At 41.0% G+C, this 429,811-nt stretch overlaps 19 protein-coding genes, 2 long non-coding RNA genes, 2 other non-coding genes and 3 pseudogenes across 39 annotated transcripts; 13 read left to right on the plus strand and 13 right to left on the minus strand.

Moving 5' to 3' along the window:
* Positions 1 to 422: 422 nt before the first annotated feature.
* Positions 423 to 69,109, minus strand: PFDN1 (prefoldin subunit 1). Of its 2 annotated transcripts, XM_020880666.2 has the most exons (5): positions 69,002 to 69,109; positions 65,981 to 66,147; positions 32,415 to 32,499; positions 1,191 to 1,270; positions 423 to 720 (listed from the first exon to the last, which is right to left on the minus strand). In XM_020880666.2, exons 1-5 carry the CDS (start codon positions 69,032 to 69,034, stop codon positions 717 to 719), a joined length of 369 nt encoding a protein of 122 aa, XP_020736325.1. In that variant the 5' UTR covers positions 69,035 to 69,109; the 3' UTR covers positions 423 to 716. The 2 variants fall into 2 exon arrangements, with proteins under 2 accessions (XP_020736325.1, XP_020736324.1); XM_020880665.2 differs by having other exon boundaries at positions 423 to 1,270; positions 69,002 to 69,108.
* Positions 69,110 to 91,739: 22,630 nt separating this feature from the next.
* HBEGF (heparin binding EGF like growth factor) lies at positions 91,740 to 104,006 on the minus strand. Its single transcript, XM_020880671.2, has 7 exons — positions 103,988 to 104,006; positions 103,404 to 103,663; positions 103,034 to 103,207; positions 99,978 to 100,155; positions 94,542 to 94,697; positions 93,627 to 93,717; positions 91,740 to 93,209 (listed from the first exon to the last, which is right to left on the minus strand). Exons 2-6 carry the CDS (start codon positions 103,447 to 103,449, stop codon positions 93,645 to 93,647), a joined length of 627 nt encoding a protein of 208 aa, XP_020736330.1. The 5' UTR covers positions 103,450 to 103,663; positions 103,988 to 104,006; the 3' UTR covers positions 91,740 to 93,209; positions 93,627 to 93,644.
* Positions 104,007 to 122,185: 18,179 nt separating this feature from the next.
* On the plus strand, positions 122,186 to 136,246 carry SLC4A9 (solute carrier family 4 member 9). Its single transcript, XM_020880664.2, has 22 exons — positions 122,186 to 122,403; positions 122,758 to 122,918; positions 123,209 to 123,322; positions 124,582 to 124,637; positions 124,760 to 124,917; positions 125,167 to 125,254; positions 125,627 to 125,781; positions 126,134 to 126,250; positions 126,414 to 126,588; positions 126,719 to 126,852; positions 127,020 to 127,282; positions 128,346 to 128,404; positions 128,615 to 128,803; positions 128,931 to 129,044; positions 130,241 to 130,402; positions 130,549 to 130,727; positions 131,363 to 131,435; positions 132,875 to 132,943; positions 133,148 to 133,321; positions 133,927 to 134,082; positions 134,438 to 134,530; positions 135,580 to 136,246. Exons 1-21 carry the CDS (start codon positions 122,186 to 122,188, stop codon positions 134,489 to 134,491), a joined length of 2,868 nt encoding a protein of 955 aa, XP_020736323.2. The 3' UTR covers positions 134,492 to 134,530; positions 135,580 to 136,246.
* LOC139034400 (uncharacterized) lies at positions 127,662 to 168,988 on the minus strand. The gene is made up of 2 exons (XR_011486871.1): positions 168,498 to 168,988; positions 127,662 to 135,238 (listed from the first exon to the last, which is right to left on the minus strand). It is a non-coding gene; the product is annotated as an uncharacterized lncRNA (long non-coding RNA).
* A 15-nt stretch (positions 168,989 to 169,003) lies between these two features.
* On the plus strand, positions 169,004 to 276,222 carry ANKHD1 (ankyrin repeat and KH domain containing 1). Of its 4 annotated transcripts, XM_020880634.2 has the most exons (35): positions 169,010 to 169,406; positions 195,648 to 195,801; positions 205,204 to 205,360; positions 206,078 to 206,225; positions 206,982 to 207,129; positions 208,543 to 208,776; positions 211,231 to 211,325; positions 215,188 to 215,425; positions 215,661 to 215,852; positions 217,678 to 217,787; positions 227,929 to 227,985; positions 235,806 to 235,893; positions 237,320 to 237,447; positions 237,645 to 237,788; positions 239,109 to 239,211; positions 246,660 to 247,418; positions 253,257 to 253,402; positions 253,569 to 253,680; positions 254,166 to 254,311; positions 254,812 to 254,954; positions 255,392 to 255,605; positions 256,448 to 256,623; positions 256,840 to 257,002; positions 260,018 to 260,113; positions 260,571 to 260,687; positions 264,006 to 264,180; positions 264,959 to 265,415; positions 265,870 to 266,016; positions 267,627 to 267,776; positions 267,965 to 269,577; positions 272,459 to 272,635; positions 273,627 to 273,878; positions 274,428 to 274,603; positions 275,299 to 275,463; positions 275,743 to 276,222. In XM_020880634.2, exons 1-35 carry the CDS (start codon positions 169,116 to 169,118, stop codon positions 275,800 to 275,802), a joined length of 7,731 nt encoding a protein of 2,576 aa, XP_020736293.1. In that variant the 5' UTR covers positions 169,010 to 169,115; the 3' UTR covers positions 275,803 to 276,222. The 4 variants fall into 4 exon arrangements, with proteins under 4 accessions (XP_020736297.1, XP_020736293.1, XP_020736296.1 ...); XM_020880637.2 differs by lacking the exon at positions 227,929 to 227,985; XM_020880636.2 differs by lacking the exon at positions 227,929 to 227,985 and having other exon boundaries at positions 273,678 to 273,878.
* LOC139034518 (U6 spliceosomal RNA) lies at positions 198,727 to 198,833 on the minus strand. Its single transcript, XR_011487064.1, has one exon. It is a non-coding gene; the product is annotated as a U6 spliceosomal RNA (small nuclear RNA).
* Positions 263,189 to 263,294, minus strand: LOC139034539 (U6 spliceosomal RNA). Its single transcript, XR_011487081.1, has one exon. It is a non-coding gene; the product is annotated as a U6 spliceosomal RNA (small nuclear RNA).
* A 2,404-nt stretch (positions 276,223 to 278,626) lies between the features above and the next one.
* Positions 278,627 to 285,489, plus strand: EIF4EBP3 (eukaryotic translation initiation factor 4E binding protein 3). 2 transcript variants are annotated; one of them, XR_011486870.1, is made up of 4 exons: positions 278,627 to 281,960; positions 283,009 to 283,182; positions 283,345 to 283,444; positions 284,103 to 285,489. XR_011486870.1 is itself a non-coding variant. In XM_070465489.1 (3 exons), exons 1-3 carry the CDS (start codon positions 281,858 to 281,860, stop codon positions 283,371 to 283,373), a joined length of 306 nt encoding a protein of 101 aa, XP_070321590.1. In that variant the 5' UTR covers positions 278,628 to 281,857; the 3' UTR covers positions 283,374 to 283,688. The 2 variants fall into 2 exon arrangements, 1 of the variants encoding a protein (XP_070321590.1); XM_070465489.1 differs by lacking the exon at positions 284,103 to 285,489 and having other exon boundaries at positions 278,628 to 281,960; positions 283,345 to 283,688.
* Positions 284,624 to 290,273, minus strand: SRA1 (steroid receptor RNA activator 1). Its single transcript, XM_020880648.2, has 5 exons — positions 290,148 to 290,273; positions 289,896 to 290,021; positions 285,783 to 285,991; positions 285,203 to 285,311; positions 284,624 to 285,045 (listed from the first exon to the last, which is right to left on the minus strand). Exons 1-5 carry the CDS (start codon positions 290,170 to 290,172, stop codon positions 284,765 to 284,767), a joined length of 750 nt encoding a protein of 249 aa, XP_020736307.2. The 5' UTR covers positions 290,173 to 290,273; the 3' UTR covers positions 284,624 to 284,764.
* A 662-nt stretch (positions 290,274 to 290,935) lies between these two features.
* Positions 290,936 to 297,212, minus strand: APBB3 (amyloid beta precursor protein binding family B member 3). 3 transcript variants are annotated; one of them, XM_070465481.1, is made up of 12 exons: positions 296,843 to 297,212; positions 296,382 to 296,545; positions 296,226 to 296,302; positions 295,386 to 295,483; positions 295,031 to 295,177; positions 294,781 to 294,908; positions 294,249 to 294,363; positions 294,025 to 294,109; positions 293,706 to 293,789; positions 293,329 to 293,444; positions 292,999 to 293,190; positions 290,936 to 291,486 (listed from the first exon to the last, which is right to left on the minus strand). In XM_070465481.1, the coding sequence occupies exons 1-12, from the start codon at positions 296,843 to 296,845 to the stop codon at positions 291,250 to 291,252; spliced, it is 1,446 nt and encodes a 481-aa protein (XP_070321582.1). In that variant the 5' UTR covers positions 296,846 to 297,212; the 3' UTR covers positions 290,936 to 291,249. The 3 variants fall into 3 exon arrangements, with proteins under 3 accessions (XP_070321582.1, XP_020736299.1, XP_070321583.1); XM_020880640.2 differs by having other exon boundaries at positions 295,386 to 295,446; positions 296,843 to 297,211; XM_070465482.1 differs by having other exon boundaries at positions 294,249 to 294,388; positions 294,779 to 294,908; positions 295,386 to 295,446; positions 296,843 to 297,211.
* Positions 291,481 to 293,123, plus strand: LOC139034401 (uncharacterized). The gene is made up of 2 exons (XR_011486872.1): positions 291,481 to 291,618; positions 291,898 to 293,123. It is a non-coding gene; the product is annotated as an uncharacterized lncRNA (long non-coding RNA).
* A 152-nt stretch (positions 297,213 to 297,364) lies between the features above and the next one.
* Positions 297,365 to 299,817, plus strand: LOC110129343 (SLC35A4 upstream open reading frame protein). The gene is made up of 3 exons (XM_020880675.2): positions 297,365 to 297,514; positions 298,910 to 299,008; positions 299,618 to 299,817. Exons 1-3 carry the CDS (start codon positions 297,500 to 297,502, stop codon positions 299,813 to 299,815), a joined length of 312 nt encoding a protein of 103 aa, XP_020736334.1. The 5' UTR covers positions 297,365 to 297,499; the 3' UTR covers positions 299,816 to 299,817.
* Positions 299,818 to 300,242: 425 nt separating this feature from the next.
* SLC35A4 (solute carrier family 35 member A4) lies at positions 300,243 to 302,147 on the plus strand. Its single transcript, XM_070465488.1, has one exon. The coding sequence runs from the start codon at positions 300,245 to 300,247 to the stop codon at positions 301,217 to 301,219; it is 975 nt and encodes a 324-aa protein (XP_070321589.1). The 5' UTR covers positions 300,243 to 300,244; the 3' UTR covers positions 301,220 to 302,147.
* Positions 302,148 to 303,209: 1,062 nt separating this feature from the next.
* LOC110129338 (uncharacterized) lies at positions 303,210 to 319,009 on the minus strand. 4 transcript variants are annotated; one of them, XM_070465485.1, is made up of 18 exons: positions 318,688 to 319,009; positions 318,250 to 318,315; positions 317,624 to 317,755; positions 313,807 to 315,382; positions 312,409 to 313,344; positions 311,747 to 311,824; positions 311,398 to 311,503; positions 310,792 to 310,878; positions 310,594 to 310,710; positions 307,895 to 308,028; positions 306,623 to 306,831; positions 306,466 to 306,549; positions 305,450 to 305,503; positions 305,304 to 305,355; positions 305,162 to 305,232; positions 304,604 to 304,768; positions 303,656 to 303,814; positions 303,210 to 303,573 (listed from the first exon to the last, which is right to left on the minus strand). In XM_070465485.1, the coding sequence occupies exons 9-18, from the start codon at positions 310,683 to 310,685 to the stop codon at positions 303,328 to 303,330; spliced, it is 1,266 nt and encodes a 421-aa protein (XP_070321586.1). In that variant the 5' UTR covers positions 310,686 to 310,710; positions 310,792 to 310,878; positions 311,398 to 311,503; positions 311,747 to 311,824; positions 312,409 to 313,344; positions 313,807 to 315,382; positions 317,624 to 317,755; positions 318,250 to 318,315; positions 318,688 to 319,009; the 3' UTR covers positions 303,210 to 303,327. The 4 variants fall into 4 exon arrangements, with proteins under 4 accessions (XP_070321586.1, XP_070321588.1, XP_070321585.1 ...); XM_070465487.1 differs by having other exon boundaries at positions 313,807 to 313,875; positions 315,097 to 315,382; positions 318,250 to 319,009; XM_070465484.1 differs by having other exon boundaries at positions 312,409 to 312,877; positions 313,055 to 313,344; positions 318,250 to 319,009.
* Positions 319,010 to 319,098: 89 nt separating this feature from the next.
* On the minus strand, positions 319,099 to 322,118 carry CD14 (CD14 molecule). Its single transcript, XM_020880670.2, has 2 exons — positions 321,891 to 322,118; positions 319,099 to 321,800 (listed from the first exon to the last, which is right to left on the minus strand). Exons 1-2 carry the CDS (start codon positions 321,891 to 321,893, stop codon positions 320,682 to 320,684), a joined length of 1,122 nt encoding a protein of 373 aa, XP_020736329.1. The 5' UTR covers positions 321,894 to 322,118; the 3' UTR covers positions 319,099 to 320,681.
* A 6,838-nt stretch (positions 322,119 to 328,956) lies between these two features.
* TMCO6 (transmembrane and coiled-coil domains 6) lies at positions 328,957 to 334,630 on the plus strand. Of its 3 annotated transcripts, XM_020880657.2 has the most exons (12): positions 328,957 to 329,137; positions 329,256 to 329,368; positions 331,150 to 331,265; positions 331,372 to 331,555; positions 331,850 to 331,954; positions 332,117 to 332,202; positions 332,427 to 332,543; positions 332,745 to 332,856; positions 332,960 to 333,146; positions 333,290 to 333,384; positions 333,785 to 333,952; positions 334,185 to 334,630. In XM_020880657.2, the coding sequence occupies exons 1-12, from the start codon at positions 329,053 to 329,055 to the stop codon at positions 334,296 to 334,298; spliced, it is 1,482 nt and encodes a 493-aa protein (XP_020736316.2). In that variant the 5' UTR covers positions 328,957 to 329,052; the 3' UTR covers positions 334,299 to 334,630. The 3 variants fall into 3 exon arrangements, with proteins under 3 accessions (XP_020736316.2, XP_070321594.1, XP_020736317.2); XM_070465493.1 differs by lacking the exon at positions 332,117 to 332,202 and having other exon boundaries at positions 332,407 to 332,543; XM_020880658.2 differs by lacking the exon at positions 332,117 to 332,202 and having other exon boundaries at positions 332,749 to 332,856.
* A 72-nt stretch (positions 334,631 to 334,702) lies between these two features.
* NDUFA2 (NADH:ubiquinone oxidoreductase subunit A2) lies at positions 334,703 to 336,868 on the minus strand. 2 transcript variants are annotated; one of them, XM_020880662.2, is made up of 3 exons: positions 336,707 to 336,868; positions 336,444 to 336,583; positions 334,703 to 334,900 (listed from the first exon to the last, which is right to left on the minus strand). In XM_020880662.2, exons 1-3 carry the CDS (start codon positions 336,805 to 336,807, stop codon positions 334,809 to 334,811), a joined length of 333 nt encoding a protein of 110 aa, XP_020736321.1. In that variant the 5' UTR covers positions 336,808 to 336,868; the 3' UTR covers positions 334,703 to 334,808. The 2 variants fall into 2 exon arrangements, with proteins under 2 accessions (XP_020736321.1, XP_020736322.1); XM_020880663.2 differs by having other exon boundaries at positions 336,477 to 336,583; positions 336,707 to 336,863.
* Positions 336,869 to 337,016: 148 nt separating this feature from the next.
* On the plus strand, positions 337,017 to 349,171 carry IK (IK cytokine). The gene is made up of 20 exons (XM_020880654.2): positions 337,017 to 337,143; positions 337,713 to 337,779; positions 339,668 to 339,760; positions 340,276 to 340,335; positions 341,345 to 341,512; positions 341,735 to 341,849; positions 342,318 to 342,388; positions 342,477 to 342,523; positions 343,584 to 343,747; positions 344,627 to 344,735; positions 345,089 to 345,128; positions 345,290 to 345,509; positions 345,749 to 345,767; positions 346,233 to 346,311; positions 346,604 to 346,684; positions 347,236 to 347,293; positions 348,326 to 348,414; positions 348,596 to 348,704; positions 348,874 to 348,908; positions 348,990 to 349,171. Exons 1-20 carry the CDS (start codon positions 337,128 to 337,130, stop codon positions 349,015 to 349,017), a joined length of 1,668 nt encoding a protein of 555 aa, XP_020736313.1. The 5' UTR covers positions 337,017 to 337,127; the 3' UTR covers positions 349,018 to 349,171.
* Positions 349,172 to 352,122: 2,951 nt separating this feature from the next.
* On the plus strand, positions 352,123 to 358,181 carry WDR55 (WD repeat domain 55). The gene is made up of 7 exons (XM_020880659.2): positions 352,123 to 352,442; positions 355,011 to 355,111; positions 355,196 to 355,283; positions 355,387 to 355,566; positions 355,664 to 355,763; positions 355,851 to 356,020; positions 356,102 to 358,181. The coding sequence occupies exons 1-7, from the start codon at positions 352,252 to 352,254 to the stop codon at positions 356,412 to 356,414; spliced, it is 1,143 nt and encodes a 380-aa protein (XP_020736318.2). The 5' UTR covers positions 352,123 to 352,251; the 3' UTR covers positions 356,415 to 358,181.
* Positions 356,636 to 360,106, minus strand: DND1 (DND microRNA-mediated repression inhibitor 1). Of its 2 annotated transcripts, XM_020880660.2 has the most exons (4): positions 359,762 to 360,106; positions 359,539 to 359,656; positions 358,671 to 359,132; positions 356,636 to 357,552 (listed from the first exon to the last, which is right to left on the minus strand). In XM_020880660.2, the coding sequence occupies exons 1-4, from the start codon at positions 359,783 to 359,785 to the stop codon at positions 357,089 to 357,091; spliced, it is 1,068 nt and encodes a 355-aa protein (XP_020736319.1). In that variant the 5' UTR covers positions 359,786 to 360,106; the 3' UTR covers positions 356,636 to 357,088. The 2 variants fall into 2 exon arrangements, with proteins under 2 accessions (XP_020736319.1, XP_070321595.1); XM_070465494.1 differs by having other exon boundaries at positions 358,671 to 360,106.
* Positions 360,107 to 360,203: 97 nt separating this feature from the next.
* On the minus strand, positions 360,204 to 372,495 carry HARS1 (histidyl-tRNA synthetase 1). Its single transcript, XM_020880656.2, has 13 exons — positions 372,335 to 372,495; positions 371,976 to 372,065; positions 367,215 to 367,334; positions 365,609 to 365,704; positions 364,844 to 364,969; positions 364,111 to 364,218; positions 363,861 to 363,959; positions 363,537 to 363,630; positions 363,271 to 363,398; positions 362,932 to 363,174; positions 361,275 to 361,391; positions 360,941 to 361,087; positions 360,204 to 360,617 (listed from the first exon to the last, which is right to left on the minus strand). The coding sequence occupies exons 1-13, from the start codon at positions 372,422 to 372,424 to the stop codon at positions 360,546 to 360,548; spliced, it is 1,530 nt and encodes a 509-aa protein (XP_020736315.1). The 5' UTR covers positions 372,425 to 372,495; the 3' UTR covers positions 360,204 to 360,545.
* A 64-nt stretch (positions 372,496 to 372,559) lies between these two features.
* On the plus strand, positions 372,560 to 379,589 carry LOC110129321 (histidine--tRNA ligase, mitochondrial). Of its 3 annotated transcripts, none has more exons than XM_070465491.1 (13): positions 372,560 to 372,871; positions 374,222 to 374,296; positions 374,682 to 374,801; positions 374,921 to 375,016; positions 375,817 to 375,972; positions 376,075 to 376,182; positions 376,448 to 376,546; positions 376,837 to 376,930; positions 377,268 to 377,395; positions 377,488 to 377,730; positions 377,888 to 378,004; positions 378,227 to 378,373; positions 378,790 to 379,589. In XM_070465491.1, the coding sequence occupies exons 1-13, from the start codon at positions 372,764 to 372,766 to the stop codon at positions 378,841 to 378,843; spliced, it is 1,545 nt and encodes a 514-aa protein (XP_070321592.1). In that variant the 5' UTR covers positions 372,560 to 372,763; the 3' UTR covers positions 378,844 to 379,589. The 3 variants fall into 3 exon arrangements, with proteins under 3 accessions (XP_070321592.1, XP_020736312.1, XP_070321593.1); XM_020880653.2 differs by having other exon boundaries at positions 375,847 to 375,972; XM_070465492.1 differs by lacking the exon at positions 376,448 to 376,546.
* A 980-nt stretch (positions 379,590 to 380,569) lies between these two features.
* Positions 380,570 to 385,789, plus strand: ZMAT2 (zinc finger matrin-type 2). Its single transcript, XM_020880661.2, has 6 exons — positions 380,570 to 380,676; positions 381,009 to 381,102; positions 382,040 to 382,163; positions 383,382 to 383,455; positions 383,899 to 384,044; positions 384,739 to 385,789. The coding sequence occupies exons 1-6, from the start codon at positions 380,659 to 380,661 to the stop codon at positions 384,880 to 384,882; spliced, it is 600 nt and encodes a 199-aa protein (XP_020736320.1). The 5' UTR covers positions 380,570 to 380,658; the 3' UTR covers positions 384,883 to 385,789.
* Positions 385,790 to 390,712: 4,923 nt separating this feature from the next.
* Positions 390,713 to 391,183, minus strand: LOC139034402 (ATP synthase subunit g, mitochondrial pseudogene; annotated as a pseudogene).
* A 31,378-nt stretch (positions 391,184 to 422,561) lies between these two features.
* On the plus strand, positions 422,562 to 423,957 carry LOC110129354 (protocadherin alpha-1-like; annotated as a pseudogene).
* A 92-nt stretch (positions 423,958 to 424,049) lies between these two features.
* Positions 424,050 to 424,497, plus strand: LOC110129355 (protocadherin alpha-3-like; annotated as a pseudogene).
* The last annotated feature ends 5,314 nt before the right edge of the window (positions 424,498 to 429,811 follow it).

Here is a 429,811-nt window from a genome sequence, read left to right on the forward strand (position 1 = left end):
CCGCAGGGTGGCGCTGGGCCACCATAGCAGCGAGTCTCATTTTCCTTCAGTGGCCCAGCCTGAGGCACAGCTGACAGCTCTCCCTGCCTAACTGCGCCTGCCCGCTTTCCCTCTTCAGTTGCTGACAAATATTTAACTAGTGGTTCTCATGCTTTAAAAACAAACAAAATATTTAACTACCATCTCTCTCTTTAAAAACAAAAAGCCATGATTTTGTATCGTCACCTGATTTCTGTGGAGTAAACAGTAGGTACCCCCATGGCTGATTTCAAGCCACCAACATGGTATCTTGAACATGGAGTTGGGAAGAGAAGGTCAGGCTCACATTGCTAGGTTGTATTTCCACCATCCAGACACAACAGACTGTCAGCCTCAAAAATAGATAATGGTCAAATTTAGTAAAGTAATTCAGAAAGGACAAGTTCTTTATTAACCTTACTTTTAATATAATAGTAAATTTACAAATTTAGTTTTTAATAATGGCTATTGTTTAACCAACTCAATGGACCTGAATTTGAGCAAACTCCAGGCGACTGGAGAACAGAGGTGCCTGGCGTGCTGCAGTCCATAGGGGCTGCAAAGAGTCAGACACGAGGACTCTCTAGGCAGACTGCCACTGAGGTACCACTGTTGTGATCATATATTCAGCTATGCCTGCTCTCCTTTTTTCCTCATCTGCATAGTACTGATACATGGAGGCTCAGAAGTTGAGAGGTTTACCTAGAGGAACAGAAACAGAAAAAAGAGGGCAAGGCTTCAATGCAGGAGCAGGGCCACAGCCCTGGAGAGGCAACAGGGAAGAGTGAGGTGGAGACACTCTTTGCCTCTCTGGTCCTCTGTTCTCATCCATCAGCTCAAGAAAAGCAGACTTAGCAGACTGGGACAGATGTCTTTTATTGGTCTGATCGGCGTGACCAGCAGTAGGCCCCGAAAGAACTCCCCTATCTGTCCTGGCTCCCATCTTCCCTTCCCTGGAGTTTGTGATTCAACCACAGGGGAGAAGTGGTGGCAGGCAGAGCCAGGATAAAACATATAAGGATGAGATTTGAAAGGGGTCCAGGCCGTGCATAAAACATAAGGTTACTAGACCATCCAGATAAAATGTCCCTCAGGCAGAGCAGTTTCCCTACACAGGCTCCTCGCCAGGAATGGCAGGAATCAGAAAGAAGAGTTCCTGAGAGGCTGCCTACTGTGCCCTTCGCGCCATCAGCATCTCCCGGATATTGTCCTCAGCTTCCTTCACACTCCGCTCCAGATAGGATTTTTTCTGCTGCAATATGAGAAGGAAACAAGGGTTAGGATCAGGGTGAATGCGCCAAGCTGACAGATGCTGCTTTTATGGCCAAGGGTTATGGCTTCTCTGTGACTAGTGACTTCCAGGAGCCTGCTGTCTGTTGAGAGCCAGGTGTACACAGCTGCCCCAGAGCATCCCCCCACCCCGACGCCTGGGCACCAGGGAGGGTGTCGCTCGATTCCGGAAGCAGAAGTGCTCTGTGGGAAGCAACAGCACTCTTCCCCAGAAGGAAGCAGACTCTAAAAACAGGCGTTGTGGTACATGAAGTTACACCAGACAGACAAAGGCCAGGAAATTCCAGGACAAAGCTCTGGCCCCATAACAGACTGTCTCTCAAGGTTTTCCACAGCCCAGGCCAGGCGCCTGTAGCTGTCGCTGCAGCAGAGCGGACAGCGCGCCCTCCACTCTCCAGCGCGACGGGAGACAGGCTGCCTCGCGGACTGAGAAGCTGTATCACACGGCTCACCGAGGCAGATGAGTCAGGATGAAATCTGCTTTTCTAATGAAACCACTGCCTGCCAGGAATCCAGGACAATGACACACGGAGTAAAACAGACCTTCTGGAAGTTTACCTCCTACCCCATCTGGGTCCTAAATTAAAAATCTCAACTTAGACAAAGAACTTCACTTTCAGGAGCCACATCTGGACCAGGATTACGAAAGATTAGTCAAAGGAAATGATGTCTGTACGTTATTTGCCCTGTGGTCACCCCAGAAGTATGGTGGCTTCACCACTGGTCCCTGCCCTGAGGACACACTTGTGGCTCCGTTCCCACTTAACAGACATGACATGAAGTCTCCCTTTCTGGGGAATGCTCAAAACAATCCCCTGCCAGGGCGCATGGGATGGAGCCACACTAGAGTCAGAAGTGCAGAGCCCTAGCCCAGTGCCCCTCCCTCACCCCAGCAGCTGGGGGTTTTGACTGCTGAAGTGCCCAGATGACCCGGGGAAGCCAGGCAAGGGCGGCAGTAGAGGGCAGGTAAGCAGCCTGGTCTCAGGCCTTGTTGGGGACTGATCCCCAACCCCTGAAGCAGAAAAATGAAATGAGGGCTTCTACTGCCCAGGGCCTTCACCATGAAACCTCCCTGGTGCCCCTTCTCCATACCCCTGCCTCTATAACTTCTCTCTGTCCAGACATTTATTAAATTATACACTGGAAAGTACAGTTTCCTTTAGGTGCTGTGTGCTGAAGCATCCACAATTTTAAGTATAGTTGATTCAAAGTGCTGTGCCAATTTCCACTGCATGGCAAAATGACTCAGTACACACATATATGTTCTCTTTCATATTCCCTCCGCCATGTCCCTCACAGGGCATGGAACACAGTTCCCTGCTCTACATAGCAGGACCCCACCATTTATCCATCCTATGTGTAACAGTCTGCATCTGCTAATCCCACAAATCTTTATCTTCACAGTTCTTATGTGAACTTCTGGTTCCTGTTTGTCTCCGAACTTCAAATTTCTTGAAGGCCAGGAAGAGCCCTCTTTGCCCATCTCCCATCCCTTCAACTTGCACTCAATTCCTTACAAAAGGACAAGAGCTCCACAAAAACTCCCAGTGACCATGGTGATTCTATGGCCACAAGTGCATGTTACTGCCAAGAAAATATAGTACACCACTAAACCTGGTACAGCCCTATCACTGTGGTATCAGAGTGGGAACTTAAACTTCCTCTGATAAACAATCGTTAGATTTACTTGTGGTGAGTAAAAAAGGCAAACACTGGTAACTTCTGACACACCACTGAAGAATGCACATGTACCAGGTGTTGCACAGCAGCTAGAGAGTGAGTGCCATGCGCCACCTGGGCACCTTTTGGGTCCCAGCCCAGTAAGGAATCCAAGGAAGAGGTGAGGGGAGCAAGGGGGGTTCTAGCCCTGCAGTTCAGCCAGAGCTCAGGATCCAGGTGTGCTGCATTTCATGTCCACCCACTTGCTGCCCCAGCGAGCAAAACCATCAAACTGGAATATCAGCAAGAGCCTTTCTTCCTACGGCCCCAGCCTCTGGACAATCAAATCCAGGTAACTCTCAGCTTTAAAATTCTTTATTCTGCCACATCTCTTCCTTCCATTTTCCACTTCCAGTTTCATTACTTTTTTGTGATTTTTACTACTGCATATCCTAAAGTTTTCAAGTTTCAAAATAATGTAAAATGAACTTGTCTATCTTCAGTTTAAACAGACTTACTGGACATTAAATAATTTTTTTTTTCATCCCAACAGATGGGGTATCTCTAGCATAGTCTTGCTTTCCAACTTTATTTCAGTTGTCTCATTCTCAAACCTACCTAAGCCCAGAAGACCCTCACAGTCAAACCTGTACCAAAGCACAGGATATGGGTTGAATGGTCTCACGAAAAGACATGATGAAGTCCTGACCCCTGGTATGTGTCAATGCGATCTTATTCGGAAACAGGGTCTTTGCAGATGTAACCAAGTTAAGATGAGGGCACACTAGGACTAAGGGACACACCCAGGGGAAATGTCATGCAGAGAGTGGGGGGATGCATCTCCAAGAGAAGGATGGCCCACAACCACCATCAGCTAGACAGCAGGAAGGAGTGTTCCCTAAACCCTTCACATGGACCGTGGCCCTGCAACACCTTGATTTTGGAATTTTACCTTCCAGAACTGCAAAAAAAAAAAAAAAAAAAAAAAAATCAATTTCTGTTGTTTAAGACTACCCAGTTTCTGGTAACTTGTTATGCAGCCTTATCCCAGAGACAGAGTTTATCCCAAGGTTCTTTTGGACCCATACCTTTCACCCACACCAAATCATAGAGGCTTAGGTAAGGATCCCTAAAAGTGAGAATGCTGGAATTGTACTTACCTCAGAAATAATTATTGTAGAATTGACCCAAATACAAATGAGACCATCAGAGAGAATGGAGAAAATTAAGGAACTAATGATTAAGTTAAACTTTCTCGTCCTTAAATCTCCACAGTTTAAAACCATTAGTCAAACCAGAAACAGTGTGGACCTGGCTCTTCCCCATTCCTGTAAGTTAACTCCATTCTTGCAACTCAAGGCAAAAACTTCAGTGTCATCCTTGAATTTTCTTTCTTTCACACCTGACAGCCAATCAAACAACAAATCCTGCTAGTGCTATCTCAAAATATCTCCAGACTCTAACCTTAATCAAGAGCTTCCTAAGTGGTCTCCTTTCTTCTATCCTTGACCACCCCCTTCAATTTCTTCACAGTGGCAGGAGTCATCTTTCAAAGGCCACTCATCTCTCTCAAGAGGCAAAAGCCTTTCAAAAAGCCATGGATAGTCCTGGTCTAGACTGACTCTCTGACCTCCCTTCCCGTGCCTCCCTCTCTCACTTCGGCTCCAGCCCACTCGCCTCCAAGCCATCCCACCAATCCATCAGCCATGCTCCTGCCTGCCCTTTGCCTGTGGTTCTGTGTAGGGACTTTCTTCCCCAGATATCCATAGTACTTGTTCTTTCATGTCCTTCAGGTCTTTCTCAAATGTCACCTATGGGAAAGGCCTTCATGATCACATGTAGCTCCATACTCTATTCTCCTCACTCTGTGATTTTCCTCCTTAGCACCTATCCACCTGAAGGGATGTATGTGTGTGTCTGTCTTCCCTATGAGAAGACATGGTTCTTGATGGCAAGACTCTGCTCATGACAAGAGTCCCAGTGTCTAGAAGAATGGCTGGTTTATAACAGGAACTCAGTAGTTGAATAAGTGCATTTATTACGGGAGATGAGGCCTTTCTGATTTCCTTGTATGCACACTCCATTTTAGTTTCCCTCCCAATCTGCATGAAAGAGGACTACCCACCAGAGGAAGCAATGGCAGAAAATGACCATTCTCCTTCAAGGTGGTTTTCAGTTTCTGGCATTGCCCTCTAACCTCTGCCTCTAGAAATGCACAGGTTTAAAACTCAGACCTCACTGATGCTGACGTGGACATCAAAACCTTGCTCCCATGAACAGGCCCTACGTATAGGTCAAAGCCCTTATGCTTTAACTGGTCAACTTGTGAAACCATAATACAAACCATCCCCATCTCCCGCATCCTGGAGTCAGAAATCCTTGAGAAAGGCTCCACGTGATGTCAGTGTCAGGGCTGCTGTGCACAACAAGGGGATAATGACTGCTGTGGAAACTCTAGGAGGCATTTTCAACCCCCACCTTCCATCCCGAGTCCTGGGAAGGCATCTGCTGGCCTCACTGCAGCACCTTTCTGCCTTACTGAGCACTCCCTCAGAACACTTTCCATAGGAAATTCTCTAGTGGCATCAAACCACAGGGCTCTGGGCACAGCAACATTCTTGTGGGCCTTGTCCTGACGCAAAATTCTGAGATTTCCTGTGGGGCTCAGCACAGCCAGGGAAATGACATTGTTGGCCTTCTTGCTCATCAGCGTGAAGTTCTTCTTTCCGGGAGTCAGACTAAGGACCTGGAGTTTCATTCTCATCCTCTCACAAAGGAAAGAGGCTCAAGTCCCCTAGAACTTTTCTGACATGACACAATCTCTCAAATAGACTCCTGAGGTAATGCATCTTGTGACATTATCTCTACAGACTTTTCTTAGGAACACTGTTTTCCTCTTTCTCGAAATTAATGCTTTTCCTGTCTGTCTTACCTTGGGGTATAGAAAAGTTTTTTCCTTTCTCCCTTTTTATTTTCCAACTTATCAAATGAGGATTTAGACAATACCAAGTTAAAAACTCAAGAGCTTCAATGATTCTCCTGTCCTCTCAGTTCATGGAAGAATAAAATGGTCAGAGGGGCTGGATGCCCGTAATGGGGAAATTTAGCAAGAGGCCAGCGTCTGAGGCTGAGGCGGCATGTTTTGGCAGATGGGGTAAAATGTGAGGAGGGCAGGGAAACAAGAGGAAGAAGAGAAAAACAAGGCAACGCAAGGGCACAATGAGAGAAGTCAGAAAGGGAAATAAGACCGGGATGGGCAGAGCTCCGAAAGTGCAAGTGCAACGAGATCTGCGTGGGTGAGGAGCACCAGAGGCAGAAAGGGCAGGCCAAACCTGACCAGGAACTTGAAGATAAGAGACAAGTGATCCAAGGACACATGTCCACTTGTGAACTCATCTGGGTTTATCTACTTCACCATAAGAAAACAACTGGGCTGTAAGGTAACTGCTGAACTTCATATGGCTGGGAGATGAGCTTAAAGAAAGCAATTTCAGGTGTGGAACAAGAGAATAAAGAGAAACCTAAGAAGGGGTTACTGTCTCCTTATCTTTTAGAAACTGCTTTCAAGACACCTTTCAGAAGTTCCTCTGCTGAAAGACAGGAACAAAAGACTTGGATCAGTTGAGCAATGACCTTTTTTTTTCTCCCAGATGTTCTTCTACTTCCTAAAGAGATTCTAACACAGCTACCATATGAGGCCAGACTCCCATATCCCACCTATGATCATATGGCTCAATCTACCCAAGGCAAAACAAAACTCTGCTCTACTCAAGTTCCTTAGAGCAGAGTTATACCAGGGTGGAGGCAGGGGGAGGAAAGGGGTCATATTTCCTCCAAATAATGACGTTTATTAGCATTTTAGTCCACCTAAAGTTTGTGATCTCTACCTACTATTACTCTCCCTACCACATCAGTTTCATTTAAGTCTCAGAGAAAGACCAGTACATTAGACAATACGAGCAACAAAGAAAACAAGCTCACAGGTTAAGCGAAGAGCAAGGTCGGGCACCTGTTCCAATGCATGTGGCAGATACCAGGCTTTAACCAAAGAATCATTATGTTCACAGGCACCAACCTTAAAGGGGGTAAGATAAGACAATAATCATGTTAAGAGGTATACAGCTAATGGAGGTAGGGAACTTGGCTCAAAGAGTATTAAAGGGAGAAGGAATCCAATCACTAACTTAAATACCTAAAACAGCAGCTCTTGAAGTATGGTCCCCTGACCAGCAGCACCATTAACACCTGGGAACTTATTAGAAATCCACGTTCTTAGGTCCCAGCCCAGACCTACTGAATCAGCACCTCTAGAGATGGAGCCTGGCAATCTGTTTTCACAAGCCCTCCAGGTGCTTCTGTTGCACACTGAAGTTTGAGAACCTCCTTCAAAAATGGACTCCAGCAAACTCCTTCAATAAAGGGCCAGAGAGTAAATATTTTAGGCTTTGTGGAACTACCTCTGTCACAGCTACTCAACTCTGCCACTGTAGTGCAAAATGCAACATAAAAAATGTGTAACAGGACTTCCCAGTGGCCCAGTGGTTAAGAATCCTAGGCCGGGAAGATCCCACATGCTGATGGGCAACCAAGCCGGTGCGCCACAACTACGGAAGCCCACACACTCCAGAGCTGGTGCTCCCAACAAGAGAAGCCACCACAATGAGAAGCCCATGGACCGCAACTAGAGTAGCTGCCACTCATCACAACTAAAGAAAGTCTGATCACAGCAACAAAGACCCAGCACAGCCAAAAAGAAAAAATTTTAATGTGTAAACAGATGGGCTAGCTGTGTTCTAAAAACAGAAAAACAAGAAGCAAGCCAGATCTAGCCAGCAAGGTTTGCCAACTTCTCTTCTTTCAAAAAAGAGGGAGCCTTACAAGGTAGAACTGAATCCAGCAAGCAGAGATTTTAACTTTCAATGAAAGCTGCCTAATAAAAGCATAAATTTCCATCCATCCACCCTTCCATTCATTCATCAAGTTTACTGCCAAACCATCTTCTCTTTTTTCCTCTAAAATCCCTGGTCCTTGAAGTTTGTGGCATCATAGTGCGCCATCTTCTCCCCTCCTTGCTGCTGCAATCTACCAGCAGTCTGGATGCGGCCCCTCATTCATCGATGGTTCACCGTCTCCCTCTCCACCACAGCTGCACCGCTCAAGGTGACTTCAACAAGAGTGGAGATGATCCATTCAATACGATGACCTCCTCTCCCCTCACAGTTTTTACTTTACCCCACCTGAGTCACCCAGCCCATAGTCATATCCCAGAGATACTGATACCAGTAACTGTACCTCCTCCAGAATTTCAATTTCACCACCACCACCTCATATTTTTCCAGGTCATTTTGATCTGATAACTCTCCCTCCAGCACTTCTTCAACCTCATCACTCAACAAGTTTTTCATTATCCACTCTGCTTCTAGGACTTTCTCCCCTCCCACCCAGCTCAGCGTCCACAGTCGATCATTTATATTTATCCCCCTTCTGAACTTCCTTTTGCTCCCTCTCTCCCTCTGTTGCACTTTCCTAGCAAAATACTAACAACCCAAGCTAATCCAACCATCCATCTACTCCACGTTTGTACCTGACTAGCTGAATGTAGCTGGAGAAAAACACGAAACTGCTACACAGTTTCACTTAAATTCAAGACCATGAATTTCAGACACTCACCAGTGTCCAGAAGCTCTATTAAAGTTCCTTAACGTATTAACTTCTCTGCTCTCCCAAATAACTATTTCATGCCCTCATGTCTCCTCAGATTTCCTATACTCTCTCTTCCTCTCTCATTCCCAGCTCAGAGGAAACAGAAGCAATCTGAGGAGAATTATCTCTTTTTCACACCACTTGACCTACACCTATACATATACTCTCTTCTTTCTCCATGTTAAAACGGACAGAGTGTCTCTGTTTTTATAAAAACACAATTCCACTTGGCTGTTGAATCCATCCCCTTTTCAAAATTTTCACTCTCAGTTATCCTTTTTCTTTCTTCTTAATCTTCAACTTCTCTTTCTCTGCAAGGTAACTATTGGTAAGGCAAATCACACACACAACACACATCCACACTTTTCTTGACCTCACATTCCCCTGTAAGTACTGTCTCCTTTCTCTCCTGTCCGTCTTGCAAAACCTCCTGGACTAACTGTTCAGCAGCTGCCTTCATTTCCTCACCTCCCATTATCTCTTCAAACCTCTCCAATCACACTTCCCACATACTCTACTGAACTGACTGAAGTCCAGGTCACTGGACTCAGGTCACCGATGATCTCTGTTACCCAAAGCAGTGGTTACTCTCTGTTCTCTTCTTACTCAACCTGTTCATTCTTACTCAACAGCATTCAACACAATTCTTGAAATAGCTTCCTCTCTCAGCTTTCACGATACCACACTCCTATCTTTCTCCTACATTACTGGCTACTCCTTCTAAGTTCGCTTTTGCTGACTACTTCTCTGCTCAACTTCAAAATGTTGGTATTTTCTGGGAAGCTGTCCTTAACTTCTCTTCTCTTCATCACTCTTTCAGAAATCCTCGTCTACTCTCAGCTTTAAACATCATTATGACTCCCAAATCTTTATCTCCAACCCAGACTCCCCTTAATTCCAGATTTACGTGTCAAATTGCTTATAAAACATATCTTCCTGGTTGTCAAACCCAAAATTAACATGTCTAAAATAAGCACAATTGATTTATACATTCAATTGCTCAATTTAAAAACCAAAGAAACAAAAAAATACTGAAGCCACTCCTAATTCTTCTCTTTTCCTTGAACCCCAAAATCCCCCATTTCATCCACCCATCAGTCTTAACTTACTTCCAAAGATATCCCCAAACCATCCTTTTCTTTCTATCCAGCACCATTGCTACCATCCTAGCTGCCTCTATCATCCTCGCCTGGATGTTTGTCATGGATATTTTAACAAGTAAATCAGGGTTACTTTCTGCTCAAAACTCTTGAATGTCTTCCCATTACACTTCAAATAAGATCTGAACTCTTCAACCCAGGAAATAATGCCCTGCATCATCTGGTCCATGCTAACCACTCCAACCTTATTACAACTCTTTCCTTTTCTCACTTACTTAAACAATTCTAAATGTTTTCTAACAAGACATTTGTATCATCTGTGCCCTCCACCTGGAATGTTCTTCTTTTGGATACTTTTAAGTGGCTGGCTGTTTCCTCTCATGCAGACCTCAGCTGAAATTTCATCTTTTCTGAGAGGCCTGACCAACAGCTCTCTAAAATATCACTTTACTACGTATTTTCTTGCTTATATTGTCTTCTTGCTTATATTGTCATTGTCTATATCTGAATATTATTTTCATAAAAGCAGGGATCTTCTCTGATGTGATTAAACCTTCATCCTCAGTACTAAGAAGTGACACATAATTTAACCAACATTTACTGGGCACTCAATACATGCTACACCTGAAGAGCACTGGGATTAGAGCACTGAACAAGTCCCACTTATTCACAGAGATTACACTGTTGCAGGACATACAGACGTTTAATTACCATTGATTGCAACAAGGGCTCTGAGGGAAAAGCACAGTGTCTAAGAGAGGAAGGGGCTTCCCTGATGGCTCAGCAGTGAAGAATGTCTGCAAAGCAGGAGACGTGAGTTTGATTCCTGGGATGGGAAGATCCCCTGAAGGAGGAAATTAGTAACCCACTCCAATATTCTTGTCTGGGAAATCCCATGGACAGAGGAGCTTGGCGGACTACGGTCCAAAGGGTTGCAAAGATTTGGACACGACTGAGTGTCTGAGCGTGTTAATACAGGAAACACCTGGTATAATCAAGGAAATCACAGAAGCACTTTTGAATAAGCTATGAAGGATGAATAGAAATTAAGTGGAGAGATTAGCAGGGGGAGAGAGCAATTCCAAGCAAATGGAGCAGCATGTGCAAAGGTCGAATGAAGCAAGACATGTCTGAACTAAATGAGGGCAAGTGAGGTTGAAGTATTGAGGGGGAGGGAGGGATAGATAATACAGAAGGATGAGGCTGGTGAGGTTGAGTCAGATCACAGAGGGTCAGAAGTCATATTAAAAACCTTAAAGATGATGAAAAGCCACTGGGTCTTAAGCCAGAGTGACAAAAATCAAATTTCCACTGGAAACAAAAACTACTCTGGCTGCAACACAGAATGAGCTAGAGCTAGGCTTCCTGCAGAAAGCCTGGTGAGTGATGAAAGGGTAATAGATGGATCCATGATATTGATCCCTTTAGTGCCTGGAGTAGCCAAAGGGCCCCCCACCTCCCCTGGGCAGTGGCCTCCACCTTGAGCACCCTCTGTCCACGTATCCCAGTGAACTATGCAAATACTGTTCTCTAGGTGCTGTGATGTGAAAAGGGTTGGGAAGCACTCGGTTAGAGAATACAAGTGTGAATGCTGAGAAACCTATTAGGAAGCCATTGTAATAATCTTAAAAAGAGATGACAGTATCTTAGTGGTGGCAATGGAGCTAGAGCAGAACAGATTTAAGAAACATTTAAGAGAAAAAGCTATCAGAGGACTTCACCATAACCTTCATTATTAATCAGAAGTGGGGGGGGGGGGTGTGTGTGTGTGTGTCAAGAATACTTCCCAAGGGGATCAGGTTTGGAAGGAAAGATAGTAAGTTTGGTTTTAGACATGTTGAGTTTAAGGTTACTTGTGAAACATCTAAGTGAGATGTGAAAAGAAAACTAGATTGCATCCCTGAAGTTCACAGAAGTCTGGGGTAGAGATACAAGTTTACATGTAGGTACTTGAAGCCATGACAATGATTGGAATTCTTAGAGAAAGAACTCAGAATAAAAGGACTTAGCCTTATAGGAAGTCAACATTTAGGAAGAATGAAAGGAAGAAGCGGAACCAGCAAGTAACTAAAAAGGAGGGGCACTGTTTCACAAAAACTAAGAGAAGAGTGGTTCAGGAAAAAAGGATAAGATGATTAGAAATCACTGGATGTGTTCCAGTAGGAACCACGACAACACATCAGAAATGTTGAGGGCAGTGGGGGGGAGCGCTCCATCAAATGGCCTCTGGAATATCTTCTAACTTTAAAATGTCTAGGAAATTTCCTGGCAGTCCAGTGGTTAGGACTTCTCGCTCTCACTGCTGAGGGCCCGGATACAATCCCTGGCCGAGGAACTAAGATCCCATAAGCCAAGCAGCACAGCCAAAAAAACTGAAAATAAAAATTAAAAGTCTACAGCACTTTGAGACCTGACCCTTAAACTTCATGAAGGGAAACCACTGGATATTTTAATTGTCACAGATGAGCCCTAAGAGTACACTAAGTGTCAGGACAAATTAATTTTACCTCTTAACTTCAAAGGAGACACTGGGCTTCACACAGGTCTAACACAAGAGTGGTAGAGTATCAGTATACTCTACACCCAAGGAAATTATTAGAAGGGCTGAATTGCTATATTCGGGAAATAAATACACAAAGAAAATATCCTTCAGACATCATGCAATGCCACAACTGAGAACTGTGTGTTGTACAAATCTCCTAACAGTATATTAAACATGGTAAATATTTGATTCAGGGCCTGTAGGAAAGAGATCAGAAAAAGGATGGGCAAAGACAACTACCAATATCACAACCCTCGGGTCTCTGACTCCTTTCTAAAATAAACAAACCAAAAAACCCTAAAAATTAGAGCCCAACTAGAACATTATTGCAAGTTTCATCATATTTGAGAAATAAATGTACAGAGTACATAAGTCTCATGAAAACAAGTTTTACAAAAGGAAATTTTCTAACATGCATTAGTTTCTTCTGCTTTTTCAGGGTCAGAAAGCCTGACCTATCAACAGGACAATCGATACTCTACAAGTCTTCCAAATGAGCAAATAAAACAAGTTTTACTATTTCAGTTTGTCTTTAGTTTGCCCTCTTACAAGAAGAGCAAAAGGATCAAATCAGCAGTGTTTACTATGGAGTTTGGCCTGTAGGCATGGTAAAGGGGTAAGTGAACAAAGGTGTGCCCTCTGAGAGCGGAAGTGAGGGCAACACCTTGCATTCTTAGAAGTGGAGGTGTAACTGACTCACCCTTGGTGGCAAGACTAACATGCAAGTATGTGTGGCAAAAGCCAGAAGTCGGTCTGATTCTACTCTTTGCTCCAAGCAAGTTAAGAATTTATATTTTCTTACAACTCAACAACAAAAGGTACACAACCCAGTTAAAAAACAAGCAAGTAGACATTTCTCCAAGGAAGATATATTAGTGGCCAATTAGCACATGAAAAGATGTTCAACATCATTACTCACTGGGGAAACGCAAACAAAATCACAATGTGATACTATTTTACACCCACTAATATGGTTACAATCAAAAATGGAAAATAAGCGTTAATGAAGACACAGAGAAATCAGAACCCTCATATATGATGGTGGGAAATGTAAAATGATGCAGCTGCTATGGAAAACAGTTTAGTAGCTACTCAAGAAACTGAAAAGACAAAATTATGGTAAGACCCAGCAATTCTACTCCCAGGTGTATATCCAAGTAAGAAAAAGGAAGACAGGTGTAGTACCAGAAACTTGTGACTGTTAGCAGCATCACTCATAATAGCCCAAAAGTAGGAACCACCCAAATGCCCATCAGTTGATAAGCAGATAAACTAAATGTGGTATATCCATATAATTGAATATTATTCAGCATAAAAGGAAAGAAGTACTGATACATGTTATAACACAGATGAACTTTGAAAACACTAAGCTAAGTGAAAGCAGCCAGACTCAGAAAGCCACATACTGTGTGATCCATTTATATGAACATCCAGAACAGGCAAATCTACAGAGACAGAAAATAGATGAATGATTACCAGGTGCTGGGGGAAGGGGAAATGGGAAGCAAATGCTTAATGATTAACAGGTTTCTTCTGGGAGGTGATGAACATGTTCTAGAATTAGACAGTAATAAGGCTGTGTTTAAAAACAGGCATGGCAATGCAAGTTCCGAATGAATTATTTTCAGAGCAAATTAGTCTTTACTCCACCCAGAGGCTGACAGTAACACATACACAAACCAGGCAGGATAAAATAAACTGACGTATTAATTTCTGAAAATTAATGTTATCAGCAGAAGCATTAACATTTCATGAGTTTATAAGGTACTCTGGGAGAGACTATGGACAAACAAAGGCAAGGAAACTTCTATGTGATCACGATATTACTTTCCAATCGAGTAACATATTTATACAACTAAAAAAATAGAGATACGGCAACCGGAAACCCATAAAAGGACCAGGAGACAGTGAAAACAAGTAAGAGCTCAAAGCCACTAAAGCAGAGAGGCATGACTCATGGGCACCTCCTCTGCTGATCTGTGCAGGTCATCAGAGGGCAGAGCCAGAGAACTACAAACTCACTCTAACACTGAAGGGTTACTTTATAAAGCTTTTAAAAACCCTCAGCTTTGTTTTTACTCAGAAAGAGAAAAGCGAAACTGATAGTTACACCTGTTCATATCACCAAGAAATCACTGCTCTCTAACTCTGAGCTAAACCTCTAGGTCAGACAAGCAGCCCAAGGCCTTGTTGGCTCATTGCTCTGAGGGCACTGAGAAGTCAGGTCACACTGCCCAGTGACACTTCTCCATCAGGCTGATAAAGGGGCTCGTATCATGATGAAATCACTCCACAGACCAGACGTCGCAGCTGCCACTTGTCCCAACTCCACACCCACCCAAGTTACCATGGAACTGGTACAAACAGAAAGGAGTTGAACATGCTATTAGCTCTGATCTAAGTAGCTGACATAAGACCAATTAAACTTATAACGACACTGGAGTAATAAAGAGCACTTGGCACACTTCTCTTTGCAAACATGATTCAAGGGGTGGTTTTTCTTTTGCCCTTCCTTCAATTTCCAGACACAAGGCCACTTAGAAGCCACTTTATCTCTTTACTCAAAGAGTTGGTGTTTAGGGGTTTATAATTTTATAATAAAAGGACCACTAATATTAGAGGACCCAGCTACTGGAAGTATCCAACCATGGCATAGGAATCCTCATTTCTTTCAGAGTAAAAGTGGTTAGAAATTGGAATCGGGAATCCTGGGTTCCCATTATGATCTGCGCTTCCTTTCCCACCAACTCTGATTCTGGCTCTGTGAAGGACATGTGATCTCCATTTCTGAAACACTGGCAGAGGCCAGCTAGTTTCAGCCAGGTCACTCAGTCGTGTCTGACTTTTGCAACCCCAAAGACTGCAGCACGCCAGGCTTCCCTGTCCATCACCAACTCCCGGAACCTACTCAAACTCATGTCCACTGCATCGGTGATGCCATCCAACCATCTCATCCTTTGTCATCCCCTTCTCCTCCCACCTTCAATCCCGCCCAGCTATTTTAGGAGATGGCTTCACCACAGAATCCATGGCCATTAGGAAGTGACAGCAAGAGATCTCACCAACCTGTTGGCACTCGCATCCTTGAGCCCACTGACTAGCCTTAACAATGTCTGTATTTATGCTACATGTGAAAGGAGTCACTGGGTCCCTTGACCACATTTACATGTATATACTAAAGCTATCAACAATGGATCCTCTGAATAAAATACAGAAAGTTATTGTCCTTATAGAATACCCTACAGTAAACTGAATAAATTACATATATTTACTAGTGTGAACAGAACTCAAAAAAAAGTTACTTAAAGACATGAACAATATAACGTCATTTGTTGATTATATGATGTTATGAAACATGGCTTGGAAAGTTATACCTAACAGCTCATAGTAGTTTCTCCTAGTTAGTGGGAATGAAACTAATGTAGAGCCAGGAAGCAAGTTACAAAGCAGACTTCAATTTCATTAGTATGGTTTTATTTTTGTAAAAAAACAAAAATAAACAAACATCACAGTATGCTAACATTTGTTAGCTCTGAGTGATGAGTACACAGGTGTTTGTTGTGTTAGTTTCGTACATTTGTGTACCTTTATTTTCTTCCCAATTAAAAGGGAACTTTTATCTTAGAAGCATGTTGTGGCAAAATGCTCAATCAATAAATAGTTACTAAGCATCCACCATATGAAGTAACAAAACCTTGCATTTACCAAGTAGCTAATGTGTGCCAGCCACCAAGTGACATGTATGTATCATGTCACGAGGTAGGTACTTCCTGTAAGAAGGAAGAAGTGCTGATTCTCTTCACCTCCAGTTTTCACCAGCTATCCATCCTGGCCTCCTCAATCTACTCTCAGGAAGACTTCTGACTGGTGTGTTTAGAAAAAGAAACTATGGCTTGGCCCCTGCCACTGTGCCAGGATCTGCCTGCTTGCAGAAGGTACACATTTGCCTCATAAATTTGACAGATATGCTCTCCCTGCCTCTGCAGAGAGAGACCTGTGCTTGTCCCAAACTTCCAGAGATTTGCTGGGTAACTTAACTCTGGATCAGTATTAGAAATCATTATTACTGCTGCACACCTAAGACACATCCTTCAACCTAATCTTCACCAGTAATAACGATAAAGTATATTTTAAATTTTCCTATCAATATGCCCAACTTTCAGTTGATTCCATACTTAAACAGGAAATAAGAGGGTTATTTACTGTCCTTATCCATCAACCCTGCTGTTGTTGCTATTTTATAGAAAAGTATATTCAGGCTTAGAGACACTAAGTAATTTACCCAAGGTGATAGTATGTGGCAGAGTTAGAGTTCAAGTTCATATTCACTGATTCCAGAGTTCATCTTATTATGTCAAGGCATTATGCTGTGCTTATCAGAGACAAGAAAAGCAATGCCAATTACTTGTTAAGAATTTGTAAGAGGAACTCAAAAAATATTCTAAAGGTTGAAGTATTTTTTAATATACACTGAAAGAGGGTAGGAAACTGCACATTTGTATATGCATATGTGTTGAGTGTATATAAGCAACAGTGAAAGTACTATATTATAAAATCCTTTGAGGGAACTTTTAACCTTCAAAACTAGCAGGCATGTTTGCTTCCACCCATATAAGCACACTCCTCCCTCAAATCTTACCCAAGAAACCACAGATACATATAGGCAGTGGTTCTAATCTCCTGTGCTTTAAGTGAACTGTGTTGCACCACTCCCTGCAGTGTAGTCCCCCAGAGAGCAGGGTCAGCTCTGAGATTAACTAGATGCCAGTCTCTACATTCTGCAATCTCTCCCCAGAGAAAGCAAACTGTCCCTCAACAGACCAGGCCTGCCCAGCTCCAGGTCAGTGCTAATGGGAGAAGGCCACAACGCCCCAGAAACTCAGGTCTAACCCGGCTGACAGCGTCTGCTGCAGCACAAGACCAGGGGCCCGCAGAGCCCCCTGACCGTGGAGGAAGCCGGTCTCGTCACTGCAGTCTGGCCCCTTCACAGCAGAGACTTGCCCACGTGGGTGTTCACTCAGTTCTCTAATTCACATTGCACACTGTCCACACCTCTGTACAGAGCTTTTACATCCTGCTGCAGTGCCCTTGGCTCAGTACATGAACCTTGTCTATACCTCCTGTAAGTAGCTACCTTTTCTCCTTGGTTGATCTAATCCAGTTCCATGACTTTAAACATCACCTATAAACTGACAATTTATAGACAATTCTCAATTTTATTTCACTAGCCTGGAGTTCCAGATTCCTATTTCCAACTGTCTACTCAACATTTCTACTTGGGTGTCTAACAGTATCTCAAAGGTTAACAAGGCCCAAAACAAACTTTCAATTTGCTTTTAAAATTACTTTTGAAACTTGAAAATTGACTAAGAAATACTGATCTGTGAATTATCAACAGCATATATGTTCCCGTAAACATGCAGAATCTCTGTGGAGCCCATCACACATGGAGTGCTGTGTGGAAACCACAGTTGAATGAACAGCATTGCACTTGGAATAACTACTCGCCCAGAACAAGGAGAACTTAAAGTGAGTATAAACCATACTGATTTCATTCATTTTAGCCTTCACTTCTTTCCCTTAGGCCTTTCCAGCTTTGTTTCTCACTTTAACTCTCCATTCTACCACTCTTTCAGACTTCTGGTCATAGCATTTTTTTGCTTTGAAAGGCTGACTCCCCTGACCCAATCTTAGGTATTAATAATAAAGTTCTAACTGATCTTCAAGGTCCAGCTAAAATGCCTCCTTCTCTCATGAACCCAATCCAGATCTCTACAACAGGTGATGAGTGATATATGTGGAAGGAAGGAGGTATGATTCTTTTATAACAGGTTCAGAACTTTCAGTCTCTCTTTCATCCCTACACTCAGTTGTTTTGGCTCTACCTTAGAATATATCCAGATTCTGATCATCTCCACTGCCACCACCATGGTCCAAGCCACCATCAATCTCTCACCCAGACATAATGCAACAGCCTCCTGGCAAGTCTCCTTGCTCCCACACTTACTCTCCATAATCCAGTCTCACCAAAGCATCCAGAATGGTGAGATTTAAAATGTAAATGTAAATCAGATAATATCATTCCTCTGGTTCAAAATCCTCCCCAAACTCCCAACTTCAGACCATGATACAAAATCCTTAATATGGCCTACAAAGCCCTATATAATCTATTCCCTGATACCTCTCTGATTTCATCGCCTACTATTCTTGCTCACTCAGCTCTGCTGATATGTCCTCCTTGCTGTTCCCACAACTCATCAAATATGCTCTTACCTCACTGTTCCCTCTGCTTGGAACCCTCTTCTCCGAGATGTACACATACATTACTCCCGAGATGTACACATACTCTTACTCCCTTCAGGTCTCTCTGCTCAAATATCACCTTATCAGAGAAACCCTCCCTGTCAGCACTACGTAAGACAGCTTATATATATCTCACCATTCTCTATCTCTTTATTCTGTGTTGTTTTTCTTTCTAACATTTATCAAGTATTTATTATCTGTCCCCCCACTCCCATTCTCCAGAAAATAAGTTCCATGCCATCAGGGCCTTTGCTAATTATGTCTTCTTTGCCTATAATAGTGCCTGGAACACAGTATTACAATAGACTGTAGGTTCCTTAATGTATAAAAATAAGAACAAAAAACCTCCACAGTTGAGTCAAAACACCAAAGTACACTGTATAATCAAGACACCCAGCAAACATTTAATGATGCATTTTTTTTTACATGCATACACTTCTTCTGGCCTACTTATTACTGGCCAGAGCCTTATCTCATGAATCTTAGAATTGTTTACCCAGGTGGCACTAGGGGTAAAGAATCTGTCTGCCAATGCAGGAGACAGAAGAGATGCAAGTTTGCTCCCTGGGTCTGGAAGATCGCCTAAAGGAGGAAATGACAACCCACTCCAGCATTTTTGCCTAGAAAATCTCACAGACAGAGGAACCTGGCAGGCTACAATCCATGGGGTCACAAAGAGGTAGATGTGACTGAGTGTACACACAGTCCAAAGGAAGGAAAAATCCATTGTAGGTGGGAAATTCAAACCCTGATACTGAAAGCATCAACACTTAAAAATTAAGGCAGCTGACATTTTACAATTAATTTCAAAACTTGATCCATTTTAAGGATCAACTCTAGTACCAGAAGGTCCTCTTCCTCTTATGTTTTCCATCACCATCTACCTTTTATTTCCCTCTCATGCCTTCTCTAAAGAGAAAGACACTAAGCCTGCCTTAACGAAGGATCTGAATTTGAACCTCAAATATCCAGAAGTGCAAAGTGATTTTTTTTCACAAGTTTCTGGAGCTGATTAAACTTGGCCATAAATGATATCAATCTTGAGCTACTTGTAAAGGTTTTAAGTACTGCCATACATGTCATTCCACATGAATCACAAGACTTCATCATCAACTATATAGCACAGATAGTGCTGAAGACTGTGCTCTAAACTATATCTCTAAGACCCTTTAGTTCAGTTAAAATGACTGTGTGTTTCATTAAATTAGGCAGTAAGGCAGGTTGGTGACTTAAGAAATGCCTAAAAGGAACAAGCATTCCAAAAGCTTGCAGTGTCCAACCACTCAGATTTCAAAGCTCTAGGTAACTATCAGGATCTTCATTAAAAACAGGCTTTCCCAAGATACTCCTTAGCAAGAATCTCTAATAAAAGCAATCCATTCTTTTTTTGGCAGTAAAGTGGCCAGATTCAGACCAAAACAAAACACACATACAAAAAAAACCCAGAAGAATTACACAAAGGGATTTTTGGATAGGACTTCAGACATAAAAATCAATAAGCAACTTCAGAATATAAAAATCAATAAATGCCCAGGTGAGTCAACAAAGAATGTGGAACACCAGAAATATAACTGCAAATCTGCTTCCAGTTTTCACACACACTACTGCTGGTAAATGCATAAAAGGGGACAGGAAAGACATTTAACTCATTCCTTCAGTCATCATCAATTCCTGGGTGGGGGAAGACCCCCTACAGAAGGGATAGGCTACCCAACTCCAGTATTCTTGGGCTTCCCTTTTGGCTCAGCTGGTAAAGAATCCACCTGCAATGTGGGAGACCTGGGTTTGATCCCTGGGTTGGGAAGATCCCCTGGAGAAGGGAATGGCTACCCACTCCAGTATTCTGGCCTGGAGAATGCCATGGACTGTATAGTCCATGGGATCGCAAAGAGTCAGACACAACTGAGCGACTTTCACTTCAGTGATCTTCAATAGCTTTACTAACAAGGACTAGACTGCTTTAATTCCAATCCCAAAGAAAGGCAATGCCAAAGAATGCTCAAACTACCGCACAATTGCACTCATCTCACACGCTAGTAAAGTAATGCTTAAAATTCTTCAAGCCAGACTTCAGCAATACAAGAACTATGAACTTCCAGATGTTCAAGCTGGTTTTAGAAAAGGCAGAGGAACCAGAGATCAAATTGCCAACATCCGCTGGATCATCAAAAAAGCAAGAGAGTTCCAGAAAAACATCTATTTCTGCTTTACTGACTATGCCAAAGCCTTTGACTGTGTGGATCACAATAAACTGTGGAAAATTCTGAAAGAGATGGGAATACCAGACCACCTGACCTGCCTCTTGAGAAACCTGTAAGCAGGTCAGGAAGCAACAGTTAGAACTGGACATGGAACAACAGACTGGTTCCCAATAGGAAAAGGAGTACGTCAAGGCTGTATATTGTCACCCTGCTTATTTAACTTATATGCAGAGTACATCATGAGAAAGGCTGGGCTGGAGGAAACACAAGCTGGAATCAAGACTGGTGGGAGAAATATCAATAAACTCAGATATGCAGATGACACCACCCTTATGGCACAAAGTGAAGAAGAACTAAAGAGCCTCTTGATGAAAGTGAAAGAGGAGAGTGAAAAAGTTGGCTTAAAGCTCAACATTCAGAAAACTAAGATCATGGCATCTGGTCCCATCACTTCATGGCAAATAGATGGGGAAACAGTGGAAACAGTGGCTGACTTTATTTTTCGGGGCTCCAAAATCACTGCAGATGGTGATTGCAGCAATGAAACGAAAAGACACTTACTCCTTGGAAGGAAAGTTATGACCAACCTAGACAGCATATTGAAAAGCAGAGACATTTCTTTGTCAACAAAGGTCCATCTAGTCAAGGCTATGGTTTTTCCAGTAGTCATGTATGGACGTGAGATTTGGACTATAAAGAAAACTAAGTGCCAAAGAATTGATGCTTTTGAACTGTGGTGCTGGAGAAGACTCTTGAGAGTCCCTTGGACTGCAAGGAGACCCAACCAGTCCATCCTAAAGGAGATCAGTCCTGGGTGTTCATTGGTAGGACTGATGTTGAAGCTTAAACTCCAATACTTTGGCCACCTAATGTGAAGAGCTGACTCATTTGAAAAGACCCTGATGCTGGGAAAGATTGAAGGCAGGAGGAGAAGGGGACAACAGAGGATGAGATGGTTGGATGGCATCACCGACTCAATGGACATGGGTTTGGGTGAACTCCGGGAGCTGGTGATGGACAGGGAGGCCTGGTGTGCTCCGATTCATGGGGTTGCAAAGAGTCGGACACGACTAAGCGACTGAACTGAACTGACTGACTAGATTGCTATCTCCACTTTACAGAAAGTTATTTCTATTACTAGAAAGAAGTTAAGGTGAAGAAAGATCAAGAGCCAAATCCACAGAAAAGGTTTATGCTGGCAATGTGAGTTAAAATTATCAACACATGCAGATGTACTAAAGTCACATATGTGGTTAATTTTAAACAACCTGACTCTCTGGGAACACTGAGTTAGTGTAGTAGAGAGTACTATATAGATGTCTATTCTTACAATATCCATTTCTAATCACCATCTTCTCCACCTCACCCTCTCTCACAGGCTAACTGCACATTTCCACTGTCAAAAACCACATTAAAGTTATGCAAAAAACCATAATCACTTGGTTAATCTCAAGCATAACCACTGATGAGAACATGCTCTTTGAGTCCCCCAGCTCCAGCTCTCCACTATAAGTGGATGTGCATATGTGAGCCCTATGGGGTTTGGGCAAAGAGAGAGCTCAAACAATGTACTTGTCAGCACTTCAAACAAAAAACCCATTCAACGAGAATGGCACCATGTTACTTTTGCCCTTTCTCCTCAGGAACTAAATTAAACAGATTACAGACAGTGGCAAGAGCTGGTCTTATAACAGCCTCCCCCTTATTTGTTATTTTTAGCAATTTAGTCCGACAACGCCCGACAACTAAACATGCCTAGAATAGCTAAAGGGAGGGGGGATTATCAGATACTACCAGCAAAACACTAGTCATCACTTCCTCCAACCCTAAGAAAGAATCATTTTCCATGTCTTTATAGCATCACACAACATTTGAGCTTTTAGTCTCATACAAAAACAGAGCACGTATAAAACATCAGTGGAAACTGATAATGCTTCCTGACATGAAGTATTGTTCCACCCTCATGTGTTTTCTTAAAAACAAAAGCAGAATAAAATGAACTAAACTGTTTTATACAAAAGTTAGGAGTTTAATGCATGTGTGTCCATTTTGGAAAAATACCCTCACAAGATAATTACCTATCGAAAAGAACAGCCTCATGAAGAGTGATGGAATTCAAATATTTTTATTATCCTGGTGGCAAGTGAGAGATTTGTTTGAAACAAGACAAAGTGAGATGGGAGAAAATCCTCTAATTAATCATAATTAGCAAGATAGCATCAACCATAAACACTACTTTTAAAAGAAATAATGGAGTAAAACTGCTTTGAAAAATGAATAAAATGGTAAAAATAAAAATAGTAAAGTCCTAAGCAGTATAACTATTTGTATCAGCAGATTAACTAAAATTAAAACACACTTTATAAAATTTGCCACTTATAAAAAAAAGTTCACATACACTCAAGGAATTTAATAATTTTTCAACATTTTCTGAATATTTTTGCCACTATTCTAAATATCATGTATTTTACATGATCACTAAAAGATAAAACACTACAAATGATAACATTCCTTGAGAATGCTACTTTATGAATGTGGTGTTAATAAGCTATTACACAGCTCTATCCAAAAGTATCTCTAGAACAGGTGATACCTAATGTAAACTACCTTTAAGCCAGCACACACACAATCTCTGTGATTTCAATAACTTAAGCAACTACTGCAAAGATCAAAGGAGATGCTGTCACCTCGTATTACATTTTAGCTGGCCAAGCTGTAGACAGACAACTAATTATATTTACCTGCAAAAATATGATTACAATTAACTTTTAAAAATTAAGATAATGATCTGAATAGAAAGGAAACTGGGTTTTTTGTTCTGGTCTGCCTCCCTCCATCTTTTCATTTTAAGAGGGCACTTTTGCTTCTAAAGTGACAATTTAGAAAAAGAACAAGGTTCTAACAATAAATGTAATAGAAGTGACCCTAGATATCTTCTAGTCCAACCTTCTTTTACAGATGAGGACACCAAGGGTTAGAATACAGCAAGGGCTGGAAGGTATTTAAATGAGAATTTAGTATTTAAATTGGGAATTTAGAGTAATGAATGCTCTACTACAAGTCTATTTGACTTTGAGATCTCTATTTATGGTTCAAATATCAGTTTGGATCTTGTTTTTTTTGAGTTAACATACACAGTGTGCTCATTAATACAGGTGTGGCCTGTCCACATTAAGTATTGAACAACTCTTTCTTCTGGCCAGCATCTATTACTTCAGATTAAAGGAGACCTATCATATAAAGACTGATGAGAGTAAGACTCTAGTATGTGCTGTGTGTGAAAAGTCACTTTAGCCACATCTGACTCTTCGCAACCCTATGGACTGTAGCCTCCCACACTCCTTTGTCCATGGGATTTTCCAGGCAAGAATAATGGAGTGGGTTGCCATGGCCTCCTCTAGGGGATCTTCTCAACCCAGGGATCAAACCTGTATCTCATGTCTCCTGTATTGGCAGGCGGGTTCTTTACCACTACTGCCACCTGGAAAGCCCCAAAAATCTAGTACAAAGAAAAGTATACTGACCAACTTCACCTTACCATCAAGTTACAAGAGCAAAGAGACATGCAAATAACAGAAAACAAAATTCAAATTCCAACTCATCAAAAGAAATAATTCACTACGCAGCCTGAAAATGAATGGAGGAACTCAGGCATGGGAGGGAGGAGGCTAAGGACAAATATCTATGGTTAGACAAAGAAAAGTACAGACCATATAAAGCATACAGCAGCAAAGGTTGAGGTCAACAACCCTCTAAAGGATTCAAAGGAAGAGTCTGGTGTGGTTGTGGACAAGTGTTCCACCCTGGGAATGTATCCTAGAAGAAAAGAATAACTGAATCAAGATGCAAAAAGCTGAATTCTGGACTAACTGGAATGTAAAACTTTTTAAAAATCTTAATCACAAAATGAAGACACAGAAATGAACAGATCAAACCAAAGGAGTATGTGTGTAAAATATCGGTAATATGCACTTCACAGACAAACAAGAAATGGTCAATAAAGGGCAAATCTATCTGGACTGGTTACATCTTAAGTTCTTACCAGAACTGAAATACTTCTACTGAGGAAATGAAATATACCACAGACAGTTTACATTTGGGAAAATATTAGCACTTGAATCATATCACACATATATATTGACCAAGATACTGATAATATTGATAATAAGCAATAAATACTCAACCAGAAAAAGGACCATATATGGACTTTTTCAGATTCACTCTTCTCTGAAAGCCACAGAAGAGGATCACATAGCTACATTAAGCTACATGTCCTAAAACACATATATTTCACTATAATTCTAGCCTTCCAACCATCAGGCCCTTTTAGACTTAAGTAACTGAAGACTATTTTAAAACAAACATTCATTTTTATGTATGCTGAGAATGCAAATGAACTCTACAAAGAGATAAGTATTCATCAGATATACAGATGATACTACCCTTATGGCAGAAAGTGAAGAACTAGAGAGCCTCTTGATGAAAGTGAAAGAGGAGAGTGAAAAAGCTGGCTTAAAACTCAACATTCAAAAAATGAAGATTGTGGCATCCAGTCCCATCATTTCATGGCAAATAAATGGGGAAACAGTGACAGACTTTTTTTGGGCTCCAAAATCACTACAGATGGTGACTGCAGCCATGAAATTAAAAGATGCTTGCTCCTTGGAAGAAAAGCTATGACCAACCTAGACAGCATATGAAAAAGCAGAGACATTACTTTGCCAACAAAGGTCCATCTAGTCAAAGCTATGGTTTTTCCAGTAGTCATGTATGGATGTGAGAGTTGGACTATACAGAAAGCTGAGTGCCAAAGAACTGATGCTTTTGAACTGTGGTATTGGCGAAGACTCTTGAGAGTCCCTTGGACTGCAAGGAGATCCAACCAGTCCATCCTAAAGGAAATTAGTCCTGAATATTCATTGGAAGGACTGATGCTGAAGCTGAAACTCCAATCCTTTGGTCACCTGATGCAAAGAACTGAATTGTTTGAAAAAACCCTGATGCCACGCTAGACTGAAGGAAGGAAGAGAAGGGGACGACAGAGGATGAGATGGCTGGATGGCATCACTGAATTGATGAACATGAATTTGAGCAGGCTCCGGGAGTTGGTGATGGACAGGGAAGCCTTGCATGCTGCAGTCCATGGGGTCGCAAAGGGTCAGACACGACTGAGTGACTGAACTGAACTGATTCATATCTGAAATCCCAACATACGGAACAATATGAGAAACTTCACCCAAGACTCCCAAATTCAAATCAACATAGAAAAGAGATTATTTACTAAACTTGTAATTATTTCTTTTTTTAATTTTAAAGACACCAGACATGCCTAGCTATCTAGTTACTACTGAAGGTGGGTAATCACCAAGCTAACTTTTAGAGCAGAGACATTTTATATTTCACTTCTCTCCAGACACTCAAACTCTCCTGGGACAGAGTAGGAGATGTCTCTGGAAAACAGATCTCCTCAGCAAGAGGCTAAGAGATAAACTAAGCAAATATTTTATGAAAACATCTTGTCTTCTTAAGGGTAAAAATGAGCTGTCTGCATGTACCCCAATGTTCACTGCAGCACTACTTAAAACAATCAGGACATGGAAGCAACTTAAGATGTCCATCAACAAATGAATGATGGTGGTACATATATTCAAAGGAATATTAGACATAAAAAAGAACAAATCTGAGGATGAACCTAGAGCCTGTAATGCACAGTGAACTAAGTCAAAAAGAAAAAGACAATTATCATATATTAATGTATATATATATATATGGAATCTAGAAAAATGGTACTGATCAATCTATTTGGGGGGTTGCAACAGAGATGCAGACATACAGAACAGACTTGTGGACATAGTGGGGGAAGGAGAGGGTGGGATGAATTGACATAGTTAGCACTGAATCAAATACATTACCATATGTAAAACCACCAGTGGGAATTTGCTATATGATGCAGGGAGCTCAACCAAGTCTTCTGTAACAACCAAGACCAGTGGGATAGGATGTAGGTGGGAAGGAGGTTCAAGAGGCAGAGGACATATGTATACCAATGGCTGATTCATGTTGATATATGGCAGAAACCAACACAATATGTAAAGCTATCACCCTCCAATTAAAAATTTTAAAAATGAGTTGTCTGGAAAGATAAATTGTGGCACAACTATATAATGAACTACATATAGCAATGAAAATGAACAAATCACAATCTCAATGTGAACATATCGAATGTTCACAGACACAATGTTGAGGGAAAGAAGAAAAGCAAAAAATATGGAGATTGATTTTGTTCATATAAAGTTCAAAAACTTTTGAGGGGTACCTATAGAGGTAAAGTAAAACTTTTTATAAAAGAAAATAAGTATCCAAAAGTTAGAGTTACCTGGGGGAGGGAGAGAACAGGCAAGAATGGAAGCGGGTGGCAGTCTGGTGTCCTGTCAATGTTTGATTTCTTGACTTGGATGATTGTTACAGGTGATTGCTTTATCATTACTGATTAAACTACATGAATTTTAATACATATTTCTGTAAATGCTGTATTTCACTAAAAAATAAATGACGAATTTTTTAATGGATTCTAAACTTTGAGGTATGCAAGCAGATGAACCACTGGGTATAATTCTTGTTTAATATATGTAAAACATTCTGCCACTGGCTTTGCTCTCACCTGCCCTTCTCTCCTCATTGAAAACACAGATAAGAATCAGTGCTTAACATACAGTAGTGTCCACCTGACATCACCTTCAAAGAGGGTGTCCCATCATACACATAAAGGTGAAGGGCAAAAACTAGGCATCCATCCAAGTGCCTACCAGTCACCACCCATGCTGTGGAAAAAATGATCCTCTTTAGGCAGAGTGAAATATCCTTAATCATGGGAACTACTCCAAAACATTTTCTCATCAGAGTCTCAGAACTCAGCCAACTGTAGAGTGTCACAGGCACCTCCTATCCACTTTTCTTGCCACTAGTCTTCCTACTTGTTTCAGGAACTATCATCTGACCATAATAGCCATTTTTATGGAAGAGTCAGGACTTTCACAGTTTCTCAGATTTTACTTATAGCATGGGCTAGAGAGCTATTTCACAACTCTGGGATCGAAACATTCTGCATCAGAAGTGATATTATGCAGGGCAGAATGTCTTAATTTCCTTATTCTTATTTTTATTGTGTCATTGCTGAGCTAACCCGGGTGCTGGAAGGGTGGGAACCACGTCAGAGAAAGAGAGGAAGGAAAGTGGTCAACCAATATTTGCATATGCCTAAAATACAAGGCGAATTTTAGACTTTAGGCAGATGAGCCTGAAGCAGTAATTCAATGAGAAAGAACACAGGAGAATGACAGTCAAAATGTATTCAAACACATCAATGAAAGCTAACAGTTATCTCAAGTATTCCAAATACTTGAGAGTCAAAAGGCAAAAGGAGTCAAAAATTCAGCTCTAGCTCATCTAAATGCTGAATCTAAGTTTTTGCAACTGTAAAAGTCCACAAGTAATTGTTTGTTTTTTTTACTCCCCAAAAGTGAGCAAAAATATAGAATATATTTTTTACTCTTTAGAAGATACATATCTCTTCAATCCATCAATAGGGTTTTAGGTCAACTTTAACTAAAACTGAAATTTAAAAAAAAAACAACTCAGGTCTTCCCTGGTGGTCCAGTGGTTAGGAATCCACCTGCCAGTGCAGGGACAGAGGTTCAATCCCTGGCTCAGGAAGATCTCATATGCTGCAAGGCAACTAAGCTTGTGGACCACAACTACTGAGCCCACGCCCCCAGTAAGCCACCACAATGAGAAGGCCCCGCACTGCAACTGTCCAGTAGCCCCTACTCGCTGCAACTAGAAAAAGCCCTCAAGCAGCAACAAATACCCAGAGCAGCCATAAAAAAAATAAAATAAAATTTTTAAAAACTTGTACTTTCCCAGAGAAGGGAATGGCAATCCACTCCAGGATTCTTGCCTGGAAAATCCCAGAGACAGAGGAGCCTGGCGGGCTACAGTCCATCGGGTCACAAAGAGTCGGACATAGCTGAGCAAACAACACTATACTACTACTACATTTTGTGTCTGATACCTCAAAAATGTCTGTGAGTTTAATGATACAGTGTCTAATTAAACTCTTAAATCTCAAAAAAATAAAAACTTGTACTTTCTTTATGTAGCAATGCTGTATATTTCAAAAATTATTTTTATATAGACAGATGAGACACATGAAGTCTTAATCAGAAATCCCAATTATATGCATGTCATTTTTAAGAAGTACAATTTTATATTTTCTAATAACATATACTGTATTATGTGTTATATACTCAGCTTCCTTAAAGTTATTTGTTATCAATATTTTTTAAACAAATAATGAATTCCCTCAATGACATAAACAACATGGTTACTCTACCATACTAAAGGCATCATTTTATTTTTTCTCTTCAATTGGAGTAGCATCATTGGTCTGCTTTTTATCACCACACGGATGAAACTGTGACATTTGCTCCCAAAACCTGATCAATCGTCTTTATAAAGGAAAGGTAAAAATCTATATAACACTATCACATTGTGAGTCTGTTATGAAGTCACTTCCTAATCTAACCCAAGAAAGTGATTATAGCCTGAAAAACCAACATAGGGGTATTAAAATGTAAAATACTGAATTTTAAAAAGAAAAAGACAGCCTATCTTCCCAAGGTTAACATGGTACTTGTTTCTACCCTTCTAGCAGGTAATATAACTCCCTATCAAGAGGACATGAGAGCAGAGACTCCCATGGAGGTCCAGTGGTTAAGACTCTGGGCTTCCACTGCAGGGGCCATGGGTCTAACCTCTGGTTGGGGAACTAAGGACATGAGTGCAACATTATAGTATTCCCACTTCTGCTCCAGAAGAGGAGAAGGGCCAGAAAGTAAGATACCAGGCTAGTTGACAATGTCGGCACAGCATACTAGCGTTATGAAAAGCTAAACAAATTCTAGGTAATTCTTGCACTCATAAGTTAAGGACTAGGGGAAAAAATATGGAGAGGGCAAAAAGAAACTAAGAATGTAGATGGAGAAAAGGCAGTCTAGAAAATACTGAGGTGGGCTCTCAGATCAGACCAGCACCTATGCTATGTCATGGCTGATCCACAGTGTCATTTATATAGATTATTGGTAGGAGATGCAGAGGCATACACAGTGTAACCAGGTCAGAAACTGGAACTCTTGACCCAAACCAAAAACCTTACTTCATAAGGGATGAAAGGTGCTAATCGAAGCAGCCTGGCCTTAGACTGCAGTTATTGTATAAATTATGCCTCCTCAACTTAATAGTAAGGTATCTGAGGGTACAAATTAATAACAATAATGATAATTATGTTGGACTGGCAAGAAATACTAATGCTCAAAAGAACACACTATACTTGAAAGGCAGAGTAATAACTGGAAGACCTTAGGAAAAACTATTTAGAGCTCTGAATCTGTATCAAGCTTCCCAAGTAATAGGAAGTAATATTTGTAATGACTTCAACTCATAATAGTTTATATGCTCAAATCCTCACATTGTGCTATGAAACTAGAAAAATTAGAACAAGGGGAAAGCACTTAAGTTAATACTGAGGAATCAGAAAATGCTTCTCAGAAGTAGCCCTAAACTAAGATCTTAAGGATTAACAGAGTTGGTAGGAGGAAGAGGAAGTTCCCAGGCAGAGAGAAATACTCTTTTTATAGTTGTTAACAAGCATTTCAAATACCAACAAGCGAGCTAATCTATTCTATCATTTGACAGATATCAGAATACTCTTAACATAACAGTATTTGAGAGACTCCATGAAAGGAAACTTTTGGAAAATGAATTTCCTGATATTCACCAGAGCTAAATAGTATGCTAAAATCATCATCTGTGGCAATTTTACCTTAATGTTTCACAATTTATCCAACACAGAGGTTATAAGAAAAAAACAATTACAGCCACACCCCATCTAATTTTCTTAGGGTAACTAGTGTTAATTTAACACACATACTTACAGCAAATCATATTCAATGTTCATATACAGATCTTGGCTTTTGTTTGTTTTCATAAAAAGAGAACTATTTACACATTACTTTGCCACTTATTCATCAGGACAATGTTTAGATATATCTACCAACAATTGCAAAAACACATTTTTTTTTTTTGTACTCTACATGAAATCATTTTGTTCAGTTTTTTTTTTAGGTATTTTTGTTTGGAAAACTCAACCTAGAAGAGTTGGGCTGACAAAAACGATAAAGTAGGAAATAATAAAAACCTGATTACTACAAGGTAAGTTTTCTTTTTTCTGTTGTTTGCTTATTTGTTTTGTTTCACAATACATTTTCTAAGCTACAAAGTCATTATCAAGTCTGCTTAAATTTTCATCAGTAGTCAAACAAAAATAAGCCTAAGTAACCTAAAACACCACATGCTTGCCCAGGCCATGCCAAGTTGGTGTCCCTGAGAAATCCCCAAAAGGCTATAAGGGGTGTCTCATCAATTCAGTAAAAGGCTGAGTCAGATTCTGAACCACTGCCTCAAATAGTATTCAAAGAAATTAGATAAAGTGACCTATGAAGTCACTGTATCCACCCCCATCTCAGGAAATCTTAGTCCCCAAAAATAATGACCAGTTTTTTGTCCTATCCAACTTTTATTACATAGAGGATAGACCATTCACCAAAGTCCGAGAAAATTATTTCATTAAAGGTTTTAAGCACTTCCCAGGTGCCTTGCCTGGTAGCTCAGCTGGTAAAGAATCCACCTGCAATGCAGGAGACCCCAGTTCAATCCCTATGCTGGGAAGATCTCCTGGAGAAGGAAATGGCAACCCACTCCAGTGTTCCTGGACAGAGGAGCCGGGCAGGCTACAGTCCTTGGGGTCACAAAGAGTCAGACGAGTCAGACAACTAAACAGCAACAGCAAAGGTTTTAATGTGTAAAAAAATGATAATAATAAACTCCCAATTTTCCAAACACTTATAAAGTTATTATTCTTACCTATCTATCTTTTTCCCTAAGAAAAAAAGATTGTTTTCTTGACTGGAGCACTGTCCTTCAGATAGATAATTAGCTTTAGCTTGGCTGCCATGCCCTCCTTCAGGGAATCTCCCCAACCCAGGGATCAAACCCAGGTCTCCTGCACTGCCGGCGGATTCTTTACTGTCCGAGCCACCAGGGAAGCCCAGTGACAGCTTACTACTCACTCTGTCCTTATCTAGCATCACAGCGTGCAAGAGTCATGTATCTAGATTCTTTAACCACCACTATCATTACCTGCTCTCACACCCATCTGCCACAGTATGTGGTATTCACATGCACACTGTGCTTTTATTTTTTAAGAATAAACATGTTCACGCAAAGGCAATGGAAGAAACACATTCAGGTTAACAACATCCTGTCCTAAAGTATCCAAAACTCCCTAAAGTTTTAAGAGACTAGTCTTTTTTTTTTTTTTTTTGCTCATACACTGCCATAAAAAGACTGCATCATTAGCTCTAGCACAATCAGAAAAAATAAAAACAATGTGACATGACCTTGGTAGGCATACATTTTCATTTAATGTGACAAAATGAGATCATTACTACAGCTATTATTATTCACTCAAAATCTACTTACTTCCAATTCTTTAATTTTTTCTTCTGCTATCTTCTGTTTCTCTAACAGCTGATTATGAATTGCCTCCTTGGACTGAAGAATAAACCTAAAAACACAAAAAGGTTGAAGATTAAGCCACTTGACCACTATGTTCATCAATAACCATATGCCACAAACACTAAACGAAGAAAACCAGAATGATCATCTCCCAACTCAGAACAAATAAAATGCATTATTATGTTAATATGACCAACTTACTCAGGAAACGTCCTCAGGCTGAAGCCTTCTTGGCTGAGAAGGAATAAAAGTTTAAAAGTAAATTTTGCCATCATGGCTTAAGAAGGGAATCAGGCTTCAAGGATATTCATAGACAAAAGACAAAAAGAGAGATAAAAATTTATTGTAGGCTAAAGGAAAACTGAACAAACAATAAAAATCCCCCCTAACTTTAATTTTTCAGTTTTCTGTATCAGATTTTATCTAGCTATCTTTCAAACAATATTTGTAAATCACAGCTCTTCCTCCAATCTTTAAAAAATTTTATTTGTAACAGCAGTAACTCATGACCTTTTAAAGTCACAATCAAGTACTGTGTTAGGATCAATGCATTAGTGTTTATATGAGTTCCTCACACAAAAAGCACTGTATAAGGCCCAGTATCTTTTACTATATCCAGAGTGTATAATACCTCTGAAAAGCTCAAAAAGCACAAGTGGAAATTTTCAACTTTTTCCATTTTACATTCAGACACATTAGTTACAGTAGATGAAGACAGAAATATGGGGAAGCTTTAAAAATTAATACTAAATCTGTTTTGGGACTTTATGTTCATAAGTCTTGCTGCAGGCAAAGGAAGGAAAAACTATTTTTATAGCCTAAAGTAAGTAAACTGAAATGTTTCCCTTCCACTGGAAGCAAGGGAAAATCTCAATTATTCAAATCTCTTTCAGGATTGTCCAACTCAGTTATAACAAATTTAAAAAAATTAATTACACAGACTGTTTCTTCTGTTTGCATATAACTTGAGTTTAGCAAAAAACTAAACATCATCTCTAAGAAGCCACACAAGAAAGCACATCAAATTAGCAAAAGACTGTTTCCTCTACCTACGTCACAAAAACAACACTGTATCTAGGTAGGTTCTTACCAAGAGGGTCTATTGTCACAAACAAAAACAACAAAAAAGGACAACTCTAGCTTTGCCCAGACACCTGGAAGGAAACTTTTTTCCTCTCTTCATGAATACACCCTGACACACATATAACACAGTCTGGTGTGATTCTCTCTTTCACTCCACAAATTATTAAGCATATGTCCTAACAAGGACAGTCCAGGAAATTTAATTGATAACCCTAGTTTTCAGTACTAACTTGACCCTTTGCAAAAATCTTATTCATAAATTTACTGCAAAGATAGCCCACATTCATGCAAAACAAGGATTACCATGTAATGCTTTGTGCCCAAAATACTCATATTATTAGTCCAGGAGACAGGTGCTATTTCTTGTAAGACTATTGTTTACAGAATATTTTTCTCAGAACTAATTATTTAGTGTAGTATTCAAAGAAAAGAGTTGTTTTGAACTGTAGTAAGTCTTGGTGACAACGTATAAAAAGTATTACAAATTAAGGCCCCAGAGTTAACAAATTATGTCATTATACACACAATTTTACTAACAAAGGCTTTTGGCCAAGGAAATAATTTTCAGAGTAAATATACATTTTTAAATAGCACCAATTGCTGGCCAGTGAGTAGTATTCTCAAATAATAGGTCATTAGACATTATCTTTATTAGTGTCTGGGAAATTTTCAAAGCTAAGATTAGAGGTCAAGTCATTACTTATGTGGTCTTTAAAAATAAAGTATCTGAACAGATACTAAATCCCTTGAGCAGAAAATAAAATTACTAGAAAGCAAGAACACTCAACAAAAACATGTTTTTCCATGACCACACACCCCTGAGGTATCTATACTGAACTGCACCAACTTCAAAGGCCAGAGAGATGTCATCAAAGTTGGCCAATCTTCTTACAAGCCTGAAGACTTCTCAGCCTTGAAAATTTTAAACAGGGATGAGTATGGAGTAACTCCAAATGTCTACTTCAAAGAATAATTACATAGATAAAATCCAAACCAAAAAAAACTTACAGGAAATTTGGTTTAGTCCTCAATTTTTAAAATGCCAAAGATACATTGTACTGAGGACTGGAAGGAATCCCCAGAAACATTTGGATTTCTGATAAAAGTCTTTAGAAAACACCTTTATCTAGTGTCAAAAAAAAAAAAATGAGCTATTAGATGTTATTTTGAAGATAACTATGAGTGTATACAATAAGTATTATGTACACTACTTCTCAAAGTAGAGACTCTCATAGGCATCTTGCCTGATAGTTTATGGAAAGCCAAATGGTAGATAAACTGTTCTACAGCTCAGAATGTGCCCCAAAGGAAAAACAGAGCATGAAATGAAAAGTTATTTTCATATAACAAATGATATATCCAAAACATACTTATTACTACTCAGTATTACATAACCTACAACTGTCACTGCTTTGTAAAAAAGCTTCTACATTGGAAATCAATGCCATGTGGTTATGCACGTAATCTATCAACGATGCATAGCCTGCTGTTTCATTTCCTCCTTTATTTGTAACTATGCCATCTGAAAAACATAATTTTACAATGACTTCTGGTTTTATCTGAGAAACATCAGAAGCTGTGTTCTGAACTGTCCTGCAGTTTGGTACATAACTTCCGTTTTCTAATGATTCAGCATGTATCAAAAGTGTTGTTCACTGCCAAAACACAACCTAGAATCAGTGGCAATGCTGTCTTCTGGATACACTTGCAAAGTATGGTAACCTGGACACACACTATTCAGAAATAACAATATGCTTATGATAATGCATTTTGTCTGGGTGAGAAATTTTTAGAATATAAAAACGTATTTTAGTGGTATTTAAGGAATCCACAAATTATATAGCATAGAAAAAGCTTTGTCTCATTCCATGATGATGAAAAAACTCTTTGCGTGTGTGCACAAAGACCTACATGCAAATTTTTTTCATAGTTTTTTAGCAAAACAAAAACAAACAACAACCTAAATCCCTTAGTAAAAAAGCAATTAAAAAATTACTCAGCCTTTCACAATTCTCCACATTGTAAAAGGCTGAGTAAGACTTCTATTATTGGCCTCTTGTAGAGCAGACATCCAGGACAAAGGAAAAAAAAAATTTTTTAAACATTTTGCTCAACAACCACAAATATTCCACAGTGTGGAGAAAAGGGAACCCTCGTGCACTGTTGGTGGGGATGTAAATTGGTGCAGTCACTACAGAAAACAGTATGATGCTGCTAAGTCACTTCAGTCGTGTCCAACTCTGTGCGACCCCATAGACGGCAGCCCACCAGGCTCCCCCGTCCCTGGGATTCTCCAGGCAAGAACACTGGAGTGGCTTGCCATTTCCTTCTCCAATGCATGAAAGTGAAAAGTGAAAGTGAAGTCGTTCAGTTGTGTCTGACTCTTCGAGACCCCATGGACTGCAGCCTACCAGGCTGCTCCGTCCATGGGACTTTCCAGGCAAGAGTACTGGAGTGGGTTGCCATTGCCTTCTCCGACAGAAAACAGTATAGAGATACCTCAAAAAATTAAATATAGAACTATCCTATGATCCAGCATTCCACTCCTGAGTATTTATCGGATGAAAATGAAAACACAAATTAGAAAAGATATATTCACCCATATGTTCATTGCATCATTATTTGTAATAGTTAGGATATGGAAGGAACCTAAGTGTCTATAAATAGATGAATGGATAAAAGACATAAGATATATACATATATGTGAAAGTCACTCAGTCGTGTCTGACTCTGTGACCCCATGCAGCCTGCCCGGCTCCTCTGTCCATGGGATTCTCCAGGCAAGAATACTGGAGTGGATTGCCATTCCCTTCTCCAGGGGATCTTCCCAACCTGGGGATCGAATCTGCGTCTCCTGCATTGCAGGCAGATTCTTTACCTGTCTGAGCCACCAGGGAAGCCCATATACACATATACATATATACACACATATAAGTATATGATGAAATATTACTCAGCCATTAAAAGAATGAAATCTTCCCATATGTGACAATATGAATAGAACCAAAGGGTGTTATACTAAGTGAAATTAGTCAAATGAAGACGAATACTGTATGATTTCACTTATATGCGGAATCTAAAAAACAAATTAACAAACTTAGCAAAAAAGAAACACTGTTATAGATACAGAGAGCTAACAGGCAACCGCCAGAGAGGAGGGGGTAAGGAGAAGAAACAGGTGAGGGAGATAATGAGGAACAAAATTCCCAGATGCAAAATAAATGAGTCAAAGGTATAAGATGCACAGCATGAGGGTGACACTCAACATCTTTCTATGGTGACATATCATAACTAGATTTGCCATGGTGATCATTCTGAAATGTACAGAAATATCAAATCACTATGATGCATAACAGGAACTAACATAACATTTTAGGTCGATTATACTTTAAAAACACACTAACTCATAGAAAAAGAAATCAGATTTGTAGTTACAAGAAGCAGGGAGTAAGGTAAGGGGAACTGGATAAAGGCAGTCAAAAGGTTCAATCTTCCTCTAAGACAAGTAAGTACTAGAGATGTAGTGTTTAACATAGTAAATATAATTAACATTGCTGTATGTTATGTAAGAAGTTGTAGAGTAAGTCCTAAGAGTTCTCATCACAAAGAAAAAAATTTTTCCTCTATTCTTTAATTGTGTATCTATATGAGATAAATGTTCACTAAACAGGTGACAAACATTTCATAATGTATGTAAGCCAAATCATTAAGCTGTACACCTTAGACATACACAATGCTTTTTTGTCAACTACATCTCATTAAAACTAACAGAATAAAAAAAATACTCTACAGAGGGTCAAAATGAAGTGAAATGTGGACATGAATTTTAGCAAACTCCAGGAGATAGTGAAGGACAGGGAAGCCTGATGTTCTGTAGTCCATGGGGTCACAAAGAGTTGGACACAGCTTCGCAACTGAACAGCTGCAAGAAGAAAGCAATAAACTGGTTTTCACCTTGAGTGATTCTGCTGAATCCTAGAGACCATGAGCATCCAAACTGTCAAAGAAACAGGATTTAAAACAGGAGATAAAACCTAGGCACCATCCAAAGTATTTAAGATAATCCTGAATTAAAGGATTCCACCTCCAGTTGGGGGTGGGGGTGGGGGTGGGACTTGTCTCTAAAATAACAGAAGAAACTCGTCTATCTATACCATGGTATTGAGTAAAATGAAAAAAAAAAAAAGTCCCCTAAGAATCTGTAACCCTAAGCTGACTTCTTCATGGGTTGTGGTCCAAATTCAAGCTGATTTCCTCATGGGCTGTGGTCCAAATCCAACCTATCAGGGAATTACCTGGAAGTCGGTGGTTAGGACTCCATGCTTTCACTACCAAGCATGCGGGTTCAATCCCTGGTCAGGGAACTAAGATTCCACAAGCTGTACAGCGTGGCCGAAAATAAAACACGAAAATAATTGAGAAAAAAAAATCAACCTATTATATATGGTCCAGAAAATTTCACTCACAGAATTTAATTTACAGTGTTCCTACTGACATAAATGGCAAAGGTCTAGTAAATGTGAAGATGGGTTAAGAAAAATTAATCAAACTGAAACACAAAGAGGAAAAAATGGCATGAAAACCAATAAAACAAAGCAAAAACAGGATATAGTAGGCAAGAGATAATAATTAAGCTATCTAACATATGTGTTAGAGAAGGAAATGGCAACCCACTCCAGTATTCTTGCCAGGATTCCATGGACAGAGGAGCCGAGCAGGCTACAGTCCATGGAGTCGCAGAGTTGGACACGACTGAGCAACTAACACACAACATATGTGTAATTAGAGACCCAAAAATAGAAGAAGAAAATTAGAGAATATTTGAAGAAATATTTGAAGAAATAACGGACAAGAATTTTCTAAAACAAATTAAAAAAAAGAAGCCAAATCACAGTTCCAAGACACCCAGAGAAACCCAAACAAAAATAAACACAACAGAACAAAATAACATGTAACATAATCAAACTATTGAGAACTAGAAAGAAAACTTTGAAGGTAGAAAATGACACACTGCGTTAAAAGAAACAATGGTAAGAGTTACATCAAACTTCTTGCCACAAATTATGCAAGGAAGAAGACAATGGAATGACATTTTCAATGTACTAAAAGACAAAAGCTATTAACCAGCATTACACACACATTGAACATATCTTTCAAAAAAGAAGGGGAAATTCAAACTAACACACACAGAGAATTTATTCTAGCAAACATAAATAAGAACTTTCATAAGTAGTTGTTCCAGCAGGAGTACGATAACATGTCAACTTACAAAGAAATGAAAAGCACTAAAAATATTACAAATTAAGATAAGTATACTGCTCAATGTTATGTGCCAGCCTGAATGGGAACAGGGTTTAGGAGAGAATGGATATGTGTATATGTATAGCTGAGTCCTTTTGCTGTTCACCTGAAACTACCACAACACTGTTAAAATCAGCTATACCCCAATACAAAATAAAAAGTTTAAAGTTTAGAATAGCAACAACAACAAAAAAGATGTAAATATAAAACACATGTTTTTCTCACTGTTAATGATTTTAAAAATAGTTCACTGTCTAAAACATGGGTTGACAAACTATTGCTTGCAGGCTGAACTGGTCACACTCATTTGTTTACAGAATGTCTATGGTTGCTTTCTCCCGACAATGGCAGGTAAGAGAGCTGAGACAGGAATTATACAGTCAGCAAAACCCAAACTATTTATATCCCATTAAAAAGCAAGCCTGTCAAATTCTGTAAAGCAATTATTCTTCAATTAAAAAATAAGCTTGTTAACCCATGATCTAAAGCAAAATAGTAACTATATCGTGATTCCAATACATATCTAAAATGTATAACAATAAAAAAAGAATGCAGAAATTTGAAATATAACAAGATGAAGTGATATTATTAACAACAGGTTACAAATAAACTAAAGACATATTAAAAAAAATAAGGTAATAGCTAAATAAAAAAAATTTTTACTAAAGACTAATAAGCCAAAATGAAGACAACACAGGATCATAAAACATACTCAGTTAATCTAAAAGAAGGCAGAAAAAGAAAAAAAGGAATATAGAACAGATGAGAAAATGACAAAGCAAGCAGCAAGGTGGTATATTTAAATCCAATTACAGCATTAATTACTGGAAATGTAAATGATCTAAAGACCCCAATTAAAAGGCAAAGACTGCCAGATTTAATCTAAAAGCATGACCCAACTACATGCAGTCACAAGAAATCCCCTTTCAATAAAAAGACACAGATATGTTCCAAGTAAAAGCACAACCACACCCCCAAGGATGGAAATAATCAAAAAAGACAGATAATAACAATTTTTTAAGAGCATATGGAAAAGCTGAAACCCTCATACTTTGCTAATGGATACATGAAATGGTATAGCTGCTGTGGAACATTCTGACAGTTCCTTAAAAGGTTAGAGTTACCCTTCAGCAATTCTACTTCCGGAAATACACTAAGAGAAAAGAACAAATACACACACGCACAAAAACTTGACTATAAGTGTTCAAAGTAGATCATTCACAATAACCAAGAAAGTATAACTAAAATGTGCATCAAATGGTAAATGGATAAATAAAATGTGGCATAGTCATACAAAGGAATATTATTTGGCAATAAAAAGGAACAAAGTACTGACACATGCTACAACATGGATTGACCTTTAACACAGAATGCTGACAAGATAGACACAATCACACACTATGTGACTGTAAAGTTATGTTTATGTGAAATATCCAAAATGGGCAAGTTTATACAGACAGAACGACTAGTGACTGCAAACAGCGAGGGGAAGGGCTTCCCACGTGGTACAGTGGTAAAGAATCCACCTGCCAATGCAGGAGACACAAGAGACATGGGTTTGAAAAAAAAGGGGGTGGGGGGAGACATGGGTTTGATTTCTGGGTTGGAGAGATCCCTTAAAGAAGGAAATGGCAAGCCATTCCAGTATTCTGGCCTGGAAAAATTCCGTGGACAAAGGAGTCTGGCAAGCTACAGTCTATGGGGATGCAGAGAGTCAGATACAACTCAGTGTGCGTGCACACACACACAGGGCCAGAGGAAACAGGTATTATGGAATAACTGATAATAGGTTTAAGAATATTCTTTGTGGTTATATTTTTCTGGGGACTTCCCTACTGGTCCAGTGGTTAAGAATCCACCTGTCAATACAGGGGACACAGGTTCAAACTCTGCTCCAGAATGATCCCATGTGTCATGGGGCAACAATCACCTTGAGCCACAACTACTGAAGCCTGCACAACCCTAGAACCTGTGCTCTGCAATAAGAGAAGTCACTGCAATGAGAAGCCCACTCATGTAGCCCCCGCTCACCACAACTAGAGAAAGTCTGTGCACAGCAACAAAGACCCAGTGCAGCCAAAAATATATAAAAATCTTTTAAAATTTCATATTCAAAACATACTAAATTGTATACTTAAAAACTATTAAGAGTGAATTTTGTTATAATTAATTTTATCTTTAAAAAAATAACCAAGGGACTTCCCTGCTGGCCCAGTGGCTAAGATTCCATATTCCCAATGCAGAGGGCCCAGGTTTGATCCTGGTCAGGGAACTCAATCCCACATGCCACAACTAAAGATGCTGTGTACCACAACAAAGATCGAAGATCCCGTGTGCCACAACTAAGACCCAGTGCAGCCAAATAAATTTTTTTAATATTTAAAAAATAAAATATAGCCAAGAGTGAACTTTCCTGGTGGTCAGGAGGCTAAGACTTCGTGCTCCCAATGCAGGGAGCCTGGGTTCAATTCCTGTTTGGGGAACCAGATCCCACCATGCTGCAGCTAAGAGTTTCCATGCCACAACTAAGAGTTTGCATGCCATGATTAAAGATCCCTCATGACACAACTAAAAGATTCTATACACTGCAAATAAGACCTAGCACAGTCAAATAAATAAGCAAAAACTTAAAAAAAAAAAAAAGCCAAAATACTTAAACTGACATTTCATCAAAGAAGAGATAAGAATGACAAATAAATGTTCAACATCATTAGTTACTGGAGACATAAAAATTAAGCCCACAAAGAGATACTGTTACAGTTATTACAGTAGCTAGAATTAACAACAACAAAAAGGCAATATCAAGTGTTGGTTAAGATGGAAGCAACTACAACTCTCACATATAGATGGTTGGCGTGCAAAATGGTATAGCCACTTTGGAAAAGAGTTTGGCGGTTTCTCATAAATGTAAGCAATCATTTATCATTCAACACAGTAATCCTACTCCTAGATATTTACCTAAGAGAAACAAAACATATGTCCATGCAAAGACGGTACACAAATATTTACGGCTGGGTTTTCCAGAATTGCCAAAAACTGGAAACTCAATGTCCACCAAGAATTGCATGGACGAACTATAGTACAATTATACAACAGTATGCTACTGAGCAATAAAAACGAACAACCTACTAATATACTAAGCAACATGGAGACATCTCAAAACCATTATGTTAAGTCAAGCAAGACAAACGCAGAAGGTTGCACACATTATGATTCTATTTACAAAACATTCTTTAAAAAGCAAAACTATAAGAACAAAAAGCAAATCAACAGTTGTTAGGGGGTGAGGGTAAAGAGACAACTAACTACAAATGAATATAAAGTAATGTTTTTGAGGGGATGTAAACATTCTATAACTTAACTGTGGTGATAATTACACAGCAGCATGTTTCCCAAAACATACAGAACTATACAACTAAAACAGGTACATTTTACTCTATATAAATTATACATGAGAAACAAACATTACTTTCAACACAATGGAAATAACAGACTAATTCTAAAAATGTTGTTAACACAGAAGAAATCCACCCTCACACACCGATCCCCAGCTAGCTACCTGCTTTGGACAGCATCACGTGGACCATGCAGACCCCACCTGTCTCCAAAGTTTAGGGCGTGGGGGACCTGGGGCACATGGGGTGTAGTTATGATTCAGCTGGGGGATCTGGAGCAGTCCTGGGAAGATGTTGCAGGAGCCTCACTGTGCGTGAAACAGCATAGAAGCCCCCTTCCTTATTACCAGTCTCTTCAAACCATATGCCAGATATTCTCAATATTACAGTGATAAATACATTAAATTATTTTTTGTAACATTTTGAGATTGCTGAATTAAATATCAACTAAATGTAAATAATAAACCTAAGATGGCATAGTAGAAGGACATGAGCTCACCTCTTTATGGAAACCCCAAAATCACAACTGCCGAACCATTAACAGAAAAACACTGGAACTTACCAAAAAAGATACCAAAGAGAAGAGAAGGAGCACAATCATGATAAAATCAAATCCTATATCCACTGGGTGGGCAACCCACAAACTAGAAAATAACTATATCACAGACGTTCTTGCACAACAGTTCTAAGCCACGTGTCAGGACCTCCAGCCTGCGGATCTGGCAACAAGAGTAGATCCCAGAGAATCTAGCTCTGAAAGCCAGCAGGGTTTGATCACAGGAAGTCCACAGGACTGGGGGAAACATAAACTCCACTCCTGGAGGGGGCACACAAGGTCTCAAGTGCACTAGGACCCAGGGAAAAAAGTAACGACCTCAGAATAGCCTGGGCTAGATCTACCTGCTGGAACTGGAGAGTCTCCTGTGGAAGCAAAGAGCAGCTGGGGCTCACTGCAGAGAAAAAGTCACTGGTAGCAGTAGTTCTGGGGAGTGCTCACTGGCATGAGCCCTCCTAAAGGCTGCCATTTTCTCGTAAGAACTAGCCCCACCCAACAACCTGTAGGCTCCAGTGCGGGTACACTTTGGACCAAAAAACCAACACAGTGGAAACACAGCCCCATGCATTAGTAGAGAAAGTGCTTAAATTCCTCCTAAGCATACAGCTGCCCAATAAACACAACACTTGACACAGCCCTGCCCACCAGACGGACAAGACCCAGCTCCACCATCCAGTGGGCAGGAACCAGTACCTCCGAGCAGGAAACCTGTACAAGTCTCTTAGACTCATCCACTGAGAAGAAGACAGCAGAATCAAGAACTACAATTCTGCAGCCTATGAAACAGAAACTGCAATCACAGAAAGTGAGGCAAAAGGAGATAGCAAAGGAATATGTCCCAGATCAAGGAACAGGATAAAACCTCAGAAGAAGTGAACTGGAGATAGGCAATTTAGACAAAAAAGAATTTAGAATAACAGCAGAGATATTTAAGAATCTCACGAGAAAAAATGGAGGTACATCAGGAAGACAGAAGAAATGTTTAACAAAGACCTAGAAGAACTAAGAATGAACAGAGATGAACAATACCTGAAATGAAAAATACACTAGAAGAAATCAGTTGCAGAATAACTGAGGCTGAAAAATGGATATGTGAGCTGGAAGACAGAATTGTGGAAATCACTGCCATGGAACAGAAAAAAGGAAAAAGGAATAAGGACAGTCTCAGAGACCTCTCGGAGAAGGCAACAGCAACCCACTCCAGTACTCATGCCTGGAAAATCCCATGGACGGAGCAGCCTGATGGGCTGTGTCAGAGTCGGACACAGCTGAGTGACTTCACTTTCACCTTTCACTTTCATGCACTGGAGAAGGAAATGGCAACCCGCTCCAGTGTTCTTGCCTGGAGAATCCCAGGGACGGGGGAGTCTGGTGGGCTGCCGTCTGTGGGGCTGCACAGAGTCGGACATGACTGAAGCAACTTAGCAGCAGCAGCAGCAGAGACCTCTGGGACAGCATTAAACACACCAACATGAGCGTTACAGGGGTCCCAGAAGGAGAAGAGAGAGCAGGAAAGAACCTGAGAAAATATTTTTATTATACAATAAAAAATTACCTGAACAGATAATGGCTGAAAACTTCTCTAACATGGGAAAGGGAAGTGTCACCCAAGTCCACGAAGCACAGAGAGCCCTAGGCAGGACAAACCCAAGGAAGAACACACCAAGAGACAACAGCCACCAAACCGACAAAAATTAAAGACAAAGAAAAAAAGACTAAAAGCAACAAGGGAAGAACAATAAATAATACACAAGGAAACTTTCCCAAGATTATCAGTTGATTTCCCAGCAGACAGTCTGCAGACTGTAAGACAGTGGCACAATATATTTAAAGTGATGAAAAGGAAGAACTTACAACCAAGAACACTGTACCTAGCAAGGCTCTCATTCAGTTTTGATGGAGAAAAAGTTTTACAGGCAATCAAAAGCTAAGGCAATTCAATGTCACAAGATAACCTGCAACAATTGCCAAAGGAACTTCTCTAAATAGAAAAGGCCTCTATTAAATATACGAAAACTGCAATCACAAAAACCACCAGTAAAGGCAAGCATAAAGCAAAAGTTGGAAACATCTACACACAAATATGACATCAAAACCAGCAATGCTGAGAAGAGAACACAAATGCAGAATACTGAAAATGCATTTGAAATTAAAAGACCAGTAACGAAAACAATCATGCTTATATAGAGACTGCTATAGTAAAACCTCACAGGAACCACAAACCAAAAATCTACAATAGATATGCACATAAAAAAGAAAAAGCAATCCAAACACACCACTAAAGATAGACATCAACTCACAAAAAGACAAAAGAGGAAGGGAAGAAGACCCACAAAAACAAATTTAAAACAACAGAAATATACATATTGATAATTACCTTTAATATAAATGGATTAACTGCTCCAATGAAAAGACACAGATTGAATGGCTACAAAAACAAGGCTCGCATATATGCTGTCTATAACAGACCCTCTTCAGATCTAGGCACACATACAGATCTAAAAGTGAGGGGACAGAAGGTATTCCATGCAAACGCAAATCAAAAGAAAGCCAGAACAACAATACTCACAGCAGACAAAACAGCCACTAAAATAAAGAATGTCACAAGAGAAAAAGAGGGACACTAAATAATGAACAAGGAATCAATCCAAGGAGAAGAGTAACAATTATAAAATACGTATGTACCCAAATAGGAAGGACAGATGCTGAAACTGAAGCACCAATTCTCAGACCACCTGATGTGAAGAGCTGATTCACTGGAAAAAAACCCTGACGCTGGGAAAGATTGAAGGCAAAAGGAGAAGAGGGCGGCAGAGGATGAAATAGTCATACAGCATCACTGACTCAACGCACTTGAGTTTAAGCAAACTCCAGGACAGTGAAGGACAGGGAAACCTGGCATGCTGCAGTCCATGTGGTTGCAGTCAAGATACAACTCAGTTACTCAACAACAACCCAACAAAGGAACATCCCAATATATAAGGTAAATTCTAACACTCAAAGAAAGAGAAATGGACATTAACACAATTATGGTGGGGGATTTTAACACTCCACTCTCACCAACGGGCAGATCATCCACACAGAATATCAATTTTAAAAAACACAGGCTTTAAATGACACATTAGATCAGACGGACTTAACTGATATTTATAGGACATCCAAAAGCAGCAGAATACAGCAGTTTCTGCTCAACTGCACATGAACATTCTCTAGAACAGACCACATCTTGGGCCACAAATCAAGACTTGGTAAATTTCAGAATACTGAAATTATATAAAGCACCTTTTCCAACCACTATTTTATGAGATTAGAAATCAATTACAAAGGAAAAAAACTGTAAAAACACAAGCATGTGGAAGCTAAACAACATGCTACTAAACAACCAACAGATTACTGATGAAATCAAAGAGGAAATTTTAAAAAAATACTTAGAGACAAATGACAATGAAAATACAATCCTAAACCTGAGATATGGCAAAAGCAGTGCTAAGAAGGAAGTCCACAGCAATACAACCTTACCTCAGGAAACAAGAAAAATCTGAAACAATCTAACCTTACACCTAAAGTAACAGGGGAAGAGGAATAAACAAAACTCAAAGGTAGTAGAAGTAAGAAATCATAAAGATCAGAGTAGAAATAAACAGAGATGAAGTAAACAATAAAAAGATCAAACGAAAAGTTGGTCCTTTGAAAGATAAACAAATCTGTTAAACCTTGAGCCAAAAAAAAAAAAAGGAGAGAGGGCGGAAATCAATACAATTAGAAATGGAAAAGAAGTTACAATGGACACCACAGAAATATAAAAGATCATGAGAGACTACTACAATTATACACAAAAAACCCTGACAACTTAGAAGAAATTTTCTAAATTTTTAAAAAGTACAACATTCCAAGCCTGAACCAAGAATAAATAGAAAATATAAATAGATCAATCACAAGTATTGAAATTGAAACTGTGATTTAAAAACTCCCAGTAAATAAACAGCATAGTCAACAAGAGTCCGAAATGCAGTACATGGATGTAATCTCAAAAATGACAGAATGATCTCTGTTCGTTTCCAAGGCAAACCATTCAATATCATGTTACTACAAGTCTATGCCCTGACCAGTAATGCTGAAGAAGCTGAAGTTGAATGGTTCTATGAAGACCTACAAGACCTTCTAGAATTAACACCCAAAAAAGATGTCCTTTTCATTATAGGGGACTGGAATGCAAAAATAGGAAGTCAAGAGATACCTGGATTAACAGGCAAATTTGGCCTTGGAGTACAGAAGGAAGCAGGGCAAAGGCTAACAGAGTTTTGCCAAGAGAACACACTGGTCACAGCAAACACCCTCTCACAACAACACAAGAGATGACTATACACATGGACATCACCAGATGGTCAACACCGAAATCAGGCTGATTATATTCTTTGCAGCCAAAGATGGAGAAGCTCTGTACAGTCAGAAAAAACAAGACTGGGAGCTGACTGTGGCTCAGATCATGAACTCCTTATTGCCCAATTCAGACTTAAATTGAAGACAGTAGGGAAAACCACTAGACCATTCAGGTATGACCTAAATCAAATCCCTTACGATTATATAGTGGACGTGAGAAATAGATTTATGGGACTAGATCTAATAGACTGCCTGAAGAACTATGAATGGAGGTTCTTGACATTGTACAGGAGACAGGGATCAAGACCATCCCCAAGAAAAAGAAATGCAAAAAAACAAAATGGCTGTCTCAGGAGGCCTTACAAATAGCCATGAAAAGAAAAGAAGCAAAAAGCAAAGGAGAAAAGAAAAGATAACACGTTTGAATGCAGCTCCAAAGAATAGGAAGGAGAGACAGGAAAGCCTTCCTCAGTCATCAGTGCAAAGAAATAGAGAAAAACAATAGAATGGGAAAGACTAGAGATCTCTTCAAGAAAATGAGAGATACCAAAGAAATATTTCAGGCAAAGATGGGCTCAATAAAGGACAGAAATGGTATGAACCTAACAGAAGCAGAAGACATTAAGAAGAGGTGGCAAGAATACACAGAAGAACTATACAAAAACGATAATCATAATGGTGTGATTACTCACCTAGAGCCAGACATCCTGGAATGTGAGGTCAAGTGGACCTTAGGAAGCATCACTATGAACAAAGCTAGTGGAGGTTATGGAATTCCAGTTGAGCTATTTCAAATCCTAAATGATGATGCTGTGAAAGTGCTGCACTCAATATGCCAGCAAATTTGGAAAACTCAGCAGTGGCCACAGGACTGGAAAAGGTCAGTTTTCATTCCAATCCCAAAGAAAGGCAATGCCAAAAAATGCCCAAACTACCACACAATTGCACTCATCTCACACGCTAGTAAAGTAATGCTCAAAATTCTCCAAGCCAGGCTTCAGCAATGCATGAACCATGAACTTCCAGATGTTCAAGCTGGTTTTAGAAAAGGCAGAGGAACCAGAGATCAAATTGCCAACATCCACTGGATCATCAAAAAAGCAAGAGAATTCCAGAAAAACATCTACTTCTGCTTCACTGACTATGCCAAAGCCTTTGACTGTGTGGATCACAATAAACTGTGGAAAATTCTGAAAGAGATGGGAATACCAGACCACCTGACCTGCCTCTTGAGAAATCTGTATGCAGGTCAGGAAGCAACAGTTAGAACTGGACATGGAACAACAGACTGGTTCCAAATAGGAAAAAGGGTACGTGAGGACTGTATATTGTCACCCTGCTGATTTAACTTATATGCAGAGTACATCATGCGAAATGCCAGGCTGGAAACAAGATTGCCAGGAGAAATATCAATAACCTCCGATACACAGATGACACCACCCTTATGGCAAAAAGTGAAGAAGAACTAAAGAGCCTCTTGATGAAAGTGAAAGAGGAGAGTGAAAAAGTTGGCTTAAAGTTCAACATTCAGAAAACGAAGATCATGGCATCTGGTCCCATCACTTCCTGGCAAACAGATGGAGAAACAGTGGAAACAGTAGCTGACTTTATTTTTGGGGTTCCAAAATCACTGCAGATGTGAAATTAACAGATGCTTACTTCTTGGAAGGAAAGTTATGACCAACCTAGACAGCATATTAAAAAGCAGAGGAAAAAAAAAGCAGAGACATTACTTTGCCAACAAAGGTTCGTCTCGTCAAGGCTATGATTTTTCCAGTAGTCATATATGGATGTGAGACTTGGACTATAAAGAAAGCTGAGTGCCGAAGAATTGATATTTTTGAACTGTGATGTTGGAGAAGACTCTTGAGAATCCCTTGGACTGCAAGGAGATCCAACCAGTCCATTCAAGAGGAGATCAGTCCTGAGTGTTCATTGGAAGGACTGATGCTGAAGCTGAAACTCCAATACTTTGGCCACCTGATGCAAAGAGCTGACCCATTTGAAAAGACCCTTATGCTGGGAAAGATTGAAGGCAAGAGAAGGGGACGACAGAGGATGAGATGGTTGGGATGGCATCACTGACTCAATGGAGATGAGTCTGAGTAAACTCCAGGAATCAGTGATTGACAGGGAGGCCTGGCGTGCTGCATGCAGTCCATGGGGTCATGAAGAGTTGGACACGACTGAGCGACTGAACTGAACTGAATAAATAAAAGTCCAGGACCAGATAGCTTCACAGGGGAATTCTATAAAACATTCAGAGAAAAATTAACATCTATCCTTCTGAAACTCTTTCAAAAAATTGCATAGGAAAGAATATTTCCAATCTCATTCTATGATACCACCATCACCCTGATACCAAAGCCAGGCAAAGATACCACAAAAAATGAAAAATTACAGGCCAATATTACTGATTAACATAGATGCAAAAAAAAAAAAAAATCAACAAAAACTAGCAAACTGTATACAACAATACATTAAAACAATCATATACCATGATCAAGTGGGATTTATCCCAGAGGTGCAAGGATTCTTCAACATATGCATATCATGGGATATATCACATCAACAAACTGAAGAATAAACATCATATGACCATCTCAATAGATGTAGAACAACCTTCTCACAAAATTCAACACCCATTTATGATAAAAAAAAAATCTCCAGAAAGTGGATATTAAGGGAACATGGCTCAATATAATAAAGGCCATATCTGACAAACACACAGCTAACATCATACTCAATGGTGAAACGCTGAAAGCATTTTTCTCTAAGATCAGGAACAACAAGGCAAGGATGTCCACTCCCACCACTGATGTTCAAAACAGTGTTGGAAGTCCTAGCCATGGCAATCAGAAAAAAAAATAAAAAGAATCCAAATTGGAAAAGAAGTAAAACTGTCACTGTTTGCAGATGACGTGATACTATATTTGAAAAGCCTAAGGATGCTACCAAAAGCTACTAGAGCTCATCAATGAATTAGGTAAAGTTACATGATACAAAATATACAGAAATCTGCTGCATTTTTAAACACTAACAGTGAAAGAAAGAGATCTTAAGGAGCCAATCCCAGTTACTACTGCTGGGAAAATTGGATAGCTATGTGTAAAAGAATGAAAAGAACAATTCCTAACACCATTCACAAAGATAAACTCAAAACGGATTAAAACATAAATGTAAGACCAAAAACTATAAAACTCTTAGAGGTAAACATAGGCAGAACACTTGACATAAAGCAAGATCCTCTATGACCCACCTTCTAGAGTAATGGAAATAAAAACAAACAAGTGAGACCTAATTAAACTTAAAAGCTTTTGCATAGCAAAGGAAATTATAAACAAAGTGAAAAGACAACCCTCAGAATTGGAGAAAATAATAGCAAATGAAACAAGTGACAAAGGGTTAAGTTCCAAAATATACAAGTAGCTCATTCAACTCAATACCAGAAAAATAAACAACCCAATCAAAAGGTGAGAAAAAGATCTAAACAGACATTTCCCCAAAGAAGACATACAGACAGCTAACAAACATGAAAAGATGCTCAACATCACTCATTATTAGAGAAATACAAATCACAACTACAATGAGGTATCACCTCACACCAGTCAGAATGGACATCATCAAAAAGTCTACATACAATAAATGCTGGAGAGGTTATGGAAAAGGGAACCCTCTTGCACTACTGTTGGGAATGTAAACAGCCACTATGGAGATTCCTTAAAAAACTAGGAATAAAACTACCACACAACCCAGCAATCCCACTACTATGCATATACCCTGAGAAGACCAAAATTGAAAAAGACACAGTACCCCAATGTTCACGGCAGCACTATTTACAGTAGCCAGAACATGGAAGCAACCTAGATGTCCATTGATAGGTGAATGGATAAAGAAGCTGTGGTACATATACACAAGGGAATAGTAATCAGTCATAAAAAAGAATGCATTTGAGTCAATTTTAATGAGGTAGATGAACCTAGAGCCTATTACACAGAGTGAAGTCAGAAAGAGAAAGAGAAATATCATATACTAACATGTATGTATGGAATCTAGACAGATGGTACTGATGAAATTATCTGCAGGGCAGCAATGGTGAAGCAGGCTTCCCTGGTAGCACAGCTGGTAAAGAATCCACCTGCAAAAGCAGGAGACCCTGGTTCGATTCCTGGGTTGGGAAGTTCCCCTGGAGAAGGGATAGGCTACCCACTCCAGCATTCTTGCGCTTCCCTCGTGGCTCAGACAGTAAAGAATTCATCTGCGATGCAGGATACCTGGGTTCGATCCCTTTGTTGGGAAGATCCCCTGGAGGAGGGCATGGCAACCCACTTCAGTATTCTGGAGAACCGCCATGGACAGAAGAGCCTGGTGGGCTACAGTCCATGGTATCTCACAGAGTCGGGCACGACTGAGAGACTAAGCACACACAAAATGGAGAAAGAGACACAGAGACCAGACTTACGGACAAGGGGAAGAGAAAGAACGTGAGATGTATGGAGAGAGTAACATGGAAACCTGTATTACCACACGCAAAACAGCCAGCCAATGGGAATTTGCTGTATGATTCAGGGAACTCAAACAGGCGCTCTGTAACAACCTAGAGGGTGGGATTGGGAGGGAAATGGGAGGTAAGTTCAAGAGGGAGGGGCATATGTATACCTATGGCTGATTCATGCTGATATTTGGCAGAAAACAACAAAATTCTGTAAAGCAATTATCCTTCAATTAAAAAATAATTTTTTAAAGAAAAAAAAGTAAAATACCTAGGAATAAACCTACCTAAAGCAAAAGGCCTGTACTGTAAAAACTATGACACTGATGAAAGAAACTGAAGGTGACAGAACAGATGGAAAGATATACCATGTTCTTGGATTGGAATAATGAATATTATTAAAATGAATATACTACCCAAAGCAATCTATAGATTCAATGCAATCCCTATCGAATTACCAATGGCATTTTTCACAGAACTAGATCAAAAAATTTAATTTCTATTGAAACACAAAAGACCCTGAATAGCCAAAGCAACCGTGAGAAAGAAAAACAGAGCCAGAGGCATCAGGCCCACTAGCTGTAGACTATACCACAAAGCTACAGTCATCAAAACAGAGGTACATATGCATTACCATAGGTAAAACAGCCAGTGGGAATTTGCTGTATGACACAGGGAGCTCAACTGGGTACTCGTGATAAGCTAGAGGGTGTGATGGGGTGGGAGATGGGAGGGAGGTTCAAGAGGGAGGGAACATATGTATACTTATGGCTGATTCATGCTGATGTATGGCAGAAACCAACATAACACTGTAAAGCAATTATCTTCCAATTAAAAATAAATTAAAAAAAAAAAAAACCAGTATGGTACAGGCACAAAAGCAGAAATACAGATCAACTGAACAAGACAAAAAGCCCAGAAATAAATCCAAGCACCTATGGTCAATTAATCTATGACAAAGGAGATAAAAATATACAACGGAGGAAAGAGTGTCTCTTCAATAAGTGATGCTAGGAAAAACTGGACAGCTACATGTAAAAGAATGAAATAGAACTATTTTTAACACCCCACACAAAAATAAACTCAAAACTGTAAGGCCAGACGCTATAAAACTCTTAAGAGTAAAACATAGGCAGAATACTCTATGACATAAATCACAGCTATATCTTCTTTGATTCACCTCCTAGAGTGATGAAAATAAAAACAAACAAATGGGACCTAATAAACTCAAAACCTTTGTACAGCAAAGGAAACCATAAGCAAAATGAAAAGACAATCCACAGAATGGGAGAAAATATTTCCAATGATGCAACCATTGATGGATTAATCTCCAAAATATACAAAAAGCTCCAGGAGCTCAATATCAAGAATCAATCAAAAACTGGACACAAGATCTAAAACAGACAATTCTCCAAAGGAAACACACAGCATAAACAAGAAGCACATGAAAATATGCTCAGAATATGTATGGAGGAACCCATGGTGTGAAAACATACATGCACTCCAAAGTTCCCTGCAGTACTATTTGCAATTATAAGATATGGAAGCAACCTAAATGTTCATCAACAGAAGAATGGATAAAGAAATGTGGTATATATATATATATATACAATGGAATATTACTCAGACATAAAAAGGAATGAAATAATGCCATCTGCAGCAACATGAATGGAACTAGAGATTATCATACTAATGGAAGTAAGTCAAAGACAAATATCAAATGATATCATTCATATGTGGAATGTAATTTTTAAAAAATGATAGAAATGAACTTAATTACAAAACAGAAACAGACTTACAGATATCTGATTAAACAGATATCCAGATATACAAACATTTTACAAATATGGTTACCAAAAGGGAAATGTGGTGGGGAGGGATAATTAGGAGCTTGAGATTAACATACACGCAGTATTATATATAACACAGATAATCAACAAGAACCTACTGTATACCTTATGAACTACTCAATATTCTGTGACAACCAATATGAGAAAAGAATCTGAAAAATAATGAATATAAGTATAACTGAATGACTTTACAGTACACCCAAAACTAACACAACCTTATAAATCAACTCTACTCCAATAAAATGTTTTAAATAAACATAAATAAGTACACTCAAAGATATAACAACAGAACTGACAGATGGAAACATTGTGAGAAAAAAAGGAAATAAAAAAAGAAATGAAGGCTTCCCTGCTGGCTCAGTGATAAAGAACCTGCCTGCCAAAGCAGCAGACATGGGTTGGATCCCTGATCCAGGAAGATCCCATATACCACAGAACAACTAAGCCTGGGCACCACAACTACTGAGTCTGTGCTCTAGAGCCCGAGAGCCTCAACTACTGAAGCCCTTGGACTCTAAAGCCCATGCTCCACAAGAAAAGCCACCACAATGAGAAGCCGGCAACTGCAACTGAAGAGTAGTCTCTGCTCATTGCAACTAGAGAAAAAGTCTGCACAGCAACAAAGACTCAGCACAGCCAAAAATAAATAAATAATTTTTTTTTTTTTTTAAAGAAGTGAGCTGGAATTTCCCTCGCAGTCCAGTGGTTACTCACCACTTTCAATGCAGAGGATATAGGTTCAATCCCTGGCTGGGCAATTAAAATACTACACACATCTCCGGACTAAGCCACCAGGGAAGTCCCTTGGATCTTATTAATCATAATGTATCAATATTCCTTCAACTGAAACAAATATACTACACAAATTCAAGATATAAAAGGAGGTGACTGGGGAGGAAGAATGTGAGAGCTCTTGGTACTTTCTGCTCAGTTTTCCTTTAAACTAAAAGTTATGCTCTAAAAAATAAATAAAAGTCTATTAATTAAAGCAGGTTGAGGACACATTAAAAGCATACAGGAGATCCCCTGATAAAAACCTATAGAATATCAAAAATTAATATAAACTGAGTGATACTGCTGCATCTTAGTACTATACTATTCATGCTCCTATGACCAACTACTATATTCATAAGTCCCTCTTTCCTTTTCTCTTCCAGTGCCCATATTAAAAGTATTATGCAAGCTCTGGGCTAAGCTATTTGTACCCAAAGTCCCTCTGAGAACTCTTACTTTCAAGGCTTAAACTTGGCTGTCTCAGCAGTAAAGAATCCACCTGCAATGCAATAAATTCAGGTTTAATTCCTGGGTCAGGAAGATTCCCTGGAGAAGGAAATGGCAATCCACATCAATACTTTTGCCTGAGAAATCCCATGGACAGAAGAGCCTGGTAGGCTACAGTTCATGGGGTCACAAGAGTCGGTCATGGCTTTAAGGACTAAACCACCAACACAAACTTGGCTAATGAATCTCAAAATAGTACAAATGCCTATCACCTGCACTATCATCTAATGGTCACTTCCACTTATATTTTCCACATTTCCTCAAATTCAACACGTCCCAAATTAAACTCATTTTATCTACCCAAGCCAACAATGCCTACAATCAGGTTTCCCCGTTTCAAATGCAGTCTCTATCAATAATGTCACCACTTGCCCACTCACCTAAGTCCCAAACCTACAGCTATTCTGTGTCCCCATATTCCCAATTTATCTCCAAGGCTCATCGCTTTCTTTCACCCTCTTCCTCTCCATCCCACTTCTGCCACCTTAATTACACCCTTATTACTATACTCCTGAATTACTTCAAGAATTTCCTACCTATATTCCCTAATTAAACTCCCTAATTCTTCTAAAATATTTTACATAATTCTCATGTAGCTAGCTCTGAACTGTTGGACACTGCAATGATTACTGTTGAAGATTTTAGCAGATGCTACTGGTTGGCTATCCAGTATCAGTTCTTCTTTGTTGACAGAGCCCCAGTTTTGTCTGGGTAGCCTGCACTGTTGAGTGACTCCAGGAGGTGAATCCTGCGGTAAATCTTGGTCTTACTTAATTATGGCAGTTCCAACCTCCAAGATTTAAGCCAAGCATGTAGCTCAACTCTTGTTGTGAAATGTGAGAGATGGTCCTTTTGACGACTTCAAGGAAAGATTTCTTTGCTCACAAAAAGTGACACAAAAAACATGGTAACTTTCTAACTCTGGATGTTGTCACATCTGAATGAAATCCTTGGAATTCCTGCAACCAATCTCAAGATGAAACTGGCAAACACAGGGGAGAAGGCAGAGGCAAGAATACTTTTAAAAGTGGAACTAAAGCCCAAAATACAGTCCCTGAGGAAGACTAATAGGCACAATGTGGACAGATCACAGAAGTATTAAGCTTAATCAAAGAAGCCACAAAAGGAGTATATACTGTAATGATTCTACTTATATATTCTATATCAAGTTCTAAAATGGGCAAAATTAATCTACAGCGATAGAAATCAGACTATCAGTTGCCCAGGGCAGGATTTAGGGGAGTGACTTGGCTAAAGCAAGAGAACATTTCAGAGAGATGAAAATGTTCTATATCATGATTGGAGTGTAACCACCACTTTGTCAAAATTCACCCAACTCTACTCTTAAAATGAATGCATTTTACAATATGTAGGTTATAGCTCAATAAAGTTGATTTAAGAAAGAGAGAGAGTTAGTACTATGGTATGTCAGATGGTTTACAGTGGCAGGAGAAAAATAAAGCCAAGGGGAAAAAAAAGAGTACACAAGGCAAGTAGGTGGGAGGCGAAGTATGCATATACCAATTTTAAACTGGGTAGTCATAAAAGAATATATATACATATATCCATATATATATACATCCATATGTATATACATATACATATATGTATAACTGGTTCACTTTGCTATATCACATAAAGTAACACAACATTGTAATTAACTATCAATTAAAATTTTTTTTAATATATTGATAAATAACCAAATAGGGTAGTCACAAAAGGTCTCAATGCCTACTTAGTACAGATTGAAGGAAGGGAAGTTATAAGTCATACAGACATCTGGAAGAAAGATCTATATTTGAAAAGAATCACTCTGGGACTTTCCTGATGGTGCAGTGCTTAAGAATCCACCTGCCAATGCAAGGGACGTGGGTTAGATCCCTGGTTGGGGAAGATTTCACATGCCAGAGGGCAATTTAGCCCAGTGCATCACAACTACTGAGCCTGTGTGCTGCAATTAAAGAAGCCCGTGCCCTGGAGCCCATGCTCTGCAACAAGAGAAGCCACCACAATGAGAAGCTCGCAGACTGCAACTAGAGAGTAGCCGCTGCTTGCCTCAACTAGAGAAAGCCTGCAAGCAGCAATGAAGACCCAGCACAGCCTAAAAATTAATTAAAAAAAAAAAGAATCACTCTGGCTACACAATTGAGAACAGCTATAATGCGGTAAGGATGGAAGCAGGAAGCCCACTTAAGAGAAAACTGCAATCCAATGACAGTTTAGACCAACTTGGTAATAAGTAATGTGCAGATTCTAGACAAAATTTAGACAGTCTTTGCTAATGGACTGAACTTAAGACTAAAAGAGAGGAGTCAAGGGTGATCCAAGATTTAGAAGAACTAAAAGGATAGAAAGGTCATTTGCTGAAATGAAAAGGACTGAGGAAGGAACTGGTTAATTTGTAAATAATGAGAATTTTCTGTGGAGTCCCATCCAAAGGTCACAGTAGCAAGGCCTTGTACTAAGGCCACAGATGCAGAGTCCAGAGCCAAGGTCACCTCTCAAGTTGACTGAGCCCCTTTGTAACCACTGCCTGCCAAAAAGCCCCCCCTGATCATTACCAGTCAGCTTCCTGACTCCAAATTAGGCAAAAATGCCCACTCCAGGACTCACCCTATAGCACCCTAACCAATTACCTAATGCCATCCTTCCAGTAGGATTCTTCTTTGTCCTGAGGCTATAAAAGTTGGGTAATTAAACCATGAAGAGAGACAGCTCTCCCTTGAGCCAGCCTGTTGTTCTCACAGCCGGCTCTCCCCGGTCTGTCAGAAAGTCAGCATTTGCAATGCCCCTCACTATCTCTGCTCTTTGTTCTCAATAAATTCACTCCTTTCTGAAACACTCTGGGTCTGGAAATTCTTTTCCAACTCATCAACCCTATTCAGACTGCCGCAACGTTCTGGACTTCCCTGGTGGCACACTGGAAAGGAACCCACCTGCGAGGGCGGGTGACAGGGTTCAGTCCCTGGTGCAGGAAGATGCCACACGCCATGGAGCAGCTGAGCCCATGTGCCACAACCACTGAGCCTGTGCTCTAGTATCTGTGCCCTACAAGAGAAGCCACCGCAATCAGAAGCCTACAACTGAAACAAAGGGTGGCCCCACTCGCCCCAACTAGAGAAAGCCTGTGAAAAGCAATGAAGACCCAGCACAGCCAAAAACACACAAAATTTTTAAAAGTAATAATAATATTTTTATTTTGGCCAAGTTAGTTTTGAGATGCCTATTAGTCCATCAAACAGAGATATAAAGGAAGTGGGTGGATATATTCAAGTCTGGAGTTCAGGGAAGGGAAGATAAAATTCTGGGAGTTGTCAGAATACAAAAAAGCATTTAAAGAGATAAGCCTGGATGAGATCACTAAGAAACTGACTATATATAAGAAAAGAGAAAAAAAATCCAAAGGCTGACATGAGGAAACAGGGAAGGAGACTGAGAAGGAATGGCCAGTGAAATTGAAGGAAAACTAAGAGGCAGTATCCTAGAAGCCATGGGGAAAAAGTACATAAAGGAAAGAAATATAAACTGGACTAAATGCTACTGATAAGTTAAATAAGATGAGGATTGGGAATTCATTGGAATTATTTTTAAAAAATCATGGTTCCTTCAGGAACCCAATTTCATGTAAACATTTCTTGTTCTAAATGAGTAACTCACATACTGATAGGTTCAACCTGTACTAGTTAAAAATCACTGTGTATTTTTAAATCAAAGTATTACTCCAGAATTAGAAACAGTAGTATGTTAATCTATTTTAAACACGACACTTATTTTTGGTCACTACTTGGTATTCTAAGCATTCTGGTAAATAATCACCTCTGATGTTTACTACTTTTACTCTGGCCTCATCAAAACCCAAACATTTCCACACATAAGCATCGAGTTATGCTATAAATTTTTACAAGATGTGATCTTTATTTCTCTCATAGGTTAAAATATAACACTGGATAAACTAGAATCACCAGATAATAAAAAATGAGTACTGAAGAACACAAACAGAAGACTATTGATACAAAAGCAAAAAGTCACAGAGAAACATAAATACAATTTGGTACAAGCGCAAAAGAGTTACACACATATAGGATGCACACTGTGGTCCAAATCTTTTTACCCTGAGCCAAACAATGTAAAAGGCTTTGCTTAGGGCAGTTATGTTCTTACCTATTTTAAAGATACATTTTCAGTACTAGGCTCCTGCTGCTGTGATATTTTGATGTAAGAATATTTCAAGTCCTCTTCAAAGCCAAAGGGTAGTATTTTCCAAGTAACCTGGTTCATTTCAAGGTAACTGATCTTAGAACAAGAGTTGGTAATGAAAGTTTCTGGTCAGAACGAGATAACATTCTCCCAGAATGTCCATTCAAACCTAAATTCTAAAAATAAAGTGGGCATACATTCTTCACAAAACCACAGGCACTAATGGTGCATGCAACACAATGCAATCCTAATTATTCTATCTGGGCAGAAGACATTTGCAATTCACAGCAATTCCTGATAAAATTAATAAATTTAAAAAACACCAATAAATCATTACTTGTGTATTCATATATATGGACTGGCTCTTACCTTTTAAGCCAGTATTTTTTTTTTCTAGTTCCTTTTTGGATGTTTTATTAAGCAGATTATATTCCTTGACATGACCGTATCAGTCTTCTCTCAAACAGATTAGATAGCAAGTTGTTCTTAAATTTGCCACTATGAGATAAGTGACAGCTAAAATCAGAAAATCCTTGGTACAGCTTAAAATTGATTGTTTTTCATTTCAGAGAAATTCAACCTGATTTAAGTCAGTTACAGCACCCAAATCCCCAAGGACAAAGTAACAAAGTTCAAAATTACTGCTAGCTTTATTTTTATTTACATAGGAACAACGAGGCAATTTTTTTCACTCTTCTCTCAGTTAACTACATTAATTTCTTGCTTATCACCAACTGGAATATACTGTACCACTATCCTCTTGTGTTGCTGATTAATTACCTTCATGCAACAAAAGAAGATGGGGGTAAAAAAAAAGGCAGGCCTTTTGATGTCAGGAGATGGCAGAAGCAAACTCCTCCAAGTAACAGTAACAAAATGAATCAATTACATTTACCTTTTCTCAACAAATTCCAGCATAAATGACCAACCCTACAACCAAGACACATTAAATAAAATTTTTATTTCAGTATGTTTGTACATCCCAAGGTAAGTGTACAAACTCTCTTCTTTTACAATAAACTCCTAATTAACACAACATTTTGAAAATTAATTTCCAGTGTTTCAGTGAGATTGTTTGGATCTTGGAAGACATGGGAGGGGAAGAAGGGAAAGAATTATTAAAACTACTCTTTCTGCAGAAGAAACATAGCTATGTCATTCCTACGAAAATGTTTGTTAACTTCTTCTGGCATAAAAACAGTGATGTCATTCTACACAGCAGTCAAAAGAGTTATAATGAACACCAAGTTTTTAAATCACTGACAGCTTAAGGAAATTAAGACTATGACTCAGAAATCTCTTCTCCCTAGAGTATCACATCTGTGGAAGAGGAGACTATGCCCAGCTGGGGTTACATACATACTCAACATCAACAAAACTGAAGTCATTTTCCCCTGCACAACAGGAAGAGTTGTTTTTACCCCGTTAGAACTTTGAGCAATGAAAGCCATGACTTTATACGGCTCTATATAAAAACACAAGAAGGGTGGTTCATATTCTATTAGGAAAAGCAGCTTAACATCAAACCTTCTCTTCTTTTAAAATAAAACCTTAAAAATGACTAAATTTCTTATCTCTGAAAATTATTTTATCTTTGCTTCATTTTCTCTGCTCTAAAATACAGACTAACACCTTTAAAGACAGTATAAAGGAGCTTATAAATTTTAATTTGTAAAGTGACCCTCACACCAAAAGTAGACTGTATTTTTTCTCTCCAACAGTAAGCATAAAATATCCAAACTTGGTTCTAGTGAGAACAATAACATAAACTATTATTACTATAATAGCAATAATACTTAACAATGTCTATTACACCAATATTTGTGGTTTGTCTCCTAATGTATTAGGAATAAAATATAATGCAACTATGTCTTCAGCTTTAAAATTACCTTAAATTGATTGGAGTATCAACTCTACATGAACATGAAGTAAAATGGCTGCAAAACTTAAGACAGCCTGATTATATCCCTCTTGACTAATATTTAATATACCTAAACCGAGAGCAACTGCAAATGTTTCATCTTGACCCTTCTAAATGTTACAATCCAAATTACAAGTCAACATTCAAGCTAACAATTAAAATCAAAACAAAACCAACATAACATTCTAAACATAGGGCAGTTCAACCAAACTGTCACAGTTCAGATTTTTACATCATAATTAGCTGAAAATCTGTTCAATTATTTAGATTTTTTTTTTTTAATTTTGTTACCCATCAGAAATATACCTACTGTTTTCATTTTCTACCTGTGCCACATTTATCTTAAGTTTTATACTTCTGGATTTTTCAACCACCAGGGATCACCATCAAATTACTTCAACAAGTAGAAATAGCAACACTGCTCCCAAACAGCAATTTCTGCATTGCTAGACACTTATCTAGTTGGTAGATTTATACCATTGTTCATTCTTAGTTCCTTAAATGTAAAAAATATCCACAGAATGGTGGCATACCTCTAAATTAGTTTAAATACGGTACAAAGTTATTTTTAGTTAGGTTCAAGTTTTAGAAAGGCACTAATCATTCTTCTCAAAGGCTAATCTACTCAAGTTCCTCTCATTAAAGAAACATAAAGCTTAATTTATCTCTTTTGGAAAGAAGAAATGTTATTAATGTAATGCTCAAGCACAAGGATATTAGAATAATGGACCTAATATCAAATCAGGGTCTGGATCATACCTATTGTTAATAAAAATAAATTTGACCTTTATTCTAATGATAGTCCTTTCAAACATTAGCATGACTAAATGTCATTTATGTGCACTTTCAAATGTAATACTAACTTTGAAAAATATTCTTATTTCTACTATGCAAAGGAAAATGGAAGAAAACTACCATAAATAATTACAAGCTGATTTTTATTCACACACAAAAAAAAACTACAAGAAACATTCATGTAATATTTATTTGAGATCTGTGTCTATTCCTTCCTTGCATGCTAGAAAGATGAAAAGACAAACACGTCCAACTATTCAGACACATCATTCCACAGTTGTAACTTTCATCATAGTTCTCAAAGCGGTATGGTGAGGTCAGCTCACAAACAGCTTAAGTAGCAAAACTAGAAATTGGTGGTAGTAGTATCAGGCTACATAACAGCCCCTCCAAAGAATATGAAGTAAGAGAACTAAAATGTGCTGGCAACATGCCAAGAGACTAGATGGACTATAGCTTTCAGCAACGAACACGCAGAGTTTACAGTATACAGCAATTCATCATCTCTTACCCTGTAGCTTGATTTTCCTTGTTTTAAACCAAAAATAGCCATATATAAAAATATATATAATATATAAAATAGCCATATATAAAAATAGCCATATATAACAGCCATATTTAACACTACCCATTTTCTCCATACTCATGACTGGGAAAGGCATCTGGGCTTGAAATGACTTTGTAAACTAAATGCAAACCCTAAAATGAAAAATATGACTTCCATCCTATTGTAAGCATAAGCAAGGTAAAATATACAATTATACCAGTATTACTCTGCACAGAATAGCCTTTATTTTCCAAGGACTATACTGCCCTCAGTGTAATCCTAAAGGCTTGGGGTTTTTCTATATTGTCAATGCTGACTATCTTTGCAACTGGTTGGCATTTAGAATTAGTCAACCTTCTCAACAGATTTAATAAAGAATTAATTCTGTCAGATTAGAGGACGTAATTTTGGTCAGAAACAATTCCTTTGACCTTACTCAAAATATGTTACTTTTAAAATTTCATCTTTATTGAATCATATATTTAAAAAGCATAATAAACTTCAATTCTTAAGTCTCTGACACTTACTAAACATTTTCTTTCTAAAGGACCAAAAGAAAATGCAGTTATTTTAGGCAAGAGAATCATATTCAATTCAAACCAACACAAGTTTACACACATTTTGTACTGATGATTGAGGAAACAAAGATAAATATGTATATGGTCTTTAACAATCTAGTTGGGGAGACCAGACCATTTCAAACTCAATCAAGTTCTGCCCACTACCCTCATCCCACCACCCACGTGCTCTACTAGCTGTAGGAACAAAAGCTCTGGTATCATTCAGGAACGTGTTAGTAAATCTGCCAGGGGAGATGGAAAACTCTTCAGAGAAGATAAGCTCTGTCTTAAAGGATGTGAATTTCAGGAGGAAAAGTGGGATACCAAAGGCCAGGAAGGATAGAAGGAGCAAAACCAAGAAAACAGAAAGACATGGCATGTGCGAGGAAGCCCATGTGACAACGGTAGGGATAACAATTTTGGGTACATGAGCTACTCCCCTTCTACCTTCAGCCCATGACAGACCTCACTGATCAATTAGAGCATGTTTAAGCCCACGTGAGACTCAAACTCAACAGATAACTCAAAACCAACGGAAAGAAGTAAATCCATGAGATGAAATTTATGTGCTATCCTCAGCCTGGCAATAGAAAGTGGTGGGATTTGAGGCTAGAAGGGTAAATTAAGGACAGATTATGAATGACCATGAAGGCTAGGCTAACAAATTTAGATTTTTATACCATGGGCAACCAAGGATGAACAAAAGATTTTATGAAAAATAATGACATAATCATATCTGGCAGATGGGTGAAGAAAGCATTTAAACCAACACCATAAGGGCAGAAAGAACAGTTCAGAAGCTATTGCTTCTTAGTCCAGTCAAGAGGCCTGAATTTCAGCAATGGTAAAATTGCAGGTTATAAATGTAATGTTTTAGATTTTATAATTCTTGGTTTTAAAACAACAGTTTGAGAAAAATTAGCTCTAATTAGAATTCCCTAACAATTTTCAAAAAGGAAAAGAAAAGACAAATTAAGGTAAAGACTAGAATTAAAGAAGTGAATCACAATGATACTCAAGATTACTCAAGACTATAAATTCAGAAATAGCTATTTCAGGCTTAGCATCAAGAAAGAGAACATCCTCATGACCAGACTAATACTCAGCAAATCTTTTCCTCCTGAGGGCACTAACACTCTAGCCAAACAACAAACACAACTTACCTTACATGCCCCTACAAACTCCAGATGCACAAAGTACAAAAGACAAATTTAAAACCAAAGTTTAAAACCATGTAGATATTCCACATTATCTAAACACTTAAAGCTACTTATTTCTTTTAAGAAACATAATTCACATGAAATAAATCTTCTGGAAATACTACTGTTCTACCATTAACTAATTCATATCCCAGCCTTTAAACTCCAAAATTCTTCGAGTGGAATACAACCAATAAGTAGCACTTTGGGCAATAAGCAAAAAAAGCAACTTGCCTATCATGTCTGCAGAATGTTTAGTAAATGAAATTATTCTATTAAAAAGTAAACTTCACTATAGATCGGGCTTCTCTACTGGCTCAGTGATAGAATCCGCCTGCCAGCGCAGAGACACAGGTTCAATCCCTGGTCGCAGAAGATCCCATATGCCGTGGAGCAGCTGAGCCTGTGAGCCACAACTATTGAGCTTGTACTCCAGAGCCCAGGAACCACAACTACTGAAGTAGGTGTACCCTAGAGCCCGCGCTCTGCAACAAGAGAAGCCACCAAAACAAGAAGCCAGAGCACCGAAACCACAGTAGCCCCTGCTCCCCAAAACTAGACAGCGCCAGCATGTAGCAACAAAGACCCAGCAAAGCCAAAACAAATAAAGAAAGAAAAATTTTTTTTTTAATCCACTACAGATCAAAAGACTAAAGAGTTTTTCCTTTCAGGAGAAATTCTTTAACTGCAGCAAGCAAAAGCTAATGTAATGATGTGAAACCAAAGCACAACATGTTAACAAGCATGCTATAAAAGCTACCATTACTGTTTCAAGATCTAAGGATATTCATAACAAAGATAAAATTATCCTGCAGTGAATGCCAACAATGCACTTCATGCTACACAGACATATATTCAAGGGTTCTACTTTGTTTTCATCCCAATTCTTTTGTGTCCCAGTTAACAAACTCTCAAATTGGAATTTTCTTCCTTTTAAAACAAGCTAAAATGAAAAAATGGACTCCAACAATAAGATTTTATTTATTTATCCATGCTGTTTATTCTCAGAAAGCAAATCAGATGAACAGTTTATCATAATCTACCTCTTTTTCAAACCAATATGGATCAGCTATCATGAGCAGGGTCTATTTCTCATGATGTCATTCTAAAGCCATCACTAAATGTTACACATGCCATGCTTCTTTCAAATCAATCATAAAACAAATCGTCCTAGACTGAGGTCAAATTCCTTTCCAACTAAAGGAGCTCCAAACTTAAGTAATGGTCCACTTACTAAGTAATATTCAAAGACCAAATTCCAGAAAAACCCTTCTCTTGTACCTCCTCCACTTAAAAAAAAAAAAAATCAGTCTCCTTTTAGCTCAGTGTAATGGAATGTGACCTGCAGTTAAGGGCTTTTCCATTCCTATTTACTGCTTAGAGAACATGAAGCAGATATATTCTCTCTCAGAATGGCAATATAGTTTTTAAAAGAAAAAAAAGTGAAGTGCAGGTGGTTAATCATATAATAAGAATTAGAACAAACAAGGTAAATTGATTTACTAGATTTCTCATGTTTGACAGAATGAGTATATTTAAATAGACAACTGAATCTTTATTTTTGTTTTACAACCTGATAGACATCTAAGATTCATGATTTGTGTGACCACTAATAATTAGGTTGGGAAGACGAGATTAAAACTACAACTACTTAAAAAATCTTCACACACAAAACTACTATAAACATCTTTTCACAACAAATCATATTTTCACCATTAAAGTTACACACGCTAAGTACCTAAGCATGGAGAGAAGAACATGGAATAAATATTTTTAAACTGTGCTTCAAAGTTTAAGATTAAACACATCTACCTGGAATTCAGTTTCTCATTTAAAAGAAAAAAGATATTTGACCTAGGGTTCTTTAAAGCTACCATGATACTTCAACCCAAGCTGTAAAGTGAACAAATTCTATGACTTAATTCAGATAAACTTCTTTCAGGATAACCCCCTTAGGGATATACTTTACTTACATTCTCCCTACACCTTCATACATGTTAGTCTCATCTACCAAAGTCATAATCTCTGTATCTGTAAGATGTGCATGCTTTTTCGTTCTGTTCAGCTGTTCAATCTGTACGTCTGCAAGTTTCACCTTCTGCTGAGTGTCAATAACTTTGGCTTGAAGCTCTGTGAAGGCCTAAAAAGAAAGAAGTCCTTGATTTAGTAGGTGCAACATTTTACAGTAAATGTTTACATCAAATCTAATATATTAAAATGAAGCCTGCTAAACAGACAAAGCTGTGAGATTTACCACAGCAAACATCTCAAAGGCAGTCTGCTAAAAACTTGAGCCCTGAACAATACAGTGATTAAAAGCACTGACCCTCCGTGAAGTTGAAAATCCAAGTATAATTTATAGTTGACCCTCCATATAGCAGTTCCTCTGTATCCCTGGTTCTACACTTCTTGATTCAACCAACTACATATCATATAGTACTCTAGTATTTACTATTTTAAAAATCTGTGTACAACTGGATCCCTGCAGTTTAAACCAATGCTGTTCAAGAGTCAACTATACTGAACTTACCCAGTCCTCAGAAGATGCAACCTATCTGAAGAAGCTGAACAAAGGCATGGTAAATAATAACCATATCAAGTAGCAGGTACCCAAGGAGTAATAAAAGCTCTAAATGCAACAATCAGAAACCCAGAGACCCAAAACAAGAACAATAAATGTAACAATTCACCACATCTGTACTACTCAAGACTATTTAAAGCACTTTCCCACACTTGTTTGAAATATTAACAAGTGAATATTAATATGAGAATACTAACATATAATAAATGTCTCATTTTCTCTTTTCAATAATCCTGAGTTAAGGATGGCAGATTCATCAGCACAGTTTACAAATTAACTAAATGTTCTGAAGGGAGATAAATGACTTTCACAGGGCTGAACAACTACTAGGTCAAAAATCAAGTACTTAATTAATTTCTTCTGATCTCTAGTTACTGAATCTTTCTACTCTACTATCCACAGTAATATTCAGAAAATGAATATTTTAAGAGAAAGACACACAAAAAACTCAAAGCATTGATAAAACAACTGCATCATGATCTTCATATGCACACGATAAGCCAAACTTGACCTCTGAGTACTCTTAAAAGGTTTTTGATACTTCTGAAGTGCCTAGAATGACTTTCACATGCTGTCAAATTTTGACTTAATAATAACATCTGTGGCTGCTATACATGGCAAAAAGTTACTAAACTTTTATTCTGACTTTGTGCTCACCTACTGCTGCTACTAAGTCGCTTCAGTCATGTCCGACTCTGAATAGATGGCAGCACCCCATAGATGGCAGCCCACCAGGCTCCCCATCCCTGGTATTCTCCAGGCAAGAACACTGGAGTGGGTTGCCATTTCCTTCTCCAATGTATGAAAGTGAAAAGTGAAAGTGAAGTCGCTCAGTCGAGTCCGACTCCTAGCGACCCCATGGACCACAGCCTAGCAGGCTCCTCCGTCCATGGGATTTTCCAGGCAAGAGTACTGGAGTGGGGAGACATTGCCTTCTCCGTCTCACCTACTAGCAAGGTTTCAAAAGCTTCATCTAGAGGGGAGAGGAGGTACCTAAAGTTTCCTATTAGTCTCTACCCCTCTCCCTCCCCCCAAAATTATAAACATATTAAAAGACCTTTAAACAAGTTTCTTCTGTAATTTTATTGGTTTCCAAAACTACCCAATTTAAGTCTGTAATTATTTTCTTAGTTTTCATTCACTGTCCACAGGTTTCCCAGCAACAGATTCAAATAATACTGAGGGGTAAGTCCATTCACAGCTGTATTCTATTGTTAGCTCTCACTAAACCCTAACTTAAATTTGAACTTTTAACAGAAAAAAAAAAGGGGGAAACTTTTAAAACACTTTAAGACAGTTTGCTAAGGAAGCTAGTATACTGTTAAAGCTGAGATAACACAGCACGAGCACCATAAGGAGTAAAGGTGCAAGCTCCAAACAAAAAGCAATACACACACACACGTAAATCCTTGGAGCAATAATACACTGCTTCATCTATTACGTGGGACAGCTACTTCAGCTGTCTTATTTCTCATGCAAAGGTTGATCACAAGACAGTCTTAAGTAAAATTTGCTCTTCTAACCTCAAGTAGTGGTCAAAAGGTGGAAAGTGAGGCAGAGAATGCAGGACTCTAGAACCAAGCTTGGGCTGAATCTTCTGTTAAACTGTTTCCTTTTCTAGAAAAGTACTGGTTTACAGTAGATGAAGTCTAGGCTCCTTTCCAATCCCCATTCTCCCTCCCTCCGCCAAAAAAAAAAAAAAAAAGGATATGCTTTTGAGTCGGTAGTGGTATTAGATTCCTGGCAACTCTTAGGTGGTGAAAACGTTTCCGTGTAAGAACACATTTCTAGGCAATTGTTTGAAAAGAGAAACTCAATTCCTTCTGATACCAATTTTATCTGGAAAACTTGGACTTGTTTCTTTTTTGACAAGTCTTTAAAAACGGGCGGGGCGGGGGGGGGGGGGGTTGTTGGCAAAGCCCTAAGATGAACATTGCTATGAGGATACCTAACTGAACTGTATGAAGCGACCTTACAAGGTATGGGATTAAAGAACTGACCTAAAAACAGACTGGACTTGGAGTTTTTCAAAGCAAATTTGGATACAGAATTAAAGATGCTACAGCTCGGGCAAGAGGCTCCAACTGGAAGCGCTCACTTCAGGCCTCACTATGGAACTGAAGGCTCCAAGAGCAACGAAAGGTCTCTGGAACTCGAAACAAGGGAATAAAACAGCTACAGGCCCGCCAAACTTAACCAGGCCCAGCCCAATCGGCTCTTACCCGGCAAAGAGCCGCTAGGCCTCGACTCCAGCCTAAGGAGGCCCGGTCCCGCCTTTAAACTCTGAGAAACCACCCCCTATTTCCCTGGGGCCTCTTTCCTCCCGCAGCACTCGAGACTCACTCAATATTCTTGTCCACAGTCCCCTTAGCTTCCAAAGAAAAGCGTCTGCCTGCTCAAGACCCTCTTTTACCTTCTTCAACTCCAGATCCACGGGGGCCGCCATCTTGCTTCTCTGCTGCGCCTGCGCAGTGGGAGAAGCCCGGAAAGAGCGTGGGGGAAGGGCGCGTCCTGAAGGTTTGATAGGGCCTCTTCCTTCTGCGCCTGCGCATGAGTTGGTGTGCTTGGTTTTCCTACCTTCCCCGTTGTTACAAACGCCTGAAATAACCGGGATTCCGATTCAGAGTACGTCTTCCCCAAGTGACCTGTAGGCCTGCCGTGATTCTCCACATCCTTCCAAACACAGCACAATGCGCAGATTTCGTGTGTGGTTTTAAGCACTTCGACAAATAGTTTAGTTTGTGTTGCTGAATTAAGATGTATGTAAATCAGGCTAAAACCTCTAAAGTAATTCATGCCTTCAACGAGTCCTGTGCTGTCAAGGAGGGATGAGAAAGAATCAGCCTGAGTTTCAGGCAAGGCAGCATGGAGAAGACCAGGAGGCTTAGTTGAAGCGTTTTCCCAAAGAACTTATTTCTACTGAATGATCCCAGAAGACCTTGTAGACACAGGAGTTCTCACGAGAGACCAAATTTCTTTTTAAAAGAAAAAAAAAAAAAAATGCAGATTCTCTGATCCTCATCCCAAACTTACTTAGAATCTTTGATATGGGGCACAGAAATATGTACTTTTGCAAACTCCTTTTATGATCTGGTCCAAGTGGTCTGCAAACCACATTTTGAGAATCTGCTGTAAAATAGCTGGCATTTGAACCAGCAGGATGACTAGAAGGATGGACATGAAAGAAATGGATATCTTCCTTACTCTAAAAACCTGTGAGGCAGAGGAAAGGGCAGGGAGTTTAGAACTAAACAAATCTGTATTCAAGGTTTGGTCTACACTGAGCGTAGGTATGTCTGCTTCCATTTCCTAGTTGTGTAGAATTTGTCTCCTCATTTAATATGAGAATAACAGTATTGACCTAACAGTTATTCTGAGGAGTAAATAAGATCAGGATGGAAAGCTCCAAGCATAGCACAATGCATGCAGTAGGCACACAATAAAAAGCTGTAATTAAGTTCGTGTGGTTAGCATTGTTATATTTGTCTTTCAAGGTCCAGCAAGCAGACACATAACATGTATCCTTTATGTATTTTTTTTTATTTTTTACATCACTCATCACACAGACCATAAATAATCTCTCCTCGGAATTTCAAGACTACTTCTGTTCCTTTTTCAAGACACATGATACTTTCTATCTTAAAAAAAAAATTTTATTGGACTTACTAGCTATTCAAATGTCCATCATTGGATAAATGGATAAACAAAATGTGAGGACATTATGCTAAGTGAAATAAACCAGTCACGAAAAGACAAATACTGTATGATTCTATTGTACGAGGGACTTGGTGGTGGTGGTGGTGGTGGTGGTGGTTTAGTCACTAGGTTGTGTCTGACTCTTATAACCCCACGGACTCTAGCCAGCCAGGCATCTCTGTCCATGGGATTTCCCAGGCTCTTAAGAATCCTGAATTGGTTGCCATGTCCTTTTCTAGTATGAGGGACTTAGAGTAGACAAAATCATAAAGACAGAAAGTAGAATGGTGTTGCCAGGGGCCAGGAGGAAGGGATAGAAAGGAAAAAAAATTGTAATGTATTTATTTATTTTTGGCTATACTGGGTCTTCATTGCTGCGGGGGCCACTCTCTAGTTGTGGCGCATGAACTTCTCATTGTGGTGGCTTCTCTTATTGTGGAGCACAGGCTCTAGGGTGCAAGGGCTTTAGCAGTTCAGCCACATGGCTCAGTAGTTGTGGCTCCCAGGCTCTAGAGCACAGGCTCAATAGTGTGGTGCTTGGGCTTAGTCACTCCATGGGCATGTGGAATCTTCCCAGATCAGGGAGCGAACCAGTGTCTCCTGCATTGGCAGGTGGATTCTTTACCACTGAGCTACCAGGTAAGCCCAGGAATTCTTGTTTAATAGGTGTAGAGTTTCAGTTTTACAAGATGAAAAGAGTTCTGGAGATGGATGGTAGTGATAGTAACACAACATTGTCAATGTATTTAATACCACTGGACTGTACACTTAAAAATGATTACAATAGTAAATGTTATGTATATTTTACCACAGTTTAAAAAGTGAAAAAATGTTTTTGTTCTTTTTTCAAATCTACATGTTCTTTTCTTTTTCATAATGATATGCAGTGATATATTCTTGCCTAATGGTGAAAATAATTAGAACATAATTACCATAACTATTTTTTAATTTCTTTATGTCTTATCAGTTGAAATCTTTGAGGTATGAATTCTTCCACTATTGGGCATCTGCTGGTCTTTCTTATGAGAGTTAATTTTCTCATTTGACTCATAATTTTTTGATTAGAACCTGTCTTCAGTGTCCAGCATGTCCACGGACTATAGAAACGTCTCACATTCACTTGTTTTTTTGCTGCTTCTTGTGGATTTTGGGATTTTAGTTCCCAAGCCAGGGACTGAACCCAGACCCTTGGCATGAAAATACTGAGTCCTAACCACTGGGCTGGCAGGAAATTCCTCCACATTCACTTCTACCAGAGCCCTGAGAGAGGCAAGGGTTCCAGACCAATTTTTATGCTAATTCTTGACACTACACGAATGAAGCAAACTTAGGGGAAAATAAACTTTGCCTAGAGCATAAAGTTGGCAGAATGTGATATAAATTTACGGACGGGCAGCCACTGTAATATCACCCTTTTATTTTGGACTTCAAAATAAATGTTATTGCCTTTCCCTCTTTAGAGTTTCTAAAATGACAGGAAGACACTGTCTATGAAAGCCCTAAAGAGTTTGCAGTCCTTGGACACTTGTCTAGAGAATAACCATGCTGAGCTTGCTTCTATTATTTTTATTAAAAAAAAAAAAAAACAGCCTTCACACTGAAAACTTCACTAGTACAGGGATATACTCCTGAGGTTCAAACAGACCACAGTTGTGGAACTTAAAGAAGTGATCCCTTATTACCCTTCAGCTCTGCCAACCCATGCACAATAACCTTATTTATTCATTCAACAAATATTTATTGAATATCCGTTAGGCCCTTGGGATATAACAATAACAAGAGACAAATTCCCTGTCCCCATGGAGCACACATTCCAGTGGGGAAAGACAAACAATAAACATGCCAACAAATAATTTCATAAGCTAATAAGTGTTATTAAGAAGAAAACAGCAATGTGGTTAGAGGCTGCTGGGTGGAGGCCACTTAGGTGTGGGAAGCTCTCTGGAAGGCCATTACATTTGAAATCAGACCTGGAAAATGAGAATTAGATAGCTGTGCAAACAGCTGGGGAAACAGCCTTCCAGACAGAAGAAACAGCAAGAACAAACAGTTTAGGATGGGAGCAGTCTTGGCACATTTGAAGAACAAAAAGAAGATGCCAACATGGCTGGGTACGGAGAATGGTAGAAGGCAGTGACATCAGAGAGTTGCACAGGGGGCGGGACCAGCTACAGATGTATAGAACAGACTTGTGGACTCTGGGAGAAGGCGAGGGTGGGATGTTTCAAGAGAACAGCATTGAAACATGTATATTATCTAGGGTGAAACAGATCACCAGCCCAGGTTGGGTGCATGAGACAAGTGCTCGGGCCTGGTGCACTGGGAAGACCCAGAGGGATCGGGTGGAGAGGGAGGTGGGAGGGGGGACTGGGATGGGAAATACATGTAAATCCATGGCTAATTCATTTCAATGTATGACAAAAACTACTGTAATGATGTAAAGTAATTAGCCTCCAACTAATAAAAATAAATGGAAAAAAAAAAAGGGATCAGAATATTATTCTGAGTGTGATCATAAGCCAGTGAATAATTTCAAGCAGAGGACTGATATGATCTGAAGAGATTGATATGATTCTATTTTAAGGAGACCACTGTGGGTTCAAGGTGGAGAATGGATTAGAAGGAGCAAGCTTGGAAGCAAAGAGACCAGTCAGGAGACTATTGCAGTGGTACACGAGACAGACGCTAATGGTCTGAGGATGATGACAATGGAGACAGATAGAAGTAGATGGATTCAGGTAGAGGTTATTAAACTTAATGAAGAAATGGATTGGGGGCAGACGGGGTGGCAATGAAACAAAGAGAGGAATCAAAGATGATTTGTAATCTCAAAATAAATATGCTGAGTGAGAAAAACCAGATGAGAAAAAGTAACATACCGTATGATTCCGTGTCTAAAGTTCTAGAATATGCAAACAAATCTAAAGTGACAGAAAGAAGATCAGTGGTTGCCAGATAGATTGGGGGTGGTGAAACCTAAGGAAGAGGAAGAAGGAAGGGATTACAAAGGAGCATTAGATAACTTTTGTGATGATGGATATACTTATTATCTTAATTCTGAAGATGGTTTCCTAGGTGGAAACTTATCAAAGTGTACACTTAAATATTTTCAGTCTATCATATGTCAATTATACCTCAATCAAGTTGTTTTAAAAGAAAAGCAAAGACTCCTAGGTTTTTGACCCAAGCAAACTATTAATAGTTGAATAATATTGTCTTTTACAGAGACGAGAAAGTTCTTATGATATAGCCTACAAACAGTCTCAAAGATGCTCTATAGGAATAGTAAGAATAATCTTTCTCCCTGTGAACAGATTATATTCGTTAGAGATACGTTCAGCTGCTATAATAGAGATCCAAAACAACAATGGCTAGAACAAGATAGAAGTTTATTTCTCTCCATCTCAATCATCCAGGCAAAAGCAATGTAGGGTAAGTATGTGAGTTCTGCAATGCCACAGTTCCCAGGCTCCTTCTATCTTATCCCTGTGATCCAAGATGACTCATCACCACCATGTTCATAGCCTAGCTACAAGGAAGGGGAAAGGACCCAGGGATGGGAGGGTGGGAAGGGGGACACTCACTCTGTCCCCTTAAAGGCATATCCCAGAAATAAAAATGTGGCTCTGTTCATATCACATTAGCCCAGATAGAATCACATGACCATTCCTGGAGACCAGAAAAACTGGGAAATGTAGTTATTATTGTGGGCAATTATGTGACCAGCTAAACACCAGGAATTATATTATTATGAAAGAAAAATCAAAAAGAGATACTGGGTTAAAATTAGCAGTTTCTGACATCAGAGTTTTTCAGCTTACAAAGCCAAATCTTATTTATCAAGTTATTTGATCTTAACAACTTTGTAAGATGGATAGACTCTGAAGGATTCATTCCATTTGAAAGTTTAGCAGAGTAGTTAAGAGCATAGACTTTGAAATATGACCTTATAATTTCAAATTCTGTTTCTATTATTTACTAGCTCTGAGATCCAAGGAAAAGGACTTAACTTCTTAAGTCTCCGTCTCTTCAGCTGTAAAACAGAGATAATAATAGTACCCATCCCATAGGTTGTTATAAGGATTAAGTGAAATAATGCATACAAAGTTCTTGATATACAGTTATACCTAATCTACACTAGCGCCTATTCCTATTATGTGTCAAGTATTACAAACCTACAGATAAATAAAAGAGCAGTTCACAGTACAGCAGGGGTCACAGATAAACAGAGAGTTATGAAAGAATCTGAAAATTCAGCTGTAGAGAAAGTGACACCAGGAGTTGGAAAAACAGAGAAGAGGGACTCCTAATCCAGGAGTCTTGTAGGAAAAGTAAGAGCTTGCGGCAAAGAAAGGAGAAATGATACTCCTAGAAGAGACTAAGACACCAAGGCAAGAGCCTAGTGTCTTTGGGGGATTACAAATTGTTTGGTATGGCTGAATCACAAGCATGTCAAACACTGAGAGAGAAAGGGACAGAGAGATGAGGGCCAACAGTGGAGGGCCTTCCAAATCAAGTTCATTGAGTGCAATTGTCACTGAATGCAATGGAGTGTTGTAAGCAAGGAAATGACTGGTCACATTTATTTACACTCCAGAAAATTGTGGTGGCTGCTTTAGGGGGGGTGATTCCTGGAAGGCAGAAAATGAGAAACCAGATCAGAAAAGAGCAGCCATCCAGATAGCAAGGGCCCAAAACTAAGGCAGTGGGAGAGAGGAGAGCCCTAGAGTTCATCTGCTTTTCAAAATTCCTTTCCTGTTTTGAGCAAGTTCTCTCTTAACTCTGCCTTATCTCAGCTGCTTTTGCATCACTTAATTTACTACAGAAACATCTTCTTTGATATTTCTATATTCAGGTGATCAACCATCATGGTTTACCCAAGACTATACCAGTTTTTGCACTGAAAGCCCTGTGATCTAGGAAATTCCTTAATCTTGGGCAGGCCAGGACAGCCAGTCAGCTTACAGTGAGGCAGTGCACTGGATAAAAGAAAAATTCTGGACCCAGGTTGCCTGGATTCGAATCCTAGCCCAATCATGTATCAAGTATAGGAACCTTGAGCAAGTTACTTTACCTCTCTGTGTTCAATTTCCCTACATGAAAAATGGAGATGATGCAATGTAGTAACTACCTCACAGGGTTATTGTGAAGATTAACTGAGTGATAATATAGACCTGGTCTTTTGTATCTGTGGATGCAATTTCAAGATAAGGGCTGACTCTAAAGGACTTGGACATCCTGAGATTTTGATATCCACGGGATCGGAAGAACCAATCCCTGGTGAATACTGAGGGACAACTATACTATTTAAAATTTAGACTGATACCCAGAAAATTGTATTTGCCATGACCATTCTGAAATTATAGCTGTTATAAACCTACCTGGGCTTCCCAGCTGGAGTGGTAAAAAAACTCCCTGCCAATGCCTGAAACATAGGAGTCACAGGTTCGATCACCGGGTTGGGAAGATGCCATGGAGGAGGAAATGGCAAGCCACTGCAGTATTCTGGCCTGGCAAAGTCCATGGACAGAGGAGTCTGACGGGCTACAGTCCACTGGGTCTCAAAGAATCAGACACGACTGAGTGACTGAACACACATAAACCTACTGCCTTCTGGTTTATTTCACTTCTGTCCCACACAAAAAGTCCCACACTTCTGTCCCACTTCTGTCATGATTTCTTGGATGTCTCCAGATCTTTCACTTCAAGCTCCCAGTCACCTCACCCAAGGATGGTGAGAAAAAGTAGTTCTGTGATCCTGGGGACTCTGTTATCTGTGGGTAGCCTCTGGGAGCATTAAATTGAATTTAATATTGTTGAAGGCCTTTAAGATTTTCTTCCAAGTGGGCTACTTCCTGATATCCTCAGGAATAGGGAATTTACACATGTTTCCTCTGAAAATGAATTATGCAGGGGTATGCCTAGGAGTAGGGTAGGATGGGGTGGGGCATTTGTATGGCTTATATGGTTCTGTGAGGGCTTTAGGGACAAGAATAGGGAGTAGTCTTTCCCAAGTGACACATTTGCAAAGAAATTGAAGTAGTTCTTCTGGCTGACAAAGTAAGATTTGGGGTTGGGACATTCCTAGGAGGGAGACTTAGCTGTGTCTAGCAAATGAAACAGTCATTGTGAACTGCAAAGAGAGGAAGTGAGTTGTCCTAAGGAGGAACAGTCAGCAGCTTTCCCCAGGCACCTTGCCACATTTGATTCAAACTGTTTACGAAAAGTCCAAAGAAAGTGGGTACTTTCAATCAATCTGATGATTTAACCTTGTTTCAGAGATGAAACTGGGTAACAGAGCATAACAAAGACTGGGATATTTATCCCATTGCTCACCGGAGAAAGTGAGGGTGTGGGGCCTGGCAGAGGTGAGAGCCAAGAACAGGAGACTCAAGAATAGGGAAGCAATAAAATCAGGAAAATCAAAAGCTTAGTGGAGAATCCATGTCTCTATCGCCCAGCTCGCCCTAAATGGAAAATGTTTATTGTCCTTTAAAACAGGAAGAAGAATACAATGGAGTTGGGTTGAGATCTGGACAAAACTCCACATGCAATTTTTAAATAAGTTCCAAAAAAGCATCAACATGGAAGAATGTTTTTCTATCCTCAGAGCTGTTCCTAGGACATGATGACTAAAGCTTTTCCCCAGAGCACTCACATATAGCAACTCCAGATTTTTTAAACAAGGGTTTCTAAATTTTAAGAAGCTTTAAAACTTACTATTTTTCCTTTCAGAAATTAGGACATGAGTAAGTGTAACACCTAATAAGCAGGAAATTTAGTTGAAACAAGAAGCCACACATTGCCCACCTTGTTATTAACTCTCATCTGTAGTCACAAGCAACTCCAGGCTTCCATTTGACCAGTTTAGCCTCCAAGAAGAGAGAGACCTCTTTCCTTTATGTTTCAAGAAAGAGTGCCAGAATTGGATTTTCCAGGCCTAGGTTGGATCCTGTGCCCATCTTTGAAACAGTCATAATAGCCAGTGGCATGGCTCTTGATTGGCCAGGAGCAGGTCACATAGCCATTTCTGGAAGGTTAGGGGTACAGCCCAACCCAAAAAGCACATGGACTGAGAATGAGGAAAAGTGTCTTCTTTACCAAAGGATAAAGTGTAACTATCAAAGAAAGAGGTGATGGATGTCACAAACAGGAAAAAGAAAGTGTCCACTACACCTTAGTGTCCAAAGTTTCAATTTTCTCAATCCTCTCTCCTAATGACCAGGTCAATTCCATTTCAATCAATACACGATCTTCATGATAGTGAACCTCTATTGTTCCTGAGATGGTGGAGGTCAGGGACTTCAAAGAAACAGTCTTGTTTTGCAATGGAATCCTTGAATCATTGGATATGGATGATCCCACCCAAGGGCACTGAATCTAAGTTTTAGTATCGTTTGGCTTTTCTAGCTCAGGGACACTAAAGACTATCTCTTTGTTTCATTAATGACAAATTTTAGCAGGCATTGTTGAGGGGATGTGGAAGTTACCACTTCCTTTTGTCCCCTCAGCTAAGGTCAAATGCTAAGGTCAGCTTGGGCTTGGGAAGATGGCAAAGGGTAGCTGGCTGTGGGTGAGTGACCTCATAGGTCTTGGTCTTTCTAACCACAGGGATTATAAGAATACGTAAGAAGTCCCCAGCAGGAATACTTATCCTGAAACATCAGCTTCTGAGGACAGAAAGCCACATAGAATCAGGGGGCAAACTGCAACGGATCCTAATTAATCCATCCATTTGTCACATACCCTCTCATTTTATAGTTGAAAATATAGAAAATACACAGAAATATATAGAACAGTATAATATAGAAATATAGAAAATGAAGCTCACAAAAGAGAAGTAGTTTGTCTAGAACATAGCAAATTGGTATCCAAGCTGAGACTAGAGCCCAGGAGTCTTGGATTTCCTTCCAGAGTTCCTTCCATGCCACCCTATGGCCTCTTTTGAGTGGATCCTGGCAAGACTATGCTGAATCTCAAACAGAATTTAGAATCAAAAGGTTCCATTTGTCTTGGGAATATGGGACTCCTTTTCGTACCCACTTACCCTTGACTGCACTTAAACATGCAGATCTTGAAAAAGGGCCTCAATCCCAGGGCACGAAAAGAAGTTGAGATAGAAAAAGCTCTAGGCCTCTGCTCCCTAGAAGAAACATGAACCTGATGTTATTTCAGATTTGGGCTACACATTGGGAATTCTGGGTACACCATAAGCACAGCTGTGCCTCATGGCTTGTGGGATCTTAATTCTCCAACTAGTGATCACATCCGGGCACTCAGCAGTGAAAGCACAGAGTCCTAACCACTGGACCGTCAAGGAGCTCCCCAGGAGATCTTCAAAAGCACTGATATCTGGGCCCCTCCTCCTGGGGAGATAGATTCAGTGGATCTGTGTGCTGGAGCCCAGAGAAACTGCATGTTTTAGAAACTTACCAGCTACAGCTGGTAAGCTTTAGAAGCTACAGCTCTAGAAGGAAATAATAATGAAATGCTTTTCTGGAAGAGAGAAAGAAAAATTAGCTCAGAACTTTAAAGCCATTCTGATATAAACGCTTCGGGTGTGTATGACAAAAAGAAAATGAGAATTCCTGGAAAGGGAAGGAAGTTGAAACCCAAGAAGCCGTAGAGAGAACAGTGGAATGAAGCAGGTGCCGAGTTTCTGTTGTACTGCATTGTGGCCACAGTTCATACCCGGCAGATCAGCTCCTAGACCAGACTTCGTTTCCCAGACCCTACCCCAGTGACTGTGTGATTCTGCGAATTCCCAGTCCTCAGGGCAGTAGAGCATTAGTGCAAATCAATCCCTTCTTGGTATTTTTGTAGTTTCTGAACAAAAACTACTCACACATGGGCTTTGTGCATCTGCTAACCCCGTTCAATTCCAGCTCTCAGCCCACCCCCCTGCACCCCTCTCCCTTGGCAACCTCAAGTCTGCCCTCTCGGTCTGTGCTGACTCCAAAATGTAAAGTAGATGCCTCTGTTATCTTCTCAGAGAATCCTACACTTTTTTTTCATGGCATTTATCATGGTTTTTAATATATTTATTTGCATGCTTTTTAAAAAAATATTTATTTATTTGCTGCACTGGCTCTTCACTGCCAAATGTGGAGTCTTAGTTGCAGAACGTAAGATCTAGTTCCCCTACCAGGGATCAAACCTGCATCCTCTGCATTGCGAATGTGACGTCTTAGCCACTAGACCACCAGGGAAGTCCAAAATGATTATTTTTAAACTCCACTTAAAAAAAAAAGGTAACTCATGCAATAACCACATATTAAATGAAAACTGTATAAATTATATATAGCAGGAAAAGAAAATTAGCTTCATGCTCCTGACACCCTGATTCTCAGCTCTTCTTCCCACAGCCAAATGCCATTATAGTCTATAAAAATTCTATATAGCTTTGTGGGTCCATGTAATTATTTGTTAAAAGACTATCTCCTATATTAGACTGAGAGTATTTACTGGGTGTATTTGTTCACTGCCTTATCCCTAGTGTTTGGCACATAATTAGAACTTCATCAATGTTTGCGGGGTAAAGAAAGGATCTCAAAAGAAGAGAGAGACTGGGTCAGTATCAGAACTGCCAGCTTTTGCACATCTTCCCTGCCCCCTCAGCTCTGAGCACACAGTAAACTTGACCAAAGTTTCTGTGCTCTCCCAGCTCTCCATTAACACCTTCTTGAGAGTAGCTGCTTACATGACGCTGAAACTGTAGTTCCCTCGTCTGTCTGTTTCTCAGTTGTCAGTGAGCTCCTTCATGCCTGGGACCCTGTTTAACTCTTTTGAAATGTCATGTTAAGCATCTCAGACATTAATGAACACTTTCTGACTGGCTGCTTGAACTAACCTGACTCATTGGACTGTTGGTTCCTTTGTAATTCTGTTCTCAGCCTGTCGGAACAGCTCAGAGTTATTATTTTTCTGATAAAGACTAGCTTTTACTTCAACATCTCTAGTTTAGAGAGATGCACTTTACTTAAGCCTTCCTGCAGATTCTCATTCCTTTTTGGACTCAGTTTCCTCATCTATAAAATGGGGATGGTCATGCCAACCTTCCAGGGTTGTTGTGATAATTAAATGAGGTCTTATGTAAAAGCACTGAGCACATCAAGGCGATTGTTCCATTCTCAACATCCTCTCAGCAAGAAGAAGAGTCTAGGTGTCAGTTTTGCTGAAAAGAAGAGAAGCTCTGTCTGTATAGGAAGTAGGGCAAGCAGACAGGAACTTTCATTCCAACCCCCATTCAAACATGACTGGGACAGTGACTGTGCCAATCACTAGCGAGGTAAAAACTGCCCACTTTGGACAATGACTTGAAATACAACGGTTGCATGTCAGAGATGTTGCTGAGGGATGCATCCTCAGGACAGAATACAGAGACTTAAGAGGTTCCTCAAGGCTGTATGTGGGGCTTTCTAGGTGACTCAGTGGTAAAGAATCTGCCAGCCAATGCAGGAGACATAAGAGATGTGGATTTGATCCTGGGTCAGGAAGATCCCCTGGAGTAGGAATGGCAACCCACTCCAGTATTCTTGCCTGGGAAATTTCCATGGACAGAGGAGCCTGACAGGCTACAGTCCACGGGGTTGCAAAGAGTTGGACGTGACTGAGCACGCACGCAAGGCCAAATACAGTCTGGTCCCTGTCTGCCCACTGTCTCATCTTGCAGCACTTCCTCCATCCTCCCCTACAAGGTCCAGCCACAATGAACTTCCTTCGTTCTTCCACACAGCCTTTTGACGCCAGGCTTTTGCACATTCTTCCATCTGCCTGTCACCCACTTATTTTAAGCTTAAAAATTTATTTTCCAGGAAGAGCTCTCTTGACCTCCTGAACCAGAATGGGTCACTGTTGTGGGCCACCCCATAGAAACCTGTCCTACTCCTTTCCTAGTACTCATTATATATGTAAATTCCCAAAGGGCCTTATTCAACCATCGACGTATTTGACAATCATTTCTAGAATTCCTACTATGTGCTAGGTCTTGTTTGGGAGCCTGAGGATACAGTGGGAGGCAAGATAAGCCTTAGACCCTACTCATGACACTAACATTCTAGCGAGAGAGAACAAATAAGCCTGCTCTGTTCATTGCTACATATGCAGAACTGGACATTGTATACCCCCATACAATGGATACTCAATAAATGCTTGTTGAGGTGAAGGAACGTGAAGTGAGGGTGAGTGGCAGCCAGCCTCTGGGAAGAGGCAAGAGTGGCCAGTGTCAGAATCAACGTGCCTCACTACTGCAGGATCATTTCACCCTGGAGATCTGTTGAACTTACAGGAGGGATCAAAATGGATTGGAGTCTACCCTCTCCTGTTGGTCTCCAAGAACATGAGCCTGCGGAGGGGAAGAAGTGGCTTACCTTCACTTCTGTCTGCCCTGGGCCTGTGTAGGCATGTAAAAAATAGGGATAAATGAATGGGCACAAGCCCCAGACTTGCCAAATGATCTTATCCGTTCCTGTGCCTTCCTGTGCCAGGCACTGGTTAGCTGGTTGCCAAACCCATTTCCTCTTTCTCATAGACACCCACCTAGACTATGCTTTCCCACTTCTCTTATAGTTAAATGTGACCACATGATGAGCTTTTGTCAGTGGGATGTGGACAGAAGTGATAGAAACTCCCATGCATGATCCTTCATGCTCTTTCTACCTCACAGTGACCTCGGAAGTCGAGTCATGTATTAAAGACGGCAGAGATACAAGATGAAAGGACTTAGGTCCCTGAACTAATATTTGGAGAAGAGCTTCCCATTTATTAAGAACACCCTATTTTTTTTCTTTTCTCTTTTTTTGGCTGTGCTGTGTGGCATTCAGAATCTTAGTTCCCCAACCACAGATCAAACCTGTGCCCCTTGCAGTGGAAGTATGGTGTCTTAACCACTGGACCAACAGGGAAGGCCTAATAACACCCATTTGAGGCTTGATCTGAGAAATAAACCACTGTGATGGACCACTGAGCTGGGCATTTACCTATTAAGAGCTGCTAGCATTATCTGAATTATATAGTCCCTTACTCTGTCCAGGATGATGATACCTCTCCAGACCAGAGCCTCTCCTGGGCTCTAAACTCAGCTCTAACAACTAAGCACCAGACACCCTACTAATAGGGTGGGATATCAAATGTGGTCAAAACTGGGCTTGCTTTCTTTATCCCCAACCAGCTTCTCCTTCTCCAGTATGGCCCATCTCAGTGGATGGCACCACAGTCCATCCAGGCAGATAAGCCTAAATCTCAGAGTCTTCCTTGACTCCTTCCCTTTCTCTCATCCTCCACACGCCTCATAAACATCTCTTGCATTCATGTACTTCTCTTCTTCTCCACTGCTACCACCATCGGATACATCTGGTTACTACAGTAGCCACCATTAGACAGGCTCACTACTCTACCATCGCTACCCTTCTAGTCCGCTCTCCATACTATAGCCTGAGTCGTCTACTCAAAAACAGATGCAGTCACAGCATCCCCTACCCACATTTTCTATTTTTAATTAATCAAATTTTAATTGAAGTATAGTTGATTTACAATGTTTCAGGTATATAGCAAAGTGGTTATAGAAAATCTTTTTCAGATTCTTTTCCGTTATAGGTGGTTATAAGATATTGAATATAGTTCCCTGAGCTACACAACAGGTCCCTGTTGTTTATCCAATTATATTTTATATATAGTGGTATGTATATGTTAATCCCAAACTTCTAATTTATCCCTCCCCCACCCCTATTCCCCTTTGGTAACCATAAGTTTTTTGTGTCTGTGAATCTTCTTCGTCCATTCATCTGTTGATGGACATTTAGGTTGTTACTATATCTTGGCTACTGTGAAGAGTGCTGCTCTGAACATTGGGGTACCACACTTCCTTTATACCCTTGGCTAGCTCCCCACAACCCTGAGGTGAAGGTGAAGTCGCTCAGTCGTGTCTGACTCTTTACGACCCCATGGACTGTAGCCCACCAGGCTCCTCTGTCCATGGGATTTTCCAGGCAAGAGTACTGGAGTGGGCTGCCATTTCCTTCTCCACATCACCCTGAGGATCCTGTACAAACTCCTTGGCAGTGTCTTGAAGGCCCTGCATGATCTGAGCCAGCCTCCCTCTACCTCCTTGCCCCTCTGCTGACCCCAGCCCAGCTGTCTACACTCCTGTCACAGCAAACTCAGTTCTTCATTCACATCATCCTCCCCCCACTAACTGTTCCTCTGCTTAGAATAAACTTAACCCCTCTCTTCCCCTGGGCCACATCTGGTCATCTTTTAGGACTCAGCTTGAATTTCACTTCCTCAAGAGGTGGCCTCCTTGACCCCTGGAGCAGGCTCACCCACCTGGCACTTCCTACTGCCCATCACAAGTCTCTTGACACTTGATTGGTGTGACTTGTTTAATTGTCTATCTTTCCTGTTAGAGTGCAAATTCCTAGAGGGCAGAGCCTGAGTCCTGTTTACTCTTGTGTTTTTAACTTCTAGAACACAAATAGGAATCACTGTATGACGGTAAATGAACACATGCTCTCAGTAAACTAGATCAGTAACTATCACCTAAAAGTTGCAGTATGGCCTCTCTCAGCAGCCTCTTAGGAATATCAGTGCTCTTTCATGACAGCAGTTAATTCTCAGAGCTTCTCTGTGATCTGAGTCAGCGGTGATGTGCTCTGATTTCTTAACGAGGAAACAGAGCTCCAAGGGAGCAGGTGATCTGCCCCAGGGAACAGAGAGGTGAGGCAGTCACAGGGATCCAACTATGACCACACCACCTCCACCTCCCCCCACCCCACTTTTCTTGTTTCTGAGCACCAGGCGGAAATGTAATGTCATGACACACTGGGGGATTTCTTTCTTCCACTGCATTTTTCTGATGTGACTCCAGTCTGGGGGGTTGGGGTAGCACAGGCCACAGCGGGAGGGAGGCGGTGGTGGGGAGGTTCGCTGCCACCACATTCCTCAGCAGCCTCCGTTTGCATAGCTCTGAGAGAGAAGAAAGAAGTTAGCAAGCTTTGGCAGACGCACTGGGCATTCAGCTCCTGTTCTGGCAGCTGCATAGCCTGGGCCCAAACACATACTCTGCCAAGGCCAGGGAGGCCGGCCCTCTCCCGGCCCAGGCTGCCAGAATGAGGTAGAGGAGGTCAGGGCCTCTGCCTAAGATGGGGGATCACAGAAAGAGTCCCCTTCTTTCTGCCTAGTCTGGCAGCCAGTTGGCCAGGAGCCAGTAAGTGTGCATGCATGGGGTGGGGAAGTAATGTCAGGGCTTCAAGGCAAATCCTTCCAGGTTAGAAGGGTGGTGTGGACACTGGAGAGGCTGGGGGGCTATCTCTGCCCTTGCACACCCTGGAGATATTGAAGGGGAAGCCCCTGGACAGATGTCCCCACCCAGTTGCTGGGGCCATTGCCACCACATTCCAGAGAGGGCCACAAGTCACAGACCGTAGCTTGAGAAAGAACACGAGGCCTTGCTCACCATGGAAACCAGGCTTCCTAGGAAAAGGTCACATAGTTGATGTGGCTGTCATCCAGACACCTTAAAAGAAGCCCTGTTCCTGCTTTTTCTGAGGACGCCTGCCCGTAGAGAAGGCCTGAGATAATGGGGATAGCCGCTGACCTGTTGTGCCCGGCGCCAGGCAGGCCCCTATCAGCGTGTCCCCCTCTCAGGGAAGCCCAGTGCTGTATGCACATCCATAGCCTGACTCCGACTTGCACCCGCTGGGTCAGCCCTGCAGGCACAGCCATGAGTCTGGCAAGGAGACTGCCAACAAGATCCACAATGGTAAAAACCAGCAGAGGGCTAGAAGTCAGAGCTTGTCAATAGCTATCCTGGACTGAGTACCTCCTTCACACTGGGTATTATGATAAATGCTTTACATGCACCATAATCCTCACAAAAATCCTAATAGGAAAAGTGAAGCTGTATACAACTAGAAATTATCATACCAAGTGAAATAAGTCAGAAAGAGAAAGATAACATATGATATCTCTCATAACTGGAATCTAAAATATAACACAAACGAACCTATCTATGAAACGGAAACAGAATCACAGACATAGAAAAAAGACTGGTGGTTGCCAAAGGGGAGTGGGTTGGGGGAGGGATGGAGTGGGAAAATGGGATTAACAAAGCTAAGCTTTTATATAGAATTGATAAACAACAAGGTCCTACTGGATAGCACAGAGAACTATATTCAATATCCTATGATAAACCATAACAGAAAAGAATTTTTAAAAAATAAAGCTTTGAGAGGTCAAATAACTTGTCTAAGATTATTATACAGCCAGAAATTGGCCTGGTCAGGATTTGAGGACTTCCCAGATGGCTCAGCGGTAAAGAATCCACCTGCAATGCAGGAGCCGCAGGAGCTGCGGTTTCAATCCCTAGGTTGGGAAGATCCCCTGAAGGAAGAAATGGCAACCCACTCCAGTGTTCTTGCCTGGAAAATCCCATGGACCCAGCTTTGTCTAATGCAGAGCCTGAACTCTTAACCTCTACCCTCTTTTCCCTCATTTCTTTATTCTTGCATTCATTCATTTATTCAATTGTCCATTCATGCATGCATCAAACGTTTAGTGAGAGCCTCTGATGAGCTAGGAACTGTGTCAGGCACAGGCAGAGAGAGCTGCAAAAGAACTCTCTCCATGAGCTCCACGAGCTCACAGTGGGAAGAACAGATGAGCAAACCATGACCATCCACAGTGCAATGGAATCCATGGGAGAGGAAAACCAAAGCTGCTATGAGAAGAGGACCAATTTTCCTGGCATTGTCCAGGCCCAGGTGCTGTGAAAGCGCAGAGGAGGAGTCACAAACACAACTGGGACTGGTGGACTTTCTCTAGGTGTCCAGACTAGGAAAGGGTGTTTGTACCTGCAGGGTGGAACTTGAATCAGGCTTCTCACACCTCAAATCTTGGGGTCTGGAGTTGCATCCATTGGGCAGGAGAGCACACTTCCCTGCAAATGGACCTGATCAGACCCTTCTTACCAAGCACAGGGCCACTGATCCACTCAGTACCACCAAAGAAATAGAAAGAAATCAAGCCTTCTTAGAGAGTCTTGGGTGAGAGTGTGGTATACATAACCAGGCTTAACCCAGACACAAATGGCATAAAGAAGAACAAGCTGGTAGCTTCTTCCTTTTTTCACACTCTCAGTGAAGCATGCCTGCTATCGAAATCTGGAGGACAACAAAAATAAAATTAGTCTCATCATAGGGAAACCAACCCAATGACTTCTAGGTTACAAGGAAATGAAGGTTGGGGAAAAGGGTGACTTAATTCCTCCCGTCTGTCTGGTTGCTACACCCACATCATACATCTTTGGGGAAGCCTCCCACACAGACTATGAGCCACTAACTACAGCACTCCAGCCCTGAAAGGAGCCCTTTTCCTTAGATGCCCTGTTGTTTAGTAATGGCCAAGATGCTGGGAGGGAAGAAAGAAGGGAGGGGGGAAGTTCTCTGAAGAGCAAGAGGGCTGGCTTCCTTTACAGCTGTGTGGGTGGCAGTGAGCTAAGAGGTCCTGTTTTCTTCTCCATCAGTCAATGGGCAATCAAGAAAAAATGTGCAACTTTAAAAATTCAAAAAGAAAATCCAAACCACAACAACCTCCAAGTTACATTAACATGGTGGTGGCCTGACACTCCGGAAACCAACCATGGAAGGGACAATTCTAACTTCCCTCTCCTGTTCTCAGACAAGTTTAGCCTTTTCCTTTTTTCCAGGAATGACACTGCCTGGTGTCCTGTTCCCAGAGGCCTGTCTCAGCTTGGGCACCTCACCACAGCAAGGAGGAAAACACAGAGCCTTCTTCTCTCTTTGGAGAACAAGGGTCAAGTTAGAAGCTCGAGATCAGTGAGGAGCCTGGGCCCTGCCGGACTTGGCAGCATCCACCAAATTGCATTAGGTAGCAGTAGCCTTCATTCCTCTGAGTTTCAGTGCCTTCTTCCATCAAACTGGAGATAATAATACTACCAATCTCCCCCGGGCCCTATAACAATTAAATAAGATCCTCTAACAGAGAGTTGTGAAATACCACATGTCAGGTGTCTTTTTCTTTTTTTCCTTTTTCTATCTTCAAATCCTTCTTATTTACCCTTTTGGTTCCATTTTTCTCCTCCTTGCATCCTTTTCCTGCCCATCACTCTCACTTGTAGTACCTTTCTTTACCCCATTTGGACTTAATATGTCCATGAAAGAATTCTTGATTTCTGTGGCCCCTGTGAACATGCTCCCCCATTCCTTCCCATCCTGATGAACAGAACCATTATGTGGCCAGTTTCTCAGGCTAAAATCCAAGAAATCAACCTTGATTCTTCTCTCCCCATAGTGCCCACCTTTGATCCATCAGCCTATCTTACAGGTGGTTCGTCCAATACATATCCTGTATCTGACCTGTATCTGTACCTGTATCTGTATCTGACCACATCCTCTGCTCCCACCCAAATCCTGGCCACCATCATGTCTTGCCTGGATGACTCCAAAGTTCTAACTTTTGTCCCCTAAGACTCCTTCTCTGTATATCAAAGTCATACGTGTTAAACGTACATCAAATCATATCACTCCTCTGCTCAAAACACTCCACTGCCTTCCAGATTGTTCACCACAGCCTACAAGACCCCAACATGACCTGGTCCTTACCTCCTTCTTAAGTCTCTGATGCCTATGCTGCGGCTCAGGTGTTCTTTTTGTCACACACACCTACTAAGCTTATTCTTTGCATGCCTGATCTTGTCTTGTCCCAGTTCAGATGTTATCTCCTCAGAGAGACCTTTTTTGAGCCACCTATATAAATTAATTCTACCCCACTGACTCTCTAGCAGATCACACTTGTGTGTGTATTTCTGAAATTATTCTATTTCTTTATTTACACATGTATTGTTGATCCATGTGTCACTCTTATTCACTGTTCTCCAGAAACAAGCATAGTACTTGGCACATTATAAGTGCCCGGTCAATTTTTTTGAATGAGTAGATGAATGTACTTGCTAAAAGGCAACTTCTTTTCCCTCCCCTGCTTCCCACAACTCCATCAAAATGCACCCCCCCCCCCCTTCAGAGCATGGATTTCATTGGAAGTTGATAGAGAGGCCTCTACAAATATTCTTTGAATGAATGAAGCTAAAATGAATTATGTCAACTAAGAATGCTAGCCTCTTAACACATGGCTATTCCCAGGAGTATCAGCATTCTCAAACAGGAAGCTTGAATTTCAGGCACCGCTGACAAAGGGAAAAATTTCAGGCCGGCCAAGTTGAACTGATATGTTTGGATTGAGTTGCTGTTCCATGGCTTCTTAAATCCACATGTATTTGTTAAAAACCAAAACTGATGGCAAAATGTAAGACAATTGAAAAGTATTGTTTGTTTCTAAGAAAAAGAACTGTGGTCTGCGAATCAGAAGCCTGGGTTTCAATCCTGCATGTGCCACTAATTAGCTTCTTGGACAGGCTGCTGACGATAATCAACATTTACTGAGCATCTAACATTTGGCTGGCCCTGATTGAAGCACTTTACTCACATGTATCATTTCTGAAACTCTTCCAGGAGGGTATTTTCAGTATGTCTAGTTCATAGGTAGGGAGGAAGGTTCAGAGAGGCCAGGTATCATGCATGAAACGGTGGAGCCTAGGCTCAGGCTCAAGTGTGTATTAAGCTGCACTCCTGCTCATCCCCTGCCACCCTAATAAGGCACCTTGGGACAGGAGAAGAAACTCTGAGGAGTTGCTCTCTCAGATTCCTTTGATGGGATTTCTTCACTATATTGTTTTTGGATTTGGGAGGAAGAGAAGATAAATATGACCCCAAGAACTCATTTGGGAATGCAGTTAGTGGTTAAAGGATTAGGTTAACAGTCTAATTTTACCCCTCAACTTAAGCAACTACAACACAGGAGAGTCAGAGCACTTCTTTCCTGACCCAGCGGACCCTGTTCAGTGAGCACTCAATGACTGTTAAATCTTTGTTAACCTGATAACAATGATTATGAACATCATAAAATAAAGTCTCTCCAAGGCTGCTGAAAGGGAAATTCATAGACAAGAGGTAGATGCTTCTCAGTACTCACGAGGCCCCAATCTCTTCTGCTGACCAATCTTGAAAAGTGGCTGACGGTTCAGAGACTCCCAGAGTCACTGTATCAGCCAAGTAGATGCCCAGGGAACCTCCTCTGAGGATGCTGAGGAGAGAGCAGCTGAAAGGCAGGAAGCCCAGAGCCCACGGGAAACATTAGCTGTGCTCAGAAGAGCCCAGCCCAGTGTGAGGACTAGAGGCTTGAAGCTTGGAAGCAGGAAAGGGAGCCCCATGAAGAGTTCAAAGTAACTCATACTCCAGTTACTTCTGGCATCTATACCATTTTCCTGACTACTACAGTAATACATTGGTATTTTACAGAGCTTTGCATAATGCAAACAGCAAAAGAGTCCCCTACCCAAGTTTTAAGAATCTTTGAAGTTTAAACAACAAAAAAAGAAAAAACAAATAAAGAAGAATCTTTGAAGTTTAGTACCTATAAAAAATTGCACAAATCACACTCAATAAATTTTCTCAAAGTGAGGGGCACCTAGGTAGTCAGTACCTAAATCTTGGAATATAACATTATCAGAACACCAGAAGTATCACTATCTGTCCCCTTCCAGTCATTACAGATCCTAATAGCAATTCTTTTCCTGATTTCTTTCCCTATATATTAGTTTAAAATTTTTAAATAAATGGGATCACACAGAATGTATATATCCTTTTGTGTCTGGTCTCTTTGATTCAGCAGTATGTTGTGCTGTGTGCTCAGTTATGTCTGACTCTCTGCGACCCCATGGATCATGGCCCACCAGGCTCCTCTGTCCTTGGGATTTTCCAGGCAAAAATACCGGAGTATGTTATGAGATTCATCCATATTGCTATTTAATAGTTCATTGTATAGCCACAATGTATTTATTCATCATCAAAAACTGATGCGTAATGGGGTAGTTTCCAGTTTTCAGTTATTGTAAATAATGCTAAGATCACTCTTGTACATACCTTTTGATGAGCATACATGCTCATTTGTCTTGTGTATATCCCTTGAAGTGCTTGGTTACAGGGGTGCATGTGTTCAGTTCTGGATATTCAAAGAGATATAAGGTCTCTGTGTGGGCTCCTGGAGAAACATCACAGTGTCACAACTCTCTAAGAAGAAGAGGATGAGGAGGGGGCATCCATTAGCTCTTGTTCCATGGCTTCCCAATGGATCTCTGCCTCCAGTCTATCCAGGTCATCATGACCTCCCCCAGATTCCATTCACCCTGTCATCTGCATCTATCCTCCCCAACAAAGACCTTTCTTTAAACCCAGCCACACTTCCAGGGTAGTACTGCATCCCATATCTGTCCACTTGCTGGCCTTGGACTGGATTTTAGTCATCTCTTGTATTCACTTATCCACATAACAAATATTGTGTGTCTACAACTCAGTTACACTGTTTTACAATTTGAGATTGGAGCAATGTCCACACTCCAATCTTCATGGAGCTAGCATTCTAGTAGGGAGAGACAGACAAAACAAATAAGAATATGTTAGTGGTGATGAGGGCAGTGGAGAAAAATAAGGCAGAATAACAAGGAGAGCAAGAGTGGGCTGGAATGTGCTATTGCGTAATAGGGTGGTCGGGAAAGGCCTGCAAGGCAGACAAGATCTGGATTATGTTTTAAATGATCACTAAGTTTTATGTTGGAAACGGGCTGTATGGGAGTAAGGAGGAAGAAAGGAGACATCACAAGAGTCTGGGTAAGAGAGAATTCCCTGGTGGTTCAATAGTTAGGATTCTACACTTTCACTGCTGAGGGCACAGGTTCAACTCCTGGTCAGGGAACTAAGATCCCCACAAGTGGTGAGACAAATTCAAAAGTTAAAAAAAAAAGAAAGGCTGGGTGAGAAATGATGGCGAATTTGACTGAGGTAATGATGGTGGCAGTGATAAGAAGTGGCTGTACTCAGCATATATCCAAAAGGTAGGTCTGACAAGATTGGCTGATAGATGATAGATGGAATGTAGAGCATGACAGGGGAGTCAAATGTGCCTGTTTCCACCAGAAGCAATGCCTGCTTGCACAAACAGCATAGTAGGGTCAGGCCTTGAGGCCAAGGTCTGCTGACTGAATGGGTAGATGCCTTTCTTGGTTACCACCTTTCCTTTGTGAAAGGTCTGCTCTCTCTTGCCTCAGATATGCTATCATATAAGTATTAAGACAAATAATAAAAGTCAGATTAAGAGTTGCAGCTCTGTCACTTACCAACTAGGTATCCTCAGGCAAGTTACATAGACTTTCCAAGCCTCAGTTTCTGATTTTGGAAAAATGGGACAACAGTAGCTCCTACACAGGGTTGGTGGGGATACTGAGATAGTATACATAAACAGACCTGGTGCAGAGCCCAGCAGAGAGTCAGGGCTTAGAAAAGACCTACATTAAACCACTTCCCAGTTAAAACAAGCAGACAGAAGGCTACAGAGTAAGGGTTATCTTTATTTGAATTGCAAAGTATAAATATGAACCAAGTTTGGAAATACAGTTTTAGAAATACAGGTTTGGAAATACAGGTTTGTAACAGTTCAGTAACGGCACCAGAAACTTCCAGAAGGGACCATGACAGCATACCTTTGTAGTTTGGGTGAGGTGGGTGTGTTTACACAAAAGCCCTCCTCACCTCCATCCTTCTCTATAGCAATTGGTAGGTTATCAATTACTAAGAACAGTCAGCTCCAATGTTTCCTGTTCCTCCTCAGCCTTTTTCTTTGCGAATACCTTCTCTAGGTTATCCTCTGCTGCATTGACCCCTGCATGGAGTTAGCACCAGAAGAATGGCAGGAGTTAAGAGAAATGTCTTGACACAAGGGACAGTGAGTTCCCACTCTGTGGACCTGGGCCCATGGAGAGTGAGGGGCCAGGAAAGCTGGAAGCATGGAAGCCCAACCTCTTCTGGGATCGGGCAGGGAGAGGACACAGGATAACACTGATATCTGTTACATCTTGACATCAGCACCGCGGGCTTTCAAAACACAAACGGTAGACACAATCGCCTAGGCAAGACTGCAGTCCAACTCATAGAGTGGATCTGACAAAGTTAATTCCTACATCCTGACCATACAAAACTCCCCCTGTGGCACTCTGATCATGGAAGATCTTCAGAAATGTGGACAGACAATGGATGACTACAGATGGGTCACAGAGCCATCTCATGTTTGCAGCAGAAGAGTCTAATATTGAGCCAGATGGTGGGGGATGTGGGGTGGAAGGTCAGGAAATTGCCAAAGTAACAGTCTAGGCACTTGAAAAATTATTGTTAGATTGTTAAAAACTAAATAAATTAACATACATAGAATAAAATAAATATATAATTTAAGAGGCATTTTACAAACAAACAAACAAACAAAAATAGTTGTTATTTTTCCATCTGGGTAGAAGTCCCAAAATTCAGAGTTCTCAGGTCTATAGTATTTCACAGTTAACCCATCAAATCCAGCGCTGGAGGGTCCAAATGGCAGATCCCTTGGTGGCGACTTGAGTGCATGGCTTCTCGATCTTTGTTACTTTCTTCCAGTCCCCAAATCTTTCTTTCTTCCTCTCCTTCTGTTTTTTCAGTCAGAGATCCTGGAGCATATGGAATTTAACTGGCATTTTTAATCCAGAAGAGAAGTGTTCAAACAAACATATGGGGGTAAGTAGGGCTTGGTGCAGGAGAATCAGGAGGACACAAAGGTCCCTCACTTTTGCTTTCTTCTGACCCAGATCCCACTGGACATATTCTGTTTGGCACTTGAAAGCTCTGGTATTTTGGCAAAGCAATTATGGGAGGCCCAATCTAGATGGCAACTGGGGATGAAGGAATCTTCATGGCTAGTTGTGAAGTCCTTCCCCTCTGTAGAATCCGTGATCAGCTTGTATCTTCTCAGAGGTAGCAGTCCCCAGCTGATGCCTAAAGTGCAAGAAGAAGGTATTTAAAGCTGAACACAGCTTAAGAGGTCTTAAGAGTCTCCTAGGTCCAGCTTTAAGAAGTGGAAAAATCTAAAAACAAATGACAACAACAACAAAAAGAAGTGGAAAGATCTTCTGGGAAGGGATGGGAAGGAGAGGAGTAGAGGATGGGAGAAGCTGTCTTCTCAGGCATCTCTCTTGGGTATCTCTCTGGCAACTTTCACCCTAAGTAGAGATACAGCACTGACAACCTTCTTGAAAACAATTCTGCAATGGGTCCCTGACTCTATGGTAGCCTGCCTCCTAACTCCTAGGTCAAGAGAAGAATGCCTAGATAGAAGAATCCAGCATGCCTGGATCTCTTCCTAGGTCCAGGAAGGGTGGTGATGGTACCATGGGGCAAAGGATGGACCATTACCTTGAGCGCAGGTTCCTCTCAGTGGGATGTAGTCATGCCCAACTTCACTTTCTCTTCATTTTCCACATCATAACCTCCTCTCCTGTGGTACCTGAGGAAGGTAAGTTTTGTGAGCAAGCTCTGCCTGCTGTAACAGGTGCAGGTCCCAGAGCTGGCCTCCTAAAAGATTCTGGCCCAGTGATTCTCTTCACACTTCGAAAAACCCAGAGGACATGGTGGGTCAACAGATCTCAGGCCAAAGGTCCAAATGCCCATATCCAAAGGATGCCTGTCTCTAATAGCAGGCCACAATTTGCTAAGAGTTTTCATCTCATTTATACAATCCTCACAACAACTTTATGAGGTAGGGGAACAGAGATTACAATCCCTGCAAGATTACAACTTTTAGAAAGACAGGTAACTAGATCCAGATCTCACAACAGATGAGCTGCACTGCTTATAAATGGGCACAGAGCACTTAGTAGGTCCCTCTGATCTAGAACAGAAGCAGGATCAGAAGCGTGGCCTGGGGTCCAGATGCCTCAGATTTAGAAAAATATACCAATAGCACCACCCATGCTCTGATGACCAAATCACATCCTGATGCCAACAGAAAATAGAGTCAGGAAAAAGAACTGTGTGAAGATGTGGCTTCATGGGAGGGTTGCAGAGCCTGCTAGGAGAACAGGACCTCCTATGACCTGGCGATTTTGGCCCTGGGCTCCAGACACTAGACATATGTCATACCAAAGAAGACAGGCTCTTGGAGAACCGGTACCCAGAAACATCAGTCAGGCTCTTAGCCCAGGATTTGGCGGAGGGTAGGGGGAGTAGGGGGTGGGGTTGGAGGTTTGGAGGGCTCATGTAACCATCAGATAAAAGACCCTAAAGAAGAAGAAACAGAAGTGATTGGCAGAAACAGCCTGTAACACTCACCAAAACATGAGAAGCCCCATGATGACCAGCAGACAGACGGATGACAGCACCACGGCCACCACAACCAGGATGGTTGTGTGATCGTACGTGTATAAGCGATTTTTCACCGGGAGGCTCAGCCCATGGCACCTCTCTCCGTGATAACCCGGGTGGCAGCTGGTCCAAAACAGAACAAAGCAGAGATGAAGTTAGTGGTCTGGCTTCAATCCTGGAGATGGGCTGCCTACATAAGCCAAATCCCACTCCTCACAGCTTCGGCCTCTCTGTCTCTGTGATCCCTGTTGCTCCTCTATTCTTCTCTAGTACAAGGCTCTTTGGAAGCCCCTCTAAAGGCTCTGTGGCCTTCCTCCTTCACTCCAAGCCCTCCCCTTCTTTATCCTCTTTGGTTTTCTGGCCCCAGATTCCTGCTCCAGGCAGGGAAAAAGAAAGGACTGCAGGTTTTCACTAGATATGTTCCATGTGTGGATGACTAACTACATGTGTATAAAGATGTTGTTTCAGTCAGTTCAGAGGACTTAGGCACAAGAGCTAGTGGGTTGAACTGAGGGGATTCAGTATCACTCCCTCTAGTGAGGCCCCTCATCACTCTGACCCAGAAATAAACCCAGCCTTCCCCACCAAGGCTCCCAGCAGCCAGTCCCTCTCTGCCACTGCCCAGCCTATTAATAGGCCTTGTTCCTTTGCCAGGAGTCGTTTTTCTCAAGTTTCCTTCATTTAACTCGCAGCTCGCCCTGGGTGCAAGGCCCAACTTGAAAGCTGAATTCTGGCCTTTGGCCTCTGAACATCCAGCTATCATCCCAAGACAAAGCAAACAAAGCAAGAAAAACATCTTCTTGCCCAGCTGTCCTGCCAATGCATTTTAGAACATCAGAAACCAACCCCTTGGCTTTTTTCACTCAAGAAATAAATCAGGGGCTTCCCTGGCAGTCCAGTGGTTAAGACTCTGTGCTTCCAAGGCAGGGGACGCAGATTTGATCCCTGGTCAGGGAACTAGGATCCTTGCCACAGGGCATGGCCAAAAAGAAAAAGAAAGAAATCACAGGCAACAGCCTCTTCTAAGAGGCTCTTGGGAAGACTGAGAAATGCCCACAGTTGATCAGGCACATTCATGTCCCTTTCTTTATCTGAGCATCCCACAGATCCTTTGATGTAGGTAGGAGCCCATGTCACAGAAAGGCAGAGCAATTTTCCCCATGGTCACACAGCAGGGCAGAAACACAGATGCAGACTGTCTGATGGTGAATTCAGTGTGCTGCTCACACTGCCTAGTCAGGGATGCAGTGGCACTGTCTGCCCATGGCCTTTAGGCCATTTGCTGCAAAAGGAAGCACCAAGAAGTTGGGAGCCCTTTGTTCTGAACTGCTCATCCTCTCCGGAGAAGGTGAGGCACCTGGTTCCTCAGAGCTAAGCATCCCTTTTTCCTGTGGAGAGGTAGCAGGCAAGTTCCAAGGAACAGACCTATGCAGACCCAGGGGCTGGGCTGCCCCTGCCATCCTGCCCAGCACCTCTTCCTCTCCCACCTCCTGCACGTTCCAGAGAACCATCTCATTGCAAGATAAAGGTAGGTCAGGTCCACAGCACAACACACAGCTCCTTGCCCAGCCTCGCCACACAACTGTCCCATCGACCCAGGTGGGCAAGACAATGACCCCTATTCCTGCCAGGACATACAGGATGCTCTCAGGAGCGCCGCTGGAACATCACCTGTGCACCACACTTTACAGTTTACAAGACACTATTCTTATCAACTAGCTTAACTAAGACAACACCCTGGTAGGCAGGGATAGCCTCTTTTACACATATTGAAAGACTAAGATTAAGGTCAGAAGAGAGTAAACAATTTGCCAAATGTTTCAAAACTAGAGAGCAGAAGGGCCAAATTCCAAATTCGTAATTCTTTCCATTCTGAACAATGTTGGTTACCCCAAGGAAACACACATCTGATGGGCTTGAAGGATTCTGGAGGTTGCCTGACTCTGATTTCTCAATTATTAGTATCTTGAATGATAAATAAATAATAATTAATAGCACACATTACAGGTTTACTAGGAGCCAAGTACTGTGCTAATGGCTTTAAAAGGATCATTTCTTCTTAAAAATATCCCTCTGAAGTAAGTTACTATCTCCATTTTAAAGATGAAAGGACTGAGGTTGAACTTCTGTTAGACAACCTGCTCAAGACTACACAGTGTGTGAGTGATAGAGTAGGGTCAGGATTCAACTCAGCAATCTGGCTGACTTCAGAGACTGTGCTTTCCTGGGGGGAGGGGAGCTGAAGTTGAGTCTGTTTTTCACTTCAAGGCCATCATTCAAACCCCACAGGTACTTACTCAGATGATAGAAATAAAGCTTGGCCTCAGAGTCCCGCAATTCAGTTACATAATCCCTCCACCCCCTCTGCCACCCTGAGTCAAAAGGATAATAATGTAAACATCCTAATATTACCCACCTCCCCCTCCCTTTGTAGACAACTCCTGGCTCCCCCAGGGAAGGGGCATTCCAAGCATCCCAGGGTGGTGACAAGATCGTGTCTCTTGCCCAGAGCCGGCGACCCATCAAGACGGGACGTGCTCCTCCTACCCACGTCTGTGGCCCATTTCAGAACGTGTATTATAACAGAACCCTCTAGAGTCCAGAGACATCTTCCAAGTTGGATTTCTCCATGCCTATCCCAGGAGGTGGAGGGGCACCATTTGGCAGAGGCGACTCCGCATATATGAGTTCCAGACTGGCTCTGCTACTATTTCTAGCCAGGTGATCTGGAGCAAGGGGAGGTCACGTTTCCAGGCTTTGATTTTCTCATGTGAAAGACAGGAATAATAAGTGCCTACCTCACTAGAGCTTTGTGAAGATCAAATGAGATAATATGGATAAAAGCACTGAATAAAAGGCCAAATCCCACTTGCGTGGGAGTTAATCAGATTCCAGAGGATACTGCCCATATCCTTAGGAAAGGAGTACCAGAGTCAGACAGACTCAAGGGGAAGGGGGCTCACTATTGCTTCTTGGCATCTTGGCAGTGAGGCCAAGTAGAGCCCTCTTTCAGCCCTGAGTCCTCCTCAGGCTAACTGCCCTAGGCTTCCTCCAGTCACAGGAAATTTTGCAGTCAATTTCTGGGTCAGCAGCTCGTCAGGAGCCCCAGGAAACTGCTCTTTGAGGGTAACTTTTGGCTGGTGACACAAAAGGATTTTCCTGTGGATATGGCTGCGGAGGGCTGGTTTAGGAAGCCGGCCAGCCTCAAGCTCACCACGGCAGCCTGGACACACCCTGGCTGGCGGTTGCTGGATCTGGAGGCTAGAAGGAGCCACGAAGGGCCCCAGATTTAGGTGTCTAGATGTCACATTCTCCCAAACCAGGAGCTCTGTGTCTTCTTGCTGCCTGCTGCCCTGAGTACCAAGGGCTGGAGGCAGGAGGCAGAAGAACGAGACCCAGAATCCAGTCCCTTGAAAATCTACCTTGGAAGCAGACATAAAGTCGTCATGTCAGATTTCAACATGCTCTTCAACTAGTAAAAGCCTTAAGAGACCTCTAGTATAATAACTTTGCTCTATAAAACTGCGCTCCAATTCTGTAAGAACAGACGGGGAAGAAGGAAGCAAGCCAACACCTAGTGCAGCCTGGGGGCATGAAAAGCATGTTGGACTGGAAGTCAGGCACCTGAGTGCCTGTCCTATTTCCACCCACTTTATTTAGCTGCTGATCTCAAACCAAATCATTTCCTACTTCCGGGCTCCAGTTTCCTTATCTTTCAAGTAGAGACAGCAAGCCCTGCCTACCCAGCAGAGTGTTTTTGAGAATACAAGCCTATATTTTCCCATCCCTTAGAATAACTGGCACCAAGTGGGTGCTCAGCATATACCTGTTGGGCTCAATTCATATTAAATGTAAACTGTTAAGCTCCAGGAAAAAGGAGAGAAGGCATCATCACAGTCTTCATCACCATCCCTAGGGGCACCTTGACTCTGGACACCATTACCTAGGTCCTTTGGGCTTAGGTGGTGGGTCGAGCCCAGCTTTCCAGGAGAGCATCCTTACAAGGGTTCTCAGCTGAGCAATCAAAGTCCATCCACTAGTGCCCTGGCCAGTTCAGCCCAGACAGATTCCTGGCCTCAATCCATCTTGACAACCCTCAGAGTCACTGTCTCCACCCTGTGTTAATGAGGCCATTTTACAAATTTAAGACAAACATTCCCTGCCCTGTCCCCAGACCTCTGGAAGAATAATATGGGGACTGTTTAGGTTACTCTTAAGCACCCCCATCCAATACCAAGTTCCTGATACAGATATTAAAGGAGAGGACCCACAAGTGACTGTGGACATGGAAAAGGGTGATGGATCCTACTGCCAAACACAGGGCAACTCTGCTATATGAGATCAGATGGCAAAAGGAAGCTTTAAAAAAAATCAAAGTATCTGTACCAATCACAGCAGAAGTGTCAGGCAGCCAAGCCTTCCTGCCACGCTGGGAGGCAGTGTGCACACAGTAGTTTCCTGATCTGTCCAAAGTCTCCCAGGTCACAGAGGCTGCCTCCCCATAGAAACTCAAGCCCAACAGAAGAGAGGGCATGATTGCAGCCTGATGTGGGTGTGGGTCTCGGGCACAGTGGCGACATTATGCCTGCCACAGAGCATGGCAGTGTCGTCATCCCTGAGGGACTGCCAAGGCAGCCGTTTGCTGGGCTCAGCCTAGCAGAGTAGCTGGGGAACCCATGGCCCCTCCACCCACAGCCCTGCCCAGGGAAGGGGTGGTGCCGTCTAACCGGGGGCTGATGCCTACTGAGACGGGTTCTATTTTCCGTTAATCCTGCACAAAGGAAGTGTTCTCCCACCCCCATGGCCAAAGGTCAATACCCACCACGTCCCCCACATCCTGGCCCTCGCTGGGGTGAGGAAGAAGGGTTTCTCCCTGCTCCCACAATGATTGCTTTCTGTACAATCCTGCCATGCCTTACAATTAACCCACATCTGCTCACTCACATGCACATTTGTCTGCGCACACCTGCACAGCACACGTCCAAAGGCACCCCGTACCTGCCTGCAGGACTTGGGAAAGAAGGCCACGGGAGCTGCACTCCACCCAGGAGCCCCACTCTGCCATGTTTCCTACTCGCTTCTCCCATCTGGAGTAGGGCATGAGGCAGAGATGAAGAACCTGCCTTCAGGTGTCAGCTCTCCTAGTCACATGCTCATTTCTGAGCAAGCAGGAAATGCCCCCAAAGATGAAAGAGCGTCACAAACCCACGCCACAGGAAATTGCATCCTATGTTGGGGGGAGCCCCTTCCGCTGACTAAAAATATTTCCCCTCCTCCCAACTTCCTCCCAGAGGGTGAGAAGAAACTGAGTGGATTTATGAATTCAAGGAACAGTGATAACAGAAGAACAACCACTAGGCTGACAGAGTGAGCTGATAACAGCCCCAGAGAAGGGACACTTACATGCAGGTTGGAACCCGGAGCTCCTTCACATATTTGCATTCTCCATGGATGCAGAAGTCCTTGTATCTCCGAAGACATGGGTTCCTCTTCTTCCCTAACCCCTTGCCTTTCTTCTTTCTTTTCCCACGCTCCTCCTTGCTTGGTGTGGCCAGAGCTTGTGGCTTGGAGGAGAAAGCAGCTGCAGTAGAAAAGTATCCTGTTAAGTCTTTGACTCCCTCAAGGGAAAAAAAATCAGAACAGCACAGTGTTTGGAAGGACACTTTGATTCTACCTAATCTGGGCAGACCAGAATCTGGGCAGACCACCCAAAGGTGCTAGAGGAAGTAGAGGCTGGTGGGGGGGTCCCAGAAAAGGCATTTCACAACCTCATTTCAAGAACTTCATTCTAAGAATGCTAGCTTCTGTTGAGTAATTGCAGCTGATTGGGCAATTCTACCGACCTCATCCCCACCCCCCCCCCAACTGTCTATCCTCATCTCCTACTCCCCCACACCCACTCGGTTCTATTTTGGCCTTAAATCAGCCTCATTTCCTGATGTTGCACTCAGTGACCCACTTGCAGGAAGACAGTGTCAGAGATAAAAACTGCTTCTGGAGAAGGCACTTGGAGGGTATTTTAGAGGAAAGAGGTTCCTAAAATAATAATAATGCCTATGTCCAGGTGGTACCCTCTGGGGTACCCTTTAGCACCAGGGTACCATAAGCCCAAACCAGAACCCAGCTCAGGGACAGCAAGCAGGCCATCCCTGGTCAGACACTTGCTTCTTAACTTTTTAAGATTTTTTTAGATTTTAATTTTTTAAAAATATTTTTATTGATTTATAATATTGTGCTAATTTCAAAGAGCCTTGCTTTTTTGACATCAAGCAAAATATCTACCCTGCTCGGTGCTCTTTACAGCTCACTACTTCTTGAAGGCCCATTTACATTTATCCCCAGATGTCCCGTTTATTGCTTTCTAGGATGGGGTGCCCAAGAGGTAGAAAGGCGGAGAGCAAAAAACTATCAAAAGGAATTAGAACAATAATGGCTCTCTCCATTCTTTCCATGCTTCAAAGGGGAAAAACAATCTCACACAGACATCCAGTGGGGACTGACCTTGGGCTATGCCCATCAGCCCAGGGGTCTGACGCCAGTCTTCCCTCCCCTGTCCCAGCAGAAGAAAAGGTGCCTGCTGTCTATGGCTATAGCCACATGTCTGGCAGAAGGGTGAGCATCATACATTATTAGACTGGAGGCCTAGGATTCTGAAAGTAGAATTGACTTCAAAATATGGCTTTCCATTTTCAGAGGAAAAACCTGAGGTCCCAAAAGGCAGTGACTTGACCAAGGTCATGCAGGTTTGGGATCTGAAATGTGGTCTCTGGACTCCATATCCAGTGCGCTTCCCCAACACACTAAAGTGCCCCATACACCCCAGCAGTGTCCTCCTCCAGACAAGCCCAGAGCACCTGGGATGCTGAGCCAGGAAGGGACAATGAATGGGCTCTGAAGTCAGCAGAACGGTGCTCGAATTTCAGCCATGTGATCCTGGGCAAGTCCCTTAATCTCTCTGAACCCTGGGATTCTCGGTAAAAAGTGAACAGGCATTCCTATTTCAGAGGGTTGCAACAGGACTAATTAATTCATAATAACATGCTAAGTGACTAGAACACAGGAGATACTTACTAAATGGTAACAGTTACTTATTTCAGGTGACAGGACCCCTAGACTTGAAAAATAGTCTTTGCCCAGCAAACCCGAGAAAAGAGAAGAGACAGGTGCCAATAGTCCCACAGTCCCCTGTTCCTACAGTGCAGACCCAGGACCCTTCAGAACTCAGAAGAGGCAGATGCTCAGAGGAAATTAGTGACCATAGTTGTGGTGAAACTGAGGCAGGAGGACCAAGCCAATCAGAAAAGGGAGGGAGAGAGTGACAGGGTGACAGCCGGGCTCCTGCCAGGGAAAGGGAGCAGTGAGTCAGGTCTGCGAGGTATGAGGAGCTGTGTGGGTGGGGAGTGAGTCACAGCCCAGCTCTGCCCTGCCTAGGAGAGGACAAGGAGAATCCAGGTTGTTCAGGCCAGGGGTGACCACCCCCCCACCGCCCCGGAGGGCGACTGTGAGAGGATGGAAGGTGAGAGCCCAGCCTCAGCTTTGGAGTGGACAGCACCTAAGGGAACCCCTGGGTAAGGAAGAAAAAGGGTGGCAGAGAAGCAGGCGGAGCTAGAACAGGTGGGTATCTTTCCAACCAAATATAGTCATTCCGGGGCTCCAGGGTTCAGTACCTGCTCCACCCTCAAGAATCTCTGCAGGTGACTGGGGGCAGGGAAGCAGGTGATACTGGAGGCTCTGGACTCTGCCCTGTGCTTATATGCACTTGGCCACAGCACCTTTGCTGGATGAAGGATCCCACCTGGCCCTTCCTCCCCTGGAGCCCCTCTCAGGGGGGTCTCAAAGTGGTCAGGAAGTATCCAGGCTTGTGAAGGATTTGTGGACACCCATCGTACCAAAACAGCTCTCTAGGGTCCCAGTGCTCACCATTCACAGCCTCCCCATGAGGTGCTGGCCTCACCTGGGCAGGACCAAGTGTTCCTCATGAGCCACTGTTTCCCCAATCTGGAGACAGGTGGATGCAGGAGACCAATCCTGCACACCTGGTATGTGCCTAGCATCTCCACATCTGTGACTTTACACATAATAGTCAATTAATGTAGAAATTAGGTCTTGTGCACATTTTTACATAGAAACTCTAGGGAAAGCATCTCAACCAGTCCTTGTTCCTGTCACCCAGCTTACCTCAGAGAAGAACACACAAAACCCAAGCACTTTGCCTGTCTCAATTTGCCCCCAAGTATGCAGAAGGGCAGCAAAGTGGCATGTGAGACCCGAGGGCAAGAAAGACAACAGGACCTACGTTCGAGGATCCCCCAGGGAGCTTGCCCGGCCAAGAGGCTTTTCCTTGAAGTCCTCTCTTGAAAAGCCCCAAACCACAGGTGTGCCCAATCGGCATAAACACCAGATCCTATGATACTTCAACTGACCACCAGGGTCCGAGGATGGGCTGCCCCCACACCCACCTCTGAAAAGGTCCAGGTTTGCCTCTTCTAAGTCCAGGACTTCCCGGCCTTGGCTGCCTCCCGCGGGCAGCAGCTGGTCCGTAGATTGAGTAGGGGAATCCAGATTGCTGGTTCCAGCAGCCAGGCCTCTCCGAAGCCGCTCCAGGCTCTCGCCAGTCACCAACGCCGAAAGCACTGCGGGTAAGGGGAGAGGCCGCCTCAGACCCCCAGCCCAGACCCCTGTCGCCATGCACCGCGGCTGGCGCCCGCCAGCCAGGGAGCAAGGGCCCCACCAAGTGGCCCGCGCCGGGGACGCTGCAGCGATCTTCCCCAGTGCCCCCAGCAGAGTCCCCATCCCCCAGACCTCCGGGAGCGGCGGTAGCCCGCTTACCTGCAGCAAGAAAGAGCTTCAGCACTACCGACGGCAGCAGCTTCATGGTCCCGGACTCGGCGGAGGCGGCGAGGCAGCAATCACTTTGGGGGGCGGCGGCCACCGGACGCTGGCACGGGAGCCGGGCTGGAGAAGCGCTGGAGATCCCGGCGGGCACGGTCGGCTGCCGGCCTCTGGATGCAAGCTTGCCTGGGATTTGCGCGGAGCTCGCGGCCTCTGGGCGTCTCTCTATTCACTCCGTCTGTCCGACCGCCCGAGCCCTAGTGCCTCAAGCAAGAGAGCCAGCTGCTTGCCGCGCGCAGCTCCCTGGGTCGACTGAGCGCTCCTCGGCGTGCAGCCTGGAATAAGGCTCCGGGAGGCGCCGAGGCTCCGCCCCGCCCCCCGCGGCCCTCTCCCCCCTCCCGCTCTGGGATGCCGGCCGGGCTCCAGGCGCCAACAGCGCAGCCCCCGACCCCGCGGGCGCGGCGGGGAAACGGGGCGGGAGAAAGGGGCGGCGCTCACATATTTTGGGACTAGGCCAGGGCAGCCGCGGCCTGACTGTGGGTAGGGCTGCTGACCGGCAGGTGGCGGGGGCCAGTTCCTACCTTTCCCCAAATGCTGGTTCGCCGCTGCAGCCTTGTGACCGCTGAGCTGCGCTTCGCCCTTGGACACCCCCCGTTCTTTCTTCTCTTCCAGGCCTGGTCCCTCCGGTTATCCGTGCTGTAAACCAGAGATCTCCGCCCATGTCTTCCTCTGAGTTTCAGAAACCTGCTTCTTTTCCTACCCACAAATCAAGGAGTAAAAAATAATTAATTCATTTATCATTTAAAAATTAAACACATGAATGCCAGCAAGTCTCGTAAGCCTAAGGTTACCAGAGTTGCAGCTGCAGGCATCTGGTATCAATCCAGCAAAAGCAAAGGAAGTTAGTATTCTCCCATCCACTGGAGTGGCTTCTCTCCATCTTTGTCCCAGATGACATAGTCTCCATTAGGATTTTTGAACTGTGGATTATAATTCCCAGGCTTCTGGGATTGAAGAAACACAGGCTGTGAAACCAACCTCATACTTTTCTTTGTTTTTGAACGCCATCTTCTTCAACAGAAAAACTGAGCCCCCTCCCACAGGACCCAACTGGCTGGCCTAGGTTGCCACCTTCAACGGGTGCCAGGAGATTGATGTGTTTGTCTTCCAATCTATGTATTTCTACAGAAATCCTCTGGAGTCAATGCCCTGACCCAAAGAAATGACTCTCTCAGTAGGCATTTCAGCTCCCAGGGACATGCTGGGGCGGGAGTTGTATGACACAGGCTGGGTTGGCATTCAGAGCCCTCAAATTGTGCCAGATAGAGCTGCTTGCCTGCTTCAGCCCATGTGTAGGGATAAAAACAGGCCTGCTATTTATACACAGCCTGTTCCACTCTCCCTCCCCATCCATAATTCTGCAGGAGTCCATGGGGCTCTGCCTTCTTAACTTGCCCCTAGCAACTCTCCCCAGGTTTAGGTTTCCACAGGGCCCTGGAATCACTATAGACCTAAACTGGAATCCTGACTTGGCTTCTTACTGTGTGACCTTGGACAAGATGTTTAATCTCACTGAGTCTCAGTTTCCATGTCTCTCAAATGGGAATAACAAAAATAATAATGCCTACTTTATAGAGAGCTTCTTGAAGATTGATCAAGGGAACACATACAAAGCAGTCAGCACCATGCCAGACATGTTCTAGTAAGTGTGCTATATTATTAGCATTATTATTACTAAGCATTCTACATTGACCATTTCATTTCTTTAGAGACTTCTTTTCTCTCCCTTCCCCACAGGTCTGAGGCTTCATGTGTGGTTGGGCTGGTTTTAGGAGGAAGCTTACCTATCACCTATTTGGCCAAGTGCCACTGTGGGATTGTTCCTTTGGGTGATCAGTATCGGGCCCAGGACCTCAGTAGACAGTCACCACCCAGGCCACACCTTTGTTCTCCCTCAACAGCTGCCTGACAACCTGCTTCCCACAGCAAAACCACCTCAGGGTCAGGGCTCTCCCCAGGGGAGGGTGGAGGGAAACACTTCCTGACACACAGCCAAGTCACCCCCTTCCCCCTACCTCTGCCAGGTTCACACCCTGCTCTCTTGTCTCAGCCTGCCTCTCGATTCACACGCTCTGTCCTTCCGCCTTCTCACCCTCACATCAGTCGTAGCCCATTCATGGGGCAACTCCAAGTTTTCATCACACCTGAGAACCTCACCCCAGCTACGTTTATGTGTCAGCCAGTTTTTACAGGAAGGACCTGGAGAAAGAATTCAAAAGGCCTGGAATGGTTTGGGGACAGTCACTTCTCCTCTCAGAACTTTGCATGTCCTCTAATCTGAAAAAGAAATCATGGACTTATCTGGTGGTCCAGTGGTTAAGAATCCACCTGCCAAAAAAAAAAGAAAAAGAATCCACCTGCCAATGCAAGGGACACAGGTTCAGTCCCTGGTCCCAGAAGATCCCACATGCTGCAGAGCAACTAAGCAACTAAGTGCGACAACTATTGAGCCCACGAGCCCCAACTACTGAAGCTTGCAGTTTAGAGTCTATGCTACGCAACAAGAGAGTAGCCTCCATTCATCACAATCAGAAAAAGCCCATGCACAGCAAAGACCCAGCTCAGCCAATAAATAAATTAATCTTCAAATATAGAAAAAGGAGGGGCTTCCCTGGTGACTCAGTGGTAAAGAATCTGCCTGCCAACGCAGGAGATGTGGGTTCAATCCCTGGTTCGGGAAGATCCCACGTGCCACAAAGCAACTAAGTCCAAGAGCCACAACTCTTGAGCCTGTGCTCTAGAGCCTGGGAGTTGCAACTACTGAAGTCTGCGAGCCTAGAGCCCATGCTCCTCAACAAGAGAAGCCCACAGTGAGAAGCCTGCACAACAATAGACCCAGCAGAGCCAAAAATAAATTTAAAATTATATTTTAAAAAATAGAAAAAGGAATCATGATTCATTCTGGAGCGATATCATTAACTCATTTATTCCACAAACAATCACTGAACACGTTTCAGGCACTAAGAGACAACAATAAACAAGACAGCCGGGCAACACATTAAATAAATTAAAAAGGAAAATAGATCCTATGATGACAAATACTAAGATGAAAGTTAAATTTTAATGATATACTCTAGGAAGCCATGTCCCAGTGCTTGGAACAACACTTCAGATTTGGTGACTGATTAGCAAAGGTCTTTCTGAGCCTGTGACCTGGAAGCTGATGCTTGAATAACAGAAGGAACCAGACTTGTGATTATCCACTGCTGAAGTATTCTAAGCGGAGCAACTCGGGCAAAGACTTTGAGGTGGAAACAAGCCTGGAGCAGTCAGGGAACAGCAAGAAAGCCAGAAAAGAGGGAGGGTTAGGAGATAACATTAAAGCAAAGACCAAGGACAGATAACAGAGAATGTTATAGCCCCCAGGTTGTTGTTATTGTTTATTTGCTAAGTCATGTCTGACTCTCTTTAAAAGCCTTTGAACTGCAGCCCACCAGGCTCCTCTGTCCAGGCAAGAAAACTGGAGTAGGTTTCCATTTCCTTCTCCAGGGGTCCTCTCCTGCATTGGCAGGCAAATTCCTTACCACTGGGCCACCAGGGAAGCCCCCAAGCCCCAGGTAGATGCTGGATTTTATTCCCTATCTGCGAACATCAAAGGCAATGTCAGTGGGGAAGCACAGTTAGAAAGGATTCTTTCCCCTCCTCCCCTTTCTCTACCCAGGCCTCCTCATGCTCTCTGGTGTTTAAGCGCCAAGGACACACTCCTGAGGAAGCAGACAAGCCAGTCTGCTTTCCCTGACTATCTAGTGATGGATGATGGTCAACTGAGGCTTGGAAACCTGCTGACCCTGGGTCACCAGTGAGTCCCAAGGAGGCAAATCCACAGCAGAAACCCTGGCATCCTGCTTCCCAGCTCTGTGCTGGGTTCCCAGGCCTCTGGAAAGGGAGGCTCCATGGTCACTCAGCAACCCTGAGTGTCACTGACTCTCTGCTGGGCCACACAGCCCTACATTTGGGAAGAGCACTTGAGAGCCAGTGGGAAGGAGGTGCTGGTGGTGACAAGAAAGGGGAGAAGGGAACGTGGAGAAGGGACCCACCTGTGTCCCTTCCCCAAATGTGGCTGAGAAGTCTATGCAGGTCAATTGGTGCTCACAAACCTGACTGGGCATCAGAATTACCGGAGAATTTACTTAAGATAAAGAGGTCCAAGCCTCATCCCAGTCCTCCTAATTCAAAACTTCCTGGGGTGGGGCCCAAACATTTACATTTTGAGCAGGTAATTCTGACATCAACCAGGGTTTGAAGCACTGGTCTACATAATTAACTACAGTAACGAATTAAGCATCTGAGCAAAATCTGAACCTCTGAGGCAGAGACAGTCAAGCTTTAAGTAATGACACCTCCCATGTGCTCATAATCTTGCATGATCTTCACAACTGCCCGGAGAGTAGCTACTCCTCCCTATTTTAAAGGGGCAAAGGTAAAAACAGGTGAGTAACAGCCCAAGGCCACCCAGTTATTAAGAATCTCAGACTCAATTAGAATTCCTCTTTTTCTCCTGGGCCTGTGCTTTTAAGGTTCAGCGCTACTCTGGACAAACACATGAGACGATGGCCGCCCTCCTTCTGCCTCTATGGATAGTAACGTCCTCAGCTTTGCTGAGGCTCAATGCTCCATCTGTCCTGCGGGAGGTGGTAAGAATCTCTGCCTCACAGACTGGAGGGAGGCCTAGGTAAGAGCAGCCGGGCAGCTAACGAAATGGAAGCCAGGCTCTCAGGAGCCAGACTGCCATGGGTTCAAATTTGGGTTTTGCTATTTTTCTTGCTTTCTAACTTCAGACATGTTAGTCAATTTCTCTGATCTATAGTTTGCTCATCTGCAAAATGGGGGCAATAATAATAGAAGAATATGATGCCTGGCCCATTGTAGGTGCTGACTTAGTGACAGCTGCAGTTAAGAGCAGATACTTTCTTCCTCTTTCTTCCTTCCCCGCTTCCTTCCTTTCTTTCTTCATTCTTCCCTCCCTTCCTTCCAGTGGGAGTTTAGTAAGGTGCTGCTTTAACCTGGACCAGCCATCCTCAGTCGAAGTGGTCCCTCTCTGCTGGGAGATGACCATAATTACCAATGAGACAGTGGTTCTGCAAGGCCACTCAGAGTTTCAGAAACCTCCACCTAAGAAAGCAGTCCTGACTCACAACATGTGTCCAGTTTGGGAGGGGATACAGCTGCCTTCTCCTTCCATCCTGACCCGGAGAAGTGAGTGCTAAGTGGACCCAGAGCTCAGCTGGCTGGGGAGACTGATAAGGGAGGGGTTCCTCCATGGAGGATACGTCTATCACGAGGTGGCCATGAGTCCAGTTACCCAAATTTGGAAGCTCAGGGTAAGGGGTCACTGCTCCTATCCCAGTCTGATTTCTCTCATCCATATCCCTTTCCCCATCAGAGCCGGTTGATCCAGCAGTTTTGGGGGTGCAGCTGGATTTGAACTCAGGCCTACCCTTTGGAGTCCCCTTGCACCTCCTAGGCTGACTGGGGGCCCCTGGAGGAAGTGCCAGATAATGCTTCATCCATACCCAGGGGGTGGAGAGGCTCTGTTGTCTGATTGCCTGGGATCAAGATCCTTCAAATAGGATGAAAGTAGAGATGGATGGAGGGGAAGGTTAGAGGATGTCTGGAACCCCTGTCATCCACAGAAGATGTTGAGGAAAGGGATTTATGATGTGCTTGGCGAAGGCCTGGATTCCAAGCCATCCTCCTCCATTTCTGGGCACATTTCTGTGACTTCAAGAGATTTAAATTTCCAGTCCCGGGACTTTACCCCTTCTGTTACCCCTTAGCATAGACGGCTCTCTGTTCCGAGGGAGAGGCAAGTAATTCTTGTGCATCACACAACCTGCCTCCCTCCTCAAGCCTCAGGTTACTCTGTGTAAAATGAAACTTTTTGTTTCAATTGTTCTGTATTCAGGCACTGGCCAAAGATGTCCATCATAAACTGTTTGCAGTCATGCTGCTGTGAAAAGGCTTGCTGAGACAGTTCTATGATGATCTACAGTGCCTGATCTACAAGGTGTGATAAACTTTCTATGTGATAACCTTTCTCTCTGTGCCTCAACTTTGTCTTCTGATGGGGAGAGAATAACAATCTTCCTAGGGTGCTCTTGACAATTGAAGGAGATAGCATTTCTGAAAGTGCTTGGCAAAAGGTAAAGCACTAAATGAATAGGTCAGAATAAGTCTCCATCTCATCAGAATGTCTCCTCTCCTCAGAATAAGTCTCATCTCCAGAGCTCAGTCTTGGAATGAGGTCACATCACATCCTGTACCAGGAATGTGTAAGTTTCATTCCGTTTAGAAATGTGGTCAGGGCTTCCCTAGTGGCTCAGTAGTAAAGAATCTGCCTGTCAATGCAGGGGACATGGGTTCTGATCTCCGATCCAGGAAATTCCCACATGCCTCAGAGCAACTAAGTTCGCGCGCCACAACTATTGAGCCCGAGCTCTAGAGCCCGTGAGCCACAACCACTGAAGTCCGTGTGCCCTAAAGCCCATTCTCCTCAACAAAGGAAACAACAGCAGGGAGAAAGCTGAGCACTGAAACTAGAGGGTAGCGCTCGCTCGCTACAACTAGAAAAAAGCCCGTGTGGCAATGAAGACCCAGCACAATCAAAAATAAATAAATAATTTAAAAATTTAAAAAAAAAAAAAAGAAATTTGGTCACAGAGCTGCAACTTAACATCATCCACTTGCCTTTTTATTTTATTTTGGGGGCTGTGCCTAGTGGCTTGCAGGATCTTAGTTCCCCAACCAGGAATCGGGCCCATGCCCCCTGAAGTGGAAGCACAGAGTCCTAACTGCTGGACCACCAAGAAAGTCCCATTTGTTCTTTTTTATAACTTAGGATTGATCTAAGACAATGATTCACAAAGGAAGAGGTGCTAACTCCTGGGGGCATTTTAGAAGTCTGTGGGAAAGTTTTCATTGTCACCAACTGAGGAATCCTCAGGCATTAATTTGTGAGGGAAAGTTGTTGGGCTCACGCTATTAAGAATTGCCCTTGGGTGGAGAAGGAAATGGCAACCCACTCTAGTATTCTTGCCTGGGAAATCCCACAGACCGGGGAGCCTGGTGACTCCCTACAGTTCATGGGGTTGCAAAGAGCTGGACACGACTTAGGGAGTAAACAACAACAATGTGCTATCTATTCATAGGTAAACCATATAGTATACTATGATTACTTTGTCTTTTCCGGTGTATTTTGTTTTCCCTGGAGTGAAATGATTTTCTGGCGTTTTTATATTTGTTTAATTTTCTATGTACTTAGTAGTAATTCAAATCCAAACACTTCCTCAATTATGTAAATCTCTTTTCAAAATCTTCAAGTTCATTGAGGGTTGTGTAAAGTTTGTCTTCTTGAAGAAATCACTCCTAAAGTTTTCTAACAATGTGGGTTCAGTGGTCTCTTAGCCTGATTCCCCATTACTGTCACCCTCAGGATTCCTTCTGATTCTGCCTTGTGTTGTATCTTCTGAATCCTGGACCCCCATGTCTGTATTTATTTGATTAAAACCCTTGTTTTTTGGTAGAGGACATTCTCCAGTAGTTTTCTAATAAAAGGAGTTCGGGAGATGGGAGAAAAAGAATTACCCCTGGGAACTGGAGGATGCTTCAGTGACATTTAAGATTCCTGATGGGTTGTTTGTAAAGGTGACTTGGCCGGATATGTCAATAAACAGTTTATGGGGAAAAAAATTGCTGCACATTCCACACTGTTGTTGAGTGTCCCACCAGACACTCATATAGGTAAAACTCTTGATTACAATTACTTGAACCTAGATTCATCCCTAATTCACATAGAAACACAAAAAGAGGGACTCCCCTGGTGGTGTTGTGGCTGGAACTCTGTGCTCCCAATGGAAGAGGCTTGGGTCTGATCCCTGGTTGGAGAACTTCTGCAGCTAAGAGGTTACATGCTGCAACTGAAGATCCAACTTGCTGCAGCTAGGACCTGGTACGGCCAAATAAATAAGTAAATATTTTTAAAAACACAAAAATGGTTTTTGCACTGTTTGCCAGGAATGAAATTAAGCATGAATTATTAATTTTGGTGGTATTTGAGTTGCCGAACAACAACCCTATATTTATATTTGTAGTTGTCACATACAAGACAAGTCTGTGTAGGTGGAAGTAATGGGCTACTTCATTGAAATTTCTAGAGTAGTTGTGGCCAAACATTTGATATTCAAATGTCATATTTTTAATCACCACTTTTATATTAATTAGGGTATTGACTATATATATATATATATATACACACACACACATATACATACACACACATATATTTTAATGCTTTAGAGCACACCACGTGACATGCAGGGATCTTAGTTCCTCAAGAAGGGATGGAACCCATACAACCCGAATTGAAAGTGTGGAGTTACAGCTGCTGGATCTCCAGAGATGTCTTGGGTATTGACTTTCTTTAAAGAGAAAAGTGTACAGACAGGATATTATTGTTAACTTCATTTCAGAATATTAAAGGGTTGTTCATGTATTTGTAATAAGAAGGAAATATTGATTCAGAAAGGGTTGAAAACCACTAACATAAGACATATTCACATGGAATATGAATATCTGTATCCTTTGTAAAAGCACTGTTCTAGATATTACTACATGTAAGACCCCTGGCCAGTGCCTGAATGAAGTACAATAAGTTCCTCCTGTAGCTCAATGTTAGGAAGTTTGGCTCATCTGGTATCTGGTAGAGGTACTTCCTTTTATGAGACAATGCAAGTGTGGAATTCATATGCTCCCTTTTTGCATCCACTGCCAGGAAGCTCACAGTTAAGCTTTGATGCTCGGTTACAACAATTATCCCCTATTCAGCATTTTGAGGACAATTATTTCTTTCTTCTCCAATTTCATTTCATTACAGGTTTCTTTAATCAGTCTTTAAATACTTGTTTCTATGTCTCTTGCTGTCTAAACCTTTTCTGGAAGTAAGGGGAGCGTAAGTAATTACCCTGAAACTCAACAATCACATACCTGCAGTTGCCTTTCCAACACTTCCTGAGCCTGGCAATCTGGGTCAGAGGTGCCTGGTAGAGCAATTTAGGCTCAGGCAGTTTTGCTCTTTTTTCCTCTGCTTCTTTCTTTCAAGTGGTTCAGAGGTAAAGAATCTGCCTACAATGCAGGAGACCCGAGTTCAATCTCTGGGTGGGGAGGATCCCCTGGAGAAGGAAATGTCAACCCACTCCACTATTCTTGCCTGGAAAATTCCACGGACAGAGGAGCCTGGCAGGCTATAGTCCATGGGGTTGCAAAGAATCGGACATGACTGAAGCGACTAACACGATTTCCTTTCGTAGGCTCTCACTCTTCCACTTCAGATGGAGTCTGGGTATTGTGAGAAGTGGAAGCAGGCTCCAGCTGTTAGGGTACACTCCAAGTCTTAGCTGGATATTGGTGGTCTGGGGTCAAGGTGGAGTCAGAGAAGGGCACCCCAGCTCCAGGATGAGAGAAGCCCAGAGCTCCAGCTGGAGAGACCCTCCCTCACACACACTCCGCATCTTGTCTGAATCCCTCAGCGAGGAGGCTTTGAAGCTCAGGTTGAAGCATGCAACTGACCCCTTTTTAAACCCTGGGCCCACCAGACCCTAGCTCTGATCTTGAGCAAGGTACTTCTCTGAGCCTCATCTGCTTCCTCACGAGAAATGAGAATGTTAGCTACCTCAAAGGGCTACTGCAAAGACTCACTGAGATAACCTGCAAGGTGTTCAGGCAGTGACTGGAACATAGCAAGTGTTCAGAAACCACCAGTGGCTGTTCATTCCAGTCTGCTCTGGGTTGGTATGACTCATAGGCCTGAGCTGTGAGCTCCTGGAGGCAAGAGTATGCATTCAATCGTGGCTCCTCATTCATAAGCTAGTGACTTTGGCAAACTGCTTTCCTTTCTGAGGCTCAGTGTCTTTACAATAAAATAAGGATAATGAAATACACCTCAAATTTGTGGTGTGAGTAAAATTCAGGGGTATGAGCATTTGAAAATTTATTTTAGCTTTTATCTTATGAATTTTTTTTCTATAATAAATATAAGTTATTCATATATTATAAGTCATTTTTTAAAAAACATGCTTTTTTCTGGAAAAAAAGAAAAAAAAACTTAAATTTATCAAATATTTGCTATTCAGTTTTAGGTGTTGTTCTAAGCACTTTACATACATTATTTTATTTCATTTCACTCCCATTTTATAAATGAGAAAACCAAGTCTTGAGGAGCAATTTGTCCAGTTGGGTGTAAGTGAATCTATACATATGATAAAATTGCATAAAACTATATACACAAACACACACAGACACATGAGTGCCTATAGAAACCAGTGAAACCTGAATAAGGCCTGCAGTCTAGTTAACAGTGTTGTGCTTATGTCATCATCCTGGTTTTGATGTTGTACTGTTGTTATGTGAGATGTTACCACGGGGGAAGCTGGATGATAGGTACCAGCCAGAGACTTACTTTTTTTTTTCCAACGTTTTTTATAATTAGACTCACATAAATAGTTTTTAAAAAATAAGAGTTTTTAAAAATAAAGTTTTTTAAAAGCTTGTCCTAAGGATAATATGAGAAAATGTGCCATGCACAGTGGTTGGATGCAATTGACATTTCAGCATACATTTTCTTTTCTCTCCACTCTATATTCTGGAGGTCTGTGGTCCCTTTTTATTGTGGAGGTTTCACCCAGTGGGTGGGGTTGGACAATTGGCTTGTCAAGGTTTCCTGGTTAGGGAAGCTTGCATTGGTGTTCTGGTGCGTGGAACTAGATGTCTTCTCTCTGGAGTGCAATGGAGTGCCCAGTAATGAGTCTTGAGATGGGTCTATGTGTTAGGTATGACTTTGGGCAGCCTGTATGTTGAAGCTCAGGGCTATGTTCCTGCGTTGCTGGAGAATTTGTGTGGTATGTCTTGCTCTGAAACTTACTGGCTCTTGGGTGGTGGTTGGTTTCAGTGTAGGTATGGAGGCTTTTGGATGGTCTCTTATTACTTAATGTTCCGTGTAGTCAGGAGTTTTCTGGTGTTCTCAGGTTTTGGGCTTAAGTCTCCTGCTTCTGGATTTCAGTTTTATTCTTCCAGTAGTCTCAAGACTCTTCCAACTATACAGTACTGATAATAAAACTTCTAGGTTAATGGTGAAAAGATTCTCCACCATGAGGGACACCCAGAGAGGTTCACAGAGTTACATGAAGAAGAGGAGAGGGAGGAGGGAGATAGAGATGAGCAGGAGGAGAAAAGGGGGGACTCAAGAGGAGAGAGACAGATCTATGCAGTTGTCTGTTCCCAAAGTGTTCTCCGTAGCCCAGACACCCACAAAGATTCACAGAATTGGATTGGGAAGAGAAGGGGAAAGGAGGAAATAGAGGTGTTCTGAGGTAGAAAACGGAGAGTCAAAAGTGGGAGAGAGTAATCAACACACTCCTGAATAAAAATGGGAACTGAATATTGGATTCTTAAATGTCCAAAATTTATATCACATACTGAAAATCAAAGATTAAAAATCTAAAGTAGAAGTTAGACTCTTAAAAATACAATATTAAAAACAAAAACAAGAACACAAAAAATTTTAGAAATATATATGAAGTTCGGTTTAAAAATAGGCCTTCTTGGTTTTTTTTTGCAAGGTTATAGTGAAATGAAAATGAAAATTAAGAAATAGTAGAGGACACCACTACTATTCAACATAGTTTTGGAAGTGTTGGCCACAGCAATCAGGGCAGAAAAAGAAGTAAAAGGAATCCAGATAGGAAAAGAAGAAGTGAAACTCTCTCTGTTTGCAGATGACATGATCCTCTACGTAGAAAACCCTAAAGACTCTACCAGAAAATTACTAGAGCTAATCAATGAATACAGTAAAGTTGCAGGATATAAAATTAACACACAGAAATCTCTTGCATTCCTATACACTAACAATGAGAAAACAGAAAGAGAAATTAAGGAAACGATACCATTCACCATTGCAACAAAAAGAATAAAATACTTAGGAGTATATCTACCTAAAGAAACAAAAGACCTATACATAGAAAACTATAAAACACTGATGAAAGAAATCAAAGAGGACACAAACAGATGGAGAAATATACCGTGTTCATGGATTGGAAGAATCAATATTGTCAAAATGGCTATACTACCCAAAGCAATCTATAGATTCAATGCAATCCCTATCAAGCTACCAACGGTATTTTTCACAGAACTAGAACAAATAATCTCACAATTTGTATGGAAATACAAGAAACCTCGAATAGCCAAAGTAACCTTGAGAAAGAAGAATGGAACTGGAGGAATCAATCTGCCTGACTTCAGACTATACTACAAAGCCACAGTCATCAAGACAGTATGGTACTGGCACAAAGACAGAAGTATAGATCAATGGAACAGAATAGAAAGCCCAGAGATAAATCCACGAACCTATGGTCACCTTATCTTCGACAAAGGAGGCAAGGATATACAATGGAATAAAGACAACCTCTTTAACAAGTGGTGCTGGGAAAACTGGTCAACCACCTGTAAAAGAATGAAACTAGAACACTTTCTAACACCATACACAAAAATAAACTCAAAATGGATTAAAGATCTAAATGTAAGACCAGAAACTATAAAACTCCTAGAGGAGAACATAGGCAAAACACTCTCCGACATAAATCACAGCAGGATCCTCTATGACCCACATCCCAGAATTTTAGAAACAAAAGCAAAAATAAACAAATGGGACCTAATGAAACTTAAAAGCTTTTGTACAACAAAGGAAACTATAAGCAAGGTGAAAAGACAGCCCTCAGATTGGGAGAAGATAATAGCAAATGAAGCAACAGACAAAGGATTAATTTCAAAAATATACAAGCAACTCCTCCAGCTCAACTCCAGAAAAATAAATGACCCAATCAAAAAATGGGCCAAAGAACTAAACAGACATTTCTCCAAGGAAGACATACGGATGGCTAAAAAACACATGAAAAGATGCTCAACATCACTCATTATCAGAGAAATGCAAATCAAAACCACAATGAGGTACCATTACACGCCAGTCAGGATGGCTGCTATCCAAAAGTCTACAAGCAATAAATGCTGGAGAGGGTGTGGAGAAAAGGGAACCCTCTTACACTGTTGGTGGGAATGCAAACTAGTACAGCCGCTATGGAAAACAGTGTGGAGATTTCTTAAAAAACTGGAAATAGAACTGCCATATGACCCAGCAATACCACTTCTAGGCATATACACCAAGGAAACCAGATCTGAAAGAGACACGTACACCCCAATGTTCATCGCAGCACTGTTTATAATTGCCAGGACATGGAAGCAACCTAGATGCCCATCAGCAGATGAATGGATGAGGAAGCTGTGGTACATATACACCATGGAATATTACTCAGCCGTTAAAAAGAATTCATTTGAATCAGTTCTAATGAGATGGGTGAAACTGGAGCCCATTATACAGAGCGAAGTAAGCCAGAAAGATAAAGACCATTACAGTATACTAACACATATATATGGAATTTAGAAAGATGGTAACGATAACCCTAGATGCAAAAAAAGAAAAAGAGACTCAGATGTATAGAACAGACTTGTGGACTCTATGGGAGAACCCGGGGGTGGGATGTTTCAAGAGAACAGCATCGAAACATGTATATCTAGGGTGAAACAGATCACCAGCCCAGGTTGGATGCATGAGACAAGTGCTCAGGCCTGGTGCACTGGGAGGACCCAGAGGGATGGGGTGGAGAGGGAGGTGGGAGGGGGGACCGGGATGGGGAATACATGTAAATCCATGGCTAATTCAATGTATGACAAAAACCACTGCAATGCTGTAAAGTAATTAGCCTCCAACTAATAAAAATAAATGGAAAAAAAAAAAAAAAAAGAAATAGTAGAGGAGTAATAGAGGACTTTAACAGAAAATAAGAGAAAAAGAAAAAAAAAGAAAAGAAAAAACAAGAAAAAAAATTTTTTTCCTAATTAAAAAAATTGTAAAAATCTATGAAAATGAAAGTTAAGGAATAATGGGGGAGTAATAGGGAATTTTAAAAGAAAACAAAAGAGAAAAAAAGAAAAAAAAATTTTTTAATAAAAGAAAAAGTAAAAATATATCTAGGAATTTCTCTGGAGTTGTTGTGGTCAGTGTGGGTTCAGTTCAGTTTCAGATAGCTCCTCGTTCCAGCTTACATTTCTCGATATCTATAGACCCCTTCCGGTGTAGTCGGTGTTATCTACAGGGATTTTAATCTGTTGCACCGGTCCCTTCTGAAGCGGTTCCCTTTGTTTATTTGGCTTCTGTTTGCCGGTCTCTTCAGTGCCTAATTTCCGCCCTGACCCAGGCGGGCGGAGGTGGTCTCTTGCTCAGGTTGCTAGTTCCGTCGCGCTGTAGGGAGGGACTGGCGCTGCTTTCCCCGTCTACGCTGCTCAGGCTCCCGGCTGCACTATATGGACTGTGCCCTGCGCTGGGCGCGGTTCCAGCCCTCGGGTGTTCCACAAAAGCGCGGACTCGGCTGCACCTGCGTTTTGTGCCTTCCCCGGCCTGAGCAGCTCAGGCAGCTAGGAGATTTACGGGCGGGTGCATTCTCCCCGGGTGCGGCGCGCCTTCTCCCCTCCGCAGTCCCAGCCTCAGTTTCCACCCGCGCCAGTCGCGTGCGTGTGCCCTGTGTCTAGCCACGACCCTCCTGGCGGATGTTGACCATCTAGAATCTCAGGAAGTCTTTGGTTAGAAACTGGAGGCCTGCTTGCAGTGTGGTAGGGGATGCCGTCCTTGGGGCCGAGCCTGCCCCTTTCCCCTCCCCCCTGCCTCCTGCCTCCGGACTTGCTCAGACCCTTTGTTCTGCAAACGGCCTGCAGGGTGTTTGGGCTGGTTAATTTTCTCTCTCTCTTTTGCTATCCCACAGTTTAAGTTGGAATCTCACAAAAGCTCCCTCCGATTGCCCTCAGGGCACTCAGGCCCGGTCCTTACCCTAAGCAATGCCGCTGCTCCTATCCGTTCCGCCCCCACTTGCTGGTGGCGGATGCGGGCGTCTGGGGTACTTTTCTGCTGGGAGTTGCTTTAAGGCATGTAATCTGTGGGTTTTATTTATTTTTCCTCCCAGTTAGGTTGCCCTCCGAGATTCAAAAACTTCCCCCAGACCCACCAGTGCGAGGGTTTCCTGGTGTTTGGAAACTTCCTCTATTAAGACTCCCTTCCCGGGACGGGTCTCCGTCCCTAGCTCTTTTGTCTCTCTTTTTATCTTTTATATTTTGTCCTACCTCCTTTCGAAGACAATGGGCTGCTTTTCTGGGCACCTGATGTCCTCAGCTAGCGATCAGAAGTTGTTTTGTGAAGTTTGCTCTGCGTTCAATTGTTCTTTCGATGAATTTGTAGGGAAGAAAGTGGTCTCCCCGTCCTATTCCTCCGCCGTCTTGGCTCCAACCTTCTTTCCACTCTGGAAGTGACTATATTCATAGTTTTTTAAATAATGACAGCCTCCCTTTATTGTGTTTACTATTTACCAGGCCTATTTTACATGCATTGTTTCTTTAATAAAGCCTATGAAGTGGGCACGTTTATTATTCCCCTCCTGCTTATAGGAAAACTCAGGTTCTGCAAGGACAAATCTCTTCTCCACTTGCTAGACAGTGACCAAGCTGGAATTTACACCCAGGCAGCCAGCTGGTGACATGGCTCCCCCATGGACTGCTAAAGGTCTGCTTTAAACACTGTTGCAGTTTTGGTAGAAGAAAAGGGGCTCAGAGGCGGGAAGAACTTTGCTCAAGGACACCTGACAAGTCTGTGACTGAGCCAGGAGGAGAACCAAGTCTTTGAATCCTGGGCCAGGGTATTTTCCAGGGCTCATGCCCTGTACTGATCTCTCAGACAGCACATGTTCACTGGCCCTATCTGGGAGACCACAGATGCCCACAGACAGATCCTCACTCCCTCCCTCATCAACCTGTGCAGCCCAGAGCACTTGAGACCTAAGAGGAAAAAGGGTCTGGAGAGGATGGAGGCATGGTGGCCCTCTACTATAGGCAGCCTGGGGAGCCAGAGTAGTTGGGGCCAGAGAGGGCAGGGCAGACCCTCTGAACTTTAGCTGGAGTGGGAAGGGAGGACATGCTTGTGAGGGGGTATTCATGCTAAATCCAGCTCCTGTCCCCCTCAGACTCCCTTGAGTCACTGGCCCCGGGGGTTAGGACACATTCTTGAAGGAGTGGTCACAGGGATTCCCTGAACTTTCAGTTCCTAGGCCAGTTTCTATTCATCCTGGATTGAAACCAGTTTTCCCCCTCAGACTCAGCACCCATTCCCAACTGGTAATATGGTGACTCGCTCCTCTAATTCCTGCCCTGGGACCTCCGTGAAACTTGGAGATATTTGCCACAAGTCCAGACCTGGAGTTGGTGGGAGGGCCGGCCTGAGTCCCATTTCTCAGAGAGGAAATGGGTCCCAGGTATCTAGTGGGGGGTTTGATTGACCCACATCAAATGAGCCTTATGGGTCTCTCGTCCCAGGCCTGTTGCGCCCTGCTACACCCCAAGGCAAGGCAGAGGATTCAAGGACCTCCTTCTTGCCATCCCGCCATCTCTGCACCCTACGGGCCCGCGCAAGAAGCAAACTCCGCCGCTTGGCCCAAGGGAGCGGCTCTAGCGATCCAGTCCGCGGGGAGCAGCGCCCTCGTGTGGTCTCCAGGAGAAGCGCAGCACTTTCCCCAGCCCCTCCCTTTCTATGAGCTCATTGAACAGGTATTTATTGAGTGCCACTAGGTGCTCTAGGGGCAGTGGTGAAGAAGATAGATAAAATACCTGCTTTGTGGACTGTACATTCCAGTGTGTGTGTGTGTGTGGAAGAGTAGGCAATAGCCGATTAAAAATAAATAAATAAACAAGGCAGTTACTAGTAGTGACAATCGCCAGGGAGAAAATAAAACAGAAAAGTGATGAAGAAACTTAGAATTCCATGAGTAGGTAATGTCCGAAATGAGATTTAGGTGACAGGGATGTATTCCTGTGACGATCTGGGGTAAAAACCCTTCTTGCAGAAAGAAGAGGTGCTGCAAAGACCCTCCCTCAGAAACAGGCTTCACATAACAGAGGGAGGCCAGTGTGTCTGGAAAGGAGCAAACAAGGACAGAACAGTAAGAGCCCATCAGGGAGGTGGGCTGGGGCCGGAATATAGATCAGATCTTTAGGCCATGACAGAGTTTGATTATTCTACTAAGAGTAATGAGAATGTATTGTGTGGATTTTCAGCAGAATAAAAGGACCATTGTGTTTGAATGAAATGGAAATGTAGTTTAAACATTAAAAATAAAAATTAAAGGGCTTCCCTGGTAGCTCAGTGGTAAAAAAAAAAATCTGCCTGCCAATGCAGGAGACACAGTTTCAATCCCTACCCTGGGAAGATACCTCCTGCTATGGAACAACTAAGCCTGTGCACCCAACTATTGAGTTCAAGCTCTAGAACCCAAGTTCTGCAACCAGAGAAACCACTGCAGTGAGAAATCCACACCTTGCAATGAAGAGTAGCCCCACTTCATGCAACTAGAAAAAAGCCCTCGAAGCAACGAAGACCCAGAACTGCCAAAAATAAATAATAAGATTATTAAAATAATAATATAATAGGTCTTCACTTGTGGCTCAGCTGGTAAAGAATCTGCCTGCAATGCAGGAGACCTGGGTTCGATCCGGGTTGGGAAGATTTCCTGGAGAAGGGAACGGCTACCCACTCCAGTATTCTGGCCTGGAGAATTCTATGGACTGTATGGGGTCGCAAAGAGTTGGACACGACTGAGCGACTTTCATTTACACTTACTAATAATATAATAAAGGACCTCTTGGCTGCTTTGTGGAGAATGAAAGAGTGGAGGCAGAGAGATCTCCACAAGAAATTAGAAAGCTGCTGAAATAATTCAGGCGAAACATGACTATAGCTTGGAACAAGGAGGTCATGTTGGAAGTGGGGAGGTGTGGTTGAATTCTGGGTCTATTTTGAAGGTTGAGTCAATAGGACTTGCTAACAGACCATGTTCTCCCTTGCACATCTAGCTCCAGGAACTCCTCCACATATATTCCCTAGGTGGTTCCTCCATCTTCACTGGGGGGCTGACTTAGAGAGGCCAACCCCAGGCACACAGCTAAATTAGGAAGTTTCCAGGTATTGTTGGACAAATGAAGTTAAGACTCGGGCCTATGTTCTCCATGAACTGCCTCCACTTTTCATCATTAGCCTATTTAATGACACGGCCTCTGCTTGCTGTCTCCTTTCTTCATTAGTCTGCCTAACTTCTACAGACCCAGTTATTCAGTAGGCCTCTGTTTCTCCAAATGGGTTGTTGGTGACACCCAAAACAGTCCACTGTATTTGGTGTTTGTATTTGATACAGAGTATGGGGTGGTATAATCTGGGGGTCAGTCCTCAGACCCAAGCCAATGATATACTCCCATTAATTTACACAAAATACAATGGGGTCAGACATGATCCCACAGGAAACACGCATAACACTTTTGCCCCAGGTTGGGCATTTCTGGAGAGCCTGGGAAAGGTCACGTTGGCCTCACACTCAGGCCAGCTGAGAGGGGAAAACAACCACAGGGGAGGTGACCAGTTGGCTCTGGAGTCAGCAGGCCTGGCTCAGTTTGTGTTGTGTGGCAGGGGTGGGGGGAGGTTGGGGGTGGGGTGGGGGGTGCATTATAAATGCAGCCAGCCAGAGGGCCCCTGGACTCAGAACCTAGGACCACACCAGTCCCTGAGAGCTTGTAGAAGCTTCACTGAGATGAAGTTGCCAGGCCAAGAGGAGTCTGATGTCTCCAGTGCTAGTAAAAATGTGCCCACAGGAGAGCTGGACAGTGGCCCTGGCTCTGGCCTCAGCCCTGATGGCCCCTTAGACACAGAGAGCAGGGAACTGGAAGTACCCAAGGACCTTCCGCTCTTCATACAACTGAATGAGCTGCTGGGTTGGCCCCACGCGCCCGAATGGAAAGAGACAGGCAGGTAAGTGGGATCCAGGACAGTTTTATGGAGTCCTTCTCCTTCCCCCACTGGGACCTCCTCCATGACCCCCAGCTCTTCCTGTGTGTGTGGAGTTAGTATTACCACCATCAATCATGAGTTTATTTCTGTGTTCCCCATTTCAGACCCTCACGCTCTATAGTGCTCAACCTTTTCTGCAGTCTGGTTTTGAGTTCCCCAAGATTCAAGATGAGGGGGTGACTTCCCTGGGGAGGGGTTCTGTACCACTGGGCCCACAACTTCCCCCTTGTCTCACCTTCCCTGGCTCTCCTGCGTCCTTACTCTTGGACCTGGGAGAGATGCCCCCAGTAACACTGTCTGCCCCTCTCACCATAGGTGGGTGCTGTTTGAGGAGAAGTTGGAAGTGGGTGCAGGCCGGTGGAGTGCCCCCCACGTGCCCACCGTGGCACTGCCCAGCCTCCAGAAGCTCCGCAACTTGTTGGCCAAGGGACTTGTCCTGCTGGACTGTCCAGCTCTGAGCCTCCAGGAGCTCACAGGTACCCTGGGACCCTTTGCTGGGAGGGTCTAGGCATCCTTATGATTCCTCTAAGATTTCCCCCATGAAGTCTTAGAATTTTCCAGAGCCTACCCCACCCCACTCTTGAGAATTATCCACCCCTGTATCACAAGGGAGAGATGGAAATGCAGAGGGGAAGAGCAAGTCCATTGGCCCCTATGTTCCCTGAGACTCTTGGAAGGGAAAGGAACTTGGGCAGAGGGGAAAGGGGAAGAATTCAGGGGCAGGGAGTTCTCAGGAAAGGGTGGGAGCCCCACCTCTGTTCTCCAGAGCAGGTGACCAGAGTGGAGTCGCTGAGCCCAGAGCTAAGAGGGAAGCTGAAGGCCTTGCTGCTGCAGAGACCCCAGCACCTCATCCAGACCCCATGCACCAGCCCCTGCTGGAGTAAGAGGCCCCTCCCTGGGCCCAAGACCAAAATCCCTGGGGTGGGAGGACCCCAAGTCTTCCCTCACCTTCCTGGACCTGCAGTGGCCTAGCATTGGCTCAGACCTCAGCTCAGGACTCGTGGGTGAGAAGAAGCAGGGGCGGTAGTGAGGGGAGAGGAATGGAAGGGCTAGAAGCACAAGAGCCAGAGCTCTGTGAAGAGATGTTTTTGGTGGGCATCGTGGTGAGCTTTACACACAGCATCTCATTTAATCTTCACAACAACACTGGGAGGTAATACCATAATTATCCTCATTTTAGTGATGAGAAAACTGAGGAATAGAGGGGGGAAGGTGTGCTCCAGTTTCCATAACAATGCAGAGCTGGTCAGGGAACCCTGCTGGATCCATCCCCAAGGCCTGTGGCTTTTTATAGTATAATATACAGATATTCAGCTTAGTTCAGTTACTCAGTCATGTCCAACTCTTTGGAACCCCATGAACTGCAGCACACCAGGCCTCCCTGTCCATCACCAACTCCGGAGTTTACCTAAAATCATGTCCATTGAGTCAGTGATGCCATCCAACCATCTCATCCTCTGTCATCCCCTTCTCCTCCTGCCTTCAATCTTTCCCAGCATTAGGGTCTTTTCAAATGAATCAGCTCTTCGCATCAGGTGGCCAAAGTATTGGAGTTTCAGCTTCAGCATCAGTCCTTCCAATGAACACTCAGGACTGATCTCCTTTAGGATGGACTGGTTGGATCTCCTTGCAGTCCAAAGGACTCTCAAGAATATTCTCCAACACCACAGTTCAAAACCATCAACTCTTTGGCACTCAGCTTTCTTTATAGTCCAACTCTCACATCCATACATGACTACTGAAAAAACCATAGCCTTGATGAGACAGACCTTTGTTGGCAAAGTAATGTCTCTGCTTTTTCACATGCTGTCTAGGTTGGTCATAACTTTTCTTCCAAGGAGTAAGCATCTTTTAATTTCATGACTGCAGTCACCATCTGCAGTGATTATGATGTAGGTTTTATTTATTATTATTATTTGGCTGTGCTGGGTCTTCCTTGCTGAGCAAGGGCTTTCTCTAGTCACGGCAGGTAGGGGCTGCTCTCTAGTTGGGCTTTGTTGCTCTGTGGCATGTGCGATCTTCCCAGACCATGGCCTCAGCCCATATTCCCTGCACTGACAGGTGGATTCTTAACCACTGGACCACTAGGGAAGTCCCCAAAGCCTGTGCTCTTAATCACCACATAGTCCTGTTTTGTAGGATCTGCCAATCTGAGAGAGGCTTCTCAGGAGGAGGAAGCCCCCTTGAAGGAACAGGTTTGTGGCCCTTCCAAGGGCAGGGCTGGGAGAGGGGTCAGGGGAGCCACCCTCCACTGGGCTCCTCATCAAGATCCTGCCTACCTCCTCTCCCCCTAATAACCTTTCATCCTTTCATCCAGCATCAAAACCCTCTAAGACAGAAGTTCCCTCCAGGGGCTGAAGCGGGAGCTGTGTTGGCAGGACAGCTGGGCTTCCTGGAACAGCCACTGGGGGTCTTTGTGCGACTGCGGGATCCAGTGGTGCTGGGGCCCCTTATTGAGGTGCCCCTCCCCAGCAGGTCAGGTGTCTGAGTGGGGGGCCAGGGATCCTGGAATCCAGAAAAGGCCTTCACCCAGGAGGGTATTTAGGAGGTCTTCGGGCCCAGTTCTCTAGGGTGTGTGTGGGATGGTGCTTAGGGAGGGGTAGTGGTTAGAGCTGCAAAGAAGGTGTGAGCATGTATATGGGAAGTAGTAATGAGGTCAGAGGCCAGGGCTGCCCTGTGAGATAGCAGCCTCTGATTCTCTCCAGGACATGGTTCTTTCCTCAGGTTTTTCTGCCTCCTCCTTGGTCCCCCTACACTGGGAAGGGGCTACCATGAGATGGGCCGAGCAGTGGCCATCCTCCTCAGTGACCTGGTGAGCTGGACAGGCATGTGTGTCTGTGTGCATGCACATAGGCTTGTGTCAAGTGAGTGAGTGAGTGTGTGTGTGTGTGTGTGTGTGTGTGTGTACTCTGTAGATGTGACTAAGTATGACAGTGAAGCAGTGTGGCTTCCCATCTGTGAGCAGGAGGACTGAAGTTGCCTTGGCTACCACCACAGCCCCCTTACCTAGCACAGAGATGGTACACAGTAGGCACCCAAAGATACTCACGGAATGCATGCATGCCTGAATGAATGCGTGAATGACTCATCTGCCTATGTGACCTGTGTCTAGTTTTGAAAATGCATGTAAGAACAGATCTGTATTTAGACTGTATTTAGTGCCTCTCTGTGCCCCTATCCCCAGCAATTTCAGTGGAGAGTTCGGCGGGCCAGCAGCCTTCATGACCTTCTGGCAGCCCTGGATGCTTTCCTAGAGGAAGTGACAGTGCTCCCTCCAGGTCGATGGGACCCGACGGCTCGGATTCCCCCACTTAAATGCCTGCCCTCTGAGCACAAAAGGTATCTGGGTGGGGGGGGGGGGGGCGGGGGCGGGGGGGGGTGGTCATCATGCCATAGAGATCCTTCCAGTGTTGAGGAAGGGCAGTGGGGGCGGGGGGCGGGAGGAAAAGGGCAGACCTGTGTTCTGCTGGACCACTCTGTGGCTGTGAGACCTTGAGTACCTTTCCCTGCTGGAGTCTGGCTTTCACTCCTATTAGAAGGTCACAATGTGACCTGGACCTTGTGGAGTTGGCAGCGCCCCCAGCCCGCTGACACAGAAGCCGCCGCCAGGGGGTGGCCTGCCGAGAATTCAGGCGCCGAGACGCGGTCAGGTCTCAGAGCCTTAGCCAACTCGGGTTCCCCTGGTCCTCAGGCTCTCCTCGCAATTGCGGGTGGCCAAGGGGCCTTCTGTCCGGCGAAGGACCCCAGCTGAGGACAGGCACGGCCGCAGGCAGCATGCGGCCAACCCGGAGTTGCGGCGGACAGGCAGGTGAGGCGTGCTGGGGTGGGAGCCAGGGTACCTTGGGTGGGGGGACAATGGGGTGCCATGGGCCCGAGGTGTGTGCTCACTGTGGGGGGCGAGGGAGAGGCTCACCTGGCCCCAGGGACTTGGGATTCTGAAGCCTGGATCACTGACAACCCACGTGCGGGAGGCTGTTCGGGGGCCTTGTGCAGGACGTGCGGCGGAAAGCCTCGTGGTACCCCAGCGACTTCTTGGATGCCCTGCACCCCCAGTGCGTCTCGGCCGTGCTCTACGTTTACCTGGCCACCGTCACTAACGCCATCACTTTCGGAGGTCTGCTGGGAGAAGCCACCGACGGTGCGCAGGTGGGTGGGTGGGAAGCAGGCCTATCTTCTGTGTTCCACCAGCCATGCCCTACCCCTCCTCTAGTGTCTATGAGTGGGCTGAGGAGGCTCCCAGGGAACTGTCAGCACAGGGACCATTGTTGTCTTCTAGGGGGTGCTGGAAAGCTTCTTGGGCACGGCAGTGACTGGAGCTGCCTTCTGCCTGACGGCTGGCCAGCCCCTCACCATCCTTAGCAGCACCGGGCCAGTGCTGGTCTTTGAACGTCTGCTCTTCTCCTTCAGCAGGTAGGAGAACTCCCCCACCTCACCTGACCTCAGTGGCACACCCTCAGCCTGGTCTCAGCTGGGTCAGTAGGGGAGGGTAGAAACTGGCTCCAGGGGCACCTGACCTGGGTTAGGTTGGGAGTAAGAGTGGGCCCAGGCAAACCCTGCCTGTCTGTCACCGCCCCCAGAGATCACAGCCTGGATTACCTGCCCTTCCGCCTGTGGGTGGGCATCTGGGTGGCCATCTTTTGCCTGGTGCTGGTGGCCACGGAGGCCAGCGTGCTGGTGCGCTACTTTACCCGCTTCACCGAGGAAGGCTTCTGTGCTCTCATCAGTCTCATCTTCATCTATGATGCTGTTGGAAAAATGCTGACCTTGACCCGTGCCTATCCCATCCGGAGACCTGGCTCTCCCGCCTATGGCTGTCTCTGCCAGTACCCAGATACAGGAGGTGGGTGAGGGAAATTGTTGTTTGGTCACTAAGTTATCTTCAACTCTTTTTGCAACCCCATGGACTGCAGCCTGCCAGGCTCCTCTGTCCATGGGATTTCCCAGGAAAGAATATTGGAGTGGTTGTCATTCCCTTCACCAGGGTATCTTCCCCACCCAGGGATTAAACCCATATCTCGTGCATTGGCAAACAGATTCTTTACCATTGAGACACCTGGGAACCCCGAGGGAAATAGGAAGCTTGGCAAAATGAGGGAGGATGCAGGAAGGGCTGTCTCCTTAGTTAAGTTCAGCAAAATGCTGAGTATCTACCCAGGAGCCAGCAGCAAACTTCCTTTCTCTGGTTCTGAGTCAGATGAAAAATAAGTCAACAGAGCAGGGCCAATTTCATCTTTTATTCTGCCAGTGCTAAGAGAAGACCGCGGTTATATCTTTGAGCATGATCAAACCAAAATTGGATCGACTTACCCACCCAGTCATGGCCATGCTGGACAGAGACTGTCTCACCCTAGAGGAGCAGAGCTTAATGCATGCAGGGTGCTCACTCCCTAGTGAGGGAGAGGAAGGGGCAGGACCAGGCATGCCCAGCTTCTTCTCCCAAAGTCACCAACCAAATAAATCACTGCTCTTGCCCTGGGCCATGTGAGTGACTGGGTGGAGAGGAGCTCGGAGTATTACACCAGCACATTTCCCTCCACATGGCCAGGAACACCAGGACTGGGGAATAGGTGTCCTCTCAAGAGTGCCAGACTCTGTACCAGGCACGAACAAGAATAATTCTGATGCTGGTGGAAACACAGATGTGTGTGCTCAGTCATTTACTGGGCATTTGCTTTGGCCAGTCCTGTGCCAGCCACCAGGGATACAGATAGGGAGGGAATTTGAAGGGATAAGGGCAAGAGGCAGTGTCCTGAGAACAGACTGGGTAGTGACTGGAGACAGCAGACAAATGAGTCAGAACAAAGAACTCTCTGGTTCAGCTGGACCTGTGAAATTAGGCTTCTGATTAGGGCTAGAGAAGGTTCCCAGGGGAAGAAAACTCACTTGAATTCTCTCCTTCCCAGGAAATGAGTCTCAGTGGACAAGCACAAACTCTAAAGACAGAGATGACATCTTGAGCATGGTGAGGGGCTGTTCCTGGGAGGGCCTGAGAAAGAGAGGGTGGAGGTCAATGATGTCAGTGGTTCCAGGCTCTTCTGACCCTTCATAGGTCACTGAGGCCCAACCATTTGCTATGGCTGGAGATGTCTTATCTGGTGTTCTCAGTCTGTGGGCATCAGATGACCTTTATCCCACTGCCCCTAATTCCACCCTGGATGACCTCTCCACACAGGACCTAGGCCTGGTCAATGCGTCCTTGCTGCCTCCACCTGAGTGTGCCCAGCGGGGAGGCCATCCTCGTGGGCCCGGCTGTCATACAGTCCCAGACATTGCCTTCTTCTCCATCCTCCTCTTCCTTACTTCCTTCCTCTTTGCCATGGCCCTCAAGCATGTAAAGACCAGTCGCTTCTTCCCCTCCGTGGTGAGTGTCACCTGTACTTCTGTGGGAGAGAACTGGCTCTTGGCCTTGGGCCCTATCTGCAAACGGGAAAGGGGCAGACGGAGGGGGTGGTGGCCTGAACCTGACTGAGTGCCCGCTGGGTGGCCAGGTACGCAAGATGCTGGGTGACTTCTCCTCGGTCCTGGCCATCCTGCTAGGCTGTGGCCTCGATGCCTTCCTTGGCCTAGCCACACCGAAGCTCATGGTGCCCAGAGAGTTCAAGGTGAGAGCTGGGCGTGGAGGGGAGAGGGCATAGCAGGGTCAGCAGACAGGACCCTAGAGGAGGAAGATAAATCGATACCACACTTCTCTAGCCTTCCATTTTCTCATTCATAAGATAGAAATAGTATAATAATGGTCTCACAGAATTGTTGTGAGGGCACATTGTGTGCCAGACACATAGTAAGCCTAGGATAGGTAGCTACTGTTGCAGGTAAGAGGTTAAAAGAGTGGTTCTGGTCAGCCAGCCCTGGGTCTGAGTCCCATTTCTGTCACTTCCTAGCTGTGTGTCTTAGGGAAGTTAACCCACATGCTGAGCCTCAATTTCTTCATCTATAAAATGGAAATAATAAATAACAACAGTTTCTGCCTCATAGGTTGTTTTGAAGTTCACAGAAGATCATAATCCAAAGCACTGTCACATTACTGGGACTAGCTCATACCAACACCTCAATTAATGCTAGTTATTGTTGTTCTGTGTTCTCCCTACCCTTGGCATGGCCCTGCTCACTACTCCACACTCTCTACTTTGCACCCCCAATTGCCTGCTCTGATACAGTCAAGCTAGAGCTCCCTGCCCAGGGCATGACAATGCACCAGACAAGATTCAGCATTCACTTAGTAACTAAACTTTGTCAGTGCATTTGGAGACCTCCCCTCCAGCTTCCCTCAGAACAAGAAAGCAGCGGGGCTCCAAGGCTCCAAGGCAGCCTTAGGGACTCGGAACCCAAGAGAGCAGCTGGGGCCCCTCCCGACACAGACGCCTTGTAATCAGAGCAGACGCAGGCACACCCAACCCTGCCCCTGCCCCAGACCAAGGCAGGTCTGAACCTGAGCTGCCCAGCCCTTGGTCTGGGCAGGGGGGTTGCTTAGGGAGAAGTGCTCTGTACTTCAAGAAGTGTGGGCGGGCCTCATCCACTACCTCCTCCTCTTGCAGGGAGGGAAGGACCCTGAGAATCAAAGTCCAGATCCCCTGGTTCCAGCCCAACCCCCAGGCTGGTCCCCATCCTTCTGCTGTTTGCCATCCTAGCCCTGGGATGCACTGAACCAGCTGTGCACATAGACTGCTCCCACCTAGCATCCAGTGTCTTAGAGCGGGTGGGGAAGGGGACATTGTGGAAGAATGCCATGGCTGGAGTGTGTAGATGAGGTGTTCTTAAGATAGCCTCTCCAACATGTCCATGGACTCCTCTTCCCCAGCCCACACTCCCTGGACGTGGCTGGCTGGTGTCACCTTTTGGAGCCAACCCCTGGTGGCTGAGTGTGGCAGCTGCCCTGCCTGCTCTGCTATTGTCTATCCTCATTTTCATGGACCAGCAGATCACAGGGGTCATCCTCAACCGTGCTGAATACAGATTGCAGGTAAGGCCTGCGGGGTCAGACCCTAGGTCCCTGGCCCAAGGTACAGGAGCTCCAGGGTGGGGTCTGGGTTCCCCCTCTCCCACCCCAGAGGACAGAAGGCCCAGATCTGGGCTAGCTTCATCCTTACTGCCCCACACTACCTGCAGAAGGGAGCTGGCTTCCACCTGGACCTCTTCTGTGTGGCTGTGCTCATGCTCCTCACATCAGTGCTTGGGCTGCCTTGGTATGTCTCGGCCACTGTCATCTCCCTAGCCCACATGGACAGTCTTCGGAGAGAGAGCAGAGCCTGTGCCCCAGGGGAGGCTCCCAGTTTCCTGGGCATCAGGTAAGGCCTGTATTCAGGAGACTGGAATGAGACGTGGGCAGCAAGGTCGGGTACTGGGTACAGGGCAGAGTTATTTGGGCAACTTGAATTCTAAGCGAGTGACTCCAGAGGGCTCTCTCACTGCCCCATGAACACTGCAGTGGGGTGAATGGGTGGGTGCTGGTCTCCTTCAGCCGTGGGACTGGGAGGGGCCTCCAGGGGAGCATCATGGAAGTGAGTGTGAAGGCTGAGCAAGGATGAGGTGCCACCTAAGAATCCCACTCAGTGTAGAAGCACCTCATTGATTTATAGAGTAACATCACAAAAACAATTTTATTGGAAATGCAATCTAATTGTTGAAAGTATGGGAAATCAACTTTGTACATTATGAAGTAAAAGTTTTTATGGTAGTATAAGATTGCTTAATTTTCCATCAAAATAAAAACAAAGAGCAACTTTGAACTTGAGCTGCTGAAAAGGACTGGGACCCTTGTATGGAGATGCCCTGTCCCTTCTTCTCCACCAATTTTTCACACAAAGCTCAGGTCCCCTCCCTTCCAGGGAACTATCAGGGGATCCTCCATTTCCCTCCTGCCAGGGCCCCCAACCTGGCACCCCAGGGGCTCCCCCAAAGCTAACTCCTCCTTTCCCCACAGAGAGCAGAGGCTGTCGGGCCTGGCAGTATTCATCCTCACAGGAATCTCCATCTTCCTGGCACCTATACTCAAGGTACCTTAGACAAGCCAGCATCAGGGGTAGGGCAGTAAAAATAATAAATACAGCAAGAATTGACATTGGCTGAACATTTACTACGTACTGGCACTGTGTTACGTTTTCTTAACCCATAGTCTCATTTAATCCTGACATTACCCATGAGAAGCATATGCATTTTTAAGTGAGGAAACTAAAAAACAAACAAACAAACAAAAAAACACATACACAAAAAAAACCACACAAAAAATTTAAAAATAAATAAAATAAAGTGAGGAAACTGAAAGTTAAAGAGCTTAATGAACTTACAAGAGACCACCAAGAGAGCTGGTTTCTCAGATCTGAGAACCTGTACTCTGACCCAACTGGCTTTCTATCCAGTGGAGCAGAGACATGCCATCATCCCCAGGGGCCAAGCACTAGCTACTCTTACTCCACACTCAGTGAGGCTTAGACTAAGAACATGATCATCACAACCCAGTAAAACTTCTGAGGCAAAACCCCTTCACATCTCCCTCACCTGGGAGAAGGAGGTGGGAAGGGGAAGGATACTGAAAAAAAAAATATGGAACCAAGCCCCTGTCAGCAACACATACACATGAATAAAAATTACGTAACAAGTAACAGCAGAAAGGTTCAACAAGCCAGTACAGCAGAGCAGTCAAGGAGGGTGTGGAGAATTGCACACAGAGCCACTGGCAGGACGACAGGAGGTTAGGGGAGGGAAAGGTCATGCAAGCTCGGTAAGAGCAGAGTACTTGAAAGAGCCCGATGGGCTGGATCGGCCGCTGACTAAACCAGGTGACTCCCGCTCAGCAGATATTTACCGAGCGTAAACCATATGCCAAGCACTGTTCCAGGGACTGCGGATATAGTGGTGATCAAAGGAGATCATCCACATCTTGCATTCTGGTGAGAGGAGAAAGATAAAAACAATGAAAACAATAAAATAGGATAATTTCAGATAGTGATAACTTCTATGAAAAATAAAAGAGGGTGGGGTCAGGAGCACTTTAATGGTGCTGGGCAGGGAAGGCCTTTCTGAGGTGTCACGACAGGAGTAATGAGAGGGAGGTCAGGGAAGAGCATTTAGGTTGAGGGAATAACAAAGCAAAAGGCCTTACAAGGGGTAGAAGTAAACTTGGGCATCTTGAGGAAAGGAAAAGCGGCCAGTACAACAGGAACAGAGAGAACAGAGAGGAATGTGAGAGAGAAGAGTGGAGAGGCAATGGGCAAGTTACTTAGCCTCTCTGAAATTCAACTTCTCCATCTGCAAAATGGAGACAATTATAGAATTTACCTCATCTGACTGATGTGAAGATTCAGTGAAATCAGGCATGCACAGTGGGTATGTTTAGATCTTGGAGGCTGGAGGCTGGGCTTGGGGCCTAAATGGGGTTATCTGGGCAGCTGGCAGAGGCGAACTGCTTTGCCAGCTCTCCAATTCTCTCTACCAGTTCATCCCAATGCCTCTGCTCTACGGCATCTTCCTGTACATGGGGGTGACAGCGATTAGCAGCATCCAGGTGAGCCCATTACTTCCTACCTGCATTTGCTAGTTCTCCTCCTCTTTTCCTGCCTCTCCTGGGCACAGAGCCTCTGCTGGCACACTCTGGGTGGAGAGGGGACCAAGGGAGCCTTCTGACCTCCAAGCTAGGCTTGGATAGCTAACAGTGACGCCCTCCAGACTACCTGAATACCCTGTTTTTTTCCTCCCCTTGTTCCCCCAGTTCACGAAGAGGGTGCAGCTATTATTGATACCAGCGAAGCACCAGCCAGACCTTCTGTTCTTACGGCATGTGCCCCTGAGTAGGGTCCACCTGTTCACAGCCATCCAGCTTGCCTGCCTGGGTCTGCTTTGGATAATCAAGTCTACCCCTGCAGCTATCATCTTCCCCATCATGGTGACTCGCGGCAGGGTTGGGTGGTGTCCTGGTGGCTCTCTGAGCCTGGGAGGGTGGTCAAGGCCTCACAAGAGGAAGAATCTCTCCTCTGTCACTTGTCCTGGCTCTACCTGGTTGGGAATCTTAGGACAAGGAAAGATGGCCAAGGGATGACTGTGAGGCTCTGGACCTGGGCTAGCTGGTTCAATTTCTTTCCCAACTTCTTCGGGCTGATCAACCACAGGTAGGGATAGAAGGCCCAGAAGGAAACTGAGGACCTGGGAGAGGCAAGGCTGGCACTCTTTTACACAGTTAGGTGATACTGTAAGAGTCTGGATTTGTTCTTACCCACTGAGGAAGTTAAGAGTCATGGGCTTTGCTTTGGAACCAATCTGGTTACTACATCTCAATTCTGTGACCTCTGAGAAGTTAGCAAGCTCCCAGGGTCTCAGTTTCCTCCTCTGTACAATGGAAATAATTGTCATGTCTACCTCATATGAATGTGTTAGCATTCACTGAAACTATACACAATGCTTTGCACATGGGAAGTGCTCGATAAATGTGGCTGTTGTTAACGTTCCTGCTGCTATTGCTGACGTCCCTTGGCTTTGTCTCTATCCCTGCAGTTGCTGGGCCTGGTGGGGGTCCGAAAGGCACTCGAGTGGGTCTTCTCACCACAGGAACTCCTCTGGCTGGATGAGCCGATGCCGGAGAAGGAGAGGAACATCCCTGAGAAGGGCATGGAGCCAGAGTACTCGTTCAGTGGAAGTGACAGTGAGGATGTGAGCTCCAGGAGAACAGGGCAAGGGTGGGGGAGAGAAGTCATCTCCAGGAGCTGTAACTGAAGTATAATATCTCTATTAAGTCTGAAGATCTGATCAACACAGTGACTCCCCCTAGCTCTGTATTAACATAGGCACAGTGAAGGAGTGAGGGAAGTTTTTCTTCATATGAGTCCAGGGCTGTATGAGGGCTGGAAATGGTCAGGGACAAAACTCTTAAGTGGATTGTCTTACCCAGGATCTTTGTCTTAAGGTGGGTTTATATCCTTTCACTCTCTGGTCCTTTTCTCTCTGCTCTCTCTCTCAGTCTTTTGTCTTTTTATTCCCAACTCATCTTGAGATCTCTGTTCCACAGTCAGAGCTGATGTATCAGCCAAAGGCTCCAGAAATCAACATCTCTGTGAATTAGCTGGAGTAGGAGTATGGAGTTGAGACCCAGGAAACTGAGGTAAGGGTATGAGGGAAATACCCCCAGTGTCGAGGGTGGGGTGGTGGGGGCTCCGGTGGTGGAAAGCTCATCTGTATGCTGAACGGCTGTTTTCTCTACATGCTCCAGTCCTTCATGAACCCCAGAGTTGGGGAGTGGGTAGAAGAATCTCTCGAGAGGAAAGTTGGAAACAAGTGAGGGTACCTGGGCATGGCTCCCTGTGGCACTGAAGTCTAGCCAGTAGAGGGAGCTCAAGCTCACATCAACCTGGCAGGGACGGGAACTGGGGAAGGGAAGGGTGAGAAGATAAAAGAATGGAAAGGAATGGGAGGAGAGAAAGAGAGGATAAAGCTCCCTGCAGCTTGCTTGTGTGCTGAGCCTTGGAGGCTTCTTCCAGAGGCTGCCAAGAACCACACTACAGACCAGTGGGGGTTGGGGGGAGGGTTCTTTGTCACTTGCCCTCTCTGCCATTCTTTTATTTTATTCATCCATTTCTCAAAATATTTTCTTAGCACTTCTGGAGTGTCTAGGTACTAGTGGTATAATAGTCACGGTTCCTGACCTCAGGAAGTTAAAATTCCTGTGGGAAAGACACACTGGCAACTGTTTGAGTGGGCTAGTGCTGGCTCAGGGAAGGAGAGTGCGGCAGCAGACAGGCCTCCAAGGAGGGTGGTGAAGTGGTGGGAGTCGGGTAGGGCTTCCAAGAGGAAGTGGTCCATAATTTGAAATCTGAAGAACAAACAGAAGTTAGTCAGGATAAGATGGAGGGAAAACGTTCTAGGCAAAGGGTGCAGGACGTGCAAAAGCCTGGAATATTTCCCCTGTGATAAAATGAACTCTTTGGGGTTTGTCCTCTCCATGGTTCCCCAAGTCCAAGAGCCTGAGTCCCCACCGGCTGCAGTGGAAATTTCTGGGGGCTAGAGGGAGACAGGGCAAATCACGGGCTAGCCCGGAACAAGATCTCCTGAGCTCCCCTTACTCCCTGTCACTACGGCTTGGCTCTATTCGTTGTCTTACTTGTGTCCCTGAGCACTTGCTCTGACCCCACTATGTCTTCTCTCTGTTCACAGGTATTTACTCAGGAAGTCAGGAAATTACTGGCCTTTGGCTTAACTGCCAGATGCTCAGTCAGCTGGGAACCTGGAACACTGGGGCAGGACTGGAAGGCTACTGGCCAAGACCTCAGTCACCCTCCAGAGCTGGGGGTGGAGAGTGGCAGGGAACAAGCAGGCTTGCTTTTTGTGGTTAGGAAAGTCTAGTAAGTCAGAGGGACTGACCAGGCCCCATTCACTCTTTACTCCATTAAAGGAACCTAAGTCTAGGAGCCCTTCTCATTTTGAAACTTCTATCCTCACGGATTCTCTTTTATACAATCAGGGGGTAGTCAGGGAACTCTTCTCAGTTTGCAAAAGGGAAAAATGTCCCTCTTTTCAGAATAAGTATTCCTCTATTTTAAAGTGTTTCTGTGTGTATAAAAATAAACTTAATTTTTTTAAACCACAGAAGTCAATGAGATGACTGCAAAATATTGGAACACTCTAGAAATGTATAATTTTGAAATGGAAGCCATCCCAGAGATAACTAGGGCTCACATTTTAGTATATATTGTTCAGATTTATTGAGTTCTATAACATGCTTGATACTTAAGATGCATTGGATGTTTTCCCCATGTTAGTACTGCATACATATCCAACTTACTCTTTTTGCATAGAATAAATAACTTTATAAGCTGGAAAAGGTATCATATATATAAAAGAGTATATAAAATGTCTTCTGCAAAGGCAAGAATTTCTCAAGAGTATATACCTAGGAGTGAAATTAAGGAGTAACAATAAAAAGAACACCTGCCAAAGAAGACATAGAGATGGCCAACAAACACATGAAAAGAGGCTCAACATTGCTTGTTACTAGAGAAATATAAACCAAAACTACAATGAGATACCACCTCACACCAGTCAGAATGGCCATCATAAAAATATCTATAAACAATAAATGCTGGAGAGGGTATGGAGAAAAGGGAACCCTCTTGCACTGTTAGTGAAAATGTAAATTGATAAAACCACTGTGGAGAAGAGTAAAGAGGTTCCTTTAAAAATGAAACTACCATATGATCCAGCAATCCCACTATTGGGCATATACCTTCAGGAAACTATAATTCAAAAAGACACATGTAAAAAATAATAAAAAAAAAACCAAAAAATAAAAACAAAAAGCAAACAAAAAGACACATGTACCCCAGTATTCATTGCAGCACTATTTACAATAGCCAAGACATGGAAGCAACCTAAATGTTGCTATCAACAGATGACTAGATAAAGAAGATGTGGTACATATATACAATGGAATATTACTGAGCCATAAAAAGGGACGAAACTGGGTTATTTTTACTTATGTGTATGAATCTCCAGTCTGTCATACAGAGTGAAGTCAGAAAGAGAAAATTATTGTATATTAACACATATATATGACATTTAGAAAGTGGTACTAATGAACCTATTTGCAGGGCAGGAATAAAGATGCAAACATAAAGAATAGACTATGGACACAGAAGGGGAAGAAGAGGGTGGGACGAATAGAGAAAGTAGCATTGACATATATATGCTATCATGGGTAAAACAGATAGCTAGTGGGAAGCTGCTGTTAAACACAGGGAGCCCAGTCTGGTGCTCTGTGATGACTTAGAGGAATGGGATGGGGTGGGGGAGAGAGGGGATATATGTATACATATAGCTGATTCATGTTGTTGTACAGCAGAGTGTAATGCAATATTATAAAGCAGTTATACTCCAATAAAAAAATAAGTAACAGACAAGTAAATAAATAAGTAAAAATTTAAAAAGAACACATGTATCCAATGCTCAGGTAAGAGGTATCCTGTCATTGGTGGTGGTGGTATTTAGTCACTAAGTCATGTATGATTCTTTGCAACCCTCGGACTGCAGCATTCAAGGCTCCCCTGTCCTTCATTAATGCCTGAAGTTTGCTCAGATTCATGTCCATTGAGTCAGGGATGCTATCTAACCATCTCACCTTGTCGTCCCCTTTTCCTTTTGCCTTCAATCTTTCCCAGCATCAGGATCTTTTCCAGAGTTGGCTCTTTGCATCAGATGGCCAAAGTACTGGAGCTTCAGCTTCAGCATTAGTCCTTCCAATGAGTATTCAGGGTTGATTTTGTTTAGGATTGATTGGTTTGATCTCCTTGAATTCCAAGGGACTCTCAAGAGTCTTCTTCAGCACCACAATTCAAAACCATAAATTCTTCAGTGCTCAGTCTTCTTCATGGTCCAACTCTCACACCCGTACATGACCATTGGAAAAACATAGCTTAGACTATATGGAACTTTGTCAGCAAAGTGATGTCTCTGCTTTTTAATATGCTGTCCAGATTTGTCATAACTTTCCTTCCAAGAAGCAAGTGTGGGATGGGGAATACATGTAAATCCATGGCTAATTCATTTCAATGTATGACAAAAACCACTGCAATGATGTAAAGTAATTAGCCTCCAACTAATAAAAATAAATGGAAAAAAAAAAAGAAGCAAGTGTCTTCTAATTCCATGGGTGCAGTCATCATCTGCAGTGATTTTGGAGCCCAAGAAAAAGAAAGTCTGTCACTGTTTCTACTGTTTCCCCATCTATTTGCCATGAAATGATGGGACTGGATGTCATGATCTTAGTTTTTTGAATATTGAGTTTTAAGCCAGCTTTTTCATTCTGTTCTTTCACCCTTATCAAGAGTCTCTTTGAGTTCCTCTTCAATTTCTGCAATTAGAGTGGTATCATCTGTATATCTGAGGTTGTTGATATTTCTTCTGCAGTCTTGCTTCCAGTTTGTGCTTCATCCAGCCCAGCATTTTTCATGATGTACTCTGCATATAAGTTAAATAAGCAGGGTGACAAAACCCCCGGCCAGGAATGCTGAAGAAGCTGAAGTTGAACAGTTCTATGAAAACCTACAAGACCTTCTATAACTAACACCCAAAAAAGATGTCCTTTTCATTATAGGGGACTGGAATGCAAAAGTAGGAAATCAAGAAACACCTGGAGTAACAGGCAAATTTGGCCTTGGAGTACAAAATGAAACAGGTCAAAGGCTAACAGAGTTTTGCCAAGAGAACGCACTGGTCATAGCAAACACCCTCTTCCAACAGCACAAGAGAAGACTCTACACATGGACATCACCAGATGGCCAATACCGAAATCAGATTGATTATATTCTTTGCAGCCAAAGATGGAGAAGCTTTATACAGTCAGCAAAAATAACAAGACTGGGAGCTGACTATGAATCAGATCATGAACTCCTTATTGCCAAATTCAGACTTAAATGGAAGACAGTAGGGAAAACCATTATACCATTCAGGTATGACCTAAATCAAATCCCTTATGATTATACAGTGGAAGTGAGAAATAGATTCAAGGGATTAGATCTGATAGAGTGCCTGAACAACTATGGACAGAGGTTCGTGGTGACATTGTAGAGGAGGCAGTGATCAAGACCATCCCCAAGAAAAAGAAATGCAAGAAGGCAAAATGGTTGTCTGAGGAGGCCTTATAAATAGCTGAGAAAAGAAGGGAAGCAAAAAGCAAAGAAGAAAAGGAAAGATACCCATTTGAATGCAGAGTTCCAAAGAATAGCAAGGAGAGATAAGAAAAGCTTTTAAAGTGATCAATGCAAAGAAATAGAGGAAAATGACAGAATGGGAAAGACTAGAGATCTCTTCAAGAAAATAAGAGCTACCAAGGGAACATTTCATGCAAAGATGGGCTCAATAAAGGACAGAAATGGTATGGACCTAACAGAAGCAGAAGATGTTAAGAAGAGGTGGTAAGAATACACAGAAGAACTATACAAAAAAGATCCTCGTGACCCAGATGTGATCACTCACCTAGAGCCAGACATCCTGGAATGAGAAGGCAAGTGGGCCTTAGGAAGCATCACTATAAACAAAGCTAGTAGAAGTGATGGAATTCCAGTTGAGCTATTTCAAATCCTTAAAAATGCTGCTGTGAAAGTGCTGCACTCAATATGCCAGCAAATTTGGAAAACTCAGCAGTGGCCACGGGACTGGAAAAGGTCAGCTTTCATTCCAATATCAAAGAAAGCCAATGCCAAAGAATGCTCAAACTACCACACAATAGCCCTCATCTCGCATGCTAGCAAAGTAATGCTCAAAATTTTCCAAGCCAGGCTTTAACAGTACATGAACCGTGAACTTTGAGATGTTCAAGCTGGATTTAGAAAAGGCAGAGGAACCAAACTGCCAACATATGTTGGATCACCAAAAAAGCAAGAGAGTTCCAGAAAAACATCTACTTCTGCTTTATTGACTATGCCAAAGCCTTTGTGTGGATCACAACAAACTGGAAAATTCTTCAAGAGATGAGAATACCAGACCACCTGACCTGCCTCCTGAGAAATCTGTATGCTGGTCAAGAAGCCACAGTTAGAATTGGACATGGAACAACAGACTGGTTCCAGATTGGGAAAGGAGTATTTCAAGTCTGTATATTGTCACCCTACTTATTTAACGCCAATGTAGAGTACATCATGCCAAGTGCTGAGCTGGATGAAGCACAAGCTGGAATCAAGATTGCCAGGAGAAATATCAATAACCTCAGATATGCAGATGACACCACCCTTACGGCAGAAAGAGAAGAAGAACTAAAGAACCTCCTGATGAAAGTGAAAGAGGAGAGTGAAAAAGTTGGCTTAAAACTCAACATTCAGAAAACAAAGATGATGACATCTGGTCCCATCACTTCATGGCAAATAGATGGGGAAACAATGGAAACAGTGACAGACTTAATTTTGGGGGTCTCCAAAATCACTGCCGATGGTGACTGCAGCCATGAAATTCAAAGATGCTTGTTCCTTGGAAGACAAGCTATGACCAACCTAGACAGCATATTAAAAAGCAGAGACATTACTTTGTCGACAAGGGCCATCTGGTCAAAGCTATGGTTTTTCCAGTAGTCATGTATAGATATGAGAGTTGTACTATAAAGGAAGCTGAGCGCTGAAGAATTGATGCTTCTGAGTTGTGGTGTTGGAGAAGACTCTTGAGAGTTCCTTGGACAGCAAGGAGATCCAACCAGTCCATCCTAAAGAAAATCAGTCCCGAATATTCATTGGAAGGACTGTTGCTCAAACTCCAGTTCTTTGGCCACCTGATGCAGAAAAGTGACTCATTGGAAAAGACCTTGATGCTGGGAAAGATTGAATGCAGGAGGACAAGGGGATGACAGAGGATGAGATGGTTGGATGGCATCACCAATTCGATGGACATGAGTTTGCTCTAGCTCTGGGAGTTGGTGATGGACAGGGAAGCCTGGTGTGCTGCAGTCCATGGGGTCACAAAGAGTTGGACACGACTGAGTGACTGAACTGAACTGAACTGAACTGACAATATACAGCCTTGTCATACTCCTTTCCCAATTTTTAACCAGTCTGTTGTTCCATGTCCACTTATAATGGTTGCTTCTTGACTTGCATCCTGCTGCTGCTGCTGCTGCTAAGTCACTTCAGTCATGTCCAACTCTGTGCCAAGACCCCAGAGACGGCAGCCCACCAGGCTCCACTGTCCCTGGGATTCTCCAGGCAAGAACACTGGAGTAGGTTGTCATTTCCTTCTCTAATGCATGAAAGTGAAAAGTGAAAGTGAAGTCATTCAGTTGTGTCTGACTCTTCGTGACCCCATGGACTGCAGCCTACCAGGCTCCTCCATCCATGGGATTTTCTAGGCAAGAGTACTGGAGTGGGTTGCCATTGCCTTTCCATGACCTGCATCCTAGTACCTCAGAAATCCCTCTGTCTGTTCCTCGCATATTGCACCCCCAATTCCATTAAACACATCTTAATCTTATGGTAATTATTTTCTTGCTTTTCCTTATAGTTTTAACATTTATTTATGCATACTTATGTATTTATTATTTTGCTTATTTAAAAATTATTTATTTATAATTTATTTTATTTTGACTGTGCTGGGTCTTCACTGCTGTACTTGGTCTTTCTGTAGTTGCAGTGGGCAGGGGCTACTTTTTGCAGGTGCATGTTCTTCTCATTGCAGTGGCTTTTCTTGTTGGGGAGCCAGGCTCTGGTACATGGGCTTCAGTAGTTGCACCACTCAGGCTCAGTAGTTGTGGCTCACAGGCCCCAGAGCATACAGGCTCCAATAGTTGTGGCTCTTGGGCTCAACAGTTATGGGCTTTAGTTGCTTCTTGGCGTGTGGAAGCTTTCAGGACCAGGAGTCAAACCCGAATACCCTGCATTGGCAGGTAGATTCCTATTCACTGTACCACCAGGGAAGCCCTCTTTTGCCCATTTTTGATCATATAAATGGAATCACAGAGTATGAATTCTCTGGCTGCTGCTTTAACTCAACATTGTTTTGAGAATCATTGATGTGATGTGTGCGGCTGTAGTTTGCTCATTTCATTGCTGTGAAGCATTCCATTGTATGACTCTACCACAATCAATTATCCATTTTTCTTTGGACTCCAAGAATTCATTCCTGAAGCCACCTGGACCTGGTGCTTGCTTTGAGGAAAGTTAAGTTCATTCAAATTCTTTAATGGCTATATGATTTTTTTTAATTAAAGACTATATATTTTTAGGATGGGAAAAAAATCTGATTTTAATTTATAATTAACAAAGGTAAAATGAAGCTTGATTTTTTTGTTTTTGTTCTGTTTTGGTTTTTTTTGGCCTTGCAGCTTGTGGGACCTTTGTTCCCTGACCAGGGATTGAACCTGGGCCCCCTAGCAGTGGAAGTGCCAAGTCCTAACTACTGGGTCACCAGGGAATTCCCAAAATGAAGGTTTTTATTGGACTATTTGACAGCCTAAAAATTTTTCCCCAAAACATGACAATCCAAACGTCCTGTAAACAATAAACTGTGGATCCAAAGCACATAGCCTTTTTCATTACTGAAAATATTATCTTTATCTTATTTCCATTGGTCCAAGGTGGGTTTTAGCGGCATTATTTTGGTAATTTGGGCTTCTCGTTGCTTCATTTTTTAACCCTCAAAAATGAAAACTACTGTCTATTTTGCCATGCTTACCCTGAATGATTTAAGAAATCTTCTTCACTGTTTGCAACACTGGTTGAGAGTAACTTTTGGGGGAAGGTACACAATGAAAAAGACAGTACATAGTCTATTAATATAAATTTATGACCTCAAATAAGGATTTAAATAATTGGAGGGGACTTTCCCTGTTGTTCCAGTGGCTACTCCAGGTTTCCAGTGCAGGGGACTTAGATTCAATACTCGGTCAGGGAACTCTATCCCACATACTGCAGCTAAGAGTTAGAAGGCTGTCAACAAAGATTGAAGATCCCAAGTGCCCAAAATAAGGCCCAGTGCAGCCAAGGAAAGAAAGAAAGAAAAATGGAAGCCTGAATCAGTGGTGTAATTTTTTCATGGTGATGAAAGGCACTAAAACAGAGACATCTGTATCCATAAGAGAAAGGAAATATGAAGTATTAAGTTCTTAAATGTAGTTTTTAAAATTGAAGAGTGCTAATTTCCCCCTTCATCACATAAGCAGCACTTTTGAAGTAAACAAATCCCTAACTTGATCAGTTTTTTGGAATGCAGATCACAGTATGCCCCAACCCAGCTTCTGATGGTTAGTTGCATCATAAGCTCCATGGCCTCATCTCTGGGAAAGATTATACTTTCTTAGCACATTTTTAGGTTCATGTTACAGATTATAGGATTTTCAGGCTCTTTATTTCTTCTTTAGCCAGTTTTGTGGAATTGTATTTTTCTAGGAATCTATTCATTTTATCTAAGTTTTCATATATGTTGGCATAAAGTTATCAAAACCTTGTCTGTTTAATCTATGTAGCACACTTAGCTATAGTCCCTTATCATTTTGTTGTTGTTGTTGTAAATATTTATACATTTCTGAATTTTTAATATCATTTGCATTTTCTATTTTTATTCTTGGTCACTCTTGCCAGAAGTTACCTAGTTAGTCTATTTTATTAGTCTTTTCAAATTAACTTCTGATTTTGTTGATCTTCCCTATTAATTCTTTTACTTCATTAATTTCTACTCTTTATTATTTCCTTCTATTTTCTGTGATTTATTCTGTTAATTTTCTAACTTCTTAGTTCATTATTTTGAGCTTTATTTCTGCCATCGATTTTCTTCACAGTACCACTTTAGCTGCACCCCAGTTTTGATATAGTATCCTCATTACCATTTATTTCTAAGTATTTTCTAATTTCTACTATGAATTCCTCTTTGACCCACAAGTTGTTGAAAAATATATTTTAAAAAATTTCCAAATAACACTTAGTAGAGTAGGCACTTGAAATTCCAGGTGGAAATTCAGAATGTATGTGTATTCAGAATTCTTCTTTACAAATATAAAATCTTTCATTAAACAGGAAAGTCTTAAATGCCAGTCAAAGCAACTTACTTTTAATAAGCATTCTTAGACGCAGTGCTACCATAGTAAATTCATTGCTGGCTAAGATACCTATCAGAGATTAAGATATATTTTCTCCATGTCTTCGTGGGGGGGGCTGTGTATAACACAGAAGACTCTTTCTAAAGTATGTAGTTAGCCTCTTAATGGCTCTAGTAACCGTTCTCAGTTTACCCTGCCTTCCTCCATAAATATGTTATTAAATGAAGACCCTCTCCAGCACCAGGACACAGCTGGCAACAGCCTGTGCTGAAAGAGACAAGTGTCAGGTGTGTTCCCAAGACTCTTCCTGCCCTGTTGGAAGCTCCACGATTGAGGGCAAATGGGTCACATGGTGGCCACTGAGGGACTGGCTGAAGTGCTTCAGCTTTTTCAGAAAGCATTTTCATAAAGCTTGGACAGCAGGCCAATCTGCTAAATGAATGGAAATCTTTTCTTGTCATTCTTTCAAAAATGGATGATAGAGGTGAAAATAAAAGATGGAAGATACAAAAAAGAAAATTTCCAGGGACTTCCCTGGTGGTCCAGTGGTTAAAAATCTACCTTCCAGTGCAGGGGATGTGGATTCAATCCTGGTTGGAGAACTAAGATCCCACGAGTCACAAGGCCCACAAGCCACAACTACTGAGCCCATATGCTCTGAAGCCCAGCTCAGCAAAAAAAAAAAAAAAAAAAAAATTGTTTCCAAACATATAACTTTTTTCCCCTTATCTTTTTATAACTGATTTCTAACTTAACTGCATTTAGACATTTGTTAGGCTAACTTTATGTATGTGGTTGATTTTTGGAAATGTTCCATAGGTGCTGGAAAAAGAATGTTTACACTCCAATTTTTGGGAGCAATTGCTATCTATTTCTATTAGGACAGCCTATTAATGATGCTGTTTAAAATGTTCTGTGTATTTCATAACTTCTTTTTGGGTCTGTTTGAACTATGAAATACTAGAGGAGATATTTTAATATACTTACTCTGATAATAAGTTGACTAATATCTCCTTGTAGACATGTCAAGTTTTGCTTTTATATCTTTTTAAAAGCTGTGGTATTGGGCACTTTCCAGTTTAGAATTGTTATATTTTCCTGGTTAACTGTTATATCTTCCTTGTTAATTGGCTTACTATTTTGTAATGATTAGGAATGCTTTCTGCTTAAAAGTTATTTTGTCTTCTAGAACTACAGTTAATTTAGCTTTCTTTTGGTTAGAAGTTACCTATATTGTACATTTACAGACTTTGGATTTTAGTCTTTCTATGTTTTGATATTTTAGGTATATCTATTATAACTAGCACAAAGCCAGGTATTTTTTTTTTTTAATTCAATTTGACAATCCGTTTTTTAGTTAGAGAACTCAGTACATTTACATTTAGAGTAATTACTAACATAGATGGTTTTCTATTCTGTTTTTCTGTTTCTTTTCCCTTTTCTTGTCTTATTTTGTATTGATTGTGCTTTCTTATCTTTTATTTCTCTTTTCCATTTTCCTCCCTCTGCTCATTTAGGATATTTAAAAAAAAAAAAGGAAGTCAAGGATGACTGCAATGTTTTTCGCCTAAGTAACGGAAAGAATGGAATTGCCATTGACTGAGTTCATATTTGGGCATTCTAAGTATGATGTTTTTTAGATAAAAAGGCAGAGATATCAAATATGCAGCTGGTCATGGAAATCTGAAGTTCAGTGGGGGAGGTCTGAGTCAGATAAAAATTTATAAGTTTATTAGTATATAAAATATATTTAAAATGGACTAGGTAAGATTGCCAAGGGAATGGACTTAGAGATCCAAATTTTGGAACATTCCAGTATTAGGAGGTTGAGGAGCAACTGGGAAAGAAGACTGAGAGGCTGGTGACATGGAAGCAAAGCCAGAAGAACATGGCATCATTCTTGTAACAAGAAAATGTTTCACAGAGACGTGTTTGTTTTGGGATCATTCTCTTTACTTTTGTACCAGTTCATCTATGAATTTTAAAGTTAAAAAGTATATTTAACCTAGCATTATATTTGTTTAGCCTAGCATTTAGTGTTTAGGTTGTTCGGAAATTTTAATCCACACAATGCCAGAAATGGAAATTCTGGTGCCTTATTTTAGTGTTATAAAGAATAGTCCAAGTGTCTATTGATTGAAAGAATATGTACCAAAAGTATTATTTAAACTTTAGATAATTGTATATTTTGTTCATTTTAACAGCATTTATATACTGTTGAAAACATCTTCATTTAAATGCTTTAAAATTTTTTTAAAAACATTTCTTTTTAAGTCATTATTGAATTTGTTACAATACTGCTTTAATTTTATGTTTTGGTTTTTTGGCTATGAGGCGTGTAGATCTTAGCTCCCTGACCAGGGATCAAACCTGTACCCCATGCACTGGAAGGCAACGTCCTAACCACTGGACCACCATGTAAGACCCCTAATATTTATCTTTATTTATTTATTTGGCTGCACCGGGTCTTAGTTGTGGCATGCAGGATCTGATTGAACCCAGGCCTTTTGCATTGGGAGTGTGGAGTCTTAGCCACTGGACCACCGAGGGATTCCCAGAAAACATCTTCACTAAGACTTATTTAAATATTCAACAAACACTTACTGAACATCCATGGTATCCTATCAGATAAGGTTTCTGATTTCATGGAATTTACATTATAGTGAAGGAGAGAAGTAAAAAGCAATGAATAAGATCATCTCAGATAATGACAAATACTCTGAAGAAAATCAAATCGGGTAGTATGATAAGGATGGGGAGAAGACATTATTTAAGATGGATGTTCAGGGAAGGCTTCTCTGAGGAGGTAAGACCTGAGTGACAAAGAATCAGTCAAATTACCATCTGCCTGCAGTCAAGGAGTGGTAAACATACATACATATGAATTTAGGAGCTCTATAGTCTTTTTTCTGGTTGTGCCAGGGCAAAATTTTAGTTCCTCGACCAGAGATTGAATCTGTGCTCCCTGAAGTGGAAGCAGGGGGTCCTACCCACTGGACCACCAAGGAATTCCCAAGAGCTCTACAGTCTTTAGATTGGGAACCACTGTCAGAGCAGAGATTTTGCAGTCAACACTGGCTTCAGACTTAGCCCTGACCTTGCTCAGTCCAGACCATATGAGCCTGAGATATTCCTTTCCAGGTTCTATCCCACAGACTAGTTTTCTGTCAGTAAAATGGGGCCCAGAGCCTGGATTCTAGGGTGCTACAAGAGTTAATTAATGCCTATAACATTCTTTAAGTTCTTTAGATGAAAGACCTAGTGCTGCATAGAGGGTTATTAGAGCCTCCCAAGCCCCAGGAAAAATGTCTCCATATCAGTAACCCAGGTTCTCTTCTCTCCAGTCTGTAGCTATGGAACAGTGGTTCTCAAACTTCCATGGGAATTAAAATCAAAGGCTGTTATTATGTGAATTTCTGGGTTCTCTACTTCAAGTTCCTTGTTTGTCTACTTGAAGTTCTGATTCTCCCTAAGGTTCTGGTTCTCATCTTCTTGGTTCTGTGTTCTTCTGTCCTCTTCTCCTGTGCCTCATGCTTCCCATCACTCCAGGTTTCTGTCTTTGCAAATGGACCTGAGTGTGCATTTGTCCATAGATACTATGCTCAGAGACATTTTTGGTCATTTTTTCTGAGACTCATTCAGAGTAGCTATTGGGAGAGGCAGGAATGTGTCTGTATCTACTTTTCAAATGTAGTCATGAGTTAGAAGGAGGATTTGGGGGAAACTTTAAAAATATATTTATTTATTTTTGGCTGCTTGCACTGGGCCTTCGTTGCTTTGAGCAAGTTTTCTTTGGCTGTAGCGAGTGGGAGTGTCTCTCTAGTTGCGGAGCACAGGCTCTAGGTACAAGAGCTTCAGCAGCTGTGATGCAAGTTGTGATGCTCCTTGGCATGTGGGGTCTTTCCAGACTAGGGATCAAATGTGCGTTGTCCACACTGGCAGGTATGGATTCTTTACCACTGGATCATGAGGGAAGTCCCAGAAACTTTCAAATAAAAGGAGGGAGGAATTGTTGACTGGTACTAAATGGGAGGTAAATACATAGAAGGTACTTAATCCTGGTTTGAGGACAAGTTCACGGCTTCTTACTTTTTTTTTTTTTTTTTTGGTGCTGTATCCCAGTATAGCGGCTGTGCAGGTCTTGAGTGATCAATTCATTCATTCAACAAATATGTATGTGTTAAATATCTATCATATGTCAGGTAGTGTTTATGTGCTGGAATTCACTGTTAAATAAGACAAGATCTCTTTTTTTCATGGAGTATCCATTCTAGTAGGGTAAGACAGAAAATAAATATATAAAGATACATACATAAGATTGTTTCAGACACTGATAAATACAATAATACAAGCTAATGTGATAAACAGGGTGAATGACTACCTTAGATTAACATTTGGGCAGATACCTAAATGACAAAAAGGAAGTCTTGAGAATAGGGAGGAGGGAACAGAGGGGAAGCATTTTTGGCAAAGGGAATATCACTGCAAAGCCCTTCAGGCAGGAAGAACTTCAGAATGTTTGAGAGACAAAGAAAAGGACCATATATCTAGAGTGGAGTGAGAGAGAAAAAATTTCAAGATGAGGCTGGAGTGTCTGACGATTAGGGTTGTAGGTATAATGTATACCTTGGAAGAAGTAGTGCTGGTGAGACCTTGTCCCTTGGGGTAAGAATAGGAGAGGCCAATTCAGAATTGCCAAAACAATCTTGAAAATGAAGAACTGTACTGGGGGACTCACAGTTTCCAATTTTAAAACTTAATTCAAAGCTACAGTAATCAAGACAATGCAATACTGGCATAAGGAAAGACATATAGAATTGATAGTCCAGAAACAAACCCTCACACTTAAGGTTAATTAATTTTTGATAAGGGTGCCAAGACAATTTAATGGTGAAAGAATGGTCTTTTCAACAAGTGATACTGGGAAAGCTGGATATCTGCATCCAAAAGAATAAAGTTGGTCCCTCCCTCACACCATATGCAAAATTTAATTCAAAATGGATCAAAAACCTAAATGTAAGAGCTAAATCACCTCTTAGAAGAAAACATAGGTATAAATTTTCATGACCTTGGATTTGGAAATGGTTTCTTAGATATGATACCAAAAGCACAAATAACAAAATAAAAAAATTTATTAGGCATAACCAAAATTTAAAACTTCTGTCCTCCAAATGACACTATCTAGAAAGTGAAAAGACAACCCATAGAATGGGAGAAATATTTGCAATCATATATCTTTTAAGGGACTTTTATTTATAATTTATTAAGAACTCTTACAAAATAATAATAAAAGAGACAAATAACCTGATTTAAAAATGGACAAGGGGGTAACTTCCCTGGTGGTCCAGAGGTTAAGAATCCACACTCTACTGCAGGAGGCATGGACTTGATCCCTAGTCAAGGAACTAAGATTCCTCATGCAGTGCAGCATGGCCAAAAAAATAAAAATAAATATTTTTTAAAGTGGACAAGGAATATAAGTAAACATTTAGACATATAAATGGCCTATAAGCACATGAAAAGATGCTTAACATCCTTAGCCATCAGAGAAATGCAAATCAAAACCACAATGAAATACCACTCATATCCATTAAGATGGTTATAAATAACAAGTATTGGTAAGGATGTGGAGAAACTAGAACCCTCACATGTTGTTGGTGGGAATGTAAAATGGTATAGCCGCTCTGGAAAACAGTTTGTGTTCCTCAGAAAGTTAAATACAGGATTAACATATGACCCAGTAATTCTACTCCTAGGTATATACCCAGAAGAATTGAAACCAAGCACTTAAATAGACATTTGTAAATCAGTGTTCACAGCAGTGTTATTCACAGTAGCCAAAAGGTGGAAACAACGCAAATGACCCAGCAACCCAAACTGATGAATAGATAAGCAAAATGTGTTATATCCATACAGTGAACTATTATTCAGCAATAAAATGGAACGAAGCACTGATACATACTACAACACTGATGAACGTTGAAAGTATCATTCTAACTGAAAGAAGTTAATCACAAAGGACCACGTTGTATGATTCCATTTATATGAACTATCCAGAATAGGCAAATATATAAAGACAAAAGGGATACAAGTGGTTGCCTAGGACTGGGAACCCAGGATGTTGAGAGATAATGGCTAATGGATTTAGGATTCCTTTTTAAGGGTGATGAAAATGTTCTGAAATAGATATGATGGTTGTGCAACTCTGTGAAAATAATAAAAAGTCACTGAACTTTGGATGAATCATGTGGTATGCGAATTATATTTCAATAAAGGTGTTAAAAAATAAAAAGAATGGTAGGGGCCAGAACCTGGTATCTAATTAGCAGAGTCACAACAAGGAGGCTGAAAACCTCTAGGGTCTCCAAGACCAAAGGAATTACCACTGCTGGGCAAGAACTGGGGAATTCTCCAATACCAACTCTAGGAACATACTAGTTAAGTGAGCCCAAGGGAAGAACCATAGCCTTAGGAGGTTTCTGCAGGTTGTTTTCAGAAACCTGTGTTTGTTCATCTCCCATGAATATATCCATGTCCAAAGGGGATAATGTGTAGTGATGCAAACTAGAGCTATGTTCCTTCTCTCGATCCTTTGCTCTTTTCAGTGACAACATATTTATTTCAGAATCCTTAACTCCAGTCTGGATATATCTCCTGTTCATTAAAACTATAGGATCACAGAGCTGGAAGATCATCTCATTTGAAAGATACAGAAACTGAGGGTCCAGAGGAGATCGACCTGCATGATCACACAGCCAGTAAATGGCACAGTTGTTTTTGCTCAGTCACTAAGTCATGTCTGACTCTTTGCCACCCCATGAACTGCAGCATGCTAGGCTTCCCTGTCCTTTACTATGTCCTGGATAGTAAAGGAGTTTGCTCCAAACTCATGTCCATTGAGTCCGTGATGCTATCCAACTACTTTCATCCTCTGTTGCCCCCTTCTCCTCCTGCCCTCAATCTTTCCCAGCATCAGGGTCTTTTCCCAAGGGACTCAAGAGTCTTCTCTAGCCCCAGTTTTCACATCCGTACATGACTACTGGAAAAACCATAGCTTTGACTATATGGATCTTTGTCAGCAAAGTGATGTCTCTGCTTTTTAATATGCTGTCGAGGTTTGTCATAGTTTTTCTTCCAAGAAGCAAGCGTATTTTAATTTTGTGGCTGCAGTCACCATCCACAGTGATTTTGGAGCCCAAGATAATAAAATCTGTCACTGTTTCCACCTTTTCCCCATCTATTTGCCATGAAGTGATGAGACTGGATACCATGATCTTAGTGTTTTAAACGTTGAGTTTCAAGACAGCTTTTTCACTCTCCTCTTTCACCCTCATCAAGAGGCTCTTTAGTTCTTCATTTTCTGCCCTTAGAGTGGTATCATCTGCATATCTAAGGTTGTTGATATTTCTCCCAGTAATCTTGACTCCAGCTTGTGATTCATCCAGCCCAGCATTTCGCATGATGTACTCTATATTGACATAAATAAGCAATATACAGTCTTATAGACAATACACAGCCTTGACATAGTCCTTTCCCAATACTGAACCAGTCTGTTGTTCCACGTTGGTTCTAACTGTTGCTTCTTGACCTGCATACAGGTTTCTCAGGAGGCAGGTAAGGTTGTATGGTAATCCCATCTCTTTAAAAATTTTCCACAGTTGTAATCCAGAGTCAAAGGCTTTAGTGTAGTCAATGAAGCAGAAGTAGATGTTTTTCTGGATCTCCTCTGCTTTTTCCCTGATCCAAGGGATGTTGGCAATTTGATCTCTGGTTCCTCTGGCCTTTCCTAAATCCAGTTTATACATTTGGAAGTTCTTGGTTCATGTACTACTGAAGCCTAGCTTGAAGGATTTTTGAGCATTACCTTGCTGGCATCTGAAATGAGTGCAATTGTATGGTAGTTTGAACATTCTTTGGCATTGCCTTTCATTCCTTTGGATTGGAATGAAAAATGACCTTTTCCAGTCTTGTGGCCACTGCTGGGTTTTCCAAATTTGCTGACATATTGAGTGTAGCACTTTAACAGCATCATCTTTTAGGATTTTTAAATAGCTCAGCTGGAATTCCATCACCTCCATTAGCTTTTTTGTAGTAATGCTTCCTAAGGCCCACTTGACTTCACATTCCAGGATGTCTGGCTCTAGGTGAGTGATCACACCATCGTGGTTATCTGGATCTTTAAAATCTTTTTTGTATAATTCTTCTGTATATTTTTGCCACCTCTTCTTAATATCTTCTGCTTCTGTTAGGTCCATACCATTTCTGTCCTTGTTGTGCCCATCTTTGCGTGAAATGTTCCCTTGGTATCTCTTTTTCTTGAAGAGATCTCTAGTCTTTCCCATTCGATTGTTTTCCTATTTCTTTGCACTGTTCACTTAAGAAGGCTTTCTCTTATCTTAATGGCACAAAGGAGACTCAAATCATGGTGAAATGCCTTATGCCTAAATTCCCCATCCTAGTGACTATATCCCTAATGAATCAGTAATGGCCTAAGGAAAGAAGGGCTCAGACCAGGAGAGGGGTGGATGGTAGGAGGGAAAGGAGAAGCTTAGGTGAATGTGGAGATAGAAGGGGAGAAATAAGGAGAAGGCAGTTACTATTATGTTGGTTTACATTTTTTTCTCTTTAAGTTTGATTTCTTTCCATTTTGATTTAATTAACTATGTGGTCCTATGGCCTAGAAGAATTGTTCATTCTTTTTTTTTTTTAATTGTTCATTCTTAAAGGCCATTGAAGGGTCTGTGCTTACTTGCTCAGATGTGTCTGACTCTTTGCAACTCTATGAACAATAGCCCACCAGTCTCCTCTGTCCATCCCCAGGCAAGAATACTGGAGTGGGTTGCCATGCCCTCCTCCAGGGGATCTTCCCAACCCAGGGATTGAACCCAGGTCTCCCACATTGCAAGCAGATTCTTTACCAGCTGAGCTACCAGGGAGGCTCATTGAAGGGCTTAGGCCATTTTAAGAAATAGGCCAAAGCAGAAGGAAGGGAATCCAAGTATTACTGCTTTAGGGATGTCCCAGGCTCCTTCCTGTCCATGCTATTGAGCCCAGGTGGACCAGATGTGGCCCCTGACAGTTTCTTTACTGGCTAACTCTGGGGTTTCTAAATAAACTCCTTAATGGCTGTGAAGGTGCATCACTCTCATCTGCCCTTTCCTAGTCTTTTGACCCAGCACAACCCATAAGTCTTATCTGGAGACTTAGACGATATTCCACTCTTCTGCCTCCACTGGAACTGCTATACTACAGTGCTGCAGCAGCTCTGAAACTTTTTGGTCTCAGAATCCCTTTACACTCTGAAAAATTATTACAGACTCAAAGAACTCTTGTTTATATATGTAGGCTTTGTCTATTGATATTTTTGTCTATCAGTGTTTACTGTATCAGAAATTTAAGCTGAGGAATTTTTTTTTCCTTAGCCATACTGTGTGGCATGTGGGATCTTCGTTCCCTGATCAGAAATCAAACCAGTGCCCCCTGTACTTAAAATCTGAGTCTTAACCACTGGACCACCAGAGAAGTCCCTAAACTGAGACATTTTTTAAAATCTGTAATTTGATTTCATAAATGTGAACACACATTACATATTTTTATGAAAAAATGTATCTTTCAAAATAAAAAGAATTTAATGAGAAGAGTGGAATTTTTAATGTCTGGCTTAATAAAAGACAGATGAATTCTCTTATCTGCTTCCACATTCAGTCAGTTGCAATATAGCATTTTGGTTGGATAATAGGAAGCAAATTTGGACTTGCACAGATATGAGTTGGAAAAGGGAAAAATATTTTAATGGCTTTTCCAGATAAGCTTAGTTATTTTCTTTAATACCACACCAAAATTAAATGATTGTTAGTTTTGTAAAGGTTTAAAACATAACTGTAAAGTTTTCATGCTCTGTTACATTAAAATCCATTGGTGTATCTTTGGATGGTTCTTTTATTCATTTATGGGTTTGCAACATCAAATATTGATCATTCAGGCAATATTGGTCCATTGAGTTATGAAGGACTTGCAAATACTGACACATTTAAGAATATAATTGTAAAAAACCACATCTGTTAATATTATAATTATTTCTTCAGAAAAATCTTTACATTTTGGGAAACAGTAAACCAATGGTTGGTTGTGGATACAATTTTGCAAAATCCTCATTTTTACCCCAAAGCCTGAATTTTATAACTGGAAACAGATACTGTCAGCTGTTTCCTTTCAAGTGGCAGGCTCCATAAAATGTCTGCCAAACACACAAGTCTGAATTACTAAAATTTATCTGTCAGTCACACTTTCAAGTAAAAATGATATTACATGAAAAAGTGGTTGGTTCAGCTTTGCAACTGGAATAGTTGTCTAAGTGATTTTCCTTGAGACAATCAATGCATTTGAGACAAGCAATGTATAGGAGTACTTTATGTATACTTCCCATTTCCTCATACAGAATGTTTAAAATACATATACTCAAGGGTTGAGTTTTAATAAAATTAGTTTTACCACTCTGTTAAGGATATTCATAGTAAACTTGGCTTTTTTTCCCTTTGAGTGCTGATTAGGGGAGACTACATTAATTACTAGTACAGTTTGATACCATTGCCTTGACTAGTGCTAAGGCACCAGCAATTTGAACCCACCATTGCTTCTGTACTATCAGAAAGTCAACACGGTGAAATGTAGTATAGAATGATAATGGAAATAGTTTGACTCACAGCCCTGAAAAGGCTCTGAAGTCTCCAGGAGTCTATAAACTATACTATGAGAACTGGCAATATATGCATGTGTGTATGTATGGAAATATATGTAAAATAGTTATCTACTAAGTTGACATTTCTCTGAGTTAAATATAATTCCCTACATTTGGCCTAAAAAAAGGTGTGTTTTAAATTTTAATTAATTTGCTTTCCCCCCCAAGTTTAATTTATTGGATAAGTAACAGAACAATAAAGATATTTTAAATTAAAAAAATCATCTACAAATTTCTACAGTTTAATTTTAAGGTAGTAATGGGAGTGCTTTTGGAAATCTTTTATTACAAAAGTATTGTATGCTCATCATAAACAAATTCAAACAATAAATGTACAAATAAAATATTTTTATTCAAAAGCAGAAATAACTGCATATACTTTTTCACTCAGCAGTTTACCATGAACATTTTACTTACAGGGACTAATTTGGTGGTCCAGTGGCTAAGACTCTACACTCCTAATGCAGGGGGCCTGAGTTAAATCCCTGGCCAGGGAACTAGATCCCACATGCCATAACTAAGATCTGACATAGCCAAATAAATAAATGTATTTTTTAAATTTTTACAGATTTCACTCATTCCTAACAAATATATACTGTTATTTTATAGACATACCACAATTTATTTAGCCACTTTTTTTTTAGCCATTTTCTTATTGACAGACAAGCAGGGTTTCAATGAATATCTTTGTACAAATATTTCTGAGCTCATATTTGAGTGTCTCTGTGCACTTCCACAGAATTGGAAGTGGACTTGCTAATCAAGCAGTATGTACATTTAAAAATTTTAAGACATTTCCAAACTGATTTCCCTAAAGACTATCAATTTACTCACCTGATAAAGGTATATGAGAAACGAACATGGGACTTTTGAGTGTAACTGTTGCGTATGAGATGACTGGACTTCCCTGGTAGCTCAGATGGTAAAGAATCTGCCTGCAATGCAGGAGACCTGGGTTCGACCTCTGTGTCAGGAAGATCCCCTGAAGTAGGAAATGGCAACCCACATCAGTATTCTTGCCTGGAGATTCCCATGGACAGAGGTGACTGGTGGGCTATAGTCCATGGGGTCACAGAGAGTTGGACATGACTGAGCAACTTTCACTTCACATGAGATGATCAGGGTCTGAACAGTGGTCTCACTATCGTTCTCCAGGGTTTGTTTGCTTGTTTTTAATATTTCTGAATCCTTTGGTCACTCTTCAGGGATCCTAATACTCATTGAAAATCCCGACTAGATAGATCAATATTGCTGCTTTCTTAGGATTCTCTATTATGGCTCAATTTTGTATAAAAACCCTGCCAGATTATGGGCAGAGGTATTGGGACAGTCAAGGGCTTTAGCCAAACCCCAGAGGCCACTGACAGGCTTGCCCACTTCTCAGACATTTGTCCCACATAACTTGTACTGGTGAAGCAATCTTCAACTGACAAACCTTTTGCATCTACTTATGTCTGCTGGAAAAGTCCCAACTCTGGCTGTTTTCTTCTTGTCACCGGTGTGCCAATGCCAGGATTTAAGAGGGCCCTCTAGGTGAGAAGTTTCAAGGCAGAGTCCTGAACACAGTTTTTCTTATAGCTTCTGTGAACTTGTATCAGACTCATGTCTCAACTAGACTGTCCATAGAATCTTTTCGGGGCCATAGCAGACACCATGCCACTTCTTTAGGGCAGAACATCTGGGAGGTGGCATTTGTAGCTGCCCTGCAGGTGAACGCCATACTGCGTCTCCTGATTTATGAGCCTGCCTTGATGAACAAGGGGTGTGGTAAACTGAGTTCAGTTCAAACACTCCACAAGAGTCTCCAAGATCAGCCTTTGGAATGACTCAGTTCTCACGTGTAAGCCAAAATTCTTCCCCGAGCTGGAATCCTGGGCTTGCTGTCTTCTCACTTTGGTAAGCAATAATGTACCTCAGATTTTTATAGAAAACAGAGGGTTAGATAGATGGTGTCATATAGGAACCAGAGATTTTCCTGGAAGATACAGACCCTAATTCCCATTCCTCCAGTTCCTCCTTTATTAAAAGGTGGAGTACTTATTTAAAAGACTAAAGGACTCCTTAAGAGCTCTTCTGATTCAAAATTGCTGATTTACTACATGCCAGACCACTATGACTTGAAAAAATAAGTTGATTCTTGCTGTGAGGGTTACTATTTAACTGTTTTCTCATCAGTTACTACTTAACAATGCTCAAACCATGAGATTCCAAACTTTTGCCAGTCCTGGGACTTTCTAAAGTCTAGGGAAGAAGGCTGTGGTACCAGCCAAGAAGAGCTTCTAGAGAAGATGGATGTGGCTGCCCAAGCTGTAGGACACAAGCGGATATTTGGAGTGGTTAGCCTCAGGTTCTCCAACTGTGGAACAAGGGAGGAAGGAGCTTCATTGTGATGCACATGGTAGGGTTCTGGCTTTCTCCAAGGCATCTATTGATTGCATTCTCTTTGAACCCTGTTCTTGTCAATGTACTTATACAGCCGCGGACTAGCGCATCTGGGCTGAACTGGAACCCCTATATACTCGCTGGTTCTTATTTCTCAGTGTTATTCTTCACTTTCCCTTTGAATTAGTACTGAGGGGTGGTGGGAAGCTCACAGAATTGCTACTAGTAACATTTTCAGCATGCATCTTTCAGTGCAGGCAATATTCACCAAGGACCCACCTCAGGGGTAAGTGACTTAACTTTCATGCAAACCACATGACTTTTTGCAAAGAGATGTTTCTTTGGTGAAAAGCTACAACTTGACATCTTTTAAAAATTTGTTTCCAGTTATGGTAAAGACATACATCTGCTTCTGTTCAGTATATTTCTCTTGAGGGTTTCTTGCTGACTTACCATGCAATGTTCTGTATCAGCTAAGTTCCTCACATTGTTTTCTGAAACAGACTTCTTTATCCGAAAAAGAATCATTCCTGCTTAATTTTTCTAACACTGCCAATAAATATCCTATTTGATCAGTTACTTGGCTTTATACCAAAAGTGATTTTTTTTAACAAACTTTATTAAATTTTTCCTGACCACTAGAGTAATATATTATTCATAGAAAAATTGAAAACATAAATAAAATAAATAAAAATCATCCATTATCCCACCATCCACAGATAATCCCTCTCCTGGTGTAAGCCATTTTGATGTATAGGAATATTCTATTCATTTTAGTGTATTGGGATTACTACACACCCTTTGTTTTATAATTTTATATTTTATTTAATATAATGTGAACTTCATTTTTAGTGACTATGATCAAATTGTATAGCAAAATTCAGCTAACATCAATCAATTCCTGTTAGATATTTGGGTTTTATTAATTTTTTTTGCCACATATTTTGTGCCATGCCTGATTAACTCTTAAATTCCTAGAAGTCCAAGGAATAAGCATTTTCTAAAAGAAAATTTTATGAGAGTAGATCTTAAAAGTTCTCATCACAGAAAAAAACTATAACTATGTAAGGTGACATATGTTAACTAAACTTACTGTGATAATAATTTTGCAAATATATACATATATCAAATTGGGCTTCCCTGGTGGCTCAGCAGTAAAGAATCCACCTGCAATGCAGGAGACAAAGGAGATGCAGGTTCAGTCCCTGGGTCGGGAAGATTCCCTGGAGGAGGACATGGCAACCCACTCCAATATTCTTGCCTGGAGAATCCCATGGACAGAGGAGCCTGGTGGGCTATATTCCACAGGGTCGCAAAGAGTCAGACATAACTGAAGCGACTAAGCATGCATGCATGCACATATATCAAATCATTATGTTGTATAACTTAAACTAATACAATTAGTGTCAAAAATTATATGTCAATTATATCTCAAAAAAACTGGAAAAACTCAATAAAAACAAAATAAATGAATGTAAGTAATTAAAATTTAATTTAAAATAAAAACTTTAAATTTTGGAATAGTTTTAAAGAAAAGTTGCAAAGATAATACAGAGTTCCCAAATAGCCCATCCTGCTTCCTCTGTGACTAACATCTTACATTAGTATGGTGCATCTGTCACAATTAATGAGCCAACATTGATATATTATTATTAGCTGGTTGACACATTATTATCAACTAAGGTCCGTACTTTGTTCAGATTTCTTTCTTGTTTACCTCATATCCTTTCTCTGTTCCAGTATCCCATTCAGTATACCACATTACATTTAGTCATCATGTCTCCTTAGTTTCATTTTGACTATGACATTTCTTAGACTACTTGCACATAATGTCAAGGATATACACTATCAACATGGTTCACAACTGTTGATGTTAGTCTTGATGCCTGGCTGAAGTAGTGTTTGTCAGTTTTCTCCACTATAAAATTACTGTTCCCCTCCCTTTTCCATACTGTACTCTTTAGAAGGATGTCACTAAGTACAGTCTACACTTAAAGAGGAGTTATGCTTCACCTCCTTGAGAGCAAAGTAACTACATAAATTTTGAATTTTTCTACATGGAAGATTTATCTATACTCTCCATTCATTTATTCAGTCATTTACTTATATCCATGTGAACTCATATTTATTTTATACTTTGGGTTATAATCCACTACTATTTATTTGCTCAAATTGTCTCAGCTTTGGCCACTGGAAATTCTTTCAGTTAGCTCCTGTATCTCTCTGAGATACTCTCATTATTTTGTGTATAATTAGTACTTTCTTCCTTTCTGGCACTATGAGGTGATCTAGGCTCATCTTGTATATTTCCTGCCCCAGTCCTAGAATCAGTTATTTCTCTAGGCATCCACGGTTCCTTTTATTGAAGCATGATATTAAAAACCAAGATCTGGGTATAAAGTATGCATGTTGCTACTGGAATGTCATTTCTAGCTGACAGAGCAAGAAAAAAAAATGTGTGTATCTAATTTGTGTATGTATAAATACCTACATATATTTCTACACATATACACTTGTAACTATATTAAACTAAATATGAGTTCATACTGATGTTTCCAACTCTGACAGCCATCACCTCACAGATCATTGTGGCCTATTCCCTTTATCTGCAATGTCCCACTCCAACTGTGAGAAAGTAGGCTCCTACCATCTGTCATCTATTTACATCATTGTTCAATTCCCATACATATACATAGTTGTTTCAAAACTGCTAATGTGTATCTCTATGGGAAACAACTTGATCAACAATAGTACAGTGCTTATGTGCTGTTTCTTTTGTCTTTAGTCTTAGAGCCACCCACCAGTCTTCTTTGTCCATGGGATTTTCCAGGCAAGAATACTGGAGTGGGTGGCCATTTCTTTCTCCAAGGGATCTTTCCCACCCATGGATCGAACCCAGGTCTCCTCCACTGCAGAGAGAGTCTTTATCAACTGAGCTACCAGGGAAGCTCAGCCTTAGAGCCACCACTTATTTCCAAAGTTACATAGGTCAGTATATTTTCCTCCACTCCCTTCAGTGAGGTTGTTTCACACATCTGTGATATAATTAGATTATTTCATCATAGTCTGCATTCCATTCTGGGATCCCCTGGCCTACTAAATGATTAAAAAAATTTTTTTTCATATATTAAACATCACTCTTTGTACTGTAATGTTCTACAGGTTTGTTAAATGAATAGCATCATATAGAATACAATATCCTAACAGAATTTCACCACTGTAAAAAATCCTCTGCTTCACTTATTCAACTCTTCCCCTACTTCAATCCCTGGCATATTGATCTGTTTACTATCTTCATACTTCTGCCTTTTCCAGAATATCATATAAATAGAATCATACAGTATGTGGCCTTTTCAAACTGGCTTCTTTCACTTAGCAATATGCATTTAAAATTCATCTTGGTCTGTGCATAGTTTGACAGCTCAATCCTTTTTATAGTATTCCACTGTATGGCTGTATCGCAGTTTGCTTACCCGTGCATTTATTGAAGGACACCATGGTTGCTTCCAGAAGCAATGATTATGAAGAAACCTTCTATAAACATCTCCATGAAGGATTTTACATGGATATGTTTTCAAACGAGTGTAAATACTTAATACTGCACTTGTAGATTGTATGAAAGAGCATGTTTAGCATTGTAAGAACTTTCCAAACTCTTTTCCAGAATGGCTGTACCATTCTTCATTCTCATCAGTAATGAATGAGAGTTCCTGTTGTTTTGCATCCTCACCAGCAATTGGTACGGTCAGTTCTTTTTTCCAGTAGTTGTGTATGGATGTGAGAGTTGGACCATAAAGAAAGCTGAGTGCCAAATCATCAATGCTTTTGAATTGTTGTGCTAGAAAAGATTCTTGAGAGTCCCTTGAACTGCAAGGAGATCAAACCAGTCGATCCTAAAGGAAATCAACCTTGAATATATATTGGAAGGACTGATGCTGAAGCTCCAATTCTTTGGACACCTGATGCAGAGAGCCAACTCACTGGAAAAGGCACTGATGCTGGGAAAAATTGAAGGCAAAAGGAGAGGGGGCAGCACAGGATGTGATGGTTAGGTAACATCATTGACTCAATGGACATAAATTTGAACAAACTCTGGGACACAGTGAAGGACATGGGAGACTGGTGTGCTGCAGTCCATAGAGTTGCAAGGAGCTAGACAAGACTTGGCAATTGAACAACAATAGGAGGAAATAAAAATTTAAAGAAAGATCTTGATACACAGTGCCACATTTCTCTTCAGAAGTTTGTACTTATTTCTCTGAAGTAACTTGTTCCTAACCCTATTGTTCCCCACATTTCATCAGGCACCAAGTCATGCTGATTTTTATGCTTGTTGACAGTTCCATTCTCTCCATTCTGAAAGCCACTCCCCTGATTCAGGCTTTCATTACCTCACACCATGACTAAACACAACAGCAAGACTGCTTGTTTCCTAGACTCCAGTACCTCCTTGTTACATATCCCAACCATACAATGTAGTCCAAACAAAACAAAACCAAACAAAAAGATGTAATCTCCCTTTGACAATTTTTATCTTGGTAACTTTTTCTTTTCAGTAACTATGAAGTAAAATTTAAAGCCCTCCATCCAGTATTCAACATTTCTTTAACCAAATTTCTCTTCAATCTTCTTTCTGATTTCCCTGCACTGACCAAATTAGTCTTTTAGCCATTCCTTTCCATTTGGAAGGCTCTACTTCTTTTACTTTCCTCAGTTATTTCCGAGTTCAAAATGATAATAATCAAAGCTTCTGCCTAAACTCAATACTACAGAATAGTTTATTCAGTTCAGTTCAGTCGCTCAGTCATATCCAACTCTTTGCGACCCCATGGACTGTAGCACAGCAGGCTTTCCTGTCTATCACCATCTCTCGGTGCTTGCTCAGACTCATGTCCATTGAGTTGGTGATGCCATCCAGCCATCTCATCCTCTGTCGTCCCCTTCTCCTTCTGCCTTCAATCTTTCCCAGCATCAGGGTCTGTTCCAAGGGGTCAGTTCTTTACATCAGGTGGCCAGAGTATTGGAGCTTTAGCATCAGTCCTTCCAATGAATATTCAGGACTAATTTCCTTTAGGATGGACTGGTTGGATCTTCGTGTAGTCCAAGGGACTCTCAAGAGTCTTCTTCAATACCATAGCTCAAAAGCATCAATTTTTTGGTGCTCAGCTTTCTTTACAGTCCAACTCTCACATCCACACATGACTACTGGAAAAAGCATAGCTTTGACCAGACGGCCCTTGCCGACAAAGTAATGTCTCTGCTTTTTAATATGCTGTCTAGGTTGGTCATAGCTTTTCTTCCAAGGAGCAAGCATCTTTTAATTTCATGGCTGCAGTCACCATCGGCAGTGATTTTGGAGCCCCCCAAAATAAAGTCTGTCACTGTTTCCATTGTTTCCCCATCTATTTGCCATGAAGTGATGGGACTGGATGCCATTATCTTAGTTTTTTGAATGCTGAGTTTTAAGCCAGATTTTTCACCCTCCTCTTTCACTTTCATCAGAAGGCTCTTTAGTTCTTCTTCGCTTCCTGCCATAAGGGTGGTGTCATCTGCATATCTGAGGTTATTGATATTTTTCCTGGCAATCTTGATTCCAGCTTGTGCTTTATCCAGTAGTCAAATTTGCTTTTCGGTTGTTTAATAGTATTCTCTATTATTCTCACTTGCATTTTACTACCTAATCTTAGTTAATAAGTATATTCATCAGTGTAACTGAAAAGAGGTACTTTAAATCATTTGCTTCTTTTATGTTTTCTCTAAAGACTTGGCAAAGTACCATGTACAACAGGAATTAAATAAATGTGAGTTGAATGAACATGTGAAAAAAAATTGCAAACGTAATTTGAAATATATAAATTTTTATTACACAAAAAATATATCTTCATTGTGGGAAAAAAAAAGTCTAGAAAATATAAATATTCAAAAAAGAAAAAAATTTAAATAAATCTCCATACAATTCCAATATCCAAAGATAATTACTATTAACATCTTGGTTTTACATGTAACATACCATACTTTTTCCATACATGTATGATATTTGATTTGAAGTGATGACTATGCTTTGTAATATGGAATGTCTCTTAAGTTATGTACCTTTAAAATGTACCTCAAGGGGCTTCCTGAGTAGCTTATTAGTAAAGAATTTGCCTACCAATGCAGGAGACATGGTTCCATCCCTGGTCTGGGAAAATTCCACATGCCGCAAGTAAGCCTATGCTGCTGCTAAGTCACTTCAGTTGTGTCCGACTCTGTGCGACCCCACAGACGGCAGCCCACCAGGCTCTCCCGTCCCTGGGATTCTCCAGGCAAGAACACTGGAGTGGGTTGCCATTTCCTTCTCCAGTGCATGAAAGTGAAAAGTGAAAGTGAAGTCGCTCAGTCATGTTTGACTCTTAGCAACCCCATGACTGCAGCATTACCAGGCTCCTCCATCCATGGGAGTTTCCAGGTAAGAGTACTGGAGTGGGTTGCCACTGCCTTCTCCGAAGTAACCCTATAGCCCACAACTATTGAGTCAGTGCCCTAGAGCCCAGGAACCAAAACTCTTGAGTTCACATGCCACAATTACTGAAGCCTACACACCCTAAAGCCCATGTTCTGCAACAAGAGAAGCTATCACAATGAGAAACTGATGCACTGCAACTAGAGTAGCCCCTGCCAATCACAACTAGAGAAAAGCCCATGAAACAACAAAGACCCAGTACAGCTAAAAATAAATAAATATTTTTTTAAAAAGTATTTAAGAAAAAAGAGAAAAAAATTAACTATAAAAAATAAAGTGTACCTCAAAAGGTTAACTTGACATACAAAATTTCTTGGTCAAGGTGCATAGCATCACACATAGAAGTATACTAGTCACTTGAAGTAGACTTGGTATTTCTGATTTCCAGTTTAGAGATAGTCCCATCAACTCCTACTTCCTCTCAACCCTATTGCATATTTTCCTTGACATGCTGTCCTTTATCCAACAATTTAAGGATTATGGAATCATGACAGAATCCCAAGGAAGAAAACGGATATTAATTGCTTTCTCCTCCCTCCATCATTGAGAACTTGAGTGATTCTACCACAAGAGGTATTTATATACCTGACAGTTTTACAGGTTTAAAATACACACACACACACACACACACACACACACACATACACACACACACACTCTCAAGTGTATATAAATGTATACATACATATACTTTTCCCATTTTGGGGTAGGCTCAGTAAATTTCCTGAATAATTTGGTATAATTTTCTTAGGCTGTGTGGAGGGTAGTCCAGCTGCAGGCATAGCTCATTATTTTTTAAAATATGCTTGATTCATACATCTTGCAGGCATATTCAGTTACAGCTTAAATAAGTGGTAGCTTTCGATTTAGTTGCAATTGTATGGTTTTTCAATTGCACAAAGTTGTGCCCAGAACTTTCTGGAGGATGGACAGTAGGTTAGAAAGTTAGGCATCTGTAGCATTGTTTGGTTAAAAAAAAAAGCTTCCCTGGAGGCTCAGTGGTAAAGAATTTGCCTGCTAACACAGGAGACATGGGTTCAATCCCTTATTTCGGAAGATTGCACATGCCGAGGAACAACTAAGACCATGAGCCACAACTTCTGAGTCCACATGCCGAAACTACTGAAGTCCATATGTCCTAGAGCCTGTGCTCTGCAACAAGAGAAGCCACCACAACGAGAAGCTTGTGCACTAGCCTGTGCAACCAGAAAGTAGCCCCTGCTTGCCACAGCTAGAGAAAAGCCGGAGTAGCACAGCCAAAAATAAATAAATAAAATTTAAAAAAGGAAACAATCTAAATGTTCAACACTATATAGAACTGGATAAACACTAAATTATTGTATACCTGGTTAACAGAATACTATGAAGCAGTAAACAAGAATTTCAGAGATCAGTATATATACTGACATGGAATATCTCTGGAATATATTAGGTGAACAAAACAAGATACAGAAGCTGCCATTTATGTTAAAAAGGGGAAAAATAGACATGTACAAAATTGCTTATATAGGTATAAACATTTCTAGAAGGAGACTTAAAAATCTAATAACATGTTTTACTTATAAGAGGGGTTCTGGGTGTTTAGTGGACAAAGTAAAAGGACATCTTTCATTGCATTTTAAAAATTCTTTCTGAAATGTGAACTATGTGAATATATTAATTATTCAGATTTTTAAATGTGAAATTACATGGTCTAATAAACTAACATAGTTGGAGAAACAAGAAGACAGTTTTAATTAAATGTTTCAACTGTTATGAAACAGAGATCAAATTTGGTGGTAGTATGCTAATGGTTGAAGTATTATATCAGTTTACCTGATTGATGAAGTTCTTCTGCCATTGAGTATACCATGGAATCAACGTGATATAGTGGGAAGAACATGGGTTTTGGGATCAGGCAGAAATAAATTCAAATCCTAGCCTTTTTCATTTTTTGGCCTGCTAGGCCATATATGGGATCCCAGTTCCCCAACCAGGGATTGAACTCCCACCTCCTGCAGTGGAAGTGCATAGTCCCAACTACTGGACCACCAGGGAAATCCCATTCAAATCTTAGTCTTTTAATATACTGGCTTTATATGTTTGGGTAAGCTATTTAACCTTTATGGAGTTTCAATTTTCTTATCTGTAAAATGGGTGAAATCTTGACAGGGTTATTATAAAGGTTAAATGACATAACACCGAACTGCAACAAATTTGTTGGTTTACTTATCCTTCTCTCCTTACATGGATGAACTGAACTGAGATGAACTGACATGCAGAAATTAAATGTCCTGAGAAATTGCAGGTTGCATGTTAAAGTACCACATGTATCTAAAAGCCCTATATCTACATTTTAGTTGTCAATCTCATATTTCTTATGAGGAATAAAGTCTTTTATTACCTCAAAGTTTAAAAAATCTTTGGGTGATACAGTCTTCCCTTTTCCTTCTCTGTCTGAAAAATGATCAAAAGGAAGACAGTGCTTTGCAACACATTACAACTATACCTTAACAAGTATTCCCATTGGTTTTCTGTGGGAAATATTTTATTCCAATGTTAATTTCCAACAAATATATTTTTAAGAGTGATATTGTACTCCACTACTTATTCAGAATTTGAAAAATCAGTGTATTTCTTTTTTTTCCCCAGTCATAAATACCATCTTAATATATATCAAAACCAAGGTTACCCATTAAATCACATTAATACTTACTGATATTTTACCCTGAATAAGACTCTTTTTTTACTGCACAGCACAGCCTGTGGGATCTTAGTCTTCCTAGGGATCAAACCTATGCCCCCTACATTGGAAAGCAAAGTCTTAACCACTGGACCACCAGGGAAGTCCTGAGTATGACTTTATATATTCATCAAATGTGTTATTTGATATGATGATTTTTCAATTAGTTTTCACATTTGTAAAATCACAGGAATTATGCATATATAGAAATATTAAATTATATTTAATATAGACTCTTTATAGAAGTCACCAAAATCTAGGAGACTGAGAGGTCCTAACTCCAATACTGACTGTCAAACTACTGACAACATGTGTCTCAGGTACAGTTTCTGGTGAAACAAAGGTCATTGCTCAATCATATTTTCCCAGTTATATTCAGGGTAGGTTGCTAGGAACTAAGCAGAGAGTATATTTTTCTTTTTTAAATATACTGGGGGAAATGTATATATCCAGATTTTCTTTCTGTCTGTCCTTGAGATTCATTACATTTGTTTAAATGAATTTAAAGAGTTTGTTCAGGGAGCTTTATCAGGAATTATATTTGTATTAGTGGTAAGAATGACAAACAGTTCCTTTGTAATGTTGCACCAGTCAATACCTGTTTTTGCCTAAGGATGTAGCCAAACCAATTCTGGATAATCCAGCTTTGAAGTGGGTTGGGCAGTGCTGGGTTTCTTTTGTTGGTGCTATTAATTTGAGTTGTGACCTAGTCATCATGCCTACTGAAGATATAAGGTTAAGCTCCACAAATTCCAACTAAATCCAGTGTACATGGCATTTTACATCGAAACAGTTTTCTAGAAAAGGTACTTTCCCCCACTTTCTATGATGTACTATCTAGAAGGAATATTTACCTTAAATGTTCTGTTCTTGTAAAATATTCCCTTTTTGGCATGTGGAATGCCAAGCATTTACCAAATACCAAGCAAGCATTTACCAAATGTTCACCATCTTCAAAATGCTCTTTAAATAAATGTTTGGCAGAATTTATTTTAAAAGTCATTTTTAAAATAATTTTTTGGTAGAATTTTTAGATTTCAGTTCAAGGAAGGTGAAATATTAAAAATTACACAATCAAGATATACAAAGCCCTTTGTTAAAGCTGCAAGAGAGTAGCCAATACCAAAGCTTTTGTTTTTAGCCAGTCTCTCGAGGTTAAACTCATATGGACATTCTCTGGGTCAAAGAACATTCGCCATTCAAACTTTTAAAGCTCTCATTATTGACAAAGGCGATAGAGAGAGATAATAGAGGTAAAGAGAGAGCTCCTTAGAGCTAAGGGGAGAAGACCCCCTTAGCTAGCCTTGTTTCGCATCACAGAGACCTGACAAAAATTAGTTTGGCTGCCAGGGGTAGGTAGAGGACTCCGGAAAAGTGACTAAAAAAATGAGTCTTTGCTATAAGCACTGTGCTAAGCACAGTGTTGTTAAGTTGTTACCAATTTATTCATAACAACAAGTGTATCAGGGAGGTACTAAAATTATCCGCATTTTGCAGACGAGCGAAATGAAAGTCACAGAGATTAAACAACTAACGCCGGGAGGTCACACAGCAAATTAAGTGGCGGCCCTAAAACTCGAAACTGGGCCAGAGCACGCACTCTGAACCATTGCGTTCTGCCCCGCGGTGTGATTCTGCACGCTGTCGCGGCCTTCCCACCCTCCTTCGTGGGACAGTTCCCAGTACTGAGGCATGGCGCTGTCCAGCCCTCAGGCCCGCCGCCTTCAACAGGCAAGGGAACGTAGCCCCGCGGGGAGACCCCGCCCGCAGGTTGTAGAACAACCGCGCCCCGCCACGTCCAGGCTGGCAGGCTGGCCGAATCGCCTCCCGGCGGTCATCCTCAGCAGCCTCTTTGGTTCCCTCAGCTCGGCGGTCTAGGCTCCGCTCGGAAAGGCTAGTGGCACGCAGCCAGAACGTCCCCGCTCACTCGCCCGTCCTAATCCCCTACTCCCACCCAAACAGCCTGAAGCTGAGTTTATACAGCCTCACCTGTCCCAGAGGAGGCGACCTCTCTAGTGACTGACGCACCGCTTCTCCAACCAGGGATTGGCAGGAAGGTGGAGCCTATCTGAGACTGATAGCTTCTTCCCTCCAATCCCCGTGCAGCAACTCTCGGCGCCTGGCGGAGAGCGACAGGTGGGAGCTGCGTTACCTCCGTGCCTCTTGCACACTTGACGTAAGAGCCTTACTAAACCCTGGGTGAATTCACTCCAAATCTCACCAATTCTTGCAGGTCGTCACTTCAGCCGTCGTTTTAATCAAGAGTGGAAATTCCCCAACCCTTTCCCGTCACCTCAGATGGGGGCGGGATGAATGGTATCCTTACTGACCAATTGTACCATGCGACGTCCTGTGACAAAGTGACCGACACTTTATGTCGCCAATGAAGTTTCCCATTGTCTGGGGTCACTGTGACTGACCACAAGGCCAACTAATCCACTTTAAGGTCGTGAGGCGATAGTCAGAGAAACTGGCCAATAGACATAGAAAAAGACCGGAAGTCGGCGCGTGGGGAATAGGAGGCGGGTGTTCGCAACCGCCTAGGCCTGCGCTGGTCAACGCAGCTTGAGGGCCGCGAGCCAGCAAGCAGCGCGTGACGAAGAGTCTGAGCGACGGGTCGCCTTGACCAATGATCTGCAGCCGATGGGGAGCTGCAGCCAGTGGCGAGTGTGGGGGGCGGGAGGCAGCAGGTTAGGCAGTGAGAAGTTAGTGGCGCTGCTGGGACGGGGGGGAAGGAGACGCTTCTTCCTCCTGCTGCTTCTCTCGTTCTCGGGATCGGCGGCGGCGGTGGCCGCGGCCGCGAGTGACTCGGCAGCGTCTCCGGCTCCGCGTGCGAACCATGCTGACCGACGGCGGAGGCGGCGGCACCTCCTTTGAGGAGGACTTGGACTCGGTGGCTCCGCGATCCGCCCCAGCCGGGGCCTCGGAGCCGCCTCCGCCGGGAGGGGTCGGGCTGGGAATCCGCACTGTAAGACTCTTCGGGGAGGCCGGGCCGGCTCCGGGAGTCGGTGGCGGCAGCAGTGGTGCAGGCGGAGGGGACGCGGCGCTGGATTTCAAGTTGGCGGCTGCTGTCCTGAGGACCGGGGGTGGAGGTGGTGCCTCTGGTAGCGACGAGGACGAGGTGTCCGAGGTACGGCTCTAGGACCTCTGCTTTCCACACAGCTTGAGGCACGAATTCTCTCTGGGCCGGCGCAAGGCTCGGGCCACCCTCCCGCTGCCCAGATGGAGTCGTTCACTGTCAGCGATCGGCTCCCTGGCTGCAGTGGCGGCGGTGCGGGCCTAGTGCGCCCTCGGCTTACTCTTCGGCTCGAGTCGGACCGGTTCCCGTCACCATCCACAGACCCACAATAGGGAGTCCTTTGGTCTCTGAGCTTCGCGCGGGAAGCGGGACTCCTCAGGCACCTCCCGCCCACCCCGCTTTGGCGACGGGGGTGGGGGCGGGGTCTTGCCAGAGTCCCTGCCCTTGGTACTGAGAGAGCGGGACAGAGAGAGGGTGAGGGTGAGAGACAGAGAGAGGGCTGGCTTGCGTAAAGAGCATTGCCACTGTACTGTGTGTCTCCTCTGAGTTGAAGGATTGGGCATTATTTGCCTTATGCCTTACTTGTGTGCTTAAGGAGGGTTCTTAATTCCTGTTTAGTCTGAGACAGGTGAGTACTAAGGAGCTCTGCTTTTGCTCTGAAAAATCACGTGGATCCTTGCACCTGGGACTTTGTGTGAAGTTAGACAGGAAGAGAAGGTTCCAGTGCTTGTTTGGGCTTCGCAACAGCTGGATAGCTGAACTCTGAAGATTTTTAGGCTTGGAAAAGATGAGGTCCCCTTTGGATACCTTTTGCAGTGAGGGAAATTTGTTATCAGGATCTTCGTTCCTTTCAGCTGTTAGGCGCATACTGGACATTTTTAGGTTTAGGCAGTCTAGAATGGGAGGCATCACCTTTTGGGCTCTAGGGCTAAAAGGAGATATTTTACGTTTGTACTTTCTCCCCCAGACTATGGCTTTGTTATAGTTCTGTCCTGTGGTGACTGTTGTTCTAAGAGCTTAGAATATTCTATTTTGATTCTAAGGTGCCTGGTTCATCCCCTATGACCAATTATTTTAACCTCTGATCTTGGTCTTAAAGTACAGGGGCTTCTCTGTATGTACAACTATCCTGGCTGTTGTATTGAGAGGCATAAGGAGAAACTGTATTTGTGGGTTGTAGAATACTGTTAGTGTGGTCTTACCATTATTGATCGGAACAGGAATTCTTTTAGTTTTTTCTAACTCCAGTATTTTGCTTGGGATAAACTTTGTGGGTTGTAAAGGAGACAGTTCCTTGAATGTCTCTATGAATTTCACTATAAGAGAAATAACTTCTAAGCCAAGGTGGTACAGGATTTTGAGTAGGCAGTTACGGAAAGTGTCTCTGGAGCACTTCCACTCCTGGGCTTGTGGAAGGCTTTCATTTAGACTTTGAATGAAAATTGATGAGAAATGAACCTAGAATATAGTTACTTTTTACCTAGGAAGTAAAGATTAGTGTCTGTTTTTCTTTGAAACTTGTTACAGAAACTGAAAAAGTTTGCTTTGGTCTGAATGTGATAGAAGGATGATGATCTTGATTTTCTGGACCATTTTTGCACAGTTGTCATTGAAGTGAGAGATCACACATTTGTTTTTACTTCAGTAGTAGTCTTAAATTTCTTCAGAGGTAGAGTGCTAGTGAGACTCCGTAGTTATCAATCTCTAACTCTATGGGCTTGTGTGTTATAGCTGGAGAAATGAGCTTTTGAAGTAACCAATTTTGCAAGACTTGTTCGGACACACAGATCATTTCATTTGGAGCCTCCACACCAAGCTGTTAAAGCTGTGAGCAGAATTCACACCTTTTGTGTGATTTTCTTCCGTGTTATCATAGAAATTATTCACAATTCCTTCAGCCACTTAGGCTAATGGTAGAAGAACCTCTTATTCTCCTAAATTTTCTGTGCTTAAGGGATTTAGATACTAAGTATATATAGGTAGACATCACTTTTGGATAGAGATTTCTGGAGTACCCACAAACTTGAGCCTAGCCTAAGATAATGCTTGATATGCATATAGATTCTTTCTTAACCTGAGGAGACAGGAAATATTGTTTTTATGTCCTATTCATCCATATCATATAAAAAAGAAATTCCTGGAATATCTAGTGTATGTTGAATGTGTGGTAGGGTATAGTCTGTGCCTTTGTGAGTGAAATGACCTTTTTTTCTCAAGCAGATTTCTTGGATTTTCTCATTTCTCTCTGACAAGATGATAGTCTTCTCCCTTATTATTACCTTTGAGTTTCATTTAGTGTAGAAAGATCATAAGTAATATTCTTCAAAAAATACTCACCCAACTGGCATTTGATGAAAAATAGTAGAATTTTTATTTTCATCATACCTAGATGTTTTAGAACCAATTATTTAGAATGTAGACATTCAGAGAGAAGAGTTTGTGAGTGAAGTTTGTCTTGTTCCCCAAGTGGGGCAGGCCTAGGTGAGAAATGAATAAGAAATATGGAGGCTTAGAGCATTTGCTCTAGAATTAGCTGAAGGATTTTGAGTAGGCAGTATATATTTGGTATACAAAGATATAAATACTTTAAGGATCTCTTTTCTATTCTTTGTTAAAGCCTACATCTGAGAAAAAAAAAAAGTACTTTCTCTTGCTGGCTAAGTCAAAAGACCTTTTAATTTGAAGAAATGGCTTGGATCTTTTTGTACATTTCTTACATTAGAATTGATTCTTGTTGTTTTAAACATTGGGGTGGATACTTGTTTTGTATTTCTTCAGGCATGTTGAGCATGTTCATTAGCTGTCAAGGTCCTTGAACAGAAAAGTGAGAACTTGCCCTGGATTCTTTTGAAATGTACCCATTTTTCAGAATAGAAGTCAGGTTGAAAATTATTTAAAAACTAATTTTTAAATGTTAATTTTAGACTTGTAATCTTTTTTTTTTTAAGTAACATAAAAGGAAAATAAAATTCTAAAGAGAGGGTTTTGGTGAGGTTTATGACCTTTAATTTTTCTGTGTTAAGAACGTATGCATATACTGTATGTATATGTGTGTGACATCTTCTTTTAAAATTAAAAAAATAATAAAGTAATATAATCTTATGGCTAAAAGTTCAACAGTGTAGATAGTAGATATAATATGAAAAGTAAAAAGTTCTCCTCACCCCTACTGACCCTTCAGATCCCACTCAGAAGTAATGAGTATTACAGTTTTCCTTTCAGTAAAATTTCTAGGCCTATATAAGCCAATGCGTATATGTTTGCCTGTTCCCATACACACTTAAAACATTAGAAATTAGAAATCATTTTAATTAGAAAGCATTGCTGAAGCTTTTTTATCTGAGGCAGATGCTTGTTTACAATTAGGTAAAAGCAAAAGGAAATTGGGTTTAACATTTTTTTTTTTTTTGGGGGGGTTTAACATTTTATAGCAAATTATAGCAAAAGCTTTGTAGGGAATTTTTTTTTTTTCCTGAAAATTATGTTAAGAGTCAAACGCAAAAGCCATACAGAGGTTCCTTCTGATTTTCTCTAATAGGAGATGGATCATTTCCTTTAGGGTTATTTACAGTCTACTGTGTGGAGCAAAGTTTCTCAACTACAACATATCAAAATTTGGAGCTATATTAATTCTTTGTTGTGAGGGGTGCTCCTGACTTTAGCAGCATCCCTGTCCTTTACCCACTGGATGCTGGTAAAACACAACTGATTGTGACAGCTAAAAATGTCCTTTGCTTTTGTTTAGTCACTAAACTGTATTCATCTCTTTTTGCAACTCCATGGACTGTAGCCTGCCAGACTCCTCTGTCCATGGGATTTTCCAGGCAAGAACACTTGAGTGGGTTGCCATTTCCTTCTCCAAGGGATCTTCCCCATCCAGGGATCGAATCTGCATCTCCTGCTTGGCAGTTGGATTCTTTACTTACTACTGAGCCACCAGGGAAGCCCCAAAATGACCTTAGACAAAGCCAGATGTCTTTGGGGGCAAAATCACCCCTGGTTGAGAACCACTGGTCTAGAGGCCCACTCTTATCTGGGATGGTGATTTTGTCATCAGTACTCTATATTCAAAGTTCAGGTAAACAAGGTGAGTCACTGTTTTTAATAACATCTCAGGGCTTATGTTCATAACTGAGCAAGAGAGAAATGGAAAGAGGGTAGGTACTGACAGGTTTAATGTTATAAATTTTCCATGATAAATTTATAATTTTAGGAAAATTTAAAATACTATGTTGTTTTTGAAAAATTCATTTATTGCCCATGAAAATGAATTTCTAAAAAACCTTAATGGGGACTTTGTTAAAGGTAGAAAGGCTATATTCCATAAATTATCAGCAGTAGTGATAAAACAGGGTTTTCCAGGTGGCACAGTGGTAAAGAACCCACCTATGAATGCAGAACATGCAAGAGATTCAGGTTCAATCCCTGGGTTGGGAAGATCCCCTGGAACAGGAAATGGCAACCCACTCCTGTATTCTTGCTTGGAAAATCAAATGAACAGAGGAGCCTGGTGGGCTACAGTCCATGGGGTGCAAAGAGTCGGACACAATTGAGTTCACACACACACACACACACACACACACACACACACACAGTGATAAAGTAGGAAATATACATTTGTATTCTAGTGAGCAAATTTTGGAGACATCAGAATGTCAATTGAAAGAAAAATTACATATTATGACGATAACAGATTTTTTATATTACATGAATACCAACCTTGCACAAGTTTCATTCTATAAAGCCTTCAGACTTTACATAAAATGATTCATTGATGAGTATGGTTGTATGAATGGCGGGTCAAAACAGAGTTGATTAGGTATGGGTAGAGGAAAACCTTACTGTGAAACTTGAAGTATGTAGAGGTTTTCTTTTGGTTATTATTTAGTATATTTTGATAGGTGATTTATATTTGCATAGTTCATAAGACTAATAAGGCAAACACAGTAAAAAGATCCTGACCTGCCCTTTATACTTTTAATGTCTTGATGTCCTTTCAGAATATCTTTATGGAAATACAAATGTGTAGTTTTATTTTTCCTATTGTCTTCCGGGAGTTGGTGATGGACAGGGAAGCCTGGTGTGCTGCGGTTCATGGGGTCGCAAAGAGTCCGACACGACTGAGTGACTGAACTGAGTTGAACTGATTGTTATACAAAAGATAACATACTATTCACGTGAGATTTTTAAATGGTGAATTTGATAAAAATTTAGACTTTTTATCTAATCAAAGTGATAAAACATGTTAAGAATGAAGCTTTGGAGATGAGTTTAGGCACATTCTTTTCTGAGCCTATCAGGTGGTAGAATGATGACCTCTGAAAATCAGTTCTGGCCTTCTGATTCAATGAGATAAGATAAATAAAATCTGTTGCTTTAATACTAGTTTTGAGTTGGCAAGTAAAAAGAAAAGGAATGAAGAGTCTACTCCTTTTTTGGGGGGCAAAATTTACCTTCCTACAGAACCAAAGTTTTAATAAATAAATTCTTTATCTTTTTTTCAATGCACTTTAAATGAACTCTTCCAATATATCTTCTTAGACATTATTATTTACAGTTTTCCTCTCCTGTTGCTTTTCTATATAGTCACCGAATCTTGGTGATAGTCCTATCTTATCTCATTTTTAGGTAACTGCTACCATTTATTGAATGCTTGTTATATTCCAATATCATATTATATAAGGGCTTCCCAGGTGGCTCAGACAGTAAAGAATCTGCTTGTAATGCGGGAGACCCCAGGTTTGATCCCAGAGTCAGGAAGATCCCCTGGAGAAGGGACTGCAACTCAGTATTCTTGCCTGGGGAATTCAATGGACAGAGGAGCCTGGTGGGCTACAGTCCATGGGGTCCCAAACAATCAGACACTACTTGAGTGACTAACACACACATAAAATACTTTGGTTATTTTATTTAATCATTCAACATCCCTTTGAGGTGGGTATTATCTACACTTTCATAGATGAGTAAATGTAGGTTCAGAGAAATGATCAAAGAAAACAACAAAATTGGTTAGTGTTATTTATACAGCTAGAAATTGATAAAGCTAGGATTTGAATCCAGAACTCATGCTATTTCACATTAAAAACTAGGCAAAGTTTTTGGTTACCAGTGCTCTGCCTCCAATAAATTACTTGCTTAATCTCTATTGAAGTTTTATGGATCTATAATGAAATCAGAAAAGTAAGGACAATGTAGTGAAATTCTCATAAAGTAATCTTTTCCCACTTTTTTCTATTTTGACTTAATGCCCTTTGTACTGTTATAAAAATTAATTTTTAAAATATCTGTTTGACAAAATATCAAATTGGAAAGTTCATGTTAGGACTTTGGGTAAAGCCTCAGAAGTCTGGGAACCATTAATCTGAATAACTTGCTCAGGATCACACAGCTAATTTGTAGTAGAAAATAGGTCACGTGACTCCTATTGTAGTTAACTGCTGTATTGTCGTGCTGACCATTTCTCTTCTGATGCATGAATTTATTAATAATTAATTGTTTAAGAAATGCCTATGAGCTTCCCTGGTGGCTTGGATGATAAAGAATCTGCCTGCAATGCCGGAAACCCAGGTTTTGTCCCTTTTGGGAAGATCCCTTGGAGAAGGAAATGGCAACCCAGTCCAGTATTCTGCTTGGAGAATTCCATGGACAGAGAAGCCTGGTGGGCTACAGTCCATGGGGTTACAAAGAATCTGACACCACTGAACAACTAACACTTAAGAAACACATGTCTCAAACTCGCATATAATCTGTAGTTGACCTTGTTGAAAAGCTTTTATATTATATAATGAAATTGATGACTGCCATGTGAATCAATATATTTTAAGAAGGCAGTCAAAGGTGTACCATTGGGGATCAGAGGAACACAACTTTAAGGTAATTTTGTCACTGCTCTTAAACTTGAAAAGTTCAGGCCTTCTCATTATTCATTTTAAGAGAATTAAATATTAAAAGTACCAGTATAGAAAGGCAGATACCCAACTTTGCACCTTTGCCACTATAGGAAACATTGGTTTTAATTTGTAAAAATTAAAATCTGTGTGCTGTCTTATAGTTACTTACAGTGTACAGTTCTTGTGAATGAAAATCGTTTGCCTTACGATGGTCGACAGGTTTACCTTTTTTTCTGGTCAACTTTACCTAAACCGGGAGGAAAGTAAAGTTGTATATAAAGCTTTTTTATTTGATAAGCTGAAATTTAGCAACAGTTTATCAAAGAGTACATTATGCTCTTCCTCCACTATATATCCTTCTGTTCTCACAAAGTTTTCCCCTTAATGGATGCTGCTTTTGTTAGTAAAAATGGGTTTTTTTGTTTGTTTTTATGTAGATATCCCACTGTATCCTAATGTTTTGATTCACCTGCATTAGTTTGCGGTTTTGAAAAAAAAGCAAGTAAACTCCCAGGGATTAGCCCCAGGAACCAAAGAGCTGAACAGGAGAACAGTTTACTAAGTTGTTACAGTGCTATGTGATGAGGACAGTTAGATTGTGAACAGTTTTTTAAATTGTGGTAAAACATGCATAACAAAATTCACGATTTTAACCTTCTTTTTTTTCCCCCAGTTGTGGAGAAGGAAGTGGGAAATGGCAACCCATTCTAGTATTCTTGCCTGGGAAATCCATGGAGAGAGGAGCCCAGTGGGCTGTGTACAGTCAGTGCCTGGGGTGGCAAAAGAGTTGCGCACAACTTAGTGACTAAACAACAAAGTCACAAGTACTGTTACCTTGGAAATTAAAATCTAAAACTTTGGCTATATTTCAGTAGCATACACATAACTTCCTAAAACTGAACAGAACCATTAAAATTAATCTTGCTGTATATTTGCAGAAAATAATGAATTGGTACTTGAGTTGAAAAAAGTTGCCTTTGATGTTCTGGTTAAAAAAACTTGCTTTGTTTTGAATATGTTTGTGTATGTTTCAGTACATGTATCACATATGTACTGAACTAAAGTGATGAGAATTAACTTTGTATTTACTTTGTAGGAGTTATGTAAATATGCAGACAAATGTATTTTGGATTGTGTGTGCAGTGAGTTTTTTGTTGGATCTAGCTTATAAATATGCCAACTATATACCCTCATATACTTGTCTGATTTGAGTTTGTAAAATGAGGCCTCCTTTTTACACGCTTGACAAAGAAGGAAAAGGGCTAAAAAAAATTGTGTTAAAATATGTGCAACAGAAAATTTACCTTTTTTTTTTTTTTTTGTCACACTGAGCAGCATGTGGAATCTTAGTTCCCAGACCAGGGATGGAACTCACATCCCCTGTGGTGGAAGCAGGAAGTCTTAACCACCCAACTACCAGAAAAACAAAAAATTTACCATTTTAACAATTTTAAAGTGGTTATAAGTACGTTCACATTGTTGTGTAACCATTACCGCTGCTGCTGCTGCTGCTGCTAAGTCGCCTCAGTCGTGTCCGACTCTGTGCGACCCCACGGACTGCAGCCCACCAGGCTTCTCTATCTATGGGATTTTCCAGGCAAGAATACTGGGGTGGGGTGCCATTGCCTTCTTCAAACCATTACCACTAGCCATCTCCAAAACCTTTTCATCTTCCAGAACTGAAACTCTGTACCCATTAAGCAGTAACGCCCTGTCCTCCCTTCTCCAGCCCCTTATAATCACAATTAACTTCCTTTTCTGTGATTTTGTCTATTCTGCTGCTGCTGCTAAGTCACTTCAGTCGTGTCCTACACTGTGCGACCCCATAGACGGCGGCCCACCAGGCTCCCCTGTCCCTGGGATTCTCCAGTCAAGAACACTGGAGTGGGCTGCCATTTCCTTCTCCAATGCATGAAAGTGAAAAGTGAAAGTGAAGTCACTCAGTCGTGTCTGACTCTTCACAACCCCATGGACTGCAGCCCACCAGGCTCCTCTGCCCATGGGATTTTCCAGGCAAGAGTACTGGAGTGGGTTGCCATTGCCTTCTCTGTTTGTCTACTCTAGATATCTCAAATAAGTGAAATTGTTCAGTTTTTCTACTTTTGGTGATTGGCTTATTTTACCTAGCATAGTGTCTTCAGGGTTCATCTATATTTGCATCATGTGTGAAACTTGAGCTGTGCTTAGTCGCTCAATCGTGTCTGACTCATTGCGACCCCATGGACTGTAGCCCACCAGGCTCCTCTGTCCATGGGGATTCTTCAGGCAAGAATACTAGAGTGGGTTGCCATGCCCTCCTCCAAGGGATCTTCCTAACCCAGGGATCAAACCCAGGTCACCTGCATTGCAGGCGAATTCTTTACCCTCTGAGTGAGAAGGGAAGCTTGTGTGAAACTTAAGTGAATACTATTCTGTTCTTATGTACGTAACATTTTTGTTTATTCATTCATCTGTTGATGGACACTTGGACTGCTTCTCTACCTTTTGGCTTTTGTGAATATGCTGCTGTGAACATGGGTGTATAAATACCTTTTCGAGACCCTGCTTTTGATTCTTTTCTGGTATGTACCTAGAAGTGGGATTGCTGGATCATCTGTTAATTCTATTTTTAAGTTTTTGAGGAACCACAATACTGCTTTCCATAGCAGCTGTACCGTTTTACATTCCCACTCGCAAAGCACAAGGTTTCCAATTTCTCCATATTCTAGCCAATCTTCTTGTTTTCTGTTTTGGTTTTGATAGACTAGTCATCTTAATGGGTGTGGTTTCGATTTGTATTTCCCTAATAATTAGTGCTATTGAACATCTTTTCATGTGCTTCTTGGCCATTTGTGTCTCTTCTTTGGTGAGATGTCTATTCAAATCCTTTGCCCTTTTTTTTGGCCACATCTTGCAGTTTGTAGGATCTTAGTTCCTTGACCTGGGATGGAACTGGCCCCACCCACCCCCACAGTGAAAGTGCTGAGTCCTAACCACTGGATTGTCAGGGAAATTCCTCCTTTGCTCATGTTTAGTTGAGTTGTTTCTTCATTAACTGTAGAAGTTCTTTGGATGTTAATCCCTTATCATATCATATATATATATGTATATAATTTACAAATATTTCTCACATTCCATTGGTTGTCTTTTTACTCTGTTGTCCTTTTGTGCTTAAACAGTTGTAATATTGTTTATTTGACTGCATTGAAGTATTTGTTGCATCATGCAAGATCTTTTGTTGGGGCAAGCCTGCTGTAGTTGGCATACGATCTCCAGAGCACTCGGGCTCCGTAATTGCTGTGCAGGAGCTTGGTTGCCCAGCGGCACATGGGATCCTTAGTTCCACAACCAGGGATTGAAGGTTTTATTTTAGGGACTTCCCTGGTAGTCCAGTGGCTAAGACTCTGAGTTCCCAATGCAGGGGACCTGAGTTCATTTCCCATTGGGGAACTGGATCCCACATATTGCAACTAAAAAGTTCATGTGCTGCACCTAAAAGATCCTGCGTGCTGCAGCAAAGATCATAGGTCCCACATCCCAACTAGGATCCCGCACAGCCAAATTAATAAATAAAAGTATTTTTAGAAAGGTTTTAATTTAGATGAAGTTCAGTTTATCTAATTTTTTCCCTTATTGTCTGTGCTTTTGATTTCATATCCATAACGTGCGTGTGTGCTAAGTTGCTTTAGTCTCACTTACACTGTTCTCCATTCAGTAGCTATTTATTGACCATCTAGTGTATGTCAGGCACTGTGCAGAACAACTGGGTATAAACAATGGTGAAAAAGACAGTCATGAATCTTGGCCTTCATAGATCTTCCAGTCTAAGTGGGAAGTGAAAGTTGCTCAGTTGTGTGCAACTCTTTGAGACCCTATGGACTGTAGCCTGCCAGGCTCCACTGCCAATGGAATTTTCCAGGCAAAAATACTGGAGTGGGTTGCCATGCCCTCCTCCAGGGCATCTTCCCGACCCAGGGATTGAACCTGCAACTCCTGCATTACAGGCAGATTCTTTACACCTGAGCCACTGGGGAAGCCCTTTCATGTCCATAAAGTTGTTGCCAAATCCAGTGTCTTGAAGATTTTTTCCCCCATGTTTTCTTCTAAGAATTTTAAACTTTTAGCTCTTACATTTAGATCTTTGAGCCATTTTGAGTTGATTTTTGTATATGATGTAAGATCAGAGTCTTAACTATATTCCTTAGCTTCTGGATATCCAGTTTTTCCTGCACCATTTGTTGAAATGACTATAATTTCTCCTTTGAATGGCCCTGACATCCTTGTTGAAATTAATTGGTCATATGGGGGAGGGTTTTTTCTGGACTTTCTGTTCTATTTCTTTGGTTTTTATGACTGACTTTATGCCATTATTGCACTGTATTGATTGCTGTAGTTTTTGTAGTTAAGTTTTGAAATCAGGCAGGATTAGTCCTCCAACTTTGTTCTTTATCAAGATTGTTTTTGGAGAAGGAAATGGCAACCCACTCCAGTATTCTTGCCTGGAGAAGCCTGTGGACAGAGGAGTCTGGTGGGCTGCTGTCCATAGGGTCACACAGAGTCGGACACAACTGAAGTGACTTAGCATGCATGCATGCATTGGAGAAGGAAATGGCAACCCACTCTGGTATTCTTGTCTGGAGAACCTCAGGGACAGAGGAGCCTGGTGGGCTGCTGTCTATGGGGTCACACAGAGTCAGACACGACTGAAGTGACTTAGCAGCAGCAGCAAGATTGTTTTGACTAGTCACATTTCCTTAAGATTACATGTGAATTTTAGGATCGGTCTTTGTATTTCTGTGAAAAATGCTATAGGATTTTGATAGGGATTGCACTGAATCTATAGATTGCTTTATGAGAACAAGTTTGAGTACAGATCTTATTTAATTGATTCACCACAGTTGATATTAGCAAATCAGAAAGCTTGAGATTGACAAAACATTCGAAAACATTTGAAACATTCGAAGACTGAGCTTTCACTAATGTCTTCCCAAAGCCATTGAATCCAGTTCACGTGGAATACTGTGCTCTAAGTAGATGTTTCTCTAATATGGTGGTTTTTTCCCCTAGTTTGTCCTCATATTAACTAATTTGTGATTGATCACAATGCTTCACATACTGATTAAATGCTGGAAAGAACAATTTTTATTCTTTTTATCACTAGAGGTGAGTTCAGTTTTGAAAAAATTATCTCGATCTGGTATTAAATCTAGATAAATGAACCTGTAGTATTTTCTTTAGTAATGTAGAATTTTAAAGTTTTCATATAGGCATTTTATGAAATCCGAGTCAGAAAGTAAAGGCCATGTCAGTTGATACCTTGAGTGGTACACTGTACTTGGAGCACTTAATCAGCTTCTAATTGATTTTTTTTCTCATGTTTACCTATTCTGCTAAATTTCTAATTTTGCCTTTTAAAAAATATACAGTTGCTAAATTCAGTGACATGTGACACAAACTATCATTATCAAAGAGCAGATCCCAAGGATATATTCTCCCTTTCTTTTTTGCTACTTTTTATTTTTATAATTTCAAACTTACTGGAAAATTGCAAGAATAGTACAAAGAACTCCTCCCATATAACCTTTGTCCAGATGGACCAATTGTGTTCATTTTATCCCATTCCTGTATCCTCTGTTTCTCTCTCAGATTTATTTTCTGCATAACTTGAAAGTGGGTTGCATACGTCATGCCTTTTTTACCCTTAAATTCTTTAATGTACCTTTCCTAACAACAAAGGCATTCTCTTACATAACCGCAGTGTATTTATCAAGATAGGAAATTTAACAAATTTCAAAAGTATTTTTCAAATTCACGTTCCTAAGGTTGAAAAAATTGAAATAGAATTCACATAATATAGAATTCACTCTTTAAATTGTACAGTTTCAGTTGTTTTTAAATATATTCACAGAATTGTACAACCTTCACCATTATTTTAAAACATTTTCATCACCCCAAACAAAACCTTGTACCCATTAGCAGGCATTTCCCATTCTGCTGTCCCTGCAGCTTTTGGTAATCACTAATCTATTTTCTTTCTGTCTGGATTTGTCTGGTCTGGGAATTTCGTATAAATGGAATCTAACAATATGTGATTTTTTTGCATTCACGTCTTTCACTTATTATATTGTTTTCAAGATTTCTACATGTTGTATCACGTATCGGGTTTTCCTGGTGGCTCAGCTGGTAAAGAATCCACCTGCAGTCTATGGCTATACCACCCTGAATGCACCTGATCTCGTCTGATCTCGGAAGAATCCGTCTGCAATGTTAGAGATCTGGGTTTGATCCCTGGGTTGGAAAGATCTGGAGAATACCCACTCCAGTATTCTGGCCTGGAGAATTCCATGGACTATACAGTCCATGGAGTCGCAAAGAGTTGGACACGACTGAGTGACTTTCACTTTATCATGTGCTAGTACTAAATTGAAATGTTTTGTGGATGTACAACATTTTGTTCATTGGTTGATGATGTTTGGATTATTTCCATCTTTTGACCGTTATAAATTATGATACTATGAACATTGGTATGCAAGTTTTTTATGATGATATCTTTTAATTTTCCTTGATTAATTTAATTTAATTAATTTAATTTTTAATTTTTTTAAAATTTTTTAAAAATTTTTAATTAATTTAATTTTCCTTAATTAAATTTCTTTTAATTTACCTTGGAGTGGAAGCTTGATCATATCATAACTGTTTTATTTTCTGAGAAGCTACCAGGCTGTTTTCTATAGCAACTTCATGACTTTATATTCCCACCAACAGTATATAAAGGTTCCAATTTCTCCACATCTTTGCTGACATTTTTTTAATAGCCATCCTAGTGGGTATGGAGATTATTGTGACTGATTTGCATTTCTCCAATGACTAGTGAAGTTGCATCTTTTCATGTGCTTGTTGTCTATTTGTATGTCTTTGGAGAAGTCTTTTTTCAGATCTTTTCCCCATTTCTTGGCTGGATTATTTTTTTATTGTTGAATTATGTTTGTTTGTTTTTAGGGGGAAAACCCCCATGTATTCTGGATACTGTCCCTTATCAGATACGTGATTTTGAAATATTTTCTCCCATTCTGTCCTCTGTCTTTTCACTTTCTTGATTTTGCCATTAAATTTAAAATCTTTGGTTGGACAGTTTTTATATTTACCTATTTTTTCTTTTGTTGCTTGTGTATTTGGTGTCATGTCTAAGAGACCATTGCATAATTCTGAGTTATGAAGATTTACTCTTGTTTTCTTCTTTTCTTCTAAGAGTTTTATACTTTAAGCTCTTACACTTAGGTCTTTGATCCATTTTGAGATTTGAAGGGATTATTTATTTTTGGCTCTGCTGGGTCTTTGTTGCTGTGTGTGGACTTTCTCTAGTTTTGATGAGTGCGGACTCCTCTGTACTTGTGGTGCACAGCTTTTCATTGCAGTGGCTGCTTTTCTTGCAGAGAGCATAGACTCTAGGGCTCATGGGCTTCGGTAGTTGTAGTACGGGGGCTCTAGAGTGTGGGCTTAGTAGTTGTGGTGCACAGGCTTAGTTTGCCCCATGGCATCTGGAATCTTCCCACAGCAGAGATGGAACCTGTGTCCCCTGCATTGGCAGGTAGATGCTTAAACCACTGGACCACCAGAGGAGTCCCATTTTGAGATCTTACAGAAGATGTGAGCTAGAGGTCTAACCTCATTCTTTTGAATGTAGATATCTAATTGTCCCAGCACCATTTGTTGAGAAGACATTTCTTTCTCCATTGAAGTGTCTTAGCCCCCTTTTCAAAATTTGTTTGACTTTAAATATGATGGTTTGTTTTTGGAATGTTATTTCTGTTTTAGTCCACTGTTCTGTATGTATTCCACTTTATTCTTTCTTCGAGATTCTTTTGGCCTTTCTGGGTTACTAGATATGTTCTTGTTCTTTATCTAGTCTTCAGAAGAAGCTTAGTAGAGGGTGATTTGTATACTACAGAATTTGTGGTCACACACAAAACCCACCCGTTCTCCGTTAATAATGTTCATCTCTTGAAATTTCTGCTCCTCTTGTATACACTGAAGGTGGATGTTGGGAACTCTTATAATTAAACCTGTGTTTGCAAGCTATCGGCAGAACAAGTTGTTGCAATGTCTTTTTATGCATCCCTTCCCAGAAAGACACTGGGTATATATTTGAGAGGAGACAAACTTGAAGAGGAAGGAGGTGGTTAGTTTGAATAGTTGTAGTCTAAGTGCATCTGATGTGGACTGTATATAGCCTGCAAGAGGAATATGGACAGAATTTCTTTTTTCAGAATAATAAACAGGTAAATGGAATAAAATGTAAAACATGGCAATTAGAGTGTTTGCATCTGGTATCTTCTGACAATTGTTTAAGAGGTATGAATTCAGTATTTGAGTAACATACTATTAGCTTGACACCCAAGCCAGTGTTATCACCTGTGTTATTACACAAACAAATCTTAGATATTACTGCCCAAATGGTCCCAATTAGGCTAATTTACTAGTTAGTTTGGCTCTGAATAGTGAGAATGTATACTTTTTTAGTACCTGATGTGCTTGGGACTTGACTGACAAGTTAACAAAGAAAAGTTTATTTTCTTTTGGTTTGAAGATATTATTATTTAAGGCTATACTTAAATCAGGAGCATGGATTTGACCAATTACCACCCCTCCCCCAACAAAATTTTGAATAATATAAAAATACATCATCAAAAGTACTTACTACTGTGTATTATCTCCTTGTTAATCTGTTAAAAGTGTGTTCTCAGTCTCTACTGAGGAAAAGTAATGTTTAGTTTGGGGTAGGGCCTCTTTCATGAACTCAGATCTTACATAATAAAATTTTATCTATTAGAACCCTTGGCACTCTGTTTAAGAATTCTGATTGGTATTGCAGATTCCACAGTAATTTAACTAGAACCTGCTATTTGTTAAGCTTTGTTCTGGGTTTTAAGATCAGTTTACAAAGATGAAAAAATGTGGTGCCTACCCTTAAAGACATCAGGCTTTTCAGGAACATGAACATTTCAGAGAAATGTGAAAACAAGGTAAATTATTTATACAAATTGTATTTCCCCTTCTAAACTACTTTTACATAGTAACATTATATTTGAGTGTTTGTTCAAGGCATGTGTACCTTAATTGCATAACCTCATTTAATATTTTCCTAGTCTTGTGACAGCCTAAAATCCTTACCTCAGTGTAGGGATCATTGCCCTGTGTTAGTTGGATGATCACTATAAAGGTTGATGTTTGGGTGTTTTCAGGAGTTTGATGGGGTTTAAGTGACAAGTTTAAAGGGGCAATGATTTAAAATGAAAGGATACAAATTTCATAAGCATAAGACATTTGAGCAAAACCACAACTACTGCATTATGTTCTATAAACTCTCCAAGCATGTTCTGCTCCAGAGCTTTTGGCATTTGTACTTCACTCTCATAGGAGCTTTTTTCTCTTAGATACCTGTGTGGCTTCCCTCTTTTACCTATTTTAGTAGTCTAAGAGCATTTCCTACTGCTTACTGTATGTATGTTCCATAAACATCTCAGATTCAAGTCCTAAAACTGAACTCATTGCTTTCCCCTCTACCCCGCCCCCCACCCCCACCCTGTAAATTGCATTGCCCTGAAACTAGTCAGTGTAGTTAGAAACTTTGGACTGCATCTGCTGTTTCTTACCACACGTATCCAAACAGGCACTGAATCCTGTAGTTTCTTTCTTAACATCTTGTTTATTTGTTTCTTTCTCTGTATTCTCATTGCTTTGCTATAAATCAAACCATCATTTTTCACTTGTACTTACTGTAGTAATACCTGGCTCTATCTGTTCAGTACCTCTATGATTAAACCTCTAATTCTTCTCTACCTTGCTATCACAGTAAATTGTCTAATGCCAGTTCAGTCATGTCACTCCTTTGGCAAAAAGCCTTCCCGTTCCTTAGATAAAGGATAAATCAAATTCCTTGGTATGGCATACCAGGTTATTTAGGATTTGGTTTCTGTTTCTTTCCTTGCTATATCCTCCTTTATTTGCTTTTTATATTTAAGCCATACCAAATTGCTGTAGTTCTCTGAACATTTCAAGCTATTAAACGTCCCGAGTAAATTACTTCACTGCTTTGGCTTCTAGTATCAGGATAATAGTTACTACATGCTGAGTTTTTATTGTCCACTGAACTAAATGCTTACCTTTATATTCTAAAATAAACTTTGCAACTATCATATGAAGAAAGTGATATTCCCAGTTTATAGATGAGGAAACTGAAGCTTAGAAACCTTATATAACATGCACAAAGTTGTACATCTAGTAATAATGGAGCCAGGGTTTGAATCAGGTTTCTTGGAATATAAAACCCATGCTTATAACTACTACTCTGCAGCTGTTACAGTGGCCCTCTTCCCCATCCTACTGGATACTTCGTTGTTCCAGATCATCAACTCTGACTTCCCTTATTACTGCCCCAGCTGGAACTGACCATTTCTTCCTTCTTCTGTGTTCCCATGTTGTCCATATATAACTCCCTGTTATACAGCATCTTTAGTACTTTACTGTATTTATCTGTCTTAGGAGCAGGAATCATGTCATTTGTTTTTATGTTCCCTGCATGTAGTAGAATGTCTGGCACATAGTAGGTACTTATTCAATGTTGGATTTAATAAGCCAATGTATCTTGAATATATATGTATAGTGTTTAATATACTCAGATTACTTGTTAGCCTAAGACAATGTAATGGATTTTATATTTTTGTGGAGTAGAGAGTAAGAGATAAACTGACCTTAATAATAAAAATGGTAATATTAATAGTAATAGCTAATACTTGTTGAGTGATTACCATGTGTTAAGTAAGTACTGCTGTGCAACTTTAGATATAGTGTCTTGCTTAATCATCAATAACCCTGTGATGTGGTTACTACTATTATCCTTATTTTATAAGCTGAGGAAAATGAGGCTAAGAGCGGTAAAACAAGTTAGCTAACCTAAGATGGCACTGCCAACAGTTGGCTAGTGTTTTAAGACTCCTTGCTCTTAGTCATTATGCTCTCCTCCCACTATTGGTATGAATTGGAGGTTTATGGGTGTTTGAGGCTCTTTTTAACTTACTCAAATCAAGTATTTCTTTGGAGTGTTTGATGCTTATTTTTTATTTAGGGTAATGAGCAGAAGCCAGGACTTTTCTGTAACCTCAGTCTTACCCATTTATTATGATAGGGCAGATATAATGTTTCTACTTTCAACATTAAGATTTTCTTGGACTTAATTGCCAGGTTCTTCATTCCTTGTGACTTTCCTAATGAGTATGTGAGCAATCTTCTCTTTTTTAAAAAACCTATTGTGGCACAAATTTTGTTATATATTTGTTTTTAGAAATAATGTAGTTGTAGCTACCAGAAATAATTAAATAAAAGCATGCTTTGTCTGTCTCTCTAAGAACTCTAGCAGAGAGGAGTTTGTGGCTTGATAATCTATTAAATTTAAAGATTTTTTCCTGACATTGCTCTTATAGTTAAACTTTGACATTATGATGCTTGTAGATTCTCTGTTTAGTACATATTTGGTTAGTATGTAATTGTTTTAGTCATACTCCATTGTTTAGAACAGTCACTTAATACAGTTTAGTCTGGTGAAAAGGTTGTGAGCTTTGGAGTCTGAAGTACATGGCTTCAGATCTGTGCATGGTTATGTCATCTTGGATAAGTCTCTTTAACTTTTCTGAATTTCAGTTAAAATGAAGATGTTAATCTACTTCATTGAGTAATAAAGATGATTGAGTGGAATAATATATGGAAAATGCACTTAATGGCAGCTATTATTTCCTTTCCTTTCTCCCATGTTTAGAAACTTTAAAAAATAATGGATTCAATATTAAAGCTATGGTTTAGAAATGAAGTTTTTGTGGTTGACCGGAGTGGAGTACTATCTGCCTGCAATGCAAGAGATGCAGCAGGAGCCTCTGGTTCGATCCCTGGGTGGGAAAGATCCCCCGGAGAAGGAAGTGGCAATTCATTCCAATATTCTTGCCTAGCAGGCTACAGTCCATGGGGTTGCAGAGAGTTGGACACGACTGAGCAACTAAATAACAACAATCACCACAAAAGTGGAGTTAATTTTCTTCAGCTTTAACTGAGAATTAGGAAAAACCTGATGGTTCTCTCTTGTGCTTATTGAAGTTAATTAACTTCAGAAATCCCAAGATAACATTCATGTTTTTTTGAGAAGAGGATTGTGGATCTGAAGTTTTTGTGGCAGGGCGGATAGCCTTTTCATTCCATTATTTCCAGTGTTGCTGATTATATTGGGCCTTACAGTATTAGCAAAACTCTTTGCTAAATTTGTCATTATTTGGTCTCAAATTGCAACTGTATTACCTTTTCGTTTTGAATGGATCTTGAAGCATGTTTGTGGTGAATGTGACTGTTTGGAGTACCACCTTTTTTGCAAAAAGGAATTACTGTGTCCTTCAATAATTATCTCTGGGAATGCTGACCCATCCTTTTTGCTGCTCCAAGTAGAAACAAGAATTAAGCCACCTGCATTCTAAAACTGGTGTGATTCTGACTTAGTTGAGGGCTTACTTTGGGTGGGAAAAGGTAAGACATGTTTATCTCTCCAGATACAAACTAAACAAGAGAGAAGTAATAGCAAATACACTTAAACATATATATAATATTTTGGATGTTTAAATGTTTTATTTAGCTTTTCATTTTTTTTTTCCATTTATTTTTATTAGTTGGAGGCTAATTACTTTACATCATTACAGTAGTTTTTGTCATACATTGAAATGAATTAGCCATGGATTTACATGTATTCCCCATCACGGTCCCCCCTCCCACCTCCCTCTCCACCCGATCCCTCTGGGTCTTCCCAGTGCACCAGGCCCGAGCACTTGTCTCATGCACCCAACCTGGGCTGGTGATCTGTTTCACCCTAGATAATATACATGTTTCAATGCTGTTCTCTTGAAACATCCCACTCTCGCCTTCTCCCAGAGTCCACAAGTCTGTTCTATACATCTGAGTCTCTTTTTCTGTTTTGCATATAGGGTTATCGTTACCATCTTTCTAAATTCCATATATATGTGTTAGTATACTGTAATGGTCTTTATCTTTCTGGCTTACTTCGCTCTGTATAATGGGCTCCAGTTTCATCCATCTCATTAGAACTGATTCAAATGAATTCTTTTTAATGGCTGAGTAATATTCCATGGTGTATATGTACCACAACTTCCTCATCCATTCGTCTGCTGATGGGCATCTAGGTTGCTTCCATGTCCTGGCTATTATAAACAGTGCTGCGATGAACATTGGGGTGCACGTGTCTCTTTCAGATCTGGTTTCCTTGGTGTGTATGCCCAGAAGTGGGATTGCTGGGTCATACAAAGCAACAGACAAAGGATTAATCTCAAAAATATACAAGCAACTCCTCCAGCTCAACTCCAGGAAAATAAATGACCCAATCAAAAAATGGGCCAAAGAACTAAACAGACATTTCTCCAAGGAAGACATACAGATGGCTAACAAACACATGAAAAGATGCTCAACATCACTCATTATCAGAGAAATGCAAATCAAAACCACAATGAGGTACCATTACACGCCAGTCAGGATGGCTGCTATCCAAAAGTCTACAAGCAATAAATGCTGGAGAGGGTGTGGAGAAAAGGGAACCCTCTTACACTGTCGGTGGGAATGCAAATTAGTACAGCCACTATGGAAAACAGTGTGGAGATTTCTTAAATAGCTTTTCATTTTTAATGATCAAATCTGAATTTCTCAAGGAAGCTTTATTTTTAAAGATTTGTAAGAAAAATTAGTGAAAAATAAAGATTTAGCCCCTTACCCTGAGCTTTCTCATAGCTCTGGTGGGAATTCATGGGATTGATGATTGTTCTTAAGGATTGCCAGAAGCAATATTTGTGACTACTAATATTTCAGTATGTAACTCAAAAAACAAATGTATTTAACATGTTAAAAATAAAAATTTAATAATTAGTTTATAAGTGAAAAGGCATTTGTTGGTATTCTTTATTTGCTTTTTGCATGATATGACCATATAGCTAGAGAATATAGAAACAGAAATGTTATGTACATGTTTTATGATAGAATGTTTTTTACTAACCTATTTTCTCTATTAACTAGCCCTCACTATTTCCAGAAATGTAGCCTTAGAGAAGGTAACAAATGTACAGGTGAGATTTTATTTTGCTGTCATATGACTTAAACCATATTAATATTATTGAAGGTGTTAATTTTAGTACTACTTACTTTACTTGATAGAAATTGTATTTTTTTGTTGTTGTTTGTTTTTTTGGTGGAATCGAGTTTTGGCCAAATCATAGCTTAGGCTAATTAATGGTTTTTTCCTAATTAGATTTTGGCCAGGGTTGCTGGGTTTTATTTTAGGTGATAATAGCTGAGTCTGTGGTTATTCTCCCTAGTAACTATTGCCATCCAGTGGCTTATTTTTGAAATGTTATATGGGACAAAATGTTTATTCCACTCTTTTCTCTTCTTGCTGTTTAGTCGCTCAGTTGTATCCAACTGTTTGCAACCCATGGACTGTATGTAGCCTGCCAGGCTCTCCTGAGATTTCCCAGGCAAGAATATTAGAGTTGTTTAAATTCTAGTTGAAGCTAAAAACTGGACATATTTTTTAGAAAAAGGGAAGGATAAAAAAGACTTTTGATGAGGAAGACCTCAAGAGTTTGTCTTTAGCATTTTAGATGAGATAGTGTTGTCACAGTGTTGGTCGATGAGTTGTGTCTGACTTTGTGACCCCATGGACTGTAGCCTGCCAGGCTCCTCTGTCCATAGATTTCTCTAGGCAAGACTACCGGAGTGGGTTGTCATTTCCTCTTCCAGGGGATCTTCCTGACCCAGGAATCGAACCCAGGTCTCCTGCATTGCAGGCAGATTCTTTACTGTCTGAGCCACCAGAGATGCCCATGAGGAGAAAAACCTATATGTAAGGAAAAAACATGTAGTTTTTTGTGGGCCAAATTTTCTCACATCCTTTTTCTTCCACCTTTTATTTTTGTACCTAATCAGAAGTTGGAAAAGAAATCTGCCATGTGGGGAGGGATGCGGGAGGGGGGATCGGGATGGGGAACACATGTAAATCCATGGCTGATTCATGTCAATGTATGGCAAAAACCACTACAATATTGTAAAGTAATTAGCCTCCAACTAATAAAAATAAATGAAAAAAAAAAATAAAAAAATAAAACACACACACAAAAGAAATCTGCCATGTTTAAGACTTGAATTTTGCCATTGCTAAAAACAATACCACTGTAGGTTGTTGTATTATGTTTGCTGCTTAGTGTAGCTGCTGGATAGGGGTGAACTTTCTAACTATCTTTAGGCAATAAAGAAATTTCTGTGATCCTTTAGCTGTATGTGATCCATATGCTGTGTGTTTCTTCATCATTTGCATAATGAACACTAATTTCATTAGATATATCATTACTTTGAACTTATCTATTATTTAGACAGTTTTTGGTGTTACATCATTGAGCCTTTATATTAAACATATGGTATTGGTCTTTTTTTTTTTTTTTCATTTATGGTATTGATCTTAATTAACATTTCCGTGTTTCTGAAAATGGTTTCCATCTTGATTGGCCAGATACATTTTGAGGTAATGCTGTTGCAATTTGCATTGCAACAGTATGTGCTTAGCAGGTTTGTCAAGTAAGATATTTATGAACTGCCAAAAGCAGTCCTCCAAATAGTCCCAAAGTAATGGGCATAACTGGATATTTTATCCTTTTACTGATCCCATGTTAAGACAGGCTTTTGTTTTTTTATTTAAGTTTAAAAAAAATTGGCTGCGCTGGGTCTTCGATTCTGCACACAGACTCTTTGTTGCCTCACCTGGTCTTTCTCTAGTTGTGGTGACTAGGGGCTGCCCTCCAGGTGTGGTGCACTGGCGGCTTCCCTTGCTGTGGGGCACAGGCTCCAGGGGGTGAGGGTTTCAGTAGTGGGAGCATTCGGGCTCAGTAGTTGCAGCGCATGGGCTCAGTTGCCCCTCAGCATGTGGTATCCTAGTTCCCCGACCAGGGATTGAACCCGTGTCCTCTGCATTGGCTGGTGGATTCCTAACCCCTGGACCACCACGGAAATCCTGAGATAATTAAGAGTTTACAGAGGGTAGGACAGAAAAGTATGAGAATTGAGTACCTTTTGGCACAAATGTATTCAAGTCATTTATGTGTCTAGTTATGTATAACTCATTCTGGGAACTTAAGATTTTCCCCACAAGTGTTACAGATATTTAAAATTTGATCTTTTGGGTCAGAAGCTAAATATAAAATGCCTAAAACTATGTTTAAAAATTTAAGTGAATTCTAACTAGGAAAAAAAAATTGTAATTATGTGAGGTGATAGATGTTAACTTATTGTGGTAATAATTTCATAGTATACTGTTAGCGGTCATTACCAGTCCTCTTTTGCCAGCTCTTCAGGAAACCACTAATAATCTTTCTGTCTCTGTGGGTTTGCCTGTGCTGGACATTTCATATAAACAAATTTGTACAATATGTAACTTTTTGCATCTGACTTTGTTCATGCTAAGCACATGAACTTGGCTGAATAAAATTCCATTGTATGGATATTATTATTTTGTTTATCAGTTAACTGGTTAACATATGGGTTGTTTCCACTTTTTGTTTACTGTGCTTAATGCAACTATGAATGTCTGTGTACAAACTTTCGTATGAACATGTATATTTCAGTCTTTTTAGGTGTATACATAGAAGTGGAATTGCTAGGTCATTTGGTAATTCTGTGTTTAATTTTTGAAGAACTGCCAAACAGTGTCCCACAGGCACTTCATCATTTATCCTTCTACTAACAGTGTACAAAGGACCTTTTATTTTTGAGAGTGGATCATTCGTCACTTTTTAAATGCATCTTCAAGTCCATTTTTTAATTTCATTCCCTTACTCCCCAGCTACATGTCTGACCACCTGTGCAATTCTATGCAGCCTTCAAAGCCTAGCTCAGATTCTACAAAGTCTTCTTAGAGTACTGGGGCTGGAAGTGATTTCTCTCTCTTTAATGCATATAGTTTTACCATTTATTTCTCTTGGAGGCCTTTTGTGACAGTTGTTGGTGTCTTTGACATTTCTTCTACCTCATTTTTGTATTCTCATAGTAGTTTGAATAAAACAAGACTTCAGTAAATATTGGAGAATGAATGGGAGAAAATTGGAAATTCTTATCTTGGATTTTTAAAATGTTACATGATAGATGTAATCTGTATTTATCTTTGTAATATGTGTAATGGTGTATGAGACCGTTGCTTTTATAAAATAGACATATTAGCATCTAAATACTCTTTTTAATAAATTTCAGAATTTGTAATGGTTTTAACTATCCTTACAACTGCAGGTGTATGTGTCTTAAAAATACGTAATAATTTCTTGTGCTTGCAACAAGCTCTTTCTTGTATGAGCAGTTCCCTTTCAAATCATTTGAAAACTGATAGTATACATTTATCTGTTGGCTTTGATCTAGAATGACATCTTTGTCTGTAATTATGTATTAAAGAAGCTGTATTAAAAAGAAAACACAGTACATGGCTCAGTGGTATTGGATATGATGTTAAAAATTTACTTTATTTAAAGCATTGTTGGATAATAAAATATATCAACATCGTTTTAACTTTACTATCTTTATTAGGATATCTTTATTTGGTATCCATTGTGAAAACTCATCACCAACTAGTCAAATATTCTGAATAATGTAATCCAAATACTATGGTACTTTGTTTATGAATTTGGTAGGTAGTATCTATTGCTTAATGTCTAAGAGTCACATGGCTTGTGTTTGAAATGTGACTTTGCCATTTATTAGCTATGCAGCCTTGGAGAAGTACTTAACCCTTCTGTTCCTGTTTTTCTGTCTAAAAGTATGTTAACCTGCCTGGTTAGACATATTTACATATTATAGACATATAGAGGTATATAAATATGTATTCGTGATTATATATACATGAGTACTCATATGATCTTCTTTGCATACATATACGTACATACTTTTTGCAAAATAAAGATTGTAGTCTTAAATCTTGTGGGTTTCGATTAATTTTATGACTTGTACCATTAAACTTGCTTCAAAAATATTATTCTTAATGAATGCATAGTGGTCCATCCTGTGAATGTACAAAATGTACTTACCAAATCCCCTATTGTAGTTTTTTTAACTTCATTTTTGGAATTTTAGTTAATGCTGCAATGAACATCCCTGTGCATTTTTTTTCTGGCATTCAGATAATTTTTTAAAGATGGAAGTGGAAGTGTTATTCGCTCAGTCGTGTCCGATTCTTTGCGATCCCGTGGACTGCAGGCCCCCAGGCTCCTCTGTCCATGGGATTTCCCAGGCAAGAATACTGGAGGGGGTTGCTGTTTGCTCCTTCAGAGCATCTTCCCGACCCAGGGATTGAACTCAGGTCTCCCGCATTGCGGGTGGATTCTTTTTCTTTTTTTGACTGTGCTGGGTCTTTGATGCTGTACAGGCTTTTCTCCAGTTGTGGGTGAGTGGGGGCTATTGTGGTGGCTTCTTTTGTTGTGGAGCATGGACTCTAGAGCGCGCAGCTTCCTTTGTTGTGGCTTGCGTGCTCTAGAGCACAGGCTCTAGTTAGTTGTGGAGAAAGGGTTTAGTTGCTCTGCGGCATGTGGGATCTTCCCACACCAGGGATTAAACCCATGTTTCCAGCACTGGCAGGCGGATTCTTTACCACTGAGCCACTAGGGAAGCCCAGGTGAATTCTTAGAGATTTCTTTAAATGAAATTACTGGATCAGAGAAGTGCTTTTGAAAGCATTTTGATTTATTTTTCCAAATTGCTTCCCAAAAAGGTTGTACATATTTTATTTGGTAAGAAAATTTAGAATTAATTTAAATTACAGGGTTGCATGTTTATTTTTATAAGTTAATTTTACTTATGCTATTCATTCAACAAAGTTGTATTGAATAACTACCATATACAAGATATTCATAGGCTCAGAGGATAGAGCAGTGAACAAATGGCTATGATTCCTAACCTAATAAAGTTTTCCTGTCTAGAGCACTTAAGATATTTGACAGTGGATTAAATACTCTTTTCTTTAGTGTAAGAGTCAGAATTAACTATTGATTGGAAGAGAGGAGAAACTATACCTCAATGACCTGTTTATGCTCTCTAGTCTTTTTACTATCTATTCCTATATATGTCTTCCTAGGGGCTGTGTTGATGTACTTGTTTCATTTTAAAAATGCCGCTTATCAGGCTCTGTAGTGGGCACAGAGGATTCATTGCTGTCTAGGAAACTTGAATCTGGTGTGTCTGAAGATAAGCAGATAGTCAGGAGGCTCCCTCAAAGTCCCTCCCCATAATAATCTGTTTTTGCAGTAATTTATTTGGTTATGTTTAAATTCCAAATCAGAAGTCCTATGACCTTCAATTGTAGTATTCTAACTATATTAAGATCAGCTTTGTGAATATTGCATCTTTAATTCATCAACAGGTTGAATCATTTATTTTGGACCAAGAAGATTTGGATAACCCAGTGCTTAAAACAACATCAGAGATATTCTTATCAAGCACTGCAGAAGGAACAGACTTACGCACTGTGGATCCAGAGACACAGGCACGACTAGAAGCCTTGCTGGAAGCAGCAGGTACTTTATTTTTTCTTTTCTCTTTCTCATCTCTTTAAAAGACTCCAGAGTACTCCCTGGTGGTCATGGTTGGGACGCCACACTTCCGTGGCCAAGGGCCCAGATTCCATTCCTGGTGGGAGAACTAAGATCCTGTGAGCAGCAAAAAAAAAAAAAAAAAACAAGATTCCATCTCTGTTAAAAGTTATACAAGATTATCACCAAATTATATACTATATAAAGTTTGAAGTCTGTAAAACTTAGGGTTTTTAAAAAATTTCCTAAAGAAAATGTTCACATTTTATGTTTAAAAAATTCTTGCTTGAAAGTTCTCAGTGAGTGATTTCTAGGCTCAGCACTGACTTTTTTAAAAATTGAAATATAGTTGATTTACAGTGTTGTGTTAGTTTTAGGTATACAGCAAACTGTTTCAGTCATACATACATATGTATTCTTTTCCATTATGGTTTACTGCATGACACTGAATATAGTTCCCTGCTATACAATAACACCAGCATTTTTAAAGTATTAGATAAGTAGCTAGTTATTAAGGAAAACTTCTTACCAGTTACACTGTAAAATTAAAATGTATGAGGTAAATTGAATCCATCAAATTATGAGTCTTTTAGCTGATTTAGGGAACTGTGCACTTGATTACTGACTTTAGTCTGTAACTTAATTGTAGATTGCTTTTTTTTACTTAGAAGACATTTAAATAAAAATTGAACACAAAATTGAACCAGAATTTACCAAACTGTGTCAATTTTGAAGCAGCAGAAAACTCTGTGATAAGCATGCTTTCTCAAAGTAATATATACTTCTATAATAAATAATTATTTTATATTCTAAAGTCTTCTCACAATTTACCTAACAAAATTTCCATCACATTGTAATGAAAGCCTTTCATTTCCTAAAATTGTTTGACGAGGGAGGTTATCTTTTTCTAATCTTTGTATATTGCTTTTGAGATATGTTTACTTTGTGTGATATTTTCTTCTTTTACTGTTGCTGTTGTTCAGTCGCTCAGTTGTGTCTGACTCTTTGCGACTCCATGGACTGCAGCACGCCAGGCTTCCGTGTCCTTCACTGTCTCCTGGAGTTTGCTCAGACTCATGTCCATTGAGTCGATGATGCCATCCAACCTCATCCCTATATTTATTTATTTAATGTAAAGATGTGTGTACATTACAAATACATAAGAATTTAATCTAGAAAATTTTACAGGTTTTTTTTTTTTTTTCTTTTCTTTTGGCTCCACTGTCTTTGTTGTGGCTCCTAGGCTCTTCATTGCTGCATGCGGGCTTCTGTCTTGTTGTGAAACAAGGGCTCTAGAGTACTTGGGCTTGATAGTTGTGGTACCCTGCATGTGGGATCTTAGTCCACCCACCAGGGATCAAACTCTCATCCCCTGCGTTGTAAGGCAGATTCTTAACTGCTGGATCATCAGGGAAGTCCTATCAAATGTTTTTTAAAATATACTTTTGAGGCCCTGTCCAAGTCATATGCTTAATGAATACTTTCTTTTTGTGCATTAGTATATTCATTTGTTTTTTTGGACATTTCATGAGCCTATAACATTTAAGAGGAATTTTTAGACTTATGTTTGTTTAATTATGAGAATGTATTAAATTTTACTAGACTTGTAAAGATAAGATTTTTTTCTTTATAAGTATATTAAATTTTTAAAAAAAATTTTTAATGAAGAATAATTGCTTCACAGACTTTGTAAACATCAACATGAATCAGTCATAGGTATACATACGTCCCTTCCCTCTTGGACCTCCCTATCATTTCCCTCCCCATCCCACCCCTCTAGTTTGATATAGAGCCCCTGTTTGAGTTCCCTGAGACATACAGCAAATTACCATTGGCTATGTGTTTTAAATATGGTAATTTAAGTTTTCATGTTATTCTCTCCATGCATCCCACCCTCTCCTTCCTCCCCTCACCGTATGTCGATAAGTTTGTTCTCTATGTCTGTTTCTTCATTGCTGCCCTCCAAATAAATTCATCTTTCTAGATTCCATATATATGTGTTAATATAAGATATTTATTTTTCTTTTTCTGACTTACTTCACTCTGTATAATAGGCTCTAGGTTCATCCACCTCATTAGAACTGATTCAGATGCGTTCCTTTTCATGGTCAGGTAATATTCCATTGTGTATATGTACCACAACTTCTTTATCTATTTATCTGTCGATGGACATCTAGGTTGCTTTCATGTTCTCACTATTGTAAATAGTGCTTCAATGAACATTGGGGTACATGTTTCTTTTTCAATTTTGGTTTCTTCAGGGCATGCCTAGGAGTGGGAATGCTCAGTCATATGGTGTTTTATTACTATTTTTTAAGGAATTTCCATACCGTCTTCCATAGTGGCTGAATCAATTTACATTCCCACCAACAGTGCAAGAGGGTTCCCTTTTCTCCACACTCTCTCCAGCATTTATTTTATGTAGACTTTTTGATGATGGCCATCCTGACCAGTGTGAGGTGATAGATATCTCATTGTAATTTTGATTTGCATTTCGCTAATAATGAGCGATGTTGAGCCTCTTTTCATGTGTTTGTTAGCCATCTACCTGTGTATCTTCTTTGGAGAAATGTCTGTTTAGGTCTTTTTCCTACTTGGTAATTGGGTTGTTTGTTTTTCTGGTATTGAGCTGTATGAGCTGCTCGTATATTTTGGAAATCAATCCTTTATCAGTTTTCATTTGATATTATTTTCTCTCATGCTAAGGGATGTCTTTTCACTTTGTTTATAGTTTCCTTTGCTGTGCAAAAGCTTTTAAGTTTAATTAGGTCCCACTTGTTGACTTTTGTTTTTATTTCCATTGCTCTAGGAGGTGGGTCACAGAGACTCTTGCTTTGATTTATGTCATCCAGTGTTCTGCCTATGTTTTCCTCTAAGAGTTTTATAGTTTCTGATCTTACATGTAGGTCTAAAATTATGAAATGCTTCATGAATTTGCATGTCATCCCTGCACAAGGGCCATGCTAATCTTTTCTGTATTGTTCCAATTTTAGTATATGTGCTGCTGAAGTGAGCCCTAAAGACAGAATTCTTGACACTATTTTAACTGAAAAAAGTTGAAAATATTTTTTACTTTAAGGTTCTTTGAGAGTTAAAAAGCAATAGAATTAAGGCCATTTCAAGAAGAATTTTTAAAAATTCTTTTCTAAATTACAAATGTAATAGATAATACAAAATCACATGGATCAGAGCCTTGTATAACTCAATGAAACTATGAGCCATGCTATATAGGGCCACCCAAGACAGATGGGTCATGGTCTAGAGTTCTGACAAAATGTGGTCCACTGGAGAATGAAATGGCAGACCACTTCAGTAGTCTTGCCTTGAGAACCCCATGAACAGTATGAAAAGGTAAAAAGATAGAACACTGAAAGATAAACTCCACAGGTCAGTAGGTGCCCAATATGCCACTGGAGGTCAGTGTAGAAATAACTGCAGAAAGAATGAAGAGACGGAACCAAAGCAAAAACAACACGTAGTTGTGGGTGTGACTGGTGATGGAAGCAGGGTCTGATGCTATAAAGAGCAATATTGCATAGGAACCTGGAATGTTAGGTCCATGAATCAAGGCAAATTGGAAATGGTCAAATAGGAGATGACAAGAGTGAACATCGACATTTTAGGAAATCAGCGAACTAAAATGGGCTGGAATGGGTGAATTTAACTCAGGTGACCATTATATCTACTACTGTGGACAAGAATCCCTTAGAAGAAATGGAGTAGCCATCATAGTCAAAAAAAGAGTCCAAAATGTAGTACTTGGATCCAGTCTCAGAAACGACACAATGATCTCTGTTCATTTCCAAGGCAAACCATTCAGTATCACGGTAATCCAAGTCTATGCCCCAACCAGTAATGCTGAAGAAGCTGAAGTTGAATGGTACTATGAAGACCTACAAGACATTCTAGAACTAACACCCAAAAAAGATGTCCTTTTCATTATAGGGGACTGGAATGCAAAAGTAGAAAGTCAAGAAACATCTGGAGTAACAGGCAAATTTGGCTTTGGAGTACAGAATGAAGTAGGACAAAAGCTAATAGAGTTTTGCCAAGAGAATGCACTGGTCATAGCAAACACCCTTTTCTAACAACACAAGAGAAGACTCTACACATGGACATCATCAGATGGTCAATACCGAAATCAGATTGATTATATTCTTTGGAGCCAAAGATGAAGAAGCTCTATACAGTCAGCAAAAACAAGACCAGGAGCTGACTGTGGCTCAGATCATGAACTCCTTATTGCCCAATTCAGACTTAAATTGAAGACAGTAGGGAAAACCACTAGACCCATTCAGGTATCACCTAAATCAAATCCCTAATGATTATACAGTGGAAGTGAGAAATAGATTTAAGGGACTATATCTGATAGACAGAGTGCCTGATGAACTATGGACGAAGGTTTGTGACATTGTACAGGAGACAGGGATCAAGACCATCCCCAAGAAAAAGAAATGCATAAAAGCAAGATGTCTGTCTGAGGAGGCCTTGCCAATAGCCATGAAAAGAAGAGAAGTGAAACGCAAAGGAGAAAAGGAAAAATATACCTATTTGAATGCAGAGTTCCAAAGAATAGCATGGAGAAATAAGAAAGCCTTCCTCAGTGATCAGTGCAAAGAAATAGAGGAAAACAATAGAATGGGAAAAGACTAGAGATCTTGTCAAGAAAATTAGAGCTACCAAGGGAACATTTCATGCAAAGATGGGCTCAATAAAGGACAGAAATGGTATGGACCTAACAGAAGCAGAAGATACTAAGAAGAGGTGTTAAGAATACAAAAAAGAACTGTACAAAAAAGATGTTCACAACCCAGATAATCACGATGGTGTGATCACTCACCTAGAGCCAGACATCCTGGAATGTGAAGTCAAATGGGCCTTAGGAAGCATCACTACAAACAAAGCTAGTGGAGGTGATGGAATTCCAGTTGAGCTATTTCAAATCCAAAAAGATGATGCTGTGAAAGTGCTGCACTCAATATGCCAGCAAATTTGGAAAAGTCAGCAGTGGCCACCAGACTGGAAAAGTTCAGTTTTCATTCCAATCCCAAAGAAAGGCCATGCCAAAGAATGTTCAAACTACTGCACAATTGCCCTCGTCTCACACACTAGTAAAGTAATGCTCAAAATTCTCCAAGTCAGGCGCCAACAATATGAGAACTATGAATTTCCAGATGTTTAAGCTTGATTTAGAAAAGGCAGAGGAACCAGAGATCAAGTTGCCAACGTCCGCTGGATCATTGAAAAAGCAAGAGAGTTCCAGAAAAACATCTACTTCTGCTTTATTGACTATGCCAAAGCCTTTGACTGTGTGGATCATGATAAACTGTGGAAGATTCTGAAAGAGATGGGAATACCAGACAACCTGACCTGCCTCTTGAAAAATCTGTATGCAGGTCAGGAAGCAGCAGTTAGAGCTGGGCATGGAATAACAGATTGGTTCCAAACAGGAAAAGGAGTACATCAAGGCTGTATATTGTCACCCTGCTTATTTAACATGATGCAGAGTACATGATGAGAAACCCTGGGCTGGAGGTAGCACAAGCTGGAATCAAGATTGTTGGAAGAAATGTCAGTAACCTCAGATATGCAGATGACACCATCCTTATGGCAGAAAGCAAAGAACTAAAGAGAATCTTGATAAAAGTGAAAGAGGAGAGTGAAAATTTTGGCTTAAAGCTCAACATTCAGAAAACAAAGATCATGTTATCCAGTCCCAGTCATTCATGGCAAATAGATGGGGAAACAGTAGCAGACTTTATTTTGGGGGGCTCCAAAATCACTACAGATGGTGACTACAGCCATGAAATTAAAAGACGCTTACTCCTTGGAAGGAAAGTTATGACCAACCTAGACAGTATATTAAAAAGCAGAGATATTACCTTGCCAGCAAAGGTCTGTCTCATCAAGGCTATGGTTTTTCCAGAAGTCATGTATGGATGTGAGAGTTGGACTGTAAAGATAGTTGAATGCCGAAGAATTGATGCTTTTGAACTGTTGTGTTGGAGAAGATTCTTGAGAATCCCTTGGACTGCAAGGAGATACAACCAGTCCATCCTGAAGGAAATCATTCCTGAATGTTCATTGGAAGGACTGATGCTGAAGCTGAAACTCCAGTATTTTGGCCACCTGATGCGAAGAGCTGACTCATTTGAAAAGACCCTGATGCTGGGAAAGATTGAAGGCAGGAGGAGAAGGGGATGACAGAGGATGAGGTGGTTGGATGGCATCACCGACTCAATGGACGTGAGTTTGGGTAAACTCTGGGAGTTGGTGATGGACAGGGAGGCCTGGTGTGCTGCAGTCCATGGGGTTGCAAAGAGTAGGACACGACTGAGCGACTGAACTGAACTGACTGAAAACAATCAGATGTATTAATTTGATTGTAAAGGTTTACATATACTTGTCAAGATTTATATATACTTTCAGACTTTCACTTGTAGTTGTATAAGTACACATGTATATTTGAATATACATGATCTTTTTTTAAGTTAAATAAGTTCATATTAACAAATCATAATTTTCCTTTTTTTACTTTCCTTTTTTGGACTTCCCTTGTGGCTCAGATGGTAAAGCGTCTGCCTGCAATGCAGGAGACCGGGGTTCAATCCCTGGGTCAGGAAGATCCCCTGGAGAAGGAAATGGTAATCCACTCCAGTATTCTTGCCTGGAAAATCCCATGGATGGAGGAGCCTGGTAGGCTATAGTCCATGGGGTCACAAATAGTCGGACACGACTGAGCAACTTCACTTTTTTTCACTTAATTTATTGTGTTCATCCTTCTATTTATGTTGATATTTTTAGGTTATTTCCAATTTTTTTTTTCCATTTATTTTTATTAGTTGGAGGCTAATTACTTTACATCATTACAGTAGTTTTTGTCATACATTGAAATGAATTAGCCATGGATTTACATGTACTCCCCATCCTGGTCCCCCCTCCCACCTCCCTCTCCACCCGATCCCTCTGGGTCTTCCCAGTGCACCAGGCCCGAGCACTCGTCTCATGCACCCAACCTGGGCTGGTGATCTGTTTCACCGTAGATAATATACATGTTTCAATGCTGTTCTCCTGAAACATCCCACCCTCACCTTCTCCCAGAGTCCACAAGTCTGTTCTATACATCTGAGTCTCTTTTTCTGTTTTGCATATAGGGTTATCGTTACCATCTTTCTAAATTCCATATATATGTGTTAGTATACTGTAATGGTCTTTATCTTTCTGGCTTACTTCGCTCTGTATAATGGGCTCCAGTTTCATCCATCTCATTAGAACTAATTCAAATGAATTCTTTTTAATGGCTGAGTAATATTCCATGGTGTATATGTACCACAGCTTCCTCATCCATTCGTCTGCTGATGGGCATCTAGGTTGCTTCCATGTCCTGGCTATTATAAACAGTGCTGCGATGAACATTGGGGTGCACGTGTCTCTTTCAGATCTGGTTTCCTTGGTGTGTATGCCCAGAAGTGGGATTGCTGGGTCATATGGCAGTTCTATTTCCAGCTTTTTAAGAAATCTCCACACTGTTTTCCATAGTGGCTGTACTAATTTGCATTCCCACCAACAGTGTAAGAGGGTTCCCTTTTCTCCACACCCTCTCCAGCATTTATTGCTTGTAGACTTTTGGATAGCAGCCATCCTGACTGGCGTATAATGGTACCTCATTGTGGTTTTGATTTGCATTTCTCTGATAATGAGTGATGTTGAGCATCTTTTCATGTGTTTGTTAGCCATCTGTATGTCTTCCTTGGAGAAATGTCTGTTTAGTTCTTTGGCCCATTTTTGGATTGGGTCATTTATATTTCCAATTTTTTTTTTTTAAGGGGTTAATATACCTTTTTAATTTTAAATATTTTTAAGGTTTAAAAATTATATTTCCAATTTTTTTATATCACAAATACTGCTATAGTTTTATATCCATATATATCTATAACTTTTCTTGCTTGTCCAAGTATCTTCGTAGGACAGAGTTTTAGAAAGTGATACTGCTAGGTCAGGATATTTTTGCATTCAAAATTTTGATAACTTATCAATAGAAATCTCAAGTTTATGTTACTATACCTTCCTATCAACTGTTTGAAAGGGCCTCACACCTTTGTTCTTTTGGTCAGTTTCATAGTTTGTGTTCAGTCAATATTATCAACAAGTTGTGTGGTAGTTCTTTATAAATGATATAAATTAGTTGTGTGTTAATTTTTCAAGTTTTTATTTTGCCTTAATTTTATTTATGGTGCCTTTAATTATATAGAAATTTTTATTGAAAATAAACATGTTTAATATCAAATTTACTAATTTTTTACTTTATAGTTTTCGTGATTTAGTCTCATGGTTAGAAAATCCTCCTTAACATCAGCAATAGAAGAATACTACATAGTATAATAGTACTTTTCAGATTTCATTTAAGTCTACCTGGTTTTTATTTTTGTAAATGGTATGAATTTGAGATCTTACCTAATTTTCAAATAGCCAACTTCTGAATAGTGTTTAGGAGATAAGCTCTCTTATCTCCATTGATTTGAAGTGTCACCTTTGTCATATATTGAGTTCACAAATAATCCAGGATCTTGGGGGCTCTATTATATATCCTTGATAGAATTATTTTTCTGTGCAGGTGTCATACTGTCATACTGTAATCGTAATTGGATAGCAATTGTAATTGGATAGCATCACAATGTCTATTTTTTCTCTTATTGTGCAATTTTTCCTGTTTTTTTTTTTTGTTCTATAAGTTTTTGTTGGCTATTTTCCTCTCATTTTCAGCAGTAACAGGTGGTGATATCAACAAAGTTTTCTGTTACTGATTCTTCACTGAATCTAGAGAGAAAGATTTATTGGCAGCCTAGACCAACCAGATTGTGAGCTCTGTAAGGACAGGAGCTAGGTTTTATTCCTTTCTGTCTGGCATGTTTAAAAACATAATAAATGTAAAATATGATAATTTATTTTAATTTACCATGTTTACCCAGAAAATGGTTCTAGGTGGGTGTTCAATCAAAGGAAGAAACTTTGGGTTGCATTGTTTGTTGTAATATTAAAGAATATCCCCTTCACTACTGCTAAGAATATCAATAGATAGATAGGGTCTTATACTGTAGATCTGATGCTGTAATTATACTTTGATAGAAATCTCATCCATTTTTTTACTGTAAGCGTTAAGTTATATTTGGAGTTAGGTAGAGGACAAATTAGTATTATGTGAATTGTAAAGATGAAAAGACTAAAACATAGGTAGTTATGAATGGCCTTTTGACATTAGTGGCAAAATTGAAATTGTCAGCCTTACACATGCATTTTGCCCTAGATAATAGTGTTTAGAAATGTAATTACAATTTATACATTTATGCTTCTTCTTCCCCTGCACCATATAATTGATGCACACTGAAGGAATTGGCAAATTGTCAACTGCTGATGGTAAAGCCTTTGCAGATCCTGAGGTACTCCGAAGACTGACATCCTCAGTAAGTTGTGCACTGGATGAAGCTGCTGCTGCACTGACACGGATGAGGGCGGAAAACAGTCACAATGCAGGACAAATAGACACGTATGTGTTTAATGACTTCTGCTGAGTATTCAATTCTATATCTGATTTTCATTTTAATGAAATTACTTACTCCAAAGGTTATAGTTGAAACTCTAAACTGACCACCTGAGTAATAATAAATGAAATGGGTTGCTAATGCAGTAATCTAGGTCCTTGCTACTCAAACATGGTGCTTGGAACTAGCAGCATCAGCATCACCTGAGAACTTACTAGAAATGTAGAATTTCAGACTTGGATCTACTGAATCAGAATCTACATTTTAACAAGAAACATGGGCTGTTTGTATGCACATTAAAGTTAGAGATTCACCGATTTTGTTATTCATTCTGCAGTAAAAATTTTATTTAGATTTTCATCTTCTATTACCTCTACTCACCTCACTATTACCGAGTAAAATTCTAAATTTAAAATAAATACGTCTTTGGGAATCATTACATTAGTTTAAAAACTGTGCATCTAATGCTTTATATAGTTTATTTAAAACTTAATATGACATGACACTATGTTAGGACATTTTGAAAGATAAAAATGACAGCTGTTTTCACATTTACTTACTGCTTTCTGGCTTGGTGCACATACATGAAAAATTAGCATGCAAATGTTCAGATAATTTTTTTCTTATAATATCAGCATTTTTCTTTGTATGACTAACTGTATATATTTAATACAATTCATTATCATAGGACCTTGAGTTTTTCTGTGTTGGTTTGTTTTCAGTCGCAGTCTGGCAGAAGCTTGTTCTGATGGGGATGTGAATGCTGTTCGTAAACTGCTAGATGAAGGCAGAAGTGTAAATGAACATACTGAAGAAGGAGAAAGCCTGCTGTGTTTGGCTTGTTCAGCTGGGTATTATGAATTAGCACAAGTAAGCAGAAGTAATCTTTAGTGGTCAGAATTGTGGAAGGTTTTGATGTTTTATTTATTTTTATCATTAATGAAAAATCATCATTAGAGACCACGGTCTTTCCTTTTGGGCAGTAGGTTAAATAGAAACTGATACATAATTAATTTTTGTTCTCTGTGCATGTACTTGGCATGGTCCATTTTTTCTGCCACTTACTCAAAAATAGTCCTAGTGAATGAGAGACACATAGGGAAAAAAAGGAAAAAAAACCACATGAGATAATATTAATAATAGTAAATTTTAAACGTGCCATTAGAAATAATATACAACTATAATGGAAAATGTTGATTTACTTTTATTCCATCTGGATTATCCCAATTCTTTTTAGTTTGATTTTTTTCTGTTAGATCAATATTGGGAAATAGCCATGTGTTTACCAGTTAGCTTCTGTCTTGTGAATAGGTTTGCTATTCTCTTGCTGGATAATCCTAAGCATAATACAATTTTTTTGACAGTAGCAGTTAAATTTTATAATTGGATAGTTATGTGATTACCTATTTTACTTAAAGATTAATATGTAATGGTATTGTAAAATATAACATCTAACCAGTGTTTTGAGCAGTGAACACTAGCATATTTTCCCCAAAGGTTATTATTTTTATTTTTACTTGTCTCCATTCTGAAAGAGTATCTTCCCAGATTCAGTATAATAGTACCTAGAGTACTATTAATTGGAAGAATTGACAGTTTCTCTCTGTGTGCCTATGTGTTTTAAAGGTATTGCTTGCTATGCATGCTAATGTTGAAGACAGAGGGAATAAAGGAGATATAACTCCCCTAATGGCGGCATCCAGTGGAGGTTATTTAGATATTGTGAAATTGTTACTTCTTCATGATGCAGATGTCAACTCACAGTCTGCAACAGGTATGTCGAAAATAATGTGTTCATTTGAGGAAAATAAATTGATATGAATAACTAGGGACAGTTGGTTGTAAATATACAGAAAAATCGTAGCCATTGTTTAGAATCTCTGAGTAAAATATAGATTAATTTGTTCCCTTCAGAAGTCTTTGGAATGCTCTTACATTCTGTTTGATCAGGATTGATAGTTTTTCTGCTGGGGACAATTTCTTTGCCACAATGATATATAATGTTTAAAGAGGCAAATTTATGAACTGTATCTTTCACAATTCTTTGTCTCATTTAAATACCAACTACCTTGTATATATTAACCTGAGAGTCAAAACCTTACAGTTTTTTACGTCAAGTGTACAGAATGCATTTACTAATCAGGTATTTTCCTGACAACATAAAAACTACTTTAGTAAGGTTCTTTATAACTCTTGGTCATATGTCTTGAGTTGCAGTAAATATACATTTAGTAATGAGATTCTTTAATCTCAGGCAAGCACGTGGTTTAAAAAAAAACAGTTTCAATAATGAAAGCATATCAGTGTTCTATTAAGTGACATTTGAGTATATGTTAGCATACTTAAATAAATGTTAAATGCAACCTAATTTACTTTTAAATGACCACGACTTCTTAGAAGGGATTGTAGGTCACTTTGCTGACCACTTTGCCATAGTTGTAGTAAAATTAATATCCTTAATGTCTGAGACTGTTAAACAGTTGAATTCTGAACAACTTTGGTTTTAAAATGATAGTTTTCTTGCTGAACCTTTAAAACAGTCTTCTTCAGTCTCATACTATTGGGTAGTTAAACCATTTCCCTACTCCCTTTAATAATAAAAGTCCTCAAAACAAATCAGGAAAGAAATAAGTGGCAGATCAAAGAATAATGACCTTTTAAATAAATTTTTATTTTGAAGGAGTTCACTTAAGCTGAGGGAGATTTATTTCTGTCTCCTTGGGTTCTCATAAATGTAGGCTAAACATATATTTCAGAAAGAAAATTTATCTAGAACAATGAATTGTCTTATGAATAAATGTATAAAGATAAAGAAGAGGTAAAAGAAAATTAAGAAATGAATACACATAGAAAATGTTAAGTGTTTCTAAGTTGTATAGTGTTGTAAGAAAAAGCAATGCTTTGAGTGATGTATTAGAATATTTTATTTTAAAATATATTGAATTAATTTTTCAAGATGACAGTCTTATTTTACAAGCTAAGGAAATATGAAGAGAGGTAAATTGGCCCATTTATAATAAACCTTTTAATTAGTGATAAAATTCAGATGATGCTTCTAACCAATACAATGAAAAACGAGATAATAAATCTAGTGGTTTATGTAAGGTCATTGAAGTGATGGAGCTAGAGCAATAGTATAGTAGGAATTGTGTCAGTTTTATCATAATTTTTAATTTCTTTTTGTTAGGCAACACTGCATTAACTTATGCCTGTGCTGGAGGATTTGTTGATATTGTGAAAGTGCTACTTAATGAAGGCGCAAATATAGAAGATCATAATGAAAATGGACATACCCCCTTAATGGAAGCAGCCAGTGCAGGTCATGTGGAAGTTGCAAGAGTTCTTCTAGATCATGGGGCAGGCATCAACACTCACTCTAACGAATTCAAAGAAAGTGCTCTTACACTTGCATGCTACAAAGGTATTCTATAAATGTATATATCTTTTATAGGGTTTTTTCATAGTAACTTTGAATATTTAAATATTTGGATACTGAGTATGAATTAATTTTGTATTGCCTATGCTTTCCCTGTGCTATAGAATTATCTAGCTTCTAAGACATTATGTAGAAAGTCCATTTTAGCCTATATTTCCTATAGTACAGTTTCATAGTAAATGTTTTCTTATTATTTTAATTCAAAATTTATTCAACTAGCTGTAAAGTCAACCAGAATTCTTAGCACAGACTTAGAGGGTTTCATTCTTTAATAACTTTTGTTTTATATGATTTTTCCAATCTTTATTTCAAAAATAATACACACTCAAATAATAATAGTCACATGATATATAAATCCTAAAAAACAGAATAGTGTAAAGAAATTTTACAATAACATATAATGTTACCATCTAAATATTTAAAAAGCATATAAACAATATTTTAGTGACTTCCAGTGTGTTTTTTAGGTATATTTATAAACAAATGTATACACACTTGACTCTTAAAACATGGGTTTGAACTGCACAGGTTCACTTACATATGGATTTTTTTCAATAAGTATGTACTGCAGTACTAAACAGTTCAAAGCTGGTTGAATCCTCGGATATGGAACCATGGGTACAGAGGGCCAACTGTGATGTGGATTTTTGACTGTACCCTAACCCTCCACATTGTCCACAGGTCAAAATGTATATATACATTTTAAAAACTAAATGGCCATACTCTAACACTGTTTTATAGTCTGCTTATTTTATTTAGCAATACATCACTAACACTTCCCCAGCTTAATAAGTATTTTTGTAGTACAACTTTTGATATTCACATGGTATTTCACTATTTTAATTAGGGGTAGATTTGGCTGCTTTCGTTACAAAACCTAAATTAATAGTGATTTGAACAAAAGAGAAGCTTATTCTCATTTATATAAAACAATTCTGGGAATTCTCTGACAGTCTAGTGGTTAGGACTCCATGCTTTCACTGCCGAATGCCAAGTTCGATCCCTGGTAGGAGAGCTAGGATCCTGCAAGCAGCGTGGATTAAAAAAAAATTTTAAAGTTACAAAAATAGGCTATCTAGAACTAAAAAGGAAGTTCCATTTTTATTAAGATATCAGCGTTCTGGTTTTCTTCTCCACCATCCTAGTATGTGGTTTCTGTTTTCAAGGTTACCTATTATCTATGCTCAAAGATGGTAACTAGGGCTCCAGCAATCCATATTCTAGGAAGGATGCAGAGGGTAAGGGCAAAATGAGGAATGCCTTCCAACTTAGTAAGTTACCTTTAAGGAGTCTTCCTGGAAGTTCTGCCTTGTAAGTCCCTCCTGCATCTCATTGGCTACACATAGCAGCAAGGGAGGCTGGAAAATGTAGTCTTTTGGTCAGGCATGTTGCCACTGAGATGAAATCAGGATGAAAATGAAAGAATGGATATTGGGTAGGGAATTAGCAGTCTCTGCCAAATACATCAAATGGATGCACCATAATTGCCTATTGTTGGACACTTGAATTGTTCCCAGTTTTTCACTATTATTAAAAACACTGTGATAACATCCTTGTGCAGACATCTTTGCCTAATCTCTGATTATTTCCTTAGGATAAATTCCTGGAAGTGGAATTGCTGGGTCAAAGGGTATGGACATTTTTAAGGCTTTTGATACATATTGCCAAATTGCCTTCTAGAAAGGTTGAACCAATTTACACTCCCACCAGCAGTGTTTGAGAGTGCCCTTTACCCCACCCTACACCCTCACCAACACTGGGTATTATCATTCTTTTTAATATTTGCCATTTTGATAGTAAAAAATGGTGTCTCATTTTAATTTGCATTTGTTTAGTAGGAAGGTTTAATATATTTTTCATCAGTTTAATATTCATTTTCATTTCTTTTTTTTGAATTGCCATTTCATGTCCTTCATCCATTTTTCTACTGGAGTGTTTGTCTTTTTCTTATTGACTATTAAGGCTTTTTATATACTAAATGTATCAAGAAGGTTGAAATTATTTTAAATGGAGTTTTCTGTGCCTGCTCATTGCCACAGTGAGTTTATGGTTATTATTTTAAAGCTTTTTTTCTGAAAAATATGATCCAAACATACTTTACTTGGCATTCTGTTTTATTTCAGTGTTTTGATTTATAGTTTATATAGATTGATTATCAAAGTATAAGTATTACCATTTTATTGCTTTACCTAGCTTGAATTAATGTGCTTTGGACTAATTTGATCTTTAAAACCTAGATAAGACCTTGATGAGAGCCTGCTTACTATTTTGGATTGGCTTTGTAGAATTGTTGTTGATTTATTGAATGCAAAATAAGTTCTTTTATAAATTTTTGTATAGACATCTGAAAGAAAAATATTTCCCATTTTAATGCTTATATATTAAATTGATAGTTCTTGAGAAATATAGTTTTAAAATTTGTTTTCTTCTTTTTTTAAGGCCATTTGGACATGGTTCGCTTTCTGCTTGATGCTGGTGCAGATCAAGAGCACAAAACAGATGAGATGCACACTGCCTTAATGGAGGCTTGCATGGTAATTTTAAATTGCACTTGAGATTATATGGGACGAAAGGGTCATATATGTATTTAAGCCTTTGAGAATTATTACTATTTTTTGGAAAAATTATTATGAGATGGTGAAGAATCTGAAAATTTTGTACATTTTTAGGAACTGAAGGGGTTGTGTGCAGTGTTTAGCTTTTCATAGTAAATCTACTGATGTAGGAAATCATACAAAAGGCAAGCTTAGCTATGTTATTTCCAGCACACTCATGTACTTTTATTTTCTTCCCAACTTTTTCATCATGTTAAAATACACATATGATAAATATAATTAAGAGGATTACCACCACCTTACTGTTTTCCATGGCAGTATATCTTCTAGAGAAATGTCTGTTCAAATCCTTTGTCATTATTGAATTAGCTTGTTTTTGGTTGATGAGTATTATTAGAAGTTCTTTATATTGTCTGGATCTTAATTCCTTATCAGATATATGATAAATATTTTCTCTCATTTCATGGACTGCCCTTTTACTCTGTTCATAGTATCCTTTTGTGCACAAAAGTTGTGCTTTTGTTGGGTTTTTTTTTTTTTTTTTCATTTATTTTTATTAGTTGGAGGCTAATTACTTTACATTATTTTTTTATGGTTTGTTTTTCAAAAGTTCATTTCATCTATTTTTGTTGTTGTTTCCTGTGCCTTTGATACCGTATCCAAGAAGTCATTGCCAAATCCAGTTTCATGAAGCATTAGTCCTGTGTTTTCTTCTAAAAGTTTTATAGTTTTAGCTCTTTTATTTAGGTTTTTAATCCATTTTGAGTGAATTTTTGTATATGGTATTAGGTTAAGTGTTAAATTTCATGCTTATGCATGTGACTATCTGGTTTTCCCAGCATCGAAGTTAGAAAGACTGACTTTTCCCATTTGAATCAACTTGACACTCTTAAAGGAAAAACGTTGTCTTATTACACCATGATCTTAAATCTACACTCGCACTTAAATTTTTTTAAAGGAAAAACGTTATGTCTTATTACACCATGATCTTAACTCTACACACGCACTTAAATTTTTTTAAAGGAAAAACGTTAACTTGACACTCTTATCAAAAATTATTTGATTTTACATGCAAGGTTTATTTCTAGTCTCTCTATTCTGTTTCATTGGCCTGTATGTTTGTCTTTAAGTCAGAACCACAAAGCTGTAATTATTGTATCTTTGTTTAAGTTTTGACATCAGGAAGTATGAGTCTTCCAGCTTTGTTTTTCTTTTTCAAGTTGTTTTTGGCTATTCAGGGTTCTTTTAGATTACGTATGAACTTATGATGAGCCTTGTTTTTGGTTTCATTGATTTTTCTCTGTTTTTCTATTCTTTTTAAATTTTATTTATTTATTTTTGGCTGCACTGAGTTATCATTGCTGCACACAGGCAGTGTAGTAGTTGTTTTGAAGTTCTTTTCTTCTATCTCGTATATCTGATTCAATTATGGGTCAGTTTTTATTATTTTATTTCTTGAGGTCTATCACCTTTTCTTGTTTCTTGATATGTCTAATTGTTTTTTACTGTAAGCCATATGCTGTAGATGATCCCTTTTCAAGGCTCTGGATTATCCTGTCTGTCCCTCTTTTAAGGCTGTTACATTCTGTTCTATCAGGTACTTAAATTACCAGTGAATCACCCTGATCCTATTGAGGCTTAATTAATTGCAGCATCACTTTTACTCCTAGATCCTTAGCTCTTTGGTCCTAAAGATGTTCACTCTTTGTTTAGGCTTTATTTCCTTGGGCCATGGTTTGGAAGATGCCTAAAGAGAAAAAGTTACAGTGAATGTAGCACTTATCTCATATGCTTCCTTCTTTCAGTGATTATAACTCTTAACCCTAGCTTGGTTGCTGTCCAGTGCCTCTAGTAGTTTTATCCCAGTTTTTATAGTTGTTTATGATAGGAGGGTAAGTCCAATCCCAGCTACTGCTCATGGCTAAGACTGAATTCTTAGAATAATTTAAAAAAAATCTAATAATGATATTAGGCCTTTAAGAGTGGATTTATTATTATTTTATTTATTTATTTATTTTTGGTTGCTCTGGGTCTTCAGTGCTGCACGGGCTTTTTCTCTAGTTGAGGCGAGCAGGAGCTACTCTGTAGTTGCAGTGTGTGGGCTTCTCATTGTTATGGCTTCTCTTGTTGCAGAACATGGGCTCTCAGGCACGCTGGCTTCAGTACTTGTGGCTCCTCAGCTCTAGAGCACAAGCTCAGTAGTTGTGGCACATTGACTTAGTTGCTCTGTCATGTGGGATCGTCCCAGACTAGGGATCGAACTCATGTCTCCTGCATTGGCAGGTGGATTCTTTACCACTGAGCCATCAAGGAAGCCCAAGAATTGATTATTCTTAGTACATTGTTAGATGTCCTGGGGCCTGGGGGAAGTGGGAGGAGGAATGGGGACTTAGTATTTAATGGGGACAGAGTTTTATGTTAGGAAATTGAAAAATTTGGGAGATAGATCATGATGAGAGTTGCATAACAATGTGAATGTATTTAGTGCTGCTGAACAGGACAGTAAAATATGGTCAAATTTTTTTTTTAAGCGTGGATTATTTTTTAATTTTATTTTCGTATTCTTTTTTTCTTTGTTAGAAATAATAATGTTCATTAATATTTAAAAAGTTCTTAGCACAATTTCTCTGTTAAGGTCTGTGCTCTAGATATGTTAGCAGAATATACAAAGAATCTTCAAAAATTAAATTCATACGAAACAGTGTCTTGGGAACCTAAAGAAGCTGGGTACAATAGTAGTTCCCAGATTTGTGGACACTCATAAACCCTTATTTTCTTTTAAATTAAGTGTATATTTCAAACACCAAATAACTCAGTATAGTAATTTGGTAAAAATGTGTTTTATTTTAATGTGAAGTATTTGTTCACATTAAAGCTAAAGTGATTATAACTAACTTATTCAGTTAAGTATAATAAAACTCTAGATAGATACTGAAACCTAATATTTAAGGTTTTTTTCATTAGTTCTTCAGTAAAAGAGTTTAGCAACCTTATAAAATCTTATTTTTCTACTCTCTCTACTTATCATTAGAGATATTTGGGTCATTTTTTAAAATAAAAAACAACATACCAGCTCTGTCTTTATTTGCCACAGGAGTTAAGACCCATAAAATTTTGAAGCAAAGAATTTGAAACTAAAGAAATGTATTTATGATGATAAAGGGGTAGAATGAATACCTCCATGAGAATATTTTGTTAATTGCCTGTCTATGCAGATAGGCTCATGGTAAAATTATTTACAAGTGAGTAATTTTTGCATCTTTGTAAAATTCTTTGCCTTATTACAGCAAGCTAGTGATGAGAAAAAATATAGGATAGTATCAGTCCACAGGGATTTACCTTGGTGATATAATCCCAAGTGGTAATGACTTCACAGAATTTGTTGTTATTTTTCCCCTCGGTCTTTGTTTCTTAAATAGATCTAACACAATTTCTACAGTTAAACATGACCCTTAAGTTTGAGGCTATAGCTATATTTGACCCTGGCTGTAGTATAAATAGTAATTATTTTATTTTGAGTTACTGTTGACTATGGATTTAATAGGTTTTTTGAACTTCAGAGAATGTAGAAATTAAAAATTATTTGAAATTGTAACTGTATGTACCAAGTCTGATTCTTGTGGAAATTTTGGGGCTTACTCTGAAGTAAGGTAAAATAATTTTAATGTACTTTTGATAAGACAGATTAAAAATCTTCTCAGATGGGTATGATAATATATATGCATCTAAGCTGCCTCTCCTTCCCTCCTGTCTTTCCACAATCTGTAGCTTTTCTTCTCCCACTTAAAAAATATCAAAACAAAAATTCCTTTCTTCTTGTTTTACTTCTGAAAATCTGCAGGATGGACATGTAGAGGTAGCACGTTTGCTTTTGGATAGTGGTGCTCAAGTGAATATGCCTGCAGATTCATTCGAGTCGCCGTTAACACTGGCTGCCTGTGGAGGACATGTTGAATTGGCAGCTCTACTTATTGAAAGGGGAGCAAATCTTGAAGAAGTTAATGATGAAGGATATACTCCTTTGATGGAAGCTGCTCGGGAGGGACATGAAGAGATGGTGGCACTACTCTTAGCACAAGGTAAAATAGTTCTACTTCTTTAATTAAAAAAATGAATTTCCTTTGAATTTTTGTGTCAGTATCCCTGAAGTTTATTACAACTAAGATATTGTTTGCATTGATGATAAAATAAGTTTTCAACACCCTGGGTGGAACACCAGAAACAGAAAAAATAAGAGATAATTATCAGAAATCAGAACACTTTATTGTAAGTCTTTTGTAACTATAGTTTTATCTATTTTTATGCTTTCCCCAGGAGCGAATATAAATGCTCAGACAGAAGAAACCCAAGAAACTGCTCTGACGTTAGCTTGCTGTGGAGGTTTTTCTGAAGTTGCAGACTTCCTGATTAAGGCAGGGGCTGACATAGAACTCGGCTGCTCCACACCTCTGATGGAGGCTTCTCAGGAGGGACACCTGGAGTTGGTTAAATACTTACTGGCTGCTGGTATGTGGCTTTAAAATCGCCTTTTATGGAGAAGGAAATGGCAACCCACTCCAGTATTCTTGCCTGGGAAAGTCCATGGACCGAGGAGCCTGGCGGGCTGCAGTCCATGACTGAGCATGTGTGCACGAAGGTGGAGGGAGATAGGTTGGTAACAATAAACTGGTAGAACTTAAAAAAAAAAAAAACGCCTTTTAGAGAAAGAATTTTATATTGCTTTTCATAACTTTAACAATTAACTCTTATTTTTTTCATTTCTACAAAGGCTAAAAGATAGCTCCACAATTTAACTCTTGTCTTAGGCTTTTAAATCTCCAAAAATGTCTTTTTTAAAAAAAACAAGTTTTATTAAGTAGTTAATGTTTGCTTAGTGATGGTAAGACTTCCCATTGGCCTTCTCTTTCCATTGAATGATTTGTGGTTTCTGAAGGGGAGAAATTAGCTCCTTCTACAGTCTTTCAGTAAGAGAATATAGGGATGACATAGAGGTTTTAATTTGATAACCTCTATAACATTTGATAATATCATTTCTTCTCAAAAAAAAAAAGAATGAATGAAAAAGTGGAAATTTTTTTGGCAGAAATATTTGGTCTTTATATAAAATAATTTGTGCTTTATATATTGTGAAGCAATAGTAAGAAATCAGTGTTTTTTACATATAGTTTTATATAGAGCAAGAATATATGAAAAAATCGATCCAGGCATATATAAACCTTTACATTTCCTTTGAAAGTAATACAGATTTTTTAAATTCATGTCTAATAAATTGTTTAAAATTTGATGTATAAGGAAATTAATGTATAAAGGGAAATGAAATATTAGCAAAACTTTATTGATCCTTGTTGGGCTTTCACTGTTAATTTGATTATAACCAGCATCAATTTTTCTTTTGAATTATTATTAAAATAATTTATTAATCCAGATCATTAATGGTTTGAATGATTGTTTAGATTTTGAACCATTGCACAAACCAACCATACAAGCTGACCTCTTCCTTGTCTCAAAAATTATTATTTGCTATAGATAGTATATGTATGTATATTATTCAGTTACTGTTCTCTCATTATTTTCTGTAATGGTCTGTGTCCTATTCAAGAGTCTTTCTTCACCAGTCTTCATTCTTCCCACATCCCTCTAAGTAGTCATGGTATTGTTAAGGGAGTTTTAAAAAAAAGGAATAAATAATGTTAACTAAGAAATCACTGGATACCAGACATTCTGCTCAGCTCATGTGTTATCTCTATTAATTACCATTGGCCACTGCACACACACATCTTATAGATATAGAAACAATGTACAGTCATTGTGTACATAGCTTCCCTAAGCAAATCAAGCTAATAAGTGACAGGGCCAATATTCAAACTTAGAGCTCATGACACTGTCTTTTCTATCATGTCACCATTAATTCTCACATTTAGCAACTTTTGCTAATTTGAAGTGGGTAGTTTCTGAAACTGTTTTGTGGCTTGAGAATCACATTTTAGTAATCATAAAAAGTATTCATAAAATTGTCTCAGAAGAAACTAAAACTGCCAATATGATTTCTAAAAACTGATATTTTTTGTTTTAGTAGCTCTTTTATTTCTTAGAGTATATCTTACTGGGGGTATATAGACAGACTATTATAGTTTTTAGTTGTTTAGTGTAGCTTCTTTCTTTATGGCTAAAAGCATTTTTTCAAAGCATATTTAAAGGAAAATTAGGATTCTTAAAATATATTCTGATGTTTTCATATGTAGAGTTTATGAGTTTCACCAAATTACAAAATTAAATTATCTAATATAATTTTAAAATCACAGAATAAATGTGTAATTTTTTTGCTTGCCAGGTGCTAATGTTCATGCTACAACAGCAACAGGAGACACGGCTTTAACCTACGCTTGTGAAAATGGACACACGGATGTTGCAGATGTTTTACTTCAAGCAGGGGCCGATTTAGTAAGAGATTTTTAATTTCACATATTTTTGTGTGAATGTTAATTCCTTTATTTTTAACATTTAGAAAACACTAGTAAAGCAAATCAGTAGTTTGCATGCTTTATATAAAATAACTTGAAAATCTGGCTACTTGTTCTTAGTTGTTGCATTTATTAAATGTATTTGAAAATAATTTTTAAAAGGGCATACTGTTTTTTTCTAGGTAAAACCATTTATTTCTTTCTTCCTCTCACTCCAGTCCTATTTAACATTCCTGAACCTTTTTAACTGCCCTGTATGAGATATATAAATGCAATGATATGTTTACAGAATAGAATAACCTTTCAAATCATTAAGTACTTTTCTTTTGTTTTTCTAATTAGTTAGACATTTAAAATACAGCTACTGTCATCTTCCTAACAACATTATTACACCATTTCATTCTTTTTCTATTCTTTTAATATCTTCTATTTTGGCTTTTTAAAGTTTCAAATTAGATGGCAGCTTCATAAATGTAATAATCCTTACAACTGTGGGAAATTGTAAAATAATATCCACTTGAAGGTTTATACTTCTTGCTGAAATGTTTGCTTTTTGAGAGAGTATTTTAAACTGCTTTCTGGAGTTTCTTCCACAATTCCTTTATGTATTTTAAAAAAATTTTTGTGAGGCATACATAGTTATAAATGTTGTAGGCAATCAAATTTACTAATTTCCCTTATATAGAGAAAACTTTCTAAGTATTGTCTTTTAATCCATTTCTTGTAACAGCAGTTCCTCCCAAAATCCCTCAGAACATTGTTGGAAAATAATTACTAACTAAAATAAGTATATAATGTAATCATGCTGTTTGTTTGTCATGATTTCTACTACTACTAAATATGGGAATGAACACTGGCATTCATTCTCATTCATGAGGTTCTGCCAGTTAGAATTTCTAAGAGGTGTAATTATTGTGTTTGAAAATTATGACAGGTATGTTAAATAGATCTTAATCTTCTGCCTTCCTTAAGAGTTGCTCTGGGTCATCTATAAAAATTAATAATTGAAGTATTTGATCACTTGAAATAAATAGGATAGAGCATAAAAACTTAGATACTATAAGCAAATTTAATATTCTTATCCTCTGAATTCTTATAAAATTCATTGTTCTTCCATTTTTCCATAGCAAAGTCACTTCCTTAACTTGTTTGCTAGGAGTTCTTCTAAAAATATTAGATAGGAAAAAGAAAAATTACTTGTTAGATTGGATGCATGGGGCAGGTGCTCAGGCCTGGTGCACTGAGGGGACCCGGGGGGATCGGGTGGAGAGGGAGGTGGGAGGGGGGACCGGAATGGGGAATACATGTAAATCCATGGCTGATTCATTTCGGTGTATGACAAGGACCACTGCAGTGTTGTAGAGTAGTTAGCCTCCAACTAATAGGGATAAATGGGAAAAAAAAAAAAAAGAAAGAAAAATTACCTGTTAAATGCAGTATAAAGTATAGCAAAACTTACTGATTTTGATAGTTAAAAATTTTTTATGAAATATTTTTAAATGTCTTACAGTCTTCTGTAATTCATTCAGTTGCTTGTGATTAAAGTTCCTTAGAAGAATTTCATTCAACAAGCAGATAGATTTTCATTTGTCATACTGTTTTACATTCAAAATATAAGATTAAAAAATGGCTTAGATAAATATTTATCTTAAATACAGAGATTGTAATGCTGTTATTCTAACATAATTGTTTTCTATTTTTTAAACCATCTTGTATTCATATTTATATGTAATTATAATTAAATTATAATTTCCAGCTGTGTGTTCCATCATAATCTTTTTCTTATTGCTACATAGTCTCTATTTATAACTTGTGCATAATACTCCATCAAGTTGATGAGCCATCATCATTCACTTATTATTGAACTTTTACTTTTTATATTTCACTGTTGTAAATTATTAGATCTAATAATTTCATGTGCATAACTTTTTCCTTTTTTCTACTTTTGAATTATTTCATATATAATTTTCCATTTAAAAAAATGTATTCCTGTTTCCTGCTTTTGCTGTCTAGGGAGAGATATTTCAATTTTAATATTATTTTCCTGATTGTAAAAAACAATTCTTGTTCTTTATAGAAAATGTGGAAAGTATGGAAAAGTATAGTAAGTTTGATATTTAAAACCTTTAAGTAATTTCAGGATTTACTATAAGCCAGAGGTGGGCAACGAATGACCTACTGAAAAACAGGAAGTGAATAAAGCAGGCAGATCAGTCCTTGAATCCTGAGGAAAAAATGACTGATAATTCTTGCTAACTGGACCTAAAAAGGCAGCATCTTTCTTGTCCTTCATTATTTTCTGTCATCTCCTAGTATCTGTTTAGGACTGTGGATTGGAATTGGAAAAACTCTATGCTCCCATTGCATGGAGTAGAGATGTTTAACATTTCTGGATCCCATAGATGTGTTCTCGATGTCTAGGTTTGGTAGTTCTTTAAGTTAAATAGTATTTTTCTTTTTAGAATCTTCATTTTGTGGGTAACTGTTTTTACCTGCAGTTTTAAATAAGAACTCACAGTTCAGTCTTTGAAACACAATCTGGACTAACCTCATGTTTTCTTAGATTTTTAGAGCTTAACTTTGCCACAATTCAAAGCTTTGTTATTATATGTTTTTTAAAGGAGCTTAAAAGCCGTTGTCTCTCATTCTTTAAAATATTCTGTACCAGAATCAGTATGGTAATTATAGTGTTATAAAAATGTAATGCAACAATTTGAATTTCTTTTTATTGTTTTCTGAGATGAAACTGAGAGTTTTTAAGGCTTTTCATTCTACTTGTGTAGGAGGTATACTTTGGAACTTAATTTTAAAGGAAATCTAGACAGTTTCTTACTTAATGCTTTTAAAAAAATCTTCAGCCAGAACTGATGGTATACTTGAGCATTTTCAGGTAGATCCTCAAAATATGTGCATGTTCTCATTTGAATCTTAGTTATTTGAGATTTCATTTTTTCTTGTTTTAAAAATATTTAAAATGAAAAAGTATTTATAGATATTTTTAGTAAAAAGAAAAACCACTGAATGTCCATCATATTTAGAAGATTATGACTTGATATGTAACTTATCTAACTGTAATAATTACATAAATGTCAATAGTCCCATTATTAAAAACCTTTGAATGAGATTAGTAGTCTTAAGTAAGCCATTTAAAATGTTCCTTTTAGAAAGCAAAAATTAAATGAAATAAAAACTGTCCATTAATTGCAGAGTTTTTTGAAAATTCTCCCTATTAACATGCAGAATCATTTTAACTACTCAATAAGCAGAGAGCCTTGAACAAATCACCTAATCCATATCTTCCTGCTATTTGCACCTCTTGTTACCACTGTAATGGGAATCATTGTATATTGAAAGATAGTATTCCTTTATGTGCTTACTTTCTCAGCACAGCATCTTTTATTGGGCCCAAATTTGTTTTTAGTATTTGATATAATGACAGGTATAATATGATGTAAATCCATTGTAAGAAAGTTTTTATTAAAAATCATTAGCATTCTGTAATATATTTAAAATCTAAAAGGAATTTTTTAAAAAAGAGAAGATACCTGCCTTTGAAAACTAATCTTGTTTCTCTGAAAAGAAATATACTATCAGCGTCCTTACAAATTTGCTACTCAATTACTTGGCCAAAAATAAGCAATAAATACCATTTCAAAACTGAAGTTGAGGGACTCCCCTGGAGGTCCTGTGGTTAAGACCATGCTTCCACTGCAGGGAGCATACACGGACAGGTTTCATTCCTGATTGGGGAACTAAGATCCCGCAGCTGTGCTGCCAAAAATTAAAAAGTAAAAATAAAATCAACATCTACAGTATTAGAAAAACAAAAACTGAAGTTGATTCAGTTCCATAGTCTTTGAGTCGCTATCCTGGTGTCTTGTATAATTATTACTCTAGGCCTTTCTCCCTATTTACTGGTTTTTAGACCAGAAGACATGGTTTTAATGTTTCATTCTTGTTTGTATCTTGATAGCTTACTTCAGCTAAAGCACTTACATGGCTTGATTTCTTTTACCACAGTCCTTTAGCTCCCTGTTCACTATTACTTTTTTTTTCCCCACTATTATTTTATGTTCAAGGTGGAGAATTTGCATGAACTATTCAACAGTATAATTTGGATTGTAAAGCACTACTCTGCTTCTTTCTCTTTTTTTGGCTTACTTGCTTTTAATCTTGACTTACTTTGTTATCTTTGTTTTCCTGGCTTCAGTGTCCAACCATTTTATTGTTATAGAGTTGCTCCATGTCTATGAAAGATGACTGCATCAGGTCAGAGTTTACAAAGGCCCTAATGATAGTATGTTTAGGTGGCAACACTGTGTTGGTTAACATGTCAGCATTTGTTTTGTTTTCCTGTTTTTAAGTGAGAGAGAGAGAGAGAGATTTAAATATGTAGTTTTTGTTGTGTTTTATTAAAAAAATTTTTTAATTCCAGGTTTATTAAGATATATTTGACATACAGCATTATATAAATTTAAGTTGGGATTATCATAATAAATTACTGAGCATTTATCATCTCATATACTGTGTGTGCTTAGTCACTTCAGTTGTGTCCAACTCTTTGTGACCCTATGGACTATAGCACACCAGGTTTCTCTGTCCATGGGATTCTCAGGCTAGAATACTAAAGTGGGTTGCCATGCCCTTCTCCATCTCATGTAGACACAAAGTTAAAGAAATAGAAAAAAAAATTATTTCTTGTTATGAGATCTATTAGGATTTGCTCTCTTAACAGCTTTAATATATAACATACAGTGTGAATTCTATTTACCATATTGTATAATACATTCCCAGTACTTACTTATAAGTTGAAGTCAGTACAGAGTTCCATTGATCTTGGTGATGTTTTTCAAATCATTTGTGAAGATGGTGGAATCTTTTTGTTTTCATCATGGCATGTTAATTTCAACACTAAAACTTTGATACATTTGTTAACATAAAAGAAATACCTGTCATCTACAGAATTTCCTTCACGCAACAAAGCTAAGTTTGGAAAGGGAGAGTGATATATAAATTAGTATTTCTTCTGTGTCTCCAGCTCCTTGGCCTTTCATTTTAGAAGAGGAACTCAAGTAGTATTTCCCATAATAAACAACTGACATAGATATCAGAGAAAGTAAATACATTCTAGTTGTATTCATATAAAGATTTTTTATGATCTGTTTTAGCATGTTACAGGCCTTAATTGCTATTTGAAAGTAAATCAACTAAAAGGTAGAAGTACCTGCAGAAAGCACCCTGTAATCCTATATCTGAATGGAGAGCTAATGAGTGACAAAGACTACACTTAGGTTATTTAGAAAGAACTCTATGTTAGAGATGCTACTGAACATTAGACAAGACCTAAATTTTCATTACAGCCATCAAACCACTGATCTTTAAGTAAATAGTTGCCTCAATAATTTCATCTGTAAAATGAAATCTAGTATTATTTTCTGGACTATTTTACCCAAGTCATGTAAATATTCTTTCTTTGGTTCTGCTGAATGTGCTAGCAAATCACTGAGACTCCCTAGGCTTTTTTTCTTTTTTCTCCTTTTCTCCCCCTTTTCCTATTTTTTATGAGGGGTTTGGACCAGAAGATCTTTAATGGTGTGTGTTAAGAAATTTTATTTTATGTTTTTAAAGAACAAGTTAAGCAGCTACTTGTATGGAGGTATTGAATGGACTAGATGAGTGCTTAGCCCAAGAATGTGTAAAGTGATATGGGATTCTTGAAGAAAATGAAATTTTAGTTGTGACTCATCATTAATAGCAGTGATGTGTTACACAAATGATTCTATCTCTTGAAATCTTTGTGTATATTAAATGTATTAAATTACTTAATTTTGGATGGTATTTATAATTAATAATTAGCAGATTTAGCTTATTATAAAATATTTTAGTAGATGAAAGTTACCAATCCCCAGAAAATACAGTAACTCAGCAAGACCACCCCAGTAAAGATTATTTGGCAATACAATGCTAAATCATTATGTCTTCCACCGTATCTTTTTACTATCAATATTTTTTCCTATTTAAATACTGTCAAAGAAGTAGGAAGAGTTTCCTTGACATGAATTTTTAAGTGAATTGTTTCCTTAAGAATAAAATCTCTCCAGTTATCTTTGGAATTGTTCAATTACGAATTTACTCTTCTTTTCCTTCAGTTAAATTTTATTTCAAGTAGCAGAATAAACTTTTGTTATATCCTCTTCTTATCTTTATATGGCTTCAAACTTTTCAAAATTTCTTTAAGATGGTTTTTTCAGCTTTGGCTTTCAAGTATACACAGATAATATTCAGTGGCTAGGAATTTAGAAATACTGTTTTGCTTCAAGATGTTTACCATCTTGAAAGTAAGGGTGGAAGACAAGTTTTTCCAGGGACAAGATAGGACGTGGTTTCTTTCTTTATGTTCATAATCTGCTGTAGGTGCAGTATCAAAGAAAATAAGTAGAACCAACCTAAAGAAGTGTAATAGGTACACAGTGTTGCTAATTCTGCATCTTTGCCATATTGAATAATAGTGGTCCTATGCAAATCAGTTGTAGTTTTTCTTATTTTTTAAATAGGTAATGCCTTTACGTGGTTCAAAATTCATAAAGTTTTAAAGTGTCCCATGGGCACCCAGTTTTCCTCTCTATTGGCAATCAGTGTTGTTCTTTCCTTCTATTCTTCTGGAGATATTTTATATAGATATGATGAAAAGTCACATATTGAAAGAAATACATACTCTAATGCTTAGTGCTTTGTATAATTCCTGACTTGAATAGAATTTTGGTTTTTACTGTACTAATTTTCTCTGTAGAGTTGATCATAGCTTTTAAGATTTATTATTTTTAACATTGGAATAAAAATTGAAGCACTTTTGCACTGAGTAAATTGGGCCCCTTGAATATATTGTAGTGATCTGTCACTGATTTTCCTCCCTAACCATAGAAAGTAAACTCTCTGACCTCTGTTGGCTTTTCTTAGACTGTATTCTACCAGCCAAATGAACTGTGAGGGAGGTTTTCCTAGAATAGTTGAACTAATGGAAACTGGGTATTTTGAATGTGGATATATTGGCACCCTCTGGTTCTTACTTCTGGAAATTAAGATTTGATATGGACTTATCTTAAAAGACAAAAATTTTGAAAAATCAGTTTGTTATCTATATTAAATCTTACAAAATAGAAATCTTCATAAAAAATTTTTTTTAACTTAAGCAGTATGTTGTGTGTCTTTCTAGATATTTCTGTACACCCAAGCATGTATATATCCTGTGTTTGTGGGCTGTATCTCTTTTTTATATGAATAGATTTGTTATCACATATACTGTTATGAAACTTTTTTCTTTTTAATATAATATTTTTTCTATCAATCCCTAAGATTTCTCACTCTTTTTCACAGGTTTCCTGTGTTCTGTAGAATTGATTACTCACATATTTATTCATAAACATTTGGGTTATTATAATTTTTAAATATTACAAATGGTGCTACACCAAATATTGTTATGCACATTTATTTATCTTTGCTACTTCTGTGAGTTTATCTATAGGGATAAATTCCTGGAAGTAGAATTGCTGGTTACCAGAGGGTCCACATCTAGAAATTTGATAGCTGCTGCTAAATTGTTCAAAAATGCTGAACCAATCTGCACTTCAATTAGCAATCGAGGTCTCCTGATTCTTAATTCTCATTAAAATGAGTTACATATCTTCTGTCTTCCTTCCTTCCTTTTTTTATAATTTAATTTTCTAATCTCTGATCATAGCCCCCATGTTTCTTTTATCTTAAAAAATCAGTGTTCCAAGTAGCCATATTAGCTGCTCATTAATTGCTCCCAAAGTTTTGGTGAACTATATAAAACACAGTTATAAAGTTACTTCCTGGAGAAGTATTCAGACATCATGTACAAATGCAAATTTTGAAATTTTTTGTTACTTTTTAAAAAATGCTTTTTAAAAAATCTAATATTTAGATAATGTTTATTAACTCCATTCTGAAGAGGAGATTGTGGCTTAACATCATAGAATTTTCATGAGTTATTTTATTTTTACATTGTTATGATTTTACAACATTTATGTTATATTTTATGACCCTATTTCTCAAATTTGTTTAATTGTATATTTAGGTGGATTCAGTGTTTACTTTACTAGTCTTTCATGTTATATAGATTCTGAAATCCTGATTTCCTGAACTTGACTCAAGTTTTGGCTAGCTGATATTGGTATTTTGTTTTGAATTTACTCTCCTCCACCAAAAAAAGGAGTTTACAGGTGCTTGCATTTTTAAGACTACTGTTTGTTGTATTTATAAATGAACTTGTGTGTGTGCATGCTCAGTCACTAAGTTGTGTCTGACTCTTTGTGACCCCATGGATTATTGCCCACCAGGCTTCTCTGTCCAATGGAATTTCCCAGGCAAGAATACTAGAGTGGGTTGCCATTTCCTCCTCCAGGGAATCTCTTCCCAATCCAGGGTTCATACTCGCGTCTTGTGTGTCTCCTGCATTGGCAGGCGAATTCTTTACCACTGAGCCACCATGTAGCCATATATAGAATTATTGAATCACTGGTTTTTTTCCTCTCAAAATTCTAAGCCCTCTTTTCTATTATCTTCTGGTACTAAATATTGCAAAAGCCTGCTAGAATATTCCCCAGTGTATGTAAGTGTGTGTAAGCGACTTCTTTTCTGCTTGGATTATTCATAAGATTCTTTCATTATATTAAACCTTTATGATTTCCCCAGGATGTATCCTAGTGTATATTATTTTATAATAGTTTTTCCTGGAAAACCGTGAATGCTTTCTATTTGAAGATTTTTGTTCATCCTCTTTCCTTTCTCCTTTTCTTTGTTTCTCCTCCTTATCATCCTTCTCCAGTTTTCCTCTAGTACAACCTTGAACATTTCTTTTTATATTCTTTTTTCTCCTGGGACATTTATTATCCATATATTGAATCTTATTTGTATTATTCTTATGTCTGATTCTTTTCGCTTCTTTTTTTTTCTCCCTCTGTATTCTTTCTTAATTGGGATCATCCATCAGGGCCCTATTTTTTCTGTAAAGTTGTTGCTGCTTCTAATGTGATTTTCATGGTTTCCTCACTACTTTGTATCTTCTGCTCTTCCAACTCACTTTTAAATTTCCTCTTGCTGTTATATCACTTCGTTCCATTATTTAAAGCATTTGTATTCCCTTTAATTTTTTGAAAGTGTAAAGGAATATTTGGCTTAAATTTTCTTTCTGTTTTTATAGGAACTTCTTAATATGTTCTGTGTTGGATACTTTGTGCTTATCTATTCATATTTGAATGGGACTTGTTTTTGTTGAAACTCATATGGGGATGAGAAAGGAAGAACAAGTGAACTTTAATAGTCAACTTCTTCATATCATATAGTTGTCTCAGAATATTTTCTCACTAAATCTTTGCCGTAGGAGCTTGCACCTTCTTAGGTAAGCATATCTTTCCGGGTAGGAGGTAGGAGTAACTTAGAGTGAAGATTTCTCTAGGCCACATTTCTTTTATTTGGGGATATAGTTGACCCTGGTCAGTGATTGCAGTGCTCCTTGCTGTTTCTTCAGCTATCTTCCTGTCTCATCTGCAAGAACTTTCTCCCTATCTGAAGTCTAGATCTAGAGAAAATACAGATATTCCGTCTCTCAGGTTCTTTCAAGTCTCCTGTTTTAGTTGAAGTGTGAGCACTAACTGCATTTATAATGGGAAGAGGAGGTACTACAGAACTATTTAATCATCTTACAATATTTTCCCTACTCTTTCTCTCAGTTTCTGATACTCACAGATCTTTCAATTTAATTACTTTCCTTGGTTAGATATTAAGATACTGCTCTTTTTTCCTGTGGTTTCAGTTGTATTTGGAGACAAAGGCATGAGTTCTAAACATTTAGCAGAATTATGTCTGCATATGTTAAGGTTTATGTTGAAATTATATTGGTAGAGACCATATTATCATGCTCTTAAAGAAATCATACTCTGTTCATGAGATTATGGTCTCTACAGATGGGAATCTTTTTAGTTGAAGATGCTGAGTTAACAAAGCCCAGCACCTGAAGTACCAGTCACAAGGTCTTCATGGCCAAATGTGATTTTCATTTTTGGAATAAGATCCGTGAGTTCTTCTTTTTCCTTTCACAGGACAAGCAGGAGGACATGAAGACTATTTTGGAGGGCATAGATCCGGCCAAGCATCAGGTGAGGGTGGCCTTTGATGCTTGTAAGCTACTACATAAAGAATAGATGACGTAGGTAACCAGAACTCTGGATATCTGAATTCCAGCCAAGAAGTTCCAGGACCCTGCTGGGTGACAAAGGAAATACTCTTTGATTGAAAAAGATTATGAAATTCCAATAAAAAGAGATTTATATTACTAGTAGTTTGCTTCCTTAGTATTCTTTTATGTGGTATTCCTAAAAAACCTCTTAGGTGAAAATAGTTTTTCCTATTCAGATAGTTCTTTTGCATTCTCCTTTATGGAGAGAGTTAAGATACCCCTCAGTCATAAAGCCCTTTGTATTCAACTTTGTTCAACAAAAGTCTGAAACTCAGATTTAGAGTGATACAGTGGATTATTTGTTATATAATCCTCAAACAACAAGAAAAAATAGTGACACATTTACTAGCTGATGCCCTAATTTCTGTAAAATTAAAATTTTCTTCTTAATAACCTCTCATGTAGCCTTATTCTAAAATTGTTGTTTATAAACAGACATTTCTTTTCTTTTGAAAAAAAAAAATGTGTGGAATTTTTGCCCTAATGGTTTTAAAAGTCAAGCAAATCTAATAAACATTATAATTCAGGGAGATTTGTTTATACTCAGGAGCAGTGCTTAATTTTAAATTAAGAATAAGTTGTGATTACATCACAGTTTAGGCCATCTAAAATAAAATTTTCAGTATCAAGCCACTTTTGATCATAATGCTTATTAAGGATCACCTTTATTGGCTTTGGAACAAGAAGTTGTTATATAGTCATTCTATTTGGAATAAAGTAAATAAATTTCTTTCACAAAATATTACACGAAAACGTAAACTTTTGCTCAGTTTATGTAGTAACTCTGGCTCCTGTCAAGAATGTAAAACTGAGTGTTAGTTCACATAAAGTTATTTCTTTCTCCCTGTATTTGTTAAAGGAAATGTGATTATAAATATATCTCTAGCTATAAGTCTTAAGACCTGGGATTTTTATTGTTATTATTTATTGGAAGATAATTTTTAAAATTAGGTTTGCAGCCCTCCTTTTAGAGGTTCAGATTCAGCAGATCTGAAATGGGAAGTCTGCACTTTAGATGATATACCAGGAGATTCTCATAAGTCCTTTATATTCCATACTTTGAGACACTGCTGTCTGTATTGTAGAGACTCTGCTGTCTATACTGTAGAGTCTGTAGATTATTCTGCATCATTGTTGAGTTCTGTTCTCATCTTTGCTTTATCATCATCATCCTTCCTCCATCCAAACTGAGTGAACTTGGTTTTGGTCTTCGTTACTTATATTTAGAAACTGAGCTAAATACAAACCCTAATATGGTGCCTCTTAATCTTTCTCCATCTCAGTTCTATTGAGGGATGTGAATCTGATCAGTAACAAATTGCTAAGGTAATGATTAATATACAGAGTATTGGGTTGGAAGAGCATATTCACTAAGGGAGATGTAAGAAGCCTTTAGTACATACATAGTATAAAACAGTTTCCTTCTCCACCCCTCTGATTCTGGTCCTTACCCCAAGACATTGTCCTCCTTCAACTCCAAGAAGCACTGCCTCTGTGATATAGTGACAATCTTTAACAAATACCTTGGGTTCCCCGGATTGTGGTTTTAAAGGAAATTGACTTATTTTAAAGAAAAAGAACCTTAATCTAAATTTTGTTACCTAAAGCCAAGTAGAAAAAACTTATACCTTTTTTCTCATAGTATTTATGCATCAGAACCAGAACTTTGCAGTACATTTTTTATGAACAAAAGTATAGCAGACTTGTAAGTTCTAATTATCTACATATCAATATATTTTAACTATTAGTGATTAGTTTACCTTAATAAACTAAATAGGACTCCCGGTTTTTAAATAACTTTTCATTAAGGAATAACATATACATATTTTAAGATTTTACTACTTAAAGCTGGAAAGCTTTTATCAATTTTTTCTTGATCTCTAAACTATCTGTGCAATACACAAAACTTATAATTTTTTTTTAAAGGCCAGGTTCTTTCCTTCTAGGTTATTGTATATTGAATGAATCCTGTCTCAAATTTGTTTAAATACAAATAATAAATAACTTCCCTTCGAGAGGGTAGTCTCTTAATATATTTTGAAACCTCTCTGTTCTGTCAAGTACATAGATACAGTAAATAAAATACGGGAGAGAAACAAACTAAACTAAAAATATGTAGCTATACTCAGAAACAAGGTTAAAGAACTCTGTGGCCTAAAAATGGACTCGATCTACAGTTGAAGCTATAGGCTCAAGGAGAACTAACCTAAAAAGTTGGGCACTGGGGGCTTGAATTTCGCCTTCTTTAAGGGAATAAGAACTGAATGTATCTCACATAGAGCAGGCCAGTAGATTTAGTCTACTTGATTGAAGCATGAAACTGGTACCTTATTATTACCCAGCCTATGAAGCAGGGTGGAAAAAAAACTCAAAGCAACTGCCCAGGATTACCGTTAGAAATTAGCAGATTGTTCTTCATAGAGGGAAGATGCAAAGACAGCAGTGTAGCTGAGAACTTAGAGGACGTAATTATTTGATATAGTAAGAAGAAAGAAGAACAGAAATAACTTCATGGGATAAGAAGCTTAAGTTGCCAGGTAAAGGTCTATTTCTGAAACAGACCAGACTAAGGTAACTTTCAGACCATCTGATGAGAAGGGCTAAGTTTATAAATGGAAATAAAAGAAAAAACCCTAACTCCCATGCAAAATGAACTTTTTCAAATAAGAAAAATTATAAAGCTCAAGAGCAAATCTACATCAAGAGAGAGAGTCAAAATGCAAGCAAACAGCAAACTGGGAGAATATAGGCCCAATAAAATTGAATAAAAGACTTTAATCAGATTTTAAACATGCTTAAGCTAGAACAATAGCCATAAAATAATGAGAGGCAGTGAAACAGGAACTGATAATTATGAATTAAGGTCAAGTAGATATGAAATACTTGAACTTTCAGGTAAAAAAAATTGTGGAAATAAAAATGTATAGGATAAACAGTATGTTGGACAGTTGAATAAGGAATTAATGAATCAAATGATAAATAAATACAATACAGCACAAAAATAAAGAGATGGAAAATATAAAAGAGAAATTGAGAGAAAGGAAATAGACTCTACCATATATATATATTTGAAGTTGCTGAAGGAGAAAATAGAAATAACAAGCAAAGACAATGCTTGAAGAGATAATGATGGAGAATTTTCTAGAATTGAAACCTGACGTGAGTCTTTGAAAAAAATTACTAAGAAATGCTTGAAGAGATACTGATGGAGAATTTTTCTAGAACTGAAGGCTGACAGGAATCCTTGGTTGAAAAAAATCACTAAGAAGAACAAATGAAACTGTAGAATTTTAAGGATAAAGAAAAAAAATCTTAAAAGCTATTACAGGAAAAATGAATTATTCTCGAAGAACAGTTACATTTTTGGCAATAGATCCTCATCAACAATAATAATTACAGAAAACAGCAGAGGGTAATATCCTCAAAATATCAGAAGATAATAACATGATACAGAATTCTGTACTCTGCTAGCATTCCAAAGAAGAAGACATACTTATATTTTCAGATGTAGATATTTTCAGATCTACAAAGAATAAAAGAGTTTACCACCTCAGACCCTTGCCAAAAGAAATACTAAAATATATGCACATCAGTAAGAAGAAAAAAGAACCCCGGAGGAAGGTGTGGGATGCAAGAAACCTTGGTAAGCACAGAAGCTGGTAAACTATAAATACAAATTTGTGAGTGTAAAACCTAAATTTTTATGCTTAAAAACAAAGTAATGCTAAAATCTAGACAGAAATAGTATGTAATTCAGCAGGATATGTTAGAAAGTTCAAAAACCATGTTAGAATTCTTGTGTTGTTCAGGAGAGAATAATCAGGTACTGAATAACTTTAAAGAATCTCTTTTTTTCTAAGAAAAATATATTATTAATCAGAACAAATACAAACCTGTTCAACTCATTTGTTAAAAGGGCAGAGAATTTTGAATTAGATTCAAAATCAAAATCTAGCGAGTTCTGTTTTCAGGGGAAAGAACTAAAGCAAAATAACAGGGAAAGATTGACAAAATAATGGAAAACGTTATGTAAGACAGTATTAATATCAAAATGGAATTTTAAGCCAAAATTATTCTTAGAGATAAATAAATGCTTCCCCCATTAGTATAACAATCAGTCACTTATCAGTATCTAACATCTACCCTCCAATTAAAATAGAAAATTACAGTTACAAGAAAATTAGTTCTACATTTCTACTCATAGGATTTTTTTCCCACACTTCTCCATGAAACTGACAGATAAAACAATTGGTAAGAATAGAAAAATCAAGTTTGTTTTTAAAGAGAGCTATAATTTTGTTTCCGATAAATATGGAATATGTTATTTTCCAATGCATTGAATATAAAAATGATACATGATAGGCCACAAAAAATGTTTTTAAAACAAACTTCTTCATCCTATGAACTACATTCTCTGATCTTTTGTAGTTTTAAAATTACAAATTGACAATAAAACTTTTAAAAAAAAATCCCGTACACTTAGAAAATGAGGAAAAATACTTTTACATGATTCATGAGTTTAAAAGGCAATCACAGTAAAAACTACAAACTAGTTGTTATCACCAAAACTACACATTAAAACTTGGGAGAGAGGATACAGCTAAAGTGGACCCTAGAAGGAAAATTGTATGTGTGTATGTATGTCTGTAATGAAAGGAAGTGAAACTACTCAAAGAACAGCAGCACAAAGAAGGAAGGACATACGGTTAAAAAAAGTTAATATTGAGTAGTAAACAAAAAAAGTTTAAAAAATAGGGGTAAACAGCAAAATAAAAGATGATTTTTAAAAAATTCTTAAATAGATAAAATAAGACCAGCTTTTTTCAAAGGGGCAAAAGGCACAGATCCATGGTATAAACTTAAGCGGAGTTTTAACTTTAATATAGTAGAGAACTAAATTTATAGGGCAGTATAAACAATCAGTTTGAATACTTAGATGAAGTAAATTAACATTGATTTTTTCTATAAATTGTCAAAAATGATTCCAGGAAATTCCCTGGTGATCAAGTGGTTAGGACTTTGCACTTTCACTGCTGAGTTCCCAGGTTCAGTCCTTGGTTGATGAACTAGGATCGCGCAAGCTACATTGTGCAGCGCAAAAAAAGGAAGTTCTAGAATCACATACCTCAATAAAACAAATTGAGTCAATAGTTCAAAACCACTCATCTCCTAAAAGCGTAAGAGCATCCCAGAAGGATTTATCAGTGAGCTTTACCAAATGTTCAAAGAATAGATAATCCCTTAATTTTTCTAGTTACTCTTCAAAAAAGAGAAAAGTTAAACTGCACAATACCTAACTTTGTAGAGGAAGAAAAGTTAAACTGCACAATACCTAACTTTGTAGAGGAAGAAAAGTTAAACTGCACAATACCTAACTTTGTAGCCTTGAAAAGTAATTTTGTAGCTTTAAAAAGTAATTTTGTATATTTATGCAGGGAAAAATCATGATTTTTTTTCTAAAATTTTATTGATACTGAACAAATATTGGCTGAAATAATAAACCCAACATTCATAAGTGAATAGTAGTACTATTCATTAAGTAGCCAGCAGACCTTCTAACAACATGGGGGTTAGGGATGCCCACCTGTGTAGTGGAAAATTTGCATGTAACTTTACCCATGTTGTCCTGGGTTCTGCATCCCTGTGATCAACCAACCACAGATCATGTAGTGTAGTACTTAGTTATCAACATATAAATGGACCCACACAGTTCAAGCCCCATGTTATTCAAGGGTCAACTTTACAAACAAATTTGATTCCTATCCTAAAAGAAGGACTTAGTGATCAGATATTTTGGGTCAAGTGATATATGTTGTGGAATATACATTTTTAATTTTAGGACAAGAAATGTAAATCCATTATAAAATTGCAGGATCGTCTTATCAGCTGTTTCCTCAAACATAATTATTCAAAACCAAAGGAATGAATGTATATTTATAGGGAGGAAAATAGGAAGCTTTTAACACCTTTTATTTCCAAAATTTTATTAGTATGTTGAATTTTGAAATTTCAAAATTGAGGTGAGGCTCTTGGGATTATACTCTTTGATTTCTTATTTTTAACAGCTATGGGAATATTTTAAATATACAGAATTAACAGTTAATTAAAAGTTTGTTCTAAACAGGGCTTTCAGAATCTTTTGTCTTTGTCACTATTCATGGGATCTAGTTGCATTGATGGGTGTCACTGCCAGGCTTAAGAGATAAGAAAGCCAAAAAAAAGGAAAAATGACACTAGTGTTGCCCACCCATGATCTAGTAATAATGTATCATCTGATGTAGATAATCAATTTCTTAATCTAATTTTAGCTACTACTTATAGTTTATTGTTAACTTCTCTTTCTCTTATTTACCTAGTAGAAAATTTAAACTTCAACCTTCATTTCTGTGAGAGGGAAGATTTGAGAGGTCAGTTATGCTTAGGTACCTTCTTGGTAAACAGTATTCAAGTACTTAATTGTTTTAGATATTAGGTATATAATGGTAAACAGAAATGGACATGATTGCTGTTCTTATGAAGCTTGCATTTTAGTGGTAGACATGTTACCCAAATAGTTACACAAACTAATATGTGTTTGGAACTTATGAAGAAGCAATTCATAGAACTCTTTATAAGTTGATAGTAGGAAAATTGATCTAGTCAGAAAGGTTCAGGATGATCCTCTCTGAGGAAATAACGCTTGAAACAAGGATGAAAAGGAGCTAACAAAGCAGTGTTACCAGGAAGAGATAGCAGCTTAAGGAAAAGGGCCCTGAGACAGAGGGTAAATAGCAGTTGTTAAAGGAGCAATTTCTTTTCCAATGTTTAGCTGATAGAATTCCAGTGTATATTGTATTGATATGACTTTCTGTGTCTTTCTGAGTATGCTCTTCATGATGTGTATTCTGTTTTGTTTGAACTTAATGGCCAGAATATTACATTTATCTACATTTGAATTTTAAGTTCAAAATCCATTCTAAAACCACATTATTTTGGCATTGTCTATAGTTATTCATTCTTCGTGTGTGTGTGTGTGTGTGTGTGTGTGTGTGTGTGTGTGTGTGTGTGTTAGTCGCTCAGTCATGTCCAACTCTTTGCAACACCATGGACTGCAGCCCTCCAGGCTCCTCTGTCCATGGGCCCTTAGAGTTAATAAAGAATGGTTGGAAGCTGTTTTATCATTCATTCTTCTTGCTGGTAAACTTTCTAGGAAGAACACTATCTTTCTACTATTGTAAGACTGCTTCTTTTGTCTTGACTGTTCAAGCATTTAATTTTACTCTAAAAAATTCTGCTCATTTGTGTTTTTCTTTTTCCTTTTCCCTTTACTCCTGAAATACCACAGTTTTTCTTCAGACTGGTTTCTCACCTGTGATAGAACTCTTACTGGCTTCTGATATGTTGTTGTCCTCATAACCACCTTGTAAAATTAAGGTTCCTTTTTCAGAGTTCAGATGAATAATTAGGGAAACTTAGTATTAGAAAAAAATGCAGTTATTTCTCTTTGGGGACCAAACTAAACATAAGTCTGATTTTTAATGGTTACTGTTTGGTGTGCAAAACTGAACTTGCTCTTAGAAAGTTACACCAACTAGTGTGGACTGAAATTAATCCTGTATTTTCAAGGAATTGAGGTAGGTAGCCTAAGTGATTGCATTGAGTAAGTATTAAATCTTCATTATTTCTTAGGTCGTTGCTACTAAGTGTTTAAAACAGATGGTTAATGAATTGGCACTAACGGATTATTTTATGTTTCTTTAGGAACATGAATCTGAAGGTGGAAGAACACCTTTAATGAAAGCTGCAAGAGCTGGTCATTTGTGTACCGTGCAGTTTCTTATTAGCAAAGGTAAAGAAAGTACAAATGAGAATTTTCAAGAAGATGCAACTTCTGTAAAAAGTTCCTAAACTGTTGCAATTCATGTTAAAACTACTTTACCTGTAGTCTGAGTATTGTATTCTAGTCTTTTATTGCTGTATATTCTTAGGAAGCAGAGTTCATAAGGTACTTTGCTGGAATCTTTATTAGTTTCAAGTTTGAGTTTTCATCAACCAAACAGTATATACTTACTCCCAAAAGTTGGAAAAGTCAAATGTGAAATGTCCAGCTATATATAGTAGATACAGTATTGTTCAGCACTTAGGGCAGTTCTGCTGGAAATAGGGAAGGATAGAGGGGGGAAAGTCTACTACCAATGTTTATGGTACAGTTAAGTCAGCCGTATTAACAACTTAAAAATAATCTCATGTTGCTAATGTAAGGATGTTTATTGGTGTACCTTGCCTTTCCCAAATGTACTTCCCACCCCCCAAAATGTACTTTAATGTAAGTTAGGATTAGGTTCAGCTGGGTAGTTTTGAAAATTAAATAAATAATAGTTTTCCATAGGTTTATTTTTCTTTCATAAAATAAATCTGGTATTAAGGAAGAAGGAAGACCAAACATTGCTGTAGTCTTAACTATCTAATTGGATCCATTTGGGATTTTAAAAGGTAGTTGAACTAAAAATAATGTCTTTTTTTCCTGGGGATCAAAATTAATTTACCAAAAAAAGAGGCTAAGAAAAGATTTTGCATTTAGACTTTTTTTAGGTTATATTGTACAGAGCTATTGAACAACTTACTAAATTGCCTTTCAATATATTCAGATGATCTTATGTCTTCTCTTCATATCCAGGTCTCTAACTCTTAAAATACACAATATGAAGAATTATATTTCTCTTAAATATTGTTTCAAAAGTTCTCTACCTTGAGACCTGGCTATACTGCCACATTTTAGAAGTAGATCAAAAATGTCTTTAGAGTTACATACAATGGTATTATTTGGTGCTCGTATATATATTAAACTATATATATTTATTAATCTAGATTTTTCATCTTAGAAGTGGTATTGAATGAATGGACTGCAACAATGTAGATGAGTCTCACAAATATTATATTGAGTGAAAGAAGCCAGGCACAAAAAGAGTTCACTATATGATTCCATTCATATAGAGTTCAAAACCTAAAATCAGTTTGGAAGTCAGGATAGTACTTATCATTGGAGGTGTGGGTAGTGACTGAAAGAGTATACAAAGTGGCTCTTCTTCAATGTGGATAATCTGTTTCTTGATTTGGGTGCTGGTTACACAAGTGTGTTTACTTTGAGAAATATTTCATACTATACACCTATGATATTTGTACTTTTTTATGTTTATGTTGTACTAAAGAAATGTTTCAAAAACCATATTGTCTGAGCTGGCTTTGCTAAGATTGCTTTTTATTTTTCTTTGAAGGTGCTAATGTGAATAGGGCTACAGCCAATAATGATCATACAGTAGTGTCACTGGCATGTGCAGGGGGTCACCTGGCAGTGGTGGAGCTACTCTTGGCTCATGGGGCTGACCCTACTCATCGTCTCAAGGTATTCTACTTCAAAATAAGGAAATTATATATCATTATTAAAATATATTTCAGATATGTTAGTGCTTAATATTATTAATATTCATTACTGTTTAAATAAGTTTTGATTTTATATGAGCTAAGAAACTAAATGTGTTTAGTAATCGTGTTATTAAAAGAAATTGACAAATAATTAATTACAATATCAATTTTTCTCAGGATGGCTCAACAATGCTCATTGAAGCTGCAAAAGGTGGTCATACTAATGTTGTTTCTTATCTTTTGGATTATCCAAACAATGTTCTGTCAGTTCCTACCACAGATGTGTCTCAGCTTACCCCACCTTCTCAAGATCAATCTCAGGTAATATAAAATAGAACTTAAACTTATAAATATTCTTCAAATTGGAAATTTTTGTTTAAAATTAGTCTTAGATAAAATGGGCTTATTTCTCTTTTAAAATTTGAATAAATCTTGTCCTAAATTCTTTTGAACTTTTCTTGAAAAGTACATGGAAATTTTTAAATTGTCTTTATTTACTGAAAATAGTGTTTAGTTCTTAAAAAAAAAACCAAAAACGCACACTTGATACCATATAAGTATTCCAAATTGTCCTTTTATTCAGCTAGGTCTTTAGGGTTGTTAAACAAGAGAAAGCTCTTCCCTTAGTACCTCCCAAAAGTGTTAATTATCCTAGTTGTTTTTATTCAGTTGTTAAGTCGTGTCCAACTCTTTGCGACCCCATAAGCTGTAGCATGCCAGACTCCTCTGTCCTCCACTGTCTCCTGGAGTTTGCTCAAACTTATGTCCATTGCGTTGGTGATGCTATCTAACCATCTTATCCTGTGCCGCCCGCTTCTCCTTTGCCTTCACTCTTTCCTAGCATCAGGATTTTTTCCAATGAGTCGGCTCTTCACATCAGGTGGCCAAAGTCTTTTTCAGCTTCAGCAGCAGTCCTTCCAATGAATATTCAAGGTTGATTTCCTTTAAGATTGACTGGCTTGATCTCTTTGTAGTCCAAAGGACTCTTTAAGAGATATCCTGGAAATACCTTTTCTAGAGATATCCTAGAGATAGCTACTCTTGTCAGTGAGGAAAGTGTGAGTGATATTTGCACCAAAAATTCTTTAATTTTTAAACCTACCTGAAAATACAGAGAGAATGTAGAGAGTATAATAAGTATACAAAGTTGAGTGACGTCTTAAGTTGTTTTCTACAATGGTATCCTGAGAACTGCTAAAATACACTAATTTGGGAAATATGTTGGATTTTTTTCTTTTGTCCTATAGAATTTGAACAAGGGTAAATTGATCAGTTGAATATGTTACTTTTACTCCTAGCTATAATTGAAACCAGCAAGACTTGCTCCTTAACAAGAGAGTGATACTAATTCCATTTAGCTTAAATCATGGACTATGTGTAAATTGCCTAAATTTGCCCTATCAGTATTGTCAGAAATTATTGCTTGGTAAACAATGCTGCTGCTCCTTCTTTTTCATCTTCTTTCACTCTTCTTTTAAAGAAACAAAAAAGTTAATTAAGTGGTATATGAAGAAAATCTTAAACAAAATCTCTGTTTCATTTGGTGGTATACGAAGAAAATCTAAACAAGATCTGTTTCATTCATGGACGTTTGTTTTATTCTTTGGTCTGAGATCATTTTTTTCTGAGTTGATTTTTTAGGTTCCACGTGTGCCAATGCATACTCTCGCCATGGTTGTACCTCCTCAGGAGCCTGACAGAACTTTACAGGAGAACTCTCCTGCCGTTTTAGGAGTACAAAAAGGTTAGTTCTTGAATTATTTTCCTTAAAATGGGCATTTTTATCACCTAATGTGTGAATTCATAAAGATACTTTCATGGTACACAGTTACTGTATATCTAGAATTGAGGTAGGTAATTCTGACAAATGCTAATCATCTTATATACCATTTAAAATAGAAAAGTCAGAAGTACTAGGAAAATGATTTATTAAAGTGGTAACATACTTCTAGGTGTAGTTTTCATCTGGCACTGCCAAAAATAAGCATATACCAAGTACTTCATTATATTAAAGTAGCAAAAATGTTATCAGGCATTCATTTTTCATTTTACAATGCTTTAGCTAAATAATACTATAATATGAAGAATGAAAATATGTGTTTGCTGTCAGTCAAGTCCTATTATTGTTGATGCAATTCAGTGAGTGTCAATTAAAGAATTATATTTAGTTTCTTTCATGAAATCCATTTTACTGAATGGATTAACATCTGTTAGTATGTGAACATAGACAAACAACTATTAAAAAGTATATGAGTAACAGTCAAGTGGAATATTAAGGAGGACAATACACTGTTTAAAGGACTCAAGTTTATGAGCTCTGTTGTTTTTCTGCTATATTTTCATTTGTAGATATAAAGTACCTACACTTGATAATCATGTATGGTTGTCATATCTGAGCTCTCTGAAATAAATAGGTAGTATGTAAAGTATTAAAAACTATTACAGATAAAACCAACTTATAAGCACATTTCATTCATTATATGACAAGTTGTAGATGTTTGAAATCATAATCAAGTGTGTAAGTATGTTTTAGTATCTTTAATACAACTTTTTTAAAAAATATAGCTTTAAGTAAAGTTGATAAGGAGTGACTGTACAACACCAAACAGAAGCTTCTTTCAAATTAATGTCAGTTTTAGTAATTTAGAGTATTGAGTGCCTTTACCAAGGATTACTTCATTTCTAAACTGTTAATTTCAAAAATAAAAAACCTGTAGTCTCTCTGACTTAAGCTAATTCTAGCAGTTTTCCATTGGCTTCCAAGCTATTCTAACTCAGAAAATGAAGACTGCTATTTTTAGTCTTAAGAAATAAAAAGCAAATTAAGCATGTACTTGTTAAGAATCTGAGGATCCTAACCAACTAATAGACTTTAGTAAAGTATTTCAACCTAAAAGCCTCAGTTTTTGTTGTTTTTTTGTTTGACTGTATCCTATAGAGGACTGTAGTAACTTTGACTAGGGAAATTCAGTACCAAGTAAGAAATAATTGAAAAAGTATTTATTGACACAGAGCCACAGAATAACCAAGAAATGAGCTAGGAAGGACACAGTATGTACAGAAAGGAAGTAAGACATTTTTAATTTAGATCTACTATGTAAGTCAACTGAAATGTTTGGGACATGATTTTTAAGTTGATACTCAAGTGAGTAATCGTATTTTTGCTTACTGAAATATCTTCTTATACTTAGTATCTACTTATTTTCTTCACTTTGATGTTTTATTATTTACTGAATAGTATTAAACTGAACATACCTTTTACAGAATCTTTCATTTTACTAAATTATTAGGGAAGGAAAAAATTAACACTTGTATCTAGACAGTTGGCACTTGCTGTTGCCAGATACCAAGCGGTATTGCCAACCCCAACATTTTTTTTGCAGGATGAAGGTGTAATAATGCATTGTGTTTGAGTGCATCATAGAATATTATATGACTATAAATTAGGAAAAATAAATTGATGATGTAAAAGTACACCTGTGTGGATAGAAAAAGCTATCTTAAATTATTAAAGATATATTATTTTCTTCTTAATTTTCCTGCCTAAAATTTCTCACTTATGTCTCTGGAGAAGTTCCTTTGAGTGATGAATTTGCTGTTTGGTCCTTTTTGTTTTTTCTAAGTCCATAGATATCTGCATTGCATATGTAACTAGGGTTGGAGAGAGGATTCTTATTCTCTAGGACTCTTTTCCTCTTAGCAATTATCTTTTCAAGTTTATAACATTTTATTCCTATCTCAAGTTTTTATGCCTATTTGCATCCTTTTAAAATGGATTCATGCCTGGAAGTCTTACCCAGGTGTTTTTTTATATATTCTACTCAAACATTCTTCTTTCATGTGCACCATTCGTCCAGGCTCCATCCATCTTGACTATAGTCTCCTGGTTTAGGCAACTAATTTCAGTTGTCCATTGTTAGTTCTCAAAGATTTGAGATCCTAGCTGACATTGATAAAGGCCTCATAAACACCTTTATTAAAAAAAAAAAAAATGAAGCTGGGTAAGAGTGATATACTCAGTTTCCTAGCATTGCTTTGCTTTGCTTTATCATCTATAGTTATGAGTACACTTGGGAGAGGATACATAAGTAATATCAAACCTTTGTCTTTCCGTATTTAATTTTTAAATAAATTTATTTGCTTATTTATTTATTTTTGGCAGCACTGGGTCTTCATTGCTGCACATGGGTTTCTTTAGTTGTGGTGAATAGGGGCTGCTCTCTAGTTGCAGTGTGCGGGCTTCTCATTGCAGTGGCTTCTCTTGTGATACACAAGGCTTAGTTGCCCTGTGGCATTGGGATCTTAGTTCCCCAAATAGGAATCAACCCATATTCCCTGCATTGACAGGCAAATTCTTAACCACTGGACCATCAGGGAACATTGCTTCCTAGGGACCACCACCACCCAAATTTAATTTTGTAAAGAAATTTGTTGACTGAAGCCACTTCTTGCATGTAATTTATTTGTAGTAACTGACTCTACTGAGATCCTAAATTATGAGTCTGATTATTCTATGCAGTTGTATAGCTTAGAACTAACTAATCTATTGCAAAACATTAAAATGATATCAAGATAAAAAATATACTTCTTTAGTGTGCACCTCAACCCCTCTTGAGGAGTCATTTCTTTTCCCTGAATTCCTGTGGTACTTTATTGGATCTTCCTTCTGTCTGTGGTCACTCCTGCACCTTCACTTCCCCTTTGAACTTCAAGTATGGAAGGTTGGGTTAATCATACTTAATTCCTGGACTTTGTCATCATGGTTCCTGTCTTGTTTCACTTTATTCCTTTTTATCCCTCTCTCCATACCCATACGTATTTCCCTTTAGGCAGTCATTCTAATGTGTTTAATTTGTAGATTTTTTTGTTCTTACAGGTTCTTATAAGATGTTCACTTCTTTATGTATATTTTAATCTACACAAGTGATATTATGCTGTATGTCCTGTTTGGTTTTTACTTTTTTCATTTAATATTTTTTTCAATATCTTTTATTTATTTATATTTTGCTGCACTGGACCTTTTTTAGAGTGTGCAGGCTTCTCATTGAGGTGGCTTCTCTTATCGAGGAGCACAGGCTCAAGGTGTGCAGACTTCAGTAGTTGTAACACGTAGGCTTGGTAGTTGTGGTGCATGGACTTGGTTGCCCCACAGCATGTGAGATCTTCCTGGACCAGGGATCGAACTAATGTCCCCTGCTTTAAGGCAGATTCTTAAACACTGGACTACCAGGGAAGCCCAACACTGTTTTTAAGATCTATCCATATGTCTACCTCTGGATTGTTTCTACCTGTAGCATTGTGTTTATCCTGTATATCCTGTTTTTCACTTGTCCTTTCTCTCAGTGATGGGTACCCAGATTGTCTCTCATTCCCTACCAACACAGACAATGCTATGGTGAAAATTCTGGTACAGTCCCCTTATGGTTCTGTGTGAGAATTTCTTTGGGATAAACTCAGGAGCAGAATTGCCTGTCATAGAAATGCATAATGTTTTTATGACAAAGTACTATGAATTCACTCTCTAGAATGCTACAGCAGTTTACACTCCCACCAGCAATTTGTTAGCTTACTATATTTTACACCCCATTGCATTTCCATACCTGCCAGTGCTTCAATTTGTACGTTTTTATCTCCCCTTTTAGACTGTAAGCTCTTTGAGGGCAGGGTTTATGTTGCTTGTCTTTGTATGGTCCACTGTGGCTTGCTTGTACTAGCCGTTAAATATTTGTTGAATAAATTAATAAATGCCAGGATAAGAATATAGATTATTCTGAAGGCAAGAGAAATTTATTAAGAATTTTTAAGCAGAGTAACATTGTATTTAAAGAGGATGTTTAAGAACTTAAGAAGTAGTATTCTAAACTGTAGGGTAAAGATTGAAAACAGAATTATACATTAAAAGTAAGCATTAGGTTAACATACTTCTTTATATCCCTGAGTTGTTTATTGGAGTAGGTAACATGAAAAGTTCTCAGTTAAAAATTATATAGAAAAATTATATGTACAGTAAATGAGGTTGAATATTCCTGTGGAAGTTTTACTAATAATATTCTCTAGTAGATTTCCATTAGTAATCATGGCAGTATGGATTTACATTTGCCCAAATTTAATATCTTTTCACATATAACTGCTTATAGTAAAAGCAGTTGATTTAATCTGTTGGCGTATAACACAGATACTCTATTTTTGGACACTGACTTAACCTTGGTCCAGTTGTATGTCATTCATTATTTTCCTTTGGCCATTATTTTTCTGTTTCCCAGTGGACTAATTGTTTAGACCCAAAAATGATTAGTAGAATTAAATTCATTTCTATAGTAAACTAAATATTTGACAAGTATATATCCATCTCATTTTCTCACTTCCAGTAAAAAATAAAGGCCACGTTCCAAGCTCTCTCTGTATCATAGTTATCCTGTTGGAAACATTTTTAATTAATGGAGGAAAAGTGAAAGTTGAGGAAGTAGAATAGAAACCACGCCAAAGAGATAAGATGGTAACTTCACCTATGTTCCTAAATATTAATTTATGATATCACTCAGTGCTACCAAATGAATAGATTTATTTATTTCTCTGACAGTGCAAGATGTTTGAGGAAGAAGGAGCTCTTTTATATAATGACATCTTATGCTGCTACTTTCCTACATACTGAAAACTGTTGCTAAAAGGACACTTGTTTAACATTCTCTCCTTTCCCCCCAAATTGAAGGAGTTGCTTCAACTTCTAGGAATATTTTTCACCAACTTGACTTATTCATGATATTATAGCTTTTATTAGTGCTTTGATGTGTATCTAGGCAATCGCACACTTCTATGGTTACTGATATTGAGTCATTGGATATTTGGGGAAGAACTGCCTTTTGTGCATTTATTTCACCATTCTCTGCTTTTCCTGCTGCCTAAATTTTGGGGTTTTCGTCTCAATTTCAGTTAAATAAGTTACTCTTTTTAATCTTTTGCTCTTTGTATTTTATTTGTTAACAAGTTAGAGCCATTTCTTTCTGTTACTATTCTCAAAATTCTTGTCTTATTTTGGATCTTACTATTTATGTAAGATTTTAAATCAGAGAATGTCCAATGTGGTCATAATTAATTACCAGTCTTAGTGTTGACCTCTTAACCTAGTTTTCTTAATCTTAAATATAAATTATGTAGGAACTATACAAGGGTGTTTTAAAATAATGTTGGAGGAGCTTGCTGAACTTAAGAATTTACTCTGCTGATGTCATTGAATTTGTTACACAACTGAAAATTTCCTTGCTGAGCTTGCAGATTCTGTGGCAGTTAAACTCCTTTTTCCTACCATTAATTGTCGTCATGAGGTACTTTGAACAAGTAAAGCAAACCATGGTTTCCTATATAATCTTATGGAAATAGGTATAAAATTATCTCACAGGCTAACAGCTTTTGCTCTTTAAGGATAAAGTCTCTTCCCACCACTTTGCTCAGATAGAAATATAAAATTAAATGTGGGTAATTATCGTAGTGATTTTGGAACTGGTTGTATGACCTTGTTAAAGACAGTATCTAGGGGCAAATCTGTTAGGCTTTTTATGATAATAACATGTTGCAGTTGTTTGAGCTACCTGCAGTTTTGAGTCCTCCTCTTCTAACAAAGAAGCAGTTAAATCTGATTTTTTTTGTCCAGTAGTTTTGTCAGTCTCTGGCAGTTCAGAGCAATTAAACATCTAAAGGATTATTTTTTTTCCTTTGGACCTAGGAATCATTTTGAATGCATTGGATGAGCTAGTTTTTGAAACTCTGAAGTTACATATGTTATTCATATATATTGACCACAATCCTTGAGAATAGACAACTATTTTCCACCTAGTTTTTTTTAAAACAACTTTAATATTGCTTAATTTTCATACCATAAAATTCACTCATTTAAATGTACAATCCAATAACTTTTAGTAAATTTACAGAATTGTGTGATCATCACCTCCATCTGATTTTGGATCCATCACTCCAAAATCTCTCATGCTTCTTTGTGATCAGCCTGCATTCTCACCACTATAATCCAGGCAACCGCTATTTTCCTTACCTGTCTCTCTAGATTTGCCTTTTCTCTATAGATCTGATATAAATGAGATTGTACAACATATGTTCTTTTGTGCCTGGACTCTTCACGTAGCATGTTTTCAAGGTTCATCCATGTTGTAGGATATATCAGTAGTTTGTTCCTTTTTACTGTAGAATAACCCCAGTTCTTCCTAAACAAGATTAAACCTTAAACTGGCCTCAAAGTGGTTATTAAATATTTCTTCCATTTTATGTCCAGATGTTAGAATTATTGATATTGATAATTATTTTGCCTTTGGGGAGTAAATTTAAGTGTAACTGAAAACCTTGACGTAAATGTATAATTATTTCATTTTTAATGTACACTGCCAATATGAGTACTCCTGTATGGGAAGTCTGATTTTCTCCCAGGTAATGTTCATTGTTTCTCTCATAGATTTTTATGTGAAGTGTTTACTTAAACTCAGAATAATTGTCCTTTGTAATATAAGTTTAATAGGGTGTTCAGGTAGTGAACTTAAACACTTATGGAAGTGTTTGACTTAATTAATGAACAATTTAGAAAGTTATAGCTTAAGAATAATTTCAACCTATATTTTAAAATAATAAACATTTTGGTAATTTGAAAAACACTTTTCCCCACTTTGATCTACAAATTATAATTTCTTACAGTAATCTGTACTTACACAGTTAATATTGTAAAAAGAAAAATTGGGCAGTTAAGCTAACATTTATGATACCCTCAACATTATTTTGGTTCTGCTTTAGATTTTATGTTCTCTAGAAAGTCCAATTTAATAAGCAGAATTTTCCTCTTTGATTTTCCTTTTCTCCCTACCCCTGTCTTATTTTCCAAAATCATCCAATCCTAAATATTGCATTTTTTAAATTTAAAAAAGTCACATTTTTTTGATTGGCAACATCCCTGTTTGTGCTATGTAAAATCGAAGAGTTTGGTCGTTAGCTACAACTGGTATGAATCTTTGAGCATTCATTCTACAGCATTAGTTATATGGGTTTTGGGAGGGAGGATGCTGGGGGGTGGGGTGGGGGGAGGGCTGGGTTTTTTTTTTTTTCTTTCTTTCTTTCTTTCTTTCTTCTTCTTCTTTTTTTTTTTTTTTTTTTTTTTTTTTAGCATGGCACATTTTCAAACATTTTTCATGTGCTTAGGTACATCCAAGCAGAAGTCCAGTTCCCTGCAGGTAGCAGATCAGGACGTACTGCCACCTTTTCACCCATACCAGCCTTTGGAGTGCATAGTAGAGGAGACTGAAGGAAAACTGAATGAACTGGGACAAAGAATTAGTGCTATTGAAAAAGCACAGCTTAAATCATTGGAGTTAATTCAAGGTGAACCTCTGAACAAAGATAAGATAGAAGAACTTAAAAAGAACAGAGAAGAGCAAGTCCAGAAGAAGAAGAAAATACTGAAAGAACTGCAGAAAGTGGAAAGGCAGTTGCAGATGAAAACACAGCAGCAATTTACCAAAGAATATCTGGAAACCAAAGGTCAGAAAGACACAGTATCTCTACACCAGCAGTGCTCTCATAGAGGAGTCTTCCCAGAAGGGGAAGGAGATGGTAGTCTCCCAGAGGATCATTTTTCAGAGTTACATCAGGTTGACACAATCTTATTTAAAGATAATGATGTTGATGATGAGCAACAGTCTCCACCATCGGCAGAACAAATTGATTTTGTCCCAGTCCAGCCTTTATCATCTCCACAGTGTAACTTTTCCAGTGAATTAGGTTCTAATGGGACAAATTCTCTTGAACTTCAGAAAGTATCAGGTAATCATCAGATTATAGGACAGCCTCAGATTGCTATAACTGGACATGATCAGGGGCTGTTAGTGCAAGAACCAGATGGACTAATGGTTGCAACTCCAGCCCAGACGCTTACCGACACTCTTGATGACCTGATAGCAGGTGGGTTAAGAAATATACCTATAATAATTTCTCTTTAATTTTTGTGCTCAACTTCTTTACACAACTTTCCAAAAACACCAACTTGGTATTTTTCCTTTTTTAGAACTATGTTTTTAAAATCATTTCTTGAGGTGTTTTGGAAGTGACTTTAACTAAACTCAACAGCATTAAAACACAAAAGTGTGCTTTCCCTCTTCTTTTTCGTTATTTGCAAAAGCAAAGAAATAAAGTTGTCATGATCCTTTATTTTAGACCTTTGGTATCAAAATCACCCTGTCTCATATCTTGGGTAGGAGATCTCAAAGTAGAATTTCTTTGCAGGCTTTAGAGATAATCATATAAGATTAGACATTTAATTTTCCTATTGGTGATTTTCATATTTGGAAAATCAGAACTCTAAATCACTTTGCTTTTTCTTCATGATTTTATTAGATCAGTTTAAACATTCTAATTTAAAGGGATATTCAGAAAAAAACTGTAAGCATTCCATATTGTTAAAATATGTGTGATTAGAAGATTTAATATACATTGAAAGTATTGTCCATTTGATAGTGATTTGGAGGTTGGGCTTTTTGTAGTAACTGTCTTGATGAAAGCACACAGACATCCAACACACACTCAAACACACACAGGGGTAATCACCAAAGCAAAAAAGAGACCAGCCTTATAAATTTAAAGTATATGTTTCTGTTTATTGTTGTGTGGAAAATTACAACTAGATATGAAATGAGGTGCACAAGTTTACTTTCCCTTTCATTGTCCTTGCAGCAGTGGGAAAACAGTGCAATTAATCATTTACCTTCCTAAAGATGGCTGGTGAATGTATCACCTCCATGAGAGCGCAGTTCAGAAATGCAGCCAGAATGGCTGTTGACAGTGGATGAAGACCAAGAACTAAGATGTAGCTGGAGTGATATTCAAAGGCAGGCCAGTCCTCTGTCTCTTGATTGCAACATTTTTTTTTCTTTACTGTTGTCTGTTTCTTCTTGTCATATTCTCCTCCCCTTCTCTCATCCCAGTTATGCTTTCCCAGTTTCCTTTCTTCTTCTGTGAGCCTTTAGTCTTCCTAAACTTTACTGAATCTTTTAAATGTGGAATAAAATTACTTAATCCAGGAATTTTATTGGGCATGTGTATGACTTCCAGTGTTTATTGTAAGAGTGCCTTTGAGGCTCCTCTGATATGTAGTAGGTATTGCTGTGCAGAGGAGGAATGTCTTAGTTTTCATAAAGAAAATTAAAATGCTAGGAAATGTTTTAAGGAGTTAGATTCTTTATTCTTTAATTTTATTTTTTATGTCTTCAGCCCACAACCACTTCACTCAGATTAACTTTGTGTTATTAGCATTGCAAGTTTTTATAAATATTGAATAACTTTATAGTTATTTATGGTTCTGATTTCTAATTTGTTTAAAGCAGATATTGGAGTGTAAAGTATGATTAGGATTAATAATAATGAAACTCATGACCTGGAAGGAACATATTTAAGACTTAGGGTTCTATAAATATCATTATAATGTTCCTAATTAAGTACTCCATTTGCTGTTATGAAATCCGCATTATTGATCAGTTTAGTTTGTTGGAACTTAGGACCTGTCCTTTTTATTTTTAAAGAATGGAGGAAACATCTCTAAAGGGTACTTGTAGGTGTTAACTTTATGGTAGTATTTAAGGCTATTTTTTGTAGAGGAGGTCAAATATTGTTTATTCCACTGAAGTATTTGTTAAATTGAAGTGACCTTTTATAAAGTTCACATGAAACTTCAAAAACTCAGTTTAGAAAACATCTTTTAATTATATTTAACATTAATCTAAATGAATAAAATTTACTTTCTTTTAGACATTAATGTCTCGTGACACCGTTGGCCCACCATATTGTACAATATTCTTTTGTTAATAAGCTTTAAAATATAAATCTGTCAATACATTAAAAATTATATGTGGCATAGCTTGTGGGATCTTAGTTCCCTGAACAGGGATCAAACAAACCCTGGTACCCAGCAGTGAAAGTGCCGAGTCCTAACCACTAGATTGCCAGTGAAGTGAAGTGTTGATTGCTCAGTCATGTCCAACTTGTTGCAACCCCATGGACTGTAGCCTGCCAGGCTCTTCTGTCCAGGGAATTCTCCAGGATTGCCAGGGAATTCCCTAAAAATTATCTTTATTTAAAAACTTTTCATTTTGTTGAAGCTTATATTTTAAAATATATAGCAAAAAGGATGACTTGCCTCAAAATTTAAAATGTTATTTTATTAAGTCTGAATTTCTCTTAATTTCTTAATTGAAGGTGAAAAAAATTAAATAAGGATGAATTAGGTAAATACCTAGTTCCCTGATTATACGATATGTTAATATGTCAGTAAAATTATAGGTTAGGCCAAAGATGTAATTAATTTTACCTATATCAAATCTAGTTATCATGCCTTTATATGATATCATGCCTTATTAATAAAAGAGAATACATCTTACAGTTTTACTTTAGATAATAGCAGTAAATCTTACTCTAGGAGGGTTTTGTTTTTGTTTTTTTAAATTTTCCCAGCACGCCAGGCATGTGGGACCTTAGTTCCCTGACCAAGGATTGAACCCTCACTCCCAGCATTGGAAGGCAGAATCTTAATTAACCACTGGACCACTGGGGAAGTTCCAGGATTTTTTTTTTTTTTTTAACTGCTGTTCTATCTCAAAATACTTGTCATGAAAGCAAGTTAGTTAGATATATAATTTCTTAATGTTATAACTTCAGTAGTTGACTGACAGCAGTTTAGTATATAGTCTTAGATGTATCATACTTGATATAGTCCCAAACAGAATATATGTATACTTTCGGATTGGAAACATGGTTCTTCAGGTCCATTTCTTCTGAAAGTAAGTGCTGGGCTTTTGAAGTTATCATAATAGCAAGTGATTCTCAGTTCAAATGTCTAGAATAAAGGTCTGAAAATAAACAGCAATTTTAAGAAATTCAAAATAGCTTTGACCATTGAGCAGTTCTAGAAACATCTAGCAAAATTTTCATTCTTAATATATAAAGTTCCTTAGTTAAAAAAAATTAATACCACTTTATTTACATTTATTGAGTGCTTGCCATTTACCAAGCTCAGTGCTAAATGCTTTTATATATGTAATTTCACGAGCTATTTAGTAATACTAGAAAATAAGTCCATCTCCCATCTATTTTTCTGTTGAAAACTGAGGCTAATGGAAATTAAGTTGCTAGCTAAATGTTAAGATTCAAAAATTCAGCCAGGTTTAAGAACCGTAGATACAGTAGGCATCCATTTGATTCAACTGGAAGTTCTGAGTTTATATTTAAGATATTATTTTATTCGAATTCTAAGTTTTATCAAATAACAATTTCCCTTATTATTTTTATATTAAGATATGATTTGTGTATATGGTTTAATACAGTTTTGTGACTTTAGAACATTGTTAATGTTGTTGGCATCTTAATAGGCTCTCAACACATTACAATTCAAAAGTATCTTGCTTTATGCAATCTGGTGATAGTCAATTTAGGTTTTAGAATAAAGGACTTGAAAATTATCTTTGAGGGAATTTACAATAAAATATCTTTAATAATTTCTTTTAGTAGATGTTAATATTGTATTTATAGATTGTTATTTATATGGAAATATTTAATACAGTTACTGTTACCTAAATTGGATTACAGTGATTTAATGTCTTAAGAACTTGCAGCATTACTATCTTCCATATTGCCTACAAAACTGTCTTAAATTTTATAAAGAATTAAGTAAAATATCACCCCATTTTAGGATAGTACATAAATTTAATTTGAATTATGTAGTGACTTTCATGATAATGATCTGTTTTGGTCATTTTCAGAGACATTTTGTTAAGACGTAGGAAGCATTTTAGGATTTTTGAAATTGTCATAGTCCTGGTATAATTTTATCTTAATAAATCCTTTATTCCACATATACTTTTAAAATCTTTGCTATTTTCTAGTTTTATCTGTAGAACTTTTCATAGGTAATTAATCCTTTTAAAGTCACTTCTGTGGAATGTTTCTGATTGTCATTATTACAGGAGGAAAAAATGTTTCTAGGATACCGTTGTACCAAAATGCACAATCAACGTAGCAACACTTTTTTGGTAATAGAGCTGTTAAATGCACTAAAGTATTTTTTAAAAACCAACTCTGTAAAAAAAAGTCTTATACCATCACATTCTGACATAGCACTCCAGTCAACTATTTAAATTTTTTTTAATATCTGTTTTTCATAATCACAAAAAGAGATAGCATGAATAAACAAATTTAACAACGATAGAAAAGTAATTCTTTAGTAAATATATGTTAATGAGTATGAGACTGTTGTTAAAATCTTACTGTTAAAAAAGTGCTATATATCAAAGTTTAGTGTCTTGTTTCTGGAACTTTTTTCCAATCTTATCAGCTGTTTTGAGGGGGGCAGCAAAATACTATGCTTTTAATTCATTCAGTGACAGATTTTTAAAACTTTGTTTTCATCATGCACATTCTTGTAAGGCAAAACAAATGTTTATAATCATTTTTATTTATAACCATATGGCTAACTATTTGTGTATATTTATGTGCTAATGGAAGCTGCAGAAAGTCATATGAACAAGATGATTTTATATATATTGGTTGGGAGGAGGGAGGGACAGCTCCTGTAGAAACATCCTTAAAATTTGCTATTATTTATAAAGAGGTAGCATACTACACTTAATCTTTCATACTTGTTGTGGTCATAAGTATCCTTGATTGGGATTCAGCCATATTAAAATTCTAGAGAGAAAACATTCTCCAACCATTGAAATGCTTAACATTTTCCTTTATGACTTATGTGTTTTTGATTGACTTTTAGCATGGGTAAGAGGAAGTTAATTGCCATCACTAAAACTTTGTTGTCTTTTTCTATATTATTGATTATATATTTTTTCTGAGTTTTTTCTTTCTTGAGTGATTGTAATGTTTTATTTTTCAGTGCAGTGATTGATAGTACTGAAGTCCTATAAAATATCTGATAATTACATATATTGGGCACTTACCATACCAAACACTGTGTTAAATGCTTTTTATATATTATCTCACAGACAGTTCACAACATCCCTCTGAGATGGGTCCTGTTTCCCCCTCCATGGGGCAAACTCTTGTCTTTTATGAAAGAGAAGAAATATGCAGAGCCACAAAGATATAATTTCATTTAATTCAGTTTCAGACACTAGATTTTTGAGGTCCCAAATAAAAATTCCAGTGTTCATTTTTAAAGCAGTTTGGTTTTCAGACACTGATTCATTTTAGCAAATTTTCAGAGTAAATATTGAATTTTAAAAATACATACTCTCTGCTATTTATGAGAGAGATACTCTAACTTGTTCTTTCCCTTCTTCTACATCTTCTTTCTATTTTTCTTCTTGTTTTAAAATTTGCATTATTTTCAGGATATTTGTATCTAACTGCCTTTTACAAACTAAGATTTACAATTCCTTTTTTTTAAATTGGAAACTATTTTCTTCCTATTGACACTGTAAAAAGCTGCTGTTTCTTCTGTATTCACTAAATGCCAGGTACCATGCTCAGTATTCAATTCCCAACAACCTTACAATGGAGGTACTAATCATCTCATTTTACACATGAGGAAATTGAGGTTCTGAGAGTTTAAATTACTTGCCCAAGATCAGAAAGTCATTGGTAGAACTGGGATTCAAACATATGTCCATCTGACTCCAAAGCTTGTGATTTAACTACTACATTGTATTACTGCTATTAAATTTTCTGTTTTCTGTGTTTTTCTGTATAAAAATGACTTTATTCTTTTAAGTAGAATTCAGCAATATGAATATTGTTTTTCAGCTGTGAGTAGCAGAGTGCCCACTGGCTCGAACAGCTCTTCTCAAAACACAGAATGTCTTACACCTGAATCCTGTTCTCATTCTCCAAGCAATGTGGCTTCCCAGTCTATACCCCCTGTGTATCCTTCAGTTGACATTGATGCACATGTAAGTAGACTGCTTTATTTATATTTATTTTATGCACATTCCAATTATCTTTGGAAAGGAAAAAATTCATTGTACATTAATTGTGGAAATTAACATTATTGGCTCTTCAGTCAATAACACCACCGTAAACAAAAAAAGTTTACCTTTTTTTGTTTCCTTTTCCTAGACTGAGAGCAATCATGACACCGCATTAACCCTAGCTTGTGCGGGTGGCCATGAAGAGCTTGTATCTGTACTCATAGCACGAGATGCTAAAATTGAACACAGAGACAAAAAAGGTAAGAAGTGTTAGAAATAAAGTCTTGAGTGTCAGAAAACAATTTTTTTTTTCACTATGGGTAAGTAGTTCCTGGACTATTCAGTGAAAAGATGGGTTAGCATATTTCAATTAAGTATATACAGATTTGTTCATCTACAGAGCCAAATTATTATTCAGAAATTCAAAAATTATAGATCATCCAGGGAAGTACAGCAAGTTGTGTTTGCTTTTTCCTTGGTCCAAAAGTAGAGCAAACAAAGGTATCAAAGTTTATTATGAGTATAAACTTGAATAGTTTTCTTTGACTTAGCATTTTCTTTTTATCAAGTATTTATGCGATTTTGTCAGTAACAAATTAGGGTTTAAAGGAGTTTTTAAAGGAGTTTTATGATTTTAAGTGTCTGTCCTAAAGACTTCTTCCTCCTAAAACAATAAAGAATTAAAAAACAGTGGATTAATAAGTAAAAAACACAAATTTGACTGAGATTTTTTTTTCTGATTTAGGTTTCACACCACTGATCCTGGCAGCAACAGCAGGACATGTTGGAGTTGTTGAAATCCTTTTGGATAAAGGTGGAGACATAGAAGCCCAATCGGAACGAACTAAGGATACTCCTCTTTCATTAGCATGTTCTGGTGGACGTCAGGAAGTATGCTGATGTTTATTTTCATTTTGTAAACATTTTATTTGTATTTTAAATATGCATGTGCTTAGTAGTTTAGCTACAATGAATAAAACTTGCATGTGTTTTGAAATGTTCTTTATATTAAATTTAATGAGAATAGTAAATGTCCTTTTAAAGAATCTATTTTATGCCTTTTTAGGCAAAATAGAATTTCTCTGTATGCTTACATTTGCTGAGTCTGAATGGAGCAAAATCCTGACACATGAAATGTAAATTTGTCGCTTAATAATTGAGGAAGTGAAAGAGTAACAACTTGTTATTTCAGTATAATTAGGATTTCATAGGTCTGAATTCCTTGATAAAAATTGAATTCATTTATCTAGTACTGGTATTTGAATATTTAGTATCTGATTAAAATGATAGATATTTAGAGAACTTAAAGATCCCATTTCTTTGTGCTTCTTTCATTATAAGATGAACCCTTGGTGTAAACTAGATTTCTCTGTTCCTGTTTTACTTTGTAGGTGGTAGACTTGCTGCTGGCTCGGGGTGCAAATAAAGAACATAGGAATGTATCTGATTATACACCACTGAGTCTAGCTGCATCTGGAGGATATGTTAATATCATTAAGATTCTGCTTAATGCTGGGGCAGAAATTAATTCAAGGTATCTATCACCTGTTCATTTTATTATTCATGATTAATAAATTATGACCTTGGAGTTAAGCGTTTTCTCCTAAATATTTAGACAGATACCAGTTTTAAGCAAGATAATACTAAAGTTGCAAGGCCAACAATTATTCCTGTGGTAATCAGAGCTTATTTCAGCTAACATGGCTGTTTTCAAAGAGGTTTCATTTCAGAAAACTCTTTGTTATATATATAGTTAGAAATTTATAGTCTCTGAACAGGGGTTGTGTTTTTAATTGTGAGATTTTTCTTAATTATGAGATTTTCTAATTATGAGACTAAACAAAATCTATTCTTTGGTGGTAGAAAGCTTTCTTTTCACTGAAACTTTTTCATTTTTTATGTTCTCTCTGCTTTTAAAAAAACAAAAGGCAACATATTATTTTAATTTTCTGAGCACATTTCCCCCCTTAGGACTGGGAGTAAACTAGGTATTTCTCCCCTGATGTTGGCTGCAATGAATGGACATGTTCCTGCAGTGAAACTGCTGCTTGACATGGGTTCAGATATTAATGCCCAAATAGAGACCAATCGGAACACAGCTCTCACCTTGGCTTGTTTCCAAGGCCGAGCAGAAGTAGTGAGCTTGCTTCTGGATCGAAAAGCCAATGTTGAACATAGGGCAAAGGTAAGCATTTTATAACTTATCAACTACTTCAGACATATTTCTAATAGAAAGAGCATAATATAACATGGCATAGCACACTCAAATTGAATGTGCTATTTTAAATTTTCCTAAGCTAAAATTAGGAAATTCCTGCCCCAGTGCAGGATTGTAGAATAGTGCCATCCAGTGGTCGGTGACACACTGTCACCGTTCATAACTTTATTAAAGACAGCTAAGATCTCCTTTAATGAGACATGTGCTTTAACCATTGGTAAAAATCTCAATCAAAAATTAATCAAAAATTACTTTATAAATTATAAAACTGAGGGAACTGAAATTGAGGCATCTATAATCTGATTGTAACAGATTATGACAATTTCATGACAGTGTAGCATTTAGAAAGTAGGAGTTAGTATTTCAGTGTTTATAATTTCTCTTCTTAGAACTACTAGGTACTTAGAGCCCCCGAAACACGTAGCTCATGTATAATTCTTTATAACCAGACAATGGTCAATCTAGTAGTCATTTCAGATTGAAAATGTCTGAATGAAAGTCTCTTATTTTTTTCCCTGATTATCACTTTTTTATTTCTTAAAAGAGACAGTTACTGTCTCATGTAGATTTATAACAACAGAGATGTTATGAACTGTTTTTTATTACCATAAGGTAGATAAGTTAATTTAGTCTAGCATGTCTTAACTGAATCTAACAATTTTCCCTTGCTATTTTAGTAGAGCTTAAGAGTGAATTTTGCTTAGCTCTCTTGGGAGAGAAAATCAGAAATAGAATCCACTTACAAGTCATTTTTCAGTCCTTTAAAGAAATCAGTATAATTTACCCACATAATTTTTTGGTTTAAACAGACTGGTCTTACCCCCTTGATGGAAGCTGCTTCTGGAGGATATGCAGAGGTTGGAAGAGTTCTCCTAGATAAAGGAGCAGATGTCAATGCCCCTCCTGTGCCTTCCTCAAGAGACACTGCTTTAACAATAGCAGCGGACAAAGGTCACTACAAATTCTGTGAGCTCCTGATTAATAGGTAGGTAAATTTTATATTTGTAAAAATTTCCTATGATCCCTTTCACTTTTCAGAGCCTTTACAGTTAATAAAATTGTTTTACTTTATTTGACATTTAAAAGAACAGAGTATTTGTTTGAACTTTATAAAAGAAAAAAGATAAATTAGAGAAAGAAAGGAAAAGTTAGCCCCTTCTCATAGGAAGCAAGCTATACTAACATTCTTTGATTTGTACAGGGGAGCCCATATTGATGTTCGCAACAAGAAGGGAAACACACCACTTTGGTTGGCATCCAATGGTGGTCATTTTGAAGTGGTGCAATTGCTAGTGCGATCAGGTGCTGATGTGGATGGAGCTGATAACCGGAAAATCACACCTCTTATGTCAGCATTTCGCAAGGTAACTCGATGTGGACAAAAATGACAGAATTTGTTTAAAACTACTGAATTTTAAGTTGAAGTCATAGGAGAAAGATTGGTCTTGAGGAATTGACACTGTTTCTTTATACACACCTCTGCTATGTTGTACTATCTTTGTGGCCAAATCTAAGAGCTGTATAGTAGTTCCCTATAAGCAACTTTGCTGTTAAATAACTTCGTATCTTGAAGAGTTTTGTTGTATTTTTGTACATAAAACATGAGATTTCGGGGCAGATATTACAAGTAGATAGATGTTTAAGAGGAACAAAAGCAAGTAGACTCTCATAAAAATTTATTATACCTCGTATATATATTAAGGTTCACTTCTCTGCTCTATATTACAAAGCTTTCTCATTAAAATTGTGATAGACTATAAACTACTTAACATGGCTTACAAGGCCCTGTATGATATGGCTCATGCCAGCCTCAGACCAATCATTTCTACTGCCCTTCCCCTTTGCCCCTTTGCTTACTACACTTCAGCCACTGGCCTAGAATTCACTAAATTTTTAACTTCCTGAGGCCCTTTGCTCACTGGTTTTCTTTTCCTGAAATATTCTTTCACTTGCTTTTCACCTGGCTCACTTCTCCTCATTCTTTAATGTCTACTCCTTTAATATCATTTCTCAGAAAGTCCTTTCCTAACTTGCAATCTGAAAAGTTTCTCTTGTTCTCTTTTATAGTTCACCATTATTTTCCTTATCTCATTTTGTAATTGTACATGCAAACATGTGTTAGTTTTTTAATGCTCCTTTCCCCAATTAGGGGCTTCCCTGGTGGCTTGGACAGTAAAGAATCTTCCCCAGAACTGGGTTCGATCCCTGGGTCAGGAAGATCCCCTGAAGGAGGAAATGGCAACCCACTCCAGTATTCTTGGCCTGGAGAATTCCATGGACAGAGGGACCTGGCAGGCTACAGTCCATGGAGTCGCGAAGAGTTGGACATGATTGAGTGACTTTCACTTTCACTCCCTAATTAGACTGGAAGATCTATGAAAGTGAAGATTCATGATTGTCTTTTTCACCACTATTTATACCTAGTTGTTCAGCACAGTGCCTCACACACACTAGATGGTCAGTAAATAGCTATTGAATGAGAGCAGTGTAAGTTACCTGTCTTTTAAAAAATCTTAAATATTTTTTCCAATTTTTTTTCTTTAAATTGAGATATAATTTATATATATTAAAAGTGCACAAATCTAAGATGCATAGTTTAATGAGTTTTAATAAATGTATATACCTATATAACCCACATCCCATAAAGATAGAAACTACTTCCATAATCCTAGAAACTTTAATCATGCCCATTCTCAGTTAATTCCCTGCCCCAGAGGCAACCACTTTTCTGGCTTTTGCCACCATCAGACTAATTCTTTTTTTTTTTGTTTATTTTTTGGCTACACCATGGCATATGCAAGATTTTATTTATAGTTATCCCACCAAGGATCAAACCCGTGCCACACGCACTGGAAGCACAGAACCTTAACTACTAGACCACCAGGGAATTTTTCCCATCAGATTACTTCTTGAAGATGTTTTAGAACCTTAATATTAGGGGAAACTATGCAAGTTTCATTGTTAAAATAGATGTACTTTTAATGATTACAGATCATCAAGCCTCTTATAATACCATCTAGAAAATGTTTCACCTAGATTCAAGTCATAGGACTCAAATAAATATGACAGTCCACCTTGTTTAGTTTAGTAAGATAGAGCCAAAGTTGTTGTTGTAGTTCAGTCACTAAGTCATGTCTGACTCTCTGCAACCCCATGGACTGCAGCACACCAGGCTTCTCTGTCATTCACTATCACCTGGAGTTTGCTCTAATTCATGTCCATTGAATCTGTGATGCTATCTAACCATCTCAGCCTATGCCACCCCCGTCTCCTTTTGCATTCAGTCTTTCCCAGCATCAGGGCCTTTCCCAATGACTTTTCAGGGTTAATTTCCTTTAGGATTTACTGGTTTGGTCTCCTTGCAATCCAAGGGACTCTCAAGAGACTTCTCCAGCACCACAGCTCGAAAGCATGAGTTCTTCTGCACTCAGCCTTCTTTATGGTTTAACTCTCACATCCGTACATGACTACTGGAAAAACCATAGCTTTGACTAGATGGACCTTTGTCAGCAAAGTGAAGTCTTTGCTTTTTAATGCACTGTGTAGGTGTGTCATAGCTTTCCTTCCAAGGAGCATGCTTCTTTTAATTTCATGGCTACAGTCACCGTCCACAGTGATACCAGATACCATGATCTTGGTTTTTTGAATGTTAAGTTTTAAGCCAGCTTTTTCACTCTCCTCTTTCACCCTCATCAAGAAACTCTTTAGTTCCTCTTCACTTTCTGCCATTAGAGTGGTATCATCTGCATATCTGAGGTTGTTGATGTTTCTCCTGGCAATCTTGATTCCAGCTTGTGATTCATCCAGCCTGGCATTTCGCATGATGTGCTCTGCATATAAGTTAAATAAACAGGGTGACAATATACAGCCTGGATGTACTCCTTTCCAATTTTGAACCAGTCAAAATTACCAGTTCCATGTAAGGTTCTAACTGTTGTTCTGACTGGAGGAGGGAATGGCAAACCACTCCACTATCCTTGCAGTGAGAACCCCATGAACAGTAAGAAAAGGCAAAAAGGGGCAAAATAATGCTTTGGAATTTAGAACATCCTCTTTTAGATTTGATTTCCCTTTTATAATGAGAGAGATTTCACATCACCAGTTTTTATTTTATTAATAGATTTATTTCTATTTCTGTTCAGAAGTATTTCTATTTTCAGTGGGATGTGAGCAAATTAAATTCAAGAGAAATATCATTTGGTCTTCCATGTATTTCCCAGCATGTTGTACTTACCTCTTTCTGTTCATATTTTCATAGTTTCAATTGTTAAGTTTAGTAAATTCTGAAGTGTTACTATACCTTTTACTCTTAAGTTTTTGAGGATATGTGCCAGCTTTCATTGGTTTCTTTTGTGTACTTCTTTTTGTACTTTTTACAGGGTCATGTAAAAGTTGTTCAGTATTTGGTTAAGGAAGTCAATCAGTTCCCTTCTGATATAGAATGCATGAGATACATAGCAACAATCACTGATAAGGTAGGTTTAATATGCTGTTGAAGCACATTTTTATTCTTTATGGAATTATATACCAAAGTATATGTTAACAGCCTGTTCTTTTCATCCTTTATAAGACAGATAACCTGATTTTTCAATGATTAGTTTCTCCATTTGCAAATGAAGAATGAGTATAATTTATAAATTATTTTGAGATTTTCTTCCTAATATGGACTGTAATTACAGCAACTGCATCTAAACTTTATTGTTAGATTATTAGCCTGATAAGACAGTTTTCTAAGAATGCAAGCTTTTTAAGGAAATGGTAGCTTTTTTTGATTTTTCAGTCAAACTCTAGGTTCAGAGGATAACTTGATTTGGTTTAGTAAATATCCAGTAATTTGGACTTTAAGCCCTGAACTTTGGTATACTTAGCAGCTCAAGTTTTATTGGCCTCTTTATTTGTTTCTGTATTTATATAATTCCATTTCTGGTATAGGAACTGTTGAAAAAATGTCACCAATGTGTTGAGACAATTGTGAAGGCTAAAGACCAACAGGCTGCAGAAGCAAATAAGAATGCAAGTATTCTTTTAAAGGAACTTGATCTGGAAAAGGTGAGTGAGAAATATAATTTTCCTTTTTAGAACTGGTTGAAAATCTAGTAGAATACATTTGCTACTACTTTGACTATAATCTTAACAAAATCTCTTTTTATAAAATGATAAATTATCAAACTACCATCAATTTTTTTTATTCTAACCTGTTATACAAAAAAATATTTTTAACCATATAAGTGAAGAATTAGTTTTTAAACATGTCACAGTTTTCTACGTGATACTATTGCCTAAGTTGTTTTACCATTAGTGTATGCAGAAATTTATTAAAACATTGGAAATCTTTCATTTATTATAAGATCTGGGGTATCGGTGGTTTACTGAATTCTTAAAGAGTAAGTGTCTAAATTTCCTTGGATGTGCTAGTATAATGGAAATTTTTTTTTTAAAAGATCACTTTTCTGAGGCTCAGTGTGCCTCAGAAAATGAGGGTGTTCTTATGAACCCAGAAGTTCTATTAAAAGAATAAATACTATAATCAAGTAGAGTTAGAATGTGGGAGATAGCTTAACATTCAGATATTTTATTGATGATAAAAGAAAGGGGAAAAATCACTTTAGAGATGCTAAAATTTTGATACCAATTCTTAGTTTGTTTAAAAAAAAAAACAAACTTGTTAAAAAACAGAATAAAAAGTTACTTAAAATCAATAAGACAAAAGATAACTTGCCCAGAATGAAAAATAATTTCATGGGCAATTCACAGAAAAAGAAATATAAATTTTCAGTAAATAGATGGAGAAGGCTCAGCTTCATGAATAAACAAAGAAATGTACAGTGAAAGAGTGATTTAAATTTCCTTTGCCAGACTGCTGCTGCTGCTGCTAAGTTGCTTCAGTTGTGTCCAACTCTGTGCGACCCCATAGACGGCAGCCCACCAGGCTCCCCTGTCCCTGGGATTCTCCAGGCAAGAGTAGTGGAGTGGGGTGCCATTTCCTTCTTCACCTTTGCTAGACTAAGGAAACTCAAAATTTAAATGTTTGGGGGAAAAAATTTAAAGGTTTGATAATCGCTGTTGATGGCTAGGATGTGGAGAAATTAGCATTCTGGTATGACTTTTGATACATGGTGTAAATTAGTATAATTATTAATGGAGATGATTTGATGAATTAAATTTTAAAAAGTGCATACCTTTACTCCAGCCATTCCTCTTTTAGAAATTTAGCCAAGGTAAATACTTTGACAAATGCTCAAAGATGCAAGTGTATTAAAGGACATTCACTGTTAAATTGCTTATAATAAGGGGAAAGGTAAAAACCTTAAAGTTTTATCATTAGGAAATTAAGTAAATTTTAATATTTCCATGATAAACTTGATTACAGTTAAAATCACAAGTGGAAAAAATAATACCATTTTAAAATAAAGGGAAGTTTAAAGTTTGATGACTTCTATGTTTCCTTCCATGTCTGTAATTTTATTTTTGTGTAACTACCCAGGGGTATGGTCAGCAATTCCCTGAACAGCCATTTTGCTCTTATGTTACGAAAATGATAAAATAATTGTTAACTGAATATGTAATTTCTTCTTTCAGTCCTCAGACCCTTTCTCATTTACATAGGGAGTTGAGAAACTTCATTTATTTTTTTTTTTTTAATTTTTATTTTTTTCTTTGTTTGGCCACACTATAAAGTGCAGAAGAGTAAAATTTTGTGCTTTGTAGGCCATACAAACTCTGTCATGACTCTCTGACTCTGGTAATATGAGAGTACCCACAGACAGTGGTTAAATGAATGTGTTCCAGTAGAACTTTATTTATAGACATCAAAATTTTAATTTTGTGATTATTTTCACATGTCACGAAATGTTTGCCTTTTCATTTTTTTTCAACCATTTAAAATGTAAAAGTTATTCTTAGCATTCAAGCCATAATTTGCTGATACCTGGTTTTGGATAAATAAAAATGTTAAAAATAGCTTATTTGTGACTTAGAATGACAAATTACAGTTTTGAGAAAAGTGCTTTACTTAATTACCAGGACAACTGGACTTCATTGACAGTTTCATATGGTAAGGATTTTTTAGATAATTTCCATAGAAATGTGAGTAATTTGATGTTTTCTGTTTGTTTCAAGCTTTCTTTATGATGTGAGTCAACCATTGTCATGTTCCCCTTTCTGAAAATAAATAATTTCTATAATGGCCTCCTATGGATATTTTCATAGTGAAATTTGTTAATATCTTATAAAGATTGTAATAGTTGCATTTTAATTAAACACTGCCACATAAATCTAGCTAGTCAGTAATCTACTTTCTGTCTTTATGGATTTGCTTATTCCAGACATTTGATATTTGGAATCATCATACAGTATTTGGTTCTCTGTGACTGGCTTCTTTTGCTTCATGTTTTCAAGGTTTATCCATATTGTAGCATATATCATTACTTCATTTTTTATTGCTGAATAATACCCATTATATAGATACACAACATTTTGTTTATGCATTTATTAGTTGTTGAACATTTAGTTTGTTTCCACTTCATAGGTATACAAGTTGTCTGTTTTGTTTTAACTTGGAATGTTTCATGAATTTGTATGTCATTCTTATGCAGGAGCAGTGCTAACCTTCTGTATTACTTCAATTTTTTTTTAGTATGTTTGCTGCTGAAGCAAGCATGGCATACAAGTTTTTGTATGAATATGTTTTCATTTCTCTTGGGTATATATCTAGGAATGGAATTGCTAGCTCATATGGCAATTCTGTGCTTAACCACTTGGGAAACTGCCAGATTGTTTTCCAAGGTAGCTGCACCATTTTATAATCTTACCAGCAGTGTATGAAGTCTTCAGTTTCTTCTCATTCTAACCATGATTTATCTGTCTTTTTGATGAGCCATACTAGTGACAGTGAAATGGGTATCTCATTGTGATTTGATACGCTCTTCCCTGATGGTTTGTGATGTTGAGCATCTGTGTTTACTGGCCATTTGTATATTATTTGTAGAAATGTCTCCAGATCCTTTGCCTATTTTTAATTGACTGATTTGTCTTTTCATTATTGAGTTATAAGAGTTCTTTATCAATTCCTGATACAAAACCCTTACCAGATGTAAGATTTGCAAAAATTTTTTCCTATTATGTTTTTTCACTTTATTGATGATCCCTTTGAAGCACAACAACTATTAGTTTTGATGATGTCCAGCATATCTGTTTCTTCTTTTGTTGCTTTTATAAATGTGTGTTAAGAGTGACACCCATGGGAAATCCCATGTATCATAAACAAAAGCATCATTTCATTATTTATTTTGAATCATTGCATTATTGTTAAGGTGAGATAAAGAGGCGGGCCGGACTTTGTGACTAAAACAACAATTTTATTCACAGTCAAGAGAGGAGAGCAGAAAGCAGGCTCTTGCAGCTAAAAGAGAGAAAAGAAAAGAAAAGAGAAAAAAGAAAAAAGAGGAGCAGAAAAGAAAGCAGGAAGAAGACGAGGAAAACAAACCTAAGGAGAATTCAGAACTACCGGAAGATGAAGATGAAGAGGAGAATGAGGAAGATGGTGAGAAATGGACCATCTGAATTAATGATAAAAATTCTTTTGTGTTTATCAGCTTCGTTTTGAATGTTTTTTGCTCTCAAAACTAATTCTAGTTAAATATTCAATTACTTTAATCTGAAATTGACAGATGACTTCTATATTCAATATTTCTAAGTATTTTACATTGTAAAGTGACATAGACAAACAGAAGGGGAAGACATTCAGGTGTAATTTAAGTTCCCTGTAAAAATTATGTATGTCCTAAACTGATACCATAAGAGGTTTGCCAGCTTTTCTTCAGGTTCTTCCTTACTCTCTCATTCCCCAGTTAGAAACTGGGGAGAGGTCTGGTTCCTCAGTAAACTTTAAACTAAGGTTTAGTGTTGAAGCTGTATAGCACTGGGGCCCATTACTCTCAAAGAATTGTTTATTGTACAATCTGGCAATTATAGTAACAGGCAAATGATTTTGCTCTATTTGAATTCTAATTCTAAAATGCTATTTTAAAAACTTCTTAAAAAAAAATAAAAACTTCTTAAATCCAATCTGTATTGTGATTTTTGGTTAGTTCATGAGACTAGCATTTCAAAGCTTAAGAATGTTAATGTTTTGTACTGAGTTAGACATCAAAATATATTTTCATTCTCACAACTGTAAAGATTTATTTATTTACTAATGAATACTGATAAAAGGAAAATATGACTAAGAGTGATTTATGAATTATTAGGTATATTCTGTCACAATTTGTTTTGAGATCCGTGGCTCTCAGTGTGATTTATATCCTTTTTCATAATTTCAGTGGAGCAAGAAATTCCCATAGAACCTCCTAGTGCGACTACCACCACCACAATTGGAATCTCTGCAACATCTGCAACATTCACAAATGTGTTTGGGAAAAAAAGGGCCAATGTTGTGACAACTCCTAGCACCAACCGGAAAAATAAGAAGAACAAAACCAAAGAGACTCCTCCCACTGCACATTTAATATTACCAGAACAACATATATCCTTAGCACAGCAAAAGGCAGATAAAAATAAAGTAAATGGAGAAAGCAAAGGTGGTGGTACAGGTGGGAATAGTGATTCAGATAACTTGGACAGCACAGATTGCAACAGTGAGAGTAGCAGTGGTGGTAAAAGCCAAGAGTTAAATTTCACTATGGATGTGAATTCCTCTAGTGATAGGAGATACCCCTCACTGCTACTCCATTCCCAAGAGGAAAAGACAAGTACCGCTGCTTCCAAAACTCAGACACGGTAAAATTTTCTGACTTGTTAACTCTGCACCTACCTTTCCTTTTGCATACTTGGCACAAGAACTTGAAGTAACACAAGTTGTGTTAAACAATTTAAGTCTACCACATTATCTGTCTTCAACATTTAAAACTGAAACATTTAAAACTGGTGTCCTCCTAATCATGTGCTAGTTATGAAAAGAAATTATTAGAACTTTTAAGGTTTAATTTTGAAGTTGAAAATGTTGCATACCTTGGTTTTACTTTAATTATGTCATTTTCATTGATTATATATAGTCCTTTTGGCTTCTGAATCCATTTTAATACTAAAATAAATGATGAACTCTTTACCCTATTTCTGTTTTTCTGAATTGCTAATAATTTGATGTACCAAATTTTAATTCAAATATTTCAGCAAATCTCTTGAGTTTCTATCTTAAAATTTATCTTTTATTGGATTTTGATATTTCTCTTAGACTTGAAGGCGAAGTGAATCCTAATTCCTTATCAACAACCTACAAGTCAGTGTCATTGCCATTAAGTTCTCCAAACATAAAGCTGAATCTGACTAGCCCTAAAAGGGGGCAAAAAAGAGAGGAAGGATGGAAAGAAGTTGTCCGGAGGTAAGTACAATTAGTCTCATCTTTTTAACTTATCTCCTCGTTTTCTCCTCTTGTGAGATGGTTACCCAGTTAATTAATGACTAATTTGAATGTGATTTCAACTACAATGCCATACTATATCCAGAGTAGACTAAAATTAGAAATTAGAAACAGTATGTAAATTGTACATGTATATTTTATATGATACAAGAAATGTTGGCTTTAGAAAAAAAATACTTTATTAAAGCATAAGATATAGCAGTTTACAGACAAATCATAGAAAAATGTCACAAACTTCCTAAGAGAGAGATTCACTTGACAGCAAAGTCACGATGTTATTAGTGAGGGCTATGATATTTGTTTAATGGTCCCCTTTTGAGTCAGACGAGTTTGTTCATCTACGGTATTTAAATAATGTTAGAGTTCGCTAAAGAACCGTTGTCTGCTTTTAACTAATGCAGTTAGATCACCATAAAAGGTGGAGAAAGAGCTCATAAAATTAAACTTCTTTCTCCCTCAAAAAAATAAAGACAAATAGCAACACCCTACAGCTAACTTAACAATTCCTTTTATTCACACTGCTTTATACGTAAACTGATGAATAAAAACAGAGAGGGACCAGTGCTTTAAAGTGTTTCACACAATCCAGAAGGTATTTCAAGCCACTGCTCATGCTTTACAACAGGGAATTAGGACAAGACACAGATTTACTTGTGTGCACTTAATCCCCAAAGGACTAAGATGTCTGAGGTTTTATTGTATAATTTTTCTAAGACGTTTTGTCCATTAGAAGCAAACAGAAAAGGAAGAAGTCTTGGCAGAACAGGAGAAATGATGTGCACTTAATAATTAGATTGATTTAAGTATTATATTATTTATGGCCTAGTCTATGCTCTAGCTTTCAAAATGTCTAAATATAGTCTTCCCAATTTGTCTACATTATCATATTAAATTTTGATCATGAAATGTATTTTAGAGTCTGCAATTGGTTATTCTTCTGGAAGGTATAGTTCAAAGCTTGAGGGTGGAATCTCCAAGGGGAGAATCTTGACAGCCAGCAGTGACCACATGAAAATAATGGATGTTGCTTTCATTTGGTGCTGCCAGCAAACACTGGGTTTCCACAGTAATCCTGCAAGAGAGCCAGGCCATCTTGTCAGATCCCAGTGTCAGCCTCTGGTGTTCTAATTCCACTTGCCTCACACAAGTGGAATTCACACACTTGTGAATTGCTTTTTATGTAATTCAACTCCGAGGCTTATAAGTCGTTGAAACTGATAACCTGCCTGTATTCATTTTCATATAGAGTTTAACAATGTGGTATGCATTATTTTAATTTTGAAAGTATCAATATATATGATCATTGTCATTCAGTTAACATGTGATAGTTTGAATGCTGAGATCATGAGTGACAAGTATAATTTTTTCAAATGGCAATGTGTTTTTCATCTTTACTAAATTAAGTTCAATATAATAAGAGGTCAGTTTCTAAATAAAACCTTCTAGTAACTTCCTCTTTAAGGTTTGATAAATAGTATTCTCCAGATGTTCATGAACATACTTACTGAGACATGTTTTTTTAATAAACATTTTGATTTCATATGCTCATGTGTGTGGTCTTCATTTTATAGGTCAAAGAAATTATCTGTTCCAGCCTCAGTGGTTTCCAGAATAATGGGAAGAGGAGGATGCAACATCACTGCAATTCAAGATGTTACTGGTGCCCACATTGATGTGGATAAACAAAAAGATAAGAATGGCGAGAGAATGATCACAATTAGGTAATTGTGAAATATATATGTGTGTGTGTGTGTATATATATATATAGTTAGTTCTGTGAGGAAGTTAAACTGTATTAGAAGCACATTTTCGTTAGCCATGGTACAATCAGAATTTTATTTCGTGGTAAAGATTACCTAGTTTTTTATGATTTTGATCTTGTTTTGTTTTTTGTTTGTTTTCTCCCCAGGGGTGGTACAGAATCAACAAGATATGCAGTTCAACTTATTAATGCACTTATTCAAGATCCTGCTAAGGAACTGGAAGACTTGATTCCTAAAAACCATATCAGAACCCCTGCCAGCACCAAAGCCATTCATGCAAACTTCTCATCTGGAGTAGGCACCACAGCAGCTTCCAGTAAAAATGCATTTCCCTTGGGTGCTCCAAGTCTTGTAACATCACAGGCAACAACATTATCCACGTTCCAGCCCACTAATAAACTTAATAAGAACGTTCCAGCAAATGTACGTTCTTCTTTCCCAGTTTCTCTCCCCTTAGCTTATCCCCACCCGCATTTTGCCCTGTTGGCTGCTCAAACTATGCAACAGATTCGGCATCCTCGCTTACCCATGGCCCAGTTTGGAGGAACCTTTTCACCCTCTCCTAACACTTGGGGACCATTCCCGGTGAGACCTGTGAATCCTGGCAACACAAACAGCTCTCCAAAGCATAATAATACAGGCCGTCTACCTAACCAGAATGGAACTGTTCTGCCCTCAGAGTCTACTGGACTAGCTACTGCCAGTTGCCCTATCACTGTCTCTTCTGTAGTTGCTGCCAGTCAGCAACTATGTGTGACTAATACCCGGACTCCTTCATCAGTCAGAAAGCAGCTGTTTGCTTGTGTGCCTAAGACAAGCCCTCCAGCAACAGTGATTTCTTCTATGACAAGCACTTGTAGTTCCCTGCCTTCAGTCTCCTCTGCACCTATCACTAGTGGGCAAGTTCCCACCACATTTCTGCCTGCAAGTACTTCTCAAGCACAGCTTTCTTCACAAAAGATGGAGTCTTTCTCTGCCATGCCCGCCCCCAAAGAAAAAGTGTCCATACAGGACCAGTCCACAGCAAACCTGTGTCCCCCCTCTTCAACTGCCAACAACTGCAGCAGCTCTGCCAGCAACACCCCAGGAGCTCCAGAAACTCACCCATCTGGTAGTCCCACTCCTCCGTCCAATAACACACAGGAGGAAGCACAGCCATCCAGTGTGTCTGATTTAAGTCCTATGTCAATGCCTTTTGCATCTAATTCAGAACCTGCTCCATTGACTTTGGCATCACCTAGATTGGTTGCTGCTGATAATCAGGATACCAGTAATTTACCTCAGTTAGCTGTACCAGCACCTCGAGTTTCTCATCGATTGCAACCCAGAGGTTCTTTCTACTCAGTGGTACCAAATGCAACTATTCACCAGGATCCCCAGTCCATTTTTGTTACAAATCCAGTTCCTTTAACACCACCTCAAGGCCCACCAGCTACAGTGCAGCTTTCTTCAGCCATGAACATTATGAATGGTTCTCAGATGCACATTAACCCAGCAAATAAATCTTTGCCACCTGCGTTTGGCCCGGCCACGCTTTTCAATCACTTCAGTAGTCTTTTTGATAGCAGTCAGGTGCCAGCTAACCAGGGTTGGGGAGATGGTCCTCTGTCCTCACGAGTTGCTGCAGATGCCTCTTTCACTGTTCAGTCAGCATTTCTGGGTAGCTCTGTACTTGGACACTTGGAGAATGTGCACCCTGACAATTCCAAGGCACCTGGCTTCAGATCACCTTCCCAGCGAGTTTCTACTAGTCCAGTTGGTAAGCTATTGGTAACTATCATGACTGCGCAGTTTTGGGCTTTAACAGCATAATCTAACCTTCCAAAGATGATAAAGCATTTCTTTTATACATAATGTTTATTGCATGAGCATGAAGAAATAAGCGTATATCATAAACAGTAAAGACCCCTTAATGACTGCTGATTGAATGGACAAAAAACTAGTTGTAGGTAAGTCATTCAAATATGAACTGCTTTATATCCTTTTTTATGATCTCTCTGTACCTGTTATCAAGGAAGTTACACCTTGTGTCAGTTCATTTTCTTAGAATTGATACAATATATTCATAAAAGGGACCCATAGGATGCTTCAAGGATTCCAAATTCACAGACATTTTTTAAATCAAAGTGAGTGTTTGCATTTCTTAGATTTAAAAAGGTTGGGTTACAATTCAGAATCTACATTCTTTGTTTTCAGTCATGGGCACTCAGAATGAATATTAAATGATGTCTTAACCCATCTTGCTTATAGTAGATGGAGCTGCTTGAAGAGATCCAGTGTATATGCTCTTATTTTTAAAAAACAATTTCAAATCAGCTCTTTGTTCCTTGAAATTAGAAATTCGCTGCTGAGGCAGTATAAGAAAGATTTGGAAAGATAAGAAGCTAGTGGTGGCTCAGAGATATTTGGAAAGCCAGAATCCATTTTCCAGAGTCTAAGGGCCAAAATTGTGTTCCAGTCTGCTCTATTATGCTCTGATTTAGTCCAATCTGCTCTAATAAATGCTAAAAGACAAATTAGAAATTGTGGCTGACCTAGAATGGGGGTAAGAAGTAATAGTGCCACTTATTTAGCATTTTTTTTCCAGTTGGAAAACTTCCCAGAGCCCATTTCCTTTTTATTAATTATAAACTAAGTTGTTTAAAATTTGTGAGTTTACTAATATGGCATAGCCTTAGCATTTCTATCAGATACATTTCCATTTACTTACCTTTTCAGGAAAACATAGCTGTTATATCGTCGCTCAAATAGAAATAAATGTTACATAAGACCATCCGTGGCCAAAAATATTAATCTCCAAGATTTTTTTTTTCTTCTTTTCTATAAATAGTTACTACTTTAACTTTTCATTTTGGTCAAACTAATAAAGTTTTCAGAGGCCTCAAGATGAAAGAAAAGCTCATTGCCAGTGCTCAGACTGTGGTAAAATTTAATTAATTTTTAAATTAACCCTTCACATGACTGGCACTAACTAATACGTGAATTTAGATGCCTTAGCTAGAGTTGAGCTTGAGATCTTTCATATTCCAGTGTTTGAGTTTTTTGTACTCTAATACTATATCCCAGAAGATGTGCAGATTATGAATGACTGGAAAAAAGAAAGTCAAGGAAATCATCCATCTAATTTGGTAGTAAACCAGGTTTGGGATCCTTATTATTCAGGTCTTTAACATCAAAATTACTTATTACTAATTAAAAAAAAAATTTTTTTTTTTAAAGCAAGCATTAATCCTTGACATTCCTTCCAGGGTCCAGGATTGATTAAGTTTGGCTTCATTTCTTAACTGCCTGGGTGGTTTCTTTTGTTGATATTCTTCTTTCAAAAGACACGAAAGCATGTAGAGAAATTGGAACTTTCTAACTCTGCTGGCAGAAATTTAAAATGTTACAGCCACTTTGGAAAAATAGTTCCTCAAGAAATTAAAAAGGCTTACCATATGATCCAGTAATTCTTCTCCTAAGTATACCCAAGAGAAAACACACGCCTACACAAAAACTGGTATACAGATGCTTACAGCAACACCATTCATAATAGCCAGAAAGTGGAAACAATCCAATGTCCATCAGTTGATGAATGGAAAACAAAATGTGGTGTATCTATATAATAAGATATTATTCTCAGTATAATGTATATTCGGTATTATGAGATAAAGAAATGGAGTAGTTATTTGTGCTATAACACAGATAAACTTTGAAACCATTTTGCTAAGTGAAAGAAGCCAGTCACAAATGACCACATATTGTATAATTCTTTTTATATGAAATTTCTAGAATAGGCAAATCTAGAGGAAAAAAAATATATTAGTAGTTGCTTAAAGGTTCAGATATGGATCAGGTAAAGGAGGATGGAGAGTGACAGGTAATGCATACATTTTCTTTTAGTGTGAACAAAAATGTTCTAAAATTGACTGTGGTGATGGTTGCACAGCCCAGTGAATATACTAAAGCCTTTGAATTAAAAACCTGCCTGAGAAGTTTTGAATTTTTTACGTTGATGTTAACTACTTTTTCCTGAAATGAGCACCTATAATCCTTTTCCAGATCCTTGCCCTCTTTCCCTACTACATTCTCAAGAGAAAGCAATGGAATTTGAGAAGACTATCAAATTCAGACTTATATAAACTAGATATTGATAGAAATTTTGATGTAGTTTGCAACTTTTGATTTTTTTTTATAAGATGGAGTTCTGAAATTATCTTTAATTTAATAGTATGCTTTTTCTCCTTGTTAGGAAGCAAAAAATTGGTAGATTTTGTTATTCATCTTGCATAGGAAATGACTATAGTTATAGAAATGAATAGCTATTCTTCCAAGTAATAGGTAACACTTAGTCACAACATGCTGTCATTTCATATCCCCTCCAATGAAGGCTTTGAAATTTATCTGAAACATACTCCAGGTGACTGCCATTCCTAAACACTGGACTTTCTATATCTAGTGTTGCCTGGGGTATTCTTCTCGACTGCAAGAAAAAAAAATGGGTTTGGGACATATAGTGTGGTATAAATGGATTCTTGTTGCTGTGATCCACAGAATAAACTGTGTGCTTTCTTCTTTTTTAAAGAGGAATTAAGTAAACTTTGGACTTTCATTTTTTAAAGCCTTAGCTAATTTGATGTCTTGGACCTGTTTTATTTCAGGATTACCGTCCATTGACCCATCAGGCAGCTCCCCATCTTCTTCTTCTGCTCCTCTGACAAGTTTTTCCAGCATACCAGGAACTCGGGTTTTCCTGCAAGGGCCAGCTCCTGTTGGGACCCCTAGTTTCAACAGACAACATTTTTCTCCCCACCCTTGGACGAGCGCCTCAAACTCATGTAGGAATCCTGGAGGAAATCATCCCAAAGAGCCTCTAATAAGTTATTAAGTCATTTGTTATAGGGAACACCATATTGTAATTTTAAGTAATCTAAGTTTTATGCAAATACCCAAGGTTTGTATTGCAGTCATGTCCCAAATTATCAGTCATTGAAGGGTCAGGCTATTCTTTCAAGCCAGATTTGAGGTTACACTGAAACTTGGATCAAGAAAAGAGGTACAAAGAAAAGAGAGAAACTGAGGAAGAGGCTGCTCAAACCCTCTTGGTTTGAGTTCAGCTTTTTTGTATCCTCTATTTTCTGATGAACCATGGCATTTTTATCAAGAGTCACCTCTTTTAGTATCCAAACCACCACCTAAGGATCTAGTTACTTTATAGCAATCTAAGCATTATTTGTTATTAACTCATTCAGTATATCTGCCTTGAGTTAAAAAAAAGAGAAAAGAAAAAGGGATGTAGTTTTATAAGATGCTTTGAGGACAGTATTGTGAAATGGTTTTATTTAAATATCTAATCCGTTTGGTATGATTCCTTGTTTATTTTTACATTTGAGGAAACTGTATTGCCATTTATAAGTAAAAATATTCCCCCATTCTGACTTATTTATTTCAATATTTTGAATAGATGAAGTTCTAAAACGACGTGAACAGGATTTGATTTTTTTTTTTGATGAGCATCATGAGGTAGTCAGTGAATATTGGTCCTTTGACAAAAGAACTTCAGCAAGAATAAATAGGGCCTTTCTTTCTAGCCTTGTTCAGTTCAGTTAAAAAAAGTTTTTTTTAGACTATTTGTACTTGCTTCAGGCATTAGTAGTATGGGATAGTGTTTATAAAACTCATTTATTTTCATTTGAATGATCTTGCAAAATGAAAAATTTCTTTCCAGAACCTGTGTTATGGAATAGATCTTTCCAACAAGGTTTCTCATATTTTTATAATTTGAATTTTTATATGTAATAAAACAATAGAGAAATATTTTGCCACCAGGTGACTCTCCTATTCCATCTGTTTCTTCGGGATCATCTTCACCTCTTTCAGCCACTTCTGCCCCACCAACATTGGGCCAACCAAAAGGAGGCAGTGCCAGTCAGGATCGAAAAATCCCTCCCCCCATTGGAACAGAGAGACTAGCCCGGATTCGACAAGGAGGGTCTGTTGCACAAGCCCCTGTGGGAACCGGTTTTGTTGCTCCTGTTGGACACAGTGGAATCTGGTCATTTGGGGTCAATGCCATGTCAGGTACAGTTACAGTGCCCTCTGTCTGGAGGGATATCTTGAGTCAAGTGTGAGATTTTGCCTTTTAAACTTAGTTCCTTATCTAAATAAATAAGCTTAATTCCTACACTTCACCAATAGGATTGTTTAAACCTTTGAGGAGCCCAGTCCAGTCTCAAAGTCTGGAATGTTTGTTGGGGTTATATATTAATAATAGATGTAATGTGTATGATAGTAATAAATATAAAATAATAAATACAGAGTTGATTAGAAATTAAAAGCATAATTCCTTTCCCTCTTAAGCTTTTCATTGGAGAGTGGGACAATTATTTGATTTCTTTCAGAGAGCATTTAATCTTTTGAAGGACAAGGTAGAGTGTTTGGGATATTCCGAAGACTACATCCAGTTACAGGAACTTGGTTTTTTTTCGGATTGCAAAGATTTTTATGAATGTGTCCTGAGCTACCAAAGGAATGCTTTTGATTAAATTTAGTATGAAAAACTCCAGTGGTAATGTTTTGCTATTTTATCCAGATAAATATCTAACTCTTGAATTCAATTCTTTTTTCTAGAAGGCTTATCAGGTTGGTCACAGTCTGTGATAGGGAACCATCCAATGCATCAACAATTGTCAGACCCAAGCACATTCTCTCAGCATCAGCCAATGGAGAGGGATGATTCTGGAATGGTAGCCCCCTCTAACATTTTTCATCAGCCTATGGCAAGCAGTTTTGTGGATTTTTCTAAAGTGAGTTGACAGACATCATTGTAACTTCTTTAACACTTTGCCAGCCAATGTAGTCACATGTTAAGGAGTAATTTGTACTAAAATAATTCTCCTTTTTGGTATAACTAGTTTGTTTCTATGAATTTGTCAGATCTTTCATCTGTTTTCAAAAGTGGGTTATGTTGTTTACATTAGTTTGTCCTTGAACTATCCTGAAGATGCTGCCATCTTCTTTCCAAACTTGGAAGATTTGACTTTTGCTGCTTTGCATCTGGCTGCCACAGCTGAGAAGGGAGGCCTCTCCCTCTCTGGAAAGCTGGCTCTGAGCTCACCATTGCGTTCTTGTGTGCTCTGAGAGCTTCCAGGCTGCCATAAAGCCAGATTGTGGCTGCAAGCTATCATGTAGAATTCACTTTTCTTAGCACAAGCTTATTAGTAAGTCTAAAATGTGGGAAAGTTGGGGTATTATATGTTCATAAAATATTGGAAATTTCCCAATCTTTGAATATTGGATTTAGTTGTTTTCTCTATCGTCATTGAAAAAGTGTTGCTGATGTAGATAACTACTTTCAGTTTCTCAACACTATACAGTGGTGCTATACATACCACATACTCTATAGAGTTCTTTGAATGAAGGGAAATGAGAGAGATCTATGCTGGTATTATGGAATCATCATTTATAGTCACTTCATGATTACACCTTTCTGCTGTTTTAGGGTCTACCAATTTCCATGTATGGAGGCACCATAATACCCTCCCATCCTCAGCTTGCTGATGTTCCAGGAGGCCCTCTGTTTAATGGACTTCACAACCCAGATCCTTCTTGGAACCCTATGATAAAAGTTATTCAAAATTCAACTGAATGCACTGATGCCCAGCAGGTAAAATGAACTTAATGCTCTTTTATTTTTCAGATTTATCATGTCATCCTTTTAATTCTTTGGGTAATAACAAGTTCTGAATATCAAAAGTCAAGACATCTTACCACTTTGATCTGAATTAAGTTTTTCAATATCAAAATGATGCTACTTAACATTTTGTTTCATGTACTGTATTCTTTCTAGGCAGAAACAGTGAATTGCCATTGCATTTATATATTCATTTTGTAAATGTCTAAAGATTCCTAATTAGAAATTCCAATTTTTCCTCCCCCTTTTCAGATTTGGCCTGGCACGTGGGCACCTCATATTGGAAACATGCATCTCAAATATGTCAACTAAGTTAGACGGTCTTACTCTTTAGCCTTGTTTGAGAAATTTTGACCTTGGAAGAACCCTGGGGATTTTTTTTTAATGTGCCTAAGAAATTTTCTCTGAGGCTTTAGCAATGGAAATTTGATTGCCCATTGTATAAGAACAAATTGATTTCCTAACCACCTGATTATGTTCTCTGGTTAGTTTAGCCATTTTGAAATTAGTGCTTTGGGCTAAACATACTGAATGCTACTTGTATGCAGAAAAGAATTAGATGATTACATATTTCAACCTTTTAGGGTGGTAAATACATGTACAATTGTTTACATACTTAAAAGGAAAAAGTTGAGTAAATTTCTTGTCATATAGTGGCTCTACTTAATGTAGCCTGTATTAATGTGAAATATTTACCAGAATATTCAATAAAAAGATGAACAGTGTTTAGAAGTGGGGTGTGATCCTTTCAGTGGTCATGCAGGTACTGCCCAATCCACAATCATATTGAACCAGGTTGTTAATACTATATTTGTAATAGGCTTCTCACATTTTACACTTTTAGAGTCCATTCTTAGATTGCCTTGCAAAAGCACTTCTAGAATGAGTTGTATACTTAACTCTGTTAAACATTCCTTGTTTATATTTCGAGCCCCTGTATCCTATCTGATTTTAGCAGATAGGCCATTAAAAGGTTTAGCCCTTTGTGGATCATATGAGTATGTTAATAAGAACAATAGGATTTCAGTCAGATGACACTGAACAAACTTAAGATACCCAGATCACCTTTCAGATTCCTTTTGTGCTTCCTGATTTTTTAATCTAAAGATTTATTTTGGTTATAGGTGTTTAAGTTTTGAGTTGGGACATAGGAGGGGGTGGGGTGACTCATATAATTCTGTTATATTGTCAGATCAGCTGAATGTTTATAAATATGTGACTAATTCTGAGTTTAGTTTCATGAAGAGCCAATATGGTGAACAAGCTAAACTCAGGAACCCTGGAATGGATTGCTTTGGCCAAACTATAGGCTATGCCAAGAATTGGATGCAATAGAGAAAAAAAAACTATCCCAATGAAAAGAACAGTCATCAACTTGTTCATGTTGTAATGTGGTTGAATTACTTGGTCTTAGATAAAAGCAATCTAAAAAATAAAACAAAATGTTGGAGACTGATAGAGAAGCCAGAACATACTTTAAGGCAAAGAAGGTTGCACAGAAAAATAGTAACTAGGAGCACAGCCATACCAGAAACATTTTTCTACTCTCATACCAACAGGAGTTCTTAATTTTCTCTGCCCTTCTCCTAGAGCCACCACTAGATGAGACACACCATGTTTGTTCTATCTTAGACATACCTGGTTCTTTTTCTTTTTTTTACATACCTGGTTCTTTTGTCTTCTATATCATATTGCATATGAAAGATTTCTTATTTTCTATTTTGATTGGATTTAGAAATTATCACTGGTGTTGAAGCTGTTGCCTTTGTAGTGCTTAATAACCACATCAGGTAGTCTGAAGAGACCTCACCTTGAGGGGAACAAAGGACCCCTAGGATCACCTACATATCTTGCTGTTTCCAGTTATCACTAATAACAAACAAACCAAAAGAAAAAATCGCCTAATATTAGTGAAATGAATGGAACTATTCTTGATGAAATGTATAGTGAGAGATAATATTAAGTAAATTATTCAGTGGGACAAAAATTAAGTGGTGGTCTATCCTAACTAATTAAAGTACATTTGAATTTTTGGAAGAGCTTTTCCAATATCTTCTACACCCTGAGGACAACAGAATGAGAAACTTGATCTCAGGTCAGGAACTAGAACCCATAAGAGGATACAATTATGAGAAACCCCTAGGAGGATTAGGAACAAATAGCAGCTGTGCAGTTTTTAGCAGTTATTTAGGATACCCTTCTTCCTGCCCTCTTATCTGTACTGCCTTCTTTTCTATTTGAATCCCAGTAGCCTACTCCCCACTACATTTTGCCTGCTATAATCTCTTCTTCCTCTGTCTTGCCTCTTCCTGGCATTACTTTACTGCTATTTTACCAACCTGAACCTTGGATTAAATCTAGCTCAGGTAAGAACTTAATTACTTTCAAATATACAAGGGATTTGCGGGGAGGCAGAGTGGGTAGAGTGGAACAAGTGTCAGAAAACTAAGTTCTCTTTTCATTTCTGCTACTCAATACTGTGTGACCTTAGGCAAGTCATTTCTCATCTCTGGGCTTCACTTTCCTCATCTGAAAATGAAATTTAGTATAACTGAACTCAAAAGGGTCTCCTAGTTCTAACAGATTTACTTGTCTCATGAATGAGAATATGTGGTAGGACTGCTAGAAGCTGATACATGGCTGAGGTTTGAGAGCCCCTACCATTTGGAATCAAAAGCCTGCTGTTGTGAGAGCCATTATTGATTTTGGGGATTTATTGGAGGCAGAAGAAAACCTTGCACATCCATAGTGAGCCTTCAAGTCATTAAGAAACATCCTGCTGAAACAAAAGAAAAAATAAAAGGAACACCCCCCTGAGGCATAGATCAAACCCTATGAATAAGAGCTCATTCAAGAAATAAAACTATCATCAAGGTTTCTGAACCTACTTATTTCAAGTAGTGTTCGATAAAATAAAATACCACCACCAATAACAGTATTGATGTTTTTAAGACCCTTTAAACCTATTATGGCTACAGTGTGCTGACTTGCCCTTTTATAGGCCAGTCTGCTTCCTTCAGTCCCTGCTCTCAAAGGGGAAATTTCATCAGCTCAGCTAACCAGACCGAAGAAGAGAGTTGGACAGCCAATGGTGGCCTCTCCTAACCAGAGGTAAGAGATCTCAGGACCTGGAACTATAGTTTCCATCTTGTAAATTCTGACCAAGTCTTCCCAACCTCAAAATTAGTATAGGAGGTACCATCCTTAGTTTGAGGTGGCTTTTAGAAGGGGAAAGGCTGATCATATTAGAGTTTCAAGCCAGACAGGGAGGACTACTTAGTATACATGGTTCTGTCCCACTGTTTTAAGACCTTTGTACCACATTGTAAACCTAGGAAGAGGCAAACAAACTGTATGAAAACAGCTTCTGAACATCTTGTTCTCTAACTAGTCCTGGAGCTCTTCTACCAAGAAATGTGGCTGGTTGTGACATCTTCCCAGTGGACCCTGTCCTGGGGTGAGGGACTCTAATAATGCTGCATTTTCTATTCATGCTCAAAGATTTGTCACCATGTGTCAATGTTATTGACAGGTTACTTTGCCTTCACTCTCTCCTGTAGGAAGTGGTTGAGTATCCAAAACTCAAGTGTGTTAAGACCACATCCAATAAAGGCAGGAGCCTGAGCTTGAAGACCTAATTTGGAAAACAAGATTGTAAATCTAATGATGAGATTGCAAACCTACTTTGTGATTGCTTTTCATCTCTTCCTGTCTTATTTTAATGATACTGATGTTAGTTCAAAGTAATTTGCCTGGTGGCAGAGACCTGGTATTTCCCTACAGGTGTAATCAGATCTCTGAGTTTAAGCTGTTTTTCTTTTTAAAGCTCCTGTACTCTAATGGTCAATAAGTGTTGACAAAACCCTCTGATTCAAGCTCTTTCTTAGTCCTTCATGCAGGTTGAATGGATGACAGATCTGGCTTTCTCTCTAAAACCCAACTACCTATTCTCTAGTTCTCCAACCCTTGTAGCACAGTGTCTCAAGAAAAGTAAGCTTCTGGTGGTAGTCTTATAGTAGTAGAAACTGCTGCTGTTGTTCTATAGAAGAGATTAATAGATGGGAGACCTCACTTCCATACTGATCCTTCTTAACAAACTTTGACACTTGTCTCCTAGTTCTGCTCTCACTCATCTTTCCCAGTCTCTTTTGGTGAAATCCTCTTCCTCTACTACCCCTTAAAGAAATGTTGATGTGCCCAGGTCTCTTTTGGTGTATCTTCTCCCCAAGGAATCTCATCCCACAGCCTTAGATTTTTACTCCACCCAAATCTGAATCACTAGCCCAGAGTTCTCCCTCTGTAGCTTCAAATCTGTACATCTGGCTCCTTATTTAACATTCTCCAGTGTTTTCCATCTGAACATTCCACACACATTATATACTCCCCAATATAACATATGCCCCTCCCCTTGTTTTCCTTATTATATTAGTTGGTACTATAAACTACCAAGACTCTCAAGTCAAAAGACTGGGAATTATCCTAGTTTATCTCCTTCCCACCCTACCCTTAAGTCAATCACGTTATCCTTACTCCTCTGTATATCTGGATCCCCTTCACTTCTCTCCATCCTCTCAGCCACTGTCTTGCCCACCCCGTTTCACTAGGCTGGAGTCTTCACCTTCAGTCTCACTATCCTCCATCCCATCTCTCACTCCCCTCATTAGACCACTTACCTTGCTTAAAAGTTGAGTTGTCATAGACGGTTCCTCACAATCTGATCCCAAGCCTTATGCTCCAGCACTTATTGTTAAAACACTTCTTTCAGGCATATACCACTTTCTAAGAGACTCAAAAGCCTTTTTGGAACAGTAAAACATACATATCCTTGCTACCTAAAGTGTGATTCTAAGGACATTGCAAACCTAAGGGTCTGCATCACCTGGGATTTTATTAAAAGCCTAGAATTTCAAGTTCTAATTACTGTATCAGAATCTTCATTTTAGTAAGATCTCCAGGTGATTTATGTATACAGTAAAATTTGAGAAGCAATGACTTGTAAAACACCATTTGGTTTTTTTTTTTAATAAGTAAAGAAATCAGAGCTGAAGGAAAATTTGGTGAAGCCAGAGCTGAAGTAATACTGATAAATGCCATGAAATCAGGTGGCTGGAGGAGAAGGGAGACACTGGTGAAGGGTATACTGATTTTGAGGAAGCCAAACAGCAAACAACTAGATCAAGTTGAGATTTTTAATGTACTCGACTTAGTACTTACTCTCTCACCATCTCTCTCTTGCCTCCTTTCATATCACCGTGCCTACAGCAAAAAATCTCTTTAAAGGCCACTCTTGGGTCAGTGGTTAAGACTCCACACTTCAGTGCTTCCTGAAGCACAGGGAGCTTGGATACCATCCCTGATTGAGGAATAAGATCCTACATGCTCGGAGACTTGGGGGAAAAAAAAAAAGCCACACTATCTTGCCAGAGGGCTAAAAAACCAAGCCCTCCTCTCCAGCCCCCATCCCTTCTTTAGTTTTCTGAGGTTGTGAAGTTAGCTAGGAAAGATTAAAGGCAGGAGAAGGGAATGACAGAGAATGAGATGGTTGGATGGCATCACCCACTCAATGGACATAAGTTTGAGTAGACCCCGGGAGTTGGTGATGGACAGGGAGGCCTGGCGTGCTGCAGTCCATGGGCTCACAAAGAGTCGGATACAACTGAGAGACTGAACTGAACTAAGGCTAGCTGTGGCAGAGATCAAAGAACAGGCCTATAGTATCTTCCAACCTTTATTCATCCTTTATTCAGCCCACTTATTCCTCAACTAATGTCTGTGCACCAGGCCATTAAGGCACTTTAACCCTGTACTGAAACTGATTAATGGGGGGCATAATAGCTGTGCTTAGGGGCACACACTTGAATCAGACACACTCAAGTATGAATCCTATCTCCCGCTCCTAATACAAGATCCGTGACTTCCAACCATGACCTAACCTCTCTGGGCTTTGGTGTCCTCACTTGTAACTGTAACTAATAATAGTGTCTTACTATCCAACTGTTAAGAGGAATGGATGAATACAAGCAAAAAACGTGTGCCATACCTCACGTGTTCCCAGCACCCGCTGGAAACAGTAAATAGTAAATGACTGAGTTTTTGCAGCGCTCATAGGCAAAAGCAGGCCGGCCTTTTTGGGTCCAGGAGGAACTGGAGGCCACTGCGGGTCCCGGGACAAGCTCCAACTTTCGCTGAGTTTGGGGCTTGCTCCCGCGAGGGTAGAGCGGGATCTTCGGGTTGAGTGACAGCCGGCCCGCCCCCGGCGTGACGTCGTCCCGGTGTTGTGGCTGCGGCCGCACGTGGTAGAGTCCGCCACAGACTCCGCTCTGCGTCCTCAGCACCAGCCGCTGCCTTCCTGCTCTTTCCGTTCTCTATGTCCTCGTCCACCAGCTGCCCGATTCCTGGGGGCAGGGAAGGACTGCCCGACTGCTACAGCAGCACGCCGGGGGGCACGCTATACGCCACTACCCCCGGAGGTCAGAGGGCCGGGCCAGGGTCGATAGGCAGCAGGCAGGCCTGCGTGTGCTTGTCGCGGGACGTGGGCGGGGAGGTGCGGGCTTGGAGTTGTCTGCAGGCCCCGTTGCAGGTTTTAGCTTTTGGCGGGGTGGGTTCTTGGAACCTAAGCTCGGTTCCCTAAAACCTCAAAGTGATGCAACATGGCCTTGTACCTGTTTTCCGGGTGACTCTGGGCAGATATCACTGCGGCCTGAGTTCTGGGCTCCTTGTTCACCTACCCCTCCCAGTATTGCCACCTGGGAGCTAGAGCAGGAGCTTTGGCCCCTCGGCTGTGTGGCCTCAGCAGGAAGCAACTGGGTTTTGCAGAGCTGCAAGTGGTGGGGATCAGGGGCTGGAGGTGGGAGCAGTCCGGGGCAGGGGCTTTAGGCCACTGCGCTGGCTGGCTTGCCTAGTGGATGATTGGTGAAGCAGCCTGGAATCATACCCACTCTGGGATTCTTGCCAGGCAGGCAAAGGGGAGGAGTGAGAAGAGGATAGGGTCTTGTGAGGACACGGCAGGGGCCAAGTCCTGGGGGCTGAGGTGAGCCTGACAGGACTTGGGAGGGGTTTCACAGGAGGAGCAATGCCCCTCCCTTTCTGAGCCCAGGTGGCAGTACTAGCCTTCACATCTGTTCTTTGGCTTCCTCATCCAACTGAGGCTGAAGGGCTAGGCCCTACCTTTTGAACCAAATAGGTGAAGTTCAGAGCCAGCAGAGGACAGGAACCTCCAGAAGTTCTTGAGTTCCAAGTCTGGTGGTGCTCCTGGAGCCCCCCTAAACCAAAAGCCCCTGCCTAGACCAGCTGGGATGCACCACTTGCTCTATGGTGCTCAGACACATCTTGGTTAGGCCCAGAAGCCTTCAAGTGCTGTGAGGGCTAGTCAGCTGAGATCCTGACTGGGCTGCAGAACAGTAGCCCTTAAGAAAAGGAAAGATGTGACCCCTTGGCCCTTTAAAGACCTATGTCTGGGGTCCCAAATAGCTTTGTACCCAAGCTCCTGCCTCTTACCTAGCCCCTACCCCTTGACAGGCACCAGGATCATCTACGACCGAAAGTTCCTGCTGGAGTGCAAGAACTCACCCACTGCCCAGACGCCTCCCTGCTGCCTCCCTCAGATTCCCGGGGTCACAGCTCCTCCAACAGCCCCACCCCCCAAGCTAGAGGAGCTGACGGAGCAGAAGGAGACAGAGGAAGAGATACCCGGTAAGGAAAGCAGGACCTAAAATTTTAATATGGCTTTGAAGCCAAAACCCCCAATTATGTAGATTGGGGGCGGGGGTCAGTTCTGAGGGGGCTGTCTGAACTAACACTGAGGCTGTAGACTGCCAGCCCAGCAACCAGTCCTCCCGCCCTTTCTCTCCCCAGATGATGCACAGTTTGAAATGGACATCTAATCCCATGCCGATGACCACGTGTGGAATGAGAGGAATCCGTCAGGCTGCTGCCGCTACCTCCTTTCTCTGGGGTATCCAAAGGCCTACTGGCCTCATCTAATCCGGAAGGGGGTGATCTGTTGGTTCTGGGCCTCCCTGTTGGGTCTGAGGCAGCTAGACCAGGGATAGGAGTGGGCAACTTGCCAAGCCCTTAGCTCTACTTTCTCTTTGGTCTGTAGGCACTCCTCCCAACCCCTGGCACTGGGCTCCAGCTGAGGCTGGGCCAGGGGAATGGAGAATGTCACTTTCTGACTGCTTAGTAAACATTCAAAGAAATGCCTTGGCTCCAGTGTTCTCCTCAATGTTGATCTTCCCAGCTCAGCCATAATGTAAGGGCCCAGCAAACCTGGTTAGGATCAGAGGTCCCAGGTCCCTTCCTAGCTCCCTCTGGGCCCACTTTCAGCAGCAATTAGACCCTGAGGCAGGCTTTGGGGACAGGCCATAGGAGCTGCCAAACCATAAACAGCAATAGCCTGACCCCTGCCAAGGGCAGTTCCAGCCTTTCCAGGAAGCACCATTGCCGGAATCAGCCTCTCTAGCAGTCCCTCCCTAGTTGTTTCAAAGCAGGAAACAAGAGGCACTGCCCCAGCCTACAGCCTTCTTTGGTCTTTCCCCATGCCTTTTCTGCCTCCCACCTGTAAGTACCAACCTTATTCCAACACTGAAAACCTGTACTCTCCCTTCTCACAGCATGATGTGAACCTCCTGGCCCCTTCCACCTGGTTCTGTTGTCCTCAAAGTGTTAGAAGACCTTAGGGCCCAAACCGAGGCAGCAGCTTATTTGGTGAGTCAGATAAAGAGTCATAATCCTGCTCCCCCTCCCCTGCCCCCATGGGGAAAAATCATGTTCCCATATTGCAGCAATCTGGTCTTTTTCTCCTTCAGTTTATATAGCTATGTTATAATCTCTGTAGCACTTGCATATGTCAAGGGTGGTGCAATGCAAATAAGCAGTCTCCTCCTTTTGAGAGAAAAAAATCTCCCCATGCTATTTGAGCCTGTTTCCATGTTGAAACAAAGTCATCCAAACATAGATGACTCAGCCCAGAAAGGGATGTATGTTTCCATGTAATTTGGGGGAAAGTGGCAGGTGGTAATCTACTCATGCTTAGCAAGGCCATTCATGATGAATAGAGGAAAACAAGGAGCAGAGTAGTCAAGGACACCAGAGGGAACATAGGAAGGGCTCATCTCTCCTACCCAGGGCCCACTGTATTGAGATGTTTTTATTGAAACGCATATGGTATGGTAACAAGCAACTTCATTGTGGTCTAGGTGGGACCTCTTCCCCCAGAGATGGGTCAGGCCAGAGTTCCCCATGGGCAGACCATCTCCCCAGTGGTACAAAGAAGTCAAGTTAGAGAAGCCTCCCATGCCAAGGCACAGGAGGTGGTGTGAGATGAGTCTGGGGAACCCACAGGATCACAGTCAAGCTGGACACCTGGTACAGTTTGGTTCTGCTCAGCTGTGGCTATGGATTTCTCTTCATTGGGCTCCTCCTCTGAAAACAGACTCCTCTTTACCGCAATTAATCTTTTAACTCCCACCATCCACTGACTGACCTCAGTCACATGGTCAACCATGAGTGAGCGGTGGATGTCATCTGCTGCATCCCACTGGTGGCTTGAAAGCTCTAAGGAGAGAGAGGGGCTGAGCAAGCAACCTGGAGCCAAAGATACAGCTGCCACTCCTCCTCCCTCCCCAAGTCAGTCAAAATCTCAGCACCTAGTCCAACTTGGACAACCATGGCAGGATGAGGGGTTAGGCTATACCAAGGGACCCCGCCACACCTTGCACCAGCAGAGCCATCCTCTTCTTTACAGGCATTGACAGCTTCCCTCCAGCCCACTGTTCCTGCAGCAGAGCCAGGCGTCGGCTGATGTCATCACATACCTGCTTCTGAGAGACAGAAGCACCCTCCAAGTCAGTGCTGCCTGCCCTGCAGGGGCAGGGTAGGCAGCACATGCTCTGTCTGGTCCAGGAACTTTACACTCAGTCTGAGTTATGGTTCTTTACGCAAAGATTAGAGGCCCCACTAAGAATCTGATGAAATCTATGGATCTCTTTTCAAGGAAAATGTGTGTATGGCTAGAATTTTTTAATTTCTGGAGTTTTTCAGATGGTTAAAAATTAATTCTATAGTGCTGCTTTACAATAAGGAAAGTGAAAGTGTCAGTCACTCAGTTGCATCTGACTCTTTGCAACCCCATGGACTGTAGCCCACCAGGCTCCTCTGTCCATGGATTCTAAGGGCCAAAGAGGTGAAGACCACTCTACTTTCCTTTCTTTAAGACTGCTCATAGGATCAGAGTGTCTACCTTTGGGAGCCACACCTGCATCTGACTGTTGATGGGAGCTTTCCCAACTTACCTTTATGTGGCCACGGCAGTCCTCCAATGCCCGTTCCAAAGGTCTCAGTACATCTTCTAGCAGAATCTCAGACTCAACGACTGGGGAATCCATGGGCTCCATTCTGGAGGGAGGACAGCTCCCCACAAATGGAGGTGGTCTGGAAGCCTTACTTGACGGAGGTGGAGGCCCCATTGGGGGGAGCCCAGGAGATGTCTCTGAGGTGGGGACTGAAAAGATAAAGCAGGACCAAGCAAACATGACTTAAATACAAAGAAATAAAAATGCATGCTGTGGTAAAGCAGAATAGTAGTAGAGGACCCTACCTAGACTGAGTATTCAAGGAAGGCCTTCTAAGTTGATGTCAAAGTTTACCCTATGTTACACTATGTTTACGCTATGTGACATCTGGCAAGTTACCTTTAACCTCTGAGTTTGGGTTCCTCTTCTATAAAACGGGGATATTACAGTAGCAGCACTTATTTCACAAGGTTACAAAGATGATTGAGTGTAAGAATATAGGTACAGCTGCTAAAGTGGGTAGCAAAAAGTGCTCACAAAGTTAAGAACTTGGATAAGATAGATGCAGTCATAAAGAGTTGAAGGAACCAGATACTAGGGTAGAGGTAAGGGCAGTACCCAAGAGAAGGGAAAAGTCCTGACTTGTTCAAGGAACAGAAACAAGGTCTGTGTGGCTAGAAATGCTTAACACTGAGAAATTATGAGCTTTCACTGGAAAGGTAAGTAGGGGTCCAGACCCTGCAGGACTTTGGAGGAGTTTGGTCTTGAGCTGTCTGTGCTTAGTCGCTCAGTAGTGTCCAACTCTTCGTGAGCCCATGGACTGTAGCCTGCCAGACTCCTTTGTCCATGGGGATTCTCCAGGCAAGAATATTGGAGTGGGTTGCCATGCCCTTCTCCAGGATATCTTCCCAACCCAGGGATTGAACGGAGGTCTCCTGCACTGCAGGTGGATTCTTTACTGACTGAGCCACAGGGAAGCCCAAGAATACTGGAGTGGGTAGCCTATCCCTTCTCCAGGGGATCTTCCTGACCCAGGAATCGAAGTGGAGTCTCCTGCATTGCAGGTGTATTCTTTACCAGCTGAGCTACCAGGGAAGCCTGGTTTTGAGCTATTACTCCATTAATGGTAACAGGAAACCATTGCCAGGTTTATAAAAGCAGGGGGTGATGTCACCAAACTTGTTTTTTATGGCGTTCACTCTGTATAGTCTGTGAAAAGTTGATGAGAATAGGTCAAGAAGGGCAGGGACACCAGTTGGGAGGTTAACGACAGTCCAGGAAAGAGAATGCTGGCATGGACTAGAGCAAGAGTAGACAAGGGGAAATGAGGAGGTCTGATTTATTTAGGAGGAGACAGAACAAATGTTGATGGGAATGGGGGTGAAAGACGGGAGCCAGCAGTGATTCTTGGTTTCTGACTTTAATGACATGATGGCAAAATCACTATGAAAAATGAGAATACTGGAGAAGAAAAGTCAAAAATTATTTTCAGGTATTAACATGCACATGGATGATAATTCATCCAACTGGTCTGTCAATTTGACCTCACCTCCAGTGACCACTCTCCTTCAGCCTCTCATCATCTGCCTTGTTCCCAACAACAGTGCCCACCCCTCCTAACCCTCTAGCACAGTTACTCAGATTTTCAAGGTGCATTAAAATCACTCCCTTTAAATTCATATAGCTACAGGGACTTCCCTGGTGGTCTCCCTGGTTGAGAATCCACCTTCAATTGCAAGGAACATGGGTTTAAACTCATAGCTACAGATTTTAAAAAAACATCTAACACTGCCTGGAAATCCTGTACTTTGCCTTGTTTTTCTCCTCTTCAGAACAATTATTTTCACATTTTATCGCCTATAAGCTTTTCTACCTTCTCCCTTTATTTTCCTTTCCTTGATGTCTACACTTCTGACCCTGCCTCATATTTCACCAAGAAAATAAAGGTCATCAAACAGAACACTCATCTTCTCACCACCAGCTCTGCCTACCCACCTGCACCTGGAGCTGCTTTCCTTTCTCCTCTAATAGAGGAAAGGCTCCTGTTCCTCCCAGAGGCTCTCTCTCCAGCCAGACTCTACCCACCTCTCTTGTCTTCTCTGGGCTTTCCTCCTGCAGTCATCCCCTTTCCCCTGTGCCATCAGTTCTTCCTCTACTAAACCATCCCATCAGCATACAGAACTCTCCCTTACCTCACATTCCATCCTCAGGTACTGCCCTATTTCTCATCACTCCTGAATGCTTCTGTTAGCATCACTGGTGATTGCTAAGTTTGTCAAACCAACTAGTCCCTTTTCTCCATCTTACTTACCTCTCAGCAGCATTCATCAGGGTTGAATCAAGATATTACTCTCTCCCAGAGTAACTCTACTTGTCTTACTTCATTGGCCACAACCTTGAAATGCTAGAGAACCCTACGGTTCTGTCTTGAATCCTGTCTTTACTTTTTGTACTCATGTTCACGACATCAAATACTATTCATATGATAGTGACACATTTCTATAATTCAGGCCCAGAGCTCTCCCCAAAGTAGCAGCCCAAATTCAACATGGCCAAGACAGAAAGCTTGCTTTTCTCCTCCCCTGCCAAAACCCAGTTATCCCGTATCAATGAACAACACCGTCCAGTTCCTCAAGTGGAAGTGTTACATAGCCTCCTCTTTCACCTCACCTACTGTAGCTACTCATTCCTACTGACTTCCTCCATAACATACCCATATCCACCCAATTACTACTACCTCTAGTACTCCCACCCCTGGCCAAATTATCATTATATTTTACCTGTGTTATAGTTTTTCCTTTCACTTCTTCCTTAAAATCTATTTTCCACAGAGTAAACACAGTGATCTTTTTAAAGATGTAAGTCAATCAGTGTTTCTCAGTCTGGGGAGATTTTGCCTCCAAACATCTGGAGGCTTTTGACTGTCACAACTGTGTGTGGGTGCCACTGGCATCCAGTGAGTAGAAACCAGGGAGCTGCAGACATCTTACAATGTACTGACATGCACAAGACAATCCCTCACAAAAAAGAATGATTTGGCCCCAAAAGCCAGTAGTGATAAGGTTAAGAAACTGATTTATATCAAAAACTCTGCAGTGTTATAGATGTGGCTAAGAGAGGGGTGAGAAGAGCTGAATCTGAGCCCCCTATTCAAGGTCACATCAGTCGTCACTCAATCATGTCCCACTGTTTGCAACTCCATGAACTGTAGCCCACCAGGATCCTCTGTCCATGGAATTTTCCAGGCAAGACTACTGGAGTGGGTTGCTATTTCCTACTCCAGGGGCTCTTCCTGACCCAGAAATAGAATTTGTGTTTCCTCAATTTCCTGCACTGGCAGGCAGATTCTTTACCTGGGAAGCCCTTTCAGTGCCACAGATCATCTTCAACTCTATCCCTAGCCCACTATGCTCTAGCCATCAGATACTCCTGTAGTCTAAATTTGCCAAACTTATCTCAGGGCTTCTGCACTAGCTGTTCCTAATGCCTGGAATGCTCTTGCACCTGATCCTTGCCTTTTTAATCCTTCAGGTTTCAGCTTAAATGTCAGCCCCTCAGATACCTTAGTTACCCAATCACTCTCACATCACCCTGTTTTACTTCTCTGCAGAGTTCTTATCACCATTTCATCTTTCTCCAAAGTTACACTGTGAACGCCAAGAAAACAAAACTTTTTGTCTTGTTCACTGCTGTCTAGTTTGCCTTCAAACAGCAGGTGCTCAGTAGATGATACTGATTAAATGAATGACATGTTAAGTCTGAGTTGCTTATCATATAGTCCAGTGACGCGGTAGAACATACAAATGGGTGTACCACCATGGGGTTCCGAGAAAAGATCCAAGTTTGAAATAGAATCTGAAAATAATTTGGGAACAAAAACTATATTAAAAACCGTAAGTCTGGATGAGGTCACCTAGGACGAAAGCACAGATTCTTTGGAGACAAACCTGGGCAACAGATGAGCTCAGAAAAAGGCCTGAACTGAGCCCCTTTCTGGGACTCCAACCTCTCTCCCTCAGTAAGTCCTCAGAAAAGAAAAATAGGCTCACGGGGCAAGCTTATCTCGGCACAGCCCATTCTCGGGCGGTCTCGGCACACAGGGCCGTCACGCACCTCTGGGGGATCCATCCTGGGGAGCGGCGACCCTCTTGGTGAGCGGCGAGCGCTTGGGTCCGCCAGCCTGGGTCTGCAGCCCATAGGAGAATTGCGGCGGATCGTTCCAGCCGCGCTCCGTGTTGCCTGCGAAAGTGAGAAGTGTGAAGTGATCCCGGGGGGGGGCGACAGAGGGTCCGCACCCCACACGGTAACCGCCCCCAGCCTGGGCCGGGGAAGGACCAAGCTCCCCAGCCCACCCGCCGCGCTCACCCGGCTTCACATACAGCTCCGCCATCTCCACTTCCGCAAGGCCAGCGGGGCATCACGTCATTTCCGGGGCGGCCGCACCCAGCCGACTGGGACACGCCCCCAAAAGGGCAAGTTTCCTGGAACCCTCCAGGTTGGACAATTCAGGAACGCTGAAAATCGCCCTGCTCCAACTCCGTCTATTCCAGCTAGTTATCACTCGGGAGTGCTGACTATATGGTAGGAAATGAGGCTGTTTTTCAGGAGGTGCTGCTCTAGGAGCTTAAGACCCCTGTGGGTTCCCTCTCCAAATCACAGTTGCTCTCAGAAGCAAGTTTACACCACCAGAAGCTCCTGCCCCACATATGCCCCGCTGTGGTCTAGCCAAGTGGACTTCCAGAACTTCTGTCCACTTCCCTGAACGTTTACACTCTTTTGGTTGGAATATATTTATCTGGAAGCCTAGTACACTTTAAAGTGTCTCAGACCAGGTACTTCTGAGGAGTCTCACCTCAGCTCCCACAACCTTCTGAGATTTCCCAGTTGTACTGCATGTTATCTTCAGTCCTTGACTTTCGTTTATTTGACAGTCTCAGAAGGTGGAGCCCCTATTTGATTACACCTACAATGCCGACCTTAATGCCTAGCACAGAGAAGTCCTTTAGAAATATACTTATTAAATGAAGTCAGATTTCCAACTCTCTTATGTGACTAGCAGCTGCCACCAACACCAAGGACGGATACAGACACTCATCTCATACAGACTGAGTATACCCCCAACCCTGTCCCAGGCCCAATATACTTACATCCAGTGAGGTCACTGAGGGATTTTTATTTGTACTGATTTTGCTATAAAGTGTTGCTGAGGTAGAGCCAACTGTCCAGGGTTGGACAGGGGCAAGGAACACAGGGACCCAGGGAAAGGAGAGTCTGCAGCCTAGGTTGTGGTACAGGGCCTCTCAATCACCCATACAAACAATGAATTGGGCAACAGAGGGTGGGCAAGTGTCAGTGGGGCACGCAGAGAAGGCTCCAAAAGGTGAGAGGCTACAGGCCCCTGGGAAAAGAAGGGGTACAGAATTGGGCGTGGACCCAGAGCCTCCTTCCCCAGTCCTCCCCAATTAACTTAGGGCATGTGGAGCAGAGAGGGTTTCAGCCGGAAGGCATCAAGAAAAGAGAAGACACCCCGCTTTCGAGGGGCTGCCCCTGCACCCCCAACCCCTCCTTTGAGCAGGGGAAGTGGCAGGGGACCTCCTTGGGAGTCCACAGAGCTGGTCCGCTTGAGCCGCAGGCGGGCACGGGCCTGGGCACCCCAGGCCTTGCCTCGAGCTGCAGAGGCCACAAGACACTTCTGGTACTGAACCTAGGGAGAAGAGGAAGGTGAGGATCCAGCTCCTTCTGGCCCCTGGACTCCCTGAAAGCTTCCGCAGGACAAGGCATCAGGAGGAAAGAAACAGATAACCTGCCATGTCTGGAGCCCCTACAACAGTCACAGGTAGCTCAATAACAAAAAGTCTAAAACCTGGCATTTACTGAGCATTTAAGGAACGCTTGACACTGTGTTAAGTTCTTTGTATACTCTACTTGATCCAGTTATTTATCAGGTGTTATAATCACCATTTTGCAAATGAGAAAGTGAGAATCAACGAGAATACATGATTTACCCAAGGAAACAGAGTCAGAAATTAACGGAATTCAAAACTAGTTCTGACTGTAGGGCCTGTGTTTTTAACCATACCTATCACTATGCTGGTTTCTCTCTCTCTCCTTACAGTGGACTGGCCCCTGGCAAAGTGGAGTTCCTCATCAAGGGGACGTTCTACAACCCAGTCCCTGTGCAAAACTGCCCTGCTCTTCTCTCTCCTGAATTCAACAGGGTTTTACAAGGTCTTCTTACTTCTCTGGTGTCTTCCAAATCTTAAATCCATACTGTAGTTTAAGTCATCTTCCAAATCCACAAACTTGACTTCACTGTCTTGCTCAAAACCTTTAAACGGCTCAACGTGCCTCAGGATGAAACAAACTCATCACCCTACCCTGTAAGTTCTTCTGTGACCTGGATTCTGCCATTCTTTCTGCCCGTCTCTCATTCTATCCATCCTTCCCCCGCCGAGCCCTGCCCCCCACCTCATGCACTCCATATAAACTACATTCTTTCAGACACTGACATCCCTCTCACCTTGACCACTGGGGTTCCCTATACTTGACAGCACATCTTTGAAACCACTCCCCTTCACCTGGATAACTTCCCTCTTTGGACCAGCAACTCTCAGTTTTCTATCACCTCTTTCAGAGAGCCTCCTTGAACCTCTGAAGGGGCCAAAGCTTCCAGCATCCTGTGATATACAACTTCCTTCTCATCTATCTCTGCTCTAACCTAACTGTTCTGTGAGGGAAAAGGCCATGCCTTCCATACCACTGAATTCCCAGGGTCAAGTATGGTTGAGTTCTGGCACCTACTCATATTTCAGTGAGTAAGTGAATTGAACTGAGTGCAAATGTCCCACATTCATATGCCCAGATACCAGAAAACAACCCAAATGAGAGAAAACAGGAAAGAGAATGTTCACCCTATACCTTACACAATTTCAGCTGAATGCTGAAATGTACACATATGGACTCAAGTGTCAGGGCTTCTGATATTTAAAGAAAAACAGGAATAGCTATTATTATGTGAAATGTCCTGGTCTTTAAATATTGACAGTTAAAACCTACTAAAAACAGCGTGAGGGTCAAATAAAATACTCCTGAACCACAGTCAGCCCTGGCCTGGCTGGTCTGTGATCTCTGGAGAGGCTGCTAATCCTGAACCCCAGTGAACAGAATAGAGCAGCTGCAGGGCAATACCACCCACCCATTCCCACCCCTAACTCACCATGCAAGCCGCCTGCACAGCTTCAGAAAGTCCCCCTGCATGGGGCTGGCACCAGAAGGCTGCACACTGGAAGCTCTGATGGCCCAGGTCGACAATGAGACCAAAGGTGTGTGGGTCACGACCAACACCAATAAAGGTCACGAGGCGCACAGGACACTGCCACAGTGGCTCCTCCTCTGCACCAGCCTCTGCCTGCCCAAATCAGGCCTAGTCACTAAAGGGTCAGATACTAGCTGGACCCCTTGAGCACTTCCAACAGCAAGCAATAACCCCTTAGCATCCCCGCCTACCCCTCCACAGCCCCCAACTTCACCCTTTTCTGGCTGGTACCTGAATGGGATGTGCTGTCATGACAGAGTCAGACACACTGAGCATGGCAGGGACCCAGGTGTCCCGGTCCCCACGGGTGGTGAGCGTACCAATGGCCTCGTTCAGCACATCCATGCCTGGGGGGACATGCCCACCTCAGTGTCTCCCAGATGTAAAGAAGGCTCTGCAAGGAGTGTCTAAGCCCCCTCACTGACAGGATTCAGAGAGATGGGAATAGAATAGCTGGGGCCAGGCTTCAAATCCTGAGAGGAGAAGGGCAGTACATCCCAGGCTACAGAAGGCCATGGGAGCACTCTGAAAAATGGTGGTAGATCCTTCCTTTTCCACTGTCCACTTCCCTTACACAGCCGAAGCCCTCCAGCCCACTCAGTTCTCACCCATGGCTTTAGTGACTGGCAGGGTCCCCATGTACAGTGCCTCGTACTTCTGAGCAGCCTGGCTCACAGCATCCAGTAGCTCCACTGAAATATATACACCAAGTTGGTCTGGGTACTCTCTCAATGACCCCTTTCTCCACCCTTCTAAGGGAACTGGAGCAAGTAGGAAAAAGGCCAAGGATGTTCTCCCAATTTAGGGTTTGGGATCCCTGGGAAAAGGATATCTCAGAAGTCCTCTATCTGCAGAGAACTACTAAATATCCCCCTCCCCATCTTTCACCAAAGTAGCGTTTTTGCATTGCAGCCCTGCCCCCCATACCTTGTCGAGGCAGGTCTTCAGGGATGATGGGGTCTAATGAGCAGCAAGGGGAATCACCACTGACCTCCACTCGCTCCGACAAGATCTGAAACACAGTGCAGACAGCATGCGGTGAAGGGAGGGAGAAGTGAGGTAAGGAAGCCAATACCACCCTAACCCAACAACCTTAGCAGCTTCAGACCCAGCTCAATACCCATATTTCCTGCCCCACTCCTGGCCCTTACCTGGGCACAAAGCCCATGTAGGGCACTGGCAATGGCCTTTGCAGGGACGTCACAGCGAAACACATGGCACTTGAGCATACAGCTGTCTTTGTCACCCGCCACAAAAGCGAAGTCCCTGGCAGGGTCAGAGATGGGGGTAGGGCAGGACTGGAGATGGGGCTAGGGGAGGGGTGGGGGCCCTGCAGTGCCTGCAGGAGGCTGGAAGTCAGAGTTAACGGTGGGATGGAACAGGGAGATCAGGGCTGGAGCTCAAGGCACTTGGCTGTCACTCACCTGTCACTGTTCCAGAAGCATGTGGGAGCACAGGAGAGAATCAGCCCAGCCTCTCAGACTCTCCCCCGTCTGTCCCTGCTGGGCTGGAGCCCACCCTCCCCAACCAGGGCTGGATCAGGCAGGGGAGGCAGAGCTTGGGTCCATGTCAGAGGACCTGTGTCCAGGGGTTCAATACAGGGAATGAGCATCAGTGGGGATCACAGCCTGCAAGGGGGAAGGAGAAGCAACTCTCATTTCCAAGGATGCAGGGGGTCCTCACCGGCCCTTGGAGCTGCCCACACCCCATACACGGATGTGCACCAGGGGCTGGCAGTGGATCAGACTGTGGTCCAGGGGATTCACCAGGCTCATGGCATCCTTCTTCAGGATCATCAGCATGTTCTGGCCCTGCCAAGGAGAGGTCAGGCTGGAGCTCAGATGAAGGTGGTTACCATGGGGAACAGGCAGTTCAGGGACAGCCACCTCTGCTGGATGCTAGGTTGAATACCTCGAAGGGTCAGCCAGCTCACCTCACCCCAGGCACCATCTGGAGGCTGGCTCCGGCTACGGGTCTGGGCCAGCTGCTGGATGCAGTTATTGACAGCGATACTGCTCTTCCCCGGTACCAGGTCCTCTTCAGGTACTTCCACCCAGCCCAGAGAGCGGACTGCAAAGCACTGACAGGTTGAAGGAAAGGACAGAAGGACCCTGAGTAAGGGAAGTAGGATGAAGTAGGATGGGTGGTGTCACAGGCTCCACATATATAAACCCTCTGTAGACCTCCCTTCACCCTTTATCACCTCTGCCCAGGCCGATCTCACCCCTGACCTTTCCCTGGGGACCCTCCCCAAAGTCCTGGGCTGGCCCTCAGGCTTAAGTCACTACCTTAGCCCCTGGCTCCATTCTCTGGATGTAGGATTCTTCACCATACCAGGACAGAGAGTTACTGGAATAGAGCAGAGCTCGTAAAAGGACCACAATTCCTACAGAAGGCACAATGGTGAGAACCAGACTACTTGATGGGCACAAGATGTGGGATAAGAAGCAGAATATAGAGTCCCAAATGTAAACTCAGAGGAAGACAGAGCCCAGGACATATTAAATAAGTGTAATATAGAGCATGGCTTAGAAATGGAGGAAAAATTCAACACACAGGACATAGAATAAAACTTACAAGCATGCAGTAGGGTCCAAAATGTGGACCAGTGCCCCAAATCAGGACAAGAAGACCCTTGAACACAGGATAGGAACCTCCATGGACAGAAGGTAGGGTAGTCAGCAAGATGTAGAACATGACAGGTCAGGACCCAGAATACATAAAACAACCATACAGCAAAAAACAGAGCTTGGATCAAGGAACAAAACACTGGGACAATCAAGAATATGGGACAGAACCAAGAACACAGTGTGTATGTGTGTGTGCTCAGTGGTTCAGTAGTTTCTGACTCTTTGCAACCCCATGGACTGTGGCCCACCAGGCTCCTCTGTCCATGGGATTTCCCAGGCAAGAATATTGGAGCAGGTTGCTATTTCCTCCTCCAGGGGATCTTCCCGAACCACGGATCAAACCCACGGCTCTTGCATCTCCTACATTGGCAAGTGGATTCCTTACCACTGTGCCACCCCAGAACTTGGGCCAGAAAGCAGACTGTAACAGGTCCAGCTGCATCTTTGAGTACTATGGAACCCCAAGCTTTTCATTTCTGCCTGGCCTATCCCCCTTACCTCTGGTCCAGTGAGCTCTCCAGGCTGGAGAAGGATCTCCCCTTGGGGGGCCGAAGTCCCCAAATTCCCTCTGTCTTCTGTAGAGAGGGGGATAGGTCAGTGTGGCAGGTATAGGTCCACACATGAGCTCTGGCCCTGTCCTCACACTCCACCTACCTTGCCTGGGTCCTCTGCATCTCCTGACTCCCAGGATGGGCGCTGCCACTGAGTGCTACCGCTGGGTACATGCCAATAATAAGTACCTGCAGCATCGCGGATCTTCCTCCAGCCAGGGGGCAGGCCTGGCTCCCCCTCCAGACTCTGGTCCCCCCACAAGTCATCTACAGGAACGTAGGATTGGAGAGGGAGGGCTTATTTGTGGACTCAGAATAACACTGTCATAACCCTTCCTCCAACCCATATTTGCGCTGAAGGTCCAGTCTAAAGGTCCAGGCTTCCAACCTTGGATACTGCATTGCAAAGATCTGGGTTCATTTGTCCCCTGGTCCTCATCCCAAGACATAACGTACTCAAGTAACTTAAAGACAGGCTCCCTGTCTTTGAGCCTAAGGTAGCCTTTCGCGCTCCCTCGCCCTCCCTCAGCTCCCGATCCTCCCATCTAGACCCTCTGTGCACACCATCGCAGTTGACCAGAATAATGGCCAGCATGTAATCCTTGCCCAGCATAGTCCTGGTCGCGTTCCCGCCGGCCTTCGCCGGCCCTCACTCAGCCCAGCACGCCTCCGGAGCTGCTGTGCCTACAAGTCCAGCCTCTTTGCGCTGGAATCCGCCAGGCCAACGGGAGCCGCACAAACGCGGGGAGGAGCAGAGGCCGGATCCTAGGGGCGGGAAAGGACCCGCCAAGGTAGCGCCTCCAGTCTAGAGGTGGCGCGTGTAAACAAGACGTTCGGATCTCCCAACGCCTGCGCGTTCGCGTCCGCGAGTCTAGGGGAGGCTCAAGGACCGCGGCGCACACGCTGACATCACCGCTCAACTGTGAGCTCATTAAGCGGCGGAAGATTCTCCAGGAGAATGGGCGCAGAACGCACACGCGAACAAGTGAGATCATCGCGTTCAGGTCGTCTGCGCACGCGCACACGTAGCCTGGCGCGGCTGGGGGTGCTGCTCAATGAGAGAGGTCACGTGGTAGTATCTGCGAAAAGGGGGGCGTCAGGAAAGCGCCTTCACCTTTTCCTGAAATGCCCCGGAAGTACCTGTGCCCTCAGTAAAGATGGTAGTAGTGTTTGCCAGGAGGGAGGCGGTGCTGCGCCTGCGCAACAAGTTCTGCAGGGAAGATGGCGGATGACAAGGTGAGTGGACCAGAGGATTGTGTGCAGTCTGGGGTGGGCTTCACACCTTTTTAGTTCTGGGGAGAGGCGCCAGTTGGAACGGCTCCTGGATGAGGGTGCCCCTTGTTTCTCCTGGGGGCAAACTTTTAATCCTGTGAAAGTTGCTCAGTCGTGTCCGACTCTTCGCGACCCCATGGACTGTAGAGTTCATGGAATTCTCCAGGCCAGAATACTGGAGTGGGTAGCCGTTCTGGGTATCCCCGTCTCCAAGGGATCTTCCCAACCCAGGGATCGAACCCAGGTCTCCCGCACTGCAGTAGGATTCTTTACCAGCTGAGCCACAAGAGAAGCCCACAAGGGAAGTTACTCCTGTCAGCTGCCTCAGTAATGGGAAGTGGGCTGGCAGAGCATTACGCCAGTCAAGTAAAGCCAGGGATTTTCCCAGGTGTCCCCCTACCTTCCACTCTTGGACCATAGCGCTTCCTAAGTTACTTGCAGACACTCCTAATTCTACTCCATTCCTTAGCCTCCGAAATTTTCCTTCTAGAGACGGGAAGTTTCCAGACCACAGAAACACATCCCTTTCGATCACATTCCTTGGGCACTTATTAATTTCATACTTACATGCGACCAGAATCACTGAATTCATTTACTCACGCTCCTGCAGACAGCCACCTTCCCTATCTCCTCACCAAACTCCAGCTCATACATCCGCACATTACGTTTGGGGTGGCTTTAGGGAGGAAGGGGGAGAAGCCTAGGCAGAAATCAGGTTTGCCCCCAAATTGTCCAAGGAACTGCCTCAGGCCATTACCCACCATTAATCTGGAAGTTCAGCACCACGCACACATTTACTAAGTACCTGCAGATCTTGTGTTAGGCGTCCAAACACATTGGACAAGACAGACTTACAGGTAGCTTATACTCACTAGTGGGCTTCCCAGGAGGCCCAGTGGTAAAGATTCCAGTGCAGGAGATGCCAGAGATTTGGGTTCGATCCCTGGATGGAGAAGATCCCTAGAGAAGGAAATGGCAACCCACTGCAGAATTCTTGCCTGGAAAACTCTGTGGACAGAGGAGCGTGGAGGGCTACAGTTCATAGGGTCTAAAGAGTCAGTCACGACTGAGAGACTAAGAGTGCACACACACTCACTCATTGACTGGTGCTTGCCTGATAAACCTAACTAAAGGTCCCCTAGCTATCCCTTCTCCTCCCCTATATGCTGCTTGCTGTATAAAGTTCCCGTAAGAGTGTTTGTAAGTTACCGGTGCAGATCCCGTCTGTCATCCCTTCCCAGGCCCTCATGTGAATTCTTTATTTTTCAATGCCTTTCTTCTTTTACTACTATCACGTCAGACTTGAGCAGGGTAGAGGGCTTTGTCAGCCTTCTGAAGCCAGCCTCTTTTTTGTCCTAGGATTCTCTTCCCAAGCTTAAGGATCTGGCTTTTCTCAAGAACCAGCTGGAACGCCTGCAGCAGCGTGTGGAAGACGAAGTCAACAGTGGTGTAGGCCAGGTAAAGAAAGATGTGCCTGTTCCCTACTATCACCACCCCACCCTCCTTAGGCTTTATTATCCAATATGCTTTTGTATGGGTGATAGAGATTTATTCAGCAAGTTGTTTTTTATTGAGTTCCTGTTCTCTGTGACCCTGAGGAATGTTTCCCTATAAATGGCAGTTGAACTGGAATCTTAAATAGGGGTTAACAGGGTAAAGAGGGGAGGAGAGAACATTCCAGGCAGGTGGAACAGCACAGACAAAACCCTCATAGTGGGAGGTAGCATGATGAACATGAGAGGTGAAAGCAGTTTGGTCTGGCTGCAGTAGGGGCAGCATGCTAGGAAATAAGACTGGAGAAGCAGGCAGGGCTCAGATTCATCAGGGACTTCTCTCTCAGTGGGCTTCTCTGGTTAGAGCTTTCGGACCTCAGGGTTCTGACATTGTGTGGTCATGACTCCTAGGTTCTTTTTCTGCCCCAGAATCTTGAAAAACCTTGGTGAGCATACTACAGCTTTCCAGAGTAAGGAGGAGTAGGTAGTGTGATGTGCTAAGCTCAGCTTGAGTAGCTCCTAGGTAGAGAAGAGGAAAGCCCAGCTGACTTTTCTCCTACATTTTCCTCCACAGGATGCCTCATTCTTGTCCTCCCCATTCCTCAAGGGCTTCCTGGCTGGCTATGTGGTGGCCAAACTGAGGGCATCAGCAGTATTGGGCTTTGCCGTGGGCACCTGCACTGGCATATATGTAGCTCAGGCATATGCTGTGCCCAATGTGGAGAAGACATTGAGGGACTATCTTCGATCACTGCGCAAAGGGCCCGACTAGCTCTGGATTCCATGAGGGAGGCAGGATGAGCAGCTGGGGGCAGCAGGTGGAGGCCTTCAGCCACGAATGTCATATCTGGCCACCCTGGCTTTCACCCATTTGCTGTCTCCAGCTTTCCCACCACCTTCAGCCTTGCTTCCTTTCCTGCAGAGACTGGACAGTGACTCATCAGCCAACACCCTGAACCCCTTGCCTCCATAACCCCATGGGACTGGCCCCAAGATTATGGCTTCTAGAGCCACCCACCCTTCCTCTTCTAGCCCTTACTGTGGAGTCTGCAGCTAACTCTGACTCTCAGTATTCTCTCTCAAGGCTCCTTGCTCCTGGGAGCCAGCTCCGTAACTTGATTTTCCCTGAACTGTCACAACCCCCACCCTACCTTACCCCCGCCTTGCTAGCTACACAGGCCACCCAGGGTCTAGTTTGGGCATGAGTGTAGAGGACGGGGGTGTGCCAGGCCTGGGCCGTCCCAGGCAGGCCCGCTGGACCCTGATGCTGCTCCTGTCCACTGCTATGTACGGTGCCCATGCCCCATTGCTGGCACTGTGCCACGTGGATGGCCGTGTCCCCTTCCGACCCTCCTCAGCTGTACTTCTGACTGAACTGACCAAGCTGCTGCTCTGTGCCCTCTCCCTCTTGGTGGGCTGGCAAGCGTGGCCCCAGGGGACCCCACCCTGGCGCCAGGCTGCCCCATTCGCACTGTCAGCCCTGTTGTACGGCGCCAACAACAACCTGGTGATCTACCTGCAACGTTACATGGACCCCAGCACCTACCAGGTGCTGAGCAATCTCAAGATTGGAAGCACAGCCCTGTTCTACTGCCTCTGCCTCCGACACCGCCTCTCTGCACGCCAGGGCTTAGCGCTGCTGCTGCTGATGGCCGCAGGAGCCTGCTATGCAGCCGGGGGCCTCCAGGACCCAGGGACCACCCTTCCCGGGCCCCGTTCAGCAGCTGCCACGAGCCCCATGCCCCTGCACATCACTCCACTGGGACTGCTGCTTCTCATCCTGTACTGCCTCATCTCCGGCTTGTCCTCCGTGTACACAGAGCTGCTCCTGAAGCGGCAGCGGCTGCCACTGGCCCTTCAAAACCTCTTCCTCTACACTTTTGGTGTGCTCCTGAACCTAGGTCTGCATGCAGGTGGTGGCCCCGGCCCGGGCCTCCTGGAGGGTTTCTCGGGATGGGCGGCGCTCGTGGTGCTGAGCCAGGCACTGAATGGACTGCTCATGTCGGCCGTCATGAAACACGGCAGCAGCATCACACGCCTCTTTGTCGTGTCCTGCTCTCTAGTGGTCAATGCCGTACTGTCAGCCGCCCTGCTGCGGCTTCAGCTCACCGCTGCCTTCTTCCTGGCCACACTGCTCATCGGCCTGGCAGTACGCCTGTACTACGGCAGTCGCTAGCCCCTCACCACCTCTACCCTGACTCCTGACCTGTAGGTTGGGGACCACCATCAGAGCCACCTCCCAGTGCTGACCTCTCCCCTCAGCAGCCCTGTAACAAGTGCCTTGTGAGAAAAGCAGGGGAAGTGAGAGCAGCCACGTTAGTCTCTGGAGGTAGGTTATCCCTGGGAGACTTGAAGGCTGGGTTTGATTAAGGAAACTCTTGCGCCCCCACAAGTTCTTCCAGACTAAGAAATTAGGGGAGCATCCGTTCAGAGGCCTGAGAAGTTATCCTATGCTAATGGAGGAGGCATGCTGCTTCATCCTGCGTGAATGCAGTTGCTTAAAGTGAGGTGTGGGCAGCAGTTGGCTTTCCTTGCCTACTGTTGTCACCCCAGCAGACCCATAGCTCCCCAGGCCTGGTGCTGGCTGCTCCAGCCCAACCATGGTACATGGCTCCCCCATAACATAACTCATCCCCCAGTGTCATATAGGAAAGCCCAGTTGCCGGAGGTTATGTGTGTGTCCATCACCCAGGCCTCTGCCATCTCCTGTAGCTCCAGCAGCGCTTGGAGGTAACACCCCCTGCTCTCTCCACACCTAGCCTTTGTTCTGGAACCCTCAGAGAGGACTGGGACTTGACTCATCTCAGGGAATGTCGCCCCTGGGCCCTGGCTTGAGTCTACACTCCTGATCTCTCTGCTCACCCTAAGGGCTCTCTCAAGGCCCATTGTCCCCTCTGGAGCTCCTCGGAGGTGGTGTCCTTCCCTCTCTGGGTCCTGCCTTTTCCTCGCAGTGACCCAGCTCCCATCTGCCTGGGGAAACTCTACATGGAGTGACCTGGGACCAGGCACAGGGAAACTTGCTTAACTCAATCAGTGTCTAACTGCATAAGCAATAAGGTCTTAATAAAGTGCTCTGGGGTGTAGGTGGTTCCTACAGTTGGTCATGATTGTCCTGTGTCTTCTGTGTTGCACAGCTCCTCTCAAAGATAATTCATTCCTTTGGTGCCCTGAGTGTCTTAATCCTGGGGTGACTTACAGATTAAGAGAAAAGGCTGCTTTCTCAGTTCTTGCCAACATGGTAATTTCCTTTGAGAACTCTGTGGAGCCAAATTTTCTCTGGCACAGAGCTTTGAAAATTTCTCTGAAGTACAAAACTTGTTTAGTTGCTAAGTCATATCCAGTTCTTTTGTGAGCCCACAGACTGTAGCCTGCCAGGCTCCTCTGTTCATGGGATTTCCCAGGCAAAAATATTGGGGTAGATTGCTGTTTCCTTCTCCAGGGGATCTTCTTAACCCAAATATTGAATCTGTGTCTCCTGCATTGGTAAGCAGATTCTTTACCACTGAGCTACCAGGGAAGCCAAAACTTGGGCCATAGAGAATTTGTGAGGAGTCTTGGGACTCAGTAAGGAAGACTGCAAGCTGTAGGCTAGAGAACTCTTAGGACTCAAGGTGGTTTTGGTTCTCATGCTCCAGAGGAACATGTCAGGCCCCACTCCTGTGGTAAAATACCTGGTAAGTTTGTGGGGGGTTGGGGCGGGGGGAACCAGTCCTGCTGAAGCAGAATCTTAGGGATTGGGGTTTGGGAATCTTTTTATTTATTTTTTTTTCTCTTCAGTAAGTTTCCTAGGTGATTCTGATATACACTACAACTTGTAAACCACTACTGCCTGCAGTGTAGAACTATAGACAACCAGGCGTGAGTGTTAATTCTGGCTCCAGCACTTATTAGCAGACTGTCCTTGAACAGTCACTTACCTCTCCTAGCCTTAGTAGGCTTATCTCTGAAATGGGACTCAGATGATACCTACTACAATGTAGGGTAGTGTGTGTGTGTGTGTGTTCGTGCACTCAGTTGTGTCTGACTGTTTGTGACTCCGTGGACTGTAACCCCCCTGGCTCCTCTGTGTCATTTCCTAACTCCAGGGGATCTTCCTGACCCCCAGGGATGGAGCCCATGTCTCCTGCACCTCCATATAGGGTAGTGGAAATCTCTAAATCAAATAAGGGATATTAGGCATTTAATGGACTGGCACAATGCGCCCTGGTTAGTGATGTGATTATTTATCTATAGTAGAGGTAAGCTTGGCTGTTGTATCCCACCTTCCTCTCCCTTCTCGGACCTTTACAAACGAGGAGAGAAGAAAGTGCCCCTTTCGGGTTCCTGATCACCAGATTTCTCCTCAGGGCAGGTATCCAGCACTACCGCTGCCAACCCGGTCTGCCGAAGTTGCTTATTCTGGGCTTGGAGCTCCTGGTTCTGTGTGGCCAAGCTGATGGAGTCTTGCAAGATGCCAGCCAGCAGGCTGCGGTAGTGATGCTCTGTAGTCATGGCCTGCTCCTCGCACAGCCCCCGCCAGGCTCGAAATACCTGTGCCCAGATTCCAAGCTTCCCATCAGTCAGGTAGCCTTGGGACCAGCTCAAGACCTGCCCTCTGTCTCTCCCAACTGACCTGCAGCACATGGCATGTCTGAGCCCGGGCAGCCTGCACATGTAGGTCATAGAGGGCTGTCAGGTCCTGCTCTGCGGCATCCCGTTCTGCCTGAAGGGCCTCCAGCCGACATCTCAGCACTGTCTGCTCCCGGTGCCATCTCTGCCTCTCCTTGTAGTCCTTCAGTGATAACACATGCTTTCTGTGGAGTGCAGCGTGTGTGCCAGGCTCGGCTCTACATTATATTATGGTTTAATTGAGCTAATGATAACCTTTGAGGTAGTTGCCATTTTATAGATTTGGAAACAGTGGGTCAGAGAAGTGACCTAACTTGCTCAAATTCACATGTCTAGTGAGGGACAGGACTGAGATGACATGCCTTTCTACAGTTCACCATCGTCCTTGGTGTAAAGTCCAAATGCAGAGTGTTGACACCAGCTGGTCTCTAGCTTTTCCTCTGACCACACAACTGCCAGGCTCCAGCCAGATGGAAAATACACAACACCCAGAACCATTTTGCTTCCCTTTGGACTTTCGCTCATAGGGAATTCTCTTCTCAAAACGTCTCCCACCTCCCCTGACCCCACCTCTGTGCACACATGTTTTGTTTCTTGTTTAAACAAGTTACATTTACAGGATGCCTCTATGTGATGAGCACAAACTGCCCTGTGGATCTAAATCTAGTGCATTTCTCTGGCTGATTTGTTTGTTGTTTAAGCCTCAGCTTAGATGCCATCTCTGCTCCATTCCAGCCTGGTCCAGGTACACCTCTTTGTTCCAGTGAGTCACTAACTCCCTCTTTCACAGCACTTAGCACTGAGAATTGCCTCATGTGTCCCCCACAAAGCAGTGAGGGCCATGAGAGAGGGTGTCACCCAGTCTTTGATGCTAGATCCCAGCCCCCAGCCCCTAGCCCCCTGCCTGGCCAGGTTAGAAGGAGCCTTAAGTCCCCTACTGGGCCCTCCTCACCTCCTCAGCCACCAGACCTTTGACCTGGTCACCCGCCACCACCTCGTCGTCCTGTTCCATGTGCTTCAGCGCCTCTTGGATCCACGCTTGGTGCTGCCCTCGCAGTCTGTGCCTCTGGGCCTGAGCCAGGAAGAAGTGCAGGGCCACGTCCGGGGTCTGCTGGGCCTACATGACATCGATCTAGGCTCAGCCAGAAGCCCATGTGTGCACACAGTCTTGGGACAAAGGGCCCAACCTGTCCAGCAGAGCCCCATTGCCAGGGCAGCCCCTAGAGTGACATCAGGAGGCTAGCTGTCAACCTGTGCCCTGGACAGAGACTCAGGCTGTGAGGGAGGAGGAGAGATACTGATTTCTGCCAAGAGGTGCCATGCAAGCCCCAGTAGGGAAACAGCCCCTTCCCATGCCCATCCTTAGGAATCCAATAGCTCTACAGGCCCTTTATTTGCCAGAAGCTCTGCATTTCTCCCTGATGTTAGGACAAGGTAAGCAGGAGACATATTATTGGCTCTCTGTGACTCTTTACTTCCAGTTGTTCTGGGGTACATGGGGTGTTACTACCTGTTCCTCAGAGCCCCTGAGTGGGTTCATTTGGTGGAGATCAGGTCCTATAGATGCTGTTCTTCCTGCCACTGGAGGAGAATTCAGTTAAGTAACCAAAGATGGAGAAGACCTCCAGCTCCACCCCAAGCACCAGCTTCACCTTGAGGCTCCTTCTGGAGACCTGGGCTGGGGCTTGCTGTTGAATGTGTCGCCTGCTGAGAATATATTATGAGTGAGAAGTCTGTACCTTTCTTCCAAGGATCAGGGTCCCAGCCCCACCCCACCCCCTTTTCTTAGCTATATGACCTCAAGCAGCTGGCTAGTCTTTTGAGCCTCCGTTTTCTTGTCCATGAAGTGGAGCTGATAAAAGTTGTAGAGAGCATTAAATGAGAAAAGGCACCCAAAGCACTAAGCAGTGGCCAGCTCTGTTCAATAACCTGGAGTTTATAAGCCTAATCCCCAAGGCCCAGGGCTGTAAAAAAATGAGTACTAAGTAATTATGAAAAGGGAAGGACCAGGAGAAGTTGGACAGAGGCTACTTTCTAGTCACCCTGTGACAAATCATGGAAGACAGTGCCACCTTCTGCCCAAGGGAGGCCATGCATCCTAAGAGAATGAAAGCACTATTCTGGATCTTAAGACTTGGATGTCTGCACCTCTGCTGCCTTTGATGACCCTAGAGACTTTGGATTACTCACATCACTTCTCTGAGTTTCCATTTGCTGAAAAGTGGGAGCAGTATTGTCATCCCTGTTTAGAATAAATTGTGGCTTCCCCTTGACCTTCAAGGCAAAGTCCAAACATCTCAATATATTTACAGAGACCTGCATGACCAGGCCCCTGCTTCACTCACCAATCCTTCTCCCTGGACTTTCTTCCTCAAACTGTATCCTCCACCAGATTGAGCTGCTTGCTGTTCCCCAAAGAGACCAAGGACTTACCTCTGAGACTTTTCCTCTTATTTTCTCTGCCTGGGATGTCTTTCATTCATCTTTGCTAGTCACTTCCTTCAGGTTTCAAGTTTCCATGAGATCACCTTCCCTCTCTTGCCAAGACTAACTTACATGCCTGCATAGAACCCTTCGGATCAGCCCTTCAGAGCACTGATCACAGAGTAATAGTTTCTCTCCAAAGGATTGTAAACCCCATGAGGGATTTTCCAGGGCCTGCATGATGTTATGCCCAGTACATAGTGATCAGTGTAAATGTTTGAGAATGAGAACATTAATGAATGAAGGAAGGGCTGCCTCACAGTGCTCTATAGACAGAATAAGGCAGCAGACATCAATAGGGCTCCTAAGAGTTTGGATGAGAAGCTGTACCTGTGGTTCTGGGAGCCCCACAGCCTCAGTTTTGACTGCTTTGAGCATCCAGCTTCCCCAACGCTGGCTCCAGGCTTTTACCACCTACAGAGAAAGGATTCTGGGCAGGCTCTGGCCACTGCTGGCTCAGGCACCCCCCAGGCCTCACCTTGCTCACATGCAGCTCCCGCAGTGCCCTGCCCAGCTGGCTGAGCCCACTGTCTGTCAGGGCGTCCCCAAGGAGGCCTGATCGCAGGCTCTTCAGACCAGCTCGGCGGGCCCGGGCCTCTTCTACTGCATTCCACAGGGTGGGCCTCACATGTTTCACCTTCCTCCTCCTTCCTGCAGCCCCCAACAAAGCAGACTGGAACAAGCTCAGGGGGCTGCCTAGTAAGGGGAGACACACAATGAATCTCTCCTTCCTCTGAGATTCAAAGCACACTGCTTGTAATACTTTTAATTTTTATTAAGAGTATTGTTCATGAAAATAGCTAACATCTATCAGGCTTTTACATGTGTTTGATGGTACTGTGCTAAGGCTTTCTGTGAATTGTCTCCTTTTATCCACACAATGCTCCAATGAGACAGCAACTCTGATTTACTCTGCCTCCCTCCACATTTTCCAGATAAGGCAGCTGGAGCTCAGAAATCAAACAACTTCCTGGTGAGTGGCAAAGCTGAAACTCAATCCTGGTTCTGTCTGACACTAAAGCCTATGCCCTTAACCATGATCCCAAACTGGTCTGTACATAAACACACTTCTATTACTCCCTGATTTGTCCTTGAGAATGTGAACTGCCCCAACTTATTTTCCTCATTCCACAGGGCCTGACATAGGGTGAGGCCTGGGAATATGTTGGCCAAATGAATGTATGTCTGTTGATTTTGGAGACAGAGCACCAGACTTTTTTGTTTGTTTGTTTTGTTTACTCTTATTAGTGGAAAATTTCAGACATATGCAGAGTCTGGGAGGTCCATTCTCTTATCATCCAGGTTCAACAATTATCAACTTAAGTTCTTGTTTGTTCTATACCCTCCACTTGACCCCTTCCATATCTCTGACATCATATTTCACAGAGTCTTGATCTTTTAAAGAGTGTGTGAAAACAGGCAAGCACCTCCCCGTCTCTGATCCTCATTTATAAATTAAACCTGTCTTCCTTTCCTCACCCATAGATTTGATCTGCCTCATGAGGTTGTGGTAATAATCAGAGGTTTAAGTCAGCATAAAAATGCTTGATACACCATTGAAGGCCACTGAAAGGGTGAGGCTTTTACAGTTGGCCCTGCCTTTCCAGACTTTGGCAGCTGGACCCTTCTGGAACTTTTCTGAATCCTGACCCCCCCATCCCTTTCTGGGCTTGCTAGGGTTGGGGCTGCAACTGGTTGAGTGACAGTTAATGCCAGATCCTAGAGCTTCCCGAAGAAACCACATCCTACCCCAAGTCACCTTGAGGATCCAGGCGAAGAAGAAGGCTACTGTAGTTGTTTCCTTCCAGAAGCCATGAGACAATCCAGGTCAGAGAGCCCTCCACCTCCTCACCAGCCACATTGCCAGCCAGTACCTGCAGCAGGGGACAGTCTCTGCCAGAGGGAGGGAGGGAGGTAGGAAGAAAGGAGTTGGCCACTGGTAGATGGAGAGAGAACTGGCCCAGATCACACTCTGATGAAAGGTTGACTATTTCCAGTCACTTTTGTGTACCACCAGACAGATTTGTGACCTTGTATAAATCTTTATTTCATTATTTTTAAATTACACAAATAATACATCCTCATGGTAAAAAAGAATTTAATTGCATATTTGACAAGGGACTTGTATCCAGAAAATATAAAGAACTCTTACACTTCAGTAAAAAAAGTACAACTTGGGGAATTCCCTGGTGGTTCAGTGGTTAGAACTGTGTGCTTCCATTGCAGGGGGGAAATACACACATACATAAAAATGCAACCCAATTTTAAAATGGCAAAACAAGGTGACATTAACAAAAATGGCAGAATAGGGAATATAGGGCTTTGTCCCTCCTCAGAAGCATCTGGCAAAAAAATGATCAGAATCAACCTTACTGGAACTCTAGGAGTTAGTCAAAGGTTTACAGCAATCAAGTGAAGTTTAACCAGGAGAAAGGCAACTTAACTATGGTAAGAGATCTTTGTGGTGTTTTTAAGTTACTGTAGCCCCAACCTTCTCCCCAGTACAGCCCACATTTCTGATGGCGGTACCTGGTTCTGAAAGGAGCAGAGTAGATCTCGTTCTCAAGGAATTGTGTTTGTTTTGACTGTCTGGGTTTCACACAAAGGACTGTCAAAAGGAGTTTCCCTTTGTTTCACTTTTCTTAGAATTTTATTGGGGCAGAGGAGCTTTGTCAGAAGGTGGTCCCTCCAGACTTTGAGAGATGAAAGAACAAGAAAAAAATAACAGGGCAAGTAGTAGACACATGAAAAGACTAGACAAAAAAGTTGGGTAGTGAAATTTGGGGGGAATAAAAGTTTTTGAAAAGTTGCCGTGTGTACTAGGGGACCTAGAAAGTCACACAAGTGTCCAAGGCAGTGTGCATGGTGAGAAAAGACCTGAGACGACCATAGGCTTTCACCTCTGGCTGATTTAGGGCTGAGTGCAAGCAGGATGTGAAGCTAAGGCAGAGCTGTAAATAGCCTGGCTAAGCATTGAAGGAGTGACCCAACACAAAGTCAGTGTGTAGAAACCTAGAGATTTTTTTTCTTTGTCTTTCTTCCTTTTTTCTCCTATCTTCCTCCCCACTTCCTGCTTCCTTTCATTCCTCTCTCCTCATTCCCTTTCCCCTTCCTCTCCTCCTTCTCCGTTTTCCTCCCTTTCCTATCTTCTTTCTGAGGTGGGGGTGCATTCTTGGAGGTTAGGGAATTCTGTGTCATTGGCTAAGCACTGAGATAGCAGAATGAAGATTTCAGTGACTGCAAGGAATACAGTCTTTGCAAAAATTGTTTGGAAAAGTAACTAAATAAATGGGTGGCTGATGCCCACAATAAGCAACAAGTCAAACCCTGGAAAGGAGGGAGAATCCAACGTTCACAGTTACCAGGTTATCATATATAAAATGCCAGAGCACTGAGGAAAAAGAATGGAGACTTAAGGGACCAGCACAGTAAATAATATAGTCTTCACAAAAATACTCAAATTGGCCAGTTTCCAGAAAAAAAATTATTAGGAATGTAAGTAAGAAAATATGGCTCACTCACAAGAAAAAAAGAAAAAGAAACAAATAAAAACTGCTCCTGAGGAAGCAGACACTGGATTCAGTAGACAAAGAATTTAAATCAACTGTCCTAGATATTTTCAGAAAACTCAATCAAGAAAATGATGTCTCAGTGATTATCAATAGGATAGAAATTATAAAAAGGAACCAAGTAGAAATTCTGGAGCTGAAAAGTACAATAACTGAAATTTAAAATTCACTAGAGGGCAGATTTGAGCAATTCTGGGTGTGGTTGTGGTGGTTTAGTTGTTAAGTCATATCTGACTCTTGTGTGACCCCATGGACTGTAGCCTGCCAAACATTTCTATCCATGGGATTTCCCAGGCACAAATACTGGAGTGGGTTGCCATTTCCTTCTCCAAGACAGGTCAAATAAAATTATCCAGTCTGAGGAGCAGAAAGAAAAAAAAAAAAGGAAAATGAACCTGAGAGACCTGTTGGCTGCCATCAAGTGTACACACATATACATAATGGGAGTCCCAGAGGTAGAAGAAAAAGAGAAAAGGGTAGAAAGAATATTTGAAGAAATAAAGCTCCAAAATTACCCCAAACTTATGAAAGACTTACTATGCACAAAGGATCTTCAATAAGATTTAAAACCAGTTTCTCATTAGAAACCATGGATCCCAGAAGGCAGTGGGATAACATAGTTAAAATGTTGAAAGGAAAAAAAAAACTGTCAACTAAATTTTCTACATCTGGCGAGAAATAAGATATGCCCAGATAAACAAAAAATTTGAGGAAGTTCATTGCTAGTAGACCTGCTTTACAAGAAATACTAAAAGGAGCAAATCCTTGCACATGTCAGAGGTGAGGGAAAGAGGAGACTCTGATGCTGCCCTGGGCCTATACATCCATATTTCAGCCACCCCCTCCCCAACCCTTCCCTAAAGCTATTAAAAACCTCCATGAGACTTACACTTCTCCTGGAAGCTGCAGGATCCGCAAGGCTCCTTGCCACATGCCCTGGGTCCCAGGCCCCTCAGGAGGGTCAGACCCCAGGCAGGACATGGTGACAGTGAGCAGAGAGCAGCTCCTGTGATGGAGATCATAGGATCAGGCCAAATGACCAGGGGGTGAGGGTGGGGTGGGGTGACAGGTGTCCTCCTGTCCTCACCTGCCTTCTCCACATGCAGCCCGCAAGTACAGCTCTGAGGCAGCTCTTGAATCAGATACCTCCACTTCACTGGCATTTTCCACCACCCTGGAGGAAGGGAAGGTGGAACTCAGCTCCTAAGCACAAGGGTTCTGTCCAGCCCCCAGAACCTCTGGATGGGGAGCCCATGAGCATCCCTAGAGCCTGTAAGAATCATCCCCAAGGCTCCAAGCTCAGTATTTCTCCTAGAAGCCTCTCATCCTTATGATCTTATATTTTTCTCCTTTTATCTGCCCAGTGTGGGAAACAAGGTAGTTGGGACTGCTCTCGTTTTATAGATGGATAAACTGGAGTTCTGCTCAGTGAGATGCTCAGATCATCTGGAATGGGGATGACAGAGTTGAGGAGGTGTAAGTGGATGGGGTGGAGAGAAGAGTGAGAGGGATGAAGGGAAGACTGTGAGAGGGAGTCCTGGGGGCAAATCCAGGCCCTGTAAGCATGACCCCTAGTTCAGAGCCTCTCTTCCTTGGAGTGGTAGTGGGGAGAAGCCTCCAACAACTTAGTTTGGGGTGTTAGCCCTGCCTTAAGATAAGCGCTCTCAGACCTCACTGGGCCCTGGACACTCACAAGCCCAGAGGAGCCACATCCAGCACAGATATGTTCCCTGCCCCTGGAGTCAGCAGGTCCCGGCTCCTCCCACTGGCGCTGAGCTGAGATCACACAAGCACGACAGCTGTTACAAACCAAATGTTTGCTCAGACTTTGGCTCACATGACTGTCCCACTGGGGCCCTGTGAGCCAAGCAGGACACCAGAATTCAGCCATTTCAGGCAGAAAAAAGGAGCGCCCAGCAAGGCAAGCCAACACTGGTGAGCAGCAGAGACTCAAGCACTTCAGGTTGCCCTCGAGTCTCAGGCACTATGGCAGCATCACCATGGCCTTGGCTCCCCAGGTTTCCCCTTCCCCAGGGTCTCACCTGTACCAGGCTAAGAGTGCTAAGCACAGCGTCAGAGCCCTTGAGGGGCAGAGCTTCTTCAAACAGCATCTGTAGCAGCTGAAGTGGAGAAAGGGGTCCAGTGCAGATTGAGAAAGGATTAATTTTTTTTTCAACATTTCCCGAGGGCGAAGTCTATGCCTGACCCTGTGCTAGATGCCGTGGACAGGGTGGTCAAGACAAAAATAGCCCCAGGGCTCATGGTTCACAGGAAGCCAGACAAGTGAGCAGATATTTTCAGTGGGACCTGATGTTTGCAAGGGCAGGGGCTCATGACAAGATTTTGAGGCAATTATTTTAGTTTGGGGGCATTCTGATGAAGCCTAAAAACAAAACTTTCAACTTTATTATCAATATTACTAAGAACAGTGAAAATTAGATTTGCCTGAGTATTTGATGTTTGCACATCACCCCTCCCTGACCTTCACCCTATGTACCCCAGCCACCCACCTTCCCTGACCTCTCAATAGCTTCATGACTGATGCAGGCAAAACAACCTGTATGGACTCTGGGGCGCTATAGGAGCCCTGAGGAGGGACATCTAGTCCACTAGGGTGGGGAGGGGAAAGTTCTTGGAGGTCTCCTGGAGGAGGCAACATGTGAGTCTCGAAACAGCTATGCCTGATGCCTTCTCTGGGACTCACCTGAGGCACGAGCCGGGGCGCCTCTGTTTCCCGACCCCGAAGCAGCAGGGCCACACTGTACCCTCGGCCCACTGAGCCCAGTGTGGGCCGGACTCGTGCTAGCAGCTCCTGCTCTGCCTCCTGCCGGAGACACAGGCACACCCCCAACTCAGGCGCCCTGACCCAGCCCGCCCTGAGCAAAGAGCTTCAGAAGCACTCAGCACCCCAGGATCAAGGGTTCTGAGTGCTCCCAACCACCTCCCATCACCCTATCAGAACCCCGTACCTGAGCGGCATCAGAACCCAGGACTCTATCAAAGGTGATGCGTTGTTCCTGTGAGCAGGATAGGAGTCAACAGTGTCACTCCCATCTTCACACACACCCCAGCCCAGCCCATAGCTACCTGACTCTCCACAGGCCCAGGCCGAAATAGGCAGATGCTCTTGGCCCCCTCCAGAAGGAGCATAGGGCAGCAGGTCTCCTTGGGGCCTGAGACAGGTAGACTTCATGTCAACACTCCTGGGGGAAACTGAGCTCCCAGGACCCCCGAGTCTTGCCCTCAACCTTTGCCTCAGTTTCCTAGTGAGATGGCCTTGCCCTCCCCCTCTCCCAGGAGGCTCTCCCAGGCTGTGTTACTTCTGAGATGAATGTGTGGGGGCTTCTTACCAGATCTTGTCCGCTCTACTTCCACCACCACTGTCAACCGGGCCTGTGGGTTGTCAGTGAGGGCTGCGGAGGCTGAGGGGCCCTGGCCCAAAGCAGCCCCTGTGCCCATCACCTCTCCACACTCCATGGCTTCTGTACCTCTCAGATTCCCCTCAATAATTCATCTCCCCGACCTGAGGGCTCTGGGCGGGGCCTCTAAACAATAAGGAGAGACGGTCCTCTATTTTCTGAGTGAGTCAGACTGTTGCGTGGAATTTTTTTCTTCCTCTTATGAAATTTTCAGACATTAACTGTGAAGAGAATAGTTTAATGAAACTCCAAGCACTCAGCTTCAGCCATTATCAACTTAACGGCCAGTCTTATTTCTTCTGTTCCCCTTTCCACCCCTAGTGGATTCTTCTGAAGCATATCCCAGACACTTTATATTTCACACATAGCTATTTCAGTATGTATTTATAAAAGATAACCACTCTTTTTAAAAAAAATGATAGCTTTATTGAGAGGTAATTCATATACCATGTAATTCATCCATTTAAAGTGTGTGTTTCAATGGTTTTTGGTAAGTTTGCAGACATGTATAACTATCACCACAGTTAATTTTAAAACATTTCCATCCCTTTATAAAGAAAGTCAATTTCCTTTACTGTAACCTCATTACCCCCCACCCTATGCTGACCCTTAAACAATCACTCATCTACTTTCTGTCTCTCTAGGTTTGCCTATTTTTGGACATTTCATATAAGTGGACTCACATGTGTTCTTTTTGTGACTGGCTTGTAGCATCTGTCAGGCGAGTGAATGCTCCTCGGTTCATCTGTCTCCTGTCAGCCAAAATTTGCAGCGATGGACGTTAGAGACCTCGGTGTGTCATAGGTCTCGAACAGACCGTGTTATAGCTCTTAGACAGATCAGTGTTACAGCTCCATGTTACAGCTCTATTTTATTTAGAAAATAGCAGGAAAATACATCCTCAAGGCATGAGGGAATGCTGATCAAAAGACGCAAAGAGAAGAGAGTGGGGGAGCGCTCCAGTGCGCGGGAGACAGAGAGACCCCCGGCCCTTTGGTGCCTCTTTTTACATGTCTTTTCCTACCCCCTGGGCCTGCCCTATGTAAATAGGGCTGGCCAGGAGTGCTGTTTGTTCTACCTGAGGTCCTCACTCCGGTCCTCGGACCTTCCTTTGTTCCATTTTCGCGGGTTTTCCCTTCCTTGTCTTTTAGCCACCGCCATTCTGGACTCCTGTTTCCTATTCTAACTACCTAACACTTCTATCAGTGCCTCTTTCCTTTCTGTGATTGAATCATGTTCCATTAAATTGCTTCTGTTACGAGAGCCCCAGAGTCTGGCCAAACTTCACAGGTGAGGACACAGTTGCAGTAAGACTGCCCTAACTTCAGACGCTTCTTCTGCAGCTTCCATACTTTGATAGAATGACTTACAGAACTCAGCTCTGCTGTGCTCAGTCACTTTTTAAGTCAACATCAGACAAGGCCTGGAAGGGTTCTGAGTGAAGGATCTCCTGTTTCTATGGCGTGAGGGTATGCCTTCCCAGTACATCAGTATGTTCACCAACCAGGAAGCTCCCTAAGCCTCATTGTTCAGCATTTTTCAATGAGTCATGATTAATTAAATCATAAATTATATGACTGAATCCAACTCCAGCCCTTTCATCTGCAATTTTTATTTTTTTTTGGTTGCACTTGTGGCCTGCGAGATCTTAATTCCTTTACTAGGGATCCAACCTGTGCACCCTGCAGTGGAAGCTCAGAGTTTTAATCACTACACTGCCAAGGAAAGTCCCTGAATAGTCTTTTTTTTTTTCTTTTTTCTGGTGAGCAACCTCCTCCATCCTGAAGCTATCTAGGGACCCTGCGGGCAGTTATCTTATTAGCATAACAGAGAGATTCCTATTGCTTAGGAATTACAAAGGTTTTTGAAGCTTTGTGCCAGTAACTGGAGACGAAGACCAGATATGTTCTTCATTATATCACAAACCACTCTGGTTTTTCACCAAGGATCTCTTACAGCCAAAAGAATCATACCTGTCTGACCATCTATATTCCGTGTTCAGTTTGTTCAGTTCAGTCGCTCAGTTGTGTCCAACTCTTTGTGACCCCATGGACTGCAGCATGCCAGGCCTCCCTGTCCATCACCAACTCCCAGAGTTTACTCAAACTCATGTCCATTGAGTCGGTGATACCATCCAACCATCTCATCCTCTGTCTTCCCCTTCTTCTCCCACCTTCAATCTTTCCCAGGATCAGGGTCTTTTCCAGTGAGCAGTTCTTCACATCAGGTGGCCAAAGTATTGGAGTATTCGGTGTACATCTGTATAACAGGTGGAGCAATAGTATCAAGATGAATATGCCTAACCTTTGGAGGAATCATTTTGGGGTGGGCATAGGAGGCTTGTATTTTCCCATATATTTGCCTATCATCACTGATACTGTATGCTTACAAACAATGCCTGTTATTATATTTCATTGTGTAGCTGTTATGTGGGCTTCCCTGGTAGCTCAGTCAGTGAAGAATCTGCCTGCAGTGGAGAAGACCACGTGCAGTACTGGAGACCTAGATTCAATCCCTGTGTCTGGAAGGTCTCGTTGAGAAGAAAATGGCAACCCACTCCAGTATGGTTGGCTGGGAAATCCCATGGACAGAGGAGCCTTGTGGTCTACAGTCTATGGGGTCGCAAAAGTCGGACACGACTTAGAGACTAAACCACCACCAGCTGTTATGTGAAAATAAGGTGTAATTAGTTCAGCCTGTCATTATATTTTACTTCCAAAATGTCACCCACAGCAGGGCCAACCAGATTTACTGTCTTCTCAATCTTGGCAGGTTCCAAAAGCAAAAGTGGTCTCAGGATTAGATGGCTTCACCCTCTGACATCTGGTATAACTGAACTAAAGGACAGGCCATCGTTTTCTCTGTGTTAGTGTAATATTGGAGTGTTAGTGTAATATTGGAGTTAGTGTAATATTGGAGTTCCTTCATTCCTTCACTCTCAGCCACTGTTCCTCCTTCTAAAGTCGTATGGATGTCAACAGATGCTGAATAGTCAGAACAATCTTATAAAAGAAGAACAAAGTTGGAGGACTCATACTTCCTGATTTCAAAACTTACTGTGAAGCAAGAGTAGTGGAACAGTATGCTGTGGTACTGGCGTAAAAGCAGAGATTAGTCAAAGAGCAGTAAGGGTCCAGAAATAAACCCATGTTTCTATGGACAACTGATTTGACAAAGACGTCAAGAACATTCAGTGAGGAAATGATCTTGGCTGACCTCTGCTTGCAGCAGCCTGAGGTGGGGCGTCAGTTCCCTGACCAGAGATAGAGGTCAGGTCTAAGCAGTCAGGGTACTGGATCCTAGCCACTAGACCGGTGGTCAGTGACAAAGCCCTAACTTTTTGACTTTGCAGAAAAGAATGCCCACAAAGATGGAAAGTAGTGAAACAAGAGTTTATTGGGACAAAAAAGAGTATAACACATGTGGATAGACCCATGGGTAGGCTCAGAGAGAGTCGAACCCTCATCGTGGTTTGAATCACTTTTATGGGGCATTTCTTCCAAGTTTTCTTTGGCCAATCACTTTGATGTGCCTGGTTCTGAGCCCATATTTGGTATATCTCAGGGTCCTCCTCTGTGTGCATGTGCATCTCTTAGCCAAGTTGGATTCTAGTGAAGAGGCCTGTGGCTGATTGCCTCACTTACTATGAGGTGACACCCCATCTTTTTTGACCTCCAAGGAGCCTTTCTGCACATGTGTAGGCAGGGAGGTTTCCTTAACTTTAGGAACATGTGGTCTTTTATCACTTATCTGGGCAGAGCCCAGCCTCTTCCATCATCCTGCTTTATGGAGTTTCTGTCCACAGGAGAGAAACTGTTCAGCCTGGGGTCATCTATCTCCTACTTTAGAAGGATTAATCTTTTTAATAAATGACACTGGTACACCTGGATATCCAGATACAGATGAATGAAACGGGACCCTTACTTCAGACCATACGCAAAAATTAACTCAAATTGATCAATTTCATAAATTTAAGAGTTAAAACTATAAAACTCATAGAAGAAAATAGAGAAATTAATCCTCATGACATAATCTAGCAGTGAATTCTCAAATATGGTACCAAAAGCAAGCACAACAAAAGAAAACATGATAAACTGAACTTCATCAAAGTTAAAAACGTTTGTGCATCAAAATATGAAAAACAACCAACAAAATTGGAGAAAATATTTGTAAATTATATGTCTGACAGTGATCTAGTATCCAAGATATATAGAAAGTTCCTACAACTCAGCAACAAAAAGACAAACCACTCAAGAAAAAAATGAGGAAGAGATTTGGATAGCTATCTCTCCAAAGTAGATATATGCAGTAAAAGATGCTTAACATCATTATACATCAGTGAAATGCAAAAAGATAAACAAAATTAAAACTAGGCAAAGAATTTGAATAGATATTATTTATTCAAAGAAGCTCAACAAGCATATGAAAGGATGCTCAAAATCCTTGGTCATTAAAGAAATGCAAATCAAAAACAATTAGGTACTACTTCATACTCACTGCTGCTGCTGCTAAGTCGCTTCAGTCGTGTCCGACTTTGTGTGACCCCATAGACGTCAGCCCACCAGGCTCCCCCGTCCCTGGGATTCTCCAGGCAAGAACACTGGAGTGGGTTGCCATTTCCTTTGCATGACTCTAATAAAAAGAGAGAGAAAAAAAAAAGATGGTCTCTGATTTCAGTACACAACTGAAAATATAAGCTTTCAGGGCATGTATTGCTTTAAATGTATAATACAACTTGCTGCCAGACCAGATGTGTAGAAAAACAAAACCAACTCCTTTCTATAGTCATTGAAACAAAGTCTACTGTTCTGTTTTAACAAATCTTTATTGTATTTTGCACTGATTGACACATATCTGCTTATTTAGTAGCTAAGAGTACCTAGGGCATCCCTGGTGGTTCAGTGGTTAGGAATCTGCCTTGCAATGCAGGGGACACACATTTGATCTCTGGTTTGGGAAGATCCCACATGCTGCAAAGCAAGTCTGTCTACCACAACTACTGAGTCCATGTGCTGCAACTACTGAACCCGTGCTCTGTAACTGGAGAGTAGACAGCTCACCACAGCTAGAGAAAACCTGCATGCAGTAATGATGACCCAGCATAGCCAAAATAAGTACAAGAGTACCTGATAAAAGTCCCAGCAGTCTGTTTGTTTCAATTCAGCAGTTTCTACACACTAACAATGAACAGTCTGAAAAGGAAATTAAGAAAAACAATTCCATTTAAAATAGCATCAAAAAATAAAATACTTGGAAATTAAAGAGATGAAAAGACATGTACAGTGAAAACTACAAAAATTGCTGAAAGAATGAAAAAAGATACAAGTGGATAGAAAATCATCCCATGTTCATGGATTGGAAGACAATATTATTAGGATATCAACACTCTCCAAAGCAATCTACAGATTTAATTAAATTCTTATCAAAACCTAATGGCTTTTTTTTTTGCAGAAATAGAAAAATCCATCCTAATATTCATATGGACTCTTAAGGAACCCCAAGAAGTCAAAGAAATCTTGAAAAGAAGAATAAAATTAGAGAGCTCACACATCCTGATTTCATACCTTATTACAGATGTAACCAAACAGCATGGTACTGGCATGAAGACAGATATATTGACCAGTAGCATTGAAAAGAGCCCTGGAGAAGGGAATGGCAACCCACTCCAATAGTCTTGCCTGAGAAATCCCATGGACAGAGGAACCTGGCAGGTTACAGTCCATGGGGTTGCAAAAGACACAAGTTAATGACTAAACCACTACCACCACCATTGATTAGAGAGCCCAGATATAAAACCTGAACTACATGGTCAAATGATTTTCAACAAGGGTGCCAAGACCATTCAATGTCTTTTCAAACAATGGTATTGGGAAAACTATTGACATGCAAAAGTGTTGGAAGGCAGATATATTTGAATAATATCCATCGAACTGAGAAAGAACTTTGAGATGAAAAAAACGAAGCAGGCAACTCCATAAAGTACAGTTTGAAGTTTATTGTGGGTACTGACATACAGCCATGTCACTTACATAATGCAGGTATTGTGAATTTACATACAGCCAAGATCCAGAGGCACTCACAGCTGCACTCTGCAAACGGGATACCTGAGATTTAAAGGGGTCAAGGCTAAAAACAGAATTTGACTACCAAGTAAGCTGCACATCTGCATCCATGGGAACCTGGGCTTTTTCCTCTCTGAGGGTCTCATGACCGTTAACCATCTGTGTCAGCAAAAGGCATCCTTTCAGTTTTTTTTTTTTTCTTCCAGTTTTCATATCAGATGAAGGCAAGAGTAAAAGCTGTTAGGTAAGTTATCTGGCTTGGGTACACTCCTTGTGACTAGAGTAAAGCTCAGTTATGCAGAGAGAGGAGGGGGCAGGACTGTGGGCCTAAGATGAAACTGAAAAAATGGAGCCAGTGAGGTTTGGCCACACAGATCGGCAGTTTATTTAGCTGTCCCTGTGATTCTTTGAGTCTGTAGTCTGATGACCTGTGTAACTCTCCCATCAATGTAATAATGTGCATTATCTGTTCCTATCTGTGTGGTTCTGGACACTGGAGGGACGCAGGCAGGAGAAGGTCTATGTTTACATGCCTCTCCCCACTCCTCTTTAGGTCCCCGTTGAGGCATATCTAGATTCCTTATGGATGTGACTGCCTCCTCGATGTGATGAAGAACCCTTAGAAGGGACCCTTAGAAGGAACAGTCCCTCTTGGTTGATGTCCTAGGTCACTGAGATAATGTGGTTCAGGGGACATATACTGGTAATTGCTGTATGAAGGGGTCCAAAGAAGCTGTGAAGGGTCTAAGATGATATCCTGTTTGCAAATCAAAGAACAATCATACATTTGTATATTAGCATAATTGCAAAATCTCTGGTTCAGAGAAGGTTAAATTACAGCATCTTGCATCAGTTCCCCATTCTCAAGCTCCCCCATTATTACCTGACAGAATGAAAATCAGTGTACCTCTGTAGGCAGAGAGGCTATACACTACAGGAGAGCAACCTTGAAATTATCAACCTCAGAGCTTAGGTAGAATGAGTGGCATAGCTGTCTTTCCTCACTGGGGGTTGGAGGAAAAAGAAGAGTAAGAATAAGCAAATGGCTCTGGGTTTTATAACCTTGGAAGGGAGCAGCTGCGTCTTGGAAAATGCACCAGAGAGGATCCTTCCAGGCATGTTTACCATTCAAACATCCTTTAACACAGGTTCTAGTAATCTGTTCAGAAAACCCCCAATCGCAGGGAAACCCTTGGTTCTCCCACGCAGCCCTAGACACGCAACTTTTCCCTGCCCCTTCTGCCCCCGTAGTTCCTTTCTATGGTGGGGAGGGTATGGTTTCTAGCAAGTTAGGAAGAAGAATGTTTAAGTATAATGGATTCCCTGCTCAGCAGTGTGCCCGGTAAACATCTGCTGAGTGAATAACACGGGTCTGCTGTTTAAGGTTTTAATAAGGATGGGGCAGAAGGCTGGTTGGTTGAGAAGTCCTGACGAGGGTCTCCGGGAGCCAGGGTAATCTGAGCCAATTCATTCCTCTCCCTTCTCTTCCCCCGGCCTTACGCGAAGCCTCGGGCTCCTTGAAGCAGCGCCAGGGTTCCTGACACCCCCATGGTCAAGGCCGAACGCGCACAGGCTGGGACCACGCCGGAGATCATCGGGGCGTCTTGGTGCTGGAGGGCTCCAGGGTCCAGAAAGGGATTTCCGTCCAGAGTCAGGTCATTTACCTCGGGCAGCTCGTCTCGCCGCGGTTCCCTGCTTAGCTTGTTGCAGCTGAGATCAAGCGCGCTGAGCTTGGGCGGCAGTCCTTTAGGCACTTGCTCCAGCCCAGCGAACGACAGATTGAGAGAGCTTAGCGCCCTGGGCCAGACACACCGGGTAGCGCCCGGGGCGGTGGCGCGCAGCGAGTTGTGGCTGAGGTCCAGGCTTCGGGGCTGCACCCTCGCTGCCTCCAGCGCCGCGCACACGCCGCTCAGCGTCTCCATCCCCGCGTTGCGTAGCGCTAGATATTGGAGGGCCGGGAACTTGTGCGGACAGAGAGCCGCCATCAGCCCGCTGTCGCCGAGACCGGGATTGTTAGACAGGTCCAGGGTGATGAGAGCTTCGAAGGCGGAGAGCCCTGAGCAGGGAAAGGCAAGCGAGTGTGCTTGGGCAACGTTCAGCTCCTTGAGCCCAGGCTTGAGCCACTGCTGCAGTTCGCCGAGCCAGGCGCGTCCTGTTGCCCACGATACGTTACGGAGACTGAGGCTGGTGAGCGCAGGCCCAGCGGCTTCCAGAGGCGTCGGGGGCGTCGGGCCGGTTACCTCCAGGTCCTCAAGCGTCAGTTCCTTGAGACGGGAGTACCCGAGCGCGCGCAGAACGGCGACCAGAAGCTGAGCGGGAACCTGTGCAGCGCCCAGCTTGAGTCGCCTAACGCGCAGAGCCTTGATTGTGTCAGCATACTGCTTCGGGTCGGCGTCAGTTCCCTTGAGAAATTGTTCCAGGCTGCGGCCGCCGCCACGGATCTCCACCTCGACGGCAACCATACACTGAATGGCGCTAGACCAGTCAGGCTTGGGATCCGTGAAGTTGCAGACACAGCGGAAATCGTCGTCGTCCAGCTCGCAGGGCTCTGTGGTGTCCGCAGACACACGCAGCAGCGGCGGCAGCAGCAGCAGCAGCAGGCAGGGCACGCACACCTGGAAAGACAGCGGAGGTCAGGGCGGCCCAAGCCGGTTCCTAAGGTTCCCCGAATAGCCCCCGCTTCGGCCCCAAGAGCATACTCTCACCATAGTCGGTAGATCCTCAGAGCCTCTGCCTCTCTCTCTGGTTGTCAGCTGGACTGTGGTTTCTTTCCTTTTCAGTGGCTCACGCCGGCTTCCAGGCTCCACAAACCTATCTGTCCTTACTCTTTGGCAGCCTCTGAGAGTTTATGTAACCCTGTGATGTCGCTCTGCTCCCCCTTCTTTGAACCCTGTCACTCCCCACCTTTCTTCCTCCCAGCCACCCCATTCGCTGCTCTTCCTGGAAATTTCGCAATGAAGGATGTTGCCAGGAGAGGGGCTATAACAGGAAGGATCTTGCAAGGCATCTATTCCTATGACCCAGGCAGTGCCCGGATGACTCAGATGCCTCTAGGCTTGTCTGGGTTGGAGAAAGAGAGATCCCCAGTTCCTCAGGCCAGGATTCTCAATGTCCCCTGCCCCTACCCCAGTGATTCAGGCTGGGTACTTTCCATAACTTTTCCCTAGTCTTGGTGGTTGTTATTAACTTCTTGTCAACCAAGTTCAACTCCCTGAATATCCTCAGATATTTAACTGGATATATTGTGGAAGAGACTGCAAACTTCATTTATTGACTCCAAGGGACAGTTCGAGAGAAGGAAGTTGGTCTAAAGAACAGCTTCCCCCCAATGTGCTTTTTTGTTTTTTGCTGACTTGTTCTTTAAATGTGTTTATTAAGTTACAGGTTTTTAATTTTTGGGGGGGAGGGGGGCCCTGCTGCTTGTGTGACCTTAGTTCCCTGACCAGGAATTGAAAGTCCCCTGCATTGGGAGTGGCAGTCTTAACCACTGGACCACCAGGGAAGTTGCAGACACAGCAGAAATCTCCATCCATCAGCTCTGGTGTGTCTTGCTGCTGCTGCTGCTAAGTCACTTCAGTCGTGTCCGACTCTGTGCGACCCCATAGAAGGCAGCCCACCGGGCTTGCCCGTCCCTGGCATTCTCCAGGCAAGAACACTGGAGTGGGTTGCCATTTCCTTCTCCAGTGCATGAAAGTGAGAAGTGAAAGTGACGTCGCTGAGTCTTGTCCGACTCTCAACGACCCCATGGACTGCAGCCTACCAGGCTCCTCCGTCCTTGGGATTTTCCAGGCGAGAGTACTGGAATGGGTTGCCATTGCCTTCTCCAGGTGTGTCTTAGGAGAAGGTAATCCTGATAGATTCTTTTTTTTAATCGAAGTATAATTGATATACAATGTTACGTGTAACAGGTGTGCCCTGTGGTGATCCATGAGTTTTAAAGTAATAGCTTTCTTAAAAGTAGAGAAGTCTATGTGTTGAACAGAGACACTTCGGCCAAGTGCCTCACTCTCTTAGTTTCCACTTCTCTATCCTGAAATTTGAGAAACAAGATATTCCTAATATAATTTTCTCACTTGCACCTAGCTCTCTCCTGCCCTCTCCCCAGCACAATTCCTATGTCCTAGGAAGGAAAAGCTGGACCTGTGTTGAATGAGGGCTAATTAGTAACTCACCTACTCTTTCAAGAAAAGAAAAGCAAGTGTCCCAGAGGGTGCGGAAGTGTTACCAAACCAGGTTCATTTGGCCAACAGGCATTAAGCCAAACTCTGAAACCCTGAAGTTTGTAGAAAGGATTTAGTCATGAGGAATCTGAGGAGCAGGAAGAACAAATCTCACATTTACCTCCTCAATGGAAAGGGGCTTAGGATACTTATGGGTGAAGGGTGTAGATTGGTTGGAGGTGCAGAAGAAGGTGATTGGGGATAGGAAAAAAGGTGAGGTAATCAGTACTCTGCTGGTGTGTCTGAGTTATATGCTTCTTCATGGGAGGCACATTCATAAAATGGTAGTATTAGCATGGTCTGAGGGTGAAGTTTTAGCCTTCTGACATCAAAAGGCCATCCATCCAGCACTCACACAGACCTGGTTGGAAGGTTGTGGTTTCAAGCAGTCTTAATCAGCTGGAATGTGAACTGGACAAGAGCTGACTCTAAGTTCCTGAAAAATCGGCTTAAGGAACCGTTACTATAGCAATCCGTACATCAGAGGTATTGCCCACGAAGAGGTACTAATGGAGTCTTGTGACATACTGTGTAAGCTACATGAAGGTATGTCATTTGCAAGAACAATTAAGGCTAAGGCGAGCTTGATTGATGAAGGCAATTTACATGATATTATTTATTAAGCTATAGTTCAAGAGATCTAGTTGATGACTGCCCTCAATTTCAGAAGGGCTGTACTTTTAAAAGAGCCCTTGTAAGTCTGAACTTCTAGATTTCTGGGCAAAGAGCTACATAAAAACATATGAATTCTCACTTCCCTTTTCCCCAGAAGTAACTACACATCTGTCCCCAGTGCAAACAAGGAGCCCACATTGGACCACACTGCCTCCTGTATGTCCTGTTGGCATGTCCTAATACCCAGAGTCATGCCTAAAGCCCAGACCGCGTCACTGGGACATCCCTGAGGACCAAGATGTGTGAAATACGCCAAATGACTGCAGTCAGACAAACAGGCTTGGAATCCCAACACTACCACTAAGGTTGTAGCAGTAGCCCTTCATTGTTGTCTTCAGCAGAGTCTCTGCATTCAGAGGACCCAGGCTACTGAAGCCTGACTCCTCAGCAAATTCCATCACCTTAACAACAAAGATCTACTGTGTAGTGCAGAAACTCTATTCAATATCTTATAGCAACCTGTAATGAAAAAGAATCTGAAAAAGAATATATATATATGTGTGTATATACATATGTATATATGAAAATATATAAATGACTGAATCACTTTGCTGTACACCTGAAACTAATGTAACATAAATTAACTATACTTCAATTTTTAAAAATGGTTTAAAAGATTCCATCATCTTAGGGGAGACACTCCAAGTTAAGAGGGGCAATAATGGTTTTGCAAAGGTCCCCAAGTCACAGCTTCATTCAAAAAATATCCACCATTTGTCTACCAAGTGCCAGAGCTGATGCCAAGTCTTGGGATGCTGATCTGATCATCACACAGTTCCTCAAGTACTCTAGAAGGTGGGGGAGGCAAATGCAGACACAGAACTACAGTCCATGGTGAACAGGATTCTTACACAGGAGAAAATAAGGACTTGTGGGAGCTCTAGAGAAAGAAACAGCTAGGCCTGTAATAGGACATGGGGCTGTTTCTTACAGGGTTAACAGTGTTGCCAGGCAGATAAGTGCAATAAAACAAACAAACAAAAAACAAGCCCTCCTCCCTCACCAAAAAAGAAGAAACAAAAACAAAAATAGTTTGGGCTGCTATAACTGAGCAGACACTCTGGGAAGAGCATAGATTTTTCCTGGGGACTTGCCTTATCTTTCATATTATGAGAAAGATGTAGGTGTCAGAAGCCAGCCTGTCCCATAAGGAAGGGGACAAGACCCAGATCCTATTCCCCAGCTAGATCATGGTGCATCAATAATGATACTCAGGGAATTCCCTGCTGGTCCGAGGGCTAGGGCTCTGTGCTTCCACTAAATAAATAAATAATGCTCAATAAATGATTGTCCAGAGGCTGGATGGATGCTGAGCTGAAGGGAAGATGTGGAGGATAAGATGATGTTCTGCAGATATTTAACTACATGTTTCATGGAAGAAATCAAAGACTTCCTTGACTAACTCCAAGAAGTGGAATTAAATCCAAGGGAAGGAAGTTGGTTTGAAGAACAGTTGGTTTGAAGAACACTTTCCTTTCTTGGATTTGTTCTTACTTGCACTTTTGCCTAAGTAGTAGCTTTCAAAAAATTGTTGTTGTGTCCATCTCTTTGCAACCCCACAGACTGCAACACACTAGGCTCCCCTGTCCTTCACTAACTCCCAGAGTTTGCTCAGATTCATGTCCATTGAGTCAGTGATGCTATCTAACCATCTCATCCTCTGCTGCCCTCATCTCCTTTTGCCTTCAGTTTTTCCCAGCATCAGAATCTTTTTCAATGAGGCAGCTCATTGCATCAGGTGGCCAAAATATTGGAGCTTCAGCTTCGGCGTCAGTCCTTCCTGAATATTCAGGATTGATTTCCTTTAGGATTGACTGGTTTGATCTGTTTGCTGTCCAAGGGACTTTCAAGAGTTTTCTCCAGCAACACAATTTGAATGCTTCAATTCTTTGGTGCTCAGCCTTCTTTTTGGTCCAACTCTCATGACTACTGAAACTTTTTTTGGCAAAGTGATGTCTCTGCTTTTTAATATGCTGTCCAGATTTGTCATAGCTTTTCTTCCAAGGAGCAAGTGTCTTAATTTCAAAAGATCAGCAGATTCTATAAGAATTCTTTAACTTTTTTTTTTTTTTTCTTGGCACACACCTTGCCCAGGATCTTAGATCCCCACCAGGGATTGAACTCTCTGTCCTCAGCAGTGAAAGCACGGAGTCCTAACCACTGGACCACCAGGGAATTGCCTCAATAAAAATTCTTAAGTGCTACCAAGACTCTACTCTCTTGGAGTTTTGAAGGGTGTTTGGGAGCAGAAAACATCAAACAGTTGCACTGTAACAATGACAGCTGTGAAAAGGGTTATGAAGAAGTGTATGATGCTACATGCTCTCAAACAGGGGCACTGGTCCAGTTGTTCTGAGTAGGGCAGTGGATGTTTTGAGGATGGTGTTAGTTAAAGTAAGGGGGCTGGTTGTAGTAGAGGTGGGGTGGCAGAGACTGGGCTCCAGACAATGGAACAGCCTGTGCAAAAGCCCAGAAGAGAAAAAAGTGCAAGGCTTGTTTAGGGAACAAAAATCCTAGGAGAGATGAGTAAGGCACGGCTGGAGAGGTATGCAGGAAATAGACCATGTAGGGCTTAGTTGGGCACAATTCAGATTTTTGAGGGTATGGAACAGTTTTTGTTTGTTTTGGCCGCAACGCCCAGCTTTTGGGATCTTAGTTCCAGAGGGCGGATTGAACCTGGGGCTATGGCAGTGAAAGTGCCTATTCCTAACCAATGAACTGCCAGGGAATTCCCTGGAACTTGGTGTTTAATTCACCAGTGTTGCCCCATTACCTAGTAGATTAGTGGTGCTCAAAGTTGATTAAACAATTACTTTATTGTAAAAATAATGCCATTCACTTTTATGCAGAACAGTGATCCATAATTGTATTTGTCTCATTTTTCTCACCTGTAAAATGGGGATTTTTACTCTCCAAGCCAGGCTTCAGCAATACGTGAACCGTGAACTTTCAGATGTTCAAGCTGGTTTTAGAAAAGGCAGAGGAACCAGAGATCAAATTGCCAACATCTGCTGGATCACAGAAAAAGCAAGAGAGTTCCAGAAAAACATCTATTTCTGCTTTATTGACTATGCCAAAGCCTTTGACTGTGTGGATCACAATAAACCGGAAAATTCTGCAAGAGATGGGAATACCAGACCACCTGACCTGCCTCTTGAGAAACCTGTATGCAGGTCAGGAAGCAACAGTTAGAATTGGACATGAAACAACAGACTGGTTCCAAATAGGAAAAGGAGTACGTCAAGGCTGTATATTGTCACCCTGCTTATTTAACTTATATGCAGAGTACATCATGAGAAAGGCTGGGCTGGAGGAAGCACAAGCTGGACTCAAGATCCCTGGGAGAAGTATCAATAACCTCAGATATGCAGATGACACCACCCTTATGGCAGAAAGTGAAGAAGAACTAAAGAGCTTCTTGATGAAAGTGAAAAACGAAAGTGAAAAAGTTGGCTTAAAGCTCAACATTCAGAAACATTACGGTCCCATTACTTCATGGCAAATAGATGGGGAAACAGTTGAAACAGTGGCTGACTTTATTTTTCTGGGCCCCAAAATCACTTCAGATGGCGATTGCAGCCATGAAATTAAAAGACGCTTACTCCTTGGAAGGAAAGTTATGACCAATCTAGACAGCATATTAAAAAGCAGAGACATTACTTTGTCAACAAAGGTCTATCTAGTCAAGGCTATGGTTTTTCCAGTGGTCATGTATGGATGTGAGAGTTGGACTATGCTGAGCGCAGAAGAATTGATGTTTTTGAACTGTGGTGTTGGAGAAGACTCTTGAGAGTCCCTTGGACTGCAAGGAGATCCAACCAGTCCATCCTAAAGGAGATCAGTCCTGGGTGTTCATTGGAAGGACTGGTGTTGAAGCTGAAACTCCAATATTTTGGGCACCTGATGCAAAGAGAGCTGATTCATTTGAAAAGACCCTGATGCTGGGAAAGATTGAGGGCAGGAAGAGAAGGGGATGACAGAGGATGAACATCACCGACTCAATAGACATGGGTTTGGGTGAACTCCGGGAGTTGGTGATGGACAGGGAGGCCTGGCGTGCTGCGGTTCATGGGGTCGCAAAGAGTCGGACACGACTGAGCGACTGAAGTGAACTGAACTGAAAATGGGGATAACTGTCATGGCAGCGTCCAGGAATTAGCTAGCACTCATCACTGAGATGTCATTGTTATTGGTGAAAGGGCATTCGATATTTTCAGGGTAGTTTTTTTGGTTGTTGTTGTTGTTTTGTTTTGCTTTGGGGGCTTTTAAAGCGGCACTCAGGATTTTAGTTCCCTGATTAGGGATCCAACCTCGCTGGCCCCAACGGAAGCGCCGAGTCTTAACTACTGGACTCCAGGGAAGTCCCTTTAGAACTCAGGGTAGTTTTGTTCCTTTAGACTGTGTTAGGGGCAGGAAGGTTGTGTTTGCTGACACTAAGTAGCCGGGGGTTTCCAGTGTCGGCAGCCGAGAAACCGAAGGCAGAGGGACAGTTTGTTTAGTCGCAAAGTCATGTGGGATTCTTTTGCGCTAGGGTCCTCTGTCCATGCGATTTCCCAGACAATACTGGAGTGGGTTGCCACTCCCTTATCCAGGGATCGAACCTGTCTCCTGCATTGGCAGGCGGGTTCTTTACCACTGAGCCACCAGAGCAACTCCAAGCCGCAGCTGCTACTTGGGATTCGCTTGGCTAAAGGTCCCATCCCTCAATCAGTGGCCCCTCCCCGCCCTCGCCCCACCCAATCCTGTCTTTTCATCTTCCCTCCCTCGGTCTGCCCCACCCTCTCGCCGCTTCGCCCAGGCCGGCCTGTGGTCGCGCCCCCTCGTTCCGCCCCGCCTTCACTTCGCTGCGTGCCCCGCCCACTGGCGCCTCCCTTTCCGCCCTGCGCTGCGCCTGCGCAGGCTGTGGCCTGTTTTGGCTCTCTGGGTAAAGTTGTTGGCTCTCCAGTTCGTGCAGAATTTTTCCACTTCTATCATGTGGAGCAGACGGCGAGGCCTCCTCAGGCCGTTAGGCTGCGGAGTGGAGGAGCTACGGTGCCGCCGGCGGGAGCGGGAGGCAGGTGCGGGTGGGCGAGGGAACACGGGAGGATGGCGTTATGGAGGTCGGAGATGGGGCAACTGGACGAGCCCTGGGTTGTGGGTTCCCCTCCCATGCTCAGCCGTCTCTTTTCCCCTCAGCACTGCGGAAGGCGCGGAGGGAGCAACAGCTGGTTAGCAAGAGGCTGCTGAGAGACGAAGCTACGGAGGAAGCCGAAGGGGGATGTGTGGTCGTGATCCTCGGAGAAGCCGAGGTGAGCGGTCAGGGTGCGTGGTGAGAGTCACACCCACTAGGCGGCAGATTCCTTCTGTTGTACTGGACGGCTGTCTCCAAACCTGAACGCGGAGCCTTCAACACCTCTATCCGTCTAGTGCTCAGTCGCTTCAGTCCTGTACGACTCTGTGTCTCCCATGTACTGTAACCCGCCAGGCTCCTCTGTCCATGGCGTTCTCCCGGCAAGAATACTAGAATGGGTTGCCATTTGCTTCTCAATCCGTCTGGTGGGCCAAGCCAGAAACCAGGAAATCATTCTTGACAACTCTCTTCCTTAACCCCACACCAATACATCATCGAGTCCTCCCCTCCCCTCCCCTCTCTTCCCCTCCCCCCCCTTTTTTTGCCTTCTACCTCTTTACATGGCGTTGCCGTCAATAATGACAGTACCCTTTTCTCTACATACTTAATAGAAGCCTCTTAACAGGTCATCTACCGAAAATTTTGCCTCTCTCAAATTCATTCTTTGGGAGGGGGGTTCAGGATGGGGAGACACCTGTACACCCGTGGCTGATTCATGTTGATGTATGGCGAAAACCACCACAATATTGTAAAGTAATTAGCCTCCTATTAAATTAATTTTTAAAAATTCATTCTTTACACATCAGGCAGATGCGTCCAAAATCCTTCCTCTGATCTACACACTCTAGCATAGTATAACTTCTGCCATTTGCAGTCTTGTCGGTTTACTCATTTCAGCCACATTGTCCTCTTTTCAGTTCTTGGAACAATATACCAGCCCCATTCTTCTCTTATGGCCTTTGCATTTGCTGCACCTAAAGTAGGTCTGCAGAATGTTAATTATACTAATTGTTTGCTTGTTTGTTACCTTTTTTCTAACTAGACTTTATCCACAGGAACCTAGACTTTATCTTATTTGTCATCATTGAAAATTCAGATGCTTATACAGTATCTGGTGTATAGTAGATGCTCAGCATTTATGAAATAAGTGAACAAAAGAACTTATTTCAGCTCATTTATTCATTTAGCAAGCATCAGGCATACTGTATGTTCACACTAGGTTTATGTGTATAGTTTATGAAGAACTTATACTTAGGTTATGTCATTTATTCATTGTGTGTCTATTTTGTACCAAGACACCTATGCTGGGTACTCAGGTACACAAAAAAGAAAAGAGTCCCTTTCTTTGACATGTTCCCAACCCACTGAAGGAGACAGATGTGCTCCTACCTGTGGTGAAGGAAACATGAGGTACAGTAGAAACCACTGAGTCTTCCAAAGGATACCAGAAAGAACTAACTTCCCAGAGGCAGTTAGAAGAGAAAGCTGAAGTAAGTGAAGGACCTGTGGATGGTATCCCATGCAGAAGGGATGGATATTGCAAAAGCTTGGAAACATTAAAAAAACAAGTCATGTTATGCTAAATGTTGTTGCAATGTCAGTTGTATGGGGACAATGGCTGGAGGGGTAGGTTATGCCAGGCTGAGAGATTTAAATATTATTTTTGAAATAAGCCAGTAAGACACCAGAGTAGATGTTACTCCCATTTTTCAGGTGAGAAACTGGGTTTAGTCCCCTGTAGAATAAGTGGCAGGACTGGTATTAAATGCAGTTTTGATTCCCTCTTCTGTCCACTCTACTGCAGGGTTAGCATTTATTAGCCATAATAGTGTGAATGACAAGTTCTTGGGATCGTGCCATATTGGAGGGCTCACAAGTGAAGTAGGCAGAGCAGAATTCATGCCTTGCTATCTGGCATCGATGTGTTGCCATGTCTCATTTCCCTGCCCTGTGCTGCAGATCCAGGAGTTCCTGCGGTTGGCCCAGCGGGGGATAGAGGAAAAGGAGAGGGAGAGGGCTCTGGTCAGCCTTCGTCGAGGCTTGCAGCACCCTGAGACACAACAGATCTTCATCAGGTCAGTGTGGATGATGTGAGTGGGTGGCTGGGGCACTGGGGGATGGACAGGGGTGTGGAGGGGATGGGCCGCTAACTGAGAAGGACTCTGGTGCTCACTCATGTAGGCTGGAGGGCAGCATTCGGACCCTGGTTGGGCTCCTGACCAGCAACCAGGCCCTGCTGCAGCTTGAGGCGGCTCGGTGCCTTCATGAGCTCTCTCACTCTGAGCAGTCTGCGGTGGCTGAGGCCTGCCTGCCAGCAACTTCCTACCTTCTCACCTACCTCTCCAGTCACAGCTCAGACTTTATAGTAAGCTCTGTCCTGTCCTACCTTGTTTTGGGTTTGGATTTAACAATTGTGCTTTTGGGTCCAGTTTGAGCTGGCAGGTAGGTTAAAGAGGAAAACCTGGTTCCCTGACAGCCATAGCCATACATGCAGCATCACCTGCCCACTCCCTTGTGCGCAGATTCTCAAGGACTGGGATGCTTCATCTTTCCCATTCCCACCCTAGCCCCTGCCCACGCACACCCCCCAACCCCATCCACCCCCGGCCTGAGATCCTGAGGTAGGCCAAGCCCAGTGCTTTTGTTGTTCTGCTCTCAGGAGCTCTGTCTGTATACCCTGGGTAACCTGATTGTGGAGAGTGAGGCTGTGAGAAGGCAGCTTCTGCCTCAGGGCATTGTTCCGGCTTTGGCTGCCTGCATCCAGGTGAGTGTCCACCTCCTTTCTTCCTCCTGGAGTACCCATCTCCTCACACGGCCCACCTGCTCTGGTTAGGCAGCTGCAGCCTCTTCTCTGCGCTAAGAGGTTGAAAGTCGTAGGAAACCTTACGGCCTAGCTTCCAGAGTCAGACCCCTGCTCTGCTCCTAGTCTCCCCGTCTGACTGTGCTGGAAGCCCTTGGATATGCCTTGTCCCAGCTTCTGCAGGCTAAGGAGGCTCCAGAGAAGATCATCCCGTAAGTCAAACTCATGTGTAGGCAGGTGTGACCTACTCGGTAGTGTAGCCCCTGGATGCCTGATTGAGTCTTGTTTCCAACGCATTGGACATTTTAACCCCATGCGCCTGACTGGGAAGAGCTTTGGGTTTGGGGCACTTTGCCACCTGCTCTTCGGGTTTGGGAAGAGTGATTGACATCTTGCCTTCCATGGTTCCTACTCAGAGCTCTGCTTCTACTGACAGCTCCGTCCTGGGCTCTACTCTCCCCCAGCACATACTGCAACTGTTACAACCCGGCCCAAAGCTGAACCTTGGGGTAGCTGTGGAGTTTGCCTGGTGCCTTCACTACATCATCTGCAGGTAATAGGGCAATTGGGAAAGTGCCAGACTTCCCCTGGGGCTTCCTTCCATGACACTCAGGCTTTAGTTTCTGAAATTGTGGGGATGAGTCTTCTTTCTTCTCTGGTCCTCTCTTCTTGGAGCCCAGGGAACCCACAGACCCAGGCTGTTTGCCAGCTTAATGTAGGACTGAGTAGTGACTGCTTGCTTCCTGTTGCCCAGCCAGGTCAACAATGCCCTGCTCATCACCCAGGGGGCTCTAACCACCCTGGGGCTGCTGCTCTTGGATTTGGCTGCGGCTGTCCAGAGAACTAAGAATGCAGGACTGGAGCTGGTACGTGGACAGGCCAATATCTGGGTGACCTTCTGATTCAGTTCCGGCTCGTGTGCAGGTTGCCCCTTCCTCCTTAAACCTGAACCCCTGCTTGTCTTTACAGCTGGTATGCCCTGTTGTTCGGTGTCTAAGCAACTTGCTGACAGAGGCAGCAGCAGAGACTGTGGGAGGGGCAGTGCATCTCCGAGATGAGCGTGTTGTGGCAGGCTTATTTATCCTTCTGCAGTTCTTCCTCCAGGAACAGCCCAGCCTGCTTCCTGAGGGCCTCTGGCTCCTTAACAACCTCACTGGTAAGCACCACGATCTGCCTTGGCCTGGACCTTTAGCTCCTGGGAATATTTCTTCTTGATCTGGGCTGAGGTGGGTAGGATTGGGAGTGGGTTGGTTTCATGCCTGAGTTGGAGGAACTTCACTCTGACATTTTCCCTTTCAGCAAACAGTCCTAGTTTCTGTACCTCCTTGATCTCCCTGGATCTGATTGAGCCCCTCTTGCACTTGTTGTCAGTGTCTAATGTTGTGAGCGTATTGGTAGGTATTTGGGTCCCTTGGGTCCAAGATATGGTGGCCTAAGTGTAAAACTGGGAGCAGACCTGAGCCCTCAGAAGTACCCTGAGCTGAGAGCTGGCAGGTGGTGGTATGGATTCCTTCAGAGCCATACAGTCACAGAGCAGTCTAGGTGTGAGGTCCTAAACTATAGTTTACTAGTTATTAACCTTGAGCATGTCAGCTAACCACCTTAAACTTCAGTTTCCTCATTTATAATTGGGAATATAATCCTACCAGAGGGTGCCTGAGAGGATTACAGAATATACATATTAAGAGTGCTTGGCCTGGTGACTGGGCATGTGGTTAGCACTCCATTCCAGCTATCTTTAAAATCTTTGGGTTTCATTGTTTGTGGGGACTGTGTACATGTTTCTGTCTGCAGGTGCTCACAGTTCTGTGCAACGTTGCAGAGAAAGGTCCTGCTTACTGTCAGCATCTATGGCCAGGGCTCCTGCTCCCCACCTTGCTGGACACGCTGGCCCTCTCTGACACTGAAGTAGTAGGCCAGAGTTTGGAGCTGCTGCAGCTGCTGTTCCTCTATCGGCCAGGGGTGGGTTTCTGGCCTTAGTCCCCAGTCCCCCCTGTCCCACCATGGCCCCCTTCCTTACAGTCTTTAGTTAGTTCTCTGGGCCTGGCTAGCCTATGTGGGCTCCAGGTTCAAACTTCTGTACTCTTTTTGGGAATGCACTCTTCCAAGAAGAGGTGGGCTAACTCAAGGCTGTGGTGTTTGTGTGCTGCAGCTCAGGGACCCAGTGTTGAATCTCTTTCTTCCCTGCTCTCAGGCTGCCCAGGCCTTCTTGCAGCAGTCAGGGCTGCAGGCCTTACAAAGGCATGAGGAGGTGGCACAGCTTCAGGATCGCGTGCATGCTCTCCAGCAGACAGCTCTTCATGGGTAACTTGACTTCTGAAAGTCATGTACTCCACTCCTTACCTCCCATACTCCCATATCCTGGCCCATAAATCCCCTTTGGGGGTTTAGAACCATAATGGTATCATGCCCTCAGCTCCCACACCTAAGCCTAAGCCAAGACCTCTGGATCCCAGCTCTTCCCCTTTGACCCAGCACTGTCCAGGCAAGAGGACCAGATGGAACTCAGTGTGGTGTACTTAATACAGGTCCCTGGAATCTCCTTTTTTCTTTTTTTTTCCTTTTTTTTTTTTTTTTGGATTCAGTGGCTCATGGCTTTTGATGGGACAGAATAAAATAAAGTCTTATTTTTATATTCAACTGCTTTTCCTCAGATGGTTGCACAATAAGGGGTAGTCAGTGGGATGAGAATCAGATCATCTTGAGACAGCATTTTCAGCACAATCTTTATACAGAACAGAATACATTTCTCCACATTGTACTCAGTGCAGCAGAGCCCAGACTCTGGGGCTGTTGTTCCTAATCCTCAGTGGAGACTTCAGGCTTTGCTACTTAGCACATTCTCCAGGGCTCTAGTTACCTGATCAGCACTGAAGTTGTTCAGAGAGACATTCTTCTCTTGGCCAAATGCTGAGGAGACAGGAAGATTATTAATTATTCACTCTGCACTGTACAGGCTACCAAAATAGTCTTCCACTTACACTCTTGGTAGGATAGGAAGGGTAGTAAAGAGATAAGACCAAAATGTATCTGACATGCCTAGAATTTATCCAGTGGGTCTCTAACAACTTGGAAGCCCAGGTCTAAATAGAATTTTGGCTCATTCTGGGTGGTCATAATGGGAAGGAAAGTGGTTCAGGGAAGTTTTAAGGGGCATGGTAGCACAGATTATTAACCATTGTGAGCAGAGTATTACATGGGCCTGCCTCTTAATTGTGCCCATTTAATGGCTCCTGTAGTTCATAAACTAAAGTTATTTGTGTGTCCATCTCCTCTAGTCTACTAGCTTTCAGAAGGAAAAATTTTTTCCTGTAAACAACTTTTAGTGCATGGCATACTGCAGTTAGCTGCACTGTTAAAACCAATCTGCCCTGGGTGTGACTCCCTGCCTTTCCCCAGACATTCCTAAGGCACAGTGTAATTAAAAGCTGTGATTAAATATACCATTATTCAGTGAGTGAAAGTGAAGTTGCTCACTTTCGGACAGGATCCGACTCTTTGCGACCTCATGGACTGTAGCCTGCCAGGCTCCGCCATCCATGAAATTTTCCGGGCAAGAATACTGGGGTGGGTTGCCATTTCCTTCTCCAGGGTATCTGCCCGACCCAAGGATCGAACTTGGGTCTCTCACATTGCAGGCAGGCTCTTTACTGTCTGAGCCACCAGGGAAGCCCAATTGTTCAGTAAGGATAAATATTTATTGTGTGTCTATATTCAGGCAATATAAGAGTAGTTTTCAAATTGTGGTAAAATGACACAGGTAGTATGTTAATAAACACTTGGTAAAATGAAATAGTGTAAAGAAGCAATGTTACATAACTGGTCAGGGAATGCCTTTTTGAGGAGGCGATATAGAAGTTCAGACCTACAAAATAACCTGAATTGTAACCGGAAGAGCCAGCTACTGAAGTCTGGCAGAAGTGCAGTCTAGGATTGGGGTACAAATGTAAAACCTCAACCGTGTTATGCATCTTGCTGAGTAACGTTAGGCATGTTCCATACAATTGTTCATTCAGCGTTCTAATCTTTACAAGATGAGAAAAAGAATCCACCCCTCATATACTTAAGGTTCAAGAGATTTGGACAGGAAAGCACTCAAGACGGCCTCGCAGTAAATGCTCAACATAGCATTATTTTAGGGTTTTACTACTGCGATTCCCATATGCCACCTGGACCCGCACTGACCACTGGTAACTTGAAGGGACCTACATTTGGTGGACTGGACCAGCATCTCTTCTCCCCTAACTGAAACCTGAAGTATAAAAACGATTCCTATGTAGGGCAGGGCCCGCCTCCACATGTTATTTGGATACAAACACTCTAACTCTGCAAATGTATATTTCCTTATTTGCAACAAGATCAACAGAAAAGCTGCAGTCTGAGTCCCAGTCCCTGTATAGGTTTCTGTGACCTTGGGCGGCCCTTTCCTCTTCGAACGCTTTGCTCCCCTCACCGGGGTCTCTGGTTCCGTGCGTCCCGCGCTCACCGTAGCGGGCCCAGAGCTTGGGCTGCACATCCGAGCACTCGCGGATTAGGATGGGCAGGTTGGGATTCGCTTTCTTCAGCTCCACATAGCGTTTCTCAATGAAGTCCCTGCGGGGATAGGAGAGAGCACCGCGCGTGCGGTGTGGGCACTGGCCTCTCCAAACACCCGGGAGGTCGAGGTCTTGACCCTGGCGCCCCGAAGCCCACCCGCCTCACTGGGCCGCGCCTCACCTGACGCCCTTGCTGCCGGGCGAGCGCTGGCACAAATGGATACGAACTTCACGAAGGCCCAATTGCCCTCGGACCCCACGAATCGCCGCAGCCGCCGCCATCTCGGCTAGTACTCAATCATCCGCCCTAGACCTTCCGGCCAAGTAATCCTATCAGATCAGCCTCTCCAGCCCTGTGATAGGTTGGCGGACGCAAGGGGCGGGGCTACGTTTAGCCAATGCCATAAAAGCACAGCCAATGCCATAAAAGCACTGCCAATCAACGCCTGCTCTGATTTCTCCGCCCGCGGCAGAGACGGAAAACCTGGGGCCCGAAAGGAATTGTGGGTGGTCTCCTGAGGTGCATTGTGGGGAAGTTCCTGTAGCGTCTGTGTTGTTACCGGATCCTCGGTCGTTGTTGGGGTTGAAACACCGCGGACGAAATGCCGGAGCGAGATAGTAAGGCCCGGGTCATCTCTCCTTTTACCCCCGCGGGACTCGGGACATTTGGCCCGTTACTTTGGCCTTCAGAATTTAAGCCGTATATGTGGTGGGTGGGGCGGAGTGGAGGCGGGCCGAGAGTGTGACGCTTAGAGCCTGGCGAAGCAGTTGGGCCCCGAACGAGGCCGGTAAGCTCCAGATTGTCCCTGAATCTTGTTCTTGCCCAAGCCCACGACAGATAAGATTTATCTGTGAACCTCCCCCAACCCCTGTCACTTAATTTTCAGTTAAGTCAATTTATCTTTCGCGTCGTATCTTAGAGGTCATGTTTAGGATTTCTTGGCTGATCCTCCAGCCTGGTTTAGGGGTCCCGTTCTCTGCGCTCCCGTAGCTGCTTGTATTTTTCTGCTTCAGCATTTTTACATTGTATTGTCAATGTCGCGGTTGTTGACTTTTTCCCCCACTAGATTGTGAGCAAGTTGACAGGAAAAGACATCTGTATTGTTCACTACTATTGAATCCCCAACTTTTGCACAGGACCTGACTCTAAAGAGATTGATTAAATTAATATCAATTCTTTTTCTTAGGCGAGCCGTTCTCCAACCCCTTGGCTCCAGATGGCCACGATGTGGACGATCCTCACTCCTTTCACCAGTGAGTGTTTTGATGTAGAACCGTGAGAATGAACTGGGGACTGAGCGAAGTGGTGGTGGTGATGGTGAAACAATTCTCAGTCTTGTCAGGAAGAATGGTCAGAGAATCATACCACTTGCCCTTTTATCTCTGTGGACTTTAACTGGGTCAGGCCAACTGCATCAAAGTGTTAGAGGGGAAATAATGGCAGGGTGAGTGCTACTTTTTTAAAATTTATGTTTAATTTTTCATTATTTAGGAATTAATTTTTGTATAAAATTAAAACATCAGAATGAAGGCAGTGTTATCTTTGATAACATACCCAATTTCAGTCCCTTTTTTAGAGGTAACCACTTTACCTTTTTCATGGCAGTGACAAGGACTCCTTTTTTTTTTATTTAAGTTTGTCTTTTGTCAGTTTGATTTGTAGATCTCTGGTACAGAATATAAGAGGGTACAGGGAAAGTTTTTCCTACCCTGCTTGTTACCTACATACTTGTTGGCATCAAGTATACTAATAGCCAGTCCTACTTGATTCTTGTTCTGCCTCAGCAGCAGCAGAGACCAACCCTCACCCTTAGTGTGATATTCAACTTCATTTTTCTCCCAGGCAAGATACCCTGCCTTCATCTTCCCTCACAGCTTGTCCTTTGGCTTTCTCTTAGCTCATGCCTTGTCTCATCAATGGCCCTCCAAGCGTGAGCATGGGTCCCCAGACTACCTGGCAGGGAGAGGCATGTGAGGTTCATGTAGTAAGTGTCCAGATGGCTGGAGCTGGACTCTGGCACACAGTACACGTGGAAGTGATTCCATACCGGTGCCACCAGCTGTGATGGCTGCACATCCCCGACATAGGTTTCAAAAATGCTGGTGGATCAGGGCCAGGGCTCAGACCCCAAAATCCTACCCTCAAAACTCTATAGTATGGGATAGCTGTGTCCTAGTGACCCCAAGTGGAAATGTAGTCAGCCCCAAAGTAGGGATGCACACCTCTGCTGAAGGACTCCCTTCTTGACCGAACTCTAGTCAGGCTTCTGCAGGGCTTATGTTTTTTACTAGGTCTCCTGAACCCAGTTTTAGCAAAGAATTCTGTTAGGGTATGGAGAATACCATCAATCAATCAGTGAGATCCAGTCACGCCTCTCGATATCTAATCAAATTCCTCTTCCACCCTACCTTTGATGTCTGAGTAATTTTCCGTAAATTCCCTTTTGTCTCTGTTGTATTCAGAGTTGAATTTTCATCCCTACCCCCTTTTGCAATAGTCTTAATTCCTATTTTCATAGTATTGAAGAGTCATTTTTGGGGAGACCTAGCAGGATTCTTTGCTACAGTGGACTCAGCAGGCCAAGGAAGAGGCCTACTCTGAAGAGAGTTCAAAGGAAACTTACTTGAGTTTGGGCATTGTACCAGTTAAAATTACATTTTATACCATGAGTGCTGTGTTCTCCACACTTGGGAAATACTGTCACAGTTTATTTATTAATAGTCTCCAGTGAGAGTTTAGGTTGTTCCCAAGTTTTTATTATTTTCAAAACTAATTAGATCTCTTTTACAGGCCTTATGCACATAATGCCAGTAATTGACCAGGTTAAATAGACATGAATGGAGTTGCTGCATCATAGGATATCACACATTTAAATTTTAAGAAAGATCCTGCCAAATTGTCCTCCTAGTTATCTGTGCTGATTTATATTCCTGTTGGCGATACGAGAATATCCACTTCCCAAATTCTCACTCATTCTTGATTTATCAAACTTTTTAATCATTAGCACTGATGCATTAAAAAGGGCATGTCTTTGTTTTAATTTTTATTTCCCTGATTTCTAGTAAAGTGAAACCATATTTTTTACATATTCCTTTTCCAATTCTCATCAGGTACTAATTTAAAAAAATTTTTGCCCTTTAGATCAAAACTCACTAATGAAGACTTCAGGAAACTTCTCATGACCCCAAGGGCTGCACCTACCTCTGCACCACCCTCTAAGTCACGACACCATGAGTAAGTTCTGGGGTAATCCAATCTGTGTTCTGACTATTGCCTATGGAAAATTTATTGAACTAGATGTCTTAGGAACTTGAAAGCCTTTTTTTTTCTTAAGTCCATGGTTGTGATTCTTTCCCTCTTGAAACTGAAGCTCCAGGAAAGACTGGGATGCTCTAGGGATCTCAGTTTTTCTCAGAATATGTTCCACGGACCATTTGTTGGACCAACTAGAGTTGCTGCTGGTGCTTAAATAAGTAGATTTCTGGATCCGTTCCAGCCCCACAGACTCAAATTCTAGGGCAGATATTTGGGTATATATAATTGTAGTAGTCCTTCACATGGTTGTGATACTTTCTAAAATTTGAGAACGACTCACCTACAAATATTGACATGGATCTCTGCCTGATTAAAACTGGACAGTTTTTGCTTTGGTCAGTATTCTAGGCTTTTCTTTAATCCTCCAGGCCACTTCTTGGGATTTCTGCGGCTGTGGCAATATTTTGCTATCAGTGAATTTCTTTTTTTGCTAGGATGCCAAGGGAGTACAATGAGGATGAAGATCCAGCTGCACGAAGGAGAAAAAAGAAAAGGTAAAGGAAGGTGGAGGAGTATTGGGTTTTTTGGTGGATGGTGTTTGGGGGTAAGGAATAGGGGCTAGTTAGGAGCCAAGAGATTGAGGTTTTCCTTTCTTGTCTTGAGGTTCTCTGCTTTCATAGTGGAGAGGAATGATATTTAGAATGGCAGTTTATTGGGCAGTTTAGGGCTTTGGAGCCACCTTTTGGTGTTTTAATCTCGCCTTTACCAGTTTCTAGCCTGGATATTCTTGGGCATTTTGCTCAATGTCTCTAATCTTCAATATTCTCATGGGTAGAATCAAGATAGTGATAATAATTTTTATTAGGTTGTCATGAGGATCAACTGTGACAGTCCATGTAAACAGTACCAGTTCCTGGCATATAGTAACCATCCAGTCAATCTTGGTTGCCACTGTCATCATTGTCATTGCCATTATTTATATGACCCCAAGCTTCCTGGATCTCGAACTTTACTTTTTCCTCTCTTCTTGAGGAGGACTGGTAAGAAATGACTTATTTTCAGGTGAAATTTGGAAGGTGATAAAAATTCAGGTGACTGTGGTTGCCATATGGAAAAGTCTCATATCTGTAGAGACTCAGTGATATAGTACTGGGTGATAGTGAAGGATTCTGAAGTGACAGATGGAATATACTGGGGTGACTTTAGAACAGCATATCTGTGAGCTGGAAGATGCTGTAGCTCTGATTTTGAGGATTGTCAGGAGGTGGCCAGGGACTTCCTGGTGATCCAGTGGCTAAGACTTCGCGCTTCCAATGCAGGGCACCTGGGTTCAATCCCTGGTCAGGGAACTAGATCCCACATGCCTAAGTGAAGATTGAAGATTCCTTGTGTCACAACTAAGACCTGGTGCAGACAAACAAATACTAAAAACAAAACAAACAGAGGTGACCAGCAGTTCTGTCAGGACATATATGAGCTTTCAGCATAGAGAATTGGATGAAGGTATAAAGAAACAGACAGGAACAGGTTGAGCCTCACACATTTGCTTTTCCCTGGTCACAGTTATTATGCCAAGCTTCGCCAACAAGAAATTGAAAGAGAGAGAGAACTAGCAGAGAAGTACCGGGACCGTGCCAAGGAACGGCGGGATGGCGTGAACAAAGATTATGAGGAAACGGAACTGATTAGCACCACAGCTAACTACAGGGCTGTGGGCCCCACTGCTGAGGCGTGAGTACTGAGCGGGCCAGGGCATGATTCTCAGCATTGCAGGTCATACAGTGGCAGTATGAAGTCTTCTCATTTTCCTTGCTCTGGAAAGTCTTTTCCCCATACCAAGCCATTTCAAGAGGCACTTCCCTCCCACAAAGGATGGTTATTTTTTTTCTAGGCTTCATTTTTCAATTTATTTATTCAAAGGATGGTTCTTATGTGGTCTGTTTCATTCTCCAGGGACAAATCAGCTGCAGAGAAAAGAAGACAGTTGATCCAGGAGTCTAAATTCTTGGGTGGTGACATGGAACATACCCATTTGGTGAAAGGCTTGGATTTTGCTCTGCTTCAAAAGGTAAGCCTTGGTTGGTAGGTGGAGAGTAATACAGCCATGCTGAATGCTCTTGTAAGGGCTGTTTTGGGTGACGAGGGAGACTGCTCTTAATTCAAACCATCTAAAAGGTCTAACGGTGACCCTTCTGTAGGATTAGTTGCTATTTGTCCTTCAAGTCTCAGCCTCAGTTTTATCTTCTTGGGGAAGCAAACCTTCCCTTATCACCTAGGTATGGTTGTCTCCCCACTCCTCACCTCCTACTACCTGCATACTTGTGTAGCTCTTCTATTTTATTTTTAGCAGTTATCACACTTTGTTGTTTAATTGTTTAATTTGTCTGCATTTCTTTTCAGAAACCCCATTAAAGCAAGGACAGTACTGTTTTCTTTAGTATTGAATTCTTAGTTCTTGGCATAGTGTGGCATAATGGTGTTCAGTAAAGATATGTAAAGTGAATAAATGGGTAAACCTTAAGTGCTTTCCTGTTAGGTACGAGCTGAAATTGCCAGCAAAGAGAAAGAGGAGGAAGAAATGATGGAAAAGCCCCAGAAGGAAACTAAGTAAGTAAACATTAGGGAGAGCTTGAGAATTTAGAAAGGTGGGGCCAAACATAGAAACACATTTAATAAGAATGTTCTGTCTTTTCAGGAAAGATGAGGATCCTGAAAATAAAATTGAATTTAAAACACGTTTGGGTGAGTACAGAATTTTTGTCCTAGTGCCTTTGCATTCCAGATGACTTGTGGGGAATTCAGTGCCCTGGGCAGGATAGGCTTCCCTTCTCCCTCAACCTACTTTTATCTCTTTTTTTGTCCCCAAAGCGGGTAGCTCCCACATACTCCTACTCTTAATAGAACTCAGATGTGGAGTTATTCATTTAATATATATTACTAATGTCCCCGGTAGTTATTTCACATATATTACTAATGTCTCTGGGCTTCCTAAGTGGCGCTAGTGATAAAGAAACTGCCTGCCAATGCAGGAGATCCAGGAGATGCAGTTTCCATCCCTGGGTTGGGAAGATCCCCTGGAGGAGGGCATGGCAACCCAGTCCAGTATTCTTGCCTGGAAAATCCCATGGACAGAGGAGCCTGGCAGGCTACTGTCCATAGTATGGGTCGCAAAGAGTCAGATACGACTGAAGTGACTTAGCACACTCGCATGCACTAATGTCCCCTCAGTTAGACTGGAAACTCTCTCAGATTTGGGCTTATCCATTAAGGGAGATAGCATGGTTGGTGATTAAAAACTCTGAATTCGGAAACCTGCATTTGAATCCTGTGGTGAAATCATGCAAGGCATGTGATTTGGGGTGCAACCAACACAATTTCTCAGCTCCTCCTTGTCCACTTGCAAAAGGGGGTTAATATTCACCTCTTGGGGTTATTAAATAATATGTGTAACATGCCTATCACATTGGGCATGTTGTAGTGCTATTTTTCCCCATCTTCAAATCTTCATCAGTATTACATTAAACTTCATCCTTCTTCCTCACAGGGCCTAATACAATGCTAGGCTCACAGTATTCAGAAGGCAATGTAAGAAGGGTGGATAAGAGCTCAGACTTTGGAGTTAAATGGCCAGGGTCCTGTTCTTTGTTCTGTCTCTTAGTAGCTCTAGGAGTGCAGCAGTCAGATTAAGTGGTAGTAAATCACCTAACTCTCAGCGTTGGTATTCTTATCAGCTAAAAGTAAACTGCAGCTGTTGTTGTAGAAGGTTCTTACTGGCTACTTGCTGCTGTTTCTCTTTTTGTAGGCCGAAATGTTTACCGCATGCTCTTCAAGAGCAAAGCATATGAGCGGAATGAGCTGTTTCTTCCAGGCCGCATGGCCTATGTGGTAGACCTGGATGATGAGTACGCCGACACAGACATCCCCACTACTCTTATCCGCAGCAAAGCTGATTGCCCCACCATGGAGGTGAGTGACCCAAGTCCCAAGAGCCTGCCACACGAGCCTTAAACCTGGTAATCAGCCTTGATGTTGCCCTGAGCCTCATCTACCACATTTAACCAAGTCCTGTCCACATTTTAACCTCCCAAATCTCAGTTGAATCCATTGACTTTTCTGTCTCTGCCAGTGACACCGTAACATTCCAGTCTTAGCCATCATCTTTTGCTGAAGCTATTAAAAGAGGCTCCTAATTAGTTTCCACACTTCACTGTCTCCCTTTCAGTATTGTATTTACTTTTATTATTATTGAGATGTAATTTGCATACCGTGCAATTCACCCCTTTAAATTTTACAATTCAGTGGCTTTTAGTATGTTCATAGAATATACTGTGAATGTATAACTGGCATCAAAGTCAATTTTAAAACATTTTCATAAAAAAAAGAAACATTTTCATCACCCTCAAAAAGAAACCCTGTACTATATGGCCACTACCATTTCCCTTGTCTTTCCATCCTCTTTTCCACTATTTTTATACATGGCTAGAGTGATCATTCCACAACATGAATTTTGTTTCATCATGGTTTAGAAGCTTTTGATGATTTCTTACTGTTAGAATAAAAAGCAAAATCTTTGTCATGGCCAAAGGCCCTAGCCTTTGCAGCCTGTTTTTACCACGCTTCCCTGTTTGTTCTCCAATCATCCTGGCTTTCTTGAATGTACTAGATTCACTTTTGACCCAGGCCTTTGTATGCTGTTTCATCTGTCTGGAATGTCCTTTTACAACGCTTACTCTACCTGTCTTCACCTAGTTAATTTTCACCCATCCTTCAGTTTGTTAAAGTAAATGAATGAATAAATGAAGAGAGTCCTGCTCAGTGGGATAACATTCTTCTTGGATTTTTCAGGCCCAGACCACACTGACTACAAATGACATTGTCATCAGTAAGCTCACCCAGATCCTTTCCTACCTGAGGCAGGGTACCCGCAACAAGAAGCTCAAAAAGAAAGATAAAGGTAACCTGGAGGGATAGGGAGAGGAACCTTACCCTTTGAGGGGCATTTGAGGATGGAACCAAGGTCTCCTGGAGCCTTCTGTTTCCAGAACTTTGGGAGACTCCTGGGGACCAGAGAAAAATGGGAGAGTGATGAAGCATTAGGAAGGGGATAGTTACATCTGGGTTCTGTCTGCTTGACCCACCCAGGAAGCAGTGGTCAGTTTTGAGGCATGGGGAGGGGAAGTAGGAATAGCTTTTGTTGTCCATCTTTTAAAAAGAAGATGTATAAAAGGGTATTGAGAGCAGGGGAGCATGGTGAGGCTGGGTGGAAATTAACTCAGGAGTGTTTTCCTTACTCTCTTTATGTTACAGGGAAAATGGAAGAGAAGAAACCCCCGGAAGCTGACATGAAGTATGTATCCTAGCCCCTGACTCCTGGTCTGAGGGGAGAAGGTCATCTTGGTTTCCTGTCTTTGGCATTTGGGGGAAGCCTTGGTGTGAGAATCTGGAGAAATGGTTGGGGGAGATGGAAATATGTGTGACTTTGTCAGCTTGGGATTTCTGTTTTCCTAGTATATTTGAAGATATTGGGGATTATGTGCCCTCCACAACCAAGACTCCTCGAGACAAGGAGCGGGAGAGATACCGGGAACGGGAGCGTGATCGGGAGAGAGAGAGAGACCGTGACAGAGAGCGGGAGCGAGAACGAGACCGAGAGCGGGAGCGGGACCGAGAACGAGAAGAAGAGAAGAAGAGGCACAGCTACTTTGAGAAGCCAAAAGTGGACGATGAGGTGAGTGGGAGTCCTGGGCACCAGATGGAGGGGCTGCCCGTCTTTGCGGCTGCCCAACCAGGTGTAGAACCCCCATGAGTTATATAGGTGCCTCATGGCTCCATAGCAGCAACTGGGTCAACTAATCTGTCCTGGAAATGTGGGCAAGGGGTGGGGTAGCAAATTGTTTCAAACTTGGGGGAGAGATGAGTGGGCATCCTTTTTGGTGACACTCACTTCAGTTTCTGTTTTCTTTCCAGCCCATGGATGTTGACAAAGGTGAGTTGTACCTGTGGCATCTTGCATTGGCTTTGGCAGTGCTGCTTTGTTCTGGACTGAGAGTCTGACTCAGTTCAGAGCTGCCAAGGGCAGGACCGGGGGACTTCTGATTCTGGGTTCTCGAAAGATCCATGTCTTGCTTTATGAGGTAGATAGAAGATAAGTGTGGAGTTCACTCTTCCTGCACAATGGTAGGCCATATTTGCTTTGTTTGATGTAATTCTCCCAGCTGTGGGGTTCTGAGGATGTGAGGCGTGTTGAGCGAAGGATATTCTGGGCACACGACTGCATCTCAAGAAGAGTAGCTCATTTTGAGTTGAAATGTGATTAAAACTTCATTAGTTAAAAAAGAATTCTGTTGCTTTAAAAAATGTTCTTAAAAAAAGCACAGATGGGAAGTATGTTGTAGGGAAGAGGTTGTAAATTCCTTATTTCAGAGTCTGAACAGAGTTCTCTCTTGCGCAGGACCTGGATCTGCCAAGGAGTTGATCAAGTCCATCAATGAAAAGTTTGCTGGATCTACCGGCTGGGAAGGCACTGAATCATATCTTTTATTTCAGTGTGTTCATGGGTTCTAGCAAACTGTTGTCTTTTCATTCCAACTCCACCTGCTTCCCCATAACCACCATCCCTTATCCCCCACCCTCACATGTCTTGCTCTTATCTTTTTGTGCTGGATTTTGAAAAGGATGAAGTTATGATTTTCCACTTTTTCAAAGGACCCATTCACATTCTAGCCCTCTTAAGAGTTTTCATATTGGGGCTTCTAGCCCTTGGCCCTTCCTGCTTGAAGTTTTTCTGCTGTTGGTAGAATTATATTCTTTAATGTAGCATATGCTGAAGAAGCCAGAGGACAAGAAGCAGCTGGGAGATTTCTTTGGCATGTCCAATAGCTATGCTGAGTGCTATCCAGCCACGTACGTGAGACTTTTCCTTTTAATAATAATCGTTACATAGCTTTTTATTTATTTTTGATTAATTTTATTTTTGGCTATGGTGGGTCTTTGTTCCTGTGTGCGGGTCTTTTCTTGTTGCAACATGCGGGGGCTAATCTCTAGTTGCAGTGGCTTTTCTTGTTGCGGAGGTCAGGCTTAATAGTTGGGACACACAGACTTAGTTGCCCCCTAGCATACGGAATCTTTCCAGATCAGGGATTGAACCTGTTCCTCTGCTTTAGTGGGTGGATTCCTAAGCACTGGACTACCAGGGCAGTCCCAAGACTCTATTAAAGAAGGAGGACTGGGATAACTGGAGAACAAGGTTGGGGGTAGTAGAAGTGAGGTGGAAATTTGACTTGCTGGAACCCAGAGGTACTTCTTACTGGATAAAGTATTCTATTAGGCTCTGTGTGGGAGGCCTAGGAGGGATGTCTATTCCTAGACATATAGTCTCTTAGTAGGTAGGTTTCTGAATGAAGCATAGGAGTCTAGAATTCCACCATCTCTTTTAAACTGTTGCTTTTTTTTAGGATGGATGACATGGCTGTGGACAGTGATGAGGAGGTGGATTATAGCAAAATGGACCAGGTGTGGAGCTGGAAGAATGTGTGGGGACAGTTACTGTTTAGCATATATCCTGTTTCCTCCTCCAAAACAGCTGTCATTTCCTGAGGCTCATCTTCCTTCAGCTAGAGTAGTAGGAGCAGTGGCATTGTGGGGTCTTGGGCAGCTTAACTGTTTTAAAATGTCAAATGAGATAGGGCCAAAAGTATGTTTCTTTTTATTTTCTATAAAGTGCCAGGCTTTGACTTCCATTTTAGGCAGTAAGCAGGTCTTTAGTGCAAATGTAGAAAAGGGCAGAAGGAATTTCAGTTTTTAGAAAATAACTGGCAGGAGAAGAAGGGAAATAACTTTTTATTATATAGTTTTATATATAAATACATATATTGTATATATAAATATATATATATATTAAATATATATAACTATATTATATAGTTTTATTATAGCCAGGATTGATATTTTCCTCTAACTTTTAAACAAACAAAAGCACCAAACACCAATAAAGGTGAAGAAGTGTCATGTAACCTTTTCCTTGTTCTCTCTATACTTTTGTGCTTAATAGCATGGTTTAATTCTGTTTTGGAGCCTTGCTTAACCCTGGCTCTGCCAAGTATTAGTGTTGTGACCATGTCAAATTATATTATTGTGTATTCTTCAGTTTCCTCATTAGGAATATGGAGAGAACTCTTAAGTTCTCTCAGAAGAGTTTCTGAGAGAATTAAATAAAGTACATGTTAAGTGTGCAGAATATTGCCTGGCCCATAGGAGTGAGTGAAGTGAAAGTCGCTCACTTGTGCAACTCTTTGCGGCCCCATGGACTATATAGTCCATGGAATTCTCCAGGCCAGAATACTAGAGTAGGTAACCTTTCCCTTCTGCAGAAGATCTTCCTAACCCATAGTAAGTACATAGTAAACACTTATTATTGTTTATTAAGCTAGGATTTATTGATGATAAAACCGGGATTATGGGAGAGCCTGGCTTTAATCAAGGGCTGAAATATCATTTCCACTGACAACTCTTCCTTCCCTGCCCCCCCATTCTGTCCTGCAACAGGGTAACAAGAAAGGTCCTTTAGGCCGCTGGGACTTTGACACCCAGGAGGAATATAGCGAGTATATGAACAACAAGGAGGCTTTGCCCAAGTGAGTCTTGGTACTAAATACAGCCAAGAGTGAGAAGAGGGATGGGGGGTGCTTAGAGGGTGTAGTTTGGCTGAAACATTACGAAATCAGATCTCTGCTCATAGGTCCTCTGGGAATATCTTGCTACTGCTCTGCAACCTCTGATGCTTTCTTCCCTCAATTCCCTTTTTTTTCCCTTCAGAGCTGCATTCCAGTATGGCATCAAGATGTCTGAAGGGCGGAAAACCAGGCGCTTCAAGGAAACCAATGACAAAGCAGAGCTTGATCGCCAGTGGAAAAAGATTAGTGCGGTAAGTGGGACTGATTCTGGGTGGGAGGGCCTTAGCTGGGAAGACATACTGGCCCACAGATTCAGGAACCAGGCAAGGGGTTGGAGAGCCATGGAAGTAGGAGAGAGGTCAGCCTTGGATTTCAGGTGAACTTAGACTGGCAGTCTGTCAACTATAACTGTTCTTGCAGATCATTGAGAAGAGGAAGAAGATGGAAGCTGATGGGTGAGCAGCAACATTCTTCCTCTGTGGGACTGGTGAGAATTGCTTAGTATATTGATCTTACGTTCATTTCTCCTTCTGCAGAGTTGAGGTGAAAAGACCAAAATACTAAAATCTCTGGTTCCAACTCCAAGAATAATCTCCACAAGGATTCCCCACTGCTTGCTTTATACAATTCCAAAAAAAGTTGAAAGATTTTTTTGTGTGTGAATGTATATAAATTTTATTGTATAATGTTTTGATCCCATTAAAGTTGGTTAACCTGCTGTCTTGTCTTATGTATATTGAGGGCCCAGGTACACCAAGAAGTCTACTAATCCCACTGATTGTATAAAAATCACATGGAAAAAGTCAGCTCAGTCCTTTACTGAGCTGTGCTTCTGTTAATAGATTTCTGGGCTGGAAGAAGCACAAGCTGGAAGCAAGATTGCCAGGAGAAATATCAATAACCTCAGATATGCAGATGACACCACTCTTAAGGCAGAAAGTGAAGAGGATCTAAAAAGTCTCTTGATGAAAGTGAAAGAGGAGAGTGAAAAAGAAAATTAAGATCATGGCATCTGGTTCCATCACTTCATGGCAGATAGATGGGGAAACAGTGGAAAGTGTCAGACTATTTTTTTGGGCTCCAAAATCACTGCAGATGGTGCAGCCATGAAATTAAAAGACGCTTACTCCTTGGAAGGAAAGTTATGACCAACCTAGATAGCATATTAAAAAGCAGAGACATTACTTTGCCAACAAAGGTCTGTCTAGTCAAGGCTGTGGTTTTTCCAGTGGTCATGTATGGATGTGAGAGTTGGGACTGTGAAGAAAGCTGAGCGCCGAAGAATTGATGCTTTTGAACTGTGGTGTTGGAGAAGACTCTTGAGAGTCCCTTGGACTGCAAGGAGATCCAGCCAGTCCATCCTAAAGGAGATCAGTCCTGGGTGTTCATTGGAAGGACTGAAGCTGAAACTCTAATACTTTGGCCACATCATGCAAAGAGTTGACTCATTGGAAAAGACCCTGATGCTAGAAGGGATTGGGGGCAGGAGGAGAAGGGGATAACAGAGGATGAGATGCTTGGATGGCATCACCGACTCGATGGACATGAGTTTGAATAAACTCCAGGAATTGGTGATGGACAGGGAGGCCTGGCGTGCTGCGATTCATGGGGTTGCAGAGTCGGACATGACTGAGCGACTGAACTGAACTGAACTGAAGCAGTATATATAGTAGCCAGGATACCCAGTGGAGAAGGGACGAATGACCCTCACTGATAGCACAGAAAAACAAGGATGATTGGTCTTAAATATCAGACTCATCTGGGGACCTAGTCTTAGGGTAGAGATTCTCTGGGATTTAAGGTTAGCCCAATGGGCTGCCAGTCTGATCCCAAGGTTGTGCACGACTGGGCTCTAGGTGAAGGCACCTGATGAGAAACACTCCTGGGAACAAAAAAAACCTTTCACAGATTTATGCCCTCCTGGGATCTTCAGTAATTCCAAGCAGAAATCACTGCTTACTGGGTTGGAAGGGAAGTGAGGAATCCCTATCCTAGATGAGAGGGGTTTGGTGCCCTTCAACACACTGAACAGTTTGTCAGGGCCTAAGTGTGGGCTCTCTGGCCTTCAGCTCACTCCTTCACCATCCCTTTATTCTCAGCTTACTGCCAGCACTTTGGTACTTGTCAACAAAGGTCACAGTTTATTTCTGGGTGGTCCATAGCTGACACTGCCTGCCCAGAAGTACAACCTGAAGGCTTACAGGATCCAAGAAAAGCTAGATGGTTACCTTAGCCATTGCCTTTGGTTACTTTCACCTTGAGAGAGTAGGCTTTTTGAAGAAGCTAGCTTTGTGCATGGCATCTAGGAGGTTGAAATTGGGCTCTGTCTGAAATAACACCTAGAAGGGTTAATTTCAGACAGTGATACCCTTATTTCATGGTTGTTGGCAGCAGTCACAATTAGGGAAAAGGTCACAGAAACCGACCTGGCTCAAATGAAGATACCTAGAGGGTCACTTAAGATCCAGACCTGGGGGTTGACTACCAGTTTAAAATAAGTTTCTGCAAGTACCACCAAGTCTTGTGGAAGTAACCAGGTGGCCGCATAGTGAGGAACAAGGACTCACAAGTCCATACAGGGACTTGGAGCCTCGCTGAGGTCTCTAACCTCACATCTTTCACCTCTTCTTAAGGGAGCTGGGTATCAGCATGTAAGATGTCTTAGAAGGCTTATACTACCTTGTACTACAATGTGAGAACGTTCTCTTCAGACAGGAGCCCATGCTTCTCCTCATCTGTCCCACAATACAGAGTGCTCTCATCTTTGTGGAATCTTTGGTAACCAGAATATCAACTCTTGTGCCAATTTTTCCTTTTCAGCAACTCCTTGCCAGCTCAGCACTGCTGGCCCAGTCCTGCTGAGGGTCTGCAGCCAAACAGTAGGAACTGGTGGGGCACTGTTGGTTTGGCTACGAGGATGTTCAGTATCCATCCGCGGCTGCAGCTTAAGTGTGAGTGGGCTGCCTGCTGTCAGGGACCCCCGCAAGTCAAATTCTTGCGGTGTGGGCTTTTGTCGCTTACTGATCAAACTGGTTGTGGCTCATCTTGGTCTTTCACCAAGACATGAATGACTGGCGTCCTCCTCTCCTCCCCTGAGGGCAGGCAGTCATCCTTACCTTTTGCACGCCAGCCTTCCCTGTCCTTCATTATCGCCTAAAGTTTGCTCAAATTCATGTCTATTGAATCTGTGATGTTACTTAACCATCTCATTCTCTACCGCCCTCTTCTTTTGCCTTCAATCTTTCCCAGTATCAGGGTCTTTTCCAGAGAGTCGACTTTTCGCATCAGATGGCCAAAGTATTGGAGCTTCAGCAACAGTTCTTCCAATGAATATTCAGTGTTGATTTCCTTTAAGATAGACTGGTTTGATATCCTTGCTGTCCAAGGCACTCTCAAGTCTTCTTCAGCACAATTCAAAAGCATAAGTTCTTCCCGGCTTAGCCTTTATGGCTGACTGCTGGAGGCAGTACCAAACTGTCAGCCTGGATCAGGAAAACCCAGTTCCCATCTCCAGGTGAAGTGGCCAAGGAGGGTGTTGACGGTTGTGCTGTATAGCCAGCCCAGCAACTCTCCATTGCAACGCATGGAAGTACCGGGCATAAGCGGCCTAACTCCTCAGTTCGTTTCCACCTACGAGCCGAGTCCGGCCCCGCCTCTTCCGGGTTACGGAGAACGCCTAAACGCCACTTCCTGTCCAGCCCCTCAACCCTGAAGCGGTTCCCTGGGCCATTCCTACCGCTGTGTAGCTGGCTCTTGGGTTCAGTTCCCGGTTCCTTTGCGGCTCAGGTCATCTGGTGCATGGACCGCATGTGTGAGGAGAGGCCCGCGGAGGATGGGAGCGACGAGGAGGATCCCGACTCCACAGAAGCCCCAGCCCGGATCCGGGACACTCCGGAAGATATCGTCCTGGAGGCTCCAGCTAGTGGGCTGGCGTTCCATCCGGCCCGCGACCTCTTGGCAGCGGGGGACGTGGACGGGGACGTGTTCGTGTAAGTGCAGGGCAGAGATGGGGGCGTGAAGAGTGTGGTGGGTCTAGGGCTGCTCAGTCTGGAAGCTCCTCAGGAATGGAGCTGGGATGAGGAAAGAAAGTTACAGGGAGATTAAGTTTACAAGACTCAAATCTTGTCCAGTTCGTTTAATAACGTTCGGCTTTAAGCAGGTTACCACACACATCTCTTGAAAGAACTGAAAGAGTGGCTGGAATGCCTTGACGGAGCCCGGACAAGCAGGCGAACAAGTAGCCCTTCGAGACACTTAATTCCCACCGAGATATGTATTGATTCTGAAACAGGACCAACTGGGCCCCCTGCTTTCCCTCCTTGCCCACTTTAACTGATGTTTTAAAAACACAAATCCGACCCCTTCACTTCCTTGAATAGTTTACCCTTCAGTAGTTTACCTTTGTTTTTAGGATTTAGATTCCTTAATCTGGTTAAAGGCCTTGACCTTCTGGCCCTTGTTCAGTTTTTTTTTTGTTTCTGTGCTTATTCATTGTTACCTTTAAAAAAATGCACCTTGAAGGCTCAGCTCCTTTGCACATGTTATCCTTCTGCCTGGAATTTCCCTCTCTTGCACCTGTTGTCCCAGAGTTCTCAGCATCTCCTCACTCTTCCAAGGTGATGCAGACTAAATTAGATTACCTGTTAGAATCTGCCTTGGCACCAGATACCTTTTCCTTCTAAAATGCATAATGATGTGTAATCTGTGTTAATAATTTGAATGTTGTCTCCTCCACTAACAAAGAAAACTTTAACTTTTTACCTCACCCCACAGTAAAAATACCTTTTATGTTTTGTGTGGTGCACTTTGATATTTTCTGGTTTATTTTATCCTATTGTAATTGTGGGCATAGAGAAAATGCTGACTGCAACTCACTAATGGTTCATGACTAGAATTTGAAATACGGTGTTCTGGAGTGTATAATCTGTAGTCTGTTTAGTTCTCATTATGTCTGCTGCTTCTAGCCCAGGGTGAGTGCTCAATACATGTTTGCTTTTTGAATAAAAAATATAAGCTGGAAGCAGTGAAAAGGCATTGAAGGTCCTAACCAGGAGAGTTGTTCTATCAGATTTACTTAATGGATTTAAATCCCAAACCCTTCATTAGCTACAGTGTCCTTGGGCAAGTTAAATTTTTTTATTTTTTTATTTTTAATCTTTGGAAATGGGAACAATGGGTAATTTCCTTGCGGTCCAGTGGTTAGGACTTGGTGCTTTCACTGCCAGGGTCCCAGTTTCGATCCTTGATTGGGGAACTAAGATCTCGCAAGCTGAGTGACACAGCCAGAAAAAAACAAAATGAGAACAGTTATACTTATTTTGTAGAGAGGTTTATTATTTCTGTCCATGTTTACAGTGTCAGGTACTTTGGAGTCACCTTTCTTCATACCCCTCATGGCTTCTGTTTGTCTCCTCTTCCTGCCCTCAGCCACTGCCTTCTGGAGGCCTTGAAGTTAACTCATGACCATTCCAGAGAGGTTCCTTTTGCTCAGAGAATTCAATTCAGGCTTCTGTTTGGCCTGCATGATTGTCTTAAGCCCAGTTCAGCCCATCTTTCAAGATTTAGCCATACCTCTCTTGCCACTTGAACTCTCCTCATCCCTTTCTTCTGCCGTGGGAAGAATATTAGCATCTGTCTCCAGTATCTGCCCGTTGTTCTCTGCCAGGTGAACTACTATTCGTGATCCAACTCAGGTGTCATCAATGTGGTTAGCTTTCCAGGACTCTCTTCCCTTCCAAGGTATTCATTCAGTCTGTGAATATTTATTAAGCAGCTTTTTCATGTTAGACACTGGGACAGAGCATTTATGGAACCCTTTTTGAAGATCTGCTGAGGCAGGCACTGTGGATAATCTCTGGACAGGTACTTGCCTCAAAGCTGAGCTTACAGGCTGGTACCTCTCTGTTCTCTCTCCCTTTTCATCCTACCACTATTTCAGCATGTTGTCACAATGTGCTATAATTAATTGTGGCTTCCCTTAGCTCCCCTGGGCTTCCATGGTGGCTCAGATGGTGAAGAATATGCCTGCAGTGCAGAAGACTTGGGTTTGATCCCTGGGTGAGAAAGATCCTGGAGAAGGGAATGGGTTCCCACTCCAGTATTCTTGCCTGAGAATTCCATGGACAGAGGAACCTGGTGGGCTACAGTCCATGGGATCGCAGAGTTGTAGATGACTGAGTGACTAACACTTTCACACTTACCTCCCACAGACCTGGAGTGTAAGATCCCTGTCTTTATTAATCTTTACATTTTCAACCTTTGGCCTGTTCTTCTGTTGTTAGTTTTGGACTTCCAGAGTGATTCAGACTTAATCTTTCCCCAGGCTAGGGTTTCCAAACATGAAGAGGGGTGGGGGTGGGATGAGGTCCCAAAACATACATTGAGTGAAAAAAAGATATAACATTTGAAACTCACTGAAAATGGGAAAATGGGATGGTAAGCTCCTTGGGCTTGGAGGTGTACAATCAGTAACTCCTAGGTAGATGGAAAGTTGGCTAGTTGGTCCTACACTGCCAGGTGAGGTCTGGGGTCATTCATTGTTCTTCAATTCTCCCCAGCTTTTCCTACTCCTGCCAAGAGGGAGAAACCAAGGAGCTGTGGTCCTCAGGTCACCACCTCAAGTCCTGCCGAGCAGTTGTCTTCTCTGAAGATGGGCAGAGTGAGTAGTAGGGAATGCTGCCAGCAATGTGGTGGTGGGAAGGGAGCAATGAACAGTACCATGACCTGGGCGTTTCCTCCCCAGAACTTGTTACTGTCTCCAAGGACAAAGCCATCCATTTTCTAGATGTGGAGCTGGGCCGACTGGAAAGACGCATTTCCAAGGCTCACGGGTAAGGGGAAGCCAATTGTGTGTTGAGATAAAAGATAAGGATTGACTGGTACATCCCTACTGGGACCAAGGTGCTCCAGGAGTTTCTGTATCTATGTCTCTAGTGCCCCCATCAACAGTCTGCTGCTGGTGGACGAGAATGTTCTGGCCACTGGGGATGACACAGGTGGCATCCGCCTCTGGGACCAAAGGAAGGAGGGCCCCTTAATGGATATGCGGCAGCATGAGGAATACATTGCTGACATGGCTCTGGATCCCGCCAAGAAGCTGCTGCTGACAGCCAGGTACAGCTTCAAAGCTGTGTCCCACTCCTTTTCCTATATTACATGTCTCCCTCAGTGAGTACCTCCAGCCAAGCCTGCTACTTTGCTCTCTCTACAGCGGAGATGGCTGCCTCGGTGTCTTCAACATCAAGCGACGCCGGTTTGAGTTGCTCTCTGAGCCCCAATCTGGAGACCTCACCTCTGTCACACTTATGAAAGTACAGCTGGGTTGGGTGAGATGAGGGTGTGATAGGGACTTGATCTGATGTGGCTCCACAAACATGTTTTGCCCTGTTTCCCTGCAGTGTGGGAAGAAGGTGGCATGTGGCTCCAGTGAAGGTACCATCTACCTTTTCAACTGGGATGGCTTTGGGGCCACAAGTGACCGCTTTGCCTTGAGAGCTGAGTCCATCGACTGCATGGTTCCAGTGACGGAGAGTCTGCTGTGTACTGGCTCTACTGATGGAGTCATCAGGTGAGAGAAACCAGATGGCCCTCAAGTCATAGGAAGGGCAGACCTAACCAACCCAAACCCAACACTTTTCTTTCTGCCCAGGGCTGTCAACATCCTGCCGAACCGAGTGGTGGGCAGTGTGGGCCAGCATGCTGAGGAGCCTATAGAGAAGCTAGCTCTCTCCCACTGTGGCCGTTTCCTGGCCAGCAGTGGCCATGACCAGCGACTCAAGTTTTGGGACGTGGCCCAGCTGCGGGCTGTGGTGGTGGAGGACTACCGCCGACGCAAGAAAAAGGGAGGACCGCTGCAGGCACTAAGCAGCAAGGCCTGGAGCACTGATGACTTCTTTGCAGGACTGAGGGATGAGGGAGAGGATGCCACGACTCTGGAGGAGAGTGAGGATGACAGTGACTGAAGGGATGAGCTGAAACTCAGGATGGGTTCTCATTGGACAAAAGTCGTTTTCTGGGTTGGATCACTGGAGAGGCTGGGAACTGAAAATATCCTATTGTGCAGCATGAGAAGATGCTCAGGATCAGCACATTGTGTGAGGAAGTACTGGCTTTGTGGCAGCTGCTCACTCTGCCAGTGTAAAACAAAGCCCACAGTTGGGGCAAGATAGCACGGACACAGGTATACACCAACCATGGGTTTAATATAAATACAACCAGCATAGAAGAATTCAAAACTACACATACACCAAAACCACAACACCAAGTGGTGGGGGCAAAGGCAGATGTTTGACTCTTTGGCTCCACCAGCCCTCAAATAAAAACTTCAACAAAGAAGACAAAACAAGAAAATAAGAAGCAAAGATTCATACTAAGCTGTGGGAGGAGGAGAGAGGGTGTGTGTGTGTGACACAGAACACCTTGGGGTCAGATGAGACCCCAGAATGGGAGAAGTTCCCTCACCACAACTTTGGCCAAACCTGAGCTGCCCCCAGGTGTTCTGGGGCCCTGCCCCAGCTGGGAGGCTGTTTCAGGTCTAGGGCAGGGCCCAGGCTCCTCCCCTTCTTGGGATCACATAGTGGCTGCCCAGGCCTGCTGGGCTGGGTGCTGACACAGGCTGCCTGTGGAGAGGATAAGGTCACTGCTGAACCGTGGTACCTCCTGCCTCAGCCCCAGTAGACCAAAGGAGGCTGGCCCTGGACTCATTCATTGCCTCCAGCAGCCGTGCAGATACTGCATCCTTAGCCACCTCATGCCCATCCTGCCCATCTGGGGTCAGCACAACCCAGATGAGGCCACTGAAGGGCACTGGATGCCCAGGGATCACCACCTGGTACCAGAAGCGGTGCCAGCCAGCAGGGCCTGTGCCCAAACACTTGGTGAGGAACACTGGGCTGCCCAGCTTCATCCGTTGGCACAGCAGCTGCAAGGCAACCTGAGACCCTTGGAACTCGAGCCCCTGGTCCCTGGCCAGGGCTAATTGGCTGCCCTCTGGCTGTAGGCACTGTAGTGAGGGACCCATGAGCTGCTGGCGGAGTCGCTGCTTCAGGTCTGGCTTAAGCCACTCCACAGCCACCTGTTCTCCACAGAGGTGGGACTGTCCTGCAGGAAAAAGGCAGAAACAGGGTAGGTCTAAGCCCCAGGCCCAAGCTCCCAGACTCTCAAGTCCTTTGGAGTCACATCTTTTTAATCTGTTAGTTGGTCAGTCATGTCCAACTCTTTGTGACTCCATGGACTGTAGCCCACCAGGCTCGTCTGTCCACAGAATTCTCCAGTCAGATACTGGAGGGAATTGCCATTTCCTTCTCCAGGGAATCTTCCCAACACAGGAATTGAACCTGGGTCTCCTGCACTTCAGACAGATTCTTTACTGTCTGAGCCACCAGGGAAGCCCCTGGAGTCACATAAGCCTATTTAATTTCTAACCTCCCTATTTCCTGGTGGTGCTACCCAAGTGTGCATGTGTGTCTGGTTCTTTGCAACCCCATCGACTGCAGTCCAGCAGGCTCTTCTGTCCAAGGGATTTCCCAGGCAATACTGGAGTGGTAGTCATTTCCCCCTCCAGGGGATCTTGCTGAACCAGGGATCAAACTCCTGTCTTGTGTCTCCCGCATTGGCAGTTGGATTCTTTTACCACTGAGCCACCAGGGAAGCCTGTGACCCCAGGCAACTTAAGTTAAATAACTTCTCTAGGCTTCACTGTGACCTAATAAATGCTACCTTCTAAGTTCCCTTGGGGTATTAGTTGATGGCAGGCTTTGTCCACCTCATAACCATCACAATAGCTAAACTTTACCATGAATACTTGCCAAGAACTTGCCAAGAACAAGAGAATGTGCTAAAAGCTGTTTAATTATTCTCAGTCTCAGGAAGCTGGTTCTACAATATGTAAAAGGTAAGCTCAGTTGATTGCCTCTGGCAGGTCAATTTTTCTTAAACCAGTCTCCAATCTCAAGAGAGACAACGTTCTGTTTCATCACTACAGTGAGGAGGGTTAAGTCAGGAGATAATGCGTGGAAAGTGTTACATTTAGGTCATTGATAGCTGGTAGGACCAGTGGAAATATAAAAACGTGAGGTCAAATAGTCTGTCTCAAACTTGACCCTAAGCTTTCGCAGATTTAACCCGCTTTGCTGAACTATGCTGACCTGTAGAGGTAAAGTGCCCGGCATAGAAGTGTTTGCTCCCAACCAGCGGTCCCCGGCAGTCTCCAGTCCTACCTTCCACCAGGGCCTTTTTGGCCATAGCTGCGGCCCGGTGCGAGCTGAACTTGAGCAGTGCGATCTGTGCGGGCGTCGGCCCGGGGCTGGGCAGCAGCAGCGCCTCCTGCAGGCTAGGTCCCAGCGGCTGCAGCGCGCGGAGCAGCGCGCGGTGGCTCAGGTCCTGCGGCAGCCCGTCCACGCTCAGCTCGCACTTCTCGGTGCTGCGGCACACGAGCAGCGGGCAGGACGGCCGCAGCAGATGGTTATGCAGCGTGGCGATGGCGGCCTGGGCGCCGCGCCGCGAGCTGTAGCGGGCGTAAGCGAAGCCGCGGTTCAGGCCGCTGAAGGTCATCATCAGACGAAACTCGTAGAGGCGGCCCACGCGCTGGAACAGTGGGATCAGCTGGTGCTCGTACACGTCCTGGGGCAGCCGCCCGATAAACACCTCCGACCCCGCTGGCGGCGGGCTGCCCACCCATCCTGGGAGAAGAGGGTGGGGAAGGGCACCGTCATCCAACCGGATAGATCTTGGGTCGGGGTCCAGGGACCGAGCGCCTGAGGGAGTATGGGTGCACACGTCTGCGAAAATGGGTAAAACACCCGTACTCCTCCGGGTCGCCGGCATAATCGAGTGACTGAATTACCAATGGGACTGGCACCTTAACACTAGACTTGCTCCCTTCCTCGAGGGGGCGGGTGGGTGGGAAGACACAGAGTACATATTTCATCTGCTGGGGGCGGGGGGCGTGTAACGGGTAGTTTGGGGTTTCTGACTAAACTCCGAGTGGAGCCCCGGGGCAGGCCCCTCCCTCCCCCGAACGCGGCGAGTCGGGGCCGTAGAGGCTGGCTTAGCCCCCTAGCAGGCAGACGGCTGGGACGACCTTACCTGGGGGTGGCCCGCCATACTTCCTCTGCCCGTTCACCTGCACCAGCCGGATGCCGGTTTCCCTGACCCACGCCTCCAACGCCGCCTTGTTTTCGGGATTCACCCTCTCACACCACAGCTGAGGGGAAAAGGGTGGGTTGTGGAATGGCGGACTGCCGCGTCCGTCCCCCGTCTCGCCAGTGATGCCCAGGGTTCATCAACCCTCTAGTATTCAACCACTTACCTCACATTCGCGTTTGGACTGCATGGCTTCCCAGCTGGCTTACTCGTACCCCCTTTATAACCTTCTCCCTATCTGCCTATCTGGAAGCTTCCCTACCCCACCACCCCCCAAGCTCTCATTGGCTCTGAGCACGACCCCGCCCACCAAGGGGGTGGGGTATCCGCCGAACTTGCGCCGCTCGAACCTCGCACCCGCAGGTGAAAGCTAGAGACCCTAGCAAGTGCGTCTGCAGACAGCTCCACCTCTTCAAAAATGGCTTGCAGACTGGCAGGATGGAGGCTACAATACAGATAAAAACGTCCGGGACACCCTCCACCCTGCAGAAGAGCCCATGGGGGCTACTGTTAAGTGTCTCTCCCCATTTTCTACCGCTGAAGTGGTCGCAGTGGGAGACCCAGACTGACGAGGAAGGCAGGGCTAGGCGGTAGTGACACAGGCAGGCTCCAGTGGTTGAGGCATTTTATTGGACCTTCCAAGGCTCGTTGTGGGGAACGTTCCCTCCACCCGGTTGTAGGGCTCTGCAGAAGAGACCATCTTGCGCCAGGTCCCTGTAGCCCAGGGACCTGTAGCCCCCAGAGCCATATGGAAAATGGTATAGTACCTGACCATTTTTGTCTGTGATTACAAATAAAATAATCATAATAAAAATAAAAAAGTCTCTGTTCTGACCACTTTTCAGGTCTTCCTGTTGGGACAGAAATGTGCAAAGCTGAAGTAGGTATGCAGAGTCTTATCTTAGCCTTAAATAGTGTCAGTCCCGCTTTCTTCTGATAGTTTGCTCAACTCAGCAGATGCAAAGGGGCTGGCTTGTTCTCCTTTTGATTTCCTCCACAAGGTCTTCTCTTCGGACGTCCACCTGGCCAGGAAGGAAGGACAAGGTGGTATGACCATCTTGTGTTCCACTGCTGAGCGCCCATGCCTTCCTCTAGTCATCAGGCCTGGCTCTGCTGGGAGCACGAACCCAATCAACAACGTCAGGGGAGACAGTGCTTCCTGGGGAAGCCAGAGAGACACAGGGTATGTGGGGATGGAGACCATAAGCATAGTATCATGCTACCCCCTTAAGACCTTTAGGGGGCTAATATGAATGCCAGACTTTTGCTCAGGTCTTGAGTGGGCTGCAGAGTCCAGAAACGGCATTCATTCCATGTCCCTCCCCCTTCCTGCCCACCTACTTACCTCTTCCCTGCTGGCCACTGAGCGCAGCTTGATGACCCCATCCTTGAGCTCTTGCTCACCAATGATGGCCACCAGTGGGATACCTGCCTCCTCACAGTACTGCAGCTGATTCAGTAACTTGGGGTTCTTTTTGTAGAGCAGTTCTGCCTGCAGGGACCAGGGAAGAAAAAAGGCTGGCTTCTGCAGTCCTCAGGGACAACCTTTTTGGGGCCCCTCACTCTCATCTTCACTCCAAGAAATCATAGCAATGGCAGGGCCACTGTGGACAAGCTTTTATTTCATGTATGTCCAGCATTCCCAAATGTGCTGCCACCCGGGGGTTTGCCTCCTCTACCTTGATCCCAGCATCCCATAACTCTGAGACGAGCTTCAGTCTCTCTTCCAGCAGCTTCTTCTGTGCGGATGCCACAAGCACCTGTGTCTCTGTGGTCCGTACCTTCTCTTCCAAGGCCTAGAAAAGAGTTAAGAAAGAGCTGAGCTACCCTTTGTAACACCTTCAGTGAGCAAACAGAGCAGGCTCTTGTCAGTATTCTGAGAACAGGCCCCAACTCCATCAGGGCAGGCTAGTCTTTTCTCATGTAGCAATTGGGCAAAAAGTAGCTCTTAGAAGAATAAGAAATGAACTGAGTGGCTTGTGTATATGACTTGCTAGAATAAATAATGGAGGGTAAAGGTAGCTTTTAAAGGAAATGGCAACCCACTCCAGTATTCTTGCCTGGAGAATTTCATGGACTGTGGAGCCTGGTGGGCTACAGGCCATGGGATTGCAAAGAGTCAGACACAACTGAGTGACTGAGCACACACAAAGGTAGCTTATGTACAGTTTATAAACAAGCTTATCTCCATCTACTATCTTGTGGATCCATCATAAGGAAGTGATATTCTGCACTCACACAGGCAATCCAATCACCCCTAGCAGTTCTGATATTGACAATCAGGAGACTACCTCTTACACTAAAGCCACAGGAGGGGTGTGGATGGAGGGGAGAAAGAATGCTGCTGCTGCCTGTTTCTTTTTATGGAAAACTATTTCTATTCTTACAATATAAGCTGCCTGTTGGAACTTCAATTGGAAAACAGTGACCTCAAGAAAAGGATGGGAGCAGTGGGAAGGTTACTTAAGAACAGTAGCAACAGAAGTGGGCCTGAGGCCACGAAGGGCTTCCCTCACATTACTGTAGGTGCTGGGGAGTCAAGATAGCCATCTGAAGGATCCCAGAGCCTCAGATACATGCTTCCCACTTAGAGACAGTATCAGAGTCATTGGGAGCAAGACTGGAGTTAGACTGCCAGCATTCAAATTCTGACTGTGCCACTTAAACTTTGGCAAATTATTTGATCTATAATCTTCAGTTTCCTTGCCTGAAAAATGTAAATAATAAAAGTAGCTACCCTCTTGGGCTTCCCTCATAGCTGCTGGTAAGGAATCTGCCTGCAATGCAGGAGACCTGGGTTTGATTCCTGGGTTGGGAAGATCTCCTGGAGAAGGAAATGGCAACCCACTCCAGTATTCTTGCCTGGAGAATCCCATGGATAGAGAAGTCTGGGAGGCCACAGTCCATAGGGTCCCAAGAGTCAGACATGACTTCATGACTAAACTACTACTACTACCCTCAGAAGGCTGTTTAAGAAGTTTTTTAGACAGTGCATGAAAAGCACTAGGCACAGTGCCCAAGCACAGAGTAGTAAAATATTAAGTATTCTGTATTATGAGAAAGATCCAGGTCTTTAGATATATTGGCCTGGATTTCTGACAGCTCTGAGCAAAGTAGGGACCCAGAGCAAAGGATTTTGTGAAGAAAGAATGATTCAAGATCCATCAAGCTGGTCTGTATTAGGGTGAGGGTCTGAAGGACAGCAACTGTCTTCTCTCTTTCTTTGCAAAGATGTTCCTTGCCCAGTGCAGTACTACTTCCTCCTTAGAGATCAAAGAAGATAGCTCAGGTGCCACCAGCTGCCCAGAATTTCTTCCACCCAGCCCCAAGTCCTACCTCCAGCCTCTGCTCCACAATGGAAAAGATCCGCTCTACTCCAATGCTGAGCCCCACACAGGGCACCTTGCGCCCTTTGGGGTCAAACATGCCCACCAGCCCATCATAGCGCCCTCCAGCAGCCACGCTGCCCACACCCAGGGGTTCTTCCCCTGCTCGGGCTGGGGGCTGTAGCAGCACTGCCTCATAGATCACGCCAGTATAGTAGTCCAGTCCTCGAGCAAGGCTCAGGTCAAAGGAGATCTGGGGGGACAAGAACATGGTCAGTATCAGATGAGGATCAAGGGCTGGCCTCCAGCCCCGGAGCTCAGCTGAGACTCCCATCCCAACCTGACTCACCTTGTCAACAATGCCAAACAAAGTCAGATACTCAAATAGCAGCTTCAGGTCTCCCAGGCCCTCCAAGGCCTGCTTGTTCTGGGACAGTTTAGGATCCTGGAGCAGCTGTTCCACCAGGGATACTCCACCTGGGGAGACAGATCTGTGAGCCAGACTGACTGACAAGAAGAAAACGATAAATGTATGCATACACACACAAAAAGGAATTTCGGCTTTAGCGTGAGGGCAGTGGGATGGCTGCTTGGGAGGCAGGCTGTGTTTCTTACCATGCTGCTGGACGTAGTCCCCAATGCGGTCAGCCACCTCAGGTGCCAGGCCCTTCTCTCCTACCATCTCATTCTTTACTTCCTCCCAGGACACCTGGGCAGACAGATGTCCAGGGTCAGGGAACCCTGGACAGCTTCCCCAGGGCAGAGCAAGTATGACCCCTCTTCAGGGGGTGTCTTGAGCAGAAGCTGCCTGTCAATGTATATCCTGGAGCTAATCTTCCTCTGTGGGCATACAGGCAGGGCCCTCTCTCTCCTAATCTTTTCCATATCTCAGGGCAAGGTTGCACCTGGGAAAAGAACAGTCAAGTGTTTGGCGGTTACCTTGTCCAGCTTGTCCACTGAGGAGCAGATGGTGCGGAACTTGCTGTCTGGAACACCACAGACGGCAAACATTCCATCTAAGATGCGCCGATCATTCACCTACGGTGACCCAAGGCATAGTGATAAGGAATCTCTTTACATGACCCTTGATAGTGCTGGATGCTTAGGCTACTGTTTCCTCTGTACCAGAACCTTCTCCTGTGAGAGGCCAGGCCCAGCTTTGCCCCCCACAGCTCCACTCAGTTCTGACCTTGACCAGGAAGTCGCCGATCTGGAGTGAACTCAGGATCTCACACATGATCTTCAGGCACTCTGCATCAGGAATCATGGGGTCAAATTGTCCAGCAATGTCAAAATCCTGTAGGGAGAGGGGTAGTTAGAGGTCCTCAGGGGTTTAACCTTGAGGGAGGATCCTGGGAGCTCTGCTTTCCATGAAGGAGGCCTCACTGCACTCATGTGCAGGCCATGTTCTTCATTTTCTGTCTGACTGTCAGCCCAGAAGAAAACCCCAGCCTTCCTGGGTCTCTTACCAGGCCCTGGTTTTCTTCCCATTTATTGGGCTATTACTTTCAATATTTTTCCTTATTTCCTTCCACTGTTGTGGGGGGAGTTACCTGGCCTCCGTCATTTTCTCTCTTCATTTAGAAGCTCTGCCACCAGCCTGGATGACAGTACCTCAAATCCAATTTCCTCATCCTTTGCTGTCATCCTATCACTGTGGTTTAATATAAAGAGCACTGGACCAAGACTTCTAGTCCTAACTTTGCCCTTCTTATCCCTATAGTCTCTTCATCTTCCTGAGCCTCAAGTTTACTCATATGTAAAATGAGGAGAATAATCCCCGTCCTGTATGTGAAAATACTAAAGAAATCTTAGGGTTAGCATTATCTGGGGCATCTAGTTTGTTCAGGACACCATGAGTACTCAGTAGGTTCTACTAGCTCAAGGGAGTGCTGCCTTATCCAGCCTGCACCCATACTCACACATTGGTAGAATTCCCGATATCGGCCTCGGGTCATGGCTGGGTTATCCCGCCGATATACTTTTGCTATGTGGTAGCGTTTAATGTTGGTCAGTTTATTCATTGCCAAGTATCGAGCGAAAGGAACCTGATGACAAAGTTAAGGAGAATGGCCCACTTATCACAGTCTGGAAGTTGATGATCCTCACCAACAGAAGCTGGGGTCTAACCCCATGCTGTGTGGGTTAAAATCACCACCTGTAAGATTAACGACATTTCTGAACATCAGCAAGAATAAACTCTGTTACCACAGGGGCAGCTGAAGTCTCAAAAAATATTAAGGCTCTTTTCTTATGGGGCTGTGGTGAGCACAGCAGAGGGGTGGGCAGATTGGCCGGGGAGCAGAAAGGGGGCCCTATTCAGCGATGCCTAAGCAGATGATTCTCTGATATATCTTGGAGATAAAGGAAACAGACTTTTGGTCAATTAAGGAGAACGCCATCCATTAGACAGGACAAGGGAGACGTATTCTGAAGCCAGAGGATTGCTGCCAGAGTCAGAACTGGACCCTGACATAAAGCTGAGGTCTCACTCAGGATTTCAGAAGCCTTCTAAGGCTAGCTATGCTCTGTTTAGCCAAAGTTTGGTTCCTGCTTTAGAGAAAGAATTTCCCTGATTGCAAGATGCATTATATTTGATTCCACCTATGTCTAGCTGCCCTCAAACCTGAGGCTAGAAAAAGCCCCAGCCCAGTGAGGGCCAATCCATCCAAAGTTTAAAAAGATACAGTGAGGTCATATCGAAGAGACAGCAGCTCCCCACCCTGGTCCTTCAGGTCATAGATAAGCTTAGAGTCTTCTCCATACTTTCCAGTCAGTGTTTCCTGGAGAAAAAGAAATGTGATCACAAAGATAAATATAAAAATTTAAAAGGAAGTTTTAAAAACAAAACCCCCCATTCTAACAACGACTGATTTCAACTTACATTTCCTCTAAAATTCATATATTGAACCCCCAGTCACCTCAGATTAGGGCTCTATTGGGGGACAGGGTCTTTAAAGAAGTAGCTAAGCTAAAATGAGGTCATTAGGGTGAATCCTAATCCAATAAAACTCATGTCCTTATAAAAAGGAAATCTGGACACAGAGGAGGGAAGACAATATGAAGACACAGGGAAAAGACACCATCTAAAAGCCAAGGAGAGAGACCAGGAACAGATCCTTCCCTCGTGACCCTCAGAAGGAACCAACAGCTTATCTTGGACTTCCAGCTTCCTGGCAATACATTTCTGTTGTTTAAGCCACCTAGTCTATGGTATTTTGTTATGGCAGCACTTGCAAAACTAATCTAGTTGGTAGAAATAGAAATGAGTACAACCAATTGATGCAGAAATTCTATCTCTGGGAATTTATCCTGTAGATAAACGCCCACTATTACCAGACATTGTTCTAAGCCCTGTGTCTCCATCTATGAACAAAGGCAGTCCATGCCCTCTTGGATCTTCTGAAGTATTGACAAGAGACAGGCAGTACATTAATGCAAGGAAACAAATTAACAGATAATTTCTGATAGTGATAGCTGCTTTAATGGAAATAAAATAGGTTGATATGCTAGATAAGGGTTGCTTTAGAAAAGACATTGGAGAGGATTATTTGAGGCATTTAATTAAGGCATTTAATTATTTAATGGCATTTTAATTAAGATATGAAATGAAAATCTATCACGTCTAATTTACTCTGAAATTAAAGTCATGCAAAGAGCTAGGGAAAAAGGGAGCTCAGGAAGAGGGAAGAGCAAGAACAAAGGCCCTATGATAGACACATTTAGTATGTTCCAGGAACAGAAAAAAAACCATGGTAGCAAAGTGGGCAAGGGGAAGAATAGCATGAGATGAGAAGTGAAAGGTAGGCAGTTGCCACATCATGTAGGGCCTTGTAAGCCTGAGTAAAGAGCTTAGATTTTATTATAAATGTACTGGGAGCCAGTGGGTTTTAAGCAGGGAGTGATGCAAAGAACTGCTTTTTAATAGAACTAGAAACTACCTCAGGGTCCATCAATAGGCGACTTGGTTGCATATTTATCCTTTATATGTTTGATCTGCTTGTATTTAGGAAACATCTTGGGTACAGGTGACACAGAATTCAGGGTAGTCTGGAGCCATAACAGCTTCCACTCCTGAAAAGGGCTCTCTTTTGGAAGCTGCTGGCTGCAACCAAGGTAAATAAAAAGCAGGCCCTCTCCCTCTATGCCAGTCCTGTCCCCCTTCTCATGGAGAAAATACCAAGCTTTGTCTGCAATAAGAGAGAGGCCTTTGGGCCTCACTCCCTTGCCACCCTCTTTGTTGTTGGTATTCCCATTCTTCCACCACATAATTTCTGCTCATCCATCTCTCACCTTGAGTTCAAATACAGGTGTATCAATCACTTCTGCACCATGGCGCTTGAAGCAGCTGATGATTACATCAAACACCTTCTCCCGAACTGCCATCTGCCGGGGACTATAATCTCTTGTGCCCTTGGAGTGAAAATCAGCCAGAGAACCAAGGATGCAGTTTAAAGACAAAGAACAATACAGTCGAGAAATATACAAGTATGACTTCAATGATGATGAATGAAAACTCTGTCCCAAACTTAGATTTCCCTACAGGTCACCGAGTGGTAAAACAGGTGCAAACAATTCCCTATTAACTACCACACCCATTAGCTCTCACCTTTCTAAATTTTGACACTTTTTTTTTTTTTTTAAAACGCATCTTTTACTTTGGTTCTATCTTTCCGAATTCTTGGAACTCTGTTCTCTTAAGAAATTTTCCTAAACTAATTTTCTGGGATAACAAAACATTTCCTTGCCTAACAGAAAACATCTACCTGATGACAGGCATATAAGCAACTCAAACTGGCTTAACTCATTCTCTCCCAGCATACCTTAAAAAAAAAAATCCTAGTGAATACTATTTATCTTTAATTTGTTTCTGATAGCCCTATGACATGAACTGAGTAAATGAATTAGAACATGTTGAGAAGTTAAATCATTATTTAAGGCCACTCAGCAGGTTCATGGCAGTCAGTACCAGGACTCTGTTCTTTCAGGTCAGAACTTCTAGTTTGGGTTGTTATATGTTACTCACAAGTAGGACCTCTTTATATTCTTACTATTTACTAAGGACTCCAAAGTGGATTATTCCTATCAATATTTATCATGTTTGAAATGAAAACTGCAAACATTTAAAAATATTAATTCACTTAACAAAAAAGAAAATCCATTACATGTTAACAAAAATAACACTTTAGGAAAATGAAACTACTTTCCAAAACAAAGAGATTTGGTGAGAAGAGTGGCATTGATTTACATTTTTGCAAATCTTTAATGTCTGGATTAACAGAAGCCAGCTCTATTCTTATATATGCTTTCTGCATTCAATTCTGTGGTGATATGTTGTTCTGGTTGAGTATATAAAGAAAATCTAGCCTTACAGAGATGTATAATTGTAAAAGGAGGAATATTTTAATAAACTTTTCAGCTAACTTTAGATATTCCTAAACTACACCAAAATCTGATGAGGGAAAGCTTCTTAAGGATTGGTTACAATGTGGAATCTAAAACTACATCAATGAACTTTTATACACTGTCACATTAAAATCCATTAAAAGGAACACAGAATTCATAGAGACAGAAAGTAGAACACTGCTTACCAGGAACTGGAGGGAGGGTAGAATGGGGTATCACTACCCCATTTAATGGGTACAGAATTCTAGTTTGGTATGGTAAAAATTTTCTGGAGGATGAACAGCGGTGATAGTCATACAACAGTATGAATGTACTAAATGCCACTGAACTGTACACCTGAAGATGGCTGAAATGGCAAATTTGATGTTATCTATATTTTACTACAATTCAAAAGGATCTGTTACTCTATCTTGTACTTGGAATGGCTATTTTACCCAGGCATGATTTTATAACATCATGCATTGGTCATTTAGAAAATATTGGTTCTTTGATAACAGTTATACAGATCTTCCAAATGTTGATATGCTTCACTATACGATATCAGAAAACCATACTTGTTCATGTCATCATTGCTGCTACTGCTAAGTCACTTCAGTCGTGTCCGACTCTGTGCGACCCCATAGACAGCAGCCCATCAGGCTCCCCCATCCCTGGGATTCTCCAGACAAGAACACTGGAGTGGGTTGCCATTTCCTTCTCCAATGCATGAAAGTGAAAAATGAAAGTGAAGTCACTCAGTCGTGTCCGACTCTTAGCGACCCCATAGACTGCAGCCCACCAGGCTCCTCCGTCCATGGGATTTTCCAGGCGAGAGTACTGGAGTGGGGTGCCATTGCCTTCTCCGTCATGTCACCATAGATCTCATCAAAAAAGTTTTAAGTGTTGGGAAGCTGTCAGGCTCATGGTGGAAAATAACAAGTTCTAACTTTTTCTTGAACACTTGAATTTTATTTTACTGACAACACATACTGTTGAATGTTTCCCTTGAGGTGTCAAGGTGCACTTTATTCATTTTTGTTAAAAGATCTGCCAGATAGCCAAATCTTTAACACAATAGTTTATCTTTCAGTTTTTCTTTCAAATACAAAACATTTTCCATGAGAAAAGCAGCTAGTTCAGCTTATAATTCATACATGGCACCAAGTATTTTTTCTATTTTGGGATGCAGCAGAAGTGCTTTATGCGTGCTTCCCATTACATCATGTGGAGTGTTAAAAAAGTGTACTCAAGGGTCAATGATGAGTAAAATTAATAATTTTTACTGTTTTATCACGGACATTCTTAAGTAAAACTGAATTTTTTTTCCCCTGTGAGTTTTTGAAAGTAAAGAACATAAACTGACTATTAGTACAGCTCCATGCCAGCATCTTGATTTGTGCTAAGACATCAGCAGTTCTACACATCAGTGCTTTTGCACCTTCATTGCAAATGAAATGAAAAGGGCATGTAACATTATGAAAGTAATTTTGACCAGGAAGGTCCCTTAAAAGAGTCCTTTCCCTGTAATATTGAGTTTTTGTTAACTATGAATCATACATCAAGAAATTATTTCAACAAACTGGAGTGGATATTAACTCTTCACTATATTCACATTTTCTTTTAACATTATGGAAATTTTCAAACACACATTATAGAGAATAGTACACGGAACCACCAGGTATCTACTATCTCGCTTAAACAACTATCAACATCTGCTATTTTTTAACTAAGCCCCAACATTTTTTTCCTGCAGTATTTTAAATTAAATCCTAGATATCATACACTTTCATCCACAAATATTTCAGTATGATTCTCTAACATACAAAGATTAAAAAACAAAATACTGTAATACCTTTCTTACAACCAACACAACTTAAGATCAGCCGCTTAACAGCAACCCTTTAGATAGTGCCCAAACCATGTTTATTACTCCCAATTGTTGCAGTCATATCTTTTTATGCTTGGCTTGTCTGAATCAGATTCTAAATAACTTCATGTCTTGTACTGGGATGATGTGTCTCATGACTATTTAATCTGCAACAAATTCCTTTTTTTTTTTTTTAATTGTCCTTTCTTCTTGAGGAAATTGAGTCATTTTTCTGAAAGAATTTCTCTCATTCTAGATTTGGTTAACAGTATACTCAATGTGGTCATTTAACCTGTGTTCCTCCATTTCCCATATTTCTGGTAAACTGGTAGTTAGATCTGAAGACTGATTAGATTCAGGTTCAGTTGTTCTTGGCAAGAACACTTCATAGGTGGTGCTGTGTACTTCTTATTGCATCACATCTGGTGGAATATAATATCTGGTCGTCCTACTTTTAGCGATGCTAAGATTGATCATTGGGTTTAGGTGAAGCCAGCCTGATCTATCAATAAATCCCCATTAATCTTTTCACTCAATAGTTTGAATAGCTATTGATGGTTACTGCCTTGGGATTTTACACTGCCTTTTTAATGTTTGAAATGAGTTACATGTAGAAAAGAATAGCTCAATGATTTTAGGAGCCCAAAGAATTACTCTTAAAAGATGACATCTCAACATAAGGAAGACAAATCATCTCCTACTGTGGAAGTAAATTTCACATATATTCATTGAATACCTATTTAGTCCCAGGCACCTAGTCTCAGCCTCCCAGGTTAAATCAACCATGTGAATAATGAAAAGTCAGCAATAAATGCAATAACAGAGTATTTATGAAGTGCCAAGGGTACCTAGATGATGGGTAAGTAGTCCAGTTTATAGAACTCACAGAAAGTGTCACCTGAACTGAAATCATGGAGGCTGAGCTAGCAACCTCATTCCACTCTACTGTCCCTCTCTATTTGATTCCAGACATAAAGTCTTTTTCTAGTTCTTAGATAATACCAAGATTCTTTCTTGCTTCAGGATTTCCCTACCTGGACCTATCTTCCTCACATTCTTCACCTGGCTGTCTCCCACTCATCTACAGATCAACTAGTCTATTATTTCCTCAGACTCTGCAGTTCTCCCTTATTTTTCTCAGAGCATCCTTTCTATTTCTTTACATAACTTAACACAACTTGTATTACATATCCATGTGTGGGATTATTTTTCTTCCCAAGTCTGTTTCCATTGTAGGATGTAAGCTCTGTGTGTGTGTGTGTGTCTGTGTTTAGTCATTAAGTCGTGTGCAACTCTTGCGAACCCATGGGCTGTAGCCCACCAGGTTCCTCTGTCCATGGGATTTCCAAGGCAAAAATACTGGAGTGGGTTGCCATTTCCTTCTCCAGGATATCTTCCCCACCCAGGGATCGAACCCGTGTCTCCTGCATTGCAGATGAATTCTTTTATCACTGATCCACCAGGGAAGCCCAAGCTCTCTGAGGGAAGGCTATGTTGTTCACCATGGTACACTCACTGCTTTGGACACTGCTAGGAACACAGTAAGCACTCAGTAATATTTACTGAGTGAAAGGAGGAGTAGACTCCCCCGAGCACCCAGCTGGCCTACTTTCTTCCATCATTTTGCCATCCCAGAATGACTCAGATAGAGTCCAGTCCAGCCTGGCGCCAAGAGCAACTGCTGTATCCTATGCAGCATTTCAGATCCTCCTCAGTGATCTGGTTCAGGTAGGCAGGCATATGCGTCCTTGTGAGTGGAATTAGGGACCCTCTAGGAGGCTCCCTAAAGGAATGATATTTACCTTGGGGGTTTTGAGCACAAACTTAGGTTTTCCTTCATCAGGGCCCAGCTGTGCCTTCAGTTTCAGTAGTTTTGCCACCTCCTCTTCGATCTGTGGAGGGAAAGTCGGCGCTGGACTACCGCATCTGCCACTCCCTCCCGCTCCAGCCATTCATTCAGTATCCCCCCCATCAGTACATGGGCCATATCTCTCTCCTAGCTTTGCTTCCCCCAAATCCTACACCAACTACCTCCCCACTCAGCCCGTTCTGCTTTTACCAGTCCAGTCCCTTCTTCCAGATCCCTATCCTCTGAGCAGACCACCCCCGCTCTGTCCTCGCTGGCCTTGTTTTGTCCTCTCTCCTGCCGCCTGGGTCGTACCTGCTCGGCGCTGGCCTTCTGCTGCTTAAGGCCCCGCACACGCTCTCCCTGAACTCGCACCAGATCCTCCAGAGCCGCACGATCGGCCATACTGGCTGCCGACTGGAGCTGACTGCTGGCTAGATAGGCTGCGGTGGCCACAGCCTCGACTCGGAGGACTTCCGGATATCGAGTAGTTGGCCCATATGCCTAGAGAGCCACCGCCCAATAAAAAGATCACTTCCGGCTCCTATCGGATGTGCGGAGGCCGGACGGGAGCCGGAGAGCAGTGGAGCGGCTGTGTTAGGTTTGAGAGGTGTAGAAGCACTCATCTCATCTTTAGTTCTTGGCTTCGCCTCCACAGCGTCCTGTAACCTTTCCTGGGGTCGTGTCTGCCTCATTCTTAGGTCCTTTGCCTCTTGTTCCGGAAATCCTGCTTTCTGCCGCAAGATGCCCCAGCTTGGACTCCTACATTGGAGAGCCTGGACTGTGTTGCTTGGCCAGCTCCGGCGGCCGCCCGGTGCTGTGTGCATCAGGGCAGTCCGTTCTCACAGTCAGGTGAGCCAGACAGATATCTCTGGTCTGTCGGGGCAGGATCTCCAGGTCTGAAAGCATGGACTCTCAGCCTGTACTCCCGCCGTATTACATCTAGTGCCCTAGATGTATCGACACAGAGCTAAGGCCTTTTAGGATGCTTTATGATTTAATCATCAAAGCAATCTTGAGAGCTTGGGGTTATATTTCCATTTTATAGTTGAGGAAGCGGAGGCTGCAAGGTTAAATGACTTACGTATGGCTACGTACTAAGGGAGCATTTTAGTACAGGTCCACTAGCCCTTATCTGAACCTTTTGGGGTCAAACACATTAAAAAAAAATTCAAGCAACGAATGTGAACATTCCCACTAACGACCATAAGTAGAGTGAGTTCACGTTAGAATTTACCTCAAAATGAATCCCCCTCATCCCAGTTTGTAGTTTTCAGAGATTATGGATTCTTAGGAGGGGCTGTGGGCTTGGAGAACTGAATCCTCCAAAGTATGAACTACACCCTCTGTATTTCTGGAAGGGTGTACAGTCTGCTGGTAATAAAATCACAGATTCTGTTTTACCTTGGGAAAGACGCTGTTGACTTCCTCGTAGATGCTTTGTGTTATCATGACCAACAGGGTGCATATCTTTTGTTATTTGCAGTCACAGCATCCTACTAATCTTTTTTTTTTTTTTTTAATCTATTCCTGTTTGTTCCACAGGCATTGTTTTCTGTTCTTGAAGGAAAGAGAATGGGCTGTACTTGGGCTGGTTCTCTTCGTCGTCAAGTTAATTTTTTCCCTATCTCTAAGCCTAATGACCATTGCTATCTTATTCACAATTTTTATTTTTTGCTCTTTGAGTGGAAACAGAACTAGAGATCATATTAGTCCCTATTCCTAGATGGTCAGTTGTGGTAGTCTTGGGTTTCTTTGTGCCTTCATTGTTTTTGGGTGGTTAAACTTTTCCATATATTTGAAAACTCCGAATTTGGTGAGGAAGCTTGTATGGTAAACACCTGATCTTATATGTATTGCATATACAGCTGGGTTTTTGGAAGTGCGCTGAGATTAGGATAGATAGCGTAGTGTTCAGAGTTCCTATTGCTCAGGGCCAAAAATATTTGCAGGTTGGTGGTGCACAGGGCCAGAGACACCACAATCCTTGCCAGTATGTGGCTGTGCTAGGTCTTAGTTGAAGCATGCAAGATCTTTTAGTTGTGGCATGGGAACTCCCAGTTGCAGTATGTGGGATCCAGGGGACCAGGGATCAAACCCAGCCCCCCTTGCATTGGGAGTGTGGAGCCTTAGCTGCTGGATCACCAAGGAAGTTCCTCTGGCCAGAATGAGAGGATCTGTATCTCACTTTTTTTCTGCCAGGTTGCAGAGGCACTGTTTGCATCCCAACTGAAACCTGATCAAGAGAAGTCAAATTTTATTATCAAGACCCCAAAGGTAATACCCTGTATCTCACCCTGTCCATTAGAGTGCCTTGGAGTTCTGCCCTCTGCTTCCCTTCCCAACCACTTTTAATATTTTCATTTGTTTTGACCATACTCTGTGTCTTACAGTGCAGGATCTTTGTTCCCTGACCAGGGATTGAACCCATATCCTAAACACAGAGTCCTAACCACTGGACCCCCAGGGAATTCCCTACTTTTAACGTTTTTTTAAACTAATTTTTAAAAAGTCTTTACTATTCTGGAGGTACTGGGTGGGGCTCATAGTCATCTGAACCCAAAGTGATTTCAACTCCAGACCTTAGATTGTAGATATAGGTTAACTCTTTGTCTTAAATGGACTTGGTTTTGTTTTCACTCTGGCTCCTTTTGATTTCTAGGGTACCAGAGATCTTAGTCCCCAGCAGATGGTAGTGAGGGAGAAAATTCTTGATGTGGTTGTTAGCTGCTTTAAACGTCATGGAGCAAAGGGGTTGGATACCCCGGCATTTGAACTAAAGGTAAGAGGAGAAAAAAGTGCAGGAACCCCATTTCTTCACCTGCCTTATTTCCCAAGGGGCTTCTAGCCTATGTTCTGGAGTTTTCCTTTTAACATGGCACTTGTGTTTGGCTTCTGTAGGAGGTGCTCACTGAGAAGTATGGAGAGGACTGTGGGCTCATCTATGACCTGCAGGATCAGGGCGGAGAGCTGCTGTCGTTGCGCTATGACCTTACTGTATCCTGAGTTCTGGAGGACTTCCCTCTCTCCAAACCCAGAGGGCATCTCTGACTAACCGGAAAAGAGTGGTTTGGGGACCCTATAGTCTTGTTGGCGGCAGTCTTTACTTCTGGTTTCTTCCAGAAGGCAGTTCTGCCAGCACAGCCTGTCCTAGTGCATTGTCATTTAAGTCTATAGTGTGTTAGGTGACCTTCCCTGGTGGTTCAGTGGTAAGACTCATGCAGAGGGTGCACGTTCGATCCCTGGTTGGGGAACTGAGATTCCCCCATGCCATGCAGCGTGGCCCCCTCCCCCCCCCCAAAAAAAATTTGTATGTCAGCATCCCTGGAAGAAGCTTGCCGAAATGCAAATTCTTGGCCTCTAGCCCCTGATGTTCTCAATTCTGTAGCTGGAGTGGGAGTTAGCAATCTGCATTTTAAACAGACACTTGGGAATTAGGATGTAGGTGGTCCTTGAGCGTTTGAAGAAAAGTTGACTTAGAAATTGTAGACAAATCCAGGTTCTGAAGCTTGACTCTTCTAAGACAGTTAAGAATTGATCTGAGTGGGAGGGAATGCCCAGACTTGAAGTTCTTGAGTCATTTCTATCTCTATTTCCACTGCTTTTTACAGAACTTGTAGTCTTGCTATCAGGGATTCCTTCATTTGACACTATTTAACATATATTGATTGCTAAACCATGGGTATAGAGAAAGGAGACAAAGAAGGTCCTTGTTCTAATTCTAGTGGATGAGATTTGATTGATAGAGCCCCAGTCCTTCCTAATGCCTTTCCACTGGGCCTAAACTTTGGATGCAGTATCCTTCTTCTTTAACCTATTTATGTGAGGTCCCTTTTGCTCGTTATCTGGCAATGAATAAAGTGAAGAAGATGAAACGCTATCATGTTGGAAAAGTATGGCGGCGGGAGAGCCCAACCATAGTCCAAGGCCGCTACCGGGAGTTCTACCAGTGTGTAAGAAACCTGATGGAGGCAGCATGGTTTGATAGTTCTGGGGGCCACGACCAGGTAACTGGCTGCTCAGTAACTTTTTTCTCATCTTTTTCTTTGCTGCAGGATTTTGACATTGCTGGTCAATTTGACCCTATGATCCCTGATGCAGAATGTTTGAAGATCATGTGTGAAATCCTTAGTGGATTGCAGCTGGGGGATTTTCTCATTAAGGTGAGGCCAGAGCTGAGGACTGAGGGGCAAAGTCTGGATTTGGCCTAATGCTGTCTCAAAACTGTCTCAAGACATAGGTGACACCAGCCATTGAGCCTGTAGCTCTAGGATTTTCTTTGTACAGGTGTTGCATTTCATATCTATATCTATATAATCATTCTGTGAAACTTCTGTCCCTTTTATGAGTCAGGAGAGTTGGGACTGCCATTGTTTTGATGGAGAGGTCATTGACAAGGCATTTGGGTTGCTTCCATTGAGTTCATAGGTCAATGACCGGCGGATTTTGGATGGAATATTTACTGTCTGTGGTGTTCCTGAAAGCAAGTTCCATGCCATCTGCTCCTCAGTAGACAAACTAGACAAGGTAATGAAAAAGACACGCTTCAGTAGACCCTGCCTTCAAACCTATACCCTTAGAGGAGATGGTGGCCAGAAGTGAGTTATTTCTGGGAGGAATGTAAGGAGACATTCTGAAACAAGACCTGAATTTTTCTGTGCAGTGGAGATTATGGCTAGATTTCCTAAACTGCCTCTAACTGTGCTGAATATAGTGTTAGCTACTCGTGACATACCTAATGAATGAAACAAGATATCCTTTCCCATTTAGAGAAAGAGGGATCTTGGGGCTAGCCTAATGTTTGGATGTTTGTGCAGATGTCTTGGAAAGATGTGAGACATGAGATGGTGGTAAAGAAAGGCCTGGCTCCTGAAGTGGCTGATCGAATTGGGGATTATGTCCAATGTCATGGTAAGAACCAGTGTTTTTATTTTAGAGGTACGTGATAGAACCAGAGTAAGGGTGATCCGTGTATAACTTCTACCGCGGAAACAGCTCCTTTCCATAAGTGTGCTAAGTTCCAGAGCCTGGTTTGAATTTAATAACCTTTTTACTTACTGTAATCAGTTATGTCTTTAGGTATCAAAGATGGAGGTAGAAGAGGGAAATCTGGTTGGATATGATCAGGATTTTTCTTTTTTTTTAAAGAAAATGAGGAGGACTAGTTGAAGCACATTAGGGTTAAATTTGAATGAAACACATCTGGGTGTATAACACAGACCTTATTTCTCCCCACATGTCTCCCCAGGTGGGATATCCTTGGTGGAGCAAATGTTCCAGGATCCCGTACTATCCCAGAACAAGCAGGCCCTAGAGGGCTTGGGAGACCTGAAGCTGCTATTTGAATACCTGACTTTATTTGGAGTTGCTGAGAAGGTTAGCTGAATAGGGAGTTGACCTCTTGCTGTGTCTAGGGCTCTGAGCGTCCTGAGTCTTGTGTGACACTGACTATAACTTTGTCTCCACAGGTCTCCTTTGACCTGAGCTTGGCTCGAGGCCTGGACTACTATACAGGAGTGATCTATGAAGCAGTGCTGCTACAGACCCCAGTGCATGCTGAGGAGGAGCCACTGAATGTGGGCAGTGTGGCTGCTGGTGGTCGCTATGATGGGCTGGTGGGCATGTTTGACCCCAGAGGCCACAAGGTGCCATGTGTGGGGCTCAGCATTGGGGTAGAGCGAATCTTCTCCATTGTGGAGCAGAGGATGAAGGTAGGTCCTTGGTAGGGTTAGAGTGGGGCTGCACGCGTTAAAAACTCATGTTTCTGGAGGTGCAGTTGGACTGTTTTTTGATGATTGTTTTTGTTTTTTTGAAATATTAGTGCAAAAGAAGTTGTTATTATTTACTTTCCTCTCTCTCTTTTACTAGATTTTTGGTGAGAAGATACGGACTACAGAGACCCAAGTGTTTGTGGCCACACCACAGAAGAACTTTCTTCAAGAACGGTTGAAGCTAATTGCAGAGCTTTGGGATGCTGGGATCAAGGTATAAAGGAGCTAAAATCCACACCATCTAGGTATATATAGAATTCATGCACCAGGCCCACTTCTAGCTTATACCTAGGGTGGAACTCAAGACCTTTCTAGTCTTTGGAGTATCTTGTATCTAAGTACAAGTAGGCTAGGTACTTTTTAGATACGTTTGCTCCTGGGATTTCAGTGGTATGCTTAACTTCTAAATCCCCTATTCTTACTTCACCCTTTTCAGGCAGAGCTGATGTATAAGAACAACCCTAAACTACTACCCCAACTGCACTACTGTGAGAACATGGGCATTCCACTGGTGGTCATTATTGGTGAGCAAGAACTGAAGGAAGGGGTCATCAAGCTCCGTTCAGTGGCCAGCAGGGAGGAGGTGAGTCAGGCCAGCCAGAAATAGAAGGGACCAGGTGTTTCTACCTTTCTTAGATTCTTTGAGAAATACGTATATTTTAGCTGTGGAAGTATCTCCAGGGTTAATAGTGATAGAAGTGAATGAGATTCCATCCTGGGCAACCATTATAGCTGATGATTGGATGGATGGGCAAAAGGACAAGTGAAATCTCCATGGGTATTTTAAGATTAATCAACAAAACAGACATAGATTAGGTGTTTGAAACACTTTAGTCTTGAGGGGATACACTCTCCAGGTCAGGCTGAAGCACCTACTTCTCCCTACTGGTTGCCCAAGTAGTGGGAGCAGTTGCAGAGGTAAATGAATCCAGAAAATGAGAGGCTAAGAAGCTAGTATCACTCTCTAGTTTGTCACATGAGGGTTCTCTTATGTTTCAGGTGGCCATTAAACGGGAAAATCTAGTGGCTGAAATTCAGAAACGACTGTCTTGAGTCTTGATCATTACCTGAATGCCATATGCTGCTCTTTGTAGAAAAGGTTTCACCTAGGACTGACTTCCTAAAGGACTTCACACCTGCCGGCCAGAATGGGTGACAAGTGTTTCTGGATCCTTATCCTTTCTGTGTACAGAACTGTAGAATGCCCTGAGGACTCCTAGGCTAGTGTGAGCAGCTGTGCTGCATGGGCACACATGATGGCTGGTATGTGGAAGAGATATGCCCTAACTGCCAAGGCAAATGGCGGGTTTGAAATGCCATTGAACGCTACCAACAATGTGCTGAGATGGTTGCTGTCAGCAAGTCTCTGGGAAAGTCACCTCAGGTTGAGAGGATTCTGAACCTTTGAGATAAAAAATCATATATTTAGCCTTCTACTATGGCTTCTCGAAAGTTTGTCCAAAATCTAGTCATGGGCTGTCCAGGGAGTTTTGGGGAGACAGCAAGGAGGGGAAATGACTGCTTCCTGTTCTGTTTGAGAACAGAGGTGCTATCCTAAGGGCATTGCACTGCCCATATTAATGTGGCATCTCTTTGGCTCATTCACTGTTAATAATAATAGGGTGAGCCTGTTTGTTTAATAATCTTGAACGTTGAACTTAATAGGTGACCTGACAAGATGGAGATATGATTGGAGCTCATTACCTGTGCCGTAATCACTTCTCTGACTTTCATATCCTGCCATGGAGGTGGCTGTTCTTGAAGTGGTTGTATAATATATTAAATAAAATTTAAATGGAGTAGTTTGAGTAATTTGTTATCAAGGGGTTGGTTTGCATAGGCCATAGAAAACGCTTGAGTGTACACTGGAGGATTCTGTGAGCTAGGAGTAATCTCCCTGGGGTGATGCTTCTGTATTGAGTGAAGGGAGTGGCCACAGTTCCCCCTCCCCCCAATTTAGAGAGAATCACACCACTGAATCAGTGTATAGTGAGACATCTGCTAGAGTTCTTCACGGGAGTGTTGCTGATACCCACCTTCCCAAGTGCGATCATGTTGTTTAAACTGTGCCCTATGGATTGAATGACCCTAATGTTCTCAGCTGGAGGAAAAATGAGTGAACCAAAGGGTCCCCTGGTGGCTCAGATGGTAAAGCATCTGCCTACAATGCGGGAGACCCGGGTTCGATCCCTTGGTCGGGAAGATCCCCCGGAGAAGGAAATAGCAACCCACTCCAGGACTCTTGCCTGGGAAATCCCATGGAAGGAGGATCCTGGTAGGCCCCAGTTCATGGGGTCACAAAGAGTCGGACATGACTGAGCGACTTCACTTTAACTTTCACTTTTCAAAGGGTGCTAGCATTGCTTCAAGATAGAGACAAACTGCAAAAAGCGCTTTGTATATGTGCGTTGGGAAGGCTGCAACCTTTACAAACAGTTCAGTGCTCTGAGGCTGTATCTTTAGTGCTTGCGGTGAAGCACTAACGTGAAGCATTTGAGACCCTATAACAGCGCTTCAGCCTTAAAGGTTTGGAAACTCCTGGAATACACGCAAGTTTATTAGACTAGATGAGAGAGCACTGATCTGAATCTTATTTTCCTCTTGTTAATACGAGTTGAATCTGCCTGTTTTGAAAGCCAGGGCAAAAACGTTTCCAGGCACCCTTACTTCCGTGTTGCTTCATACTTTCCTTGCGCATGCGCTACTTCCTCGGCGCGGAGGCGGGGCTGACAAGCCTATTTTCGAAGCTCTCCAGTTCTTAGCTCGTTTGGAACACGAGCGTTTTAGCTGATTGGAGGCAAGCTTGCTTTACGGCTCAAGGCCGCTTTTTACGGCATTTTCCGGCTTCCCATTCACTTCGCAGTGAAGATGGCGTCAGGTAGTGGGGTAGGTGTTGTGTGAGGAGGCTTGGAGTCGGGGGAAGGGGGTGGTTTCTCGGCGCTGGATATTCCACACCCAATTGGCTTTCCGACACCTCTTCGCAACATAATGACTCCGGTTCAAGAGCTCCCCAGTGAGGCTTTCGTGCAGGGTCTGAGGAATCGGGGAGGGCTCGGATTGGGGGTCCTGAGGTAACCTTAGCCTCCTAGTGGTGTCCGGAGAGGCTTCGCTCTCTTCAAGTCCCGGGCCGCCTTGGCAGCGTGGACGCGGTTTCTTCAGTTTTTCCAGGAGTTGGACACGATGAGCGGCGAGTCTTAAGCGCATTTTTCTTCCCCCAGACAAAAAACTTGGACTTTCGCCGAAAGTGGGACAAAGATGAATATGAGAAGCTCGCCGAGAAGAGGCTCACGGAAGAGAGAGAAAAGAAGGATGGTGGGTACTTGCTCCATCAAGTGCTAACTATTGTAGAGGCGATGCAGTGGTTGTAGAGTGGGTGGGGAGTTGAAATGCGCTGTCCTCCATACTTTTGTAATATCTGGCAGAGTATTGCCTCCCTGGTTCTCGATTTCTTCAGGTATAAGGTGAAAGCGAGGAGATGGACTGAAGTGCTTTTGAGGTGCTTTCCAGCTCTGTGATTCTCGGCTTCCTTGCTCTGCCCTTGCTTGGCTCATTTAGTACTTTCCTCAGGTACAGAGAAGAGAGTGGAATCCTTAGTAGTGACAGGAGGAGGAGTATTTCGCTGCTGTGTGTTACTACTATTGAAGAGCCTCTTTTTCTCCCAGCAGGAAACATGGTATTTAACCTAGCGTCTAGCACTGTTCTCTGTGCGATAGACAGTGTCAGGGATTTGGTGCTCCTCTTCTAGAGATTCCACTCTGTAGAAAGAAATATCTTATTTTCTCGTATTGTTTTCAAACAGTACATTCTTCTGCTTTCTTCCACACCAGATTACATACTCTAAATCTTTTAGTTTTTATGTTACTTGTATAGTAGTACTTGGCATGCAACAGCTTATTTCCTAAATATTGGTCGCCCTTTTAAGAGTGGTCTTGCTGTTCTTTTAAAAGTTTGCTTTTTGGGAAAATTCAGAACTCTTGCCTTCAGTTCAGTTAATTAATGAATAAAAAAATTGCTTTTAGATTCGTTGGCTTTAAAGTGGAGAAAAGATGTATAGAGTTAAGAATTGCTTGTCATTTTTTTGTGTTGAGCTTCTCCTTGGCTGCTGCTACAAGTGACTGTTGTGTCTTTTGCTTCATGTTTCAAAAAAGAAATGAAAGTAGACCTCTGAATTTGGACTTTATGCATTTCTTTTCCTTTCTGATTAAGGAACTCTAATAATGAAGGGACTTCTTTCCCCATTATATTTCAGGAAAACCAGTGCAGCCAGTTAAGCGAGAGCTTCTCCGGCATAGGGACTACAAGGTGGACCTGGAATCCAAACTCGGGAAGACAATTGTCATTACCAAGACCACCCCACAGTCTGAGATGGGAGGGTGAGTGGCTTTTCTTCTTTCTCTGCAGCCAGGAAGTGTTAAACAGCCAGGAAGTGTTATGCAGGATACCTGCCCCCAGAATAACAACCTTGTTTCCTGTAATTCCATCCATTTTTCTCCAGGGTCTCTAGTTAACATTTGTGTAAGAGGGGGTTACTCTGTAGGCTTCTTCATATTAGCACTGTAACTACTTCTTAATATCTTAAAAGGGATTATTTGTTCTCCTGCTAAAGGAAGAAATGAAGGAAAGGACTACTGAGGAGATTTCTAGGGGAGAAATTAGGTGCAGCTAGAATAGAGCCCAGACTGTCGACGGTGAATAAAGGGAGTTGAGGCTCAAGACTGGCTACAGAAGTTGTAGTTGTTATGGTTTTCCTGGTTGTGCACCTTCCTCCTAGACCCTTACCTTTAGGAAGAAAGGTCTCACAAGAACTCTTCATCTTTTTGCCTAACAGTACTACTCTGTCTAGGTGCGTTTTCCAGCAGGAGCATAACACAGATAACAACAAGTGACACTTCTCTGAGCTGCTTCTCTGAGTAAACTCACTGTTACCTTTCCTCTTTGTGTTAGTTATCTATTGCTATTTGTGTTAATATATTAACCCAGTATTTAGCAGCATAAAACAAAGAATAGCTCACAATATCTCACATGGGTAAGTAATATGGGAAAGGCTTATCTAGGTGGTTCTAGCTCAGGGTCTCTCACAAAGCTGCCATCAGGATGTCTGCTGGGTCTGCATTCATCCGAGGTTTAAGTAGGGCTGGAGGATCTTTGTGCAAACTCTGTCACTTGACTGTGATTTGGAGGCCTCAGTTCTATGCTCTATGGGCCACTCCATAGTGCTACTCACAACAAAGCAAGTGGCTTCCCCAGGGCAGGTGATCTACATGAACAGACTAAGCAGAATGCATGTTTTTTTAGAAAACCTAATCTTGGAAGTGACATAACATCACTTTTGATATAGTCTATTGATCACACAGAGTAACCCTGGTACAAATTGGGAATGGCCTATATAGGGTAGGAATATAGGTGGCATCATTGCGGGGGCCATCTTGGAGGTTGCAAGCCACACTCTTCCAAGAGCAAAGGCTTTGTGGAAATGAGAAGTATCTCCTCTAAAAAGAATTTTTACCTAAACATTACGAGTTTCTTGGCTGAAAACAATAAAATCTTTATAACCAGATTTGAAACTAGTGCTGTTTCTTTCTGTTTTCTAGATACTACTGCAATGTCTGTGACTGTGTGGTGAAAGACTCTATTAACTTCCTGGATCACATTAATGGAAAGAAACGTAAGGCTTGGAGGTAGTTTGTGATTGAGGCTGAGATTGAATTTTGGTGATGGGGTAAGGGAGAGGATAGTTTCTATTGAGCTTCTTTTTTATGTCTGGGGCATTCTCTAGTTCCTTCAGCACAGGCCATTGTTTACTTCATTATTTCGTGTTCCTGGAGTCCATGAGGTGAGAATCTGTTCTAGGCTCTCAACAAGTCCAAACCATGGTTTTCTCCTGGGCCTAACTGTTCCTATTGGTGTGCATTTGCTCAGTAAGAGTAGTTGAAAGCTGCTTTATCTTGTTATTGGGGGCTGCTGCCAAGAAGTTTTTTATTTAGTCCTAATATTTTTTACTGCATGTTTTATGAGTTTTTGGTTTTGTTTTTAATGTCAGGAAAAGACTTTTTGAGGGACTTAGGAAGTTTTAAGAACCTTACCTTTTTTCCTATTGACCCTACTCAGATCAGCGAAACCTGGGCATGTCTATGCGTGTGGAACGTTCCACCTTGGATCAAGTGAAGAAACGTTTTGAAGTCAACAAGAAGAAGATGGAAGAGAAGCAGAAGGATTATGATTTTGAGGAAAGGATGAAGGAACTCAGAGAAGAGGTGGGCTCTACTATCCTTCTGTCCCTTCTCCTTCAGCTTTAAATTTCATGTTATGAATCATGGGGAGGCTCTTTTCCTCATTCCACTCCCACTCCCAAAGGAGAATTTTGTCTCCTAAACTCCTGTACATTAAGGGAAACATTTGTTACCCTTGTTTGGAACTCTCATAATCTGAAGGAAATGGCTCTAAACCTGTCCTTTTTTTCTAAACTTTTTGGGCCATACTTTTCTTTTTCTGTTTACTACCTGAGTTATTAACTAAGTGCACCTAGTCCCCATTAGGCCTGTGGAACCAGGCTGACGGGGTCAGAATTCTGTTTCCTCCATTTACTGGCTGTGAATCTTGGACAAGCTATATAACCTCTCTGTGCCTCTGTTTCCTCATAGAGATCTTAGTATGTAATATACATGAAGCACTTAGACCATCTCCTGGCATATACTGTATGCCCTGTGGCTTTTATCCCATCACCTTGTTGTGAGCTAGAGATGAACTGGGATGTAGGATTGAGAAATGCTTTCCACAGGCTGAGACTTCTCTTTCCTGTCCCTTACAATCTTTACTGTGGCTTTTCCTCTGCTCTTGAAATTTTACTTGTCTATGTTTTTCTTCTAAAGATGGAAAAGACACTCACCTATCTCTTTCAGCAAGGTTTGCTCAGGAGTCTGAACTGATTCTGAGTGATTTCCCCTCTAGGAGGAAAAGGCCAAAGCCTACAAGAAAGAGAAGCAGAAGGAGAAGAAAAGGAGGGCTGAGGAGGACTTGACATTTGAGGAGGATGATGAAATGGCAGCTGTGATGGGCTTCTCTGGCTTTGGTTCCACCAAGAAGAGTTACTGAGGCTTTCTATGCTTGGCTTTTTGCTGGGCCTAACTGTGTGTGTGTGGATGTCATTTGGGGGGAGGTACTGGGGAAAGTCAGTAAGAGTGGCAATGGGGAGGGCTAGAGGGTGGGTATTTCTGGTTTTCCTCTGCCTTGGGAGAGAGCACAGAATGCAAAGGAACATGCTATGGCATATTCCTTCAGCCTCAGTATATCACTGGAGACAAAGGACCTCTGACCATCTGATTTCCTAATAAAGAAAAACCCCTCTTCTGAGGCTGCTTTCCCGAAACTCCCCTTGCATCTTTCCCTCTTCATCTGTCCAACTCTTATCTGAGCATCCTACATGTATCCTGTGTTCTGCCTTTGTTTTAATTTTGACTCAGCCTACAGCAGAAGGGTTCTCTGGGTCCCCAGTTTCCAGTTGACAGTATATCCTTGACTGCCCCCTCTCCCCCCCAACCTCTCTCCATCTCCCTTGTGGTTCTCTGGCCACCTGTGCATGCATGTGTACTTCTGCCTGGATCTGTGGTATGTGCGGGTGTGTGTGCATGAATCTGTCACATAGAGGGAGCCTGAGCTAGAGCCTCAAGAGCATTGCTGCTTTGGGGCCTGGTGTTCTCAGCTTCTTCAGAGCATGTAACAGGAAATTAAATGGGATGAGTGGTGTGGTTTTCGTCTGGTGAGTTTTTTAACTTTTGTTCTTCATATGTAAAATCTGTTAAGCTTTTCCTATTTGTTTCATTTTATTGAGGATTACTCTGTTTTTGTCTTCCTTGTAAGCAGGCTCTTGGAAGAACCTGTTTGACGCAAAAAAGAAAAAGGAAAAAACCTCATATGGGAGCCCTTGGGTCTCAGAGGCTGTTCAACATGTATAATAAATGGCATTGACTGGGCCTATTTCACATTTGGTGGGAACATTCCATATTCTTCCCTGTGTATTGTTTTTTTTCTTCCCCACACTTTTTCTTCTCCCTGTATTTGAGCCCTGTCACTTTTTTTCTAGATGTCCTTCGACGTGAGTTATACTTCCCTCTGATGGGATCAGTGCCTGGAGGAGTCTAAAAAAACTTCTCCTATTTTTTAGCCTCCTTTGATCTGCTGGTTTTGGAACAGCAGAGCTCAGGGTTGAAAACTTAGTGTTTTCTTAACTATCTGCGGTTAGGCTAGGCACAGGGTTCCCAGTTTTGCACTGTTGACATTTTGGCCTGGATAAGTCTTTGTTGTGGGGGCACCCTTGTGCATTGTAGGATATTTAGAGTATCTTTAGCATCTACTCACTAGTTGCCAATAGCACCTTCTCCAAGTTGTGACAGTTAAAGATGTCTGTGTCCCTGGGAGGTTGGGATGGCTGGGCAGAATTCCTTCCCTTAGCCCCACTGAGAACCACTGAGAAGCTGCCTTGCCTAGTTTGGTCTAACTTGAGCATTAGATGGCACAGACTGGTTAACTAAAGTAAAAACAACTTTGGTATTCCCTGGATCAGGTACTATGCCAGGTCCCAGGGATGTAGGGGGGGTGGGGGTGGAAGTCAGTTCCTTAAAGTAAAAAAACACAAATGGTAATCACACAAGTTTTAAGCAAGTGAATTCTATAACAATGTTAGTTGGTTCTGTATCTTGAAAAGTGGGCTCTATTTTGGTTAACAAGGCTGCTACCATATGGATTATTGACATGTTCTGCCTCAACTAGCTCTTCTGACACCTTTATGTAGCATCTGAACCACTTGTGGACCCCCCAGAGTACTATATACTCTTCCCTTTGGACTTTCGTGCAGAATTTCCTTACTGTCATATCTTTTACCTAATTTTATTTCTGATGCTGAATCTTGCCACTGGAAACACTGAGTGTCTTTACCCATTCAAAATTTCTCCTACAGTATTGGTTGCAGACATATTTGTTGGTACTTTCCTTGGCAGGATTCTCTGTTCTACCAGTCCTCTGGTAAGAATCTGCCTTTGTCCCCTGGGTCCTTTTGTTCCCCCTTTCAAGACAGACTGGAGAATTTGTCAATGTGCTGAGTTCCTTCAGTGCTTCAGTATTCTTCAGGCAGCTATTTTAGCTTGACTTCAAGTGATTTCCCTCCCGTTTTGGTACTGGTGGAATCTGACTTCAGATTCTGACTTTGCTCTACTGAAAAGCAATTCTGAAGTCCATTTTCTCTACGTTCCCTTGGGACTGGCAAGTGGTTTGAGTTTCCAAGGGATCTGTCTAGCTCATGGGTGTTTAGAGGGGTTCAAGCTGGTGAATTAAAAGTGGTGGAGGAAGGAGGTGAGATGAAAAGTTAGGAACCTAGAGCAATTCTAGAAGAATTTCTCGGAAGAGAAACTTTCTTGATGTTTGTGGTCTTCCTAAAAATCCAAGGAAATTTTGCATTCTGATTGAAGAGTTTGCCTGTGACTGGCCTACGTGAGTTCATGCATTCAGTGAGTTCCGAGATGCTGAACTTGTTCTAGGTCCTGGTAGTATCTTCTGGGACAAGTTATCAAGGCCCCAACTATCATGGAATGTACATTCTGGTGGAATTGCCAATTAAAGTATTTAGGGAACAAAAGATCTGTATGGCTTCTGCTGATTCTTTGGCTTCAGGCACCCCCAGGGCCTCTCAAATCTCTCCCATAACCTCCAAAAATTTAAATACAAAGAGTCTTTAGTCCAGCAATTATACTTGTATAAATATGCCCTAAAAACAGACTTGCTTATGTATACATACACAAACAAGGATATTTAGTGCAGCTATGTTTATAACTGTGAAACATTTAAAGTAAAACTAGTACATTTATACTCAAGCAAAATTCAGCCATTACAGTATGTATGAATTAGATCTATATACGTACTAAAAGCTCTCCAAGACTTGCTAACAAACACAAAACAATACCCAACAAACTAATCCCCAATAAGCCTACCTGCACCCCTCACTCCCACCAGTCAAGACTAGTGTGTGTATATTTATAGTGTGTATAGAACTGGAGGGATGCACACTGAAATCGTAAACATGGTTAACTGAAGAAAAGTAGGAATTGTGGCAGTTTACAGTGTACACAAAAGGAATAGGGTATTCATATGCAGTTTCTAATAATTTTCTGAAATAGTAACAAGTAATACTACATAACACCTGGGATAGGCACCCTAGGGTTTACCTGGTTAGCTGCAAATTTCCAAGATAAGGCCCGAATAACGATTTGCAGCTTGTAAAGATTCACATCTCCTGACTCGGGGCACTCTGAAAATTGTTAAATTCATTTATCGGCCCTGTGTGGGGGAGGGGGCGGGGGGGGGGGTTGTTGTCGGGGGAGCAAGAGGCTGGAGGAGACGTCCAGAGACTAGGTGACTGCCGAGTAATAGATGTGAAAGGGCTCGGAAACAACTGCGGAAGAGCTCACTAGGAGATAGGAGAGGGGAGACTTGGCCCTTCTCACTGCTATGTGTCCACAGGTGCGCACTCTCCAAGTATCTGGACTGGGGACGGGGGAGCAGATGGATTTTCTAAGGTCGCCAAATTAGCCCGGATCACATATATTCTGATTGGTTTATTGTGACGCAACTGTTTCTCGGCAGTCAAAAGGACAAAATACAGTCAGCCTTCCTGGGCTGGCCGTAGCTCAGCGGTTCCTTCGACTTCATCATGTCAAATTACTCTCTCTCGAGGGTGGTTCGAGACCCGCGGGCGCTCTCCAGTCCTTTTGCCGCTGTCCCACCTTCATTTTCCCAGTGATCCCGCTCGGAGAGAGCGTTTTGAGATTCCTACCCCGCCGGAAGCGCGAAAGTAACCACCTTTCCCAGTGGTTGTTTAGCTCCCATTCGACTAGGAATCGGGGATCCTTGGAGAAATGCCTGGTTCTACAACTGGGGCAGAAAATAACAGAGGTGAACCCAGCGCATCTTGGATTCACCTAGTAGTTCCCGGAAGTAACGAAGTGCTAACCTCCCCCCACGCCCCCCCCCCCCCCAAAAAAAAAAACCTTTGAAAATTACTTTTGATGTTAAGTAATGTTTGCGTTTTTGTTCCAGTAGTTATCCATTATACTTCTGTCTTTTCTAAGTCCTCAAATAACTTTTCCATAGGTGGCTGTATTGTTTATTTTGTCAGCTATATCTTGACTCCCTCTTATTACTTACATGTGCTGTGCTAAGTCGCTTTAGTTGCGTTTGACACTGCGACCCCATGGACTATAGCCCGTCAGGCTCCTCTGAACTTGTAATTCTCCAGGCAATAATACTGGAGTGGATTGCCGCTTCCTCCTGCAGGGGATCTGCCCGACCAAGGAATGGAACCTTCCTCTCCTGTGGCTCCTGCATTGCAGGCGAATTCTTTACCGCTGAGCCAACCCATTACTTACATAAAGATCAATTCTTTTATTCTTTTTTTCCCTTTCTTTCCTCCCAAATTGAGACATACTGTTTTCAGAAAACAATTTGCATACTCTTTCCCCATCCTTGTTACCCCCTTTATTTTACTTGCAGATCTACAACTTATTAGTATATTTAACACTAACCATCCTGATGCTTTCTGAATTTTCCTGTTAGTTCTTGGTTGGATGAAATTAATTTTCTAGTAAATTCCTCAAAAGAGGCTCCTGAGTACAGTATTCTGAGCTCTTGCATATTTAATGCTGATTTTCTATAGCCTTAGTATGTAAAGGACATATTGGCTGGTTATAAAATCTTGGGTCTCACTTCTTTTCTGAAGGGTGTTTAAAAACTTGTTTGCTGCCTTTCTTGTGTGCTGTTGTGAAACCTTTTACCAACCTGATTTTTTTTCCTTCCTAAATAATTTGGTCATTTTGCTTGAAGCCCAGAGGATTTTTTTTCCTTTCAAATCTAATTGATTTTTCTAAGATACCTCAGTTCTATTTTTAATTTATTTGATAAAATTCCATACTGTTTCTATAGTGGCTGCACCAACTTATATTCCCACCAACAGTGTATGAGGATTCTCTTTTTTCCACATTCTTGCCAACAGTTTTTGTTTATTGTCTTTTTGATGATGGCCATTCTGACAGGTGTGAGGTGGTATTTCTTTGTGATTTTGTTTTACATTTCCCTGATGATTAGTGATATTGAGCATTATTCTATGCAACCTGGAAGCCAGGTCAGTTTTCTTTGTTTTTTAATATTGTGGTAAAATACACAGAAAAAAATTACCATCTTAACCATTTTTAAGAGTACAATGGATTTAACTCAATGGAATTAACTATGTTCATATTCTTTTTTTTTTATACTAATCACTTGTATTTATTTCAGGACATAATATACTATTTAGACCCAAGGACAATACTAAATCATAACCCTATTAAATGATACTTTATTTTTGCGAAGATAGGTCCTTAAAAACTGGACAGATTAATAATATAACAGATATCAAAATCAGATGAAAAATACGTTATCGCTCTCATTCACTCTGTCCTAATGTTAAAGATATTACAGAGATACACAGATTATCATCATGCTGTTCTTTTGGAAGGCTATATTCAAACTGACAAAAAGGTGTTGTCAAAGGGATCTTTCTCTGATTTTTGCGAAGAAAAACAGTCCAAATTGTATTCTTAATGCTACGTGATTTAACTGTATCATACTTAGCACATGGTATTATTATTTATCCTACTGGAGCAAGTTCTCATTTTCTCAAAGCCTTTCCCCCAGCTCTTCTAGAAATAAAGCTTAAACATCTTGTTTCAAGCCTTCAAAATAAAGTTAACCTCATTTATACAGGTACCAGGTTGGTATACTCACATATACATTTTCCAAATTGCAGGCTAAGCAAAGGCATGCATTTAGAGCTGTATTAATATACTGAAGCAAAAGACAATCCAACTTAATATCAAGAGAAATTGTGACCTTCCATGTAGTGTTTGATAGAGAAAACACTGATTCTGACACATTGTCTTATTTTATTCAAATAGCAGTCTGTTCACACATGGTCCAAGAACACTTGAATAATAAAGCAAATATAATCACATGTTAAAAATTGGTCTTCAAACATCATAGCCAATGATGCCACGCTTGCCTATGATCTCGCCAACATAAAACCACATCCACACCTCAGTGGCCACCAAACCATTCAGTAGAGCTTCCTTAACAGTGAGCTGTTTGAAGCTACCGGTATTAGCACTGTTGATAATTTTTTTCAAGCTCTGAATTGCTGTAGGGATCTCAGCAGGGGTTGGAGGAACCAGCTCAACCTTGGCATAGTACCAAAACGTGGCCAATCGAGGCTTCGAGTAAGTCACAGCAGCGTTGACCAGCGCCGGGGCCTTCTCCGCGAGGTTACGGACAAACTGGGCCATGGTACTAGGACGTAGAGCCCGTCGCCCCGACTGGCTGGCTGAATGTCACCCGCCCGGAAGGCTATGTTCATATTCTTATGCAACCATCACCACTACCCATCTCCAGAACTTTTTTCATCTTGCAAAACTGAAACCATATCTATTAACTCTCCACCCCCACCTTGCCCCTAGCTTCTGGCAACCACCATTCTACTTCCTGTCACTATGAATTTGACTACTTTAGGAAACTCATATAAATGAAATTGTCAGTATTTGTCTTTCTGTGACCAGCTTATTTCATTTAGTATAATGTGTTGTGGCATGTGATAGGATTTCCTGGATATATACCCAGAAGTGGAATTGTTGGATCATATGGTAATTTTGGACTTCCCTGGTGGCTCAGACGGTAAAGCATCTGCCTACAATGCGGGAGACCAGGGTTTGATCTCTGGGTCAGGAAGATCCCCTGGAGAAGAAAATGGCAACCCACTCCAGTATTCTTGCCTGGAAAATCCCATGGATGGAGGAGCCTGGTAGGCTATATATAGTCCATGGGGTAACAAAGAGTTGGACACGACTGAACGACTTCACTTTCATGGTAATTTTATTTTTAGTTTCTGAGGAGTCTCCATACTGTTTTCCATGGCAGCTGCACAATTTTACATTCCTATCAACAGTGCACAAGGATTTCAATCTCTCCATATCATTGACATTTGTTATTTTGTTTTTGTTTTTTTTATAGTAGTCATCTTAATGAGTGTGAGATAATGCCTCTCTATTCTCCTATGTTATTTTTCCAGTAGGTCTGCATCCATATAGTGTTAGTATTTTTATTCAGCTCAGTTCAGTCACTCAGTCATGTCTGAATCTTTGTGACTCCATGGACTGCAGCACGCCAGGTCTCCCTGTCCATCACCAACTCCTGGAGTTTACTCAAACTCACGTCCATTGAGTCAGCGATGCCATCCAACCATCTCATCTCTGTCATCCCCTTCTCCTCCCGCCTTTATGGTCCTACTCTCACGTCTATACATGACTACTGGAAAAAACAGCTTTGACTACATGGACCTTTGTCAGCAAAGTAATGCCTCTGCTTTTTGTTATGCTATCTAAGTTTGTCATAGCTTTTCTTCCAAGGAGCAAGCGTCTTTTAATTTCATGGCTGCAGTCACCATCCACAGTGATTTTGGAGCTCAAGAAAATAAGGTCTCTGACTGTTACCATTGTTGCCCTATCTATTTGCCATGAAGTGATGGGACCGGATGCCATGATCTTCCTTTTCTGAATGTTGAGTTTTAAGCCAGCTTTTTCACTCTCCTCTTTCACCTTCATCAAGAGGCTCTTTAGTTCCTCTTTGTTTTTTGCCATAAGGGTGGTGTCATCTGCATATCTGAGGTTATTGATATTTCTCCTGGCAATCTTGATTCCAGCTTGAGCTTCATCCAGCCCAGCATTTCACATGATGTAGTCTGCATATAAGTTAAATAAGCAGGTTGACAATATACAGCCTTGACAGCATTGTTCTTACCATTCTTTTATTATTCTTTTAATGTCCGAGGGGTCAATAATTATAATGCTTCTTTCATTTCCAGTGGAATTTGTGATTTGTATCTTCTGTCTTTTTTTTCTTGGTTAGCTTGGCAAGAGGTTTATCAGTTTATATTTTCAAACAACCAAATTTTAGTTTCATTGAATTTGCCTATTGTTTTCCTGTTTCCAATTTCATTGACTTCTACTCAAATTTTAAGTATATCTCCTCTAATTATATTTAAAGATTTCTTCTGCTTACTTTGGGTTTAACTTGCTCTTTTTCTATTTCATAGGATGGAAGCTTAGATTATTGATTCTAGATCTTTCTTTAATAGTATATGTTTCATTGCTATGAATTTCCCTCTATGTACTGCTTTTGCTGTATCCCATAACTTTTTTTTTTTTTTGGCTATGCCACAAGTGTGGAATTTTAATTCCCTGACCAGGGATTGAACCTGGGCCCCTAGCAGTGAAAGCATGGAGTCCTAACTACTGGATTGCCATGGAATTCCCTGTATCCCACAAATTTTGATATATGATACTTAAATTTTCATTTAGTTCAAGTTATTTTAAAATATCTTTGGTGACTCCTTCTTTCACCCATGTGTTAGTGAGAGGTCTGTTTTTTGTTTTGTTTTTTGCTATGCTGGGTCTTTGTTGCTGTATGAGCTTTTCTCTAGTTGTGGCGAGTGGGGGCTACTCTCTAATTGCATTGCACAGGCTTCTCATTGTAGTGGTTTCTCTTTTTTCAGAGCATGGGCTCTAGGGTGCAGGGGTTTCAGTAGTTACTGCAGCATGTGGGCTCAGTAGTTGTGGCTCCTGGGCCCTAGAGCACATGCTCCATAGTTGTGGCAAACGGGCTTGGTTGCTCCATAGCATGTGGTATCCTCCCGGACAAGGGATTGAACCTGTATCTCCTGCATTGGCAGGAGGATTCTTTACCATTGAGCTATCAGGTAAGCCCCTGCTTCATGTATTTTAATGCTTGTGGTTAGGACATGTGCATTCAGAATTGTTATGTCTTCCTAGAGAATTGGTCCCTTTTAAAATTATGTAATGTTCACCTTTTAAAAAAAATTAATTAATTAATTTTAATTGGAGGCTAATTACTTTACAATATTTTAGTGGTTTTTGCCATACATTGACATGAATCACCCATGAGTGTACATGTGTCTCCCATCCTGAACCCCCCCACCTTAATGTCCACATTTATCACTGATCATTTTCTTTGCTCTGAAATATTCTTTATCTGAAATTAAAATGACTTTACAGCTTTCTTTTTAAATGTTTTTATTTTATTTTAATTGGAGGATAATTACTTTACAATATTGTGATGGTTTCTGCCATACATGAATATGATCAGCCATAGATATACATATGTCCTCTCCCTCTTAACCTCCCTCTCACTCCCTCCCCATCCTACCCTTCTAGGTTGTCCCAGAGCACAGCTCTGGGTTCCCTGCCCTTCTGGCTTTCTTCTGATTAGTGTTAGTATGGCATATCTTTCTCCATCTGTTTATTTTAACCTATATATGTCTTTATATCTAAAGTGGGTTTCTTGTAGACGAGATATAGTTTGGTCTTTTTTTTATCTACTCTATGTCATCTTTTAATTGATATATTTAGATCATTCACATTAAAGGGATGATTGATATAGCTGGATTAATATTTACCTTATTTGTATCTGTATTTGTTGCCCTTGTTTTTTGTTCACCTTTTTGTCTTTCATTCTTTTTCTTCCTATTTTGGTTTTAATTGAGCATTTTATGTAATTTCAGTTCCTGACCTCTCTTAGTATATTGATTATTCTTCTTCTAAAATTTATTAGTTGTTACATTTAAAACTAGTCTTACATTCATTTTCAAATAACACTATATCACTTTATGGGTAATTACATACCTTATATCAAAGTCTTCCCCATTTCTTCTTGTCCCTTTCCAACATTGCTATCATCACTTATCCATCAGCTATAACCATCTGGTATATTGTTTCTGTTTTATTTTGAACAAATTGCGACCTGCAATCAATTAAGAATAAGAAAAAAAATATTTTATATTGTTATTGCTCAGTTGCTAAGTCATGTCCTACTCTTTGCAACCCCATGAACTCTAGCACTTCAGGCTTCTCTGTCCATCACTATCTCCCTGAGTTTGCTCAAGCTCATTTCCACTGAGTCAGTGATGCCATCCAACCATCTGATTCTCTGTCGCCCCCTTCTCCTCTTGCCTTCAATTTTTCCCAGCATCAGGTTCTTTTCCAGCGAGTCAGCTCTTTGCATCAGATGGCCAAAGCATTGGAGCTTTGGCTTCAGCATCAGTCCTTCCAATGAACATTCAGGGTTGATTTCCTTTAGGATAGATTGGTTTGATCTCCTCACTGTCCAAGGAACTCTTAAGAGTCTTCTCCAGCACCACAGTTTGAAAGCATCAATTCTTGGCTTTCAACCTTCTTTATGGTCCAACTCTCACATCCACACATGACTACTGGAAAAAAACATAGCTTTGACTATATGGACCTTTGTCAGCAAAGTGATGGCTCTGCTTTTTAATACCCATCTAGGTCTGTCATAGTTTTTCTTCCAAGGAGCAAGAATCTTTTAATTTCATGGCTGCAGTCACCATCCAAAGTGATTTTTGGAGCCCAAGAAGAAGGAATCTGACACTTTCCACATTTTCCCATCTGTTTGCCTTGAAGTGATGGGACCAGATGCCATGATCTTAGTTTTTTGAATGTTGAGTTTTAATCCAGCTTTTTCACTCTCTTCTTTCACATTCATCAAGAGACTCTTTATTCCTCTTCACTTTCTGCTGTTAAAGTGGTATCATCTGCATGTCTGAGGTTGTTGATATTTCTCCTGGCAATCTAGATTCTAGCTTGTGATTCATCCAGCTCAGCATTTCACATGATGTACTCTGCACATAAGTTAAATAAGCAGGGTGACAATATACAGCCTTGATATACTCCTTTCCCAGTTTTGAACTAGTTCATTGTTCCATGTCCGGTTCTCACTGTTGCTTCTTGTCCTGTATACAGGTTTCTCAGGAGGCAGATAAGGTGGTCTAGTACTCCCATCTCTTTAAGAATACTCCACAGTTTGTTGTGATCCACATAGTCAAAGGCTTTAGCATAGTCAAAGAAGCAGAAGTAGATGTTTTTCTGGAATTTCCTTGCTTTTGCTATGATCCAGCATATGTTGGAAATTTGATCTCTGGTTCCTCTGTTTTTTCTAAATCCAGCTTGTACATCTGGAAGTTTTTAGTTCACATACTGCTGAAGCCTAGCTTGAAGGATTTTGAACATAATCTTGCTGGCATGTGAAATGAGTGCAGTTGTACAGTAATTTGAACATTCTTTGGCTTTGCCTTTTTGGGGGATTGAAATGAAAACTGACCTTTTCCAGTCCCGTGGCCAGTTCTGAGTTTTCCAAATTTGCAGGCATAATGAGTGGAGCACTTTAACAGCAACATCTTTTATGATTTGAAATAACTCAGCTGGAATTCCATCACCTCCACTAGCTTTGTTCATAGTGATGCTTCCTAAGGCCCACTTGACTTCACACTCCAGGATGTCTGGCTCTAGATGAGCAACCACATCATCGTGGTAACTGGGTCATTAAGAGCTTTTTTGTACAGTTGTTTTCTCTATTCTTGCCACCTCTTCTTAATCTCTTCTGCTTCTGTGAGGTCCTTGCCATTCCTATCCTTTATTGTGCCTATATTTGTATGAAAATTTCCCTTGGTATCTCCAGTTGTATTAAAGAGATCGATAGTCTTTCCCATTCTATTGTTTTCCTCTATTTCTTTGCATTGGTCACTTAAGGCTTTCTTATCTCTCTTTGCTATTCTCTGGAACTCTGCATTCAGTTGGGAATACCTTTCCCTATCTCTTTTGCCTTTTGCTTCTCTTCCTTTCTCAGCTATTTGTAAGGCCTCATCAGACAACCACTTTGCCTTCTTGCATTTCTTTTTCTTGGGGATGGTTTTTGTCACCACCTCCTGTACAATGTTACATACCTCCATCCATAGTTCTGCAGGCACTCTGTCTACCAGATCTAGTCCCTTGTATCTATTCATCACTTCCACTGTATAATCATAAGGGATTTGATTTAGGTTATACCTGAATGGCCTAGTGGTTTTCCCTACTTTCTTCTACTTGAGCCTGAATTTTTCAATAAGGATCTGAAGAACTGAGCCACAGCCAGCTCCAGGTCTTGTTTTTGCTAACTGTATAGAGCTTCTCTATCTCAGCTGCAAAGAATATAATCAATCTGATTTTGGTACTGACTATCTGGTGATGTCCATGTGTAGAGTCATCTTTTGTGTTGTTGGAAGAGAGTGTTTGCTGTGACCAGTGCATTGGCAAAACTCCATTAGCCTTTGCCCTGCTTCATTTTGTACTCCAAGGCTAAACTTGCCTGTTACTCCAGGTATCTCTTGATTTCCTACTTTTGCATTCCAGTCCCCTATGATGAAAAGGACATCTTTTTTGGTGTTAGTTCTAGGAGGTCTTGTAGATATTTATAGAATCATTCAACTTCAGCTTCCTCAGCATTAGAGGTTGGGGCGTTGACTTGGATTACTGTGATGTTGAATGGTTTGCCTTGGAAATGAACTGAGATCATTCTGTCATTTTTGAGATTGCAACCAAGGACTGCATTTTGTATTCTTTTGTTGACTATAAGGGCTATTCCACTCCTTCAAAGGGATTCTCACCTACGGTAGTAGATATAATGGTCATCTGAATTACATTCTCCCATTCCTGTTCATTTTAGTTCACTGATTCCTAAAATATTGATGTTCACTCTTGCCATCTCCTGTTTGACTGCATCAAATTTACCTTGATTCATGGACCTAACATTGCAGGTTCCGATGCAATGTTGTTCTTCACAGCATTAGACTTTACTTTCACTGCTTTGGCTCAGCCTCTTCATTCTTTCTGTAGCTATTTCTTTGCTATGCCCCATAGAATATTGGGCACCTACCAGCCTGGTGGGTTCATCTTTCAGTGTCATATCTTTTTGCCTTTTCATACTGTTCATGGGGTTCTCAAGGCAAGAATACTGAAGTGGTTTGCCATTCCCTTCTCCAGTGGACCACATTTTGTCAGGCCCTAAAGAGCAGGGACATACCCTTTAGCCACTCGACATAGCTGAATGACATGCCTGGTGCCATGACTGTCCCACTGCTGGTCCTTGTTGAGCATTTAAACTTCACTGGCCACTGGTGTTGGTCAATGTGTGGCTACATTATTCCTTGTCAAATGCTGTTCCTTTCGTTAGATAGATCTATATTATTTTTCTTCTTTCTGAAGTACTTTTTAAATATTTCCTGCAAGGCAGATCTACAGGTGATAAATTTCTTCAGTGATTGGTTTGTGATAAAGTCTTTATTTTCTTCTTCACATTTGAACAGTAACTTTACTGGATACAGAATTCTAGGTTGATGGAGTTTTTTCTTTCAACATCTAAAATATTCCATTCTGCTCTATTCTTGTTTGCATGATTTGATGGCTAATTTTATAATTCAACTTGGCTGTATAACAATCTCTATATATGTGGTCAAATACTCTTCTGGATATTTCTGTGAGGATATATTTTGGATGATATTAACATTTAAGTCAATGACTTTGAGTAAAGCAGATTGTTTTCCACAATGTGTATGAACCTCACCAGTCCTTTGAAAAGACTGATCTTCCCTTAGGAAGAGTAAATTCTTCCAGGAGATAGTTTCCAGACCTGAACCAAACTGAAGCATCATCTCTTCTGTTGTCTGCAGCCTGACAGCTCACTCTGAAGATTTTGGACTTGCCAATCTCTGTAATAGAATGAACCAATTTCTTAAAATAAATACTTTTCTATTTTATACTTATTCCATTGATTCCATTTCTCTGTAATTGTCCTCAAATTCTAAGATATTTTTTTCATCCCCCCCAACTGTTTTCTTTTCTTTGTTTTTCAGTTTGGGAGTTTCTGTTTTGAAACATCTTCAAGCTCAGTGATTCTCTCCTTAGCTGTGCCCAGTTTACTGATGAGCATTCATCATTTCTGTTGTAGTGTTGGTGATTTCTAGTGTTTACTTTTTTTGTAAATTAGAACATTTAATTCCCTTTTAAAATCCATATTTGAAAAATAAACACTTATTAGAATTTCTTTCCCTCCAAACACAATTTCAAGTTTGTTTATATTCCAGACTCAAGCAAGAGCTGAAACACAATTCCAGCATAACATTCATTATATAATGATCACTTGGATTCTGTTTGGCTTTGGAAATACCAAGCCTGAAAACAGACTTCAGTCATCTTGCTCTCATCCTTATGTACCTGATATTTTTTCTTCAAGTGGCAGAGTGAATTGTCAGACTTACTTCATGAAATCTTCATTGAAAGTTCAATCTATCACCTGAAATAATTACCATATTGATAATAGAGGAAGTTGAAGTATCAAATTATGTTATTAATATATACTTACAATAGGTTATTGTAGGTCTAAGACATTTTACATGGATAACTTGGGAAAAACTTATCCACGAGGAAAGAGGAAAAGAAGTGATACTGGGTCTCATTTTAGTTTCTGTTAGTTATATGTGCTTTCTTTCATAGCATCTTCAAATTCATGAAAGATTCTAATTTTAATTGATAGTATTGCAACAGTTTCAATAGCCACTTTGTGGCAAACAAAATTTTCTGGGAGAATTGGAGAGAAATTTTGTTTTGTTTGGATTTTCCTTTAGAAAAAGTTATATACAATTGATTTGAGTTTCATCTCTTATATTTCCTTTTGATTCTTTCTTTGAGTTTCTATATCTCTGCTTATATTACCCATATGTTTTTGCATGTTTTCCACTAGAGCCCTTACCATATTAACGATAATTATTTTAAATTTTCAGTCTTTATTATTCTAACATCTCTGTTACATCTGATTCTGATTCTTGTTCTGTCTCTTCAGTCTGTATCTTTATCCCTTTAAATATTGCTTGTAGTTTTTTGTTGAAAGATGAACATGATATACCAGTTAAAAGAAAATGAGGTAAATAGATTTGTTTGTGTGAAGTTTTGTTCATCTGGCTGGGGGTTAGTCTGTTTTTACCCATAGCTGTAGGTGTGAGAGGTTAAAATTTCCTCTAGTGTTCTTGTTTTTGTCTTCCTTGTTGTCTTTAGTTCTATGTAGAGACTTGTTAAGTAAGATCTGATATGTGTTTTTTTCAGTCGCAATCTTTTGTTTTACAGGATCCCTAGAGATGTGGTGGTAAGGTGTATGGGAAGGAGGGAAGTGTTCTTTAATCATAAGATTACATCTGAGTCTTTTAAAAAAATTAGTTCTTTATTTGACCGTGCTGGGTCACATGGGATCTTTGATCTTTGTTGTGTGTGCTATTGATGCATGTATATATTACAAAATGTTTATCACAGTTATTTAACACATTTTAGTATTACATAATTACCAGTTTGTTGTTTTTATGGTGAGAACATTACAGAATATTCTCAGAAACTTTGAAGTATACAATACACTATTGTTAACTCTAGACACCATGTTGTACATTAGTTTCCTAGAGCCTGTTCATCTTACACTTGAAAGTTCGTATCCCTCCCCTCTCTGGGGGACACATGTACACCCATGGATGATTCATGTCAGTGTACGGGAAAAACAACCACAATATTGTAAAGTAATTAGCCTCCAATTAAAGTAAATAAATTAAAAAAATTTTTTTGTTTAGCTATTCTGAGGCAGCCTGTGAGATATTAGCTTCCTGACCAGGGATTGAACCTGTGCCCCATGTACTAGAAGCATGGTGTTTTAACCACTGGATGGCCTGAAAGTTGACGATTTTTAACCAACACCTCCTCTTTTCCCTTACTCCTCAGCACTTGGCAACTACTGTTTTCTACTGTTTCTATGAGTTCAATGATTTTAGATTCCACCTATAAGAGAGATTATACAGCATTTGTCTTTCTCTGTTTGATGTATTTCACTTAGTATAATATTTCATTTCACTTATTAATATTTCACTTAGTATAATATCAAGTTTATTCACATCACAAATGGCAGGTTTTCATTTTTTAGGCTGAAAATAAATAAATAAAAGATGAGAGGAGAGAGAGAGGCAGCAGTTAGGTTGTTTCCTTGTCTTGGCTACTGTGAATAATATTGTAATAAATAGGGGAATGCAGATGGCTCTTGGAGAAACTGATTTCATCTCCTTTCAAAATATATCTAGCAGTGGGATTGCTGGATTATATAGTAGTTCTATTTTTAATTTTTTACAAAGCCTCCATACTAAATATTTTCTGTAGTGGCTGCACCAGTTTACATTTCAACTAATAGTGCCCCAAAGTCCCCTTTTCTCCACATCCTCACCAGTATTTATTTCTTGTATTTTTTTGCTTAATAGCTATTGTAGCAGATGTGATATTTAATTATGTTTTTTATTTGCATTTCCCTGATGATTAATGACGTTAAGCACATTTTCATGTACATGTTGGCCATTTGTATATCCTCTGTGGAAAAACATCTAGTCAAGATATCTGCCCACTAAAAATTTTTTTTAATTAGTTGTACTCACCACTTATCTATTTTGGATATTAACTCCTTATCAGATACACTGTTTGCAAATATTTTCTTCCACTCTGTAGGTTGCCTTTTGATTTTGTTTATTATTTTTCTTGCTATGTAGCAGCTTTTTAGTTTGATAAATATCAACAAATATCACTCATTGATATTTGCTCTTGTTTGTGTTTTTGGTGTCATATCCAGAAAATCATTGCCAAGATATATGTCAAGGAGATGTTGCCATATTTTTCTTCTAGAGGTTTAATGATTTCATAGCTTACATTTAATCTCTTGGTTTACTTTGAGTTAATATATGTAAACAGTGTAAGAAAGGATCTTGGTCTAATTTCACTCTTTTTTATGTGAATATCCAGTTTTCTCAGCACCATTTATTGAAGATACTATACTTTCCCCATTTAGTATTCTTTGCTCCTTGTCAAAAATCAGCTGACCACATAACTATGGGTTTATTTCTAGGTTTTTAATTCTGTTCCATTGGTCTGTATTTTAGTTTTAATGATAGTACCATAGTGTTTTGATTACCATATCTTTGTAATAATGTTTGAAATAAGAAAACATGATGCCTCGTGTTGTTGTTTCTCTGGATTCCTTTCAGTACTCGGGATCATTTTTGGTTCCATATGAATTTGGAAATTGTATCTATTTCTGTGAAAAATGTCATTGGAATTTTATTAGGGATTGCATTAAATTTATAGGTGGCTCTGGATAGTATGAACATTCTAAAGCAGTATTAACTCTTCCAATTCATGAATATGTGATATATTTCTGTTTATTTGTGTCTCCCCCCCCCCCCCCGCCTTTTTTTTTCTTTCTTCCGGGCTCCCCTGGTAGCTTGGATGGTAAAGCATCTGCCTACAATGTGGGAGGCCGGGGTTCGATCCCTGGGTCAGGAAGATCCCCTGGAGAAGGAAATAGCAACCCACTCCAGGATTCATGCCTGGAAAATCCAATGGACTGAGGAACCTGGTGGGCTACAGTCCATGAGGTCGCAAAGAGTCGGACATGACTGAGCGACTTCTCTTCACTTCCCTTTTTCAGTTTCTTTCATCAGTGTCATATAACTTTTATTGTATAACTCATGTACTTCTTTGGTTAAATTTATTTTTAAGTATTTTGCTGTTTTTGATCCTATTTTAAATGGGATTTTTTTTTCATATAGTTTGTTAGTGTAAAGAAATGCAACCAATTTTTTAATATTGTTTTTGAATGCTGAAACTACTGAATTCATTGATTAGTTCTAACAATTTTTGAGTGGAATCTTTAGGATTTTTTAAAATATATAAGACCATGTCCTCTACAATTTTACTTTTTTTTCCAAGTTGGATGCCTTTTGTTTCTTTTTCTTGCCTAATTTGTCTAGCTGGACTCTGGTACTATTTTGAATAGGAGTGGCAAGTGTGGGCTCCCTTGTCTTGTTCCTCATATTAGAAGGAAAGTTTTCACCCTTTAACCACTGAATATGATGTTACTTATTGGCTTGTTATATGTGACCTTAATTATTTTGAAGTATGTTCATTCTATACTTAATGTGTTGAGAGTTTTTATCATGAAAAGATAATGAATTTTTTTCAAAAACTTTTTCTGCTTCTATTGAGATGATCATATTATTATTGTCTTCCATTCATTTTGTATGGAATATCACATTTATCAATTTGCATATGATGAACCATCTTTGCATCCCAGGAGTAAATCTCATTTGATTTTTTTTTTTTTTGGCTGTGCTACATGGCCAATGGGAATCTTACTTAGTTTCCTGACCAGGGACTGAACATGCGCCCTGAGCAGTGAAAGCACAGAGTTCTAATCACTGAGTGGCCAGGGAATTTCCCTACTTGGTCCTTTTTTTTTTTTTTTCCTTGTTACTTGGTCCATTTAATGTACTATTGAATTTGATTTGTTAGTATTTTGTTGAGAGATTTTGCATCTGTATTCATCAGGGATATTTGTCTGTAGTTTTCTTTCTTTTTTTTTTTAGTCTGTAGCTTTCTTGAAGTATCCTTATCTGGCTTTGATATTAGGGTAATGTTGGCCTTGTAAAATGAATTTGAGATTGTTTCCTTCTCTCCAAATTTAGGAAGACTTTGAGAAGAATTTGTATTAATTTTTCTGTAACTGTTTTGTAGAATTCACCTATGAAGCCGTCTGGTCCTGGGGTTTTGCTTATTGGGAAGGTTTTTACTGAATTCAGTGTCCTTATTTTTTGTTGCTCTGTTCAGATTTTTATTTCTTCATGATTCACAGTTGATAGAGAATATATTTATTTCCTCTAGGTTTTTCAATTTGTTGCATGTAATTGGATATAGTAATCTTTTATAATCCTTTTTATCTTTGTGGGTATCTGTTGTAATGTCTCCTCTTTCATGTATAATTTTATTTATTTTAACTCTCTTTTTTCTTTGTAAGTCTAGCTAAAGTTTTATCAATTTAATTTAATCTTAAAAATCTTTTAAGTTTTCTTGATCTTCTCTTTGTTTTTCTTTTCTCTTTCATTTATTTCTGCTCTGATCTTTGTTATCTCCTTCCTTCTACTAACACTGAGCCTAGTTTGTTCTTATTTTTCTAGTTTTTTTTTTTAAGGTGTAAATTTTAGTTGTTATGTGAGAGCATTCATTTTTAAATTAATGTATAGTAAACTTTACTCTTAGAACTCCTGCTGCATCCTGTAATTTTTATATGCTGTGTTTCTATTTTCACTTATTTCAAGGTATTTTTTATTTCATCTTTGACCCATTTATTGCTCTGGAGTATATTGTTTAATTTCTACATATTTGTGATTTTTCTAGTTTTTCTCCTATTATTGAATTCTAATTTCATGCCATTGTGATCAGAAAAGATACTTGGTATAATTTCAACCTTAAAATTTGCTAAGACTTGTTTTGTGACTTAACACCTGATCTGTCCTGGAGAATGTTCCAGGTATGCTTTGAAGAATGTATATTCTATTGCTGTTGAATGGAATAGTCTATATATTTCTGTTAGGTCCATTTGATCTAAAGCATAGCTCAATGTTTCTGTTTGGATGATCTACTAACTGTAAAAACTTGTGTATTAAAGTCTTCTATTGTTGTTGATTAGGTGCTTCCCAGGTGGTATAGTGGTAAAGAATCCACCTGCCAATGCAGGAGACATGGGAGATGTGGATTCAATTCCTGGGTCGGGAAGATCCCCTGGAGGAGGAAATGGCAACCCACTTCAATATTCTTGTCTGGAAATTTTCATGGACAGAGTATCCTGGTGGGCTATAGTCCATGCAGTTGCAGAGTTGACTAACAACTGAGCACACATAAACTTGGAAAAAATTGGAAATTATTATTGTTGATTACTCCTTTCATATCTGTTATTATTTGCCTAATATAATTACATAGTCTGATGTTGGGTATGTATATATTTACAACTTGTATATCCTCTTGAATTCATTCCTTTATCATTATACAATGACCTTCTTTGTCTCTTGTTACAGTATTTGACTTAAGGTATTTTGTTCAATATGAGTATAGCTACCCCTGCTCTTTTCTGGTTTCCATTATCATGAATATCTTCTTTGAGCCTATGTGTATTTTTGAAGCTACAGTGAGTGTCTTGTAGGTAGCATATATTCAAGGACTTTAAAAAAAAATCCATTTAGCCACTCTGCCTTTTGGTTGGAGATTTTAATCCATTTTTATTTAAAATAATTTTTGGTAGGTAAGGAGTTATTATTGCCATATTGTTAATTGTTTCCCAGCCATACTGTAGTTCTTTGTTCTTTTCTTCCTTTGTTGCTATCATTGTTTGTGAATTGATGGTTTTCCATATTAGTGGTATACAGTTGAACAACACAGTGGTTAGTGGTGACAACACCCCATGCAGTCAAAAATCCACATGTAACTTATGATTGGCTTTCTGTATATGCAGTTCCACCATATCTATGGTTCCTCTGTATCTTCAGTTCCATATCCTAGGATTTTGTCAATTGCAGATTGTGTAGTACTGTAGTATTTACTTTAGAAAAAAAAATCTGTGAATAAATGGACCTGCAGCATTCAAATCTGTGTTGTTCAAGTGTCACTTATACTCTCATTACATTTTCTTTATCTTTTCTGTATCTACTATAGATTTTTGTTTTTTGTAGTTATCCTGTGGCTTACTTGAAACATAGATACAACAATTTATTTTAAGCTGATAACAACTTAAATTTGATCACATGCAAAAGCTTTTTACTCTGCTCCATGTATTTTATATTTTTGATGTCATGATTTACATATTTTTATATTGTTTGTCCATTAGGAAATTATTGTAGCTATATCTATTTTGGAATGCAAAAGTAAGAAGTCAGGAGATACTTGGAGTAACAGCCAAGTTTTGCCTTGGAGTACAAAGTGAAGCAGAGCAAAAGCTAACAGAGTTTTGCCAAGACAATGCACTGGTCATAGCAAACACCCTTTTCCAACAACAGAAGAGATGACTGTATACGTGGACATCACTAACTGGTCAATACTCAAATCAGATTGAATATTCTTTGCAGCCGAAGATGGAGATGCTCTATACAATCAGTAAAAACAAGACCTGGAGCTGACTATGGCTCAGATCAACAACTTCTTATTGCAAAATTTAGGCTTAAACTGAAGAAAGTGGAGAAAAACCACTAGGTCATTCAGATATGCCTAAAGCAAATCCTTTATGATTATACAATGGAAGTGACAAGTAAATTCAAGGGATTAGATCTGGTAGACAGAGTACCTGAAGAACTATGGATGGAAGTCCATAATATTGTACAAGAGGCAGTGACCAAAACCATCCCAAAGGAAAAGAAATGAAAGAAGGCAAAGTGGTTGTCTGAGGAGGCTTTATAAACAGCTGAGGAAAGAAGAGAAGTGAAGAGTAAGGGAGAAAGGAAAGATATTCCCAACTGAATGCAGAGTTCCAGAGAATAGCAGGGAGAGATAAGAAGGCCTTCTTCAATGAACACTGCAAAGAAATAGAGGAAAACAATAGAATGGGAAAGACTAGAGATCTCCTCAAGAAAATTTGAGACATCAAGGGAACATTTGTGCAAGGATAGGCATGATAAGGGACAGAAATGGTAAGGACCTAACAGAGACAGAAGATATTAAGAAGAGGTGGCAAGAGTACACAGAACTATACAAGAAGGGTCTTAATGACTAGGATAATCACAATGGTGTGGTCACTCACCTAGAGCCAGACATCCTGGAGTGTGAAGTCAAGTGGGCCTTAGGAAGCATTATTACCAACAAAACTATTGGAGATGATGAAATTCCAGTTGAGCTATCTCAAATCCTAAAAGATGATGCTGTTAAAATGCTACACTCAATATGTCAGTAAATCTGTCCAGTAGACATGTACAGATATGAGTGTTAGACTGTAAAGAAGGCTGAGCACAGAAGAATTAATGCTTTCGAATTGTGGTGCTGGATAAAATGCTTAAGAGTCCTAGGACAGCAAGGCGATCAAACCAGTCTATCCTAAAGGAAATAAAACTTGAATATTCATTGGAAGGGCTCATGCTGATTTTGAAGCTCCACTACTTTCTTTGGCCACAAGATGTGAGGAGCCAACTCATTGGAAAAGACCCTGATACTCGGAAAGATTGAAGGTAAAACGAGAAGTGGGTGGCAGAGGATGAAGTGGTTAGATAGCATCTCTGACTCAATGACATGAACTTGAGCAAACTCCAGGAGATAGTGAAGGACAGGGAAGCCTGGTGTGCTGCAGTCCATGGGGTTGCAAAGTCAGGCACGACTTAGTGCTCAACAACAATACGTCATTAGCAAAAAAAAAAAAAAAAACCCATAAAATGAGAAACACACGTTAAAATGATGTATAACATAACCACATTCATTTAAGAATGTATTCCAATATCAAATGGCAGAGTTCAACAATGGAAAACTGCTGTTACTTCTGAACCAACAAAATATCTACAAAAATGATCATGTTGTCTCATTTTCTAACATATAACTCAGACAGAAATTCTGCTTAATAAATAACATAAATCCAACCTTTATCAAAATTGAGAGAAAACATGCTCTAATTAGAAATAATGTAATCAGAAAGAATGTGGAATGACCTTTAGTAGTGAATATCAGTTTACTCAACATCAGGGAACTCAAAGCAAAACAAAACAAAAGGACATCAGAGAACTCATACTGGTGAAAACACAATGACTGTGAGATGTTTAAATTTAAGTCACTCAGTCCTTACCATACCATAGAGAATTCATATTGGTTAGAAATTTATTAATGTTAAGAATGTGAAGGCTTCCCTGGTGGTTCAGTGGCAGAATGTCCACCTGCCAATGCAGGAGATATGGGTTTGATCCCTGGTCTGGAAGGATCCCACATGCCACAGAGCAACTAAGCCCATGTGCCACAACTATCAAGACTGTGCTCTAGAGTCTGGGATCTGCAACTACTTAGCCAACTCACCACAACTACTGAAGCCCACATGCCCTAGAGCCTGTGCTCCACAACAAGAGAAGTCACCACAATGAGCACCCCATGCACCAAAACTAGACAGTAGCCCCCACACACCTAGAGAAAAGCCTGCATAGCAATGAAGACCCAGCACAGCCAAAATAAATAAATAAAATTATAAAAAGAAGAATATGAGAAAGTTGTTATTTGTGTGGATAATATAGTCAATACCAGAGAATCCATACTGATGGAAAATCTTGTGAATATAAGGAATGTAGGAAGTTGTTTAGAACTAATTGAGTTCTTTTTGTAAACCAGAGAATTCATACTGGTGATAAACTTTATGACTATTAGTAATGTGGGGAAGCCTTTCTTATGTGCATACAAATTACTTAACATTGGTAATTTATACTGATGAGAAACCAATGAATGTAAGAAATATGGAAGAATATTTAGACTTATTGCAGTCTTTACCATGTATTAGAGAATTCATACTGGTGAGATGCTTTATGAATATTAGAAATGTGATAAGGCCTTCATTGTGTGTGGACAATTTGTCCACATTAGAATATTCATACAGGTGAAAAATCATAGGAATATAAAGAATGTGGGAAGGTCTACAGACTTGATTGCATTCTTTCCTCAAGGTGGAGAATTCATACTGGTGATAAATTTTATGAATGTAAGGAGTGAAGGAAAGCCTTTATGTGTGGACAAGTTACTCAACATCAGAGAATTCATACAGGTGAGAAATCACAGGGATATAAAAGAAGGACTTCAGACTGACTGAATTGAGTTCACTCTTTAAGTCAGAGAATTCATACTGATGATAATCTGTATGAATGTAAGAAATGAGAGAACGTCATTATTGTGTCTGTACAAGTGACTTAATATGAGAGAATTCATACTGGTGAGATACCTGATTAATATGAGAAATGTGTAAAACTGTTGCTGGGAATATAAACTGATACAGCCACTATGGAAGACAGTATGGAGATTCCTTAAAAAAACTAGGAATAAAACTACCATATAACCCCAAAATCCCATTACTGGGCACATGCCCTGAGAAAACCATAATGAAAAAGATACATGTACCCCAATGTTCTTTGCAGCACTAATTACAATAGCTAAGACATGGAATCAATCTAAATCTCCATACAATGGAACATTACTCAGCCATAAAAAGGAATACATTTTGAGTCAGTGCTAATGAGGTGGATGAACCTAGAGCCTATTATACAGAGTGAAGTAAGTCAGAAATAGAAAAACAAATATCATATATTAATGCATATATATAGAATCTAGAAAGATGGTACTGATGAACTTATTTGCAGGGCAGCAGTGGAGACGCAGACATACAGAGCAAACTTATGGACATGGGGAGGGGAGGAGAGGGTGGGACAAATGGAGAGAATAGCATGGAAACATATACCCTACTGTTTGTAAAATAGATAGCCAGTGGGAATTTGCTGTATGACTCAGGGAACTCAAAACGAGGCTCTGTGACAACCTAGAGGTGTGGAATGGGGTGGGAGGTGGGAGGAAGGCTCAGGAGGGAGGGGATATATGTATACCTATAGCTTATACATGCCGATGTATGGCAGAAACCATATGGCAGAAACTTCACAATATTGTAAAGCAGTTATCCCTCAATTAAAAATAAATTGTTTTTAAAGTGTGCCAAGACAACCCACAGAATGGGAAAAAAATATTTGCAAACAGCTGACTGGCAGGTGATTAATCTCCAAAATTTACAAACAGCTCATGCAGCTCAATACCAGAAAACCAAACAACCCAATAAAAAAATGGGCAGAAAATCTAAATAGACATTTCTCCAGAGAAGACATACAGATGACCAAGACATGAAAAGATGCTCAGCATCAGTAATTATTAGAGAGAGGCAAACCAAAATTATAATCAGATATCACCTCACAAAAGTCAGAATGGCCATTATTAAAAAGCCTACAAACAATAAATTCTAGAGAAGGTGTGGAGAAAAGGGGACTCTCCTTCACTGTTGGTGGGAATGTAAATTGTTAGAGCCACTATGGAGAACAGTATGGAGGTTCCTCAAAAAACTAAAAATAGACCTAGCATATGATCCAGCAATCCCATTCCTGGGCATACACCTGGAGAAAAATGTGTTTCAAAAGCATACATACATCCCAACATTCATTTTAGCACTGTTTACAATAACCAAGACATGGAAGTAACCTAAACATTCATCGACAGATTGGTGGATAAAGAAGATATGGTACATATATACAGTGGAATAGTTGAAATGAAAGTCGCTCAGTAATATCCAATTCTTTGCAATTTCATGGAATTCTTCAGGCCAGAAAACTGGAGTGGGTAGCCTTTCCCTTCTCCAGGGGATCTTCCCCACTCAGGATCAACCCAAGTCACCCACATTGCAGGCAGATCCTTTACCAGCTGAGCCACAAGGGAAGTCTCAGAATAGTGGAGTGGGTAGCCTATCCCTTCTCCAGTGGATCTTCCCGATCCAGGAATTGAACCAGGGTCTCCTGCATTGCAGGCAGATTCTTTATCAACTGAACTATCAGGGAAGCCCCCAGTGGAATATTACTCAGCCATAAAAAGAGTAAAATAATTCCATTTACAGCAATATGGATGGACCTGCAGATTTTCATACTAAGTTAGTCAGACACAGAAAGACAAATGTAATATGACATTGCTTATATGCAGAATCTAAAAAAAAATGATATGAATGAACTTATTTGCAAAACAAAGACTCATAGAATTAGAAAACAAATTTATGGTTACCAAAAGGGAAAGGTGTGGGGAGGGTAGGGATAAATTGGGAGTTTGAAATTGACATATACACTCTACTATATTTAAAATAGGTATGCTTAAAAAATAAAAATAGGTAAACAATAAGGATCTACTGTATAGCACAGGGAACTCTACTCAATATTCTGTAATAGCCTAAATGGGAAAATAATTTGAAAAAGAATATAAGTATATACACACAACATTGGAAGTCAACTATACTCCAATATAGCATACAAATTTTAAAAAATATGGAAAGATATTTAGATTTAATTCAGTCCTTACTATATGTTAGAGAACTCATACTGCTGAGAAGCTTTATGACTATAAATACTTAATAGAGTCTTTACTGTGCATGAACAACTTACTTAATACCAGTTTATTAATATTGGCTGAAAAATTCTCTGCATGTAATCAAAATGGGAAAACTATTAGCATGTATCAACAGGTTCCTTGATAATATTCATATTGGCAAGAAGCTCTTTGAGTTTAAGGAATGTGTGAAAGCTTTTAGATATAATTCAATCCTTAATACATGTTGGTGAATTTATACTTGTATGAATTATTACAAATATATGGAATGTGAGAAAGTCTTTAATCAAAGAAGACATCCTGATATGCAAAAGAGAATTTATAATGATGAAAATTCTATAAATATAAAATACATGGCAAAGCCCAAAATAGTGGCTATCAGATAACTCAATTTCAGTGAATTCATACCAGGGAGAGACTCTATGGATGTATGGTATGTGGGAAGACCTTTATTCATGTTAGAAATCTTAGTTTTCATCAAGTAATTCATTCTGGTAGAAATAGATTTTAGGAACTTAGGAAGAACTTTAGGCAACATTTACATCTTTCTCAGTTGGGAGAATTCATAATAAAATTTAAGTAACAAAGAAAGTCTTCACTTTTTATACTTCTGTTTGTAGATAATCAGAATATCTATCCCAGAAACAAAATGGGTAGTGTAGAAACTCTGTATGCTAATTTATGTTCATATATCTTTTACTGGTGCAGTTTTACCAGGTATAATTTGGAATTATAATAGTTACTTTGGAGAAATTTTGATATAGACTAGATCGTACATTTTGAGGCACAAAGGAAATAATATTTCTACTTCCCAGTGGAATGCTTTATTTAATTTCTGTGAGGACTCTTCCACCTTGAAACTGGACTTTAAAATTGCCTGACAAAATAATTGCTTAAAGCAAATTAAAATAGTGAGAAAGTTAGAAATGCCTTATTTGAAGATCCACAAAAGCCCATTACGTTCCCCTCCATATCTTTTCTACTTTTCCCTTACCCATCTTCCACTTCCAGGACCTTGTTCAATTTTCATTGATTCCTTACTTTTACTCCTCCTACTTTTCCTCAACTGACAAAACCCTCATTAATGCATCTAAAATTTTATGTTCTCACTTGGGAAAGACTTCAACATGTAGCCATGTTTGGATTTCTGTGCCATTGTTTGGACTTCCCATGGCCCAAAATAAAAAAGAATAACATTTATTAAGATGATCATGTGATTTTGTCTTTTATTGATTTAGAGTATTGCACTAATAGATTTTCAGATGATGAAACATCCTTGCATTACTGGGATAAATCACCATTAGTCATGACGCTTTATCTTTTCAAAATTTTGCTGGATTCAATGTACTAGTATTTTGTTGAGTAGTTTTGTCTATATTCATAAGAGATATCAGTAGGTTTTTAAAAATTTTTTATTTGTTTATTTGGCTGCACTGGATCTTAGTTGCAGCTTGTGGGATCTTTGATCTTTGTTGTGGCAGGTGAAATCTTTGGTTGCTACATGCAAACTCTTAGTTGTGACATGTGGCATCTAGTTCCATGACCACAGGTCAAACCCAGACCCCCTGCATTGGGAACGCAGAGCCTTATTAGTCACTGGACCACCAGGGAAGTCTCTATGTGTTCTTTTTTTTCTTATAATATCTTGTCTGCTTTTACTATCAGTGGCCTCATAGAATGAGTTGAGAAATATTCCTTCTTTTCCTATTCTTTGGCAGGTGTGATGTAAAACCTCTATTAAATGACTATTTGGTCCTGGGATTTTCCTTGTGGGAAGTTTTTTTTTGTTTATTTTTTTATGACTAACTAAATCTCTCAGAGAAGGCAATGGCACCCCACTTTGATGGAGGAGCCTGGTAGGCTGCAGTCCATAGGGTCGCTAAGAGTGACTTCCCTTTCACTTTTCACTTTCATGCTTTGGAGAAGGAAATGGCAACCCACTCCAGTGTTCTTGCCTGGAGAATCCCAGGGATGGAGGAGCCTGGTGGGCTTCTGTCTATGGGGTTGCACAGAGTTGGACACAAGTGAAGCAACTTAGCAGCAGCAGCAACTCAATCTCTTCACTTGTTATAAGTCTATTCAGATTTTTATATTTTTTCTACAATCAGTTTTGGTAGTTTGTGTCTTTCTAGGAATTTTTCCATTTCATCTACATTATCTAATTTGTTGTTCCACACTTGTTCACAATATAACCTTATCATATAAGATTCTTATTTCTACAAGGTCAGTAGTCGTGTTCTTTCTCTCATTTCCAATTCTAGTAATTTTATTCCTTTTCTTTTTGTCAGTGTAGCTAAAGTTTGTCAATCTTACTGATCTTTTTAAAGAACTATCTTTTAGTTTTATTGATATTTTATTTTTTCTTTAGTTCATCAATATCTATTATGTCTTACTATTTATGTCCTTCTGGTTGATTTAGGTTTAGTTTTCTCTTCTTTTTTTCCCTTCAGTGTCTTAAGGTAGAAGTTTAATTTATTAATTTAAGATCATTCTTCTTTTTGAACTTACAGTTGTAAATTTCCCTCTAAGCACTTGTCTTCATTAATGTTTGGTATGTTGTGCTATATTTTTATTTACCTCAAACTGTTATTTTTTTTTTGATGTTTCTTCCTTCGATGATTGGTCATTTAGTAATATATTATTTAATTTTTACATATTTTTTGCATTTCCCAAATTTTTTCTGTTATTAATTTCTAATTTCCATTAAAGGGGAACATCCTTTAGTGAGTTATCTTTTTAAATTTATTGAGACTTGGTTTATGTCTTGGTTATGGTCTATCCTGGAGACTGTTTCATTGAGTACATTGTACTTGAGTACATTCGAGGACATTGAATGTATATTTTACTGATGGCGTTTTCTGTAGAAGTCTGTTGTATCTAGTTTCTAGTATCTAGTTTCTACAGGCAGTTGTTCAAGTCTTCTGTTTCCTTGTTGCTCTTACGCATGGTTACTTCATACAGGATTGATAGTGGAGTATTGAAATCTCTGTTGTGTCTTAGTGTTGGTTTCTTTAGATTTATTCTACTTGGAGTTCCTTGAGTTTATTGGATTTGTAGATACATGTGTGCACTTTGCTTAGTCATGTCCGACTCCTTGCGACCCCATGAACTGTAGCCAGTCAGGCTCCTCTGTCCATGGAATTTTTCAGGCAAGAATACTGGAACAGGCTGCCATTTCCTACTCCACAGGATCTTCCTGGTCCAGGGATCAAAACCATATCTCTTGCATCTCTTGCACTGGCAGCCACCTGGGAAGGCCAGTATATTTTAAAAATAATCTTTCTACTAATTTCTCATTCTCCTCTCACTCTTGGGCTCCAATAATGTATATATTCTAATTATTGGTGTCCCATGAGTCCTTTAGGGTTCCAATTACTTTTCTTCAATCTTTTTTCTTTCAGTTCCTCAAACATTTCCATTGTCTGACCTTCCAAGTTTGCTGATTCTTTATTCAGTCTACTAGTTTTGGCTGTTGAACTACTCTGGCTAATTTTTCACTTCAGTTACTGTATTTTTCAGCTTTTTAACAAAAGTATCTTTGGTTGTGTTGGGTCTTCATTGCTGCATGGGCTTTTCTCCAGTTGCGACAAGTGGGGGCTCCTCTCTAGCTGTAGTGTGTGGGTTTCTCAGTGTGTTGGCTTCTCTAGTTGTGGAGCACCTGGTCTAGGATGTTCAGACTTCAGTTGTCGTGGCTCCCAGGCTCTAGAGCACAGGCTCAAGAGTTGTGGCACATGGGTTAAGCCACTCCACAGCATGTGGGATCTTCCCAAATCAGAGATCCAGTATGTGTTTCCTATATTGGCAGGAAGATTCTTTACTGGTGAGCCACCAGAGAAGTCCTCAGGTTTGTTTTTTATACCATTTTCCTATTGAAGAGTATCTTATTTTTTCCCCCAGTGTTTTGGATACTGTAAACAATGTTTATAATGCTATTAACATTTATCTAGAGGTTTTTGTGTGAATATAAGTTATTACTTCTTCCGGATAAGTGCCCAGGAGTGCAATTTTAAGTCTATTTATTCCAAAAGAATAGGCCAATCTATTTTCCAGAATGACTGTTGTATTTTATATTCTCAGAAGCCACTTATGAATGATCTAGTTTTCTTCATCCTTGCTAACACTTGATATTTTAACTTTTTATTTTAGCCATTCTGGCAGGTATATAATGATACCTCATTATAGTTTTAAATCGCATTTACCCAAATGCTACTGATATTGAAAATATTTTCATGTGTTTCTTTGACATCTGTATATCTTTTTTGGTGAAATGTTTCTTCATGTCTTTTGTCAAGGTTCTAATTGGGCTATTCAGTTTTCTACTGTTGAATTTTGTTTTTTCATTATACATTCTAGATATGAGTTGTCAGTTTTATGCACTTGCAGACAATTTCTCCAAAATTTTAGCTTTTATTCCCAAACCCTAAATATGGCATTTCACAGAGTGAACTTTCTTAAATTTTGATGAAGTCCAATTTATCAATTTTTTCATTTTACAGACTATGATTTTGCTATCAAGTCTAAGAACTCTTTCCCTACGCTTAGATCTTAAACATTTTCTCCTATTTTTGGTAAAAGTTTTAGAGTTTTATGTTTTATTTTTACGCTAATGATACATTTTGAATTGATTTTAATATAAGATGTGACACTTAGGTGTGTCTTTTTGTTTATTTTTTGTTTTTCCTAACAAAGTCCAATTGCTGTAACAGTATTTTCTAGAAAAGCTGTCTTTTTTGCATTTAATTGCTTTTGCACCTTTGAGAAATTCAGTTAGTTCAGGACATTTGAGTGGGTCTATTTTTGGATTATTTTTGTTCCATAGATTGATCTGTCTGTTTATGTACCAATAATACAGACTTGATTTCCACAGCTGTATAATAACTCCTAAAATAGGATACACTGGTTCCTTCTAATTTTTACTGTTTTAAAAAATTGCTTGAGGTGTTATAGTTCCTTTACCATTCCATATAATCTTGTCTATGTCTATAGAAAATCTTGTTGGGGTTTTGGTAGAAATTGTGCTAAATCCATATGTTAATTCAGGAAAAAGTGACATCTCCCCATAGCATATTGAGTCATCCAATTCATGAACACAGTAGAAATCCCCACTTATTTAGATATTCTTCCATTTCTTTTATCAGTGTTTTGTTGTTTTCAGAATATGGTATACATTTACACCTAAGTATCTATTTTGAGCTAACATAGGTAGTATTGTATTTTAAATTTAATTTTGGTATGTATATTTTCATTGTTAGTATATGGAAATATATTCATTTTTGTATGTTTGTTTTCTGTGACATTGCTGAACTGACTTTTCTAGAAGGTTTTTTAAAATTCCTTGAGGTTTTAATGTATACAGTTGTGTTATCTGTAATTAGGGGCAGCTTTGTTTTTCTCATCCATATGCCTCTTATTTCCTTTTCTTGCTTTATTGCACAGGGTAGAACTTCCTGCACTATGCTAAAAAGAGTAGCGAGACCAGACATTTGGCTTTGTTTCCAGTCAGAGATTGAGGCATTCAGTTCTTCACAATTAAGTGTTTTCTGGAATCAAGATTGCCAGGAGAAATACCAGCAACCTCATATATGCAGATGATACCACCTTTATGCAGAAAGTAAAGAGGAACTAAAGAACCTCTTCATGAAAGTGAAAGAGGAGAGTGAAAAGCTGACTTAAAATTCAACATTTAAAAAATGAAGATCATGGCATCTGGTCCCATCACTTCATGGCAAATAGAAGGGGAAGCAATGGAAACTGTGACAGACTTTCTTTTCTTGGGCTCCAAAATCACTTTGGATGATGACTGCAGCCATGAAATTAAAAGACACTTGTTCCTTGGAAGAAAAGCCGTAACAAATCTAGACAGCATATTAAAAAGCAGAGACATTACTTTGCCGACAAAGGTCCATCTAGTCAAAGCTATGGTTTTTGCAGTAGTCATGTATGGATGTGAGAGTTGGACCATAAAGAAAGCTGAGGGCCAAAGAATTGATGCTTTTGAACTGTGGTGCTGGAGAAGACTCCTGAGGGTCCCTTGGACTGCAAGGAGATCAAACCAATCAATCCTAAAGGAAATCAGTCCTGAATATTCATTGGAAGGACTGATGCTGAAGCTGAAGCTCCAATACTTTGGTCCCTTGATGCAAAGAACTGACTCATTGATGATGGAAAATATTGAAGACAGGAGGAGAAGGGGACGATGGAGGATGAGATAGTTGGATGGCATCACCGACTTGATGGACATGAGTTTGAGCAAGCTCTGGGAGATGGTGATGGACAGGGAAGCCTGGTGTGCTGCAGTCCACAGGGTTGCAAAGAGTTGGATATGACTGAGGGACTGAACTTTCTATAGGCTTGTCATGGATGCACTTTATCAAGTTGAGACAGCTCTATGGTTTTTGAGGAAAAGTCAGATATAATTTTTATATTTGTTCATGTATAGGTAAAGTGTATTTTCCCTCTGGCCTCTTTCAGGATTTTTTATTTATTTAAAATTTTTTTTTCATTTATTTTTATTAGTTGGAGGCTAATTACTTCACAACATTTCAGTGGGTTTTGTCATACATTGACATGAATCAGCCATGGATATACATGTATTCCCCATCCCGATCCCCCCTCCCACCTCCCTCTCCACCCGATCCCTCTGGGTCTTCCCAGTGCACCAGGCCTGAGCACTTGTCTCATGCATCCCACCTGGGCTGGTGATCTGTTTCACTATAGATAATATACATGCTGTTCTTTCGAAACATCCCACCCTCGCCTTCTCCCACAGAGTCCAAAAGTCTGTTTTGTACATCTGTGTCTCTTTTTCTGTTTCTCATATAGGGCTTTCATTACCATCTTTCTAAATTCCATATATATATATATGTGTGTTAGTATACTGTATTGGTTTTTATCTTTCTGGCTTACTTCACTCTGTATAATGGGCTCCAGTTTCATCCATCTCATTAGAGCTGATTCAAATGAATTCTTTTTAATGGCTGAGTAATATTCCATGGTTTATATGTACCACAGCTTCCTTATCCATTCATCTGCTGATGGGCATCTAGGTTGCTTCCATGTCCTGGCTATTATAAACAGTGCTGCGATGAACATTGGGGTACACATGTCTCTTTCAGATCTGGTTTCCTCAGTGTGTATGCCCAGAAGTGGTATTGCTGGGTCATATGGCAGTTCTATTTCCAGTTTTTTAAGAAATCTCCACACTGTTTTCCATAGTGGCTGTACTAGTTTGCATTCCCACCAACAGTGCAAGAGGGTTCCCTTTTCTCCACACCCTCTCCAGCATTTATTGTTTGTAGACTTTTGGATAGCAGCCATCCTGACTGGCGTGTAATGGTACCTCATTGCAGTTTTGATTTGCATTTCTCTGATAATGAGTGATGTTGAGCATCTTTTCATGTGTTTGTTAGCCATCTGTATGTCTTCTTTGGAGAAATGTCTGTTTAGTTCTTTGACCCATTTTTTGATTGGGTCATTTATTTTTCTAGAATTGAGCTTCAGGAGTTGCTTGTATATTTTTGAGATTAATCCTTTATCTGTTGCTTCATTTGCTATTATTTTCTCCCAATCTGAGGGCTGTCTTTTCACCTTACTTATAGTTTCCTTTGTTGCGCAAAAGCTTTTAAGTTTCATTAGGTCCCATTTGTTTATTTTTGCTTTTATTTCCAATATTCTAGGAGGTGGGTCATAGAGGATCCTGCTGTGATTCATGTCGGAGTGTGTTTTGCCTATGTTCTCCTCTAGGAGTTTTATAGTTTCTGGTCTTACATTTAGATCTTTAATCCATTTTGAGTTTATTTTTGTGTATGCTGTTATAAAGTGTTCTAGTTTCATTCTTTTACAAGTGGTTGACCAGTTTTCCCAGCACCACTTGTTAAAGGTTGTCTTTTATCCATTGTATATCCTTGCCTCCTTTGTCGAAGATAAGGTGTCCATAGGTTCGTGGATTTATCTCTGGGTTTTCTATTCTGTTCCATTGATCTATATTTCTGTCTTTGTGCCAGTATCATACTGTCTGGATGACTGTGGCTTTATAGTAGAGTCTGAAGTCAGGCAGGTTGATTCCTCCAGTTCCATTCTTCTTTCTCAAGATGACTTTGGCTATTCGAGGCTTTTTGTATTTCCATACAAATTGTGAAATTATTTGTTCTAGTTCTGTGAAAAATACCGTTGGTAGCTTAATAGGGATTGCATTGAATCTATAGATTGCTTTGGGTAGAATAGCCATTTTGACAATCTTGATTCTTCCAATCCATGAACATGATATGTTTCTCCATCTGTTTGTGTCCTCTTTGATTTCTTTCATCAGTGTTTTATAGTTTTCTATGTATAGGTCTTTTGTTTCTTTAGGTAGATATACTCCTAAGTATTTTATTCTTTTTGTTGCAATGGTGAATGGTATTGTTTCCTTAATTTCTCTTTCTGTTTTTTCATTGTTAGTGTATAGGAATGCAAGGGATTTCTGTGTGTTAATTTTATATCCTGCCACTTAACTATATTCATTGATTAGCTCTAGTAATTTTCTGGTAGCGTCTTTAGGGTTTTCTATGTAGAGGATCATGTCATCTGCAAACAGTGAGAGTTTCACTTCTTCTTTTCCTATCTGGATTCCTTTTACTTCCAGGATTTTTTAAATTAAACTTTTTATTTTGAGATAATTGTACATTCAGATTTAGTTGTAAGTTATAATACAGAGAGATCTTGTGTACATTTCACCCAGTTTCCCCTGATGATAACATAGAGTAAAACTGTAGTACAATAATAGAATTTTAATTTAATCTTTGATTTTCTATAATGTGAAACTGATATGCCTAGATGTAGATATTTTGGCATTTATTCTGCTTAGTATTATCTGAGCTTCCTGGATCTGTGATTTGATGTCTGAAATTAATTTGGAGGAAATTATCAGTCATTATTATCTCAAATATTTCTTTTTCTTTTCTCTCTTCTCCTAGTACTCTCATTATGTGCATGTTATACTTTTTAAAATTTGGCCCACTGTCCTTTGATTTTATGTTCTGTTTTTTTTAAATCTTTTTACTCTTTGCTTATTGTTTTATGAGGAATCTATTGATACATCTTCTATCTCAGAGATTCTTTCCTCATCCATGTCCAATTGACTAATGAAGATCAAAGTCATCATTAGTCATCAAAGTCATCTTTCATTTCCATTACTTTTTAAAATAATCTCTAACATTTCTTTTTGGTTCTTCCTTAGGACTTCCATCTCTCTGTTTACATTGCCCATCTCTTCTGTCCTTGCATATTGTCTATTTTATCCATTGGAGTCATTAGTATATTAATCATAGTTGATTTGAATTCCCAATCTGATAATCTCAACATTCCTGTCATGTCTGGTTCTGATGTTTGCTCTGCTCTTCAAATTATGGAGTTTTCCCCCCCTTTTGGTATACCTCATAATTTTTTGTTGATAGTTGGACATAATATAACTGGTAAAAAGAACTTTTATAACTAGTCTAGTCATAATGAGGTGGTGAGGTGTGGGGAGAAGGGAAACATTCTACAGTCCTATGATTAGGTCTCAGTCTTTTAGTGACCTTATGCTTCTGCACTATGAACTTCACAAAGTGTTTCTCATTCCCTCCACCACAGGTCAGACAGGATAGCTAGAATGCCCTGGAATTGGGTATTTTTCTTCTTTCTTATGGAAGGTTAGATTTTTAGTATATGTGCTGCCGAAGCGTTAGAGTCTGCTGGAATTGGGTATTTCCTTTCCTTCAGGTCAGTTAGGCTCTGATAATAAACAATAAATAATTAAACTTCCATTAATTAGTTTCCCCTGAGGGAAAACCTCATTAAGAAGCAAAGAGTACTCTGGGTATTTCACAATGGTTCCTTTTCCCCTCCCACTGCCAGAAACATGAGGGGATTTTTTCCTGACATTTACTGTAGGAATCTGGTCATGCTCTGGGAGATAAATTTCAAAACATTTTTGCCCTCCTCCACCTCAAACTGCTTCCCCCTAGATTTTTCAACTCTGAGACTCTAACACATTGAGCCTCCAGCAATTTATGCATTACAATTCAAATACTCCTGCTCCAGCTCTGATTCCCATAGTGGCTTCTGCTCTTGGGTCTCTGTGTCAGTAATCTCTGACTTTCTGTATTTCCCTATTTCTTTTATTTTGGGGGCAGTGGTTTGCCCTGTGTCCTTCCTTCTCTTACATACCCAAAAGAGATTGTTGACTTTTTTTCAGTCTGCTCAATTTTTGTTGTTAGAATGCAGTGGTGATTTCAGAGCCTCTTACATTCAGAACTAGAAACTGGAAGTCCTTGATAGTGTCTTTTGATGGAAAAATTATTTTTCAACTTTTTTGGAGTCTAATTTGTCTGTTTCTTATTTTGTTGCCTGTAGCACATACAGGGAATCATCACCAATCTGAAAGTCATGAAGCTTTTGCCATATATTCAGCTAAGTATTTTACAGTTTTAAGTCTTACATTTAGGTCATGGATCTATTTGAGTTAATTTTTGTATGTGGTGTTCAGTAAGGGTATAACTCATGAGGATATCCTGTTTTCCCAGGTGGTGCTAGTGCTAAAGAACCCACCTGCCAATGCAGGAGACATAAGAGATGTGGGTTTGATCCCTGGGTCAGGAAGATCCCCTGGAGGAGGGCATGGCAACCCACTCCAGTCATCTTGCCTGGAGAATCCCATGGACAGAGGAGCCTGCTGGGCTACAGTCCATAGGGTCACAAAGAATCAGACATAACTGAAGCAACTTAGCATATCCTGTTTTCCCAGCACCATTTGTTAAAAAGACTGTTTTTCCTCCCCTTGAATGGTCTTAGCACTTTTGTTGAAAATCGTTTGACCATATATGTAAGAATTTCTTTCTGGGTTCTTTTTTTCTATCCTATTGGTCTATGCATCTGTATTTATGACAGTAACACATCCTGTTTTCCCAGCACCATTTGTTAAAAAGACTGTTTTTCCTCCCCTTGAATGGTCTTAGCACTTTTGTTGAAAATCGTTTGACCATATATGTAAGAATTTCTTTCTGGGTTCTTTTTTTCTATCCTATTGGTCTATGCATCTGTATTTATGACAGTAACACAGTTTTGATTACTGTAGCTTTGTATTAAGTTTTGAAAATCAAGACGTGCGAGTCTTCTGGCTTTGTTCTTTTTCAGGATTGTTTTGGCTATCTATGGTCCCTTGAGATTCTGTATGTTTCCATATACATGTCTGCTAAGTCGCTTCAGTTGTGTCCAACTCTTTACAATGCTATGTACTGCAGCCCACCAGGCTCCTCTGTCCATGGGATTCTCCAGGCAAGAAGACTGGAATGTGTTGCTATGCCCTCCTCAGGGGAATCTTCCTGACCCAGGGATGGAACCTGTGTCTCCTACATCTCCTGCATTGGCAGGCAGATTCTTTACTACTAGTGCCACCTGGGAAGCCTATGTTTCCATACGCTGCTGCTGCTGCTAAGTTGCTTCAGTCATGTCTGACTCTTTGTGACCCTATGGACTATAGCTCACCAGGCTCCTCTGTCCATGGGGATTCTCCAGGCAAGAAGACTGGAGTGGGTTGCTGTGCCCTCTTCCAGGAGATCTTCCCAACCCAGGAATCGAACCCAAGTCTCCTGTATTGCAGGCAGATTCTTTACCACTGAGCCACCAAGGAAGCTCATGTTTCCATATACTAATTACCAAAAACTAAAGAAGAAGACTCCATTTTGTCACCACCAGAGAGAAGACAAAAATTGTAAAGAGATAATTTATCTCAAACATGAAGCTTTAAAAAAGCAAGATCTTAAAGTAAAGTGAGAGTGACAGGAAAGGCGTAATGCTTTTTCAATGCTATTTTCAAGGAGAGGTGACCAGGGACACCAGTGCCTGCTGCTCTCACTTCTACTCCTTACAGCCTGAGGGACAGGCAGTGGCCAGATTCATTCTCGGTCCCTGAGGAAGCCAAACACAGCACCTTTATGGGTCGCATCGCCCAGGACCTGGAGCTGGAGCTGGCGGAGCTGGTGCCTTGCCTGTTATGGGTTGCATCCAAAGGCCGCATGGAACTTCTGAAGATGAATCTGTAGAATGGCATTTTGTTTGTGAATTCTTGGATCTATTGGGAGAAGCTATGTGGACAGAGGGCGAAATGTAGTATCCACCTGGAGGTAATCGTGGACAGGCCGCCTCAGGTTTTCCATGTGGATGTGGAGATGCATGTTTTAATAAAAATCCTCTGGTCTTTGGAGCAAGAGAAACAGGTTAATTTATTTCTGAATCTGCTGGATTCGCGTTTCCCGATAGAGGGCACTGCTATCACAGACATTGGTATCAATGCTATTCTAACCCTCAGCTCCAGGGTTTATTTCTCTTTGGGTGTACAGGCATGTGGTGAACTAAGTCACTTTAACCTGAATTGAAGTCTTTGGAGAAGAAGAAACACCAGAACTTCGTTTATTATTGACAGCCACTGGGACGGGAGCAAACCAGAACTAGAAGGTACAGTTCAGCTGCTGATCACAGTGCTTGACGCTCCATTGTTTGCCCAGGATGTGTACACAGTGTACTTATTAGAGACTATAGCAAATGGAACATTAGTGATCACATTAAACACCTGTGATGCTGATGAAGGTATAAATGGTGCAACTGCCTTTTCCTTTGGCAATGATATCCCTCTTGACATAAAAAGAAACAAAAAGCTTCAAAATTGATTCCAGCTCAGGGGAAATTAGGCTAATCGGTAGACTGAATATGAAGAAATGAAGTGCTACAAAATTCAGGTTAAAATTCAGGTAAAATTCAGTTGATAAAAGAGGTCCTCCAATATCAAATGACTGCAAGGTTTTAGTGAGTGCTGGATGTAAATGATAATACTCTTTACCAGTCAGAGGGGACCCTTCACTCTGCACTGTCATTGCCTTCATCTCCTTGTCCAACTGTGACTGTGGTGTCAATGGGTAGGTGACCTGTACCCTGAGGCCTCATATCCCCTTCAAGCTGGTGTCCACCTATGAGAATTCATTGGTGCTGGACAGCACCCTGGACTGTGAAAGCATGTCAAAATATGTGGTGGTGGTGACTGTAAGGTGCTCACCTTCCCTGTCGACCACAACCAGCGTGTTCGTGGAGGTAGCCAATGTGAACTGCAACATGTCTGTGCTGCTGCCTCCCAAGCTGGATGACTGGGCCATGCGGTGAGCCAGCTGGTGGCAGGGTAGGTGGGTGCGGGCCACATGGTGGCGAAGGACCACACAGTGGAAGTGGACTGGGCTACAACACATGGCTGTCTTAAGGACTTGGGGCTACCATGCATGGCTGTCATACGAGCTGTAGCTAATGATAGGTGGTGAGATCCACACGATGCACGCCCTGGACAAGGTGGACGCACTGCGCCTGCTGCTGCTGGTGAAAGATGAGGGTGAGCCGGGCTGATGGCCATGGCTACCATGTTAGAGGACAGCAGCCGGGCGCTCAAGGCCTCTTTGTGGGTTTCGACGGGCATTGCTGGAGCGGAAATGGTGTTAGTGGATGTGAACGTTTACCTGATCATCACCATCTGTGCAGTGTCCAGCCTGTTGATGTCATGCTGCTGCTGTACACGGTGCTGTGCTGCTCCGTGCTGCCCAGCGAGGGTGCATGTGGTCCACGAAGCCCAAGCTGATGTGCTCCGTCATGGTGGGGAGCTGGTCTTACTCTCAGCAGACGCAGCAGGGGGTGGGTGCTCTGGGGAGGGCCGCCCAACACTGACCTCATGGCTTTCAGCTCCGTCTTTGTTCAGGTCTGAACATGTTGGGAGGAAATGAACACCCAGAAACAAATTCGGACCTTTCTGGTAATGTAAATTCAACTCCCAAGCTTTAGGTTTAGTTTTTAAAATTTTTAACTTATCTAACCATCTTTTCAAATGTCACTTTAAAAACTGTATCCCAAGTGTTCTGACTAAAGTCAGAACAAATCTTACCGTTTATTGTAGATCTTTATTCTATTACATATGGCTGCATCTTGAATGGAACTTGGAATCAAACAACAAGCACATATAGGGACAAATCATATTCCCTGGTTTAAATAGCAGGATACTTTTGAAAGAAATACTGAAATATTAAGTAGGTTTGAGCATATTTAACATAGTATCTTAATGTAGTAAAATACAGTGACATTTTCAAGTTTATATCTCACAATGAAACATCAAGCTCTGGACAAAAAATTATAGGCAAATTTTTAGAAACCATCTGCCTTTCCTTAACATTTTAAGTTTCAAAGTGGGCAATTTAAAAAATCATTTTAAGTAAAAGTAATTTAAAATATATTTTAGGGTGATATTTTAATTTTTGTATTAAAATATACAGTTATTTTTTGGTTGCCATTATGGCACTATCCTGATGCCAATGACTTTGAGTTCTGGTTCTAGAAAGCTTGATGTGGAATGAATTTGTTATTATAGGATCATTGACTAGGAAACACTTACTGAGCACCTTCCATTTACTCACAAATGTTTTAAGACACTTTATTTTTACTTTTCTCAACCTTTCCAATAACTTTGTGAAGTGCATACTTCTTTCTGCTGTAAACTCAAACAGTTGATTACTGATCATTATGTGAGGGTTTAGCAATATACTGAAGAGTATGTTTGATTAGTTTTGCAAATCCAGATGAAACATATTTGTTAAAAATATTATACTTGCTAGTCACTAAGTCAAGAGCATAATGTTAAATTTTATTTCCTATGTTTAATTCTGAAGTTACACAAGCATTAAATGAACATATTTTTGTCTGCAAACATTCAAATAAACATACAGAAAACATCCTATGAAAGTCCCCTTATAGAAGCATTCTATAAGAAGTTAGTAAAATTTAGTAGTTAAGTTTCTAGAGATTTGAACTGATATAGAGCTGTTGCTTAGAGTGTTTCAAAAAACAGGTGATGAGCATGTTTCTGCAACTTTTCAAATATTAATTATCACCCCCCCAGGCTTCTGGCAAAAATCAGCAAAATAATAATAATAATAATTTAAAAGTCATACTGCCAAGTTTCCAGCTCCTTTAAATATGAGGTAAAGTTTGCAAGATTATAAAGTTGAGAAAGATAAATTGAGTCACAAAAGAATTTCTCTTCCCTAATTCACACTACCTATGTGCCCATGTCCAGGCTTAGGAAGTTCTCTAGGGACACTCAATATATTTACTGATGGATTCATTCCACAAGCACAGACGGAAAGCCTACTGCATACTAAGTCCTGCTGTAGAAACTAGGGACCTAGCAAGAGTGAAACAAGATAAGTAAGGTCCCTGGCTTCAAGGTGATCTCACTGTAACCTATTTAAAATCACAATTGTGTTAAGAAAAGACTTGGATTCGGGGTAATATTGCCTTTTCAGTTTTCTTTGTCTAAACAAATTGTCTTATAAAGGAGAATCTCATTCTATTAATAACTTTTTAAAAATAGGCAATATAATGCTGACTGCTATTAGCTGTAGTTTATATCCTTGTGCCGTTCAGAATCTTTGTGCCAGCTTTCAATAGTTTTGTATTCCTTTATAAGATTTCTTCCATGAAATGTATTCCTTCCTTTCTTCTTCATTAAGATGACCCAGTTGCCTTCTTTTTCTACTTCTCCACCATTCTTTGCTATCATTAACATGTTATACAGATCCTATGGGAAAATTTATTTTTTGGCACATAGTTCATGGTATGTTTACAATTCAGATTAGTCATTCATTTGGGAAATTTATTAACTTAAAATGGACATATCTTCAAAAGGTAAAGTTAGATATGCTGAGATTTTATCAGATATGGTGGGCTACAGTTCATAGAGTTGCAAAGAGTTGGACACAGCTGAAGCAACTTAGCCCACATGCAATTTAATTAGTTTTGGTTAATATTAATTATCCATTAAAGCTGGCAAAAAAAATAAAGCTGGCAGCTTCACACCTTTGTCATCCATCTGAAAAAACTAGACAGAGATCATTGTGCTGTTAATACTTTTTATTCTCATTTTCCTATGAAGGCTCCAAAAATCATCCCAGTGGAAACAAAACCTATCATTGCTTTCAGTAAAATATTGGTGAAACATACCTTATTATCATTTGATTATTCAATTTCAGTAATGAATTTCAATTTTATAACTATGATTTTAGGAACTGTAATTTTACTTTCATGTTATCTTGGTATGATTATAACAATGTAATTTAATTTGTAAGGGAATACTACAAATTAGCATTGTCTAAAATATAAGGAATAATACCCAAGAAGACTATTTCTTGATATGTTCCTTCTTTTTCAGAAAACTTCTTTTCTAAGATTAGAACTGTGATTCTATTTTCTAGTATTTGTTGTTCAGTTGCTAAGTCGTGTCTGACTCTTTGCAATCCCATGAACTGCAGCATGCCAGGTTTCTCTGTCCTTCACTATCTGAGTTTGCTCAAACTCATGTCCATTGACATACCATTCACCTGACATGTCCAAACTCATGACTATTGAGTCAGTGATTGCCATACATCTCATCCTCTGTTGCCCCTTCTCCTCTTGCCCTCAATTTTCCCCAGCATCAGGGTCTTTTCCAATGAGTCAGCTCTTTGCATCAGGTGGTCAAAGTATTGGAGCTTCAGCATCAGTCTTTCCAGTGAATATTCAGAACTGATTTCCTTAGGATTGACTGGTTGGATATCCTTGCAGTCCAAGAGACTCTCAAGAGTCTTCTCCATCACCACAGTTCAAAAGCATCAATTCTTTTGTGCTTGGCCTTCTTTATGGTCCAACTCTCAAATCCATACATGACTACTGGAAAAACCATAGCTTTTACTATATGGATCTTTGTCAGCAAAGTGATGTCTCTGCTTTTTAATAAGCTGTCTAGGTTTGTCATAACTATTCTTCCAAGGAGCAAGTGTCTTTTAATTTCATGGCTGCAGTCATCATCCACATTGATTTCGGAGCCCAGGAAAATGAAATCCGACACTGTTTCCACATTTTCCCCATCTATTTGCCATGAAGTGATGGGACCAGATGCCACAATCTTAGTTTTTTGAATGTTGAGTTTTAAGCCAGCATTTTCACTCTCTTCTTTCACCTTCGTCAGAGATTCTTTTGTTCCTCTTCACTTCCTGCCATTGAAGTAGTATCATCTGCATATCTGAGGTTGTTGATATTTCTTCTGGCAATCTTGATTCCAGCTTGTGATTCATTCAGCTTACTGTTATTTTCTAGTATGTGCTGTGCTGTGCTTAGTCATGTCCGAATCTTTGCGACCCCATGGGTTGTAGCCTGCCAGGCTCCTCTGTCCATGGAGATTCTCCAGGCAAGAATACTGGAGTGAGTTGCCATGCCCTCTTCCAGGAGATCTTCCCAACCCAGGGATCAAGCCCAGGTCTCCCTCATTGTAGACAAATTCTTTACCATCTGAACCATCAGGGAAGTCCATGAATACTGGAGTGGGTCACCTATCCCTTTCCAGGGGATCTTCCCAACCAAGGAATCAAACCAGGGTCTCCTACATTGCAGGAGGATTCTTTACATACCAGGGAAGCCCATTTTCTAGTATAACAATAAATAATTAGAGAATTTAGGTGTCACTTCAGTTACCTTTGAGACCTATGGTCAGGCAAGAATACAAATAGATGAGAATGAGAAACAGTTGTTTATTTTGGTAGCCTCTGTCAATATTCCTGTTCTTCTCCTTCTGGGAACACTGGAGGATTTCATTTCCTTGCTACCTTGAGCTTTGATTTTATTTGATCAAATACATGTGAATGATATATATCACTTCCAATCAGAAACAGATAATTGCCAGTGAAAGATTGCCTTCTGCTGTCTTTTCCTGTTGTGGCATTTATGGAAGTACAGGTTGATGCTGAGATGCCATTGATCAAAATATTCTGGGATGCTGAGCCAACATGTGGAGAAAAGCTGTCCTAAACAGTCTCCCTAAACCACAGAGGACTTTGTCATAGATAAAATTGTGTTTATTTAAAATGGAGATAGTCAATATACAGCAACATGGTCATTGGGGTTCCACTGCCATTAAGCTAATGTGAGCAGAACACATTTTACAAGAAGAGCATTACAATAGGTAGTCTATACAACTGATAGGAGAACATTATTATTGACCCTTTCACTAAAGTATCTGACCATTAAGTAGATTAGATAACTTGGATTTCATGGAAAAATTATTGTGTAGTGATTTCTTTTTATATAAAATCAGGAGAAGAAAAATAATAAACTGAATTTAAAATGTCTTAGGCACCTCTTTTTTTTTTCTTGCCTATCATCCATTTCCGTTTCTTGTTTTCTTCCTTCTGGGGCTTTATTGTAGTTTTGTGAAAGACGTGAATGAGCATTTTTGAAGAATGAATGCTCAGAGACATAAAATCATAGGGAGTTGACAGTTTGCTTTGGTAAGTGCAAAGGGTATTGTTTTAGCAATGGATACTATATTGGTTTTGTAGTGCTTCTGTATGTAACAAATTACCACAACCTTGGGGGCTTGAAACAACAGGACAGAAATGTATACTCTCACAGTTCTAGAGGCCAGAAGTCCAAAAAGGTGTTGACAGGGCCATGTTGCTTCTGCAGACTGTAGGGGGAGAACTCTTCCCGGCCTCTTCCAGGTTGTGGTGGCTCCAGCCATTCCGTGACTCATGGCAGTGTAACTCTAGTTTCTGTCTCAGTGTTCACAGTCCCTTCTTTCACATGCCTCTGTGCACTTTTTTCTGTCTCTTTTAAGGATATTTGTCATTGGATTTGTGACCCACCCAAATCTAGGATAATGCTAAGATTAGGGTTATCTTAATTATGTCTGTAAAGATCTCTATTCAAAATAAAGACACATTTTAAGGTTCTGAGTGGATACATCTTTTGGGAGCTACTATTCCAAACACTACAGATACAAAGAAATGTCCAGCTTATTGGCTGAGCTTGACCAAGTATTGGCACTTCAGCTCAGCATCAGTCCTTCTAGTGAATATTCAGGGTTGATTTCCTTTAGAACTGAATGATTTAATCTCCTTACTGTCCAAGGGACTCTTAAGAGTCTTCTTCAGCACCACAGTTTGAAAGTATCAGTTCTTCAGCATTCAACCTTCTTTGTGGTTGTGACCTCCTTA

Source organism: Odocoileus virginianus, chromosome 3 (assembly GCF_023699985.2).
Source record: "Odocoileus virginianus isolate 20LAN1187 ecotype Illinois chromosome 3, Ovbor_1.2, whole genome shotgun sequence".
Taxonomy (NCBI): domain Eukaryota; kingdom Metazoa; phylum Chordata; class Mammalia; order Artiodactyla; family Cervidae; genus Odocoileus; species Odocoileus virginianus.

What these genes read in the sequence shown, in the direction of transcription:
- PFDN1 (XM_020880666.2), bottom strand. Translation starts at nt 69,034, where the DNA reads ATGGCGGCCCCCGTGGATCTGGAGTTGAAGAAG. An exon ending in TGGATCTGGAGTTGAAGAAG is followed by an intron (nt 66,148 to 69,001) that starts GTAAAAGAGGGT and finishes CTTTCTTTTTAG; the next exon opens with GCCTTCACAGAGCTTCAAGC. An exon ending in AAAAAATTAAAGAATTGGAA is followed by an intron (nt 1,271 to 32,414) that starts GTAAGTAGATTT and finishes CTCATATTGCAG; the next exon opens with CAGAAAAAATCCTATCTGGA.
- TMCO6 (XM_020880657.2), top strand. Translation starts at nt 329,053, where the DNA reads ATGTGGAGCAGACGGCGAGGCCTCCTCAGGCCGTTAGGCTGCGGAGTG. An exon ending in CTTCACTACATCATCTGCAG is followed by an intron (nt 332,544 to 332,744) that starts GTAATAGGGCAA and finishes CCTGTTGCCCAG; the next exon opens with CCAGGTCAACAATGCCCTGC. An exon ending in AGAATGCAGGACTGGAGCTG is followed by an intron (nt 332,857 to 332,959) that starts GTACGTGGACAG and finishes TTGTCTTTACAG; the next exon opens with CTGGTATGCCCTGTTGTTCG.
- LOC110129343 (XM_020880675.2), top strand. An exon ending in TCAACAGTGGTGTAGGCCAG is followed by an intron (nt 299,009 to 299,617) that starts GTAAAGAAAGAT and finishes TTTCCTCCACAG; the next exon opens with GATGCCTCATTCTTGTCCTC.
- WDR55 (XM_020880659.2), top strand. Translation starts at nt 352,252, where the DNA reads ATGGACCGCATGTGTGAGGAGAGGCCCGCGGAGGATGGGAGCGACGAG. An exon ending in AAGCTGCTGCTGACAGCCAG is followed by an intron (nt 355,567 to 355,663) that starts GTACAGCTTCAA and finishes CTCTCTCTACAG; the next exon opens with CGGAGATGGCTGCCTCGGTG. An exon ending in CCTCTGTCACACTTATGAAA is followed by an intron (nt 355,764 to 355,850) that starts GTACAGCTGGGT and finishes GTTTCCCTGCAG; the next exon opens with TGTGGGAAGAAGGTGGCATG.
- HARS1 (XM_020880656.2), bottom strand. Translation starts at nt 372,424, where the DNA reads ATGGCCGATCGTGCGGCTCTGGAGGATCTGGTGCGAGTTCAGGGAGAG. An exon ending in TTGTGCTCAAAACCCCCAAG is followed by an intron (nt 367,335 to 371,975) that starts GTAAATATCATT and finishes TTTCACTCCAAG; the next exon opens with GGCACAAGAGATTATAGTCC. An exon ending in TTGTGGAGCAGAGGCTGGAG is followed by an intron (nt 361,392 to 362,931) that starts GTAGGACTTGGG and finishes ACTCTTTTCTAG; the next exon opens with GCCTTGGAAGAGAAGGTACG.
- ZMAT2 (XM_020880661.2), top strand. An exon ending in AGAGAGAGAAAAGAAGGATG is followed by an intron (nt 381,103 to 382,039) that starts GTGGGTACTTGC and finishes ATTATATTTCAG; the next exon opens with GAAAACCAGTGCAGCCAGTT. An exon ending in TGAAGGAACTCAGAGAAGAG is followed by an intron (nt 384,045 to 384,738) that starts GTGGGCTCTACT and finishes TTTCCCCTCTAG; the next exon opens with GAGGAAAAGGCCAAAGCCTA.
- EIF4EBP3 (XM_070465489.1), top strand. Translation starts at nt 281,858, where the DNA reads ATGTCCTCGTCCACCAGCTGCCCGATTCCTGGGGGCAGGGAAGGACTG. An exon ending in ATACGCCACTACCCCCGGAG is followed by an intron (nt 281,961 to 283,008) that starts GTCAGAGGGCCG and finishes ACCCCTTGACAG; the next exon opens with GCACCAGGATCATCTACGAC. An exon ending in GACAGAGGAAGAGATACCCG is followed by an intron (nt 283,183 to 283,344) that starts GTAAGGAAAGCA and finishes TTCTCTCCCCAG; the next exon opens with ATGATGCACAGTTTGAAATG.
- SLC35A4 (XM_070465488.1), top strand. Translation starts at nt 300,245, where the DNA reads ATGAGTGTAGAGGACGGGGGTGTGCCAGGCCTGGGCCGTCCCAGGCAG.
- LOC110129338 (XM_070465485.1), bottom strand. Translation starts at nt 310,685, where the DNA reads ATGTCCTGCCTGGGGTCTGACCCTCCTGAGGGGCCTGGGACCCAGGGC. An exon ending in TCTTCGCCTGGATCCTCAAG is followed by an intron (nt 306,832 to 307,894) that starts GTGACTTGGGGT and finishes TCCCCTTACTAG; the next exon opens with GCAGCCCCCTGAGCTTGTTC. An exon ending in AAGGTCTGGTGGCTGAGGAG is followed by an intron (nt 303,815 to 304,603) that starts GTGAGGAGGGCC and finishes TTATCACTGAAG; the next exon opens with GACTACAAGGAGAGGCAGAG.
- NDUFA2 (XM_020880662.2), bottom strand. Translation starts at nt 336,807, where the DNA reads ATGGCGGCGGCTGCGGCGATTCGTGGGGTCCGAGGGCAATTGGGCCTT. An exon ending in CCCGGCAGCAAGGGCGTCAG is followed by an intron (nt 336,584 to 336,706) that starts GTGAGGCGCGGC and finishes CTATCCCCGCAG; the next exon opens with GGACTTCATTGAGAAACGCT. An exon ending in GCACGGAACCAGAGACCCCG is followed by an intron (nt 334,901 to 336,443) that starts GTGAGGGGAGCA and finishes CTGTCTCCTCAG; the next exon opens with CATTTGGCCAAGAGAAGAAT.
- LOC110129321 (XM_070465491.1), top strand. Translation starts at nt 372,764, where the DNA reads ATGCCCCAGCTTGGACTCCTACATTGGAGAGCCTGGACTGTGTTGCTT. An exon ending in ACCGGGAGTTCTACCAGTGT is followed by an intron (nt 375,973 to 376,074) that starts GTAAGAAACCTG and finishes TCTTTGCTGCAG; the next exon opens with GATTTTGACATTGCTGGTCA. An exon ending in TTGTGGAGCAGAGGATGAAG is followed by an intron (nt 377,731 to 377,887) that starts GTAGGTCCTTGG and finishes CTCTTTTACTAG; the next exon opens with ATTTTTGGTGAGAAGATACG.
- DND1 (XM_070465494.1), bottom strand. Translation starts at nt 359,277, where the DNA reads ATGCCGGCGACCCGGAGGAGTACGGGTGTTTTACCCATTTTCGCAGAC. An exon ending in CAAAAAGGCCCTGGTGGAAG is followed by an intron (nt 357,553 to 358,670) that starts GTAGGACTGGAG and finishes TTTTTCCTGCAG; the next exon opens with GACAGTCCCACCTCTGTGGA.
- HBEGF (XM_020880671.2), bottom strand. Translation starts at nt 103,449, where the DNA reads ATGAAGCTGCTGCCGTCGGTAGTGCTGAAGCTCTTTCTTGCTGCAG. An exon ending in GAAGCTCTTTCTTGCTGCAG is followed by an intron (nt 103,208 to 103,403) that starts GTAAGCGGGCTA and finishes CCTTACCCGCAG; the next exon opens with TGCTTTCGGCGTTGGTGACT. An exon ending in ATGGGGCTTCTCATGTTTTG is followed by an intron (nt 93,718 to 94,541) that starts GTGAGTGTTACA and finishes TACCTTCCTCAG; the next exon opens with GTACCACAGGAGAGGAGGTT.
- ANKHD1 (XM_020880634.2), top strand. Translation starts at nt 169,116, where the DNA reads ATGCTGACCGACGGCGGAGGCGGCGGCACCTCCTTTGAGGAGGACTTG. An exon ending in CAACTCACAGTCTGCAACAG is followed by an intron (nt 207,130 to 208,542) that starts GTATGTCGAAAA and finishes TCTTTTTGTTAG; the next exon opens with GCAACACTGCATTAACTTAT. An exon ending in GCAGTTTCTTATTAGCAAAG is followed by an intron (nt 235,894 to 237,319) that starts GTAAAGAAAGTA and finishes TTTTCTTTGAAG; the next exon opens with GTGCTAATGTGAATAGGGCT.
- SLC4A9 (XM_020880664.2), top strand. Translation starts at nt 122,186, where the DNA reads ATGAAGTTGCCAGGCCAAGAGGAGTCTGATGTCTCCAGTGCTAGTAAA. An exon ending in CCAGTACCCAGATACAGGAG is followed by an intron (nt 127,283 to 128,345) that starts GTGGGTGAGGGA and finishes TCTCCTTCCCAG; the next exon opens with GAAATGAGTCTCAGTGGACA. An exon ending in TCCTGGCACCTATACTCAAG is followed by an intron (nt 131,436 to 132,874) that starts GTACCTTAGACA and finishes TCTCTCTACCAG; the next exon opens with TTCATCCCAATGCCTCTGCT.
- IK (XM_020880654.2), top strand. An exon ending in ATTTTGCTCTGCTTCAAAAG is followed by an intron (nt 341,850 to 342,317) that starts GTAAGCCTTGGT and finishes CTTTCCTGTTAG; the next exon opens with GTACGAGCTGAAATTGCCAG. An exon ending in GGCTGGGAAGGCACTGAATC is followed by an intron (nt 346,312 to 346,603) that starts ATATCTTTTATT and finishes AATGTAGCATAT; the next exon opens with GCTGAAGAAGCCAGAGGACA.
- APBB3 (XM_070465482.1), bottom strand. Translation starts at nt 296,891, where the DNA reads ATGCTGGGCAAGGATTACATGCTGGCCATTATTCTGGTCAACTGCGAT. An exon ending in ATGCAGAGGACCCAGGCAAG is followed by an intron (nt 296,303 to 296,381) that starts GTAGGTGGAGTG and finishes CCCTCTCTACAG; the next exon opens with AAGACAGAGGGAATTTGGGG. An exon ending in CAGATGGTGCCTGGGGTGAG is followed by an intron (nt 294,909 to 295,030) that starts GTGAGCTGGCTG and finishes TCTCCTTGGCAG; the next exon opens with GGCCAGAACATGCTGATGAT.
- SRA1 (XM_020880648.2), bottom strand. Translation starts at nt 290,172, where the DNA reads ATGGCGGAGCTGTATGTGAAGCCGG. An exon ending in ACTGCCGTGGCCACATAAAG is followed by an intron (nt 285,312 to 285,782) that starts GTAAGTTGGGAA and finishes TCTGTCTCTCAG; the next exon opens with AAGCAGGTATGTGATGACAT. An exon ending in GATGGCTCTGCTGGTGCAAG is followed by an intron (nt 285,046 to 285,202) that starts GTGTGGCGGGGT and finishes CTCTCTCCTTAG; the next exon opens with AGCTTTCAAGCCACCAGTGG.